We start from the raw sequence: 569,662 nt of genomic DNA, 5'->3' as shown, positions 1-569,662 counted from the left end.
TTAGATACTACATGTTTGAACAAAACTTGTAGAGCGTTCTTACATGCTTACAATTCAATGCATAAAACATCATAGCCAGAAATAATTGGGAGTTTTGCATGACAAAATCCAGGTGAGTAGCCTCCGGCCCGTGTAGCTTAATTCCTTAATATTAATTTTCCTGTAATAGAATTCCATAGAAAAATCATTACTGACATTGCCAATTGTATGATGTAGAAGATGGAATGAAACAATAAAGAAAAAAATTAGATGGACATAAATCTGAGGAAGCCATTTTCCAAAATGGCACCTGGCCATCCTCCTGCAAGACCCATCTCAGAAATCATGACATCTGCATTCACAAAATTTATGCCAAACTATAATTTTTTGGGTGTTTTCATAATAGATCATATGTAATCTAACATATAGAAGGCAATAAAGAACTAGAGATATGCGCCCTAAAATAAGTGTTGGGTCACCACAAATTATATAACCCACACCTCCTCTATGCGGTGACATTGAATCCTGTCTGACCATAAGAACACACTCCTCTAAAAACTCTGTCAACTTACCCAAGATGCAATAACAGGGACTCATCCAAGCACCTGAACTGCTCATCTTAGTATGTAAAGACAGTTCTATTTCAAACAACATTTCCAATGCTTAATATTTAAAATGTGAAGCAGTGGAGTCTTCCTGGCAGGCCTTCTCAGTACCACAGACACAGGGGCGGGTTGTGGTTACTTCATGAAAAAACACAAGCCTTTTTCTTTTTTCCAGGATTGACTTTTGGTGTTGAAAACAGATTCTTGGATTAATTTGGGTCTTGGCTCACATGAAACTGAGCAACATTTTCAAAGACAAACATGGTTTTAAAAATTATACTAATTGCAAGCATATTACTAATATTTCCTGCAGTAATTTGTTTATGTGGCACACTGTTAGCAACAGGTAGGGTTGGAAAAGTGTATTGCCCAATCTCCTCTCCCCAATAAGAGTTAACTTGAGTTCAAGGCTCATATGAAGTAGAACGTTCCTATCCTGCATCCTTAAGAGTGACACAGCAGAAAACTATAGCCAGCATGGATTTTTTTGCATTCCACAATGTTAAATTGAAAATACCTCCCATGCCATTCTGCTGCTTCCCATAAGCACATTTCAGAACAAAACCTAACAAAACTTACAGTCCTGAACTCAGAAACCCTTGCCTAACTACGCTCTAAGTTTTCATGGGGAAACACACAACAGTCAGACAGAATTGAGAGTTCGAAGTATAAAACAAAAGGGAAAAAAATCCAGACCCCGTTGGACTTTTTTCTGTCAGTGGTCTCATAATTTGTTGAAAGTAATTAAAAATAAGCCATGTTCACAGAGTACCTGTAATCCTATTACTGACTTTGCCCCATACTCTGACCTTCATCTTCTGAAGTTTAAAAGTTACGAAAATGCATGGCTGATTTATTAAGAAATTTAACATTGAAGTCTATTATAACATCGGGCATGCTCAGTAAGAACCAGTTGTCAGTGTTCTAAATGCCAAACTCACAGCTGTTTGGTTTGGCTAATCGGGGCCATACCCATGCCAGACATTTATTTCACTTTAGCCAGACATGACTTCCCCCAAAGAATCCTGGGAAGTGTAGTTTGTGAAGGAGGCTGAGAGTTGTTAGGAGACTCCTATTCCTCTGACAGAGCTCCAGTGGCCAGAGTGGTTTAGCAATTAGCCCCTATTCTGGGGATTGTAGCTCTGTGAGGGGAACAGGGCCTCTCCTAGCAACTCTCAGCACCCTTCACAAACTACACTTCCTAGGATTCTTTAGGGGAAGCCATGACTGTCTAAAGTGAAATAAAGGTCTGGTGTGAATGTGGCCAGGGACAGCTTTGGTTTAAATTTGGGAGGGAGACTACATGTGCCTGCTGTAGAATAAAAAGGTGGGGAAAACCCTGAAAAATGATACTGTCCACAATGTTTTTGTGCCCACCTGGCCCCCCCTCCCTGCCTCTCCTGCATATCAGTTTCACCTGTCCTATGCTAAGCATGATTGTATAGGAGTAAATCCCACTGAACTCCAAAAGCATGCAAATTATGAAATCTGCCCTCCCCTCCTCTTCCCTATCCCCTCCTTTTCCCCCCTTCCACTTCCTTCACCCTCCCCTTCCAAACCCCTCCCCCTCCTTCCCCTCCCTTCCTCCTTACCTCTCCTGTCCCCTTCCCCTCCTCCTCCATGGTCAGTTTTACCTATTCTAAGCATGATTGCATGGGAGTAATTCTCACTGAACTCAATAACCATGCAAATGATCAGATCTGCCTTTCCACTCCTCCTCCTTCCCCCTCTCTCCTTCCTCTCCCTCCTCCCTTCTTCCTCCCCTCCCCTTTTCCTTCCTCCTCCTCTGCCCACTCCAGCCCTCCCTGCCTGCTCCTCTTCCATGGTCAATTTTACCTATCCTAAGCATGGTTGCATGGGAGTAAATTCCACTGAACTCAATAAGCACGCAAATGATCAAACCTGCCCCCTCCCCCCTGCTCCCAACCCCCTCCTCCCCTCTGCCCTTGTTACCAAATTCTTCGAAGCTACACAGGAAGTGGATTGGACTGTGAAAGACCAACCCAAATGGTGTTTGCATTTTGACAAATTTGTAGGGCAGTCCAATATCTCAGAGAGGAGTTCAGGTCTCCTGCTCCCCTGGTGCATTCACTATAGCTGCCCAATTTCCCTGCTTTTTAAAGTTTGATAGAAATATCTGTTGGCTATAGGTACATTCTTAAACCGCAATGGTTTTTTGCCTGTTAGTGAATACATATCCAACTTCTGAAATCTCTGCTGCCAATGCTAAACATAATTAAACAGCACAGGTGTGAGGGCTGCAGTGTAGGAAAGCTCGGGGGGGGGGACAGAAAGAGAATTCAGAAGCCTAACCTTAAGGCTGCCATCCTAATCCCTTTTAGGATTTCATTAGGACTTACTTCTGAGTAAACATGGTTAAGAATTGTGATATAAGTCTCAGTGAACTCAGTATGAGTAACATTGGAGTAAATGTAGTTCAACTCACACTGCATGACGATCGGGCATCTAGTGAAAACCTGATCAGCATAGAATGTTTTACATTTCCTGTGTTCCCCGAAGAAGCACTAAATAAATTAGTTTTTGAGTTCATGGACAGATGGTTCTGTGTAGCATCTGAGAGTGTGAGCAATTAACCAGCAAGTCCATGGTTCAGATCTCTACTCAGATATTCGCTCAGATGCATTAGGCAAGCCATTATTTTTCACTGTCCTATCTGCAATATAGGTGTAATAGAACTTATCTACCTGGCAGGATGGCTGGAGGGTTACTGAGAGTATATGCAGATCTTTGAACACTCTAAGTGCTCTATGGATGCTCAGGCTTGAATTTATTGTAAACTTTAGTACATTCAGAGACACTTCACACTTAACATGTACAGGACTGGGCTCCAAGTATTATATTTATTGGGATCTTATATGCAGAGAGGGATAAAATAAATGAGCTGAGGATTGCGACAATACCTCACCAAAGACTCCTGAGTAAGCTTAGCAGGCATGGAATAAGAGGAAAGGTCCTCTTATGGATAACCAATTGGTTAAGTAGCAACAACTTGCCTTTTCTTTAAACTACCCCCCTCCCCCAATATTGCAACCATTCCTCATAGGGGAGTTGCTCCATCCCCTTGATAATTTTGGTTGCACTTTTCTGAATCTTTTTCAGCTCTTTAATATCCTTTTTGAGGTGAGGCGACCAGAACTGTAAACAGCATTCCAAATATGGCAGCACCATCGATTTATATAACAGTTCAGACCCCATGAGCATACATGTGAAATTAAGATTTTTTGTGCCAATATGTATACCTTTACACTTGTTTACACTGAATTGCACTAGAACTCGTGGACATCCAATGAAACTGAATGTTGGAAGATTCAGGCCAGACAAAAGAAAACACTTCTTCACATAGTGCATAGTTAAAATATGGAATTTGCTGCCACAAGAGGCAATGATAACCACCAACTTGGATGGATTTAAGAAGATTAGACAAATTCATGGAGGAAAAGGCTATCCATAGTTACTAGCCACAATGGCTATGCTCTGCCTCCATAGGCAGAATGTTTGCAAATACCAGTTGCTGGAATCCACAGGAGGGGAGAGTGCTCTTTGCACTCAGGTCCTTTTTGCGGGTTTCTCATGGGCAACTGGTTAGCCACTGAGAACAAGATGCTGGACTAGATGGGCCGTTGGCCTAATCCAGCAGGCTCCTCTTATGTTCTTATGAAGCACTCTGTGCACTGAAAGTGACTAGACGTGATCATTATTAATATTATAGAGCAGGGGTGGTGAACTAGCAGTCTGCAGGCCTGATTTGCCTCTCCATGTTTTCAAATGGCCCCCAAAGACCCTCAACACTTTCTTTTAACCAGTTCACAGTGCATGCTGCTTACCTCCACACCGCCTATTCCTTTTCTCCTCATCCCACACCTTGCTTCAAGGTGCTTCATGGGTCTTTCCTCACAGTTAGCCATTGCTTCCAAGGCCCTCAACAATGATTGCCAGTGCTTGGGTATCACTGAAAGCAAGGGAAGCTGGCTTTGTTGGGAGATGCTGCCTTGAGGCGCCCTGAAGTGGCAATTCCCAAAGGCTTCTCTCGCCTTTCCCATTATGAGAGGCTTAGTTCCAACTGAGTGTGTCTGCGTGCATGTGGGTGTATGTGTGTGTGGGGTGTGTGTGTGCTTGTCTGTATGTGCTCCTGTGTGTGTGTGTGTGTGTGTGTGAGTGAGAGAGAGAGAGAGAGAGAGGTATGTGCATGTATATTATGGCCTTCAGTTGTGGGACTGCCAAATGTTGAAATTTTTTGTTATGTGCCTTCAAGTCGACTACAACTTACGGCGACCCTATGAATCAGCCACCTCCAACAGCATCTGTTGTGAACCACCCTGTTCAGATCTTGTAAGTTCAGGTCTGTGGCTTTCTTGATGGAATCAAATGTTGAAATAGAAACCAAATATTGATACAAAGTCTGGAACTAATTTGGCTGGCTTTTTCACTTCAAAACGTTAGCTTCTCTTCAGCAGCTGCTGCCTATAGATATCTCCTCTCTTTGCCCAGTCTCTCTGTTTTCCTTCCCTATTTGGGCTCCTCCCTTTTAGCCTTCTTTTCTCCTCTTTCTGTTGGACCTCTACCAATCCTGCTCTCAAAGTTCCCCCTCCACTGCCACAGGCCTGTATTCTTCTAAGACCCTTGTCTCCTTTTCTGGGGTCCTGCTTCATTTACTTCTCTCTTCTCAACTTCCTTCTTTTTCCTCCCACCACTCTGTGGCATTACATCTAGTGCATTGGATCTTCAACTGGTGGGACTCAGGACCTCCTATAGGGTCATGATCTGATCTAAAAGGGGGGGTAGCAACAGCACCACTACCACCATACAAATATATGGTAAAAAATTAAGAAATGAGTCCCAAAATGCATGTTTGAGGTCCTAGGTCTGAAAAGGTTGAAGACTATTGCACTAGTGCAATATTTAGACACTCTTGTCATTGGAAAGATTGTAGTGTTTTCATACATTTAGGGAACTGGTGGCTAGGAGAAAAAGTGGGATACTTTTTTAAAAAAGGCAACACAGTAGAAGAGAGTTGTGAAGCAATGATTATTCTGTCAGGCATGGCTTTTGCACAAGTACGAAAGAGTGCTGAAAAATGTGTTGGAAAGCACAAGGCATACATACAGGGAAACTTCCAGTATGATGCAATAGTTTTTAAATGGTGTTCCTAATTTTCTTCAGAAGCTTCTTAGGGGACCCTTAATAAGATCATTGATGGGAAAATGGGGCTTAGGAGACAGAAATGAAGCAGGAGAAAGACTTACTGAATTATGTGAAGCCAATAACTTGTTTCTTGCAAACACATTTTTTGAGCAACCAAAAAGACGACTGTGCATGTGGACATCACCAGATGGTCAATATAGGAATTAAATTGATTATATAATTGGCAACAGAAGATGGAGAAGTTCCATACTTTCTGCAAAAACAAGAACAGGAGCAGACTGTGGTACAGATCATGAACTGGTCATATCGAACATCAGATTAAAGCTAAAGAACAGCAAAGCAAATTAGTCAATTCTACTGCCTGCCCCGGGCCCCTGTACCCACACGCACGCACACCCCACCTACTTCTCCTTGAAGGGCCCCTCCTTAGGGTGGGTGTTTAGCGCTCCCTTCCACGATCGGAGGGGGAGCTCCCGGGCACCCCCCTACTGCCGCGCAGGCCCGCAACCCCCCCACATGTTCCACCTACCTCTCCCTTGATGGAAATGTTAGATGTGCTGCGGGCGCAAGCCTGCCATCAACCAAAATGGTGCCCAAGGCTTCCCTAAGGGACTGATGTCTCCACCACCATCTTGGTTGATGGCATGCATGCGTGCTAAGCACGCACATCCCTGCCATCAACCAAGATGGCGGCAGGGGCATCAGCGCCTTAGGGAAACCTCGGCTGCCATCTTGGTTGATGGCAGGCTTGCACCCGCAGTGCAAACATTTATGTCAAGGGAGAGGTAGGTGGAGCATGCAGGGGGAGTCACGGGCCTGCGCAGCACTAGGGGGGTGCCTGGGAGCTCCCTCTCCGTGATCCGAGCCGTGGATCGCAGAAGGGAGTGCTATCCAGCCACCCTAAGGAGAGGCCCTTCAGGGGGCCCTTGGGACCTAGGGGCTCTCGGCCAGAGCCTGACCTGGCTCCCTCTGGTGCCGTCCCTGGCTAAGGCTACCACATGGATTATGTTCCTGAAGCAGTCCTGACTCCTCTCTAATTGCTAAAGTGGCTGTGCTGCATAACCTTTGTAACAACAAATGGAGTGGAAGCCTTACTAGTAGGGCTGGAAAGGTGGCAGTCCTAATACTTAGATTTCACATGTTTTTTTCTGCCACAATGTACATGGTAGGGACAATATTTTCCATAGCTATATTTTTGGATTAGGACTGGCTGCGGTGAAGAGAGCTGATTGGCCTGAGAATATTAAATTGACAGAAATGCCTCCACAAGTTGCTGTAAATTCAAGGAAGTATAAAATGTGTGTGGGACCAGAAAGAGTGTGTGGGTTTGAGATTCTGGGAGGGAATTTTTTTTAAATTGGGAGGTCTGTGTCCCAGTCCTAGTGGACCAGCCTCCACAGAACTGTTCCTGCTTGTTACTCACAAGCACTCTGTACCAGCAACTGGAGGGAAGAATGTGGGTGGACCAAGAGGTGACAGAGGCCAATCAAACAACTCCTTGCCAGATTGACTACAGTCCATTTTACTATTATATAGCAACTGAGCAGAAGGAAAAAATTAGTGGGGGGGGGGAGACAGAGAGAGAGAGAGAGAGAGTGCACAGTTGGAGTATGCATAAGCCGCAATATTGATTCAGCTGCATTAGTTATACAGAACTGTGCCTTTGCAGCTAGAAATGATAAGGATAGGATTCTTATGGGATTTAACTCAAACTTAATGTAGGAAAAACTACTAATGGGGGATGGACTGGAGCATATAAATATATTTACTATTTATTATTTATTTAATTAATTAATTTTATTTATTTACTTTATTTACTTATTTATTTACTTTATTTAATTTTATTTATTTACTAGGCCCCAGGATGTGTACATTATCAAACAGAGTCACAGGTAACATTCACACCATACATTTAAAAAACATTTATAACTGCCATGGCTTCTCCCAAAGAATCCTGGGAAGCATAGTTCACCCCTCACAGAACTACATTGCTGGACAATACAGATAGTGAATGTCCTGAACACAGGACTGCCATCATTGTGAGGGAGCTGAGTTGTTTTAATATTGACATAGCAGCACTCCAAGAAACCTGAAGAGCAGGAGAAGGACAACTGAAGGAAGAAAAGGAGGTTATACCTTCTTCTGGAAAGGACTGCCTGAACAAGAACGACGGATACTTGCCAAAAACCAGCAGGCAACTATTCTAAGTGCTTATGTACCAACATTAGATGCTGATGAAGACATCAAGGAAAATGTTTATAACCAGCTGGACACCATCTTATCAGAGTTACCTAAGGAGGATAAAATTATCCTTTTGGGTGATTTCAATGCAAGAGTTGGGCGTGATTTTGATTTATGGCCAGAAACCATTGGGAAAGAAGGAGTTGGCAATAGCAATCTGAATGGCATTCTACTTCTGACTAAATATACAGAGCATAATCTTGTTATCACAAACACACTCTTTTGTCAGAAAAATAAATTTAAAACATCATGGAAGCACCTTCGGTCAAAACACTGGCATCTCCTAGATTAAGTAATTGTCCGTGCCAGAGATCGTCGTGATGTACTCCTCACTAGGGCCATGATGAGTGCTCATGACTGCTGGACAGATCACCAATTAATTCAGTCCACTATGGCCATTAATATTGTTCCTCCAAGGAAGAAAACCAAGGCGTAAAATGAACATCCACGCCCTTCAAGATCCTATTAAGTGAGCCTGCTTTCAAACAACTCTCAAGAAACATCTACCTATGGAACTCCTTGAAAATGTCGAGGAACACTGGATTAAACTGAAGACATCCATTATTGCAGCTTGTGAACAAACTATTGGATACCAAACTAAGAAACATCAGGATTGGTTTGATGAGAATGATAGTGAGATTGAACATATCATCGACAAGAAAAGGAAAACCTTCCAGATATGACAGAAAGACATTAACTGTGCTGCTGAGAAAAAAATCTATGCCAGCGCAAAGGCTGAGGTCCAAAGAAGAACTAGAGAACTTAAGAACACCTGGTGGATAAAGAAAGCTCAAGAAATCCAGCACTTTGCAGATGCTCATGATGTATGGGGCTTTTTTAATGCCACAAAGGCCATCTATAGACCAACAAATTACGGTACAAATCCCTTATGTTCAATGGATAGCAAACTTCTTAAGGATAAAGAGTCTATTGCACTGTGCTGGAAAGAGATTACCATGACCTCCTTAATCGTAACTCTATCGTGGCTGATGAGGTCTTCTTGCGAATTCCACAACAACAAACTAGAGACAAGCTTGCAGTATCCCCTGATTTGGATGAAGTCAGTAAAGCCATCAATCAAATGAAGAACAACAAAGCTAGTGGACCTGATGGGATTCCTGCTGAAGTCTCTAAAGAAGGTGGGCCTGAACTTACACAACAACTTCATAAACTCATCGAAAAAATCTGGATGATGGAGGAGATCCCGGAAGACTTTAGGGACGCCATAATTATCACCCTTTTTAAGAAGGGTGATAGAACAGATTGCGGGAACTATTGGGGTATCTTTTTTCTTGCTACCGCAGGTAAAATCCTTGCAAGGATCCTTGCAAATTGCCTCCTGACAATCTCAGAGGATGTCCTTCCTGAATCTCAGAATGGTTTCTGCCCTTCCAGGGGGACAGTGGACATGATCTTCACTGCACGACAGCTTCAAGAAAAATGCCGGGAGCAGAATCGACCTTTATATATGGCGTTTATTGATCTGACTAAGGCCTTTGACACTGTGAATCAAACTGCTCTCTGGACCATCCTTCTGAAAACTGGATGCCCTGATAAATTTGTGAATATTTTGCGACTCCTTCATGACAACATGACAGCAACAATTTTGGATAACAATGGCTTTCAGAGCGATCTATTCAGAGTCGGATCAGGTGTAAAACAGGGATGTGTCATTGCTCCTACCTTATTTGCTATTTTCATTGCTATGATTCTACACCTTATTGAGGGGAAACTTCCTACTGGTGTGGAAATCATATATCGAACAGATGGAAAGCTTTTTAATCTCAGTAGGCTGAAAGCAAAAGTAAGGTAATGTCAACCTTGTCATGAACCTGTATATGTTCGAGTTATTAAAATCCATAAATGTAAAATCTTGGTTCAAGCAAAGAACTCTGGGAGTTTAACCGTTAAGAAAGACAGGCCTCTGACAGAATAACATATTAAGTTTCGGTTTCCAGCTGAGGACGGTTAAGAAGAAGCCTAAACAAGAAGCACCTGGCTATCTGGGCTGATTAGCAAGTGCCTGGCACTCAAGGCCATTCTTGGCCTGTGAAGTTTGAAACATCGTTTGGGAGGGGGGCCTGGAAGGGGCGAAAAAGTGAGAAACATCTAGAAAGGGGTTACATCAGAAATCTCCTGATTGGTTAATGAATCCTGGACCGTTGGGATTCTTTTCCTTAAGTATAGGGCTGGAGACCCATAGCCTTTGTTCCTTGCAGTTCCCTTGGGAAGGTTCTGAAAGTTCCTTCGGAGTGTTGCCTATGGGAGGTAACCTATGCAGGGTTCCATTTTTTTTGTGTTTGATGCCAATCTCTCTTAGGAGAGACGCCACTTCAACCATCTACCTCATGTGTAAGTATTAGGTTAGAAAGGTTGTTATTTTCCTGTTGTGTGTATGAACTCTCTTGTATGTACCTAAACCCGTTTGGGTGTATGGTCTTAAAGGATTACTTGCTGCTATATTCTGATGTGCACTTATATATTTTTAATAAAGCTACTTCTATTTAACCTGGTGTGTTCATTGAGAGAAAGGGTGGTTCTGAATTCAGCACCTTGACCATCTCAGTCACGTAACTACCGAAGAGGGAAAAAGAAGTTAAAAGCTTGATTCTACTTTGTGGGTTTTACCAGAGGTTTCCTGACAAGGAGTGTAAATTTGGCTCTTGTCTTTTTGGACCTTGGTTTACCTATTGTCTGGGCTCAGAGATCCCCTAGCTCTGAGTGGAACCAGTAAAAGGGGTGGTGGCAGCCTACCTTCTACCTTGCAGGGTTGGTGTTGGATTACACAGCCTTGGCAAGGGTGAATTGGTATTTTTTGGTTCCAGATCAATTGCCCTAAGGGTGGGGAATTGGGTCTGACGCATGGTCCTTGTGCCTTGACGGCTGGGATCCATGACAAACCTCTCTCGTAGAACTTCAATATGCCAATGATAATGTAGTCTCTGCGCATTCAGAGAAAGATCTTCAAACTATCCTAAATGTCTTCACAGAAGTATATGGAAAGCTTGGGCTCTCACTTGATATTAAAAAACCCAAAGTGCTTCATCAACAGGTGTGAACTAGTCCCTCTGTAGCACCATCAATCCAGCTTAATGGTGTGACATTGGAGAACGTTGATCACTTCCCCTATCTTGGCAGCCTTTTCTCTGTAAAAGCTGACATCGATGCTGAAATGCAACATCGTCTGAGCCCTGTGAGTGCCGCATTCTCCCGAATGAAGCGTAGAGTGTTCAAGGATCGGGATATTTGCAGGGAGACCAAAATGCTTATTTACAAAGCCACTGTACTACCGACCTTACTGTATGCCTATGAAACATGGACCATTTATAAATGCCACTCCCAACTTCTTGAAAGTTTCCACCAACGCTGCCTCCGGAAAATTCTGCAAATTACTTGGGAAGACAGATGGACTAATGTTAGCATTTTGGAAGAAGCAAAGACAACCAGTGTTGAAACAATGATCCTTCAACATCAACTTTGCTGGACCGGCCATGTTGTTTGAATGCCTAATCATGGTCTTCCAAAGCAGCTACCTTACTCCCAACTTAAGGATGGAAAAGGGAACATCGGTGGACAGCAAAAGAGGTTTAAAGATGTTCTTAAAGAGAATCTAAAAAAATGTAACATGAACATCAACAACTGGGAAGTCTTGGTCCATGAAAGTCCCAAATGGAGGTCAGCTATTATCAAAGGTACTGTGGACTTTGAAGAAGCACGAATACAGGGTGAACGGGACAAACGAGCTAAATGGAAGGCACTTCAAACAAATCCTCATCGCGACCATCTTCCATCTGGAAACCTATGTCCTCACTGTGGTAGGCTGTGTGGATCCAGAATTGGCTTCCACAATCACTTACGGACCCACTGTTAAAGACCTTATCTTGGAAGACAATCTTACTTGGCCACGAGTGATCATCAATGAATGAATGATGTGAAACACTTGAAGAACACTCAGAATGGGTCATCTCAATGACTGCGGTAGAAAAGAAAGCCACTGGTGCACTACACAAAAATGCATAAATCCTTGAAACCTGAACACAGCAATAATGCAAAACCTTTATTTATTTATTATTTGATTTATATCCCACCCTTCTTCCCAGCAGGAGTCCATGCTGAATGAAAACAGTCACACATTTGCAGCAGCAAGTCATTTAGGCTACAATCCAATACAGTACACACTTATCTGGGAGTAAGTCCCATTGAACCCAATGAAGCGTACTTCTCAGAAGACATGTATTGGATTGCAGCCTTAGTGTGCTTGCTGCCAGTCAGAATTCCAACAACTCGAACTGGATGCTAATAGCAACAAACTCATCACTATTCAGAAAAGGCTTGTAAAAAAAATGGGGGGGGGCATATGTGCATAGTAAATCTTCCCCAGAAATATGAAATCTTAAAGAGGCTGACAAATCTCAAAATAATTACTGATGATATTCAAGTACATGGAAGTTCCATAGAGCAACATGCCAGTAAGGCTCTAAAGCTTTTGTCGAGGTTCAAGGAAAACAGCCTTGAAGTGGAAACAGTGAGATAGTTTGGTCGCAGTGTAAGGGGAAACATTACAGCAGGCCCAGGTAAAGCAGAAGCAGTAAAACAATTAAAGGTGCCATTCCATTAAAGGAAGCTATTAAACTATCTGTTGGAATATGTGGTTCAACTCGAACTGGTGGGTTGGGACTGCATGGGGTTAAAAAGGGTAGATACAGAGGAGACCTCCTGATTGCTAGGCTACACCTATCCTTTGATCTCATGCTGACTCTCTTCATTCCTGTTAGACTGATGTTCTCAGGATGTTGACCACATCTTCCGGCTTCTTCTTCATTCTCTTGAGAGAGAAGACATCTTCTCTTTGTCTGTCTCTCTCCTCCCAGTATGAGGGCAAACACTAGGGTTAGTGTTTTCATCTCCAACTTAGCTAGTTAGCTAGATGTAGAACTCTTTCCTATCAAGTATGTACTTCCAGAATAAAGTAGTTATTTATTTTAAAAAGTCTCAGTCTGACTAATTCCAGGGAAGTTGTAACCTTTAGCAAAGATTCAAACACATAAAGCTCAAGTGCCTAATTTCACTACTCTGCAACACTGTCTAGGATTGGTGACCTACCTATTGAGACTAAAAAGAATAGTGGCAAACATCAGTGCATCTCTGTAAGACTTGGGGGTGGGGAGAAAACACAGAATGACATTGGGACAGAAACCTGGACAAGACCTGCCCACCGAAACAAAACTAAAATACTATGACAAAGAAGACCTTTGGGGGGAGGGGGAAATCTCTGGTCACTACTTTCCACACTTCAGAAGGAAGGGGAACCTGGAGAAAGGCTTTTGAGGATGCCCTCGGCGGGTTCATGTGAAAGATAGTGGTTCTTTAGGTATCTGGGTCCCAGGCCTATACAGAATTTAAGAGCAAGAAGCAGCATTTTGAATTCGCTCAGAAATGGACCAGCAGTTAGTGTCATGGTTTAAATGCTAGAGTCTCTTCACACACGCATCACACATGTATGATATATAATTTGAGGTGAAGGAAGGGCTATAAGGGAATTTCAAAGCCTGTGTTCAGGATTCCAGCTTAGTCCAGTGTCGTGAACGACGGGGATGGCTCCTCCTGACGAGGGTCCTGTCAACAAAGAAGGGCTGGGAGCAGTATGCAAATCCAGCAGTCCACTGTGCTCATGAAGGTTCAATACAGGCAACCTCACGATGCTGAAGTTGGTTCCTAGTTCCCAGTTCCTTATTTGCTTGAAAGTTCAAAACACTAAAAAAGAAAATTTGACAGCTACAGCAACTTCAAGCCAAAGTTAACATGTCTCTGAACCCCAAAATATATGTTAGGGTATCCTGTATGATATATCGCTGTGATCGGGGGACTCTCCCCATCAAGAATATCAACAAATTTATTCAATCAAAATCATCATGCTTCTGAAATGGTCATAAATGCATAATGATATCATAAAAATCATAAAAAATAAGTAATTGTGGATGCCCACCCCACAATCTGCTCTGGGTCAGGACAAATCATACACCCCAGGAAAGGGGAGGGTGTCCTCTATAACATGCCAGGGCATCCCACCTGGCCCAGAGCTTCTGCTGGACGCAGGGCACGGATAAGGGCATCTACACACAACCAAAATGGAAAATGGGTTTAATCCGTGCCCTGCGCCCAGCAGAAGCTCTGGGCCAGGCGGGATGCACTGGCATCTCATAGAGGACCCCCTCCCCTTTCCTGGGGTATATGATTAGTCCTGGCCCAAAGCAGATTTTAGGGTGGGTGCCCCAGTTACTTATTTTTTTCTGCCTCTTTTGTCCATTTTGGTTGTGGAGATGCCCTTATCCGTGCCCTGCGCCCAGCAGATGCCCTGGGCCAGGCTGCAAATAAGAAGTAGTCAGGCTGACAAAAGTCAACAAAAAGTATAAACCGCTGTCTTGCCTCCCCGATTCAGTGTGTGAAGATAGTCTCCTCACCCGGGCTGCGTACTGTAGTGTATATACACTCTCTGCAACTCAAAATATATCCTCTCTGCTTTGTCCCTACCTAACTAGATCCGGGCAGCGACAAATCATGATATTTTGCTCGTGTTTGGGACACTAACAAAAAACTGGAGGACATAGCTTAGAAGTGCTGCAAAGTTCCCACTCCTAGAAGGATGAGCGCTCGCGTCTACACCTTGCATCTCCCCCTTTTTTGTGAAAGCGCCCGGGCTAGCGGGTCGCCTTTCTTTCTTTCTTTCTTTCTCGCGTCCCGGCGGCAGCAGCAAAGAGGCGCAGGAGGAGGAGCCGAAAGACGACCCTGGCCAATCAGGACTTTGCTTGCCAGATTGACTGCCGCCAGGCTGGCAATTCCTCTTATCTAGCGGCGGAGGAGGAGAAGGCGGCAGGCTGGAGGGACCTTTTCCGTCTGTCTGGCGGGCGGGGCGTGCGCTGGCGGAGGGAGGGTTTGGGACGCCGCGGCGCGGGAGGCGTCTGCTCGGCTCTCTGTGCGCCTGTAAGGGGGCGCGAGAGGGGCTGAGGCGGCGGGACCCGGACGGGACAATGGCGGCGGAAGCGGCCTCTCCTCAGAGTCGGCGGTGGCGGGGACCGTGTGCTACTTTCGTCCGCTGGGAGACTTCGCCGACAACGGTGACAGCGGCGGTCGGTTTGCTCCTTTTTCTCCTTCCTGAGGCGACAACTGGTGAGTCGCGTTTTATGTTTTCTAACGGACCAGCCTGGGAGTAGCCGCGTCCGCCCTCTCAGTTCTTCCTCAGCAACATGGCGCTGCTTCTGAAACCGTCCAGGGGAGAAGGCGCTGGCGGTGAAGTCTCGGGGAGATCTGGAGAGGGGATTGCGAGCGCCGTCGTTGGGGAGCAACCGGAGCGGACTGCGGCTGCTTTGAGCAGCTAGCCGCGACTTATTTCGCCGCCCTGCATCGGACGGAAGCACCTCGGCAGCCCTGCCAGCTGCTTCTCCACAAAGGCGGCTGTGCTCACCGTTGCACAACCCTCGCCGCCAGGGACCTCCCCCAAAGGGGCTCCCTCGCTTCTCCCTCCCTCGGAATAAGGCTGCAGGAAGGAGTCTGCCGTGTGTCTAGCTCTTCCTCCATCTCGTGCATGTGTGGATTTAATGTGTATATATATATTTGTGTATGTAGTACAATATAGGACACACACTCCATAAGCTCTACAGAAGAGGTAGACTGTCTCCCTTTTCAATCCAGACAGCGTCCTTCTCTCTAAACTGGGAGAGCCAGGCGTTATCCTTCCGCCGTCTGCAGAATCTCCTTAGGAAAGCCCCCATATCTTCCCCCAGTTCCATAAGATGCTAGTCACTGGTTGGCGCAGATGTCTCTTATCTAAGAGGGCTTGAAGTGATCATGAGGATGAGTGGGAACTTTTGACTTTCTCCCCAAGGGAGGGTCAGCGGCATCTTGTTGTTCTTCAGCAGACCATGGTCGTTGTAATGGCTAGAGCTCTGATACCAACCTATCCTATGTTATCCTTGCAGTGCTTGATACCTAATTTTATCGCAGATGTAGTAGTTGACGCTTGGTAAACTTAGTGTTATTGGGATGATTCACAATCTTCTCTACGTTCTTTAAGTACTTACTGATGTTATAATCCAAATGGGGAATCCAGGATAATTCATACTGTGTGATAATAAGGTGTGGAAAACATGGCAACATAAAATTTGAAGTATTCATGCTGCTTATTAAGAAGGAAGTGCGCTTAGTTGGAAGAAGTTTAAGATTTGAAAGTTAAGTGAAATCAACATACATTCCAAGTAACTGGGACTGAGGCAAAAATGCCACAGTGCTGAAAATTGCATTTTATTTGTAAAAGAGAGCATCTTAATGGATAGCAAAAATCATTAAACTCAAAAGCAGTTGTACCTGTTGCTGTAATAGGGGGTGGGGAGGAGGGGGTTGTGTAAAAGTTGGATTTGCATGGTTTTTGCATGCAGCCCACAAAAATCTACAATAGAACTACAGTTTCCATCCTTGTTTATGGAATGCAGCAGATACATTGTGTTGTGCCACTGCTGTGTTACAAAAACATGAAGTTGAGGTGTGGATTCTCATAATTTTTACAGGCAGTACCTCAAAACTATTATGGTCGCAGTTGACCTGTATGCAAAGATAACTCTATACATATTGAAGATCCAGCACTTCAATGTATTATTATGGTGCAAAACCTAAATTTGGGGCATGATATTTATAGGTAGACCACAATTTTTAGATTGTAAGCCTGAGGCCAGGGACAGTTGATTATTTTTATTTGTAAGCTGTTCTGGAAGCATTTTTTCCACCAAAAAGCAACATAACATACTTTAAAAAATATAACAAATCTTATCACAGTTTGCATCCATCCGTTGAGATTTTACTGCAAGCTGCAATGATGCAAAATCATTTATCTCAAGCGTAGATCCTCATAACTTTTTCATGGACAGACACATCTCAAATTCACTGCTCATATTTGTGTAGTCAGGAAATGCAGTGTAAAAACCACAGATCCAACACTGCCATGAGAATTTTAACTGAAGGGTAGCATAGAAAAATGTATAAATAAATACATTTCAATGTATTGTGGCACTGGTGGTCCCAAAATCTAGATTTCAATTGAGGATGCTCATGGATTCTCATTTTTACTGGCAAATTCTCCAGTTCAATGTGAATTCTGCAGGTTCACATTTGTGCCCATTGATATTACTGTAAAAATGGTTCATCCAGTACCTTCTGGCATTACTGTAGTGCAAACAAATCTTGATCCATGGATGTTCATGAATCCTGAAGAATGTTAGGAAAAGACCACAAAAACCCACTAATCACAGTTCAAGTGCCCACAGACAAGACCAGTTGCTTGTGGCACAGCTGTGTTACCCTGGCCTGAGATATGGATTCTCTTGGGGGTTTTGCATGGAGACACTCCAAATCCATTGCCTAGAATGATACACCTCACATCCGTGCCCCTAGACTATTTCGTTAAAAAATCATGGATTTTGTATGATGTACAAACCTGGTACTGAGGCATGGATTTTGATGATTTATATCTGCAAATGCCCCAGATGTGCAGTTTAATTATTGTGTATATCTATAATGAGGGAGTAAATAAAAAATCCTGAATGTAATGTTTGTTTTAGTGCAGAACCCTGGACCTCTGTCTTGTACATGGAAACCTGAAAACTTGTCTAATCATAGTTCATGTTTACGTATACTCACTTAAAATAAAAACTGATTCAGCACTTTGTAGTTCTGCAAAACCTGATGTAAGAATTCTCATAGCTGCTACATGAAGAATACAAACTCATCATATTACATTATATATTCATAGATTCTTATTATTTTTAGCTGCATGAAAATAATGGATCCAACGTGTATTATGGTATTTCAATGACACAAGACTGTATTTCTGACGTAAATCCTCATGTATTCTTAGTGTAGTTCAGCACTTGAGCACAGGAATTGTATGCAAAAGATCACAGGTTCAATATCCATTTGGCCCACAAGGCCGTTGTGATCTAGCCATGCCCAACTGCCCTACACCTGATGTCATATGACCTCAGGTGTGCGGCATGTAAAGATGCGGCTGGGTCAAAGGGGGTTTGCAGGGACTTCTGATAAGCTGATCGTTGGCACCTACAAAGCTTTTCTGTTTAGGCAATCCTTTTCAGACATATAGATGTTGATCTGTTTTAATCTTTTTAGTTAGTAGCTGTTTTCATTGTTTTAAATATGTCTTTAATTACTTGTTTTTAACTTTTATTGATAATTTTAATGTTTTTTGTAAACCACATAAGAGTTCTTTACATTCAAGCGGTCCATAAATTTTGTTAAATAAATAAATGAAATAATCCATTCTTCATCCCACAAACTGTCATGGCTGCTTCTCATAAAAAAGACCCTATATGGTAATAGTTTAGCCATTCATAGCCTTATTCTCCATAAATTTGTTTAATCCATACTTCATCTCACCAACTGTCATGGCTGCTGGTCATTTTTAAAAATGGAAATATTTTAAAGATATCCTATAGTAAAAAAGATAGCATGCAATACACAGTACAACAAAGAGCTGCAAGACCTAGTTGTACAAATAAAACAGTGGTGTAAATGTACAATCAGGACTCTTAAAGTGTGCTCCTGATTGTTCCTTGGCAAGGGATGCTTGGTTGGAGTTTGCTTTGCAGTGTGGCTTAACTGAAGCCACACTACAAAGGAAAAATGGGTCACCTGATGTCATGGTGACATCATGTGATTGAAAGGTGGTCAGCCCTGCCCACTGATCAGAGTGGCCTGCATGTGTAAGTGTGTATGTGTGTGAGAGAGGGAACCCAGGATCTGGTTCACTGGCTGGAAAAGGTTCCCCATGTTGCAATGATTTATTTATTATTTATTTTTATTTATTTAATTAAGCTTATATACCGCCCAACTAGCAACAGCTCTCTGGGCGGCGAACATTAAAAATACAATAAAAATAACACAAAACTGTACACAAAACTGTGCAGTCTAAAATCAAAATATAATAATTTAGAATTAACAGGAATTAAAATGCCTCAGAGAAGAGAAAGGTTTTAACCTGGCGCCGAAAAGATGATAGTGTCGGCGCCAGGCGCACCTCCTCGGGAAGACCATTCCATAGTTCGGGGGCCACCACTGAGAAGGCCCTAGATCTTGTCACTACTCTCCAGGCTTCCCTATGAGTCGGAACCCGGAGGAGGGCCTTCGTAGTAGACCGTAGTGTACGGGCCGGTTCATATCGGGAGAGGCGTTCCAACAGATATCTTGGTCCCGCGCCGTATAAGGCTTTATAGGTAAGTACCAACACTTTGAATCTGGCCCGGAAGCATATTGGAAGCCAGTGCAAACGGGCTAGCACAGGTGTTATATGCTCAGACCGCTTAGTTCTTGTTAGCAGTCTGGCCGCCGCATTTTGCACTAGCTGTAGCTTCCGAATCGTCTTCAAAGGTAGCCCTACGTAAAGCGCATTGCAGTAGTCCAGACACAAGGTTACCATAGCATGTACCACTGATGAGAGGTCCTCCTTACTCAGATAGGGACGTAGCTGGGCTACCAACCGAAGTTGGTAGAACGCAGGTGAACACATCCCTAGGTGATGGAATTGTGCCTGCTGCCCTTAAACAAACAGCCTGACCACTTCTGAAGAAACTGGACTCTGGTTTACAATAATTACAATAATTACCACCTGGTTACAAATACCCCCTTTTTGGGGAAAGTGGTGGGAAAGTGGTGCTGGACCAGTTACAGGGGTTCCTGGAGGATATGGATGATCTGATTCCATTTCAGTCTTGAGTTCAGGTGCGGTTTTGGGACTGAATCAACATTGGTCTTCCTGATGGGAGAGTATCGAGAGTAGGACAGGGAATACAGCTCTGCTTCTTGATCCCTCAGTGGCTGATTGACCATGGTATCCTCTAAGGCTGATTCTATGGGATAGGTATTGGGGGCACTGTTTTACAGTGGTTCCGCTCCTACCTCAGGGCTGTGTTCAGTATTGTATTTTGGTCCTTACGTTATAGTGTGTTGTAGGGCAGAATCTTGTCCTCAGTGCTATGCAACATTTATGATTGGGAACCTGTGGCCCTCTACTCTAGTAGTCGTTGGACTCCAGCTCCTATCAGCCCCAGTCACCATGGCAAATGACCATGAAGGATGGGTGTGTTGATGTGAGATGAATCCAAAGCACTGCCCGACCATAGGAACCTAGCCTTATGGAAGCCTTGGATAATTTATCTTTAATCCTCAGCTTTAATCATGTTGGAGATGTACAGTTTTTTGAGTGCAGGAACAGTTTCTCGCAATATCTCACAAGCTGTGGATTTTGAACCCTGAAGATGAGTCTGAGAGTCAGATAACCCATGGTGAAGTCTAGCTTGTACATGGTCAACTCTAGATGTTTCCTCTCAGACGCTGCTCTGATTATCATTTTCCTGCTGCTGCAGTACTAGCATGATCTCCTCAGCCACTTGCTTGAAGATAGCTCTAGACATTTGAAAACTATCACAGAAATGAACACTGTCCCATTTATCGAAGCCCACCATGGATAACAGGGCTTCTGTGATCATGCAAGGCTCCATCTCCACATGGCCCAAGATAGTTCGCCATACGTCAGGTCATCCAAGGACTCTTGTACTGGATTAGGGATTACTTAATAACCCCCAGGATGTTGGACATTTAACCTGTTTTGCTAAATTCTCATTCCTACACATGGACTCCCTCATCCTTATTTTCACCTTCTCCCTATGGATCATCACTAACATCACTCTCTAACAAACTGTCACCCCCTTGAGCATTAGCCTACATGCTGAATGTGCATTGTTTCATGGTTTGCATCACACTCCATTCCAGGATCTTGAATAAAGTTGTGCTCAGGTCCTGCCTGTGGGCTTCCTATGGGCACCTGGTTGGCCACTTTGAGAACAAAATGCTGGACTAGTTGGGCTTTCAGCCTGATCCATCAGTGCTCTTCTCATGGTCTCATGTTTGCTAGCTGTCATTATGACATCCAGTGACTGACAAGTGGGTGGTCTTGCCTATCTATCCAGGTTGGCTCAGGGGGGTGGGGGAATTATGGATCTGTCTCACTGGTTGGATCCAGTTTCCCACCCTTGGTCTAGGAGAGTCTGTAGCTATACCTGGCTGAAGAGTTCTGAGATAGAGGAAGGAGGTCTCCTCATCTGGCCAGCTGCTCCCAATGCCTGGATGCCTCCTCATATGAGCACCCATTTGCTCCTAGCCTCTGTTAAGCCGTCCAAGGATGTATGGGACTAGAACTCTGAACCCATAGCACTGAAGGACCTTCTCCCTTCCTCAAAACGCAACATAAACTACATGCATACAACAGGTCACCATGGTTGGGCAAAGGAGTATGATTGGGACAACAGTAAGGAGGCATGCAGGGACAATATGAATTGTTTTGTAGTGCCTGAACAAAATTAGTTGCTTAAGTTGCATACAGCAATCAACAGTCTTCCAAATGCATCATGCTGGGAGTTTTTTGGGGGACGGGGAATAACGTTGATTGAGATGATTGCTAACATGGCTGGAGACAGTGGCTGGCCAGGTTGGGCACTTGCAGAGGGTCCAGGAGTTGCCCTGGGCCCAATCTTGCCTTGCTGTTGCTGCCGCTCACCAGGTGGCCATTCCCCATCAAGACTGGATGCGTTGGGAAGCAGGAAGGCACGCGTGCTGGTGCTTTGAAATGGGAGCGATGTGGCCCCCATGTGTAGTGGCTGTCTGGTTACACATACAATGCCCAATTGTCACTGCATGCCTTCTCATCCTGAAATATTCCTGACCACTGTGCATTGGAGCCAAAATACTCCCTGTCAAAAATTTTAGCACCACACACCTTCCTGCAGTACCCTTCTAACAATTTTTTGTACTGTGCGTGGAAGCTATATCACTTCCAAAAACAACACCAGCACTGCATGCCTTTCCACCCATGCCCTTCCAACAGTTCTTTTCTCCACTTGGAGCTGAATCGCTAGTGCCAGCACTACAACACCTTCCCGCTCTTATAGCAGTTCTGCGGCTTTGGGGGAAAAATCCCTGAACAGACAGCATATAGCCTGTGGTAAGAACTTCCAAGACTGCCTCCCTCCTTGCTGTGACACAACTTTTTTTTAAGGGGCTTTTGCTGCTGATTCTGCCTCTCTTTGTGAGATAATGATCCTCATATCCTGTCCTGCTTCCCTGTAGTTTCTTTACTACAGCCAGGACATTGTCCATCTCCCACTCTTGTAGGCACTTGCTTTCTTTTAACTTCCCCTCACAATCTTTGCTAGCATAGAAGGATGAAGGTTTGCCCACTTTGTTTAAAACAGGATCTCTTGGCTGTGTATTACCCACTGTGCTGCACAGTCCTGAGGAAACAAACAGCAGTGCTGCTAGATAGACTGTGAATCAATCATTCTTTTGTGATGCATGCAGAGCAGGCCAAATTATTATTTCCTTTTAAAAAACAACACTTTTTATGCTGCTGCATAATCTAGTTCTCTAGAAATACATGTGGAACGTGAGGGGGTGATGACAGTTGAAATGATGATAAAAGGGTATTTGTTTCTTGGCTGTCCTTGCCCACCTGCCAGCATTCTGAAGTTTAACTCTGCATCTGACTGAGGATTTGGCATGGGAAGAGGTGCAAAGAGAATAAATATTTATACATCTTGTAAGAGATAAGAGAGAAACCTTCTGGTCTAATGCTTGGTCTCTGTTCTGCCCATTTGTGTGAGTGAGATTGATGTACTTGATATGTGTTGCTTTTGTCAAATCTTTTTGCACTCAGGTCTGCAATGGGTGTCCTCCTGTCCCAGCCCCCACCCCACTCAAAAAGCTATACTAGAATTTCCATATGTCAATTTCAAAGTGTTTTTCCTATTCCTGAGTTTTAGTAGTATGCATAGGATTGCTGATTAAATTCTGCCTTCTGATGTGCAATGCTACACATATGTCTACTTAAAAGTAAACTGATGAGTTCAGGGTAAGTGTGCATAGGATTGCAAATTAAGTTTTACATTTGCTACTAAGTTACACTGTTGACCAAAAAAAAAAAAAAAAGAGAAGTAGTGAAATTCTAGAGTATGCCCAAGGCCCCCCCAGGAACCTGGAGCCGGCCCTGACTCCTCTTTAGATTTGATGGTAGTATTGTTGTTGTTGTGATTATTATTATGGTTCTTATTACCTGCCCTTTACCAGCAGGTCTCAGGGTACAGGTTATAACCATTTAAAATTCAGTATTAAAAATAGTTAAAACAAATTACAGTCACAGGAATATTCCTTAAAAAACTACAGGAGTTTTAGATTTGTGGTACTGTGAGAAGAGTCTATCTTTTTGCTAAAATTTAATTCTTACTTTAAATACTGCTTTATTTGTGAATTCTGCCCCCAGCTATTATTTTATTTTCCTCTTAAAACGGCTTTCACAATTATAATAAAAGTCACTTTGGCTAACTTTTGTTGTGCATCTTTGCATGGTTTGTTGCTGCTTTCTTGTTAATCTTTCCATAGATGTAAGCTGGACAGAGTGGCCCCTTTAAATCTCCCTTATCACACAGTGCACCTACAAAATGAAGCTGTCTGCCTCATGAGAAAAGGCTTGTTGTGGAGAAGAAGTGGTGTGGGGAACAGCACTTGTTGCCAGGCAGAGTTGGGGGATGCATCCTCTTTGGGAACAGTGCCTGTTGTCAAGCAGAGTTGGGAGATAGGTCCCTTTTGGCCAAAACGCCACCAAGAGCCAGTTAGCTTTGGGAACAGTTTCATTTTCCAGCTGCTCTTTATTTGTGGCGCATAAAGCATGGTTAAGGACAGGTGCCAGATCTGCACACAGTGCTAAGCCATGGTAAGCCAACAACAAACCTTGGCTTAAGAGTGTGGTTTGTTTGTGGTTAACAAACTGCTGCTGAGCAGGATTCAGATAATCAATTAAAACATGTTGTTGTTGTTGTTATGTGCCTCCAAGTTGACCAGGACTTATGGCGACCCTATGAATCAGTGACATCTGTCATGTACCACCTTGTTCAGATCTTGCAAGTTCAGGTCTGTGGCTTCCTTTATGGAATCAATCCATCTCTTGTTTGGCCTTCCTCTTTTTCTACTCCTTTCTGTTTTTCCCAGCATCATGGTCTTTTCTAATGAATCAGGTCTTCTCACTATGTGTCCAAAGTATGATAACTTCAGTTTCACCATTTTAGCTTCTAGTGATAGTTCTGGTTTCATTTGTTCTAACACCCAATTATTTATCTTTTTCGCAGTCCATGGTATCCGCAAAGCTCTCCTCCAACACCACATTTCAAAGGAGTTGATTTTTCTCTTATCCGCTTTTTTCACTGTCCAACTTTCACATCCATACATAGAGATCGTGAATACCATGGTCTGAATAATCCTGACTTTAGTGTTCAGTGATACATCTTTGCATTTGAGGACCTTTTCTAGTTCTCTCACAGCTGCCCTCCCCAGTCCTAGCCGCCTTCTGATTTCTTGACTATTGTCTCCCTTTTGGTTAATGACTGTGCCAAGGTATTGATAATCCTTGACAAGTTCAATGTCCTCATTGTCAACTGTAAAGTTACATAAATCTTCTGTTGTCATTCCTTTAGTCTTCTTGACGTTCAGCTGTAGTCCTGCTTTTGTGCTTTCCTCTTTAACTTTCATCAGCATTCATTTCAAATCATTACTGGTTTCTGCTAGTAGTATGGTATCGTCTGCATATCTTAAATTATTGATATTTCTCCCTCCAATTTTCACACCTCCTTCATCTTGGCTTAGCGTTATGAACTGGGCCAGAGAGGGGAGGTTGAGGTTTGTTTTGGCTCTCTGGTTGCACCCAGCAAGCCCAGAGCTTAAAACAAATTTATTTATTGTTTATTTTATTAATTAAATTTATATTCCTCCCGAAGGAGTCCAGTTTTATAAAAACTGCAGACTTATGCCCAGGGCTGCTTGTTTGCCATTGAAAGGGTCACTGGTAGGAAAAGAATCCAGCCTGAGGATGTGTGCCCTTGGAGTCCAGATCCCTCCCTCCCATAAGTCCTTTTGGTGTCTGAGCCCCTTTTTCTGCCAAAAATATATTTTCAAGAGGAGAGGCATATTTGCTTTCTGCTGCTGAAAGGATCTGTCTGTAGGGAACTGGCAGATGGGATGACTCAAAGCTGTCCTGCACTAGACCTCTCTCCATGTTGACTGAATAAAAAATTCTCCCATCAGCACCTTCATGTTACCCTCTGCTTCCCTAATAGCGTGAGGAAAATGTTCAAGCATAGGTAGGCAGCAAATCTAGGAGGCCTATCAAATCTTTGGCAACCTGCTATTCATTGTTGGTAGGCTGCAATTGATTTGATGTGTTGTGCAGATGAACTGTAATCTTTTCTCTAAACTATTCTCAGATAATTGGACCTTTCCTCATTTGCATTTTAGCTCCCTTTATCATCCTTGTGTCTCTGAATCTTTTCCACCCTCTCAACATCTTCTGCAAATGGTGGTGCTCAGAACTGATGTTGTCCAGAGGTAATCTTGCAAATGCTCATCAAAAGATACTGTCTATAACATGTCCAGGTTTTGAATATGATGCTGTGTAACATAATCTAAAATGACAGTGTCCTTTGGTGCCATAACATCTATCAACATCTATCCTGGAATACCAGCAAGATAGGAAAGGCTACTCACTGGTGGCCACAAAGACTGGGAAGGTTCACCGGAGAGACATGTTTCCTGGGATGGTGTTGACTCCGCTGCTGTTTCCCTTGTCTGCCACTGCTGGGCCGGCTTCCTCTCTCTGTTCCTTCTAGAGGGGCTTTTCTTGCTTTGTGTGTGTCTCTGCTGGTTTGGAGATGTGCATTTGCCTCCCATCTTTTCTCCTGGGCCATTTTTAGAAGGCCAAGAAGAGAGAGGAGTGAAGTTTTGCTTTGTGATTTGTTAATGTATTTTATTGGATGTTGTAACTGCTGTTTTTTGTAAATTGTATTGTTTTTATTGATGTACTTTTATATTTGTGTTAATTTTTTTTTGTAAGCCGCCTTGAGGGCCTTTTGGCCAAAAGGCGGGGTAGAAATTAAAAAAAAAAGAAAAAAAAGACCTCAGCTGTGTTTTCCTTATTAAAAACATATGGACTTATCTGGAGTAAGAAATGGATAGAGGCCAGTAGCAATAGTGATAATGAGAGTGTAATGGCATGTGAGAATGTAGGGACATTGACGTTGCTATATCCGCTATTTACTGAGCTTCTTAATGAGGCTACTAGATTCAAAGTTGCTTGACATTTCATGCCATAGTATACTGAAATACCTGATTGTTTTTTGTGTTATTAAAATGGGACTTTGGAAAAATTGCTGGACAGAGGGATTCATGGGATTGGTAGAAAGGAGAGCCAGGATTTGGAACAATGTATAATAATAGGAGCTAACCCATTAACATAGAATCATAGAATAGCAGAGTTGGAAGGGGCCTATAAGGCCATCAAGTCCAACTCCCTGCTTTAATGCAGGAATCCAAGTTAAACCATACCCAACAGGTGGCTGTCCAGCTAGCTCTTGAATGCCTCCAGTGCTGGTGAGCGCACCACCTCCCTAGGCAATTGGTTCCATTGTCATACTGCTCATAACAGTTAGGTAATATTTCCTGATGTTCACCTGAAATCTGGCTTCCTGTAACTTCAGCCCATAATTATGTGTCCTGCACTCTGGGATGATCGAGAAGAGATCCTGGCCCTCTTCTGTGTTACAGCCTTTCAAGCACTTGAAGAGTGCTATCATATGTCCTTTCAGTCTTCTCAAGGCTAAACATGCCCAGTTCTCTCAGTCTCTCCTCATAGGGCTTTGTTTCCAGTACCTGATCATCCTTGTTACCCTCCCCTGAACCTGTTCCAGCTTGTCTGCATCTTTTTTAAAGTGTAGTGTCCAGAACTGGACGTAGTACTCAAGATGAGGCTTAACCAGTGCCAAATAGAGGGGAACTAGTACTTCATGCGATTTGGAAACTGTACTTCTGTTAATGCAGCCTAAAATAGCATTTGCCTTTTTTGCAGCCACATTGACTGTTGGCTCATGTTCAGCTTGTGATCATCAACAATCTGAATAAACTTCTTGCATTTAGTATTGCTGAGTTGAGTATCCCTTATCTTATAACTATGCATTTGGTTTCACACATTTATTTATTTATTTATTATGTGATTTATATATTATTTGATTTATATTTATATATTATTTGATTTATAGCAGGAGCTCTGGGCGGCAAACAAAAGCACTAAAAACACTTTAAAACATCATAAAAATAGACTTTAAAATATGTTAAAACAAAACAGCTTTAAAAACCTTTTTTAAAAAAAGCTTTGAAGAGATCTTTAAAAAAAAGGTTTAAAAACATATTAAAAAGCAATTCAAACACAGAAGCAGACTGGGATAAAGTCTCAATTTAAAAGGCTTGTTGAATGAGGAAGGTCTTCAATAGGTGCCAAAAAGATAACAGAGATGGCGCCTGTCCATTTAAGGGTAGGGAGTTCTACAGGGTAGATGCCGGAACACTAAAGGTCCTCCCTCAGAGATGTGTGGAATCTGTAGGATTCCTGAAGACTTTGGGAGATTTCCCAATGTTCTGGCTGAGGCCCTGTTCTGTCTATGGCATAGCAAGATAAGATCACTCCTGTGGGAATAGAACAACATGCACATATTCGTATAATATGGCTGATAATTCTGGTTATGGCTAAAAGCACCTAAGATCACAAAAGTAACAAATGATGCCTAGCACATGTTTAAAAGAGAAGGTGTCTGAGTAAGATGTCTAAATAAACAGTTGATGGACACAGGATTCCAGCAGCAGATATGCTCAAATTGGGTTATTAAATGATGAATACAGATTTTTTTTATAAATATGCTTAATCAGGGTTTTTTTAACTAGAAGTCTAGGTTAAAGAAAGAAAAAGGAAGCAAAGGGTGGACATGTAGTGGTGTTGGAGTACAAGATTACATCCCTTCTTGGCCTTTTGGCTCAGAAAGCATTCTCTATTGTGATTGATCTGTTCTTGTTTGGAACAGCGTGGCAAGAAACTGGGTAAAAGGTTATCAGTGATGGGAAGGCAAAAATCGAGCATGCCAATCAGTGAAAGACTCCATTTTTAAAGTCAAAGGGGATAAAAGCTGTGGTCTGAATTGTGTGAGAATAAAAAATCAACTGTAAAGCAGGTTAGCCAGCTTGGTAGGGGTGGTGGTGGTGGAGGATAGGAGCAACCTGGTCCTGGTCCTTAATACATAAGTACCAATATTTTATGTATGTTATTTTGTGTTTATAGTGGTATCTTAATAAAACTGTTCCACCTTAATCTGTCTCTGTTTGGTTTAGTTGGTTGGAAGACTCCTATGGACTGCTGGAACAATTCTTCAAACAGGATGGCGGGATCCTTGTTAAAGGGTGCTAGAGCCACATTTTAAATAATTTCACACAAAAAAACCTACAGTCCTAAGCATCCTCTCCAGTCACATGGAATTCAAAGATATTGGTTTACTGAGGAGCTCTGGGTTATGAAGTAGGTAGGCAGGGAAATAGCCTGAGTGCAGGTGGTACAAGTCTTGTGACAAATACAATCAAACACAGGTGGGAACAAATAATTGTAGTTGCTGAGTGGTGGTGGTGAGGAGAATGCTAACTCCTCCACAGTAAATAACCTAACAGAGCTTTATAGAGCTGTGACCAGGCTGATTAAATCCAGTCAAGATTCATTAACATTCAGGTTTTTCAGTTGTAGTAAGTTTGTGAAGCACTTTGAGGATAAAAGCCCTCTTATCTGAACTTGAAGCAACAATCGTAGCCAGTCCAGTTGAGTATCTGGGATGCCATCTGATACTGTTTTATGGGATCAGTTTTTATTGCAGCATGAGGAGGTGGACAAGACACTTGCAAGGGTTAGGCCTGCCATTTTGTGTCTTGTTCATTATGGCTGTTAAGATCTAGCTGGGAGAGGTTGAAGGGCATGGTCAGTGCTGCATTGCAGAAGGAAGTGATGCCTACTGCTGCCCTGAAGGTGATGATGATGCAGCCCTTTCTGAAGAAGTCCTCCCTGGACCTGGAGGTATTGGACAACTACAACCCTGTTGCAAATAACTCCTTCTTGGGCAAGTGATTGAGAGAGTAGTGGTTGGTCAGCAGCAGGAATGTTTGAATGATTATCTAGACTTGTTTCAGTCTGGCTTCAGGCCTTGGTTTCTCTGATTGATTGACCTTTTTCAGATGAGAGATAGATTGCTACCATGCTGATTTACCTTGAGCTTTTTGCAGCTGTTGATACCATTGACCATAGTATTCTGCTGGAATTGCTTGCTAGATAAGCAGTTGGGGACACAGTGTCGTGGTTGTTCCGCTTCTTTCTCCAGGACCATTTCCAGAGAGAAGCACTGGTGGACTCATGCTCAGCCCTTAAGTGTGGTGCTGTGGGGTTCTGCAGGGTTCTATGTGTCCCCCATGTAATTCAATATCTATATGAAGTTGCTGGGAGGAGACATCCAGGGGTTTTGGATGCTGATGATACTCAGTTCTGTCTCTCCATTCTGTATGAATCTAGAGAGGCTATTCAAGTGCTGGACCAGTGTTTGGAGGTAGTATCTAGTTAGGTGAGAGCCAGTAAGCTGAAATTGAATCCTGATAAGTTGGAGGTGCTGTGGAGAGGCAGGATTTGCTTGTGGTCCTGTAGATGGGTACAGCCTCTTTGTCAGTTACATGAGCTAGGGTTTTGTCTGTGGCTGCACCCTGGTTATACAACTCCCCATAGAATTGTGTGTGTTCTCCATATTGGCAGTTTTGGACTGACAGGTATAAATATTTGTTCAAGCCTTCAGGGAAGGGAAAATAGGAACTGATGTTTTATTTTCTCTGTATGTTCCAGTGAAGTTTTTATGCTTTCCTAAGTTTTATATGTAAAACGTTTTATTCTGATGATATGTTGAATTGTGTACAGTATATGCTGCCCTGGGCTCCATTAGGAGGATGTGTAGGGTAAAAATATAACAAGCAAATAAATCTCATCCTTTGCAATAACAGATCACATAACAGAGATATAGACACAGGGACCAGCCCCTACCGCAGACTCGAATTCAACTCTGTCCCTGTGTCTGCTCTGGTACCACTATTACAGGGCCTAATCCTATTGTCTGCAACGTAAGGGGTTGATTCACCTGCTCATCTTCCAATATAATAGATGCCATTTTCTGCCAACAGAGTCCTTCTCTATTCTACATAGGACAAACAGGCTAGTCTCTACTTCAGGGATAGGTAATCTTTTTTGACTTGAAGGCTATATTGAGGTTTTCCACTCCTTCAAGGGTTGCATGTCTCCAGGGGAGGGTGGAGGTATAGAGAAGAGTCTGCACACATACACTCAACAGGGGGAGAGAGAAGAAGCCTGCATGTGTCTGCACTCACATACGTAACAGGCAGGGGAACAGACTTGGCAACATGTGCTCTCACGCACATACGCACTCATCACCATTCTTGGTCTTCAGGACAGTGCTGGTGTAGGAGGGTCCCACAATGTTATACTCTGTTAATACATGAACTTCTCTTTCCTCCTCCCCAAATTAAGGCAATTAAACTTAACAGATCAATTTATGCTCCATCAATATATCATTAATTCCCTCTTTCCTATGCATTGATTTCTATGAACATTGATTTCATTTCATTGTGCTCCATTATTCAGACCTCCCCAATTTCTTCTCCCCATTGATTTACTTCAGTTTCCTAAGTTAAATCAGCTTTCCCACAAAGTTAATTGCATTGCTTTCCATCTATACTCTGGCTTTTCTCTACATTGATTTCCTCTACATTTCAGTTTCTTAACTTTTAAAAAAAATGTTGCAGGCACTGTCTGGACTTATCATGCAAGCTCATATTTTTTCAACAGCTGAAGTGTTATAGCCAGGTACTCAATTCCACTACTGGGGGTGCTGGCAGAAGTTGCTGAAAGCCAGCAGGTGCGTGATAACAGAGGTCTGGAAGAAATAAACCGTGGTAGAAGCTGCTGTAAAAGCAAGCTGATTGGGAGAGGAATTGAGGACAAAAACAAACCAAAATGCCTGTAGTGCTTTCAGGCAACAAGAGCATTGTGGAAATTAAAAAACAAACAAAAGGTGGGTAGTGGAAAAATTCATTCCAGAAAGGTGCTTCTAACAAATGTTGGGGAGCAGCCCTACCCGGTCTACAAAAGACCTTCTGGGGCTGTGCAGCGGCCACAGGTAAGCCTGCTCTACACATAATAATGGTCAGAAGTGTGACAACAGAAATGGTAATATTCAAAAGTTAGTGGGGGACCATTTTGTCTTATTAGGATATTCTAAGTGACATTAGAGTGGTCAACCTGGAGCTAAGGTACTTCAAAGAGAGACTGCAGTGTGAAGCCATCAGTTAAAATACATCAACAGGTTTGATGCTATCACTTGTGAACTGAACCCACACTGTATGTGTTAATTGACTTACCAATGGCAGGAAATCTGTGTTATCAAAAACTGCTTTGTGAATTACCACTGATTATATAATTATCATTGGCTGTACTTTTCTGCATGTCATTTTCCCTCTGACCTCACTGTTTAAAATCTCTCCCCCTCGCCCCCCCACACTATGTGTGTAAGCACATTGAAAACAATACAGTGATTACTAGAAGCCAGCATGGATTTATCAATGCTGCCAGACTAATCTTGCCTCATTTTTTGATTGGGTAATCTCCGTTGTAGACTGTGGGTATGCTGTTGACATAATACAGGGGTGGCCAAACTTGCTTAACGTAAGAGCCACATACGATAAACTTCATATGTTTGAGAGCCGCAAGACATGAACAAATATTACACACACGTTTTTATTGTTACATGCACATTTTGTTACAAAAATTTTATACAAATATTAAGAAATATATGTACGTAATAATATTTATCCATGTATGTTGTTTTTAAACTGTTAATTTGTATTAGTTTCAATAATCACAAAATACACATGTCATATATATACCAAATGTTTTCAAAATCCTGAATGATTATTGTTTTAATTGAGCATATTTAATACGGTAATGAACTATGGAAACATCTAAGAAAAATATGCAAATAAAAGGGGTAAAAACAGATATTTTAATGATATTTATTGTCTTAGTAAATATCTGGTCAAAACATGGAGGAAAATATGTAAACCAATAAAATTAGCAGGGCTGTGGAGTCAGAGTCGTGGAGTCGGAGTTGGAGTTGGAAGCAATTTTGGGTGGAGTCGGAGTCGGTAGAAATGTTCCGACTCCGGTTTCAAAATAAATTTTGATTGACAAATTTTTTAAAATATAAATTCAAAATGTCAAAGAAGCTTCCCATGAAGTCAGCTGTAGTTGAGCATTTCACCATAACTCAAGATGGAAAACATTTTGTGTGTCAGTGTATGACGCAGGACCCAGATGAAGACAAACACTGTGATGCCAAGATCAGCGCATATTCAGGCAGTGATAAAAATGCTCCTATGAGAGCTTCCAATTTAAAAAGACATTTACAGCCCTTTCCAGGGCTGGGGAGCTGGAAGCAATTTTGGGTGGAATCGGAGTTGGAGTCAGACAGTAGAAAAATAGAGGAGTTGGAGTCGGTTTGGTGGACCGACTCCACAGCCCTGAAAATTAGAGATATTTTAATCAGATACCACCTTACAAAATAATAGTCTTATCATAATATTCTTATGACACAAACAGACATTGCTACAAGGATTTCTTTGCTGCCTCTATTGCATCCGCAGAGTGCTGTCCCAGGAAGCTATTCCAAGTGGTCCGAAGCCTGGTCGGTCCAGTTGCTCAGGGACCCTTGGAACATTCTAAGGCTTCCTGTGACAAATTGGCAAGGCACTTTGCTGATAAAATCGAACACCTGAAGAACTCGATTCCGTACGCTGTGGATGCAGTAGAAGATCCAGAGTTGACCAGCTGCAATCCGGTTCAATGGGATCGGTTCCGGCCTCTTCCTTCTGAGGATGTGGACAAGGTACTTTCAACGGTGAAGACTACCACCTGTCTGATTGATCCTTGCCCATCATGGTTCCTTATGAACTGCAAGGAGGAATTGGGCGAAGGGATCAGGGCGGTGGTAAATGCATCCTTGAAAGAGGGTGTAATGCCACCGGCCCTCAAGGAGGCAATTATAAAACCTATCTTAAAGAAGTCCTCCTTGGATCCCCAAGTCTTGAACAACTTTCACCCCATTTCAAATTTGCCATTTTTGGGCAAGATCATTGAGCGAGTGGTGGCTAGCCAGTTGTCAGCACACTTGGATGAAACGGATTATTTGGATCCATACCAATCGGGTTTCAGGACTGGACATGGTACTGAAACAGCCTTGGTCGCTCTGGTCGATGATATGAGGAGGGCATTAGACGGGAGAATTCACCTTTCTTGTCCTCCTGGATCTCTCAGCGGCTTTTGATACCGTCGACCACGGTATCTTGTTAGATCGTCTGGAGGGATTGGGAATAGGAGGCACTGTTTTACAGTGGTTCCGTTCCTTTCTCTCTGACAGGCATCAACAAGTAGCATTGGGGGATGAGGTTTCAGACCCTTGGCCCCTTACTTGTGGGGTGCCACAGGGTTCTATCCTCTCTCCCATGCTATTTAACATCTATATAAAACCGCTGGGAGCCGTCATCAGGAGTTATGGGCTGCGGTGTCACCAATATGCTGATGACACGCAGCTCTATCTCTCTTTTAAATCTTCACCGGAGTTGGCTGTGGAGACCTCGTCCAAGTGCCTGGAATCCATGAATGGATGGATGGGAAGAAACAGGCTGAAGCTTAATCCTGATAAAACTGAGGTGCTGCTTGTGGGTGACAGGGGAAGATTGGGTATTGTTGTCCTGAAGCTTAATGGGGTGAGACTACCCCTGAAGGATCAGGTCCACAGCCTTGGGGTTGTTCTTGATTCCAAGCTGTCCATGGAGGCTCAGATTTCGGCAGTGAGCCGGGCAGCTTGGTATCAACTACGCCTCATATGGAGACTGCAACCCTATCTCCCTATTCATCAGCTCCCACTGGTAGTACCTGGTCACCTCTTGATTAGACTACTGCAATGCGCTCTACGTGGGGCTACCCTTGAAAACGGTCCGGAAACTACAACTGGTGCAGAATGCGGCGGCTCGTTTACTTACAAACAGCCGTCGCCGTGATCACATCATGCCAGTGCTATTTCATCTACATTGGCTTCCAGTTGTTTTCCGGGCCCAATTCAAGGTGTTGGTCTTAACCTTTAAATCCCTATACGGTCTTGGCCCAGTTTACCTGAAGGAGCACCTCCAGCACCACCAATTAAGCCGCCCGACTAGATCAGCAACGCAGGGCCTTCTCTCAGTCCCACCAACAAAAACAGCTAGGTTGGTGGGGACTAGAGAGAGGGCTTTTTCAGTGGTGGCCCCCACTCTCTGGAACTCCCTCCCGTTCGATCTCCGCCATGCCCCTTCCCTAGATACATTTCGCCGAGCCTTAAAAACTTGGCTCTTTGGACAGGCCTTCGGGACCTCCGGGGTGTGCTAATTTTTTTATGAGTGTTAATTGTTTATTGATTGCCCTACATTGTCTTATACTGCCGCTATTTTAAAATGATCATTCTGACTGCATTGTATTTTATTTTGTATTGTATTGTATTTTATTGAATTTTAATGTGTGGCTAGAGTGGCTTCGGCCAGATAGGCGACACAAAAATTAAATTTTACTTACTTACTTACAATGATCAGGTTATTTACTGCTAGTAGAGGTCTTATGAGTCTCCATCTTGGCTGTGAGTCATTGAAAATCTGGCTGATACGTTGTCAAGGATGTACGAATTAGCGCCGTCAGGTGTTGATTGGTAAGGATAGCATGATGCTTCGACTTCACAAACTTCATTACAGAGTATTACAGCAGTATGTTGTGCTGAAAATAGAGATGAGTCGCACACTGGTTTTCTTCAGTTCAGGATATTTTATTTCTGGAACTTGCTTCCAGAACTCAATTGTAGACTGGTATTTATGGATCATCTTTAGACCCAGGTCCTCCTGTAATTCTATTAGTTCCATTTCAAAAGCAGATGATTCTGTAACCAGAGGTTCGAGAATTGGACAACCATCATTGATCACATCAACCATGAATGGATTTACAAGAAAGGTGAAGCAGGGCTTCAGCTTCTGCAAGTCCTCAAACCTGTCTAGGAAATGATCAAGCAGTCCTTGTAATTTATCTTTGTATTCTTCCAGTTTGTGGTCTTTTATTTCAATATCAGGGAATGTATTTACTCTCCTTTTGAGATTGGGAAAGTAACTGAAGTTTCTTGACAATATGTCTCTTTGAAAAACTCGTTATTTTATTCTGAAAGCTGAAAATTGTCTGAGTAAGATCAGAAATGATCTTATCCTTCCCCTGGAGTGCCAAGTTGAGAGTTTGTAGATGATTCATTATATCAGTAAGGAACATTAGATCTTGCATCCATTCATTTTCCAGTTGAGGATAGAATCTTTTCTTTTCTTCAAGAAAAGTAATAATAGGCTCCAACAGATCCACAAACCTACTCAAGACATTGCTGGTTGACAGCCACCTCACAATGCAGTGGAAAGAGACATCACTGGGTTTATCTTCAAGCTCCAGTTCTTCCATAAAATTTTTGAACTGTCGTGGGTCTTCCCATTTAAGCATATGAAATTGACAATTTCAAGAACAGATTTCATAACATCTTCATACTTGAAGTATCTGGCTGCCAGGTGTTCACGATGAATAATGCAATGAACAGGGAGAAACTCTGGAAAGCTGGGATCACGTTTCATAAGTGCAATGAATCCTGCATTTCCCTCACCATTGCAGGTGCTCCATCTGTTGCAACACTGACGAGTTTATCCAGTGGAATGTCAGCATTTGTTAAGGCTCTGTCAAGTGCATTTTTAAAGTCAACACCACGAGTTGTCTCTTTTAGTGCCACTAGGTCCAACATCTCTTCTTTCACAGTTACATGAGAGGAAACATAACAAACAAATACTGCCAGTTGTGGGTTGTCTTGTATGTCTGTAGATTCGTCAAGAGCAAAGCTGAACGCAAGGGAATTCTTTAAATCATTTTGCATTTTGCCTGCAACATCAGCACTGATCTGGGAGATACGCCTCTCTGTGGTGTGGCGTGAAGCTCGTGTTTGTGCTATGAGTCGCTGAAGTTTTGTGTTGTTTGGATCTAACACTGCAACAACTTCAGCTATATTCTTAACAAATTCCCCATCAGAATATGGGCGTTTAGCATGAGCAATATTCCATGATATAACAAAACTAGCTTCAGTCGTTGTATCGGCTTCCTTATTGAACGTTGTCAACAATGTCTGCTGGCTATTTAGTGATGATTTTAACACAGTTAACTTGTTTTTCCGTAATTCTGATTTAGGTGGATAATCAGACGAAAAGTTTTTGTGATTTGTTTCATAGTGGCGTTTCAAGTTACTGGCTTTGTAATGACTGAGTGACACATTGCAGATAAGACACAAAGGTTTACCTTCTTTAACGGTGAATGCAAAATCTTCCTCCCGCTCTGGGTTAAAATTTCTGTTTTCAACTTCATACTTTTGCTTCTTACAATTTGATGACGCCATCCTCTTTCACAAATTTTTCACAGACACTTCTAAAAAAATTATATGTCAAAGAGCCGCATGTGGCTCGCGAGCGCGGTGTGGCCACCCCTGACATAATATATCTCGACTTCAGCAAAGCTTTTGACAAGTGCCCCATGATATTCTGATTAGCAAGCTAGGTAAATGTGGACTGGATGGAACAACTGTCAGGTGGATCCACAGTTGGCTACAGGATCATACTCAAAAAGTGCTTATCAGTAGTTCCTTCTCAAACTGGGGAGAGGTAACGAGTGGGGTACTGCAGGGATTGGTCCTGTGCCCAGTGCTCTTCAACATTTTTATTAATAACCTGAATGAGAAGGTGCAGGTAATGCTTATCACATTTGCAGATGATACAAAATTGGAAAGAACAGCTAATACCTTGGAAGACAGAAACAACATTCAAAGTAATCTTGATAGGCTGGAGCATTGGGCTGCAAACAACAGAATGATATTTAACAGGCATAAGTACAAAATTCAAAACCTAGAAAGAAACCAAAATGCACAGTTATAAGATGGGGGATACTTGGTTCAGCAATGCGACATGTGAGAAGAATCTTGGAATTGTCGTTGATTGTAAGCTGAATATGAGCCAACAGTGGCTGCAAAAAAGGCAAATGCTATTTTAGGCTGCATTAACAGAAGTATAGTTTCCAAATTGCATGAAGTATTGGTTCTCCTCTATTCGGCAAAGTTTAGACCTCATCTTGAGTACTGTGTCCAGTTCTGGACACCACACTTTAAGAAGGATGCAGACAAACTGGAACAAATTCAGAGGAGGGCAACAAGGATGATCAGGACTAGAAACAAAGACCTACGAGGAGAGACTGAAAGAACTGGGCATTGAGAAGAGAAGACTGAGGGGAGATATGATAACACTTTTCAAGTACTTGAAAGGTTGTCACACTGAGGAAGGCCAGGATCTCTGTCCTAGAGTGCAGGACAGAGAATAATGGGCTCAAGCTGCAGGAAACCAGATTTCAACTGAACATTAGAAAAAACTTCTTAATTGTTAGAGTGGTACGACAGTGGAACCTTACCTAGGAATGTGGTGGGCTCTCCAACACTGGGGCATTCAAGAGTAGCTGGACAGCCACCTATCAGGTATGCTTTAATTTGGAATCCTGCATTGAGCAGGGTGTTGGACTTGATGGCCTTACAGGCCCCTTCCAGCTCTATGATTCTGTGACATACCTGCAACTCACATCACGCATCTGATAAAGTGTACTGCGGTCCATGAAGAATAATGCCATAATAAATTTGTTAGTCTTTAGAATGCCACAAGGCCTGTTATTCTTTTTAATGTGTGGTGTTAGTACCATCAAATGTTGGACATTTGGATTCAGAGCCTTACTTTAGGTGTGCCAGAGGCTTGGCATGTTCCTCGTGGAGTTTTGCAAAATACTTACTTTGAACAGCTGGCTGCCAGGCTGTATCACAAATTGTTTTTGAAATTCCCTCCAGTTCCAGAAATGATTTACAGTATGATATAAGGGGCTGCTGTTTTTGAAACTCAAGTCTAGGGTATGCAAAATTCATTTCACAGTTCTTTCGGTTCTTGCTAACTCATTTCATGTTAAGATTACAAAAAATCATTTGAAAGTATGCCTGGAATGCTGTTCTTTTTCAAAATGTTAGATGTCAACTGACCAACACTGGTAAAAGGAATTCATGTAGAAACATTTTGTTATATACACTAGTAATTACATCCCTGGATTTACTTGAAGACTGTTTGGCAGATATTCACTAGAAGTACATTATGAAATCTGTAGTGGTATAAACTAGCAACTAGGAGTGGAAGCATATTTTACAATTCCAACTGTGTTTAAAATAACTAATACTATTTTTTTTTACAGACCTACAGTGTTTTTGCCTTCTTTGTACAAAAGAGAACTTTACATGCACAACAGATGGGCTCTGCATTACTTACATAACACGGAATGGAGACAATATCATACGCAATAGTATGTGCATAGCAGAAGTTGATCTGATTCCCAGAGACAGACCATTTATTTGTGCCCCCTCAACAAGTGAAGGAGTTACTACTTTGCCTCATTGCTGCAATAAAGACTTCTGCAATAAAATAGATCTTCCGATTCCAACCCCAGGTAACCCCTATTTATACAGTTGATTATAAGAAAAGTTAAAATAATTTAGTGAAAGTCAAAGCAGATAGTGGTGCAACCTAAGCACCCAATGGCATATTTGCATGGAAATGTCTCTTGCTCCTGTATTGTTCTTTGGATGCACTGAATGCCTTTACTTAGCAACTGGGGAGGGGGTAATCTTATTCAAGTGCACAAACATATATGCAAGTACTGAATGTGTATGTTAGATTTTTATTTTTCTTTGTCTTCTAGGTCCTGTACCAGGAAAGCCGCCTTCTAATCTAGGACCAGTAGAATTGGCTGCTGTCATTGCTGGACCTGTTTGTTTTGTTTGCATTTCACTTATGTTGATTTTATACATCTGCCATAATCGTACTGTCATACACCACCGTGTTCCAAGTGAAGAAGATCCTTCTATGGATCGTCCCTTTATATCTGAGGGAACTACTTTAAAAGATTTAATTTATGACATGACTACTTCAGGCTCAGGTTCAGGTAATAGAGTCCCCTCCCCATATACTAGTAGTATATCACCATTTTTAAATAGGGGTATGGAAACATAGTAACTTGTTAAATGTTATGGGAATAATGATTCTGCGACTTCTTTTACTGTGGTTGTGATGTTTTAACTAGGCAAAAACCACGTCACACAAAGTGTAGATTGATAATCAAGTATGGATTTTTCCTTGTATGACTAGTTTGTCATATCACCAAGAAACTTGCAGTTTGTTCATGGTTGTCTCGATTTCATATGTAAAACTGTCTGATAGAAGAGAGAAATCCATATTTTGATTAAATTTCAAATAAAAGTAGATTGTCTGAAGTTCAGTTTCAGTGGTGTGCCAAAATCTAGTCCCCCAGTTCTATGCAAACCCTACCTAAAAAATACAGATCTTGAGATTAAGTAAAATGCTGTTGACATATATGAAGCTTATTATTTCTGATATCTACAATCTCGCCAAAATGCTTGAAATACACACTGAAAAAAAATCTGGCAGGATTCCTGCAAGCCTGTAAGTTTGGCCCTCCAGATGTTGCCAAACTACAACCCCCATCAGCCCTAGAAAACATGGCCAATGCCCAGGGATGATGGGAATTGTAGTTTCAGCAACATTGAGAGAGCCACAGGTTCCCCACACCTGCTGTAAGTGTTACCTGCCTGGCAAGACAGTAGCACATTGACTAATACTGTAAATACCAGCCTAGTTCAATAGACATGATACCAGCTTTCTAGGAACCCATAGAAAGATTTCTTGGTATAAATAGGGTATAGTTTCACTTATGGATCTGTAGACAAAGGTTATGGTTGCATTCACACATAATGCTAAACCATGCACTACAACAACAAGTTTCAGCAAGCCTTGGGCTCACATATTTCTCCCGTGTTCCTCCAGTGTGGCCACAAAGAGATCAAAATATTTCATTTTAAATTATTTTATTTATTTATTTATTAGATTTATATCCCACCCTTCCTCCCAGTAGAAGCCCAGGGCTGCAAATTAACTGCAGCTTATTATGCTGTCCAAACCATTAAGTGTGCTTAGCTATGGTTTGTTGAAACTAGGGCTGGTTAAAAACACTGTTTCAACAAAAAAAAGAGTCAGTAATTTGAGAAGAAATGTTCATTAGCTCAACGTTTATTTTGAAGATTAGTTTCCTAGCTGTTTCACCATGGTTTGCCCACAAATAAGGCGTGTGGGAGGTGGGGATGGTGAATAGTTTGGGAAAAGAACTTAAGAATAATGAGATGTAAGTGGTTGCCTAAGCACTAGCAAGCAAAACAACAGAAAGATCTCTCACAATCACAGAAATATGTCTGTCTGTGTTCTTACAGAAGCTTCCTGACACACATTGTAACCTGTACAATGTCTCCAAATTGCAGCCAGTTACCACTTAGCGTTTTTCTTCTGGAAACAAAAAAACACTGGGGCCAAAAATACTCTAGAAGCCCTGGGGGCAAATTTCTGCCATTTATTGTGTAATTTACACATAAGAAGAACTACAGGATTGTCCATTTAGGTCAGTGGTTCTCAAACTTTTTTGGTTCGCGACGCAATGTAAAACATATAAAAATTTTCTGGCGCACTTCGTGTACAAAATTAAAAATATATTAATATATTTTAAACTATGAATAAAAATAAATTATAGAAAACTATTACTTACCCTATACAAATGGGTTTCTTCTCATTTTTAAAATATACTTTCATAATATTTGAGGCACACCTAGCCACCTCTTAGGGCGCACCAGTGTGCCTGGGTGCACCGTTTGAGAATCACTGATCTAGGTCATTGTCACAAACTACACCTGTACAACGTCCCTAAATTTCAGCCAGTTACCACTTACCATTTTCTTCCTGGAACCACAAAAAACACTGGGGTCCAAAAATACACCAGTTTACTCAATATATATGGAGAAGAAGCCAATGTATACTGCTCAGAAAAATTCTACCCACTCTGAATAAGTGTTTTTGCTCTAGGTCAGCCTTTCCCAACCAGTGTGCCTCCAGATGTTGTTGGACCACAACTCCCATCGGCCTCAGCTAGCATTGCCAATGGTCAGGAAAGATGGGAATTGTGGTCCCAACAACATCTGGAGGCACACTGGTTGGGAAAGGCTGCTCTAGGTGCTTTGGTAGGGTCAAGCACACTTGTGGTGACCCAAAAAAGGAGGGATCTTTGGGCTGCATTGGCACTCTCCTAACAGTCATGATGTATAATACAAGTGCCTATGCATTTAGCCTCTTTTGTCTGGTCCTATGAGCACTAGAACGTGTTTTTTAGTTTTAAACTAAAGTTGGGGCTGCAGGCTAGCAAGACCTGGCCAACCATCCAAACCCAGACAAATTGTAGGTAATCTTAACTATGGTTTTTGAAAGAAGGCAACTTCAAACCTAATGAAGGTGGCTTGCTTCAAACAGGGCTGACCCAAAATGACGGGACAATTAATTACTGTTTCACCCATCTCAAAACATTCTGTCTGGATTCACCTTTTTTCTGAAGGGTGATGAAAATCATTTCATGAGACTATAGAAGCAGAACGCCAAAAATAAAAATAAATGGTTCTTGCAATGAAAATGCCATTGTCACTCACTTAGGATTGGGCTTGCTACATTGCCTGGTCACAACAATCTGCAATTAATCTAGAACAAGGATGGGGAGCCTGTAGGCCTCTAGATTTTGTTGGGCTAGAACTGCTTTCATTCCTGACCCTTGGCCACAATGGCTGGGGCTGAAGGGAGCTTGATCTAGTGGACCACATATTCCTCACCCCTAATTTAAGAGAAGCAAATGCTTCTGAACTTATTGCAGCCGTGTCAGAGGAAGTGTGTAGGACTCATGCCTTGTGGCCCATTTTTACATCCTAAACAATGGGTGGCTAACCTGTGACCCTCCATATGTTGCTGATCAACTGCTATCATTCTTAACCATTGGCCATGCTGCCTGAGGCTGATGGTGGTTGGAGTCAAACACCATCTGGAGGACCACAAGTTAGCCAGCTTTGTGGTTTAGTGTTATATCCATAGGAGGCCAAACCCTGCACAGACGTCAGTCTTAGATAATCTCTTTAGATGGCTGATGTTGTGGAGTAGCTATCCGCTCAGTAATATTCTGCCAAAAAGGGAAGTTATAGATGCTAGTCATTGGCTAGAAAAAGAGCACCAATATTTAATTGAACAGCAGCCAAGCAGGTGTACAGTTTCATGTCTTTCCCTTCCAAAGGATGTTTCAGCCACCAAAAAGGCAGTCTCCTCTCACTTTCCACAATCCATTACTATAAATAGAGAGTTCCTGTGTACTTTCTTACTTGGAAAAATCTGGAGGAGATTGTTACAAAGCAGATACAAGGATTTGTCTCAGCATTTCTGTCTTTCCCTTGCTTCTCAGTTTAAAGGAGTAAAAGGACCAGGAGGGAGAAAATATCACATCCAAGTGGTTCTTCTTACCACACACTCTGCCGCTTCTAAGCCCCACTGTTGCTACCATCTGTAGCCTAGATCCAAGACTGGGTCCTCAGCCCAGCATTTCTGAATGGGGAACTAAATTCTTAATAAATATTGTGCTGTTTACTAAAATACTATTTGGGAGCTGCCTGATAAATTTATGGAAGTATGGAATAACTTGAGCAATGGGTGGTTAGAATCAGTTCCCATCAACTACACCCTTGAATTGGTTAGTATACCAAAGGACAACATCTGGCTCCCCTTATCCAGTAACCGATTGAAACATCAGCACAACTCAACAGCAACATGGCATCTTTTGGAGGTCAAAGCTATAAAAAAGATCCATAGCCCAGAAAGTGATTGTGGGGGCATCTCTTGAGTTATTCACGGAATTGAGGAAAAGAATTGTCTCAAATTTCAAACATGATAGGGTTTTATCCAGTCAGATAGCTTTAAAATTAACTGGACTTGGTCATTGATTGTAAAACAAACTTTAATCTTGTAGGTTTGCCTTTACTTGTTCAAAGAACAATTGCAAGAACAATTGTACTTCAGGAAAGTATTGGAAAGGGTCGGTTTGGAGAAGTCTGGCGAGGAAAATGGAGAGGAGAAGAAGTTGCGGTGAAAATTTTCTCCTCAAGAGAAGAACGTTCATGGTTTCGTGAAGCGGAAATCTATCAAACTGTTATGTTACGCCATGAAAACATTCTTGGGTTTATAGCTGCAGACAATAAAGGTTAGGTAGTTTTTAAGAATTGCTTTGGTCCCCTTAATTGCTAAACATTGACACTGTTATCTGACTGAATCTTGTACATCAATAGTGAGAAATAAACATTGATGACATAGGGTTTACTTGAAAAATATTTTATTTTATAGAAAGCTGTAAAAGGTAAAAATCATGCTTTTTGATGAATTGGGGTAATTTTTTTGCAATGGCTTCACAGTAGTGTTTCTGTCCCATGTAATTGACCCATATTGACTTCTAATCTCTAAAAATGAGTAAATTGCTACCATTCTTCAATCTCCTGGAAAGATTCAGACACTTGCATTGAGAAATCATGCCTTGTGTCTTTTGAATGAAATGCTGCTCCTACAAATTATTTGTGTGATTGTAATTAATTGTAATGAATGCACATGAATTCAGTCACAGAGGCTCTGTTTGTAGGTCTGCCAGTAAGATAAGTTAGGCTGGCAGGCATGATGAGAAAGCCTTCTCCTTGGTGGCCCCATGTCTGTGGAACTTCCTCAAGGGATGTATGGCTGGCTCCTTCCCTGTTTCAAACAGGCTTTTAAAACCTTTTTATTCTCGTCTGCCTTTGGTTGAAAAGATAACTATTTAAATACCAAGCCGTTACTCTGTTTTAAACTACAAAATTGTTTTAATTTGTTTCATAGGATTGGTTTGAATCAATCTGTTCACTTGTTTTGTGTTATGTAATTTTTTTAGATGTTTGTTTAAAACAGTTATTGTGAACATTTAGGAAGACATTAGTCTGGAAAAGTAGCATAGAAATCTTTTAAATGAATGAAAAAGGAATATATGTGGATTTCAAATGTTCTGCTGATCCTGGAATTTTCTAACGCTTATTAATTATGCAGTTATTTGTCAGCAACTCTGTGCACATGGCCTGCTTAAATCATATTGAGTTTATTGGGATTTAAATCGCTGATGTATGCAGAATTACAGCTGTTAACATTTCTTCTTATTTAGCAACAATAGAAAGGCTTTTGATTGCCTTGAGAACTTACTGCAAAGAGACCATGGTTAAATGAATTGCTGAGCATACGTGAAAATAATTTTTGTGTTTTGTTTTGTTTGTCTTTGGAAAGTACTTCATATTACACTTTTTTTTTTCAGACAATGGTACATGGACACAGCTGTGGCTGGTGTCAGATTATCATGAGCATGGTTCTCTTTTTGATTATCTGAACAGGTATACTGTTACTGTGGAAGGAATGATAAAACTAGCTTTGTCTACTGCTAGTGGACTTGCGCATCTTCACATGGAGATTGTTGGCACTCAAGGTAACTTAGCACATTGTGTCTGTCATTATTCATCTGGGCTTAATAGGAAAAAACATTACACAATTATGACTGGGCTCTAAGGTTTTCATCATATTAAACTTATTCAAGCTCCCAGTAATGTACAATAGTCAAATCACCATCGTATATATATTTAGTTCTCATAAAATAAATTCTGAAGACAGTTTCGTTTCAAACAAAATGTGTTTTATATATTGCTATGTCTCTTCTACTCTTAATCCTATATAAAATATTTTTGTTTATTTCCTATTTGTTTTGTGTTTAGATTTTTAAATGCGTTTTGTAACTCATTTTTAATATACTTTGTTTTTTAACTAGCTATAGGAAGTAAGGCTATACCACATTCATGTGTTCTGTTGGTGATTCCCACAGTTCTATATGTAGTCTTTCCCCAAGCAGAGCAATTCGTTATTTAATAAATCACTCTCTATAACCATATATGTGTAAATATGAAAACGGAGGTGTGACTTAGCACATTAAAAAATGCATGCTGGTGTTCAATTAAAACTAGGATTGCCATTCAAGAGCAATGAGATAGTATGCAATACATACTACTTTTCCCAGTGCTGAATAGTCAGTTAATCTGCCGCAGCTAGAACCCTGCTTCCCCAAGCAGGAGAGAGACAAAGGTGGACTAAAGGAATGTTAAAGCAATAGGGCAGGAAACGCCAATACTGCACACTCCCTGTTTCTGAAAGCTCTGAAAACTAAAGATACGGTTTCAACATTTTATTGATGAAGTGTATTTCACTATGGGACTCTGTTCTTTTAGAAAAATCTGTATTTTAATTGAGTTTTTAGTGTTTTAATAGGTTTTTATTGTTACATTAAATTAAAATACATTATTTTGTGAGATGTTCAGAGAACTTACATTATGGGATGGTTATAATACTTCAGTTAAATAAATAAAAGGAGCTGCCTTTATACTGAGTTAGACCATGATGCCAGCTTGCTCAGTATTGTCTACGCCAGGGGTTGCCAAGTTTTTTGGGCCAGTGGGCACATTGGAATTTTGAGAAAGTGCTGTGGGTGACTGTCAAAGAATGACTGCCACGGGAGTGTCACATAACACAAAGTAGCTGCCACTTCCAAAAGAGCAGAAAAAGGCCACAAAATATTATAAGCATGTCCCCATCAGCCATCCCTTCATTAGGGTGGGGGGCGGGGAAAGGCAGCTATATCAACCACTGCCACACTCACTTACAGAGATACGTTTTGCACCTTGCCTCTGTTCAGAATAGATGGGAAGGTGGTTGTCCAGTGCTGGCATCCAGTGAAATATTGACATGTTTAAAGTGACATGTTCAATGTAGGAGAGGCTGAGGTAGTGCAAACAGGAACTGAGCAGGAAAGGCAAACCATTTCTGGTGCATTATGATCATTGAGGGGATATTTACTGAGAGCTTTCAAGTTCACCATAGGTGATACTGGTGGGCACATGGCTGCCATAGTGGCATCCCATGGTCCCCTGACTGCCATAGTGGCTTTCCAGGGTTTCAGCCTGGAGTCTATCATAGTCTGTCCTGGAAAAGTCAAGGACTGAACTTGAGACGTTTTGTATGCAGTACATGTACTTGACCACTGAGTTAGACCATAACTTGCTAGTAGCCAATTTATGATACTCAGATTGCACAAGTTTGAGGATGAGTAATGGTTATACTAATAGCAGTAGTAATACTCTTACAGCATTTTCCCTAAACTCTCAGAGCTTCACATTATGTCAGTAATTTTGTTCAAATTTGTCAAATAGTTCAGAAATGTACATCCACCCACCTTTCTTATTTTCCTCTACAAGATCTTAAAACTGTTCCAAGATTATAACATACTTTGGTATCATTTATGAACATTGTTTTATTTGATGTGAACAGTTTGCCAAAGATCAACTTTGAATTTGGATTTAATGTATAATGAAGACATTTCTAGTTAGATGCAATAGTTGATTGATGTTTTCCATGTGCTTTTTTCCCCATGCAGGAAAGCCAGCAATAGCTCACAGAGACTTGAAATCAAAAAATATATTAGTAAAGAAAAATGGAACATGTTGTATTGCAGACTTAGGCCTGGCAGTAAGACATGATTCAGCTACAGACACAATAGATATTGCACCAAACCACAGAGTGGGAACGAAAAGGTAAAATTCATACCCTTTTTTAAAAAAAATAGAATATATTAAAGAGGCTGATAAACATAGATCTAAACTTAAAGGCAAGAGAGCAGGACATCTCTAGGGTCTGTTGAGAGCAGGCATTCCAATAATGAAAGCCTGCACAGTGCAGTATCTGTTTTGTGTTGTGTTTGGATGTGATTGATTCAGATTCCCACTCATGTGAACCTCCATGGAAAATTGAGACTTTTCTCAACCCTGCCTTATTCCTTATATATCCAGTAGGTCACTGCAGTCTGCAGGAGAGCCTCACCTTCGAGTTCCAGGGATCTCAGGAGCCTGCTCCACAGTAGCTTAGAGTAGGGGTTTTAATGTGACTGGCCCTGTTCTGTGGAACACCATTTTTGTCGAGCTATGACAGGTGCCCACTGTCTGTACTGAGTTGTATAGGGCTTTAAAGATTAAAATTAGCACCTTGAATTGAACCCCAAAACTAATTGGATTACTAATTACCTTGTACTGACACTGTGGTCATTGCCCAAAGCAAAGCCAGAAGAAACTCACAGTCTCAGGACACTTGCAGAATTCTACTTGAACCAAACTTCTTGGTAACAACATGGGATCTCACATGATGGAATGCATGTCCATTTAAAAAAACTCTGCACGTAGGAAACTAGGTATTGCTAAGGGTTCTACCCTAGTTTTTCCCTTGACAAATTGGTTTTCTGTGTGTAGCAGCCATTCCGTCATTGAGACTCCACCTGCAGCCCGAAGTGGTAAAGTTCCAATATGTATTGCCCATCTTACCTGCTTTTTGTGTGAACCAGGCCTTTTTTTTGCTTGCAGTATTATAGGGTGCTCTAGTGGGGTCACAAAGATAATTAGACAAGAAATATACATCGGAGACTGAAGGCCGAACTACATGTTATGTGTAGTTCTGTGTTTCTTTTTTAGGGGTGTTTGACTTAATATTATAGATACACAAATGGCACCTGCAAAAACTAGTTACACTACATTCCCCATACTGTCCTTCATATTTTGGATGTTGTAACCCTTAGCTGGATCCCTGACAACTACCAAGCCATTTTAATCTCCCATTCTTGTTTGTGATGAGGCACTGGGAAGCTTTATCTTGTCTAAAGCATTAAATGCTCCTTTATGTCTCTACTCAGTAAAACTGTGAGGGAACTTTACATTTACAACTCCACTGTGGGCCTCCCCACCATCTTCCTGCCGCAGATACAGCGCTGCTGCACCTTCTCTCTTTCCCTCTCTGTATATATGTACATGACATATATGCAGCTTCCTCCTCTGCCTATGGTGGGGTGTTCAGAATGTCCTGCCGTCTTCCCTCTCTCTGCACACAACCAGCACAATGGCCTTTGAAATCCTGTCAGCTTCAGTTGAAGAAGAACAGTCTGCATGTGTTCTACTTGCATAAGCCCAGCTCATAGTTCAAGGAAACAGTCATGGAGCAGGACAAGGCATGTTCAGTCATATAACCCTTTAGTGACCGGTATGTGTCCTTTTGAAATGCAGAAACGTCGGTCTGTTTGAAGTGGAGAAGCTTCTTAGCCCTTGGGCTTAGTTGTTAGACTCTGTCTAACATGGTGCTTGATTGACTTGGTCCATGTATTTATTAGACTGCATATATTGTACAAGGCTTATGACAGCTATTTATGACACCTTTGTTAACTTTTTACTGGCTCACTCTTCAGTATTCCATATATCATTATTAGCGGTGGGTACGGATAAACATCTGATAGAACCACCACCACCACGCCTGCAAAATTCTTAGCAGCTGCCATGAGTGTTAGGAGAAAGTTTATATAAGATCTCTGGGAAGTGAGGTGTAGTAGTAGGAAGTGTGTTTTATAGTTGTCCTTTATTTTAAAATACATAAATTGTATTAATAGGTTTTTAAATGGAATAAAGTTGACTGGTTGTTTGCCTGCTTCCCTGCTGAAAATTGTCCTTCTACAGCTGCTCCATTTTCCTTTCCCAGGTGTCTTTCTCAGCAAGGGTAAAAGTAGCTCGGAAGGAGCAATTTTCAACAGTACTCTGTGCTATTTTCCCCTTCAAGCTGCAGCCTCAGTAGCTACATTGTCTGTTTTTTTATTAATTCCCTGAAAAACATTGCAGCACTACACATAATGTCTAGTGCTGTTCTGAAACAAGATTAAATATTCCCTTTCCCCCAGGTAGCATACCATCAGGTGGGTAGTAGCGCTGCCTAGTGTCCAAAGGCAGGAATGCAGGAGTCAAGACTTTGGCTACTCCCTTTGGCTTGGCCCCATTCCATTCCTGCCTTTGTCCTAGGTTCAATCTGTTAGCCGTAGCTCTATCTGCGAATTTGTTCCTTGTTCTTGTTAGTTATTTTCTTCAGTATTTGCCTTTTCTCTTGTGTTGTACTTTTTACATGTTAATTAAAAAGTTTTATATTTTTGCGGGTGGTTCTCCTTGAGTTGGGTTTCTGGTAGGGCTGGTGGGTCTTCCCATCCTGGCCTTTCCTTCCTGTTCCTCAGAGCTTGTTCCTGCAGCTCGCCCAGCCTTCCTCTCCAGAGCACGCAATCGCGGCTCTGAACCCCCCCCCCCCGATTTCTCGGAGCTTGCTCCTGCGGCTCCAACTATCGTTGGCCTGGTTCCTGTGGCTGTGGCCCCAGCTGTCTCTTCCCTTTTGCCTCCCTTTTGCGGTGGCGGCTCCAGCCTGCCTTGGAGGTCAAGGCTGCGGCTCCCGCCTTTCTATCTCCTGCCCACTGTACTTTCGTGGTGGTGGAACCTGCCCCTCAGGTTTTGCTGCTGCGGCCCCATCTCCTGTCTGCCGCCCCTCCTTCCCTCTCTTTCGCAGTGGTAGCAGCTGCATCTCCTGGGGCTCATGCCTGCGGCCCCATCTCCTGTCTGCCGCCCCTCCTGTCTGCGGCGGCTCTCTGATCTCTGGCCTCTTGCCTGCCCTGCTGCTTTAGAAGCTCGCAGCTACTGCCTCGTGCCATATTTTGCTGGAGCTATAGAGCTGCCATTTTGTGGTTCACACCAATTTTTGTCCTGGCCATTCTGTGTTGTTTTTCCCCACTCTCTTTCTCTGGTTGCCATCTTGGCTGTTGTTCTCCTGCCTTTTTTCTTCTCCTCAGTCGCCAGTGCCTCTCTGTCCCCGGCTATCTGTGTCTGGCCTCCTCTTGTTTACTCCCCTCCTTAGTCAGGGGACAAACCGAGGAATTAAAGGGACAAGCATGGAAATGGACACAACAGAGAAGAAGAGGAAGGAGCAATAAGGAAGGAAGAAGTAATAGGGAGCCATAATTTACAGTAATTAAACAAAATAAAATAAGGGAAGAATGAAAAAGGAAAAGGAAGCAGTTGGCTGTTTTGAGGTCATACCACTTCCCTGTACCGTGGGCATGTTCTACTGGCCTCCCTCAATCCACCACACCTCTCTACCTGTGCATGAAAGAATTGGCTGCTTTGAGGTCATACCACTTCCCTCTACCGTGGGCGTGTTCTACTGGCCTCCGTCAATCCACCGCACCCATCTACCTGTGCATGTGTTGATTGGTTTTCCACTGCACCCTGCAGTCTGTGCGTGAGTGATGTGATTGGTCTTCTTCTTTGGACTATTTATACCGTGCCTGATACCGCTCACCTCTTCCATGTGCATGCTTACCATGGCTGAGCTACCTTCCTCTGCACCTAGGGAATCAATTACAGACCGCAGCCACTCATCAGTGATGGGCAGCTGTTACTTCCTTCGCAGCCACCAACAACTCGGGCCATGCCTGAAGACAAGTCATCTAAGAACAGCAGGTTCTTTATTTCTAAGGGGCCTGATTCCCTTTCCCCCTAGGCCTGAACAGCAGCAGGCCGTTTCAAGGGGCAACAGTAGAATCATGTGGTGCCTCCTTAGGGGTCCTCAGCTCCACAGAATAACCTGATGGCTCTTCAGGGGACCTCAGTGTAGTGAGGGCATTTAACTGCCTCTTGAGCCTCAGTTCAAATGTCTAGTTCTCCCAAGGCCTGAACAACAGCAGGCCATGTATAGTCAACAGGAGTATAATGTGGAGGCAACAGCAGAATAACCTGATGGCTCTTCAGGGGACCTCAGTGTAGTGAGGGCATATGAACTGCCTCTTGAGCCTCAGCGCAAAGCTCTAGTTCTCCTGAGGCCTGAACAGCAGCAGGCCATTTACAGAGGCAGCAATAAAATGGCATGGTAACTCCTCTAGGGGGCTTTAGTGTAATAATGTACAGTAGGGCCCCACTCATATGGCGGGTTACATTCCAGGCCCCCGCTGAAAAGTGAAACCCGCCGGAAAGTGGGACAAAGTGCGCGATCAGCTGTAGCGCGGGGAGCTTCAGGGGCCAAGCGCTGTCAGCTGGAGCGTGGCGTCTGGAGCTCCCCGCACTACAGCTGATCGCCCTGCTGGCGCCTTATTAGCGGAACGCCAAAAAGCAGGGCACCAAAAAGTGGGGCTCTACTATATAGGGATTGCCTCATGAGCTTCAGCTCAAAGCTCTAGTCTGTTCCTCTAAACAGTTGCAGCCCTTCATAACTGTCTGTGTAAATTTCTGCAGCCCTTCATACCTTAGTGGTTCCTCTAAGGGACCTCACTGTGGTCAAGATATATGAATTGCTTCATGAGCTTCATTTCAAAGCTTCAGACTGTTCCTTTGCACAGGTGCAGCACTTCATAATTGTCTGTGTAAATTTTGGGATTTATCCAGTGACTTCCTTACAGAGGAAGATCTTACTGTCATCCTGGTGGGAAAACGTAAATAAGCAAGATACAGCTTTGTCAATTCCACAAGGTTTCTCCCCTATTTGTTCTGGAACATCAGTGCAAGCTCCAGTTTGATTCTCTGAACACTTGCAGTTCTTCATAACTGTCTGAATAAATATTTAGTTTTATCCAGGGACTTCCTTGGAAGTTCTAAGGGTCCACTGGTTACCCTGCTGAGTAAGTTTAACTTAGCAGGATATTATGAATTAAGCTGGTTGCCCGATTATGTCTTGTCCTACACCAGCAGGTTCCTGGACGACTTAAGACAGTTGAAAATTCCATTTAGCTTTTGGTTAAGCTTACTTTTAATAAATAATAAATTTTATTTTTCAGTCGCCTATCTGTCCGGGTTAGGGACACTCTAGGCGACGAACAACAGAAGTAAAAACAATACATATATCAACACAACCAAATTTAAGCTACAAGACCATCCTTCAGTTCATATAACATACAATTAATCTGTCCCAATCTTGTAGGCCTGCCTGAATAGCCAGGTCTTTAAGGCTCGGCGAAAGCTTGACAAGGAGGGAGCATGTCTAAGATCAAAAGGGAGGGAGTTCCAGAGGGTGGGGGCCACAACAGAAAATGCCCTCTCTCTGGTCCGCACCACCCTAGCTGTTCTCACCGGTGGGACCGAGAGAAGGTCTTGTGAGGCTGATCTCGTCAAGCGGCACAATCGGTGATTCTGGAGGCGTTCCTTCAGATATACTGGGCCGAAACCGTATAGGGTTTTATAGGTCAACACCAACATCTTGAATTGGGCCCGGTAGACAACTGGTAGCCAAACTGGTACTTTGCTGTTTCAAGTTGTGACAATAGACTCAAGGTTACTCTCCTTGGCATATATGTGCTGAGGTGCAGTTTGCCTGGACGGTGGTGGTTGTTCAGTCAACTCCTGACTTTCATCTGCAGGTCCCTGAGCGATTTACAACAGTTTAACATTCCGTATTAAATTTATCAAAACAATTTATTCTTTGGTAAGGCTTATTTCGCTGTTAAATTGGTGTAACCTGGCTCAAGGTTACACACATTGGCATATTTGTACAGATATTTGGCTTCCCTATTTGCAAATGAGCATTACAGTGGTTTTAAAAAGAAAATAAATAACTTAATTAATAAATATAATTTACTCTTTTTTTGTTTTGACAGGTCGTCCTCTGCACTGGTTATTGCATAGGTACTTAGAATATGGCCCTGGGGATTTTTTTTCCTGTGGCTGACCCTCAAGCAGCCCCATATGTCCACAGGAGGCTTGGAAGCAGGACATGAGTACAGCAGCATGCTTCTGTGGTTTTGGATGGCTAGGGTTTCGAAGCATTTTGTCCCCGTTTATGCAGTCAGAGCATGTTCATCATGTCTGGTGACCGCTGCTGGTCTTGCCTTCCATGTATTTGCCTTATCTTCTTGGACCCAGCCTGCATCTCTGCACTGTATCCGTAAGACAATAGTAAGGATACACAAGTTGTTGGCTATCTCTCTGTGTAATAACAGGGTAGCCTTAAGACAATGGTAGAGGTTATGAAGCAACTCCCTAGGCTTGTGGACTGGTGGATTCCATGGAGGTGCAATGTTCTTATTCTTCTGCCAGGAACTACAGGAATTCCAATTCGTTTGGAGGGCAATAGTCTCTGAGGTGTTTCTTTCATTTTGGAATTCATCAAGGAATTTGAATTTTACCAGATGACCATATGACATAGTGGTAGTCGGATAACTTGGCCAGTAGGCCATAGTTGCTGGAAACAATAAGTTGACGTTTCCTCCACCATGGCATCTCCAGTACATCTAGCCATGCTGTTTTCAAGGTCCTCTTTTGCATCCTAGTCAGGCTTGATTGACCATTCCAGGTGCAAACGAACCACTGGTCCTCTGGTCTGTCAATTCACTGGTGCTTCTGGGAACGTAATTTGTTTTTAGGGACATGATTGCCACCATCTTGGTGTGCGTGGTCCCATCTTAATATGCCTGACATGCCTCTGCAAGCCTACTTAGCGCAATTTGGTCGCACACGTATTTTCCAAGAAAGTTACGCTGCTCAGAGGAATCATTTCACTTGGCCTCAAGCTTGACATATAGCACAGGCATCGGTCTGATCTTACTTGGCTCATCCTCCTTGGGGACCACTCTGTTGATGAGTCAGCAAGAGGAGCTCCTCTAGTCCCCTGGGCCAGGTGTCCCTAAGAATTGGAAGTAGTCCAGGGTAGCAGGCAACAAGTGGGGACATGGGAGGGCAAACCCCTTTACGAGGTCTCCACCAGTTACTTGTAGACTTGGTCTTCCAACTGCAAATCTGTTCATCTTGATTCACAACATTCAGCTATCCCCGCTTTTTGACAGGTTGCCTGAAGGTGGAAGCAGATGCTGCTCTGCCCTTTACTCCTGACTTACTGGCCATGGTGTTCAGTTCTCCTGACTCTGCCCATCATGGATTCAGGGGGTTGCCAACAAGGCTAGGTCTTCTGTCCCGGGCAACCTTCCGGAGCCTGGTCTTTTCAGCAGTGGCAGTCAAGTCTTTGGGGGTTTCCCTCCAGGATCCAGATCTACCAGAGTTCATGGGTCATGCTTTCCAAGTGCTGTCCACAGGGGGTATGTCCTTCGTTGTTTGAATATGGGGCTGTAGCCTACACTCTGCATCAGGAGATTTCATCAATCTCTTACGTTTTGTCTCCAATACAACCTTCACTAAGAGGGCATCCTTTGGTCCCAATTAATTTCATTCCAATCTGGCTCATCCTGTGGAGAAGGCTGGACATTGGTTAGTTATTCAAGGGGTTCTTTAAGGTTATCTCATTCGTATCCGGGTCATTCGCTGGCCTGTCTCCATCCGTCTCTCTGGCAAAAGAGTTACTGGGGTCTTGTTACATCATGTTTCTTTCCAGCCAGTCTTGGCATGGATAACTGTACCTAAGCTGCCGTTTGCTCTGTTACACTTCCTCGTCTTCTGTCCTCATTCAAGCCAACTTCTTGAGAAAGCCTGGCATTCTCTGGATGTGCGTTGAGCCCTTAAGGTCTATCTAGCCAGGACTAGAGACATTTGTATGACAGAATCACTATTCGTATCCTTTCCTTCACGGACATTGGGACCATCACCCTGCTTCATGAGTTTCTTAAAGTTCCAGTGCTCCAAAATATCACAGCTTAGTCAATTAGGTCAACAGCCTCTATGGCTGCCTTTGCAACTGATGTTTCAGTTGCAGATATCTATAGGGCTGCGTCTTGGTCTACTCCAAGTTCTTTCATTACGGACTACAAAGTGAATCATTATGCGTCTGATTGCAACAGGTACCGTCTTCCTCTTAGGAGGGTATTGGATCTGGCAGCTGTGTCCATTGCCCATCATCTCTGCGTCTTCCACAAGGACTCTGTGATGTTGTGTCCAGATCCTGCCTTTCGACCTAAGGTTTCTTCCGTCTTTCACTGTAGTCAAGATATAGTCTGGCCTTCCTTGTGCCCTCAGCCGACTCATCCACATGAAAAGGCCTGGCACTCCCTGGACATCCTTCGCACCCTAAAGGTCTACCTGGCTAGGATCTGAGACGTTCATCTATCTGAGTCTCCCTTTGTCTCGTTTCATCCAAGGACCTTGGGGAAGAAGGTGACCAGCTCAACGCTCTCTCATTGGCTGCAGTCTTGCATTACTCTAGCCTATGAGTCTCCTCAGATACCAGTGTCTCCAATTGTCACAGGCCATTCTACAAGGTTGGTGGCCACTATGGCTGCTTTTGCAACTAACGCACCCATTGCACATATTTGTAAGGCGGCTGTGTGGTCCACACCAAATTCCTTACTAGACACTGTAAGGTAGATCGTTACACTTCAGCAGACACCTCATTTGGTTGGTGAGTTCTACAACAGGTACTATCTTCATCTTAGGCAGCCTGGGCCCATCCTACTGGGACTGCTTTGGTACATCCCACCTGATGGTATGCTACGTAGGGGAAACTGACCATTGGTCTCACCTGAAGGGTGGTTTCCCCAGGTATCATACCATCAGGGCCCTCCCTGGTGAGGGCGGCTGCCTAGCTAGTCAGCAAATAATTTTTTACTATTCTTTAATAACTCTTAAACGGATTTCAATCCACTAGAGTTTAGATTACATCACCTGTGTTACTGCATAAGTTACGTTACTGCTAAGGCTGTTCTTGATCTTACTGTTTATGCATATTTTCTGTGTGGAGTCGAGAGGTGCATTAGTATGTTTGCTGCTCCTTGCATTTTTCTCTGGCTGAGCATGTTCTGTCTGAAGAGAGATGTCTGGATCCGGTGTACATTTCCTCCGGAATAGAATGGGGTCAAGCCAGAGGGAGCAGCCGAAGTCTTGACTCCTGCATTCCTGCCTTTGGACACTAGGCTGCACTACTACCCACCTGATGGTATGATACCTGGGGAAACCACCCTTCAGGTGAGACCAATGGTCTATCCTCCATTTTTTTATTTATTAGAATTTATATCCTGCCCTTCACCATAACACATTCACAGCATATACATTAGATAAAAACAAAACTCAAATTTTAAAAGCTAATCTAATTTCTCCATCTTTTACAATCCTTGTAAATCAAGGCTGGTCTTTAAAAGTCTTGATGGAAGCGTTTTCATCTGATGCCAGAAACTAAGCACTGTCAGCACCAGGCTAACCTCTGGGCAAAGAGTGTTTCACAATTGGGGTGCTGTTCAACTGGACTTTATTAGGTGACAGTATAGCCAGAAAGCCCTGCCCTGTGGATCTCCAAGCTTGGGCAGGACAATACAAAAGAACGCGTTCTTCCAGGTAGCTGGTTCCCAGGCTAGTACAGGGTTTACATGCCAAAGCAAGCATCTGGAATTGGGCTTAGTAGCAAACTGGCTTGGAAACAGGCACTCCCACCCTTTCTACCAAAGGAGCCCAGGGTGGCACTTCAGCCTCCAGTGATAAGGTAGAATTGAGTATGCTTCAGAGTGTGCACTGGATTCTTCAGGAAGAGTGCAACTCCATCCAGGAAAGGCTGATCACCCAGTTTCCAGGCTTGGGAACCACAGCTACACAGTACACCCATCTTGACACCATTCAGCTCCAGTTTATTGGCTCCTGTCCAGTCCATTAACACCTCTAAGCACCTACACACACTCACCTAACTTGAGAGAGCCTAGTGTCACTTTGCCCCTAGTCCCCTGATGATTGTTCTCAGCAGCTTCATATAGATATTAAATAACATTGGGGACAACATGGAACCTTGTGGGACCCCACAGCATAACTACCACATGGCAAATCAGGTTTCTCAAAGCTACTCTCTTGAATCAGTCCTGTACGTAAGAGTGGAACCAATGTAACATTGTGCCTCCAACTCCAAACCCACAGAATTGTTCAGTAGGATACCATGGTAAATGGTATCAAAATCCACTGAGAGATCAGGGGGAATTAGCAGGGTCATACTACTCCTAATCTGCATGCAGATCCTGAAAAAGTGACATTCATGCATTTTTGTTACTTGTGGAAAGTTGTTTTTTTTAAAAAGTTACTTGACCAGAAAATCCATCTTCCCTCTGCAGGAAATAATATTGAGATGGTTTACAGTATTCTTTGTATTTCCAACATTAATTAATATTATATTAATGTGGCAGCACGATACCTGAACTTTTTGGAGTGATCATGCAGTTTTTCAGAAAAGCATGATGATACATGGTGATCACTTTCCTATATGAAGGCATGTCGTGTGTGTGCATGGCACCTGCCTGGGTAACTATGAAATGTATCTTGCCACGATTTGGGGGATCTCTCTGTAACAGACTCTCTGAAAGGTGCAACCAGAGAAAGAGTGGGATTGCATGTTGTTGTAGGGGCTGCTCTTGAAGGAAGAAAATGGAATGTCTTCTTTCATCAGACAGTGAAAGAAGACACCTGATTATCATGATCAAAGAAATTTGAGATTCCCATCCTGTGACTGGCATACCATAACAGCCTGGTCCACATAGAATGTTCTGCCAGAGCTTATTGATGCACTGTGAAGGATGGGGTGTGAGCCATGTAATATTCCAGAAGAAACTATGCATACTATTGAGAGGTTTGTCAAACTGCTCTCTGACTGAAAAAGCACCTGAACTGATATGGATACGGTCAGAAGGAAGCTGTTTGTAAAGCTTAACTCTGAAAAGAATTCTACCAACGTGAGCTGCTCTTGAGCAGCGTGGAAAGAGGGCTGTCTACCAGAGTGTTCATATCTGCAGTCAGATACTGTATCAAGGTCTGCCCTTTCTTCCCTAACAAGCTGGGCTAGTCTGATTGAAGATGGACTATATGAGCCTCTCTGGACAACACTTCCTGAAGTTTCCCAAGCTTGCTATAAGCTTGTGGCTGCACAAAAGGCTGTCAGAAGAGCTGTAAGGACAAAGGCCAACCTTTCATGCTCTGTGCTCTTGTGAGCGAACATGAAATAATCTTGATAAATAGGGATGTTTGTTAAATTAAAAACCGGCATAGAACATATATCCACATTGTTCAAAACTATCCTGTTGTTTTTAATTACTGTATGAATTGTGTTTTTAAATCTTGTGTCATATATAGGTCGCTAAGTATTGAACTGGCATATCACATGCCTCCATATGATATATGAAAACGATAACTAAGCATTAGCCCACATATAGTGTAAATTTAGCGCTTTTCTGAAAAATTGCATGGTCGTTGTATAGGAAGCCTCTCTGACAATCTGTTTTTTGGTCTTAGGGAATGCAGATATAAAGGAAAAGAAAAGAGCTCACTGTTCTCTACTATTGCTTTTAATATATCTTTTAATATCTTTAACCCTTTTTAAAAAAAATGTTTTTAAAGGTTTTTTTAATGTTTTGTTTTAATGTATTTTAAGGTCTTTTTATGATGTTTTAAAGTGTTTTTAGTGTTTCTGTTTGCTGCCCTGGGCTCCTGCTGGAAGGAAGGGCAGGGTATAAATAAAATAATAAATGAATGAATGAATGAATAAATAAGGTACAGAGCTGGCAGTCAATCTTTAAATGACTACACTTCTTCATGAGAGCCAGCAGGAGAATGGGTGACTGAAGGGAAACAATGTTTTTTTTATTAATCAAAATCTTCAAAACTATAGGTGGAACTCTAATGTTGAGCATGGGAGAAATAATGTCTAGGCCCCAGAGGTAGTAAATACAGATTAATTGATTGGCATTCTACTTCTTCCTTTCTCAAATTACCACACGGTGATAAGAAAAGTAGTAGGTTGTTTAAAAAGCTACTATTGTAGTTGCTCCTATTAGCTTTGGCTGGACTGGAGAGCTAGGTCAATAGTGTCTTCAGACTGTCGTTGTTGTGTAATGCTGAACTGTCCAAGTGGCTAAACTGTTTATGGTGCCTCAGTTAAAGAAAAATATCTATGTTTGGAGAACACTGCTTTGTACATAATATGTATTGGTTTTCATTTCAATAGGTACATGGCTCCTGAAGTACTTGATGATTCCATAAACATGAAACATTTTGAGTCTTTCAAAAGAGCAGATATTTATGCAATGGGATTAGTGTTCTGGGAAATAGCTCGCCGATGTTCAATTGGTGGTAGGTACAAATAGAAATGAAACAGAAATTGACCTAAGGTTCTTTCTTGACACAATTAAGTCACATCTTGGTTTACACATCTCAGGAATTCATGAAGATTACCAGTTACCCTATTATGACCTAGTCCCTTCTGATCCTTCCGTTGAAGAAATGAGGAAAGTTGTTTGTGAACAAAAGCTTCGACCCAATATTCCAAACAGATGGCAAAGCTGCGAGGTGAGGCTTTTTGAGATGTATCAAAAGTAGAATTTTTAAAAATCCATAAAACAGTCTAGTGTGAATTTAAGGTTTTTTTATTTTGAGTTAAGGCAATGAAAGATTTAAATTGAGAGGGTTTGTGAATTGAAGGGTATGCATTTGAGTCTGTGGGACATGGTTGATCACAGAAATATTAAACATTTTAAGAAGAATAACAAGTGATGTGTGATGAGATATTTTCTGCAGAAAATTTCCCACTGCAATATTTTTCTGTGGAAAACTTTCTATTTGTATACTGTAAATGCATTATTTTATAAAATTAATTGGTAATATAATTAATTAATTATAGTCCCAGACTATGGTCTGAAGGCATATGAGGCCAGCACCCTGCTGAAGCTAGGCAGGGTCAGGTCTGGTCAGTGCCTGGGTGGGAGACCACCTGGGAACCATACGTAAGCTGCCTTGGGTATCTATCATGAAAAGAAAGGTGGGGTATAAATGTAATAAATAAATAATTCCGGTAGAAACCAAAATGCATAGCTAAAATGAATACAATAGATGGATTGAAAATTATTAACTTTTCTTGTGACTATCCCTAGGGACTGCATATACTTATGCACACAGATCTTCAGGCATGCTAAATTAATCTATGGACACTGTCTTCATTCTTCCATAAAATCTAACTTATGTAAGAAAAATGTATGCTACTGAATTGTCACATTTTAAAATAACTACTAGTTTTCCAATGAAAATTAATTTCTAAGTAAAGCTTCAAGCTTGTTTGAAAATGCATTTCAACCTTACTATATACACTTTATTGAATCCTGCCCCCTCTCCAAAAACCCAGATATTCCAGTTCAACTTCTGGTCAATGAAAAAAATGTTTTGAGATATCAATAACACAGGTGAAATTAACATGGCATACTTTTTAGTTTTGTTTAGTAAAAACCCACATCACTGAGGCTGACTAATTCGTGATACAAAAAATGAGAACTTAGAGCATGAAAACTAAAGTTGTGAATTAATTTTTTTTCTTTACAGGCCTTACGAGTAATGGCCAAAATTATGCGGGAATGTTGGTATGCCAATGGTGCAGCAAGACTAACAGCTTTACGCATAAAGAAAACGTTGTCTCAGCTGAGTCAGCAAGAAGGCATAAAAATGTAATCTTGGAGGTGCTACTGAAGGAAACTTTTAAAGGACCATATCTGCACCTGATTTGTGCATTAAGAAGGCTAATTGTTCTACCTCACTGAGGGAACAGAAGGAAATTGCTGCCTTCTATACAAGATAGGAAGATCAGTTATTATCCCAGGATTTCTATAGATGCAGTAAAATGTTGTACAGCTCCTTACCTTACACTACGAACGCCTCTTTCCTGGGATACTAGTTTAGCTTCAGTAAAATGGAACTTGTTTTCTGAGGATTAATGCTGGTCCCTGCTTTGTTGAAAACATGAAGATGATGCTTAAGATAGTGGAGCTTGTGCACACTATTGCATTGAAGGATGTGTTGAAAGTTTTTAAAGCTATTTGCTTTGTTCATGATGGTACGCTGTATATTCTGAACCACTCTTAGCTTATTCTCATCAGACTGAGTAGTGTTTTGAACGCTAAGGCACTGCTATTGGACCTTTTTATCAGGATTTATAGACATTACCTCATTTAGTCTGGAGGAACATATACAACACATGCAGTTATATTTTGTATTATATTTCTGTTCCGTTGCTTCAGAACATTTCATGCCTTCAAAATAGATTGTACTGTACCAGGAAGTGCCACTTTTTAATTTTCTTAATGCAATTCAGTAGGGATATGCAAAGCCTTTGGTGCTTGTAGAATGGCAAATATGTCTTAGTTAAAGGGGGATTTTATAGTGTGTGGAATTCCTTTCTTTTTACCAAAACCTCTAAACTCTGAAGGCTGTAGGGATTTTAAGTATACAAATTAATTCCATACTGTTATCAGAGTTGTACATCACAATGAATTGTGGTGTCAAAAGTGACGCTTAATTGTTAATGACTCTTATAAAGAGTACTTCCAGATTCTTTTTAAATTTGACATGAGGACTAATCCAAAATAAATTTTAGAGCTCTAATGCTTTCTATGGGGGAAATTTTTATTTCTATACAGACCCTTATCTGTTCAAAGAACAGTGGTTTTTTTAAAGTATCAGCTGTTTGCCTGCTTCTCCAAGGATAATCCACATGCAAAAACAGTGCATGTGGCTAGCCTTATTGGATGCAGTCCAGATGTGCAAAGCAGTGTTCCTAGCGTCTGGAGCTCCTGTGTGGTGATTTTTCTGGATCAGGTCAGTGTGCACATTCTTAACACATGGTTGGCATTGTTGGCTCTTATAATACCATTTGTATAAGCTGGACTGAATCTAAGCCCCTCTCCCTTACCTCCAACATGTGGTGCCATTGGAATTGCCCATGCAGGACAACTCCCGGTTTTGTGGCAAGAGCCTCACACGCAGCAGTGTTTTACAGCTTATAGCTCTCCTTGAAGATCTCCTCTTCATTGAGACATCCATCTTTTACTAAGTCACAGTTGGAAAGAAATTTGTGTGCTATTTTTTTTGTTTTCTCTGCATTTCTGGCACCTACAGAGAAATAAAGTTTGCTAACTTCTGGGTTTAATTCCTATGAAACAGCAAAAAGCTCCAGTTAGAATATATTGTGTTGATATCTAGAACAATGAAAAATAGCACTTGCATTTTAAGATGTATTTTAGGTGTCATTTCTGCAAATCTGGCACACAAATTGGATTACTACTAATATATTTTCAAACCAGTTACATTTATGAAAAACAAAGAGAAACTATAGTCTTTTAAAAAACTTCTTTTGATTTGCATAAAAGTTAAAATAAGGCAGCAAGCAAAAAGTATTTGCTTTTGTGTTTATGCAACTCACATATGAATTAAAGGAAAAGACTTTGAAGATCTGCAATTTTTACAGGAATGTACAGTGAATTAATAGTGGTTACCAATTGTCTGTCATATTGATTATCCATAATTCCCTCAAGCCAAAATGATGTTTCTGTTTTAGTCTAGAGAGTTTTATAAGGTTAGTTTTTGAGCAGTTCTTCTTAAAATAGGCTTTGCAACAGGCAAATTGTATATGGTGCAAATTATACTTTGTTATTTGTGGCTTCGGCTGTGATGACAGAATTTCAGCCATGTTTTCCATTGATTTGTCAGTATCTTGTGAAAGAGTGCCTGTATATGTTACATAGAACTTTTTTAATCTGTTGCTTGTAAACTCATACACAGATTAGGGATGATCATATCCTCTGAGGCCTTTCTCAGATTAGTTCCAGATTTCTCCAATACCACCCCCAACAGAAAATCCTGGGAAATGTACAGTGCCAGTCTGAGTAGCTCAGATGGTTCAACTCTTTCCCCTGCCAGCTTTTCCCTATTCTTTGCCTTCAAGCATGGAGTGGGGATGGTGGGACTGAAAGCAGTATCCCTTGGTAATTAATGTCCTCAAGGTCTACAGGTTACCAGTTCTTAACAGCCACTACTCTGTCCTTTTGCATAGTAAAGTGCATCAGAGTGCCATCTGTTAAGAGATGTGCATACTATCGCCTTTTTCATTTACCATTTGAAAGTAAAAGTAAAATGGGTGGGAATGTCCTTTGTTGGCTGGGGAGAACAGGAGCGGGAGGGAAGTCAAGAGCTATTCCCCAGCTTGGAGATAGATCTGACCTGGAAAAGGGTTCAGAGGGGTTGGGGATGGGTGGGGGTGGAAGCAGGTCTTAGAAGCTTGCTTCTCTTTGGAGACTTTCTTGAGCACCCTAGAAATTTGTTTTCAGTCTAGACTCAGATTAATCTCCACACTGTCCCTAATACAGATCTTTGAACACCTAGGCAAGTATCCATATTTTTTAAACTGTACTAATGTTTTTCTCTTGAGAGTCCAGGGGGACCAAAATATTTTGGCACTAAACCATTACAGTAATTAACGCAAAACATTTCAAGGATATGCAGAAAAACCCTGGTATAATTCTGGTGAATTATGTTATTGGAAATCTTCACACAGTACACATTTACTTAATACAGATTTTTATAAAGACTTTAGTAGTATTACAGTTGCATTTCAGACCTTGGACATATTCCTTACAAGATACATAAAAGGAATGGTAGCAAGTTTTGTTACTCAAGACATCTCAAGAATGCTGAAACTTTAGGGACTCTTACTAATCCTTAAGAGTTGTTTTATTATATATTCTTGTAGGCTTTCCCACCTTAATGTAAGCCTAGAAATGCCTGTATATATAACATTGACATAGTTTTGCAGATTCAAATCTAGCAAGAAGCTTTTCTCACAAAATAACGGTTTGTCAGCTGAGTGCCACGGATCCACTTTTTAGTTTGCTCATTGTTCATTCTGTGCCATTACAATGGTCTTAATGGTATTTGAATTGTTTTAACATGTAACAAAAAAAACACCAGTCAGTTGCTTTAAACTTAAATTACCTCTTAAAAAGACCAAGGTACATTTACCTCATTGTGTATATAATATTTAATATTTTTTCATACCATTCTCAAGGTTGGTAATTTCATGTCTTTTTAAAATATGGGTATTATATGGTAAATCTTCAACTTTGCTGGTACATAACTGGCTCTGATCCAAAGTCCTATGTGTGCTCTCACTTGAAGATCCTGCTCAGGCGAGCTTTCATGTTGGCTTTAGAGGTGGGAGACTGCTTTGTGTTCTCTTGTAGACATACATACAGAGTGGCCCCTAATACACATTTGCTGTTTATGTGAGAGCTGTGTGTGGACACTGGAGTATCTGCATGTTTAAACAGGCCCTGTGTCAAGCTGAGTGCGTATTTTCTCTTGTCCAGATTGCATACTTTTCCCCCCTTTTGTATTGTTTGCCAACATATTTTCTGCTTTATCAATTTTGTATCAACTCTTCCAGAGCTATAGGGGTAAGGAGACATAATTTTTTACATTTTGGATTATACATTTTGAGCATCTGTAGAAATGTGTTACTTTCAAGCCTTACTGTTCATTGCTGCACATGTGCTTGATAATGTATGCGCAGTAGATTATACGACAGAGGATTGTAAATAGTATAAGAATGATGATTATTGTTAAGTGCTAACACTACAGTAATAAAAGCAATTACAGATTTTCTTTCTTTTTAGTAGATACATGCTTCTGCTTTCTTTTTGGTAAAATGAAGTTTAAATTATTGGTATTCTCGTCCAGAGTATGTATGGATTAGTTAAGATGATTTCTTTCCCCCCACCCACCTTTTAAAAAAGCATTCTGAACATGTGAGAATTAAAATTGCTTAGGCTCACACAGGGGCCCTTTCAACAGCAGAACCCAGCATACGGTATCACAAGCTGCTTTTGAAATTCCCCCTCAGTGGGCTGCTGTTTAAGGAGAAAAAGTCTATAATGTTCTCCCGTGCAATCAGAACAACCATTCTGTGGATTCTGGCCTTGCATCTGTTGACTCTTATAATAATGTGCTTTGATAAAAATGGGGTTGCTGGTTGGTAGTAGAATATACTGAACCAGAACATGTACCTGGTATTTTAAACATCTATATAAGCAGGAATATTTGGTGAAATATCCTAAACCTAAAAATAGATACCTTGCTAGGGCTGACACAGAATATAGATTTTGAAATAACTGCAGCACTTGAATGCCATTAAAATTTGAGTATGACAGCTTGGATACATTTTTATTATTCATACATTTGGGGAGTGGCTTTATAATTTTCATGTTAACCATTCCCTGCAACAATCCTGAGTTAAACTAAACTAAACTCCAAAGGGACCTGGATAGACTAGAAAATTGGGCTGAAATTAATAAAATGACATTCAATAAAGACAAATGCAAGATTCTGCACTTAGGCCACAAAAACAAAATGCACGGGTACAGGATGGGAAATACCCGGCTTAGCAGTAGTGCGTGTGAGAAAGACCTTGGAATTGTAGTGGATCGCAAGTTGAACGTGACCCAGCAGTGTGATACTGCGGCAAAAAAGGCAAACGCGGTTTTGCGCTGCATAAACAGAGCGATAGTTTCCAGGTCGAGGGAAGTAATAGTCCCACTATATTCTGCATTAGTCAGGCCTCATCTGGAATACTGCGTTCAGTTCTGGGTGCCTCATTTTAAGAAAGATATAGACAAGTTAGAGCGGGTTCAGAAGAGGGCGACGAGGATGATAGCCGGTATGGAGAACAAGTCTTATGAGGAAAGGTTGAAGGAACTTGGCATGTTCAGTCTGGTGAAGAGAAGGCTGAGGGGTGACATGATTGCACTCTTTAAGTACCTGAAGGGCTGTCACACAGAGGAGGGTACAGATTTGTTGTCTGCTGCCCCAGAGGGTAGGACTAGGTCTAATGGTTTTAAGTTGCAGGAGTGTAGATTCAGATTGGACATTAGAAGGAACTTCTTGACAGTAAGGGCAGTTCGGCAATGGAACCGACTGCCTAGGGAGGAGGTGGGATCCCCTTCGCTGGATGTCTTCAAGCAGAGGCTGGACAGCTATCTGCGGGAGATGCTCTAGCTGTGGATTTCCTGCTGTGAGCAGGGGGTTGGACTCGATGGCTTACAAGGCCCCTTCCAACTCTTTGATTCTAAACAGATAGTGATTTCCTCACAGCTACCAAGTGAGCATTATAGCTGACCAGAGATTCCAAGCTGGATTTGCTGTATCCTCTCATCTTCTGTACCATATTAGCACATATGTCTTGTGCATAGACTGGATGGTGGATTTTCAACCTTTGTAATAATCCAGATAGGTTAATGATGCATGTCTTTTTTCCTAGATAAGACTCTTCTCTATTTCTACATAGCTCTGATTATAGTTCCAATCTGCTTAGAAACAATTGTGACTACACAGCTTTAAGAAATGTAATGGGGAAGAGATTTTATGGCTTCATAAGGGACCTTATGAAAGGAATTTTAATATACTAGTATTAGCAAAGAGAACATAAGTCTCAAGCAAGATGCACAAGGGACATCAAGATATAAGCAAAGGGAAATATTGATATCTTTTACTTCTCCACGGATCATAGTCCATCAAGCGGATCTTGTGCACCACCAGGAGTCCACAGGCCGGAATTGCAGTTAATTTCTGGGTAAGGGAGTAGGTTGCCTCGGTCACATGACACCTGGGTTCATTTCCTGCCTTCTTGTGTAGGCGGTTACTTTTTCCTTAGCTCCAATAATCCTTTTGCCACTGTTTCTGGTTTTTCTGTATTTTCCTTTGCGTTATCTTGAATTTGATGAAACATTCCTGTTTCATTATGTTTTTCTCTACAGCTTCTCTGTTTTCTCCCCCCCCCAATCTTTACAGGTGTATGGGGGGGTTAGTTTTACCTCAGCCTTCATGGTCTTTTTGTTACCTGCTTGTGTTTTATTTTTTTTTAATCCTTTGTTGTTTTCTCACTACTGTGAACTTTATTCCTTCTTCCCACCTTCCCTGTCCCCCGCTTGGGTTTGGGGGGGCAGGAGTGGCTATTTAGGGCAGAATTAGAACCCGCTGCTTGGCGCTGTGCTTGGGTTTTTCCCCCCAGTTCATTTTCATCTCCTTTGCACCCCTTTGCAGTGTGTATGCATGAGCTGAGCAAAACAGCAGGCACCACCTCTTCAATGGTTATCCTCCTTCGCTGGATCTCCGAGCCAGTCTTCCATGGCACAGCACCTTTGTGACAGCAGCACTTGCCCCCAAGTGAGCTGACCTCAATGGAAGAGGCAGAAGGGAGGCCAGCCTCATAGAAGGTGCTTAGAAAGACCAAACAAACAGTGGTCCTCCCCTTAGCCGCAGAATGAGCCAAAAAGAAAACTGGTGCCATTTTGAACCCCAGTGCTGCTGTGGCAAAGAAGAAGGCAGTCTCCATTTTGACATCAGCTGCTTGGACCTTCCCTTGCTCTTCAAGTGCCAGCAGGCATGCCACTGAGCTTTTTTTCTGATGATGACCATGGTTTTATGCCTCTGTATCAAAAGGCACAATATATGGGGAAGCCTCAATCAGGTGCACAGAAAGTTTAGAACTGCTGTCTCCTGCCTTGAGCAGGCTGACAGTGGAGCTGTTGTGAGAATGTGAGGGCATACACAATAGCAAGTGTATGGGGCTGATTTCGGTACTTTCTCAGCTTGTTTACAGTTTACTGCAGTGGTTCCCAACCTTTAGGAGTACGGGACCCGCTTTATAAGCTCAAACATTTTTGTGACCCCCCCCCCACATTAATTGTAATTTTAGTCTCTGTTAATTGAAAAAATGGTGCATGGCAAAATCGTATCTTCAAATACGTTTTGCTTTAATATGTTTTTAATGGATTTTTTAAATATATGCTGAAGTCTGTTTTTATGATGTTTTAAAGTGTTTTTAGTGCTCTTAGGGTGGGCTATAAATCAAATAAATAAACAACTAAATAAATTAATTAAAAGCTCCCTGCAAATATCCAATCAAATTGGTATCCACCTCCCCCCACACACACAGCCTGAAGATGTACAGTCCTGTCTCCCAACACCAGTGGGTTACAGTGTTGGACTAAGAACCAGATTCAAATCTCCACCCAGCCGTGAAGCCCACTGGGTGACCTTGGACCAAATACAGTCTCTCAGCCTAACCTATCTCACAGGATCTGTGTAAGGATAAAATGGAAAGGGGGGGGAACCATGTGCACCACCTTGAACAACTTGGAGGAAAGGTGGGGTATAAATGCAATTATAATTAAATAAATAAATACATTCCAGCTGCAGTATGTGGACCTCAGCCAACCTGCTGAGATTATTATTATTACAGGCATACCCTGCTTAACGTCGCTTCATTAAACGTCGCCTCGCTATAACGTACATGCTCCATATGTCTGTATTTCTCCAGAAACACAGCTAGCAAACCACTTACAGGGTTAGGGTTAGGGAGAGGCGCGGCAGCGCAGCAGCAGAGGCTTTAGCATGTGGGGGTGGAAATAGACACGATTGCGCCACCGCAAATCAGCTGGGAGGCATGATCACGATCAGCTGGGAGGCGCGGCAGCGCAGCAGCAGAGGCTTTAGCATGTGGGGGTGGAAATAAATAGGATCGGGCCACCGCAAATCAGCTGGGAGGCATGATCATGATCAGCTGGGAGGCGCGGCAGCGCAGCAGCAGAGGCTTTAGCAGGGGGCTTTGAGGCTCCGCATGAAGGAGAGGGAAAAAAAGTTTTCAAAGGTAGTGCTTCACTTTAAGGACATTTTCGGTTTACGTACTCGATCTGGTCCCATTGAGTATGTTAATGCGAGGTATTCCTGTATTATTATTATTAAATAACAATAACAAACAATAACAACAACAACAACAATAATAATAGAAGCAGCAATGTGGTAGTGATGGGGATGCTAGAGTGTGAAGACAAGGGTGGATAGATTGAGTAGGGGGGTTAATGCTTTTAGGCCTTGGGATGATCATCAGAACTGATGACTTGGTTAGTGTGCACTTGGGGAATGAGAGTGGAGCAGCACTCACGCACAAACACACCTGCCCCTCCTCCAAGTATCTGCAGGTGTGCATGCATTTAGGCATGTGGGACTGGGGAAGCCCTCAACTACTGCAGCGTCTTAGAGAGATTGGGGGTGTGTGGAGTGTAGGTGGAAGAAAGGGGGGGACACTGGCATACACATTTAGCCTCAGAGATGAGGGGCGATCAAGTCCTGAGCTTCCTCACTGCTCCTTGGCTCCATTTGGGCTGAAGGCAAGATCTGGGCAGCCTCACAAATAAGAATTCACTAATAGGCAAAAAACCTTGCAGTTTAAGAACGTACCTATAGCCCACAGATATTTCTATCAAATCTAAAAAGCAGGGAAATTGGGCAGCTATAGTGAATGCACCAGGGAAGCAGGAGACTTGACCTCCTCTCTGAGATATTGGACTGCCCTACAAATTGGTCAAAATGCAAACACCATTTGGGTTGGTCTTTCACAGTCCAATCCACTTGCTGTGTAGCTTGGAAGAATTTGGTAACGTGCCTCTGAGCATATGGTGGGGGAGAGGGAGGGATGGCTGGAGTGGGCAGGGAAGGAGGAAGAAGGAAGAGGGGGAAGGAGGGGAAAGCCAGTTCTGATCATTTGCATGCTTATTGAGTTCAATGGGATTTACTCCTATGTAATCATGGTTAGGATGGGTAAAACTGACCACGGGGGAGGAGCAGAGGGAGGGGAGAGGAGAGCAAAGGGAGGGGAGGGGAGCAGAAGGAGGGGGCGGAGAAGGAAGGAATTGGAGGGGGAGGGGCAAAGGAAGGGGCAGGGGAGGGCAGGTTTCATCATTTGCATGCTTATTGAGTTCAATGGTACTTACTCTCGTGCAATCATGCTTCAGATAGATAAAACTGACCATGGGGAGGGGGAGAGGAGGGAAAAGGAGGGAATTGGAGGGGAAGGAAGGGGCAAGGGGAAGGAGACAGGAGGAGAAGGGAGGGTGGGTTTGATCAGTTGCATACTTTTTTAGTTAAATGGGCTCACTTTATTTAGTGTGGGTTCCTGGAGTAGGGCCTCCAAAGAGGATCTTAAAGTATGGAAACCTGTGTCAACCTGTGGCGGCGGCGGTGGCAGCAGTAACAGCAGCAGCCGGAGTAGCAGCTGCCCCACCTTGGCAGGCTCTTCTTGCTCCTCCACCAGTCGGGGGCTCCCGGGTCGGCAAGGAGCAGCGGCTGCACCAACTGGGAGGCCTGATGGAGGTGGCGGGAGCAGCAGCAGCCCCGGTTCAGCTGCAGCCAGTCTGGGAGGGAGCACTGGTGGCATGGGAGGGGGACTGGCGGAAGGCAGGAAGACGGAGACGGTGCTCAAGGGCTCTCTGAGCAAATACACCAACCTCATCCAAGGCTGGCAAAGCAGGTACTTCATACTGTGTGAGGAGGAAAATGTATGGTCTCTTGTCTCTAAGTTACAAAATGGAGGACGGCGTTTTGGGGAGTCACGAAGATCAGGTCTTGAAAGAGCTGAAGAGCCAATTTGTGTCCTTTCAAATTGAGATTGTCTTACCTCCGGAGCAGAGCATATCTAGTATGAAAAACCTGGCTGAATGCGGTTCTCTTATCGTGACACGTTTAAATGGTTTTTTTCTTTTATTTTAATTTAATAATGTTATTTGTTATTTAATTTTGAGAATTGCATTATTGTATTAATGTATTATGATGTGTTGTTATATTTGTGTTTTTGTAAGCCGCCTTGAGGGCCTTTTGGCCATAAGGCAGGGTATAAATTTAATGTGCAATCATGTTTGAAAATGGAGATGGACTGCCTTCAAGTCGATCCCGACTTATGGTGACCCTATGAATAGGGTTTTCTTTGGAGGTATTCACACGTTACTCTGTACCCAGGTAGAAGCCCCCTGTACCTGAGTACAGCTGCTCTTGAGAAAGAGTCTACACATGGTGATTTGAAAAATCACCACGTGTACTGGTACCCTGAAAAAAGATGCCATTTGTTCATGTGTTGATTCTTCCTGCATGCTGTCCACGTGCAGCTGATCATGAGCAATTAGTTTTTCTCCCTGGGACAGCCCGAGGCTTTGTTCTAGGAAAACCTATAACCATGAAAAACCATAACATCCACAGCGCAGAGCTTTCCAAATACCAGGAAAGGCTTTCCAGGGGACAGAGTATGTTAGTGGGAGCAGCAGGCTGGAAAGCCCAATTGATAAATAATTTTCCCCACATTTATACTTTGAGTGTAGTTTTGTATATTAAAACGCATGATGTCCTCAAGAAAGAATCGGGTGTACTATGTTGGAAGAACTGTTTCAGTTCATACTCTTTTAAGCAGCTTGTTTTTGTTGCAGCCCCCTCCTCAAAATATTTTCATATATAAATATTCAATATATTTAGATCTGCACTTTCACAGATTTATCTATGAGTAAGTCCTATTGATCTCTATAGAACTGTATAGACATGTATAGGATTGTTCCATGAAAGCCTACATCAAAAACCATACATACTCTAATAACAGGCAATGAAAAATGCAATATTTTAATAGCTATAATTATGATAGTTACAGGCTGGTATTTTCTTTTTAAAAGTTGGGGTTTTGATTTTAAAAACTTAAGAATCTGCAGGAAAAATGAAGAGTAAAACTACATTCCCATTTCTGCCAAAACTCTTTCTATTGAATGTACCTCTTGACGGGAAACGTTTCAGGAAGTATAACAGACCCAGCATGCCTTGCCTTGTTGCCAGTAAAAGGGAATTGCTTCAATGGCGCATTTAATAAATGTAATTGAAGCCATTTTCTTTCCCTGGCAGCAAATGTGTGTATAACGGAGACTGTACACTCGTTGAACATTACATGTGAATAACTCTATGAGTGTACAGCCCAGCTACTTGTGTACCTAGGTACATAGACTGTGCACTCGTTGAATGTTACATGTGAATAACTACGAGTGTACAGCCCAACTACTTGTGTAGCCAGGTACACGGACTCTACACTTGTTGACCAACGTGTGAACAGGGCCATAGTAAGCGGTATTCAGAGGTGGTTTTACCATTGCCTTCCTCTGAGGCTGTGAGGCAGTGACTGGCCCAAGGTCACCCAGTGAGCTTCATGTGGGGATTTGAACCCTGGTCTCCCAGGTCGTAGTCCAACACTGACCCGGGGGGGGGACAGGGAGGGGAGGAGGAGGGGAGATTGGATGGGTGGGCACTGGGCAGAGGGGAAGCCCCTTTCCTTTCCAAAAGGAAAACATTATGAACAATATCACTGCTTTTCAGGGTTTCCCCCACCTTTTTATTCTACAGTCGGTACATGTAGCCTCCCATCTGCATTTAAACCAAAGCTGTCTGTGGCCACATCCACACCAGGCCTTTATTTCACTTTGGACAGTCATGGCTTCTCTCAAAGAGTCCTGGGAAGTGTAGTTAGTGAAGAGTGATGAGAGTTGCTAGGAGACGCCCTGTTCCCCTCACAGACCTTCAATCAGAGCAGCTGACTGTTAAACCAGTCTGGCCACTGGAGCTCTGTCAGGGGACTAGGACTCTCCTCTCAGCACCCTTCACAAACTACACTTCCCAGGATTCTCTGAGGGAAGCCATGACTGTCTCAAGTGAAATCAAAGTCTGGTGTGGGTGTGGCCCCCTGATTAGCCAAGCCCAGCAGCCGGGAGTCTGGCTTTTAGAACTCTTGACAGTTGGTTCTTACTGAGCATGCCTGGGCTTATCATACGGTTCCAGCCAAAATTTCTTAAATTAATTAAAAATCATCTAGGCATTTTTTCAACTTTTAAACTGCAACAGATGAAGGTCAGAGTATGAGGCAAGGTCAGTAATAGGATTATAGATACTCTGTGAATATGGTTGATTTTTAATGAATTTCAACAGATTATGAGAACTCTGAGAGGAAAATGTCCAAAAGGGCTCTGGAGTTTTTTTCTCTCTTTTTAGACTTTGAACTCTTGATTCTCTCTGACTGTTTTGTGTATCGCCATGAAAATTTACAGAGTTGTTAAGCAAGCGTTTCTGAGTTCAGGACTGTAAGTTTTGTTAGTTTTTTTTTAAAAAAAATGAGCTTCTGGGAAGCATCAGAATGGCATGGGGGTATTTTCAATTTAACATTGTGGAATGTGAAAAATCCATGCTGGCTATAGTATACAGCCACTCTTGTGGCTGTAAAATAAGAAAAGCTACTTTATTTATAGAAATACATAGTAGATAGAAAGGCATACCTAGTTCTAACTAATTAGCTAAGTTGGAGGTGCAATACCCAGGCGTGGGAATTGCCTTCATGGCTAGGAGAGAGACAAAGGTGTCTCCTCTCTCCCGGACAGTTGGAGAAGAGAGGGCGGAAGGAGGAGGGGCAGGTAAGCTTCCCTAAAGACGTATCAGTCTAACAGCCGGAAGAAGGTCAGTCAGAGCATCACAGGTAAAGGTAATCAAGCCTATCCATCTGGAGGACCCTAATTCTATCTCCCTTCTGGAGCATAAACAACAGAAGAAAATAGGAGTTGCTCTTGCCCCACTTCCAACATTTTATAGGCAGATGCTGGCCCTCGGTGCACCTGAAAGATGTTGTGGTGCTTCAGCAAAAGACCTCCCCTCTTGCTTGGAGCAAGGGGGAGGTGTTGTCTACAGCAGACAGTATCCAGGGAATTAAAACTTAACCCCCCCCCAATTTCTTTACTGTTTGCAGCCCCTCTGGATTACTGCACGGCCCCCAGGTTGACTGGGTGTCCACTCTTTCCTATTAATAATCAGCTGCGGGAGTCAGCCTCTCAAAGGGCAAAAAGCTGTTACTCCAGGCTATTATAATGTGTTTCCATTATGTCCCATTCTGGGCAGCCTTTCAGTTCAGTATAGCGTTGGATCGTTGGAGTATAATGTGATTTGGAGCGATAGTTCTGGAAGTAGAAAGAAGCAAAAAATGGTCTCTAATAAACTGTTTTTGGGCAGAACAGTGGAGAGAATTAGGCTTTTTCCCGTCAGAATAGACAAGGGTATCGTCCTTTGAGCAGCGATATGGGATAGTGATTTCCCACCTTTTTTTTTACTGAAGGCACTAGAATGTTAGGTTCAATTGTTCTTAGAGATCTGACTTTCCTCCAAGGCCTAAACTGCCAGAAGGACGTGTCTGTGGGCAACAGCAGAAGAACCTGATGGCTCCTCTAGAGGGCCACAGTGAAATCAATGCATATGAATTTCCTCATGAACTTCATGAGGATGTAAAGGTTATTTCTAGGAGATGGCCCTGCGGTATTTTTATTCTGAAGTATTTCCAGCATTAGCAGCAGAAAGCCCCAGTTTGCTCTTTTGAACAGCTGCAGTCCTTAATGACTGAATGGGGAAATAATGAGATTTTCCTTATGGGTACTTGAATTTGAAGGGTTCCCTAGAGGATGGCCTTATAGTTACCCTGCTGGGTGAACATAAATAAATAAGAGAAAATAAATTAAGATGAATTTCTCTTTTTAAGTTTCATGAGGCTTCAGCCTTATCTATTTCAATGGCCCGATTGCTGTTCTTTTCACCAGAGTTTTAGCTTATTAGCTAAAGGAACTCCTGGAATGCGGTGGTTGTTCAGTTAATACCCACCCTTCACGAGCAGGTCCCTGGGCAGCTTATAACAGTTTTAAACAAATTAGCCTCTGGTAGGACTTACTTCTCTGTACAGTTTGTCTAATTTGGCTAAGATTTACACAGGTAGGTAGATACGTACTGAGAGTATATGATATGATATTCTCTGCCTGCAGATAGGCAGTTCAGTAGCAAAAGAAACATATGCTTTAAATGTAAGCTTATTTGATTTTATTCCTTCCTTTGACAGGTAGTCCTTCTGGATGGTTTTGAGGATGTGGTCAATAGAATTAAAAGACATGTAGATGCTTTTTTTCTATATTCCTTAATTAAGTGGAAAGAAGGCTTTCTTGCCTTCTGTTAATCCTTTCTGTTCATTTAAAACAGCAGTTTCAGTTCAGACTACCTGATGGACTATTGTCCAGGAGAAATTAATTTCAGGTAAGGACCAAAGGCTTCTTCCCACCCTCCCCCCACACACAGTGCTTAGTGCATATAGCAACCATTTATGTACTGTTTTTGTACCGTGCCTCTGTTTCCCCTAACTGCATCATGGATCCCTGATGCAATCTGAGTCAAACCAGCATATTAGGGTTGCCAGGTCCATGGCCTGAGAGTGATCCTGTATCTTTAGGAGAAGAGAAGGTCAGTCACATGCAGGTGTTCTTGCAACTCTGTAATGGGAAAAACCACAAGGTGGAATTCTCCCTCCCCCCTCCACAACCTTTAAAGATACAGAAGACCTCTTGGAGGCCGGGCCTGGCAACCAAGAGGTCTTCTGTAGTTGTGCAGGGGGAAGAGAGAATTCCACCTTGTGCCTCTCTCATTCATGTTCTCCCAAATGTTGTGTGAGCCCTGGTGCTGTCTTTCTGTTGGACCAGGTTGAGTACCTGGAAATAGAAAGAATCCTGTGTGAAAGGCAGGGGCGGGGATGAGACATGGGGTTGGGGAGAGACTTGGCAGCGATGGAAATACTGTCTCAGGTGGGGAAGTGCTTATGCACTTTACATGTGTTTGATCTTGTACTTTATTTCGGTACTGTATGCACTTGATAGATAATATTGCCCAACAGAGTTGATTGCACTTCTGTACTTTATATTAATGTCCATCAGCTGCCCTTTGCTTATTATTTATGAAGGGGTTGGTGGCTATTGTGAACTTTGGGCCCTTCCACAGTGTACCTAGGTGGTAATGAAACTCAGCTGTACGCCGTTTCATCTGAGCTGGGAGAGGCTATGCAGTGTTCTTGACCAGTGTCTGGATGCATTGGTAGCCTGGATAAAGGCCAGTTGTTGCTACTTATGCCAGGCCTTATGGGAGGCATTACGATAGTACTGTTCCGCTGATCAGTTTGCTGAATAAAGGATTTGTAGGTAACTGCCTGATAACATGTACGTTGTATTACTGAACACTAGAAAGAGCTCCACAACAATATAGATTTTTTCAAACTTAGGTTTGCAACTTCAGTTAGAGCATGCATGTCTGGTTCTGATATTTTAGCATTTTTTATGTTTCAGGGGAGGAGGGGGTTGATTGTTTTTTTCCATAAGAGTACATCTGGCTCCTTCTTTTTGGAGACTCTCTCTGTGTGTGTGTGTGTGTGCGCATGTGCGTGCGCATGTGCATGCTTAGTTACACAACTAACTATTATGTCTGGAAATATGGCTTTTATTATGGGTACAATTTTAGCTGGTGGCAGGACTGTTACTAGGCATGCCAGCAGCTACACAGCTGCATCTCTGTTCTTACATTTTATGCATCAGCAGGAGTTTAGGTTAGATTACCTACTGGGGTCCCTTTCAGCTCTATGATTTTGTAATCATCATCCCCTGCAGTTGCTATTTGGATTTTTTTAAAAAAATGAATGCATTGGAACATGTCTGCAATAACTTGTGCTTAACCCTGAGTTTCCTTGGCACTCCTGGTGAGGATTACGAGTGATCTTCCAGGTTAGAGGCTAACAGAGGATAGAACTGGCTGCCAGTAAGCTACCAGAACCATTTCAGGGTATTGCTATTAGAATATAATACTTGATGGAGCATCTCTGCTGTTACCGACTGACCCATGTGTTATGGTCATCATGATAAGTTCTGTCTGTGATGAGAGGCTGAGAGGACAGTGGTATGACAGCTGTGCTTGCCCACTGGTGGCCTTGCACCTTGAATTTCCTTCCAATTGATATTTAAATTAACCCCACTGCACAACTTTTAAAGAAACGGTTAAAGACACTTTCATTTATGTGGGCCTTTGGATCCTCAAATAGGATTTGTAGTGCGGTTGTACAGAGAGTTTTACTGTTAATTATAGCTTATTTTATTTGTTGGTTTAAAAAATGTTTTATTACGATAATGTTATTTTATCATTGTTGTGCTCCATTTTGGAGGAATGACGGGACATAAATCTAATGAAAGAAATACTCTGGAAAGTGTCAAGTTGCCTATAGAAGACCTTGCTCCATATCTGCTAATATCCCATACCTTTCCTTGCCCAGTAATGCCCTCCCCATTTCTCATTACTGCCATCAGAGGGTTTTGAGGAGATTGCCCTGTCTGGAGTGCTGTAGAGTTACAGACGCTTGCTTCCCATTGTGTGAGTGATGTTAAATTTCAAACAGCAAAATGTGGGATTGTGCATGCTCAGTTATGTGAAAAATAACCTGAGCCATGTAGTTGTTAACAGTCTCTGGACCCCCCCCCTTTTTTTTTCTGGGACAACCACCTTTGGGTATCTTCTGTGTTTGAGGAGTCTGGAACTGTGAGTACTGTCTTTAACTAGAATTGCATTAAGTTGTTTCTAGAAGAGGAAGTGGGGATAGCAGTTAAGCGTCCCCTCTCACAAAGTGGAGCCAAACCAGCCCCTTGGTTTACCAAGGAGCTGGTGGTGATGAAACAAATGAGACGGAGACTAGAGCGACGTTGGCGGAAGACTCGGAGCGAGTCTGACCGAACACGGGCTAGAGCCTCCTTGAAGGCCTACTCCGTGGCAGTGCAGGCAGCAAAGAAATCATTCTTTTCTGCCACCATTGCATCTGCAGGGAGCCGTCCACTGGAGCTGTTTTGAGTGGTCAGGGGTCTTTTACATTCTGGCCCCCGAGACAGTAATATAGATCACTCAACAGCCCGCTGTCAAGAGTTTGCACAGCACTTTGCAGATAAAGTCGCTCAGATTCGTTCCGACTTAGACGCTATAATTGATACAGTCTCAGGGGATGTAACTTTGGCTCCTGTCTGTCCAATAATGATGGATTCTTTTCAATTTGTACAGCCCGAGGATTTGGACAAGATCCTTGGAGAGGTGAGAGCCACCACATGTCTGCTAGATCCTTGCCCTTCCTGGCTTATAAAAAGTGCCAGAGAGGGACTGGCTGAGTGGGTGGGGGGAGTGGTTAATGCCTCCTTACACCAAAGCAGAGTTCCAGGTTGCCTAAAGGAGGCAGTTGTAAGGCCTTTGTTAAAAAAGCCCTCCCTGGACCCCTCCATAATGCGTAATTACCGGCCAGTGTCCAATATTCCATTTTTGGGTAAGGTAATAGAGCGTGTGGTGGCCTCCCAGCTCCAGGGATTCTTGGATGAACCAGATTATCTGGATCCATTTCAATCTGGTTTCAGGCCTGGTTATGGGACAGAGACGGCTTTGGTCGCCTTGGTGGACGACCTATGCAGAGAACTGGACAGGGGGAGTGTATCCCTGTTGGTTCTGCTGGACCTCTCAGCAGCTTTTGATACCATCGACCATGGTATTCTTCTGGGCCGCCTTGCTGGGATGGGACTTAGGGGCACTGTTTTGCAGTGGCTCCATTCCTTCCTGGAGGGACGAACCCAGAAAGTGGTGCTGGGGGATTCCTGTTCGACCCCTTGGCCATTGACCTGTGGGGTCCCTCAGGGCTCAGTTTTATCCCCTATGCTATTTAACATCTACATTAAACCGCTGGGAGAGGTTGTCCGGGGGTTTGGGGTTCGGTGCCATCAGTATGCTGATGACACCCAACTCTATGTCTCCTTTCCACCTAATTCCAAGGAAGCTGTCTCGGTTTTAAACCAGTGTCTGGCGTCAGTGGTGGACTGGATGAGGGTGAACAAATTGAAGCTTAATCCAGACAAGACAGAGGTGCCCCTGGTCAGTCGTAAGGCGAATCAGGGAATAGGGATACAGCCTGTGCTGGATGGGGTTACACTCCCCCTGAAGACACAGGTTCGCAGTTTGGCTGTGCTCCTGGACTCAGCGTTAAATTTGGAGTCCCAGGTTTCTGCAGTGGCCAGGAGTGTTTTTGCACAATTAAGATTAGTGCGCCAACTGCGCCCGTTCCTTGAGCTGTCTGATCTGGCCACAGTGACACATGCCTTAGTTACATGCCGTTTAGATTACTGTAACGCGCTCTACGTGGGGCTGCCTCTGAAGACTGTTCGGAAACTTCAGTTGGTACAACGTGCTGCAGCCAGAATGTTAACTGGGACTGGTTACAGGGACCATACTACCCCCCTGTTAAAAAAGCTCCACTGGTTGCCAGTCTGTTTCCGGACACAATTCAAAGTGCTGGTGATGACCTATAAAGCCCTATACGGCTTAGGTCCAGGCTATTTATCAGACCGTATCTCCCTGTATGAGCCTGCCCGGGCCCTGAGATCCTCAGGAGAGGCCCTTCGCTCAATACCCACATCTTCTCAAGTACGACTAGTGGGGACGCGTGAGAGGGCCTTCTCGGTGGCTGCTCCAGGCTTTGGAATTCCCTTCCTAGGGAGGTAAGAATGACCCCCTCTTTGCAGTCCTTCCGCCGACAAGCAAAGACCTTCCTATTTCAACAAGCCTTTGGAATTGAAGGCTAAGGATAGGGCGTGAAGGGTGCTGCATTGCTAATGTCTATTACATCATTTTTAAACTAGTTTGAACTTTTTTAGCTATATGTGTGTATGGTTTTAATATTGGAAATAGTTTAATCTTATTTTAATGTAGACTTTGTATGTTTTTAATTATATGTATTTTTTATCTGGAAGCCACCATGAGTTCCAGTTTTGGAAAAATGGCGGGGTATAAATAAAGATAATAATAATAATAATAATAGTAATACTGTTCTTGCAGAGGGGAGGGGTGATGTTTGTCCTTGTAGTGCTGCAGGTTTTGTTGGTCTTATCCCTTCACCCGTCATGCTTTCAGAGCAGCTACTGGTGCCTGTCGACTCAACTGATTGTTGAAAGGTAAAGGTGTCCCCGCACTTCTAGTGTGAGTCGTTTCCGACTCTTAGGATGACGTCTTGCGACGTTTATTCGGCAGACCGTATATATGGGGTGGGATTGCCAGTTCCTTCCCCGGCCTTTCTTTACCCCCCAGCATATGCCGGGTACTCATTTTACCGACCACGGATGGATGGAAGGCTGAGTAGACCTTGTGACGCCCTTCCCTGGCTCTCCCTGTCAGGTTCCTACCTGCTCGTGGTTACTGCCTGTCACTAGGCACCACCAGGGACTCCACCAGTCCGGACTGTCCTTTTTTATGGTTTCTCTCCCCGCTCTAGCATAGATCTCAACAGATCCCCCTGCTAGGCAGCACCACCAGCCACGTCCTATAACCAGTATTCCCAGAGACTCTGCCTGAGTCTCCCTCAATTAGGTTACCTCTGTGACTGCGTGCTTAAACTGTCCCAATCCCTTTGATTTACTCAGACTGCTTATAATTCTGGTTTGCTCTGAATACTTGTGGTGTTATATTCTTCCCTTCCCCGCTGCCACCATTTGTCACTCTTCAGCCTTGGTCATTACCTTACCCTCCCTTCTGGTCTGTGAAACCCCAGGCAAGGATCAGGCCTTTGGTAAACCAAATAAGTATTTTATTATATAACAGAGATAACAAGATTTCTTTAAAAGGCACATAAGCATATGGTTACATCTATTCCTGAGGTACTGGTCTTAGTATTAATCCGAACTCCACCCTCTCCTCACATCCACCAACTCTCCACACAATCTCCTCTCAAAACCCACCAAAACAACCCACTCAAGTCCACCAACATCCACCCAGATTTACCAGTCATTCTTCCTTTTATACTGTCAGCCATTTTAAACATTCAGCCAATCATCCAGCATTCTACTGCCCATTCACTCCCCCTTCCTCTTTCATTCTACTTACCATGTATCTCCTATACAAACAGCACTTACCCTATTTACACTAATACAGGAACATCACAGAACTCGACCCCTTTTACCGGAGATTCAACTTCCTCCTTCCGTTGGAATCGAACTCCAGCCGTGAGCAGAGCTTCGGCTGCATTACCGCTGCTTACCACTCTGCGCCACGGAGGATCTACTAGACACTAGACAAGGTATTTTTCCACCAAAAGCAGAAAATTTCATGAACACTTTTCCTCCCTGACACAGTGAAAATACACAATGCTAATAAATAACTAGCTAGTTAGTTAGATAACTAACAATATGCTGCTCTCTCATGACACTCAAAACCAGCTGCCAGAAGTGGTTGCTTCTAGGGTTACCAGGTGTCCAGTTTTCAGCCAGAGTTTCCAGTTTCTGGGGGTCCTCTCTGGGTCTCTGGGTAACCCACCTTAATCTCCAGACTCTCACCTTTAATTTTTTTAAAAAAATAAGTTTCTAGGTGGTCTGGTTCCCAAGATATGCACCAAAACGTCAGCCACCCACCGTGACTGTTAAATCTGTTTAATGGATCTGTTATAGCAGCCCCTAGCTCCACCAGAGCTTGGAAAAGTTACTTTTTTAAAGCTACAACTCCCATCAGCCCCAGCCAGCATGGCCATTGGATTGGGTGATGGGAGTTGTAGTTTTAAAAAAAACTTTTCCAAGCTCTGGCCCTAACCCCGCCCTTTCAGGATTGCAGCCAATAAGTGAAGCCAGGGTTGTGATTTGTTGATCCAGGCAGTGCCTAGACTTTATTGCAACATCAGGAAATGGTGGCTTTGAGATCTTCAGTTTGAGTAAGTAAGAATATGGCTTAAAGTTTTTTTCCCTTGTGTGCAAGAGTCAGACACTGGGCTGTTGGAGAGAGCAGTGCTTTGAAAACCTTGGCAATATGAAAGTATTTAATCCAATACTTGCTTTTCTGGGAGTAAAGCAATGCTAATCCCATGTAGCTGGAGTAAACCCCACTGAATTCATTAGGACTTACTTTTGAGTAGACATGGTTAGGATTGTGCTGTAAATTAATGGGACTTTTGAGTAAACATAGCAAAGAATTGTGTTTTTGTTGTAAATCTTTCTCTTCCCCTCCAATCCTATTTTTAAAGCAATTAGGCAGGGTTTAATTTTTTATTATGTAGAAAACTAATACTGATTTTTTAAAAAATGTTCTGCAATGACCAACTGGTTTGACAATAAAGTATTATATGGGGTGTATTTTTACATATGTGTGTGTGGGGGGGAGTCTTTCCAACAACCCCTGTGAGGTAGGGTTGGTGATTGGAAACCAAGGCAGCTCTTAATAAGAAATAAATCCCTATAAAAACCAATAACTATAAAACAAGTATAAACAGTTGCAAAACAGCTTAAAGTGGTTCTTTTCTTAATTTATATGCCAACCATTTCCCCGGTTTATTTGCAAATTCAAAAGTCCTTTGTTTAGCAAAATTTAATTTCCTTTCAATTTCTCTAACTCAGCATTGATACTTGATTCTGTAACATTTTAATTTGATTTACAATAAAAACTTTAGTTGGATTCTTTTTCAATTCTTCCTCTTTTTGTTTTATTTCTTCCAAGATTAATTGCATTTTCTGTTGTTTCTTTTTTTTAATTCAGAGTTACATTCAATAAAATATCCCCTCATGAATGCTTTACTTGTATCCCAGACAATATTTTCATCTGTTCCTTTATATAAATTATGTTCAAAAAACTCTTTTAATTTCTTCTTACATTCTTGTACTACTTTATCATTCTGTAATAAAGATTCATTTAGTCTCCATCTAAATCCAAGATTTTTCTTTTTGAAAGTTAATATCACAGGATTGTGGTCCGAAAAAGTTTTTGGTAATATGTCCATATTGGAGATGTCTTTCACTAAATTTTTAGACATCCAAATCATGTCAATCCTCGAGAATGTTTTATGTCTTTCTGAAAAATAAGTAAATTCCTTTGCATTGTCATTTATATATCTCCAGGCATCCACCAATTCTAAATTTTCCATCAATCCGAAGCAATCTTCGGTAATTTACCGTGTCTCTTTAATATTTTTCTCAGAAAGTCTGTCTATTTTTGGTGAGATTACCCCATTCCAATCACCCATGACACACCAACGATCATAAGAAAAATTTGACAATTTTTCTATAAGTCCTGTGTAAAACCTTGTTTTATCTTCATTGGGGGCATAAATACCCACTATCAAAATTTTTATACCCTGTAAAGTAATTTCAACCCCCACAAATCTACCACTATCATCCAATAATATCAATTTAGGAAACAATTGTGGGTTAATGTAAAGAACAACACCATTTTTTTTTTTTAGTCCAGCCGAAATAAATTCTTCACCCAAATTTTTACAAATCAAATATTTGGAATCTTTCTTCTTGATATGAGTTTCTTGTAAACAAATTATATCCAATTTTAATTTTTTCAAATAATGAAACACTTTCTTTCTCTTCTGCGACGTATTGGCTCCATTTATATTCCAAGTTAGATATTTGTAATCCATCTTTAAGCGTGTATTTTAAAATGTACCTGTTGCTCCCTTTAATCCATCATCTTTCTTTCCTTCCTCTGCATGTTCCTGTTGACTTTGTTTCCCCTGAATTGTATCCATATCTTTGATTTTGTCTTCTTCCGTCTTTCGAAGCTTTTCTCAAGAAATCCCTTGCTTTTTGAACTGTGTTCAGTCGATATTTCTGTTGTCTGAATATAAAGATCACTCCTTCTGGAACATCCCATCTAAATTGAATTTTGCATTGTTTAAGTTTTTCTGTAAAGAAAGCATATTCTTTTCTCTTACGTAAAAGTCTAATAGGAATTTCCTTCATCACAAGTATTTCCTTGCCATCAATTTTAAAGACATTGTTGAAGTGTTGTTGTAAGACCATATCTCTGGTCCTCTTTTTTACAAAATAAACAAGCACATCTCTTGGAATTTTTTTCATTGTTGCATATCTGGAATTAATTCTATAAACTTTATCTATTTCAAATTCCATCAGATCTTCATTCCAATCCAAAAATTTTACCAAGGCATTAACAATTTTATCTCTGATATCTTCACCTGTTTCCTCAGGGATTGCACGGAATCTCAAACAATGTTCTTTATCTCTAAGTTCCATCACAGCGATATAATCCAAATTTCTTTCCAATTCCACATTTAATATATCTGTTCTATTCTCCAAGGTTTGCACCTTTCCTTTAGTATTTTTTACATCCTCTGATACTTGACCAATTGTACCTTTAATCTCATCCACTTCTGTTTTGATATGGTCCTTTATATCTTTCAATTCCATTTTCATTTTGCCAAATTCATCTTTAATCTCTTGTCTATCCTGTTTCATCTCTTGTTTGAGATCATTAATCCCATCCATTATTTTCTGGAACATGTCTGGAGAGACAGCCCCTTCCTGTACATCAATTGAACCTCTTCGCTCCAGAGCCTTAGCTGCTTTCCTGGTTGTCATTCTTAAAAAAAGCTTTTTATTTTCTGATATTAACCACTGTTCCCAGACCTAGAGGCAGTCTATTTCTTTTTTTTCCCCAACAACAAAAGAGTTAATATTCCAGGCCTGTTAATATGATCTGGCCAGCACAGTTCTTATCTCCTGCACGTCCTGGAATGCAAAACAAATTTGGTTCACAGCACCAAACAATTAGTAACGTACACGAACAGCAGATTCGTCCAAAGAAAGTAATCCAAGAAGAAAAAAATAGTCCCAGATATATTTCAATCAAATAATCAAATCATCTCATCGGATAAGTTGCCTCTCATCCGTTTTAATCTTTATAATTCCAAATTCAGGCCAGCTTTTTGTCATAAAAGAATAAAATAAGTTGTTTAAATTTTCTTTCCTCCTTAATTTTGTATAAAAGAAAAAGTGTAACTCACCCAGGTATCTCAATTGCTGATTCATAAACAAATCCCTTTTGCTGTAGTAATTTAAGCCAAATGATAAGATTTAGACAGAAGGAGGCTTGCTCGTTATAGATCGTTTTAAAAAACGTCTCGCTTTTTTTCAGCACAGCTTGCTGGAAGTCCTGACTTCGTCTTCAGCTGCTAGGTAAACCTTCTTATCTCAGGGGATTCCTGATCAATTCCAGCCACCGACAGCTCAACGAAGTTTTGTGGATAATCTCTTCGGTTCACCCTTGCCTTGGCGAACATTTGGACCAGTCAAAGTTTCCTCTTATTTTAAAGATACAAGAAGGAGATGAGATATTGATAGACAATGTAAAAATCCAAAAGGTTTTTCATCAGTATTATTCAACTTTGTATAAGTGTCAGGAAATTCCCTCTGAAAAAATAGAAGAGTATATATCTAAACAGAATTTGCCTAAAATTACAGATTCTCAGAGACAAGCTATAAATGGTCCCATCACGTCAAGAGAGATATCTGAAGCTATAAGCAAAATTAAATTAGGAAAGGCGCCAGGACCGGATGGGTTATCAGCAGTGTACTACAAATGTTTGGAGGAGGAACTCTTGTTACCTTTACAGTATACAATGAATTCTATTTTGCAAGAGGGGAAGATTCCGGATAGTTGGAAAAATGCTAATATAACATTAATACCTAAAGAGGAGCAGGACCTAACCAAAACAAAAAATTATCGGCCGATATCTCTATTGAATAATGACTATAAAATTTTTACAATGATTTTGGCAGAAAGAATGAAAATAATATTGCAAGAATTTATTGAGGAAGATCAATCGGGGTTTTTACCTAAAAGACAACTATGTGATAATGTCAGGAATGTTTTGAATGTGTTGGAATATTTAGAACAATGAAATGATAAACAAGCAGCTTTGATCTTCTTAGATGCTGAGAAAGCATTTGATAATTTGAATTGGAAATTTATGTTTAAGGTTCTGGAGCAAATGGATTTTGGAGATAATTTTATAAAATGGATTAGATCGATTTATACATCTCAGAAGGCACAGATAATTGTCAATGGGGGCTTAACGGATTCATGTGAAATACAAAAGGGTACAAGACAGGGATGTCCATTATCTCCTCTTTTATTTATCTTGGTCTTAGAAGTGCTGCTTAGAGATATAAGGTAAGATAAAAGGATTTCGGGATTAAAGATAAAAAAAGAAGAATATAAACTGAGAGCATTTGCTGATGATTTGATGATTGTATTAGAAAACCCTTTGGAAGGAATTAATGTATTGATGGACAAATTAAAAGAATTCGGACCGTTAGCAGGATTTAAGATCAACAATCAAAAAACAAAGATGTTGGTGAAAAATTTATCTTTAAGGGAACAAAAAGAGTTAATGGACAAGACAGATTTTTCAATAGAGAAAAAGTTGAAATATTTAGGTATTATTATGACAAATAAAAATTCAAAGTTGTTTCATAATAATTATGAAAAATTATGGACAGAGATTAAGAAAGATCTGCTAACATGGGATAAACTACAGTTGTCATTAATGGGTAGAATATCTGTGATAAAAATGAATGTATTACCGAGAATGATGTTTTTGTTTCAAACAATACCTGTAATATCCTCTGATTTACCCTTTAAACAAGGCAAAAAGATATTTCTAAATTTGTATGGCAGGGAAAAAAACCAAGAGTTATATTTAAATTACTGCAAGACGCCAAAGAAAGAGGAGGACTGGGATTACCAAATCTGAGACTTTATTTTGCTGCCTGCTGTTTAGTCTGGATAAAGGAATGGATTTTATTGAGGAATAAAAGACTATTGGATTTGGAGGGCCATAACCTGAAGTGGGGATGGCATGGATATCTATGGTATGATAAAGTAAAAGTTAATGTAGACTTTAATAATCATTTTATAAGACGTCCTTTGTTGAAAATATGGAACAGATATAAACCAAGGTTTTATTCCAAAATACCATTATGTGTCTCAAGTCAAGAAGCGTTTTATAGAAGAGAAATGGCCGGAAAAGAGAAATGGTTAACTTATCAAGAACTATTAGAAAATGTGCATGGAGAATATATAATGAAAGAGAGAGAACAACTAATAAAGGAAGGATATAGTTCTCAATGGTTTGCCTATTTACAATTGTTAGAAAGATATAAAATGGATAAGAAAATGTATGGTTTTGAAATAAGTAAATCTGATTTTGAAATAGGTCTGTGTACAAATGATGAATGTATAATTGCAAAAATGTATAAACTTTTGTTAAAAATGGAAATGGAAGAAGAACAAGTAAAAGAGTGTATGGTAAAATGGGCAAAAAATTTTGGTTACAACATACAAATGGATCAATGGGAAAGTATGTGGAAAAAAAGGATTGAAATTTACATTATGCTATAATCTTAAAGAAAATTTCTATAAAATGATGTACCGTTGGTACATGACTCCAGAAAAGTTGTCAAAAATGTATAGTAATGTTCCTAATGTTTGTTGGAAATGTAAACAACAAGAAGGATCATTTTATCATAGGTGGTGGTTGTGTAAACAGGCAAAATCATTCTGGGCACAGATAGGTAGGATGATGCAAAAAATTTTAAAGATAAATATTCAGTCAAAGCCAGAATTTTTTTTATTGGGTTTTATGGATAAACAAACAGAAAAGAAATATGGAAGAATAATATTATATATGATCACGGCAGCAAGATTATTATATGCACAAAAATGGAAAATGGAATCAACACCAACAATGGAAGAATGGTTATTGAAGTTAATGGACTTAGTAGAGATGGATAAATTGACATGCTTAATTAGAGAAAAATCGACAGATATATTTCTTAAGGAATGGAAGCCTCTCTTAGACTTTTTGTTGAAAGATAATAATGAAATGATGATAATGGGATTTTACGATTAATTAAGATAGCCTATGGAGAAAAGTGATCTTGTATTTATTAATGGACAGGTTTGATATATATTATATACTTATAGCTGATCTGCGACAAATCGGAAGTCAAGAAGATTTTTTATTGTATTATGTTTTTGTTGTTTGACTTTGTTTTGTTTGTCTTCTGAAAATTTGAATAAAAATTATTTTAAAAAAAACCAGCTTAAAGTGGCATGATTCTGAATTTTGGGTTGGGTAAATGAAGTTTATTTATTTATTTTTATTTATTATTTGATTTATATCCCGCCCTTCCTCTCAGTAGGAGCCCAGGGCGGCAAACAAAAGCACTAAAAACACTTTAAAAATAATAAAAACAGACTTTAAAATATATTAAAACAAAACATCTTTAAAAGCATTTTTAAAAGCTTTAAAAACATTTTTAAAAAAGAAAGAAAGAAAGGGTTTAAAAACATATTAAAAAGCAATTCCAACCCAGACACAGACTGCGATAAGGTCTCAATTTAAAAGGCTTGTTGAAAGAACAAGTTCCTTATCACTTGAGGCTGCAGTTTTCCCTGGTTGAATAAGCCCCATTGAATACATTGGGACTTGCTTCTGAGTAAACAAACATAGGATTGCACTATAAACATCTTTACAGGTTGTGTAAATAATAAACATATTTGATAGTCATGCTTATATAAATATTTCTTCATACTGTGTCCCAATAAGTATCCGATTTCACACTATGGTTGTACAATACTTCCTCTACATTTTAAGTAGGCCTTTCTTCCTTGAGGTGGTCATGGTTGTCCATTGTTTTCATCCTGAGGGGCAGATAGGCTGAAAGATGGTGAGTAGCCCATGGTCACCCACTACACTTTATAGCGCATTTGCAGTTTGAAAAATTAATTAAAACAATTTACATGCAGGCAAAATTTATTAAGTGGATCCACACAATACATTTAAAGCACATCCAACTCGCATTTAAAGCTCATGACTTCCCCTAAAGAATCCTGTGAAGTGTCATTTCTCCCTCACAGTTACAGTTCTGATTCTGTGGTGGGATTCATGTTCTTCAAATGGGTGTTGAATGTGCTTTAAATGCATGGTGTGGATCTGCCCTAGTTATGATGTGCATTCAAGAGTGAATTGAAAAGAACAATTTTAAAAGATACTTTTTTAAACAGGGGAAGGGTTGTAGCTCATTAGTAGGGCATATGCTTTGCATGGAAAGGCCCAGAATTCAATTTCTGGAAAAGACTATTGCCTGGAATCCTGGAGAGCCAATGCTAGTCCATCTCATCAGTACTGAGCTGTGCGGTACCAAATGGCCTGAGTCAGTATAAGGCAGATTCCTCTGTTCCTAAAAGTGGGAAGAGACTCAAGGGCCACAGTGACTCCAAAATTTATGTATGTATTTTATTTACAACAGTTATGTACTGCTTTATTGTAAAAAGTCTCAAAGCGGTTTACAGAAAGAATTAAAACAATAAAATTCTTGGCAAAAACAGTTAAAGACGTATTTAAAAACATTCAAAATAATAAAACCAACAATGAGTTAAAAACAGATTTAAAAACACAATAGCTTCTACATGCCTGGATAGGCTTGCCTAAACAAAACTGATTTTAGCAGGTGCTGAAAAGAGGCGTCTACCTGATGTCATTAGGCAAGGAGTTCCAAAGCGTAGGTGCTGCCACTTTGTTGTTGTTATGTGCCTTCAAATCGATTTCAACTTATGGCGACCCTATGAATCAATGACCTCCAATAGCATCTGTCATGAACCACCCTGCTCAGATCTTGTAAGTTCACGTCTCTGGCTTCCTTTATGGAATCAATCCATCTGTTGTTTGGTCTTCCTCTTTTTCTACTCCCTTCTGTTTTTCTGTATTGTCTTTTATAGTGAATAACGTCTTCTCATTATGTGTCCAAAGTATATGTGTCCAAAGTCAGAGGAAGGCAATGGTAAACCACCTCTGAATACCTCTTACCACGAAAACCCTATGAACAGAGTATCCATAATGCTGCCACTTTACAGGACTGATTTCTTACAAGAGCAGAACAAGTACTATGTGGCACCCATAACATGGAAAGCACAGCTTGAACTTGGCCTGGTAGCAAATCAGCAACCAATGCAGATTTCAGAGCAGAGGTATTATGTGCTGATTGGATCTCACTCATCATGCCGCAGCATTCTGCATTAACTGAGTGGCTGCCAGGATGTTTATAGTTTGGGTTTTCAATTATGAATCCTGACTGGTTGTGGGATGCTAAGTTGTCTGCCTTACTCATAGGAATCTTGTTGTGGTTTGTATGGTATTGCATTTAGGAAAGCATCACTGTCTTTTGTTTTTCATTTTCTGTTTGCATTTGATTTACCTTTAACCTCACTCCCTTACATCCGTAGAAGCAATAGCAGTGGTTGCATGTGCTCAGCTCAACCCCCTAAAACCCATTGATGATGCACCTTGTTGGTTACATGGCCGTTTGTTTCTTCCCCAGTAGTGATAACAGAGAATTCACATATTTGAAAGTGTGGCTGCAGTTGTTGTTCCCAAGCTGCTGCCTGTGAAGGTAGACCAAACCATGTGTATTTTCTCTCTGTCGATTATTACTCACTGGAATTGGGTTGGCTGTCAAAGTGACTTTATAGCAGCTCACAGGGTAGACAGAAAGGGTAGAGAATCTACTTACTCTTACTCATCTCTCAGACCTCTTTCTGAAGTGAAGGGTCAAATCTGTAAAGTTTGGAACAGCCACATTAAAAGTTAAGGGCAGGGCATTCCAGGCAGCGGGTTGCCAACCCTGCTTGGATATGGATGTCTTTGCAGAGGATCCCTAGTCAAGCTTTACCAACAGCACAATTCAAAGTATATCTACTCAGAAGTAAGTCCTGTTGAGATCTATGGGGCTTAGTCCCTTAGTAAGTGTGTTTAGAATTGAAGCCTTCAGGGGCATCCATCTTTACTCCTGAATGCTCCCATCTAACATCTTCACAACACTAGGCTCCTTTCTTCCTACAACGGCCTTCTGGTGGCTGGCCTGGCCTGAAGGCACTTAAACGCTTCTTGCTGAAAACAAGTAGGCTAGATTAAATGTTCCTTACCCAGGCTCCATCTTTTAGCTAAGATTTCTAGCTTAATTTCCAATCAGATTTTTTTTTAATTGTATGCTCCAAGCAACTGTGATTGATGCTTAATGTATCATGCTTAATGACATCACTCGGGCCCACCCCTGTGACATCACTTGGGCTCGCCGCATGACATCACTTGTGCCTGCCTGATGACATCACTCATCCCCCCCAAAATCTCAGGTTTTGGGATGCTTCTGACCTGGCAACCCTAGTTGCTTCACTCAGCCTAATGGTAGTGTCAGCCCTTATAGTTCCCTGGTTGTGAAACAGAGGCATTGAATTGAATTGAATTGAAACTTTATTTTTACCCCGCCCTTTTTCCAAACTGGAACTCAGGGCGGCTTACAAATAGAACTACATGTAGTTAAAAACATAGAAAAACATACAATTAAAATACAATTAAACTATGCACAACCTTAAAACCATAAAAGGCACTGAAAAATCTAAAAACAATTTAAAATAATACAAATAATAATATAAAACAATAAAACAAGCCTTGTAAAGCCCACTCCTAAACACCTATCCCAAAAGCCTGTCGGAATAAAAAAGTCTTTACTTGCCGATGGAAGGATGGTAAGGAGGGGGCCATTCGTACCTCCCTAGGAAGAAAGTTCCAGAACCTAGGAGCAGCCACCGAGAAGGCCCTATCTCGCATCCCCACCAATCGCACTTGCGAGGTTGTTGGGACTGAGAGAAGGGTCTCTCCTGAAGATCTCAGGGTCCGGGCAGGCTCGTATAGGGAGATACGGTCTGACAAATAGCCTGGACCTGGGCCGTATAGGGCTTTAAAGATCAAAACCAGCACTTTGAATTGTGACCAGAAACAAAGTGGCAGCCAGTGGAGCTGTTGCAACAAGGGAGTTGTATAATCCCTGTAACCAGTTCCTGTTAATACTCTGGCTGCAGCTCTTTGTACCAGTTTAAGTTTCCGAACAGTCTTCAAAGGCAGCCCCACATACTACATACTTGTTTTTCTATGACTGAGACTCAAAGCACGCTCAAGTTAAACCTGTTTCTTAGGTTAGCTAGCTAAACACTCATGCTAGAGACAAGGTCAACTGCTGACTTGTACTTGGAAAGTGAGATTCTCAGACCACACTTATCTGAGAGAGTAAGCTCTGTTGAAATTAATGATATTTTTGAATAGACATAATGGTTGCCATGTGTTTTCCTGGCCCAATGTGACTTAGTTTAATAATAATTTTAAGACCTTTAGTATAAGTGAATACTTCATTTTATCACTGATATCTTATGTAACCAGATGTGAAAACCTGTCCTGACAAAAAGCTATATAGAAATGTGCATTAAGGCATTATTCTTAATTGGTCTGAAAGCTTTCTGCTGTTGTCAAGACAAAAACAGACTGCAGAGTGAGCTTGATGCTGTGCCCTCCCCCAGAAACATCTGTTTCTCCCTTTGAGTTGCATCAAGTGTGAGGAATGAGTTCCATACACTGTAACTCAGAAGCTCACATACCAGATTCTGAATTCCCCCCCCTTATATATTACTACCATTGTACACTTTTTGTTCTTCAAATGCATAATCTTGCATCCTCCATTTTTGTATTAACTGTAGGCATTTACCCATCCCCCTCTAGGATCACACCTTAATGTGAAGAGGGGGTTGAGAGTGTTGAAGAAGCTGAGAGCAATGCCGTCAGGAGTCTAGACCAAAAGGCTAGACTCCTAGCAGGGTCACCCATGGCAGAATGGTCAAAGCTGAAACACCAGACTAAGATGCATCCAAACTCAGAGGAAGGCAATGGTAAACCACCTCTGAATACCTCTTACCATGAAAACCCTATGAACAGAGTATCCAAAATGCAACATGAGATTGTGCTGGAAGATGAAACCCCCAGGTCAGAAGGCACTCACCGAGCTACAGGGGAAGAACAAAGGACAAGTACAAGTAGTGCTGTGACTAATGACAACAGCTGGGTCAAAGCAGAAAGGAAGCCCAGTGGCTGATGCGCACAGATGCAAAAGGAGAGTCTGGAGTTGTACAACACACACCATAGGAATATGGAATGTGAGCAGCATGAAGCAGGGAAAGTTAGAAATTGTCAAGCAAGAAATGGAACGCATCAACATTACAATACTTGGCATGAGTGAATTAAAATGGACTGAAATGGGACATTTTCAATCAGGCAACTATAAAATAATTTATGCAGGAAATCGGAAATTAAGAAGAAATGGGATTGCTTTAAAAGTGAGAAGTGACGTAGCAAAAACAAGAGCTATAATGCAAGGTCTGAGCGAGTTATATCAATGAGATTTAACGGGAAACCTATTAACATAACCATCATCCAAGTTTACGCTCCAACAGCAAACAGAAGAAGAGGAATTGGAGAGATTTTACGCAGAAATACAGGAAGAAATTGATCACACACCAAAACAAGATGTGCTGATAATCATGGGGGACTGGAATATAAAAGTAGGGAACAGAGAAGAACTAGAAATTGTGGGGAAATGTGGCTTAGCAGATAGAAAGGAAGCAGGAGAAAGACTCATTGAACTCTATGAAGCCACTAATTTATTTCTCGCAAACACATTTTTTGAGCAACGAAAAAGATGACTGTACATGTGGACATCACCAAATGGTCAATATAGGAATGAAATTGGTAGCAGAAGATGAAGTTCCATACTTTCTGCGAAAACAAGACCAGGAGCAGACTATGGTACAGATCATGAACCGGTCATATCAAAAATCAGAGTAAAGCTAAAGACTAGAGTAATGCCAAAATACAATTTAAATAACATAAGAACATCAGAAGAGCCTGCTGGATCAGGCCAGTGGCCCATCTAGTCCAGCATCCTGTTCTCACAGTGGCCAACCAGGTGCCTGGGGGAAGCCCGCTAGCAGGACACGAGTGCAAGAACACTCTCCCCTCCTGAGGCTTCCGGCAACTGGTTTTCAGAAGCATGCTGCCTCTGACTAGGGTGGCAGAGCACAGCCATCATGGCTAGTAGCCATTGATAGCCCTGTCCTCCATGAATTTGTCTAATCTTCTTTTAAAGCCGTCCAAGCTGGTGGCCATTACTGCATCTTGTGGGAGCAAATTCCATAGTTTAACTATGCGCTGAGTAAAGAAGTACTTCCTTTTGTCTGTCCTGACTCTTCCAACATTCAGCTTCTTTGAATGTCCACGAGTTCTAGTATTATGAGAGAGGGAGAAGAACTTTTCTCTATCCACTTTCTCAGTGCCATGCATAATTTTATACACTTCTATCATGTCTCCTCTGACCCGTCTTTTCTCTAAACTAAAAAGCCCCAAATGCTGCAACCTTTCCTCGTAAGGGAGTCGCTCCATCCCCTTAATCATTCTGGTTGCCCTCTTCTGAACCTTTTCCAACTCTATAATATCCTTTTTGAGATGAGGCGACCAGAACTGTACACAGTATTCCAAATGCGGCCGCACCATAGATTTATACAACGGCATTATGATGTCGGCTGTTTTATTTTCAATACCTTTCCTAATTATTGCTAGCATGGAATTTGCCTTTTTCACAGCTGCCGCACACTGGGTCGACATTTTCATCGTGCTGTCCACTACAACCCCGAGGTCTCTCTCCTGGTCGGTCACCACCAGTTCAGACCCCATGAGCGTATATGTGAAATTCAGATTTTTTGCTCCAATATGCATAACTTTACACTTGTTTATATTGAATTGCATTTGCCATTTTTCTGCCCATTCACTCAGTTTGGAGAGGTCTTTTTGGAGCTCTTCGCAATCCCTTTTTGTTTTAACAACCCTGAACAATTTAGTGTCGTCAGCAAACTTGGCCACTTCACTGCTCACTCCTAATTCTAGGTCATTAATGAACAAGTTGAAAAGTACAGGTCCCAATACCGATCCTTGAGGGACTCCACTTTCTACAGCCCTCCATTTGGAGAACTGTCCGTTGATTCCTACTCTCTGCTTTCTGCTTCTTAACCAATTCCTTATCCACAAGAGGACCTCTCCTCTTATTCCATGACTGCTAAGCTTCCTCAGAAGCCTTTGGTAAGGTACCTTGTCAAACGCTTTTTGAAAGTCTAAGTACACTATGTCCACTGGATCACCTTTATCTATATGCTTGTTGACACTCTCAAAGAATTCTAATAGGTTACTGAGACAGGACTTTCCCTTGCAGAAGCCATGCTGGCTCTGCTTCAGCAAGGCTTGTTCTTCTATGTGCTTAGTTAATCTAGCTTTAATAATACTTTCTACCAGTTTTCCAGGGACAGAAGTTAAGCTAACTGGCCTGTAATTTCCGGGATCCCCTCTGGATCCCTTTTTGAAGATTGGCGTTACATTTGCCACTTTCCAGTCCTCAGGCACGGAGGAGGACCCAAGGGACAAGTTACATATTTTAGTTAGCAGATCAGCAATTTCACCTTTGAGTTCTTTGAGAACTCTTGGGTGGATGCCATCCGGGCCCGGTGATTTGTCAGTTTTTATATTGTCCATTAAGCTTAGAACTTCCTCTCTCGTTACCACTATTTGTCTCAGTTCCTCAGAATCCCTTCCTGCAAATGTTAGTTCAGGTTCAGGGATCTGCCCTATATCTTCCACTGTGAAGACAGATGCAAAGAATTCATTTAGCTTCTCTGCAATCTCCTTATCGTTCTTTAGTACACCTTTGACTCCCTTATCATCCAAGGGTCCAATTGTCTCCCTAGATGGTCTCCTGCTTTGAATGTATTTATAGAATTTTTTGTTGTTGGTTTTTATGTTCTTAGCAATGTGCTCCTCAAATTCTTTTTTAGCATCCCTTATTGTCTTCTTGCATTTCTTTTGCCAGAGTTTGTATTCTTTTTTATTTTCTTCATTCGGACAAGACTTCCATTTTCTGAAGGAAGACTTTTTGCCTCTAAGAGCTTCCTTGACTTTGCTTGTTAACCATGCTGGCATCTTCTTGGCCCTGGCGGTACCTTTTCTGATCTGCGGTATGCACTCCAGTTGAGCTTCTAATATAGTGTTTTTAAACAACTTCCAAGCATTTTTGAGTGATGTGACCCTCTGGACTTTGTTTTTCAGCTTTCTTTTTACCAATCCCCTCATTTTTGTGAAGTTTCCTCTTTTGAAGTCAAATGTGACCGTGTTGGATTTTCTTGGCAATTGGCCAGTTACATGTATGTTTAATTTAATAGCACTGTGGTCACTGCTCCCAATCGGTTCAACAACACTTACATCTCGCACCAGGTCCCGGTCCCCACTGAGGATTAAGTCCAGGGTTGCCGTCCCTCTGGTCGGTTCCATGACCAACTGATCTAGGGAATAGTCATTTAGAATATCTAGAAACTTTGCTTCTTTCTCATGACTGGAACACATATGCAGCCAGTGTATGTCCGGGTAGTTGAAGTCACCCATTACTACCACCTTTCCTAGTTTGGATGCTTCCTCAATTTCATATCTCATCTCAAGGTCTCCCTGAGCATTTTGATCAGGGGGATGATAGATCGTTCCCAGTATTAAGTCCCTCCTGGGGCACGGTATCACCACATCCCAGAAGAATATAAAGATCAAATAAGGAACAGGTTGGAGGCTTTAAACTTAGATGACAGAGAACCAGAAAAACTATGCAATGAAGTCAGAGACATTATCAGGAAAGAATGCAAAAAGACAATGCCTCTAGTTCAAAAGAGAGAAATACCTCAATGGATGGCTGAAGAAACTCTTAAAATGGTTAAAGAGAGAAGGAAAGCGAAAGCAAAGGAGATAGAAACACGGTCAGAACCCTAAATTCAACAATACAGTGACTAGTATGTAGGGACAAAGAGAACTATTACAATAGTTATTGTACAGAAATAGGACAACAAAAAGGGTAGAACAAGAGCCCTGTTCCAAAAGATTAGAGAAATGAAAGGGACATTTAAACCCCGAGTAGGGATGTTGAATAATCAAGAGAAGAACACACTAACTGACCGAGATGAAATAAAAGGAAGATGGAAGCAATACACTGAAGAACTCTATAAAAGAGATGCAAGGATGACAGATTCATTCACAGAGGAACCATATGGTGAAGAACCAGAAATTTTAGAATGTGAGGTGAAAGCTGCTCTTAAAATACTTGGAAGAAACAAATCACCAGGAACAGATGGCATACCAATAGAGTTGCTACAAGCTACTGAGACTGAATCTATCCAAATTTTGACAAAAAAAATGTCAACAAATATGGAAAACTAAACAATGGCCCACAGATTGGAAGCATTCAATATAAATCACAATGCCAAAGAAAGGAAATCCCAGGGAATGCAGTAATTATCAGACTGTTGCCATAATATCCCATGCAAGTAAAGTAATGCTCAAGATTCTACAATGAAGGCTCTTAGCATATATGGGGCGAGAAATGCCAGACGTCCAAGTTGGATTTAGAAAGGGAAGAGGTACCAGAGATCATATCACAAACATATGTTGGGTAATGAAACAGACCAAGGAATTTCAGAAGAAAATCACCCTGTGCTTTATGGATTAAAGTAAAGCCTTTGGTTGTGTAGATCATGAAAAATGATGGAATGCTTTAAAAGAAATGGGGGTGCCACAGCATCTGATTGTCCTGATGCACAACCTATACTCTGGACAAGAGGCTACTGTAAGGACAGAATATGGAGAAACCGATTGGTTCCCCATTGGAAAGGGTGTGAGACAGGGGTGTATTTTATCACCCTATTTGTTTAATCTATATGCAGAACATATCATAAGGAAAGTGGGATTGGACCAAGATGAAGGAGGTGTGAAAACTGGAGGGAGAAATATCAATAATTTAAGAAATGGAGACGATACCATACTACTAGCAGAAACCAGTAATGATTTGAAATGAATGCTGATGAAAATTAAAGAGGAAAGCACAAAAGCAGGACTACAGCTGAATGTCAAGAAGACTAAAGTAATGACACCAGACGATTTATGTAACTTTAAAGTCAACAATGAGGACATTGAGCTTATCAAGGATTATCAATCCCTCGGCACAGTCATTAAGCGAAATGGAGACAATAGTCAAGAAATCAGAAGAATGCTAGGACTGGGGAGGGCAGCTGTGAGAGAACTAGAAAAGGTCCTCAAATGCAAAGATGTATCACTGAACACTACAGTCAGGATCATTCAGACCATGGTATTCCCTATCTCTATATATGGATGTTAAAGTTGGACAGTGAAAAAAGCGGGTAAGAGAAAAATCAACTCCTTTGAAATGTGGTGCTGGAGGAGAGCTTTGCGCATACCATGGACTGCAAAAAAGTCAAATAATTAAGTGTTAGAACAAATGAAACCAGAACTATCACTAGAAGCTAAAATTATGAAACTGAAGTTATCGTACTTTGGACACATAATGAGAAAAAATGATTCTCTAGAAAAGACAATAATGCTGGGAAAAACAGAATGGAGTAGAAAAAGAGGAAGGCCAAACAAGAGATGGATTGATTCCATAAAGGAAGCCACAGACCTGAACCTACAAGATCTGAACAGGGTGGTGGACGACGGATGGACGGCGGGCGGACAGAGGTAGTGGCAGTAGCAGGGAAAGGAGGCCGCTAGCCACTTAAGCCAGCGACCACCAGCAATAGCAAGGGCGTTGAGAGAGGTGGAGGAGGACGAGGCTGAGATGCCACCATGTGCAGCAACAGCTGCTGCCGTCATAAGCAAGAGAGGCACCTGCATGCAAACAACCGAGCCTTCAACCTGCTGTTCAATTACGCTAGCCCCCTGTCATCATGGGGGAGGAGCGGTACTACCCCCTCTCCTGTGCTGAATCTTTACTGATGATTAGCAGCGTGCTTGCCAGTATGCGTCGTGGCTCCAGCAGCAAAGATGTGTTTTGTTCCCATGCCAAACTGATCCATCCGTGAGCTGTTTCATCGCCTCTGCTGAGAGACTAGCAGCCCTTGCCAATAGCCACCATGATATCAAGCTACCTGCTTCCATTCCAGCTGGTCATGATAAGAACTGTAATTTAAGAACTGGTGCCTGAGTGTGCTTTTTTCCTTGTTCTTCCCTGTCCCTTTTCCCTCGTGTGTCGTGCATCTTACATTGTTAGCCTAAGAGCAGTTATTTAACTTTTGTAAATTGTATTTTGTAAATAGTATTGTTTTACTGATGTAATTTATATTGTATTTTTATATTTGTATTTTTTGTAAGCCTCCTTGAGGGCCTTTGGCCGAAAGGCGGGATATAAATTTTAAAAAAGATGCTATTGGAGGTCGCTGATTCATAGGGTTGCCATAAGTCGTGATCGACTTGAAGGCATATAACAACAACAATTTACCCCATAACCATCCCTTTCAACTTGGGTAAATTAAAGATATTCTGCATATTCAGCAGCAGGATACGGATGCTACTGGTATTTTGGGAGATATTTCTGAGGCGGGTGAGACCTGAGCTGGTCATTGAGTTGTGAGGGAAATATACTTTGCATATATTCAGAGGAACTTTTCTGTCTGTAAAGTTCCAGATAATTCTAATTAAGTACATTATTTGATAGCTATTATCCCTGAAGAAGGTGAGATGGAGGTGGCTATTAACTGGATACATGATGGTGTGTCCAAAAGCATGCATAGGTACAAAAAAATAAAACAGTGGTGTGTTGAAGTGATACACAGAGAATACACCAACCTACTCTAAAATGCACCTCTGCATTCTCCTCATTTGAAATTCACCATCTTAGCTTTTAATAGTACACCTAGAAAAAGGATTAAAGAGGCATTTTCACCCAGTTGTGCTGATAATATTAAGGGAGAGAAATTTTAGAAACGGAAATATGATATGAGTGGAGGGTTAAACACCCCGTGCACCAGCACCACTGCTCTGATCAAAATGGGAGCCTACACAGCGACTTTAAGAAAAGAAAACAAAAACCCTTCTGAGGTTTTGGTTTTAATTATTGTTATGTCCCTGTCCTGAAGTACTAGAATATACCTGAATACTAATTAAAACTTCTTGTTGCTCTGAGAAAATATATTTTTGTATCTAACTGTGTTTCCTTATGCCTACTCTGCATTAATCACCATTTTAGGCACTTATAAAACCTATGTAACTAGCATCTTTTACTGGTTCTGCCTTAAAAAAAGACTACTGCTTTGACAAGATGATTTGCCGCCCTGGTCTCCTGCTGGGAGGAAGGGCGGGATATATAATATATATATAGTCTCCAGCTTACAACCAACTACATGTGATCAATTGACATATATTAACTCAAACCTCTGGTGCATGTCCAATCCCTTATTCAAGCAATACAACAAGGTGAGACATGATAATTCTTACCTGATTTTAGTCAAATGCAGGTGGATGTTTATCACCTAATTCTATACTACAAATTCTAGTAGCTAATTCTGCATTCTATCAATTGTCAAGCTAGATAATCCACATAGTAACCCTAACTAGGAGGGCAGCGGACTCTTGAGTGATAACATTATGGTCAAGTAGACTGGATCTGTGATTAGGTCAGACCTCGCACCAGTGCATGGCATATTTGGGCAGTGCTGGGGACTCAGCGAAGTCTACCGTAACTTAGTGGGCCATAGCTCCTGCAGGCAGGGTTTGTGTATGACTGTCTATTGCAGTGTGCAATTTGGAAGCAATGCCTACTGGAGCAGTGGGATGGCACACCTGAATTTACCAGCTCCACCAATTTATCTATGCTAGTCCCATCCCTGGTGTGTATATTATTGGGTCAGGGCATTCTGGCCTGTTGCTTTGGTTAGCGCTATTGCCAGGCAGACCAGCACCTGCCTGTCTGTGGTGGCAGAGGCCCAGTAGAGACATGGCCACTGTGCCTGCCTGCATGGAGCTGCCACGTTAACCGTCTTAATTACGACGCCCCCCACTATAACGGGCCATTCGCAAGACCCAGCTGTATTGATAACTGGTTGATAATTCGTGATTTTGATTGTTTTTGCTAGCTTGGAAGATGGCATTCTAGACAATCAACTCAGGTGATGGTATTTCCGGATGGGTTCTGATTATGAAATGAAAAGTTAATAAAAGCATAGTATTGGAATGTTTTTAGTTCTAAAATATTGGTCTCAAGTGTCTCTAGCACATCCCGTCCCCGCCCCATTTTTATTTATAAAAGGGCCATTTTGCCTTTTACACCATACTGGTAAGAATGCGACATTACAGTAAGAGCAGACTGAAAACATTCTTTTGGCTCTTTCATTTCCTCAGGGTAGGTCTCACTCTGGATTGCAAAGCCTTGCATACATACGTCGATTTCAAATGAACACAATGGAACGTTATCGAGCCAATCCTCCATAAGGATTGGAATAGGTAGACGCAGCGGTCTCCTAACCTTATTGGAGGCAAGCAATATTGATATCGAAGCATGCAGTGGCAGAATTTATTTTTCATTGTGTACACCGATCTTGCTGTTGTCTCTAGTAAATAAGTTTTGTAACGTTTCACAAGCTCTCCAACTTTTTTGAAGCGCTGCATAATTTTTTGACCAGAAGCGCTTATTACGCTATGGAAACCAATGCCTCTCTCAAAGTCGTTTAATCTTTCTAAGAGCAAACCTGCTCTTCCTTCAGTTCCAGCCTAGGAATCCTCAGCTACCCCATTCTCGATGGGCGGGGGCCACGATTTCCTTTTAGGATTGAAGCGTAGCGGGAGAAGTCATTCATTGCGCGGACAGTAGATGAAGGGGGCCGATTACAGCGAAGAGTCCGGAAAGGCACGGGGTGGGGGGGGAGATGACGCCGCCTTGCCGCCGCCGGCCTCCCGTTCCTTTTTGGTCAGGGCTCTCGTGCCGCCCCTCCCCTGCCCGCCTCCCTCTATCTTCCCCACAGAGCCAGAGAAAAGGGCGGGGCCCCATTAGCCAAGGAAGAGGCGGCGGCGGAGGTTGCCGGAGACCGGGCTATGGCGACGCTAACTGTCCCTCTGCAGCAGGGGACTGGCGGGACCCTGTTGACCCTTGCAACGGTCCCCGCGCTTCTGCTGTTGCTGCCGGGCGTGGCGGGTGAGTACGGCCGGGCAGCGCCGGAGAAGCGCAGTTTAAGCGCAGGGGTGGGAGGGCCCTCTTTCGGAATCGGCTCGGTACCCCCTCCGAGGGGAGCCCTGATCAGGTCGAGTTTGACCCCTCAAGCGAGAGTAGCGCGCGTTCCCGCGGCGGGTGGCGAGCGCACTAAACAGAGAGCGAGAGAACGGGGATGGCTGATGATGGAGCTTTTTTTTTTAAAGCAGCTAATGATCTTAACACTGCATTATGGAGATAAACCACAAAGGAAGAGCAGGCGGATGTTCTCTGGTTTGTTTTTTAACCCGCATCAACGTGGGTTTAATGCGACCATTAAAACAGGGCAGAGTACAGCTGAGGTTCGAGTGTGAACAAAGTCTTTTTACGCCCTCATACTTTCCTTAATCCTACAGTTCTATGTACAGTTAGGGAACAAATCCTCATTGGAATGTCAGCAGGAGGGGAAGGAAGAGGGGAAAAAACGTCTCTTTCTCTTGCTGCTACTTTATATCCTTCTCCGCTCCCCATTTGAAGGTAAAGCGAAGTGAAGGGGAGGGTGGCCTGCGCGGGAGGGAAGCAGGAGCTAGTTCCCAGCCCGGATATTGATCTGGCCTGGAGAAAGGTTCGGAGAAGTTGGGGGTGGGAGCCTGTCTTGAAAGTTTGCTTCTCCTTGACGGCAATCCTTTGAGAACCCTGGAAATTGGTTTCCAACCTAGATTCGGATGAACCTTCAGAACATCCCTAATATAGAGCTTTAAACACTAGGCAAGTATTCACATTTTTAGTAGTTATAATGTTTTGCTCTTGAGAGGCCAGCGGGAACAAAATATTTTAGCACTCAAAACATTTCCAGGGGGAAATTCCCCCCCCAAAAACCCCTCACTCTCAGACTCCTTCCCAGCCCAAATCCAGCACTCAGTTGCATGCAGAAACTGCATGCTTCGTTAACCTACATGCAGCGAGGTATACATTGCACTATTTTAAAGCATCACGTGACAATTCCAAGTCATCCCTTGAACTGAGCAGTTTATCGCCTTGACTCTTCTTAGCTCTATAGTGTTAGTCTGCTTTATTTCTGTCACAGAGGGTTAGGAATGAAACAGGTTAAATTTGTGGCGCTATGTCTTAGCCAAGCCTTCCTCACATGGTTGCTGTGATGATAAAATGGGGAAGGGAGGGGGAATCATATAGCTGCTTTGAGCTCTTTGAGGAAATGTGGGATATACAGTAAGTGTAATAAATAAAATAAACGCCAGCATGTCAGAGAGAAGTGTATGCTTCTTCCTGATACACTATTTTTCTGACATGAAGTATTTTTAAGAAAAGAAAAGAACAAAAACTTCACTACTTCAAACTGACCCTCAGGATGGTAAAAACAGAGCTATTGTGGTTTTGAATACTGTGATCTTTGTGTGCTTCCCATCTGAAGTACTGGTGAAGGCCCTTGTAAGATCATTAAGTTCAGAGCCTAGAATTATGTAGCTGCACTTGTACTGGCAGATCCTGCAGCATTGTTAACTTACTCAGAATTTCCCAACCTCCAAACCTGTGTCTCAGGCAGCCATTTAACTTTCATTTGAGAAATAAAGAAAAAAGAAATGCTGATTTTGGCCTACTTTGGGGGATAGTTGTGCAGGGTAAGAGCTCTTTTGCTTCAAATTTACCTTGCAGCTTCGGCAAATCTGTGAACGTTGGTTCTGATCCAGAAAAAGCTTTATAGACTGTGAAAAGATGGGAAGCTAGGTTTGTACTTCTAAAATTGTGATTTTTATTCTACAAGAGTCCTTAGTAGCCTTTTGAGTGTGGCAATTCTTGGAATAACGTAAGTTCTGTAGTTTCTAATAGTTTGCACAATGTTTTGCTAGTCATGAGTAGTAGCAAAGAGCTTTGTAGGGCACTGATGCCTTGCCACAGACCATTTAAATTTAAAATTTTATTCAGTCATCATCCCTCTGGTTTATGAGAAGATGAGGACTCTACACAACAGCAAGTATATGGGGCCAATTTCAGTACTTTCTTAGCTTGTTTACAGTTTACTGGGTGTCCACTCTTTCCTGTTAATAATCAGCTGCGGGAGTCAGCCTCTCAAAGGGCAAAAAGCTGTTACTCCAGGCTATTATAATGTGTTTCCATTATGTCCCATTCTGGGCAGCCTTTCAGTTCAGTATAGCGTTGGATCGTTGGAGTATAATGTGATTTGGAGCGATAGTTCTGGAAGTAGAAAGAAGCAAAAAATGGTCTCTAATAAACTGTTTTTGGGCAGAACAGTGGAGAGAATTAGGCTTTTTCCCGTCAGAATAGACAAGGGTATCGTCCTTTGAGCAGCGATATGGGATAGTGATTTCCCACCTTTTTTTTTACTGAAGGCACTAGAATGTTAGGTTCAATTGTTCTTAGAGATCTGACTTTCCTCCAAGGCCTAAACTGCCAGAAGGACGTGTCTGTGGGCAACAGCAGAAGAACCTGATGGCTCCTCTAGAGGGCCACAGTGAAATCAATGCATATGAATTTCCTCATGAACTTCATGAGGATGTAAAGGTTATTTCTAGGAGATGGCCCTGCGGTATTTTTATTCTGAAGTATTTCCAGCATTAGCAGCAGAAAGCCCCAGTTTGCTCTTTTGAACAGCTGCAGTCCTTAATGACTGAATGGGGAAATAATGAGATTTTCCTTATGGGTACTTGAATTTGAAGGGTTCCCTAGAGGATGGCCTTATAGTTACCCTGCTGGGTGAACATAAATAAATAAGAGAAAATAAATTAAGATGAATTTCTCTTTTTAAGTTTCATGAGGCTTCAGCCTTATCTATTTCAATGGCCCGATTGCTGTTCTTTTCACCAGAGTTTTAGCTTATTAGCTAAAGGAACTCCTGGAATGCGGTGGTTGTTCAGTTAATACCCACCCTTCACGAGCAGGTCCCTGGGCAGCTTATAACAGTTTTAAACAAATTAGCCTCTGGTAGGACTTACTTCTCTGTACAGTTTGTCTAATTTGGCTAAGATTTACACAGGTAGGTAGATACGTACTGAGAGTATATGATATGATATTCTCTGCCTGCAGATAGGCAGTTCAGTAGCAAAAGAAACATATGCTTTAAATGTAAGCTTATTTGATTTTATTCCTTCCTTTGACAGGTAGTCCTTCTGGATGGTTTTGAGGATGTGGTCAATAGAATTAAAAGACATGTAGATGCTTTTTTTCTATATTCCTTAATTAAGTGGAAAGAAGGCTTTCTTGCCTTCTGTTAATCCTTTCTGTTCATTTAAAACAGCAGTTTCAGTTCAGACTACCTGATGGACTATTGTCCAGGAGAAATTAATTTCAGGTAAGGACCAAAGGCTTCTTCCCACCCTCCCCCCACACACAGTGCTTAGTGCATATAGCAACCATTTATGTACTGTTTTTGTACCGTGCCTCTGTTTCCCCTAACTGCATCATGGATCCCTGATGCAATCTGAGTCAAACCAGCATATTAGGGTTGCCAGGTCCATGGCCTGAGAGTGATCCTGTATCTTTAGGAGAAGAGAAGGTCAGTCACATGCAGGTGTTCTTGCAACTCTGTAATGGGAAAAACCACAAGGTGGAATTCTCCCTCCCCCCTCCACAACCTTTAAAGATACAGAAGACCTCTTGGAGGCCGGGCCTGGCAACCAAGAGGTCTTCTGTAGTTGTGCAGGGGGAAGAGAGAATTCCACCTTGTGCCTCTCTCATTCATGTTCTCCCAAATGTTGTGTGAGCCCTGGTGCTGTCTTTCTGTTGGACCAGGTTGAGTACCTGGAAATAGAAAGAATCCTGTGTGAAAGGCAGGGGCGGGGATGAGACATGGGGTTGGGGAGAGACTTGGCAGCGATGGAAATACTGTCTCAGGTGGGGAAGTGCTTATGCACTTTACATGTGTTTGATCTTGTACTTTATTTCGGTACTGTATGCACTTGATAGATAATATTGCCCAACAGAGTTGATTGCACTTCTGTACTTTATATTAATGTCCATCAGCTGCCCTTTGCTTATTATTTATGAAGGGGTTGGTGGCTATTGTGAACTTTGGGCCCTTCCACAGTGTACCTAGGTGGTAATGAAACTCAGCTGTACGCCGTTTCATCTGAGCTGGGAGAGGCTATGCAGTGTTCTTGACCAGTGTCTGGATGCATTGGTAGCCTGGATAAAGGCCAGTTGTTGCTACTTATGCCAGGCCTTATGGGAGGCATTACGATAGTACTGTTCCGCTGATCAGTTTGCTGAATAAAGGATTTGTAGGTAACTGCCTGATAACATGTACGTTGTATTACTGAACACTAGAAAGAGCTCCACAACAATATAGATTTTTTCAAACTTAGGTTTGCAACTTCAGTTAGAGCATGCATGTCTGGTTCTGATATTTTAGCATTTTTTATGTTTCAGGGGAGGAGGGGGTTGATTCTTTTTTTCCATAAGAGTACATCTGGCTCCTTCTTTTTGGAGACTCTCTCTGTGTGTGTGTGTGTGTGCGCATGTGCGTGCGCATGTGCATGCTTAGTTACACAACTAACTATTATGTCTGGAAATATGGCTTTTATTATGGGTACAATTTTAGCTGGTGGCAGGACTGTTACTAGGCATGCCAGCAGCTACACAGCTGCATCTCTGTTCTTACATTTTATGCATCAGCAGGAGTTTAGGTTAGATTACCTACTGGGGTCCCTTTCAGCTCTATGATTTTGTAATCATCATCCCCTGCAGTTGCTATTTGGATTTTTTTAAAAAAATGAATGCATTGGAACATGTCTGCAATAACTTGTGCTTAACCCTGAGTTTCCTTGGCACTCCTGGTGAGGATTACGAGTGATCTTCCAGGTTAGAGGCTAACAGAGGATAGAACTGGCTGCCAGTAAGCTACCAGAACCATTTCAGGGTATTGCTATTAGAATATAATACTTGATGGAGCATCTCTGCTGTTACCGACTGACCCATGTGTTATGGTCATCATGATAAGTTCTGTCTGTGATGAGAGGCTGAGAGGACAGTGGTATGACAGCTGTGCTTGCCCACTGGTGGCCTTGCACCTTGAATTTCCTTCCAATTGATATTTAAATTAACCCCACTGCACAACTTTTAAAGAAACGGTTAAAGACACTTTCATTTATGTGGGCCTTTGGATCCTCAAATAGGATTTGTAGTGCGGTTGTACAGAGAGTTTTACTGTTAATTATAGCTTATTTTATTTGTTGGTTTAAAAATGTTTTATTACGATAATGTTATTTTATCATTGTTGTGCTCCATTTTGGAGGAATGACGGGACATAAATCTAATGAAAGAAATACTCTGGAAAGTGTCAAGTTGCCTATAGAAGACCTTGCTCCATATCTGCTAATATCCCATACCTTTCCTTGCCCAGTAATGCCCTCCCCATTTCTCATTACTGCCATCAGAGGGTTTTGAGGAGATTGCCCTGTCTGGAGTGCTGTAGAGTTACAGACGCTTGCTTCCCATTGTGTGAGTGATGTTAAATTTCAAACAGCAAAATGTGGGATTGTGCGTGCTCAGTTATGCGAAAAATAACCTGAGCCATGTAGTTGTTAACAGTCTCTGGACCCCCCCCCTTTTTTTTCTGGGACAACCACCTTTGGGTATCTTCTGTGTTTGAGGAGTCTGGAACTGTGAGTACTGTCTTTAACTAGAATTGCATTAAGTTGTTTCTAGAAGAGGAAGTGGGGATAGCAGTTAAGCGTCCCCTCTCACAAAGTGGAGCCAAACCAGCCCCTTGGTTTACCAAGGAGCTGGTGGTGATGAAACAAATGAGACGGAGACTAGAGCGACGTTGGCGGAAGACTCGGAGCGAGTCTGACCGAACACAGGCTAGAGCCTCCTTGAAGGCCTACTCCGTGGCAGTGCGGGCAGCAAAGAAATGAGGGGAGAGAGACTCTGTTGCCATCAGGGGAGGCTGCTTCCACCTGCCTTGCCCCACCCTCCAGCCTTCAAAAGGGAGCTGCCTCAAGAGAAGGACTATGAGGGGAGAGAGACTCTGTTGCCATCAGGGGAGGCTGCTTCCACCTGCCTTGCCCCACCCTCCAGCCTTCAAAAGGGAGCTTCTTTAGGAGGACTTTCTGATCTTTGGGTTGGGCTGTGTGGGTTGGGGGATAGCTTCTACTTTGTTGTTTAGTTTTATTGCTTCTTTTTTGATGTTTATATACTTTTCTGTCTGATGTTTATATGCCTTTATTTTGGACGTCGCTCAGAGTGGCTGGGTTTCCAGCCAGATGAGCGACTAATAAATCGAATAAAAAAAAAATTCTTTTCTGCCACCATTGCATCTGCAGGGAGCCGTCCACTGGAGCTGTTTTGAGTGGTCAGGGGTCTTTTACATTCTGGCCCCCGAGACAGTAATATAGATCACTCAACAGCCCGCTGTCAAGAGTTTGCACAGCACTTTGCAGATAAAGTCGCTCAGATTCGTTCCAACTTAGACGCTATAATTGATACAGTCTCAGGGGATGTAACTTTGGCTCCTGTCTGTCCAATAATGATGGATTCTTTTCGATTTGTACAGCCCGAGGATTTGGACAAGATCCTTGGAGAGGTGAGAGCCACCACATGTCTGCTAGACCCTTGCCCTTCCTGGCTTATAAGAAGTGCCAGAGAGGGACTGGCTCAGTGGGTGGAGGGAGTGGTTAATGCCTCCTTACACCAAGGCAGAGTTCCAGGTTGCCTAAAGGAGGCAGTTGTAAGGCCTTTGTTAAAAAAGCCCCTGGACCCCTCCATAATGGGTAATTACCGGCCAGTGTCCAATATTCCATTTTTGGGTAAGGTAATAGAGCGTGTGGTGGCCTCCCAGCTCCAGGGATTCTTGGATGAACCAGATTATCTGGATCCATTTCAATCTGGTTTCAGGCCTGGTTATGGGACAGAGACGGCTTTGTTCGCCTTGGTGGACGACCTACGCAGAGAACTGGACAGGGGGAGTGTATCCCTGTTGGTTCTGCTGGACCTCTCAGCAGCTTTTGATACCATCGACCATGGTATTCTTCTGGGCCGCCTTGCTGGGATGGGACTTAGGGGCACTGTTTTGCAGTGGCTCCATTCCTTCCTGGAGGGACGAACCCAGAAAGTGGTGCTGGGGGATTCCTGTTCGATCCCTTGGCCATTGACCTGTGGGGTCCCTCAGGGCTCAGTTTTATCCCCTATGCTATTTAACATCTACATGAAACCGCTGGGAGAGGTTGTCCGGGGGTTTGGGGTTCGGTGCCATCAGTATGCTGATGACACCTGTCAGGGTGCAGGTTTGGGGTCCTGAGGATTCAGAAGAAGAGGAGGAAAGGGAGGGGGCCATTTCGCCAGAGTGGAGTGAAGGAGAAGAAGAGGAAATTCCAGAGATAGAGTTGCCTAGCAACGGAGACCTTGAAAGCTTCACAGTCTCAGAGCCTTCCCTTGAAGTTCTCACGCCTCCTCTTCTCCGAAGTTCAGAACAGGTGGGGGAAGAGGGAGGGCCTCCTAAGCAAGGGACAAGCAAAGAGAAACCGCAAGACAGTTTAAAACCTGACCCCCCTCTTTCCCCCATACCGGAGTCGGAGACTTCAGAAGGGGAGGGGCCCGTGCTTCCCCCGTCACCGCGTACTCAAAGACAGTTGAAAAGACAAGAAAGGAGGGGGGGAAGAAGGGTGGTGACTGAGGGCACGTTAAGGCGGAGTGAAAGACTTCGCGCCCGTTTGCCCCCTTCTTAAGAGACAGGTGGGATAGCAGTCCCTTGCTCTGTCAACTGTCTTTCTACGTCGCAGGATCTGTAACTCTGTGTTGCTTCATGAGAAGACGCAGTCTCTGTTTGGATATTACCTTAATAAAAACTGAATTGCTTTCAACCACCAGTCTGGTTCCTCAGTCCCATCCTGGGCCTGACAGCTTGACAGAGCCACCTAAATCACCCTCAACGCTCTCTTCACTTGACCGTGACAAGATGGAAAAGGGAGCAGCGGGGGGAACGAATCCCACTTCTGAGACAGAAGAAGTGAGACTTTTGAGGACTAATGTGGCTGATTTGCAGACGGATGTTCAAACCTTGCTGGCAGCAGTCAAGGCGCTGAAAATGGATAATCAGGCCTTGAAAGCCACGATCGATCGGATGCGGACAGCCCCTCCAGCCGCTGCGGTGAAGGTTCCCATTGGATTACCCCCAAAGTATGCGGGACAGAGCGATCAGTTGGCAACTTTCATGGCTCAATGTGAGTTGTACTTGGACGTCAGGAATGCAGAATTTCCTGGTGATGGGGCTAAAGTGGCCTTCGTGATCAGCCTCCTGGAAGGAAAAGCTGCAAAATGGGTGACTCCGTATCTGGTGAGAAAGGATCCTCCTAGGAAGATACAGAGGATTTATACAAGAAATGACCGAGATGTTTCAAGATCCGCAAAGAGCTGAAACGGTAGCGCGGCAGCTAGGCGCCCTGAAACAAGCAAAAGGGACTGTTTCCGAGTACACTAATGCTTTTAAAATTTTGTCCCAGGAAACTGGTTATAATGATGCAGCCTTGATGTTTATGTACCGGAGTGGACTAAATGCTGAGATCCTGGATGAGCTGGCCAGGACTACCCCCCCCCACTGACCTGTCAGGGCTAATTCGGCTATGCCTACAGATTGATCACCGGCTGGAAGGAAGGCGCCTGGAAAAGAAACAGGAGGTCCAGAGATATTCAGCCTTGGCATCTCGCAGCAAGGCCCTTTTCACTTCAGGAACCGCAGGTAATGCAACCGAGGGACAGGGAGGGGCTAGGCCAAGGCTGTCAGAAGAAGAAAAAGAGAGACGACGTCGAGAACGTTTATGTTTTTATTGTTCGAAACCGGGCCATGTGGCCAGGGATTGTGGACTGAAAGGGGGGAAAGCAGAGCCATCGGGAAACTAAAACACCCAGTCCACGTGCAGGCCGGTGGACTGGGGGCAGCGTTGTATAAAGGCCCTCCAATGATCCAACCTCCCTCCAAAGGAGTGCTGGTCCTACCTATTCGGATTACAACTTCCCAAGGAGTGGTGTTTAATTCTACTGCATTAATTGACAGTGGGGCCTCCACAAATTTTATTGATGCAAAGTTAGCCAAGCGTTATGGAATTTCTAGGTGGAAACTGGACGCTCCCCTATCTGTGGAGACCATCGATGGGAGACCCCTGAAGTCAGGAGGGGTGACACAAGCCACGGAGGAATTGAAACTTCAAATTCCTGGGCATGAAGAGTTCATTTCGCTGTATGTGTCAGATCTCTCAAACTTTGAGGTGATTCTGGGAATGCCCTGGCTAGCCAAGCACGAACCCAAAATAAGTTGGAAGGAGGCGGTGGTGTGGTTCACCTCTCAGTATTGTCAGGAGAACTGTCAACCAGAAGGAATCAAGAACACCTTAGCGGGGGCAGTGCAAGAGATCGAGCCAGTGATCCTTCCCTTGAAGTATGAGGGATTCAAAGATGTATTTGATGAAAAAGAGGCAGAGACTTTACCCCCCCACCGCCCTTACGACTGTGCGATTGATCTCGTGCCAGGAGCCAGCATTCCATCAGGAAGAATTTACTCTCTTACAGAGACTGAGAGAGAGGCCCTGAAGGAATTTCTGGAAAAAAACCTGAAGCGAGGATTCATACGTCCCTCACAGTCCCCCGCTGGAGCGCCCCTGTTGTTTGTGAAGAAGAAGGGGGGGGAGCTCAGGCCTTGTAACGACTATCGTGCATTGAATCAAATCACCATCCCTAACAGTTACCCACTGCCCCTGATTTCAGAGCTGCTAGACCGACTGCGCTCAGCAAAAATCTTCACGAAGCTGGATTTAAGAGGAGCGTACAATCTGATCAGGATGAAGGAGGGACATGAATGGAAAACAGGATTTTTGACTTCTTACGGACAGTTTGAATATTTGGTCATGCCGTTCGGGCTTTCGGGAAGTCCAGGAGTGTTTCAAAAGTTCATGAACAACGTGTTTAGAGACCTGTTGGACACGTATGTAATTTGTTACTTAGATGATATCCTGGTGTTCTCAAAGAATCAAGAAGACCATGATCAGCATGTGAAAACTGTGTTGAGGAGACTGAGAGAGAATCATCTGTATGCTAAGCTAGAGAAATGTGGATTTGACCTTAAGTCTTTGGACTTCCTTGGGTATCGAATCTCAGCAGGGGGAGTGGAGATGGATCCAGGGAAAGTGAGTTGTATATTGGACTGGGGTCAACCTGCCACCAAAAAGGATGTACAACTTTTTTAGGGTTTGCCAATTATTACAGAAAGGTCATCCCAGGGTTTTCCAAATTAACAGCTCCTCTGACTGACTGTTTAAGGGGAAAGAAGAAATTTCAATGGACAGAGAACGCTACAAACGCCTTTGAGGAGCTGAAAAGAAGATTCGTTACTGAGCCCATTCTGCGTTTTGCCGATCCAACCCGCCCCTTCGTCGTGGAAGCAGACGCTTCGGATTTTGCCATCGGGGGGGTCCTTCTGCAATTAGACCAAGAAGGAAAGGAGCTACACCCCTGCACGTACTTCTCTAGAAAGTTAAAGCCTGCAGAGAAGAACTACACAGTATGGGAGAAGGAGCTACTAGCCATCAAGGGTTCTTTTGAGAACTGGAGACAATATTTGGAGGGGGCCTCTCATCAGATTGAAGTGCGCTCCGATCACAAGAACCTGGAAAGCCTACAAACGGCCAGAAAGCTGAACCAGAGACAGATAAGATGGTCCCAGTTCTTTACTAGGTTCAACTTCAAGATTACTTATCATGCCCAAGCCAAAAACCAGAGAGCAGATGCCTTATCCAGACAGCCACAATTCAAAGGAAGCGAATCCGATGACCAGCCTTCATGGGAAGAAGAACTCAAAAGGGCACAACAGGAAGATGCAGGCATGCAACGGTATATTCAGGAGGCGGGACAAGATCAAGACCCAGAAGTAAGTTTCCACTGGCGAGATGGACTGTTATGGTTTAAAACAGCCAGGTATGTGCCAGAAGGGAATTTAAGACTCAATCCTACGTCAGTGCCATGACTCCATCACCGCGGGACACTTTGGTATTTACAAAACCATTCAGAACGTGGCCAAGGACTTTTGGTGGCCTAAAATGCGTCGGGATATTGAGGACTATGTAAAATCCTGTTCTGTCTGTGTGCGAGCGAAAACACAAACAGGAAAACCAGCAGGGCTGTTACAACCGCTACCTGTCCCAAACGAACCCTAGAAGGACCTTTCCGTGGATTTTATAACTGATCTACCAAAGTCACAAGGAATGACGGCCATCCTAGTAGTGGTAGATTTACTCACCAAAATGGCGCATTTTCTTCCTTGTTCAGGAGCCTTAGAGGCAAAAGAAACAGCCAAGTTATTCATCAAGGAAATCTACCGGTTGCATGGATTGCCAAACAGTGTAGTCTCGGATCGAGGAACTCAGTTCACAGCTAAATTTTGGAGAGCAATTTGGAAACAGTTGCAGACGGAGCTAAAACTCTCTTCAGCTCATCATCCCCAGACAGACGGTCAGACGGAACGCCTGAACGCTGTTTTGGAAAGGTATTTACGTTGTTATGTGTCCTACGAACAGACTGACTGGGTGTCATATTTGCATTTTGCAGAGTTTGCCTATAACAACTCCTTGCACTCCAGCACTAAGCAAACCCCGTTCTTCGCTAATTATGGATTTCATCCTAAAGCCTTCCCTAGCAGCTCAGAGGGAGTTGTTGTGCCTGCCGCAGGGGAATTTCTGCAGGAATTACAGGCTGTGCAACAGACGTCGAAACAGCAGCTAAACGAAGCCAAGACTGAGTACAAGTGAGTTGCTGATCTGCACAGTATACAGCCCTTCAACCAGGAGACCAGGTATGGCTGTCCACTCGTTTCCTTCAGATGCCAGGCAAATGTAGGAAATTACAAGACAAGAGGTTGGGGCCTTTTGAAATAGAGACTCAAATTAATCCCGTGGCGTTTCTACTGAAGTTACCAGACACGTTTAAAATACACCCTGTGTTTCATCGATCCTTGCTAACGAAAGCAGCCCCTCCCAGTGATTTACGGCCAGAGGAGCCTCATGGTAAATGAGCAGACTAAATTTGAAGTGGAAGAAATCCTGGACTCCAGAATAAGACATAACAAATTGCAGTATTTGAAGGGTTATGGGCCAGCAGATAGATCTTGGGAAGCTGAAACTGATGTGCATGCTCCAGATTTGGTAAAACTTTTTCATCAACGGTTTCCCCATCGCCCCAAGCCAGTCGGGGGGGGGAGCACAGCATGGGAGAGGGGATGATGTCAGGGTGCAGGTTTGGGGTCCTGAGGATTCAGAAGAAGAGGAGGAAAGGGAGGGGGCCATTTCGCTGGAGTGGAGTGAAGGAGAAGAAGAGGAAATTCCAGAGATAGAGTTGCCTAGCAACGGAGACCTTGAAAGCTTCACAGTCTCAGAGCCTTCCCTTGAAATTCTCACGCCTCCTCTTCTCCGAAGTTCAGAACAGGTGGGGGAAGAGGGAGGGCCTCCTAAGCAAGGGACAAGCAAAGAGAAACCGCAAGACAGTTTAAAACCTGACCCCCCTCTTTCCCCCATACCGGAGTCGGAGACTTCAGAAGGGGAGGGGCCCGTGCTTCCCCTGTCGCCGCGTACTTGAAGACAGTTGAAAAGACAAGAAAGGAGGGGGGAAGAAGGGTGGTGACTGAGGGCACGTTAAGGCGGAGTGAAAGACTTCGCGCCCGTTTGCCCCCTTCTTAAGAGACAGGCGGGATAGCAGTCCCTTGCTCTGTCAACTCTCTTTCTATGTCGCAGGATCTGTAACTCTGTGTTGCTTCATGAGAAGACACAGTCTCTGTTTGGATATTACCTTAATAAAAACTGAATTGCTTTCAACCACCAGTCTGGTTCCTCAGTCCCATCCTGGGCCTGACAACACCCAACTCTATGTCTCCTTTCCACCTAATTCCAAGGAAGCTGTCTCAGTTTTAAATCAGTGTCTGGCATCAGTGGTGGACTGGATGAGGGTGAACAAATTGAAGCTTAATCCAGACAAGACAGAGGTGCTCCTGGTCAGTCGTAAGGCAAATCAGGGAATAGGGATACAGCCTGTGCTGGATGGGGTTACACTCCCCCTGAAGACACAGGTTTGCAGTTTGGGTGTGCTCCTGGACTCAGCGTTAAATTTGGAGTCCCAGGTTTCTGCAGTGGCCAGGAGTGTTTTTGCACAATTAAGATTAGTGCGCCAACTGCGCCCGTTCCTTGAGCTGTCTGATCTGGCCACGGTGACACATGCCTTAGTTACATGCCGTTTAGATTACTGTAACGCGCTCTACGTGGGGCTGCCTCTGAAGACTGTTCGGAAACTTCAGTTGGTACAACGTGCTGCAGCCAGAATGTTAACTGGGGCTGGTTACAGGGACCATACTACCCCCCTGTTAAAAAAGCTCCACTGGTTGCCAGTCTGTTTCCGGACACAATTCAAAGTGCTGGTGATGACCTATAAAGCCCTATACGGCTTAGGTCCAGGCTATTTATCAGACCGTATCTCCCTGTATGAGCCTGCCCGGGCCCTGAGATCCTCAGGAGAGGCCCTTCTCTCAATACCCACATCTTCTCAAGTACGACTAGTGGGGACGCGTGAGAGGGCCTTCTCGGTGGCTGCTCCAGGCTTTGGAATTCCCTTCCTAGGGAGGTAAGAATGACCCCCTCTTCGCAGTCCTTCTGCCGACAAGCAAAGACCCTTCCTATTCCAACAAGCCTTTGGAATTGAAGGCTAAGGATAGGGCGTGAAGGGTGCTGCATTGCTAATGTCTATTATATCATTTTTAAACTAGTTTGAACTTTTTTAGCTATATGTGTGTATGGTTTTAATATTGGAAATAGTTTAATCTTATTTTAATGTAGACTTTGTATGTTTTTAATTATATGTATTTTTTATCTGGAAGCCACCATGAGTTCCAGTTTTGGAAAAATGGCGGGGTATAAATAAAGATAATAATAATAATAATAATAGTAATACTGTTCTTGCAGAGGGGAGGGGTGATGTTTGTCCTTGTAGTGCTGCAGGTTTTGTTGGTCTTATCCCTTCACCCGTCATGCTTTCAGAGCAGCTACTGGTGCCTGTCGACTCAACTGATTGTTGAAAGGTAAAGGTGTCCCCGCACTTCTAGTGTGAGTCGTTTCCGACTCTTAGGATGACGTCTTGCGACGTTTATTCGGCAGACCGTATATATGGGGTGGGATTGCCAGTTCCTTCCCCGGCCTTTCTTTACCCCCCAGCGTATGCCGGGTACTCATTTTACCGACCACGGATGGATGGAAGGCTGAGTGGACCTCGACCCCTTTTACCGGAGATTCAACTTCCTCCTTCAGTTGGAATCGAACTCCAGCCGTGAGCAGAGCTTCAGCTGCGTTACCGCTGCTTACCACTCTGCGCCACGGAGGATCTACTAGACACTAGACAAGTTATTTTGCCACCAAAAGCAGAAAATTTCATGAACACTTTTCCTCCCTGACACAGTGAAAATACACAATGCTAATAAATAACTAGCTAGCTAGTTAGATAACTAACAATATGCTGCTCTCTCATGACACTCAAAACCAGCTGCCAGAAGTGGTTGCTTCACTCAGCCTAATGGTAGTGTCAGCCCTTGTAGTCCCCTGGTTGTGAAACAGAGGCACTCTACTCATGCTTGTTTTTCTCCTTGGATGCTAGTCCATCAAGTGTCAATGGGCTCCACCTAGCATCCATAGGCAGGAAATACAGCAGAATTGCTGGGAGTTGGTCGCCTCACAAACGTGACCTGTCCTTTCCTGCCTCGTCAGCGTAGGCGGTTATATTTCTCTCTCTCTCTGACTCTTTGTTTTTAATCTTCTTTGTCCCATCTGTTTTGTTTTTTTCCATTACTCTGATTCCACTTCCTGGTGAGTTTATCGTTTTTGACTTGTTCTTCTGTAGTATAAGCCTTTTTTATCGTCCCACTCTGTTTCTGTCCTCTGCTCTCACGCTTACCCACCCAGGCCATTTGGAGTAGGAAAGGGGTGCCTTACCAACCGGGCCAAATCAGAGCTAACAGAACCATTCCATTTTTTGCTGGTCCTTTCACCCCCCACACCCCAGAAAGATGCGTGTGCATAAGGGAAGGTGATGGATGTTATTCACTTCTTGCCCAAGCAGACGCAGCTTGATTCCACCTCAGGCATTCCGTCCTTGTCCTGCCCGTTATGGACTCCGGCTTGCCGGCGTGTACTTCCCCCAGTGCCTCAGGACAAGGCTGTCTAACCGAGCCAGCGCCTCGTAAGGCACCTAAGAAAACCAAACATCGGGCACCAGGATCAAAGGCGAAGGGCTCAGTCAGCAGCACTGTAGCGCCAGCCCTGTCTGCTTCTGCCACCCCAGCAGTTTTCACGAAAAAGAAAACAGCTGCCATTTTAGAAACAGTGTCTTTAGCAAAAAAAAAAGGCTACTGTTGTGTGAGTTCCTCTCCCCTCAGGGGACTTAGAGAACGCAGTAGTGTCTTAAAATCTCAGATAACTCAGGGAACGCTACAAAGATCAGCTCCAAGCCAGGACAACAGAGATCTAAGGGCTCTACAGCCCTTCATAGAACTTCTGCTTCCCATGTTCATAGACATCACAACCCTTAAGGAGGCACACATGAGAATCACTTTCGGAGAATGAGCTGGCTACAGATGCAACCTTTATAACATCACCTTATTCCTCATCAGACAATGATATGGAGGAAATTGCAGATGTGGGAGGTTCCCAACCATGGCCCTCCCCATCTACTCATCCATCTCATCACTCAGGAATGGAGGCTGTTGTAGCATTCCAGCTCATGCCTGAGGCCCTTTCCCATACCAGGGAGGCCCTCATTGGAGTCCTGTCCACTGAGCTCCTGGCTCCCATTTCATCTCAGCCCACGGCCACCAGAGCTGCTCGCTCAGGGCAGGTCACAAATATGAGGGAACCCAGGGGTTCCAGGCAGCCACTGCCTAGTGAGTTTGTTGGACATTCTTCCAAGGAGGATGGCGCTTCTTGAGCCTTTCTCAGCCTCCAGGGGCTGCAGGGCTAATTGGTCATGCAGAGATTCCTTGGATCCATTTGTGGACCCAGAGTATGAAGATAAGGAGTGGGGATTAAGGAATGGAGGACGCTTGTTCTCCATCTGCTTCCAGTTCCCACAGGCTGTTTCAGTCTGATCTTTCTCAGTCAGCGGGGTCATGTAGCATACAGGAATGGGTTAACTCCTCCTGTACGCAGAGTCAAACTATAATAAAGTGTTAGATGGTGGCCAGCCAGAAGGGGAGGGAACCACCCTCTAACTGCCAGTCTTGACTCAGCCTCCAGCGAGTTAACAGAGTCAACTGTATGCTCCTGTACCTCGGTCAGGGGTTCTTTCTTCTTTGGATTTCTCTCTTCTATGTCTATCCCTGCCCATCAGTGTTTAGGTAGGCGACGGGGGAGGAGAAGAGCTTTTTTTTGTTCTTTTGATTGGTTTTTCGATCTGCCCTTAGTGGGGAGGTAGCTGGTAATCGTCCCAGGCCCCTCCCCCGCTGCACGAGGCTTGATTGCCCTCGGCCTCAGAGTGGGGAGGGAGGTAGCCGGGATTCCTCCCTGGCCCCTCCGTGGCTTCCCTGAGGTGGTGGAAGATGGAGCACCCGCCTTCCAAGGGATTTTGGTTTTTCATGCTGAAGAGCGGGAAGGGCCAGAGCGGCGGTTGGTTTCGGCAGGAGGTAGCCAGGAAGAGTCCCAGGCCCCTCCATGGCTTCCCAACAGTGGTGGGCGGCAGCAACTGTCACTCCACTTGTATTTTCCCCTCAGCGCAGAAGAGCATAGGGGGAGGGCAAAGACTTCTGTTTCAGCAGGAAGGAGGTAGCCGGGAAGCGTCCCAGGCCCCTCCAACATCGCATCAGCCCTTCTGTGGGACTAGAGGAGGGGTGGTAGCCAGCCAGATGCTTTCCAGCCCCCCCATACATTGCCTTGGAGTGGCAGCAATTGGAACCGTGGGCCAGCGCGCTGTGGGGGTAAGTTACCCCACATGCCTTGCACTGCTTGAGGAGCCAGGATCTGCCCTAGGCCTCTTGTGGTGGGGGTATTGGCTCCTTTCCATCCTGCCTGGCTCTCCTCAGCAGTAACCATAACTGAGCGGGAGGGGTTTTTTCTCGCCTTAGTGAGTCCTTCAGTGGTGGGAAAGCCTCTCGCGGTTTTGGCGGGAACAGTCAGCTTGTCGTAATAGACAGCATTCCCTATTGGTTGATTACAGCGGCTCGACGCCACCTGAGGGGTCTTCATGGGGGAGTCCAACATAGCCCCCCAAAAAGGTTCACAATGGCTGAGGCAGCAGAGCACCAATTCTCTATGGGGCATGATGTCATGTCTCTCAGTGGGGGGGAGCAGGGCCAAGAGCAGACTCCTCTCAGCACTTTGGCCTCAGTAGCAGGGGCCATGTTGTCCTCTCTTTCAGCAGGGAGGACCCTGGCTCAGCGTGTGTCTTCGCGGGGGGGGGGGAATCGCCACAAGAACACCAGGAGTCATCACCAGTCTGAGGAAGGGCCTCCTCCATGTTGGCGTGGATTAGTAAGGCTATGATGAGGGAAGCGGGGGCTTCAATGGCTAAGCGCCTAGCTCACCCTCACAGGAGGAAACGACCCCGACATGGCCGGGCACACTTTCCGTCCTCTTCCTCTAGCTCAGCCTCATGGTCCTTCTCTTCTTCTTCGGGCTCCAGTCCAGTTAAAGCAAAGGGCAGGACTAGACACAAAGGCCTCCACAGGGGACATGGCAAGGGGCGCTCTTCCAGGGCCAAGCGTTCCTACAGAGAAGAGGCCCTTAGTCCAGATTCCCTAGTGACTGCTGGGCGTTGTGATTCAGATTCGGAAGATTCAGAGAGGGAGGAGGGGAAATTGTTGGGGGACAATGCTCCTCTTCTCCCCTCGGCGCACAAGAGGCTTTATTCACCAGATACGTATTCAGTACTGGTTACCAAAGCTATGGCTTGCCTGCAGCTGGAGTTGCCCAAGGAGGTCCCTTCTCATGCAGAGGTTGGGGACAAGGGGCAGCAAGGCTCTTGAGATGTCTTCCTTAAATTGGGGGAGACGTTTACTAGCATTCCTTTCCCGAAGCTATTTAAAGACATAGTCGGGGAGGAATGGGAGCAGCTGGCCAAACCAAAAAAGGCCCACATATTGTCCAGGAAGCTGTATAGCTTCCCTTCACCGGTAATGGACAGCCTGAAAGTGCCGGCCATAGGCGAGCTGGTATTGGCTTTGGGTGCCAAGATAGCTATCCCTAAAGAAGGGGACACTTTGTCTGACCCTAGTGACAGGTGCAGCGTTGCAGCCCTTCGGCATGCGCTCGAGGCCCCGGCTCTATCCATGAGGGTGTCAGCAGTTTCTGGCCCAGGCAGCAGTAAATGGATCAGAGCACTGATGGAGGAAGTCCTATCAGACACCAGATATGTCCGGAAGGGACTTAATAAGTTAGCCAAGACAGCTGGATTCTTGGCCGATTCCTCCATGGATAGTTTGCAGTACTCGGTGCGGGCTCTAGGATATGCAGTGGTAGTGAGGCGAAACATTTGGCTTAAACAATGGGAGGTGGATCACCATTCCAAAGCCAGACTATCTGTTCTCCCTTATGTGGGAGGGCACCTCTTTGGCAAGTCCTTGGATCGCCACTTGGTGGATACCAAGGACAAGAAGAAGGCATTGCCCATGGCTAAGAAGAAGGACCAGGGCAGCAATTTCGTAGGAAATCCGGGCAGTCCTTTCATCCAAAAAGTTATACTTCTGCATATAGGAACAACAGACAGATTAGAGGTTCCTGGAGCTCTTCCTGGAACGCAGCTCGACAGCAGCACCGAACCTCTTCCACGGGAGGTAGATTCAATAGACAACATCAGTCCAAGCCGGCTCAACCATGATGCCGCGGAGTACCTGGTAGAGGGCAGGCTGCAGTTTTTTGCAGAGGCATGGGCAGCCTCCACAACCGACAAATGGGTATTGGACACAGTGATGAAGGGGTATTCCCTGGAATTTTCAACCGTTCCCACAGACAAGTGGAGATTGGCCCCCACAGTGCGCGACCCGGAAAAAAGGCAGAGAACCCTAGATGCCATTGCTCATCTAATAGATATAGGTGCCATAGAACAGGTGCCAACAACTCAGTGTGGGTCTTTTCTGTCTTCTTTACAGTGCCCAAATGCAATGGTGACCTTTGCATCATTTTGGACTTGAAGTTTCTGAATTGGTTCATCTGGCCCAGGAAATTCAAAATGGAGACACTCTGGTCGATTGCAGAGGCTATTCAGCCCAGAGGCTTCCTTGCTTCTATAGACATTATGGAGGTGTATCTGCATGTTCCGATTTTGCCCCAGCATCATTGGTATCTGCACTTTGCACACAGGGGGCAACAATACCAGTACAGAGCCCTGTTGTTCGGTCTCTCTTCCGCTCCCAGTTTTCACGAAACTCATGGCAGCGGTTGTGGGGCATTTGCGCATTCGGGGTACACATGTACCCCTACTTAGATGACATTCTTATCCGGGCCCCATCTCTTCAGGGAGCGAGACAATACATGGTGAGTACCATCTGCTGTCTAGAAGCCCATGGCTTCGTCGTCAACACATCCAAGAATCATTTGCTATTGATGCAGCGCCTTCAACATCGCGGGGTAGTGACAGACACGGAGCAGGCCAAGTTGTTCCTGTCGGAGGACAGGATATCCAAACTTCAGTGTTAACTACTTACCTGTCTCAGCAGTGATTGGGTCCACCTGAGCGACTTAGTCAAGCTCCAGGGCTCAATGATAGTGGCAATCAACTCAGTACCCTGGGCAAGATTTCATTCCAGGGCATTGCAGTGGCTTCTGCTGCCTTTTCAAGAAAAATTGCTTGTCGGTGGAGGGGCTCAGTTCTAGTCAACAGAGAGGTGAGGGACTCTCTGCTCTGGTGGTGCCATCTACCCAATATACAGAAGGGTCTGTCGCGCAGGCTTCCTTCAGCCACAATTGTTACCACGGATGAAAGCCTCACGGGATGGACGGCTATGTGCCTGAATCGGTTTGCACAGGAAACGTGGCAGGTGCAGGAAAGGATGCAGTCCATCAACTGGCTGGAGCTCTGGGCAGTCAGACTGGCTCTCCAGCATTTCCTACCTATCCTGGCACAAGCCCATGTGCTGATCCGGACTGACAACGTCTCCACAATGGCTCATTTGAACCATCGGGGGGAACGAGGTCGGGTTCTCTGCAGAAATAAAACCAGTCTCATCTTCAGGTGGGCGGAGCAGCATCTGGTATCCATTGTGGCAGTTTATTTGAAGGGAACCCTGAACACCTAGGCAGATTGTCTCAGGAGACAACAGGTACAGCAGGGCGAATGGGCTCTCAACAGCGAGGTCTTTAGTCAGCTGGTACAGACATGGGGGACCTCTTTGTGTCTGGGACGAATGCACAGGTTGACAGCTTCATGTTGTGGTACTGGGAGCCCAAGGCTCAGGAAGTGGATGCCCTTTCTGCGCCCTGGCCCCGGAGTCTCCTATATGCATTTCCCCCTCTGCCCCTCCTGACCAAGTTCATATGCAGGCTCAAGGCTCTTCATTCGCAGGCAGTGGTTATACCTCCCCACTGGCCCAGACATCCGTGGCTCTCCGATCTGGGGGACCTCAGCTCAGAACCGCTCTGGAGGCTCCCCCAAGGACAAGACCTTCTCTCCTAGGGATGCTTGCTCCACCCAGATCCAGACTGGCTCCAGCTTCACGCAGGGAGATTGAGCAGCAGTCATTGAAAGGAGAGGGTTTCTCAGATAGAGTCATAGGCACCATATTGGCCTTGTGCAGGTCCTCCACACAGAGGATTTATGAGACTACGTGGAGGGCTTTCAATCGGTGGCACAGGCGTAAGCACCTGATGCACAGTGGGTGTCACCTTAAGATTGTCCTTGAGTTCCTGCAGGATGGATTGGATTAGAGCTTAGCCCCTAACATGCTGAAGCGGCAGGCTGTGGCGTTGGGTAGTGTGCTTTCTCTGGTGGGAGGCTGCACTTTAGCATCCCACCCCAGGGTTAAATGGTTTCTGAGTGGGGTGTCCATCGTAACTTCACCCACTCTGCACAGATTTCCCTCCTGGGATCTCCCCTTGGTTCTCAGAGCCCTCTGCTCTTCGCCTATTGAACCAGCTTGAACATCGTCTATTACATTACTTACCCTTAAGACAGTGTTTTTGGTGGCGGTGACGTTAGCTGGGAGGGTAGGAGAGATCAGAGTGCTCTCAGCTCGAGAGGAGCTTTGCACGTTTAACCCCGATAAAGTGGTAGTCCGGCCAGAACTGGCTTTTCTGCCCAAGGTAAATTTGGTGTTCCACAGGGGGCAGGACATTTCCTTGCCCAACTTCTGTCCACACCCTATACATCCTAAGGAAAAGGAATGGCACAAGTTGGATGTCAGGCAGATACTCAAGATCTACCTAGGCAGGACTGAGTCTTTCCATAAGACAGAGTCCCTCTTTGTTTCCTTCAAGAAGGGGGCACATGGACGGAAGGTGTCACGCTCCACCATCAGCAGATTGGTCAGGGAGTGTGTTTCCATGGCATATCAGACTACTGACAGATCTCCGCCTAGTGACATTACTGCTGACTCAGTCAGAGGGGCAGCAGCCACAGCTGTGCTCCACAGGGAGGCACCACTGGAGGAGATCTGTAAGGCAGCTACATGATCACAGTCATCCACCTTCATTAGCCACTACAAGGTGGATAGGTTCGCCTCTGCCGATGCAGCCTTCGGCAGGAGGGTTCTTCAGAGAGTGGTGGCCTAGCCCTGCATCCCCCCCTAGGGATGTAGGGTTCACTGCTTTGGTACATCCCATTCCTGTATGCTGCACGACCCTGCTGACCGACAACGGAAAGTTGGACTTACCATGAAGCATCCTATTTTCTCAGTGGCCTTGGTCTGGTTGAATGAACTGTTAGATATGGCATTTCATGATCTCAACAGGGGCCCCAACAGACTCTGCAAGACTTTTCTAAAGCTTCACAGGGCTGCAGCCTTCGTGGTAGATGCCACTTTGTATGCAATTCAGTTCTTCTCAAGGGACATAGCAACTCAGATTGTAGCACGGCAAACTTTATGGCTGCGTCATTGGGACGCTGATTCAGGTTCACGGGTCAACTTGTCTACTGCCCTGTATGTAGGCCTGAAGCTTTTCAGAGAACAGGCCCTCCAAGAGGTCCTGGTTGACCCTAAGGAAAAGCGGAAGCTGTTTTTGGCCACCTTGTGCCGGGATGAGTGTAGACCTTTTCGTTGATATGCTCCCTACCAGTCACCCTTCCAGGCATTTCTGCCCTTTCAGTCTAATCGACTGTCAGGAAGAGGATGTTAGTAAAAGTCTGGCCAACACAACTGGTCCAGAAGCCGCTTTTCCAGAAAACCCAATCCACAGGCTGGAAACAGAATTACCCCAGCATCCTCAGGAACCAAGGGCAGCAGGTCTCAACATTCTTCCCGACAGTTCTGACGCAGAAGCCCTTCCGGTGGGAGCTCGGCTTCTTCGCTCTTTCCAAACTGGGACCATATTACCACAGATCGATAGGTGCTGCAGGCCATTCGGGAGGGCTACACAATAGAATTAGAAAGCATTCCTCCACATCATTTTCTGCCTTCTGCTGTCTCTAGCTGTCCCCAGAAACGACAGGCACTAACAGACGGCGTTCATCCCCTGCTCCAGATCCAAGCTATAGAGGAGGTGCCTGTCATAGAATGCTTCTCAGGAGTCTACTCTACTTTCTTCATCATGCTGAAATGTGACCAACCTGGAGGGCTCAGGATGGAGTCTCTTTCATCCATCAGGGAGGCTCTCCATCAAAATGATTATCTGGCATCGATAGATCTCCAGGAGGCCTATTTACATATTCCTATTCACCCCAACACAGAAGGTACCTCCGGTTCACCTACAGCACTACTAATATCGTGCAGTGCCCTTTGGCCTGTCATCCGCTCCCCGGGTCTTAGATAATGGTAGCCCTGGTTGCCTGTCTTTGCTGTCAGGGTATCCACCTTTATCCCTACCTCAATGACTTACTAATCCAGGTAGACACTTTCTCTCAAGGGGAACAGGGCGTTTGTCTGACTCTACAAGTTCTGACTGCCCACAGTTTTCTGATCACCTACACCAAGAGTCACCTGGTTCCCACACAATTCCTCCAACATTTGGGGGCGATTCTTGACTCCCAGGAAGCCATGGTTTTGCTTTCTCCAGAGAGAGTGGAGAATCTGCAAGGGGTTGTAAGGACACTAGTCAGCTTGACATCGGCAGATCTCATGCTCCTAGCCAGGGTTCTCGGCCTTTTTATATCCACATTCCAGATAGTTCTGTGGGCATGTCATCATTCCCGCCTGCTACAGTGGTTCCTGCTTCCATATCAGGACAACAACATGATCTGCAAACACAGTCGAGTACGTGTCCCCCGTCATCTCAGAAACCAAATCGTATAGTGGCTGACCTCGCCCAACCTTCACAAGGGCATCCCCTTCTGGGATCCGTCATGGGTGGTGATCACGACAAATGTCAGTCTTTCAGGATGGGGTGCACATTGTCGCTCCTTATTTGTCCAGGGACAGTGGTCATCAGAAGAGGTACAGCACAGCTTCAATTGGCTGGAACTCAGAGCGGCCAGGCTAGCCATCTAGCACTTCTTTCCAAGACTCCTTCTTCGCCACATTCTGCTTCGAACCAACAATGTCTGCACAAAAGCCCACATCAGCAAACAAGGGGGAATGCGATCACGCAGTCTCTACTGAGAGGCTGCCCAACTTTTTGCGTGGGCAGAACTTCACATGGACTTGGTGTATGCAGAGCATCTCAGCGGGGACATAAATGTCGCCACAGACTGACTGGGTTGCCAGCAGCTTCAAAAAGGGGAGTGGAGACTTCATCTGGAGGTGTTTGCTCAGCTACAGCGCAGATTTGGCAAAATGAGCCAGGCAGAGACAGTAGATGCACTTTCAGCCACCTGTCCCCTGGGACTACTATACGCCTTTCCTCCAACTCCTCTGATAGTCCGAACCCTAAACAGCTGAGGGAGGAAAGCCTGGAAAGAGTTCTGATAGCGCCCTACTGGCCATGCCGAGCATGGTTTTCGGAGCGACTCTGCCTTTCCATTGGCACCCCTTGGAAGCTTCAGCCTTACCCAGAGCTTCTAACACCAGGACTGATTCAATATCCGGATCCAGCTTGGCTGAAACGAACAGCTTGGTTATGGAGCGGCACTGTTTGGGAGAGCAGCCTTTTCACAGGATGTTATATCTACCACCTTAGCTTCACACTCCCCTTCTGCAAAACCAATTTACAGTTCCACTTGCTGAAGCTTTGTCGCCTGGAGTGGATGCAAAGACACCTGTCCAACTAGGGCTTTGATCTTTGAGATACTTAGTTTTCTGCAGAATGGCCTCAGCATGGGTCTCAAAGTCAACATCCTGAGACGTCAAGTGTCAGCCTTATCATCCATGCTGTCCCTTTGTCCTTCGGGAGTTATGGGGTCCCATCCACTAGTAAGGCATTTTCTCAGAGGAGCTATGGCCCTCCGCCTACCTACAGTCCCACAGATACCCTTCATGGAATCTTCAAACCTTCCTTTCTGCCCTTCAGAAGCCACCCTTTGAACCCCTTAGCACCATTCCTGTCCGTCTACTGTCATTTAAGGTGCTCTTTCTAGTGATTACTTCGACCAGACGCATCTCAGAACTCAATGCGTTATCTGTAGCCAAGCACCTCTGTATTTTTCACAAGGACTGTGTTGTGTTGAGAATGGACCCTTCATTTGTACCCAAGGTGAACTCCCTCTTCCACCGTCAACAAGAGCTTGCCCTGCCATCCTTTTATCCAAATCCAACTCAACCACAGGAGAAAGCCTGGCATTCTATGGATGTTAGGAGAGCGTTAAAGGTGTACCTCAATCGGACCAAAGATCTTAGACTCATTGTTTGTGTCTTTTCATCCTACCTGTTTTGGAAAAAGGGTATCTACTTCCACGTTGTTTTGGCTGCAAGCCTGTATCAAGTTAGCATAAGAGTGCCTGTTCCTAAGAACATAACGGCACATTCAATGCGCTCAGCCTCAACCTCAGCTGCATTTTCTGTTAATGTCCCACTATTAGAGATTTGCCGAGCGGCTGCTTGGTCCTATCCCAATACCTTTGCATCTCATTATAGATGGACACTCGTGCTTCAGACGAGGGTATTTTTGGCCGATGTGTTCTGCAACATGTTGATAAAATCTGAGCCACATTGCCCTCCCTATCCTGGGCGGGAACTACTTTGGTATATCCCACTTGATGGACTATCATCCAGGGAGAAGGGGACTTTGGTCCTTAACGGAAATAAATTTCTCCTGGATGATAGTCCATCAAGGCTCACCTCTATGGGGCTCTATGAATATTTACTGGGCTTGTTAAACTATGAGCACAGTTGCTTTGCCTTGGGTTTTTTTTTTTTGGTCTTTTAAAAAAGTCTTTCAACAATCCTTATTTGTGGCAATACATTTGGTCTGTTGCTGTTTCTGTTGCAATTTTTTCATTGATACAGTTTACTTGTTTGATTTATATGGCATTTTCTGTGTACTAATTCTTATGTTTTTAAGGGAGTAGGTCGTCAACTGTTGGAGCTTGCATGCAGCTAGACCCACGGTGTTCAACTCATCATGAAAGCACTGAGGAGGTCACATGTCTGAGGCGACCTACTCCCAGCAATTCTGCTGAATTTCCTGCCTATGGACGCTAGGTAGAGCCCATTACCCAGTTGATGGACTCTCATCCAGGAGAAATTTATTTCAGGTACGGACCAAAGTCCCCTTCTGTGACTGAGACATGGCATTTAAAGCAGGCTCAAGTGAAACTTGTTTCTTAGGTTAGCTAGCTAAACACTCGTGCTAGAGACAAGGTCAACTGCTGACTTGTACTTCGAAAGTGAGATTCTCAGACCACACTTATCTGAGAGAGTAAGCTCTGTTGAAATTAATGATATTTTTGAATAGACATAATGGTTGCCATGTGTTTTCCTGGCCCAATGTGACTTAGTTTAATAATAATTTTAAGACCTTTAGTATAAGTGAATACTTCATTTTATCACTGATATCTTATGTAACCAGATGTGAAAACCTGTCCTGACAAAAAGCTATATAGAAATGTGCATTAAGGTATTATTCTTAATTAGTCTGAAAGCTTTTTGCTGTTGTCAAGACAAAAACAGACTGCAGAGTGAGCTTGATGCTGTGCCCTCCCCCAGAAACATCTGTTTCTCCCTTTGAGTTGCATCAAGTGTGAGGAATGAGTTACATGTAACTCAGAAGCTCACATACCACATTCTCAAATTTTTATCCTTATTAATTACTGCCATTGTACACTTTTTGTTGTTCTTCAAATGCATAATCTTGCATGCTCCATTTTTTTTATTGAAAAATGGAAATGGACTGCCTTCAAGTTGATCCCGACTTATGGCGACCCTACGAATAGGGTTTTCATGGTCAGCGGTATTCAGAAGGTGCCTTCCTCTGAGGCTGAGAGGCAGTGACTGGCCCAAGGTCACTCACTGAGCTTCATGGCTGTGTGGGGATTTGAACCCTGGTCTCCCAGGTCATAATCCAACACCTTAACCACTACACCACACTGGCTCTCATTTTTGTATTAGCTGTAGGTATTTACCCCATAACCATCCCTTTCAACTTGGGTAAGTTAAAGATATTCTGCATATTCAGCAGCAGGATACGGATGCTACTGGTATTTGGGGAGATATTTCTGAGGCGGGTGAGACCTGAGCTGGTCATTGAGTTGTGAGGGAAATATACTTTGCATATATTCAGAGGAACTTTTCTGTCTGTAAAGTTCCAGATAATTCTAATTAAGTACATTATTTGATAGCTATTATCCCTGAAGAAGGTGAGATGGAGGTGGCTATTAACTGGATACATGATGGTGTGTCCAAAAGCATGCATAGGTACAAAAAAATAAAACAGTGGTGTGTTGAAGTGATACACAGAGAATACACCAACCTACTCTAAAATGCACCTCTGCATTCTCCTCATTTGAAATTCACCATCTTAGCTTTTAATAGTACACCTAGAAAAAGGATTAAAGAGGCATTTTCACCCAGTTGTGCTGATAATATTAAGGGAGAGAAATTTTAGAAACGGAAATATGATATGAGTGGAGGGTTAAACACCCCGTGCACCAGCACCACTGCTCTGATCAAAATGGGAGCCTACACAGCGACTTTAAGAAAAGAAAACAAAAACCCTTCTGAGGTTTTGGTTTTAATTATTGTTATGTCCCTGTCCTGAAGTACTAGAATATACCTGAATACTAATTAAAACTTCTTGTTGCTCTGAGAAAATATATTTTTGTATCTAACTGTGTTTCCTTATGCCTACTCTGCATTAATCACCATTTTAGGCACTTATAAAACCTATGTAACTAGCATCTTTTACTGGTTCTGCCTTAAAAAAAGACTACTGCTTTGACAAGATGATTTGCCGCCCTGGTCTCCTGCTGGGAGGAAGGGCGGGATATATAATATATATATAGTCTCCAGCTTACAACCAACTACATGTGATCAATTGACATATATTAACTCAAACCTCTGGTGCATGTCCAATCCCTTATTCAAGCAAGACAACAAGGTGAGACATGATAATTCTTACCTGATTTTAGTCAAATGCAGGTGGATGTTTATCACCTAATTCTATACTACAAATTCTAGTAGCTAATTCTGCATTCTATCAATTGTCAAGCTAGATAATCCACATAGTAACCCTGACTAGGAGGGCAGCGGACTCTTGAGTGATAACATTATGGTCAAGTAGACTGGATCTGTGATTAGGTCAGACCTCGCACCAGTGCATGGCATATTTGGGCAGTGCTGGGGACTCAGCGAAGTCTACCGTAACTTAGTGGGCCATAGCTCCTGCAGGCAGGGTTTGTGTATGACTGTCTATTGCAGTGTGCAATTTGGAAGCAATGCCTACTGGAGCAGTGGGATGGCACACCTGAATTTACCAGCTCCACCAATTTATCTATGCTAGTCCCATCCCTGGTGTGTATATTATTGGGTCAGGGCATTCTGGCCTGTTGCTTTGGTTAGCACTATTGCCAGGCAGACCAGCACCTGCCTGTCTGTGGTGGCAGAGGCCCAGTAGAGACATGGCCACTGTGCCTGCCTGCATGGAGCTGCCACGTTAACCGTCTTAATTACGACGCCCCCCACTATAACGGGCCATTCGCAAGACCCAGCTGTATTGATAAATGTGATAGCGGTGTACATGGGGAGGGTTTTAATGACAGTCAAAATGAAAGGTCATCAGTTGTGAGAATGTTTATTCTTGCCTTCCTGAGAAAATGGCAAGGGTCCAAATTATATAATTCATCCCCCTAAGCAGATGTGCACCATGGCACCAACTATTTGAATACCTTTGGGGAAAAAAATACAACGCTTGATCTACTCCCTAGTCTCGCCATGAATAATGTATATATGCAAGGAATCCATTTCTATCCAGATGGGTTGCTTACCAGCAGGACCAGATAAGAGTTTTCAAGGCTTGTCTTTGGAGCTTGTCAAACCTTATCGCCTTGCTGTTCCACTGCATGTTAGAGTCAAGTCTGTGTTCACGTTATGTAGCATTCAATGGAGACAAAAGGCTCAGAGCAAGTGGGGAGGAGGCAAAGGGAAATATGCCCCAGGGTGCGCCATGATGTATGCCAGGCCTGGCCCACTGACATGAACCAAGGTGGTGGTGCCATAGGTAGTCCTTACAGCTAGAGCAAGGCATGCTCTCAACCACCCAACGGGAAGTGATTGCCATTCAGTGGAAACCATGTCTCCCTCCCAGCACTGCCCTGGGAAGCTGCCCCGTGTGGCTCCTTTCCACCTCTGACACCAGGGTGGGAAAAAGAAGTGTGGGGAGGCGGCTGCTAAATGCATAGGCATGGGAGCAGTAGAAAAAGTGAAGAATACATTTCTTGAGAGAAAGCCCTGCTGAATGCAGGTACCTCTAAGTAAACTTTCATCAGTTGGACTGCCTGTAATAAAATAATTCTTCCTGAAGATTACATTTTCTATCTTCTTTTTGGGGCGATGTATTGCCACTATATGTAAATTTTAAATACAGTAGGGCTCCGCTTTTCGGTGGCCCACTTTTCAGCGTTCTGCTAACATGACGGCTTTCAATTAGAGTAATTAGAGTAAGGCCCCACTCATACGGTGCTTGTTCTGCTTTTACGGCATTTTTTGGGCATCGGGCACCATTTTATTGAAAGAGTTCCGCTTTTCGGCGAGTTTCACTTTTAGGCGGGGGTCTGGAACGTAACCTGCCTTATGAGTAGGGTCCTACTGTATAATAAGGAGGTGTGTATCTTTGCAAGAAAGGAAGATGGGGAGAATACCAAAACAAGTTGGTGCCACGCCCTGTGATCCCCTTGCTCTACTTGCCATTAACTGCCATGCCCACTATCCCATCATCCCCAGTTCTTGGAAACTGCCCCTGCATGGTTAACAGCGTAGACATTAATTGCAAAGTCTGAAGGGTTTGTGGGGAGTGATTATTTTTATGTTTGTCTTTTTGTCCCTTTATTTTGCCACCATAAACTGATTCATTTTAACTTTTTTATTGCATGGACTGTGGTGCTGTGGTGGAAAATGAGTTTAGAAACTTAAAAATAGTCAGTGAGATATACAGTTGAGTAAACATGCTTAGGAGCAACTTGTTACTTTTATTCTGATCAAGTAAATATACTAGATTTTGAGAAACGGTATAAAACTGAATATTCTTCAGAGAGCATATCAGATTTTTTTGAACCAAAAAGGAAACAAACGTTTTGGCTCTAAATTAATATTAGAGCAATTCCTTTATTTGGCCAACCAAAATTTCACAAAATGTACAAAATATACATTATATTTATATTTTGCCTGTTCATATTTTGTTGCCATTTTTAATGTGGCACTATCCCTTGTTTGTTGTAATGGAAAAGTCTCATGCCATTCTCATGATTAAAAAACAAACAAACAAACATGCAAACAATGTGGAGATCAGATATTTAGTAGTACTGTGTATACCTATTATCAAATCCTTTTTTGGTTTCTTTAAAAAACAAAACCAATTTCAATTCATCTTTATTACAGGGCCACAGGCCAACGCAAGATATACATTTAACAAAAAACCAAAATGTACTTTAAGAAATATAAAAATTGTTAAAATACAATAAATGCAGTTTATTAAAATGGAATTGAGATGTTCTTTGTGTGTCTGAATTCTAAAAGGCACTAATTATTGGCCTTGGCAAGTTAAAATACTGGTCGTTACATCCTTAACACCTATTTGGGTTTCGGGATCGAATCAAATTCTAAAAGATATCTGGCTCTTAGTTTCATGGCTGCGGACACAAATAGAGCTGCCTTATGTGTCACTTCAAAATTCTGATCGGACATTAACAATAATATTTTGTCAGTGGTCGAAGCCATTTTGGAGGGATCTACCCACTTGGAAATAAGATTCATTCTAAGGTTATGATAGATTGGGCAATCTAGTAGAATATGTGGGAGGTCCTCCACCTTTTGAGACCCGCAGATACAGTGTCTTTGTTCTTTAGGGACATTAGCAATTCTCCCTTCTCGTTCTGCGTTAGGCAAAGTGAAAAATCTAATTGAGGTAAATGCATGTCTAAAATTGCTCGGCGAGGCTATTGTAAGATATGGAGAGCAAATGTGATCAGGTTTAAATCTCCAATACCATGGGACAGATCTACAGTTAAGTAGGGATAATCAGTCTAAATATTCACAGTGATGGATAACTGCCTGTCGTAGATTCTTATCTGAACCAATGGTATTAAATTGGTGAATAGGTAAATGGTATCTATGCAATAGATTTTCAAGTCCCATGTTTTTTTAGAAGCAGGGTGGGTGCGGCATAGATATAACAATTCCTTATTTTGTAGATATGGTATGGATCTCATGAATCTCAGAAGAGTTAAATGAATGTGAGCAGTCAGCGGAGGGAGACCAGTTTCCGCTCGAAGCATTGCAGAAGGGGTTCCTGGGGGTAAGGTCAATAGACGCCTGAGAAAGTCTGTTTGAATTGTCTCTAAAGATGATATTGATTCCATGTTCCACCCCCATATCAGAGCTCCGTAAAGGACCTGAGGGATTACTTTGGCCTCAAAATTTTTTAAGGCAGAGGTGACCAAGTTACCCCCTGTTGAGCGGTAGAATTTTAAAATGGCTCCCGCTGTTTTTGCTGCTGATTGTTTAATAAATTGTAGTTGGGTCTTCCAAGAGAGGGTATCTGAAAAAATCACTCCCAGGTACTTAAATATCCGACACTGTTCTAATTGTTGATTGTACATTGCCCAACGGTGGCTCGCATGTCTTCTTCCAAATACTAGGACTTTTGTTTTTTTGTAGTTTATTTTCAGTCCCTCGGTTTCACAGAGATCATGAAGTCGTCTCATTAGCTTTTTCAGGCCTATTGGGACTAGAGAAAGGAGAACCATATCATCTGCATAGAACAGTGTTGATATCTTCCTATTTCCAATTGAGGGGGGAAAATATTGAGGGTCAGTTAGATCAGATATTATGTCGGTTAAAAATAGGTTAAATAATAGAGGTGCGAGGGGGCACCCCTGCTTTACAGCCCTGGCCACTAATATCGGACTTGTCATGGCTCCGTGATTATTCACTCTAACCTGGGCAGAAGTGTCTTTATACAGGGCCCTTATTAAGAATAATAGTCGATGGTCTATGTTCATATTATGTAATTTGGACCAAAGTTTACCTCTGTCCACTGAATCGAATGCTGCAGCCAAATCTACAAAAGCCGCGTATAGATTTTTTTTTTTAATAATTTTTATTCAAATTTTTCAAAAGACAAACAAAACAGAGTCAAACAACAAAAACATAACAATACAACAAAGGAAAAACAATAAAATAGTTGACTTCCGATTTGTCGCAGATCAGCTATAAGTATATAATATATATCAAACCTGTCCCTTAATATATACATACAGGATCACTTTTCTCCATAGGCTATCTTAGTTAATCATCAAATCCCAATATCATCATTTTATTTTGATCTTTCAACAAAAAGACTAAGAGAGGCTTCCATTCCTTAAGAAATGTGTCTGTTGATTTTTCTCTAAGTAAACATGTCAATTTATCCATCTCTACTAAGTCCATTAATTTCAATAGCCAGTCTTCCATTGTTGGTGTTGATTCCATTTCCCACTTTTGTGCATATAATAATCTTGCTGCCGTAATCATATATAATATTATTCTTCCATATTTCTTTTCTATTTGTTTATCCATAAAACCCAATAAAAAAATTCTTGTTTTGACTGAATATTTATCTTTAGAATTTTTTGCATCATCCTACCTATCTGTGCCCAAAATGATTTTGCCTTTTTACACAGCCACCACATATGATAAAATGATCCTTCTTGTTGTTTACATTTCCAACAAACATTAGAAACATTACTATACATTTTTGACAACTTTTCTGGAGTCATGTACCAACGATACATCATTTTATAGAAATTTTCTTTAAGATTATAGCATAATGTAAATCTCAAGCCTTTTTTCCACATATTTTCCCATTGATCCATTTGTATGTTATAACCAAAATTTTTTGCCCACTTTACCATACACTCTTTTACTTGTTCTTCTTCCATATCCATTTTCAGCAAGAGTTTATACATTTTCGCAATTGTATTTTCATCATTTGTACACAAACCTATTTCAAAATCAGATTTACTTATTTCAAACCCATACATTTTCTTGTCCATTTAATATCTTTCTAACAATTGTAAATAGGCAAACCAAACTATATCCTTCCTTTATCAGTTGTTCGCTCTTTCATTATATATTCTCCATGTACATTTTCTAATAGTTCTTGATAAGTTAACCATTTCTCTTTTCCAGCCATTTCTCTTCTGTAAAACGCTTCTTGACTTGAGACACATAATGGTATTTTCGAATAAAACCTTGGTTTATATCTATTCCATATTTTCAACAGAGGACGTCTTATAAAATGATTATTAAAGTCTACATTTACTTTTACTTTGTCATACCATAGATATCCATGCCATCCCCACTTCAGGTCATGGCCCTCCAAATCCAATAGTCTTTTATTCCTCAATAAAATCAATTCCTTTATCCAGACTAAACAACAGGCAGCAAAATAAAGTCTCAGATTTGGTAATCCCAGTCCTCCTCTTTCTTTGGCGTCTTGTAGTAATTTAAATTTAACTCTTGGTTTTTTTCCTTGCCATACAAATTTAGAAATATCTTTTTGCCATTGTTTAAAAGGTAAATCAGAGGATATTACAGGTATTGTTTGAAACAAAAACATCATTCTCGGTAATACATTCATTTTTATCACAGATGTTCTACCCATTAATGACAACTGTAGTTTATCCCATCTTAGCAGATCTTTCTTAATCTCTGTCCATAATTTTTCATAATTATTATGAAACAACTTTGAATTTTTATTTGTCATAATAATACCTAAATATTTCAACTTTTTCTCTATTGTAAAATCTGTCTTGTCCATTAACTCTTTCTGTTCCCTTAAAGTTAAATTTTTCACCAACATCTTTGTTTTTTGATTGTTGATCTTAAATCCTGCTAACGGTCCAAATTCTTTTAATTTGTCCATCAATACATAAATTCCTTCCAAAGGGTTTTCTAATACAATTATCAAATCATCAGCAAGTGCTCTCAGTTTATATTCTTCTTTTTTTATCTTTAATCCCGAAATCCTTTTATCTTGCCTTATATCTCTAAGCAGCACTTCTAAGACCAGAATAAATAGAAGAGGAGATAATGGACATCCCTGTCTTGTACCCTTTTGTATTTCACATGAATCCGTTAAATCTCCATTAACAATTATCTGAGCCTTCTGAGATGTGTAAATCGATCTAATCCATTTTATAAAATTGTCTCCAAAATCCATTTGCTCCAAAACCTGAAACATAAATTTCCAATTCAAATTATCAAATGCTTTCTCAGCATCTAAAAAAACCAAAGCTGCTTGTTTATCATTTCGTTGTTCTAAATATTCCAACACATTCAAGACATTCCTGACGTCACGTAATTGTCTTTTAGGTAAAAACCCCGATTGATCTTCCTGGATAAATTGTTGCAATATTATTTTCATTCTTTCTGCCAAAATCATTGTAAAAATTTTATAGTCATTATTCAATAGAGATATCGGCCGATAATTTTTTGTTTTAGTTAAATCTTGCTCCTCTTTAGGTATTAATGTTATGTTAGCATTTTTCCAACTATCCGGTATCTTCCCCTCTTGCAAAATAGAATTCATTGTATACTGTAAAGGTAGCAAGAGTTCTTCCTCTAAACATTTATAGTACACTGCAGATAACCCATCGGGTCCTGGCGCCTTTCCTGATTTAATTTTGTTTATAGCTTCAGATATCTCTCTTGACGTGATAGGGCCATTAATAGCTTGTCTCTGAAAGTCTGTAATTTTAGGCAAATTCTGTTTAGATATATACTCTTCTATTTTTTCAGATGGGATTTCCTGACACTTGTACAATGTTGAATAATATTGATGAAAAATCTTTTTGATTTTTACATTGTCTGTCAGCATCTCATCTCCTTCTTGTATCTTTAAAATAATATTTTTTTGACGTTCTTTTCTTAATTTATATGCTAACCATTTCCCCGGTTTATTTGCAAATTCAAAAGTCCTTTGTTTAGCAAAATTTAGTTTCCTTTCAATTTCTCTAACTGTCAGCATTGATACTTGATTCTGTAACATTTTAATTTGATTTACAATAGAAACTTTAGTTGGATTCTTTTTCAATTCTTCCTCTTTTTGTTTTATTTCTTCCAAAATTAATTGCATTTTCTGTTGTTTCTTTTTTTTTAATTCAGAGTTACATTTAATAAAATATCCCCTCATAAATGCCTTACTTGTATCCCAAACAATATTTTCATTCGTTCCTTTATGTAAATTATGTTCAAAAAACTCTTTTAATTTCTTCTTACATTCTTGTACTACTTTGTCATTCTGTAATAAAGATTCATTTAGTCTCCATCTAAATCCAATATTTTTTTTTTTTAAAGTTAATATCACAGGATTGTGGTCCGAAAAAGGTTTTGGTAATATATCCATTTTAAAAATTATCTTTCACTAGATTTTTAGACATCCAAATCATATCAATCCTCGAAAATGTTTTATGTCTTTCTGAAAAATAAGTAAATTCCTTTGCATTATCATTTATATATCTCCAGGTATCCACCAATTCTAAATTTTCCATCAATTCAAAGCAAATCTTCGGTAATTTACCCTGTGTCTCTTCAATATTTTTTTCAGAAAGTCTATCAATTTTTGGTGAGGTTACCCCATTCCAATCACCCATGACACACCAATGATCATATGAAAACTCTGACAATTTTCCCATAAGTCCTGTGTAAAACCTTGTTTTATCTTCATTGGGGGCATAAATACCCACTATCAAAATTTTTATGCCCTGTAAAGTAATTTCAACCCCCACAAATCTACCACTATCATCCAGTAATATCAATTTAGGAAGCAATTGTGGGTTAATGTAAAGAACAACTCCATTTTTTTTTTAAATCCAGCCGAAATAAATTCTTCACCCAAATTTTTACAAATCAAATATTTGGAATCTTTCTTCTTAATATGAGTTTCTTGTAAACAAATTATATCCAATTTTAATTTTTTCAAATAATGAAACACTTTCTCTTCTGCGCCGTGTTGGCTCCATTTATATTCCAAGTTAGATATTTGTAATCCATCTTTAAGCGTGTATTTTAAAATGTACCTGATGCTCCCTTTAATCCATCATCTTCCTTCCCCTCCTCTGCATGTTTCTGTTGACTTTGTTTCCCAGGAATTATATCCATATCTTTGAGTTTATCTTCTTCCATGTGTTTTGAAGCTTTTCTCAAGAAATCCCTTGCTTTTTGAACAGTATTCAATCGATATTTCTGTTGTCTGAATGTAAAAATCACTCCTTCTGGAACATCCCATCTAAATTGAATTTTGCATTGCTTAAGTTTTTCTGTAAAGAAAGCATATTCTTTTCTCTTACGTAAAAGTCTAATAGGAATTTCTTTCATCACCAGTATTTCCTTCCCATCAATTTTAAAGGTATTGTTGAAGTGGTGTTGTAATACCATATCTCTAGTCGTCTTTTTTATAAAGTGAACAAGCACGTCTCTTGGAATTTTTTTCATTGTTGCATATCTGGAATTAATTCTATAAACTTTATCTATTTCAAATTTCATCTGATCTTCATTCAAATCCAAAAATTTTACTAAGGCATTAACAATTTTATCTCTGATGTCTTCACCTGTTTCCTCAGGGATTGCACGGAATCTCAAACAATGTTCTTTATTTCTCATTTCAATCACAGCCATGTAGTCCAAATTTTTTTCTAATTCCAGATTTAATATATCTGTTCTATTCTCCAAGATTTGTACCTTTTCTTTAGTATTTTTTGCATCCTCCATTATTTGCCCAATTGTCCCTTTAATCTCATCCACTTGTATTTTAATTTGGTCTTTTATATCTTTCAATTCAGTTTTCATTTCCTGTTTTAGATCACTAATCCCTTCCATTATTTTTTGAAACATATCTGGGGGTATAGCCCCTTCCTGTGGATCAATTGAACCTCTTCGCTCCTGAGCCTTAGCTGCTTTTTTAGTTCTCATTCTCAAAAGAAGCCTTTAATTTCTGATATTAACCACTGTTCCAAAACCTAGAGGCAGTCTATTTCTTTTTTTTTTTCCTCCACCAACAAAAGAGTTAATATTCCAGGCCTGTTATTATAGTCCGGCCAGCACAGTTCTTATCTACGTCCAGGAATGCAAAACAATTCTGGTTCACAACACCAAGCAATTAGTAACATATACGAACAGCAGATTCGTCCAAAAAGAAATAATCCAAGGAGAAAAATAGTCCAAAATATATTTCCATCAAATAATAATTGCCTCTCATCCGTTTTTTAATCTTTATAACTCCAAATTCAGGCCAGCTTTTTGTCGTAAATATATATATATATATAAATTGTTTACATTTTCTTTCTTCCTTAATTATATTTAACAGAGAAAAATTATGACTCACCCAGATTTCTCAATTGCTGATTCGTAAACAAATCCCTTTTACTGTAGTAATTTAAGCCAAATGATAAGATTTAGACAGAAGGAGGCTCGCTGGTTAAGAACGTTTTTAAGAAGAAAAAAAAAGCCTCGCTTTTTTTTCCAGTACAGCTTGTTGGAAGTCCTGACCCCGTCTTCAGCCGATCGGTATGCCTTCTTATGTCAGGGAATTGCTGATCAATTCCAGCCGGTGACAGCTCAACGAAGTCCTGTGGAAAATCTGATCGGTTCACCTTTACCTTGGAGAACATTTAAGCCAGTCAAAGTTTCCTCTTGGCTGGCTTTTAAACTGAAAAAAGCTTCCTCTGAGGCAGAGATCTCTCAGAGACAACCACCAGCTGGGCACTCACTTCCGGGAAGTCCCGCGTATAGATGTTTTGTAGGGCCTGTTATGGCCTGGTTTGCTATGAAGTGGTTAGGCCATGATCAACCGGGGAGGACCCTTTCTTAAAGCCAATTTGTTCAGCTGGTATAATACTGTTTACATTTGCCCATTTTTCTAGTTTTGACAAGAGAAACTTACTATACAATTTTAACGCCACATTTAGTAAACTAATGGGGCGGTAATTAGATGAGTCAGAGGGGTCACTTTTTTTTATAAATTGGGACAATTATGCTTCGTCTCCATCCATCCGGTATTATGCCTAGTTCATTAATCTTCGAAAACAAACGTGCCAAAATTGGTGCCCACCAGTCAGGAAAAGTTTTGTATATTTCAGGAGGAAGATAGTCTTCCCCAGGTGATTTTCCATTTTTCAGTGAGTGTATTAGTAATCTGATTTCATCGGGGGATACCGGAGGCCACGGTGGGAGGTTTTTGATATCCAAAGTTATATGATCATGTTGGAAAGGTGATATGGAGAGGTAGAGACTGCTGAAATGGACATGCCAGGCTGAGGTTGAGATTTGTTGTTGGTTCTTATTTTTGGTTGAGCCCATTCCCAATTTAACCAAGTTCCAAAATAAACGCTCTTGTTTTGAAGATACCGCGTTTGCTAGCTTCTGCCATTGGGATATTGCAAAGCTCTGTTTCTTTTGTCTCAAGAGATGTCTATATGCCATCTTTGATGATTTGAAAGCTGAGGCTAAAGATTGGTCGCTTGGATGTTTATGTAGTAGTCGTAGTTGTGTTCTAAGCTTCTTTTTCGCGACTCTACATTCAGAGTCGAACCACGTAGAGGGGCGGAATGGCCTTTTGGAGTTCGACTTTTTTGGGTCATGGTGGGGCTAAGCATTGAGAGGATATTCTGGAAAGCTAATAATGGATCTAAGGTGCCTTCTAATATCCCTTGGCGAATTGTTTGGTATGGTTTTTTACCTAATTGGGTTGCTAAGTTATCTCTCAATCTTTCTGACCATTGGATTCTTTTCACAATTTTAGAATGATTCTGCATGGAAGGTAGGGTGGTAGAAGGTTTAGAACAGCTAATACTTAGTTGTAAGGGGAGATGGTTGCTTTCTGTTCTACATAGGACCTTAAAGTCAAGGATATCCGATAATAAAGATGGTGATACAATCATATAGTCTATTAAGCTTATTCCTGCATGGGAGTGATATGTAAAAGAACCATTGGTAAGAGTCTTTTTCAGAGCCATTTACTATTTCTAGAGAGTGAGATGAGACTAGTTTTAATAGAAAAGGGCCCTGATTATTAGTCTTCTTATCTTGAATGGTTCTATAACTATTATCATTTTGATATGGTGGCATCCAATTAGACGCACTGATATTATATAGCCAAGAATTCCCGATTCTGGCATTAAAATCGCCACATAATAAAAGATGGCCATTAGGGAATTGCTTTTCATAAAGGTTAAGTGACTCTTCTAACTTAATCCATACCTTTGTAGTGTCCAGAGTTGATACACCTGAAGGGGGAATGTACACATTAATACAGATCAAAGCTTCAGACTTGGATCTTCTAATCCGAAGGGCCAAGATTGATTGAGGTAAGGCTGATGGTAGATTGTCAACCGAAGGTGACCAAATAGTTGATATAAGGGTTATCAAACCCCCTTTTGGACGACCTTTCCCCAAAGATTTGAGTGCAGGACTTAAAAAGAGGTGGTAGTCAGGGAAATTAAAATTGTCAACAGAAGTGATCCATGTTTCCTGTAGGCAAATGATTTTATAATTGCTTAGGAATTCAATAAACTCAGTATCGCCTTTCTTATTAAGCCAGCCGTTGATGTTCCATGATATAATGAGGGGCTGTCATGCATCCGTAATTTTGTCCAGAGAAGCTGGAAAAGCTACTCAGCAATTCGCTGCCGGGAAAGATGGTTTTGGGCGAATGGAATTATTAGGCAGATCTACCAAATCGATGACCGTAGTGGATGGGTACTGCGTTCCATGTTGGATTTCGGTCTTTTCATACGCTGAGATGTATGTAGGAGACCCAATTGCATCCTCCTCCAAAAGCGCATTCTTTCCCAATTCCCCAGAGAATCGATTTTCGCGTGTCTTGCCAGTTCGTAGCAAGGAGACATTTCCAATTTATTCACTTCGCAGCTAGGAGAAGTGTCAACTTGGGCTAAATCGTCTCTTTCGTTTATACTCTTCTGGTGTTTCCAGAGGGGCTTTTCCTTATCTTCGGGTAATTGTGATCCCATGGAATCATATTTTATCAACAGGTGTATGGGATTTAATGTCCTGACTAATGGCTGTAACACTGAAACAGGATTTGTCAAGTCCATTTTATTAGTTTTTAATTTGTGATTCATTTTAACGGCAAGGTATGTTTTTAATCGATCTAATTTATTTAGTATCTCATATTGAGAGGTTTCTGTGAGGCAGTCAAATGTTTCTACTAGTGACTGTTCTTCAAAAGTAAAGGGGTTGTCTTTGTCCTGGTTTAACAAAGGATTGTGAGGGGAAGCCGAAGCAGGGTGGTCTGTTGCTAGAACTATAAGGGGTTCATACGGAAGTGATTTTTCGGTATAAGACCGCTGAGGAGGTTTGTAGTTGGTTGACTTTAATACTAACGGTTGAGGAGAAGCTTTATTTATAAAATATCTGCATATTGTGATGTGAAGACTGGCTAGAGCTGAGCCTGCTTCAAAAATTTTATGTGCTGCAGAAAGAGAGTTAAATCGAACTAAAGCTCTAGCCTTATGACCATTAAAATGTAAATATTGTACTTGTAAGATATCAGTTGGATAAATCTCAGTCTTTGATTTCAAGAGGTTATGAATTTGTTGTATGCGATCCCGTTGAGAAAGAAGACCCGGCGGCTTCGGAAAATTTTCAAAGACTAGTTGTAATGGATCCAAAGTTAATGTCCACTGTGCCTTATAAGAAGTTGATGGTAAAGAGTGTTTGGATAAAATGTCAGTCCAAGGATCTTGTGGTTGAGTGGAAAATTCTCGAACCCCACTTTGGAAAGTCGAGGAGATCTCAAAAAAGTCATTATGGGTAGAGTAGTCAGTGTCTAGATGTTTCGGCTCTTGCACAGATGGCGATTTAAATTCTGTAAGGTCATTGTCAGTTGAATACTGCTTCGCATCATTGTTCCGTGAAGGAAGGGCAATCTTACTTTCTAAGTTAGGTTGATTCTTTCTGGGTATAGCTTGGTCCAGAAGTTTGAATAGTTTATTAAAGTTCATTTTATTCCCTTTGTGATATTTACAGGTTTTGACATTCTTTGACTTTTTAAAATTGGTGTTAGTGTTGGTCTTCCTGGAACGTCTGGAGGATTTATTAATCTTTGATTCTATGTTTGCTGGTGCTATAGTCACTTGAGAAGGAGGCCGAGTAGAAGGGGATTTATGGATAGATGGTGCAAGCTGTCCTTTGTTGTTTTTGTTGTCTAAGATGTTTAAGATCAGTGCTATAAGGCAATTAGTCTCTGACATAATGTCTTTCATGGCATCTAGATCGAGGGCTAGCATGAGAAGCCAGCCTGTAATAGTGGGGTCAATTTCGTTTAGGGTTCGGCTTTGGGACATCGATTTGTTTAAATGGTTTTCTTTCCCATTGGTCAGTGATTTTTCTTTAGTTGTGTCTGGGCTAGGTTCTTTCCATGTGTCAGTAGGAACCTTTGGCAAATTGTAAGAATTGATGTCCTTAGGTATCGTGTCCAAGGTCTTTTGTTCGACTAAATTGAAAAAAAAAAAGGGGGGGGGGAAACCCAGAAAGAATTGTTCTGTGCATAAATGAATGCCACCTCTGAAGCCATAGATGCTAGGAATAAACAACAAGGGAAGGCATCACCTCCTTGTGCTTCTAGAAGCATTTGATTGATTGATTGATTGATTGATTGAATTTATATACCGCCCCATAGCAGAAGCTCTCTGGGCGGTTCACAACAATTAAAAACATTAACAACAAATATACAAATATAAAAACACATTTTTAAAAAAGCAATTTAAAAACACATGCTAAAATGCCTTGGAGAATAGAAAGTCTTGACCTGGCGCCGAAAGCATAACAGTGTTGGCGCCAGGCACACCTTGTCAACTAGATAATTCCATAATGATCTTAGCATTTGGCTGGCTGCTGATGGAAACGGATTGTTAGGCTAAATGCATTTTAGCCTGATCCAGATCATCGATGTTTATATTCTCTATTAGATTCTAAAAACTGAAAAACAATTTTGTACAACTGTTACTGAGGTAGAACTTCAACAAGCATATAGATAGGGGTGATCTAGTGGACACAGTGTACTTAGACTTTCAAAAAGCGTTTGACAAGGTACCCCACCAAAGACTTCTGAGGAAGGTTAGCAGTCATGGAATGAGAGGAGAGGTCCTCTTGTGGATAAGAAATTGGTTAAGAAGCAAAAAGCAGAGAGTAGGAATAAATGGACAGTTCTCCCAATGGAGGGCTGTAGAAAGTGGAGTCCACCAAGGATCGGTATTGGAACCTGTACTTTTCAACTTGTTCATTAATGACCTAGAATTAGGAGTGAGCAGTGAAGTGGCCAAGTTTGCTGACGATACTAAATTGTTCAGGGTTGTTAAAACAAAAAGGGATTGCGAAGAGCTCCAAAAAGACCTCTCCAAACTGAGTGAATGGGCGGAAAAATGGCAAATGCAATTCAATATAAACAAGTGTAAAATTATGCATATTGGAGCAAAAAATCTGAATTTCACATATACGCTCATGGGGTCTGAACTGGTGGTGACCGACCAGGAGAGAGACCTTGGGGTTGTAGTGGACAGCACAATGAAAACGTCGACCCAGTGTGCGGTGGCTGTGAAAAAGGCAAATTCCATGCTAGGGATAATTAGGAAAGGTATTGAAAATAAAACAGCCAATATCATAATGCTGTTGAATAAATCTATGGTGCGGCCGCATTTGGAATACTGTGTAGAGTTCTGGTTGCCTCATCTCAAAAAGGATATTATAGAGTTGGAAAAGGTTCAGAAGAGGGCAACCAGAATGATCAAGGGGATGGAGCGACTCCCTTATGAGGAAAGGTTGCAGCATTTGGGGCTTTTTAGTTTAGAGAAAAGGCGGGTCAGAGGAGACATGATAGAAGTGTATAAAATTATGCATGGCATTGAGAAAGTGGATAGAGAAAAGTTCTTCTCCCTCTCTCATAATACTAGAACTCGTGGACATTCAAAGAAGCTGAATGTTGGAAGATTCAGGACAGACAAAAGGAAGTACTTCTTTACTCAGCGCATAGTTAAACTATGGAATTTGCTCCCACAAGATGCAGTAATGGCCACCAGCTTGGACGGCTTTAAAAGAAGATTAGACAAATTCATGGAGGACAGGGCTATCAATGGCTACTAGCCATGATGGCTGTGCTGTGCCACCCTAGTCAGAGGCAGCATGCTTCTGAAAACCAGTTGCCGGAAGCCTCAGGAGGGGAGAGTGTTCTTGCACTCGGGTCCTGCTTGTGGGCTTCCCCCAGGCACCTGGTTGGCCACTGTGAGAACAGGATGCTGGACTAGATGGGCCACTGGCCTGATCCAGCAGGCTCTTCTTATGTTCTTAGAACTGATTATTTTTCAAAACATACTAAGCACATTGTAGCACAGAGCAGAGTGTGCTCAAACCCACTGAAATCAATACAGCAACAGTGCATGATCGAATAGAGGTTTCTAGGTCAGCATTTATTGTTTGTGTAGAAGGTTGCAAGTTCAAGTACCAGCTTCAGTAAACAATAAAATGTTATCAACTATGGTTGATAAAGGGATAAATTATGCATTCTCTATCCCATCAGTGGAGAGCCTCCAGCCTGTGAGTCTTCCCATTTGCCCATGAGGGCATTTCGTTCAAGCCATGCCTACATATTCTACAGGTAGTGCAGAAGAGTACAAAGCACTGGGATTTTCAGTCTTGCAGAACGCTGTACGCAGTGCTCTGCAAGACCCAATGATCAGCTGATTGTGGGCTGTGCCTCTGCCCACAGTTAGATTTCACACTGGGCAGGCAAAATATCATCTTCCTGGACCGGCTTTGTCGGATGGGTGTCAGGGGCACTGTTTGATGGTGGTTACAGTCCTACCTACTGGGCTGGTTCCAAAGAGTGGCATTGGGGAGTGCTGCTTGGCCCCATGGCATCTATGTTATGGGGTGCTGCAGGACACTATTATGTTATTTAACGTATCTATGCAGCCTTCCCCTTAAGAAGGGTAAATAGCTTGGCTGTAGTCCTGGATACATCTTTGTCATTAGATGTCCAAGTATCCTCAGTGCTTTTTAACAGCTTTGTTTGGTACACCAACTACAGCCCTATCTGGATTGGGATACCTTGGCCACTGTAGTCCATGCATTGGTAACATTGAGACTGGATTACTGTAGTGCACTCTGTGTGGATCTGGTCCAGAAGCTCCAGCTGGTTAGAATGCTGATGGGGGCAGATAGCCAACAGCATGTGACATGGCTGTTAAAACATGGCTGTCCCGGTTCAAGGTGTTTGTGTTGATATACAAAGTCCTGGACAACTTGGGTCCAGGATACCTTAAATGCAATCCAATCCAATCACGGAGATCTTCATGAGGAGTGCTGTTAGTTGTCCCCCATGGTTATAGAGGCCCAACTTGCCTGAACAGGAGCTGGGCGTTTAGTGTCCCCAGCCCCATGCTGTGGAACACTCTGCTGCCAGAGATTGGGAAGGCATCCTCGGTTTTGTCTTTCAGGTGTTTCTTGAAGACTTTTTTGTGTCGACAGGTCTTTGCAGCTGTTTGAAACATGTTTTTAAAAAAATATCCAGTCGTTTTAATGATTGCTCAAAATTTTTAAAAATGTTTTTGTGTTGCTGTACACCGCTGATGTTTTGAGAAAGGGCGGTATGTAAATCATTTTATAAATGAATAAACAAATATATAAGCCATGTGGGAGCAGTCATTAAGGAATTTGGAGTAAAGGATCACCAGTATGCTGATGATAGACAGCTCTTTTCCTCTGTAACATCTGAATTGGGAGGGACCATGCAGGCTCTGGCCAGTGTCTGGATGCAGTTGTAGCCATAAAGTGGCACAGCAGAGGCCCTGTGGGTGAGTGGTTCTTGTGTCCAGGAGGCAGGTCTGTTCTGGAAGGGATGACACTCCCTCTGAAGTAACAGATACGTAGTCTGGCGCCGCTCCTTGGTCCATCGTTGTCACTTGAGACATAAGTGGCCTTGGTGGCTAGGAGTGCCTTTTACCAGTTTGGGTTGGTAAGACAGCTACTGTTGTTCCTGGACTGATAGATAGGCCCCTGTGATCTTGGTATTGGTAACCTCAAGACTAGATTACTGCAATATGCTCATTGTGGGGCTTTCCTTGGGCTTCACTCAGGAGCAGCAGCTGGTTGTTGACTGGGGAACTCAGTCAGCAACACCATACAACACCTCTGCTGAAGGAACTGCATGGGCTGCAAGTGTGCTACCAGGTCTAGTTCAAGGTTTTGCTGTTAGCATTTAAAGCCCAAACAGCTTGGGACCAGGATATCTAAGGGACCGCCTCGTCCAATATACCTCTGCCTGGCAACTGTGCTCAGATTTGACACTGCCGAGAAAATAATAAGCCCCAGAGTTGTACATAGCCTGCACAAGAAACTGGGCTTTTAGTGTTGCAGCTCCAGCTCTCTGGAATCAATTATCAGCCAAAATCAGACAATCACTTAGTGGGATGATGTTTTGGGCCCCTACTGAAGACATTTCTGTTTAGAATGGCTTTCTCCGAGGTGTGATCCAGGCATTTATGGCATATTGGTTTTCTATCTGGTGAAATTATTTTTGGAATTTGTATGGATAGTCTTACTGTTTTTAGAGTTTGTTGAATGTATGTTATTATTTTTAGAGCTTGCATATGTTTGTCCTGTTTTTACATTTGATTGTTTTATCCTGTAAAGCTGATAAATACATGCTTAGTAATTTTATCTTTAACAATATTTTCCACCAGTTTTCCCAGAATAGATGTTAAGCTAGCTGGCCTGTAATTTATGTGTTCCCCTGGATCCCTTAAAAAGTGTGTCTGTTGTTTGTCACAGTCCTCAGGTACAGGAGGCCATGTACATGTTTGAGTGGCAATAAATAATTACACTTTATCAGACTACTTGGAGAGCACAGGTATTTTGCTGATGCTGACAAATTTATTTTTCATTATAGGGGCATCATGTTGTTATCTTGCAAAGGATAACTTAATGTGTCGTGATGTTTGTGAACAGGTATGTTGGTTCTGAACCCGCACCACGTTTGAAGTTTGACTGTGCATATCCATAGGGTCTGTTTCAGGGATGGGGAACCTCACACAATGCAGCCCTTCAGCCCTCTCTGTCTAGGCCTCAGGACTCTCCCCAAACCATACTACATCCACAGCTGCACCTTCCTGGAGTGCTTTTGCCTGACTGGAATGTGTCCTTGAACCCTGATAATGCCTTTTGCTTGCCTAGATAGATAGAGTAGGGTGTGTGTGTAGAAACTAGCCTGCTGTACAAAGATAACATTTACACTCATTGCTTGGCTCAGTTTTTCCTCTGGCCCTGCCCTCCCCTGGCATGTGGCCCCCAGAAGGTTCCCCATCCCTGGTCTACAGCCATGTGAGAAATATGTGTTAAAATTATGTATGTCACCTTTAACCTGACCTTTAAGCAGTTCCTCTAGTGTCATCAGAATGTGCTACCATAAATACATTTTGACTTGTAAGGCTGTGTTAGGTTTCTTAACCTTAACATGTACAGAGCCACAGAGCTCGGGGGGGACGGATGGGGGAAGAGGTGAAGGAGTGGAAGTTCTGCTGTGCAAGCAGATGGATTTAGTTTTTTTTTTTTTATAAAAGTATTTATATACCACCCTCTCACAAAACTTAAGAGTGGTGTATATAGCAGCATAAAAACATTTAAAACAGTACCAAAAAATAATTAAAATGGCTGGCTACAGTAGGCACGTTAGGTTCCAGACCCCTGCCAAAAAGCGGATCAGCTGTAGCGCGGGGGTCTGGAACCAAACCCGCTGATCGCACAGGAGGAGGAGGAGATCAGCTGTAGCGCCTTCCTCTCCTCCGGCACGATCAGCTGGAGTGCGGGAGTCTGATCACGCCAGAAGAAGAGATCAGCTGGAGCGCTCTACAGCTGATCTTTCCCTCCTCCAGCGAGATCAGCTGGAGCGTGGGGAGCTCCAGCCCCCCTTCCAGCTGATCGCCCCACTGGCGCCGTATTAGCGGAATGCCAAAAAGTGGGGCGCCGAGAAGTGGGGCCCTACTGCTACTCAAGAGACATTTTTAAATAGCTGCATAGGTCTGTCAGCACAAAAAGCCTTGAGATTCAAGAAGTATTCATTTATGTAAGTATTTATATAGGTAGATAGTGCCCTAAGAGTGCTTTTATATACAAACAGTAGTAAGACAGTAGAGTAGACAAACTTACATTAATTTAAAACTAATTTAAGTGTCATGCCTTTTCCAAAGAATCTTGGGAAATGTAGTTTGAAGATGGTGCTGAGAATTCTCTTGCCAGAGATCCTTAGCTCTTCCCCTCAGTTTACAGAGGTTTATTACAAAATATAAAGATTTAAGTGATTTAAGGAATAAAAAGAGGATTGTAGACAGTGCAGACATTAAATTTCCATGGCTCAGTGACCATTTCACATTTTTGAAACTGAGAGCAACTTTGAAAAAGATTATGCTGTTCAAAGTCAAAAGCATGGCTAGATGCACAGAAGACTTTGTGTACATGAAATGTAGCTATTTGGGTCTCAGTCATTGTGAACAATTTGTTATCATTCTGCTGCATGAGTTGGCACTATAGATTAAAACTGGAATTTCAAAATTTCTAATGATGATTACAAAAAAAACATATCTGAATCACCTGCTTAGCCTCATTTCTTCTCAAGGGTGAAAATAGTGCTCATCCCGGCAGTGAACTTAGGACTCCTTCAGGACTAGAGTTGTAATGAACACACACTTTACCATGCATTTTGTGGCATGATGTATGAAGTGTTTAATTTTCCTTTGTGCATGGTACAATTATAAGATAGGCTGTTATTACCAGGACCATAATATCCTTAAATCCCCTATTTCAGTCCTTCAAAAGTAGTAAAGATGCTCTGCAGGAGGCCAACATAAGAATTCCACTATTAGTCAAATACACAAGAAGCAGAACGTATGCCTCTGCACTACTCTTAGCCTTGGCTTGAAAAGTAGAGAATCTTAGAAGGTTGTAAAGTACATTTTTTTATTGAATCGCCTCTTGCAACATATATTCCTTCCCTCTCTGTCCCAGATGAGGTATTACATGGCTGGTCAAGTAGACATTACCCTATACCCACTCCTGAGGGGAATGCAGAGTTCACAGCTGGACTTAAAACTATTTTACCTTGGAGGAGAAATGAACTCTTAGCGAAGAAGCTGAGTCGAATTGTGTGTTAATCAGCAGCAGTAAAATTCTTCTTGGTCATCCATGCAGGCACACACATGGGTTCTACATCTGCACAGAGACTTGTTTAGGAAACTTATCAAGTTACATTTGAGTTTTGGTGTATCCATCCTCTATGTGCATGCATTCCCATTCTCCCTCTGGCTCAATTCTCTTTTGACAGCCATATCAGCTGTCTGGCTAGAGTGTTTTTTTCTGAGGTAAATTACCGTACAAATGACTTCTTTCATTTAATTTGGCTTTAATTCTCTCTTTTTCTCTCATGGATGACAAGAGATCTCCACGTGGGTACTATACCTCCCTCTACAGCTTGAAGACAGGAAATGTTTTTTGCTCCTCCCTTCCTGCTGAGGCTCAGTTTTCTTTCCCGTCTCAGCTCAGAGCACACCCTTTCTGGCTGTCTTCCTTTCTGGCCTAGCTTCTTTCCTCCCTTTTGCCTATATTCCAGGTTTTTTCAGCCTATCTTCCAGCTATCTATTTTTCTATTTGTTTTATATATATAAGAAGATCACCTGACATAACTTACAGAAATGACTCCACAACAATAATAGATCTCACTGCAGGCAAAATGTCACCTAATGAAATTAGGCTTCTATCCAAAGGCCTCAACTTCTGCCCAACACCTAGAGAGCACAATATAGCACAGATGAAATGTGACATCAAAGCAGTTGAAAGGAGATGCAGATTGGCTGAATTTTTTTATGATGACTCTAAGAACAACATAGACCTCTACAATAGAGATCCTCTGCTACAGTTTCTGCTACCTAAAACTTGGACACCGAACATTAACAGGAATCCAGTCCTAGAAACCTTTCTCTTATCAATAAACAGAGTCATTAACAATCACACACCAACTCCTACTCACGACAACCTTTCAAAAGAAGAAAGAATAGCCCTGAGGAACCTTCAGATGAGAAGGGATGTTGTCATCAAGCCTGTGGATAAGGGTGGTACTGTTGTGGTACTTAACACTACAGACTATATAGCAGAAGGTCAAAGACAACTAAAAAGGATGAAACAACATATAGATTTCTTGACAAAGACATCACTACAGATCTCAATACTCGTATCATTACATCTATACAAAACCTTACAAGTTGGAAACTTCTTAAAGAGGAAACTGCTGATCTCCTTGTTAATCCAAATCCCACCCCTGGAAGGTTTTACATGCTGCCTAAAATCCACAAAGCCAATAATCCTGGTTGCCCAATTGTCTCAGGTAACAACACAGCTACTGAAAGGATTTCTCTGTACATTGACTTAAATTTACAAAACATGGTGCAAAACCTCCCATCATATATCAAAGACACCAAGGACTTCTTGCTTAAAACTGAGTCTTTAAACAAGCAGTATCAATTCCACAACAATACTATACTAGCTACTTTAGATGTCACATCTCTTTACACCAATATACCACATAATGATGGGATTCAGGCTTTAAATGAGTTCCTTAACACCAGAGATATGAACAGTCCTCCAACAGAGGTTCTCACAACTTTAGCTACGCTAGTCCTGACTTGTAACAACTTTACATTCAATGGAGAACACTACCTGCAACTACAAGCAGAGCTTGGAAAAGTTACTTTTTTGAACTACAACTCCCATCAGCCCCAGCCAGCATGGCCACTGGATTGGGCTGATGGGAGTTGTAGTTCAAAAAAGTAACTTTTCCAAGCTCTGACTACAAGGCACAACTATGGGGACTCGCATGGCTCCATCATATGCGAATCTCTTCATGGGTAAACTGGAACAGGAGATCCTCAAAAAGGCCATCAACAAACCACTTATATGGTGGCGATACATTGATGACATCTTTATGGTCTGGACAAATGGTAAAGAGAGTTTGGAACAATTTAAAAATTACATCAACTCCATCCATCCATCTGTTAAGTTTACATTTAATAGTACAAATGATAATGCGCACATCCCTTTTCTGGATGTCCTTCTCACCATTGAAAACAACAAAATAGCCACTGATTTCTACAGCAAACCCACTGATGCCCACACCTATTTAAACTGAAAATCCTGCCATCCTAGGCATATAAAGAAGAACATTGTGCATAGCTTAGCTCTGAGAATCAAACTTATTTGCAACACTGAAGATAAATACCAGAGAAGGATCCGTGAACTTAAAGAACACCTTCTTCTAAGAGGATATTCTAAGAGCAACGGATTCCATTTGCAGTAGATTTCTATCCAGCATCTCCTATCACCGAGCAATCAGGGAGAGCTACCCATTGCTGGCAAACTCTGAACATCTTGCTAGAGCCATCAGCAGGCCTCCTGTTATAGCATTTTGCCAACCTCCTAATTTGCGCAGACTGTTGGTGAGAGCTGTGCTTAAGTCACCTATCACCAATCTAGGGTCTCATCCTTGTCACTCCAAACGCTGCATCACCTGTGTGTACCTCAGGGAGACAGCCACTTTTACAAGCACTAGGACAGGCAGGACATATTACATCAAACAGAACAACACCTGTAGGTCCTGCAATATAGTTTACATCATCAAGTACAAAAGACCAGGATGTCATATCCAATATGTAGGAAAGACCACAACTGGCCTACGCACGCGCTTCAGGAACCACAAGTCGGCAATTTTGACAAAAAAAGTGGAGCAACCAGTTGCAAAGCATTTTAACATCGAGGGTCACAGCCTGTTGGACTTTTCCATTACAGCGATAGAGATGCCAGCGGATCCAGCAGCATTGACTAAAAGGGAGAACTTTTGGATTTACTCTCTGGACACATTGGCACCACATGGCCTGAACCTGGAGGACAGTACCAGCACTACTTAGCTTCTGCAAATGAAGCATTCTGAGCATTCCATCCTCAAAGCTCTATAACGGCCACCTTGGTAGCAGCATTTGTATGTTAGCAGCTGATGAAGGTGGAAGCTGAAACGTTTTGTTAATACAATAAAAACCTCTGTTTGGTTAAACACAATTACGTTCATATATATTTTTAGGTGATTAACGGAATCCTTGTAGGGATCCAGAGCAAGCTTGAGTGAAGTTCTGTTTGTCGCTTTCAAAACTGTCTTTATATATATATATATATATATATATATATATATATATATATATATATATATATATATATATATATATATATTACCTTTAGTTCTCTGTCCTTCTTATTTCACTTTCATTTCTTCTGCCTTCCGCTCCCTGCAAGTATGGAAAAGATGGTATCTTACTCTTTGAAGAAGAAGAAATATTCAAAAAAGGCAGGGCAGTCCTCAGCCTCGGCTGCAGTCAGCTCCTACCCACCTCCGAATGGAGCAAGAACTCTCTAGTGCTCCCCGTCCCTAAGCCTTCAACTAGATGCATGCCTTTGCCCACCTCTTTTAAAAATATTATGAAGTTAGAATGGGACTTGTCTCTCCAATGCAGGAAAGGTACTAACTATGCCAATAAGTTTTATGTCCTAGATGCTGACGTTATGAACCTGCTTTGCATTCCAGCCATGGACAGGCCCATTTCCGCTCTACTCTCCCAAGCCCTCTTGCTGCGGGACGGAGATGCTCAGTTAAAGGACCCCATTGAGCGCAAATCTGACACAGCTCTGAAGCGCTCTCACGAAGCTAATGCGCTCTCAATAAGAGCCTCTACTTCGGCTTCTGTATTTGCCAGAGCAGCGCTGTTATGGACTGAAGACCTGCTTGACGATGTTAACAGAGACCCAGCTAGACTCAGAAATACTCTACTCAAGGTATCTAGATCCCTGGCATTCATAGCAGATGCCTCTATGGACTCTGCCCAATTTTCCTGCAGAGCAATGGCGGCAGCAGCTGTAGCTAGAAGTCATCTCTGGCTTAACCCCTGGGATGTGGATGCAGCTTCAAGTGCCAACCTAGCCTCTGTCCCCTTCTCAGGTACCAAGCTCTTCAGTGATGAGGCACTCCAGGAAGTCCTCGTAGAGACCAGAGATAAAAAGAAAGTGATGCCATCCCAAAAGTGAGAGGATAGGCGCACTTTTAAGCATCCTGCCTCTTCCTCTTACCCTTTCCAGACCTTTCGTGGCTCCAGGCTCACCACCAGGGCACGTGACTTCAGAAGCGGGCACTCCTACTGGACCAGGCAGAGATTTCCACCAAAGTCTCAGACCTCTTCTTCCAGGCCCTCCCCCAACCAAACTAGACAAGGACGTCAGAACCAACGACGCTTCTGACTCAATGCCGACACCACAAGTAGGAGGTCGCCTAACCCAGTTTGCTTCCCATTGGCAACGCATGACCCAGGACAAGTGGGTACTCACCATCGTCAAGGAGAGGTACTGGATAGAACTTACAGAGTACCCGCCCACCAGATTCCTTCCCTCTCCCTTAGCCACTTCCATCAAAGAACACCAAGCAATCTTAGGCGAGATTCATCACCTGTTGGATATCTCCGCCCTAGAAGAAGTACCATCAGGAGAGGTTTTCTCAGGTCTTTACTCCATCTTCTTCTTGGTCGGGAAAAAGGACGGATCCTGGCACGGGGTACTCGACCTCAAATTCTTAAATCAATTTGTGACCCAGAGAACCTTCAGGATGGAGACCCTTACGTCCATCCGAGAAGCTCTTCTTCCACGGGACTTTCTGGCTTCAATAGATTTAAAAGAGGTCTACCTGCACATCCCCATATTGCCATCTCACAGGCGATTACTCCGCTTCTATTACAACGGCCGCCACTTTCAATACAGGGCCCTTCCCTTTGGTCTGGCTTCAGCTCCACAACTATTCACCAAGGTCATGGTGACGTTAGTAGCAGGTCTTCGGATGCAAGGATTACACATATACCCATATTTAGACGACCTCCTCATCCTGTCCAATTCCTTCTATCAAGCCCAACAGGATGTCCACGTTTCACTAGACTTCTTGCAAGGTCATGGCTTTCTCATAAATTCCCCAAAGAGCCATCTATGCCCTTCTCAGCAGCTGTTCCACCTTGGGGCGACTATAGACACGGCTCAACAGCTCATTTCCCTGTCGCCACAGAGGGTCCAGAACATTGCCTCACTAGCAACTACTTTGTCCCAACTTTGATCCCCAGACGTGATGTCGCTTGCCAAACTACTGGGCATGATGGCATCAGCAATAGGGATCACTCCCTGGGTGCGCCTGCACTCCCACCCACTTCAAACCTTTTTACTTCAGTTCCAGTCAGACATTGCACTACACAACCATCATCATGTTCTCCTTCCATCTCTGGTCAAATGCTCCCTCACCTGGTGGTCGGAAATATGGAACCTATCGAAAGGAGTCCCACTATAGGATCCTCCCCAAACAGTCATCACCACCGACGCCGGCCTCCACAGTTGGGGAGCACACTGCCAGGGGCAATATGTTCAAGAACGCTGGTCGACAGCAGAGGCGACCAGAAACATCAACTGGTTAGAGTTAAGGGCAGCACACCTAGCTCTTCGGCACTTCGCGCCAATCCTCGCCTTTCCGGACGTCCTCATTCGCACCGACGTTGACTCGTGCTTACCTGATCAAACAAGGAGGTACCCGCTCAAGGACTCTGAACCTAGAGGCTACCTCAATGCTACTTTGGGCAGAAAGACACCTGTCCTCAATTTCAGCAGAGTACATCCAGGGTCGCCTGAACATAACGGAGGATTGGCTGAGCAGACAGCAGCTCTTCCCAGGCAAGTGGGCTCTGAATGTGGAAGTATTCCAGTCTCTCCAAGTGAAGTTCAGCAACTTCCAAGTAGACCTATTCGCTTAGGATGACAATCACCATACAAAGAGATTCTTCTCCCAATTCAGGGGTCGCGGAGCAGAAGGACAAGATGCTCTGGTAGTAAGTTGGCCAAAAGGCCTCCTCTACGCCTTCCCACCGACTCCCTTACTGTCCAGAGTACTGAAGAAAATCAGAACAGAAGCAGCTCACATGGTCCTCGTGGCCCCCTATTGGCCGAGACGTCCCTGGTTCTTGGACATAGTTCACCTGGCACAAGGCCCGCCGCTTCATCTACCGGCACGACATGACCTGCTCCATCAGGGTCCTCTCCTACACCCGGACCCACAATGGCTCAGACTAACCGCATGGAGATTGAGCGCAATAGGCTGTTAGCGTTAGGATTCTCCTCAGAAGCGGTGAATACCATCCTGTCAGCGAGACGCCCTTCCACCATTAAAAGCTATCAATCTACATGGAAAGCTTTCTCCTCCTGGTGCGCCACACAAACTATCTCTCCAGAGTCAGCAGCAGTCGCTCAAGTTCTGCAATTCTTACAAGACGGTCTGAAAAAGGGCATGCGGCCAAATACTTTAAAATGACAAACATCGGCTCTCTCATCCATCCTGCTACCTACCAGCAATACTCCTCTGGCTGCACATCCTCTTCTCAAAAAGTTCCTGCAAGGAGCTGTTGCCTTAAGTCCTCCAGTACTGCATAGATTTCCATCATGGAACCTGCATACCGCCCTCAGCGCTCTTCAGAAACCTCCCTTCAAGCTGCTTGCATCCGTTCCTCTCAGGGTCCTGTCCTTCAAATTGATATTCCTCGTAGGTATCACCTCAGCTCGCAGAGTATCTGAGCTGCAAGCCCTCTCATCTGTGTACATCTGTGTACATTCCATAAAGATAAAGTGGTGCTACGAACTAACCCAGCCTTTGTTCCCAAAGTGAACTCACTATTCCATCGGCAGCAAGAAATAATCCTACCTTCCTTTTGTCCTAATCCCTCTCATCCCCGAGGAAGAGCGTGGCACTCCTGAGACGTTAGACGTGCTCTGAAAGTCTACCTTTCTAGAACTGAGTCCTTTCGTACATGTGACTCCTTGCTTGTATCATTCCATTCGTCTACTTTAGGAAACAAGGTCTCACGAAATACCTTGGCTAGTTGGATTGAAGCGTGTATATCTCTAGCATACGAAGCTCTGTGCCAGCCTTCTCCATTGAACTTTATGGCTCATTCCACCAGATCAGCCGCTACTTTGGCGGCCTTCTCCACTAATGCCTCCATAGAAGAAATTTGTAGGGCAGCCACCTGGTCATCCCTGTCTACCTTTACTCGGCATTACAAATTTGATCTTTATGCATCAGCGGAGGCTTCATTTGGTCGCAGTGTTCTCCAACAGGTCCTGCCTCCACCTGACCCACCCTAGGTCGTAGCTTTAGTACGTCCCACGTGGAGACGTCTGTCATCCATGAGAGAAGGTACAGTTTGTACTTACTGTAAACGGTGTTTCTTCATGGATGACAAGAGGTCTCCACGGCCCTCCCTAACCTGGCTGGCTATATGGGACGATATTATGGGGTGCCACGACTACACACATTTCTGGGACTCTCCCAGACTAGTTAAGTGTTTCCATGTTCTTACACCTATTGTGTTTTTTCAATGTGTTATATATTCTATGATGAGCTGAGGCTGTTGGCAGAGCTTTACAAGAATGAAAACTGAGCCTCAGCAGGAAGGGAGGAGCAAAAACATTTCCTGTCTTCAAGCTGTAGGGGGAGCTATAGTACCCCCGTGGAGACCTCTTGTCATCCATGAAGAAACACCGTTTACAGTAGGTACAAATTGTACCTTCTCCTCTACAGTTATACCAGTCTTTCTCATTTACTGCCATGTATTTTAAAACTAATCTAGAATGAGAGTATCTATGTGACAGACATTTTTAAGAAGAAATGCTGTTGAGAAGTTTCTTTTTTTATCATTAATTTTTATTCAAAGTTTCAAAAAACAAAACAAAACAAAACAAAAAAACAATAACTAATACAATAAAATAAAATGTTGACTTCCGATTTGTCGCAGATCAGTTATAGGTCTATAATATATAACAAACCTGTCTCTTAATATATTACAAAATCACTTTTCTCCAGTAGTTATCTTAATTAATCATCAAATCTCATTAACATCACTTTATTCTTTCCGCAAAAAGTCAAATAGAGGTTTCCACTCCTTGAGAAATATATCCATCGATTTTTCTCCAAATAAACATGTCAATTAATCCATCTCATCAAGTCTGCTAGGTCCAGTAATTTCAATAGCCATTCTTCCATTATCAGTATTAATTCCATCTTCCATCTTCCATCCTTGCATCCATAATAATCTTGCTGTCATAGTCATAATCATATAATAAGAGTCTGATGGGAATTTCCTTCCTCACAAATATTTCCTTGCCATCAATTCTGAATGTGTTACTGAAATGTTGTTGTAAAGTCATATCTCTGTTCCTCTTTTTTACAAAATACACTAGCACATCTCTTGAGAGTTTTTCCATTGTCACGTATCTGTAATTAATTGTATAAATTTTCTCTATTTCAAGCTCCATCACATCATTCCAGTCCAGAAATTTTTTTGAAACATTGATAGCTTTATCTCTGATATCTTCATCAATTTCTTCAGGGACAATGCTGAATTCCAAACAGTAATCTTTATCTCTAAGGTCCATAAACTCCAAATCTTTTTCCAGTTCCACATTTGATATATCTGTTCCAATCTCCAGGACTTGCATCTTCCCTTTAATTTTTCTTTCTTCTTCTATTGCTTGTCTAGTTATATCTTTGATCTCATCAACCTCCTCTCTCATAAAATCCCCTATTTCTTTCAGCTCCTGCTTCATATTGCCAAATTCAATTTTCATCTCTTGTTTGCCGTGTCTCAGTTCTTGTTTCGTTATCTCAATCTCATCCATTATTTTCTGAAACATATTTACATCCAGGGTCTCAGCCACTTTCTTAATTGTCATTTTTAAAACCGAGAAGAAAAAAAACCCCTTCAATTTCCAATATAGCACTATTCCCAAGCAAAGAGCAATTTATTTCTTTTTCCAGCAACAAAAGAGTTAATATTCCAAACCTGATGACATCATAATGTAGACAGCACAAACTGCCTTATCTCTTATGTGTCCAAGAATGCAAAACAAATTTAGTTCACAGCATCCAAATAATTAGTGGCATAAAGAACAAGCAGATTCGTCAAAATGAAGTAGACCAGAAAAAATAGTCCCAGACATATAATACTCAAAAGTTCATATAAATCAAAATTTTTCTCCTCAGATTAGATATCTCTCATCCGTTTGTATCTTTATAATGCTCAATTCCAGGCCAGCTTTTTGCAATAAAAACAAAGATAAGCTATTTCGATTTCCTTCCGCCTTAATTCCGTGTATAAAAGAGAAAAGTTATAACTCACCCAGGGATTCTTTACTGCTGATTCTTTTAACAAATCTCTTTTACTGCAGCAATTTAAGCCAAATGATAAGGATAGATAGAAGAATGCTTGCCTGTTAAAATCTGTTTTTCTTTGAAGAAAAGAAAAACGTCTCGCTTAATCAGTTTGAGCTTGCTTGAAATTCCCTGGCTCCGTCCGACGTTGCTGGCTGGTCCTTTGTTCATAGGCGATCCTAATGAATTCAAGTCCCCCAACAAACACAACGAAGCTTGTGGATGATCTCTTCGTTTCTCCCTTGCCTGGGAGAAAGTTTTTACCAGTCAAAAAAAACCTTTTGACTGGTTTTAAAACTGAAAAAGCTTCCTCTGAGATGAGAGCTCGTCTCAGAGGCAGGCACAAGCGAAGCAATCCTTCCCGGAAGTCACTGTTGAGAAGTTTCAAACCACTTAATATGTTTAAAAAGCCTTTAGCTTGATGGGATTTCTGAGTAAGTATATTAAGTTTTTAGGGGGGAAATAATTAATTTTTTCTAATTATGCTCTATTTCTTTTTTAAATACTTTGACAGATTTTGACATCTAAGAGTGATTCTCATTTGAAACACCTGTTACAACGTGCACCTGAATATTGTCCAGAATCAATGGTTGGTATAATTGTGTCTGGTGAAACATAAGACTAAAGCAGGGTTGTGGAACCATTTTTAGCCTGAGGGCTGCATGTCCTCACAGGAAACCTTCTGTGGGCTACATTCTCAGCCCCCACCCAAAACGTTAAATTATCTCTCGCCTTTTCTTCCTTTCTCCCATCCCCCTTTTCCTTCCCTTTTCTCCTTCTCCTCCCGCCCCAGTTCTCTCCCCTTGTAGCGCTTTGGCATGTTGGATAGTGACCATGGTGTTCTCCAGGTATTTTGGACTACAGTTCCCATCAGTCCCAGCTAGCAAGACCAATGGTCTGGGATGGTGGGAGTTGTAGTACAAAAAAATCTAAAGAGCACCACGTTGGCTGCCCCTGCCATACATGAAATAGCTACATGTTGGAGATTACAGAAATTAGATATTTACCTAACAAAATGGCAAGCCTATACTGAATTCAATCCCTAGCCAAATATAAAGGTATTCGTGATACTCCTGTGAATTGAAAAAAGACTCCTTCTCACTCCCTTTCCCTTCTCTCTCTATTCTCATCTTATTCTAATTTACTATTTTGTTGTTATTGTTGCGTTTGTTGCATGGATTAAAAAGCATAATTACTGCATGGGGGGAGGGCTGCAGTGCATGTGGACAGTACACTCACTTTTTCCCTTTCCATCCTTGGCCATGACAGGCTTTTTAAAAGCCCCTATTAGTGGCATTGGAGGCTTTTAAAAAGTGTAATTGTTGTGCTGGGACAATTTGGGGTGTGTTCGAAGGGTTAGCTCTTTGTTCCCCAGAAGTAACCCTCCCAATTGTCCACGCACAGCAATTAGGCTTTTTAAAAGCCTCCATTGTCACACGTGGAGGCTTTTAAAATCCGTACTTGCTTTGGGGGGATTTTCAGGGGGATTGAAGCACTTGGGAAGGATTAACCATTCCTTCTCCTTCTGTGCTCCCCTCCCCAAAATGCCCCCCAGCGATTAAATGACCACGTTCAAAGTGGGGGGCAGCAGCTGGAACATGAAAATTTAAAAGTAAAATATGTGTTTATTTGTATTGCATCCTTTGTAATTATAAAATATTATGAGGTTTTATGTCATCCCAATATCCTATTGCTTGGATTTATATGCTAAATATGGAAGACTAACACGTGATTAAATGGGCCTACATGGTCTTTACGACTATGGTATTCCATTTTTAAAACCCATTATAGTTTACTCTACATTGATGATCATCAGGTGTATTATACAGCCACAAGAGTGGCTGTATACTATAGCGAGCGGGGATTTGTCACATTCCGCAATGTTAAATGGAAAATACCCTATGCCATTCTGATGCTTCCCATAAGCTCATTTCAAAAAAAACCCTAACAAAACTTACAGTCCTGAACTCAGAAACGCTTGCTTAACAACCCTGTCAATTTTCATGGCGATACACAAAACAGTCAGAGAGAATCGAGAGTTCAAAGTCTAAAAAGAGAGAGAAAAACCTCAGAGCCCTTTTAGACTTTTTTCTCTGTTCTCATAATCTGTTGAAATTCATTAAAAATCAGCCATGTTCACAGAGTATCTGTAATCCTAATACTGACGTTGCCTCATACTCTGACCTTCATCTGCTGCAGTTTAAAAGTTAATGCACCCAAAATAGAAATAGAACATAACCTCCAATTTGAAACACAAAAGGCTGTCTTCACCATTTATTTATTTATTTGTATTTAATTTAATTTCTATACCGCCCAAAGCCAAAAGGCTCTCTGGGCGGTGTACATAAGAGTAAAACAGCAACATAAAATACAAAAACATAGAAATAAATAGCAAACTCAACAGAACAAATAATTAAATAGCATTAAAATACAATAAAATACAATTAAAGTGTAGTTAAAACAAGCAACGACTCACATACATACACACACCAATCTCATTCACACCATACAGCATACATCCGGCGACAATATCCCACGCCGAAGACTCTCCTCGCGCAGTGCAGCGGCAACGATGAAATAAGCTGGGACCTGGTCCTGCAGGGCGTGGCAGCTGTTAATAGCAGCAGTCCAGCAGGAAGGGTGGTGGTGGTGGTGACCGCCAGGGGAGGCAGCACAGCAGCAGCAGACGACGAGGGGCTCTCCCTCCCTGGCAGCGCAATGTTCCTCTTCCTGCAGGCAGACCAATAAAAAGGCTTTGAAATTAATAAAATAAATTTGACACAGATTTCTGGGATGAATAATGAGGGAAATAAAATTTTCTGGTTTAGATTCTCTGTAGAAACATTAATAACACAGGAGAGAAGCAAAGTAAGAAGAACACCAACAAACATACAAAAATATAATTCTCTATCTTTGGAGATGGCAAGCGTTGCCACCACTCACCATATGCTCAGAGGCACATGTTACCAAATTCTTCCAAGCTACACAGGAAGTGGATTGGACTGTGAAAGACCAACCCAAATTGTGTTTGCATTTTGACCAATTTGTAGGGCAGTACGATATCTCAGAGAGGAGGCCAGGGCTCCTGCTCCCCTGGTGCATTCACTATAGCTGCCCAATTTCCCTGCTTTTTAAAGTTTGGTAGAAATATCTGTGGGCTATAGGTATGTTCTTAAACCGCAAGGTTTTTTGCCTATTAGTGAATACTTATAAGCATTTCCATGTAGTCCAGAACCCTGGAGCTGAGGGAGAATGCTGTTATATGCCAGGACCAGAATTTTGTTTTTATTGCTCTGGGTTCCCTCCCCTCCCAATCCCAGTTATCCAAATGCCCAGTTTGGCTGGCACCCTGAGCATGCCACTTTAGCTGCTTTAGTTTTGCCGTAAAGTACAAAGATTTGGCAAGTACGACAGAGAAAACAAACCTGGGTATACAACCAGCTATTTTTATTAACAGGAGTCAGGCAGAACAATCCAACTCATGGGAAGCCAGCGGAGGGGGGGCTGGCAGAGGAGGAGCCAGAGGGAAGGTCCGTGGCATTCATTTTGCATTCAGGAGCTGCCGGGTTGCCTGAACGCGGGCTCAGCCAGGAGCTGTGTGCCCCTAGGGACCAGAAAGTGAAAGCTGGCTCTCACAAATATCCCTACCGGGAAGTAAGCACTCGCCATAGACCTCCATTTTAATTATTTTCTTAGACCAACCTTTTTCCCAGTGTAACTTTGGCCTGGATTGGGACCCACAGGAGTGCTCTGAAAGGGAGTTGGATGTTTTATAAGTCTCCCCTGGCCCCTCCTCCAACATGCCGCACGGACACCTCTTTCTTGGGTCTTCCACCGGCTTCTGCTGGCACCCCTTCCACTGGGCTGGGTTTCCCTGGCGGACCCCCAGCTGAGCTAGCAGGGTCCCAGCTCCACCATGGCTGAGCTAGCAGGGTCCCAGCTCCACCATGGCTGAGCTTCTGCCTGGCTGAGCTGGGACACTGCTGGCTAAGCTGGGGGTCTGCCATGTCCAACTTCCTGCAGTCCAGTGTAAATATGAGTTGGATTGTGCTCTTACAGTATCACTATACCTCCAGTTGTTTAGCATGCTGACTTTCGTCTGGAAATCCTGGGCCCAAGATCTTAAAATTCCATGCCTCAATGGTGATGTGTTACACATATTAAACCAATATAATGTATGATCAGGAGCCCAAATAGGCTTAGTAACACAATATGAAGTTTGGTTCTGCTCTTCCTCATTTTGTACTTAGGATGGCTGAACCCCTCCTGTTTCTGTAGATTGAAGACAGAAACGATTTCTGCCATCACCCCTCCTGAACTGCTGCTGTTTCCTGTGGTGGTCCCACCGCCTCATTCAGGTGCTCAGCCACTTGCTGTGTGCCCTTTTGCAGGTACTGCCCAGGAAATGAGACACACAGTTTTAAATACAAGAGGTCAGTCAAAGGCCTGGTCCAAAGAACCAGTATCCAAAACTGGATACTCTAGATGAGGTCATCTGTTGCATTTAAAAGTGCTAATCAGCCACATATAAATATTTATTTTGATTTCATGCAGTTATTAAATGCCTGCCATCCCATATGGCCAACTTAGTAATTGTAAAATATAATTTTTTTTTTCAGGGAGAAGTTTGGGACTGTATAAATTCTTCTTTGCCAGGTAAGAGATAATACTACATTAGGCTACAATTCTATACACGTTTACCTGGGAATAAGTACCATTAAACTCATTGTGTGTGTGTAGGACTGCCTTCAAGACTTAGGGTCTTCATGGTAAGCGGTATTCAGAGGGGGTTGCCTTTACCATTGCCTTCCTCTGAGGCTGAGAGGCAGTGACTGGCCCAAGGTCACCCAGTGAGCTTCGTCGCTGTGTGGGGATTCAAACCCTGGTCTCCCAGGTCATAGTCCAACACCTTAACCACTATAGGACTTGCTTTTAAGTAGACTTGCATAGGATTGCATTGTTAATTGATTATAGTGTACTAAAAGGATGTGATCCTCGCCCCTTCCCCATTGGCAAGACATGCCTATGGGATCAGTGTAGGACTGAGGAAACATTAATCAGCTCAGAAGATCCTAAATTAGGCTGCAATCCATCACGTCTACTCAGAAGTAAGCTCCATTGGGTTCAGTGGGACTTACTTCCAGGTAAGTGTGTATTGGATTGCAGCCTTATTTAAATATACTTGTGTTTGTTTAGACCATAGGTCATAACAAAACTGTACAAGAATTACAGCTGCAGGGAATTGCTGCAGCACTAGGGGGACTGAAGAAGATTTGCCCTGGGAGTGAGTCTCTGAGTATCTGGGTGCTTGCTGCTTGCTCTTCTGGGTTGCTGTCTTTTGAGACAGCTGACGTCCCTGGTAAGTACTGCAAGGACTGGGACTCCCTGCCTGACCCTGGCTCCAGAGAGAGGTTACAGTTAATCTTGAAACTTCTTGCATCAGCTGCTGGCTGGGTCAGGAGGCATAAAAGCCCAGCTGCCCTTGGGGAGCCCCTTAGGGAGTCCTGAGGACGATGGTGCTACCCTCTTCTATTTCTCTTTTTTCCTAACCAATCTGGGGGAGATTGGTAGTGGGGAGGGTAGTGTAGTTTCTGCGCAGGGTGAGAGGCCTGTGCAGTGAACCGAATAATAGGAGAAAGTTGCCAGATACCTTCACAGTGAGAGTCTGTAACTGGCAGAAGGCTGGCCCTTCCTGGGTGTGAGACAAGGGAGGAGTAGATGTGCCCTGTGTGAAAAATATTGAGTGGGTCTGACTGTTCCCAATTCTTGGAAAGGCCTACTGGGATAATAGGCTCAGATAGGTTTTGTTGGTGGGCTCCTGCTGGGCCCATATCAGGTGCTTAGGAGGAGTCTTAGTAAGGAGAGATATGGGTGATGGCACCCTGCTTTCAGTGATCACGGGTAGAGGGAAGTATAGCCATGGGGGTGAATTACCATAGAAGACGAGGGCAGCGTTATCTGTGCCTTCTTTCTCCTTCCCACTCCTCTCATGGATGGGTTCCTCGTTGTGTATCTGCTGTGCTTACTGGCCTGAGTGTGTTGTTGTTTAACACCAGATCGGTACACAATAAGACCATACTCATCCATTATTTGATTGTGGATGAAGGTGCCGATTTGGTGTGTATTTCCGAGACCTGGGTGGGTGAGCTGGGAGGAGTTGATCTGACCCAGCTCTGCCCACCTGGATACTCTGTGCAACACCAGCACAGGCTGCAAGGGACGGTGGGAGGAGTTGCTGTGGTCTACAGAACTTCCATCTCTGTCACCAGGAAACCACTCTGTCTTGGAGCTGGCTGTGAGAGACTGCATCTGGTGTCAGGCCAAGGAGACACTAAACTAGGGTTGCTGCTGGTGTACCATCCACCCTGCTGCCCAGCAGCTTCTCTGACTGAGCTGATGGAAGCCATCTTGGCTGTGGTATTGGAGGAGCCCAGAACGATAGTCCTGGGTGATTTCAATGTCCATGCTGAGGTTGCCTCTAGAGTTCAGGACTTCATGGCCTCCATGACGACCATAGGGCTGTCTCAAGTTGTTACTGGCCCGACACATAGGTCAGGCCACACCTTCAACTTGTTTTTTGCTCCAGATGGAAGAAGGGATGGTCTGGAGATAGGGGGATGGATGTCACCCCATTGTCATGGTCAGACCACTTCCTGGTGAAGTTTAGACTTGTAGCTCCGATCCTTCCCTGCAGGGGTTGTGGACAGATTAAGATGGTCTGCCCCGGAGACTTACGGAATCCATAAGATTCCTGAATGCCCTGGGGGAGTTCCCAGTAGATAGTGCAGGTGACTTTGTTGAAGCCCTTGTCACGCTGTGCAACAGTGAGGCGCGTCAGGCTCTTGACACGGTCGCCCCCGAGCACCCTCTCTGGCATTGGGGAGCCCGATTTGCACCTTGGTACACCAGGGAGCTAAGGGCAATGAAACAGGCTGGAAGTGGCGAAAGACGTGCTGTGAGGCTGATTGGGCACGAGTAAAACATCATAACAATGCCTACTGTGTGGCGGTGAGGGTGGTGAAGAAGGCCCACTTCTCTGTCTCCATTGCATCCTCAATTAACCATCCAGTGGAGCTTTTCCATATTGTCAGGGATCTGTTGACATCAACTCCAGGGAATGGAGTGTTAGACCCCTTAGGCCCACTGTGAATTATTTGCAAGGCACTTTGAGGGTAAAGTTGCTTGCCTCTGTAGCAGTCTTGATGCCCCGTCCACACCTACTGTAGTCCCCAATGAGGTGTCCAGTGGAACGTCTGCTGCAACTTCTTGGGAACAGTTTCAGTTAATACGGCCTGATGACATAGACAAGGTGGTTGCAATGATGTGGCCAGCAACGTGTCCTCTCGACCCTTGCCCTTCTTGGCTTATTAAAACTTGCCGAAGGGGTTTGACCGAGTGGATCCAGGGTATGGTCAATGCATCATTGAGGGGGGAGGGAGTGGTTCCAGCCATCCTGAAACAGGCGGAGATCCGACCGCTCCTGAAAAAGCCCACCCTGGACCCATTGGTCTGTAACAATTACTGACAGGTTGCAAATACCCCCTTTTTAGGGAAGGTGATTGAGAGGGTTGTGGCGCACCAATTGCAAATACTCTTGGATGAAACAGATTATCTTGACCCGTTCCAGTTTGGGTTCAGGCCTGGTTATGGGACTGAATTAACCTTGGTTGCCGTGATGGACGACCTTTATCGGGAGAATGATGGGGAGTGCAACCCTGTTACTCTTACTTGATCTCTCAGCGGCTTTTGATACCATTGACCATGGTATCCTTCTGGGCCAACTTGATGAGATGGGTATCGGAGGCACTGAGGGCCAATCAACTGAGAATGAATCCTAGCAAGACAGAGGCGCTGTGGGTTGGTGGTTCCTGAGTTCAGATAATTGGTCAGTTTCCTGCTTTGGATGGGGTCTGAAAGAGCAGATCTGTAGTCTAGGGATGCTCCTATCTTTGTGGCTATGAGTGCCTTTTCTGGACCCTGATAGCCTAGCCACTATTATCCATGCACTGGTAACCATCAGGCTGGATTACTGTAATGCGCTCTATGTGAGGCTGCCCTTGAGGTTGGTCCAGAAGCTGCAGCTGGTGCAAAATGCGGCAGTGAGACTGCTTACTGGGGCAGAGTATCGCCAGCATGTCACCCCGCTGCTGAAAGAATTGCACTGGCTGACCATTTGCTACTGGGCCAAGTTCAAGGTTCTAGTTTTGGTGTACAAAGCCCTATACAGCTGGGGACCAGGATACCTGAAAGACCGTCTTAACCCTTATATGCCCAGTCAATCACTGCCCTCTGCAGGTGAGGGCCTCCTGCAGATAATGGGCCTTTAGTGTTGTGGCATGTACCCTGTGGAATTCCCTCCCTTTAAATATTAGACAGGCACCATCTCTGTTATCTTTTCGGCACCTATTGAAGACCTTCCTGTTTCAACAAGCCTTTTAAATTGAGACTTTATCCCAGTCTGCTTCTGTGTTGGAATTGCTCTTTAATATGTTTTAAAACCTTTTTTGAAAAAAAAAAGTTTTTTAACCTTTTTAAAAAGATGTCTTCAAAGCTTTAAAAAAATGTTTTAAAAGTTGTTTTGTTTTAATGTATTTTAAAGTCTGTTTTTATGATGTTTTAAAGTGTTTTTAGTGCTTTTGTTTGCTGTCCTGGGCTGCTGCTGGGAGGAAGGGTGGATATAAATCAAATAATAAATAAATACTTTAAAAAATTCATCTGCACAATCATACATCACTGAAATAATCTACCACATTCTGAGAAGTATTGGCATATATTCACTGTTGCAAAAAAAATGGAAGTATATACTTTTTCAATTATAGTACCTTGCAAAAGTAATCAGACCCTTGACCAATGCTCTCATGTTACTGAATTACAAATGGTACATTGTAATTCTGTTCTGTATGATATTTTCTTTTGAAACACTGAAACTCAAGATCAATTATTGTAAAGTGACATTGGTTTTATGTTGGGAAATGTTTGTAAGAAACATGAAAAACTGAAATATGTTGCATAAGTATTCAATCCCTGTGCTGCGGAAGCTCCCAGTTTACACAGATGAAAGAAATTGCCCTATTGAGGACACAGTTACCTTACCATTCGCCTCCACCTGTGAACCATTAAGGTTGCTGTCACATTGTCAGGATAAAACCCCCGCTGTTGAGGGATCATTGGTCAGGCTGTGGATCTGAAAGAAAATGAAGACCAAATAGTATTTTACAGAAGTGAGAGATAATGTAATATAAATGCATAGATTAGGAAAAGAGTACAAAATAATATCCAAGTGTTTGGATATCCCAATGAGCACAGTTGGATCAATATTGAGGAAGTGAAAGCTGAATCACACCACCCAGGCACTACCAAGCAAAGGCCGTCCCTCAAAACTCAGCACTTAAACAAGAAGGAGACTTGTGAGAGAAGCCACAGAGCGGCCAACAATCACTTTGAAGGAGTTACAGAGTTCAGTGGCTGGGAGTGAAGTAATGGTGCACCAGTCAACCATATCAAGAGCTCTGCATAACATTGGCCTGTGTGGGAGGGTGGCAAGAAAGAAGCTGTTACTCAAAAAGTACCACCTGAAAGCAAGTCTGGAGTTTGCCAGAAAGCATGAGAGTGCGTCAGCTGCGATGTGGGAACAGATTTTGTGGTCACATGAGACCAAGATAGAGCTTTTTGGGTAAAACTCAAAGCTCTATGTGTGGCTCAAACCTAACATTGCCCATGCCTCAAGACTCACCATCCCTACAGTGAAGTATGGTGGTGGCAGCATCATGCTGTGGGGATGCTTCTCATTAGCAGGGACTGGGCATCTTGTTAAAATCGAAGGAAGAATCGATGGAGCAAAATGCAGGGAAATATTACAAGAGAACCTTCTTCAATCCACTGAAAAACTGAAGCTTGGGAGGAAATTCACCTTTCAGTAGGACAATGATCCCAAGCACAAAGCCAGAACAACATTGGAGTGGCTCAAGAACAAAAAGGTGAACCTCCTACAGTGGCCCAGTCAAAGTCCTGATCTCAATCCCATTGAGAATCTGTGGTGCTCTTTGAAAAGTGCTCTCCAACCAACCTGAACGACCTGGAGTGAATTTACCAAGAAGAATGGGCCAGAATCCCTCAGACCCTGTGTGCAAAGCTGGTACTTACCTACCCCAAAAGGCTTAAAGCTGTTATTGCAGCGAAAGGTGGCTCTACCAAATATTAATGTGTGGGAGTTGAATGCCTATGCAAGCAACATGTTTCAGTTTTTTATGTTTCTTCTGAACATTTCCCAACACAAAAAACCAATGTCACCTTACAGTAATTGATTTTGAGTTTCAGTGTTTCAAAATAAAGTATCATACAGAACAAAATTACAAAGTACCATTTGTAATTCAGTAATAGGAGAGCATTGGTCAGGGGTCTGATTGCTTTTGGATACCTATGCCTTATAAATAAATAAGGCAGGTCAACACGTTGTGACATAAATCCTCATTTATGTTCTCCCCACAAATATAGAGCCTCTAGTTAATTGTGATATTTCTTAAGTGACTATACAAAACTGTAGAGGACATCTACTGAAACCTTAGAACATAGCCCTTCTACAGGAAATTTTTGTAAGAAATGTTAAATAACGTCCATAATCATACTTTACGAATGAGCTGCTTTAATCAGGACATTTTGTAACTAGCAAGCCTCTTCTGGGCTTCCTCTGAAAAATATTTGTGCTTTTCAAGTATACCTGTCAAACAATTGAAAAACCTCAATATGTTGTTATGAATGCTTAACGTGAAACATGTGAAGGCTTGTAGTTCTTATTTGGAATGGGAACAAAATTTCCTATTACAATAGTGCTCCACTTTATGTTGTCTGCTAGTATAGGATAAAGCCCTCCCACATACCTTTTTCCAGAGGAGGAGCATGGAAACACCTGTGGCTAATTGTCTTGTGCCCAGCCCACAGATCAACTAAGAAGGTTGCTGCAGTGCAGACCTTTTAGGGTCTCTGTGAGGGCATCACCCCCTTTAATTTTGTACTATTGGATGTATTATCTGGTAGGAGAAAACGAGTGTTGTTGTATTATTGGGTGGTAGTTGGAACTGTGCTTTTGCTGCCCAGAGTGAGAATCTCAGTTGTCATGTTTCAGTTTGTTTCAAAGTTGTCCAGTACCACTCAGTGTGAGAGACTGAAATGGTATAGAGTACAGCCTTACCTAGGTGAGAGAGGGAAGGAGGGATTTCATTGCTGTTTGTATAAACATTATTGTGCCCTAGATGGAAGTGGGCAAATGAGTTGTAAATGGTGCTTGATGCTGCTATGTATTTTTGTAGACCTAACATTTGCTCCTTAATTATTGGTTGGCTGGAGATTTGTTATCTGTATGTTTGGTGGGAATGAATCAGAGTGGGGCTTGCATGCGGAGGATGGCTACGGACATATTTGTGAGAGGTCACTGCATATATGTGGGGTGGGGATGGAGGGCAGCACTTATCTCAGTTTTAATTACTAACAATGCTGTTTTGTGGAGTTTGTTGTATTTTTGTATTTGATTTTTATCTGTAATGTTTATGTTAAGAGAATACTTTATTTTTCTGTTTTTTTATTGTGCTGCTTTGAATGTGCCTTTTACATTTGATTTTTATTTGTAATGTTTTCTTTTAATATTTTGTCATGTTTTGTTTGATGATTTAATGTTGGTTGTAAACCGCTTTGATATTTTTTCCCCTCAAAAATATAAAGTGGTGTAGACATGACAATAATAAATAAATACTGCACTGATACTGTAATTTTTTTTCCTTTAAAGGTGTTTTGAGGAAATCTGATGGCTGGGTTGGTTTAGGTTGCTGTGAATTAGCTATTGTTGTAGAATGTCGACAAGCATGTAAACAGGTAAGATTTCCTTTGTGATGTGGCATGAATAAAGTAAGATATTTGCCAGCCTAGAGAGCAGATACATACTTTTTGGTATAAGGGAAAGGGCCTTTTCAGTGGCTGCACCTAGAATGTGGAATATCTTTTGGCCCCCTTCTTGTTGTCTTCTGCTGTTTGCTGAAGATTTTCCTGAAGACTTTTCTGTTCCAGGAATCGTTTTGCAGATAATGTTTTCTGTGGTGAATGTTGGGCTTATTTACTGAGCTTATCTTAATTTTAAATCATTGTTTTCCCCAGGTAGCATGCAGTCACGTGGGTTATAGCGCCATCTAGCATCCAAAGGCAAGAATGCACAGGAGTCAAGACCTTAGTTCATTCTTGCCTTCGTCTGAGGCTGACCTGTTTATCCTTACTGTAGTGAGTTTTTCTCTCTGTGTTTAGGATTATATGTTTTTCTGGGAGTAGGTGATGTGAGGAGTGTGGGAGTGCTTTTTGGTGTGGGGCTGTTTTCTTTCCTTGGCTTTTAAATCCAAGCCCTAGTATAAATTCCAGCCCTCTTCGCCTTCCCTCCTCCCTCCCGGCCTTTGTGGGGCTCGCGGCTGCGGCTCTGCAGACCCACCCCCCCCCGCTAGCAGAGAGAGCCAGCTGCCCTTACCAGCAGAGAGCCAGCTGGCTTACCTCATGGGGTTTGAGGCTGTGGCCCTGAAAGACCTTTGTATCTCAGAGAGGTGGCGCTTGGCTGTTAGAGCGGCAGCACTTGCTAGTGCATTCTTCCTCCCCGCGCTCATGTTAATTAGGATAAGGCTGAGATGAGCCTTTTGGAGCTTGCAGCAGCGACTCTGGGCAGTTGGTGATTTCCCAGTCTTCTTCCATTGCCCACCATTTTGGCAGCTTCTTTCCTCCTTTAGCGGCTCTGGGCTATTGGTGCCTTCCCGCCCTTTTTCCATCGCCTATCATTTTGGCAGCTCCTTTCCTCCTTTAGCCAATTTGTTTCAAATTTTCCTGCTTTTTTTTATTAAAGGTTTTTTAGCCCTTCTTGGTTTTCTACTCACATCTGTTAGCTGAAGGGCATATATCTCTGAGGGGCATATATAGGTATACATATTCTATCAATTATATCATATTATATATATAAAAAATAGTTGTTATATGCCTTCAAGTCGAGACTTATGGCAACCCCATGAATCTATTGGATATATTCATAGGGTTTTCAGGGTAAGAGGTATTCAGAGGTGGTTTACCACCGCCTTCCTCTAAGCCTACGGCCCCTGGTATTCCCAGGTGCTCTCTCATCCACATACTAACCAGGCCTGACCCTGCTTAGCTTCCGAGATCGGGCGTGTTCAAGGTAGTATCATGTTCAGGGTATATATATAATAATTAAATAATAATAATTAATTCTAAAAGGAGGAAAGCATAATTACTAAGTGCTGTTGGGGCTGTTTTGCACCCCTAGACTGTGTGTGTGGGCTTGCACCCTAATTCACCCCACTTCTCTACAGGGGCCAAATGTGATCACTGCACCCCTCTACCATGTGCGTGTGTCTAAGTGCCAGTTCACCGTACCCCTCTACCATGTTTGTGTGTCTAAGTATCAATTTACCACACCCCTCTACCATGCGTGTGAGACTAAGTGTCTTTTCATCACACCCCTCTGCAGTTTATGGGTGTCTAAGCTTGAAAACACACCTCCCTACAGTGTGTGTGTTTATCAGTTCACCGCATCTCTCTACCATGTGCAGATGTCTAAGCATGAAATCACCGCACCCCCCTGCAGAGTGCATGTGTTTCAGAGTGAAATCACTGCAGTTTGATGCTGTTGCTATGTCACTACTTCAACAGGCACATCTAGTCACTACAGATACACAACTTGGCCCTCTGCCAACCACTCAAGTACCTTTGGCTGCAGTTGTCTGTGTCCGGTTATTTTTGTCTTTGACTGCATCTATTGTTTGCATTTAAAGCTCTAACCGCTCTTCTCTACTGTGTGTGGTTACACTTGCCTTTGGTGGCATTTCCGCTGACTGTGTGCAGTATTTTCGCCTTTGGCTGCATTTTAGTTGACTGTGTGTTGCATTTCAGCCTACTGTGCGTGGTTATTTTTGCCCTTGGTTGCATTTCTTGGCTGCATTCAGAGGTCAAACCACTTCCCTCTACCGTGTGTGGGTATTTTTGGTTTCGCTAATCCGTTGCACCCCTCTACCTGTGTGTGTGTTGATTAATCAGGAATCTATCCACGTAACGGCTGGTTTCGCTCCACTCTACTGTGTGCATGTAACCGTGGCTGAACCATCCTGGGCAGCTTTTATGGATATCACTATTGAGGCACAGCTCAGTGATACGCAGCAGTAGCAATTTCAGCAGTCATCAGTTCCATCGATCTCCTACTGGGAGGAATGTTGAATGGCAATTTGGGCTTCACCTTGGATGGGCAGTTCTCCCTAGGTGTGACACTTTGGTCATCTCAGGTCCTAAGGCAAGCAGGGCAGCCAAACGTGTGCCTTCCAAGTATCCCTCCTCAGAAATTGCACCAGAACAGCAATATTTCATGTCAGCCCTGCTTGTAGTTGAGAGAAATTGGCAGCTTTTTATCAGCCTCCACTGCGTTTTGGGAAAGGGCTGGTGTAGTCCTCTGCTGAGGAGTGTCTTGCTATTTTTATGGTACCTCTGTTCCCACTTGGTCCTAGTCTGTCTGAAAGGGCCTAGTCTTTCCACTCAGAACCTTTGGGCGGAGATATGGCATAGACCTTGGCTGAGCAGTATTTCCACCTTTTCTTTTCTATTGGAGTCACTACAACAGAGGCTCAATATTTCTAAGAGACCTGATTACCTCTCCTACTAGGCCTGAACAGCAGCAGGCTATTCCCAAGGGCAACAGTAGAACAACGGGGTGGCTCCTCTGCAGGGCTTCAAAGTCGCAAGGCTTGAACAGCAGGCCATTTCTAAAGGCACACTAGAAAAACCTGCTGGTTCCTCCAAGGGACCCCAGTGTAGTGAGGGCATATGAATTGCCTCATGAGCCTTAGCTCAAGGCCCCAGTTCTCCCAAGGTTTGAGTAGCAGCTGGGATGTTCAGAGACAACAGTAGAATAACCTGGTGGCTCTTCTTGGTGTAGCGAAATTATATGAATGGCCTCATGAGTCTCAGCTCAAAGCTCCAGTTTTCTCAAGGAGTGAACAGCAGCAGGCCATTTCCAAAGGCAACTCTTCTCCAAAGGCCTGATCTGCAGCTGGCACTTTCCAGAGGCGACTGTAAAATAACCCGGTGGCTCCTCTGTGGAGCCTCAGGGTAGTGAAGGTATATGAACTGCCTTATGAGCACTAACTCAAAGCTCCAATCTGTTCTGTGGTACAGTTACAGCCCTTCATAACTGTATGTGTAAACTTTTGCAGCCCTTCATAACCTGATGGCTCCCTTAGGGTGGCTCAGTGTAGAGAGGGTATACGAATTGCCTAATGAGCTTCAGCTCAGTGCTCTGGTCATTCCTCTGAACAGTTGCAACCCTTCACAAAGCTCTGCGTAAATTTTGGCTGCCTTTCATAACATCCAGTGACTGCCTTATTGAGGAGGATCTTATTTGTATATTTGTGTATTTGTTTTTAATGTTTTTAATTGTTGTAAACCACCCAGAGAGCTTCGGCTATGGGGCGGTATACAAAAGTAATATTAATAATAATAATAATAATAATAGTCATTGTGGTGGGAAAGTGTAAATAAGCAATATAAGTGAATTAAGCTGAATTCAGATCTGTCAGCTACGTGAGAGTTTCTGCCCTATTTAATTCTAGGGTGTCAATGCAAAGCTCCAGTTTGCTTCTCTGAACAGTTGCAGTTCTTCATAACTGTTGGAGTAAATATTTGGATTTATACAGGGACTTCCGTGGAAGCTCTGAGGGTCCAGTGGCTATCAGGGTAACCATGCACAGGACCCTGATCACAACAGATGCCAGCCTTCTGGATGGGGGCCCCCACTGCAACTCCCTCTTCATTCAAGGGACTTGTACACTGTCAGAGCAAACCTCAAGCATCAATCTATTGGCGCTTTGAGCGGTGCGACTAGCCCTCCTTCACTTTTATCAGAAGTTTCCGCTGACTGATGTTCTCGTCTGGACTGACACGCTGACACACGTCAGTGTGAAGGCACATTTGAACCATCAGGGGGGTACAAAATCAAAGGCCCTGCAAGCAGAATTGACTCTCATTTTCAAATGGGCTGAACATCATCTACACTCCCTGAAGGTGGTGCGCCTCCATGGCAAATTAAACATCATGGCAGACTGGCTCAGCAAGCAGCAGATCTGTCCTTGGGAATGGAAGCTGCATCTAGAAGTGTCCCATCAGCTGCATCTCAGATTTGGCCCTTTTACATTAGACCTCTTCGCCTCAACTCATAATGCATAGCTCCCATGGTTTTTCACAAGGTACCATCAGGCAGGAGCAGAGGCAGTCGACACCTCTCAACACCATGGCCAGGGGAACTCCTCTACACCTTTCCTCCAGTTCCTCTACTGGGACAGACCATCAAGAAACTGTCAGGAGCAGGCCCAGGTGATTCTGTTGGGACCCTTGTGGCCATGCAGACCATGGTCCTTGGAGCTACTAAACCTCCCAATTCAGGATCTGTGGCATCTTCCTCTGAGACCAGATCTGCTCTCCCAAGAGCCAGTCTTTCATCTGGATCCCAAGTGGTTGAGTCTGATGGCCTGGGTGCTGAGCGGCACCACTTGAGAAGTTCACAGCTTTCTAAGGATGCCATCACGACCATATTGGCATCCAGACAGCCCTCCATCATTCATATATACCAAGGCACATGGTCGGCCTTTGTCAAGTGGTGCTTCAAACGTCGGGTTTCTCCTTCTGGTTCTATGGTAGAACATCTACTAGACTTCCTCCATATGGGGCTTTTCATGGGATTGCAGCCTAATACCCTACATAGACAGGCCTCAGCCATCTCCTCCATCTTGTTGGCACGACCTGGCCAGGCTTCCCTCGGATCACATCCTCTGGTCAAGCATTTCCTCAAGGAGGCGACTCTTCTGTTACTAACGGTAACTCAAATTTTTCCATCCTGGAGTCTTCAGAAGGTCCTGCAGGCCTTGCAACATCCTACATTTGAGCCCCTTCAGTCTGTTCTACTGCATCTGCTTTCCTTCAAGGTGCTCTTCCTTGTGGCAATCACCTCTGCCTGCAGAGTTTCTGATCTGGGGACCTTGTCCACCTATGCATTTTTCACAAGGATTCCGTGGTGCTATGTACTGATACAGCTTTTTGCCAGAGCTTGGAAAAGTTACTTTTTTGAACTACAACTCCCATCAGCCCCAGCCAGTGCTATGCTGGCTGGGGCTGATGGGAGTTGTAGTTCAAAAAAGTAACTTTTCCAAGCTCTGCTTTTTGCCCTAATGTGTCTTCTGCCTTCCATTACAGCTAGGACATCATTCTACCCTCCTTCTGCCCTCATCCAAGCCATACTCTTGAGAAAGCCTGGCATTCTCTGGATGTTCATCGGGCCCTTCAAATCTACCTTGCCAGGACTAGGGACATTCAACTGATGGAATCTCTATTCATATCCTTTCACTCAATGACATTGGGCAGGAGAGTTACTAGTTCCATGCTGTCACATTGACTGTATGCATGTATCACCTGGCCTGTGAGTCCCTCAAAATTCCAGTGCCTCAAAACATTACAGCCCATTCAACTAGGTCAGCTGTCACTATGGCTGCCTTTGTGACCAATGTTCCTGTTGTAGATATTTGCAGGGCTGCTGGTTAGTCCACACCAAATTCCTTCAGTAGGCACTATAAGGTATATTGCTATGCTTCTGCAGATGCCACTTTCGGAAGGTGTGTATTGTCCTCCTCTTAGGCAGCCCTGGCTCACCCTACTGGGACTGCTTTGGTGTATCCTTCCTGATGTCATATTATCTGGGGAAAACGGTCTCACCTGAAAGGTGTTTTCCCCACTTATTATGCCATCAAGGCCCTCTGCTGCAGGGGTGGGGTGCCTATTCTGTCCAGAGGTTTGCGATCTGCATGTGTTATGCTTTCAAGTTGCATTGTTCTAAATTACTCTTCTGACTGTTGCTAAGGCTGCTTTATCATCCTGTTATTACGTTGGGAGTCAAGATGGGTTATAGTTGTGTTGGTGTTCCTTCTAACTAATGTTTCCTTTGAGTTGAGTATGGTTCCTGTTTGCAACTCATCTGTAATGGACTGGAATCAGACTGGACACTAGGTGGTGCTAATACCCTCCTGATGGCATAATACCTGGGAAAACCACCTTTCAGGTGAGACCAACAGTCTGTCTTGTTTTGGAACTAACTATATCTTACTTCAGCATGGGAGACTCTGGGGAATTTGTTCAAACTTCGTCATCCAGCAATGGGGCAGCAAAGAACAGCTGTCACCTCAGTTAGGTTCTATGGGTGATGAATTTTCCTCAGAAATCCTGTTCATTTTAATTTCAGGCAAATTGACATTAGGGAGGGGACAAGAGTCACAGAAAGGTGAATTAAAGAAGCAAAGAATGTGGCATAAGGTAGAAGAAAGTGAAAAGGAAAGTGAGAGGGAGACAGAAAGGAGGCAGTACCAGAAGGTGAAAGGAAGTAGAAGAAGGTGAGAAAAAGAAAGGATAGAAAAGTTAGAGTAGATAAAAAGAATGTGGAAGAAGTCATGAGCAGAGAAAAAGAGGCAACAGCAAAATAGCTGGTGATAAAGAATTGTGAAAGAAGGTGGGATGAGAGGAACTGACAGAAGAGAAAGCACTGAGAAAGTGTAAGGAGGTGGCAAAGAGAACAAAGACTGTACAGGTGGCAGAGGGCAAAAAGTGCAAGAAGGTAGAGAGAAAAAGGCATCAGCAGGTGACAGAGAAAGAAAGGAGGTGGTAATAGTTATAGGAAGCAAGGAAATGATAGAAACACTTTTTAAAAAGAAAATGCAGACATAATTGATTATGACTTCCTTCTTGCTCAGTATCAACCACAGACGTCACTGAAAAGACACCCTCCCAAAAAACCCCAAAGAGATGATACGCCTACTAAAAGGGTACAAAAGTTTGACCAATAATACATGAAATATTGGTTCACTTGTATTGACAAAATAGTACCCCAGTGCGTGATATGTGGTGAGTTGTTAGTATTTAAAAGTATGTCAAATGTGAAAGTGGGTTGGGAGTTAGAAGTGGGTCTCAAGTCTAGACTGGTTGAAGATCACTGAAATATAGCATCAGCTTCCACCACATATAGGCAACTTGGCTCAGAGTACATCAAGATGAGAGCAGAGGTGAAGGCAGCCTTCAGTTGGATAAACAAATTCTGTGTTGCTGAAGTTCATTGGAATTGGAGCAGCTTCTTCGGGAATGCGGCAAGGAGAAAAGTTGCAGAACAACCAGCATTAAAAGTTGGTGAATCCCAGAAACCCTCGGATTCTCTATACATAATGGGCAGAGACTTGTTGCCACTTTATGGGGAACCATCCCCTCTCTGGGTATCAGTCTGAAGACCAGTGAGAGCATTGATGAACTCCAACAATTCAAGCTCCTCTTGATTGAAGGCACGTTTCTCAATTTGGCATACAGCCACTCTGTTGGTAGCCATTCCAGGACTGACTGACTGAATGTGGTGGCCATGTTCCGCAAGAATCTCAAGAAAATTAGAATGTGATCTAGGTAAACCAACATAAACTGGTCAAAAATGTTCCTGAACACATCATTGATGAAATTACTGGAATGTGGCAAAAGAATTGCTTAAGGCTAAATGACACTATGGGTACTGAATGCCATCTTCCACTTCTCCCTTTCAGATTCACACTAGATTATAAGCCCCTCATAAGTCCACCTTTGCAAACCACCAGCTCTATTGTAGATATTCAGAGAATTGCAGGAAGATTGGCAAAGACTACTGGTTTTTTATGACTGTTTGATTAAGTGCCCAGTAATCAATGCAGAGGCTCAGACCTCAAGTCTTTCTGCAAGGAAAAAAGACTGAGGTCTGAAGAGGTAGATGATAGGCTGAACATTCATACTAAGTTGTCCTGAATGTAGTCCCATAAGATCTTGAGTTCTGTGGGAAAAAGGGAATAAATACATATGACAAGGATGTTAGCTGCAGGTGAAAATAAATGACGAAGTCGTACGGCCAGTGAGGGGGCATCTTAGTGTCTTTAGAAATGGATGTGAAGTCTTGTCACAATGGCTGGGAGATCCTGGATAGGTAGACAGATCAAGTGTCTTCCATATGGGTAACAGTTTCCTCAGTTTTAGTGACTGCTGCAGATACGAGTCTTGAATGAAGGCAGATCAGAAACAGTACACTGACTCTACAAAAGCATAGGGTCATGAGTGGTCAACCAGGTGATTCCTAGGCTAGTAGAGAAATGTGACCAAACCAGGTCAAAAACTTTCCATGATGTCCCTGAGGGGCAATTATCACCAAAGAAAAGGTTTCCTGGGCTACCAACCCTGAAGACAGGAGCACCATCAATGCCTTGACTGGGATAGGGGTTGCCTTGTCACAGATAGTGATTTCCAGTCCCACAGCAAAGTCCATAAAATTAGCCAAAGCTCCAGAATCAACCATGTTGAAAACCATTATCATAGTACGGTGAAGGACATGTAGTGGCAACAAGATGTGTGTGTGTGTGTGTGTGTGTGTTCCTAGCTGGACTTTCAACTGGGGCTGTAGATTTAGCAACATGATGCCACAGTAGAGGCAAAGTCCATGTGTCTGGCACCAACATTTTTCTCTCTGTGAGCTGGGCTTGGGCCTCCCCCCACCCCCAGCATAGGTTATACCACTTACCCCTGTATTGGTCTCTACAGGCTGAACAATGACAATTGAATTTCTACCTTGCAGTCAGTTAGATGGCTGTCAATCTGGACACAAAGTTCTATGCATTATATCTAAGGTCTTGGAGCCCTCACTCAATCCACCTTAATGGAGGCACTCAAATCTCAACAGAAATGAGAATGTTGTACTACCTCATTCCAGTTGGTGTCCATTACCAGACAACAGAATTGTGCAGCATACATACATGGAGTACCTCATTTGAGGGCCATCTCCCCTGTGTGATAGTTTGCAAGGCCATTTTCACTGTATGTGTCTGGTTAGAATCTCCACAAAAGTTAATCAGGGCTTTCACCAAGTTGTCAACATTTCCCAACAAAGCACCTTAAACAATAGGGAGGCCTCTCAAAGGCATCCTTGTAAATGGGCTCACTGCTCTTTCAAATAGAACTGGAGCTGTAGGATAGGATTGGAGACAGCTCAGATTGAGGGCACCCTGCATTTTATACAGTCTCCATCAAACCTCTCTGGGAGAGTTGCAGTGAGGTATGAAGGCGCTACTCCCTCTCCTTTTTTGCGACATCTGCTTAGTTCAGTTCAGTTGCTACATTCTAGTCACTGGAATAATCCCACCAACTCTCATTTATACCAGAGCTTGGAAAAATTACTTTTTTGAACTATAATAATAATAATAAAATTTTATTTGTGAGTAACCTGTCTGACCCAATTAACGGCCACTCTAGGCGACGTACATGTACATGATAAAATACAATAAAAACCAATGAAAACCACCAACAATAATTAATATACCAATATTAAAAGCAACCCACCCCAGAGATCCCATAGGCCTGCCTGAACAGCCAGGTCTTCAAGGCCCGGCGGAAACCTATCAGGGAAGGGGCATGGCGAAGGTCAAAAGGAAGGGAATTCCAGAGGGTGGGGGCCACAGTCGAAAATGCCCTCTCTCTGGTCCGCACCAGCCTCACTGTCCTAACTGGTGGGACCGAGAGAAGGTCTTGCGCGGCTGATCTCGTCAGGTGGCATAATTGGTGATGCTGGAGGCGCTCCTTCAGATAAACTGGGCCGAAACCATATAGGGCTTTGAAGGTCAATACCAACACCTTGAATTGGGCCCGGTAAACAACTGGTAGCCAGTGTAGATCTACTAACACCAGAGTGATATGATCACAGCAACGGCTGTTCTTAATCAAGCGTGCCGCCGCATTCTGTATCAGTTGTAATTTCCGGACCGTTTTCAAGGGTAACCCCACGTAGAGCGCATTACAGTAGTCTAAGCGAGAGGAGACCAGGGCATGTATCACCCATGGGAGGAGATGGGCAGGAGGTAGGGTTGCAGTCTCCTTATCAGATGTAATTGATACCAAGCTGCCCGGCTCACTGCCAAGATCTGTGCCTCAATGGACAGCTGGGAGTCAAGAATGACCCCGAGGCTGCGGACCTGGTCTTTTAGGGGCAATTTTACCCCATTGAACACCAGGTCTATGTCCCCCAGCCTGCCCCTGTCTCCCACGAGCAACACCTCGGTCTTGTTGGGATTTAGCTTCAGCCTATTCCTTCCCATCCATCCACTTACGGATTCCAGGCACTTGGAAATGGTGTCCACAGCCAACTCTGGTGAGGACTTAAACGAGAGATAGAGCTGAGTGTCATCCGCATATTGGTGACACCGCAGCCCCAATCTCCTGATGATGGCCCCCAGCGGCTTTACATAGATGTTGAATAGCATGGGGGAGAGGATAGAACCCTGTGGCACTCCACAGTTGAGAGGCCAAGGGTCTGAAACCTCATCCCCTAATGCCACCCGTTGGTGCCTGTCTGAGAGATAGGAACGGAACCACCGTAAAACAGTGCCCCCTATTCCTAATCCCTCCAGGCGATCTAAAAGGATACCGTGGTCAACGGTATCGAAAGCCGCTGAGAGATCCAGGAGGACGAGGAAGGTGGATTCTACCCTATCCAGCGCCCTCCTCATATCATCCACCAGGGCGACCAAGGCTGTTTCAGTTCCATGTCCAGTCCTGAAGCCCGATTGGAATGGATCTAGATAATCTGCTTCATCGAAGTGTGTTTGTAACTGTTTGGCCACCACTCGCTCAATCACCTTGCCCAGGAATGGTAAATTAGAGACTGGGCGGAAGTTATTCAACTCTTGGGGATCCAAGGAGGGCTTTTTCAAGATGGGCTTTATGACTGCCTCCTTGAAGGCCAATGGCATTGCACCCTCTTCCAAGGATGCATTTACTATTGCCTCGATCCCTCCGCTCAGTCTCCCTTTGCAGCTCATAATGAGCCACGAGGGGCAAGGATCCAACAAGCAGGTGGCTGGCTTCACAATAGAAAGCACCTTGTCCACTTCCTCAGAGGGAAGAGGCTGAAACCGATCCCAGCGTACCGGAATGCAACTGGCCGTCTCTGACTCACTTCCTGTATCCACGGCGCACGGAATCATGCTCTTCAGGCGCTCGATTTTATCAGCAAAGTTTTTAGCAAATATGTCACAGGAGGCTTTAGAATGCTCCATGGATTCCTGAACAACTGGACCGACCAGCTTTCGGACCACTTGGAACAACCTCCTGGGACAACACTCAGCAGACGCAATAGAGGCAGCAAAGAATTCCTTCTTTGTTGCCCTTGTTGCCACCTGGTAGGCAGCTATTGCTGCTCTAACCAGTGTCCGATCGTCTTCAGAGCGCGATTTCCGCCACCGGCGCTCTAGTCGTCTCACCTCCTGTCTCAGACCCCGGAGCCGTGTTGTATACCAGGGTGCTATCTGAGCTCTATTCAGGGGGAGAGGCCGTTTTGGAGCCACCCGGTCTACTGCCCTAGTGATCTCCTTATTCCACTCCATCACCAGGGTTTCGACCGGGCAGCCTTCCGCCGGCTCCAGATCTCCCAGCGCATTCAGGAATCCTTTAGGATCCATCAGGCGCCTGGGGCGGACCATCTGAATAGGTCCTTGTCCCCGGCGGAGGGTGTGTGGCATTGAGAGGTCCATATTCACCAGGTAGTGATCTGACCATGACACGGGGTTGGAAGAAACAGCCCCCATTTTCAGAGCACTTCCCTCCCCTCCCGAGACAAACACAAGGTCAAGAGCATAACCGGCTACATGGGTGGGCCCTATATTACTAAGATGCAGTTCCCAGGAAGTCATGGTTTCCATGAAATCCCGAGGGGCTCCAGTGAGGACTGTCTCGGCATGCACGTTGAAGTCCCCCAAAACCAACAGGTTGGGGGAGAGCATTCGTACATCCGAGATCACCTCGAGCACCTCGGTCAGGGAGTCTGCTGTGTTGCGGGGTGGGTGGTACACAATAGAATCCCTAGACTGCCCTGTGGGCCCAACCTCCAGTACATGCAGTCAACAAACTTGGTCTCATGGAGAGGGGGCCTGGCAAAGACCAAGGACCCTCGATAGATGACTGCCACTCCCCCTCCCCGCCTACCGACCCTCGGCTGCTGTGCTTATTGGAAACCGGCTGGACACATGGCCTCAAGCGTAGGAGCTGAGGCCTCATCCAGCCAGGTCTCCGTGATACACACCAGGTCTGTGTTCTCATCCAGGATCATATCATGGATGAGCGTTGTTTTCTGTACCACAGACCTGGCGTTACACAGCAGCAGTCGAAGGTCGGATGGAGTCCTGCGTCCCCCCGTTGTCTTCTGGTTATGGACAGGCCCGGAACAGGGGATAGGTATTATGCATCTATCCCTTGTTCCCCTAAATTGACGTGGCCTGCCAACTACAACTCCCATCAGCCCAATCCAGTGGCCATGCTGGCTGGGGCTGATGGGAATTGTAGTTCAAAAAAGTAACTTTTCCAAGCTCTGATTTATACCTTTCAAATCATGTTTATTTCCTCGTACTAGGAGTTTAAACTCATTTTATTTCCTGTATTCTGCACATTCATGTATAGATACCAGAAGCTTTGGATATTCTTCTCCATTGTCTTTCCTACAGTTTTAGTCTGAGGCTTCCTAGGCAACTCCTCAACTTGCCTGATTTCTCATTCAAGTCATTTTCTTTAGTGTGTACATTTGTACTTACCTTTCTCCTTATGCTGCGTTAGATGCAGCCCATCTTTGGCCAGCAGTTTTTCTTTGGTCATGTTTTTTCCTCTTGGGGCACATTTCACACCACACATTTATTCCACTATTATACCACTTTAAACAGTAATGGCTCTCTCCCCCAAATCCTGAAAGGGTTGTTTATGAAGGGTGCTGAGAGTATTCCTCCTCCTCTTCTCACAAAACCAAAATTGCTAGAGTGGTTTAGCAGCAAGCCCCTCTTCCCAGAGAACTCTGGGAATTGTAGCTATATGAGGGGAATAGGGGTCTCCTCACAACATTCTTAACAAACTACAATTTTGGGGTTCCTTTGGGGAAAGCCATGCCTGTTTAAAGTGGAATAATAGAAGAATAAATATGTGGTGTGTGTGGTGTCTTTATATATCCTACCTCTATACAATCCTGTGTGTATACCCCTCTTCCCTCCTCCCCCCGGGAAAACATTACAAAGCACTGTAGGGGTCCTTTGGCTCCTAGGAATAAATTTAACCCTAGAAGGTTAATAGTGATCGAAGCACTAAAGTGAACACTCTTATAGTGCAAACTTGCAACACTGATTTCTTATTTGTCATGTTCTTTTTTGGGGTGTATGTGTGAACGTTATTAGGCTATTGGGGTACATGGGACACTTTCCATTAGATACTCTGAGTATTTTTTTAATTTCTCTTTTGTTTTCTCTTCTCTTATAAGCCCAGTATTTCCCACAGGCATTTCTTCTGTTTTCTCCTTCAGGGTTTCCTGATAGCCCAATAAGGAATTCAAGTTTATATTATGGGGTCCAATGTACTCCAGTGGTTTATAGTAATAAAATATATGTGGTGTTATTTCTGACCCAGCTTTAATCAAATGATCTCAAGGCAGGTTACAATTCAGAGATACAACATAAACCATAACATCTCAAACATCAGGACTCCAATAATCACCAGTAACTTCAATACAAGCAGCTCAAATGTAACTGCAGCTAACCCCCGCCCCCTTGCTAGTATAAATAACTGGATCTTAACTTGGTCCCAGAATGAGACCAATGGGAGTGCCAACCAGGCCTCTGGGGGAAGGGCATTCCACAGTTGGAGTGCCTTGCATCACCACACAATATACAGTTTCCACAGGTGGGATGCAGAGGAAAGCCTTCCTCCTATCCAATCTTAATGCCTAGGCAGATGTATATAAGAAGAGGTGCTACCTCAGGTCTCAAGGTCCCAAGCCATTTAGGGCTTTAAACATCCTCACTGACACCTTGAATTGGACTGAAAACATATTCGTGCAGCTCCTTTAGGATCAGTGTTACATGATCCCTATACAATGTTTCCAGCAGCAAACTATCTGTTGTATTTCTCGCACACTGCAGTCTCCATGTAGTCTTCAAGGATGGCCCCACATAGAGTGCATTGCAGTAATCTAATCAGAAGGTTACTAGTGCATTGACCACTGTGGCCAGGAATGTTTGTAGATGGCAAGTCAACTGAAGTTGGCAAAACAAAACACACACCCCACACTGAATCATTGAGGCTACTTGACCCTCTAGTGACAAGGTTGAATCCAGGAGTACTCTCAGATGAGCAAAGCTGCTCCTTCACAGGGAGGGCCATCCTGTCTAGAACTGGTTGCTTATGTAAATCCTGGACCTGTGGGCATTCAACCTACAGAGCCTCTATCTTGCAAGGATTCTGCTTCAGCTTATTGGCCTGGATTACAAATTCTGGCAGCCCTGCAGCACTCGCATAACCTCACCTGACTCAGATGACAAGGAAAAATACTGCTGGAGGTCATCAGCATACTGATTTTATTATTTATTTGTTGCATTTATTAATGTTAAATTGGAGTCATTTTGATATCAATCATTATTTCCAGCTAACACTTTAGTGGTCCATTGAACCTCAGTAGCAGACTTACAATTTTTAAAGGTTTGCTTTTGATCATGTTCCAAAATTCAGAACATCCAAGTGATTCAAATCTGTTGGAATAGAAGAAATCAGATACATTGGTGTGACATTTCTAAATTATCAGAATATATATTTTTCATATATTTCCTTGTATTATTTTGTTCTTGAATAGTCTGAACAAAGTGTTGGTAATCAAATTAATGTCTTTCAGGCATCTTCAAAAAATGATATTTTGAAAATTTGCAGGAAAGAATATGAGGTAAGTACATTATCAATAGTGGATATTTCTCTCTGTGAACATGCTTAAACCTTCCTGATGTTGGTAAACGACAAAGCCTTATAACCCTTTCTGGCCCATAATCATTTCTAGAGGTAAAACAGGCGAAGTTAAACTCTCTCCTCCAGTGCAGTTGAGAAGTAGCACTGGCTCCTGTTAAACTGTAGTTTGCAAACTGAGATCTGGCAAAATGAACATGCACTCCCTCCTGCTCCTTCCTCCCCTCTCTGGAATTTCCCGTCCCATGTCAGTATCTATTATGTGGGGCTTTATTCTTCCATGGAAATTTTTCATACCATCATTGGTAACAATGAATGGATGCCAATTGCAAATACAATATTAGAGAAGTTTGGCAGCTTCAAAGCTTTTTGCTTCGTTTCCCAAATACAAATAAAAGAAACATGCTAAATTAGATCACTCTCTCAGCCATCAGAAAACGTTCAGATGTGATACAGATGATCCTGATTTGAAAAATTTTATGGAAAACCACACATCCACATTACATGTATATCCACAAACCATGGTTAATGCAAACAATGTTAACTTTGTAAACCAGGGATTGTCAATGTGATTTGGGTTTGCATTCCATGGTTAAAGGAGATTTGGTTTGTATTTGTGCACCCACACAGGGGAGAGGGCAGGAATTTATCTGGCAAGAGAAAGATATAACAAGAATCCTACTGGATCATAGCAAAGTTCTGCCTGATTGAGCACTCTTGTTTCTAACAGTGACTGGGGGAGAGGGACGAGGTATTCAGAAAGCTGGCTTCAAGTTTGCAAACTATGGTTTGCTGGCAGCTGTAGGCCCATGAGTCAGACTCTTAAGATGTGATTAGTTTAAATGTTATGCAGAAAACATGTTGGTGAACTTAATGATCCTGGCTATATGTGAATTCCTAAAAGTGCTGTTTTCTGTTTGAACATAAAGCTAACTTGGCTGGTTTAATTGTATTCTCTTGTGTGGAAATTCTTAGATCAGTAAAAGAAACTGTAATGAAGAATTCTTAAAAGTATTTTGGTAGCCTTCATTGAATAGAATATTTGTTTGAAATGAACAAGAATTTGTTTTGTACGAATGTGCAACTGAAAATGTTTTGATTGATCTTTTAATACAGTTATTTCCAAGTATTTCCAAGTTATTTATTTATTGAATTTATAGTTTGTTGTAATTTATATGATTGCATTCAATAATGTATAAAAAGCAATGGTATTTTCAGGAATCTTTCTCCAGTATACCTTTTCTTCAAAACAGAAATCTCTTAACATGCTGTTTTATCTTACCTCTTTCTGTCCGCAAGAACAACACTCGCTTTAGGACTTGTTTTTAGATTCACTTGGATCAGAATAGGCTATCAGTTTGACATTTAAAAAGAATGGAAAGACCCTGCCACTGAACATGGGTAACTCCACCATGAAGCCACAGTGTGTTGTGCCTGGGTTCAAGAAATTAAGGAGACCGAGTTCCTTCATGGATTAGACTACTTCATAAACAAAATTCACCAGATTGACTCTTCTTTTATGCTCCTATTCTTTAGATTGAGAAATAAATGCAGTGGCTTGCTCATTCTCCAGAAAGTAATTTAGATTAAATACTACTTAAACTTTGTTTCTTACTACAAATAGACATTAGAAAGCATTTTTCTTTCTAGCTGTTAAGATTTTCATAGTCTGAGTTCTCCTGAACTATAATCCCCTAAATCAAATAGCTTTATCTCTTCTGTATTATACTTCACTGCCCACATCTGTAATCTTTCCTCTGTTATGCTAGTGCGTTTCCTTCTCTTTTCTGGATTTCTGCATTGCTGTAGGAGGTTGACCAATATTTGTTGGAGAACGGAAAGGACAGGTAAGAGAGTTTTAAAAAATGGGAGTGAAATAGTAATCACTGACCATGCCAGAGTAGTTTCTCTTTGTAATTCTTTTCCCTTTTTTGTTGGCATTGTTTTGACATATTTCATTTGTGTAAATAAGTGGAAATCTTTCAAAAATGATTATGAGTGAGAGTAAAGCAAACTGTCTAGTGTTTTCCAAACTTTAAAAAAGAAATGTGTTCTCATACTTCCATATACCATTATATATGGGTGAATCATTCTTAGATACTTCGATAAGATTCCCTGATAAAAATCAGAGAACACTGAACACACATTTAGCATTGTATAGGGGGGTTTGATGATGAAGTGCTGACTCTCTCAGAATATATTTTCAATATCTCTCCAGGTTGTCAGTTGACAGGCAGCATGATAATAGAATTGGATCCAGACAGAACTCCACTCATGGGACACTTGGCTAGAGGAAGTGGGAAGAGATTTTCAGTTATTTTCCAATCCCCGTATCCTAAAAAAACTGCTCCATAGGGTTGGGGATCCTCTGTAAGATAGGGCTGAAAGGGGAATCAGTTAAAACCATTCCCCCTTTTCCATGAGCAGGAGCTTCCATTGGCTCTTGGCCCTGTCTGCAAATGGAATGAATGCTTCCATTTGTAGACAACAAGTCTGGATCTAATCCATTATATTTCAAAAGACCAGAATGAAATATATGATGTAGAGTAAGGTTACTAAAGTAGACCACAATATTTTCTTTATTAACAGAGGTGTTATTCTTCAGATGCTCATTAGAGACAATCCGTCTCTTAGAAATTGTTTTAGAAGAAATATTTCAGTTCTAGAAAATGTGTCAATAAAAATATATAACTGAACTCAGCTAGTAGTACTATCTTATACCTGGTAGTACTATTTTCTTAAACGTTTGTTACATCCTTCCACACGTACAGATTCAGACATGTAATTTCCATATCAGAAGTTAGCATGTTTGCTTGTGTAGTGCTGGTCTCCTGCCTATAGAAACTGGCAGTTATACTTCTGGTGATTTCCAATAGCAAGCTAAAACTTAACGTGCCATTGAGAGAAGACTTCTAATTTAGCAAGTTGCCTCCCCATCCTACAAGTATTCTTCCAAAGGCAGTCTTCATTCAAAGGCATTCTTATGCTGCAATCCTAACACTACTTACTTACCATCTACCTGTGTGAGTTTCTGCAAGACCTGCTCCCTGCATTTCTGGCTGATTTCCACCTGGCCTGGAAGGGTGGGGCCCTGTCTCTCTCCAGCTACAAAAGCAGCAACTGCTGAAGGGGCCAGAGACCATCTACCTGTGTGAGTTTCTGCAAGACCTGCTCCCTGCATTTCTGGCTGATTTCCACCTGGCCTGGAAGGGTGGGGCCCTGTCTCTCTCCAGCTACAAAAGCAGCAACTGCTGAAGGGGCCAGAGACCATCTACCTGTGTGAGTTTCTGCAAGACCTGCTCCCTGCATTTCTGGCTGATTTCCACCTGGCCTGGAAGGGTGGGGTCCTGTCTCTCTCCAGCTGCAAAAGCAGCAACTGCTGAAGGGGCCAGAGACCATCTACCTGTGTGAGTTTCTGCAAGACCTGCTCCCTGCATTTCTGGCTGATTTCCACCTGGCCTGGAAGGGCGGGGCCCTGTCTCTCTCCAGCTACAAAAGCAGCAACTGCTGAAGGGGCCAGAGACCATCTACCTGTGTGAGTTTCTGCAAGACCTGCTCCCTGCATTTCTGGCTGATTTCCACCTGGCCTGGAAGGGCGGGGCCCTGTCTCTCTCCAGCTACAAAAGCAGCAACTGCTGAAGGGGCCAGAGACCATCTACCTGTGTGAGTTTCTGCAAGACCTGCTCCCTGCATTTCTGGCTGATTTCCACCTGGCCTGGAAGGGCGGGGCCTTGTCTCTCTCCAGCTACAAAAGCAGCAACTGCTGAAGGGGCCAGAGACCATCTACCTGTGTGAGTTTCTGCAAGACCTGCTCCCTGCATTTCTGGCTGATTTCCACCTGGCCTGGAAGGGTGGGGCCCTGTCTCTCTCCAGCTACAAAAGCAGCAACTGCTGAAGGGGCCAGAGACCATCTACCTGTGTGAGTTTCTGTAAGACCTGCTCCCTGCATTTCTGGCTGATTTCCACCTGGCCTGGAAGGGTGGGGCCCTGTCTCTCTCCAGCTGCAAAAGCAGCAACTGCTGAAGGGGCCAGAGACCGTGTGTGTGTATGTGTGCGTATGTGTGCGTGAACCTGCTGCTCGGGATGTCTATAGACCACTGGGGTTAGTTGTTTTTTAGTTGTTTTGGGGGTCAAGATTTAATTTTGGAGATTTATTTTTGCTGTTATTTGGACTATAGCATATTTTTGTGAAACACTGTTGTGAAGTGTTGTTAAACTGATTGTTTAATTGTATATTGAGATGTTCTCATTAGTTTGTTGTTTATTATTATTGTTTGGCTACTTATATACTGTGTATATTTATATGTTAAAAATAAAAATGCTACGTATTTGCTGGGAAATTGAAGATTTTTATCTAGGCCTTTTTATAAAGTGTTTGGTTCTCTTATTGTGACACACTTAAATTTTTTTCTTTTCTTTTAATAATGTTATTTGTTATTTAATTTTGAGAATTGCATTATTGTATTTATGCTTTATGATGTGTTATATTCATGTTTTTGTAAGCCGCCTTGAGGGCCTTTTGGCCATAAGGCGGGATATAAATTTAATAAATAAATATAAATAAATAAGTAAGCCCCTTTAAATTAAATATAACTTACTTCTAAGTAGACCTGGTTAGGATTTCACTGGTAGTTGTTTTGCTGTTTTGTATACCAGACTTAGCTCTTACTGCAAAATTACACAATATGCACAATGATGCCATGTGTCAGGTGCTGCCCCTTTTCCTAGTAACTGGTTCTGTTTACTAAGAAATCCTGTATCCAAAATGTAGGCTTTGAGAGAAATAGCAAATCGGAACTCTTACAAACTGTGTCAAATTGTTGACCTGTGACTAGCTCTGGTGGAGAAACAGATCAGTGAGGACTAAACACTAGGTTGTATTCAACTAAGTCTTACTCAGAGTAGACCCATTGAAATTAATGAACATAGATTATTCATGTGTGTTAACTTCAATTGATCTACTCTGAGTAAGACCAACATTGAATACCATCCATTGTCTTGATAACGATAGAATCTTTGATAAGGGTGAGCTAGAGAGTTGTTACCATAGATACCTCTTTTGTGGAAGGGACAGAGGAAGGAAAATTCAAAAGAGAAAAACGAATGGTAAAAATGAATGGTATGTTGTGAATGTTAGCTTTGTTTCTTGTCATAAAGGTACACTTTTGTATAATTTTGTATCTGGCTATAAATCTTCTGCTGTATCTATACATATTTTCAAAATGACAGAAATAAATAAGACATGAGAAACCTTGATGGTTAAGTTAGAACTCCTGCAACAACCCAGGCAGGGAAACCCTGCAGGTGTACAACAGCTCGGTCATGCTAGACAAGAAATAACCACTTAGTAGCAGAATGGAAATTAACCATGTTCATGAGAAAACATTATCTTTCAAGAAATAACTTCACTAATGAGTGGAGATAAGGAAAAAAGGATTTGCAGAAACTATAATTTTATTTATTTGTTTAAAACATTTTAGACTGTCCTTCAAAAACAGAATTCAGGGCAATACACCCTAATACAAGGTACTACAACAATAATGTTAGTTTTATATATAAAAATAAAAAACAGATAAAAATACAAAGCAGATTGAGGGATTATACAAATTAAAATACCTGGGCAAATGAAAATGTTTCAACCCGGCACTGAAAAGATTGCAAAATAGGCACAGATATGCCTCATTAAGAGAGGGCATTAGAAAGCCAGGGCACTGCCACTGAGAAGGCTTTTTCTTCTATGATTACATAATGGACTTCCAGTAAGAAAGGCACTTGGAATGGGGCCTCAGTGGAACATCTTAAGATTTGGGCAGGCTGGAGTGGTATCTGGATCTCAAGCTTTTTAGGACTTCAAAGATAAATAGCAGCATCTTGGATTGGGCCCCCAAATGAATAGGCAACCAGTGCAGTTCTTTCAAAGATTGGAATAATGTGACTAAGGGCACAGTCCAACTTGTATTTGTGCTAGGCTGGGGGGAGTTGGATGTGGCCCCTTGTCCTGGCTGAAACAGACAGAAAGCCAGTGGAAGGCCTGAAAACTGGGCATTCCAGGGGCATGGTGGAAGAGGGGCCAAGAGGGGGACTTCCACGACATCCTGCTCACGTTTTGGGTGCTCCTGTGGAACCCAATCGAGGCAGAAGTTCTGCTGGCAAAAAGATCAATGTAGGAAAATAATTACAATAGTGCCCAATGGAGAGCGCTTACTCACTGGTAGGGGTATTAGTCATAGCCAGCGTTCGCTTTTCCATTCATGCACACAGCTCCCAACAGAGCCAACATTCAGCCGGCCTGGCGGTATCCAAACAGCATGTCGATGCTGCTGAGCTTTCAACCAGCTTCTCCTTCACTCCCCCCTCCCACCGGCTTCACATGACTTAGATTGCTCTGTGAAACTCTAGCAGTTAATATTCTGGAAGCTGAATTCTGCACCAGTTAAAGCTTCTGCATTATCTTTAAGGGCAGTGCTATGTACAATGCATTATAGTAATCCAGTTGCCTGCAACCTGGTACCCTCCATTTGCTTTGGGCTACAATTCCCATCTTCTCCAGTCAGCATGGCCAATGATCAGGGATGATGGGAGTCATAACCTGACAATATCTATAGGGTATCAGGTTGGAGAAAGCTGTAGTACTGTAAACTGATTGGGAGATTACCAAACATGGATCACCATGGCCAGACTATAGCCAGGAATAGCTGCAGTTGTGAACAAGGTGAAGTAATTAAAAGTTACTCCGTGTCACTGAGGTCACCTAAATTCCTAGTGACAGACCTGAATCCAGTAGCACACCCAAGCTGGGAAACTGGCTTGTGAACCTAGGAGTTGCTGTGAATCTCGGAACACTCCAAGCAGCACACCTAATCTTTCAAGGGAGTACAATCCTATCCAAAACAGGTTGAAACCCCTGCCCTGGACTCTCCCCCAATTCCTCTAGGATTCAGCTTCAGTTTAATGTCATCAACCAGCCCACTACCAAATTCAGACTGTGGCTTAGCACCTATATACACTTGGCTCACCTGATTCACATGCAAAAGTTAAATAGAGATATATTACTATTTTTATTTTATTTTATTTATTTATATCCTGCCCTTCCTCCCAGCAGGAGCCCAGTGCAGCAATACAATACAATGGTATACATGTATACTCAGAAGATTGCTCCATGATGAGCTTCCGCCGGGCCTTGATGATACTTATTCCACTTCTAATGAGTAGATAAGACATCATCTTCAAGGGACCTGAAATGTTTAGTGAGAATAATGAAGGTGGAAGCTGAACTGAATGATTATAGAACAGGCAGTGTGTTTGGAAGGTGCAAGGAGAAAATTTGAAGTAAAATTTAAAAGACTTAAGAATTTGAAGCCAATTCTTGAGCATTATAAAAGCAAAGGGATTCATGTGGAGAGTATTTTAGTTTGAGGTATTAATTGGTTTATGTATTATTATCATCATCATCATCATCATCTATTTCTCACTTACTACATAAAATGTCTCAAAGCAGCATAAAGTTATAAAAGCAGACAGAATATAAAATTTACAACAGAACATGATTTTAGAGAAGAGTTACTTAGAGAAATGTATTATAGATATAGGCAGATTCTTCGAACGTGTTACCAAATGTTTGGTGCAATTTTACAGGAAGGATGCAAAATATGCTACTAGTTTTGCATGCCAAGAGTTTATGCTCAGATGCCAGTTTGCAAATGCTGTGTGGCCAGTGATGTGGATTTTTAGAAGTAATTTGTGTTGGACAATTTTTTAGTTTGCATTAGAAAATTTTCTGAACCAAAGTTAAAAAAAGTCTAACAGATTACTTCCAAAAAATCCCTAGACTCTAATATGTTTATTTTACAAATTTATTTTCCTGCAGTGGTGGCTGGTGCCTGCTGAGATTGGTAGGGCAGAAGGCAGGGAGCCCAAGCAATAGGTGGAGCCTATTGATGACAGGCAGAGCCAACGAATCCAAGTTTGCCCCCATCTTCCTCCCTACTGCGTTCTATAATGGTAACACTAAGACTAAGGAGGAGGAAGTTGACAGACAGTGCCATCCCCTAGACTGCTTGTAAGTAAAAAGGGAAGCAGGAGGGATTGGCTGAGGCTAGATTGATGTTGGTGGGGCAGTGCCCTGTTTGCCCTAATAGGCTGGCCTCCACTGTTTTACTTGTATTTGTATTTAGTATTTGTCCGGAGTTGTACGACGCACACCATAGGAACATGAATGTGAGAAGCATGAAGCAGGGAAAGTTAGAAATTGTCAAGCAAGAAATGGAATGTATCAACATTACAATACTTGGCGTGAGTGAATTAAAATGGACTGCAGTGGGACATTTTCAATCAGGCAACTACAAAATATTTTATGCAGGAAATGAGAAATTATTATTATTATTTATTGCATTTATATACCTCCCCATAGCCGAAGCTCTCTGGGCGGTTTACAACAATTAAAAACATTTAAAATAAATATACAAATTTAAAAACACATTTTAAAAAGCAATTTAAAACACGTGCTAAAATGCCTGGGAGAAGTGGATAGTCTTGACCTGGCACCGAAAAGATAACAGTGTTGGCACCAGGCGCACCCTGTCAGGGAGATCATTCCATAATTTAGGGACCACCACTGAGAAGGCCCTCTCCCTTGTTGTTATCCTTGGAGTAGGCACCTGGAGGAGGACCTTTGATGTTGAGAGTAGTGTACAAGTGAGTTCGTGGCGGGAGAGGTGTTCCATCAGGTATTGTGGTCCCAAGCAGTGTAAGGCTTTATAGGTTAAAACCAGCACCTTGAATCGAGCTCGGAAACATACAGGTAGCCAATGCAAGCGGGCCACAATCTGTTTTATGTGTTCAAACTGTCTGATTCCTGTTACCAATGTGGCTGCTGCATTTTGCACAAGCTGCAGTTTCCAAACCATCTTCAAAGGCAGCCCCATGTAGAGTGCATTGCAGAAATCTAACTTGGAGGTTACCAGAGCATGGACAACTGAAGCCAGGTTATCCTTGTCCAGATAGGGGCATAGCTGGGCCACCAACCAAAGTTGGTAGAAGGCACTCCATGCCACCAAGGCTACCTGAGCCTCAAGTGACAGAGATGGTTCTAGGAGAACTCCCAAGCCACAAACCTACTCCTTCAAGGGGTGTTCAACCCCATCCAGGACATGTTGGACATCCACCATCCAGTCAGAAGAACCATCTACTAACAGCATCTCAGTCTTGTCTGGATTGAGCCTCAGTTTATTAGCCCTCATCCAGTCCATTGTTGCAGCTAGGCACCGGTTCAGCACATTGACAGCCTCACCTGAAGAAGATGAAAAAGAGAAATAGAGTTGCTTGTCATCAGCATACTGATGGCAATGCACTCAAACTCCAGATGACCACACCCAGTGGTTTCATGTAGATGTTGAACAGCATGGGGGACAAAACTGACCCCTGCGGATCCCCACACTAGAGAGTCCAGGGTGCTGAGCAATGTTCCCCAAGCACCACCTTCTGGAGATGACCCGTCAAGTAGGAGCGGAATCACTGCCATGCAGTCCCTCCCACTCCCAACTGAGCCAGTCTTCCCAGAAGGATACCATGGTTGATGGTATCAAAAGCCACTGAGAGATCAAGGAGAATCAACAGAGTTACACTCCCACTGTCTCTCTCCCGACAGAGGCCATCATACAGGGCCAAAACTAGGCCAGAAACCCAACTGAAATGGATCCAGATAATTGGTCTCATTCAAGGGTGTCTGGAGCTGGCCTGAAACCACTCCTTCAAGGACCTTACCTAGGAATGGAACATTTGCCACCGGCCTATATTTATTAAAAGTTTCTGGGTCCAGGGAGGTCTTTTCAGGAGTGGTCTCACTACTGCCTCTTTCAGGTGGCCAGGGACCACTCCCTTTCACAGAGAGGCATTAATCAGTTCCCTGGCCCAGTGGTTGTTCCATCCCTGCTAGCTTTTATTAGCCAGGAAAGGCAAGGATCTAGCACAGAAGTGGTTGCACGAACCTGTCCAAGCACCTTGTCAATGTCCTCAAGCTGTACCAACTGAAACTCATCCAAGAAATCGGGCCAAGGCTTTGCTCTGGATACCTCACTTGATTCACCTGCAATAACACTGGAGTCTAAGTCCTGGTGGATGCTAAAGATTTTATCCTGGAAGTGCCTAGCAAATGCATTACAGTGGGCCTCAAATGGTTCTACCAGGTCCTTGGGGCCAGCGTGTAATAGCCCCCCGTACAATTCTGAAGAACTCTGCTGGGTGGCAGATTGATGATTTAATAGTGGCAGCAAAATATTGTTTTTTTGCTGCTCTCACTGCCCCTAAATACAGCTTACCATAGGCATTTACCTGTGTGTAATTGCATCCACCAGAAGTTTGTCTCCATCTGCACTCAAGCCTTCTATATTGTTTCATGGCTCTCAGCTGTGGGGTATACCATGGAGCCATACGAGCTCTACACAGGAGAGGGTGCTCAGGAGCAATCATGTCAACTGCCTGGGTCATTTCTGTATTCCACAGTTCAACCAGGGTTTCAACAGGAGCGCCAGCCCTATCAGCCAGAAAACTCCCCAGAGCCCTTTGGAAACCATCCAGATCCATTAGTCTCTGGGGGTGGACCAACTTAATAGGTCCCCCACCCTTGCAGAGGGGAAAAGCCGCTGTAAGTCTAAACGTCAGCAACCAGAAGGACTGATGTAAGGCCCCCCACATTCAGATCACCATCTCCATGTCCAGTTGCAAGAACCAAGTCTAGAGTATACCCTGCTACATGTGTTGGGCTAATGGCATCTTGGGACAGTCCCATGGTTGTCATGGAGACCATGAAATCCCGAGTTGCCCTGGATAAATTATGCTGTGGAGAAAAGGGGGGAAACAGCAGAAGAAGCCAATGTGGCTTCACAAAAAGCTTAGAGATGACCTGAAAACAAAAAAGGGCACATACAGAAAGTGGAAAGAAGGCCAGGCCACAAAAGAAGAGTACAGGCAGGTATCACGGAATTGCAGGGATGGTGTCAGGAAGGCTAAAGCTGAGAATAAGCTGAGGTTAGCAAGGGATGCTAAAAGCAACAAAAAAGCTTTCTTCAGGTATGTCCATAGTAAAAGACAAAATAAAAGAAATAGTGGCACAGCCACTCAATAAGGATGGCAAAATGATAACAGATGACAAAGAAAAGGCAGAAGTGCTCAATTCCTACTTTGACTCAGTCTTCTCCCAAAAAAGGGTCTATGACCTTCCCGGGAAACATGAAGTAGAAGGGGCAGGACTGGAGCTTGACCTTGACAGACAAACGGTCAAGGAATACCTAATCACTTTGAATGAGTTCAAATCGGCAGGGCCCGATAAATTGCATCCTAGAGTATTGAAGGAACTGGCTGAAGAACTCTCAGAACCGCTGTCTATTATATTTGCAAAATCGTGGAGGACTGATGAAGTGCTGGATGACTGGAGGAGAGCTAATGTTGTCCCTATCTTCAAAAAGGGCAAAAAGGAGGAACTGGGGAACTACAGACCAGTCAGCCTAACATCAATCCCTGGAAAAACTCTGGAGCAGATTATAAAGCAGTCAATCTGTAAGCACCGTGAAAACAATGCAGTGATTACTAGGAGCCAACACGGATTTATGAAGAACAACTCCTGCCAAACTAATCTTATCTCATTTTTTGATTGGGTAACCTCCCTTGTAAACTGTGGGAATGATGTGGACATAATATATCTCAACTTCAGCAAAGCTTTTGACAAAGTGCCCCATGATATTCTGATTAGCAAGCTAGCTAAATGTGGGCTGGATGGAACAACTATCAGGTGGATCCACAGTTGGCTCCAGAATCGTACTCAAAGAGTGCTTATAAATGCTTCCTTCTCAGACTGGACGGAAGTAACGAGTGGGGTACCACAGGGCTCGGTCCTGGGCCCAGTGCTCTTTAACATTTTTATTAACGACTTGGATGAGGAGGTACAGAGCATGCTTATCAAATTTGCAGATGATACAAAATTGGGGGGCATAGCTAATACTGTGGAAGACAGAAACAAAATTCAAAGGGACCTTGGTAGGCTGGAGCAATGGGCTGAAAACAACAGAATGAAATTCAACAGGGATAAATGCAAAGTTCTACACTTAGAAAAAAGAAACCAAATGCACAGTTATAAGATGGGGGATACTTGGTTCAGCAGTACGACATGTGAGAAGGATCTTGGAATTGTCGTTGATCACAAGCTGAATATGAGCCAACAGTGTGATGTGGCTGCAAAAAAGGCAAGTGCTATATTAGGCTGCATTGAGATCCTAGAACTGGAGTAGGGGTGCACTGCATCAGAGCAGAAAATAAGAGGTAGCTTGCTCTGTGCCCTTTTCATAGGTGTTGCTGGGGGAAAGCCTGGGAGGAACAGGGTCTGTTACATTTTGATGTTTTGTAATCCTGCAGAAGCCATACAACTTGGTAACACTGCAAAACTGCTGGGCTGCCCGGGGTGGGGGAGGAATGGAGGCCATTTACCAGAATTCTTAGTATTTTGTTTAAAATTTTCATGAAAAGAGGAAATGGTATATTAGAATGTGAGATGACTGATGATGTAACTGTAATATAATGGAACCTTTCCATGACCATAATTAATGAAGTAAATATTTTACTTTTAGTTGTATATGAAACAGAATAGATGCTAATTCGTGGTTGAGGTTGGTTGTAAAATATAACTTTGAGAGACCAGAAGAGAGGGGCCTTCTTATTAGCTAGGCCTGTAGCCCAACTACAGTAGGGCCCCGCTTTTTGGTGTTCCGCTAATACAGCGTGAGCCCTGTCCTCTGTCCCTTCTCCAGGAGCGGCAACACGATCAGCTGTAGCGCACAATCACCTGTAGCGTGGGGAGCTTCAGGGACCAAGCACTGTCAGCTGGAGCACCCCACACTACAGCTGAACGATCAGCTGGAGCTCTGGGAGCTTCAGGGGCCAAGCGCTGTCAGCTGGAGCGTGGCCGCTGGAGCACCCTGCGCTACAGCTGATTGATCAGGTGTAGTGCGGGGAGCTTCAGGGGCCAAGTGCTATGAGCTGCAGCATGGCCGCTAGAGCGCCCTGTGCTACAACTGATCGATCAGCTGGAGCGCAGGGAGCTTCAGGGGCCAAGCGCTGTCAGCTGGAGCGCTGTGGCTGGAGCACCCCGCACTACAGCTGATCAATCAGCTGGAGCAGGGGGAGCTTCAGAGGCTTAGCACTGTCAGCTGGAGTGCAGCATGCTACAACTGATCGATCAGCTGGAGCGCCGGGAGCTTCAGGGGCCAAGCGCTGTCAGCTGGAGCGTGGCTGCTGGAGTGCCCCGCGCTGCAGCTGGAGTGCGGGGAGCTCCAGCCGTTGCACTCCAGCTGACAGCGTTTGGTCCCTGAAGTGCCCCGCACTACAGCTGATCACGCTGGCGCAGCAGCAGGCTTCGCTCACTTCCTTTCTGGATGGGCTATTTTCCACTTTTCAGCAATTTTCACTTTTTGGCAGAGGTCTGGAACCTAACCCACTGTATAAGTATTGTATACTGTATATGGGAGTCTACACCAAGTAGCCCCAGAGTTTGTTGTAATGAGAGAAGAAAGGCTTTATGGAACAATTCTGTGGCAGAGTGGGCAGCCTGTTCTTGTCGCAGAAAGCACTCCAGGCCCACTGGGGAAAGAGTTAAAGGAGTGAGTGAGTGCATGCCACGGAAGATTTCCAGGCAAGGTGTCACTGGGGAGTAATTTTCTGTGGCAGTTACCACAGGGAAAGCCATATGAATGGTGTGAGGCCAGGCCTTCGGGGAATAATCCTTTCCGAGTTAGTAGTGGAGAAGGTGAACAGTAGGCCATGTCAAGACCTTGCCAGTTCTCAGTGGGACTCCATTCCCAAGCCCAGGGCAATTGATCCCAGCCAGGCACAACCTATGCCTCCCTTACCAGGGCTGAGTAAACCAACAACAACCCTGCAAGGTAGGTATACTGCCACCACCCCTTAAACCTGGTCACCCACTCTGGGCCAAGGGAAAACTCAAAGTATCAGAAATAGTCCAAGGATTCCAGAAGACAAGAGCCAAAAATGCACTCCTTCTCTTGGAACCTTAAGGCAAAATACCCAAACATATTATAGTCTGTGGCTAATTGGCCAAGGGGCTGGATTTAGAGCCAATTTCCCCCTGAAACAAACACGTAGTGGTAAATAAGAGGTAGCTTTATTAAAATAAAATATAAGTGCAAAAATTTAGCAGCAAAATAATTCCTTAAACCAAACACCCCTGAGGACTATATAAAATACAGAAGGCAGAGAATTCAAATCGCAGATAAAAATAGCAAAGCTGTCTAGCCTAATCTATACTCACACAATATAGGTAAACCAGCAGAGTAACTTCATGGTTCCACATCTCCCCAGAGATGTATACCCTGATAGCAGATGGAACCCCCAACATCAGGTAACATTAGGGAACAAAGACCTAGAGTCTTGGTTCTATTTTTATGGGGAAAAGCCCAGCAACAACCAGGAATTAATTAGCCAATCGGGGGGGGGGGAGGGGGCTTTCTGCTGATGAAATCTTCTGGAGCTTTTGTACCTAACAGTTGTACTCTTTTCTAACCTGCCCAGGCCTGTGGCCTTGAAGTACCCGTCTCAAGCTGATAAGCAGGTGTTCTTGCTCACTGCCTAATTAACTGAGATCAGCTGTGAGAACTGACAGTCTCGTGGCCTCTCAGAGACCCTAATTCAGGCATGATGTTTTCTCCAAAATTCCTTGCCACAGAACCAGCCTTACAAACCAGACATACCTAACAGGCCAGAGTCAGCAGACCTGTGAGACTGAGCCCCAGGAAACAGAAAGAAGCTCTGCCAGAAGGGGTTTGGAATTTGAAAGAGATACTCAGGAGAAGCACAACCCGATCCCTATTCCCTTACCCCCATGCAAGAAAAATGAAGCACACCTGTCCTCCCAGGCTAATCCATGCCTGTAGTAATTCTCATATGTGCCCCCCAGCTTTGTACACACATGCATGGGTCCTTGTAGGGGGCAGCAGCAGGGCCTCCAACATCATACCTGCATCAGATCCCACATATCCTCTGGGCAGCCCTGTAAAGCTGAGTGCAGGTGTGTGTGTGCCAAAGAACCAGGACATTATTTATCCTAGGGCCGGCTCTGGGGAGGAAGAACAAACCAACTTGAACACTGGTTTTTAAAAGTGATAGCTCTAAGAACGCAGTTATATACTCTGTCTATGCAGATTCTGGCTGTCCAGGACAGCAATATCTCCCCAGAACTCCCCCCCCCAAATCAGGTGTGGGACCAGCACAGGTGACTTTTTAAAAAAGGAAAGAATAGGAACTCTTCATGCTTCTTAATTGTGCTGAACTTTCACTCTTTATACAATTTAATGTTTGAGTAGATACAGTATAATTACATTATATTGCTTATCAACAAATGATTTAGCAGATTTGCCATCAATTTTTACTAGCAGTTATTTGAAGGTGATACTTTTTGTTTTTGTTTTTAGAATGCACTTTTTAGTTGCATTAACAGAAATGAAAGTAAGTATGAATTGTTTTAAATATTATTTTTATCATTTCATTGCCTGTTTTTTGAGATGTATGTTCATATTTTTATAAGGAGATAGCATAACATATATTGCATTTCACAACTGCTTGAGTTGGTTGACGTTATGCCGAGAAGAAACGTAATGTGTTTTCTGTAAAAATCTTAGCATGGGACTTGGAACCTTTTGGTCAAATGCAAGTTTGCAACCAATTGTATTTATATTCTGTTATTTTAAGGAACAAATCAAGCCTAGTGCATAACATGCCAAGTCCTGAACAGAGTACCAAGATGAATTTGGTCCTTGAGTCAGAGTTTGAATTTGTTCAGCAGCAAACTAATGGACAGGCAGTGAAGCATAACCAGTGATAACCACAGATTAAAGATTGGACTGAAACATATCGATCAGTTTATTGATGTGCAAAGTTTAATGGTATTATAAAATGTAAAGAAAATAACGTAACTTATAGAGAATAAAATAAATTATATAACATGCAATTTATGAAAAGAAAAGAAAACTAGTTAGATACGATGAAATGTAAAGCAGCTTTAAGCAATGCAAAATAAATTGCCTATGAAATAATTAATTGCACGGTATAAACTAATTGCATGTACTAATGAATAGCACTGACAAAGCAGTCTATCAGAGTAATTGTTAACGTAGTCATCTTCCAACTTCCTCCAGCTTATCTAGTTGTAAAATGTGAGTTCTAATTTCCCTGGCATATTAGGTTATAATAAAATTCATAGTTACCAATCCAAGACAATAGATCAGGCCTTGTGGGCTTAGCAAAGCAAAGCATGCAAAGCAGAGCAGATAGCAGGCAGAAGGCAAGAAGAAAAACCACCACCACCCACACTAAAAGAAGTAACTAACTAAAACAACAATAATAATAATTTTAAGAGTTTGCAACAGATCTTTTATATCCATCAGGAACTGGACTAGGGAGATAGACTCCTTAGACCAAAACCAAATAAACCAAATGCACAGTTATAAGATGGGGGATACTTGGCTCAGCCATACGACATGAGAAGGATCTTAATTGTCGTTGATCACAAGCTGAATATGAGTCAACAGTGTGATGTGGCTGCAAAAAAGGCCAATGCTATATTAGGCTGCATTAACAGAAGTATAGTTTCCAAATCGTGTGGAAGTACTAGTTCCCCTCTATTCAGCACTGGTTAGGCCTCATCTTGAATACTGCATCCAGTTCTGGTCTCCGCACTTCAAGAAGGATGCAGACAAACTGGAACAGGTTCAGAGGAGGGCAACAAGGATGATCACGGGACAGGAAACCAAGCCCTATGAGGAGAGACTGAAAGAACTGGGCATGTTTAGCCTGGAGAAGAGAAGACTGAGGGGAAATACGATAGCACTGTTCAAGTACATGAAAGGTTGTCACACAGAGGAGAGCCCCCCACCTGTCAAATTTGGCCCATCCATCCCACTGACTAGATACTGTTCTCTATCTCTGCTATAGAATAAAAACATATTTCTGTGTTTCTCTCACCACTTATAATTATCTGTGATGCATTTTCCTGCTTATGTCTTCCTCCTCTAGTGGGATCAGTTTGTTGCAGTTATGCTGGTCATCACACAAACTGCCGGGAGTATTGCCAAGCAATCTTTCGAACAGATTCTTCTCCGGGCCCTTCCCAAATCAAAGCTGTTGAAAGTTACTGTGCCTCTGTAAGCCCACCATTAATTCATTGTGTGAATAACTACACACAGTCCTATCCAATGAGAAATTCAACAGATAGTAAGTATAAGGAAAGTGAGTTTGGCGGCAAAATTTCAACACCTTCGGTGGTATTCTACTAACGAATTCCGTCAGTGCAAAGGTTTCTGTTTATGCAGTGAGACTTCCCCCTCCTCTGCCCACGTGCATGCCCCACGCCCTCCCCAGATCTGCTCCAGAGGGTTGGGGGATTTAAGGGGCATGCAGGAGGAGGGGCAGAACACTTTGTTGTGCAAGCAGCAATCCTTGCATTGATTGTGTTATGTTGGACCCCACCCTTAATATGTAGAAATACACAAGGATGTATCTATAGTGTAAGCATTTTTTCCTGTTCATATATTGGATTGCGTATTTCTATAAATTTGCTTTCAAAATTTAAGGAATTGAATAACATTTCTCCTGTGGCAGCATTGGCAACCCGCAGAATCTCTCAAGCCATCATTTAATTGGGAGATAAAGTGCACTACTGTTCTTTAGAGAGCAATCTGTTTTCTGTAGGTAAAATCCTACTGTCTGTTCTGTAGAGATCATTTCTAAAGAGCAGCTTTACATCTTACATCTCCGGTCTAAGTGGTGAGCACCACAGATAAAGCTATCTCTATAAAAGTAAACGGCACCTCAGCACTTCTCTTGATTGTGTGTGTCTGTCTCCTTCTCCATGTAGTTGTGAGTGTATGAGTATATGGCTGCATGCATGTGTGAGTAAGAGAAAGGGAGAGTGCTACCTATCTACATGTCTATTGAGTGTGTTGTTTTGTGTGCGTGGTATCCGTATGTAAATTCAGTGTGCACACAAAAGCATGTATACATTGAACACACCCACCTCTGGCATGTTGCCCTTGATGGAGTGGCTGAAAGGGTTAGTTACGCTTGTCCCATGGGGAAGGGCTATTGCTCAGTGATAGAGCACATGCTTTACATACAAAAGATCCCAAGTGCAGTTCCTGATATATCCAGGTAGGACTGGGGAAGACCCATGCCTGAAACCACCAGGAGGTGCTGCACGGATGTAAACAGTGCTGAACTAGACCTGTGGTATGCTGTGTAAGACAACTTCATGGATTCCTTTCTTTTGTATTAATTGTATTGCATTTTATTAAGTTTTAATGTAATAATGTTTTGACATTGTTGCATAAACACAACAACGTAACAGGTAACAGTATTTCTTTCTACTTTGTTATTTAGGTTTATACTGCTGTGATAGAGCAGAAGATTATGCCTGCCAAACAGCTTGTAAAAGGATTCTGATGTCAATGAAAACAGAACTTGAAATTGTGGATGGACTTATTGAAAGCTGTAAAACAATGCCTCTGCCACAGGATCCTCTATGGCAATGCTTCCTTGAGAGCTCAAGAACTGTTCATCCTGGAGTCACTCTGCACCCTCCACCTTCAACAGGCGTGGATGGTGCTAAATTACACTGCTGTTCCAAAGCAAATACTTCCACATGTAGGTCAGTATATTTTGCTCTCTTTCCAGCTTCTACAGGCTCTTGCCAAGAAAAATCTTCTCTCTTGGGTGTCTGATGACTCTAAGTGGGATTCAACTCCTCTTATGACTCGGGAAGGCCAGAAACCCAGTGGCATCAAAGGAAGTTGTAGGTCCTCTCATCATGTTGAACCCTAAGTTAGTTTCTTGCCTTTTCTTAGAGTGAACCCACTTAATTACCTCTCTCCCAAGTTTCTCTGTCTCCGTTCTTAAGCCTTTATCGATCCTCATCATCCTGTGTCCTTTCTCATGCTTTGTTCTTTATTGTAGTCTCTCCCATTATTTTTCTATTGTTTCTTAAAAAATGAGTCTCTCCACCCCCCAGTCATTTTCTCACCCTTTTTCCCCCTATTTGGAACTTTCTTCTCTTCCCCTCCTATTAATTGCTGTGGCTCCAACATGAAAGTGAACAAGTTCACTGACCAATGCCTCTGTGTGGCACGTGGAGGTGTCCGGAGTTCTCAACAGTGCACAGCAGGACTTTTGTAGCTGCAGCTTTAGCCACTTTGCCGACTCTTGTCAAGGGAAGCCCAATCATCCACCAGGGAATGCTTGAAGTGCTTCAGGATGGGTAGCTGCAACCATGGACCAAGTCAACCTACCACTGTGCAGCCACCCTTATAGGATGTGGAAGACTGAAGGGCTTATGAGAAGACCTGCAACCTAAAGTCCCCTTATTCTGCCAGAGGCTACCAGAAGGTGCACAGCACTGTGATTGCTGCAACCAAGCAGCATGGAGAAGAGAACAAATTCTCGGAGGAGGAGGAGCGGCATGTGGAAATAGCTCTTTAGTATAAGGTACATTCTGTACCTGAACCTCTTCTCCAAAAATCTGATGCTGATTCCCCATTCCCAGTGTTTTTACTGCAAAGCGAATTTATCAAACAGATAAAGGAGGTCTGCTGGGAGATATTACAGCCAACACCTCAACATAAACATTCCATGCCTAGGTTTGTTTGACCCTGCTCCCTTTAGGCTTTCCCTCCAGGGAGGGAGTGCTTCATGGGGTGCAGCCCAGAGCCAAACATCCACTTAGTACCTAGCAACACTCCTCTGAGAAGGGATACAAGTCCCCAGATCCTCACGCTATGGCCAGGGTCTTTATATTTAATAGGGGAAAAAATCATTCAGTATCTTCAACTGGGGTCCTCTCATAAAGATCGCTATTCAGCCCCGAGGGGTCCACTTTCTCCCCATCCAGTTCCTGAGGAAAGTGAATAAAGTGAAGTAACTGAGATAGATGAGTCTGTTTAATGAAGTTGATTTTTTAAATTTTTTATTGTGTAAAGCTATGGCTGTTTTAGACTTTGCTCCGCTGGTACAGACAATTTGCAAAGGGGGCATGGTCTTCCAGAATCCAAGCCTTCTGCAAATGCTTGGTAAAATCAAACTGGGACGTCCCATTACAGAGCAAGAAAATCATAAATTATTCTAATACATTGTATATCCTACAGTAGCAGATCAACTTAAGCTATCAGCCATTACTTCTCTGGTTTCTCGATACCTCCTTTTTAAAGATGTGGAAGGATGCGGCACAACACTGCTCTAAGCTGGCACTCAAACACACCCATGAAGCATTTGCCTTGGCCATGAGAACGTCCTGCTTGGTATGTCTTTGTTAGGGCAACCTGCTCTGCGTTGATTATCTTCTCAACCATCTTGAACAGGGTGACCATCTGGTGAGGATGTGCAAGACTCTACATGAAATCTTCAGAATCACAGCATTCTTTGCAGATGCCACTGCAGATGCTACCCAGTTCGTAGCCAAGGCTATTGCAGTGGACGTTGTGGCCAGGAGTCTCTGGCTGAAGTGCTGGGGAGTTGATTCTGCATCTAGATTTAATCTTGCTTCTGTTCCTTTTTCTGATTCTAGGTATTCAGAGAAAATTTCTTGAAGGACATGTTGGTGAAACTACTGTAAAGCTGTATAATCTGCATCCAGATAGGAAGACTGGCACAAAACATGATGTATGTTCCCTCCATGCCAGTCCTTTTGGACCAACTGCTCCTCCTCACACGATAGAGATTTCAGGAGTAGCAGACCTTCAAGCAAGCCTCACTTTCCCATCAACTTGAGTTCTTCGGAAATGCTGGGGGGGGGGCAGGCAGCAGCAGTTTTGACACCATGCTCTCCTGAGTTGGTGGGAGAGGCTTGACAGTGTCTTTGTGGCCCAGGAGCACATGACATCAGACAGCTGAGCCCTGAACACAGTAAGCAATGGTTGCATTATAGAACATTACCCAATAAGTTTCTTCTGTCCCTGATCTCACACGCCAGAGAGAAACAGGTGTTTGTTCAGGCAACAATCTCTTCTAAATTGTTGCCATAGAATCGACCCTAGAAGGGAAGTTTTGCAGGGTTCACTAGCCTTTTTCGGTCACATTTTGATAAAGTCTCCTCTGTAGCATCTCCCAATCTCATACAACTTTCTGTCCCAAAGGACCCTCCAACACCTGAATGAAACTGAATGCCTCCTTCTACACAAGACAGGATCGCTTAAGGAGATAGTCACCACTTTTCTGGCCTCCAAAAGGCCATCAGTTCTCAGAATTCACCAATCTACCTCAGCCATCTTCCTTCACTGGTGCATACATACATTTTACAGTCTTGCCAAGGCAAGCATTAACCAACTTATATTTTTGCAAGCTGGTTTCCTCTTGGGGTTAAGACCCAACACACTTACAACAAAAGCAGTGGCATCTTATCAGTCCTCTCTAGACCCAATGGCAGGCCATTGGGGTACCATCATCTGCTTAAAAGGTTTCCTCAGTCATGCTGAAGGTTCCCTTTCTGAAGTCTATAAAGTGTTACAGGCCCTTCAGAGACTGCCATTTCAGCCGCTAAAATAAGTCTCCTTCAGGATCATATCTTTTTAAGCCCACTGAGTCTTGCAACTCAACACCTTGTCCATAGCAGATCACCTCTGCATCATCCACCAGCACAGAATTATTTTGAGTCCAGGTCATTCTTTTGAAGGTCAGTTGTGCTATTCACAGATAACAGGAGTTAATCCTCTCATCTTTCTGTCCCAAACCGTTAACTCAACTGGATGTTCCTGGTACTCTTTGGATAGCCATAAGGCCTCAAAATACAGATCAGCAGAACTCACACATTCAGACAAGTGCTCTCTTTGTCTCAGTTCACCTGAGTAAACAAAAATGTTTCTAATTCTACCCTTTGCAGGTGGATCAAGGCTTGTGGCATAGGAGGCACTGCATCTTCCTACTTTGGCCAGGCCACAGTCAATTCAACAGCTTTTCCTACAAATGTCCCCATAAATGAAATATGCTGGGTAGGCATGTGATCCACACCTAACACCTTTTTACTACACTACAAAATAGATCCACATGCTTCCTCAGAGGCAGCTTTTGGGAGGTGGGTACTGTAACGCATCATTTTTTTATAAATAAACATCCATCTCACATTCTCACAAGGTGTGGCATTTCTAGCTGCAATATATCCCACTTGGAGACATCCAACACTCAACAGAGGAGGTGACATCGGCCTGACCATGACAATTGTTTCTCCTTGGGTGTCCGGATGTCTCCAAGGTCACACTTTAGCAGTGACTACCGACCTCTTCTAGTTTTTCAGTGTACTGCATCTTCACATTGTCATCTCAGGCCTGACATTCAATTTGGCCAGTGCCTGCTTAAGATTGGCTGCATTTCTCCTTGACTGTTATATTTTCTCCATTTGGTTTCTTTTTCTCCTGTTCTGTTTCTGTGCATCTAAGTTCTTACCTAGCACACCTCAGAATGGAACTCAGACTCCAACAGGAAAAGAGGGCTTTCAGCTTAAGTTAGTGTTTCCTGCCTTCCTGAAAAAACACCCAGTAAGAAACAGCATTCATAATAAGACGGATCTGGTTCCCCTCCCCTGATCAATCTTGTAACAGGATTCATTTATATATAGCCTGGTATAACAAGAAAACAGTATGATTCTAAGTATACTTACTCAGATGTGAGGCCCTCTGTGTTCCCTGAAACTTAAACCGCATGTAAATGTGCATGAGATTGCAGGCAGCCTTTCTCCCATCACTATACCCCAAAACCAGTGGTTCCCAGTCTTTGTGAATATGTAACCCCCTTTATAACCTCAAATTTTTTTGCAACTCCCACATGTTAATTGTTGTAATTTTAGTCTCTGTTCATTGAAAAAATATATAATGAAGCATTAAATAATGTCACTTTTTATTCATCACAAAGAAATACAATGATAATATTTATTACCTGCCCTTCACCAGAAGGTTCCAGGGCAGGTTACAGCAATACAAACAAATTTGGAAGGAAATGGAAGGAAGGCGACAAAAGTAAACCACTAGAGTAATGAATAGAGCCTGGTTGATGCCAAGGTATTTGGACTCTGGCTTTAAGTGTTCCACATGTATGCAATGATGCCTCCTCTTCAGCACTTGGCTCAGGAAGCTCCATATGACAATAATAATAATATGTCTAACAAACAGAACGTCAACAGGTAAAGCTTTCCCCATAGTTATGTTTCCATTCTTGAAAAGGCTTAATTTAATTTCTGTTTAATTTCTGCCTGCCACACAGCTGTAAGAGCCCTGCTCTCCTCCAGGGCCAACTGCGTGCACATGCAGTGGAGGCTCGCAAGTTGGTGGTGCACAGAGCAGCCATTAATTATTTTTTTTAATTCATAAATAATTCTTCTCTTGGCTCTTTACGACCCTCCTGGGATGATTTTGCGACTCCGCCGCCCCCCTGGGGATCTTGACCCCCAGATTTGGAACCACTGCTCGAAACCCTTCACATTCTGGGCATGAACACCCTCCCTCACACATTGTGTGCTTCAAAGATTCCATACATTCCTTCATGTATTCTGTAACCTGCAGATGTTTTCCACAACATGGGAAAACCTTGTGAGCAATAAATCTTACGAGTTGTATCATAAGCATTCTTACCCAAATTTACAAAGATTTCATTTTCTTTTTTCCCCTCTTGCATGTTTTTTTCCTTAGAGATTTATGCACTAAACTTTATAGCAGCAGCTGGGGCAATACACAGAGCTGGCAAGAATTTGATCGCTTTTGTGAGTATAACCCAGTTGAAGTTTCCATGTTGACCTGTTTAGCAGATGTACGTGAACCTTGTCAGCTGGGCTGTAGAAATCTTACTTACTGCACTAATTTTAATAACAGGTAGGAAAGGTACATTGAGTATTTTCTACAGAATTTATTGTCTTTGATTGAAATGTATAATTAGGAGGAGCTAGTATAATTACTGGGGATTGTGGGATTTGAAAGATTTTTCTCTATTCATTTTGAGCAGGGGTGCTTTAAAGGGGATGCTGAAAGACTTTTTTGGGTGCTGGGAAGAAAGAGTTGGTTCCTCTTCTAGCCCTCTATGTGTCTTTACTGTGACAGAATTTGGGTAATGGTGATTTAGATTACAATTTAATTTTTCATTATATGTTTATTATTGCTGTCATTGTTATTATTATTACATTTATATCCCACTTTTCCTCCAAAGAGCTCAAGGTAGCATGCAAACATGGTTCTTTCTCCCCCTCTTGGTTTAATCCTCACAACAACCCTGTGAGGTAGATTAGGTTGAGAGATTGTGACTGCCCCAAACTGTTTTACATGTACTCATTACTAACCTGGGTTTTTTCTTCTCCTTTTGTTGAATAAAACACACTCATTTTAAAAGACAGCTTGAATTTCAGCATCACAGACTATCCACTCACATAACAGCCATGTTTCTGCCTTCTGCTTCCAGAGCTCCTTCTTGTAGTTTGCTGGTGAATTTAGAGATCAATCCCTGTATTATTTTTTATGTAGCCACATGAAGAAAAAACAAACCATCCTTCCCCAGGCATGTAAAAAAATGATTTCCAGCTGTAAATGTTTTGGCCAGAATCCAATGGGGAACTAAACACACTTAAGCCCACTGAAATCAGTTATCAGTCAGTAAGCCAGTTAGTGGGCTTATTGACAAGTCCTCAGGGTTTGCTGGGAGTGAGGTAGAATCATAGAATAGTAGAGTTGGAAGGTCCTTACAAGGCCATCTAGTCCAACCCTTTGCTCAATGCAGGAATCCAAATAAAGCATAGATAGTTACAAGAAGTCTCATTCCATACCCTTCAGCAGCTACAGAACCTCTCTCTACTCCGGTGACATTGAAGGAACTAGAGACAGGGCACACCAGGTGTGTGTGGGGGGTCCCTTTCTACCCCCATCACAGCATCAAGCATAGCAGCAGCCAGAGGCTACCCCTTCAGTGAGTGGCAAAGTACAACAGCAGAGGTGTTGTTGTCCTTGCCTTCATACTTGGAGTCAGATGTGGAAAAGACACTGCCCACTTTCTTTGTGTTGATGGGAGAAACTTGTGAGGGATAGAAAAAAAATTCTCATCTTTGTAATCTGTGGAGTTTTTAACACTTTATTTCTTCAGTTGAAGATTGTTTCCAGTTGATGACAGTTAGTGTAAAGCACTGAATGAATGGATAGACTGAAATAAAACATTTTTTTCTGAAAGGAGAAGGAGAAAAGAGGGGAAAATACTTTAAATGAACTGACTCTGGTGACTTTAAAAATTGCATAGACTGAATTCTCACAAGAATTGGATGAATGTCATAAATATCACATATTATAGGTTGTATCCAATGGTGGCTTTGCACTAGCAGAAGTGCCTTGGCAGGCACAAGGCGAGATACCTCTTTTTCACCTTCCAATTATAGCCCTCTATGCTGTGTCCAAAGGGTCCCCTAAGCCTCAGGAGAAGCTTTTGGTTGGCACAGGGGGCTGCACTGGGTAGGAGGGATTGGCAAAAATCAGGTGCCTGTCCTGTGGAATTGCTTCTGTTAGCGCAAAGCCAGCATTAGGGAACAACCCTGTATTGGGATAAAATACGCATGTTTCTTCTTCTTGATTTTACCTTGGGCTATCTTGTGCTGCAAACTGAGAAAAAAACTGGATGGATGGAACAGAATGATTACAGCTTTGCATGAACTTTGATATGAGATTGGAAGACTGTAACAACTGGCATATTATCATTGATTTAAATGATGAAATGAATTGGAACTGCTGAACAACTTGAAATTGAGAAAGAAACAAATGGTCTTATTTTGGAATTAATGGGCAACATCCATTGATGTCCAACTCCTTGCTCAATGGAATTTCTGGCTTCTCTTTTCCCTCCTGAAGCCCTCTGTGCACACCCAAAATTTGCTCTGGAGAATCCTCCAACCTTATAGAACAGTTTTGGGGATACATGAAGAAAAAGCTTGTTGTGTAAGCTGATGTTTGCTCACAGTACATTGGATCTCACCCAATCATTTTGTCTTGTCTTGAGAGCTACGCATACAGTAGAATAAATGGAACAAAATGACCACAGCTTTGTTTGAATTTTGATAAGAGACTGGAGGACAGTAGATACTGGGAAAATATATGTGATTAAAATGGAATGTACTGGGACCAGTGAAGATTGGGGAAAACACAAATTGTCTTATTTGGCGAGTAATGAACTGTAGGAATCAAATGGACTTTTTATGGAATTAATGAACTGATTGTTTTTATGCAACTTATCTGTAAATTATTATTTTAATTGTGATTAACTGTTTAAAAGAAATTGGTTAAGTGCACATTGACTTTTTATTGTTAACTTACGATGGAATCCTATGAATTCTATGGAATCCTACTGAGAAACAAGTGCATTTGATTTCATTGAGACTTACCCTTCCCAATTAAATGTGCATAGAACTGAGTCTTAAGGAATAAATGAAAGAATAAGCTGAATGACTATATTCCATTGTAAATTAATTATGTCATTTAATTATATTTTGGTATTTGTTGTTGTCAAGCACATGAATGAAAAACAGTCTAGTGTTTTAACCAGGAAAAAATAACTATTTACTGAATAAATAGGGTTCCTAGAAAATAGAGGATAGAGTATTTAAAAAATGATAGAGGAAAAACTGAATAAAAATGCAAGAATGAGGGAGGAGATAGGGAGAATTAAGACATGTTAAACTGGAACAGAAACTGAATAATATTATTGAGAAGGTTAAGATTTATGAAACCAAGATAGGAGAATATGTTAAGTGGTTGAATTCAACAATAAAAATAATTTTGAAATGCATTAAGGAAAGGAAATGCAGACTTACGTATTTGTGAGAAATGCATATAAAGCACAGGATCATTATTTAAAATGCCTGGGCAGTACCCAAAGTTAGTCATACTCAGAGAAGACCCATTGAAATAAATGGATTTAAGTCCATTGCTTTCAGTGGGTCTATTTGTGGTATAATTTAGTTGGATATCACCCTTTGTACAGAGGGATGTCCTTTATGCTACTCTGGTTAAACAATATGTTATTGTCCTACATACTAAATTCTTGGTAGCATGAGAGGAAATAGGAGATATTGAAGGGAGATATATAATGTTTTTTTTAAAAAAACAACACCCTAATATTACACATTTTATTCTAGCCCAAATAAATCTTTTTCAACAATAGATTTGGGATTTGGGGAGGTGTCTTGTGGTTTGGTTTCAAAAATGTCAGGAATTGAAATTCAACCAGTGACTGTCTCTGTTTATGCTTTACTATAATTCATATGGAATTTCTCTGAGAAGCTAAAAAAAATGATTTTGTTGCCTCCCTGCTTGTAGAAGCCAGTAGACAGGAATGTCCACTGTATCTAAGCTCCCTTCAGCAACATGGATTGGGAGTTAGGATTATCGTCTTAGTTTAATAATAAATATATAAACCAAATGGGTCCATACCTGATTGTAAGATGCATACAAATATTTTAAGACTGATAAACTATTTTTAAAATGATAAAATAAATTAAAAGATTGATAAAGTACATTGTAAAAAAAGCAAACCGAAAGGAGCTTTTCTGTTCCTCGAGAATGGAAAGGTGTTTGACCACACAGAGTAGTTAAATTTATGGAAAGGCTTAGAAGCTTAACTTAGGGAAATATTTTATTAGATGGGTGAAACTATAATGTATAAACCTCCAGTTATAAGGATAATAGCTAATTGTACAACTTCAAAACCTCTTCAGCTTAAAAGAGGCACCCAACCCAGCAAGTATGTCTTTTCTTTTCTCCACTTTTCCTTTAGCTATAGAACATTTAGCTTTATCAATTAGATCAAACTGACATGTCCTTGAGATTCAAATATGGAACCAAGAAAGGGAAATATGTATTTATAAAGATAAAGTAGCTGTTACCCAGATTTTGTCTAATTATGGCATGATTTCTGGCTACAAGATCAGTCATACTAAATCAGAGTGGTTTGGTATTAATTGAGAAATTAACAATAGCATTGAGAAAAATACACTATTGTTGATAAAAACAGACAATTAATTAAACTAACATTTACCTTAAAAATATGAATTAAATAGTTCAAGAAAATCATCAGACATTACTGTAAAAATGAAAGACTTGGATTCTTTTATTTCAGGTAAAATAGCTTTGATAAATATTTTTACTACCTAAAATATTATATATCTTTCAGAATATATCATTAAAGCATGATTTAATTATTTTGACAGAACTTTAAAATTCATCTTGTGATACTAGAAGTTACCTTATACTGAGTCAGACCATTGGTGCTTCTAGTTCAGTATTGTCCACACTGATTGGCAGTGCTCTCCGGGGTTTCAGACGGGACATTCCCAGCCCTACCTTGAAATTCTCTTATCACTGAGCTGTGGCCCTTCTCTATTGAAAGGTAACCTCCCAAGAGTTGCACGAAAAGTGTTATTAAGATCTAAATTACATCAGGGAGCTGTGTTACCAGATATTAATTGGTATTGAGGGTTTCCCAACCTTTTTTGGTCCTAGGAGCATGTCTGGAAATGTAAAACCTTCTCGGGCATCACAAAATTCCCATTTCACAGAAGAAAACCTGGTGATGCTTAGAACTTTCTCAAGCGTTCCACACACTTGCACACATCCCAAAACAAATAAGTCAAAGAACACACATACGCACCCAAAATATCAGGCAACCCCTCCAATTGGACAAAAAGCTAAATTGATTTTGAAATAAAAATTGGAAGGATGCTGTTGTGCCTACAGGCTCCACATAGGATATCCTAGGTTTATATTGTGATGCTTATAAATTAGTACTGATAGAGCATTGGTTGTTGTTAGATACTGTAAGTTCACAAGTTCAGAGCAAGATGAATTGAAAACTTCTTTAGTTCTTTGAATTTTTTTTTAATTTAAAGCAGATTCTATACTTGGAGAGAGAGTTGAAAGTATACCGGCTATATACTATAAAGGTTAAATTTAGCTCTGGATTGTCACTGTACACGTTAGTTTTCTGTAATCAGTTTACTTTGATCCATCTGCTTAGACATGTTTCTTTATGGTGCCCATTTGAGGTAGATCAGATTAAAAATCTATGGAGTAATAAAAATCTATATGAAGATTATTCATAACATTGAAGGACATAGAACTATTTATTTATGTATTTATTTATTGAAGTATTTATAGACTGCATTTTCATAGAAAGACAGCAAGGCAACATACAGCATACACTATTAATATAAGTATGTTTTTGCAATATCTTCAAGTAAGAGTTATTGCTAGTAAGCTTGTACAGTAATATGGACCTTTGACCTAAACAGATGCAGACAGTTTAGTGCAATCCAAATCCAAAATTCACTGGATGAGTGGGTTTGGATTTGGCAGGTCCTGGGCTTTCCCGACTGAGCCATAGAATCATAGAATAGTAGAGTTGGAAGGGGCCTATGAGGCCATCAAGCCCAACCCCCTGATCAATGCAGGAATCCAAATCAAAGCATTCCCGACAGATGGCTGTCCAGCTGTCTCTTAAATGTCTTCAGTGTCGGAGAGCCCACTACTTCTCTAGGTAATTGGTTCCATTGTCGTATGGTTCTAACAGTTAGGAAGTTTTTCCTTATGTCCAGTCGAAATCTGGCTTCCTGCAACTTGAGCCCATTATTCCGTGTCCTGCACTTGGATGATTGAGAAGAGATCCCGGCCCTCCTCTATGTGACAACCTTTCATGTACTTGAAGAGTGCTATCCTATCTTCCCTCAGTCTTCTCTTCTCCAGGCTAAACATGCCCACTTCTTTCCGTCTCTCCTCATAGGGTTTGGTTTCTAGTCCCCAAATCATCCTTGTTGCCCTGTACCTCCTCATCCAAGCCGTTAATAAAAATGTTAAAGAGCACTGGGCCCAGGACCGAGCCCTGTGGTACCCCACTCGTTACTTCCGTCCAGTTTGAGAAGGAAGCATTTATAAGCACTCTTTGAGTACGATTCTGGAGCCAACTGTGGATCCACCTGATAGTTGTTCCATCCAGCCCACATTTAGCTAGTTTGCTAATCAGAATATCATGGGGCACTTTGTCAAAAGCTTTGCTGAAGTTGAGATATATTATGTCCACATCATTCCCACAGTTTACAAGGGAGGTTACCCGATCAAAAAATGAGATAAGATTAGTTTGGCAGGAGTTGTTCTTCATAAATCCGTGTTGGCTCCTAGTAATCACTGCATTGTTTTCACGGTGCTTACAGATTGACTGCTTTATAATCTGCTCCAGAGTTTTTCCAGGGATTGATGTTAGGCTGACTGGTCTGTAATTTCCCAGTTCCTCCTTTTTGCCCTTTTTGAAGATAGGGACAACATTAGCTCTCCTCCAGTCATCTGGCACTTCACCAGTCCTCCATGATTTCGCAAAGATAATAGACAGCGGTTCTGAGAGTTCTTCAGCCAGTTCCTTCAATACTGTAGGATGCAGTTTATCGGGCCATGCCGATCTGAACTCATTCAAAGTGATTAGGTATTCCTTGACCATTTGTCTGTCAAGGTCAAGCTCCAGTCCTGCCCCTTCTACTTCATGTTTCCCGGGAAGGTCATAGACCCTTTTTTGGGAGAAGACTGAGTCAAAGTAGGAATTGAGCACTTCTGCCTTTTCTTTGTCATCTGTTATCATTTTGCCATCCTTATTGAGTGGCTGTGCCACTATTTCTTTTATTTTGTCTTTTACTGTGGACATACCTGAAGAAAGCTTTTTTGTTGCTTTTAGCATCCCTTGCTAACCTCAGCTCATTCTCAGCTTTAGCCTTCCTGACACCATCCCTGCAATTCCGTGATACCTGCCTGTACTCTTCTTTTGTGGCCTGGCCTTCTTTCCACTTTCTGTATGTGCCCTTTTTTGTTTTCAGGTCATCTCTAAGCTTTTTGTGAAGCCACATTGGCTTCTTCTGCTGTTTCCCCCCTTTTTTCCTTGTTGGAATTACTTGCCATTGCACTTTTAGAATTTCCTTTTTTAGAAACTCCCACCCATCTTGGACTCCTTTTCTCATTAGGGTGGCTTGCCATGGAACCATACTTACGATTGTTCTGAGTTTATTGAAATCAGCTTTCCTGAAGTCCAGGGTGCGCGTATGACTACTCTCAGCTGTTGCTTCTGTTAAAATCAAGAATTCAAGTATGGTGTGGTCACTTTCCCCCAGAGTTCCCATAACTGCCACTTCATCCACGAAATCTCTCTATGGTTAGAATCAAGTCCAGGAAAGCTGATCCTCTTGGTTGCTTCCTCCACTTTCTGTAGGAGAAAGTTATCTCCAACACAAGTCAGAAATTTCTTGGAGGGGCCATGTTTGGCAGAATTTGTCTCCCAACAGATATCGGGATAATTGAAATCCCCCATTACTACTACATCATGACTCCTTGAAACGTTGGCAGTTTGCTTTTCAAAAGTTACATTCTCGTCTTCTCCTTGATTGGGTGGTCGGTAGTAGACTCCAAGCACCACATTCCTTTTATTACTCGCCCCATTAATTTGAATCCAGATACTCTCGGTGGAGCTACCAAGCTCATCTTCCTGTATTTGTGTGCAGGGATATATATTTTTAACATATAGCGTGACTCCGCCTCCCTTTTTATTCCTTCTGTTCTTTTTGAACAAGTTATATCCTTCAATTGCTGTATTCTAGTCATGGGAGTCATCCCACCAAGTTTCAGTTATACCTATCAAATCGTAATTGCCCTCCTGTATTAAGAGTTCAAGTTCGTCTTGCTTGTTTCCCATGCTCTACGCATTAGTATACAGACATTGAAGACCATGTGATTTATGGCTTGGCTTCCTTACAACTTTTTTCTGAGGACTGTTACTGGGCCCTGTTAGAGCTGATCTCTCTGTTCCCATTACTGTGCACAAGTCTTCATCAGTCGTTACCACCAAGTTTACGTCTTCCTCCCCCTTAGGATTCAGCTTAAGCCCTCCTGATGAACTTCTTCATGCTGTGGCCAAACACATTCTTCCCAGTCCTTGTGAGATGCAACCCATCACTTGCCAGCAGTCCATCTTCCAGGAAGCATAGCCTGTGGTCCCAGAATCCAAATCTCTCATGTCGGCACCACCTTCATAGCCATTCATTCACACGGAGTATTTTCCTTCCCCCTTGTACTCCTCTTCTAAGTACTGGAAGGATGGATGAAAAATTATCTGGGCCCCAAAGTCCTTGAGTTTCCTTCCGAGCGCTTCATAGTCTGATGTGATTTCTTCATCACTCCATTTGGCAGTATCATTTGTTCCTACATGGATGAGGAAAAAGGGATACCTGTCGGTGGATAACTGTCAGTCAGCTTTATGAGTGATGGCAACCCTTCCGTCACATATCTAATCCGTCCTCCTGGTAGACAGCATACCTGGCGAGTCCACAGATCTTCTCGGCATACTTGGGTTTCGATCCCATGCAGTAGGGAGTCTCCCATTACCAGTACTCTTCTTGTTGTAGGGCGAGGTTTCATTGGCCCTGCTTGATTGAGCTTCACCCTCTTGCTCTTTGTCGCATGGGGTCTCCTGTAATTCTTCCACCACAGGCTGTTCTCCAGTCTCATCCTCGAGTGGTTGAAAGCGGTTCCATAGTTCCACTGGTGAAGGGTGTCTTCTAGCTATTCTGTTCCTGTCACACTTTCCCACGGAGTTTCCTCCACTTCGTTATTCCTCTCCAAAGCAGTCTCCTTCTGCTACCACATGCTGTTGCTCCTCCACCTCCACGTCTCTTTGCTGCTATTGTTCCAGCGTTCTGTCCAAGAACTCTTCATCTTCTTTTATAGTCCTCAGTGTGGCCACCCACCATTCCAGGCCTCTCACCTTTTCTTCCAACAGTGCCACAAGCTTGCACTTGTTGCACGTGTACGCCATGTTGTTTTCAGGCAAGAAAATAAACAACCACTGGAGCATCCTTCCCATTCATTCTCCCATCTACCTTTTGTTTCTTTCTACTTGTTTTGGAGTGGCCTGTGCTTTTTCCTGGCCTACTTCAGGGTAAACTTGAGAGTCCCACTGGTATGTGCTGCGCTGTACAAAGAGAATTAGTAATTTATTTATTTATTAGGGACCTCCCATGTCAAACTCCCCTGTCGAACTCCTTTGTCAAACTCCTGCTTACTCTCCCTGTTCACTCTGCTCTGTTAGGAGTCAGGAAGCAGAATGAGAGTCCCAGTACACACAGCTGCTGCTTGTTGCCCTCAGCAGTTCTCAGGTCACACCCTTAAGCCAATAGCTATCAGGCCACACCCTTTCCAATCAAGCTGCTATGGAGCCCTTCAGAGCACACGGCTTCAGAGCCCTCTTGGCCTTTTTCCTTTCCTCGCTACAGCTTCTTTGTCAAACTCCTGTTTGCTCTCCCTGTTAACTCACTCTGTTCGCTCACTCTCTGACAGCTGGCATGCTTTTATGTCCTCACCTGTAGACCAACTGAGACAGCTCCCTCTGCTCTACTCTGTTAGGAGTCAGGAAACAGCCACGGCCAGGCCAGGATAAGTTCCTCATCCCAGCTGAACTGGAGATACACCGGTGTTAAGTCCCTCACCTTGGTTCAGCTGGGGCTCAGCCGGTGAAATTTAAACCATTCCAGGAAAATGGTGGGTGCAGGATGTGGCAAGGAAAAACTTATACCACCTACTAAACCCTGTTCAGCTTGGTCATGTGACTTAGGGCCCAATCCTCAAACTTTGGGCTCACACTCATTTGCTGGCTCAGCTGGCAGTAGCCACTCCCAAAGGCTCCTGAATGGAATTTGGAATGGACTACCTTATGACTTCATATAGTTAGGATTGCTCTAAAAGACAATGTTGAGCAAGTGGTATCCAACAATTTAAATGTAACTTTTAATGTAAATTTGGAGTCTGATTTGATTAAAACAATTTCTAGAACAGACTGAACCTGGATGTATAACGAAGTAGCAAAAAAAGTATCTGCTGCTATAGGAAAACTTACATAAAATGCTATTTAGATGGTACCTCACTCCTGTCTATTACAGGAGGATAAGTGTTGGAGGTGTCAAGCCTGAGTGTAGATTTACAGCCCAATCCAAACCCAAGATCTGCCGGGATGAGAGAATTTGGATTTGGTGGATCTTGAGCTTTCCTGGCTTGGCCAGGACTATGCCAACACATGTCCTTCACCCTGGCTGAGCGAAAGGTACATTGGCATAAGTCCCTCATTCTGGCTCAGCCGTGGCTCAGTCAGCAGAAGCTAAGCAGGCATAACTTATACCAGTGGAAGTGCAAAAAAGCAGTGATGGTGGTGGTGGTGGTGGTGGTGGTACCGGGCAAGGAGAGGCTTACACCTGTTTCAAATCCTCTTCAGCTTGGTCATGTGACCTAGACCCCAATGCTCAAAACTCAGAATCATACTGATGTTATGCCTCAGCCGGCAGTAGCCCTTCCCACAGGCTCCTGAATCAAATTTAGAATAGGGGTGACTTGCATTTATGCTGGGCTGAGGGGAGTTGGATGCGGTGTATCTCCAGCTGAGCTGGCTGGGTCCCAGCTCTGCTGGGCTATGCTGGTGTAAGTCCCTCAGCCCAGTTCAGCCAAGACCAGTGCAAGTGGAGCCAGTGTAAGCCAGCATAAGGCCTGAAAAAGAGCATGGTGGGGGCATGTCGGGAGGGGATGAGATGAGGGGACTTAAGCCACATCCAACTTGTGTTTGGAGCACTCCTACAGGTCCTAATTCAGGCAGACTTATACAGGAAAAGGTTGGTCTAAAAATAATTGCAAAAGAAGTCAATGGAGAGGACTTACTCCCCAGTATTTGGGAGACCAGGCTTTTTCTTTCTGGTCCCTGTGCGCAGTTCCTGTCTGAGCTACCATTCAGCCAACCCAGAGGCTCCTGGATGGCAATTGGATGTGGTGGAACTTTACACCAGCTTCTCTTGCTCCAGCACAATTTACGCCGGCTTCCCCTGAGTTGGTTTGCTCTATTATACAGGTTTAAGCTACGCTGGCCTAAGTTACTTCAGCTTCCTATAGGTACGATCGCTCTGTTAATGTATACTTTCTGGCCTTCTTGGTAAAAGGTTTTGGAGTAATAAAAGTGATCACTGGATATGATCTTCCTTTAAATGTTAAAATACTGTTTTTTCCCAAGTAGCATGCCATCACGTGGCATCACGTGCCATCATCTCCTAGCGTCCGATGGCAAGAATGCAAAGGAGTCAAGATCTGGGCTGCTCCTTCCAGTCCCACTCCAGTTCATTATTGCCTTCATCCGAGGCTGTTCTCTTTATCCTTGTCTTCCTTTAGTGTAGTGAGTTTTGGTCTGCATGCTTAGGATTGTGGTACATGGTGTGGGGAGCTGTGTGAGAGTGTTCATTTTTGTTGGCTTTGTGGGGGTGATTTTTTCTTTCTTTTGGGCCCTGCTGAAGTTGTGGCAGTTTTCCAGGCTCAGCAGTGAACCCCCAGTCCTCTCCACTTCCTTCTTGGCTGCTGCCCACAGATCTCCCTGTTTGTCTTCCAGCCCTCTCCACCTCCTTTGCAGGTCTTGCAGCTGCAGCCCCGCAGATCTCTGTTTGCTTTCCAGTCCTCTCCACCTCCTTTGCATGTCTCGCGGCTGCAGCCCCACAGCCCCTCCTGGTTATTCCCAGACCTGCCTTGATTACCTTGTGGGGCTCACAGCTGCAGCCCCTAAGTCAGGCTTTCCCAACCAGTGTGCCTCCAGATGTTGTTGGACCACAACTCCCATCAGCCTCAGCTAGCATTGCCAATGGTCAGGAAGATGGGAGTTGTAGTCCAACAACATCTGGAGGCACACTGGTTGGGAAAGGCTGCCCTAAGGTCTCCTGGCCTGAACCCAGACCCAACTTTCTTCCTTGGAGGTTCACTGCTGTGGCCCTGGAGGTCCTTTGGCACTTCCCTCCCTGGCCGGAGCTCATGGCTGCAGCTCTGGCTGGCTGCTGGAGTAGCAGCACTTGCTAGTGCTTTCTTTTTACTGGAGCTCATGGCTGCAGCTCCAGCCAATTGCTGGGGGCAGTGGCACTTACTCGCGCCTCTTCCATTTTTTTTTTTTTTTGCAGAAGCCTTGTGGTTACATTTCTGGCTGGGGCTGAGCCTTTTCAGAGCTCGTGGCTGCGGCTCTGGGCTGTAGGGCCTTTCCCTCCCTTTTTTCTTGGCTGCCATTTTGCTGGTCCTTGTTCCCTTTCTTCCTGCCAGCCATTTTGTTTGCATTTTCCTGCCAATTTTGTTTCGTTGTAAGTTTTACTAGCTCCTTTCCCTTTCCCCTGCAACTCTGTTATCTTGTCCATCTCCTGCCCTCCCCCCACTTCAGACTGAAGGTAGGGAGGATATAAGAGAAGCGCAATAACTGTATTTGACCTGCAGTTTGGGCTGTCCCGCTCCCCTCTACCCTGTGTGTGTGCCTGGGTGCTTAAATCACTGCATGCCTCTACCATGTACGTGTCTCAGTGTTGGATTCATTACACCATTCTTCTAGTGTGTGTGTTGGACTTCAGGTACCGCACCCTTCTACTGTGCGCTTGTATACCATGGCAGGACCAGTGCCAATTGTGGATTCTCAATCAGCTCTCTGACATGGAGCAGCATTGTGTTTCCACCAAAACATCTCAATCCCACATGAGGTCCAAGGCACCAAAGCTGAAGGCCTCCAAGCACCGCTCCTCCAAGAACCATTCTAAGACTGTTACCAAAACCAAGCACTCCTCTACACAGCTGGCTGCCAGGTGGGCATAATATATATCTCTTCGAAGCTCGCTGAAAGCTTCCTCTAATATGGCCACTGTTGCTATGGAGGAGACTCATTCAGCAGCCTCTGCTACAGGTCAAGAGAGCCTGGCAGCCCTATTTCACTCTTCACCTGTATGGAGGACTTTGATGAGTTTCCAGTGCAGCCTTCCATTGCTCACCAGCCTCCTGCGCCTGCACTGCTGGTTCACCAGTTGCTGGCTTTTCCCTTCACTGCCAGTGAGTCCCCTGGTAATAATAATAATAATAAAACTTTATTTTTACCCCGCCCTTTTCCAATAGGACTCAGAGCGGCTTACAACTAAAAACAACATCATTAAAACATACAGAGTATATTATTAAAAAAGAATTAAACTATACGGGAAAATTAAAAACTATAAGATAAAAGTTAAAACAGCGAACAATTTAAAATAATAATCATATAATATGATCACCAAGCCTATAAGACATTAATCCTGGTCGTTCTCTGTCCCAAATGCCCGCTGAAATAAAACAGTCTTTACTTGTTGCCGAAAAGACGGCAAGGAGGGAGCTGATCGTACCTCACTCGGGAGGGAGTTCCACAACCTAGGGGCGACCACCGAAAAGGCCCTATCTCGTGTCCGCGTCAAATGTGCTTGCGAAGGTGTAGGGAACACAAGAAGGGCCTCACCTAAAGATCTCAAGTCCTGGGCAGGTTCATGTAGGGAGATACGATCTGTCAAATAGTCTGGACCTGAGCCGTATAGGGCTTTGTAGGTCAAAACCAGCACTTTGAATTGTGACCGGAAACAAATTGGCAGCCAGTGGAGTTGTTGTAACAGGGGAGTTGTATGGTCCCTGTAACCAGCCCCAGTTAGTACTCTGGCTGCAGCTCTTTGTACCAATTTAAGGTACTGCTGGGATGGGGCCCTCCTCAGCCCCTACTCACCATGTTGATGTTGCTATCCCATCTCTACCTCAACAGCTACATCTAGTGACTACAGAGCCCCAACTTTGGTCTCTGCCAATCACACAAGTACCCTTGCTAGGGTTGCAGTTGACTTCTGAATTTGTTTCTTAACTGAAAGATGCATTGCTGGGTTCCTTGTCGCAAGCTCAACTGCCAGTGCAGCCACAGAGCCAGTTCTTTCCAAATTCTGGAGTCTGGCCTTGTGCACAACTTCATGCTGAAACTGCTACCCCTCACTGCCATTCAGATGAAGGTCGAGCGATGTCTCTGAACCCCTTTGATGTCGCTAGAGGCAGAGCTATAGGCGATTTGGCAGACCCAGTGGATCCCTCCATTCCACTTGAAGCTGAAGGGGATGATTGGAGTGACGAATCAGAGATGGTGGAGGTTACCTCTCACCATCTCTTTGACTCAGCTGATTTTGTACTTTTTTGCAGGACGCTGGAAACCTTGGGCCTCCAGTCTGCTCTGTCTGAACCTACGCCTCCTCCAGTTAAGAGCACCAAGGTTCTGAGAACTCCAAAGTCTGTGGCACATTCTCTTCCTGTTCTGGACCCTCTCAATCAGTTGGTAAAGGGGGAATGGGCTCACCCTCTGCATGTCAGACAGGTTTCAGTCTTGGCTAATAAACACTATTCCTTGACTACAGAATTTGTGAATTGTCTGAAGATTCCCGCAGTGGACAAGCCAATTTTGGGTTTGGTTACCAAGTCTCTTCTCCCAAAAGAAGGGGCCTCCAATTTAAGGATCTGTCTTAACGGAGACTGGATTTTGCACTTCATAAGAACCATGATGCAATGGCATTTTCTATCTGTGCTTCTTGTGCAGCGTCTATGTTCACCAGACCTTCCATGATGTGGTTGGACAAGCTCCTGGATGACACCAGTCCTGATACTGCCACAAGTATCCACAAGTCAGCAGATTTTGTGGCTGATGCCACCCTGGATGCAATACTTTTGCGGCACGTGCTATGTTGGCAGGTGCGGTAGCATTGAGGACTCTCTAGCATTGGGATGCTGATACTATGGTCCAAGTCAACCTCTCTACAGCACCTTGCATGAGCACAATGCTGTTTGGAGAAGAGCCCTGGACTCCTGCTGGGAGGAAGGGCGGGATGTAAATCAAATAATAAATAAGAGGCTGTCAAATCTGTGTTGGTGGATCCTAAGGGTAAGTGGAAGCCGGTCTTACCCACTAATAAAAAAGAGGATCAGAGGCTGTTTAGAAGATTAGCCCCACACCGTTCCTTTGAGCCATTTTGAGGAATGTGACCTGGGGGGAGGGGCCATGATTTTCGATCCTCCAAAGACTCTTGGTCCAAGCAGTGCTTCCAGTGTAGTTCTAAAGCAGGCCCTCTTCCTCCTCTTCTGGAAAGGAAGTTCGGCAACAGAGGCGATACTAACGCCATTTCTGTTGGAGGCAGATTACTCGATTTCGCAGGAAATTGGCAACACATAACGATGGACTCTTGGGTAAGAGACTTCATATCTTATGGTTACGAAATAGAGTTTTGGATATTTCTACCAAACAGGTTTTTCTCCTACCCCCCAATCCACTCTCCAAGGAGACAGATGGTAAAGGAGGAAGCTGTATGGCATCTTCAGGACATAGTGGGTATAGAACCAGTGTTGCCAGCCGAATGCTATGTGGGGGTCTACTCCATTCTGTTTGCAGTCCCCAAGAGAGACCTAGCTGTCCTAGACCTCAAGTTTGTGAACAGGTTTGTGAGATATTGTCACTTCAAAATGGAGCCCCTAGCCTTAATCATAGAGGCCATACAGGAGGGAGACTTCCTGGCATCCATCGATCTGAAGGAGGTGTATCTCCATATTCCAATCTGGCTGGCCCACAGATGCTTCCTGAGGTTTGCATTCGGCCAACACCATTTCCTATACTGGGTCCTGCCATTCAGTCTCTCATTAGCTCCAATAATGTTCACAAAGATGATGGTCATCCTGGTTACCCACCTCTGCCTCCAGGATGTCCACATTTGTCTATATCTGGACGAGCTGTTGGTCTGGGCAGACTCCATGGATCAGTCTGTAATTCATGTTCATCGCACTGTCACAGCCCTGAGGGACCACAGGATTTTAGTCAACCTGGAAAAATGTCATCTATCTCCCACTCAATGTATTTGGTACCTGCGAGCTATTCTGGACACAGCTCAAGCCATGGTCTTCCTATTGCCAGAGCAGATCTCAGCGATCAAAGACATGGCATGGTTCCTGATGTAGTACTTGGCAACCAATGTCATGTTACTGGTGAAAGCCCTGGGCATGTTCATATCAACCATTCATATTGTCTCTTGGGTTCGACATCATACTTGTCCACTCCAATGGGCCTTACTGCAGTTTCAGTTGGATATTGCCAATTCCACGCACCTGGAGATTCGTCTTTCCCTCTCATTGCAGTCTTCCTTCCGGTAGTGGTCTTCAACTCGGAATATCCAGAGGGGGTCTCCATTCCAAGAGCCAGACTGAAATTACAACGGATGCCAGTTTGACTGGCTGGGGGTGGGGGTGCATTGCAACTCTCATTTCACACAAGGAACCTGGTCCATGTCAGAGAGAGGTCACAGCGTAAACTAACTGGAGTTAAGGGTGGTCCATCTGGCCCTTAGTCACCTCCAGCAGATGTTTCATCTGACCCATGTCCTGATCTGAACAGACAACACATGCGTGAAATCGCACTTGAACTGCCAAGGGGGCAGCAGGTCTCAGACCCTTCAGGTGGAGGCCACTCTTATATTAAATTGGGCCTAGAGACACCTGCTTTCCTTGATGGCAGAACACCTTAGCGGGGTTCTGAATGTCACTTCAGACTGGCTCATCAGGCATCAAGTGATTCCGGGGGAGCGGAAGCTGCATCCGGCAGTGTTACCCCTTCTCCAATGCCGCTTCGGCATTCTGACTGTGGATCTGTTTGCCTCGAGCCACAACATGCAGCTTCCCTGGTTATTCTTAAGGTACCTAGAGGCAAAGGCCAAGTCAGTAGATGCTTTCCTGACTCCTTGGCCAGATGGTCTCCTATACATGTTTCCCCCTGTTCCCCTGCAAGGCAGAACATTGAGGAAGCTTCGGCGTGAGTGGGCTCAGTTGGTTCTACTAGCCCTGTACTGACCACATTGCCCATGGTTCTCAGATGATCTTTCGCAGGCCCTTGGAGGCTGCCAATGAGGCCGGATCTTCTCTCACAGAGACTGATCTTGCGTCCGCGTCCAGACTGACTGAGTCTGATGGCTTGGTGTGTAAGCATACACAGCTGGTCCACGCTGGTCTATCACAGGAGGTTATTGATACCATTCTGGCCTCTAGATGGCCATCGACTAATCAAATTCACCAGAGTACATCGTCTGCATTTTGTAGCTGGTGTGCCTCCCGTGGTCTCCAACCCTCCAAAGCCACTGTCCAACAAGTCTTACAGTTCCTTCACAAAGGTTTGAAGATGGGACTGAAGCCCAACACCTTGCATTACCAAGCCTCTACTGTTTCTTCAATTTTATATGTTAATTAGTCGAACATCCCCATGGGCACTCATCCTCTGGTTAAACATTTTTTTAAGGGAGCTGCTTCGCTCTCCCTACCAATGTGTAATTGTTTTCCATTCTGGAGTTTACAGAAGGTGCTGCAAGCACTGCAGTGCCCCCCCCCATTTGAGCCCCTCAGATCTGTGCCCTTGCAAGTACTTTCCTTTTTTTAGTAGCTGTCACTTCGGCTAGACAGGTGTCAGAGTTGGGAGCACTGTCACCGGCCCGCCATCTCTGGGTATTTCATAAGGATTGAGTAGTTTTACATCCTGATCCATCCTTCCACCCCAAAGTAAGTTGTGTTTCACTGTAACCAGGACATTATACTTCTATCTTGTTGTCCTAATCCTGTTCATCTGCTTGAAAAAGCCTGGCATTCTCTAGATGTGGGCAGAGTCCTCAAGGTCTACCTTTGCCGTACTCAAGACATACAGCTAACTGAATCTTTGTTTGTATCCTTTCACCCAAGAACCCTGGGGGGGGGGAAGTGGCAAAATCCACCTTGTCTTATTGGTTGCACACTGGCAATGCCCTGGCCTACGAGTCTATCAAGCTTCCAGCCTCGCAATATCACATTCTACTAAGTCTGTGGCCACCATGGATGCATTCGCAACTGATGCACCTATTGCAGATATTTGCAGGGTGGCGGTATGGTCTACTACAGACTCATTCATCAGGCACTATAAGACAGACTACTATGCCTCTGCAGATGCTTCTTTTGGGAGGTGTGTTTTGCAACAGGTTGTTTCTCATGTATAGGCAGCAGGCAGCCCCTCCCTACTAGGGCTACTTTGGTACATCCCATGTGATGGCATGCTACCTGGGGAAAGTGGACAGTTGGTCTCATCTGAAAGGTGGTCTTCCTAGGTATCATCATGGCCCTCCCTGATGGAGGCTGCCTGGGTGTATTATTTTTTATCACTTTTTCATACACTTGTTTCATACACTTCAATTAGAGTAAGTTTATCACGTTTTAATAAGTCAAGACCTATGTGTATGTGCATGTGTTCTGGTTGTTGCTGCTCCTTTGTTTGTGCAGTTGCCTTTTTCCTTGCTGTACTGTCTGTTCCATTAGCAACTGCTGTCAAGATGTCTCACTTTGACCTCATCTCGAATGAACTGGAGTGGGATCGGAAGGAGCAGCCCAGGTCTTCTCCTTTGCATTCTTGCCTTCAGACGCTAGGAGGTGCTATAACCCACATGATGGCATGACAACTGGGAAAATCACCTTTCAGGTGAGACCAACGGTCTGTTCTTAGGTATGTAAAAGATTTGCAGAAGGATTTAGAAATGGTGAATTGGTCACTTACAGATGCAAGTCAAATAATAACAGCATTTTAGAAATCCTCCAGAAACTCCTTCTGTATCATTCTGGCATTAGTGAGTTTAAACAGTAGCATTTCTAACAAAACTTGAAGGAAGGATGTTCACTAGAAAAGTTTATTGAAAAGTGGAATTCATTTATAAATCACTGGAATAGGAAATATCAGGATAATAATCAACTGTGTATATTATTCTCATTGATATGTGTTCCAGCTGTATCATGTCGTTGTAAATTTCAATTGTTATAATACAATATGTTGATTTAAAAGTAAGATGATTTATATGTTAAGATGTATATAAATACTTGTATTTTCATTATTAACAATAATGAAATTCATGGGCTTCACATGCTCAATTGTGTATTGGATTGTGCTTAGCAGTTTTTATTATTGTATAATTATATATTGCATTTTTCCTTGAAGGCCAACTGAACTCTTCAGGAGCTGCAATGCCCAATCAGACCAAGGAGCCATGAATGATATGAAACTTTGGGAGAAAGGGAGTATTAAGATGCCATTTATAAATATTCCTGTTCTTGATATTAAAAAATGCCAGCCTGAAACGTGGAAGGCAATTGCTTGTTCACTGCAGATTAAACCATGTCACAGTAAATCTAGAGGAAGCATTATTTGCAAGTAAGTACTTTTTAATGGTCAACTTCAGTAGCTTTGTGTTTGCATGTAGAAAGGATACACTAACATGTTTTTAGATCTGGAAAATATTTTTTTAAAATGAAAGAAGCAAAGGGCACAGCTGGAAAATATAACAGTCCTTCCAATGTCGGAAAAGACTTGCAAACCTATTTTAATCTAGAACTGAGTTGAAACCAGTCAGGTTCAATTTAGACTTCACACCAAAGCTTAGTTAACATAACCAAGTTATGGAGTGATGCCTAAATTGACAAACAATGGCTTACCATCAATCAGCAGAGCAAAACTAGAAACCGTAGATTGAATTGTGCTGCTATGGTTTGTGCTGCTACTGTTTAACACGGTGCCTGAATTGAAAAACCATAGTTGAGCCATCACTCCTCCAGAGGCTGCTGGACCGTGGAGGTGGAAGTGAACTTATAAATGTGGGAAGATGAGTGTTGAGAGGATAGAAAATGAAAGCAGACGAGCAGATCTGTAAGTTCCAAGCATAGTTTGGTTTTTATGGTTACTGCAAATCATGGTTTGGCAAAATGCCTGAACTCAGTTTCAGAGGTTTGATTTTCAGATCGGGAGAACACAAATTTATTTTTCATGTTTTATGTCTCTTGAAAAATAATTTTGAGGGACCATGAATTTCAGAAGTAACCCCTAAAGGGAAAATATCTCAGTGAAGAAATCTCTTTACAATAAAAAACTTGGAAGTGCTTGTAACTCCTGCCCAGTGTGGAGAAGGTGAGATATGCTTGGTCCTGTGAGCACGATCCCACATCCAGGTGGTTTGATACAGTTTATTCGTTTTGTTCTCTGGCCAGTAACAGTGGTGGGAAGGGGTTGCAACATTCAGAAACTCTTACTAGGATATCCTTACTCAGAATATATGAAAAGCATCTCACCAAAAGCTCAGTATTAAAAACCAGCAAATGCTTTTTCAATTGTTGACAGATCATATTGATTGCTCAGTAAGCATACAGAATTCACATCTGATTTATCTGTTATAGTTACGATAGGTAATTAATACATAGCTAACAATCAGACAGGCTTTATTAAACACTGTAGGCCATCATCAAATATAAGAAATCTTTTCACTGTAATTTACATTGTTAGTAAGTCAAAACAATCATACGGTATAATATTTTAGATGCTGAGAAAGCTTGCGACCACTTGGAATGGGATTTCTTATGTCAAATCTTGAAAATTATTGGATCAGGTAATTTTTTTTATTTAGGTAGAGATAGATTGGAATGATTTGTGCCAGTTCTAATGCTTTTGTTTCTGTAAATGGGGTAAGCTCAGATCTATTCTATTTGAAAAGAGGAATTCAGCAGGGATGTTCCCTCTCCCCACTGCTGTTTGAGTCCCTAGCTGAAGCTATAAGCTCTAAATGAAACAATCAAATGGTTGTGATGGGGAAGAATGCAAGATTAACCTATATGCAATCAATGTTGTATTATTTGTAAAAGATCCTCAGCACTCACGCGGAAAGTTGTTAACCCTGATTAAAGAATTTAGTTAAGTCTCAGGCTATAAAAATAATTTCTCAAAAGCTGAATATATGGGTCTTAACCTGGATAAACCAACAAAAGAACAAACAACACAATATAAAATACCATGGAGAGATTCCCTAGTTAAATATATGCGAAAAAGGATAATGTAAAACCCTGAAAATGTAACAAAGTGTAACCATGCTAAATTATAGCATGAAGTAAAAAATTGCATAAGTTGATGGACACATAGAAACATTTCATGATTGGGGAAAACACCAGAAGTAAGTGTGATGGTTTTGCTAAAAAATATTATTTTTACTTTAAAAAATCCCATTATTGATTCTTCCACAATTAATTGATAAAATTATTGATAAACTTTGTCTTGGATGCAAAAAACCCAAGAGTAGCTGGAAAATCTTATCAAATGCAACTAAAAATGGAAGATTTGCATCTCCTGCATTTAAAAAAACAATACTATGAAGCCGCTATGTTGACAAATTTGAAAGTATGGTTCCAGATGGGCAGAGCAATCTCCCTGTATGTACAAACATGGCTCTTTTTGAGTACTGTCAGAATTTGAAATTTTAATGTTGAAGGATGAAAATATTCTATGGAATTATCATGGATATAGGTAAACTAGCAAACACTTATTTTTTATTTACTTATTTATTTATTTGTTATTTGATTTATATCCTGCCCTTCCTCCCAGCAGGAGGTTAATCTAAATAAGAAAGAGATTTCTGTATGGAATCATTAGATGTCTGGAAATGGCTGTGAAAAATTACTCCTCAACAAACTAGTGCTGCTACCCTTAAAGAAATGTTTTATAAATTTATTTTTCCATGGCATCTGACACTCTCAAGACTTAACATTTAACCTATGCTGAAGGCGCAAGGCAACAAATACCTGTTGTAAAATAAGAAACTAAGACTTCAACAGGTTATGTACTACCAGCATATCTATTAGTTATTCTGTATGGCTGTGTGAAATATCTAGTCTTATTGGATGATAGACAAATGGTTATGAACCTTCTGAATGTTACACACTAAACTATTTGTCATAACTGGAAGAAAATAAAGACCCTAGCACTAGAGGATTGGTATCTAAAGTATGTGATGTGTTACATGGTGAAATTAACTAACATGGTTAGAGTCAGGGAGGGAATACAAATTATCAGTCTTTTTATTGAAAAATAGAGTGTTTGTCTCATGTATTGGTGTAATAATTACAAGAAAATATAAATCCACATACGTTATTGGTGGTATTGTGAAAAGACAGTAGAATTTATCTGTATAGTTCACTCAGGTGTGTATAAGAAAGCATCTTATTCGTTATCTACATCTTATTATTTAATATATTTCTTATCTTTTTAATCTTTTTTAAAAACTATTACATCATATTGATATATTTATCTTAAAAATAAATAAATAAGCCAGCAAATGCCTGAGTAAATGATGAGTTTTTAAAAGGCACAAAAACAATACCAAAAAAGGTCCTTGTTTATTTATTATTTTATTTGATTGATTGATTGATTGATTTATATCCCGCCCTTCCTACCAGCCAGGAGCCCAGGGCGGCAAACAAAAGCGCTAAAAAAACTTTAAAACATCATAAAAACAGACCTTAAAATACATTAAACGTTAAAAACATTTTTTTAAAAAAGCTTTAAAAACATATTTAAAAAGGGGATTAAAAACATATTGTTTAAAAAAAGCCATATTACAAAGCAATTCCAACATAGGCGCAGACTGGGATAGGTCTCAACTTAAAAGGCTTGTTGAAAGAGGAAAGTCTTCAAAAGGCGCTGAAAACAGAGATGGCAATGTTGAACCTCAAATATATTATCTGAGCTTGCCAAGCCATTCAGTTTGGGAGTTTTTTGCAAACATATGAAATAAAGATGGCCAAATTAAAAATCACACTCTATTATAGATATGTAGTACTATTAAGGAATAATAATAGTGATATGATCAAGACCCATTTATAGGTGTGCATATGTTGTAATAAAAATTTGGCATTTTAATGCAAATATATTTTTTGTTGCAGTCATTGTGAATGTGTGTAATGTGTAAATGTTTATTTTTTCCTGAAGATCAGATTGTGTGGAAATTCTCAAGAAATGTGGAGATTTAAGCAAATTTCCTGAGGGACACATGGCTGAAAGCATTTGCGAACTTTTATCTCCAACAGACGACTTGCAGACTTGCATACCTTTAGATACATATCTTCGTAAGTACTGAAGAACAAGCCCTATGCATCAAGGCCAACGTTCACAAAAATGTCTGCAGAATTACTAAAAAGTAGGTATTTCTAGTGCTGATCCAAAAAAAGGGGGCGGTTATACAAACATTTTTACCTATACAGTAGGGCCCTGCTTTTCAGCAGCCCGCTTTTTGGCGTTCCGCTGATAGGGCAGTTTTAGTTAGAGTAAGGCCGCACTCATACAGTGCTTGATCCACTTTTACGGCATTTTTCGGGCTTCAGGCACCATTTTATTGACAGAGTTCCACTTTTCAGCGGGTATCGCTTTTCGGCAGGGGTCTGGAACGTAACCCGCCATATGAGTGGGCCCCTACTGTATATACTAAAATGGAAGCATTCTCAGCATTAACAGTCCAATAGCACTTACTTAAGAACATAACAGGAATCTGCTGATTCAGGCCAGTGGTTCGTCTAGTCCAGCAACCTGTTCACAAAGTGGCCAACCAGATGCCTGTGGGAAGGCCGCAAGTCGGACCTGAGTACAAGAGCACTGTCTCCGCCTGCTGTTTCCAGCAACTGGTATTCAGAAGAACATAAGAACATAAGAAGAGCCTGCTGGATCAGGCCAGTGGCCCATCTAGTCCAGCATCCTGTTCTCACAGTGGCCAACCAGGTGCCTGGGGGAAGCCTGCAAGCAGGACCCGAGTGCAAGAACACTCTCCCCTCCTGAGGCTTCCGGCAACTGGTTTTCAGAAGCATGCTGCCTCTGACTAGGGTGGCAGAGCACAGCCATCATGGCTAGTAGCCATTGATAGCCCTGTCCTCCATGAATTTGTCTAATCTTCTTTTAAAGCCATCCAAGCTGGTGGCCATTACTGCATCTTGTGGGAGCAAATTCCATAGTTTAACTATGCGCTGAGTAAAGAAGTACTTCCTTTTGTCTGTCCTGAATCTTCCAACATTCAGCTTCTTTGAATGTCCACGAGTTCTAGTATTATGAGAGAGGGAGAAGAACTTTTCTCTATCCACTTTCTCAATGCCATGCATAATTTTATACACTTCTATCATGTCTCCTCTGACCCGCCTTTTCTCTAAACTAAAAAGCCCCAAATGCTGCAACCTTTCCTTGTAAGGGAGTCGCTCCATCCCCTTGATCATTCTGGTTGCCCTCTTCTGAACCTTTTCCAACTCTAGAATATCCTTTTTGAGATGAGGCGACCAGAACTGTACACAGTATTCCAAATGCGGCCGCACCATAGATTTATACAACGGCATTATGATATCAGCTGTTTTATTTTCAGTACCTTTCCTAATTATTGCTAGCATGGAATTTGCCTTTTTCACAGCTGCCGCACACTGGGTCGACATTTTCATCGTGCTGTCCACTACAACCCCGAGGTCTCTCTCCTGGTCGGTCACCGCCAGTTCAGACCCCATGAGCGTATATGTGAAATTCAGATTTTTTGCTCCAATATGCATAATTTTACACTTGTTTATATTGAATTGCATTTGCCATTTTTCCGCCCATTCACTCAGTTTGGAGAGGTCTTTTTGGAGCTCTTCGCAATCCCTTTTTGTTTTAACAACCCTGAACAATTTAGTGTCGTCAGCAAACTTGGCCACTTCACTGCTCACTCCTAATTCTAGGTCATTAATGAACAAGTTGAAAAGTACAGGTCCCAATACCGATCCTTGAGGGACTCCACTTTCTACAGCCCTCCATTGGGAGAACTGTCCATTTATTCCTACTCTCTGCTTCTTAACCAATTCCTTATCCACAAGAGGACCTCTCCTCTTATTCCATGACTGCTAAGCTTCCTCAGAAGCCTTTGGTGAGGTACCTCCGACTGTGCAGGCAGAGCATAGCCATTGCAACTAGTAGCCATTGATAGCCTTATACTCCCAAGAATTTGCCTCATCATCTTTTAAAGCAATCCAAGATGGTGGCCATCACTGGCTCTTGCAGGAACAAATTCATTGTTTAACTATGCACTTTAACTTGCTTCCCCATCAGGCTTGTAGGGGAATCTTCCCAGCCATAGCTTGGGGTTCAGCAGAGCAATCTTCTCTGTCTCTTTCCATTTCCAAGGTTTCCCCAGACTCGCTAACACACACAAAAGCTTCCTAACTGGGGGAGGGTATCACTTTCCTCCAAGAGTTTCTATATCAACTGGTCTTCTCTGGACCTACATTCTTACATATGCAGATTGGTCCATACAGTGAACAACAGCCTGGCCAGCATAATTTACTTATGAATGGAACTGGTCTGACCAGTATAGCAGGTTTCTCTATTACAACTGCATCTTTTATAGGCACAGGATTATATATTGGGAGGGAACTCACAGATATCTTCCAGACCAACCCCACAATCCTATAACAATATGTTTCTTAACTTTTTGAATGGAAATGGTATACAGGACAAGTTCATGTGTAACAATAGCCCAGCTTCATAACCCATGGTTTAAAGTTGGCTTGGTTTGCCATTGACTCGAATTTATTTTTGTTCATATAGTAACAAGCCTGGAATCATTAAATGTGAAATTTAATCTTGGTATGGTTTATTTCTTCTGGCCACACAAGAAGAGGAAAGGCGAGTGCTCAAGTTTGAGGCTCTGCTCAGATTTGCAGAGGCTTATGCACACATAGTGCTTAGTCTCTATATACTTTATGCTTTTTTCAGGTCCAAGCACTTTAGGGAACATTGTGGAGGATGTCACACACCCCTGTAATCCAAATCCTTGTGCTGCCAATCAGTTGTGTGAAGTAAATAGAAAAGGGTGCCAGGCTGGGGAACCCTGCCTTCCGTATTTCTGCACACAGGGTAAGTAATATAACTGTTTGCAGTCCCGATTATATTTACAGATACGGATTTTTTTAACCACTATTGCCTGTATGTAGCATTCTTTGATCTTCGAAGAACAACTTCCAAATTTTCAGAGTTGATATTCAGGCCCTCCTTGTTTGGCTACCACCAAAGTAAGTGAGGCCTAAGAGAGAGTCTTTTTTCTTCTGTGGTGGCCAAACACCTCTGGCACTCCTCACCTGTTGGTATCCGGAAGTCTACCGCATTCCAGTCTTTTCTGTTTCAGGTAGATAGGCAATATTCAGGTGTGGGATCTTTTACTCTGTTTTTTTAAAATGTATGTTTTATAGAATTTGTTGTTTGGATTTTTTCATGGGAGTTTCAGAGAGGACTGTTTTATTTTGTTACAGTTAATATATTTTAATATTTGAGCTGTCTTGGAAGAATTTTATTTGGAAAGATGACATATAGATGTTGCCTTTTTTAAAAAACAACAACCTAAGAACTCCAGAGAAATCAACAAGGCTTTCCTCGAGTAAATGTATTTAAAATTGAGTTAGGCTCCAATCCTAATCTTATGAGCTATAAAGTAATTCCCACTGAATTCAGTGAGATTTATTGTCTGCATAAGTATGGCAGGCTTGAGGTGAGACATCTTTTATTTCTAATAAAAGTGCAGGACAGAAATTCTCAAAAGAATAAACAAACATTGATAGTTCTTGCTCAAACACACATTTCTACAAAAGAAAGGGATGCATCTTCAATTTTTTCTATACCTTCAAAATTAAAGTAGTATGCTAACCCCCCCCCTAATAATTTTGTGCATGTGTAGTTGTTATTGCTATGTATTAGCCTTTCAACATTTCTGAAACAAAATTGTCTTTCAGTTCAGTAACCCTTGCCTTCTTTACACAGGCTGCAAGTTGGGTGAAGCTTCTGATTTTATTGTCCGCCAAGGTACATTCATCCAGGTTCCATCCTCTGGAGGAGACGTTGGTTGCTATAAAATTTGCACATGTGGCCAAAGTGGACTGCTAGAAAATTGTATGGAACTGCATTGTGTTGACCTCCAAAAGTCATGTGTTGTTGGAGAGCAAATAAAAAGTAAGTACTGTTACAGGCTATTTATTTATTTAAATATTTGTATACCACTATTTTGTTAAAAACATCATAGCTGTTTATGTTAAAAACAACAACCATAGAATAAAAACATTAAAAATACACTAAAAACAAAGGTCAATTCAGAAATACAGCAGCATCTGAATGTTCCTAATGCAGGAATATATCTTATAACTATAATTAACTATAATTAAAAGGGTAAGCTGGTGGTATCTCACTGGAGCTTCACCATAATTGAGGTGAAGCCGATATTTTCAACCACTGTAGCTCCAGCAAGGTGAAAACAATGGCAGGCATACACAATTCTATCTTTATGGGAAAGCTTCAATTACAGCTAGCCCTTTGGATCCAATGAGACAGGTAATCCAATAAACTAGGGACTCTTAGACTGACCTGTTGAAAGTTATTTATAGCTAAAACACCTCAAAAGCATAACAGCTCATCCTGAGAATCATGAGAGTATCCAAAATGTTACAGGTAACCCAAAGGGGATATCTTGCCAACTCCACATAAACCAAAGCTGCATTTCCACATTTGACAGGAAGGAATCCCTTCACTCACAGGATATTGAAGACGGCGAGATAAAGCTGAATCCTACCATTTCCAATACATGTATCCAGAAGCAGCAATTAAGACCTTGACTTCGCTGTATAACATCCTTGTATCCTATGGACACTTTTAGGTCCAGACAGTCATATATTTAATACCAAAGTGCTCTTAAACCATATATTACTAATATCATATATTAACCCTATGTTACAGTAGCACATCAGAGATGTATCATGTTAACCTGCGTCTTTAAGTTAAACATGGTTAATACTTTAAAAAAAATAGTTTCACAGAAGCTGAAGTATACTTGGTCATAGATAGCTTGCCCTTATTCTATAATATTTGCATTCTGAAATTGCTACCTTCACATGTAGGAAAAATTAAATCAACTTAAATCAGTCCTTGCAAACTTGCTGCATAGACTTGCACTTTATGAATGATAAAAAGCAATGAACTTGGGCATCTGTTCAGTTGCATTCATATTACCAATGTATCACATCTTCAGATTTCTGAGCCCAGTAAATAGAAATTATATATATTTAAAACATTAATTTTTATTTACTTATTTAAGACATTTGAATTCTGTCTTTCATCAAAAGCTTCAGGGCTGATAGCAAGGTTTAAAATACAAAAATCAGAAAATAAAATCTCAATTATCAATCAGTCGAAATGTTATCAGAATAAATCCACTGTATTCCATAAATAATCCTGGGAATTGTAGTTGTTACTCCTCATAGAGCTACAGTTCCTAGCACCCTTAACAAACTACAGTTCCCAGGATTTGGGGGGAAATGTGCTTTAAATGCTACCTTCCAAGTGTGATCATACTGTTGCCAGTAGGTGGCGGTAATAGGGCCCGTCTTTTGCCTGGCAACTCCAGTAAACTTGAGAAGGAGAAAAAGCCTACCTTCCTGGCAATGTCTTTAGCACAAAATACGGATCTGCGGGTTTCAAGTCAAATTCTGATCGAAGCCCTTACACAGAAATAAGTTCTATTTGAAACATATGGGCCTTTTTTGTATGTACTATGGACTTTTTTAAGCTTCTTTTATATCAGCTTTTAAATGTAGTTTAGTATTTTATGTATGTTGATTGTTTTCATCTAAAGTAAAGAATGTAAAGAGATTAATGCTGCAATCCTGTATAACTTACTGGGAGTAAGTCCCACTGAACTTAATGGGGCTTACTTTTGAGTACTCATGCATAGGATTACACTGTAAATTGTCTAAAACAAGAATGTGCAAATAAATAGTATTAAGAGACAGCTGAATGATTATATCTAGGTCAGTTTCTTTTATGGAAGGTATGGGGGCTTGACAGAGTTAGTCATAACTACATAAATTACATAACTACATAAAACATTAATGTGTCTTGCTAGTCCAAATTTCATTGTAACGATGCATATGTCTGTTTATACATAGTTGCATTTTGAAATACAACAGGGGTATTAATGCATTTCTTTTATTTTAAGGCCATGGAACAACATTCAATATAGATTGCAATATCTGTTCTTGTTTTGCTGGGAATCTGATATGCTCCACTCGTCAGTGTCTAAATGAATACAGCTCAGATGATGAGCGGATTACAGGTAGCATTTTCAAGTAAAAATTTTTTTTTCCAAGTTAATCATTAATAGGAATGCTAAAAGAACTGCAATAGGTTTGTGTATGTGTTTTCTTCTCTGGCCATATTTTGACCAGATTATGTAGCAACATATTGAGGCTGCTGTTGCCCAATATTCAGAGTCCAACAGAAAATTGAAGGTCAAGTAAATCCCATAATTCTAAGGATAAATGAGTTAAGAATGTTAATATCCTACTATAACATATTTACAAGAAAAGAGCCATGCTCACAACAGAATTGTGTGATTAAATTCTTCGATTTCAGTTGGCTTAAGTGTGCTTCGTCTCTGCATTGGATCATGGGCATTCATGTCTGCTATAAGGCACTTTTGCTCTAGCTACTAGGAACATAGATCTCAGAATCCCAACCTCTTTGTGAATCTGCAAGTTTCTAACAAAGGTTTAACTTTTTCAGGTCTGCCATGTAACTGTAAGGATGAGTTTGTCCCAGTGTGTGGGCAGAATGGCCGTACCTATCCAAGTGTATGTATAGCACGTTGTGTTGAGCTTCAGGACAATCAGTTTGAATTTGGATCCTGCATAACCAAGGATCCTTGCAACCCAAATCCCTGCCTAAAAAATCAGAGGTAAATATTTAAGGAAATGTTCAGGACTCTAGGGTATTGTCTTGCTTACAAAAAGTAGGTTGTACAAAACCTAGTTCTGTTTTTTTACTATTAACAGACGAGGAATTACAGCCAGGCACCACATCATTTGGTTATATAACTCTTATTTCATGGCTCACTTTGAATTTTATTGAATGTTATTGAAATGTGGATTCTGAAAGCAAATTCACTGCACAGAGTTTTAAAACCAGGCTTTAACAGAAATGCGTTAGCTGGAAAAGAAATTTTTTCTGGAACATATGGCCAAGCATTATTTTTGCCCCCATATACAAGAAGACACATCTATAGGGTTAGATCTTGCCTCTAGAGAATGGCAGGGCCACTTCCTGTGATGTGGAACCTCTCTAATTTCCCAGTTGTTTTCCTGCCTTTGATAGAGAGGCAGTGTTTCAGGAACTCTGTGAAAATAAAATGCAAGAGTAAAGAAGACACTCTTCAGACAGCAAATTTTGGCAACTTGCTTTTATTCTCTTTGTACAAAGTTGATGGGGAAGGTCAGAGAAATGTTGTATTCACCAACTGAACTCTTCTCCTTTCCACTAGCTGAGGGTTTGTAAGTCATCTCACGTGCCAATTGGCTGCCGTGGCTGAGCCTGCAGGACCACCCATTTCAGCCTTCCAGAGGAACAAGCTGCTGCTGATCCTCTGCTCACATTGATGTTGTGCTGCAATCGTTATAAGCTTCTCAATCACTTCCCATGCCTGGTATTAAATGGAGAGATTGTTCACTTGACATTTGTGGAGTAGCTTAAAGACCCATTTGATTATAGGTTCTTGAAAGCCTAGTCTAAGGTCCCAATCCATTCCCATTCATTCAGCAGTACTACCAGACCATCACTTTTCCCTTGACAGGGGCAGCAGCTCTTCAAGATGCCGCTTTTCCTCCAGTTGTTCTTCCAGCCAGGGAAAGAGTTTGGGGAGCAAGTGTGACTGGAGAGTCAGTTCCCCACTTGATGTTCAGGAGCTGTAGAAGGATTACATTTTTCTACCACCACTAATGTGGCAATTTGAAGGCAAGGGTTGGGAACCTCAGCTCTGTAATAATAATAATAATAATAACAATAATAATAATAATAATAATTTAATTTATATGTCGCCTATCTGGCCGGTGGCCACTCTAGGCGACGTACATCTCAGTTACAATAAAATACATCATAATAATACAATACAAATGATAAAAGCTATAAAACAATGACAGTTCAGAGTAATAGGCAATTAGTCATAGAGGTTAACCCTCCCTGGAAGTCCCAAAGGCCTGTCTGAAAAGCCAGGTCTTCAAGGCCTGGCGGAATACATTCAGGGAAGGGGCATGCCGGAGATCCAGCGGGAGGGAGTTCCAGAGAGTGGGGGCCGCCACTGAGAATGCCCTCTCTCTAGTCCCCACCAACCTAGCTGTTTTAGTTGGCGGGACTGAGAGAAGGCCCTGTGTGGCTGATCTTGTCGGGCGGCATAATTGGTGGCGTTGGAGGCGCTCCATCAGATAAACTGGGCCGAGACCGTGTAGGGATTTAAAGGTTAGTACCAACACCTTGAACTGGGCCCGGAAAACAACTGGAAGCCAGTGCAGATCGAACAACACTGGAGTGATGTGCTCCCGGCAACGACAGTTTGTAAGTAGTCGAGCCACCGCATTTTGTATAAGTTGTAGTTTCCGGACCGTTTTCAAGGGTAGCCCCATGTAGAGCGCATTACAGTAATCCAAACGAGAGGTGACCAAATGGGAGCTGATGAACAGGAAGGTAGGGTTGCAGTCTACGTATGAGGTGTAATTGATACCAAGCTGCCCGGCTCACTGCCGAAATCTGAGCCTCCATGGACAGCTTGGAATCCAGAACAACCCCAAGGCTGCGGACCTGGTCCTTTAGGGGCAATCTCACCCCATCAAACATCAAGTCAATATCTCCCAACCTTCCCTTGTCCCCCACGAGTAGCACCTCGGTCTTATCGGGATTCAGCTTCAACCTGTTTCTTCCCATCCATCCACTCACGGATTCCAGGCACTTGGACATGGTCTCCACAGCCAACTGTGGTGAGGATTTAAACGAGAGATAGAGCTGAGTGTCATCCGCATATTGGTGACACTGCAGCCCAAATCTCCTAATGATTGTCCCCAGCGGCTTCATATAGATATTAAATAGCATGGGAGAGAGTATAGAGCCCTGTGGCACACCACAATTGAGAGGCCAAGGGTCTGAAACCTCTTCTCCCAATGCTACCTGTTGATGCCTATCGGAGAGAAAGGAGCGGAACCACTGCAGTACAGTGCCTCCTATTCCCAATCCCTCCAGGTGATGTAGAAGGATACTGTGGTCAACAGTATCAAAAGCCGCTGAGAGATCGAGGAGGACAAGAAAGGTGAATTCTCCCCTATCTAATGCCCTCCTCATGTCATCCACCAGAGTGACCAAGGCTGTAGGCCATATGCAGCCCCCCAGTTCTCTCTGTCTGGCTCTTGGAACTTCCTACCCTGCTCACTTTCTCTTCCTAAGTCATATCCCTCACTGGCCCAGTTTCACACCCTGGCTGAAATATATTTCTAAATTTATGAACCGCCTTTTACATGCGCATTAAGGCAATTTCCAATCGTAGTCCTACTCAGAGTAGATCCATTGAAAGTTAATGGATGTGCTTTAAGTAGGGCTTAATTGAATACAACCCATATAAAAAACCAGCTAAAACGTTTTAAAAACAGTACAAAACATAACTGAAGATAGGTTTAAAAATAATACAGAATTAAAATCTAAGGTAGAGACCTTTTCATCCCACTGGAAAAGATTGCTGAAACAAAAATGTCTTCAATTATTTCTGGAAACCACAAATATTGAGCACCTGCCGTATCTCAGTAAGAATGCTGTTCTGCTGTAAAAGCTGTTGTGTTTGCCTCTGGTAGACTCTATCTCAGCCCTTAGAACTTTGGTAAGGATTTTCTGAACCACTGGGTGAAATCAGAATGCATAGGTCCCTTTAGCTATTAGGTTTGGGAAGCAGGGAAGTCAAACAGTTCGCCAGAGAAGAACCTCTAGAAATTGGGATCACCTGCTAGATTTGGCAACAGCAGTACATAAGACCGTAAGAAGATCCTGCTGGATCAGGCCAATGGCCCATATAGTCCAGCATCCTGTTCTTACAGTGGCAGCTAGTTGCTCATGGGAAGCCCACAGGCAGGACCTGAGTGCAAAGAGCACTCTCACCTCAGGTGGTTTATAGCAATGGGTATTTGGAAGCATACTGCCTCCAACTATGTAGGCAGAGCATAGCCATTATGGCCAGTAGCCACTGATAGCCTTATTATCCTCCATGGATTTGTCTAATCCTCTTTTAAAGCCATCCAAGTTGGTGGCCATCATTGCCTCCTGTGGGAGTGCATTCCATAGTTTAACTATGCGCTGTGTGAAGATGTACTTTCTTTTTCTGTCCTGAATCTTCCAACATTCAGCTTAATTGGATGTCCCCATATTCTAGTGTTATGAGAGAGGGAGAAAACATTTCTCTATCTGCTTTCTCCATGCTATACATTAATTTCTACACCTCTTTCATGTCGCTTCTTACTCGCCTCTTCTCTAAACTAGAAAGCCCCAAATGCTGCAACCTTTTTTCCTAAGGGAGTCATTCCATCTTCTTGATCATCTTGGTTGCCCTTTTCTGAACCTTTTCCAACTCTATATTGTCCTTTTTGAGGTGAGCGAACAACTGTCCACAGTATTCCAAATGCACCCACACCATCGATTTATGTAACAGCATTATGAAATTGGCAGTTTTATTTTCAGTACCTTTCCTATTGATCCCTAGCATAGAATTTGCCTTTTTTTTTTACAGCTGCTACATGCTCAATATCTTAATTGGGCTATCCACTATGACCCCGAGGTCTTGTTCCTGGTCAGTCACTGCTAGTTCAGACCCCATGAGCATATATGTGAAATTAAGATTGTTTGCACCAATATGCATAACTGTACATATGTTTACATTTAATTGCATTTGCCACTTTACCACCCATTCATTCAGTTTGGAGAGGTCCTTTGGGGCTCTTTGTAATCCCTTTCTGTTTTAACACCCTGAACAATTTAATATCATCAGCAAACTTGGGCACTTCACTGCTCACCCCTCACTCTAGATCATTTATGAACAGGTTAAACACCACAGGTCCCAATACTGATCCTTGTGGGACTCCACTTTCTATAGCCCTCCATTGGGAAAACTGTCCATTTATTTCTACTCTCTGCTTTCTGTTTCCTAGCCAGCTCCTGATCCACAAGAAGACATCTCTTATTCCATGACTGCTAAGCTTACTCAGGAGTCTTTGGTGAGGTACTTTGTTGAAAGCTTTTTGAAAGTCCAAGTACACTATGTCCACTGGATCACCTCTATCTATATGCTTGTTGATGCTGTCAGAGAGGTCTAATACGTTACTGAGAGAGAACTTACTCTTGCAGAAGCCATGCTAGTTCTGCTTCAGCAAGGCTTGCTCTTCTATATGTTTGGTTATTCTATCTTTAATAATATTTTCTATCCGTTTTCCTGGGACAGACGTTAAGCCAAACAGCCTGTAATTTCCAGGATTCCCCCTGGATTTTGTTTAAAGATTGCTGTTACTTTGGCCACTTTCCATTTCTTGGGTATGGAGGTGGATCTTAGGGACAAATTACATATTTTTGTTAGAAGATCAGCAATCTCACATTTGAGTTCTTTGAGAACTCTCAGGTAGATGCCAGCCGGACCCAGCAATTTGTCAATTTTTATGTTGTCTCCTAAGCCTAGAACGTCTTCTCTTGTCACCACTATTTACCTCAGTTCCTCAGATTCCCTTCATGCAAAAGTTAGTTCAGGCACAGAATCTGCCCTATATCTTCCACTGTGAAGACAGACACAAATAATTCATTTAGCTTCTCTGCAGTCTGCTTAACCTGCTTTATCACACCTTTGACTCCCTTGTCATCTGAAGGTCCAACTGCCTCCCTAAATGGTCTCCTGCTTTTAATGTACAGGGCCTTGCAAAAGTAATCAGACCCCTGACCAATGCTCCTATATTACTGAATTACGAATGGTACATTGTAATTTCGTTCTGTATGATACTTTATTTTGAAACATTGAAACTCAGAATCAATTATTGTAAGGTGACATTGGTTTTATGTTGGGAAATGTTTGTAAGAAACATGAAAAACTGAAATATGTTGCATAAGTATTCAATCCCTGTGCTGCGGAAGCTCCCAGTTTACACAGATGAAAGAAATTGCCCTATTGAGGACACAGTTACCTTACCATTCGCCTCCACCTGTGAACCATTAAGGTTGCTGTCACATTGTCAGGATAAAACCCCCGCTGTTGAGGGATCATTGGTCAGGCTGTGGATCTGAAGGAAAATGAAGACCAAAGAGTATTTTACAGAAATGAGAGGTAATGTAATACAAATGCATAATTAGGAAAAGGGTACAAAATAATATCCAAGTGTTTAGATATCCCAGTGACCATAGTTGGATCAATAATCAAGAAGTGGAAGCTACATCACACCACCCAGCACTGCCAAGAAAAGACCGTCCCTCAAAACTCAGTGCTCGAACAAGGAGACTTGTGAGAGAAGCCACAGAGAGGCCAACCATCACTTTGAAGGAGCTACAGAGTTCAGTGGCTGGGAGTGGAGTAACGGTGCACCCGTCAACCATATCAAGAGCTCTGCATAACACTGGCCTGTATGGGAGGGTGGCAAGAAAGAAGCCGTTACTCAAAATGTACCATCTGAAAGCAAGTCTGGAATTTGCCAGAAAGCATGAGAGTGCCCCAGCTGTGATGTGGGAAAAGGTTTTGTGGTCAGATGAGACCAAGATAGAGCTTTTTGGGCAAAACTCAAAGCGCTATTTGTAGCGTAAACTGAACACTGCCCATGCCTCAAGACGCACCATCCCTACAGTGAAGTATGGTGGTGGCAGCAGCATGCTGTGGGGATGCTTCTCATTAGCAGGGACTGGACATCTTGAAATTGAAGGAAGAATGGATGGAGCAAAATGCAGGGAAATGCTGCAAGACAACCTGCTTCAGTCCACTAAAAAACTGAAGCTTGGGAGGAAATTCACTTTTCAGCAGGACAGTGATCCCAAGCACAAAGCCAAAGCAACATTGGAGTGTCTCAAGAAGGAAAAGGTGAATGTCCTTTGCCCAGTCAAAGTCCTAATCTCAATCCCATTGAGAATCTGTGGCACTCTTTGAAAATTGCGGTCCACAAACGACATCCAACCAACCTGAACGACCTGGAGTGAATCTGCCAAGAACAATGGGCCAAAATCCCTCCGATACTGTGTGCAAAGCTGGTACATACCTACCACAAAAGACTTAAAGCTGTTATTGTGGCTCTACCAGATATTAATGTGTGGGGGTTGAATACTTAACATGCTTCAGTTTTTTTATCTTTCTTACAAACATTTCCCAACATAAAACCAATGTCACCTTCCAATAATTGATTTTGAGTTTCAGTGTTTCAAAATAAAATATCATACAGAACATAATTACAATGTACCTTTTGTAATTCAGTAATATGAGAGCATTGGGGAGGGGTTGGATTACTTTTGCCAAGCACTGTATTTAAAGATTTTTTGTTGGTTTTCATGTTTTTAGCAATGTGCTCCTCAAATTCCTTTTTAGCATCCCTTATTGTCCTCTTGCATTTCTTTTGCCAGAGTTTGTGTTCCTTTTTCTCCTTATTCAGACAAAATTTCCATTTTTTGAAGGAAGCCTTCTTTTCTCTAATAACTTTTTTGACTATGCTTTTAACCATGCCGGTGTCCTCTTGGCCTTGGTGGTACCTTTCCTGACCTGCTGTATACATTCCAGTTGAGCTTCTAATGCTGTGTTTTTAAACAACTCCCAAGTATTTTGGAGTGATTTGACCTTCTGGACTTTCCTTTTTACCAATCCTCTCACTTTTGGGAAGTTTCCTCTTTAGAAGTTAAAAGTGACCATATTGGATTTTCTTGCCAGTTGGCAGTTTACGTGTATGTTTAATTTACTGCTCCCAGTCACTAGGTCCTGGACACCACTTAAGATTAAGTCCAGAGTCACCACCCCTCTGGTCGGTTCCATGACCAACTGCTCTAGGGCACAGTCATTTAGGGTATCTAGAAATTATACCTCTTTGCTGTGACTGGCATGGATATGTAGCCAGTCTGTTAGGATAATACTACAACATTTCCTAGTTTGGATGCATCCTTGATTTCATCTTTCATCTCAAGATCTTCCTCAGCATTTTGATCAGGAGGATGATAGAACATCCCCAGTAATAAATTACTCTTGGGGTGATACCACTCAGTATCACCACCCACCATGATTCTGTGAAGGAGTCTGCCTCTTTGGGGGTTTCTAGCTTGCTGGAGTCAATGCCCTCTTTCACATATAGAGCAACTCCACCTCCAGTATGTCCTTCTCTGTCCTTCTGATATAGCTTATATCCAGGGATAACTGTGTCCCATTGGTTTCCTCCATTCTGCCAAGTTGCTGTCCTCTAAGACCAAGCGCTCCAGTTCTCCCTTGGAGGCTTCTAGCAGTAGCATAGAGATACTTATATACAGTGTCTCTCTTTGGCACTTTTGGCTTGGACTGTGGGACTTTGGCCTCTCTGAATTGCTACCCCGTGCCTCTGCACTCACATTACCTAGTTCTAGGACTACATTTAATTTTTTATGTCTTTATCCCAAACCTGTTCCAAACCAGACCCTCTTCAGCTCCTGTTGGCTTTCCCCCCCTCAACCAGTTTAGAAGCTGTTCAGCCATCTTTTTGATTTTAAGTGCCAGTCATCTAGTTCCCTCCTAGTTCAAGTGGAGCCCGACCCTTTTGTACAGGCCCAGCATGTCCCAAAATGTTTAGCTTTGCTGTTTGCTGTTTATTATTATTACTGCTTAGGCCAATAACAATAACAAATAATATGAAAATATTATTATTTTATTCAGATGTGTACCAAAACTACAGGTCTGCTTAACCAGTTTTGAGACATTTGGATGTAATCAATATGAATGTGTGTCCAGACAATTCAGTTGTGGTGACCAGTTGCGAGATCCTGTTTGTGACACAGACAATATAGAATATAGCAATCTGTGTGCTCTGCACCAAAAGGGAAAGAGTATATCATACAAAGGTCCATGCCAGGTATGGAGTAATCTTTCAAATGACTTAATGTGGTTTGTATTGTTCGGCTGTTAAGGTTGACCCAGTCAAAATTGTTTTCTTCCTCTCTGGGGCATTTTTCCTTCAGGTGCTTGCATGTGTGGTGGGAGAATGTGAATGCTGTAGTGCAGCCTTTCCCAACCTTTGGGTCCCCAGATGTTGCTTGACTACACTTCCCATAATCCCTGACCTTTGGCCACCTAGTCTGGGGCTTATGGGAGTTGTAGTCCAGCAACGTACGGGGTGGGAAAGGCTGCCTAGTGTGTTTCATTCTGAAGGTACTTATTTGAACTCTGCCTGCTGAACTGATCCTGCTAGTCACCATGGATATCTTGTGAGGTTTTGGGGTGTCAAATGGGTTTGGAATGCCTCTCACTCCCCAAACTACACTTAATACTGACTTTTGTAGTAGTAGTATTAAAAGCTTTCTCTGGCAAGATTTTTCTCTTTGAATTTCTTACTGGATTTAAACCAAGCATGGCTTATAGAAATAGCAGGTATATACTTGTATGCTGGATCGTGTACCTGGTAAAGTGTGAAGGGAAAACCTTGTTTTTGACCATATGTGCATACTCTGGGAAGCTGCAGTTAGCCCAGTATGAATGACCCCTTGCTCAAGGGGAGGGTACCTCTCACATGTTATATATTGCAGATGTATGAAATGTACCCATTTATTTCATAACATATGAAGCAGACCTAATTATTTTCTAATCTATCCAATCTAAACATTTTCTTATAGTCCCCCCCCCCGGAACTTCTGACAAATTATATCTAAAAGCTAGGCACCATGGCGGTTTAGTTTGAAATATTAGAATAAACAAATACTGTAAAATATTCTCAGGCCAACTTCAGGAGCTAATGGCACATGCTCTCTTGGCCTGGACTTCCTTGCTTCTGCCTTCCCTCAAGGCACACAAGTCTTAACTAGTCCCAGGGAAGGTTTGGGACTGGAGCTGTGCCAACAATTTTCTCAGGCTGTTGATGATCTTTTCAGGAGCTGATGGTATGAGCTCCTTTGCTTAGACACACAAGAGCAGGAAACTTCAGTAGATATTCATTTGAAAATTCTGCTCTTTGTGCTTCCATCTCCTTCTTAATGTAGCACTAGTGACTAAAGAGGTCTTAAACGAAACCACCTAATATTTGTTAGTATCAGGATGGGTCAGTTGTTTAAATCCACCTCCACATGAAATGCTTCTGAGAAATGCAGAAGTGCATGTCAAAGACAAAACTAACCTTGAACCTTCTTCCTGACATGCTGGTTTTGTATATGTGGGGAGTATTTTATCTAGGGGAGCATTCAGTCATTTGATTCTCCACCTGCACTCAAATAGTAAAGCTGAGCATCAGATAGCCTCGGGCATCTTGTCTCCTTTCTCTCTGAGGCTTTTACAGTTACTACTGTTAACCAATATGTAGCCTTGACAAATGGCCAATTGGGCCTCCAGTCAAAAACAAAGATATATATTCCCTTTGCATGCTATGGGATACACCACATATATCTCCTAATTTTATGGTGTGCAAGAGCTTGTAAGAGTTCATACTAGTGAGGAGAAAGGTGGTTGAAAGTCTACATTTGAAAGCACTTTAGTATTTTAAGAAGATTCTTCAACTTTCTCCTTTGCTTCTGTCAGCATTTGAGACTTTCTAATCAGCAGTTTCCACCTTTGTTTTAAATTTGAAATACTGTGACCTGCTGGTATTCACAAAGCCTACATAAGGAGAGGTGGAAGTTTAAAACAATGATTCCACTGCTGAAGTCCATAGGTTCTCTTCTGAGTAGGCTTAGAGTAGCTTTATATGGCTGCTTTTTCCACCAAGTCAAGTCACTTCCTGGCGAGTGTTCACATGCTTCCCCCAGGATCAATCCTCTGGGGCCTTATAATCAGCAGAAGATCATTGGTGGTGCCACTGCTGGCAGGTGGGTCATGAATCTGGTTTCCTGGTCAATTTCCCCAGTTCCTGACTAGACTTGGGAGATAATTGTATTGTTTGCACCACAAGCTGCATTTAATTTGCAAGGCATTGTAAATCTGTACTTTTCAATTTTTAACTGCTTCACTTTTCAGTCATTTTGCAAATCAGTAGATTTGGTATGTGGCCATAATGGTGAAACCTACAGCAATGTATGTGCTGCCTATTCTGATCGTGTGGCTGTAGATTACCGTGGATCTTGTCAAGCTGTAGGTGTCCTTTCTGACAACAATTACCAAAGAGAATGTGCATCTGTCACATGTCCTCATCTTGCAGCAACTGGATACAAGCCAGTTATTCCTCCAGGTAAGAATACTGGTATTTATATTCTCAAAGATATTCATAGAAAAGTACTGAAGTGCACCCTATTAAAAAGAGCATAGTTTCAGATCTTGCATATTTCTATTAGAATTCCTGAGGGACAGTTTGGTGGCAACAACTCTTGGGTGCATCCATAATTATACATTTTCCGTTTCTGACTTGGGGAGACATGTGCATGTAGTGGCCTGCTTTCCAGTGCCTTTTCCTGTCTACTGTGCAAAAAACCCAAACAGACAAATCTGGGGATAATTCTCACAGTGCCTCCTACTGCTGTGTAAACTTTAGGCTCCAAGTACAGTTCAGAAAGGTGCTCTTCTTATGAACCAACACCATACAAATTTGTACTGTGTGAAACTGAAGTGCAGTCAAGCTTTGGCTTACTCTTGAGTTAAAAATTTTCAAACAGCAATAATTGTAGAATCCATATAGTGTTTATTTTCTTCATTATGCACTATATAATTAATTTATGGAATCAGCTGCCATAAGATGTGTTAATAGTTACTAGCCTAGATGGCTTTAAAAGGAAATTAGATAAATAAATGGACTATGAGAGCATTCCTGCTCAAATTCTTGTAAACAGAATTTATTCTGTTTTCTTCCCCCCCCCAGCCCTCCCATCAGTTGCCACCCTGTCCCTTCCCTGTGCAACTGAGAGTAGGACCCAGTGTACGACTCAATGGGAAATAGGAGAGGCCTCTCCTCCTTCAGCCAAGTAATACTGACAGCACTTTTGTAGTTCAACCCCAGTCTCTATCCCCAAAAGACTGTCAACATCACTTGCCTGAAGGAGGAGAGGCTTGCTGTCCCTCTCATCTTCAGAGCCCTATGATGTTCCCTTCCATATATTGGGGTCCTCTCCTTGGGAAGGGGATAGTAGGTGGCAGAGAGCTGGTCTTTTGAGCATTCCATTTGAATGCTTGAAAATAAATAAAATAAATAAATAAATTTTATTTCTGAGTCGCCTATCTAGCCGAGTTAACGGCCACTCTGAGGGGTTTTTTTTTGCATTTAAGAAGAATGTTTAAAGGGCCCTATTTGATTTTCAGATTGAGGTACCAGTTATTATTAGCCATGATGACTAAACAGAATTTCCATTTATGCAACTGTTAATTTGAGAGGGCTATTGCTTTCATGCCTTGTATCTGGTTAATCTCTATGTGAATAGATGGACCTTCATTATGCACTATATAAGGGTCCTTATGTTCCTCTACCATTTTTACATAACACAATGTTGTTGTTGTTGTTATGTGCCCCCAAGTCGATTCTGACTTATGGCGACCCTATGAATCAGCGACCTCCAATAGCATCTCTCATGAACCACCCTGTTCAGATCTTGTAAGTTCAGGTCTGTGGCTTCCTTTATGGAATCAATCCATCTCTTGTTTGGCCTTCCTCTTTTTCTACTCCCTTCTGTTTTTCTCAGCATTATTATCTTTTCTAATGACTAAGTATGATAACCTCAGTTTCATCATTTTAGCTTCTAGTGATAGTTCTGGTTTAATTTGTTCTAACACCCAGTTATTTGTCTTTTTCGCAGTCCATGGTATCCGCAAACCTCTCCTCCAACACCACATTTCAAATGAGTTGATTTTTCTCTTATCAGCTTTTTTCACTGTCCAACTTTCACATCCATACACAGAGATCGGAAATACCATGGTCTGAATGATCCTGACTTTAGTGTTCAGTGATACATCTTTGCATTTGAGGACCTTTTCTAGTTCTCTCATAGCTGTCCTCCCCAGTCCTAGCCACCTTCTGATTTCTTGACTATTGTCTCCATTTTGGTTAATGACTGTGCCAAGGTATTGATAATCCTTGACAAGTTCAATATCCTCATTGTCGACTTTAAAGTTACATAAATCTTCTGTTGTCATTTAGTCTTCTTGACGTTCAGCTGTAGTCCTGCTTTTGTGCTTTCCTCTTTAACTTCCATCAGCATTTGTTTCAAATCATTACTGGTTTCTGCTAGTAGTATGGTATCATCTCCATTTCTTAAATTATTGATATTTCTCCCTCCAATTTTCACACCTCCTTCATCTTGGTCCAATCCTGCTTTCCGTATGATATGTTCTGCATATAGATTAAACAAATAGGGTGATAAAATACACCCCTGTCTCACACCCTTTCCGATGGGGAACCAGTCGGTTTTTCCGTATTCTGTCCTTACAGTAGCCTCTTGTCCAGAGTATAGGTTGTGCATCAGGACAATCAGATGCTGTGGCACCCCCATTTCTTTTAAAGCATTCCATAGTTTTTCATGATCTACATAGTCAAAGGCTTTGCTGTAATGTATAAAGCACAGGGTGATTTTCTTCTGAAATTCCTTGGTCCGTTCCATTATCCAGCGTATGCTTGCAATATGATCTCTGGTACCTCTTCCCTTTCTAAATCCAGCTTGGACATCTGGCATTTCTCGCTCCATATATGGTAAGAGCCTTTGTTGTAGAATCTTGAGCATTACTTTACTTGCATGGGATATTAAGGCAATCGTTCGATAATGACTGCATTGACTGGGATCCCCTTTCTTTGGAATTGGGATGTATATGGAACACTTCCAGTTTGTGGGTGTTGTTTAGTTTTCCATATTTCTTGACAGATTTTTGTCAAAATTTGGACAGATTCAGTCTCAGGAGCTTGTAGCAACTCTGTTGGTATGCCATCTATTCCTGGTGATTTGTTTCTTCCAAATATTTTAAGAGCAGCTTTCACCTCGCATTCTAAAATTTCTGGTTGCAGGCGATGGGTGAAATAAAACACAGACAACAGCAGTTATGGGTTGAACAAAGGGCCACTTTATTAAACTATAACAAACCCATTAAAGTGGCCTGCAGAGGGGAAACCTAGGTGCGGGAACTAACTATAGGCAGGCAGCTTGCCCTACAGCTCTTGGGCAACCAGCCCCTGCTGGGGCAAAGGACAAGCCCCTTTTGCTTACCCCTTGCCTTGGCCACACCTTGTTGGTGAGTGGGGGGCCCTTCCCACGTCACCACCCCCCAGGGCCATACAACCCTGGGTGGATGAGGTACGTTGGCCCCAAAAGCAGCCCATATCCTGCCCTCAGGCTGTAAAACCCTGAGAGACAGGCCTCCGGAACCACCAATCACCTCCAGAGGTGCCTAAGTGGGCCCCCTAGCTGTCCTTGCCTACTTCCCTTGGCCTGAAAGGACAACTCCACCCGCATACCTCGTAGCACACTGACAGATGGGCTTTTATTTCTACCATCCATGGGAATTCCAGTGCGTAGTTCACAGGCATAGGTCACCTTCGCACAGTCCCTGTGGCCCTGAACTCCTGAGAATCCCTTTCTGTATTCTGATAGCTGGTTATCATGCCAAGGCAACATATAGGCTTATAGCCATCTCCGACTCCGTTCCCCAGTCTCGCCGCTCTCATCCCCCACTGCATCCTTCCACCTCCTCGTCGCGAGCCAGAGGAGGAAGGAGGGTGCAGCGTGGGCTTAAATAAGCCCCCTGACTCCGCCCCTCCACGCAGCTGATTATGGGCGATGAGCAACACTGCCCTTTCTACAGATAGCGCTGTGGCTTCACCCACTAGCTGCTACTACGCTCCACCCACCCAGGCTTCGTGCGGGTGAGCGGAGCCAGACTTCTTCATCATACGGTTCCTCCATGAATGAATCTATCATCCTGCCATCTCTTTTATAGAGTTCTTCAGTGTATTGCTTCCATCTTCCTTTTCTTCCATCTCAGTCAGTCAGTGTTTTCCCCTGTTGATTATTCAGCATCCCTACTCTTGGTTTAAATTTCCCTTTCTCTAATCTTTTGGAACAAGGCTCTTGTTCTACCCTTTTTGTTGTCATCTTCTATTTCTATACAGTAACTATTGTAATAGTTCTCTTTGTCCTTGCGTACTAGTTGCTGTATTGTTGCATTTAGGGTTCTGACTGTGTTTCTATCTCCTTTTACTTTTGCTTTCCTTCTCTCTTTAACCATTTTAAGAGTTTCTTCAGTCATCCATTGAGGTCTTTCTCTCCTTTTAACTAGAGGTATTGTCTTTTTGCATTCTTCCCTGATAACGTCTCTGACTTCATTCCATAGTTCTTCTGGTTCTCTGACAACTAAGTTTAAGGCCTCAAATCTGTTCCTTATTTGATCTTTATATTCTTCTGGGATGTTATTTAAATTGTATTTTGGCATTATGATTGGTTTGTTGGTCTTCTTTAGCTTTACTCTGATTTTCAGTACGACCAGTTTGTGATGTACCACAGTCTGCTCCTGGTCTTGTTTTCGCAGAAAGTATAGAACTTCTCCATCTTCTGCTACCAATTATATAATCAATTGGATTCCTATATTGACCATTTGGTGATGTCCATGTGTACAGTCGTTTCTTCGGTTGCTCAAAAAATGTGTTTGCAAGAAACAAATTATTGGCTTCACAGAATTCAATAAGTCTTTCTCCTGCTTCATTTCTGTCTCCTAGGCCCCATTTCCCTACAATTCCTCTCTGTTTCCTACTTTTGCATTCCAATCCCCCATGATTATCAGCACATCTTGTTTTGGTGTGTGATCAATTTCTTCCTATACATCTGTGTTAAATCTCTCCAATTCCTCTTCTTCTGCGTTTGCCGTTGGAGCATAGACTTGGATGATGGTTATGTTGATAGGTTTCCCATTAAATCTCATTGATATAACTCGTTCAGACCTTGCATTGTAGCTCCTAATTGCTCTTGCTACATCACTTCTCACTATTAAAGCAACCCCATTTCTTCTTAATTTCTCATTTCCTGCATAAAATATTTTGTAGTTGCCTGATTGAAAATGCCCCATTCCCATCCATTTTAATTCACTCATACCAAGTATTGTAATGTTGATGCGTTCCATTTCTTGCTTGACAATTTCTAACTTTCCCCGCTTCATGCTTCTCGAATTCCATGTTCCTATTGTGTGCGTCGTACAACTCCAGACTCTTCTTTCGCATCTGTGCACATCAGCCTCTGGGCTTCCTTTCGGCTTTGACCCAGCTGTGTCATTAGTCACAGCGCTACTCGTACTTGTCCTTTGTTCTTCCCCTGTAGCTCGGTGAGTGCCACCTGACCTGGGGGTCTCATCTTCCAGCACTGTCTCGTGTTGCATTTTAGATACTCCCTTCATAGGGTTTTCATGGTAAGAGGTATTTAGAGGTGGTTTACCATTGCCTTCCTCTGAGTTTGGATGCATCTTAGTCTGGTGTCTCAGCTTTGACCATTCCGCCATGGGTGCCCCTGCTAGGAGTCTAGCCTGTTGGTCTAGATTCCTGACGGCATTGCTCTCAGCTTCTTCAACACTCTCAAACCCCTTCACCACGTTAAGGTGTGCATCCTAGAGGAGGATTACCCCTGACTTAGTGGTTCACATAACACAATATGAACCACTAAATCAGGGGTAATCAACCTTTTTTGACTAGTGGGCACCTTTTTTATTTTGAGCAAGTGCTATGGGCACCAGTCACAAAATGGCTGCTGTGGAAGTGTGGCAGAACACAACATTAGAGAGGCATTCATTGCTGCTCCCCCCCCCCGGCAATCTCAGGCTTGCCATGGGAAGTCAGCTATGTCCTTTTCGTCTTGATTGTAGAGATCACACAATACTGATTTCTCTCCCGATATGAACCGGCCCGTACACTACGGTCTACTACGAAGGCCCTCCTCCGGGTTCCGACTCATAGGGAAGCCCGGAGAGTGGTGACAAGATCTAGGGCCTTCTCAGTGGTGGCCCCCGAACTATGGAATGGTCTCCCCGAGGAGGTGCACCTGGCGCCGACACTATCATCTTTTCGGCGCCAGGTTAAAACCTTTCTCTTCTCTGAGGCATTTTAATTCCTGTTCATTCTAAATTATTATATTTTGATTTTAGACTGCACAGTTTTGTGTACAGTTTTGTATTGTGATATACTGTATTGTGTTATTTTTATTGTATTTTTAATGTTCACCGCCCAGAGAGCTGTTGCTAGTCAGGCGGTATATAAGCTTAATAAAATAAAATAAATAAATTCACTCTGATCTGTTACTGTCTAATAACAACATGGAATATTCCCCAGTACCAGGAGAAATATACAAGGTAGCCATACCACACACACTCTTGTGCATACACCCAGAATCTCCTTGCATTTGTCACTCACTCCTATACACATAGGACATCTCTCCCTCTCTCTCTCTGCCTAAGTGCATCTCTTCCTGTTTCCCACAGACCACATATTCACCTTTCCCCCCCTTACACACCCCTACCTCTACCTCTCCCAAATAGGGATGGGCGAGAATTCTGCTGAATTTGGATTTAGCACCAGATGTTCAATGGTCCACATATTCTCTGTCTTTGCTGAGTGATCCTGTTTGCTCCAAACTTCAGCAGCTTTCCCTCGATACCAGATTTTTCTCCCTCAAATATATTGTGCTTTTATTGATTTTACTCACAGTACAGCAGTACAGGTTTTTCTCTCTCTCTGCCAACTACCTCCACTCGAACAATCCAAGTTCCAAGTGGAAAGAAGCAAGCCAAGTCTTGTCCACATTAAGGACTCAGGGCTTTCTGAGGAGGAGGGGCACTGAGAGCTGCTTTCCTCCTTTCCAAAAAGAAAACAGCCAATCTCTGGTTGCTAACATGGAAATAGACCAGCCTCAGTCAAAGCGGAGGAGGAGTTCCTCTATCAATATCTGTTTCAAATTATCATTATTTTGAAATATTTTGAAGGGGAAAAAATTGGACTGGTGAAAGCAGTGGATAGCAGACAATGAACAAACTGAATCAGTACTACTTGTGAGGCAACAGAATGCTTTTGAAAGAGCACTGGCCAATGAATTTCATTCCTACTGACAGATAACATATACATACATATTCTCTCATATACACATGCATCTCTCTGTCACACACACACACACATGGGTGTCCACAGGAATTTTTCCAGGGGTTGGGAAGGATTTTTCCAGGGGGTGGGTAAAGTAAAACACTGAAAGGATAGAGCAGGCTAACAAAAGAGAGGTGAGGGGAGAATTCCAAAAATTGTAGAAACTTATTTTAAAAAAAGAGAGAAAGCAAGCTGGGGGTTATAGTTCGTCTGGGGGGCTCCAAAGCAGCTGTTTGTGGGTACCAGGTTGGCAACTCTTGTACTAAGTCATAAATGCCTTTTACAAATATGGGTGCCTACTTGTTGTGCAGGAGCTTGCTGCTCTCTGTATGCTGGAATATTGAGGGTCTTGTATGATAAAGAAAAGCTGGATACCTTTGCCAGGGTAAGTAGTTCATGTTTTGTTATGAAAATATTAAAGCATTGTGGCTGCAGTCTAACACACACTTGCATATGAGAAGATATTTAGTGGAATTTATCATTGTTGTTACTTGCATTTCAGTCTCCTAGTGGTGAGACTTCAAGGGTTCCAGCACTTACCCAGGGTTTGGTTTCCTTGGAATACAGGTCACTGGAGACTGTGGTGTCTTTATGATATATGGTCTTTAATTACACATATATACAACCTGAGCATAAGATGTAAGGGCTTGCAGCATTAATGCTCCAGCAAAGTGAGGGAAAGACAAACCTACCCCTCCTTCTGGAAGCTCCATTAGTTAGTTGTCCTGTGGCAACATGGCTGTCTGTTTAGTCATGCAGATAGGATGCTCAACAGGCTTGGCCAGACTTAACAAAGAGACTAGTCTGACCACTTCAGTAGGTACCTTCTGCTACAGATTCCAGTCTTACAGAGACATAATCACAGGCTTGGAGGGGACCCAAATACATCATCCAAACCAACTGCACATGGCTGCAGTCCAATCCACACTTGCGTATGAGAAGGTTTTCAGTGAAATTTACGAGGGTAATAAAAATGGGGCAGGTATAAACCTTTGTCAGGTAGTAGCTATAACCTTACAGAATAAAATTAGGGAAGCTCTTGTATGTGCAAAGTACTGTGTGTATACAATCAGAGCCAATGGATTGCAGCCAGTATGTGCAACCAGTTGTATATAGATGGTCACCTACCAAGAGATTGCCTCTCATGGTGTGTATATAACTACTTGGTATGCTACGACATCTAACATTTGTGTAGTGGAAGGAGAACTTTTCCTATTGCCTGAATAACCAATTTTGTTTATATTTTATAAAGTATGGAGTTATCAGAAAGTTGTACTTTCCATTATAGAGGTGAAAAGTTAATATTGTTAGGAAATATGATACATTTTCCATCTGAAGAGAGATTTGTACTCACTTGACAGATCTCTCTTCAGATGGAAAATGCATCTCTCAATGTTAGTAACTTTTCATCTCTATAATAAACAGTGTTTTGTAAAATGTTATAAATGTTACAGAAATTTCAATCTTTTTGCAGATAACCAACAAAAGGCCAATCACTGTACTTGAAATACTTCAAAAAATCCGCCTCCATGTTTCTGTCCCACAGTGTGATGTGTTTGGGTACTTCAGCATAGAATCTGAAATTGTGATCCTTATCATACCTGTTGATCAAAATCCCAAGCCTCTTCAGGTATAGTTATTATGCAAGGGGGGGGTTGCATGTGCTTTTAATTATCTTACTAGGCATAAGTATCAGTGATGAAACACTGCAATTCAATATAGAATTAGGTTACATTCTTGAGTCTGCGAGCAGGCTCAATTGCTGACATTATATTGGGGAGGGTGAAAATAAATAAGTATAGTTAATATTGTTTGATACATTTTAAGAGATGCTGGTGGGTAAAAAGGAAATTTCTTATTATGAAGTCTTGTTTTATGTCAGATGCTGTGATACAACCACTGTGAATTATTATGTTCTAGTAGCCCAGGCAGGAAAACTCTATGGTTAATTTGTATACTCCTTCTTCCTTTCCTCTGTGCTTCCTCAGTTTCAGTTTCAGTTTCTGGCCAGCCTAAGCACATTTTGTTTTCCCCTCTTTGTCTATATTGAGCTAGTCTTTTTTCCCTCTAACTTTTCCCCTTATTTTTGCAGTTTAAAACCGTTTTTCTTCTCACCCCTCTCTCTCTCTCTCTCTCTCTCAAATGCTTCACTGCTTCTCCTCACCCTCACCAGAAGAAAAAAATCTAAAAAAGCCCACAAAAAAGAAAAGTAAGCAGGCAAAGAGCAAAACCAGTGAGCATTCATCTGAAAAATCAGACCAATCATCCCCAAATCCAGTGGACACTGCAACAGGTGGACACTACCATAGACAACCATTGGTTATACCTACTCTGTCTATACCAGATGAAACTCTGTCCATAATCCCTCATGAAAGTCTCCAAGAAGAATCTAACCCTACTATGGAACTTTAGAAGGAAGACGGGCAATGGAGTTCAATGTTGGAACAGGAGGAGACCCAGGAAGTCAAACTTTTGAAAGAACATCACCATTTCCCCTTGATTACTAAAGCTGTTTCAGCCTGAGGGTTAAGACCCTCTGAGCAAGCACCAGTGCAGCCTCCCCTGAAAGGAGCGGTAACTGAAATAACTCAAAAAAAATCCCTCTGCCCCAGTCATTCAAACACTGAATGGGAAGCATCCTTAACTAGTAAAAAGCCTAATGCCTGAGCAGCAACTCACCACAGACTTGAGCCTGCCTATGCATATTTAATCAAACTCCCATCTGTGGACTACCTGTGATTTCTCTGGCTAACTATAAGGGTATTGTTCTTGGCCTGCAGTTGCCATCCTTAAACAACCGTGAGAGAAAAACACAGAAATAACCCTTAAAAGGAACAATGAGTCTGCCATACAGTTGCATCACTCTCCATAGTAGCTAGCGTTACATGTATTTCTGAAGCCATTCAGGATCCAGACATAGATGCTGCCAAATTGTTTAAACCACTTTGCAAGTTGATGAGGGCCCAGGAAATTATTTCTGACTTCTCCCTGGATGCCTTAATATTTACTTCCCAGAAGTATGGCTTCCAGTGTGGTGGCCAGAAGGGCCTTATGGTTCACTTACTGGACTGTGGACAATGCATCATGCAGTAATCTCAGCACCCTTTAGAGGGACAAACCTCTTTGGAGAGAGAACCTTTGGAGAACCTTAACAAAATGGATTTAGGAACAAAAGACAAATACAATGCCATGCCATCAGTTCCCCCGAAAAGATGACAAACATACTAAAAACATCCTTATTGCTTTCACTCTCAAAGTTTCATTACAGAGACTTTCAGGGATAGACTAGATCCAGGTTCTCCAGGCTGGCATCCTTCAGTAACCCAAAAGTGAAGGGCAGCCGAGACAGACTGAGAAGTTATGATGCCTCAGAAATTAGGAGATAGGCTGCAGGACTTGGACCAGGTCTGATAGCACACAACCTCCTTTTCATCTGCAAGTGAGGCAGTGGATGTGCTGAATCAGTGCTTGGTTGCGATAATGGACTGGATGGAAGATTAATCCAGACAAGATTGGGATGATGTCGGTAGATGGTTCCTCTGACCAGCTGAGTCATGTGAGGCCTGCACTCGATGGGGTCACACTCCTTCTGAAGGACTGGGATAGTAGTTTAGGGGGTTCTCCTGGATCCACTGCTGTTGCTTGAGGCACAGGTGGTCTCGGTGTGCCGAGTGCCTTTCATCACCTTAGGCTGGTGGCCCAATTGCGACTATATCTGGAGAGGGATAATCTGGCTACAGTAATCTGTGTTCTGGTAACCTCAAAGTTGAATTATTGCAATGTGCTTTACATGGGGCTGCCTTTGAAATCGGTTCAGAAGCTTCAATTAATGCAGAATGCAACTACCTGATTGTTGACAGGTTCAAGGCAAAGAGATCATATAATGATGACTCTTTTACAACTACACTGGCTGCCTGTATGCTTTTGAGCTCAATTTAAAGTTCTATTTTTGTCCTATAAAGCTCTTTATGGCTCAACACCCCAATATTGTCTGGAACCCTTCTCCTGATGGGAACCTACCCGGACCTTAGATCTTTTGAAGACCTTCTTCTCTGACTCAGAGGGTGGAGACAAGGGAAAGGGCCTTTTCAGTTGTGGCTCCCCATCTGTGTCATGGTCTCCCGAATGAGATCCACATGGCACCTTCGTTGACATCTTTCAATGTCTAGTAAAGAACTTTTGTCCCAGACATTTATCAATTAACATCTTAAAATGACTTTAAAACATCCTAAACATCTCTGGATTGATGCAGGAGGTGAGCTAGTATTTTGTCTCCCTCCCTTTGATACCATACCAGTTGCTGCGGCTGGTGTTCCTCGTCGCGGCCGGTGCCTTCTCGTTGCCGCTGCGGTCGTGCTTCCATCTCGGCGTGGGCTGGCTCCTCCGGCGTTGCGGTTGCTGTGGCCCAGGGTTTTGCTGTGGCCTGCGGCTACCGCTGCGTTCTTTGTTGTGGCTCGCCGCCCCTCTGTCGCTTGCTGCTGTGGTTGGGACGCCGTCGCATGTGACTTGCATCATCTTATGTCGCCGCGGCCCCTGCTTGCTTGCTTATTGTTGGGGGTTGTACTGCCCCTGGGGCCTGTTGTTTTTTCTTTCGCCACGGCTGTACCCTGCCTGCTTGCTTGCCTGGACTTCCTGCTCGCGCGCTGTGGCTGCCGTTGCGGGTTGGCCGCTACTAGAACATCGGGGCGTTGCGCCCCTGTATTGCTATCATCGTGCCGCTTGCCTATTACCTGGCGCCATCGTTGCTGCTGTAGGCCGTCCTGGTCACGGGGTGCGCTGCTGGTGGGAAGCTGTTTACATCACCGTCGTGCTGTCGTCGTTGCCGTTACTTGCCACCCATGTCGGCTAGGACCTTGTCGCCGTGACCCGGACCAAGTATTCCACAGACCTGTTATTACAGCTTCAGTGCTTTTGCTTTGATCTATCATTGTGGCCGGATGCGACTACCATTCTGGCCGACTATCACAATCCGGTTCCTGTTTTAAATTGGTGTATGTATGGATGTATAGGTGTATGAATGTGTGAATGTGTATGAATGTGAATTGGATTGAATTGTATTGATTTAGTTAATTAATTTAATTTAATGTAATTTAATTCGTTTAATTAATTAATTAATTGGTTTAATTAATTTAATTTAAATTACTAAATACTGCTGCTATAGGTTACGGAGGCGGGTCTCCTGACTAATTTTATTAGGGTGGGTGGCCTGTTGATAAGCAGATAGGGATAGAGGCATGTGCAAGCCGGAGAGGGAGGTGGGGGGCCAAGTTATAGAAAGTTTGGGCGGCAGGCGCTGGAAGGGTGCTGCTAGCAGACCATGCCGGAATAGGGGAACACGGGACAGATGCATTATATCCATCCCATGTTCCGGGTCTGCTCAGAACCAGACGAAAACTGGGGGACGCAAGGTTCCTACCGACCTTCGACTGCTGTTATGTAATGCCAGGTCTGTGGCTCAGAAAACCTCGCTCATCCATGATATGATCTTGGATGGGCGCGCAGACCTGACATGTATTACGGAGACTTGCCTGGACGAAGCCTCTGCTCCAATTCTTGAGGCCATGTGTTCGCCAGGTTTCCGTTATGCACAGCAGCCGAGGGTGGGAAGGCGGGGAGGGGGTGTGGCAGTCATCTATCGAGAGTCCTTGGTTTTTGCCAGACCTCCTCTCCATAGGACTCAATTTGTTGATTGTATGTACTGGAGGTTGGGCCCGAAGGGCAGTTTAGGAATCTTGCTGGTGTACCGCCCACCCCGCTGCACGGCAGATTCCCTGGCCGAGGTGCTGGAGGTGGTCTCGGCTGTACGGGCATTGTCCCCAGAGCTGTTAGTGCTGGGTGACTTTAACGTGCATGCCGAGGCCGCTCTCATAGGAGCCCCTCGGGATTTCCTGGAAACCATGGCTTCCTGGGAACTGTACCTAAGTAATACTGGGCCCACCCATGTAGCCGGTCATGCTCTCGACCTTGTGTTTGTCCTGGAATAGGAGAGAAGTGTTCTGAAGCTGGGAGTGGTTTATTCCACCCCTGTGTCATGGTCAGATCACTCCCTGGTAAACATAGACTTCTCAATGCCGCACCCCCTCCGCAGGGGTGAAGGACCTATTAGAATGGTCCGCCCCAGGCGCCTGATGGATCCGGATGGATTCCTGACTGCGCTTGGGGAATTGGAACCTGCTGAAGGTCGCCCGGTCGAAACCCTGGTGAAGGAGTGGAACGTGGGGATCACCAGGGCATTAGACCGGGTGGCTCTGAAACGTCCTCTCCCCCTGAATAGAACTCAGCTAGCACCATGGTATACACCGCGGTTGCGTAGTCTGAGACAGGAGGTGAGACGACTAGAGCGCCGGTGGCGGAAATCCCGCTCCGAAGATGTCCGGACACAGGTTAGAGCAGCAGTAGCTGCCTACCAAGTGGCAATAAAGGTAGGAAAGAAGGCTTTCTTTGCTGCCTCTATTGCGTCCGCGGAGTGCTGTCCCAGGAGGCTGTTCCAGGTGGTCCGAAGCCTGGTCGGTCCAGTTGCTCAGGAACCCTTGGAACAGTCAAAGGCCTCCTGTGACTTATTAGCAAAACACTTCGCTGATAAAATCGAACACTTACGGAGCTCGATCCCGTGCGCCGTGGACACAGTGGATGAACCAGAGTTGGCCAGTTGCACGCCAGTAAATTGGGATCGGTTTCGGCTTCTCTCTTCTGAGGAAGCGGACAAGGTGCTTTCATCTGTGAAGCCAACCACTTGTCTTACTGATCCTTGCCCTTCGTGGCTCCTTGTGAGCTGCAGAAAGAAATTGGGCGAGGGGATCAAAGCGGTGGTAAACGCATCCTTGAAAGAGGGTGTGATGCCATCAGCCTTCAAGGAGGCAATTGTAAAGCCCATCTTAAAGAAGCCCTCCTTGGATCCCCAAGTGTTCAATAACTTCCGCCCAATTTCGAATCTACCATTTCTGGGCAAGGTCATTGAGCGAGTGGTGGCCAACCAGTTGTCAGCACACTTGGATGAAACGGATTATTTGGATCCATACCAATCGGGTTTCAGGACTGGTCACGGAACTGAAACAGCCTTGGTCGCTCTGGTAGATGATTTGAGGAGGGCATTAGATAGGGGAGAATCCACCTTTCTTGTCCTCCTCGATCTCTCAGCGGCTTTTGATACTGTCGACCACAGTATCCTTCTACTTCGCCTGGAGGGATTGGGAATTGGAGGCACTGTATTACAGTGGTTCCGTTCCTTTCTCTCCGACAGGTACCAACAGGCATTGGGGGAGGAGGTATCAGACCCTTGGCCTCTCAATTGTGGTGTGCCACAGGGCTCTATCCTCTCTCCCATGCTATTTAACATCTATATGAAGCCGCTGGGGGCAATCATCAGGAGATTTGGGCTGCAGTGTCATCAATATGCGGATGACACTCAGCTCTATCTCTCGTTTAAATCTTCACCAGAGTTGGCTGTGGAGACCTTGTCCAAGTGCCTGGAATCCGTGAGTGGATGGATGGGAAGGAACAAGCTGAAGTTGAACCCTGATAAGACCGAGGTACTACTTGTGGGGGACAAGAGAAGGTTGGGTGATATTGACCTGAAGTTCAATGGGGTGAGTCTACCCCTAAAGGACCAGGTCTGCAGCCTTGGGGTTGTGCTTGATTCCAGGCTGTCCATGGAGGCTCAGATTTCGGCAGTGAGCCGGGCAGCCTGGTACCAACTACACCTCATACGAAGGCTGCAACCCTACCTTCCTGTTCATCAGCTCCCACTAGTGGTACACGCCCTGGTCACCTCTCGTTTGGACTACTGTAATGCGCTCTACGTGGGGTTACCCTTGAAAACGGTCCGGAAATTACAACTTATACAAAATGCGGCAGCTCGACTACTTACGAATAGTCGCCGCCGAGATCACATCACACCAGTGTTGTTCGATCTACACTGGCTTCCAGTTGTTTTCCGAGCCCAATTCAAGGTGTTGGTATTGACCTTTAAATCCCTACACGGTTTCGGCCCAGCTTATCTCACGGAGCGCCTTCAACGCCACCAATTATGCCGCCCAACAAGATCGGCCACACAGGGCCTTCTCCCAATCCTGCCAACAAAAACAGCCAGATTGGCGGGTACAAGAGAGTGGGCATTCTCAGTGGCGGCCCCCACTCTTTGGAACTCCCTCCCACAAGATCTCCGGCACGCCTCTTCCCTAAATGTATTTCGGAAAGCCTTAAAGACCTGGCTCTTTCAACAGGCCTTCGGGGTATCCGGGGAGGGTTAATTTTTATAATTGTAATGCCTCCTGCCCAGTTTTAATATTGTTTTTGCAGATGTATTGTTTTTATATTGTATCGCTGTATTTTTCAATTGTATCTTAATGATTTTGTTCGTCGCCTAGAGTGGCCATCGGCCAGATAGGCGACAAAGAAATTAAATTTATTATTATTATTATTTGGTAGACTGAAATGATATCAAGCTTCATGTGGCTGTTATGAGAGTTGTTTCTTCTGCTTTTATGGTATATATTTGTTTTTAATATGTTTATTTATTATTTATTTTATTTATATCCCACCCTTCCTCCCAGTAAGAGCCCAGAGCAGCATGTGCTATAATATGCTGTCTCATATACACATGCATATCTCTCCCAATTGCATATCTTCCTCTCTCACACGCATGACTTATACCTTCGGGTAACAAGTGACTAATAAATAACAACAAGAAGTAGCCTCCTTAATGGTTCAGCATATAAGAGGAGTGGCAAATGTGACAGCAGATTTCCTGAGTCGCACCCAGATCCACCTCTGTGAGTAAAACAGCATTCTGGTAAAACAGTCCCACCCCAGCCACCCAGTCCTCAGTAAGTTTGCATCTCATCTCAAAAACAAGACCCTTCATTTTCTGTCCAGTTCCAGCACCTCAGAGTGGAGGGCACAAATGCTCTCAACAACTATCCCTACCCATTGCCCAGGTCCTTCAAATGTTCAGACTGGAACAGGCCTCCATCATTCTTGTGGTCCCTCCAGTGGTCCAGGAGATCCTAGTGCTCAGACATTCTCCAACTATCCATAGCTCCCCCCCCCAGCTCTAGAACTTCTCACACAAGGGCCCATCAGACACCTCAACTCAGTGTGGCTCAACTTAGCTGCCTGGAGGTTGAGCAGCAAAACCTCTCGAGCAAGCTACTCACCTTTAGTCATTGATACAAAGTTGGCATCCTAGAAGAAATCTACCATTAGGATCTAAGAGACCACCTGGAAGATGATCTCCCGATGGTGCAGATGTAAGCATATAGACAATCACTCCACAGGAGTGGCAGTACTTTTACAATTTCCACAAGATGGCCTAGACCGAGGACTAAAACTGAACACATTAAAACACCAAGTCTCCACCCTGTCCTTAATCCTATCTCAGATTGGGTAACTGCTTCTCAGTACCCATCCTCATATCAAATATTTCCTGAGAGGGTATGTCTAATTTTCCCCCAGGTAGCATGCCATCACGTGGTTTATAGCGCCATCTAGCGTCCGAAGGCAAGAATGTACTGAAGTCAAAACCTGTGGCGACCATGCCCCTCCCACTCCAGTTCATTCTTGCCTTTGTCTGAGGCTGTTCATATCTCCGTAGTGTAAGGCTTTAGTGTAGGAGTTAGTATTCAGTGTGTGTGTTTGTGTGAAGTGTGTGTGTGAGAGAGAGAGTGTGTCAGGACTGGGGATTTTGCTGGGCCCCAGTCTTTGCTGGGGTTTTCCTTTTTCTTTTTTCCAGCCTTTTGGCTTTCCCCTCCCTCCCTCTCTCTTAATAGTTTTTGTGGGGGGGGTTGCAGTGATTTTTCTTCCCCCCTTCCCTGGCCCTTCTTGACTTGGGGACAGCTTCGCAGCTGCAGGGGCACCACCACACCTCCTTCAGGTGGTTGGAGCATTGAGTCGAGGGTGCCTTGACTCGGCAGCTACCAACTTGCGGTCCGCTTCATGCGGCGCCACTCCAGCTCCCACCCCCTGTGCTCGGCTGCGGCTCCCTCTGCCCCCCTGGTTGCTGCCACGGCTTGCTACTGCAGCCGCTTGGAGCTCATGGTGCCAGCTTCCTGGGCCCGCTCCTTAGGCATGCCTAGAACGGTCCGCTTTATGCACCGCTGCCTCTGACCTTGCCATGAGGTGCTGAGATGCCTTGTACGATCGGCGGCTCCTTTTCCTTCGCTCCCGGCTGCAGTTTGTCGGGGAGGCTCGCTTTAGCAGTCTCTCCCAGATGGCTATCTTTTCTCTGGAGCTTGCGGTTGCGGCCCCTTTCCCTTCACCCCTGGTGGTTGTGTTGTGGGAGTGCTTGTCTTGGCTGCCCCCCCCCAGACGGCTTGCTTGCTCCTGGGCGGCCGTGAGCTAGGCGACCGCAATTTTGTTTTTTGAATTTTCCCGCTTTTTTTATCGCCCTCCATTTTGGTTTATCTCATTTTTCTGCTTTTTTTGGACTCTCCCCCCTTTTTTTTGCCTTCTCATGCTTCCTCATCTGTAGGAGTAGGTAGTTTAGCTTTCCTAAGTCTATTAGAATAATATTAATAATAACAATAATAATAATTAAAAATAAATAAATAATCAACACTAAAGGTGCACAGAGGCGACTGGAACTACAGTGCACAGGAACAGTACCGTACCCCCTCCCTCTGTGGGCGTGTACTGAGATTTATCTTTTTGTATAGTGCACAGGAGGAGTACCGCACCTCCCCCTCTGTGTGCGTGTATCTCAGCTCTTTCTTTGTCATATTGCATCACAACTACTGGACTTGGCGCTCCTCTAGCCCCAGGATGTTCACTGTTGCTCCTACCCACACCGCATTCCTCACCCTAGTGCTTGTGTTGGTGATAGTTACTGCACCTCTTGCCTTTGTGCATGTGTATAATGGCAGATCAGCGACCTGAGGCAGACCTAGCAACAGGGGCAAACCAGCGGTGCAAGCCTCCATCACGCCACAAAGCACAAGCACTCCAAGCTCCAAGGCTGTCGCTAAAACCAAACACCTCTCTACCCATAGTGCTGCCAAGTGAGCACGATACATGTCAGTCCCAGCTTCAGTGAAGCTTCAGCTTCAGATCCAGGAGGCATTGACAGCACTTTTTCACTCACCTACTGAGTGGGGACAAGTTCAAAGGGTTTCCTAGCCAACCAACTCTGGACTGTCCATCTCATTCGATGACAATGACATCTCACCAGTCTGATACACCTCTGACACCTCTTCTTCAACCAGTACAGCCACATCTACCTCAACAAGGGCAGACTCTGCCATCGGATCCTCAGGTGGCCATGCTTGATCCTTTTCTGGGGTTACAGCTGACTCCTGAATTTCTTTCCCAGTTGAAGGCTAATCCATTGGCTCAGCAAGGTGCACAGCGGCACTCCATCGCGCTGGGGCATCACGTCTGCAATGATGATTTTCCACCTCCTTCTCCAAACCCCTTTGATGTCGCCAGAGGCAGAATTGGAGGTGAGGCATCCAGATTGGAGGACCCTTTGCATTTTCTCCAGGCTGAAGACGATGAGTGGAGTGGGGACTCAGAACTGGAGGAGGACTCGTCCTATTGCCTTTTTGATTCAGCTAACTACCTCCCACTCTGCCATAGAGTTCTGGACACCCTGGGTCTCCAATCTTTGCCACCCCAATCTAATGCCCCCCGGGGGCAGGGTCCTCAAATCTCCCAGATTAGCGGATCACTTCCTTCCTGTGGCAGACCCCATTGACAAGTTGGCCAAGGAGGAATGGGCTCGGCCGCTGCGCCCACATCGCTTCTCAGCAATGCCCAAAAGATATTACGCTTTGGCTCCTGAGTTCATGAATCACCTGAATGTCCCAGGGGTAGATCATCCAATCTCTAACTTGGTGTCCAGTTCTCTCCTCCCGAAAGAAGGAGATTCCCAGGTTAAGGATCCATCAGAATAGCGGCTAGACTTCGCCCTGCGTAAGAACCACGAGGCTACCGCCTGCTCCATTTGGGCCTCTGCTGCAGCCTCCATTTTCTCAAGAGCCACTATGATATGGCTGGATGAGTTCTTGGACGATCCTACTCTGGATCCGGTCAAACTCAGAAGGGGCCTGGTCAAGTTACACAAAACAGCTGCATTTGTAGCTGATGCCACTTTGGATGCAACTCATCAAGGAGCACGGGCACTGGCTGCGGAAGTAGTGGCTTGGCAAACTCTCTGGCTCTGAGACTGCGATGCGGATACCACAGCCAGGGTCCGCTTGTCTACAGCCCCATACTCGGGGTTGTTGCTGTTTGGCAAAGAAGCCCTTAAAGCAGTCTTGGTAGATCGTAAAGACAGCTGAAAGCCTGCTTTGGCCATGGCCAAGAAGGATGACCACAGGCCGTTTAGGAGGTTTGCTCCTTACCACTCTTTCCAGCTCTTTTGAGGAGCGTGGCCTGAGGGGCGGGGCTGCGATTCTCAATTTACCAACTTCCACACCTCCAGGGGAACCTGGCACAAACAGCGATTCCAGGGCAAAGCTCAGTACCAGGGACGACAGGGTACTTTGTCTTCATCATATGGAAGGGGAGCACGTCAGCGTAGGCAATTCTGACGCCATCCCTATTGGAGGCAGGCTGCTCCAGTATGCAGGACTCTGGCTTGGTCTAACACAGGTCTCTTGGGTCAGAGATATCTTCTCTCACTGTTACAACATAGAGTTTTGGTTGATCCCTCCCGGACAGATTCCTTCCCTCTCCCGTTCCCAAAACTCAGGAATGGCAGAGGGTCATGCACGAAGCAATAGGACATCTGCTCAACATAGAGGCAATAGAACCAGTACTGGCAGCAGAGAGACCAGGGGGTGTTTACTCCATCCTGTTTGCGGTCCCCAGCCGAGATCTGTTGTGGAGGGTGGTATTAGACCTCAAGTTCGTCAACCGCTTTGTGAAGTATCAACGGTTCAAAATGGAGTCCCTCGCATCGATTATAGAAGTCCTGCAGCAGGGGGACTTTTTGGTCTCCATCGACCTAAAGGAGACATATCTCCACATCCCAATCTGCCCTACCCACAGACAGTTCGAGGTTCGCTTTTGGCCAGCATCATTTTCAATACCGGGCCATGCCGTCTGGACTTGTGTCAGTCCCAAAGATATTCACCAAAGTGATGGTCACCCTGGTGGCTCACCTCTGCCTCCAGGGGGTCCATATTTACCCCTGCTTGGATGGCCTACTGCTTCAGGCGGACTCCTGGGGCCGGGCCTGCAACCAGGTCACCGTACCCTCAAGGTTCTGAGGACCCGTGGTTGGCTTCTCAACATCGACAAGAGTCAACTAGAGCCAACTCAGCGACTACAGCATCTGGGAGCAATACTGAGCACAATGCAGGCCATGGTCTTCCTGTCACCAGAGCGCATTGCAACCATCAGAGATATGGCACTGCTTCTGTCGCATTGTTCGAAGGCAGATGTGATGTTTCTGGCAAAAGCTCTAGGGACATTCATGTCCACCATTCACATCATTCCGTGGACTAGGCATCATACTCGACCACTCCAATGGGCCTTATTACCCTTTCAGGCGGACATTGCCAACTCCAACCATTGCGAAATTCACCTGGATCCCTTGCTGTGGGCTTCCTTCCAATGGTGGGCAACAATTTGAAACCTCAACAGGGGAACTCCATTCTGAGAACCGGACAGAACTGTAATTACTATGGATGCCAGCCTAACTGGCTGGGGCCCCCACTGCAACTCCCACTTTGTCCAGGTGTGTGGTCCAGATCGGAGCAGCATCAGAGCATCAACTGGCTGGAACTACGAGCAGTCCATTTGGCTCTCTGACACTTTCAACCAATCTTCGAGTTGGAACATGTACTGATCCCGACTGACAACACCTGCGTAAAATCACATTTGAACAGGCAAGGGGGAACCAGGTCACAAATTCTCCAGGCGGAAGCAACCCGGATCTTCAACTGGGCTGAAAGTCATCTGATGTCGCTGAGGGCAGAACATCTCAGCGGGGTTCTGAATGTGATGGCTGACTGGCTCAGCAGACAGCTGGTGATTAGAGGAGAGTGGAAACTTCATCCAGCAGTGTTTGATCTTCTCCAGCGCCGGTTCGGCAACTTCTCAGTGGACCTCTTCGCTTTGAGTCACAATTGCCAGCTGCCCTGTTACTTCTCATTGTATCTGGAAACTACCACAGAGATGCACTGTTAACACCGTGGCCAGGCGGTCTTCTGTACGCCTTTCCTCCAATACCTCTACTGGTCAAAATTGTGATGTGAAAAGGCTCAACTGCTCCTGCTAGCTGCATACTGGCCTCGCCGACCATGGTTCTCGGACCTGCTCTCACTATCAGTAACAGATACTTGGAGGTTGCCAATCAGGCCAGATCTTCTTTCACAGAGACCGATCTGGCACCTGGATCCCAACTGGCTAAGTCTAAAGGCTTGACGTTTGAACGGAGGCAGTTGATTAGCACAGGTCTATCTCAGGGGGTTGTTGATACAGTTCTGGCATCTAGAAGGCCGTCAACGAATCGCATCTACCAGAGTACTTGGCTCGCCTTTTCCAAATGGTGTACGTTACAAGGTTGCCAACTTTCTCAAGCCACTGTACAAGTTTTGCAGTTCCTATATAGAGGCCTGAAAATGGGACTAAAAGCTTGCGTTGTCACACCTCCACTGTCTCGTCAATCCTGTCAGTCTCTTCTTCTGCCATTCCCATGGGTTCACACCCGCTCATCAGACAGTTTTTGAAGGGAGCTACCCTCTTTTCTCCGGCGGTGTGCCACCATTTCCCTTCCTGGAGTCTACCAAAGGTCCTGCAAGCCCTGCAGCATCCTCCCTTTGAACCTCTTGGTTTTGCCTTTGCGACTGTTATCCTTCAAGGTCCTGTTTCTGGTGGCGATCACCTTGGCGAGAAGAGTTTCAGAGCTGGGATCATTGTCATCGGCCCGCCATCTCTGCATCTTCCATAAGGACTCAGTGGTGTTGCGCCCAGATCCATCCTTTTGTCCCAAGGTCAGCTCAGCTTTCCACTGTAACCAGGACATTGTTTTTCCTTCCTTGTGTCCGAAGCCTGTCCATCCACTGGAGAAGGCCTGGCACTCGCTAGATGTCCGGAGGGCCCTCAAGTTCTACCTGTCTTGAACCCAAGATATAAGATTAATGGAGTCATTATTTGTATCCTTTCACCCAAGGACTCTGGGGGAAAAGGTCTCCAAATCCACTTTATCTCTTTGGTTGCGTGCCTGCATTGCACTGGCGTATGAGTCACTTAAGCTCCCAGTGCCTAGTAAGATAACTACACATTCTACCAGGTGAGCTGCCACTACGGCCGCTTTGGCAACCAACGCACCTCTTGCAGATATCGGCAGAACGGCTGTACGGTCTATTCCAGAGTCCTTTATCAAGCATTATAAGATAGACCGCTACTCCTCTGCCGATGCCTCTTTTGGGAGGCATGTTGTGCAACAGGTCTTATCTCATGAGTAAACAGTGGGTGGTCCATCTCTGTTGGGGCTGCTTCGGTACATCCCACGTGATGGCATGCTACCTGGGGAAAACGGACCATTGGTCTCACCTGAAGGGTGGTTTTCCCAGGTATTGTGCCATCACGGCCCTCCCAGTTGGAGGATACCTGGGTGTTGGTACCACCTTCTAAATGGGTACTGTTCAAAGTTGTATTGTTTTAGTTTATAGAATTAAGTCAGGACCTCTACATCTGTTAGGAATGAATGTGGTTTTGCCTTACTGGGCCAGTATTTGTATCTTCCTTGCTGGAAGGCCTGTTGGCCGTTGCATTTTCTCAGATATCTCACTTTGGACTAGTCATGAATTAACTGGAGTGGGAGAGGCACGGTTGCCACAAGTCTTGGCTTAAGTAGCTTTTGACAAAGTGACCCATGATATTCTGATTAGCAAGCTAGCTAAATGTGGGCTGGATGGAACAACTATTAGGTGGATACACAGTTGGCTCCAGAATCATACTCAAAGAGTGCTTATCAATGGTTCCTTCTCAAACTGGGTGGAAGTAACGAGTGGGGTACCACAGGGCTCGGTCCTGGGCCCAGTGCTCTTTAACATTTTTATTAATGATTTGGATAAGGAGGTACAAAGCATGCTTATCAAATTTGCAGATGATACAAAATTGGGGGGCATAGCTAATACCGTGGAAGACAGAAAGAAAATTCAAAGGGACCTTGATAGGCTGGAGCATTGGGCTGAAAACAACAGAATGAAATTCAATAGGGATAGATGCAAAGTTCTACACTTAGGAAAAAGAAACCAAATGCACAGTTATAAGATGGGGGATACTTGGCTCAGCAATACGACATGTGTGAAGGATCTTGGAATTGTCATTGATCACAAGCTGAATATGAGCCAACAGTGTGATGTGGCTGCAAAAAAGGCCAATGCTATATTAGGCTGCATTAACAGAAGTATAGTTTCCAAATCGTGTGAAGTACTAGTTCCCCTCTATTCAGCACTGGTTAGGCCTCATCTTGAATACTGCGTCCAGTTCTGGTCCCCGCACTTCAAGAAGGATGCAGACTAACTGAAACAGGTTCAGAGGAGGGCAACAAGGATGATCAGGGGACTGGAAATAAAGCCCTATGAGGAGAGACGGAAAGAACTGGGCATGTTTAGCCTGGAGAAGAGAAGACTGGGGGGAGATATGATAGCCCTCTTCAAGTACATGAAAGGTTGTCACATAGAGGAGGGCCGGGATCTCTTCTCGATCGTCCCAGAGTGCAGGACACGGAATAATGGGCTCAAGTTGCAGGAAGCCAGATTTCGACTGTACATCAGGAAAACTTCCTAACTCTTAGAGCCACACGACAATGGAGCCAATGACCTAGAGAGGTAGTGGGCTTTCCGATACTGGAGGCATTCAAGAGGCAGCTGGAGAGCCATCTGTTGGGAATGCTTTGATTTGGATTTCTGCATTGATCAGGGGGTTGGACTTGATGGCCTTGTAGGCCCCTTCCAACTCTATGATTCTATGATTCTAGTACATTCGGATGCTCGATGGTGTTGTAACCCATGTGATGTCATGATACTTGGGAAAACCACCCTTCAGGTGAGACCAATGGTCCGTTCTCCTCCAATAGCACATAGGTTCCTCACTTGGGCTGCATTTAGACATGGGTTTTTTTACATTAGTTTTACTGATTATAATAGTAGCTCTTCTGTCCTGGTTTCTAACATTCTTTTCACACTGCAGTTCCTGTTTTCTTATGGGCCTGTGGCTTTTTGACATGCTGCAATGTTGTACTAAATGAAATCCACACCAGTTGGCGTGGCATGACACAACAATGAATGTCATTGGACATTTATTTATTTATTTATTTATTCAGCTTATATCCCGCCCGACTAGCAAACAGCTCTCTGGGCGGCAAACATAGCAACATATACAATAATAAAATTACAAAGTCAGTATAACAAATATAAAAATACACCATCTAAAATAGAAATTACAGCATTTACATAAATAACAAATTAAAATGCCTCAGAGAAAGGTTTTAACCTGGCGCTGAAAGGATAATAGTGTCGGCGCCAGGCATACCTCCTCGGGGAGACTATTCCACAATTCGGGGGCCACCACTGAGAAGGCCCTAGATCTTGTTACTACCCTCCGGGCCTCCTTATGGGTCGGGACCCGGAGGAGGGCCTTCGTATTAGACCGTAGTGTACGAGCCGGTTCGTAACGGGAGAGGCATTCCTGCAGGTATTGTGGTCCCGCGCCGTATAAGGCTTTATAGGTTAAAACCAACACTTTGAATCTGGCCCGGTAGCATATTGGAAGCCAGTGCAAGCAAGCTAGAACAGGTGTTATATGCTCAGACCGCTTAGTTCTTGTTAGTGGTCTGGCCGCCGTATTTTGCACTAGCTGTAGCTTCCGAACTGTCTTCAAAGGTAGCCCTACGTAGAGCGCATTGCAGTAGTCCAAACATGAGGTTACCAGAGCATGAACCACTGATGTAAGGTCCTCCTTACTCAGATAGGGACGTAGCTGGGCTACCAACCGAAGTTGGTAGAACGCATTCCGTGCCATCGAGGCTACATGGGCCTCAAGTGACATGGAAGAGTCTAAAACGACTCCCAAACTACGAACCTGATCCTTTAGGGGGAGTGTAACCCCGTCCAGGATAGGGTATGAATCCACCATCTGACCAGAGAAACCATCCACCAGCAGCATCTCAGTCTTATCAGGATTGAGTTTCAGTTTGTTAGTTCTCATCCAGTCCATTGTCGTGTCCAGACAACAGTTCAGCACATTGACCGCCTCACCTGAAGAAGATGAAAAGGAGAAGTAGAGCTGCGTGTCATCAGCATACTGATGACAACGCACTCCAAAACTCCTGATGACCTCTCCCAACGGCTTCATGTAGATATTAAAAAGCATGGGAGACAAGACCGAACCCTGCGGGACCCCATATTGGAGAACCCACGGGGTCGAGCAATGTTCCCCAAGTATTATCTTCTGGAGACGACCCGCCAAGTAGGAGCGGAACCACTGCCAAGCAGTGCCTCCAACACCCAACTCCGCAAGACTCTCCAGAAGGATACCATGGTCAATGGTATCAAAAGCCGCTGAGAGATCAAGGAGAATCAACAGAGTTACACTCCCTCTGTCTCTCTCCCGACATAGGTCATCACACAGGGCGACCAAGGCCGTCTCAGTGCCGAAACCGGGTCTGAAACTGACTGAAATGGATCTAGATAATCAGTTTCATCCAATAGCGCCTGGAGCTGGTCAGCAACCACTCGTTCCAGGACTTTGCCCAAGAATGGAACATTTGCCACTGGTCTGTAGCTGCTGAAATCCTCCGGGTCCAAGGAAGGCTTTTTCAGAAGTGGTCTCACCGCCACTTTTTTCAGACAGCCAGGGACCACTCCCTCTCGTAAAGAGGCATTTATCACTTCCTTGGCCCAGCTGGCTGTTCCATCCTTGCTAGTTTTTATAAGCCAAGAGGGGCAAGGATCAAGTACTGAAGTGGTTGCACATACCTGTCCAAGCACCTTGTCCACGTCCTCGAACTGAACCGACTGAAACTCATCCAACAAAACATGACTAGACTGTGCTCCAGACACCTCATTAGGACTAACTGTCATAAAATGGGAATCTAGGTCCCGACGAATGCATAAGATCTTATGCTGGAAGTGCTCAGCAAACTCATTACAGCGGGCTACCGATGTATCTGCCATGTCCTGTGGGCCAGAATGGAGTAGCCCTCGGACAACTCTAAAAAGCTCCGCTGGGCGGGAGAGAGATGCCTTAATAGTGGCGGCAAAATGTTGTTTCTTCGCCGCCCTCACCGCTCCTACATACTGTTTGGTAGAAGCACAAACCAGCGCATAATTGCATTCGTCGGGAGTTCGTCTCCAACTCCGCTCAAGCCGTCTCCTATCTTGCTTCATCGCTCTTAGCTCCAAAGTATACCAAGGAGCTGTATGAGCTCTACAAAGGAGAGGGCGCGCAGGAGCGATCGTGTCCACTGCCCGGGTCATCTCTACATTCCACAGATTAGCCAGGGCTTCGACAGGAGCGCCAGTCCCATCAGCTGGAAAATCCCCCAGAGCCCTTTGAAAACCATCAGGATTCATTAGTCTCCGGGGGTGGACCATTTTAATAGGTCCCCCACCCTTGCAGAGGGGAAAGGCCACTGAAAGTCTAAACTTCAGCAAGCAGTGATCTGACCATGACATGTTGCTACTTCCCTACACTTTCCGCGTGTGCACTCCCCACTCCTGATTTCCCCATGAAAACAGCAGGAGAACAGAATAAACTGCTGCGTGAATGCAGGTTTGGAGCTTCAACCACATTCCCAGAGCTTTGATCCAGACACCCTTTGAGCCTGTATATCTCTTTTCTTCAAAGTTGCCTTTTTAGTAGCAGTCAATTATGACAGAAAAGTAGCTGAGCTACTTTTTTGGAGGAAGCGGCTTACTTGGACCCATTCCAATCAGGTTTTAGACCTGGACATGGGACTGAAACGGCCTTGGTCGCTTTGGTGGATGACCACCTGAAAGAGGATAGGCATAGGGGGCACTGTACTGCAGTGGTTCCATTCTTTCCTCTCTGGTAGGTACCAGAGAGTGGCATTGGAGGATGAGATGTCGGACCCTTGGCCCTCATGTGTGGGGTGCCACAGGGTTCTATTCTTGCCCCGATGCTGTTCAACATCTATCTAAAGCTGCTGGGGGCTATCATCAGAAGATTTGGGCTGCAGTATCACCAATATGCGGATGACACACAGCTCTATCTTTCATTTAAATCTTCACCGAGATTGGCTGTAGAAACCCTGTCCAATTGCCTGGAATCAATGAGTGACTGGATGGGAAGGAACAGGCTGAAGCTGAACCATGACAAAACCGAGGTACTGCTTGTGGGTGACAAAGGAAGGTTGGGGGATGTTGACCTGGTGCTCAATGGGGTACGATTGCCCCTGAAAGACCAGGTCCACAGCCTAGGGATCATTCTTGACTCCCAGCTGCCCATGGAGGCTCAGGTCTCAGCAGTGGGCCGGGTGGCGCAGTATCAACTCCATCTGCGCCCATACCTTCCCAACCATCTGCTCCCATCAGTAGTACATGCCCTTGTCTCACCTAGACTACTGTAATGCGCTCTACGTGGGGTTTCTCTTGAAAATGGTCCGGAAGCTGCAACTGGTACAGAATGCAGCGGCTCGTCTGATTAAAGGCAGCCGCCGGCGAGATCACATCACTCCAGTGCTGAAGGAGTTGCACTGGCTACCTGTTGTTTCCCGGGCCCAATTCAAGGTATTGGTTCTGACTTTTAAAACCCTACACGGTTTCGGCCCAGCTTACCTGAAGGAATGCCTCCAGCCCCATCAGGGATGCCACTCAACAAAATCAGCCTCAAAAGGCCTTCTCTCTATCCCACCAGTTAAAACAGCTAGACTGGTGAGGACCAGGGAGAGAGCATTTTCAATTGTGGCCCCCACCTTGTGGAATTCCCTCCCAAACGATCTTCACCATGCTCCCGCTATGATGAACTCCCGCCGGGCCTTGAAGACCTGGCTTTTCAGGCAGGCTTTTGGGGAGGGTTAAGTTTTTATTATTTTTGGTTGAGTTTTTATGGTTTTTATTGTATTTGTATGCTCTTCTGTATGTCGCTCAGAGTGACTGGACAACCAGCCAGATGGGCGACTAACAAATCTAATAAATAAATAAATGCACTGTCAGTCAGAGATGGCCTTTGTGTATTTCACAAGGACTGAGTGGTCCCTAGATTGGATCCCACAAGCATCCCAAAGTTTAGTTCACATTTTCATCGTGCACATGGGTTAATATTCTTTTTCTGCCCAGACCCGTCACACCCTTCAGAATGGGCCTGGCACTTAAAATTTATATTAGACCCAAAACATCCAGACCATCTTCTAGCCTATTTGTGTCCTTTGACCAAGCCTCCATGGCAAAGGAAGCCCAGCCCTCCATAATCTCAGAGTGGATCAGGGCATGCAAAACAGCAACTCCATGTGCCCAGACACATGTGCCCATCTCTCTACCTGAGCAGCCACCTCGGTCGCCCCTCTGCATTCACACACCATTACAAAATGTACTTCCATACTTGGGCAGAGGTGGCCTTCAGGAGGCATGTCCTCCAGTGAGTGGTATCTAGGCATACCCCACCCATTTGGACTTCAGGCTCTGTTCTATCCCATAGTGTCTGTATTATGGAGTCTGCCAGGGAAATGGAACATTGGCCACTTACTGTATTATTATTATTATTATTATTAATTAAATTTATATACCGCCTGACTAGCAATAGCTCTCTGGGCGGTGAACATAAAAATACAATAACATAGGAAATACAATAAATGACACAATATAATACAAAATAGTACAGTCTAAAATCAATACAATAACATTTTTAAAATTAAATCAATTTAAATTAAAATGCTTCAGAGAATAGGAAGGTTTTAACTTGGCGCCGAAAAGAAAGCAGAGTCGGCGCCAGGCGCACTTCCTCGGGGAGACTGTTCCATAGTTTGGGGGCTACCACTGAGAAGGCCCTAGATCTTGTCACCACCCTCCGGGCCTCCCTATGAGTTGGAACCCGGAGGAGGGCCTTCATAGTAGAACGTAGTGTACGGGCCGGTTCATATTGGAAGAGGCATTCCGCAAGGTATCGTGGTCCCGCACCGTATAAGGCTTTATAGGTTAATACCAACACTTTGAATCTGGCCCGGAAACATATTGGCAGCCAGTGCAAGCGGGCCAGAACAGGTGTTATATGCTCAGACCGCTTGGTCCTTGTTAGCAGTCTGGCTGCCACGTTTTGCACTAGCTGTAGCCTCCGAACTGTCTTCAGAGGTAGCCCTACGTAGAGCGCATTGCAGTAATCAAATGCAAGGTTACCAGAGCATGTACCACTGATGTAAGGTCCTCTTTACTCAAATAGGGACGTAGCTGGGCTACCAACCGAAGTTGGTAAAACGCATTCCCTGCCACCGAGGCTACTTGAGCCTCAAGTGACAGGGAAGAGTCTAAAAAGACTCCCAGACTACGAACCCGCTCCTTTAGGGGGAGTGTAACCCTGTCCAGGACAGGGTATATATCCACTATCCGATCAGAGAACCCGTCCACCAACAACATCTCAGTCTTGTCTGGATTGAGCTTCAGTTTGTTAACTCTCATCCAGTCCATTGTCGTGGCCAGGCAACGGTTCAGCACATCGACAGCCTCACCTGAGGAAGATGAGAAGGAGAAGTAGAGCTGCGTGTCATCAGCATACTGATGACAACGCACTCCAAAACTCCTGATGACCTCTCCCAACGGCTTCATGTAGATATTAAAAAGCAGGGGGGACAAAACTGACCCCTGCGGGACTCCATATTGGAGAACCCACGGGGTCGAGCAATGTTCCCTGAGCACTACCTTCTGGAGACGACCCGCCAAGTAGGAGCGGAACCACTGCCAAGCAGTACCTCCAACTCCCAACTCCGCAAGCCTCTCCAGAAGGATACCATGGTCGATGGTATCAAAAGCCGCTGAGAGATCAAGGAGAATCAACAGAGTTACACTCCCTCTGTCTCTCTCCCGACATAGGTCATCACCAAGGCCGTCTCGGTGCCAAAACCGGGCCTAAAACCCGATTGAAATGGATCTAGATAATCGGTTTCATCCAATAGCGCCTGGAGCTGGTCAGCAACCACTCGTTCCAAGACCTTGCCCAGGAATGGAACATTCGCCACTGGTCTGTAGCTGTTAAAATTGTCTGGGTCCAAGGAAGGCTTTTTCAGAAGTGGTTTCACCACTGCCTCTTTCAGACAGCCAGGGACCACTCCCTCTCGTAAGGAGGCATTTATCACTTCCTTGGCCCAGCTACCTGTTCCATCCCTGCTAGTTTTTATTAGCCAAGAGGGGCAAGGATCCAGTACCGAAGTGGTTGCACGTACCTGTCCAAGCACCTTGTCCACGTCCTTGAGCTGAACCAACTGGAACTCATCCAACAAAACATGACAAGACTGTGCTCCGGACACCTCACTAGGATCAACTGCTATAACTTGAGAGTCTAAGTCCCGGCGGATGCATGAGATCTTATTCTGGAAGTGATCAGCAAACTGATTGCAGCGGGCCTCCGATGATTCCACCGTGTCCGGAGGGTTTGAATGAAGAAGCCCCCGGACAACTCGAAAGAGCTCTGCTGGGCGGCAGAGAGATGATTTAATAGTGGCAGCAAAATGATGTTTTTAGCTGCCTTCACTGCTCCTACATACAGCTTAGTCGAAACACTAACCAGCGCATAATTGTATCCGTCGGGAGTTTGCCTCCATTTCCGCTCAAGCCGCCTCCTATCTTGCTTCATCGCTCTCAGCTCCGGAGTATACCATGGAGCTGTATGAGCTCTACACAGGAGAGGGCGTGCAGGAGCGATCGTGTTTACAGCCCGGGTCATCTCCGTATTCCACAGAGCGACCAGGGCTTCAACAGGAGCGCCAGTCCTATCAGCCGGAAAATCCCCCAGAGCCCTTTGAAAACCCTCAGGATCCATTAGTCTCCGGGGGCGGACCAATTTAATAGGTCCCCCACCCTTGCAGAGGGGAAAGGCCACTGAAAGTCTAAACTTCAGCAAGCAGTGATCTGACCATGACAAAGGGAGTGTTGTAAGACTCCCCACATCCAGATCACTATCCCCATGTTCAGTAGCAAAAACAAGGTCTAGAGTGTGCCCCGATACATGCGTTGGACCACTAACATATTGAGACAGCCCCATGGCTGTCATGGAAGCCATGAAGTCCTGAGCCACGCCAGACAAAGTAGTCTCGGCATGAATAGCCTGGGAGATTTCAACAATATCTCCGAGACCACTTCCACCAGCTCAGTTAGGGAAGCCATTGTAGAGGGGTCTTTCTGGCGATGAAGTGCTGCCACCTCACCCCACATACATGCTGCTTACCGTCACACTTACTAGGGGTTTCTCTTCTCATATGGCACATGTCCTGTCTTTCTTCCTTCTCTTTGGGGCTGTACCCCGCTTTTGGTGTGTATGGTAATTGCTCCACAGGTTCTAGGTGGTTTTCTAGGGCTTGGCCATGAATGGAAATTAAGGGAGAAGGAGTATGCAAATGAAGCATAGTTTTCCTGCCTGGGCTGCTAGAACATAACAATTCTCAATGATCTAGGATGTGTCAGAGGTGAAGAAACATATAGAGGAGTCACTAAGAAGGGAAAATAATTGTCAGTCAGGCTCTCAAGAAATTCAACAGAAGTCTTGCTTTCCTGCCACTGGACAAGGCTGATTTTGTAAGGGTGGGGAAGTCTATCCCACTGAAATTTATACAAGAATTTTGTTCCTGCCTCCCATTGAAAGAAGAGGCGCTCTCCAGAGCAGGGGTAGTTAATGTGATACCCTCCAAGGATTGCTGAACCCCAGCTCCCATCAGCCCCAGCCAGTATGGCCCCTGGTCAGGGACGATGGGAGTTGTAGTCCAGCAATATCTGGAGGGCACCATGTTGGCTACACCTGCTCCAGAGCATTTAAGGATGCCATTTGGAAATGGGGGGAGGGTGGGATAGGTAAAATAAAGCTGCTCTATATTTGCGTGGTAAAAAGGTATTTTGGAATCTCACTCTGACTTTTTCCTAGATTGAAGCCTGCAATAAAGAAGCAGAAAAGATAGAATCACTGATTAACTCGGACAGTCCTGCTCTAGCATCCCATGTGCCACTTTCAGCACTTATAGCAGCCCAGGTGGAAGTTTCAACCAAGATGTCATCTTCTTGTAGTCAGGTTATGCCATCACAGCAAATACTGTTCTGGAGCCTTGTGCTTACTTTCTCAGCCACAATATGTAATACATAGTGGCAATGAAAAGCATAATTGTTCAAGTGAGATCTTGTATTTGATTTGCGAAAGACATTCAGAACTTATAATGTATTAAATAATGTAACATATGTTTATACCTGAGAGCAAACTATATCACCAAAGTGATTACTCCACCCAATGCTAGCAACAGTGTACAATTTACTCTGGAGACTGGTCCATCCCCACCCCACTCCCAAAGTTGAAGGCAGTATATTAAAGCCATCGATATGCCTGTTGCACACTCATTTTTTTCCCATCTTCTGTCATCTTTGGTCAAACAGGTTGGGAGGTTTTTGGAACTGCTTCAGAAATTAGCAAAACTTGCTGACTGAACATGGTAGCAAGAGAAAAGAAATTAACATATAGACAATTATAGGACTAGTATACAACTTTTGACTCCCCAAAGGAAAAAGTGTCCTCTTTCTGGAGCCTTAAACTGCAGCCCAACATGAGTCAGTAGGATTTAAGCAGCTTTGCTGTGCATGGTTATTGGGAAATAGGTTACACTAAGGTCAGTGGTGCTTACAATTTAGTGCCCATCGGTTTTCCCCAGGTAGCATGTGTTGAAGGAAAAACTTTCCAGACCAAAGACTGTGCTCTAAAGGACAGAGGTTTATTGGTCAATAATACAGATATGCCAGTGGTGCCAGTGGGAGAGGAAGTTCTCTCGAACTTCACTCTGCCGATCAAATGAAATGCATAGCTTTTATAATAATTGATATGTCATACATACATTGCACCTTATGACCCCCTTGTGCCAATCCACACCCTGGTATCCTCCCCTAAGGGCAGGCTTTGGCCTACGCATCTTAAACTATTTTCATCTATACCAAGAAAAGAGGAAGGTCTTCTACGCCGTTCTGACCCATGTTTCGACATCTCATAAGATACAGGACAAGGCAAACAAAAACAGCTCAGGATAAACTTCAAACCTTGACTCAATATATAATTAACGTATATAGCTTCTCCTAAGAAAACATTCTTGTGTATCAGTTCCTCTTTTTACTACCGTGTTACCCTGCCAATGGACTCAGGAAACATGCTAACCACAAACCACAGCCTCTTCTCACAAACTGTTAGGAGAGTATCTAAATGCATATTCTTCCCCTTTTATAAGCAACACTTCAAACAATATATTTTAACAACCCCTGCAAACCATATAAACTCAAGAGATGACTTTTTTGAGAGTATAAAAATCAGAATTTCTTCCACACATGCCATCACGTGGGTAATAGCGCCATCTAGCGTCCAAAGGCAAGAATGTATTGAAGTCAAGACCTGGGACATCAAGCCCCTCCCACTCCTTCGTCTGAGGCTGTTATCTTCTAAACTAGTGTAGAGTAGTGTTTTTATTCTAAGTGTGTGTGAAAGTGTGTGTGTGAGACTTGTTGGGACTGGGGTTTTGAGTTTTTGTTTCCCCTCCCTTTTTTTACTCTGGGGGTGCTTGTTTTTGTCAATTGTTCCCCCCCCCATTTTTCCTCACTCTGTTCTCTCAGGGACAGAGGAGACTGCTACTGCCATCTCTGCTTTTGCAGCAGCGAGGCTGTCAATTGTTTTTCCCTATTTTTGCTCACTTTGTTCCCTTTGTTTTTCAGCAGTGGAGCTCCCCTTCTGTCCTGGGGCGAGTCAGATACTCGTGGCGGCAGTTTCAACCCCCCCAGCACTGTGGTTCACTACTGCGGCTGCTTGGAGCCTCCTGGCTCGGGAGTAGAGCTCGTGGAGGTGGCTCTCTCTCTGCAGCTTCCAGCCGCTTGGGGCTTGCAGGCTTGGCAGTAGAGCTCACGGAGGCGGCTCTGTTTTTGGAGGCAGCTCTCTCCGCAGCAGCTACTTTCTTCGCGGCTCGCTACTGTGGCCACTCAGAGCTTGCCGGCTCCGGAGTACAGCTCGCGGGTGCGGTTCTTTTTCTGCTTTTTTTTCCGCAGTGGCGGCCGTCAGGAGCTCGCCAGCTGCTGAGACAGAGCTTGCAGAGGTGGCTCTCTTAGGAGCTCGTGGCAGTGGCTCCCTTTCTTTTTGGCTGGGTAGTTGGAGGTTGCTGCTCCCCCTCCCAGGCAGTTTCCTTTTACCTGTGACAGCCCCAGTGCTCCTTGTGGGGCAGAGCACTGACTCTCTAGGCGGGCGCCATTTTCTTTTGGAATTTCCCACCTTTTTTCAGCGGCATTCTAGGCAGGCTCCATTTTGTTTATCTTTCTCCTGCCCTTTTTGTTGCGTAGAAAGTAACGGGAGGCACAGCATATTGAGAGGTTCTGCATATATAAGTGCACTTTTCTTGCTGTGTGTGTGTGCACTTGGGGTTATACCACTCCCCCCATCTGTGCCCCTCTCCACACCGCACCCCCCACCTTTGTGCGTGTGTTGGTGTCAGATACCACACCCCCACCTTTGTGCGTGTATATGATGGCAGATCAACAGCCAGAGGCAGCTCATGCAATGGGCAAAACAGCCGTGCAAGGCTCCATCACATCACAAGTCTACTAAACACAAGCAACCCAGACTCCACTCCAAGGCTGTCGCTAAAACCAAACACTTATCTAGCCACAGCGCTGCCAAGCGAGCACGATATGTGTCTGTCCCAGATTCAGAGGATGCTGGCCAACAGAGATTGACAGCCCTCTTTCATTTGCCAGCTGGGTCCTCTGAGGACGACTTTGGGGGGGGGGTTCCTAGCCAACCAATGTTGGATGGTTTGTCTCAACCCATGTCAATGACTAGAGCTCATACGTCTCACCAGTCTGATGAGACCCCTGCAATTCTGCCTCAACAAGGGCAACCACCTCTCCTCCGCCATGTGCAGCCAGTTCCCTCAGATCCTCAGATGGCCGCTGTTGCACCTCTACTGGGGTTGCAGTTGTCTCCGGAATTTCTTTCACAGTTGCAGGACATACTGGGCTTCTTCTCACAAGCATTGTCATGGTCACAGGCAAATCCATTGCTTCAGCAGAGTGCGCAGCGACAATCTGGCTCTATGGGTCATTGCAGCTACAATGATGTAGCTCCACCACTCTCACCAAACCCATTAGATGTTGCTAGAGGCAGGATTGGCAATTAGATTACCAGTTTGGAGGATCCTTCGTATTCTCTTCAAGCCGGGGGAGATGACTGGAGTGGTGATTCAGAACTGGAGGAGAATTTGTCCTATCGCCTTTTTGATTTGGCCGACTATCTTCCCCTTGCTCATAGAGTTCTGGACACCTTAGGCCTCCAACCTTTACAAACTGAATCTACCACTTCTCCTGTGAAGGGGGCCAAGGTTTTCAAATCTCCCAGATCGGCAGATCACTACCTTCCTGTGCCAGACCCCATCGACAAACTGGCCAAGGAAGCACGGGCTCACCCACTGCAAGCTCCAGAGTTCATGAATCACCTGAACGTCCCAGGGGTAGATGAGCCGATTTCTAGTTTGGTCTCGAGGTCCCTCCTGCCGAAAGAAGGGGACTCACAACTTAAGGATCCTTCTGAGTGACAGCTAGACTACGTTTTGTGTAAAAATCATGAGGCTACCGCCTTTGCTATTCGGGCCTCTGTTGCAGCTTCCATCTTTTCAAGAGCTTCTATGATGTGGCTGGACGTACTCTTAGATGACCCTAACCCCGATCCGGTCAGACTCAGAAAGGGCCTGGTGAAGTTACAGAAGGCTGCAGCGTTTGTGGCTGATGCCACCTTAGATGCAACTCAGCTGGGAGTACGGGCCCTAGCTGCACAGGTGGTGGCTCGGTGTACACTTTGGCTCAGACACTGGGATGCAGATTCTATGGCCAGGGTCAACTTGTTGAGGATCCCTTTCTCTGGGTTGTTACTTTTTGGAGAGGAAGCCCTCAAAGCGGTCTTGGTAGACCGCAAAGATAATCGAAAGCCAGTATTGGCCACATCCAAAAAGGGTGGTCGCAGGCTGTTCATTTGCTTCGCTCCATATTGCTTGTTTCAGCCCTTTCGAGGTGCACGGCCTGGGGGATGGGCCACGATTCTCGATCTACTGAGCTATCTCCCCTGCTCACAGAATGTTCCTATGCTTTGCCTTTGGCCCCCATCACTTTCAATACTGGGCAATGCCATTCGGACTCTTGTTGGCCCCGAGAGTACTCACCAAAGTGTCGCTGACCTTGGTGGCTTACCTCTGTCTCCAGGGTGTGCATATCTATCCCTATTTGGACAATTTGCTGATTCGTGCGGGATCCAGGGACCAGGCCCGCTATCACGTTTACCATACCCTCAAGGTTTTGCGCACCCATGGCTGGCTAGTCAACATCGACAAAAGTGAACTACAGCCAACTCAGTGACTGCAGCATCTGGGAGCGATATTAGACACCACACAGGCCATGGTCTTCCTGTCACCAGACCACATTGTAGCCATCAGAAATACGGCACTGCTCCTGTCACGTTGCTCGAGGGCGGATGTAATGCTTCTGTCAAAGGCTCTGGGGATGTTTGTTTCCACCATTCACATTGTACCATGGGCTCGGTATCATACTCAACCCCTCCAGTGGGCCTTATTGCCTTTCCAGCGGGACATTGCCATTTCCAACCACTATGTAATCCACCTGGATTACCCGCACTGTGTCTTTCCTTCCGATGGTGGGCGACGTCTCGAAACCTCAGCAAGGGAACTCTGTTCCGAAAACCAGGTACGACTGTAATAACTTCAGATGCCAGCCTGTGGGGCCCACTGCAATTTCCACTTTGTTCAGGGTGTCGGCTCGGAGGAGGGTCGGTGCATCAACTAGCTGGAACTGAGAGCTGTCTACCTGGCCCTTCGACATTTTCAGCCTGTATTCCTTTTGGACCATGTATTGATTTGGACAGACAACACCTGCGTGAAATCACACTTGAACAGGCAAGGGGGAACCAGGTCACATTCCCTCCAGATGGAAATGTCCCAACTCTTCAACTGGGCCGAAATGCATCTGAAGCCACTGAGGGCAGAACATCTCAGTGGAGTTTTGAATGTGACGGCCGACTGGCTCAGCAGACAACAGGTGATTCCGAGAGAATGGAAACTGCACCTGGTGGTGTTTGGCCTTCTCCAACATCGGTTCAGCATCCTCTTGGTGGATCTATTCACTTCCAGTCACAATTGCCAGCTGCCCCAGTACTTCTCAAGGTATCTGGAAACCACAGCGGAATCTGTTGATGCACTGTTGACACTGTGGCCGGACAGCCTGCTGTACGCCTTTTCCCCGATACCACTACTGGGCAGGATGCTGAGAAAGCTGCAATGCGAAAGGGCCAGACTGGTCCTCATAGCCCCGTACTGGCCTCGCCGGCTGTGGTTCTCGGACCTGCTCTCTCTGTCAGTAACAGATCCTTGGAGGCTGCCAGTCAGGCCAGATCTTTTGTCACAGGGTCCGATATGGCACCCGGACCCTGAATGGCTCAGTCTGACAGCTTGGCATTTGAACAAGAACAGTTGATTCATGCAGGACTCTCTCAGGAGGTTGTTGATACAATCCTGGCATCTAGAAGGCCATCTACGACTTGCATCTACCAGAGTACTTGGTTTACCTTTTCCAAATGGTGTGCGGCCCATGACGTCCAACCCTCTCAAGCTACTGTGCAACAGGTGTTGCAGTTTCTACATAGAGGTCTGAAGATGGGACTTAAAGCAAACACCTTGCGTTGCCATGCCTCCTCCATTTCCTCTATTCTCTCTGTTTCTTCTCCTGGCATTTCTATGGGCTCCCACCAGCTTATCAAATGCTTTTTGAAGTGAGCTGCTCTACTGTCGCCGGCAGTATGTCACAGTTTTCCTTCATGGAGTTTATCAAAGGTCCTGAAACCCTGCAGTGTCCTCCATTTGAGCCCCTTAGGTCAGTGCCATTATGATTGTTGTCCTTCAAGGTCCTGTTCCTGGTGGCAGTCACCTTGGCAAGAAGAGTTTCAGAGTTGGGTGCATTGTCTTCGGCCCACCATCTCTTTATCTTCCATAAGGACTCAGTGGTATTGCATCCAGACCCGTCCTTTCGCCCCAAAGTCAATTCAGCTTTTCACTGCAACCAGGACATTGTTCTCCCTTCGTACTGTCCAAACCCTGTCCATCCACTGGAGAAGGCCTGGCACTCGCTAGATGACCGGAGGACCCTCAAGACCTACCTGTCTCAAACCCAGGACATGAGATTAACGGATTCATTGTTTGTATCCTTTCACCCATGAATTCTGGGAAAAAAGGTTGCTAGCTCAACTTTTTCTTATTGGCTGCACACCTGCATTGCATTGGCCTATGAGTCGCTTAAGCTTCCAGTGCCTAGTAAGATAACGGTGCACTCGATTAGGTCAGCAGCCACTATGGCTCCTTTCTCAACCAACATACCTCTTGCAGATATTTGCAGAGCGGCTGTGTGGTCTTCTCCAGATTCTTTTATAAAACATTATTAGACCGTTACGCCTCTGCCGATGCCTCTTTTGGGAGGTGTGTTCTGCAACAGGTTCTTTCTGACAAGTAATCAGTGGGTGGTCCCTCCTTGTTGGGGGCTGCTACCTGATGGCATGCTACCTGGGGAAAACGGACCATTGGTCTCACCTGAAGGATGGTTCTCCCAGGTATCATGCCATCACGACCCTCCCTGTTGGAAGATGTCTGTGTATTTTGTACCACCTTTCAAATTATTACTGTTCAGAGTTGTGCTGTTTTTGCACTGTGTAGTACAGTCAAGACCTTTCTAGATCTGTTAAAAATGAATGTATTTCTGTGTTGTTATTTGGGACAGTGTCTCTATTTTCCTTGCTGGTAGGCCTGTTGGCCTTTTGTACTTTCTCAGATATCTCACTTTGGCCTCATTGCAAATGAACTGGAGTGGGAGGGGCTTGATGCCCCCGGTCTTGACTTCAATACATTCTTGCCTTTGGACGCTAGATGGCACTATTACCCATGTGATGGTATGATACTTGGGAAAACCACCCTTCAGGTGAGACCAATGGTCCGATTACAGTTTTGGTAGCTTTGCCTTATCCTTGCATACTTTAAAACAGGGATAGGGAGCCTGTGGCCCTCCAGATTTTGCTGACCTATAATTGCCAACCTCCTTGAGCCCTAAATAAGGGATGTTCTCTTTATAAGGAAGAATGGCCAGAACCAATTTAGAGGGCTGCAATACTAAATCAGTCTGGAAACTACTGCTTAATTGGTCCATCTGTTTTGGTTTCCCAGACTTGGAGTTCAGGTGGACAAGAGTTAACTTAACAAACAGGCAGATGCTCCAGCAAGTACAGGTGGCTTGCCCAGTACCTCACACTGAACAGAAAACACTGCTTTCATGGGGCTTCTGCTGACTAGCTGCTTTGATTTCTCACCCAGTGAATGAGGGGGAGGGGATAAGCAGGGAATCGATGAGGCGAGCCACTGTCCCCCAGTGTGCCAGCCAGGAAGGTCATCAGCTAAAGTCCCAATGCCTCTGCTATATGTAGCGTAGTACTGGCCGAATCTTAATTTTAAAAGGTTTTTTCCTGGTCAGGGCTCTGATGCCTGAGAGTTGAACAAGAGTCTCTCTCACTCCATAAGACAGGAAACAGAACTGGAGTTTGAGGGAGTAGCCCCAGTCTCCTCTTCAGCAAGTTGTCATGGAGATTGCCTCCAAGCCCCAGAGGCAGGAACTTCCCACAAAAGTTGGCCTCCTACACTCACCGGGCAGAGAGCAATACAAAGAGGCCATACGCAGCAAATAAAGCTACGTACCAAATAATTGTTGCACCAAGGTGGCCATTTTTATTTTCTAAAAGAGGAAAATGTGCAAGATTTTTTTCCAGAAACATAAAAATACTTTGTAATAATCTTGCACAATATTTGCCTATTATTTAGAGACAGAGAGGCTATCCAGGGCCAAATGCATATCCCAAACAAAATTTTTCTCCCCCCCACCCCAGTTATGATGGCAGCAAAAAGAGGGAAAGAAATTAAGTAGATATGGAGCTAGGGTGGGCAGAGGGGTTTAAACGTCCCCACCCAGCACCCTGATGGGGATGCACATCATCCGTCCCCAGTCATCAGATGAATCATTTGATGAGTGAGGAGGGGGTGATAACCTCTGCCTCTCAGCTGATGTACACAGAGCAGGTAACAAGGGAGGCTGTGAGTCTGTGTGTGTCCTGTGTGTGTATGTGTGCCTGCCTACATGTTTGAGAGAGTGGGGTGGCTACACCTGCCACTGGCATGCAGCCCCTGGAGGGTTGGCTAAAGGTGAATGTGGCCCTCAAGCCAAAAAAGATTAGTAACTCTGGACTTAGAGGTATATCATTCAGAATATTTGTAAACAAAAATTTCTAAACAGAACAAATTGCTGCTACTTAACTTACCAAAAAACGACTGAATAACTAAACTATTCCTGTAACTACATTCTATATTTAATTAGGAAGAATATAGCCATGAGCCTAACTCTGCAAAGAGTAGCAAAAGTTTTTGCAGTGTCCCTCCCCTGCCAGTTGGCAATCATGCTTTAAGCTATCATTTTATGTAAAAATGTATGTAATAAACAGTGATGCAAATGTTTACTCTGAAGAAAAGTTATGAAGAATTTCAATATGACATTCTAAATATTACAGTATTTGCATACTATCTAAATTTACAGTTCTGGTGTATCAATGTTTTATACAAAACGTATATTTTAATTCTTAGGATTCAATCTAGTGGGAAGGTCTCCTCTAGAAGCCTAATTAAAGTAAATCTGAGCTGTGTGAGAGCACAGTTGTGACCGTGCACAGTTCTCATTCACTTCAATGGGACATGCCTGCTGGTTTCTGCCCTATTCTTCTGGACCTGAACATTCTCTACTTGAAGTATTTTGTATCAGTATTATGATAGCCAGCTTTGGAAGTGTATACAGGTAGCATTGTTTTTGCCAAATTGTTGACCTTTAAAAGGAGTAACTGAAAATTAATTTCAACATTTCTGTGTTGTCATATGTTGTGGGAAGTGTTTTTGTTTTCTTATAAAAGAAAAAGTCCTGCAATGCAATATGAAAACTTCTATTTTAATAAAATAATTTTTATTTTCTCATGTGTCCTTTGAAAAATATGGCAACTTTATAAAATCTGATGTATAAAATGGCATACTTTAACATTAGGGTTTTCACTGGTATAAAGTAATAGTTCTTGGGTTTATCAATATCTACTCCTCTACTGCTGGAGCAAATCTAGAGGGGAAAAAGACTGTCATGTGTTCTGTATCAAAGCAACATCACCCCAATCCACTTTGTGAGATGGGCAAGTGAACAGAGTACTCAAGGAAAAATCCAGGGTGTGCACATGTGCCCTTAGACCTTTTGCAGTAAACTGCATTCCTGCTGCATTTTTTCTTTTTACTTTTTACCTGATTTATATGAAGGAAAATAAGAGAAAAACACTATCTTCAGAAACTGTTAAGTAAGGTAGGTGTGGGAATGGCAAGAGATGAGTCCTCTTCCAGAAGAATAGAACTACTACCTGAGCCTTGCTGCAGTAGAGGTGAATGTACAATCAAGGGAAACCAATAGTTGTACAAAGGGAAATTTCAACTGATGCAGTTTCTCAGGCTTACATGATGTTGCCCTTGTCCAAATTCAATTTTGTTTACACAATTATTAACAATGAAGAGCTCTGTCCTTCTCTGTACCGTCACACTGTCTAATATGCAGAATTCATATGGATATAGTTAAGAAAATGTTAGTGCATTATTCCATAGACAAAGGTGGTCCTGGAAGCAAAAGCTGAAAACCTCAGGCCATGCCGATCGATTCTCAATAGCTCCCACATTCTCTGAATGGACTTTAGTGTTTGTGCTACTCCTTTTATCACCCATGATATGCAGCATCTCAGCCCCGTACCAAACGCTGTTTGTAAAATTTGGGGCAGGGGGGAGGGCTCTCAGAAACAACCTCAGAGCATGAGGAGTTGCAGTAAGCAGTGGAAACTTGGAAAGTTTTCATGCATAAGCTCAAGTGCTTAGGTTGCATATGAAAAAGGTACTGTGGAATTCAGTAAGTTAGGAAGAAATTTAAGGTCATTTTTGAAATATATGAACGCTAGATTTGACAAAAGATTCAAAAACAACTTTCAGCAGCAGCTCCTGTTTTTCCTCCAAGACATTTAAGACTGGGTTCTGCTGTGCTTTTTGCCTTTCTTTTAGCAGGACAGAAGATCAAAAGCAGACCAGGTTTCAAGGCTGTATAGTGAGATAGGATGGCTCCATCGGTAGCAGAGGAATCCTATGGTCCCACTGTGCTAGTGGCTGCTGGTATAATTTGGTTTAGAGCAGCTATGCATTAGCAGCAGCAAAGTAGTGAGCAAAATTAAAACAACCTGTTCAAGCTTTGTGGCGCTTTAACGTTCTCTTAGACTTTTCAGTATTATGGTCTGTGCTCAAGTGACATTGCTCCAGATTAACATTTTTGAAAATTTTCTTCCTAACTTTACTTCTTACACAATACATGTCACATAGAATATACACAGATTACTATATCTTAAATTGTATACCACATATTTGCCATTTGGCTTGAGAAGACAATAGTTCTAAACTTAGCATCACTTTGGTCTAGATTCCACTTTGGCTATGTAGACGTTTTGTGTAAAGTAACCTTCCTCGACAATCTGATTTGTCCACAAAATTGGACAATTTGCCAGTTTGCAAACAAACGAGTGTACTTCAGTATACAACCCTCTCTAAGCAACGTCAACCTTCTGCTGAAGTATCCTCCAGAAAAAAAGTGTTGTTGGTGGGTCTAGGAGACATAGGCAAGCATGAACTCATTTTTCAGCTTTCCAGCAAGCATTCTTTAGGAGATAATTCATCCTTCATCTGACCCCTTATTACAGGTTTATGCAAAACTGTGAAGGTCACCCAGCAGCTAGGATAGTTTGTGTTTCATTATGTCAACTAATCTTTGCTGATTGGTTGGCAGGTCCTTTGGAATTAAATTAGTTTCATTGTCCAAAGAGGGTGATGTCTGGTCTTCAAAGCTAGTTTCTAATTCACTTGGTCCTGTTTGGTCAGGAGATAGACTTGTGCCAGCAGGTGTGGATGGTTCTGTCACTTCATCATTGCTTAATAATCCCATGGATTCTTCTAAGAATTCAACTTTGTTTCTTTGCATTTTGATGGGACTTAATTTACTTCTTTGCTCTTGTATTTCTGCATCACTTGCAATATTTGCAAATGTCTGCAGCCGCCTCTTAAGTTCAGATTCTGCTTCTCTGATGTATTGAGCTGCTATTGTTTTTTTGAAGCACTTAGTTATGATGCTGTGTGAGAGATGTGGAAAACAATTAGTCATAGCTAGTATTACAGATGAACAAACCTTCACATCCACTGCTAAGCAACTGGTTTGGGGCTAGGCCACACTGTAATAAAGGTGACATAAGTAGTTTGGGATCAGGCTGTATGGCAGGGATGGAGAACCTGTTGTCCTCCAAATGTTCCTGAACCACATCTCTGACCATGCTGGCTGGGGTGGATAACATCTGGAGGACCACAGATTCCCTATCTCTGCTGTAAAATAAGCTTACCCCACTGCATCAAAAGATCACAAAATTCTCAAATGCATTTTAATAATCATAAAGTGTTGATTTGTAGAAACAAATAAGTAGACACACCAACACTATAGAAGGTTAATGGCAACATCCAGATTCCATCTTTCCAGCATAGTCTTTTCATGAATGACTATGAATTCTGAATCGGCATGATAGTGATATAATACCCTGATGGGAGTGATGCCAGATACCAGAACATACCTCTGCACCAAGGAAAATAAAATACAGGGCAATTGTGATTTTTTGTCATTTATTTTTAGTACTCTAGTTTACAGATCCTTGGAGTAGTGATGCTAGATGCGGGTAGGTTGTCACCCTTTTTCTCATACCACATTCACTGTTCTGCTCACTTTTGCCTCTGGAATACCCAGAAGGGAATGTGGCCCTCAGATTGAAAGATGCAATTTGACTCAGCAAAACTGTGAACTTGCATTTACCGTGCATCACACTGACTTTCATTTATTTAGCGTATGTTATGTGGCTTGTACTATGAGTTTGGAAATCTCTGTAGAATGTAGATGGGATTTTAATGGAAAAGGAAAGCAGAAGAGCTAGTTCAGATCTTTTGTAAGAAATTCTAGGCAGAAAACTACCAGCTGCCTTCATACACATACACAACTTCAAGGATTACACTTGCTAAGGAAGCCATCTCTTCCTTAAATAACCAGCTGCTGAAATAAAGGCAGGTCAAGGGATTATATTTGATAAACAGATGTAACATGCTATAAAAGTTCAAGGTAAATGGGTAAGGTTCTTACGCCCAAATTGTCACAAGAACAAGGCTGGTTGCTGTGGAAGATATTAAAAAAACCATCCACATTGGTAGAATTCCTGAAAAAGATGATGAAGAAGAGAGAGCTATTTAGCATGCCTACTATATATATATATATATATATACACACACACACATATTGAGGAATCTTGAGGCTGAAACAAAAGGTGGCTTACCAGACCACATCTGCTAGTGGACCTCAAAATGATACTCTTCCTTTCAACCCTTATTTCAAGATGGCTGAAATCCTCAGATCACAAGGGGGTGAGTGTAACAGCACCCAGTGTCCTTTTTTCCTCATGCCTCAGGCTGTTCCTCTTCAGCTAGCAATGCAGCTCCCTGCAAGACTTCCAGGTTTACTGGACTAGAACAGCAAGTCACATGGTAACACCACAGTTTGTAGTACAGTTGTGAAAATAGACTGGAAAGAGTGTGTGGCAATTCCTGGTGAGGAGCTACAGCAACCTCCCCCAACCTGGTGCCCTCCAGGTGTTTGGGACTACAACTCCCAGTGGCCCCATAATCAGAGATGATAGGCACTGTAGTCCAAAACACCTAGAGGGCACCAGGTTGGAAAAGACTGAGCTAGAGGGAGAGTTGAGGAGGGGGTCCAGTTGTTCAGTACCATCTCCCTCTTCCTATGACTAGCAGGTGAAAAATTATGCAAATCTGCTTAGCAATAAATAACCATTTCTTCATTTACACTATAAAAGTGCTACAGAGTCAACAACTCCAAATGACTTACAAATGTAAAAAACAGGAAACAATCACACAATAAAACAATTGAACAAACCAAGTACAAGAACCTTCACCACATCAATCCTCCAAAGTTTTTAAGATTTGTTTTTCTACAGGAGTTTTCCAATGCTGTAAACTGCCCAGATAGCTTCTGTAAACCACCCAGAGAGTTTCCAGCTATGGGGTGATACAGTAGGGCCCAGCTTCTCGGTGCCCTGCTTTCGGCATTCCACTAATACGGCACCAGCGGGGCAATCAGCTGGAGGGGGGCTGGAACTCGCACGCTACAACTGATCTCTTCTGGTGCGATCAGACTCCCGCACTCGAGCTGATTGCACCGGAGTAGGGAAAGATCAGCTGTAGCGTGCTACAGCTGATCTCCGGAGTGATCAGCGGGTTAGGTTCTGGACCCCTGTGCTACAGCTGATCCGCTTTGCAGAGGTTTTCACTTTTCCGCAGAGGTCTGGAACCTAACCTGCCGTATGAGTGGGGCCTATATAAATGTAATAAATAAATAAATGCCTCCTAAAAACAAGAAGGCTTGGACATCTCTTTTGCCAGTTTTGAACATTTCCCAGAAACAGCCAGAAGCATAGTCACCAACTCCAACAAAAAAACCCTACTTTGTTGGTATCAATCACTTCTTTGCTTTTGAAAGATCCGTAGATGCATCCAGCAAAGAGCAACACAGCATTCTTCAAGGAAATAGGTCATTCCATAATGAGTATGAAGGCGCCAGAACAAAGTGCTGGTGTTGACCTCTAAAGCATTATGTGGCTCAGGACCCCTGTACAGCAAAGACTGCCTCTCCCCCTATGAACTGACCCAGACCCTGTGATAATCATCTGAGACCTTTCTTCGTGTGTCTCCTCTACTGGAGGTCTGCAGGATGGTAACACAAGAACAGGCCTTTTCAGTGGTGGCCACCTGCTTGTGGAATGCTTTCCCCAGGGAGGCACACCTGTGCCATCTTTATTTTTAGTTGCTAGGCAAAGACTTTCCTCTAAACCCATGTTTTTGATCTTTAACGGGATGGGTTTCAGGTATTTGTGACTGCTTTTAGTGGGGTAGGAACTGCAAGATTTATATGGACTTGTTTTTAGCTTTTAATGGTTGTGTTTGTTTTAACTGGTTTTAATGTAAGTCGTTTTGGGTCACTTTTGTGAGGAAAAGCAACTAACATATAAATAACAACTAGTCAGTGCACAACACTTTTCTGTAGCATTTCAACATGTATGATAAACTAGCAATCCAAGCAAAAAGAAGTGCAAAGATGAGGTCAGTGTATTTTAATATGAGATACAGAGAAAGACTTTCTGAAAACTGAAGCTGAACTAAGTATTTGGGCAAGAAACTCATCTCTCATTTCTGTAACAGTCAATAGGAAATGTGGGTTGCTTCACACACTGTTATGACAGCCAATGGGTCCCTTTTACAAAGTTTTCAGAACAAGATGGAAAATGGCATTCTTACCCTAGAAGAGGAGGATCGGCTTATCAGTCTCAATATTGTTGATGTCAGCAAGGACACTAAACTCTTTGAGCAACTCTGTGCAAAAGGGGAGACTTAGCTGACAGAATTAGGTGGCTGAGCCAATTCAGCAGTAGGGCAGACTACTCTGCACCTCCCACTCTTTGCCTTAACAAATACAAAGTGCCCAGGTAAACTAACTCAATAAGTTGGGGGGGAGGGGGGAACAGGTGGGAAGACAGTACAGGTGTGAGGGCTTTCCAGTGTATTGTCCAGAATGTCACATATAGAGCTATCTGTCTTCACGACAGAAATCTTCCGTGTGTGCTTAGTGAAATGGCTGCCTTGTTCTTATGAAAATTAGTCATTTGAGGTATGAATGACTGACCTGGGGAAGCTGAGAGAGGCAAAGAGGTTGGTGGATGGGGCCTTTGGGAACATGATAGCTGCATCCCACTCTCAGGATGACAGCTTTCCAGCTGCCAAGGAGAAGGAAGGTCTCAAGGAAGCAGGGTTTCACTCTGAGGAAGAGAGAAAAGAAGGGTCCCATTCCTTAGAGCATGAGCATTTATTCTCTAATGCCAAGGATTCCTGGCAGGGGGATCCCAGTACTGGGTAATTTGCGCACTTGGTACCTAGATATCTGGGTGTGTGATGAGCGTGCAGTCTGCATGGTGACTACTCTGCCTGGCATGAAGGTTACAGTTGTCACATGTCAGCTAGACAGACTGGTGCTGGAGCATTGGTGCATGTTGGTACCAATGACGTGGGGAAATGTAGTTGTGAGATCCTGGAAGATAAAATGTAGGCTGCTTGGTGGAAAGCCAAAAGTCAGAACCTTTAAAGTTGCTTTTTCTAAAATGCTACTGGTTCCACACACATGGTCAGCTAGACAGGCACAATTGTGTAGTCTCGATGTGTGGATGAGATGGTGGCTACAGGAAGGTGGTTGGATTTGGTAGGCACTGGGGAAAGTTTTAGGACAAGCCAGATCTGTAGAAAAGAGATGGGCCCCACTTGAACCAGCATGGAACCATACTGCTGGCACTTAAAATCATATTCAATCAACCAATTACAGGGGAAAATCTAACAGGAGCTGTGGTTTGGAAGAAATCATCCCCAAGAAGGAGGTAGTGGTGTTTCAAATGTGGGATGGGTAGAACTAGGCATTGAGAGTGCAGGAGCACATGATAACAATAACATAACAATTCAGAGGGACTAAAACACTGTTAAGGGTTAAAGACATATGCCAACAGCATTTGGAGAAAGACACCACATATAGGTGCTGATATGCTAGTGCTGGAAGTCTTTGAGGCACGATGGGTGAGATGGACACAGCCATCCTTCAAAATGTTCAATCCTTTGAATTTTGCAACATCTCTCTTCAGCCAATTTGTAGAAAAACACATATACTAGGGTAAAGTGTGCCTAAAAATTCATGCTAATGACAACACACAAACATGCATATTATAAGTCACCTAGAGACCACGTGGTGCTAGGTGACTAACAAATGAAAATAATAACAATAATTTGCAAAAACGTGCATATTAGGCAATTGCATGCATGTATATTAGGAGACATTCACACTAAAATGCTGATGAATTTTCATGAGGACTTCTTTTAACAATCATGAACTGATGTGGAGAACTGAAATGTGGAGAAGTGTACTCTGTGTGAGGCTTCCCTTGTGCTTGATCCGGAAACTGCAGGTAGTGCAGAATGCTGCGCCGTGGCTGCCGACAGAACTGAAACCCTCTCAGTGTATTACACCTTTGCTCAGAGATTTGCTGATTCGCTACCAGGCTAAGTTCAAGGTGTTACTATTAGTATATAAAACCCTTAACAGCTTGGGACCAGTTTACTTGTGGGATCACCTTGCCCCATAATATATGCCTACTTGACCACTTCAGTCTGCAGAACTGGCACTGTTACAGATGCCACATAATATTTGTCCTGCACTTGTAAGAAATTGGTCTTTTAGTGTAGAAGCACCTACACTTTGGAACTCCCTGCCTACTGACATCAGGCAGGCACCTTTGCTGTACTCTTTCTGGTGCCTGCTTAAAACAGTTTTTGTTCAGGCAAGCCTATCCAGACTTGCAGAAGTTAACATGTGATTTAACCTATTCTATATTTTAAAGTTTTTGAATGTTTTTAAATACCCGTTTCTAGTGTCTTTTATTGATAATTTTAATGTTTTTCTTTTTTGTAAACCACTTTAAGGTTTCACTACAATCAATCAATCAAACTTTTGTTAATTACATAAATAAATAAATAAAATTTAGGCCTGAAAAAATAAGAACAGATAGAAACAGAATCCTACTGATGAGGAACAAAACCTTGAGGTCATTGTGGGTAATTTGATGAAAATGTCAACAGCTGTGCAACAGCTGTGAAAATAGTGAATTCCATGCTAGGGATCATTAGGAAATGGATTGAAAATAAAACTGTTATACAAAGCTATGGGCTGGAAAAGGTTCAGACAAGGGCAACCAAAATGATCCCTATGGGGAAAGGTATAACTTTTAGAGCTTTTTAGATTTTAGAGGGGAAGTGAGTAAGGAGAGACATAATAGAAGTATACAAGATTATAAATGGTGTGAAGAAAGTAGATAGGGAGGAAAAAAATCTCCCTTTCTCATACCACTAGAACTTGTGAACATCCAATGAAGCTGAATGCTGGAAGATTCAGGACAGATAAAAGAACCTTCACACAGTGCATAGGTAAATGATGGAATTCCCTCCCATAAGAAGTAGTGATGGCCACCATTTTTTATGACTTTAAAAGACAATTAGACAAATTGATGGAGGAGAAGGTTATCAATGGCTACCAGGGATGGAGGAGAAATTCTGTTGTTCACCTTTGAAGCCAAATCTTTCAAATTTGCACTTTCCAAAATAATATGAGAACTGAAACATAGCCCTCCTTCAACATTTGCCCTTACCTGAATTTTGCAATGCAGTTCTCTAGTCAACCATTGTCTGCATGCATTAGGGACAGTGTGCATAAAAATGAATATATTAGTGAAAATAGCATACAAAATGCATTATTAGAAATTGCTTGCAAAATGTGTACATTAGTCAAAACTGCAAACCAAAATGTGTTTATTAGAAGAAATCCACAGTAAAATGTTGAAAAGTTTTCATGGGGATTTTTAATATCTATATCTAGATATCTATATCTAGATATCTAGATATAGATATATATTGCAAACTGCTGCAGAAATGTGGAAAACTGAATTTAAGATTGGAAAAATGAGAAAGAAAGAGAACTTCATTGGTAGATCCTCTCATCCCTAGTGGCTGTTGGCCCCACTGGCTGTGTCCTAGGAGGCTTTCTCGAGACATCTGCTTGGCCACTGCGAGAGTGGAATGCTAGACTAGATGGGCCTTTGGTCTGACCAGCAGGGCTTTTGTGCATCTATGTTAACTCTTTTAATATTGATGTTTGCTCAGATAGTACTGAGGGGGCACACAGCAGCAGCAACCAGGAGGAAGTGAAACAAGAATAGTTGCTAGCACCAGACCATCACACAAATGTGTGCCTCCTCACCACTCACTTGTTTTTGCTGTTGTCGGCGCTTCAATGTAAGCACTGCTGCTGTTGCCAAGAAACCTGCTGGGAGAGTTCTGAGGAGTATGAGGATGGAGGTGGGGGTACTTTAAAACCTTTTCCTCTGGCACTCTTTCTTCTCTGTTATTGTTGTTTTAAACCAAGGTCTAAGATTTAGCAATCAACATCTGTGATAAGTTAAATGAGTTTAAAATGTGAAACCACATGTGCCCAGAAGTATTCTATTGATATTTATCAAGGTGGGCAAACTGCCTCTTTATATTTTACTGTAAAATACCAGCAGTGGAGTGTAGCCTATAATCTTATGCACACTTTGGTCTGTTGAATGAAGTGGGACAAATGTGGAGTTCTGGGCTGTTGTACTTGGGAGACAATGGGCAGTGGTGGTAGCTAAGGGAGGCTTGAAGCATGCCCACTGAGGTAGGTAAAGTTTGCACCACTCATCCTCTGAGACCTTGCTTGCTATGTTTTGTTTATTCTACAGGTGCTTTCATCATGTCAAAATGTGCTTCCTCAAGTGGGGCTGCAAAAAGGAAATTAGTGATGAGATACTGGTATTGTTCTTACTCTAAACATCAAGAGACTTAATCCTCAGTGGGGACCGGGACCTGGTGCGAGATGTAAGTTTTGTTGAACCGATTGGGAGCAGTGACCACAGTGCTATTAAATTAAACATACATGTAACTGGCCAATTGCCAAGAAAATCCAACACGGTCACATTTGACTTCAAAAGAGGAAACTTCACAAAAATGAGGGGATTGGTAAAAAGAAAGCTGAAAAACAAAGTCCAGAGGGTCACATCACTCGAAAGTGCTTGGAAGTTGTTTAAAAACACTATATTAGAAGCTCAACTGGAGTGCATACCGCAGATCAGAAAAGGTACCGCCAGGGCCAAGAAGATGCCAGCATGGTTAACGAGCAAAGTCAAGGAAGCTCTTAGAGGCAAAAAGTCTTCCTTCAGAAAATGGAAGTCTTGTCCGAATGAAGAAAATAAAAAAGAACACAAACTCTGGCAAAAGAAATGCAAGAAGACAATAAGGGATGCTAAAAAAGAATTTGAGGAGCACATTGCTAAGAACATAAAAACCAACAACAAAAAATGCTATAAATACATTCAAAGCAGGAGACCATCTAGGGAGGCGATTGGACCCTTGGATGATAAGGGAGTCAAAGGTGTACTAAAGAACGATAAGGAGATTGCAGAGAAGCTAAATGAATTCTTTGCATCTGTCTTCACAGTGGAAGATATAGGGCAGATCCCTGAACCTGAACTAACATTTGCAGGAAGGGATTCTGAGGAACTGAGACAAATAGTGGTAACGAGAGAGGAAGTTCTAAGCTTAATGGACAATATAAAAACTGACAAATCACCGGGCCCAGATGGCATCCACCCGAGAGTTCTCAAAGAACTCAAAGGTGAAATTGCTGATCTCCAACTAAAATATGTAACTTGTCCCTCGGGTCCTCCTCCGTGCCTGAGGACTGGAAAGTGGCAAATGTAACACCAATCTTCAAAAAGGGATCCAGAGGGGATCCCGGAAATTACAGGCCAGTTAGCTTAACTTCTGTCCCTGGAAAACTGGTAGAAAGTATTATTAAAGCTAGATTAACTAAGCACATAGAAGAACAAGCCTTGCTGAAGCAGAGCCAGCATGGCTTCTGCAAGGGAAAGTCCTGTCTCAGTAACCTATTAGAATTCTTTGAGAGTGTCAACAAGCATATAGATAGAGGTGATCCAGTGGACATAGTGTACTTAGACTTTCAAAAAGCGTTTGACAAGGTACCTCACCAAAGGCTTCTGAGGAAGCTTAGCAGTCACGGAATAAGAGGAGAGGTCCTCTTGTGGATAAGGAATTGGTTAAGAAGCAGAAAGCAGAGAGTAGGAATAAATGGACAGTTCTCCCAATGGAGGGCTGTAGAAAGTGGAGTCCCTCAGGGATCGGTATTGGGACCTGTACTTTTCAACTTGTTCATTAATGACCTAGAATTAGGAGTGAGCAGTGAAGTGGCCAAGTTTGCTGACGACACTAAATTGTTCAGGGTTGTTAAAACAAAAAGGGATTGCGAAGAGCTCCAAAAAGACCTCTCCAAACTGAGTGAATGGGCGGAAAAATGGCAAATGCAATTCAATATAAACAAGTGTAAAATTATGCATATTGGAGCAAAAAATCTGAATTTCACATATACGCTCATGGGGTCTGAACTGGCAGTGACCGACCAGGAGAGAGACCTCGGGGTTGTAGTGGACAGCACGATGAAAATGTCGACCCAGTGTGCGGCAGCTGTGAAAAAGGCAAATTCCATGCTAGCAATAATTAGGAAAGGTATTGAAAATAAAACAGCCAATATCATAATGCCGTTGTATAAATCTATGGTGCGGCCGCATTTGGAATACTGTGTGCAGTTCTGGTTGCCTCATCTCAAAAAGGATATTATAGAGTTGGAAAAGGTTCAGAAGAGGGCAACCAGAATGATCAAGGGGATGGAGCGACTCCCTTACGAGGAAAGGTTGCAGCATTTGGGGCTTTTTAGTTTAAAGAAAAGGCGGGTCAGAGGAGACATGATAGAAGTGTATAAAATTATGCATGGCATTGAGAGGGTGGATAGAGAAAGGTTCTTCTCCCTCTCTCATAATACTAGAACTCGTGGACATTCAAAGAAGCTGAATGTTGGAAGATTCAGGACAGACAAAAGGAAGTACTTCTATACTCAGCGCATGGTTAAACTATGGAATTTGCTCCCACAAGATGCAGTAATGGCCACCAGCTTGGATGGCTTTAAAAGAAGATTAGACAAATTCATGGAGGACAGGGCTATCAATGGCTACTAGCCATGATGGCTGTGCTGTGCCACCCTAGTCAGAGGCAGCATGCTTCTGAAAACCAGTTGCCGGAAGCCTCAGGAGGGGAGAGTGTTCTTGCACTCGGGTCCTGCTTGCGGGCTTCCCCCAGGCACCTGGTTGGCCACTGTGAGAACAGGATGCTGGACTAGATGGGCCACTGGCCTGATCCAGCAGGCTCTTCTTATGTTCTTATGTTCTAAGAATGTAGTAGTGAAATGGTAGAGAGAGAAAATATTCATTGTGCACTTTACAATTGAAGAAATATACACAATGTTTAAGGAGAGGGGGGCATAAGACCATTACTTCCAAGGTCTAAAGTTACCTGGCTGCATCCCTGATGGCATTCAATATAACTGTAGCATCATATTATTTAAAACCATTGCCCGTTATGGACAAATACACATCTCTCACATAAAAGATAAATGTCTAACTGCATCATCACTGAATGAAATATGTTGGATCCTTTTTGCCGTGTTTGTGAAGGAAGAATCCACTCCATTCCATCCCACTCCTTATTTTTCGATCTCACTGCTGCCCCCCATCAGTCAGTCAATATTCCATGCCCATTGAGCATGCTCAGTCCTCACTGGGCTGCTCTTGAGAGCTCTCCCCCTTAGGGTTCCCCCCCTTCTTTTGGTACTTCTGCAAAACCTTAGGTTTTCCCCAAGCCTGCTAAACTTCCCTTGTGTGTGGATGGTGCCGTTTTGGCTACATGAGCAAAGGCACTTGGAAGAATAACTTCACTATTAACATATATGATATTCAGGAACAATATAGGGAATAACTGTATTTTAGGATTATGAGCTGCTTAAAATTTAAATTCACTAATAGGCAAAAAACCTTGCGGTTTAAGAATGTACCTATAGCCCACAGATATTTCTACCAAACTTTAAAAAGCAGGGAAATTGGGCAGCTATAGTGAATGCACCAGGGGAGCAGGAGACCTGACCTCCTCTCTGAGATATTGGACTGCCCTACAAAGTTGTCAAAATGCAAACACAATTTGGATTGGTCTTTCACAGTCCAATCCACTTGCTGTGTAGCTTGGAAGAATTTGGTAACATGTGCCTCTGAGCATATGGTGAGTGGTGGCAACACCTGCCATCTCCAAAGATGGAGAATTATATTTTTGTATGTTTGTTGGTGTTCTTACTTTGCTCCTTTCCTGTGTTACTAATGTTTCTACAGAGAATCTAAACTAGAACATTTTATTTCCCTCCTTATTCATCCTAGAAATCTGTGTCAAATTTATTTTATTAATTTCAAAGCCTTTTTATTGGTCAGTGTCATATGATGGTGAAGATAGCCTTTTTTGTTTCAAACTGGAGGTTATGGTCTATTTCTATTTTGGGTGCATTAACATTTGGACCTGAAACTGCAGTTTGATGTAAAATCAGACTGATTCCAATATGCTGCTACTTTAGCAATGGCTCTAGTTGTTGGAAAAAAGAGGATGCATGTTTTCAGCCTGCTATGTTTAAACCACTTTATTTAAGGCAAGGTGTTCACAATCAATTAAAAACATAGGGCACACCTAGAATTTTGCTAGAATATATTTCACCTCCCACTGTTTTATCTTGTGCAAATTGAGACACTTCTGAGGTCCACTGGAGATTATTTTGCAGACGTCAGAGCCATTATTCCACAATTACGTTTGGAGTTTTTTTAGTATAAATTTTGCAAAGTGTTGCTGTACTTCACATATTCATAGAAACAAAAGCAAAAGAAAATGATTTCCTATAGGAAACTTCATTAAAATTGCAAAGTAAATCAGACATATTTAAAGTGACCATCTCAACTATATCAACTGTCTTAATAATGTTACTTCCTCCCGGCTAAAACAAGATCAGCACAGGACATATCTTCTATTATTTGGGCTGATTACAGGTGTTGCCACCACTCACCATATGCTCAGAGGCACATGTTACCAAATTCTTCCAAGCTACACAGCAAGTGGATTGGACTGTGAAAGACCAACCCAAATTGTGTTTGCATTTTGACAACTTTGTAGGGCAGTCCAATATCTCAGAGAGGAGGTCAGGTCTCCTGCTCCCCTGGTGCATTCACTATAGCTGCCCAATTTCCCTGCTTTTTAAAGTTTGGTAGAAATATCTGTGGGCTATAGGTACATTCTTAAACCGCAAGGTTTTTTGCCTATTAGTGAATTTCCCTGCTTTTTAATCCAGGAGGTAACAAATGGGATCCTGTGCAAGTTTGCTGAGAATGGGTTGATCATTTGCATGCTTATTGAGTTAAGTGGGATTTACACACACACACCAGGCAATCATGCTTAGGATAGGTGAAACTGACCACAGGGGATGGGGAAGGGAGGAGAGGGAGGCGGGAGGGGTGGAAAGGCAGAGTGGAGGACTGGGAGGGGAGCAGGCAGGAGGGGGAGGGGAGAAGAAGGACAGATGTGGTAGTTTGCATGTTTATTGATTATTGAGTTCAGTGGGATTTACTCCCGTGCAATCATGCTTAGGATAGGTAAAACTGACGGGGGGAGGGACGGAGGGCTGGAGTGGGCAGGGAAGCGGAAGAAGGAAGAGGGGAGGAGAAAGGGAGAGGAAAGGGGAAGGAGGGAAAAGGAAGGTCTGATCATTTGTATGATTATTGAGTTGAATCGGATATACTCCTATGCAATCATGATTAGGATAGGTAAAACTGACCAGGCTGGGCCTGCCAACCAAGACGTCTTCTGTATCTTTCAAAGTTGGGCAGGGGGAAGGGACAATTCTACCTTGTGGTTTTTCCCATTACAATGTTGCAAGGACACCGGCACTTGGCTGACTTTCTCTTCTCCTAAAGATACAGGATCAGTCTCAGGTCCTGAACCTGGCAACCCTACCTCCCACCCAAATTTAAAACAAAGCTGTCCCTGGCCACATCCACACCAGGCCTCTATTACACTTTGGACAATCATTATTTATTTATCTATTTATTTAGTGTATTTATGTACCGCCCCATAGCCAAAGTTCTCTGGGCGGTTTACAATAACTAAAAACATTAAAAACAAATATACAAATTAAAAAACACATCTTTTAAAAACAATTTAAAACAATTTATCATGGCTTCTCTCAAAGCCATGGCTCAAAGCCAATCATGGCTTCTCTCAAAGAATCCTGGGAAGTGTAGTTAGTGAAGGGTGGTGAGAGTTGCTAGGAGATGCCCTGTTCCCCTCACAGGTCTTCAATTAGAGTGGCTGACTGTTAAACCATTCTCTCAGGGGAATAGGAGTCGCCGCTCAGCACCCTTCACAAACTACACTTCCCAGGATTCTTTGGGGGAAGCCATGACTGTCTCAAGTGAAATCAAGTCTGGTGTGGGTGTGGCTCTCTGATTAGCCAAGCCCAGCAGCTATGAGGCTTTTAGAACTCTGACAGTTGGTCCTTACTGAGCATGCTCCGCGCTATGATTAGGTCCCAGCCAAAATTTATTAAATTAATTAAAAATCAGCCAGGCATTTTTTAAACTTTTAAACTGCAGCAGATGAAGGTCAGAGTATGGGGCATGGTCAGTATTAGGATTACAGGTACTCTGTGAACATGGCTGATTTTTAATGAATTTCAACAGATTATGAGAACTCTCAGAGAAAAAAGTCCAAAAGGGCTCTGGGGTTTTTCTCTCTCTTTTTAGACTTTGAACTGTCTATTCTCTCTGACTGTTTTGTGTATCGCCATGAAAATTGACAGGGTTGTTAAGCAAGCGTTTCTGAGTTCAGGACTATAAGTTATGTAAGGTTTTGTTTTGAAATGAGCTTATGGGAAGCATCAGAATGGCATGGGGGGTATTTTCCATTTAACATTGCGGAATGTGAAAAATCCCCGCTGACTATAGTATACAGCCACTCTCGTGGCTGTATAATTTCTTGTTTTCTTATGTCAGCCTTATTTTAAAAAACTTATATACTGCTTTATATTAGAAGAAATTTCAAAGCATTGTACAAAATAGTAAAAATATACAATAAACCAATAACATAGAATTAAACAGAAAATCATAATACGGTATGTACTGAGGGACAGTATCCACTGTAGTGGGAATAATATCTATTTATTTATTAGATGTCTATCCCACCCTTCCTGCCAATAGGGAGGAATTTTATGTACCACCATTCCTTGCACAGAGAGGTGCACAACATGATAAAATGCAATAAAGCAATAATTATTAAAATTTATCACTTATAATAATAAATCTCTATATAAAACAATAACAGTACCACCAAAAACATCAGGACACACACTGTAAATCAAATAATAACACAATATTAGCAGTCTACATTGCGTACCAAAACTGCCACCCTGGGTTCCTTCTAGAAGAAAGAGTGGGATATAAATTTAATAATAAATAAAAAACTCTGTATGAACAGGCATTCTTTAGTTGTTTCCAAGAGCTTAGCAGTGTGGGTGTTAGCCGTGTTTCCCTAGCAGAGAATTCCACAGAAGAGGTGCTGCCATCAAGAAGGCCCTGTCTCTAGTCACCATGATCTAGGCCATGCCTAGCAGGGGGATCATGAGCGGGGCGTCCCCACAACTTCTTCGAGCACAGTTGGTCAGTACTGAGGAAAATGGCAAGCATTTGGGTCCTAAGGGGCTTTCATCTTTCTACACTAGTATCAGCACCTTGACTTGGGCCTGGGAGCTCCTTGGCAGCCAGTACAGTACCTTCAGAATCAGCGTTATGTGATCCCATTTCACTGTCTGCTCAACAGTGACACAGCTGTATCTGCACCAGATGCAGCTTCCAGACCATCTTTAAAGGAAGTCCCATGTAGAGTGCACTGCAGTAATCTAAACACAAGCTTATTGTTTTTCAACCTTGGGTTGGACTACAACTCCCATGATCCTTTAACCAGTGGCTAAAATGGCTAGGGATGATGGGAATTGTAGTCCAAGAACATCTGGGGACCCAAGGCTGAAGAACAGTGCATTAGAGAGTGGGTAACTGAAGCAAGGCTATCCCAATCAAGGGATGACTGTAGCTGGCAAACCAGGCAGAGCTGGGCATAGGCACTTGTCACCACTGAGACCACTGTGACAACTTTAAATCAAGCCGCCAAGCTACATGCCTGTTCCTTCAGGGGGAGTGCAACCCCCTTATAGGACACTGTTTCTCCCTAATTCCTGGACTTGTTTGTTTGTTTGTTTATTTATTTATTTATTTATTTATTTATTTATAAATAATGTGTTTTACATTGTTTTAAATTGTGTTTTAAATTGTTTTTAAAAGATGTGTTTTAAATTTGTATATTTGTCTTAATGTTTTTAGTTACTGTAAACCGCCCAGAGAGCTTTGGCTATGGGGCGGTATACAAGTACAATAAATAAATAAATAAACTTGATCATTAACACCCACAGCAGCATTTCCATCTCATCAGGATTCAGCTTCCCATGTATTGGCCCTCATCCAGCTCATAACAGTCATAGTCAATCAATCTATCTACAACATTTTTCACAACACACACACACCTCTATGCTTCTGGCAGTTCACATAAAAATCAAACAATCTAAATACAGTAGCGCAATAAAATATACATTAATAATTATTGTATCACTACAACATAACACTAACATTAACAGTTCATTTAACACACATAAAAATTTAAATGAGCATAAAACTCACAAATAGGTCAAGTACAATATCCAGTAGCTTCATTCAAAAGTAGACCCAAAGCTGATTACTGTACATAGTACCTAGGAACCACTTTCCCAATCTTTTATAGCTCAATCCAAAAGGCCAGAAAGGCCCCTCAGAGTTCTTCTGGAAGCAGCTCTGTTATGGAGGCAGGTGGACAAGGTAAGTGGAGACATCCATCCCCTGACAGAAGACAGAATCTCTGCCCTCTCCTCCACTGCCTCCAAGCATCAGTCCAGACTCTCCCAATTCAGATGGAAAGGAAAACTCAGTCCTGCGTGTCATCAGCTCCCAATGGTTTCATATAGAGGTTGAATAGTATGGGTCATAGAATCAAATCATACCGGACCCCACACCCAAAAGCCATGGAGGTGTGCAGGAATCACCCAATACCACTCTTTGGCAGCAACCCTACAGGGAGGAGCAGAGCCACTGCATCACCTTTTTATATTCCCAGGCATTTTAATGTGTACTATTAATATTTATTGATGTATTTTGCTGCTGTTTTGATTTTTGTTTATGTCTGTTTGGTTTGATTCCATTGTATTATTGTATTTATATATTTTCTGATTGTTTTATTGTTATGTACACCGCCCAGAGAGCCCTTGGGCTTAGGGCGGTATATAAATTAAATAAAATAAATAAATAAATAAATTGTACAACTAAGCCCTACTCAGAGTAGACCCATTAACTGAAGTTAGTCAAGTCTCTTAACTTTAATAGTTCTACTCTGAGTAGGACTAACACTGAATACCACCCATTGCCTTTAACCCTCAGCCCACCTAGTCGCCTAAGAAGGACACCATGCTTAATAATATCAAAAGCCACAGAGAGATCAAGGAGAATCAACAAGGATGTATTCCTCCTGTCACTCTCCCAATGGAAGTAATAACCAAGGCTAGTTCAGAGCTGTATTTAGGCCTGAAATCTGGCTGAAATGGGTCTAGATAATCTGCTTGCTCCAGCCTGTCTATAGTTGGCTGGCTGACATCCACTCTATTGCATCGCCCAAAAAAGAAGTATTAACAATTGGGTGATAGTTGCCTAATTCATCAGGCATCATTCCCTCCTGTAACAAGTCATTAACCACTACCTAGACCACCCAGTCGATCCCTCTCTGTTAGATCATATTAGCTATGATGGGCAAAGATCAAGACACATCTGACCAAATCTCTATAAGTGTCCTATACACTTCTGCAGGTCACAGTAAGTAAAACTGATCCCAGCAAGTCAGACGTTCCAATAGTTTCTGTGATGGCGTTCCAAATGTGTCTGTAGACTGCCATAACTGTAACGTCAGGTTTGGAGCTGCTAAAAGCGTTTTGGTCCTGAAAGTGGATCGCAAACTTATCACAATTGGTCCAATTGCTTCCAGTTGGTCAGTCAAGCCACCCATTGGATCAACCTTAAGTACCCAGCACTTCACAGAGGGCACAATGGTGGTAGGGAAGTATGCCTTCTTTACCATTGCCACTGTTGCACAGTAAGCATGACTATGCGCTCTAGCCTGTGTTCAGTCATATTCACCACAAGACTTCTGCCACTTCACTCTAGCTGTCTACTGGTCCACTTCATTGTTGAGAGCTTCTTGAGAAATGAAGGAGCTTTCTGAGCTCCCCATGGCCATAGAGCATGCCCAGGAGTGACCATTCCATGGTCAGACTAGGTCCCCAAGGTCCCCTGGAAAATATTGTAGAGCATTCAAGAATACTTCAGATTCCATAAGCCTTTGGTAGCAGGCCATTCTAATAGGTGTGCTGCAGCCAATGCAGATCTCATCAGGATATGATTCATCCACATATTTGAATGCAAAAATGGTCTATGAAAATCTATTTCATACTTGGAGAACAACTCAATTTTAACTTAGCAGAGTGTCCTGAACACAGTGAAAGTGGGAAATTAAAGTCAGCCAAAATCATCAAGTACCACACAACTGCCTTTTAAGTGTAGGTGTTATATTGTATTACAAACGGATTGAAGCAACAACTGCTTTTAGCCTCATGTGTGAAAACAACCCATCAGATGAGAAAAATTGAAAGAATATCCCTATAATATATGTGAAGATACAAACTACTTACTATGACAGTTTCTTTCTGTCTTTGCACCCTTTCCATCACTGCTCTGTGCTTTTGGACAATTTTCACATGCTGCTTGGCCATACTTTTCATTATAGGATCCAGCAGGACACAGAGTGCAGATGGTATCATATTTTGCACTGAATTTACCTGGTGGGCATGTTACTGTCCAAAAAAAGAAATGGGGGCAACACAAATACATGTAATACAGCTTCCATTCATTAAAGTTATGAACAATTATTATTATTATTATTAGCCTGCTTTTGACCTCTATTCATGGCAGACTAATGTCCATATCATAATAATTTCTAAAAAACATCCTTTGTATCTCCCCTTACATTGGGAGATTTGCAAGCTCATTAGGGAGCTTTAACCAGGCTTAACTGCCCACAGCGACAATTCCACAAAGACAGCGTAGACCAGTTCTACATACAGTACATAAAAAACAGTGCTTATTTGTAACAAGTCATAACTAACAACTAAATAAACTGCTTACAGTAGTTTCTCCTAAACTACACCCACCTACCCCACACTTGATGTCAGTTGTGGGACACACAGAGGCATGGCTGGATTGGCTGTGCAATTGAGTTCCCAACAGCTACTGGGAACTTGGTTGCACAGCCAATTCCTGCAGAAAGCAGGCTTGGAGTCACTGCCCAGTTGACAGGTGACAACTTACTTATTATTTATTTATTAAATTTATATCCCGCCCTTCCTCCCAGAAGCAGCCCAGGGCGGCAAACAAAAAACTCTAAAAACACTTTTAAAGAAGGTGAAGGTGTCCCCGCACTTGTAGTGCAAGTCATTTCCGACTCTTAGGGTGACATCTTGTGACGTTTACTAAGCAGACCATATATATGGGTTGGGATTGCCAGCTCCATCTCCAGCCTTTCTTTACCCCCCCAGCATATGCCGGGTACTCATTTTACCGACCACGGCTGGATGGAAGGCTGAGTGGACCTCGACCCCTTTTACCAGAGATTCGACTTCCTCCTTTCGTTGGAATCGAACTCCAGCCATGAGCAGAGCTTCGGCTGTGTTACCGCCGCTTACCACTCTGCGTCACTTTAAAACACCTTAAAAACAAACGACTTTAAAACATATTAAAACAAAACATCTTTAAAAAAAAACTTTAAAAACATCTTTAAAAGCCATTGCAGCACAGACACAGACTGGGATAAGGCCTCTACTTAAAAGTGTTGTTGAAAGAGGAAGGTCTTCAGTAGGCACTGAAAAGATAACAGAGATGGTGCCTGTCTAATATTTCAGGGGAGGGAATTCCAGAGCGTCGGAGCCACAACACTAAAGGTACGCTTCCCATGTTGTGGGGAATGGACCTCCTGATGAAATGGTATCTGCAGGAGGTCTTCACCTGCAGAGCGCAGTGATCGACTGAGTATATAAGGGGTAAGATGATCTTTCAGGTATCTTGGTCCCAAGCTGTATAGGACTTTGTACACCACAACTAGAACCTTGAACTTGGCCTGGTAGCTAATGGGTAGCCAGTGCAATTCTTTCGCTGTGTAACATGTTGGTAATTATAGTAATCCATTATAGTAATCCAGCCTGGAGGTTACCAGCACATGGACAACAGTGGTCAGGCTATCCCAGTCCAGAAACAGATGCAGCTGACTTGCCAGCTGAAACTGGTAAAGGTACTCCTAGCCACTGAGGTCACCTGAGCCTTTAGCAACAAAGATGGATCCAGACTTCAAGCCTGCTAATCAGCAGCACTTCAAAGAAAGAACTTTGATGTCCTGGCAATCACCACCTGACATCATTTTGATGTTAGGTGATTGACAGGTCGGAAGCCCCATGACAGAAGTAGAGGAGATAAGGATCTGGCTTGCTGGACAGATCAGGTTCCCCATCCCTAGTTTACAAGACTTTTATTATTTTAACAGAACAGAAATTATGGTTTCTTTGAAATGCTAAAGATTTCTCATAACTTAAACTACTACTGTCCCTTAAGAAGTTTGGAATGTTTTCTCTTGGTGAGTTCTTAACTAACTTTTCTACATTGCTTTCCTCAGTTCTAACTCCTCATCCAATAAAGTAGCTGTTCCCTAGAAATACTTCCACCATTTTATAATGAAAATTTTATAAGATGTTAATCTCAGGGTGTCACTATACATATGTATTTCTCTTAAAAGGGTTTATGATTTATTCATTTGAAAAATGTACACTGCTTACTACAGTCAGATTTCTGTGTGAATTCCTGCACCATTCCCACATTCCAGCATCAAAAATCAACTAAATGGTTGATCCCTCCTAAACCATCCCTCCTAAGTCCAAACTGTTTCATTGTTCTGTGCAACTGAAGCAGCTCTTCTCTCTGTTCGTTTTTGTTGCTTGCCAGTTCTGAAGAGTGGTCACTGCTGCTGTTCTGTGTCACTTCATCTCAAGATTGCTAACAGAGCACCCCTATTAGGGATGGATGGACTCATTCAAGCCCAGTCTGTCCTAATTCTCAAAGGGGACAGGACAAAGTCTGTCCTGTTTTTGGATCAATTTTTAATGGAAAATCTTTTAAAACCTACAGGGAGACACAGTTTTACAAAATCAAAACAAAAAAGGATGTAAACACTGGGAGCAGCTGCTTCAGGCTCCCGGCAGCTGGGTGCCCTATTTTCAAAAGTTTCAAAGTTGTTGTCATCATCATCATCAATATTATCATTTTTATTTGAGCAGAATTGAGGCAGTGCACAACCCTTGGACCACCTCATAAGTAATCCATCTGACTTTGAATTCTGAAATGTCATGATCCACCCAAATTGAACCAGGTGAGTCCTACTTGCTAGAACTGATGACCACTTCAACCACTTATTAAGATAACATCCACACTTAGCCTGGCTCTGTAGTCTCCACAGCAAGCCTCAGATTTATCTCCATGCACTGTCTAACTGCATTGTTCCAACCGTCACTCTCAGGCACACAGAGAATGTTGCTCAAGTGCTTCCAATATGCTGCCCTTTTAAGAACTTTAGAATGTTTCCTCTTAGACAGCTTTTAACTGACTTTTCCATCTTTTGTTCCCCAGTTCCAACTCAGCATCTGATGAAGTAAGCTGCCACCTACAAAATTGTATTTATTTATTTATTTATGAGATTTGTTAGATGCCCATCTGGCAGAGGTTAATCTGCCACTCTGGGCGACTTACAACCAAATACAAGTACATTCCATATGAACATAATCAGAATCCTAAAAAATAGAAATTAAAAATTAAAAGCTTAAACATTTAAACCCCCCAAGAAATACCATTTTATGTTTTAAAAAGCTTCTAAAAGTTCATTTCAAGTAATCAGACGCATTTCTTTTTTTTATTATGGAAAACTAATATGGCTTTCTCATATTATATATTAAGAGAAATGCTATTGTGAAAGGGGAAACTTGCCTAATAGTATTGATCCAAGCAATTTATGTAATCAGTCCAAGCAAAGGGATTTTGCCATACCAACAATTACATCAGAACATAAGAACAACCTTGCAGGATCCGACCAAAGGCCCATCTAATCCAGCATCCTGTTCTCATAGTTGCCAACCAGATGCCTCCGGGAAGTCTGCAAGCAGGACATGAATGCAAGAGCATTCTCCCCACCTGTGATTGCCAGCAACTGGTATTCAGAGGCATTCTGCCCCTGCCAGTGGATCTGGGGATGGTGGTGGGAACCTTCTGATAGCCATTATATCAGCATTTACCCTCTTAATTCAAGCCATTTTAAAAGCTAGGAATCTTTGTTCTTCCTTATTCTAGAGAGAGAAGAATTCTTGTATTAATGAATAATCTTCCAGTCTATAAGCTAAAATAATAATAATAATAATAATAATAATAAACAACTTGATTTCTTACCTGCCCTTCACCACAAGGTCACAAGGCAGATTATAACAATTTAAAAATCAATATTAAAAACAGTAAGCAAATTACAAACACAAGAATAGGGTGGGCCCTGAAAGCACATATCTCAGATGTTAAAGGACAGGGCAAAGAGGTGTGATTTCAGTGTACAACAGAAACTATACAATGAAGGTGCCAGATGTACTTCTTTGGAGAGGGAATTCCATAACCTAGGAGTAGCCACAGAGAAGGCCCTCTCCCAGGCCACCCCCAAGCTTCTTCGAGCCCTCTGCTAATCTTAACCTAGAGGATCTTGGTAATTCAATCCATCTAAGAGTTCTCAAAGAACTCAAATGTGAGATTGCTGATTTCCTAACAAAGATATGTAACTTGTCCCTCAGATCTGCCTCCATACCTGAGAACTGGAAGTGGCCAATGTACCACCAATTTTAAAAAGGGATTCAGGGGGGATCCCAAAAATTACAGGCCAGTTAGCTTGATGTCTGTTCCAAGAAAATTGATAGAAAGTGGTTAAAGATAAAATAACATTGATGGAGTAGAACCAGTGTGGCTTTTGCAAGAGTAAGTCCTGTCTCACTAATTTATTAGTTTTTCGAGAGTGTCAACAAGCATATAGATAGAGGTGATCCAGTTGACATAGTGTACTTGGACTTTCAAAAGCTTTTGATAAGATACCTCACTAAAGACTCCTGAGTAAGCTTAGCAGTCATGGAATAAGAGGAGATGTCTTCTTGTGGATCAGGAGCTGGCTTGGAAACAGAGAGTTGAAATAAATGGACAGTTCTCCCAATGGAAGGCTGTAGAAAGTGGAATACCCCAAGGATTGGTATTGGGACCTGTGCTTGTTCATAAATGATCTAGAGTTAGGGGTGTCATCTGCATACTGGTGACATTTCATTCCAAAACTCCTGACGACAGCTTCCAGTGGCTTCACATACATGTTAAATAGCATGGGAGGGCAAGATGGAAACCTGCAGGACACCACAGAAAAGCTCTCCTCCCACCATGACTACTTTCTGGAAACAGCACTGGAGGCAGTGAAGGCTGGTCCACTGGGTCTACTGGGGCACAGCCCTCCCAATGAGAATGTCAAGTAGTTTTGTAAAAATAAAACCAAAATCCTGAAAGCCACACACACTTTCTTCACACACATTTTGTACTTCTATTTGAATTCAGAGAAGGTCTGCAAACATTTCTATCAATCAACTGCTCTCTAGCCAATCAGCTCTGTGCACAATTCAGCCAAGCCTAATCCAAAATTACAGTTATGGCAAAGAGGTCCCTCTTTTTGGTCTGCCTGCTTATTAGGCCTCCTAGGAAGGCTCGTACCCCATCTGTTGTTATGAGGCCTGTCTAACACAGACACTATAGCAAACTAGGGAGGAATCTAGGGTAGCCTTAGCCTATATCAAAATCATACATAGGTTCTGAGCATGCTCAAGGCGGTGAGAGTTAGACATAGTCTTGTCTTTCTACAATCAATATGAGGCATTTTTTTTATTTGCATTTATTTTTGAGAATGGATAGAGAAACAATTTAGAGAAATGTCAGCCAGCCTCTATTTGTGTGTGTGCTTTGCTGCAACAGCTTGTTTTGCTTGCAGGACTGGGGTGGAAAGTGAGTGAGGGTTTTTTAAATTGGTATTTGTAAACGGAGAGAAAGTAACAGTGGATAGTGTGAGTCTCTTTATATACTAAAGGTTTTTTTTTTTTTGCTTCTTAAGCTGTTTGTATTTATTTTTTGTGAATGGGCTGGGGGATAATGTAGGAAGATTGGAAGAAATGGTAGATTGTGGTCTGTGTCTCTGCACTTGATAGACTGTTGGGAGAGGGGTAGCTGATGAAGGTGAGTTATTTTCCAATTTCCCTGCATGCTCACCCTACATGTGCTTGGCAGTTGTCCACCTCTTCTGCAAGTGTGTTTACTCCCAAAGGCTTTTGGAAAGTTGGGAGCAGGAGGTTGCAGGAATTCTCCACTCTCCTAACGTCCCACCCACCTTTGTATTCTCTAGCCCATGAGATTACTGTCAGAACACTGGTAAGACGAGGTGGATCATTGCTCCAATCTAGTTGTGCTCCCTTGCCAAAGTTGCAATCTGAACCCTATTTACATGGAGGTAAGCCCCACTGAATTCAATAGGACTTCGTTCTAAGTGGTTAGGGTTTCACTGTCAGGTGGTAACACTGAATTAAAGACTCTTCTGTAGCTTGTTTGCTCAGAAAAGCTTTTGGAAAGTTAGAAGGAGGTTGCAGTAAGTACATATTCTCAAGTCACACCAGGACTCCTCTTTTGCAACTTTCTTAGCTCACAGAGGCTTTTAAAAAGTTGGGAACGGGAGGATATTGTGGTTATAAATCTCTGCTTTCCTGTGTTCTGTCACCTTACTCTTCTGCAATTTTGTCCATAGAGGGTTTTTTGGGGGGGGGCTGCCTTCCTCCCCTGTGAGTCTGTTCGCCCAGGAGAGCTGTTGGAAAGTTGGGAGAAGGTGGTGAATCATTGTTCCAGTCCACTAACTTGACCAGCAAAAAACTGTGATGCTCTTTTCAGATCTCTGTATGCATCAATAAAGTTTGCAGTGCAGTGGATCTAGGGCATGGTCAATGCATCATTGCAGGAGGGAGTGTTCCAGCCACCCTGAAAGAGGTGGTGATTCGACTACTCCTGAAGAAGCCCACCCTGGACCCATTGGTTAATGACAACAAGTGCCTGGTCGCAAATACCCCCTTCTTAGGGAAGGTTATTGAGAGGGTTGTGGTGCAGCAATTGCAAGTACTCTTGGATGAAACAGACCAGTGGTGTGCTGGTAAATGTTTAACAACCGGCTCTCTGGAAACAAATGTATGCAATATATTTACGTACATAAGTTTATTATAAATTTTACTGATATAAAGGATGTATAGCACAAAATTAACAAATAATAATAAAATATACAATACTCTTTATTGTAAATTCCATATAGCCAATTGATCAAATAAGGAACAGGTTTGAGGCCTTAAACTTAGTTGACAGAGAACCAGAAGAACGACGGAGTGAAGTCAGAGACATGATCAGGGAAGAATGCAAAAAGACAATATCTCTAGTACAAAAGAGAGAAAGACCTCAATGGATGACTGAAGAAACTCTTAAAATGGTTAAAGAGAGAAGGAAAGCAAAAGCAAAAGGAGATAGAAACACGGTCAGAACCCTAAATGCAACAATACTGTGACTAGTACGTAGGGGCAAAGAGAACTATTACAATAGTTACTGTATAGAAATAGAAGAGGACAACAAAAAGGGTAGAACAAGAGCCCTAGTCCAAAAGATTAGAGAAATGAAAGGGAAATTTAAACCAAGAGTAGGGATGTTGAATAATCAACAGGGGAACACACTGACTGACTGAGATGAAATAAAAGGAAGATGGAAGCAATACACTGAGGAACTCTATAAAAGAGATGCAAGGATGACAGATTCATTCATGGAGGAATCGTATGATGAAGAACCAGAAATTTTAGAATGCGAGGTGAAAGCTGCTCTTAAAATACTTGGAAGAAACAAATCACCAGGAACAGATGGCATACCAATAGAGTTGCTACAAGCTCCTGAGACTGAATCTGTCCAAATTTTGACAAAAATCTGTCAACAAATATGGAAAACTAAACAATGGCCCACAGACTGGAAGTGTTCAATATACATGCCAATTCCAAAGAAAGGAGATCCCAGTCAATGCAGTAATTATCAAACTATTGCCTTAATATCCCATGCAAGTAAAGTAATGCTCAAGATTCTACAACAAAGGCTCTTACCATATATGGAGAGAGAAATGCCAGACGTCCAAGCTGGATTTAGAAAGGGAAGAGGCACCAGAGATCATATCGCAAACATAAGTTGGATAATGGAACGGACCAAGGAATTAAAGGAATGCTTTAAAAGAAATGGGGGTGCCACAGCATCTGATTGTCCTGATATGCAACCTATACTCTGCACAAGAGGCTACTGTAAGGACAGAATATGAAGAAACCGATTGGTTCCTCATCGGAAAGAGTGTGAGACAGGGGTGTATTTTATCACCCTATTTGTTTAATCTATATGCAGAACATATCATACGGAAAGCAGGATTGGACCAAGATGAAGGAGGTGTGAAAACTGGAGGGAGAAATAGCAATAATTTAAGATACGCAGACAATACCATACTACTAGCAGAAACCAGTAATGATTTGAAACGAATGCTGATGAAAGTTAAAGAGGAAAGCACAAAAGCAGGACTACAGCTGAACGTCAAAAAGACTAAAGTAATGACAACCGAAGTTTTATGTAACTTTACAGTTGACAATGAGAACATTGAACTTGTTAAGGATTATCAATACCTTGGCACGGTCATTAACCAAAATGGAGACAATAGTCAAGAAATCAGAAGAAGGCTAGGCCTGGGGAGGGCAGCTGTGAGAGAACTAGAAAAGGTTCTCAAATGCAAAGATGTATCACTGAACACTAAAGTCAGGATCATTCAGACCATGGTATTGCCAATCTCTATGTATGGATGTGAAAGTTGGACAGTGAAAAAAAATGGATAAGGGAAAAATCAACTCCTTTGAAATGTGGTGTTGGAGGAGAGCTTTGCGGATACCATGGACTGTGAAAAAGAGAAATAATTGGGTGTTAGAACAAATTAAACCAGAACTATCACTAGAAGCTAAAATGATGAAACTGAGGTTATCATACTTTGGACATATAATGCGAAGACGTGATTCACTAGAGAAGACAATAATGCTGGGGAAAACAGAAGGGAGTAGAAAAAGAGGAAGGCCAAACAAGAGATGGATTGATTCCATAAAGGCAGCCGCAGACCTGAACTTGCAAGATCTGAGCAGGGTGGTTCATGACAGATGCTCTTGGAGGTCCCTGATTCATAGGGTCGCCATAAGTCATAGTCGACTTGGAGACACAACAACAACAAAGGGGTGGGGTGGAGAGGGGCACTTTGTCAATCCAGGAGGCTGCAACAGAGACCATACGGACAAAAATATCCTTTCATAACCCACCAAAATTGCAGCTTTACTGAAGTCCAGCTGGGATTAGAATGTCATTCCAGTTAATCCGAGGGCGTTTTAAAATACCCTGAATGTCACCACCCCTCACTCTTCTTTCTGTCTCTCCCTTTCCTGCCTTGGCAACAGTTGTCTTCTCAAAGCTATTCTGGTAACACTTTACTTCTGTGGCTCTTTACATTTTCTTTGGGTGGAACATTATTTCCCCCCTCCCTCCACACCGTAACTGCAGATACACTTTACATTTTTATGCATGTCAAATTTATATTATATTTTTATGGATGTCAACGTTTCATTCAACCCCCCCAAATATTTTGTGGTCCAATTCCTTATGCTGGGGTGTGTGTGTGCGTTCTAGTCAGGCCTTACCCACCTACTCTCTCGCTCTCTCAACCCCCCCCCATCTTGCATGTTTAGTGCCATCTATTCAAATTAATTCTACTAATGGAGTTGCTGGTCATGTGCTGTGGATTTCAATTAAAAGGGGTGTGTAATACTTTATAAAGCAACCTGAAGTTCTGCGGGGGGGGGGAAGTGACTACCTTCTGTGGGGGAAAATTGGGGAGGAGGGAAGAGGTCAAAATGTGTTGTTGTTTTAAGTGCAGCAAAAGGCGGGAAAGAGACCTATTGCCTTTAAAAAAATTATAATGCAAAAGTATGCAAGCAGCTTTAGGAAAGATTTTCAATGCTTAGGTACCCTAAAAACGTCAGCAATGGGAAATGAAGGATTAGAGAGAGGAGAGGAAAAGAGCTACAGACATTCTCATATTCCTAAGGACACTGAGAAGTCTTTTTAAATAGACAAGATTTAATGCATGCGCCAGAGCAAGATCTTTAAGAATGCCTTTTTTCAGAACTCAACAGTTCTGCTCTGCAACACACACACACACACAATTGTAGTTCCAACAGGCCCCATATTTGGGGTAGGATTAGCTCTCTTACCTGGCTGCAGTCCTGCACACATTTACCTGGGAGTAAGTCCCATCAAACTCAATGGGGCTTACTTCTGAGTAGACGTGCACTGAGATGCACTGTCAGTTGTACGTTAAAGAAAGCAAGTAAACTTGGAAATCCATGACACTTCCTTCCTAACCCTAGGCACTCTACCCACTAGTCATTTCTCCCGGGTTTAAAGAAAGCGGGCCCTGGTGAAAGGCGCCCCCACTGCCCTTCAATGATCTTGAGGTGATGTGGGGCAGATCTGTTACCCTCCACCGGTCAGATTTTGCCCAGGGAGGGGAGAAAAAGGAGGTGCCCCCCCAGGAAATTGCCTAAGCCCCCCCTCGCAGGTGGGCCCTGGGTGGGAGGAGTTGAATGGAAGCCCCACCCAGACTACCGCAGCTGAGCAATGGGGAATGGCGCACTCCAGAGCCCCCCTTTGGCAAAAGGCGTTCCTCACCCCCAGGGGTGGTGGCGGCTTCTGCGAGGGGGCTGGCAGGGCCACTCCCTCCATTCCTGCAACCGAGGCTGCCTGTGAGGGGGGCCGGGTGAGGAGGTGGTGCTTGGGCAAAGCTCTTGCCTACACCTCCCTGCCACCGCTGCTGCCTCCCGCTGCAAACCAAAACGGGGAAAACGCCTGAGGAAGAGAGACTGCGAGCCTGTTTAACAACCTGCTCGCAAAATCCCTGAAAATTTAACTATCGGTTCTTGTGAGCCGGTACGAGCCGGCTCCAGCACACCACTGGTTATACCTATCAAGTTGTATTTACCCTCCTGTATTAAGTGTTGTACTGCTAATCTCCAGAGGAAATTTAGATGTAAATTGAGGAAGCTTAGGAATGGTATGTGCATGGCGTCTGTCCCATAATTCATGTCTCATACCCCTGAGTTAATGGGGTGCTGATTGCTTCTGCACACTGTTACTGCTTAGCATTAGAATCTGAAGAGCTTAAAGCACAGACTTTCTGACATTATTTGGGAAGTTTTTCACTCTCCCTGTGTTCAAACACAGAGCTTGAGAAAAGTTGTTCAAGTAACCAAAACAATCCAGCTTGTCCCACACTCCTGCTCTGCCAGGTGGACTTGTTTATGGCTTTCTCTAGCTGGAGAGGGACAGTGAACTTAATTGGTTTACGAATGTTCTCACTCTGCTTATGTAAACAAGCCTCTTGATAGTCAAAACAGGCAATTATGCCTATGAAGGGGAAGTTGGGAGTGCAGCTACATTCCCAGGCCAAGGTGTCATGAATACAGGGTCAGGAGAGATCAATAAAAATCACCTGAAGGGGAACCCAGCAACCTGGATGATGGGAAGATAATAAGAACATAAGAAGAGCCTGCTGAATCAGGCCAGTGGCCTATCTAGTCCAGCATCCTGTTCTCACAGTGGCCAACCAGGTGCCTGGGGGAAGCCCGCAAGCAGGACCTGAGTGAAAGGCTTCCGGCAACTGGTTTTCAGAAACATACTGCCTCTGACTAGGGTGGCAGAGCACAGCCATCATGATCAATAGGTCAGCCTTTCCCAACTAGTGGGCCACCAGATGTTGTTGGTCCACAATTCTCATCTTTCCTGACCATTGGCAATGCTGGCTGAGGCTGATGGGAGTCGTGGTCCAGCAACACCTGGTGGCCCACTAGTTGGGAAAGGCTGTAATAGGTATAAGGTGCTCCCTCCCAGAGGGTCTTTTGGGTATAAATAGAGAACCCCTAGATCAGGGAGATTAAGCCTCAAAATGACATCCAATTAAGCCTCACGGGGACTGAAGAAGCCTCAAGGGAACATGAAATCAAGCCTCAAAATGACAACCAATTAAGCCTCCAGGGATCCTGAAAGCCCCCATCAGCCTCAACACCAGCATGAAGAGAAACTAGCTTGAGTAAAGGAGATGTAACCCCTCCCAGACAAGAGATCCTTGCTGCAGCTGCTTGCAAACGATGTAAACAGCTTGCTCTAATAAACCATTTAATTTCTTCACCACCAGAAGTGTTCATTGCTCTATTGAAATTTTGAACTAATTTGTCTTGTGCTTAGCCAGGGCTAGGCATTTGGCAATACAAGTGTTCAGCTTCATCCTGTCTGTTTCCCAAACTCTGGGCATTAGTATACAGACATCAAAGACCATGTGATTTATGGTCTGGCTTCCTTCCTACATTTTTATGAAGACTATGATTGGGCCCCATTAAAGCTGTTCTCTCCGTTCCTTTAGGTGTACATAAGCCTTTGTCAATCATTACCTCCAAGTTTACATCTCCCTCCCCCTTAGGATTCATTTTAAAGCCCTCATGATGAAGTTCTCCATGCTGTGGCCAAACACATTCTTCCCAATCCTTGTGAGGTGCAACCCATCACTTGCCAGCAGTCCATCTTCCAGGAAGTGTAGCCCATAGTCCTAGAATCCAAATCTCTCACATTGGCACTACCTTTGTAGCCCGTCATTAACCTGGAATATTTTTCTTTCTCTTTCTACTCTTCTTCTAAGTACTGGAAGGATAGATGAGAAAACCACATAGGCCCCAAGTCCTTGAGTTTCCTTCCTAGAGCTTCAAAGTCTGACGTGATTTCATCGTAGCTCTGCTTGGCAACATCATTTGTTCCCACATGGATGAGAAGAAAGCACTGTGTCAGAGGGTTTATGAGTGGTGACAACCCTTCAGTCATATCTCCAATCCATCCTCCAGGGAGACAGCATACCTGGCAGGTCCATGGGTCTTCTCAGCATACTTCTCAGCATACACACAGTAGAGAGTCTCCCACTATTAGTACTCTTCGTTTTGTTGTGGGGTGTGGTTTCATTTCCTCTGCTTGACTGAGCGTCAGCTTCTTGCTCACTATCACACAGGGTCCCCTGTAATTCTTCCCCTGCAGACTGTCCTCCAGTCGCATCCTCAAGTGCCTTAAAGCAGTTCCATAGTTCCACTGGTGCAGGGTGTCTTCTAGGTCTTCTGCTCCTAACTGTCACCCTTTCCCACGGAGTTTCCTCCACTGCCTTGTCCCTCTCCTCAACACTCTCCTCTTCTGCTTCAACATGCTGTTGTTCTTCCATCTCCTGTACTTCTCTTTGCTGTTGTTGTTGCAGTGTTCCGTCTAAGAAGTGTTTGTCTTTTCTTATGCTCTTGAGTGTGGCCACTTGCTGCTCCAGGCCTCTCACTTTTTCTTCCAACAGTGCCACCAACTTGCACATGTTGCACGTGTTGCATGTGTATGCCATGACGTTCTCAGGCAAGCGAACAAACATTGCACACACCTTGCAGGTCACCACCATTGGAGTATCCTTTCCATCCATAGTCTCTATTACTTTTTGTCCCCCCCCCTTGTTTGGAATGGCCTGTGCTTTGTCCTGTCCTCCTTGAAGGTTAACAGGAGAGTCCTACTGGTATGTGGTGTGTGCTACAATATATTTTTTTTGTCAGGGACCTCCCATGCCAAACTCCACTGCCAAACTCCTGTTAGGTGTCACTGTTCACTCACTCTCTAAGAGCCAAGTATCCTTCCAGTCAAGCTGCTATTAAGCGCTTCAGCCTTTCTGCCTACCCAGCTAAGCACACGGACAGAATGACTCAGAACACAAACCCTCCTGGGGTTAGTCCAGGTTACCCATCTCTTTGTCTTTGCCTCTTCCTCCCTACACCTCCAATGCCAAACTCCTGTTAGCTCTCCCAGCTCGCTTGCTCTGTTCGCTGGCTCATCGTATATTTCTGAACCAACGGAGACAGCTTCTTCTGCTCTGCTCTGCTCTGCTCTGCTCAGTTAGGATTCATTGAACAGAATTCCGCCCATCTCTGTTTTCTGAACATGGGGTCACATGATGCCAGCAACCTCTGCCCCCATTTACTCCAAAACCTCAGAAGCTCCAGTGTGCTTTACCTTGAAGTCACCTTCACACAGACTTCAAAACCAATTGGCTATAAACTGCATTTCCACTCCAGGTGTGTCCAATGAAAATGCTTTGTTTGCTGTAGGCTCAGGCAGACACAGTGATTGGCCCAACACTTTGCTGTGGGCAGTCTTAATCAGCAGTGGGGAATGGAGATGGGTCCAGTTGTGGGCAGAATTGTTTCAAAATGCAGCCAGATAAAATGGTCTGGCTGCTTTTGAAGCAACTAGTGTGTCTGCAGCCTAGGTCAGGGGTTCAGTGGCGATGTCTTCTGTGGGCTCCACCAGGTAATGTTCCAGGCTATGGTCTGAAGGCAGGTCAGGTCTGGTCAGTGCCTGGATGGGAGACCGCCTGGGAACCATATGTAAGCTGCCTTAAGTTTCATGAAAAGAAAGGTGGGGTATAAATGTAATTAATTAATAAATAAATATATATATATATAAAGTGCCACTGCCATTGCAGTGTTACCTTGGTGGAGGGGTTGTGTCTCCAAACTCTACCATTGTCTCCAAAGCCTCAGCCCAGATGCCCAGCCCCCCCATACTGCTGCTGGGAGTGCTGCTTCTGAGAATTCTGTGGCCCCTCTCCCTCCCCCTTCATCAGCCCCTGCCTCTTGGCCTATCCTCCCCTCCACCAGAAGGTCCTGCCATTTCTTCCTAGTGTTCTCCCTGCAAACCCTGTCCTTCACCCACAGATCGCACATGGGAGCCAATATGCACACACTGTACTGGCATAATGGCTCCATCCACACTATTCAGCCATCCCTTGGCCTACTAGTCATTTTCCACACTTCTGACCGAAGTGCCTGCTTGTCTTGGGATCCTTGACCGTCTCCTAAAATGCCTGACCATGGGGATCACTTGACTGAGCAGGGCAGTGCTGGTATAATCCCTATGGATTATTGGTTTGGCCCAGTGGATGGGGAACCTGAAGGAAGGGGCTATATTTCTGAGTTATAGTTCAGAAAGAGAGAGAGAGAGAGAGAGAGAGAGAGAGAGAGAGATGGAGAGGAAAGGAGCTGTTAATGCCATGGAGTAAGAATTAGGTCTTTATCACCCTGAATTAGGTAATGGGATTTTAATTTATGTGTGTATGAGAGAATGGAAAAGTAAATTCCTTTTAGTCGCTTTATGTATTTGTATCTATCTTGAATTTTATTTAGGGCTTTAAGGTTTTTGTTTGTGGGAACCCCTGATCTACCTATCTTGGACGTTTCTGCAAGCAACTCATGTACTGGTGCCTTGATGGATGCATGGAACTTTGGGAATTACTATGACCTGAAGATACATTATATTCTGTTGGGATATGTTGCATTGTTCTTGCTATGTTTGCTACCTGACTTAAATTTTCATATTTTTACAAAAAAAATTGCAACTAGGTAAGTGAGCAACTGAGAAGCAAAGAGGAAGGAATTCATCTCCAGATTGAATTACAATCTGAGCTGTAAAAGATCTATCAACAGAGGGAGGTGAGAAATAACCTGATTTGTAAAGCAAATCATTACAAAGTTGTAAACCAAAGTTGTTTACAACAATTACAAAGTTGTAAACCAAGTTTGTAAACCAAATCATTACAAAATTTACATATTTACCGGACTTATATGAAGCAGACATGAATAGAAAAGCTATGTATGAAGCAGACGTGATTACAAAATTCTGTGAGACATGGCAGATCAGTGGTGCAAATTTAACACTATGCTACACATTCAGCAGCAGCAAGTGACTGGTTCAGCAATGATAAGAACTTAGAATTGATACAATATACAGTAGAGCCCTGCTTTTCGGTGGCCCGCTATTCAGAGTTCTGCTTTTCGGCGGGTTTCGCTTTTAGGCAGGGGTCTAGAATATAACCTGCCTTATGAGTGGGGCCCTACTGTAATGTTAAACTTCCTTGAATAATTTGTAATGGTATCATAAACTGGATTATACTGTTAAAAAAATAGACAACCTTCTTACAGCTGGTAAAGACAAACATGGAAGATTCATAAACAAATTAAGTCCAAATATCTCACAATTAGCCTCATTGAAATATTGTTAAACTGGTGTTATTAGGAGGTAACATATTAAGATATTTAACATATCAAGACATAGTTACATAACGTCTGATATGTAGCCTCCTTTTTCAGTATTTGCAGATGCAGCATTTTATAAATACTTTAAATCATGGTTTGGGGGGTATTAGGGAGAGATGTACCCTTGAGATTAATTTGTACACATTTGAAAGAAAAAATGTATACAAAATTATCTCTATGGTCTTTTATCAAATGTGAGGGCTTGTGAACACTTGATGCTCAAGGGTTATACAGTAGGGCCCCACTCATACAGTGGATTAGGTTCCAGACCCCCGCTGAAAAGTGAAAATCGCCACAAAGTGGATCATGGTGGTCCCACAGAGGGTTTTGTTTTAAGGGGGCTGGAGCCAGGCTGTTGGAAGCAGTGATGAGGGCGATCTGGGGCATGCCAACCGTGGCCTCCCTGCTCTTCTTCGGGCCGTGCAGGGACTGCATTATCGTGGGGGAGGCTGTTGGGCTCCTCCTCCTTCCTCACCTCCTGGGGCTTCCCCAAGATGCCTGCCACCGCTGCGCACAGTTTGGTGGGCAGGTTGTGGGGCAGCCGGGCAGCCTCATTCGTCTCCAGCTCCATGAAGGGGCATCTCGGTCCTGGCCAGCGCGCCGCAGCTGCTCTGCAGGGGCCACTGGAGGCCAAGGGTTCGGGTGCCTCCTCGCACCACCTCGCCTCTCTAGCCCGGCCCACTTCGCCCTCGCTGTGGGCCGGAGAGAGGGAGGGAGGGAGGCTGGCGCTGGGAGTCTCCATCTGGCTGCTTCTTTCTCCTCCTCCTCCTCCGGCCGGCTTGAGGTGTTCTGGTCCAGGGCAAAGGCAGAAAGCACTACCACAGCTGGCACCAAGAAGTTTCCCCGCCTCCCACTCCAGGCAGGGCACTCTTGCTCCCTGCTGGGCCACCGCCGTATTAGCGGGATGCCAAAAAGCAGGATGCCGAAAGCTGGGCCTTACTGTATTGCCAATTCTATGGCAGTAATTTCCCAGCAACAAGCGAGCCTAGAGCAAAACTACTTTGGTTTCTGCAGCCCTGAAGGTGGGCAGAACTATTGCTGTGGCTTTTATGATTAGGAACAGCCATTTCCAGCTTCTTTTGTTTGATAACTCCCTCCATCTGAACTTAGGTTTGGAAAGGAAACTAAGTGTGAAGAGTTGGAACAATGTTTAATCTATTCCAAGACAATGTTCCAGTTTGTACAGGTTCTTATGCCAGATATTTTAATACCAGACAAGGCCCCGATGACTCCACTCTAGCTAAATCAAGATACTTATGAGAAAATGACCTGATTGGTATGGCAATCTCCTTATATAAGACACTCAGAGGATTCCACAATTGATTTTGCTGGTACATGTTTGGCCCTTTTAGCTAACCACCATAATAAAATGATTTTGAATGGAAGTATACCAGATGTTCACTTTTAACTCTGTTTAATGATGTAGCCAGCCTTTCCCAACCTATGGGTGCCCGGATGTTGTTGGACTACAACTCCCATCATCCCTGGCCAGCATGGCCAGTGATCAGGAATGATGGGAATTGTAGTCAACAACATCTGGGGACCCAAAGGTTGGGAAAGGCTGCATAGACTATATTTTGGTCTCACTGACAGAGTGGTCTTGTTCACCCATTGTGGTTTAGAAATGCTAAAACATGATTTAGTGTAAAGTTCACAAGCTCTAGAGAGCCCGAGTAAATCTCAGGCTGGCAGTCTTCATTCTCTTCCTCAACGTCAGTCTCTGAAGCTGAGGTTGTCGAAATTAATGACAGGTAATGTAAATTATGAGCCCCAGTTTACATGCAAGCAAAAGCTTATGAAGTCTCCCTCCTAGCCCCGGAAGAGGGAAGGAGGAGCCCACGAGACTGTGACTTGCTGCAGCTCATGGTTTAGCACAGTGGTCCCCAACCTTTTTGGACCAGAGGGGACATTTCAAATTTAAAAAGAGTGCTGGGAACGCCAATCACAAAATGGCTGCCATGGGGACATGGCATAACAAAAAATAGAGAGGAGTCGTGGTGAAGCTTTTCCCAAAATTGTATTCCCATACTACCAAAGGCATGACCTATTGAATTTCTGCCTGCCATACAGCTGTTAAAGGCACAAGAGCCCTGCTTTTCCCCAATGCCAAGCCTAAATCAAAGCCCAGGCTGCCATCCTGTACCCGCTTACCTGGAAGTAAGCCACATTCAACACAATCTGAGTAGACATGCATTGCACCGTACTGTAAGTTAACTATTCAGTAAATTCTTAATAAATCTCTAGTCTTTAGCTCTTGAAAGCAGAAAACATGCCTAAGCTTCTTTGCAAAGTTTCACGTTTGCCTTTTGTGAGGAGGAGGATTTTTTATATTCACCAACACTTATTGTGTAGTATTATTTGCAGGAAAAAAATTCTAGGCACTTCCTGATCTCAAGTGAACCCAGCACAGGAAAGATGCATCCTAGTTGCTAGGGAAAAAAGAAGGGCAAAGCTCCGAAGATTCCAAGGACTAGGAAAATAGACAGAAGCAGGAAAAATGCACCAAAGGGTGGGGAAAACAGAATCCCTTTTGAACTCTAGGGATTCCCATTGCCTGGTGTCCAAACAACTCAATCACAGCTCTGACCTCACTCAGTAGCTAATAACACTGACAGGCAGGAGCAGCCAGGCTGGCTCATTTCACAGAAATCGCTTAGAAGGGCATGTGCACATTTTGCTCCATAACTTTCTTCCTAGGAGGGTTAGAGACTTACTTAAAGAAAAGAAAAGAAAAGAAAGCTTACATTCTGGACTACCTGCTGGGGACGCCACTAAGGGCCTTCATGAGGACCATGGGCACCAGGTTGGTGACCCCTGGTTTACTGTGACATCCAAACTGGGCCAATGTCTTATAAAACCAGGCTCCACTGTTAGAGGTGTGAGAGTTTTTATTCCGATCTGGTAGCAATGGTCATAATAATAACAACAGTAACAATAATAATAATGAATAAACCAACTTACTCAAACTATTACTGGTTTTGAGTTGCCATTTAACCCATTAACTACTTCTTTATGACTGAAAGGGAAAAGTCACAATATGAAACTTTGAATTTATTATAAATCTTTTGTACGGAGCTAGAATTAATTTTGCAACGTATTAGATTAGACTATATTCCTCAGAGAAAGACATTTTGAATGGATCTGCTCAACAGTTGAAAGGACCAGACTGACACTAGTTAGATCATACATTTGTGGAGCACCTGCATTATTACCAAGACTGGAATGCAAAATGGAACAATAATGTTCAGTCTTATATTCTTTTCTCCTTGTCACAAGAATGTGTTGTTTTTGGCATGGTGATCTTTGTCTCTTCTGTACCCTGAGAAATTTGTTTTCAATTAAAAAGTTTAAAAGAAAAATATAAGTGAAAGTAAAAACAGCAACAAGCTACATTTCATGAAAAGTAGTTATTTTCTAATGCACAGACTTTGGAAACTCACCACAACATCCCGGACACATTGTATTACTGTTTACGGCATTTATATTCTTCCCAAATCCTGGCTTGCAGTGGTCTACTTTAACGCCAGCCAGAGTGCCAGGAACGTAACTTGAATGATCACTGTGAGAGGAGTCAGTGTCTTGGTCTTCAAAGAAATGCTTCATCTTGGCATATGCCTAGAAGGGTAACAGTCAGCCAACAGAAGCCCATTAGCATGGACCAAACTGTGAATTAGCTGGAATGGTGGTTTATGGATACAATACCATGCAAGGTCTTTCCTTATGCAAATGTTATGCCTAGTAGCATCATCACAATGATGGAAACACAATTTGATCCATATTTGTACATGAGGCAAGACATGAATAGAGGTTTGATAGCAGCACAAAGATACTTATCTACAAGCCTAATTAGGTTGGAAGCAGCATGCTAGATTGTTGCATATTGCTTTTGGCTTGGATGGCATCACTCCTTCAAGCAAGTTCTCCCCAAAACTATGTGTGAGATCTTTGCATCACTTCTAACCTACCTAACACAAATCCTTTGCCCCACTAGCTAACATCCTACACACGTTTCAAAACTGACTCAAAGTGGTCCACAGACACCTTTTAATCTCTTGTAGTACATAAATATTGGCGAAACAAATTCATACTGTAAATTGGTAATGATTTTGCATACTTATAAGGGTTTCCCCCCCCAAACTTTAAGTCATACAGTATGTAGTTCTGCAAAATACTGTGGTCATTATTAGTAGGGCTGTGCACAGGACTCAGCCAAGGCCCAAGCCAAACTGGTCTTGTTTGGAGGGATTTGGGCCTCAGCTGAGTTGGGGTGAGACAGCTGTGGATTGCTGTGGGTTGGATTGGATGGCACAGAGCAATCCGGGGCCGGTGGGGATGGGGCATGAGGCAGGAATGAGAGGTAGGTATCATGTGGAAAAACCTGCAAAAAGGCTGACACCTACCTACTGCATTTTGCAAAGCAGCATTGCACAGGATCACTGCCTCCACTTAATAGTGAGTGAGTGGAGACAGCAATCCTGTGGGGTGAGGATGATGTTTTACAAGTGGCTGTCCTACAAGAAAGCTGCTTGTGAAGCAACACCCTGCCGAACTGACCCCTGCTCTGTTGGGTTGGGAGACGCAATGTCTCCTTACCCTGTCCCCTGTCCTGTCTGTATGTTTAATTACAGGATTTCCCCCCCTAATTAAACAGCCCTGCTGCCAAACTTACTCGGGATTGGTTCAGAGGTCACCTAGGGTAGGTTGCCTGATCCCACTCCCAGACTGGAGCCACAGGGCAGATTGGTGTGTGTGTGTGTGTGTGTGTGTGTGTGTTACACTGAACCCTTAAATATAATTTTACGTCACCTGTTTGATGTTGCTGGTGGAATTTCCACATTGAGAACTTCTACAGAGATCTTCCATGGTTAGCACTAAAGGAAATACTACAAATTAAGAAAAAATGAGCAGAGATTTTTATATTTTAATCACACAAGGTTGGTCTTGATAGAATCCCCATGTTATAAAATCCATGCCTTACAATATGGTGACTTTACAACATGTAAGAATCAGCTTGCAATGCAAGGTTTTGTAGGGTAGCAAAATTCTTGCATGCTGTAATTTAAAAACTTTCACTGAACTTTAAGTGTATGTATGAATAGATATATTTAATCACCAACTATTCACCTGCCTTTTATTTAGATCCCTGGTCAGAAACCATTTTTAGCAGGGGGCCATATTATCTGTCTGTCTGTCTGTCATTTGATTTATATCCCACCCTTTCTCCCAGCAGGAGCCCAGGGCAGCAAACAGAAGTACTAAAAACAGTTTAAAACATCATAAAAACAGACCTTTAAATACATTAAAACAAAACAACATTAAAAACATTTCTAAAAGGGTTTAAAACATTATTAAAAAAACATATTAACAATTCTAACACAGACGCAGACTGGGATAGGTCTCAACTTAAAAGGCTTGTTGAAAGAGAAAAGACTTCAAAAGGCGCCAAAATGATAGCAGAGATGGCACCTGCCTAATATTCAAGGGTATGGAATTCCACAGGGTAGGTGCTGCCACGCTAAAGGCCCATTTCCTATGTTGTGCGGAACAGATCTCCTGATAAGAAGGTATCTGCAGGAGGCCCTCACCTGCAGAGCGCAGTGATCGACTGCTTTCATCTAGAAGATAGGTAAAGATGTACTCCTTCTACCAGTCCTCTGGAGGAGATGAATATGGAATAGCTGAGCAAGATGGCGACTGAAACGGATGCTCGACTTGGAGCTCCGCATTTAGATTCTTAATTTATCACCTAATCTACCACCTACCGTCTCCTTGGACTGCTGTTGCCGGTGCCGTCTCTGTCGTTGTCGTTTATGAGTGTGGACGCATGTGATCCGTCATTGTTGCTTCGTTCTGGTCGGGTGCGGGAGTCGTGCTCCATCTCCGGCCTCTGGCGCCGCGGCCTTGAGTTGTTTTTGGACCTGGCGTTGCCTTCCGGGTCGGCTCCATCTCTGCGACCTCTGGCCGTTGTGGTGCTCTGGCCGGAGTTGTCCCTGGGTTGTCCCTGGGCTGTCGTCGTTGCCGCTGCGGCTGCTGCGGGTCCGGGTGTCGCTTTGTTGCTTGTTCTGCGACCCGGGCTGCCGCTGTTGTTATGGCTGCCGCGGGTTCCGGCACCACCCCGCTGTTGCTGCTGTTGCGGCCCTGCGACCCGGGCCGCCGTCATCACTGCTGTGGGCCCGGGCGCCGCCCTGTCGCCACTGCTGCTGCGGTCCTGCAACCTGGGCCGTCGTCATCATCGTTGCGGCTGCTGAGGGTCCGGGCGCCGCGCCTGCCGTCGCTGCTGTTGCGGCCCTGCGCTCCGGGTTGCCGTCGTCATTGTTGCGGCTGCCGCGGGCTCGGGCGCCGCCCTGCCGCCGCCGATGCTGTGGTCTTGTGCCCGAGCCATCGTCGTCGTCGTTGCAGCTGCCACGGGCCCGGGTGCCGCTCTACCATTGCTTCATCTCGACGGCCTCGAATTGCTCTAGGGATCATTGCCACCGCCATTGACTGCTGTCACTGCTGCCCGGACTTTGTGGCTTTCGTGGTCGTTGCCACCGCTGCTGTTTGCTTAGCTGAGGGGTGCTGCCATTCTATTGCTTTTGGGCCCCTGCCGCTACGGCTACCGCTACTGCTGTCTGCCAACTGTTGAGGCGCCGCTGTTGCTGCTATTGTCCGGATGTATGAGTGGTCTGTATGAGTGAGGGTGTGATTGTGTACAGACTGTGAGTTTTGTTACTTATTTTATTTTTATTTTTATTATGTGCCTGGGCGGGAGGATAGTGCATCGGGAGGGAGGACCAGAGGGGGCCCCTATTAGTGTAGTGACGGGTAATGGGAGGTATGGCGTTGTGAGGAGGACATGCCGGTTGAGGGGAACTCGACCCAGACAATTGGTGGCTGTGCCGTGTTCCGGTCCTCCCCACATCCACAGGATTGCTGGTAGTTCTATCAGCCAACTCTCGGATCTCCAGTTGCTGCTTCTTAATGCCAGATCGGTAAACAATAAAACCTCTCTCATCCATGATTTAATTGTGGATGAGGCGGCCGATCTGGCGTTTATTACCGAGACCTGGGTGAGCGATCTGGGAGGCATTAATCTCTCCCAGCTGTGCCCACCTGGGTACTCGGTTCAGCATCTGGGTAGATCCGAGGGTCGGGGAGGGGGAATCGCTGTGGTCTACAGAAGTTCCATCCCTCTTGTTAGGCACCCTATCCAGGTGGCTAATGGTCTGGAGTGTCTTCACATTGCGTTGGGTCAGCGAGACAGACTGGGAATACTGTTGGTGTACCGTCCACCCTGCTGCCCAACAGCTTCCCTAACTGAGCTGACAGAGGTGGTCGCAGATTTATTGTTGCAATCCCCCAAACTTTTGGTATTGGGGGATCTCAACATTCATGCCGAGACCGCTTTGTCTGGGGCGGCTCAGGACTTCATGACCTCCATGACAGCCATGGGGCTGTCTCAATTTGTTACTGGCCCTACGCATATCTCGGGGCACACTCTAGACTTGATTTTTGCCACTGGATTAGGGGATGGTGATCTGGGAGTGAGGGATTTTACATCTATTCCTTTGTCATGGACAGATCACCGCCTATTGAGGTTTAGACTCACAATGTTTTCTCCCCTCTGCAAGGGTGGAGGACCAATTAAGATGGTCCGTCCCCAGAGACTAATGAATCCTGAGGGTTTTCAGAAGGCTCTAGGGAGTTTTCCGGCTGATAAAACTGACGCTTCTGTTGAAACCCTGGTCACTCTGTGGAATACGGAAATGACCCGGGCAGCTGACGCGATTGCCCCGGTGCGCCCTCTCCTTTGCAGAGCTCAATTGGCTCCTTGGTTTACCCTGGAGCTAAGATTGATGAAGCAAGAAAGGAGACGGCTTGAGTGCAAATGGAGACGAACTCCCGCCGGCTGTAACCATGCACTTGTGAAGATCTCTACCAAGCTCTATGTGAAGGCGGTGAGGGCAGCAAAGAAGCAGTACTTTGCTGCCTTCATTCAGTCATCCTCTAACCGCCCAGCGGAACTTTATAAAGTTGTTCGGGGACTTTTACACTCTGGTCCTCAGAACGCAATAATACCATCAACAGCCCGCTGTAATGAGTTTGCGAGACACTTCCAAAATAAGATCACGAACATCCGCCGGGACCTTGACTCCAACATTGTAGCAGTTGAACCTAATGAGGTGTCCGGAGCACAGTCCTATCCTGTTTTATTGGATGAATTTCAGTTGGTACAGCTCGAGGATGTGGACAAGGTGCTTGGACAGGTGTGGGCGACCAGTTCTGCTCTGGATCCTTGCCCCTCGTGGCTAATAAAAGCTAGCAGGAATGGAACAGCCGGCTGGGCCAAGGAGGTGATTAATGCCTCTTTACGAGAGGGAGTGGTACCACTCTGCCTGAAACAGGCGGTGGTGAAACCGCTCCTAAAAAAACCCTCCTTGGACCCTGACAACCTTGACAACTATAGACCAGTAGCAAATGTTCCATTCCTGGGCAAGGTCCTAGAGCGTGTGGTCGCTCGCCAGCTCCAGGCTCTCTTGGATGAAACTGATTATCTGGATCCATTTCAATCGGGCTTTCGGCCGGGGTTTGGTACAGAAACAGCCTTGGTCGCCCTGTATGATGACCTCTGTCGGGAGAAAGACAGAGGGAGTGTAACTCTGTTGGTTCTCCTTGATCTCTCAGCGGTTCTTGATACCATCGACCATGGTATCCTTCTGGGGCAACTTGCGGACTTAGGAGTTGGAGGCACTGCTTGGCAGTGGCTGTGCTCCTACCTTGAGAATCGTCTCCAGAAGGTGGTGCTTGGGGAGCATCACTCGAGTCCCTGGGTACTCCAATATGGGGTCCCGCAGGGTTCAGTTCTGTCCCCCATGCTCTTTAATATCTATATGAAGCCGTTGGGTGAGGTCATTAGGAGATTTGGAGTGTGTTTCCAGCAATATGCTGATGATACGCAGCTCTACTTCTCCTTTTCATCTTCTTCAGGTGAGGCTGTCAATGTACTAAACCGCTGCCTGGCCGCGATAATGGACTGGATGAGAGCTAATAAACTGAGACTCAATCCCGACAAGACTGAGATGCTGTTGGTGGGGGGGCTCTCTGCCCAGATGGTTGATGTCCGACCCACCCTAGATGGGGTTACACTCCCCCTAAAGGAGCAGGTCCGTAGTTTGGGGGTCTTATTAGATCCGCTCCTGTCACTGGAGGCCCAGGTAGCCTCGGTGGCATGGAATGCGTTCTACCAGCTTCGGCTGGTAGCCCAACTACGACCCTACCTGGACAGGGAGAACCTCGCCACAGTTATCCATGCTCTGGTAACCTCTAGATTGGACTACTGTAATGCACTCTACGTAGGGTTACCTTTGAAGACGGTTCGGAAACTTCAGCTGGTGCAGAATGCTGCGGCCAGAGTTCTTACTTGGACTAAAAAATCTGACCATATAACACCTGTCCTGGCCCAGCTGCACTGGCTACCAATATGTTTCCGGGCCAGATTCAAAGTGTTGGTTCTTACCTATAAAGCCCTTAACGACATCGGACCGCAATACCTGGTGGAATGCCTCTCCCGCTATGTACCTACCCGTTCGCTACGATCGACGTCGAAGGCCCTTCTCCAGGTCCCAACTCATAGGGAGGCCCGGAGAGCAATAACTAGATCTAGGGCCTTCTCAGTGGTGGCCCCCGAATTATGGAACGCCCTCCCTGATGTGATACGCCTGGCGCCTTCTTTGTTATCTTTTCGGCGCCAGGTAAAGACCTACCTCTTTGCCCAGGCATTTTAATTTTAATTTTAATTTTAAATCTCATTGTAATTGTAATTTTAGTTTAATCTTTGTTTCAATCTTGCTTTTAAAATGTTTTTATAGTTGTATTGTACCCACACTCCTGTATTTTGATGTGGTTTTATCCTGTTGTACACTGCCCTGAGAGCTTGTCGCTAAAGGGCGGTCTAAAAGTACAATAAATAAATAAATAAATAAATAAATATATAAAGGGTAAGACAGTCTTTCATGTATCCTGGTCCCGAGCTGTATAGGGCTTTGTACACCAAAACTAGAACCTTGAACTTGGCTGGGTAGCAAATGGGCAGCCAGTGCAATTATTTCAGCTGCAGGTGACAGGTTGGCAATACCCTGTCCCAGTGAGCAGTCTCACTGCTGCATTTTGCACCAGCTGCAGCTTCCGGATCAACCTCAAGGGCAGCCTCACATAGAGCGCATTACAGTAATCCAGCCTGGAGGTTACCAGCGCATGGACAACAGTGGTCAGGCTATCCCGGTCCAGAAACAGCCAAAGCTGGTAAAAGGCACTCCTAGCCACGGAGGTCACCTGGTCCTCTAGTGACAAAGATGGATCCAGGAGCACCCCAGACTATGGACCTGCTCTTTCAGAGGGAGTAGAACCCCATCCAAAGCAGGTAACTGACCAATTATACGAGCTCGGGAACCACCAACCCACAGTGCCTCCGTCTTGGTAGGATTCAGACTCAGTTTTTTGGCCCTCATGCAGCCCACCACCGAGTCCAGGCAGCTGTCCAGGGCTTGCATGGCCTCTCTCGATTCAGATGTTATGGAGAAATAGAGCTGGGTATCATCAGCATACTGCTGACACCTGACCCCAAAGTTCCTGATGACTGCTCCCAAGGGCATCATATAGATGTTAAGCAGCACGGGGGACAAGATGGTACCCTGCGGCACCCCACAGCACAACTGCCAGGGGGCTGAATGACAGTCACCCAATGCTATTCTCTGAGAGCGACCTTGGAGATAGGATCGAAACCACTGTAAAACAGTTCCTCCAATACCCATCTCACCAAGTCGGCCCAGATGGATACCATGGTTAATGGTATCAAAAGCTGCTGAGAGATCAAGTAAGAATAACAGGGTCGCAGTTCTGCTGTCCTTGTCCCAATAAAGGTCATCCATCAGGGCAACCAAGGCCGATTCAGTCCCATAACCAGACTGGGATGGGTCAACATAATGTGTTTCATCCAAGAGTACTTGCAGTTGCTGCGCCACAACCCTCTCAACCACCTTCCCTAAAAAGGGGGGTAGGCTTTTTCAGGAGTGGTCAGATCACCGTCTCTCTCAAGGTGGCTGGAACCACTCCCTCCCACACCCTGGATCCACTCGGTCAGACCCCCTTGGCAAGCTTTAATAAACCAAAAAGGGCAAGGGTCGAGAGGACACGTTGCTGGCCGCATCATCTCAAGGACCTTGTCCACATCATCAGGCCACATCAACTGAAACCGTTCCCAAGAAGTTGCTGCAGTCGTTGCACTGGGCACCTCATTGGGGACTATGGTAGATGTGGATGGGGCATCAAGACTGCTACGGAGGTGAGCAACTTTACTCTCAAAGTGCCTTGCAAACAATTCACAGTAGGCTCCGAAAAGGTCTAAAACTCCATTTCCTGGAGTTGATGTCAACAGACCCCCCAGAGCTTGGAAAAGTTACTTTTTTGAACTACAACTCCCATCAGCCCCAGCCAGCGCCATGCTGGCTGGGGCTGATGGGAGTTGTAGTTCAAAAAAGTAACTTTTCCAAGCTCTGCCCCTGACAATATGAAAAAGCTCCACTGGGCGGCTACTTCAGGATGCGATGGAGGCAGAGAAGTGGGCCTTCTTCGCCACCCTCACTGCCACACAGTAGGCACGGTTATGATGTTTTACTCATGCCCGATCAGCCTCACAGCACGTCTTTTGCCACTTGTGCTCTAGCCGTCGTCCAGCCTGTTTCAAAGGCTGGAGGGCCAGAAGTTTTGGCTCCATCCACTGACTCTCTCCTACATGGGTTGGGGCACAAGGAAATGGCAGTTTAACCCTTTCTTCCCCCTCTGAATAGCAAGAATGGCTCTTTCAATGATCTCTCCTTAGGCACTCCTCTGCTACTCACTTTCTCTTAGTGTGCCTTGGCTAAAGCACAAGGCTGAGCAGCATAAGAGAAGACTGTTCCCCATGGCACCCTATTGTGATCTTGCAATAGCAGCACATCTCAGGTATAAACCACAAAGACCTGAGCATGCTCCACTAAAGCCTGTGGGATTCCTACGATATAGTTACATAGCTCAAATTAGCTAAGCACAAGGCTGAGACAGGCGAGTGGTGGTGGTGGATCAATGTTAGACAAACATATGGCAACCATTTTTTAAAATGGTGACTTCATAGTCAGTATAAAAAATAAATAAATCACTCATTTTACTTTTTGTCTTTCCACGTGTTCTATGCTATGCTGATTTAGAGCCGTTTCTGATATGATTACACTTTATATGATTTTTGCTGCATATTATTGTTTTAAGTGACATAGCTACCAAGAAGTTTCATTGTACTCAGATCTTCTAGTCTTTTATTCAAAAATTTATAACCCATCCAATACCACTTGGTCTCAGGACAGGGTACATAATTAATTTTAAACAACAATGCATTATGTAACCCACCTAAAACAATAAGCAGATTACAGTATTAGGTAACAACAGCACACAAATGCCTGAATGAAGAACAGTCTTAACCTGCTGCCAAAATGAATTCAGAATTAGTGGCAAACAGGCTCCAGAAGCTAGAGTGTTCCATAGCTAGAGTGCCACCACAGAGAAGGTAATCTCCTACATCTCCACATAAGATACAGCTCTTAAAGGTGGGACATGAAGGGAGTCTCCCTGGAAAATCGTAATGCTCAAGTAGGACAGTTTAAGAGAGGAGAGAGAGGTGTTCCTCCATATACTCAAGCCTCAAGTCATTCAGGCATTTTATTTGTTTGTTTTTCTCTTTGTCATGTCTGCAATATTTTCTCATGTACAAGATTAAAAATAAAATAACACAGAAACAGTGAGACTTCACCTTACCTACAAACTGAAAGGTAAGTTTATGTGTTATCTTTTCCAGTGTGTCTGTAGAAGCATGGCACTGTGTACTCCACTGCTTGATCTCACACCCCAGGTTGTAGACTAAGCTCTCCAATTTTTCTAAAATATGCTTTTCAAATGCAGCAACTGCATTGCTTTCACAGGTTCGAATTGTGAATTCAGATGACAGATGTATACTCTTCCCTGGCATATGGTACACTAATTAAAGGAAAATATTATCTCTTAACATTGTATATGAATTACCTAAAGCTTATTCCTGTTAAGCAAATTGTATTATTAATTAATTAATTTTTACATACTCATAGTCTGCCGTTCTTAGGGCACATTACAAAATATCACAATTAAAACAGGTACAATTCACATTAAAATCATAAATTAAAACCAGAAACTTACCCAAGTTAACAAAACAACAGCACAGAATGGCAATGTATAGTAATGAAGGAGAGAAGATGAAGACCTGAATCACTGGAAAGCATACAATGATAGTGCAAGACATATCTCAGAGGGGAAGTCATTCCAGAATGTGTATACGTTGTCCATATCTAGCTTATTGACAATTTGGTGAAGACCCTGCTTGAAATATTTATTTTCCAGTTTATTCTGGGGAAATTAAAGTCCCTTATTAAACCCTGCCTACGGATGTATTTTTCTACAATGACATGAAAAAGAACCCTATGACCTACCCCCATCAAAATTCCATCTTGGAGGGCTATATTATTATTATTGTTGTTGTTGTTATACCACGTTTTCCACAAATACACATGTGCTCAAAGCAGTTTACACAAATAGTCCAAATGCAATAGCACAACACATAATAAAAAGTATAATCACTACAGTAGGGCCCTGCTTATATGGCGGGTTCCGTTCCGGACCCCCGCTGTAAAGCAGAAAACGCCGTAAAGCGGAACTCCATTGACTTTAAAGGGCTGCGTCCCGTGAAAATGACGAGAAAACAGTGCAAAACGTTGCAAAAGAGAAAAAAAAGCTTTTAAATTAAAAACAAAAGCCGCCACATCAGCGGAACACCTTAAAGCGGAACGACGTAAAGCGGGGCCCTACTGTACATTAAGAAAAAAATATATACATCAAAGCATAAATGAGCATAAAGTTCAACAAGAAAGCCAAAGCAAAAATATTTAAAAACTAGCCCCCAAGCTGATACAAAAATCTCTTCCATCCCCCGAACCCCCATGGCTCCACCCAAAGGGCCAGAAAGTCTCCTGAAAGAAGCTGCCTTTGAAGGCTCCCAGGGCTGGAGGGTGGGGCAAGGCAGGTGGAAATAGCCAAGTGTCTCTCCCCTCATATATGGAACCCACAATGAATAACAGATCCTTTCTACAACCTTTTCCTAATACTATATTTGCCTATATGAGCTCTGTTTCATTGATTAACTCAATTCTTGATTGGAGCACTTGTGGAAATAAAAAGCAAGTCATCTTCTGCCAACAGATCTGACATGCATCTGACAAAGTGTCCTCTAGCCTTTAAAACTTCCCCCATCATGGAGGCATGGAAGAAAACAAAAAACACTTAGATTTATGAAACTCCCAAGTCTGCTTAACATACAGTCTCTAGGCTTTGCACATACTGAGAATGCACCATGCTTCTTTGGAGTGCTTAGGCTTGGGACAAAAGAAGCTAACTACTTGGCTTTTATGAAAAAAGGTGCTGATGTTAGAAACATCCCTCAATATGGCTGTAAGTGAAGGCTCAAAATTCTGCACATAATTCTGACAACAACAAAAAGCCACACAACCAGAGCTCTGTGAAAGCCTTGTTGCTTCAAAGACATTGAAACCTTGTATAGAAAGGGATCAAGCAAGATGTCATTTGCATAGCCCTGTCTCTAAAGCAAGTGGGAGGAGTAACCTACTCCTAGATAACAGGGGAGAAGAACACAGCTATCCTGCTCAAATTCTTCCTTTACCAATAATTCCATTTAATTCTAGATTATATTTACCTATCAATATAGGTATTGAAGCCATGGTTATTATTCCACCAGGCTTCTGTTATCCCTATAATACTAAGGATAGAGATCCCATCATGCACCAATAATTCTAGTTCTTCCTAAGTTTATTAGACAAACTTTAATTTGCTGAGATACAACAGCAACATAAAATACATTTATAAAAAGTAGAAGATATTAACTAAATGTGAAAGCTGTTATGCTTTTCTGAATTATTAAGAACATAAGAACATAAGAAGAGCCTGCTGGATCAGGCCAGTGGCCCATCTAGTCCAGCATCCTGTTCTCACAGTGGCCAACCAGGTGCCTGGGGGAAGCCCGCAAGCAGGACCCGAGTGCAAGAACACTCTCCCCTCCTGAGGCTTCCGGCAACTGGTTTTCAGAGCATGCTGCCTCTGACTAGGGTGGCAGAGCACAGCCATCACGGCTAGTAGCCATTGATAGCCCTGTCCTCCATGAATTTGTCTAATCTTCTTTTAAAGCCATCCAAGCTGGTGGCCATTACTGCATCTTGTGGGAGCAAATTCCATAGTTTAACTATGCGCTGAGTAAAGAAGTACTTCCTTTTGTCTGTCCTGAATCTTCCAACATTCAGCTTCTTTGAATGTCCACGAGTTCTAGTATTATGAGAGAGGGAGAAGAACTTTTCTCTATCCACTTTCTCAATGCCACACATAATTTTATACACTTCTATCATGTCTCCTCTGACCCGCCTTTTCTCTAAACTAAAAAGCCCCAAATGCTGCAACCTTTCCTCGTAAGGGAGTCGCTCCATCCCCTTGATCATTCTGGTTGCCCTCTTCTGAACCTTTTCCAACTCTATAATATCCTTTTTGAGATGAGGCGACCAGAACTGTACGCAGTATTCCAAATGCAGCTGCACCATAGATTTATACAACGGCATTATGATATCGGCTGTTTTATTTTCAATACCTTTCCTAATTATTGCTAGCATGGAATTTGCCTTTTTCACAGCCACCACACACTGGGTCGACATTTTCATCGTGCTGTCCACTACAACTCCAAGGTCTCTCTCCTGGTCGGTCACTGCCAGTTCAGACCCCATGAGCGTATATGTGAAATTCAGATGTTTTGCTCCAATATGCATAACTTTACACTTGTTTATATTGAATTGCATTTGCCATTTTTCCGCCCATTCACTCAGTTTGGAGAGGTCTTTTTGGAGCTCTTCGCAATCCCTTTTTGTTTTAACAACCCTGAACAATTTAGTATCATCAGCAAACTTGGCCACTTCACTGCTCACTCCTAATTCTAGGTCATTTTTCTCCCTCCTCTCATAGCTTTAATTGAGACTTTCTGTTCTCTTAGGAAAACGGCATCTCACTATAAGGTTTTCCCAACCGTATCCAGTACCCTAAATCAGAAGCAGAGTCTGAAGGGACTTCAAAAGTCACCTAGTCCATCTAGCTCAGGCCAACGACCACTGCTGAGAGCATCCCTGACAGGTGGCCATCCAGCCACAGCATGCAAACGTCTAATGGAGGAGACTCCATCACCTTCCAACACAGTCTGTTCCATCATTGAAGAGTTTGACTCATCAGGAAGGTCTTCCTAATGCTTAGACAAAATCCCCTTTCTTATCATTTGTACCCACTAGTTCACTATTTGCACCCACTAGTTCAGTCCCCCTATAGAACAAGAGAAAACAGATTTGCTCAATCATCTTTTTGACAGCTCTTCAAGTATTTGAAGGTAGCTATTACATTGCTTCTTAATCATGTCTTCTCTGGGCTAAAGATTTACTCATCTCCTTTAACCTTTCCACATAGGACTTGGTCTCTAGGTCCTTCACTATCTTTCCTGCCCTCCTCTGGATACACTTCAGCTTGTTGATATCCTTCTTACATTGCAATGCCCAGAACTAGGCATTGTACTTCAGGTGAGCCCTGACCAAAGCAGAATAAAGTGCCACACTTACTTCTCACAATCTGGACACTATACTTCTGTATACACTATGCAACCTAGAACTGCATTAGTGTTTTAAATGCCACATCACACTGTGCTGTTGACTCATGTTTAGTTTGTGATCTACTAAAAAATCTAGAACCTTTTCATATGTACCAATGTCAAGCCATCCTAATATTTGTGTATCTAGGGAGAAGAGTAGGCAGGAAGTGAAGATCACTAGGGATGAAACAATCCAGGTGAAATCCCAGACAAGCTTACAAAAAGTGAACTTTGAGGTTCCTAGGTAGAAAACTATTATAGGTTCTGTTACCTAGATGAATAAGTTCACCTAGAAGAACTGGGTAGAAAAATTGAGAGTACAGAGGGACCCTAAGCTTCTGGACACCAACTGGATATAATTTTCCCGCCATGGATGACGAGTGCTAAGGAATGTGGTGTGCCCAGAGAGTTCTGTGTGCATATTTCTAGTGGAGGATACTGGACTTTATGATATAATAATGGATGCTAATGTATGTACTAGTGATGGTGATGCTTTTAGGCATGTAGCCTCCTTCTTCAGGGCTCTAGATGACCAAATGAGGAAGTGTCTAGGGTGTCTTAACTAAATTAGAGGTTAGGCAGTAGATAAGACATTTGAATGTTCCAAAGTTCCCATGCTGATGTTCAGACCTGGTGGGAATACTTGACCAACTTAAAATGAGGTCAGCAAATACCCAGTATAGCTTTTTTCCCCTATGTTATTTAACACTGTGTATCTAACATTCTGCTTTGCACACTTTTCCAGGCAGCATGGATATTTCTGGAGTTGAGAGGCTAGAACAATATTTAGAATGACAGAAAGACTGAGCTCCTTAGTAACATCTGTTCTACTATGCTAGTAATTCTATCAAAAAAGGAGATAAGGTGAGTCTGGCATGAGTAAGGCTGCAATCCAATACATACTTACCTCGGAGTAAGTCCAACTGAACCCAATGAAGCTTACTTCTGAGTAGACATGTATTGGATTGCAGCCTTATTCTTGAGAAACCCATGCTGGCTCTATAATCACCTCATTCTTTTCTCAATGTTCACAGACTGACTGTTTAATGATCTTTCTAAGCCCTTTGCAGGTTGACATCAACATCAAACTACCAGTCAGTAGTTGCCTGGATTTTCTTTTCTTTATTTTTTGAATGTACTCAACTCTTTAGCAAAAAAAAAGTGGGGGCTTTCAGAGCAACTTACAAATATCAATAATATGAAGATGGGGGATAACATTTGCCCACCTCCAGTGTCCCAGAACGTCAGCCATTCTGAAAGAGTTCTGAAAAATTAAAGATGGAGGCTCTGAGATGCAGTTCATCTGCTCCTCAAGAAGCTGTACACTGTTTTCCAAGTAGGCATAGCAGTGCAAATGTACTCATTTGCCGTTGTTTTTTGTATGTGGTTTTGGATCATCATTCCAGTCTAAATAGAAGACATTATTCCCTCACAGAGTAGGACAATACTTTCCCACCAGGTGGCACTCCAGCATAATTTTAGTTACCATATTCACTTCTCCCCCCCCCCGCCCCAGTACTTGAATTTCATGCATTGTTATACTGAGATCACTTCCAGAAGACCTATTCATTGAGCATCTACTCTGATTTGTTTACAGAAAGTTTGTGGGGATTTATTGACCTATCATTTTTATTTATTGGTGCAACAGTTATATGACACTGCAAGAAGCCATATATTCCAAATTCTTGTCAATTTCCTTATTGCAAAAACTCAGATTTCTGTGGAGAAATCAACTGTAATTGTGCAGCCTAAATTTGCTGGTATATTCTTGAATTCACACAACAGGGACAGTCTGGAAGCACTCTGAGTATAACATTTAAATGGAAACTTCCAGAGCAGGAAATTATCAATAGCAACTGGAATTCCATTTAGTATTGTATGCTGGTACTGTATATAATTTCTCTTAAAGTATCTGGATTTGGCTATTGTTAAAGGAAAAGTAAGGAGACAGAGGAACCATTAATTAGTAAAGCTGTTTCTGGTGTTCTAGAGCAAGACTGAGTTCAATTAATGCAATTGGTTTGAATTAGTTGAGGCATGCCTAAATCTTCACAGGGTTAGGCTGCAACTAAGAAGTCCTATTGAACTTGTGATTGGGCTATAACACCACAATCCCATATAGTATGTTCAATGGGGCTTAAAGAGCAATCCAAGTCATGGGAAGCTGGCGGAACAGATGCCAGCGGAGGAGGACCTGGCGGGAAGGACCATGGCATCTAATTGCCATTCAGAAGCCTCCAGGCTGGCTGAACACGGGCTCAGCCAGGAGCTGTGCACAGGACTGGAACATAAAAGCCAGCTCTCACAAATACCAAGGAGTGAACATACTCCATACTCCTATTGTAATTTATTTCTTAGATCAACCTTTTTCTCGGCATAACTTAGGCAAAGACATCTTAAATGGCTGTGCCTTAGAAGGTTGGTTATGAAACCAACCAGAGGGGTGGCAACCCTGGACTTAATCTTAAGTGGTCCTAGGGTTGCCAGGTTCATGGCCTGAGACTGATCCTGTATCTTTAGGAGAAGAGAAAGTCAGCCAAGTGCAGGTGTTCTTGCAACTCTGTAATGGGAAAAACCACAAGGTGGAATTCTCCCTTCCCTCTGCACAACTTTTAAAGATACAGAAGACCTCTTGGAGGCTGGGCCTGGCAACCTGGCAGAAGTTATTTTTGAATGGCACTGAGGGTGGAGCGCGGGGATCTGATTGTCCCCGAGGAGAAGATCAGCTGTAGAGCTCTACAGCTGATCTTCCCCTCCCCTGGCGCGATCGGGTGGAGCGCGGGAGTCTGATCGTGCCGGAAGAGGAGAAGATCAGCTGGAGAGCGGGGAGCTCAACAACCAGCTCGCAAAATTCCTGAAAATTTAACAATTGGCTCTCATGAGCCAGTACAAGCCGGCTCCAGCACACCATTGAATTCATCCATCTCATACCCTGTCCAATGGGGAACCAATCAGTTTCTCCATATTCTGTCCTTACAGTAGCCTCTTGTCCAGAGTATAGGGTGCACATCAGGACAATCAGATGCTGTGGCACCTCCATTTCTTTTAAAGCATTCCGTAGTTTTTCATGATCTACACAATCAAAGGCTTTGCTGTAATCTATAAAGCACAGAGTGATTTCCTTCTGAAATTCCTTGGTCTGTTCTATTATCCAACGTATGTTTGTGATATGATCTCTGGTACCTCTTCCCTTTTAAATCCAGCTTGAACATCTGGCATTTCTCACTCGATATATGGTAAGAGCCTTTGTCATATGATCTTGAGCATTACTTGACTTGCATGGGATATTAAGGCAATAGTTCGATAATTACTGCATTCCTTGGGATCTCCTTTCTTTGGAATTGGGATATATATTGAATGCTTCCAGTCTGTGGACCGTTGTTTAGTTTTCCATATTTTTTGACAATTTTCTGTCAAAATTTGGACAGCTTCCGTCTCAGTAGCTTGTAGCAACTCTATTGGTATGCCATCTGTTCCTGATGATTTGTTTCTTCCAAGTATTTTAAGAGCAGCTTTTACCTCACATTCTAAAATTTCTGGTTCTTCATCATACGGTTCCTCCGTGAATGAATCTGTCATCCTGGCATCTTTTATAGAGTTCTTCAGTGTATTGCTTCTATCTTCCTTTTATTTCATCTCAGTCAGTCAGTGTGTTCCCCTGTTGATTATTCAACATCCCTACTCTTGGTTTAAATTTCCCTTTCATTTCTCTAATCTTTTGGAATAGGGCTCTACCCTTTTTGTTGTCCTCTTCTATTTCTATACAATAACCATTGTAATAGTTCTCTTTGTCCTTACATACTAGTCTCCGTATTGTTGCATTTAGGGTTCTAACCATGTTTCTATCTCCTTTTGCTTTTGCTGTCCTTCTGTCTTTAAACATTGTAAGAGTTTCTTCAGTCATCCATTGAACTAGAGGTATTGTCATTTTGCATTCTTCCCTGATCATGTCTCTGACTTCACTCTATAGTTCTTCTGGTTCTCTGTCAACTAAGTTTAAAGCCTCAAATCTGTTCCTTATTTGATCTTTATATTCTTCTGGGATGTTATTTAAATTGTATACTTCCCTCTATTAAGACTATTAGTGATCTTCATGAGTGAGTACCAATCCTTAATTTAGTCTAAAAACACACATGCACAGGCACACATATCATACAAGAGGCATCAACAGGTCAGCATAACCCCAATGTACGCAAAAGTACAAAAGAAAATCTAAGAAAAATAAAATCCCAAACAGCTTCTGTGTTAAGTTCTGCATGCTAACTGTTGAGAAAAACTAGAGAGCAGGGAAGTTCCAGGTTTCAAGTTCTGGTTTGTAAAGGAAAACTGTGGCCTAACAAATCTTGGAAATATTATATTATGGAGAGAGGGGGGGAAGGAAAGAAAGAAAGAAAGAAAGAAAGAAAGAAAGAAAGAAGGAAAGAAAGAAAGAAGGAAAGAAGGAAAGAAGGAAAGAAGGAAAGAAGGAAAGAAGGAAAGAAGGAAAGAAGGAAAGAAGGAAAGAAGGAAAGAAAGAAAGAAAGAAAGAGTGTGTGGGTACAATGCTTGTTCTCAGTTTATTAGATCGAAATCATTACATCTGAATGGGGTAGGGCCATTGTACATAGGAACATAAGAAAAACCTGTTAGACCAGGCCAGTGGCCCATCTAGTCCAACATCCTAAGTAAGTAAGTAAAATTTATTAACGATCCATTGATCCATACACCATATCATACATTAACCATAATAATTTACAATTTCAGGAATATTTGTTTAAAAAGAGTTCACTCCAATATTAAAAAGCTATTGTAAGCTCTGAACAAATGTACTTCTTATTGAAATTGCTGCTACCGCAAATTTTGCTACTTCAAAGGTAATTTCTTTCTTATAGTCTGATAATAAAAAGTTTATTTGTAAGTGTTCTGAGTTTGATTTTCGATAATCTAAAAGGGGTACTATTAAAAGCGATCGCAGATGTTCATATATGGGGCAATGAAGCAGGACATGGATATTCGATTCGACTTCCCCTTTTCCACAGGGGCATAGGCGTTCTTCATATGGGATCTTATTATAACGTCCCTCTAATACCCTTGATGGGAGAACATTCATTCTTAGCCAGGTAAATGCTTTTCTATATTTTGGTATATTTAAGTTGTTTAAATAGGGCATGGGGATAGGAAACTTTGCATTGTGTCTATATTTCCTTGATTGTTCTAAATGAATTTGATAATCGATATCTCTTATACGCTGTTTGATATTTATCTTAGCGGTCTCACTTCCCATCTGTATTATAGTCTGCTTTGAAAAGCCAAGATATTGGAGTTTGTTAAGGATAGTAGAGTTCCAAATATATTTAAAATTGTCTATTAATATATGAGGAGCTAGTCCATGAGGTTCTAGGGTTAGTTTTATCCAATAATTGATCTTCAAGGACCAGATTAGTGATTCTATGGACTGTACCCCCGTTTCTAATCTTATTACACTGTTCGGGACACATGGGGGTATTGCCAGAATAGATCGTATGAAAGAAGTCTGAACAACTTCTAGCTCTGGGAATTTATCTCTTGTTGTCGCTTGCATGCCATAAATAAGCTGAGGGATTATCTTAGCTTGAAATACTTTAATGGCAGGGATAATCGGTTGTCCTCCGTTAGTGTAATAGAACTTTGACAATGCTTTAGATGTCTTCTTTGCATTTATTATAACTGATTTTATGTGATAGCTGTGACTACCTGATGATTGGAAAGTGAATCCCAGATATTTAAATGAAGTCACTTGATCAATTAATCTTCCATTTAGTATCCATTGATATTTTGTTCTTTTTTTGCTGAACAGCATTACCTTAGTTTTTTGATAGTTTATGTCTGTCTGGCAATACTGGGCTATTCCTCTTAATAATCTCTTTAGGCCTATTGGAGTCTTTGATAGTAAGGTCAGATCATCAGCATATAAAAGGGCATTTCTTGGGGCATTAGCTAGCATTGGGGAATGAATAGCATAAGTGTCTAATTTTTTTATTACATCGTTAATATACAAGTTAAAGAGAAGGGGTGATAGAATACATCCTTGTCTTACGCCTTTTGACGTTACGATCGAATTAGTTAAATGGCCCTGCATGTTGCATCTAACTTTCAGCTTAGTATTTTTATATAATCCTTGCATCAACGTTAGTAAACGTCTATCCACTCCTAAATGGTATAATTTCGCCCATAATCTTGATCTTGGTATCAAATCAAATGCTGCTTTCAGATCGATGTATGCCACACAAAAAAATCCCCCTTTTCTATGCGCGTATTTATCAATGATATGCTGCAGCACTAATATATGATCCATTACTGATCTTTTTGGTCTGAAACCTGCTTGTTCTTGGATCAATATATCTGTTTGTTCTGCCCAAGTGATCAATTTGTTAAATAGGTGGGCAGCATATAGCTTACTAATAACATTTAAAAGGCTAATTGGTCGGTAATTTTCTGGGTCTGTCGGCGAACCTTTCTTAAAGATGGGCACTACTGTCGCCATTCCCCAATCGTCTGGTACTATCATTGTTGAATCAATATATGAAAATAATGATGCTAATACAGGGGCCCACCATTCAGCATTATTTTTATATACTTCAGAGGGAACATTGTCTGGGCCAGGCGCTTTATTAAGTTTTAAATTCTTAATCAATTCAAGTATTTCCTCCTGGGATACTGGCATCCATTTTGGAAGTTCATTCAGTATCGTATATTCATATATCCCCTCTTCCTCTGGGCTATGGTATAATTTTGTAAAGTGCTTCTCCCAGACTTTTGATGGAATATTACAATTAAAGTGGGAGTGTGATTTCGGCCAATAAGATGTAATCAATTTCCAAAAAATATTTGAATTTTTTAATTTAGCGGCATTTTGTAAACAAATCCATCTTTCAGACCTTTCTGTTTGTTTTTTCTGCTTAATTAGTTGTTTATATTTTCTCTTAACTATTGCGTATCTTTGCAAATCTTCAGAACGGCCTGACAAGGTATATGCTTTGTAAATTGCTCGAAGTTGTTTTTTAAATTGGACACAATCTTTATCAAACCAAAATTTCGCTCAGTTAGATTTACAATTTGAATTGTTTCCAGAGTGTTTAGTCAAATTCATCGTTAACATCGTCATTATTTTATTGAGTTGATTCAAAGGGTCCAATGTCTCTGAACTAGTTATTAAATCTTGTCTAATCTTTAATATCTCCTCTGAATTAAGTATTTTAGTAATCTGGTCTGCAATTCTAGGAATCCATCTCACTCTGTTCGAATATATTTCAATATTTTCATCTGGGAAAGAGCTTTTAATTAAATGGATAGAATTCTGTCTGGAATTTACTTCTAGAACAACTGGGAAGTGATCACTTTCTAAACGTCTGACAACCATAAATTTTAATACAGAACCAAATAGTTCACAAGAAATAAAACTTAAATCTATGAGTGACGTTCCCATATATGAAACATAGGTAAATTCTCCCTCAGTATCGCCGGGAGATCGACCATTCAACAGAATCAGATTTAACTTATTTGTTAGTTTCATTAAAAGTAGACCCGCATAATTTATTCCAATGTCTTTTGAGGTTCTCGTTGGGATATTCAATATTTCGTCAGGAATTAAATGTTGTTGAAGATATTTGGAATATAATGCAGCATCGGAAGATCCTAGCCTTGCATTAAAATCTCCCATTAATAAAATCGGGAGAGTTGGGTAATGTTCTGTCAACTCTACAAGATATTTTTCTAATGAATTGAAATGGTTGACAATAATCTCCTTAGAGCGGCCAGGAGGCAGACAAACATTAATCAAGATTATTGAAAAATTAGAAAATTCCATTATTAAAGCAACTGCCAAACCTTTAAGGAATTTTAATTGTTTTACTTTAACTGCTAACGATGTTGAAATTAATATAGCTATGCCTCCTTTGGATCGTCCTCCCATAGAACTAGGAGTAGCTTGAAGATCGAATGAAGTATATCCAGCTAGATATAATTTTTCTTTTAACCAAGTTTCCTGCAATAAAATTATATCATGGGATAGCAAAAACTGTTTTAAATCTTCATTGTTCACCTTGTTTTGCCATCCAGCAATATTCCATGATATAATTTTAAGATTATCCAAAGGGTTACGCTTCCTCTGTCATGGGGATAAACACTGGGCCTCACTATTCTTTTCATTTTGGCCCCCTTCATATGCATTATTTATAGATAATGTTCCAAAAGGATTCGTCGTTAACTGTGCAAGTGGTTTTAATACAGGGTTGTTAACTGGAGAGTCAACAGAAATACTCTGGTTTGGCACTGCTATTATTGGATTTTCACCTCGAATATTAGTTGATGTTACTACCTTCTCTCCTTCAACAGAAATTAATAACATTTTCAATCTATTAACAATGCTTAGTCGTTCCGATGCACTTTGTCTATTACATAAATTTATAAGCATCCGTTCCTCTGGTAAAATTGGTGAAATTATAGAGTTATCTATTGTTGCAGTCTTTTCAGAAATTTCTTGCAGACCATTTATAGTCTTTTCCGAGGGATCATTTCGCTTTGTTACTGTAGGAGCCATTAACTCATTCATGTTAATCGATGGTCTATCCATTTGTTTAGTAATTTGGGGGATATAGAGATTCATCGGAGGAGCAGTATTTTCGAATAGTCTTGATACTTGGATATTTTGATAGTTGAAAATTGATCTTTTATTATATATCAGCATCACATCATCGTGATCTTTAAAAGTTACTATTGCTCTTGCCTTTTTATAGTTGAAATATAAATATTGGATTGATACTATTTGATCTATGTTTATTAAACCCGGTTCACTAGCATCTATTATGTTCCAACAGTGGCGTCTCCGTTGATAGGTGGACAACATACCTCTCGGTTTCGGATAGTTTATGAACACCAATTTATAGTCATTTAATATTAGTTTCCATCTATAATCTGCTAGGTTTGAATTTTCATCTTGTAAAACATCAGGATCAGGGTGGGCCTCCTCTTCTGTGAACCCCGGTACTCTCGTCAGATTGCTCCAATCGTCATCCACTCCGCCAGCTACACCATCCTCATTTGGAAGAGGAGAAGTAGCGCTCAATGTAGGTAGAATTTGTTCTTTGCTAATTTTATTTTTACTTTTTCTGTGTTTCCTTTTCCTTTTCTTCTTCTTTTTAATCTGTTGTTGTTGTGGGGTGTCTAGGAGAGCAAATAATCTCTTAAAATTTAATGAAGAATAGTAAATATCTTTGGAGGCCCTGGTATTTCTATTTCTTTTTTTATTCCTTAGCTTTCGAGTCCTCTTTTTATTAACTTTTCCCGTTAAGGATGGGTCTGTCAATATTGTTTGGGTAGCTTCTGTTTTGCTATTAAATTTCTTTTCCGTTTCAGTTATGGTATTCATTGACTTTGTTATAACTTCTGTTAGTAAATTTAGTAGAGGGACAGATTCCTCTACATATTTAGAAATTTGTGCTAGAGAGGCTGTAACAGCCGATGCCCATGTCCCTTCCATTATCTGTCTGTCCTGAGTGGATGGTAGCTCCGTGGTTTTCATTTCGATCAATGGTGGAGTTAGTATACTCTTCGTGTTCTACTGTGCAATCATATGTTCCATAATTTCCTGCTCTATGATAGTTGAGGTAGTTGGTGTCGAGTTTCTGCTGTACTCAGGTCCTTGAATTATATTCCAGGATTGTTGAGTCATGTCCTTTAAAGGGGTTATATCTTTTTCAAGTGATGATTCCAATGATGGCATAGAGCTACATGTACTAATGTTCTGATTCGGATCCAAAATTACATTCGACTCTCGGTCGGAATCATCTTCTGGGCAAAATAGGAAGTTTTTAAATTCGCCCTCCTTTAGGAGCTCAAAAGCTATACTATCTCTCGGTATAATATCACCTCTTGTTAAAGATGGGAGTGCTCTCTCCAATGTTCCGTTCTCCTTTAAATCGCTACCAATTAATTCGTTCATAGACAGGTGAGTTGTTTTATCATAATCTGCTTGTTTGTAGAATTGCGTTATTTTCTGTTGTTTTTCCTTTTTAGAATGTTTTGTCTTTCTCGATAAGTCTATAATTGTTGGCGGAGTAATACCTTGATCTTTGTAAGATTGCCTTGTTAATACCATTTTGTTTTAATTAGGTATGACGTTTTATTTTAAATCTCAGAGTCTTCGCTCTTTCTTTCACTATTAACGATCTCAACGTTCGCGGTAAATAGCAAATATATCAGAAGTTGGAAAGCTTTGAATTGTGTATCTAGCAGTCCTCATTTGATAAAACTAAAAGGAGTCTCTATATATTACAACCAGCTTTTAATTGCTTCCGTCTGTTTCCAGTGCCTCATAAGTCAAAGTTTAAAACTAGCATGAAAGCTAAAGCTTAGAGGGAGTTTAGAGTGATAAAGTCTGAAAGCTGTAAATCTTCGAAGGTAAGTATATAAATATAATTATGGAGCTTCGTTATTGTGCGTCTCATCTCGTGGCCATCTTGCTTTTATGTGTGGGTACAATGCTTGTTCTCAGTTTATTAGATCGAAACATCTGAATGGGGTAGGGCCATTGTACATAGGAACATAAGAAAAACCTGTTAGACCAGGCCAGTGGCCCATCTAGTCCAACATCCTGTTCACACAACAGGTTGGTAGATTGGCTGTAAAATGGAGAATTCAAGTATTTCGTGATTATTTCTCAAGTTGGTTGTGCTAGGTGGCACTTAATAAAACTGGTAAAAGGAAAATCCTGTTTGAAATGAGTATAGCCTGATTCATTTTTTGTGTGGTTTTCAAGTTAAGATTATTTATGATTTTAGATTTTGGTATTTAACACACAGGAATAAAGCTAACTACATTCAACTCAGGCTTACAGTAACAAAGTGTCAAAATGTTTGCAAAATAGTTGGCACTGCAATGGGTTTTCTTCTTACAAAAATAACAACTAAGGTGATGCAGTATTGTATTCCAGTTTTTGCAATCATATAAAACTTGGAGGCCTCATGCTTCTGAGCTGGGCAGCAAAAGCAGGCAGCAGATGTTTGTGCATACTTGGAAAGCTCCCTATTTATACAGAAAAATATTAGCTGGAAGATTAAAAGAAAAAAGAGGAAAAAAGGCTGGAGGAGCCATGGAATGAAGACAGCTGAGCCTCAGCTGAAAGAGAAAAAACAGCAAGGATGAAATTGACCTGATGAATTCCTTAACAATTTTTCGCACACTTGAGGGAGTGGGGATGCCAGGGGATCTGCACCATGAAGCATGCATCACCCAAGCTGTAATTCCCCAAACCACCAATCCAGAATACTATAAGCTTTCAAGGGTTCTGGGAGATGAATTTACAATAACTGGAAAACTGATTCCTTTGATCTTAATCATCCTTCCAAGGTCTTTTTCAGCTGTGAAGGAGACAGAGGCCACAAGATTTTATAGTATCCTGGAAGAAAGGATGAAATTAGGACTAGACATATAATTGGATTTCCAACTGCAAACTCTCCCATACACTGCAGATAGGGAAAAATAAAAATAGCCCATTCTCTCACCCAGTACTGATGGGTAGATGAACAGCTTCCTGCTCACCTAGCCCAAAACTCAGCAAAGAGTCAGTCTCACACTATGGATTTTCCAATAATTGATCCTACCCTGACCATTTCTTGTCAGCCACTTATAAATTATTTTTTGAGATGTAACAGATGTCATTACTTAAGTACACTGTATGATCTATTACTACCTTTCATAACATGACAATTATTCCAGACAAATAATTTTGTACTACTGAAATGCCTTATTTGATTACTTTATTATGCTTTTCATGTACATCACTGAATATTTTACAAATTCATGTCAAACAATGAAATTAAAATTAAAATTAAAATTTAAATAACTAAAACCTTACTTACCATAGACCATAAAATGGATTTCTGTAGCCCGTTGTTCAGTTTTATATATATATTTCACTTTGCAAGTGTAACCTCCAGAGTCACTGCCTTTAATATTATAAATCTCCAAGTTACCATCATCAGTTAAAACAAATCTTTGTGATTCTACAGATAAAAACATATAACAAAAAATATTGTGCCATTAAATAGTAAAAAAGTAACTAGCCATAAAGTTAACCATAGAGTCATGGGGCTTTATGGTCATGAAGGTCTGTAGTGGTATAGGGAAATTCTCCAGAGCCAAGCACTCCCAGCCTGTATTTTCAAATAGTAGAAATATACAGCCTTTGATAAAGCACACAATAGCGGGTTGAGCAAAGAAAAAGAGAATCAAAAAGGTATGTAAGGGACAAAAATATAGAGACAATTTATTCCTATAATCCTTCTGTACCACTAATGCCAGGATAATTCCAGTATAATGTAATTGCAATCAAAATGCACTACTAGCAGCAAGTGGTAAGCAAATAAATAAATAAATAAAATGATACCAGGTGAAACAATACAGTTTAGCAAAACTGACAGAACCAAAAATAAGCAATTAGTAATAATTCAGTAATATAAACTGAGCATTAGTCACATGGGAATAAATTCGTGGGGCATATTTTCCTGACAACATTCATATGTTGGAGACTTCTAAATGTTTTGATCTTTCCCAGTGTATTAATATTATCCTCACTATATTTCTCAGCACACAGAAAAGTAACTGATTTATAACTCAATCCTATGCATACATACTTTAAAAGGTTATATTATGTTCACTGGGGCTGACTGCCAAGTACATTTGTATAGGGATGTGCTACAAAGCTTCCATTGCACATTTGACTACATAACACTGTTCTCTCCATACCTGCCTGTCCAGGTCTTATTACTCTGGTCAGTCTTAATCGGAAATAGAAGTATTATTGATCCAATTACTAATCAGCTATTAGTTGGGATGGGAAAGAAATTTGATTCGGTTCACATTTAAAGCCAAATCTATCAAATTTGAACTTTCTGAAACAATATGAGAATCAAAATATAGACATCCTTTGAAATTCATGCTTATCTGAATTGTGCAATGCAGTTCTCCAACCAACTAATATTTTTAAATGTATAAGAAAAAATGTGCAAGAAAATGAATATAATAGTAAAAATAACATGCAAAATGCATTATATTATAAGAACTTCCTTGCAAAAATGTGTTTATTAGGAGAAATGTACACTAAAATGCTGAAGAATTTTCATGAGGATTTTTTAAACTCCTGAAGAAATGTGGAGAACTGAATTTAAGACTGGAAAACTGAAATACTGAGAGAACCTAAACTGACAGATCCTTCCATCTGAAGCTATTAGTAAAACCTCAGTTCCATGAGCTACTGTATCAACATAGCAGTAGACTGTGCACAAGCAGCGGCGGCTGTTCCCCACTGGCCTGTGGTGATGGGGTAGAGGGCAGGGCAGTGAATTGTAGGTGAAACCAAAGGTTACACTAGGTGGAGCCATGAGCATCAGCAGCAGGGGCATAAGGGGTCAGTTGCTCCCCCTTGGATGAGCCATAATTCCCAGATTTCCACCTTTCATTTTTTTAAAGTGTAATATCTTAAATCTTTTGCTTCAAAAAACTCCACTTTTGGGGATGGAAAGATGAAGAGTTCTTAGACAGAACGCTGGAACAACAGCAGCAAAGAGAAGTGGAGGAGGAGGAGCAACAGCATGTGGTAGCAGAAGAGGAGACTGCTTTGGAGAGGAACAACAAAGTGGAGGAAACTCCGTGGGAAATGGTAACAGGAACAGAAGAGTTAGAAGACACCCTTCACCAGTGGAGCTATGGAACCGCTTTCAACCACTCGAGGATGAGGACAGCCTGTGGTGGAAGAATTACAGGAGACCCCGTGCGACAAAGAGCAAGAGGCTGAAGCACAATCAAGCAGGAGCAATGAAACCTCACCCCACAACAAGAAGAGTGCTAGTAGTGGAAGACTCCCTACTGTGTGGGATCGAAACCCAAGTATGCAGAGAAAATCCGTGGACTCGGCAGGTATGCAGTTTACCAGGAGGAAGGATTAGTGATGCGACAGAAGGGTTGCAATCACTCATCAAGCCCACCAACAGGTATCCCTTTCTCTTCATCCATGTGGGAACAAATGATACTGCCAAATGGAATTATGAAAAAATCACATAAGACTTTGAAGCTCTAGGAAAGAAACTCAAGGACTTTGGGGCCCAGATAGTTTTTTCATCCATCCTTCCAGTACTTAGAAGAGGAGTAGAAAGGGAAAGAAAAATACTCCATGTGAATGAATGGCTATGAAGATGGTGACGACATGAGAGATTTGGATTCTGGGACCACGGACTATGCTTCCTGGAAGATGGACTGCTGGCAAGTGATGGGTTGTATCTCACAAGGACTGGGAAGCATGTGTTTGGCCACAGCATGAAGAAGTTCATCAGGACGGCTTAAGCTGAATCCTAAGGGGGAGGGAGACGTAAACTTGGTGGTAACGACTGATGAAGGCTTGTGCACAGTAACGGGAACAGAGAGATCAGCTCTAATAGGGCCCAGGAACAGTCTTCAGAAAAATGTAGTACGGAAGCCAAGCCATAAATCACATCGTCTTCGATGTCTGTATGTGCATGGGAAACAAGCAGGACGAACTTGAACTCTTAATACAGGAGGGTAATTACAACTTGATAAATACAGGCATACCCCGCTTAACGTCGCTTCACTAAACGTTGCCTCGCTATAATGTACATGCTCCATATGTCTGTATTTCTCCAGAAACACAGCTAGCAAACCACTTACAGGGTTAGGGTTAGGGAGAGGCGCGGCAGCGCAGCAGCAGAGGCTTTAGCATGTGGGGGTGGAAATAAATACGATCGGGCCACCACAAATCAGCTGGGAGGCATGATCACGATCAGCTGGGAGGCGCGGCAGCGCAGCAGCAGAGACTTTAGCACGTGGGGGTGGAAATAGACACGATTGCGCCACCGCAAATCAGCTGGGAGGCGCAATTGCGATCAGCTGGGAGGCGCGGCAGCGCAGCAGCAGAGGCTTTAGCATGGGGCTTTGACGCTCCGCGTGAAGGAGAGGGAAAAAAAGGTTTCAAAGGTAGTGCTTCACATTAAGGACATTTTCGGTTTACGTACTCGCTCTGGTCTCATTGAGTACGTTAATGCGAGGTATTGCTGTATAACTGAAACTTGGTGGGATGACTCCTACGACTGGAATACAGCAATTGAAGGATATAACTTGTTCAAAAAGAACAGAAGGAATAAAATGGGAGGTGGAATCATGCTATATGTTAAATATATATATCCCTGCACAGAAATACAGGAGGATGAGCTCCACTGAGAGTATCTGGATTAAAATTAATGGGGCAAATAATAAAAGGAATGTGGTGCTTAGAGTCTACTACCGACCACCTAATCAAGGAGAAGACAAGAATATAACTTTTGAAAAGCAAATTGCCCATGTTGGGAGACAAATTCTGCCAAACACGGCCCCTCCAAGAAATTTCTGACTTTTGTTGAAGATAACTTTCTCCTACAGAAAGTGGAGGAAGCAACCAGAGGATCAGCTATCCTGGGCTTGATTCTAACCAATAGAGATGGTTTGGTGGATGAAGTGGCAGTTACGGGAACTCTGGGGGAAAGTGACCACACCATACTTGAATTCTTGATTTTAACAGAAGCAAAAGCTGAGAGTAGCCATACACGCACCCTGGACTTCAGGAAAGCTGATTTTAATAAACTCAGAACAATTGTAAGTACTGCTCCATGGCAAGCCACCCTAGTGAGAAAAGGAGTCCAACGTGGGTAGGAGTTTCTAAAAAAGGAAATTCTAAAAGCGCAATGGCAAGCAATTCCAACAAGGAAAAAAGGGGGGAAACAGCAGAAGAAGCCAATGTGGCTTCACAAAAAGCTTAGTGATGACCTGAAAACAAAAAAGGACACATACAGGACGTGGAAAGAAGGCCAGGCCACAAAGGAAGAGTACAGGCAGGTATCACAGAATTGCAGGAATGGTGTCAGGAAGGCTAAAGCTGAGAATGAGCTGAGGTTAGCGAGAGATGCTGAAAGCAACAAAAAAAGCTTTCTTCAGGTACATCCATAGTAAAAGACAGAGAAAAGAAACGGTGGCACAGCAACTCAATGAGGATGGCAAAATGATAACAGATGACAAAGAAAAGGCAGAAGTGCTTAATTCCTAACTTTGGCTCAGTCTTCTCCCAAAAAAGGGTCTATGACCCTCCCGGGAAACATGAAGTAGAAGGGGCAGGATTAGAGCTTGAGATTGATAGACAAACGGTCAAGGAATACCTAATCACTTTGAACGAGTTCAGATCGGCATAGCCCGATAAACTGCATCCTACAGTATTGAAGGAACTGGCTGAAGAACTCTCAGAATCGCTGTCTATTATCTTTGCGAAATCATGGAGGACTGGTGAAGTGCCAGATGACTGGAGGAGAGCTAATGTTGTCCCTATCTTCAAAAAGGGCAAAAAGGAGGAACTGGGAAATTACAGACCAGTCAGCCTAACAACAATCCCTGGAAAAACTCTGGAGCAGATTATAAAGCAGCCAATCTGTAACTACCTTGAAAACAATGCACTGATTACTAGAAGCCAACATGGATTTGTGAACAAGAAATCCTGCCAAACTAATCTTATCTCAGGTAACCTCCCTTGTAGACTGTGGGAATGCTGTGGACATAATATATCTAGACTTCAGAAAAGCTTTTGACAAAGTGCCCCATGATATTCTGATTAGCAAATTAGCTAAATGTGAGCTGGATGGAACAACTATCAGGTGGATCCACAACTGGCTCCAGAATCGTACTCAAAGAGTGCTTATCAATGGTTCCTTCTCAAACTGGGTGGAAGTAACGAGTGGGGTACCACAGGGCTCGGTCCTGGGCCCAGTGCTCTTTAACATTTTTATTAATGACTTGGATGAGGAGGTACAAAGCATGCTTATCAAATTTGCAGATGATACAAAATTGGGGGGCATAGCTAATACCGTGGAAGACAGAAACAAAATTCAAAGGGACGCTGATAGGCTGCAGCATTGGGCTGAAAACAACAGAATGAAATTCAACAGGGATGAATGCAAAGTTCTACACTTTGGAAAAAGAAACCAAATGCACAGTTATAAGATGGGAGATAGTTGGCTCAGCAATACGACATGCGAGAAGGATCTTGGAATTGTCATTAATCACAAGCTGAGTATGAGCCAACAGTGTGATGTGGCTGCAAAAAAGGCAAATGCTATATTAGGCTGTATTAACAGAAGTATAGTTTCCAAAGCGCATGAAGTATTAGTTCCCCTCTATTCAGCACTGGTTAGGCCTCATGTTGAATACTGAGTCCCGTTCTGGTCTCCGCACTTCAAGAACAGGTTCAGAGGAGGGCAACAAGGTGCTCTTTTGTAAGCTGCCTTGAGTGCCTTTTGGCCAGAAGGCGGGGTAGAAATATTAAAATCAAATCAAATAAAAATCAAACAAGGATGATCAGGGGACTGGAAACAAAGCCCTATGAGGAGAGACTGAAAGAACTGGGCATGTTTAGCCTGGAGAAGAGAAGACTGATGGGAGATATGATAGCCCTCTTCAAGTATATGAAAGGTTGTCACACAGAGGAGGGCTGGGATCTCTTCTCAATCGTCCCAGAGTGCAGGACACGGAATAATGGGCTCAAGTTGCAGGAAGCCAGATTTCAACTGGACATCAGGAAAAACTTCCTAACTGTTAGAGCCATACGACAATGGAACCAATTACCTAGAGAGGTAGTGGGCTCTCCGACACTGGAGGCATTCAAGAGGCAGCTGGACAGCCATGTGTCGGGAATGCTTTGATTTGGATTCCTGCATTGAGCAGAGGGTTGGACTTGATGGCCCTATAGGCCCCTTCCAACTCTACTATTCTATGATTCTAATCCCCACATGTGAATGGAAAACAATGGATTTGAAGCTACCATTGTGCATGAAGTGTGGACAAATTTACTATAATGGTAAAAGCAGTGTATTTGCTATTAAGAAATGTTCCCATGTGGTTAAGCCCTCTGGGGGTGGTTGTCTGCAAGGTGCTTTCCTGCTTTTGAGCCCAGGGGGCAAACCTGTGAGATTCAGGTTTGCAGCAGGCTTTCCTGCAGGAAAGTGCCTTGCAATCCACCACCTCCAGGATTGCTCTCTGGGTTCAACAGCCAATGAGCCGAGGGAGCAAAGCGAATCTGATTGATGCAGGTTTGGAAGATATTTTCCTGAAGGAAAGCACCTTGAAAACCAGCCCCCAGTGTGATCCTGTGGGGAGGCAGCAGCAGTGCCCCACCTCTGGACAGCCCCGGGTCACTCTGGGGCATCCAATCTGACCAGTAGACATCTTTGGCTATCAGAACCCTATTTGACAGAGTCCTAAAAAAGTCCAAATGGGCCCAATTTGGCTTAGGCCTTGGACCTCATCTGAATCTGGTGCATGGCCCCACTGATAACTCCAGTGCAGTCTGATTAACTTGACGTTTGTTGGGGGCGGTTAGGGAAATGCAATGGAAAGGGGACTGTGTAGTTGATTGTAGCATCACTGCAATTTATTAAAGCTGAAGGAGGTGAAGAAAACCAGGGAAAGAAGTGAGGGTTTCAGCACTGAGAAGAAAGTCGGCTATGTACACATTACTGGCTCAAAACATAGCTAGGTCATTCTTTTTCTTAATATGGATCAAAGCAGGGTTGTAGGAAATACACCGAAAGACGAAACGCCATAAAGCGGGGCCTGCCTGTATTTATTTTGCCCCCCCCAATCCCTATGGACACTCACGGGTGGAGTTAACAATAGGCACAGCCAAGCCCCTCCTCCCCTTTTTTTCTCTTGGTCCTGCTCCTGTATCTTTAACAGCAGCCTGACATACAGAAATTAAACAGTGAAGCTATTCATGGCATGGCTGTACCAATGGTGGGGAAAAAAAATTCAGCCCGAGTATCTGCATGTGCACTTACAAGTTTAAGTCCTATTGCAGTCAAGGGGTTTTACTTCTTAGAGCACAGGATTGCAGCATTCATTTTTTAATATCAGGTTGTTACTAAACTCACAGCAGGAGAGCCAGATTTTTTTTAAAAAAGTTGACAATCCTGTTGCCGCTATGTAATCTATAAAGATGTCTCAGGTCATACATTTTGCAGGGTCAACTACAGTTACCATCTTTTATCTTCCAAGGTCTTGTTGCCTCCAAGGACCACCACATATGAAATACTTGGGGGTGGGTGAATGGTTCCTCCCCCCTTCCCAATTTGTTATTGCTATAAGATACAAGTACAATAATAGTCTAAGCATGTAGATAAAAAGAATACTCAAATATAACTTCCATTCCATAAGATATTTTAAAAAAGGCATGGTAAAAGAAAATTAGGGGCATGAGTAAAGCAGATTAAATTATTCTATAAATTACTAAATTGTTTGCTGTAGTATACACAGGTGAATACTTTCCTGAGTCTCATTACACCTATTTTGTTTTGATAAATAAGTTATTTGTTTATCTGCTGTTACTATTACAATGTTGGTCAACTTTACCATGTGGGGCAGTCCCATGTTTTTATTATCTACTCACCCATTTTGGGAATAAAGGATTTCTTCCAGTTAGAACAGATGGTTAAACATGCAGCTGTTAACAAGTGTATTTACTAGCTCTGTGTCCATTGATAAAACTACAACTTTAATGAATGCAAAGAACATTATGAGATATTTTTATGTCGGTTCCTAGTCCCAAGTACAAGATACATGCCTATAGCATCCATTCAGAAGTAACTGATACTGTAATGTGGTTATTTTACTCTTGAGTACTGAGTTCATAATTATCTCCTATGCCCCTGAGATATTGTCCCTAAAGAAGCTCCTTGGAACTGCCAATGGTTCTATTTCATTCCCTGCCTGTAAAGTTGTGGAAGAATTTGGGGATCTCTGCAGATAATTCCATAGCAATGCTTCTTTTTACAAGGCTTTGCTGGGCTGAGCAGTGTACAGGATCCAGCATGAACTCAACTCGCTACCAAAAGACAACTGGAAAATAGTATAGGTAGATGCACTCAAGTTATTAATCTGAGGGGCACCTGGCCAACTAGATTCTCTGGCTTGGGTTCCTCAAGAGTACCTATCATTGCTCTAAATGTTTAGGGCAGTGTTTCTTAAACTGTGGGCCAGGACCCACCAGTGAGCCTTGGACCACTTCAAGTGAGCCTCCATGCCTCAATCTGCCCAATGCCTCCTTTCTTGCCTCCCCAATCCATGCCATAGAGTTTTGGTTGGACCAATGCCAGTGAGAAAAAATATTAGTATTAATAATAAAAAAACAAACTGAGAATAGAACGGAAAGAGTTAAGATAGCTGTAGCAGCTGGTGGGGCAGAGCAGCATTGTTTACTTCCGTTTCCAGTGTGGAATTCGCTGCCAGTAACAGAGAGGGGCAAAGCAGCGGGGACGGTGGCATGGGGCAGGCACAGTGGCCGAGCCAATCCAATACTCTCAATGCTGTGCCCGCATCGTGCTGACCTTCCCACCACCTTGCCCCTCCCCCTCTCCGTAACCAGTAGTGACCTCCACTCTGAGGAGCAAGGTCAGAAACACCAGCCCACCAGCTGCTACTGTAAGAGAGAAAAACTGTTATAGGATTAAAAATGAATGTAAAAGGACCAGAGAGGAGGAATGAAACTGGCAGTTTGGGGCAGGGAATAAAATAGATCAGGAACTGGCTAGGAAACAGAAAGCAGAGAGCTATACAAATTCGAGTCCTCCAAGGATTCGTACTAGGACCTGTGCTTTTTAACTTGTTCATGATTGATCTAGAGTTAGGGGTGAGCAGTGAGGTGGCCAAGTTTGCTGACGATACTAAATTGCTCAGGGTTAATTAAAACAAAAAGGGATTGCAAAGACCTCCAAAACGGTCTCTTCAAACTTAGTAAACAGGCAGTAAAATGGCAAATGCAATTGATTGTAAACAAGTATAAAGTGATGCATATTGGAACCTCATAATTTCACAAATAAGCTCATAGGGTCTGAACTGGCGGTGACTGACCATGAAGGAAACCTTGGGGTCATAGTGGATAGCTCGATGAAGATGTCAACCCAGTGTGCAGCAACTGTGAAAAAGGCAAATTCCATGCTAGGGATCATTAGGAAAGGAATTGAAAATAAAACTGCTAATATCGTAATGCTGTTGTACAAATCTATGGAGCAGCTGCATTTGGAATACTGTGTACAGTTCTGGTCACCTCACCTCAAAAAGTTATTGCAGAGTTAGAAAAGGTTCAGAAACATACAACCAGAATGATCAACAGAATGGAGCAATTCCCCTATGAGGAAAGGTTGCAGCACTTGGGGCTTTTTATTTTAGAGAAAAGGCAAGTAAGAAGTGATATGACAGAGGTGTATAAAATATGCATGGGCTGGAAAAAGTGGATAGGGAAAGGTTTTTCTCCCTCTCTCATAACACTAGAATTCAGGGACATCCAATAAAGGTGAATGTTGGAAGATTCAGGACAGAGAAAAGAAAGTACTTCACACAGTGTGTAGTTAAAGAAAGGAATTTGCTTCCACAAGAGGCAGTGATGGCCACCAACGTGGATGGCTTTAAAAGAGGATCAGGCAAATCCATGGAAGTTAAGGCTATCAGTGACTACTAGCCCTGATGGCTCTGCTCTGCCTCCATGGTCGGAGGCAGCATGCTTCTGAATGCCAGTTGCTGGCATCCCAGGAGGGGACCGTGCTCTTGTGCTTGGGTCCTGCTTAAGGGCTTCCTATGGGCTTCTGGTTGGCCACTGAGAGAACAGGATGCTGGACTAGAAAGGCCACTGGCGTGATCCAGCAGGCTCTTCTTATGTTCTTATGTTCTTATGTACAAGCTGAGTGTGAAAGTAGAAGGGGAGAGTAAATGTCTGTAGTTAGCTTGAGAAAAGTTGAGCTATGGAACTCTTTGCCACATGGAAAATAATTGTGGTAAATAATTTGGCAATTTCCAAAGATAGATTACATATCAATAGGAAGCTACGTCAGTAACTGCCAGCTGGCTATGCCAAACTCTGTCTCCGTCTACCACCATTTTGTGACGGGCTCTGCCCCTGTACTACCATTTTTCAACTGGTGGCCTCAGTAATTTTCAACAGTCTCACTTCAAGTGAGCCCTGCGGTCAAGTGAGTTTAAGAACCCCTGGTGTGGGGCCAAAGGACCTTCTCAACTTCTCTGCATTTCACCAGCTTCCATTGCTTTCATGGTTCATATTATAATTATAATATATTAATATGTTCTTCATACTATTATTATTATATTAATAGTAAAACAGAAATGGGGGAGGAAGAAATTCCATGTTTCCTATTGGGGCAAAATCCTAATTTGTGGATGTTCAAATCAATTCTTTATTGTTAAGGTCAATGACCAGCATAAAATAGTGACATAAAACTCTCAAAAGAGAAGGTTATACAGAAGAATAAAATGCAATAGAATGGGGTAAAATGAGGTAGGATAAAATTGTTAAAACATAGTATTATAAAATTCCAAGAGAACAAAAACCCAAGATGGTTAAGGTCAGTTCCTGGTGAGTTTTGCTTGCTGCAGCACAAAATTTGTGGATGTTAAAACAACAGATGGCAGATCTTTTTTAAAATTTTAAGCAACAATCATATGCAAAATTTCATAAATGCAAGTCCTATTAAAATCAACCAACACTGCAGGATAGCACTGTACATTTATTTGTGCCTAACTATGTGGGGAAGGGGAGGATAAAAAACAGTCTGAAAGAAGGAAGAGGGGTAAAAGCTGAGACCTGTGGTACGGAGAAGCTGCAAAGGTTTTCACTTCCCTCTCTTCATGCATTCTCTTTTTAGCAAGCACTATCATGTAGCCCTAAAGTTGAGATCCCAAAGTGGTATTGGCACACTCAAATTGCACACTAAGAAATGTATTATTACAGAGGCTAACAAATATACTATGCAAACACTACACTTCCTCAGAAAGCATTTCCCCAGCCACCACAACCTGGACATGTGCATCTCACTGCAAAAAGGTGCAAGGACCATATTCCGAACCTTCCTGGGACAGGTGGGTCCAAGACGCCATCAACTGGGAATGCAAGGGACCAGGACCAAAGAACCCCATGGAAAGCAGGATTGGACCAAGATGAAGGTGTGAAAATTGGAGTGAGAAATATCAATAATTTAAGTTATGCAGATGATACCATACTACGAGCAGAAGCTGCTCTTAAACTACTTGGAAGAAACACATCACCAGGAACAGATGGCATACCAGTTGATACAAGCTACTGAGACTGAACCTGTCCAAATTTTGACAAACATTTGTAAAAAAATATGGAAAACTAAACAATGGCCCACAGACTGGACGTGTTCAATATACATCCCAATTCCAAAGAAAAGGGATCGCAGGGAATGCAGTAATTATCGAACTATTACCTTAATATCCCGTGCAAGTCAAGTAATGTTCAAGAATCTATAACAAAGGCTCCTACCATATATGGAGCAAGAAATGCCAGACATCCAAGCTGGATTTAGAAAAGGAAGAGGTACCAGAGATCATATCGCAAACATACTTTGGATAATGGAACAGACCAAGGAATTTCAGAAGAAAATCACCCTGTGCTTTATAGACTACAGCAAAGCCTTTGACTGTGTAGATCATGAAAAACTATGGAATGCTTTAAAAGAAATGGGGGTGCCACAGCATCTGATTGTCCTGATGCGCAACCTATACTCTGGACAAGAGGCTACTGTAAGGACAGAATATGAAGAAACCAATTGGTTCCCCATCGGAAAGGGTGTGAAGCAGGGGTGTATTTTATTACCCTATTTGTTTAATCTATATGCAGAACATATCATAAGGAAAGTGGGATTGGACCAAGATAAAGGAGGCGTGAAAATTGGAGGGAGAAATATCAATAATTTAAGATATGCAGACGATACCATACTACTAGCAGAAACCAGTAATGATTTGAAACGAATGCTGATGAAAGTTAAAGAGGAAAGCACGAAAGCAGGACTACAGCTGAATGTCAAGTAGTCTAAAGTAATGACAACAGAAGATTTATGTAACTTTAAAGTCGACAATGAGGATATTGAACTTGACAAGGATTATGAATACCTTGACACAGTTATTAACCAAAATGGAGACAATAGTCAAGAAATCAGAAGAAGGCTAGGACTGAGGAGGGCAGCTATGACAGAACTAGAAAAGTTCCTCAAGTGCAAAGATGTATCACTGAACACTAAAGTCAGGATCATTCAGACCATGGTATTTCCGAACTCTATGTATGGATGTGAAAGTTGGACAGAGAAAAAAGCGGATAAGAGAAAAATCAACTCACTTGAAATGGAGGAGAGGTTTGAGTATACCATGGACCACGAAAAAGACAAATAATTGGGTGCTAAAACAAATTAAAGCAGAATTATCACTAGAAGCTAAAATGATGAAACTGAGGTTATCATATTTTGGACACCTAATGAGAAGACATGATTCATTAGAAAAGACCATGATGCTGGGAAAAACAGAAGGGGGTAGAAAAAGAGGAAGGCCAAACAAGAGATGGGTTGACTCCATCAAGGAAGCCACAGACCTGAACTTACAAGATCTGAACAGGGTGGTTCATGGCAGATGCTCTTGGAGGTCCCTGATTCATAGGGTCACCATAAGTCATAATCAACTTGAAGGCACATAGCAGACACACACAGAAGTTTAGAGAAGACACATATCAGAGTTCAATATATTAAAAAAGTGCAGTACAATACTTTTCACCGCCCAGAGAGCTATTGCTAGTCGGGCGGTATATAAATTTAATAAATAAATAAATAAATAAATAAACATGTTTACTCAGAAATAAGTCTTGGTGTAATAGGGCTTATTCTACAATAATTGTGCTAAGGAAGGCAGTCTTAATTTACTTATAATTGATAGAATAGTTACCTTTATTTATTCGTCCTAGAGGACCTGTCCATTGGTATTTTGGATCAATTATTCTCTGCATTAATAGCCTCTCAGTCAAACAATTTAGAATTAAATTGTTTGAATAAATAAGAATGTATACTGGAACTGAAATAGAAAAAATAATATAATGAAATATAGTAATACATAGAACATAACAACAACAACTGTATACCACAAATTCTTGCTCCCTGTACCAAGCCCAGTGAAATGCAATTAAATTACAGATATCAATTCTTGGTGAATTATATCCAGTTGGCCTAATCCAATGAAAGGGCTTGCCTAAGAGGTCAATGGGAATACAGTCATTTATTTAAATACTGAAGGATTGGTGAATTAACAAATTATAGGTTACATGCAAATGTATGTGACAGCAGCTCACTTTAGAAGGAGCAACTGTGAATGGAGAAGAAGAGGAAGGGACACAACACTTGCCCTGTTTGCCATTTCACCGCTGTAGATAATCCCCAGCAACTTTTTTGCCCATGAATTTTCAAGCCTGTGTCTGAAACCCAGTTGGGGAAAATATGCTGGGACAGGGGGGCTGCTGGCAGGCTGGTCCACTAGCGAGCTCTGGAGCTCATACCCACCTCGCCTCTTTTTTTGCTATCTTTAGAGATATTCTTTGGAAATTTTTATTCTGGAACCTAACAGCATCAACAACACCTATTTTTTGAAGGCTATGGAACCATTTTATCAGCAAGAAAACAGACTCTTTATCAGCCGGTGAGTCACAACTCCGCTTCGCATTACTAACTCAAGGAATATAATTTACCATAACAAAATCTAAGGATTCCTAAGATAAAACTACTTAGCCTTGGAGTCGACAATTTATAATTATACCTCCGTTCATCTTAGAGTTTAAAAGGCAAACCTTATAGTTTTTAAAATGGTTCAAACAAGGAAAAGATGTTATGAACATGACCATAAATCAGACCAGGTTTTGGAAGAATCTGGGAATGGGGATCAACAGCTTAAAATTACAAACTTCTTTTTACCAACCAAAGCGGATAAGACAAAGAGAAATGCGTCACGATCTATTGAGAAAACCCCTTCCCAAATCGAAACAGAACAATTCTGTACCTGCTTGAGTGAGGAATTCCAGGCAAGGGATGACCCAGAAATTATACAAAGCCTGGAGTATGGAACATCCACAGATCCCCTTTTTGGGCAGACGCATACACCTAGTCTGATCAACTCTCTGCCGCAGGTACCTGAAAGCAAGGAGACGCCATCTTCCTCTCTGTACAAGGACACTGACTTACATTCCCCCTTAGACATTCTGTCTACTGTGCATGGTACAGACATCGACAGCCAGACTCCCGTTTTTACTCAATCACAGCCTTCTTCTGCCTGCTCTACAGAAGTTACTGAAACCACGGAACTGGCACAAATTGGCCAAAAACTACTTCTAACTGGCCAAAAATGTCTGCAGTTACAATTAGCCATTGTGGCAAAAGAGACTGAAAACATCAAAGCTTTTTTGGAAGAAACAAACAACCTTCTAAAATCATTTATGGAAGAACTATCCAAACTATATTTGAGCCTAAACTACACTCTTCCCCCCCACAAAACAACAACAACACTGAAGTGTGCAAACATAAAGAAACCTCGTATTGCACCTAAGGAGAAAAAATCCAAAAACATAAAAAATTACAAACCGCCAAGGAGTAAGAAGATGAACTTTCAGAAACTTTTTAAAGTACTTAAAGCTCAACAGCAAACAGCTTCGCAAACAAAGAATTTATCTGCTTCATCTACAGCGAGAACACCCCCTAGATCTTATTGCAAAGCCTTACCAGAAAGCAAAAAAAGTCCAAATCTCCCAGAGCTACTTACTCACCCCAACCCGAGGTCCTATAGCGGAATATGCTCTACCAATAACAAGATTTCACGACGAGATAATACAAATGGGAATTGGCTTCTCAAATATAATTCAAACAAACTTGCACTGCTGAATCTTCCTCTTCTTAACATCAAAGAAAAAGTAAACATCAGGAAGCAAAGAGTGTGTTACGCCCTCCAGTCGTTAGGTGTAATGGATTTACGGCCTGACGATATCTCGTATGTGGAATTCCTTTACAACCCCTCAACAAAAACGTCTGCTTTACTTACCTTTAAATCGGCTGAGACAACAGCACGGATAATTGCAAATAAATCCCTTCTCAGCTACCATGGAATATCCGTTCAGAGACATTTCACAAACCTGGCCAGTCCAATTTCCTTGTTCACAAAGAGAACTCCAACAACAAACCTTATCTCTTCACATGAGAGGAGGAAGTTTTCCTCGAACAGCAGCAAAAATATATCAAACTCTGGAAACTTGGATCCATTCCTGGAACAGCTTCCTCTTAAAAGCACATTAAACATGAACTGCTCTTCTCTATCATTAGGACCAACTATGCTGGAAAAGAATTTATCCCCTTTGACTCCCCCAGCACAAGAAACATTAAACCTTGAAACACTTAACTCCATAAACTCTGATCTTATTATTTTGGATGAAGTAAGCTCCTCCCCACCACCAGCTCCCATTTTCGTTCCGTTACAGTCACCTCCTTCTCTGGTAAACAGTAAGGAAAATCACGATCTTGCATTTGACTTTGCTTGTGAGGGAGAGGAGGAACTATTAAATAGTTTCCATACATTCACTGAGAATGAACAAAGTGAGGTCATAAACAAAATGCAGAATCTGTTAAACAATCTAAGGGCAAAAAGGACATGCTCCAGATACTTGGAGGACTATGAACTGAACTCACCATCCAGCATTCAAGTTTCTCCTCTGAAAGTTCCCTTAAAGGTACTGCCACATTGTTACTCAAATGTTTGTAGACCTAGCACAATATGTGATGTGATAGTACATGAGGTTCCTGAACTGACTTGACAACCCTTATTAAATTCTAAAAACCCGATTCTATCCTGTGAATCTCCTGAAAAAATGGTAAACCCTCATTTCAGGACACCACAGCACTCACTATGCAAATCTTATACAGCAAAGGAAATTTCTCATCCTACGAATCCAATTATTAATGCATGCCAGGTTTCTGTTCTCTCACCTAATTTTACATTCCACCTTCTCTCCTGGAACATTGCAGGGTGGAATGCCAAGCAAAAAATTCCTGGCTTTATTACTTTTCTGAACAAATTTGACTTAATTTTCTTACAGGAGACGTGGTGTACCCTTAAATTAATAGTGGATGGTTTCTCTTGTTCATGTTTACCAGCGACCTATTCCCAACCCAGTTCCAAAGGCAGACCCAAAGGAGGCCTAGCCATACTCATCTCTACTTCTGTAACAGCTCGCTCTATAAGTTTAACCCCTTGTAAAAACATTGCACAGGCTGTTTTATTATCTTTTAGCACATTTTCTCTTCTGTTAGTAAATGTTTATATTCCCCCTCATGCCTCTCGGGCACAAATTGACTGTGACTGGGACGTTCTTACCAATTATCTAACATCACTCGAGGCTAAATTCCCCAAAGCGCCTCTCATTGTTATGGGTGATTTCAACGCCAGGTCTGGCCCCCACAATGATGCGCTATTTGCTTCAAACCTCTGGGGGGGCGAGGACACCGCCCCATACCTCCCAGGCTATGCTAGGACTTCCAAGGACCCCAAGATAAATTATGGTGGAATATGTTTATACCGATTCCTTGCTAGACACAGCCTAATAATGTTGAACGGTCATAAGCAGATAGATTCATGTGCGGAATTTACCTACATCTCTGGCCTCAGGTGCAGTGTCATCGATTACGCCTTGATCTCGCATTCCCTGTTCAGGTTTATTTTGGACTTTTCTGTCGGCTCCAGACAGGATAGTGATCACCTTCCCCTTACCTTTTCCTTTTATCTACCTGAACGCGGTCACTTGCTCCTTACCCATAAACCAATGGCAAATCTAATCCACCCTACCCATAAAAGGACATTTTGGACTCCCACAGTAGCCTCTAATGTGGCCTTATTTCTCACTTCCCCCTCTGCCCTGTCCTTACAGAGGGAGATCATGCATGCTTCTGATTCATATTTAGCGTCAATAGCGTATAACTCCTTAATTACCAAACTTAAAGCCTCTATTATCCCACCATCTTCTTCCTTCAGGGCTCCTCCTACCACTGGTTTTCCCAGATGGTTTGATAAGGACTGTCTTGATGCTAAGAAACAGCTGAGACGGCTATACCTTCAATATCGACACCAAAATTTAACCACCCTCCCCCCTGAGTATTTTATTATCAAAAAATACTACAAGCATATGATAGTCATCAAAAAAAGGCAGGTGATGCACGAAGATTGGGAAGCCTTAATTCAAGCCTCGAGATCAAATAATTCGAAGTGTTTTTGGGAGCTGATTTCTGGTTCTATGAGCCCACTAAATCCGGCCCCTTGCCACATTTCCCCATACCTCTGGGAGAAATATTTTTCTGCAAACAACGAGACTGTAAATGCTGTTTCCTTTATTGATAATTTAACAAATCTTCCCACTTGGCCACCTGTAACCCAAAAAGAAATTATTGATTTGATTGCTAGCTTGAAATCCGGCAAAGCTCCTGGACCTGATAACATACTTTCTGAAATGTTGAAGGCGCACCAAGCTTGGTGGGCCCCTCTTCTAGCAAATTTCTTTACTCTGATCAATAACTCCGGATGCTTCCCTGAGTCTTGGCTTGAATCCATAGTTATCCCTATATTTAAAAAAGGGAACAAAGAGGACCCAGCAAATTACCGCCCAATTAGCCTCCTTTCCATTATTGGCAAACTATATGCCTGCTACTTAAAAGAGAGACTCTCATCTTGGTTGGAGGAGGATAATATCCTTGGGAGGGAGCAGGCAGCTTTCCGGAAAGGTAGGTCTGGGATAGAACACTGTGTGATTTTAAATCACTTAGCTGAAAAATACAAGAACCGCTGGGGTAACGGCCTGTTTGTTGCCTTTGTCGACTTGAAATCGGCTTTTGATTCCATCCCTAGGGAGATACTATGGGCGAAACTCGCAAAATCTACGATCGACAAGAGACTCCTCTTCTTAATTAGCCGTCTGCACCACCACACATCCTTTCGTGTTAGATGTAGTCGTGAAGGTCATCTCACAAACCCCATTACTACAACAAAAGGAGTTAGACAAGGCTGCATACTAGCCCCACTTTTATTTAATTTTTTCATGAATGATCTGTCCCTCTATTGTCAATCCCCGGACTTCTACCCCCCTAAGTTAGCAAACCTGCATTGTCCCTTGTTATTGTATGCAGATGACGCTGTTCTCCTTTCTGTTTCTAAAGTAGGACTCAAACGCCTAACTAAAGCTTTTATGAGTTTCTGTCATGATAACAAACTATCTATAAACTTTTCCAAAACTAAGATCTTAGCTTTTGCCAAGCACTCTCCTGCTCACGCATGGACAATTAATACCCATAAAATAGAACAGGTTTCTCATTTCAAATACCTTGGTATACTTTTTCATTCCTCTCTGTCCTGGAATCCCCATATCCGAGGGGCTATTTCTACTGCTCGCAACTCAGCCAGTGGTATTCGAAGGTTCTTCTTCACTAAAGGAGGACAATACATTCCGGCAGCCCTAAAGGTTTTTAGATCCAAAACTATTTCTCAACTTCTCTACGGGGTACCTTTATGGATTGGCGCCTTCAACTCTTCTGCGGAGGCAGTTCTCTCCTTGTTTCTCAGACAAATTTTTGGCGTTCCCAGGTGCGTTCCTGCGGCGGTCCTTAGGCTAGAATCTGGCCTAGTCTCACTTGAGTCTCAAGCGTGGTTGGCCGCCCTAAATTTCTGGTTTAAAATGTCTTATGAAAAATCTACTGGCTATCTCCCTTTACTCTGGGAAGACTCTTTTACCTCGAAATGGGCCCGTACGTTTACAAATTACCTTGCAAGTATTGGCCTCTCAATTGAACATCTGATGTCCCTCGCTCCAGAGACAGTTAAACATTCTATCCGGACTCGTATCAACGATATGGACTTCCAACGCTCCATAACTGCAGCCACCTCGACCTGCTCTCCTATTCACTTTGGTCTGAGCTTTGTGCCTATGCTCAGTGCCCCTTATCTGGAAACTCTTACGATCCCCAAATATCGTCTAGCCTTTACAAAGGCTAGATTTAACTGTCTTATCTCTGCCTTACTTGAAGGGAGATTTAAACGTATCCCGTATGCAAACCGATTATGCCTTTGTGGTGTCAGCGCCATAGAAACTCTCTCTCATGTCATCTTTGAGTGCACCCTATATGACGATATTCGCTCCAAATTCATAACCCCCATCATAAATAAATACGCCTACAAACCGCTTAACTGTTTACTTTTACATCTTTTGTCAGCAGCTAATAAGGATACTATCCTGTCAGTTGCTAAATTTATTTTTGCGGCTCAATCAATTCGGAAGGCATCTATCCTTTCAGAAGCTTCCGCCACCCAACTGTAACTGTTTTCCTTGTTGTTTTATTGTTTTACTGTTTTAACATGACTGCAACTTTGTAACCTTTTATTATAAACGTATGTAGTTTTATTTATAAATGTCTTTTGGTCTATGACCGTATCAATAAAGATTGATTGATTGATTGCTGGGACAGGGAGAGATGTGGAACAGGAAACAGCGGTTAGGGAAAGAGTTGTCTCCCTCCTCATCTGCAATCTCAATCACCCCCTCTTGAATCAGTTCCTTAGTTTTAAAAGGTCTGCTTTTATGTAGTTTTTACATGTTAATAGACTTTTTCCTGAGCTTCTCAAATCTTAGCCCTTGAGTCTGTTTGCAAGAGGCTTGCAAAATAATTGTTAAAAAAACTACAATCATTTGATGTGTCAATGACTGGGGCTGCAGTTTAAAAATCAATAAGTAAAAGTCTTGCTTAGCATGTATGCAACAGAGCTCTCCAGATCAGGTCCAATGATACTTAAGGCTCCTTCAGACAACCTGTTCATTCAGCATTCATCCTGATGTGCTAACACAAAGCTGTGGTGGTTAGACTATGTCCAGTGTTTATCATTTGTTCTGATTTGTTTAAAGGGCAGTTATGACAATGAGCATTTGCCCTATATTCATCCTGATTAGCTTGGGGGGTGTTTTTACAAATTTTCCTGTTAATCATTTCTTCGTTCTGTACTTTCCAATGCATCTCCCCATCACTTTGCAAACTGCAAGTCTGTTGCTTTTTTAAAGTGGAATTGTGATGCAAGGGTGACAGAGAGCTTTAATTGTGTAAATTTGAAGTTCAAATACAGTATGTGCTTGAATCCCACCTGCAAAACACTGACAGTCTAGAGACACTCTAAGGCTGTAATCCTATGCAGAAAATAGGTGCAGCTAAGCCCATTAAATTCAGTTATCTTAGACTTGCTTACTTCTGCTTATTATCAGGACACAGATTATTTATTTATTTAAAATATTTGTAGACTGCTTAATATCCAACAATATTGAAGCGGTGTATAAGAGAATAAAAGACATATGATGCCAACAACCAAAATAAAAACAGCATAAAATGCAGTTAACAGTAACACTGTAAAATGAATTACCAATAGAACACTGGGGTGTAAAGAAAAGTTCCTAACTTGAGGATTTGTAAACAGTGATCCTTACTATTGCAGCTCTAGAATTGGAAGCAATTATTTATTTATCTATAGTTACATCCCCATTGATATCTTCTGAAACAGTGACTGGCTCAAGGGCACGCAATGAGACTCATGGCTGAGTGGGGATTTGAGTCTTGGTATGTGGTGTAGTGGTTAAGGTGTTGGACTACGACCTGGGTGACCAGGGTTCGAATCCCCACATAGCCATGAAGCTGACAGGGTGACCTTGGGCCAGTCACTGCCTCTCAGCCTCATGAAAACCCTATTCATAGGGTCGCCATAAGTCGGAATTGACTTGAAGGCAGGACATTCACATTTATCCCAAGTCCTAGTCCAACACTCTAACCACTACACCCAACCCCCACAAAGAACAACAGTGCAGCAGAGATAAAGTCCTTCAACTACAGTCTGAATCAACAGCTTTAAGAAGCACTTTAAATTACCAGTTCTTTCTTCTGTTCCAACTATTTGATTAAAGGTTTGTTGACCTTCTGGGATAGATGTAATGTTATCATACTGAGTTTCTGAATCTGGTGAAAGGTCTCTGGTTTTTCTCTTCAGGTGTATTGTCCTTTTTCTTAACTGGCATATTTTATTCAAAAAACATGGATTTCCAGCTATAGCAACACAGAAAAAATAATTAGTTTGAAAAGAAAAAAAATTCAAAACAAAATCCGAGAAACTATTTAACAATGTCTATTAAAATAATTAATTATTTGTATCTGTTTTCTTTTATGCTTGTCCTGCTACATGGAGTTTTGCAAGTGTGTAATTTGCTATAAGTACTTATTTTTTTTCATGGGCCAGCACAGGTGTTAACATCATTGTCAATTTCATTAAGGCTGTAGAATCACTTTTGCTCCACACACGAACACTGCCTTATTTTAAGTTTAGAGTCTGGGGCCCCTTTCTGGGGGTACCAGTGATGGCCTTCATAGGCGCGATGGCACCTCTAAGTACTGCATTGGCAACCCCCAATTTATGAGATATGTAAACTGCTTTTCAACAATAATTCTCAAAACAGTGTACAAGAATAAAGCATACAGATTAAAGCAACTAAAACATTAACATAAAACAACACAGCAAAGAAAAGCATCTCCCAAATGCCCAACAAACAGAATTGTCTTAGCCTGTCTGTGTATGAAAGAACAGGAAGAGGTAAAACAACCTCCTGAAGAAGTGAATGTTACAATTCTGGGTCAATTACAAAAAAGTCTGTTATGTGCAGAAGCCAGCCTAGCATCCAGGAAAAATTGGGATGTGCAAAAAGTCCCTATTTTGATCTCAAATTTCATGGGGTTCATAATGGGGCAAAACACCCCTTGAGTTACCCAGGATCTAAGTCATCTACATCAACACCAGCTGCTTGAACATACTGATAACAAAATAAGTTATTCTAAAATTGGTAGAGCTCTCAGATAAGAAGAGATTTTACTAAGATCTGCTTTTTCTTACTTGGTAGAGAAACTGCACCTGCCAAAATACCATCTTATAGACAACTATTAAAGTTAGAGGAGCTCTGGTCCCCTCACTTATTTTTCCCAGTAGGACTGCCACCTGTCTGGGGCTCTGTAGCCTTTCACTGCTGCTTGTGACAAGCAACAGCTAATAGATGCTATTTTTCTTCCCCATCTTGCCTATCCTCATCTACCCAAAGAAAGAGGCTTTACCTTCTAAACGTCTGCCTCTTAGGCAGCTGTGGGAAACCACAGGAACTTCTGCATTGATTCTTTTCTTTTTTAAAAAAAGTGGCACAAATATACCCATTAAAATTCTGGCAATGGCAGTAGGCAGTTAGGCAGTTTTTCATTTCCAAACTGCTGTTTCAAGCATTTTGCCTCTATTCCCACACCACTCCAACCAGGACCATTTTGCAGAAGCAGCTACAAAAAGGTTTTGTGGGATAAACTCTGGCTTTTCTACCCCCCTCACAGTTTATGCCCCTCTCAGGATGGTAACAGTGAAGCACTTGGCCCATAAGACAAGAACATGATGAATTGGAGGAGCTTGACTGAGGAGAAAAGCATAGGAGCCCCCCCCTTTCCGTGACAAAAAGTTTCAAGCCTTTCTCCTGCCTTCTCTGACTTACGGGCAGCCCCTGAGAAGAGGAGGAGGAGGAATAACAATGAGAACAGGGAAGTGAGCTTCAGCAGGCAGAGCGGATGCTGCAGAGGGGCTGTTACTGCTGCCATGGCCTTCGTGCCCCTCCCTTCCACAGATTTGGCATGCGCGCGCACACACACAAAGCAAGCAGGTCAGGCAAGGTGAAGGAAGTAAGGAAAACCATGGAATGAGAGCCCCAGTTCTGAGAGGGATTCAGACATGTAATATATTTACAATGACTCATGACACATGAGCTTAACATTCTATGTAGGACAGAATGGCAGTTGGGAAAAGGCAGTTGAACACCTGGGATAGCCTGGGTTTAAGGGGAATAGGTATGGTCTTCCTTCTTACCTACCGAATTGCATTACAATCAGGTATTGAATATGATAACTGAACAAAGCCTCCAGGGTCACACACAAAGGACAGAGCACAGTGGAAAGGCTGTTGTCATGTCTACTGGTGGTGGGTGAGCCCATGGGTCAAATTTGGCCTATAAGGGGTAGGGGAGATAGGGATCTGGCCCACTGGCTATCTCAAGTTCCCCAGCCTTGCTCTACTGCATCTCTTTTTCCCAAGCCATGCCTATCTACCTCACACCTGACATACATGCATTGGAAGGCTTGTATTTGGTGCCCTTTAAATTTCACACCCAAAGCAAGCCTTGCTGGGATCAGCTACACTCTGAGCAGGAGTTCCAATCAGGAATGCCAGAGTGTAGCTGATCCCTTTCAAAAACAGGGCTTGAAGACAGCATCAGTCAGCTGACTTCAAGCACTACTTGGGCTGACGAGGAAAAATTGGTTTGCAGCGTAGTTTGAGGTCAAGCTACACTGCAAAGGAAAAATGGTTCACCTAACATCATGGTGACACCAGATGATGAACAAGTGGGCAATCCCACCCACCTGTCAAAGTGACCCACTAAGGGTGGGGATGGACTCAGGATTCAGCCCTCTAGACTGAAAACATTCCCCACCCCAGCTCTAGAGTCATCTATAGGTCACTGCTGGAAAGAAATTGCTAGCTCAGAAAATGGCTTGTCCAATGTTCATAAAAAGAGCTGGTTGGCCACTGTGGGAAACAGAATGCTGGATGGTAGGTCTTCATCCAGCAGGGCTCTTAATATTTTTACAGGACTTATGCTAAGACGGGAAGAGGAAATTTTCTTTGAGGAAAATTTTCAGTAAATAGTGAAACTCAGACAACAGTGCAAGTGGCTGCAAAAAAGGCCAATGCTATATTAGGCTGCATTAACAGAAGTATAGTTTCCAAATCGCGTGAAGTATTAGTTCCCCTCTATTCAGCTCTGGTTAGGCCTCATCTTGACTACTGCGTCCAGTTCTGGTCTCTGCACTTCAAAAAGGATGCAGACAAACTGGAACAGGTTCAGAGGAGGGCAACAAGGATGATCAGGGGACTGGAAACCAAGCCCTATGAGGAGAGACTGAAAGAACTGGGTGTGTTTAGCCTGGAGAAGAGAAGACTGAGGGGCGATATGATAGCCCTCTTCAAGTACATGAAAGGTTGTCACGTAGAGGAGGGCCGGGATCTCTTCTCGATTGTCCCAGAGTGCAGGACACGGAATAATGGGCTCAAGTTGCAGGAAGCCAGATTTCAACTGGACATCAGGAAAAACTTCCTAACTGTTAGAGCCATATGACAATGGAACCAATTACCTAGAGAGGTGGTGGGCTCTCCGACACTGGAGGCATTCAAGAGGCAGCTGGACAGCCATCTGCTGGGAATGCTTTGATTTGGATTCCTGCATTGAGCAGGGGGTTGGACTTATTTATTTTTTTATTTATTAAATTTATATACCGCCCGACTAGCAATAGCTCTCTGGGCGGTGAACATAAAATAGCATAAAAATACAATGAATAACAAAATAATACTAAAATACAATCATCAATCCAATACAATAAACATTTTAAAAAGTAAATCAGTGTAACTTAAAATGCTTCAGAGAATAGGAAGGTTTTGACCTGGCGCCGGAAGGAGAGCACTTGTAGCAGGAGGACTTGATGGCCTTATAGGCCCCTTCCAACTCTACCATTCTATGGTTCTATGATAGCTTTGCAGATTGATACAGGAACAGATTGCTGTATATCTGGGGGAAGTATGGGGTGGCAGTTTGAATTTAGGCACCTATGCAGAGCTTGGAAAAGTTACTTTTTTGAACTACAACTCCCATCAGCCCCAGCCAGCATGGCCACTGGATTGGGCTGATGGGGGTTGTAGTTCAAAAAAGTAACTTTTCCAAGCTCTGCACCTATGGCCATCCCATTGCTGATGGTGATAACCACCCCCTCAGCCTCTACCTGTCTCGTAGAACCCGTAATCAGATCCTGGATGGCTACTTTGTAGATGTCTTTACTTTGCTTAGTCTGGAACTCAAAGATGGCCAGTGCAAGATCAAAGCAAGGTCAGGTAGCAGGAGTGGGAGGAGGCAGCACATGGACAGGACAACTGGCTTCATGGCTATATAGTAGTTATGGTTGTGATGCAATCAGCATACCCCAAAATAGGGTGGCACTTTTCCAACCATATGGGGATGCTTCTTTGGTTACAGGAGCTGGCTAGCGATAAAGCTACCATCGCTTATGATGAGATTGTTCACCACAACATTTCAAGAACTGTAGAATGTGAAGGGATCTCATTGATGACAAACTGTGGCTAGAATTGGTTGCTCCAAGCATGTCTGACAAAGGGGAGGGTGCCAGGATGGCAAACGCCTCTCACCGCAACCCACTTAAGAAGGTCTGTCAATTAGGACAAGTGCAACTGGTCCAGATGTAAATAAGGCCAGGGCCATGATTGTGACATTACTCTGGTCCACATCAGCTCAGGGCTCCTTTCATAACTATAGGCACCCCCTTCCTCCCAACACCAAGAATGTCACCCCTTCCACCCCTCCTCCTCTCAAAAATAACACATTGAAGTTAGGCATCAGACTCCTAACATTTGCCCATACAACTATGTGCCCAGGGGCTCTTCCTCCCTTCTTGGACTACCCCCTTTTCCAGAATTGCTTAACAGTCAAGCCCTCTTCCCAGAGAACTCTGGGAATTACAGCTCTGTGAGAGGAACAGGGGTCTCCTAGCAACTCTCAGCACCCTTAACAAACTATAATTCTCATTATTCTTGTGGCGAAGCCATGACTGTTTAAAGCAGTATGTCACTGTTTTAAATATATAGTGCAGATCGGCACCAGGACATATGCTAGTGGCTACATGACTAACAGTGGCTCCAGCATCTTGTTCTCACAGTGGTCAACCAGATGCCTAATGGAAGCCTGCAAGCAGGAACCGAGTACAATAGCACTCTTCCCACTTGTGATTCCCAGCAACTGGAATTTAGAGACATACTACCTCTGACAGTAAAGTGAGAGCATAACCATCATGGCTAGTAGCCACTGATACCCTTATCTCCCATTAATGTGTCTAATTCTCTCTTGAGAGTTCAGAAGCAGAGGTGGCTACCATCCACATGCTGCAGCCATCAGTCCAACTGCAAGTAAACACGGCCAGGCCTGGGTCAGCCTTGGTTTTCATTGGCCACGTAATATGTGTGCTCTGTTCTCCCACTGCTGACTTGCAGAGGTGTAGAGAGCTGAGGAAAGCAGAACAGAGTGCACACTTACCTTTGGATATAAAGCTTGCTTCACCACAGCAAATGTCAGAGCAGGGCACAGCTTACAGGGACCTCAAACTCAAACTGATTGGAAGGAAAAACAAAGGAAGGGACAACCTTACTTGCCTGATAACAAGAACGAAGCTCAATCTGTGCTAAAGATAAGGAGATGGCAGGGGGATATAGCCCACAGGGAGAGAAAGTGAACCTCTTGCGTTTTGATTAGGACCCTGTGATGAACAGAGCTCCAGAATTCCTCTTTGGGAATGAGGGACTCACTAAAACTCCCAGTTGATACCAGAGGGTTTGGGGGCTCTGAAGGTACTCTGAGCTTAATAACTCAGTACCAACAGAAAGCAGGAGAATTCTCACATCACTTTTAAAGCCATCCAAGTTGGTAACCATCACCATATCTTGTAGGAGCAAATTCCATGGTTTAATTATGACCTTTGTGAAGAAGAACTTTCTTTTGTTTGCCCAGAATCCTCCAACATTCAGCTTCATTGGATGTCCCTGGGTGCTAGTATTATGAGGGACAAAAACTTCTCCCTGTCCACTTTATCAACACCATGCATACTCTTATACACTTCTATCATGCCTCCCTTTACTTGCCCCAAAAGATGTAACCTTTCCTGATAAGGGAGCTGCTCCAACCCCATGAACATTCTGATTGCCCATTTCTGAACCTTTTCATAGAATCATAGAATGGTAGAGTTGGAAGGGACCTACAAGGCCATCAAGTCCAACCCCCTCAATGCAGGAATCGAAATCAAAGCATTTCCGACAAATGGCTGTCCAGCTGCCTCTTGAATGCCTCCAGTGTCGGAGAGCCCACTACCTCTCTAGGTAATTGGTCCCATTGTCATATGGCTCTAACAGTTAGGAAGTTTTTCCTGATGTCCAGCTGAAATCTGGCTTCCTGCAACTTGAGCCCATTATTCCGTGTCCTGCACTCTGGGACGATCAAGAAGAGATCCCGACTCTCCTCTATGTGACAACCTTTCTTACTTGAAGAGGGCTATCATATCTCCCCTCAGTCTTCTCTTCTCCAGGCTAAACATGCCCAGTTCTTTCCGTCTCTCCTCATAGGGCTTTGGTTCCAGTCCCCTGATCATCTTTGTTGCCCTCCTCTGAACCCGTTCCAGTTTGTCTGCATCCTTCTTGAAGTGCGAAGACCAGAGCTGGATGCAGTATTCAAGATGAGGCCTAACCAGAGCTGAATAGAGGGGAACTAGTACTTTACACGATTTGGAAACTATACTTCTGTTAATGCAGCCTAATATAGCATTGGCCTTTTTTGCAGCCACATCACACTGTTGGCTCATATTCAGCTTGTGATCAACGACAATTCCAAGATCCTTCTCACATGTCGTACTGCTGAACCAAGTATCCCCCATCTTATAACTGTGCATTTGGTTTCTTTTTCCTAAGTGTAGAACTTTGCATTTATCCCTGTTGAATTTCATTCTGTTGTTTTCAGCCCAATGCTCCAGCCTATCAAAATTCTCTTTGAATTTTGTTTCTGTCTTCCATGGTATTAGCTATGCCCCCCAATTTTGTATCATCTGCAAATTTGATAAGCATGCTCTGTACCTCCTCATCCAAGTCGTTAATAAAAATGTTAAAGAGCACTGGGCCCAGGACCAAGCCCTGTGGTATCCCACTTATTACTTCCGCCCAGTTTGAGAAGGAACCATTGATAAGCACTCTTTGAGTACGATTCTGGAGACAACTGTGGATCCATCTAATAGTTGTTCCATCCAGCCCACATTTATCCAGCTTGCACATCAGAATATCATGGGGCACTTTGTCAAAAGCTTTTCTGAAGTCTAGATATATTATGTCCACAGCATTCCCACAGTCTACAAGGGAGGTTACCTGATCAAAAAATGAGATGAGATTAGTTTGGCAGGATTTGTTCTTCATAAATCCATGTTGGCTCCTAGTAATCACTGCATTGCTTTCAAGGTGCTTTCCAGCAATACAATAACCTTTTTGAGCTGAAGCAATGAAAACTGTACCCAGTATCCCAAGTGTAGTCTCACCATAGATTTGTATAATGGTAATATAATATTGGCAATTTTATTTTCAATCCTTTTCCTAATGATTCCTAGCATGGTGTGAAGAAAATGGTCTTTGTTTAGAATGTTTGTATGGATTCTTTCATATGGACTGTTGTGTATATCTTGTCTGTTGCATATCTTTCTTGCCTGTTTGTTTAGAGAATAAAAGATTAACTTGCTATATCTGACCTGACTTGGTTGCTCAAATAAGAAGGCAGTAGTGTATGAGACAGAATGTCTCTGATCTAAGGGGCACTATGACTTCCTGTAGCCTGCTGGGTGGAACTGGTGATTGCCAGGGGGCTGGTAGCCAAAGCTTATATGAGCAGGGGGCCAGCCTTGCAGTGGAAGTTCACAGTGGAACTCAAGAGATATCAAAAGGTTTTTGTATGCCTGGCAGAAAGAGGTGGCAAAAATCATCTTATTGTGTTTGTACAGAGGTCGACAAAGGACAGTAAGATTTGTCACCCTAGGGTATGTAATTGAGGGGGAAAGGATTACGTTTAACCTTATGTTTGTTAGTTCTTTTGTTCCATTGGGGAATTTGTTGATGTTCTGTAACTTTGCATATAATCTTTTCCTCAAAATTCCATATTTTCCTGTTTTACTCAATTTTTGATCTTGTTTTATAAACGTGGTCTCTTCTTATTTTAACATCCCCATGTCTAGAAGCCATAAAATTGTGCTAGACCCAAGGAAGGTTATTTAGGCTGACTGATGAAGGACAGCCTACAGTCAAGCCCCCCCCAAATCTGGTGGCACCAAGCTCTTAAGTGGGGAAGAGGTGGGCAACTAGAGGAATACACTCTGTTGTGGTTGGATCTCCTTTCACCAGGCAGCACAGAACCCAGGGTAATTGGGAGGTGGCCATCACTCATGGCATTAACCTTTTTCACAGCTGCCACCCACTGAGTCAACATCTTCACTGAAATATCTACTGCAACCCCAAGGTCTTGTTCCTGGCCATCCAATTCAAACCCTATGAGCGTATATGTGACATTAAGATTATTTGACCCAATGTTCATCGCTTTATACTTGCTTACATTGAATTGCATTTGCCATTTTACCGCCCATTCACCCAGTTTGGAGAAATCCTTTTGGAGCTCTTTGTAATCCCTTTTTCTTTTAACCACCTTAAACAATTTGGTATCATCAGCAAACTTGGCTATCTCACTGCTTGTCCCTAATTCTAGATCATTTATGAACCATTTAAAAAGCACAGGTCCTGATACCAATCCTTGCAGGACTACACTTCCTATACACCTCCATTGGGAGAACTGTCCATTTATCCCCACTCTCTGCTTTCTGTTACTCAACCAGTTCCCGATCCACAAGAGGACCTCTCCTCTTATTCCATGACTGCTAAGCTTACTCAGAAGTCTCTGGTAAGGTACCTTTTAGAAAGCTTTTTGGAAGCTTAAATACACAACGTAAATTGGATTTTAAAATAAAATAAATAACCACACCTACTACTGACAGAAGCCTGTCACCTCTTTTGTGGCAAACAGGTACTGTAAACCAAGCTAGAATAGAAAAGAGAATAGCAACATCCTAATAAAGACTACTGGACTACTTACTTAGAAGCATAAAATTGCTTTTTTAGTGATTTGGTAGCTACTAATGGTATAGCACAGTGGGGAGGAAAGCCTGGCTGGGAGTCCAGGGTCTGTGAGTTCAAATCCCTGCTCTTGTCTCCTGGGTGTCAAGGGCCAGCTAAAGATCACCCCCACTGTGAGTGGCTCAGGGGTTACGTGCCCTGCCACCTGTGCAGCCGTGGGCAAGCTGCATAGTCCCAATGAGTCCAGTTGCCTCCCAGCTGGCAGTTGCGGACAAGGACGGGGCTGGCTTGTGCAGCTGTGGCAAGCTGAGCAGGCCCTAGCCAGGGGGGAGGACTAGCCTCAGAGGAAGGCAATTGTAAACCCCCTCTGAATACCGCTTACCATGAACACCCTATTAATAGGGTCACCATAAGTCGGGATCGTCCATTTCCGTATTTTTCAATCATATCCGCTCTCGATGGAAACAGAATGCAAAAAGGATTGCTTCCAAAATTTGCACCATTATTAAAAGAAGGCAATCTAGAAAAAATATTTTCAACAGAATTATCAGAAGAAACTGGTACATCTTTTCCCAAACAATTGTATGCATTAGAGATAGAAACTGAAATAGGAATTGAAAAATTGCCGTAAGCTGTTACAGAGTTTAACATTTTTGCTTTGTTTAGAAAGAGGACAAATTCCTGGCACAAGAGTGTTTATGAACCATGACAATATCTAAAAATAGAAAACCAAAGAAATTTTATCAGTGAAACAGCTTCCCCAAAACTAGTAAAACAAAGAAAATTTGATTCTGCTATAAAATGTATAAAATACTTAAAATTGTGTTAAAAGGAGAATCTAAGACAGTAAAAAAGCAAACAATTCTTGAAACAGTTCATAAGCACTCCTCCTAGCACCTCTTTGCAAAAGCCCAGCTTTCATAGCCCCTCAGAGGAGGAATAGACCAGGGTTCCCAAACTTTGGACAGCAGGCTTCACTCATGTGGTCCTTGGCATGTCTGTGGATTTGTGGTTGAAGGTGGGGGAAGGGCCAAAGTTTAGAGGGAGAGCATCTGCCTTGCCCACAGAAGGCCCCAAGCTCAGTTCCCAGCATCTCCGGGCAAGGCTGGGAGAGGCTCCTGCCTGAAACCCTGCAGAGCTGCTGCCAGCCACTGCAGGCAATACTGAGCTAGATGGACCAATGGTCTGACTCAGGATAAGGCGCCTTCCTGCGTTTCTATGACAAGAGGTAGCACATCCATCACATTAAATATTTATAGAGATTTTAAATGTATTTTATGGCTTTTTATTTCTTTTATTGTATTTTACTGTGATAAAATTGTGATTCAATAAAATACAGTACATAAGAAATACAAGCAATACAAATCATACAGCATGTAGCACAGGAGCACATTACAGTTACTACAACAGGAAGAAAAACGTGGTCTGTCGATACCCACAGCAACTTTCAAGTGGCCCATGCGGGAGAAAGATTAGGAACTGCTAGTACAGACAAGACAGACACTAAAGGTGAGAGGCTTCTTTTCTCAATTCAAGGGAAAAGACAGCGTCCAACAATGAGCCCAGAATCAACTATTAGTGCTCGGTTTAAAAGTCTTACCCATGCTAGAGACTGACAAATGAAATACTAAACTGTCTGACAAAGTGTAAAACAAACATTCACAAGAACATTCCAAAAACATTTCCACTGTAAGAGGTAGTGCTTCCAAAAGCCAGTCTCACATCATCTGACCCATATTGTTATATTGTCCTCTCTAGTACACATGTTTAGCACAGATTAATACATTATGTATTAATGACTGAATCCGGCAAGATCTTCTCCCCTCTGGGCCTGAGTAAGTACCCTTACTGTGTTAAGTACCCTTCTTACGTGGCACCTGGCAGTAATAATTACATCAGTGTGATATCATTTGAATTAGACCTCAAATCTACAGTACTTCTTACAGCCCAAATATATTTTGGTACCTGAGGAAGAAAATCCAAATGGCCTCCCACTGTAATGGTGGTAACAAGCTAACAAATTAAATAATTCATAGAATCACAGAATAGCAAAGTTGGAAGGGGCCTATAAGGCCATGAAGTCCAACCCTTACTCTCATATTCTGAACCCAATACCCACTCATGCATTACTGGTTCCACTTTACAAAGGCTCTTTTGCTAGTGGAACCCAATACAAGTAAGGGTGTGGAGTGGTCCACTGGGAATTTCTCCTGTGCTAGATAGAACTGACGGAGAATTGCTCTAGGTAATGCTTTGCAGATTCATAGAATTACAAAGTTGAATGAGAGGCCTTAAAGTCCAACCCAGGTCAATACAGAATCTGCAATTCAGTATGCAACTATACTATCTCTGAGAGATGGCCTCTGCTTAAATACCTCCAGTGAAGGTACCTCTGTCTCTTGAATACCTCTTACCATTAGCAGGTTTCTCCTAATAGCTAAATCTGTTTCCCTGCAATTTCCACCCACTGGTTCCAGTCATACCATCTGAAGCAAAAGAGATTAGGGGGACTTCCAGATGGGGGCTTAATATTGCCAATGGGTTCTTGAGACATTTTGAATGGGTCACTGACATTATTTTTAACTTAGATTTTCCCGGAACTGGTGGATTAACATGGATTGGCATGTTGATGTCAATGGCATTGTGTGTCTGCTGCAAAAACCTTGCATGCTTAACCTTGCATGCTTGAGGGGTACTGATGCGACAGTGAATACCCATCTAGAACCAGCTCAAGGCTGCTGCATCTTCTGCATTACTACCCTTCAGATATTTTAAGACTGCTATCACGCCTTTCCTTAATATTCTCCAGGTTGTACATACTCAGGTTCTTTCAGTGGTTTCCAGGCCACTCCCCGTCTTGGTTTTCCTCTTATGGACATACTCTAGTTGCATCAGAACTTGTGTCGGAAACAAAAAACAAGGGGCTGACATGGGTATGCCAGCGTCCACCAAGAATGAATGCTGGTTACTGCAGAATCCTTTCTTTGCTTCATTTAAACATTTTATAGCCAGGGGGTTTCTGGATGAGCAAGTACATGGTTAAAGATGCTCATTTTATTATTTTTACTTTTTAAATGTGTCCTTTTCTAAAACACAATGGTGCTTATTCCTAATTAAATGTGTTTAGCATCAGGGCAGTAGTTTTATTTAAAATCAGTTTTATTCCCATAGTCATGATGGTGCTATGATTTAAGTGAACTTAAAATGCAAAACTGCATATGCTCTGTATCTTTTTTAAATCCAGATTGTCACACTGTCTTTTGTTTACTTTTGTTCTCATGTATCAGGAATGTAGAAACAGTCATCAAACATCGAATACTGGTGGGGAAAAGATAAATGGAGAGCTTCTCAAGACTGTCTAAAGGGCCCCCCCATAAAACCATTACGTCCCGGGTCTAAAATTATAGAGCTGCACCGCTGCTTGTGCATCTTGCTGAAATTTGCAACAGCTGGTTTTTTTTAAAAAAAGTATCTAGCATGTTACAATTTCCCCCCCAAATCTAGCGCACACACATTCTCTATTGCTTAACTAAATTGGTATGTGAAACCATATAGTGTTGTCTTGCGTTGCTGAGTATTCTGGAAGATAAATAATCCCTAAACACAAAGAAGCATCTACTGTAGTTAAGAAAGGGGGGGGGAATAGCTTTATTCCTTATAAGGCATCACCAGGCAACTTGAGCACTGTGAATGGGCGATTGCTCTTATATTGTTCACAGTCCGTTGCTTCTCGCACGCAGCAGCGGGTGCAGAGTACTACCAGGAAATTGCAAATCGCTAGTAGGAAAACAAAACCAGCATTTAGAGAAGCAGATTCTTCAGCGAACGATTAAGAGTGTGACTATGGGGAAGTCAGGTTGGTGAAAAATTTATATGAAGCTTGTAGTTTTCATTTCTACAAACCATTTGGTGGTAAAACCTTACCCCCTGCTTTGATGTGTATACATCTTAATGGTTATTAGCTTACCGTTATCCAGTAGCTTGGATTTTCTTTGTGAAGCAAAAACTCATTGCTCATTGTTGTTATGTTTTAGATCGACGTTATTTGAACTTCAGCGTAGGATATACGCTGATCTGCAGGCACTTGCAACAATAATAATCGTGAGAGTCAGTTGGCTTTAAAATAGGTCTTTGTGTTACCATGAATTTAAACACTTGTTTCCTAGGAGGGTGTGATTATCGGTATGCAGGAAGTACTAAGCAGTGAGTAGCACAAGATTATTTGGCAAGAATTCAAATCACTTCCACAGTATGTTGGATCTAAGTATCCACAGCTGTACAGGCTAACGTGACAGGGAATAAGCTTTCCTTTTTCTGGTATATTGGTTGTATAATTGGGTTTGGCATTCAGCAAACTGGATCCCTTTTTCACATATGGAACTGCTACACTCAAATTTCCACAATAAATAAGGCTCTAGAATTAGATTACACTTCTAGAAGCTGCTCTGACTGAAACAAGGAACATTGTTTTCTGGAGCAATATATTCAGGATCAGAATCAAGGATGTCTCGCCATCCTACTTAAGGTGGTAGGAGGAGATTCTGACTCAAGTCCCATTTGGTTGCCATTTTTTTACTTATGGCAAGGCTTCTATAACTTTAAAGCTGTACAATAAGCAAGAATGTAACTGTAACAACTGCTGCTTTTCTTCAGCCTCACAGATCCAGGGATGGGAAAAGCTGTGCCTTTTACATTTCTACTAATCATGCAGCTTTTAAGGGCATAATCCTGCAACAGTTATTTCTAGCAATCCTAAAGTGCCATGAACAAATAACATCAATCCAGTTGAACACTACCACTTGGTCATGGAAACACTCTTAAGAAGAATTAGGCTATTTTGTTATGATCATGTGACAGGAGGCATCTATAGTGATAATGTAGCAATCTTGGAGCTCTGTATTGGTGGAAAATCAAGAGATAGATCTATTTTAAATCAGAGGGATACCTGTGGCCCTCCAAATGTTGGGCTCCCCCTTCCATCACCCCCAGCCAGCATGTGAGTTATAGCTAAAGGGCATCAAGAGGCCACAGCTCCCCATCCCTGTTTTAAATAAATAGCTACACATAGTCTTCTGGGCTAAAATTCCTAATAAAGAGGTGGTGAGGGGTGATATCTGTCTACTTGTATTTTAAACGCTGTTTTTATGATGTTTAAAGTATTTTTGGTGCTTTTGTTTGCCACCCTGGGCTCCTGCTGGGAGGAAGGGTGGGCTGTAAATCAAATAATAAATACATAAATAAATAAAATAATACATTTCACCAAGACCCATTGTTCCTCTGAGTCCTGACAAGATCTGTCCCCCACTCACCCAATTGCTGTGATGGGTCTGTTTTAATTTTCTAGTGGTTTTCATTGTTATGTTGATTTAGAAGAGGTTTAACAAAACTGACAAGCCACTTTTATTATTTATTATTTATTTATTATTCAATTTATATACCGCCCTTAGCGAAATAGCTCTCAGGGCGGTGAACAAACAAAATAAAATACAATATATCATAATAAAAATACAAAAACATATACAAACAACGAAAAGCACAGCAAAAACAAAATAAATACTACAAAAATTAAAATACAGATTAAAAGATTAAAAAAGTTAAGAAGATTAAAATGCCTGGGAGCATAAAAAGGTCTTTACCTGGCGCCGAAAAGATAGAAGTGTAGGCGCCAGGCGTACCTCTTCGGGGAGGCTGTTCCACAACTCAGGGGCCACCACAGAAAAGGCCCTAGATCTAGTAACCACCCTCCGGGCTTCCCGATGGGTTGGTACCCGGAGGAGGGCCTTAGATTCTGAACGAAGTGAATGGGTAGGTTCATAGCGAGAGAGGCGTTCCACAAGGTATTGAGGTAAGGCTTTATAGGTCAAAACCAGCACCTTGAATCTCGCCCGGAAGCAAATAGGAAGCGAGAGTCCTTTTGAGAGTCCTTTGGATCATTAATTTAACTATTAAATACTTAAAATGAGCAAACATGAAAGTAGTGCTCACTTGGAAAACCCCCAGAAAGCCTGCCTGAAAGGTGATGGGAGGGGCAAAACTGCCAGCTAATTCAGCATATACACTGTGCATGGGCTGCGGCCTGTGCTGAGAGGGAGGAAAGGGAGACAAACCAGCTTGATCAGCTCCTCTGTCTTTGGTCCTTCCCTCTGACCAAGCAAATATGTTTATTCCAGGGCTGCCTTCTTCAGTCTTTGTTGTTGGACTACGACTCCCATCATCCCCAGCCAGCTTAGGCAATGGGGATGGACAATGGGAGCTATCATCCAGCAACATCTGAGGGCCCAAGGCTGAAGAATATTGCTTTCTCTGGAACTTACTGGACAATGTGATAAGGCAGTTAGGCATGGGGTGAATAACAAGGCTTCAAACAAAGTTAGAGCAAAACCAATTTAGCTTTTACTAAAGGTTGTTGTAAGGCACAATTTAACTGGGTTTTGTGAAGGTATTTTTGCAGGAAATTTTTATTTTTATTTTTTTATTTATTATTTGATTTATATCCTGCCCTTCCTCCCAGCAGGAGCCCAGGGTGGCAAACAAAAGCACTAAAAACACTTTAAAACATCATAAAAACAGACTTTAAAATACATTAAAACATCTTTAAAAACATTTTTAAAAGCTTTCAAGACATCTTTTTTAAAAAAGGTTAAAAACATTGTTTTTTAAAAAGTTTAAAAAACATTAAAAAGCAATTCCAACAGACACAGACTGTGCGTCTTTTTAAATCATTTTAATTAGTTCATTTTAAATCATTTTAAAATGATTTGAACAATTAAATATAAGAGCAAATGAAAATAACATAGAAAAATGCATCTATCCACACTTAATTTAAATGTCTTCCCTACTCAAGCAAATACTTGACTATAAAGGAGGTTCCCATATTCTTAATTTAGTTTCTGGAGTTTGGGTCCCTTGCAAGCCTCTCAGTTCTGGCTTATTTCCCCAACAGTACTCTTAATACTAACTATTTGCCAGCTTTACTTATATACATTGTTTCCCTTCTCCCTCCCAGTCCTCTTGGCCAGTGAAAAGGTCAGTAGACTAGAGTTCCATTTAAGTGTATATTTCCCATAATGTCTTAGGTTTCTTTCCCTGCCCCTTACGTTTCTAGATTTCTTTTTCCTGGGGTGAATTTTTAAACATGTGGCTAACCAGCGTGCCCCTGAAGGCCACATATTGCCGTTCAGGGGCTGCATGCCAGTGGGCGTGTCTAGTGGTAGTTATGGGCAGTGCTGGTGGTGGGCAGAGGCAATAAAAAACACCCATTCAACACACTGACAAATTCAGGCTGCATTCGTATCACTGTGTGTGTGGGTATGTGTGTTGAAGCTTCTACTCCCCAGTGATTCCAATGTTCAGAAGATCATTGTCCCTCCACTACTATTAGCAGCACAGGGCAGTGATTTGGGGTGCATCAGGACCACTGATGAGTAGAAGCTTTAACCTCTCCCCGTCTAGTCATTGCAGCCTGATGGCTGAGCAGGAGAGGAAACAGGATGGGGCTCCTTGAGGCATGGCAGGTCACACAGGCTCTGGATTATCCACATGTTTTTAAACTTCCTGTGTCCATTTGAACTTCCTGGTTGGAAGAGCCTCTAAAACAGAAAGTTACCATTTTACAACCCAAACGCAAACCCCCAAATTGCTGAAATACGTTCATTCTTTCATGGGTGTATATGTGTGACAATTGCCATGTGAAGATGGGGGGAAACATAGTTTGTAGTAGGGATGAGTGAGAATTCCAATTCAGTTCACATTTCAAGCTGAATCTATCAAATTTGTACTTTCCAAATAAGAGAACCAAATCACAGCCACCCTTCAAAATTTCCACTTAATCAAATTTTGTGATGTCATTCATCAACCAAATGTTTACAAAAATGTGTATATTAGGGGAGTGTGTGCATTAAAATGAATATATGAGTGACAATAGCATGCAAGAATTTATTATATGATGAGAAATGGCTTGCAAAAATGTGTATAAGTCAAAACTATAGACAAAAATTTGTTTATTAGGAGAAATTCACACTAAAATGCTGGAGAGTTTTCATGAGGATTTTTTTAAAATTAAATTGCAAACTGCTGCAGAAACCTGGAGAACTGAATTGAAGGCTAGAAAAATGAGCAACTGAGAGAACCAAAATTGACAGATCTTTCCATCTCTAGTTTGTACTGACAAAGAAAAATCATGCTATTGTAAACCTCTATAGTTTACTGTTATAGGGAGCAGAAGAAACTCTTCCATCTTTTATCTGACATGTGAAAAGAAATGTTATGGCTGAAGATGGGGAAATGTCTTGCTGGTAATTTTATTTCAGAGATTGGGAAAGACAGAAGCAGTAATACAGATTTGTTTCTTACACTTTTATCCCACCCTTGAAAGACCTGAGGATAGTGTACGTGTCACTGCACCTCTCTCCCCACTCTATCCTCACAACACTCCTGTGAGGTAATTCAGGCTGAAAGATAGTGACAGGCCCAAGGCTACCTACCCAGTGAACTTCATGGCTGAGCAGCATTTCTTTATTTATAATATTTATAATATTTCTTAAACAGCCAGTGTGGTGTAGTGGTTAAAGTGTTGGACTACGACCTGGGAGACCAGGGTTCAAATCCCCACACAGCCATGAAGCTCACTGGGTGACCTTGGGCCAGTCACTGCCTCTCAGCCTCAGAGGAAGGCAATGGTAAAACCACCTCTGAATACCGCTTACTATGGCCCTGTTCACACGTTGGTCAACAAGTGTAGAGTCCGTGTACCTGGCTACACAAGTAGTTGGGCTGTACACTCGTAGTTATTCACATGTAACATTCAACGAGTGCACAGTCTATGTACACAAGTAGCTGGGCTGTACACTCATACAGTTATTCACATGTAATGTTCAACGAGTGTACAGTCTCCGTTATACACACATTTGCTGCCAGGGAAAGAAAATGGCTTCAATGACATTTATTAAATGCGCCATTGAAGCAATTCCCTTTTACTGGCAACAAGGCAAGGCATGCTGGGTCTGTTATACTTCCTGAAACTGTTTCCCGTCAAGAGGTACATTCAATAGAAAGAGTTTTGGCAGAAATGGAGAGGGCATTTTAATGTATTAGAGCAGCCCTAAATTTGAAGTGGTTTTTTAATAGTAGTAATAAAGACACAGAGAGGCAGTGTGGCCTAGTGGTTAAGGTGCTGGACTAGGACCTGGGAGACCAGGGTTGGAATCCCCACACAGCCATGAAGCTCCCTGGGTGACCTTGGGCCAGTCACTGCCTCTCAGCCTCAGAGAGAGGCAATAGTAAACCCCCTCTGAATACTGCTTACCATGAACACCCTATTCGTAGGGTCACCCATAATTCCGGATCGCCTTGAAGGCAGAACATTTACATTTTTTAAACAACCTTCACTGAGAGTATTCCAAGGCAGTTTACAAAGTTGCTATTAAAACTATTGTTGCACACACTATTTTATTTGAATCTGGCTGCCCGTTATCTTAAAAGCGATACCTTATCCACCGTACAACACTGCTTAACTCCAAGGCAGGGAGCTTCCTTCTATCTGGAGCCACTGATCCAGAGAGAAAAATCAATTCGGGGGGGGGGGGCACACCCAAGTAAACTGCATCTTAATTTAGGTTTTTTTTAAAAAGAAATAATAAAATGTTCAACTCATTCCCTTTTTTGTGTGATATCAGAGACTGCTTTTCTGCACCAACCCTTGCTATATCTGCAGGCACTGAGCATCAAAGCCTCTGCTGCAGTGACTCTGATAGTCTTCAATGTGCCACATGACGCTTGGTGTGGGAGAGAGGCCCTGTTAAGTGAGGTGCCTTATGAAAATGCTAGGGAAGAAAATAGCTACTGAATGTGTTTCAATACAGTTGGAAGCACAGTAAATTTCCTTTGGGATATCACATATGTGTATCATGTAAATGCAATATGACGTTCTCTTAGATTCCATTTTGAGAATTTGAAATCTGGCTTTCCCCCACCCTCCCTGCCCAGTGAGGCAGCAGCAGCAGCCCCATGGAGCCTTTTCCTGCCCAGCTCTGGCCTACAGGATTCTGGTGTATTGGCGTTGCTCTAGTTGACCCCCTCCCAACAAGCGAAGTGGGTCCATGGGGACCTTCCAGTGCTCCCCACCTGACTAGCTGGCCTACTTGCATCTTCCGTCAGTCCCACTACCCACCCAGGTGAGGCAGTGGCTCCATACTGGCCTGTTTGGTTATTTCCCCTCTGCTCCAACCCATCTACCTCACTGCCCCTTCTCCCAGGGCCTCCACCAAGGCCTTACAATAAAGCAGTTGCAGCTTTGTCTTCCGCCAACCTAAAAAATAAGATTTTTTTCAGTATATTTCAAAATTGCCCTCCATCATAAATAACTTCAAGGCGGTTTATACATACTACTAAAACAATAAAACACACATAAAAAACAGTATAACAAATTAAGACCAGTACTTACATCCATACCAAGCCTACAGCAGAAAGCAGCTCCCCTTTTCAAATATGCAACACTGATTACCTGGCCGCACGTGCCTTTGAAGACATATAACTGTTGAGATATGCCCAAAGCATTATTTGGAAGCACAGCCCCAAAGGTTTTTCTAATAAATAAAATATCATTTCATGGAAATAGCCTTGCTGGATGTGACTTGTTTTGCACATGTTAATCCCCCTGCCCCGGTATCAAACCATAAGATTGCAAACCAAGCACCTTTTTCATATCACTGCATATGCCTTGAAGGAACAGAATGCTTTTACCACCCTTTCAGAGACCTCAAACAAAACAAAGCAGATTAACTGTCAACTCCAGAATCATTATTTATTTTTATTTATTTAAAGTATTTATAACCCGCTCTATTTCCGAAAACTCAGAGCGGCGAACAAAGAACAATCATATACAAAGGTTAAAATGAGCAATAAAAAACAATATTAAAATAAACATAATCATAGCGGGACCTGTCAAGAATTAAAAGACATCCTGAACATCATTTAAGTTAAATGCTTGACGAAATAGGAACGTCTTGACCTGGCGACGGAATACAACAAGAGAAGGAAATAGCCGCACTTCTAACGGTAAAGAGTTCCACAGCCTGGGGGCAATAACAGAAAAGGCCCTAGATTTAGTTCCCATCAGATGAGCTTGGGAAGTTGGGGGGGATCTTAAGAGGAGGATCAACAGAGGACCTCAAGTGTCGGGAGGGTTCATAAAAGGACATACGACCAGACAAATAGAGAGGGCCCAAGCCGTGTAAGGCTTTAAAGGTTAAGACCAGCACTTTGAATTGGGCTCGGAAGCAGATCGGCAGCCAGTGTAGTTGTTGTAGAAGAGGAGTTGTATGGGCTCGTAGGCCAGCTCCTGTTAACATTCTGGCTGCCGCTCTCTGAACCAATTTAAGCTTCCGAGCTGTTTTCAAAGGCAGCCCCACGTAGAGCGCATTGCAGTAGTCTAACCGGGATGTAACTAAGGCATGTGTTACCTTTGTCAAGTCGGATGTCTCCAGAAACGGGCGCAGTTGGTGGACCTCCAGGTTCAAGGCCGAATCCAGAAGCACCCCCAAACTGCGAACCTGAGTCTTCAGGGGGAGTGCAACCCCATCCAACATTGGTAAATTCCCTATGTCCGGATCAGTCCTGCGACTAACGAGGAGCACTTCTGTTTTGTCTGGATTTAATTTCAGCTTATTCACCTTCATCCAGCCCATCACTGCAGTCAGGCATTGGTTTAGGGGCTGGACGGCTTCCCTAGCATCCGGAGGGAAGGAAAAGTAAAGCTGGGTATCATCAGCATATTGATGGTAACGAATTCCAAACCTCCGGATGACCTCGCCCAGCGGCTTCATATAGATATTAAATAACATCGGGGACAACACCGAACCCTGAGGGACCCCACATGTTAGGGGCCAGGGGTCCAAGCAGAAATCACCGAGTGCAACCATCTGAGTCCTACCCTCCAGGAAGGAGCAGAGCCACTGCAAAACAGTACCTTGCAATCCCATCCCAGAGAGACGGTCCCTGAGATCATAACCCTAAACCATAACCCTAAATCAACAAATTGAAAAAAGCAAAGAGGCACTATTTCTTAGTTACCAAGTGCTATAATAGTCAGATGGAATGGAAAAGATTTCCGGGAGATCCACATGAGGGGATTCCAGGCAGGGGCAGGAGAGCCTTGCAGAACTTAACTGCCATCAGTCATTCTGTCAGGCTACAGGAAAGGGAGAGAGATGGAACTCACAGCCTCCTCATCTGCTCTGCTGAAACATCAGCAACTTTTGGCTCCTTGAAATCTTTCCATTCCAGTTGGTTATCGCAAGAACTCTATAACTAAGAAATAGTGCCTCTTTGCTTTTTTCTTCTTCCCTCCCAAACCCCTTTCCTTTTGTGTTGTGTCTTTTAGATTGTAAGTCTGAGAGCAGGAACTGTCTTATCACTGACATGTGTAAGCTTCTCTGGGAACCTTTTTTTGCTGAAGAGCAGGATAATAATAAAAACAGATGAAAATAAAAGTTCGTGGTGCTTATTAAATGGCGAACCTTTGTTTCATCCCTGGTCAATATCCTGAAGCAAATAGTATTAAAAAACTTGTACAGTACATACCTACTTAGAAATAAGGACCCCTGAGTTGAAGTGGACTTGCTAACCTGGGAGCATGTAGAATTCTGGACTAAGGCTTGTACCCACTTACCTGGGAATAAACTCCATTGAGCAAAATGAAACTTACTTCTGAATAGACATACGCAGGACTGCAGTAATTGTTACGTTTAGTAGTGTTAGTATTGGAGTCAGAAATTAAAATGCCCACTAAAAGTATGAAGACTGACAAAAAAGAAAGCACCAAACTGCATAGACAGAGTAATATAAAAAGACATTATGAAAGATACTGCAGCCTTTGCAAGGGAGCTGCTTGTTATTTTACTAGACTAACAGCACATTCCTACACAGAAGTAAGGCCTGTAGTGTTCAGTGGGGTTTACTCTCAGGAAAGGATTGCAACCTTAGACTTCTTACAATATATACAATTGTCTTAATTATTATTTAGCCTGTGAGGGTTCAGATATGTGTTATATGCAAAAGTATCTAACAAAATCCAGCCATCTGTTTAATTCCTATAGAACAGGATGAGAAACCTATGGCCCTCCAGATATTGCTGGTCTCCAACTCCCATCAACTCCAACTCCCTTACCATTGGCTATGCTGGCTTGGGTTGATGGAGTTTGAGTCTAGCAATATCTGGAAGACCCATTTGATTCTCCACTCCTACTATAAAAGCAACTTTGAAAGAGGGGATTTGGAATGATTTGTATAATTAGAAAATAATATGCAAATTAGGCCACCCAGGTTTGAGGGACTAGAATATGGCATCTTTAAGTATGTGTGCATTAAATTCTCATAACAATGTATCTTACATACAATACATAACAAAAACATATATCCGTGCCCTGAAACAACTCCCCCAAAGAATTCTGGGGACTGTGGTTTTCCCCCCCACAGAACCACAACCTCCCAGCTCCCTTAGCAAACCACAGTACCCATGATTCTTTGGGGGAAGTTATGTGCTTTAAATGTGCTTGTTTCAAACAGTGGTTTGAAATCAGGCTAGTGCTGATGATTAGTGTAGATACATAATCCTGTCCTGCAGTTAAAGTAAACCATGAGATGAAGGGGGGAATCAAATAGTGGGGAAAGAATGCATGACCCTGCAGCATGCTTCCAATCTTCTAATCTTGTTTAGGAAAATATTAAGCTTGCTTGGAACCTTTGTGATGAAAATAAGTTCATTTATAGTCTGGTGCCAGTGACTGAAACAACAGTTAGCTTCAAGTTAGCTTCTGTCCAGTTACCTTCAAGGAAAATATTAACTGGCATAGCCTAGCATTTTCTAGGAATGGGATCCGTTGGCTGATGCCGCTTTAAAAGCATTCCATCAATCTAACAGGCTGGCATCGATCTGAGTTCATTCTGTGTCTGCTAGTTGCTGCTTTTGCCGATCGTTCTTGTTTTTTTGCTTAGAAAAAATATATATTAATACCGATTTTTAAAGAAGGAAATATAAATAAATTATTCTTACAATCGATGTTTTAGAGGTGGACTTTTTCTAAGGTCCGTTTTCAAAAATGGCCATGGAAATTCGCTACATTAAAATCCAGTCCCCAGTGATTGAGAAAAAGTGAATTAATGAAAGATTTGGTACCAAATCCAAATTGCATTGAATTCTAGTACATCCCTAGCATTTTCCCCTCTCTGCCTTCCAAGATCCTCACCTCTATGACTTCTGAAGTTCTTCTCTATGTACTATGAAACCTTTAAAAAAATTGTTTGCTCAATAGACATATAAACAAGAGGCTTTTATAGACCTTAGTCATGAAAGTTTCAAAGACTGAGTGGGGGAAAAGCAAGATAATGACTCATTTCAGATTGCATAACAGATTTATGTATACATGAGTCAAGAGTTAACAGCAAGGAAAGCTGTGCTATTTACCAAACGTTGTGAATCCTCCTCTTTTCTAGTATCTAGTGAATGGTATATAAACTGATAGATAAAAATGCAGCTGTGCCAGGAAATGAGATAAGAGACACAGAAGCTAATGAACTAGAGCCCCATTGATCAGCAGTGGTGACAGTACAGGAGTGACTATAACAAAACTATGGGTGAGCAAAACACTGCCAAGGGAGAGGGGTAGCTTTAACTCTACCCCTCCCTTAAGACTCACTTTTTCAGGTGAGTAGAGAGGCCTTCCTGATTCACCCTCTCTTGTGGCTTCACAGCTCCAGGTGGGGGTTACTGGTTGGTCTCAGAGGTGCTCCTTATCCTGCCACCAAGTCCCATAGCCCCGAAGAAAGATGGATTCCATTAGCTCTGGAAAGTTCTCCCTTTGAATGCAAAATTTGTGGACGGTGAATGACCAAACCCAGACCACCAGTCATCATGATACAGATGTCCCCACTTACTTTTGGTCAGCCCTGTTAAGACACCGAGGGTCCCCATCACCCACCCACCCCCAACCTGTCTTTGAAGGATATCAGATCAACAAATAATGGTGCCCAGCCAAAATTGCTGTATAATTTCAAAATCCATGCAAGGTTGCAAAATAAGGGCTTTGTCTTTAAGTAAATTCAGATTGTTGCCACCTATTACTAGAATGTGGGGAGGATGCTGCACCTACCCAGAATGAAACAGTGTGGGCAACAAATGCTTCCACAACATACCCCTTATGTCCAACCGGTGGACAGAATCATACTGTGCAAGCCCCAATGGGGTTCCATGACTTGATCTTGACACCTTGTGGCTAGCATAGAACACTATGCTGTGGCCGCAAATTAACCACCTCAGGTGTTCCTGCACCCTCCAGCTGCCTGTGAAAAATTGTATCAAACAACCGTAAATATCAAAAGAATGAACAGGTTCACTAGTGGGGAAATGTAAGAATGGAAGGAACTGGACTTCACCACCCCAAAGATGGAATCCTAGGGGAGTTGAGTCCAACATAAGCAGCAGCAGAGATGGCTCCTTTTCTAAAATAATCTATACCAAACAATGAAGGCTCAGCCCCCACGGCACTCAGTGCTCTTCTAGCCACTCGTCACCTCTTAAGGCGCCTTGGTGACAAAAATCCTCCCCATCTTGGCCCAAAAAATGCCTGCAGTGCCTGCATGTGGCAGGTCTCCTCTACAGCAGACAAAGCAAGAACTATCAGAAATCTCTTCCCTTTTTGTTAAATTTTAGATCAGCACAGCCAAGTATGCACACAATCATCTGCCAATCTAACAGTGCTAAAATCTAGAGTCCTACATGACACATTCCTTGTGGATGCCATTAGCTTTTCAATCCCAGCAGCTGATAAGAGACAATAGGTTATGTTGGCTACTCCTGGGCCCAACTCCAAGCATTCTGTCTATCCTAAAACCACCAGTACTATTGAAGACCCCACCAAACCTTGGTCAAAAGTCTCAAACCCACCTAGTATTAACCTTATTAACAAACCTCTGTGCCTAAGCAATATGCAGTACTCCAGGAGGTGATACACTGGAATTGGTCATACCGCCTGATTCAAAATTTCTTGGCAACACCGTTATCAAGTGCTGGAACATGGCAGGCCAAACGTGTAGACAGCATCCCACAAATACCCTAACCAATCATATGACCCTGGGGATTTTAGATGACAAGGAGTTAATAACTCTACCTGTGGCTTGGTTATCACACCAAAAGTGCACCACAGAGTTGGTAAAAAGACTTGCCCATAATCAGACATCCCCAACAATGGGAAAAAATAACAAGGTCAAATCCCTAGTTATACTTGCCCAATGCCACTCCTAGGCCACATAGCACAAACACCATCTATTCCAGAAGACGATTCCAAAGCCCATAAGATCCTGCAGCATTGGAATGCACCTAGATCTCAGCCTCAAGCATCAGACATTATCAGCAAAAGGAAACCCTATTGTACTGGTCCAGGAAAGTAGACCACACCTGGAGGTTATGTCTCATTTCCATGGTAACCCTAATTCTATGGTAGGGCTGTTTCTAACCCTAAATTACATCACACAATCAATGATGAAAGGCTCTACCCAGGTTAATTACTCAAATGTCCAATGCAGACCTAGAATCTCTTAAGTGTTAACTGACAGGCATCAAGTTCCTGGTACAAATTGCCTAGAGTCAAAGCCCCAGCAAAGCAATCAGAGTTGAATCCTCTGTCCTGTAGCTGTACAAGAAGTGCTGACAACTGGGTGGGCAATCAGGTGATCACTACCAGTATGCTCACCCAAAATAGGCAGGACCAGGGTCGTAAATTGAAGCTATAATTCAGGCTCCTTTTGATCCTATGTGGAATTACTAACGGCTGCCCTCATGCAGTAGGCTGTGTCATAATAACCCAGCCATGCAGGGTCCATATACGGTATATGCCCTATTAAGATATTTAACCAGTACTGCACCCTTTTATATCAACGCCACTCAAGTATAGGTAAGGAAATTAGCAAGCCATTTTGCCCAAGTACATTCCACTTTCTTTTTATTGATATTTTTGTGATCCTTATCCTCCCCTTGGTTTTCCCCCCTGCTGTTCTGGTTCATGAAACAGCAAGGGAAAAACATGAATATTCTTGCCTTTCCAATTTTTTTCCTTAGTTGGGGCAGAAGATGACAATCTCACAGAGTAGAAGTCTCTCCAAAGGGCATAGCCTCTTTACTAACTAACATAAAGATCCTTAACCACAGCTTTTGATTCATTAGTCTTGAGAACTGGGAGAAACTTGAGGGGCAACAGGCTGGGAATCCTCTGTCTCCTTAGGGGGAACAGGCTGTTCCTCGGGTACTCTCCAAGCCTGTGCACACAGTACATCATGTTGTACCAGTGACTGAACCTTTTCCATTCATGGGTTGAATGCATCCCATCCAGGCTAACCCCATATTTACATGGGAGTGCCAATTACTTTATTACTAGAGGTTAGAATCTGTGACTGATTTCATCAGAGCATTCTGGGCTTCCAGCATGGTATCAGGGACTGGTGCTGCAGGAGCTAATGAAGGAATGGTAGGCAAAGCCAGAGCTGGTATCTGATGAACCCCTTTACTGGAAGATGCTTCCAACGCAACAAGCCAAACTGAAATAGCAAGGCTTCCCTTTCTCAGTGCCTACTTCTTACCCCATGCCCTTACCAACCACAGCCTTACATTTCCCTTTCTTTATAGGCAACTGTAGGGCCATACATTTTTCTAATTCATGAAAGCAAGCCAGAACTATTGTGATATCTGACCCCTTGTTGTCAAAGATTAAGACATTGTTAGTTAGGCAGGAGGGCGCTTGGCAGGAGGCCTAGCAGCCGTGCCTTTACTCTTCTTACCCCCAATACCCTTGTTCATACCCATGGCCAAAAATAAAACAGTAGCCAAATCTCAAAATACCACAGTATGCCCCACAGTACTCAGGATAAGGTTGTAGTACCCAGAAATGGCAGATCCCACCTCAATATGAGCAGGTGGAGCAGCCTCCAAACTCTCCAAGATCTGGGTGGTTTGCAAATCCATTGCCAGAGTCCTAACAGTCATTAATCAATATGAGCAGGACTCAAGAAAGGAAGAGTAGGAAGAAATGCCTCTGTGCATCTAATGGCATCAAGCCAAACCGCAGCTGGAATTCACCCTATGCAAACACCCCCAAACCATGAGAGGGCGATGGTGGGATCCCAGTAGTAGCACTCAGCTTAAAACAAGGCTGAACACAACCTAAGGCAGGGATACCACAACAAATGCCACCACAAGATGAATAAATGGGTGCCAATAGGCCGAATGCCACCTAGGCAAAGCTGTACATGGCCTCAACTATCAACAACAAGGCTCCAAACAGGGCTGGAAAAAATGACCTCCAAACAGGAGCCCAAGCAGTGAAAACCCCCCAAAGGCTAAACACAGCAGACCAAATGCTGCATTGAAGCCAGGCCAAACATGGACTTGCGTTAGGTACCAGGGTTGATACACTTTGAATACTGAAAACAGAAGAGGATGGTGGACGAGTGGAATGAGTTTAAATAGCCCCACATCTACCCCTTGCTGAAGTCGGCTGTGTGACGCTACACTCTCTGAAGGCTCCTCCTCCCATCTGTGGAGAGCTGTAAAAGCTGCCCACCATCCTAGCCACTTCAGGCAGGATGGCAGCGGCAATGTCAATGGAGAGAACCACATATATCATTATCGTTTTGACTGCTTCCACAGTATTTAAAAATATACAGCATGCTTGTATCAGAAATTAGGGTTAAAGATACTTGAAGACCCCGAATCATAGCAGGTAAACTTCTCCTAGGGTGGAGATAAGTGATAGGGGAAACTGTGCCTGCTAAAAAGCACAAGAGCTATGCTAGTCAAAAAAAAGGCAGGGTTCTTTGCAGAATTAATTGGGGTAAATAATAATTAATACATATCTTGTATTTATATAACATTGTAAAGTGATCAAACGGCTTCATAAACATTAAGGGAATACTTGGGGGCTGTAATTGTTTGAAAGTTATTCAGGAGTAGGTTATCTCCATGTAAATGTATGTTAGGACCAAATCCTTAGGCATTTTGTCTATAGTGAGACATCATGCATTAGTTATATCAGACAATATAACTCAGTATCATTTAAACTTTTTCCTATAAAGTTTGTTTCTTAAAGCAACTTTCACTTCCATTTCCAAATTTGTTGGAAAGTCCAGCTGTTCCCTTCTTTTCCTTGGGCCCCAAGAAATCCATCATGCTGAGACAACCAAATTGACAAAGCACTCTCTGTGCCTGGATGCCTTTCAGGCTCCAGGGGACAGAAATAGGAAGTGAGTAAGCCATTTATTGTTCCTGTTCCCCAGCACTAAGACGATTTGAATCATAAGAAATAGCATTCCTTGACTTGATGATTTAGATTTTATTTAAATAGTTGTTACCATATGTTAGGAGGCTCTATATCTTTGCGTAGGAGGGATGGAATGATCAATGCTGATCTGCATAATTTTATAGCTCTGTAAATTTAGAATTTTATGTTCTGGTATATTTCTGTTTAGTTAATAAAATGACAGACAGCGAAATCCTATGTCAGTAATGCACTAACCACTTTTGTCTCTCAGTACTACATTCTCTGTAACAATCCCTCTGTACTTGTCTCCACTGCAGAGACAAAAGTGATTGGTGCATTATTGACATAGGATTTTGCTGCAAGGCAATTCTGCACTCAGAATTAAGCCTCATTTAGTTCCTTGAAACTTACTCCTTGGAATGCATGCTTCAGAATGCAATCACCTAAGGTCTCCTCGTCTGACATGGTTTAAAGTGGTTCCCCCTTCTCATGGATACTGGCATTATTGAAGCTATTAACTCATTTGCTCTTTAGAATCATAACAATCCCACTATTGGCTTGCTCATTTAATTTTTAAAAAACTTTTATTAGTACACTTGCACTTTAGCACAAAACTGGAGAATTAAAAAAAAAGAAAGACAATAGTTGCTATGGAAACAACTGGGGGAAGGGACCATGCTGCAGGACATGCAGTAGCAATGAAGCTGGGAAAAGTAGGACCAGACAGGCAGGATGTCGCCAACTACCTTACTGATCGCTCCTCTTGCCCAGTGCAGCAACAGTGCTTTGCAAGTACACACTAGTCAGGCTGGTAATGCAATTGCATGTAAAGTAGGAAAAATCGCCACAAATTATCTTGAAAAAGATGAACGGGTGAAATGGAACACAGTGGAATGCAAAAGTATGACAAAGATATCACTTGGATTCTTCACAACAACTGTGTAAATGAGTGATGTACATTCCAGAGAAAGTTAGTGTGTGCAGGCAGACATAGGCCAGGTTCACATGGGAGCTAAACTCCATATTGAATATGAAGCTTTTCCCTTCATGATAGAGTTCCACGTGTCATCCCTACCTTCCAATTTGCTGTTTTGCATTCACACACGTTCGCGTTTATTAGTATCGCTGTTTACTTGTGGCCCCGCCCCCAAGTTTACATGTTAACTCCCTCCAGAACATCCCCATGGCTAATCTAGAAGGGGAGGGGTTTTCTGTCAATTTCACACTAAGCCTGGAGACTGGGCCAAATTACTTTTTTTCTGTTGTCAGTTTCATTTCCTCTAGACAAGGCCCTTTTTTGTGAAGAAGGAATGAAATGTTTATAGTGCACAGTGTGTATATTTCTCTGTGTCTGCGTGCACACAGCCTCTTTGTGAACGAGACCTTAGTTGCAACAGGGCTTTTGCAGGAGCTTTCCTCAGGCTGCGTCCCAGCCAGAAAGTGTTAGATGGGGGGGCCAAGTTGACCCTGCTCTCCTTCGCCTCCAGAATTTGGTTGGTTAACCAGGGCCACCCTGGCGCATCCCATGGCAAGTCCTGCTCTCTGGGCTGCATCTCTTCCCTACTCGGTTGCGGGCAGCTTTCACGCTGGCTGTGGTGAAGGCAGCCTTCACTGGCCTGCAAGACTGCTCCCCGCCCACCGCTGCCGCCTCAAAGGGGAGGGGAGGAGAGGAGGGGGCTGCTTGCTCGCCCGCCTGTGCCCCGACCACTGACCCTAAATACCCACCTGGTCTCTTTCTCACAAACTGGTGTAGAGCGAAGCGGCTCCTCCTCCCCCCGGAAGAGAGAGGTGCAGGGGAGAGTGGCAGCACAGCACCCCTTCTCTTCCTTTGCTGCCCCTCACTGCCCCCACCCAGCTTGTAAAGTAACATAGTGAGTAAATCGAGCACATACCTGGTTTAAAGGACCAAGGGAGGGAACTTGCTGGGGGGGGGATGTGGGGGAAAGGAAGGCTAGAGCATAGGAGATACAAGGGCCAAGCTGGGGCTCCTCCTCTACTAGCGCCGCCACCGCCACCCTCCCAGGGCCACTGAGGAGCATGATGAGGATGGCAGCATACATCTAAGCATAACATACAGAAATATACATCGAGAGAAGTAAAAATAGCAAGTAAACAGCGCATCGCTGGTTTAAAGGACTGACGGAGGGAGCTTGTTTGGGGGGGAAGTGGGGGAAGGAAGGCTAGAGCGACCGGAAGCTTGTTCGTCAGGGGCAGGAAACAAAATGATGTCCATAGACAGTTAGAGGGTGGAGAAAGGGAGGTTCTAAAATGGCAAACAACCCATGCAGCCAAAAACAGCAGAGAAAGTGACCACACAGCAGGTGGGCACCGAAGCGGGTGTGGATTTTCAAACTAATTTTGGATTTTTATCACATTGATTTAATTCGGATTTAAAGGCAATAGCAGCTGAATGCACTCCAATGTCATGCAAACGGTCCAGATTAAAAGGATCTGCAACAAGCACCAGATCCACATTAACCCTCCATGTGATTGAGCCCTATGGGTTAATGTACAATTCCAGACTTCCCTGCTTCTTAGAGATCAGATGAAGGTCTGATACAGTAGCTCTTCCAAGTAGTTTTGTATGAAAGAAAGAAAAGAAAGAGACCTGCACGGTAGTAGGGAGGGCTGGAAGCAATGTGCTTTATTCCACACAGAAGGTTCTGTGTAAAGTAAAAAGGCAGTTTTTCCACAGACCCTCATTCCAGCACAGAGGTGGAGGGGGGGAATTATGCCTTTTGCTCTGAAATACCAGGCAAGAGGGCTTTATCTCTGATCTGAAGACTGTGGCAGTTACTGCTGATACTGGAGTTAAAAGATCCTTGGCTGCTCTTTAGAGTAGATATTGTGTCATGCCTAGCTCTGGAGTCCTCAGAGGAAGAACCTGATGCCCCACAGATTGAAGACCAAGGGGACCAGGCAGAGACTCCTGACTCTTGAAAAGACCTCTGCTCTCAAATCTCACAATAACGCTGGCTCTGCATATTGTTGCTCTTCGCCCTGGACATAAGAATATAACAAAAGCCTGCTGGATCAAGCCAATGCCCCATTTAGCCCAGCATCCTGTTCTCACAAGGGCCATCCACATGCCCATGAGAAGCCCACAAACATGACCTGAGTGCAAAAGCGCTCTCCCCTCTTGCAGTTTCCAGCAACTAATTTTCAGAAGCATATTGCCTCCACCCATGGGATCAAACCATAGCCATCATGGTAGCAGCCACTGATAGCCTTATTATCCTCCACGAATTTGTCTCATCCTCTTTTAAAGCCATCCAAGTTGGTGGACATCACTGCCTCCTATAGGAATGAATTCCATAGTTTAACTACGCGCTGTGTGAAGATGTACTTCCTTTTGTCTGTCCTGAATCTTCCAACAATTAGCTTTATTGGATGTCCATGAATTTTCGTGTTATGAGAGAGGAAGAAAAACTTTTCTCTATTCACTTTCTCCGTGCCATGCATAATTTTACACACTTGTATCATTGCACCTCTTACTTGCCTTTTCTCTAAAATAAAAAGCCCCAAATGCTGCAACCTTTCCTCATAGGAGAGTGATATTTTGGTTGCCCTTTTCTGCATCTTTTTCAGCTCTACAATATCCTTTTTAAGGTGAGGTGACCAGAACTGTACAGTATTCCAAACGCAGCTGCACCATAATTTTCTATAACAGCATTACGATATTGGCAGTTTTATTTTCAATGCCTTTCCAAATGATCCCTAGCATGGAGTTTGCCTTTTTTGCAGCTGCTGCACGCTGGGACAACTGGGAACATTTGGCATCCACATTCTCAAGGGCTGGGGGTTTCAGGTTCCACCTCTTCCTCTGACAGCACTGAGGGTCTTACCTCCCTCAAGAGGATCCTCAATGCTTTGTTTAGGTTATGGTCTAGGAGGCCAAATATATGTGGCGTCCCCTTTGAGCCTTTCAGTTGCTGGAAACACAGGCCTCTGATTCTTTGAACCCTAACCTAATCTCCCCACCTTGCTGTGCTGTATGTTTCCAGATTCTAACTGGTATTGACCTTGAATTGTTGCCCAACCTTCCCTCTGGATTAGATTTTGGGCCTGGACTGATTCCCTCTGTTCAGCTTTAGGTTGCTTTGGACACTGCTGCACTATCATCGCAGCTCTCATTCATGAGTATTTTGAGTAGGAGGCTTATACCTTCCTACACTGGGACCCTATGCAGAGGGCACCCACTGGAGCATGATACTTCGGCTGCTGGAACCATCACAGCCAACTTCTGAGTAAAAAGATGTGGACAAGCAGGGCAATGCAAAATGAAACGGAAGTAGCTGGGGGGACAGGGAGATTGAATGAATAACTAAGTTGGGATCATGAAAATTACACCATGACTGTTTGGCAGTTGGGGAATCCCAGGAACACTGTGGAAGATAAAAATATGGGAGAGGAGGGATTCCCCTTTTTTTAAAGCCAGAGTGCTGCCAAATTTGAGTAATGTGGAAAATCTCAACGTAAAAATATATTTTAGATGCATAGCAGTACATAACAATGACAGAGAGAAACTATAGCACATGTGCTGTGGTTTAAGAAGGGATAATATCTAATCCATCACATGCAGCCCCTGAATAGATTCAGAATAAGAAGTAACAAATGTAAGCCCTGGCCTTCTGCTCAGTGCAGAAGGGGCAGGGGATATATATGGAGGGAGCAACGGCTGAAACCATGGGATTTACAGCAGCCCAGTTGTGGAAACTAAGTATCTATTTCACATGTGCTAAATTCCTTCATATAAAACAGTCCTGTGGCCATAGTTTTGTGGAGAAAGTCAACTTGAGTTGATGGAAACATGTAGTTTCCTGGTGGCTTATACATGAATATATGCATTAAAAAATGAGGTAAGAAACTCTACTTCCTCCATGTAGCAGTTGAAGCAGCGACAGGACCTCTGTGTGTGTGTGTGTGGGGGGGGAATGTTAACCCTTAGAAGCAGGCTAGTGATGCTGATACTTGCTGGCTAGCTGAAAGGTAAAAAGGGATGGAGAAAAGACCAGTTATTATTTAAAACACCTGTCCACCCAGGTCATAGTAACCTTCCTTGCCTAGCTGAGAAACAGCTGCAGTGAAGACAATGAGGAAGCTCTGGGCAGTTGTGACCCATACCATTTTATAGCTCCATTGAACTATAAAACATCCACCGCACAGGGTATGGTGGGCTGACCCTAGAAGGGGTTGCTTATTGTGGATTATCATGAGGGCAAGAATGCTGCTTCTCTTGTTGGCCTTTTGTTTTTAAAGCTAGGCTGTGATGTAACAATGTGGAATTGTATAGGATATGTATTATCTACTAGTGGGGGCAAGTAGCAGAGTGAGAATGGAAGTTGTTTCATGCTCCATGTGAGAGTCTGCTGTCATGGATTTTGCCCCCCTGGGTGAAAGCCAGGAGTAGTTGTTGTATGCCAGGTTAGAGGATTTCACCCCATCTTCCAGGTTCTAGTTATCACAGGCTTGATTGATTTTTTTTTGTCTTTTGCTGTAAAGTTAATTAGTGTTCTTGACATACACAGTATGGCTGACTTCATTTTGTGATTTTGCTGTTTTATATTGTTTTGATTTATTTATTTTATTTATTGTTCCTCTAGTCTATATTTCTTTTGAACCAGGGGAAGTTGTTTTTATTTGTTAATTCTTAGTTATTGTGAGTTGCTCTGAACTCTGAATGGCATAAGACATTAAATCTAAAGATGAGCATGATAAAAATGAAATGAGAATCTTAAGAGTTCTCACTGTATATTGCTAATTTTAGATAAGAAAAAAATTAATTGATTTAGATTAACAATAAGTCAAATTAGCCATGCTAATATTTTTGTATTAATGGTTGAGATGAGCCAAGGAGATTATTGTTATGATACAGAAACTCTGATAACAGATTAAACATTTTTTAATACTGCAAATATATTTTGGGTCTTTTCTATTCTCTTTTCAGTCTCTCTGTACAATGCCATATGTCAAAATGCATCATCTCTCTTCAGTGCTCATGCAACTAAGTGATCCTAGGTGCAGGTGTTCTAGGAGGAGCCCTCTGATTGGTTGATAAAAGTAATTTTCTTGCTTTTTTTCTAAAGACTTTGAAACCTAGGACAAGAGTAGGATTTTGGCCCTGCTTTGTGCCTGCAGCAGAGATTGGCCATGTTTCAGAATTTCTAATGTCTTATACTGTTTTAGCTTCCAAACAGTTTGCAGAAGAGGTCTTAAAAGCCCACAATGACTACAGGAAGAAGCATGGTGTTCCCTCGCTAAAACTCTGCAAAAAGTTAAACAGAGAAGCACAGCAGTGAGTACAACTACTTCTTTACTTGTTAATTTGCTGGTATTATAACACTATGGGTACAGCTGGTATAGCACAGTGGAGAGGAGAGCCTGGCTGGGAGTCCAGAGTCTGTGAGTTCAAATCCCCGCTTGTGTCTCCTGGGTGTAAAGGGCCAGCTAAAGATCACCCCCACATAGGGTTGCCAGGGTCAGGGCCTGAGACTGATCCTGTATCTTTGGGAGAAGAGAAAGTCAGCCAAGTGCAGGTGTTCTTGCAATACTGTAATGGGAAAAACCACAAGGTGGAATTCTCCCTTCCCCCTGCACAACTTTTAAAGATACAGAAGACCTCTTGGAGGCCGGGCCTGGCAATCTTGTGGTGTTCCCCATTAGTGTTGCAAGAACACCTGCACTTGGCTGACTTTCTCTTCTCCCAAAGATACAGGATCAGACTCGGGCCCTGAGCCTGGCAACCCTACACCCACAGTGAGTGGCTCAGGGGTTACGTGCAGCCATGGGCAAGCTGCATAGTTCCAAGGAGCCCAGTTGCCCCCCAGCTGGCAGTTGTGCACAAGGAAGGGGCTGGCTTGTGCAGCTGTGGCAAGCTGAGCAGGCCCTAGCCAGCTGGGGAGGACTAGCCTTAGAGGGAGGCAATGGTAAACTGAATACTGCTTACTATGAAAACCCTACTCATAGGGTAGCCATAAGTTGAAATTGACTTGAAGGCATAACACTATGGAGCCTCTGTCTATTTGATATTTTAATCCTTGTGGATTTATTTCTTCAACAACAAATGACATTTTTCTTAAGGTAACGCTTCAGTGCCAGGATCTCCATGACAAGGGTTAATTGCCTTCTACAGTGGTGCTATCTTTTGGAAGACCAATGGTGGCACACAGCAATCTCTCTGGTAATTCCTATTAGCATTGATTAAAAGGAAGTAGAAAATCACTTTTAGGATGACATAAATAGTCGACACTTTCTTAGATTAGAATATCACAGCTAAAATCCATGAGCAGCAGAATCACATGGTGCAAAATCTTCTTGAACTACTTCATACTGTAGGTAGGACTCATATGACTGAATGCTTCCTTGTACAAAAAGAGCATAAAAATACACATGAGACCCTCTAGCATGCCTGAGAGAAGGGGTCTTGCCTAGCGTTCTCCCTCACATGCTAATTTTCTGGATGTATTAAAGTTGTGTCATCTTTCAAACAATTTGATGTTCATCCAGTCCCTGAAAACTAAACTGTTGGTATCATCTTCATATTGAGGAAAATATATGAACTGGCTGGTTTTGGCATAGGTGGTGGTAATCACAGAAGGGTATGTAGCACACCTTGGGTTGTGCTCTGAATTTGGCCTTGTTTAAGTTTGTTTAGGGGGTTTCTTTAACCATAGGAAATTAAAACTATGCCAGACTATGGTTGGTCAAGGGAACTATGTGTTTATATTATGAAAGGAGAGTGTTAAGGGAGCTCTTAAACCTCACTATAGGAGTTGACTATGTTTGCTTTCCTTGTTGCAGAGAAAAGCACCTAACTAATTAACTAACTAATAATGCTACTGTGGAGAGCATTAGCAATCTTTTGAGGAGTTTAGAAAGGGTGTATTGTAGCTTTATCCCTCTTATGTTTCTCACCTTGAGTGGTTTTCATTGGAAAGGCTATTCAAAAGTTTAATGAATTAATCAAAGTTAATAGAAGATAATGGAGTATACCACTGTTGATGAAACTTAACCTTTAAGGCATGATAGCACCATAAGAAAAACTGGGGAATGTTCAAGGAACCTGTCCCTTCGCAGCTGACTTATGTCATATGAAATAATGGTGGGATGATGGCATTGTTTTAGGTGGCTGTAACGGAAGGGGAGGTAATGAACCTTTTTACTCCTTTCCTTCCACAACTACCTCTTAAGGTAGGCAGTTGTGTTCAAAGCTATATAGGCTACCACCACATCCCCTTTTAGCGTCACTCTAGGCCACATGGGAGTGCTTTCCGGGGTCTAAGACAAATTCATGCAGGAGAAGCCAAGATAGCATCTAGATCACTTATCCCTCACCTGGGATCAACGTGGCTTGCTTTTCTCTGACCAATCCCACTCAGTTTACAAAGGGTAAAGAGACCCTCCAACCTACATGTCTCTCTCCAGAGACCAGGGTCTGTCAAGTCCCACTTAATCACATGTGTAGCATGAACTGAGTGGCCAGATGTATGTGTTAAAGTTCCCTGACAGTTTGGCACAGATGCACCCCTAGCCTCAATAGCCAAAATTTATAAGATATATGAAAAATAAAATAGAAAGGAAGAGGACAAAGGAAAGAAGCAGAGCGTTGCTTTGAGAAAATTATAAAATAACCTTTTAGTTTAAGCCTATCTATTCTTGTTACTTGCAAATAGCTTCTGGTCTCCTCATGTGTAAATTGGGATGGGATCCACTTGATGATGCCGGCTTGGATGGCATTCCACTGAACTAACTGGTGGTTAAGGTTCGTTTTTATTGTTTTGCAGTTATCCTTTGCTTTTACTGATTCTTTCTCCCGAAAATAACATTGTTATCATTTCTAACACTGTTTTCCTTTCAGAAAGGAAAGTGGATTTCTCTGCTCTGTGCCCACCTAATTAATCCACCCTTTGCCTTCTTTCTCCTCCTACTTCTGAACTATTTTGGATCTCTCTCACCTCCCCCAGCCATGGGAGAAAGCCAGAGATTGCCTGGTCAGTTTCATGTTAGCACAGCAACATAGCACATGGAATAAAATAATATTATATTCAATGCGACTGTAGCCCTATAATATGGAAGATACAGAAAGGACGTTGCTCAAGTCTTCGCTCCATTGCTGGAAGATGAGACAAAGGAGGAACAGGTGCTTGTCAACCCCTCCACTCCGTTTCCAAGGCCAAAGAAAGGGAAATCTAGGAGAACTAAGAGGAGAAAGTAGGACCAAGGCTCTATTTTAAGACTTCCACCATGGTGGGAGTAGATCCGGGGCACTACACTGCTCTGATACTGAACTTTGTGCCCTTCCCATTAATTCTTTTCTCTGTTTACATAAATTGTATGTACATAGTCTTCATTTACAACAGCCTTTGTCAACCTGGTGCCTTCCAGATGTTTTGGACTACAACTCCCATCAGTCATGCTGGCTGGGGCAGATGGGAGTTATAGTCCAAAACATCTGGAGGGCACCAGATTGGCAGTGGCTGATCTGTAATCCGTCCACTTCTGCCAAAGTATTTTGCTTTGAGGTGATCCATTTACTGTTATGTAATTAACTTTTTTAAAACAAATTTCAGGTATTCAGAAGCACTTGCAAGCACAAGAATCCTCAAACACAGTCCTGAATCTAGTAGTGGAAAATGTGGGGAAAATCTAGCATGGGCTTCTTATGATCAGTCAGGTAAGAGAAGCATATAGGACATACGTATAACTCTGCAGTGTTCAAACATTTTTCTTGCAAAATTATGAGGATTACAATGTCCGACTTGATTCAATGGGACTTCTTTCTAAGTGTGCATAGGATTAGCGAAGCAATGTTTTAAGGTTGCCGTTATTAATCTTCAGTTGTTAAGAACTGGTTGTATGTATTTATTCATTTCAAATGAAGGATGTGATATCCCAGAGCCTCCTTTAGTACTCTTGCTCAAGGCTCACTGAATTGAGGTAGTAGCATCATAGAGAGCTGATATGGCATTGTGTGGTGTGGTAGATAAAGGGCACAAACCTAGAACAGGAAGATATCCAGGTTCAAATCCTCACTCAGTCCTGAAATTTGGTAGATGAATGTGGGTAAGTCACTAGAGAGCTATATTCAAAATTTTTATGGTGTAAGGGTTAAGCAGGGTGTAACTTAATGGAAAGCAGACAAAACCTAATATATAGCCCAACACATTGTTATTTAATTGCATTAGATATTAATAAATTTATGTTATAAAATTTAAAATAAATGTGTCGAGTGCTTGTCGGTTATCTCAGTGATTTTACACCCACTGACCAACATGTTAACAACAGGGTGGTTTACTACCAAGGGATGAATTAAGAAGAATGATGCCTGCATGTTTCCCCTTACATTTTACATTTCTAATGAAACCTAGACAGCTGGTATAGCACAGTGGAGAGCCTAGCTAGGGGTCCAGAGTCTGTGAGTTCAAATCCCCGCTCGTGTCTTCTAGGTGTCAAGGGCCAGCTAAAGATCAGCCCCACAGTGAGTGGCTCAGTGGTTACGTGCCCTGCCACCTGTGCAGCCGTGGGCAAACTGCATAGTCCCAAGGAGCCCAGTTGCCCCCCAGCTGGCAGTTGCGGACAAGGACGGGGCTGGCTTGTGCAGCTGTGGCAAGCTGAGCAGGCCCTAGCCAGCTGGGGAGCACTAGCCTCAGAGGAAGGCAATTGTAAACCCCCTCTGAATACCGCTTACATTAACACCCTATTTATAGAGTCGCCATAAGTTGGGATCGACTTGAAGGCAGTCCATTTCCATTTTCAATGAAACCTAAAACTTCAGGGAAGGGTCCTAGAATAATTCTGAGGCAACAAGGTTCCCTTTGTGGCTAGAATGTTGAGTCATTATGGGGGAAAACTTTAAAAGGTCTTGTAAAATGAGCAGATTGCAAATGGGATTACCAAAATGGGGCAAATTATTTTAATACAATTTTGCAGAATCGTAGCATAAAAATTAAATTGCTACCATTCAATCATGGACACACTAAAGGAATAGTATACCAATAGCAGAATGATTCCTGCTTAGTTAAAACAATTCCCTCAACCTCTTCTTCCACCCTAAAACCCTAATTTATTCTCTGCTGGAAAATTTTAAACTCAGTATGTTTTCTACTATGATTTGTGAGCTGCCCAGAGAACAATGTTGTTGGGCAGCTATATATTTATGAATAATGAATGAATAGATTTATTTATTGTTTTAGCCAATGGCCGTAACAATGTAAGTATCAATACAAAACATCTGGTAAAATACACATATGAAACATATGTGGGACATTAGGAATCTATCCCATGATGCATAGATAAAACCCTGAGTTTTCAAGAACTAATTAAAATAATTATAGAAATGTTGGAATTTATTTTGTTTTTTCATATATTTAGATTAAAATGTGCTCAGGTGAATCTCCCTTTGTTAGTAGAACTCGTGTGTTTTAGGAAGGCCATTCTTATCTTCGCTGCCGCTAATGCAAACAGGGCTACCCTGTAGGTGACGAGTTTATCTTTGTCTGCCAGTAGCCATCTTACCTTAAGTTCATCTGACTGGCCTTCTAATAACGACTGGAAGGGAGAGATGAACGTCAGCCTTGGTGAGTCGTATAGAGCGCAGTGTAATATATAGTGCTCCATGTCTTTTATTTGTCCTGACCCACATATGCACCGTCAATCTTCTAGTGGTTTTTTTGAATATCTGCCAACCAGATATTCAGTGGGCATCAGTTGGAATCTGAGTCGGGTATTTATGTATTTATTTGTAAGTATTTATACACTGCTTAATATTTTTTAAATCTCTAAGCAGTAATATATAAACAGTATAAATTATAGAAATAATAAATATACAGCAAATGTTTTGTTGGACATTATCATAGAAATAACATGATGATGAGAACAAGGAAAGTGATGTAACGTTTCCACAATCAGTTTGAGGAACTGTGTTTCCTTGTCTGATTACATTCAGTAGTTTTGTTTAAAGTTTTGTTTGTTTTATTGCAGTATAAAGTATCCAATATTAGAAGGGGTGTGAAGGCTTCCCACATTATTTGCACTTTTCCCCATAGCCTGGACCTTCTGCCTTTCACGCAGCCTCCCCCAGTAGACACTGGATCATATTCTTTCTCTTTGCAGGTGGTCTAGCAGGTTCCTGCTTCCCAGAGTCCTTGAGGCCAAGCCTATGAATAGCTCTGCACATGTGGCTGCCGATATAGTTTTGGCCCTTTGTTTAGACAATTTTTCTGCCCTTGCAAATTGGTGACATTTTTCCATGGTTAGACCTACCTCTCTCAGCAGTGTCCCCCTGAAGGCGAAGTTCTATATGTCACACACAATTCTGTCCCTGATTAGGGAGTCTTTTATGGCTCCAAAGTTACACGTGGAAGTCACGAGTTTTCAGTGTTGTGAAATAAGCATCTATTCCTTCCCCTTTCTGTTGTTTTAAAGTAAAAACCAATCTCTTTATATGGTCTCACTTGCTCTGGGTTCACAGAATGCATCAGACACTTCTATTAACTGTTTTAGAGTTCCAGGTTTCCCTGAAATCAGTGTTGCACTTAATTCACAGCCCTTCCACCCACCACACTAGACAGTAAAATATATTTATCTTTTTCTCCTCTTTATCAGCCATGATGACTGAATTCTTGTTTCCACTGCTTCCAGGCTCCTTGTGTTAAAATCCAGTTGGCCTGGAGCTTTATGGACTTCCATGCTTCTCACAATCTGCTTTAATCGCTGCTGGGGCCTGGATCGGTCTCTCTTCCTCACAAAAAAGTCTACTGCCGCAATGCTTTGTGCAACACTGTTTGTGTAATGAAAGAGTAACTCCCAACTTAATATGAACAGTGTCCTGTACTAAGATTGTTTCTTTACAGAGCAGTTACAGGGCCTGTTGTTCTGTACCTACCTCTATCCATCTCCCACTGACTCGACTTCATTTCCTGCTCCTCCTTCAAACTCCTTCCCCCTGTTATTGCTGGTTTTACTTCTGAGTTGTATATGTATTATAATAATTCGATCGTGTGGAAGGGTAAATTAGTTTCTTTCTGGTTTGCCCATAAAGCTGTTCCAGTTCCACATTGACCTGTATGTTTTTAAAAAAGAAAATAAATAAAAAGAAACTTATAATAGCTAAGAAGTATCTGATTAGTTTCAATTTTGTATATAGTTTTGCAGCAGTTCGTGGCTAAATTAAGTTTATTCCTTCTAATCCAGCCTCTGTGGATCATTTATAAACTTGCAAATACTACGTGGTGTCAGAAGATAAACTGAAAACAAAGCAGTGAATAATGGACAAACTGAAGCCTCCAGGGAATTTGGAAGGAAATGTCGCAGAGAACTGGAAAAGAAGGGAGCAAGGTTTTGAATTATCTTGTATTGCAAGTAGACCAGATAAGAATGAAGAGAGATTCCAGTCAGCATTGTTTCTGCATTTGGCAGGTGAAGAAGCAAGAGAAGTGTTTAATACTTTCCAGTTTGATGATGATGATGATGATGAAGATGAGTACAAAATTCAGGTTTTGTATTGTGTACCCAGAAGAAATGTTACTTATAAAAGGCACAAATTCTTCGGTAGAATACATAGTGAAGGGGGGAGGGTAGACCAATATGTGATTAATTTAAAGCACTCAGAGCTGTGAATTTGGGAAGCTGTATAAATATTTTAATAAAGATCACATAGTATGTGGCATTCAGACAGACTGAAAGCCAAATTATCTGATTAACCCTTGAACGTGCAGTGAATATATGCAGGGCAGCAGAAGTGGCTGCAAAATAGCTGAAAAACTTTGGGCCAGCAGAAAAGCAAATGGATGCCTTAAAGGACAAAAGTGTCTGAAAAGCTAAAAGTTAATCAGCCCAGAGAAAAGGAAGTGCCTCAGAGGTATGTAGACAAAGTAGAGGCCTGCTACAAGTGTGGCATCAGTCATGAAATAAATTTCAGCATATAGGAAATAGTGCAGAAGAAACTTGATCATTTTCCTAAAATGTGTAAACCTAGAGACAAAAATTTTCAATGCAAAGACATTTTCAGTAGAGGAAACAGCTAAAAATGATCATGATTTTGAATTCTACAGCTCTGGAAGCTGAATGGTTTGTGAATCTTCTCAAATGGTCACAATTATGTGTCTTCTAAAACTAACACAGAGGCACATGCAATGCAATGTCTTTAAAACCATAAAGCCTTGCAAGCTGAACCGCTTCAACATTCAAATGCCAGATTAATAAATCTAATTTGGGGGAAAACTGCAAGTGTCTGGTAAATGTAACCTGGACTTAATAGACCTTAGCTGGAATTTCAAGTAGTAGACTGTACTGGGTCTATGGGCCGTGACTAATTTAAACTTGGTGCAAGAGTTAATTAAAAGATCCCAGAAGATTAATGAGATGTTACAACATATTACAAAGATGCGTTTAAGGCCTGGGTTGTTTACCCAAGAAACACTCCATCAAAATCAATCCACATACACCACTTGTAATTCATGTACTTTAAAAGATTCCATCCTGTGGCACTAAGGGATCAAGTTCAAAAGGAACTTTTTTGTATGGAACAATTGGAAGTTATAGCTAAGGTAGAACCTACAGCGTGGGTTAATTCAACTGCGGTTGTAGATGAGCCTGGCTGAGAAAAAAAAGGGGAATATGTTTAGATCCCAGAAATAAGATCAGAGCAATTTTAAGAGAACATTTTCAAATGCCTACTAGAATGCCAAATAGAAGAAATTACCAGCAAGTTAGCAGTAGTTGATTCTGGCAGATTCAGCTGGATGACAAAAGTTCGATGCTATCTGCATTTAATACACCTTTCAGCAGCTACTGGTTTACAAGGTTACCATTTAATATCTCTTCAGCTCCAGAGGTCTGGTCCAACACACATTTGAGGGTATTGATGGGTTCACATGCTACATAGATGATAAGACCAAGCAGGAGCACAATGAGAGACTGAAGTGAGTTCTATACAGATGCCAAGAGAGAAACCTTAAATTGAACAAAGGGAAATGCACATTTGCCATGATTGGAATAACTGATCTCAGAGGACTATGGATGTGCTAGAATTCTGTCCAATTCAGAGTTGGTACTGAATTTTTCATTAATTTGCTTATTCTTTATAATTGCTGATTGGATTTTTATGTAGTGATTTTCTGTGGGTATTTTCAAAAACAGTTTTTTTTAAAAAAAGCTCCATTTCTAAAGTATCAAAATTAAAAATGATAATCTTATCAGTATTTTCTTTAAAAATATCAATATTTCCTTTAAAAATATCAATATTTTTGTGAGGGAAAAGAAAACATGGATTGGTAAAAACAGTGGCTAATGGACAAAGAACAAACTCAAATTGAACTCCGCCTTTTAGGTCAACAGAATGCTTTCGAAGCAGCATTGGCCATCAGATCCCATCCCTATCTAACCAAAGAAGGACTAAAACCAGATTAATCTAAAATAAAGCTGTAATGTTCAATGAAGAAAGCTGATCTCCAAAGATTTCTAGGAAAGGTCTAGCAAGGTTTATCTTGTTTACTGTTTTGACTAATATACATATTTTGCAAGCAATTTCTCCTAACATAATGCATTTGTGCAAATTGTTTTTACAAATATATTCATTTTTATGAACATTTTCCTCGTAACATGCAGTTTTGTAAACATAGCTTGGGGAACTGCATTGCGAAATTCAGATGAGCATTTATTTTGAAGGATGGCCGTGTTTTGGTTAGCGTATTTTGGAAAGTGTGGCTTCATATGTGGACTGAATTGAATTCCTCCCCCATCTCCACATGTAACACATGTCAAACCTACAGAAATAAAAACCAAAAAGAACTTATATTACATCATGAAAATCTGAAAAGACCTTGGCAGAAACTGGGAACGGACTGACTTGAATTTCAAAGGAAAGACTATCTACTTTTGGCTAATTATTATTCAAAACATGGGGAAATATGTTTGCCTGAGGACATTACAAGTAAATCTATATTCACAAGGCATGGTATACATGAAGAGGTTGTTGGTTATGCCTTCTGTTTGCTCTAGAGACTTCAAAGTGTTTGCTAAAGAGTAGGACTTTGTTCACAAAACATGCAGTCCCTTATTTCCTCGCACAGATGGAATGGCAGAAAGAGCTGTTCAAACAGTAAAGATTCTGAAGAAAGCTAGTCTGGATAACACAAATCTGTATCTTGGTCGATTGGATTATAGAACTGTACCTACAGGAAAGATAGCATCACCTGCACAACTTTTAATGGAGAGGTATTTGAGAACCATGCTGCCTGTCTCAGTACCATTGTTACAACCTCAGCAGGAACCAGGTGACATATAGGCAGACCTGAAGAGAAGGAAAAACCCCCCGAGATATTACTGTGACAAAAGTGAAAAGCCTTTACCTCCTTTGCAGGTGGTTGGCTTAGTTAACATTCATCCAAATGGAATGTGGAAAGCTTCAAGAGTGACTGGCAGTACCACATTTTAAGGACGTATCTCCAGGCCTGTAAAGAACCTTGTTTTCTTAACAATGTTAATATTTTGTTATTTAAATTTCTGTGCACTGTATTTTTTTTCTGATGTGTATTTTGTGTTTGTGTTTAGTTTTTTTCTTTTGTGAGCCACCTTGGGGGCCTTTTGGCCAAAAGGCGGTGTAGAAATAGAAGAAATAAATAAACAAATATGACCCCAAGTTCATATCTGGTTCAGACTGGTGATACGCCTGTCTGCAGGAGGAACAGAAGGCATCTACAAAGTACTCCTAGTTGTCAGCTGATGATGAGACAACCTAGACTGTAGATGGATTTCCATCAGACATAGACCAATCACAGCCTTAAGACAACAGAAGCAAAAGTTGTACCACAAAGTAGCCAGTCATTTTAGTGATTGCTTTTAAAGGTTTCTTATGTTGCTGTTCCCTGCCCTGATCTTGTGTAAGAAGGCAGTATATAAATAATTTTAGAAATAAAATAAATTGAGAGGGAGGATCTTTGACTCTGAGGTACCTGTGCCTACATCAAGAGGCAGGGCGATCACTAAACCAATTAGATATAGAGTATTTTAAAAAGTGGGGGTGGAGATAGGAATTAAAGTGATGTAGAAATGATTGTATGGCAGAAATAAGTTCTGGGCGAGACCAGCAAGGAAAGATAGCTAAGGAGCATCTGATTACTTTCTGTTTTGTATAGTTTTGCAGCAGCACACTGCTAAGTAAAACTTCTTCCTTATAATCCAGTCTCTGTGGATCATTTATAAACTTGCCAATATCACAGACTGCATAAAAATTCACTTTTAAATATACATTTCTATATTTATCTCAAAATATACATTCTATATATTTTGATAATTTTAAGAAAAGAACTGCATCAGAATACTTGGGAAATGCAAAAGTCAGTGGATAGCTAAGTTCCTATTTGTATATTGGTCTGGAAGGCACACACTGGGTCAATTCAAAGACTGGATTTGTCGAGTATTCCTATTCCTTCTCTCTGTCTCACTCTCTGTTGCCAGGAAGAGAGTTTCTTCTGGAGATTTGCCTTGTCAGAGTTTGACTGGCTGTGTTGCTCTGTCTGTTCTGTATGATTCTGTGTTATTGGATAGGAGTCATATAGCCTCACTGATCCTTTCCGGAAATGGTTTCTCAGTAATAGCTATTGCTGTTTTCTGCCTCCAGAGTGTTCCGCTTCCAAAATGTCCATTTTTTAAAAAAAGTTTGTTTGTGCATACCTCTTCCTTCACAAGAAGTGCAGTCCTACATTTGTAGTGAATGAAATATAAACAATCCATAAGAATTAATGTGGTAACAGCAATGTTGCAACTCTAAAAGCTATTAAATTAGACCCTTTAAATCTGACTCTCAGATTTAAAGCTACAATGAACTGTTTTACTTTCTTGAATATACAGCATTTCGGGTTCAAACAAATAGCCTGATCTCTGTACTCCATGCATTGGTAACTTTGAGGCTGGATTACTGCCATGTGCTCTATGTGGGGCTGCCCTTAGCCCTGGTTTGGAAGGTCCAGCTGGTGCAAAATGCAGTGGCCAGATTGCTGATGGGAGTATATGGCCAACAACATGTGACACTACTTTTAAAACATCTGCACTGGCTGCCCATCTGTTACCAAGCCAGGTTCAAGGTCCTTGTATTAATTTACAAAGCCCTAAACAACTTAGGTCCAGGGTATCTTAGGGACTGCCTGAACCCTTATATCCCAGCTCAATTACTGAGCTCTTCTGCAGGAGCGGTTTTGGTTGTCCCCTGAATTGGTGAAGCTCATTTGAAATTGAGCCTTCAATGTCATCAGCCCAGTTCTCTGGAATGCTCTGCCAACAGAGATTCAGCAGGCGCCTTCTGTTTTGACTTTTAAGTGCCTACTGAAACCTTTCTGTTATGCCAGGCTTATGCAGACAATTAAGAACATGCTTTTTTCGCAACAATTTTTAATACAGTAGGGCCCCGCTAATACGGCGGGTTAGGGACCAGGCCCCTGCTGTAAAGTGGAAATCGCCATAAAGCAGGGCCCCATAGACTATAATGGGCTGCGTCGTGTGAAAATGATGTCAAAATGGCACGCAATGGAAACCCCGCGCCGTATTAGCAGAACAAGCGCTGTAAGAGCGGGGCCTTTCTCTAATTGAAAACCGCCACATGAACGAAGCGCCATAAAGCGGAACACCGTAAAGCGGGGCCCTACTGTACTATGGTTCTTGTTTTAAACATCTTGTAAACCGCTTTGATTTTTTCTACAAAATAGCAGTATACAAATATAAATATAAATAAACAAAGGTGATACAAATGCATATATAAGAATATGTTTCTCTGTCTTCTATGGTACTGTGATGTCAAGAAAGGGGCTTGGGAGATGGCTAGACAGTAAGATGTTGATGGGTAGGCTGAACTGCAGAGGGTGAATGACAGAAATATCAGGTGGAACCTGATCAGTGTATATAATTCTGTGGTCAAAAATGTGCTCTTTCTTTAACAATATTTTAAAATGAGCTTATTATTGCTGTTGGTTAGAAAGGGGTGTGTGAACCACTCACTTCTAAAACATTTTAGGTTTTTACTAACTTGATTACAGTTGGTTAGAAATGATTTTGAGAACCCACTGCTGACTTGTCTTGCATGAAAAGAATAATGTGATAGTATTTTAACAGAGTTCATTCCATCAATTGTAATTCAACAACATCTTTTCATTTATCTTGCAGGGCGTGAAGTAGCCGACAGATGGTATAGTGAAATAAAAAATTACAACTTTCAGAGCCCAGGGTTTTCCTCTGGGACAGGTGAGTATGGGCTTGGCATTACTTATTTACAGATGGCATAAAGCAAACTTCTGGTTGCCTACAATATTTCAGAAATTAAGCTTTTTCATAAACATTTCATCTTCGTTGAGTAGAGAAGAAAGTATGCTATTCAAACTTCAGTAGGAAACAGGTGGAGGATAACCAATTTGACTCGCAGAACTGAGGAAGCTAAGACTTAGTAACATTTAAATCTTCCTCTTTCTCCTGTGCATGTAAAAGATGATGTCAGGTTGAAGGCAAAAGAGCACTGTTGAAATTTTTGCAGGCCCTTCCTGGTCTGGTTCTATTCTTGTTTCAGTTCCTCTGTTGCCTTCACCAAGCTTGGTTGGGCCTTCTCTGCTCCTTGGTTTCAGGCCTGTATTCTTTGTTCTGTTACTCTGTGTTTCTATATTACTGTTTTTCCTTGTTGACTTGTGTTTTTCTCCAAGTCCCCCCCCCAGTTAAAAAGGGAGCTTTTGTTTTTGTTTCCTCACCAGCAGCCATGCACCCTCCTAGCATCCCCCCGCCAGCCTCACAGCCTACTTCCACTCCTTCAGAGTGGGAACAGCAGTGGCAGCCACCTTCTCCTTCTGGTGGCTTCCCTGAGACTGGTGCCGCCACCTGGACCACATCGCAGCCTTGCAGGCCTCCCGACTACAACCGGCCTCTTCCCACGGGTCCACAGGAGAAACGTGTGACGGACAGTCTCCACTCTTAGAATCTTCCTCCCTGCCACTGAACTAGTGAGGAGGTGGGCAGGTGGCAAGTGGGGAAGTGGTGTTGGACCTCCCCTGACAGGCCTCAACTTAAGCAGGGCAGTGGCACCTTTTTGCCCAACATAAGGTTTTTCCACATACACCCCAAGTCTCCTAAGAACTGCCTCTGAGGCCTTTTGTCCCCATAAGCACTGCTGCGTGTTGCACCCATGGGGGAAGCAATCTGCAAATCAGATAACCCCTCTAAGAGGAAGAAACTGCTCCCCCCCAGCCAGCATCCGATTCAGCGTTGGAACCTCTATTCCTCCAGGGACCAGTTCCTTCATATCCTCTGGTGGCCCAGTCAGGGGTAGCAATGGCCTGCCCCTCTACCGGCAGGCACGAGGTGGCTGAGGCACAGGTTATGGTGGACAGGGTGGCTCGGGAAGGCAGGGCACCTGTTTCCAGCAAGACCACTGGACCCTGATAAGCAGTCAGGATCAACAGGCAAGGCCTCGCACGCTGCTACCTGCAGATCCCAAAGAGACCAAGAACCCCAATCTGATTAAGAAAGCAATCTTCCTCATCCGTCCTTGGGTTCCATTTTTTTACCAGCTCCTCTCCTGAACCCTTTGCAGGCTTTTTGGAGGAACCAGTACTTCTTCAACAGGCCCAAGAGGTCTGTGTGTGGGGGTACAGGCTGAAAATTTCTGGTGCTCAAACTCAGCCCATTCAATTATGCCTTTCAGCTCAATCGATTCAGCAGTTAAAGGAACAACTCAAGGACTCTTCTAATGGACTTGGCCAGAGACCTGTCTGCATCATCAGCCCATTCACGGCCCCTATCATAGGAAGCCGCAGCTCCTTTGCCCGCTCAGGCACCTCCTAGAAGACTGGAAATGCAGGATCCCTCTGTGGACCACACAGCTAACAATGTGCATCCACCACAGAACACAGCATCTCTGGATCCTCATGCCACTGCCCAGGGCAGGCACCTTCACCCTCCAGATGATGCTCCTCTAGACCCGGACACAGACTTAATGATCCTGGACAAAGAGGAATGGAGTAGGGATTCTGAATCTGAAGAGATTGCAACCACTAGGATTTTCAAGGAGCCGCACTTCCTCCCCCCTTCTGTGTAAGGCAATGGAAGCCCTGATGCTAACCTCTGCCGAGGGTCTGCCTGCCCCTTCTACTCCTAGGGTTTCAGCGGTGTGTCCTGACCCGAAACCCAAGTCTAGAGTCCTGAAGCTCCCTTTCCTACTTCCCAAAGTACTCAAGTCAGAGTTCGACATTCCATTACAATGCAAGAAGTCATTCTCGATTGCCAACAAATATTATACTCTGGAGCAACACATCATGGACCAACTGAAGGTCCCGCTGATAGATGCTCCCATTGTGAATTTACAGAATCCATCTTTGAACCCAAAGGACTCGGATGCTCATCTGAAAGATGCCACGGAGTGTAAAATGGATCAGGGTCTTCGAAGGATACATGCGGCTAGTTCAATCCGAGCAGCAGCAGCCTCCTTGGTATTTGCTCGAGCTTCCCTTCTGTGGTTGGAGGATCTGCTCGATGGACTGCAGCAGGACGTGGCCCCAGTACGCAAGTCCATACTCAAAGTCTCTTGGGCAGTAACTTTCATGGCAGATGCGTCTATGGATGCTATGCAGTTTGCAGCAAAATCCCTGGTGGCAGGCGTATTCACTAGAAGGACCCTATGGCTTCGACACTTGGAGGCAGACCCCATGACCTGCTCCAATCTCGCCTCCGAACCTTATGTGGGAGGCAAGCTATTCGGAGATGATGCCCTAGCAAATGTTTTGGAATCTAAGGAGAAGAGAAAATCAATGCCATCCTCCAGGAAAAGAAATGATAGGAAGTACTTTCGGTCTTCTTTCCACCCTTACTTGTCATCTCAGTCCTTTCGTGGTTCCAGGACATCCGGATGAGCGAAGGATGCCTGCTCCAGCCACCCATTCTGGAACAGACAGCACAATCAACCTAGGGCACAAAATTTCCCCAATCGCTCGGGCTTTGGTTCCCAGTTGCGGGGCAATAAGCATCAGTTTTGATGCCAACATTCTGCCAGTGGTGGGTTGTCTCCAATGCTTTGCTCACCGGTGGAAGGACACATCAGACCAATGGATATGACACACCCTCCGGTACGGCCTAAGGTTGGAGCTCACCTCCACCCCTCCGGCACAATTTATTCCATCCCCTCTGTCAGCTTCCCCAAACAAGAATGGGAAAGGCTCCTGCAGGAAATTTCCCATCGTGATACAGATTGTGGCTATAGAACCTGTCCTGCCAGGGGAGAGATTTTTGGGAAACTACTCTTTGTTCTTCACCATTGCAAAAAAAGATGGATCATTCAGGGTGGTACTGAATCTAAAGAACCTCAATGGATTCATAAAGTACCACAGGTTTTGCATGGACACCTTACTCTCAATCAAAGCAGCCCTGAGAAAGAGGGACTTTCTCTCCTTGATTGATCTGAAGGAAGCGTATCTCCACGTTCCTATATTTCCTCCCAATAGGCACTACCTCAGGTTTGTGGTGGGTCAAGACCATTTTCAATACAGGGCTATGCCGTTTGGCCTGTCGTCTGCCCCCAGGGTATTCATGAAAATCATGGTTGCCCTGGTGGCACACCTAAGGGCACCAGGGGTTCATCTCTTTCCCTATCTGGATGACTTCCTGATTCGATCCCCATCATTACACAAGGCCTGGGAAGACCTCCACGTCACCTTGGCGTGCCTGAAGGACCACAGCTTCCTAGTCAATGAACCCAAGAGTCAGCTCACAGCATAATTCATCTGGGAGCCACTATAGACTTGCGGAAGGGCACCTTAAGGTTATCCCAAGAAAGAATAAACAAGATACGAGTGATGGTGTCAAAAGTTCTGTCATCCAACTCAGCAGATCTGATGCAATCGGCTGCTCTCCTGGGGCTGATGGTGTCTACATTCCAAACTACGCGTTGGGCATGTCATCACTCTCAGGCACTTCAATGAGCCCTTCTGCCATTCCAAAGCAACATAGCTTCAAGGCACCACTGCAGAGTGGCACTGTCACCACAGGTATGTCGATCGCTACTTTGGTGGGTTCACGAACCCAAACTGTTGAGAGGAGTACTGTTTCAGGATCCTCCTTGAACCCTGATCATGTCGGACGCTGTCAGGCCCAGGATGTGACTCAGGAACCAGACCAACGGCTGTAGTTAATTCGTGTTTTATTAGGGTAATGTCCAAACAAAGACTGCGTTTTCTCATGAAGCAATACAGGGATACAGGTCCTGCGGCATTGGGAGAAAGTTGACAGAGCAAGGGACTTCTTCCCGCCTGTTCTTTAAGAAGGGGCCAAACGGGCGCGCAATCTTTCGCTCCTCCTTAACTGCCCCTCAGGTACTGCCCGCCTTCCCCCCCTTCTCCTGTCTTTTCAGCTGTCTGCGTGTGCGCGGTGAGGGGGGAAGCATCACCCCCTCCTCTTCTGAAGTTTCCGATTCCAGGATGGGGGATAGGGGAGGGGCTGATGGTAAACTGCCTCCCCGCTTTTCGGCTGTGAGCAGCCCTCCCTCTTTCCCCTCTTGCTCTGAGCCTGAAAGAGGGGGAGGCGTGAGAATGTCCAGGGAGGGCTCAGGCTCCCCGTTGCTAAGCGACCTTATCACTGGCAGTTCCTCTGTTTCGTCTTCGCTCCAAAGGGGGGAAGTTCCTCCCCCTTCCCTCTGCCATCCATCCGAATACTCTTCTCCCAACTCTCCGGGATCCAGCTCCCCGGGATTGGGACCCCAGCTCTGCCTTCCGACAGACGCCAGCCTATCAGGTGGGGCTATCTACGAGGGTCAGATGATACAGGGCACATGGTCTCTACAGGAATCCACTCTGCCAATCAATCTCCTCGAACTTCGAGCAGTCAGTCTGGCCGTCAGACACTTCGCAGAGTTCAGACAATTGGGGGCGGTGCTGATAAGGACAGCGTGTTGGCCAAATCTTACTTGAACTGTCAAGGGGGCACACATTCCTGCCACCTCCAGGAGGAGCCTCTCTCCTCTTTCAGTGGGTGGAAAACAGTGTGGATTTGATATCAGCAGAGTACATCAAGGGAAAGGACAACGACCAAGCAGACTGGCTCAGTCGAAATAAATTGGATCACTGAGAATGGATGCTTCACCCGGACTCCTTTCAACAGATAGTGACACGATTCGGCAGGGTTTGAGTGGACCTGTTTGCCACCAGCTGCAACAGACAGGTGAGGAGGTTCTTCTCCAGGTAGATGATGGCAGGAGCGGAGGGAATAGATGCCTTGGCATCCCCCTGGCCTTCAGGCAGACTGTATTTCTTTTCTCCACTCCCAATTATTCCCAAGGTAATACACAAGATCTGAACCAAAAACACATCAGTCCTCCTAGTAGCTCCCTGGTGGCCAAGACGTTCGTGGTTTCTGGATCTCCTCGATGTATGGAATTTGAGCAGAAGCGCCTCTTGATGAAAGGCATCCCTCCCCAAGCACTAGAAACCATTATGGCCTCTAGACATCCCTCCACAGTCAGAATATACGAGGGCACATGGAAGACCTTCTCATACTGGTCACAGAAGAAAGGAATTCTTCCACGGAAAGCGGGAATCATCGAGCTACTCTTTTTCCTGCAAGATGGCTTATCTGTGGGCCTCAGACCAAACACCCTGAGGCTCCAGGCTTTGGCATTATCATCCATACTCTCCAGGTCCCCGGACAATCCACTCAGCTCTCATCCTTTTATCAAGTGTTTCCTTAGGGGGGCAACCTTATCAGCGCCACCTACAGTCTACTGCTACCCTACATGGAACCTGCACAAAGTGTTAACAGCCCTTCAAAAACCTCCATTTGAGCTTTTAAGTCGAATTCCTTTGTCTGCTGTCCTTTAAGGTGTTGTTTCTTGTGGGCATCACTTCGGCCCGTAGGGTGTCTGATGAATGCCCTGTCTGTGCATAAACGTTTGTGTGTGTTCCATAAGGATAGAGTAGTCCTCTGCACAGTCCCTTCCTTTTTTCCCAAGGTCCTGTCCACCTTCCACTGCCAACAGGAACTGGTACTGCCATCCTTCTGTCCAAATCTGGTTCATCCCACAGAGAAGGCATGGCACTCACTTGATGTGAGGAGAGCCCTTAAAGTATATATTTCTAAGACTAGGTCATTTAGGAAAACAGATAATTTGTTTGTGTCTTTTCACCCAGCGTCTGTGGGGAACAAGGTTTCCACTTCCACATTAGCTAGATGGATCAAAGCATGCATCTCCTTGGCATATGCCTTTTAAGATTGGCCCAGCCAGCCAGCATAGTGGCTAACTCCACAAGAGCAGCCGCCACATCAGCAGCAATTTCACGCAATGCTCTTCTAACAGAGATCTGTAGGGCAGCTACGTGGGCCACTCCTAATACGTTCGTTAAACATTACAAGATAGATGCATATGCATCAGCTGAGGCACCTTTTTGGAGGAGAGTGCTACAGCACATCCTTTCAGACCACTAGAGTTTTGCAGCCCAGCGTTATTGCCACCCTACATGGGTCAGCTTTGGTATGTCCCACCTGATATCTTTTACATGCACAGGAGAAGAGACATTTGGTCTTACTGTGAAATCGGTCTTCTCTGTGCATGTCAAAAGAAGATATCAGGGCCACTCCCTAGGAAGGCTGGGCTGACGTGGCAAGCACAAATAGGCCTTTAGCAGAGAGTGTATGAGTATTGTCATCTACTTCTGTTAGTGTGTTCTTCCTATTCTTTTCCTTGTTTATTGGCTTGTCATGGAGAAACTGAAATTAGACCAGGACCGGACCAGGAAGGGTCTGCAAAAAATTCAGCAGTGCTCTTTTGCCTACAAGCTACCCACCTGATATCATCTTTTGACATGCACAGAGAAGACCGATTTCACGGTAAGACCAAACGTCTCTTCTAACACCATAATTTAAAAAGACATTGATTCTAAAAACTCATTCATAGTATATTTTTTTAGTAAATGGTGGAGATACTACTTAGAGACTTTGCTTTAGAAGTTTTGCTAATTGCATTGAATTAACTTGTGTGCTGGCTTGCCCTTCTTTCGAGTTTTATTTTGAGAAATTACAGGTGCTATTTTGGTTGATATGAGCACAGAGTTCTCAGCAGTTTTTAAATTTAATTTGTACCAAGCATATTTGAAAATCACAAGGTAAAGAAACTAAAAATGCCATGCTTTTTTTTTTTAACCCCGAAGAGAGGGCCTTTGGGTTTGTTTTCATACTAATCCATCACAATTTGATAACTGAATTTAATGTAGCATGAAAACCAGTTTGGCTCGGTGAACAGGATCTGAGAGACAAAGATTTATTCATTTCTGCCATGGATTCAGTGACTTACTGAAGGTCATACACTATCTTCCAGGCGCAGTTCTCTAGCTATAATATTTGAATAATAGTGACTTGGGATTGGTTAAACTTTCATGTTCAACATTTTAGGTCAGTTCGCATAATCAGCTGTGAGACATCAGATGTTGAGTAATCAAGTGACATACGCCATGCATGTTCCAAAGCAGCCCTTATTGCCCGTGATGATTTTGAGGGGCACTTCTACAGCTTTAATTAAAGTACTATAAGTCAGCCTTTCCCAACGTTTAGGTCCTCGGAGCTGCTGGATTACAGTCCCCATCATTCCTGACCATTGGCTTTGCTGGCTGAGGCTGATGGGAGTTGTAGTCCAACAGCATCTAGGGACCCAAAGGTTGGGAAAGGCTGAATAAGTCATAAATAGCATCACCTTGGGTTTGTTTGCACATAGAGTAACTCCAGTGTTGAAATGAATAAGAACTCCTTTGCAGCTGGGTCCCTGCCCCCTATGCAGTACATAAGGCAAATGCAAATGATATACAAAGAAATGTTAGGAGGGGACTTGAATGGAGTCATTTCAGCTCAGATATATAGATCACAAAGTAGTAACTCAACTGTATACCTCCTTAAAGTGTTCATGTCGTTTCAAACTGTCCAAAAATCGAAACATACCGGACCTCTATAATAAGAGAAATAAAAAACTTAACGGTTAAATTACCTATTGACCTATTGGTTATTTTCTTGGGTTATGTGAAAGGCACAATACTATCAGATGACAGAGAAGTGGTATCACTTTTATAACGGACAGCACGATGGACTAAAAGGAAAAAATAATATTAATGAATGGCTTTTAAGGATACAGAATAGGGAGATAAGAAGGCTTTGATTTCCATTCCAACCCATGTTTGTTGCTGTATTTCATTCATTTCAGTGCAAAAGAAACAGTGCCAATGGGGGAGGGGGGAATTGTATTTACATATCATTTGCAGATTGAAAACAATGACGATGAAAAGTGATTGTATTAGCTGGGTTGATTTCCATTCCAGACATGGGTGAACATTGGCAATTTCTGCTTCTATTTCTGTTGGAATTCTCCAACATCCCTGTTATGGGACATGATTTATATGGCTAAGCTCATAAACATAATTAGAGTCAGAGAGGGGAGACTGAAACAATCAATTGATAGAGAAACTGAGTCTATTTATACATTGCTGAATTAATAAAGTTCAAGATTCAGTTGAATGAATGAATATTATGTTTATAAACCATTCTTCAGCTTACAGTCACAGGTTGGGGTGCAAAGATAAAACCACTCCAAACTTAATAAAACTATTGAAAATTAAAGGTACAATATCATACAACAATAGTACAATGGGGGAAATGTATCAGATTGATCACAACCATCCTACTCTCTCCAAAAGCTTGGCACAAAATTTGCATCTTTACCTGTCATCTAAATGAATGGAGTGAAGTGGCAAGATGTACCTCAGCGGGAATTCTGAGCCACTTCTCCAGGTCCCTGTTGAGTCTCAGTCCCTTCTGGGTGTACTTTAATATGGGACCTTTTATATTTGTACCGACTTTCTTTTGCATATTTATTTAGTTACCCAAGGCCTGCAGCCTAACTGGACTGGGCCTCTCTGTCAACATTCTGGCCACCTGCCCTGGGTCTCTTGCCATCCTGCTTGTGGACCTAAATCCCCTTCCTTTAGTACACCTTACAAAAGGATATGGGCCAGCACAGGTGGAGCACTTATGCCTAGAGAGACAGGGGTTCCTGGCACAAAAATTCCTTAGTGCCAACAGTGCCAGGCACGGTTGAACACGTGTAAGTATAAAAGTACTTTTTCTGAAGGGTGCCTTTCTTTTTATGTTCAAATATGTGAAATGTTTCCTCATTCTAGACATTTGGCTAACCAGATGTCCAATAGAAGAGTGCAAGCAGGACCTGAATGCAAGAGCGCTCTCTCCTCCTGCAACTGGTATACAGAAGCAGACTGCCTCTGATATAGAGGCAGAGCATAGTCATTGGGGCTAGTAGCCATTGAATCCTCCATGAATTTGTCTAATCCTCTGTTAAAGCCATCCAAGCTGGTGGCCACCACTGACTCTTGTGGGAGCAAATTCCATAGTCTAAGTATGCACTGCATGAAGAAGCATTTCCTCTTATCTGTCCTGAATCTTCCAACATTCAGCTTCATTGGATGTTCATGAGTCCTAGCGTTATGAGGAAGAAAAGATTTTCTTCCTATCTATTCTCCATGCCATGCATAATTTTACACACTTCTATCATGTCACCTCTTACTCGCTTTTTCTCTAAACTAAAAAGCCCCAAATGCTGCACCTTTTCCTCATAGGAGAGTTGCTCCATCCTCTTGATCATTTTGGTTGCCCCTTTCTGAAACCTTTTTAGCTCTACAAGATCCTTTTTGTGGTGAGGTGACCAGAACTGTACACAGTATTCCAAATGTGGCCACACCATAGATTTGTATAAAGGCATTATGAAATTGGGAATTTTATTTTCAGTTCCTCTCCTAATGATCCCTAGCATGGAAGTTGCCTTTTTCACAGCTGCTGCACACTGGGTTGACATCTTATCGAGCCATCCACTGTGACCCCAAGGTCTCCTTCCTTGTCAGTCATTGCCAGTTCAGACCACATGAGCCTATATGTGAAATTAACATATTTTGCTCCAATACACATTACATTTGTTTACATTGAATTGCATTTACCATTTTACTGCCCATTCACTCAGTTGGGAGAGGTCCTTTTGGAGCTCTTTACAATCCCTTTTTGTTTTAAAAATCCTTGGGGGACTCCACTTTCTATATCCCTCCATTGGGAGAACTGTCCGTTTATTCCTACTCTCTGCTTTCTGCTTCTTAACCAATTCCTTATCCACAAGAGGACCTCTCCTCTTATTCCATGACTGCTAAGCTTCCTCAGAAGTCTTTGGTGAGGTACCTTGTCAAACGCTTTTTGAGAGACCAAGTACACTATGTCCACTGGATCACCTCAGTCTATATGCTTGTTGATGCTCTCAAAGAACTCTAATAGGTTAATGAGACAGGACTTACCCTTGCGGAAGCCATACTGATTCTACTCCAGCAAGGCTCGCTCTTCTATATCCCTGGTTATTTTTGACAATACTTTCTACAAGTTTTTCCAGGACAGACATTAGGCTAACCAGCCTGTAATTTCTGGGATCCCATTTGTCAGTTTTTAATTTTGTCTATTAAGCCTAGAACTTCATCTCTTGTCACCATTATTTGCCTCAATTCCTCAGGCTCCCTCCCTGCAAAAATTAGTTCAGACACGGGGACCAGCCCTATATCCTTCACTGTGAAGCAAATGCACATAATTCATTTAGTGTCTCTGCAATCTCCTTATCCTGCTTTAGCACATCTTTGACTCCCTTGTCATCCAAGGGTCCAACCGTCTCCTGCTTTGAATGTATTTAAAGATTTTGTTGTTGGTGGTGGTTTTTAGCAATGTATTCCTCAAATTCTATTTTCTTCCATTTCTTTTGCCAGAGTTTGTGTTCCTTTTTATTCTCGTTTGGACAACATTTCCATTTTTTGAAGGAAGCCTTCTTGCATCTAATAACATCTTTGACTCTGTTTGTTAACCATGTCAGCATCCTCTTGGCCTTGGTGGTATCTAGTTGAGCTTCTAATATTTGTTTTTACAACTCCCAAGCATTTTGGAGTTATTTGAACCTCTTGACTTTGCCATTCAACTTTCTTTTTACAATTCCCTTCATTTTGGGGAAGTTTCCTCTTTTGAAGTTGAATGTGACAGTATTGGATTTTCTTAGCAATTGGTCCTTTAATGTTTAATTTAATAGCACTATGGTCACTGTTCCCAATTGATTTAACAACACTCAAATCTTGCAGCAGTTCCTGGGTGCCACTTAATTTTAAGTCCAGGGTCGCCGTCTGGTTGGGTCCATGACCAACTGTTCTAGGACACAGTCATTTAGGATATCTAGAAATTTTACCTCTTCATCATGACTGGAACACATATGTAGCCAGTCTATGTCAAGGTAGTTGAAGTTTCCCATTACTTCATCATTTTCTATCTTGGATGCTTCCTCAATTTCATTTTTCTTCTCAAGATCTCCCTCAGCAACTCAGTTAGGGGGACAACAGAATGTCCCCAGTACTAAATTACTTTTGGGGCCTAGTATCGCTACCCACAAGGATTCTGTTGAGTCTGCCCCCTTTTGTGTTTCCAGCTTGCTGAATTTAATGCCCTCTTTCATGTATAGTTTATATCCAGGGAAAACTGTGTCCCACTGTTTTTCTCCATTCCACCAGGTTTCAGTTATGTCCAATATATCAATGCTGTCCTCCAAGACCAAGCACTCAGGTTCTCCCATCTTGGCATGGAGGCTTCTAGCATTAGCATACAAACATATATATACCATGTCTTTCTTTGCGTGTCTTCGGCACTTCTGGTTTGGCCTGTGGTACTTGGGTGTCTCTGAATTGCTCTCCTGTGCCCCTGCACTCACTCTGCCTAGTTCTAGGCCTATCCCATTTAAAGTTTTGTAATTTGTTTTGTCTTTATCCCAGGGGGAGATTTGTTTTGAACTGGACCCTTCTTGGTTCTTGTCGGCTTTTCTCCTTCAATCAGTTTTAAAGCTGCTCTGCCACTTTTCTGATCTTAAGCACTAACAGTCTGGTTCTATCCCGGTTCAAGTGCAGCCTGTCCCTTTTACACAGGCCTGGCTTGTCCCAAAATGTTCCCTAAATGCCTAGCAAATCTAAACCTCTTCTCCCCACGCCATTATCTCATTCACACATTGAGACTACAAAACTGCACCTGCCTAGCTGGTCATGTGTGTGGAACCAGAAGTATTTCAAAGGAAGCTACCTTGAGGTCCTGGCTTTCAGTAAACTGCCTAGCAACCTTAATTTTCTTTCCAGGACCTCACAACAGCATTTCTTCATGTCTTTGGTGCCAGTGAGAACCACAACTAGTGACTCTTGTTCAGCACTATCTAGACAACAGGCAACATTCACAACTTTTGCACCAGGCAAGCAAATCACGCTGCCGTCTGCATGTCCATCATACACCCCACTATCTATGTCCTAATGATCGAATCACCACTACTATGATCCCTCCATCCTCTGGAGAAGTATTTCCACCACAAGAGGACATCTGCTCATTCCCCAAGGAATGGGTCCCTTCTAAGGGATCACCTTCCTTTTCCTCACATATATGCTTTCCTTCCCCAAGGCTCTCACTGTCCATGGCAGCAGGGAAGCTATTGTCCTAGGAGTGGGACATAGCTATAATGTCCCTGAAGGCCTCATCCAGAAACCTCTCTGTCTCTCCTTCTCCACATCAGCCACCTTGTCTCAAGGAAACAAACTTTTTCCAAGGGAGCGAGGGTCACATTGCGGCTCACTCTTCCCAATATAAAAAACTAAAACAATAAAAAGTAAAACATAATATGTAAGTTTATAATATATAATTGTATAAGCTCCTAATTCAGCTCCAATGTTATAAGTTCTTTCAGGACTTGCCTCCTAGCACACAGTCACCTTACAGTGCCCTTATTAGTCTGAGCTGTTCTAAATAAATAAATAAATGGGTGTTGCATACCCTCTTCTTGCTCTGCTGCTTAACTCACCTTGATGCTTTGTCAGATTAGCCTGAGACGCTTCTTCAGCTGGGGGCTCCCTCTGGCTCATGAAGCAGGCTCCTTCGCTAGGCTGTCCTGTGACATGAATTTTTGGGGGGCCAGCAATGGATGTTGTGGTATCATCTTATTAAATACAGAGATTTCTCATTGGTGAGACAGTGCATGCTCATGCCATTTATTTCTGAAGCTCATAATTCCTAATCATGACTGTATATTTTCCTTCTCGGTAAGCCAATTGGCAAAAGCCTTGTGTTTACATTTTTTTTAAAGCCAACCCACCAGAAGATTTAAAGACCTAATTTAAATTCCCTCCTCTCTTCTACAAGTTCATTGTATGGTACTGGGTATAATACTCTGGTACATTTTCAATCAAAGGTGTGGCAGAAACAAAGCAATAGTCCAGTAACACTTTAAAGGCTAGCAAATGTATTATTACATAATTTCACGGATTACCAAGAATGAGGCATCTGACAAAATGGACTGTTAACCTCAAAAAGTTTATGCCATAATAAGCAAAACAACAAAAATAACAGTATGGCCTACTTTACAAAGTTGTGAGGATTAAAAAGACCATAAAACATTTTGGCATATTTAAGATGCAATTACAAAAAGAGTAGGATAGCTCAAAGGAGAGCTCAGTGTGCACAGCTTCTACGTAGTATGGGAACATGGATTGCATCTTGCCCAGTCAAGCCTGTCCTAGCAGACAGTGACATGTTGGATTTGCCAAGGATCTACATGTAAATTCCAAGATTTGTAGGCCTCAATATCCTGGTTGTGTTCCAAATTCTTTTTTTATTTTTAGGGGTTCCCTGCCCCCCATTTCCAAACTGGCCAGACACCCACTCCTCCCCTAATTCAAAATTGGAGACAGACAGACAGGCTGGAGATAGACTTTTTATTGTTATCTGTGACGCCCTTCCCTGGCTCTCCCTGTCAGGTTCCTACCTACTTGTGGCTACTACCTTTCACTAGGCACCACCAGGGACTCCACCAGTCTGGACTGTCCTTTTTTTATGGTTTCTCTCTCTGCTCTAGCACAGATCTCACTAGATCCCCCTGCTAGGCAGCACCAGCATTCACGTCCTATAACCAATGTTCCCAGAGACTTTGTCTGAGCCTCTCTCTGTCTGGTTACTTTTGTGACTCCATGCTTATGCTGTTCCCAACCCCCTTGTATCAATGTAGATAACCCACATAACTCGGGGTTGCTGTGGATACTTGTAATGTTATTATTCTCCTCTTCACCGCTGCCACCATTTGTTACTGTTGCCCTTCAGCCTTGGTAATTACCTTACCCTCCCTTCTGGTCTGTGAAACCCCAGCCAAGGATCAGGCCTTCGGTAAACCAAAATAGTATTTATTAAATAACAGAAATAACAAGACTACTTTTCTAATGGTACTTAAGCATATGGTTTCATCTATTCCTGTGATACTTGACTTATCATTAACTAGAACTCCCACTCCCTCTTTCTCCACACTCTCCTGACATCCACCAACTCACACCCACCTCCAAACTCCACCAAAACAACCCACTCACGTCCACCAAACACCTCTCAAACAACCCACTAACGTCCACCCAGATTCAACTGTCATCCTTCCATTTATACTCTCAGCCATCCAAACACTCAGCCAATCATCCAGCATTCTACTGCTCATTTACTCCCCCCTCCTCTTTCATTCCACTTACCATGTATCTTGTATACAAACAGCACTTACCATATTTACATTAATACAGGAACATCACATTATCATTTATCAGAATTGAGTTTATATCCATTCTACCTGTCCTCTAAGCTAGAGGTGGCATTCATGGCTCTCCCTTTCGCCTTGTTATCCTAACAATACCCCTGGGAGGTAGGTGACCTGAGACAGTGACTGGTCCAAGGTCAGACAGTGAACTTCACGGCTGAGTGATGGCTTTAACCCTGAACTCCCAGGTCCTAATCTACGTAATATCCCTCCACCTTATTCCACATTCTGGAAAGAAGACATAGAAGTAAGGAGGAGGGGATAATCTTTTTCCATAGAGCTGGAAATTTGAGGGGGGGGTTGTTAGCAGTCCTGTGTGGCACCTTTTAAGACTAACCTATTCAGCTGCAATCCTGTACATACTTATGAGCGATCAATCCCCAGGGAATTAAGTGGGGGTTGCTTTTGAATACTCCCGGTAGAAATTCTAACAGCAATTAAGGTACACCACTTAGTTAAGTATTTATACAACTACAATATTTAAGTGGCCACAGTTGTGTTGCAAAGGAGGAAGATGACGATGACGATGATTTATAAATTTATATCCCGCCCTTCTTCCCAGTAGGAGCCCAGGACAGCAAACAAAAACACTATAAAACTTAATAAAAACATACACTAAAATATATTAAAACATCTTTAAAAACATCTTTTTTTAAAAAAAAGGCTGGTTGAAAGAGGAAGGTCTTCAATAGGCGCCGAGAAGACAACAGAGATGGTACCTGTTTAATATTTAAGGGGAGGGAATTCCAAAGGGTTGATGCCACAACACTAAAGGTCCATTTCCCATGTTGTGTGGAATGGACCTCCTGATAAGATGGTATCTGCAAGAGGCCCTAACCTGCAGAGCACAGTGATCAACTGGATATATTAGGGGCAAGGTGATCTTTCAGGTCCCCTGGTCCCCAGCTGTATAGTGCTTTGTACACCAAACCATAACCTTGAACTTAGCCTGGTAGCTAAAACGAGTGCAATTCTTTCAGCAGTAGGGTGACATGTTGGTGATACCCTGCCCCAGGGACAGTCGCGTTACTGCATTTTGCACCAGCTGTAGCTTCCAGACCAATCTCAAGGGCAGACCCACACAGAGTGCATTACAGTAATCCAACCTGGAGGTTACCAGTGCATGGACAACAGCGGTCAGGCTATCCTGGTCCAGAAAAGGTCACAGCAATCTTACCAGCTGAAACTGGTAAAAGGCAGTCCTAGCTACTGAAGTTACCTGTGCCTCTACTGACAAAGATGGATTCAGGAGTACCCCCAGACTATGAACCTGCACTTTCAGAAGGACTCCAACCCCATCCAAAGCAGGCAACTGACCAGTTATCCAAACTCGGGAACCACCAACCCACAGTGTGTCCAACTTGCTAGGATCCAGTCTCAGTTTATTGGCCCTCATGCAGCCCACAACAGAGTCCAGGCAGTGGTCCAGGGCTTGCACGGCCTCTTCCAATTCAGATGTTACAGAGTAATAGAGCTGGGTGTCATCAGCTACCACCCTGCCCCAAATCCCCTGATGACTGCTCCCAAGGCCTTCGTATAGATGTTAAACAGCATGGGGGACAAGATGGTACCCTGTGGCATCCCACAGCATAACTGCCAGGGCCCCGAAATACATTCACCCAATGCTATTCTCTGAAAATGACCCTGGAGGTAGGATTGGAACCACTGTGAAACTGTTGCTGATACCCATCTCACCAAGTTGGTTCATAAGGATATCATGGTCAATTGTCTCAAAAGCTGCCAAGAGATCAAGTAAGAATAACAGGGTTGCGCTCCCCCTGTCCTCCCAATGAAGGTCATCCATCAGGGTGATCAAGGCCAGTTCAGTCCCATAACCAGGCCTGAACCCAGACTGGGATGGGTCAAGATAATCTGTTTCATTCAAGATTACTTGCAATTGCTACACCACAGCCCTCTCAATCACCTTCCCTAAAAAGGGGGTATTTGCAACTGAGCAGTATTTGTCACAAACCAGTTGTCAAGGATGGGCTTTTTCAGGAACAGTCAGATCACCACCTCTTTCAGGTCAGCAGGAACCACTCCTTTCCACAACAACGCATTGACCACACCCTGGATCCATTTGGTCATACCCCCTTGGCAAGCTTTAATAAGCTAAGAACAGAGCTTGGAAAAGTTACTTTTTCGAACTACAACTCCCATCAGCCCAATCCAGTGGCCATGCTGGCTGGGGCTGATGGGAGTTGTAGTTTAAAAAAGTAACTTTTCCAAGCTCTGGCTAAGAAGGGCAAGGGTCGAGAGGGCATGTTGTTGGCCGCATTGTAGCAACCACCTTGTGCACATTATCAGGCTGCATCAACTGAAACCGATCCCAAGAAGTTGCAGCAGATGTTGCACTGGACACCTCACTGGGAACTACACTTGATGTGGATGGGGCATCAAGATTGCTACAGTGGCAAGCAACTTTACCCTCAAAGTGCCTTGCAAACAATTCACAGTGGGTCTCCGAATGGTCTAAAACTCCATTTCCTGGAGTTTATGTCAACAGACCTCTAACAATACAGAAAAGCTCCACCGGACAGCTACTTGAGGATGTGATGGTGGCAGAGAAGTGAGGCTTCTTTGCTGCCCTCACCACCATACAGTAGGCACAGTTATGATGTTTTACTCATGCCCGATCAGCCTCACAGCACGTCTTTTACCACTTGTGCTCTAGCCATCATCCATAGGGAGAAAATCAGAAAAGGTGGAGGCTACACAACTTTTATCCTAGCAGAGAAGCAAGTGTGACAGTGGGGTCCCCTTATGAACCACTTCTCATTTTAGCTAGGTGCTAAGTATTTGTACAATTGCAGTGCTTAAGTGTCCACATAATCTTTGCAAGGGAGAAGGATGAGGATGGGGACGTATGGGGGGAAAAACAACTGGCCACACCCCTGTGACCTCATTGGCCAAACCCCAGTGACTCCCTAGCAGCCCTGTCAGGTCCATTGCTACCTGCCATTCCAAGGTGCTGAGTATAAGGCCAATACTAGTCTTACCGCATGAGCCTAGATGTGGCCACACTGTCTACCCCAACATGTGTGCAGGATAAGCATACTCACCATGGGAATTCTCAACCCCAGAAAGAACTCCCACTGGGACAGGGTTAATGGTAGCATCCAGGCATAGGCATTCCTGGAGTAGCCTTGTCAGAGGAAACTTCTAAAGCTACCAAGAGATCTAAAACAGCATGCAAAGATGTAGGCTGATCCTGATCCTTAGCTGTCTTCCCCTTATTCAACAATGGTTTCTTTTTAGAGTACTTCAATTTTCTAAAGACTCAGAAGATGGCAAAGGAGGGGGTGTGGGTCATCACTTGGGGTGGACTGTTGGGGTCTTGCCATTCCCTTTGGGTCCCCTTTACCTTTTTTGGGTGGCCCCCTATAGCTTTTCTCTCCCCAGTTAACACAATAAAGGACAGGAAGGGGTGGAGCAAACATAAGAAAGCCCAATAAAATTACAAGCACTAAGAGAATATTCCTTTAAAATGAATCCTCTTAAACTACCACCAGCCAACTGTGTGAGAGAGAAAAGGATGAAGTTGCTGGATCCAAAACCACCCCAGTTGGCAAATGCACCAACAGCTCTAAATGCCAACTAGGCCACAGAAAACCAGTGTAGCCCAATAGAGAGAGAGTGACTATGGGGGTGAGAGAAGGAATACTGTCATCCCAAGCAAAATTGCAGGTCTCAAGAACTTCTATGGGCCGAAGCTTCCTGGGCTAAACATAGCATTTTTAAGCCATCAATAGATTATGGGCCCAGAAGAAGTAGCACCACTATTCAGGCCGCGCACTGCCAAACATCTGGCTCTGAGAGAGGCATAAATGATCAGTGTGAATGCAGAGTGGGTGAGTCATGGTTCCTGTTTCATGTTAATATCCAAGGTGTTAACATCCAAAGTGGATACATAAACATTGCCCCCCTTCCCAAGATGTGTGTCCCCATTTTTGTATGAATGCCCGTAACAATGTCTGAAGCTGTTGTCAGCCTTTCCAAAGGTAGTTACCATAAAAAAGGGAAATAAAGTATAGTCTGCTCACATCCATTCCAAGGTCTCCTGCACATTGGGTAAAATGTTATCTCACCATCTGCTAAATATGCTGTAGGTTCTATTTTCATAGAAGGCATTTCGCCTCTGTTGTAAGCAGTCTTTTATATTGCATTGGTAGGCTCACAACTTTGGGCCAATTCACATGTGCATGTTCATCACTGTTGCATCAAATAGTGAACTTGTATGTGTGAATGAGCCACCGTAAAAAGAACACAAGGAGAAAGGAGAATGAGGTTGATAGAAACTTAGAGAAGTAAGGGAGAGAAGGGATGCTGGGTCCTGCCCAAAGGACCTCTTAACAGAAGACCTACTGTGTTTTTAAGCTATGCCCAGTGTTCCAAGTCCTCCTGTTCCTCCTCTGTGGCTTCTCAGGCCTGAACGACAAGAGAAACATGAGTCAGCCCACGGACACAAAGATCTGCCTGACCCCACAAGGTGCTGTCCCAAGGAATGGTGGCACCCAGCCTCTTCCCAGATCTTCAGCAAAAAACAAACAAAAATACCTCTGAGCCTGCCCAGGAGCCAAAGCAGTATTATACTTGCCTGTTGCTGTAACTTGGAAGCAAATCCAGAGTATGTTGCCAACTTACCTGGTTTTGACTCCTATTTGAGTTCTGTGATGGAAAGTAGGGGTTGAGATGTCCATTGCTAGGGAACCCAATGACATGGGCTCACAGAAGAGGATGCTTCAGCTACAAAAGACAACCTTATAGTTACACTCTTCTGGATTTTCCACAATTTATTTTCTCACTATCAAATCCTCATTTGTCATATGCAAACTCAAAAAAATTAGGTTGAGGCATGTGTTATGCAAGAAGAGTTCTCTCTGTTGCTTAATCTAAAAGTTGCATCCTGGTACTGCGTGATAAAATTAATTCAGGATTATGGATGCTGCATATCTGACATGAGAACACTTCCAAAAAGGAAAGCATTTATGCCATTAAGATTCCAGCCAAGTCCCTCCACATTCCTGAGGCATTGCATACGATCCAATATACTATATTAGCAGTATGTGAGTTGTTAATGTTTCCCATTGTTTGTTCCATTGTACTATACATAAAAGGGCATTTTTTTTCTCAAATTCCCTTCTAACTTTCATTTCTGATCCAAGTTTTAGAAAAAAAAGTGTGCAAGTGAAAAAGCTTGAGTTATTGAAAAAGTCTATTTTGCATTTGCTGTGGAAAGATCAAGTTTACATAGGAACATTCTAGCACACACTATCCTAATTTAATCATCTTTGTTTTGTTATACGAGCCTGCCCGCGCCCTGAGATCTTCAGGAGAGGCCCTTCTCTCAGTCCCAACACCCTCGCAAGTGCGATTGGTGGGGACGCGAGATAGGGCCTTCTTGGTGGCTGCTCCTAGGTTCTGGAACTCCCTTCCTAGGGAGGCACAAATGGCCCCCTCCTTGCCGTCCTTCCGTCGGCAAGTAAAGACTTTTTTATTCCGACAGGCTTTTGGGATAGAAGGTGTTTAGGATTGGGCTTTACAAGGCTTGTTTTATTGTTTTATATTATTATCTGTATTATCTTAAATTGTTTTTAGATTTTTAAGTGTCTTTTATGGTTTTAAGGTTGTGCATAGTTTAATTGTATTTTAATTGTTTTTAACTACATGTAGTTTTATTTGTAAGCCGCCCTGAGTTCCAGTTTGGAAAAAGGGCGGGGTAAAAATAAAGATTCAATTCAATTCAATTCAATTGTTATATGATTGTTATGTTTTGATTTCAGGCATTTCTGGCCTGTTTATACGTATTGTTATGGGATGGGGGTTGGTTTGAATGATGTATTTGATCCCCTCCAAACCTGTGCTTTTATATCTGCAAGATGAGAGGCTGTAGAAGAAGGAACTGCTGAAGTGGTCAAACCAGTCTCTTTATTAAGTTAATGGCCTTAGCCAAGCCTGTTAAGCATTCTTTTTAACCATGAAGCTCACTGGGTGACCTTGGGCCTCTCAGCCTCATGAAAACCCTATTCATAGGGTCGCCATAAGTCGGAATCGACTTGAAGGCAGTACACACACACTCACAAAGAGGTGGTCAAGTGCAGATGTGTTGCCACAGGAACGACTAGTAATGCCTCCAGAAGGAGCAGATAGGCCTCCCCATCCCACCCTGCTTTCACCTGGTTGGATGCCACATCATCCTAAGGGTAGGAGAAAAATAGGCCAGGGGTAGTCTGGGTTAGTCTCAGCTGGAACTGGTAGCTAGGAAAACTCAGAGGCTCGATTTGCTCTTTGTGCAAGCTATGACTTTGGGGAGTCCCCTCAAAACCTCATGGGGGAGCAAGATCTGTTGGAGTGTTAATGCTGTGAGCCCTTTCATCTTGTGCTCAACTTGTATGTATGCGTATATAAAACCATATATCACAAAACCACCACTATCTCCAGTGACCTTCATTCCAAGGAAACTGAAACTGAGGTATGTGCTGGCACCCCTGAAGTCCCTCACCACCGCTCAGAGACTGGGGTGCGTGTAACAGTATATTTGCTTGTGTTATGCCCAATTGTCAAACAGGTAAGCTAACTAAGTAGAACGTTCCTTAAAACTTTTACATTTATCCATAAAAATCATTGTTCTTTTAAAAAGTTATAAGCAATAAATTTATTAAACACAGTGGTAATGTCCTGGAGTTACCATAGTTGAATTTCTTGTAGCAATTCATCTGAAACTATCTATTTGATATCTCTTCATTCTTGCTCAAAGCTAATATATTCTATATGGATATTTTCTTCCAGGACACTTTACAGCAATGGTTTGGAAGAACACCAAAAAGATGGGAGTTGGAAAGGCAGCAGCCAGTGATGGCTCCACATTTGTTGTGGCCAGATACGAACCTGCTGGCAATATAGTAAACCCTGGTCACTATGAACAAAATGTTCTTCCACCAAAGAAATAATCCTGTCAGGGGACAGGACCGTTTAAGCAGCTAATGGAAGGCAAAAAGTTATATTGGACAGAACTGTTTTAAACCTTCCTACAAAAACAGCAACTTCAATCATGAGATAGCTACCAAAATGAACTTTTCTATGGGACCAGTGCTGAAGGATGAAGGAACTGCAACACCCCCAAACTACAGAATATGCAAAAATTAGGAATTTATATAATCCTTTATAAAACTTTATATTTGTGTAAGGTTCCTTTTTAAAACTACATTTGTATGGTTTAATTAAAATTCAGTTGCGATAGCTTTAAGGTTTTTTTAATGAGTTCATATTTTCCAACATTTTAAATTAAAAAGTAAACTGGCTTGGCTATGAAAATGTATAGTTACTTATAAATCCCATTCATCTCCACAGGGCTCATTCTTTTGCAGCACTTTTACATATTTTTGTGCCTTTTGTATGGATGGATCAGGGTTCTCTCTACAGTTTTGTTGCACCCTGAAAATAATATTTAGATTCTTTGGCAAATTGCATGTATTGAAATCATAGTGATCTTGTATATTATGATAGCATTTGGGAACACAGCAGATGAAAACTGCACTCCACAATATACTTTATAATGAACAAAGTATGCTGTTGGCATGAAAGGTTTTCCAGTGAGTTGAAATATTCCTAGGAAGAGTAGCTACTGTTTGTACAGGAATACCCCGATTTACATACCTTTGTTTAATGGACCCTTGTGATAACGGACATGCTCCATACGCCACCATACCCCTCTTAATGTATGCGCGCTTTGCAATTACGGACACTTAATGGCATGACGACGCTGCCATCTAGTGGCTTCACTTTAAGTACATTTTCACTTAACACACGTGTATGTTAATGCGGGGTATTCCTGTATGTAGGTCCAAGGGCCTGTTCATACGGCGACTTACTGCGAGATTGGTGCTACTTGCATCCCCGTTTAATTCGAATGGTTCACATGATGTTGCAGGCAAAGAGAAGCTAGGATGCAGTTTTTCCCTTTAAATTCACATTAAACCAATCTGGGAATAATGCGAAAAGTGAGGCAAACACCGTCTCCACTTCACAGGGTTACTCAATGAAGGTGGTTTACTTTAACATTTTTTACTGGGCAGGTGAATCCTTGCTTTCAGATACTCCCCTTTCTCTGCCCACTAAACTCTCCATGAATTCCATTTTCTTTCTGGTGGCTTAATCAGCCACTTCCGCCTCCCTCTCTGTCCTCCTACATCGGAGTTTGCTATAGCCTCCCATCCCTCCCCCCCACTCTAATCAGTTTCATGTCGATTGCACGGGAGAGGCATGCAACTGACAAGAAGAAACAATGAAACTGACAAAACCATCTCTCCCCCCTCAATCAGTATACTGTCAATTGCACCCGAAGCTGTCCGGCTTCAGCAAGGAAAGGTGTGCAATTGACAAGAAAGAATGAAACTGCCAAAAAAACCTTCCCCTTCTCCATTAGCAATAGCAATACACCGGAGGGAGTAAACATGTAAATTTGGGGGTGGGGGCATGAAACAGTGACACCAATCCTTCCCAGAGGAACGCCGACTAGTGTGAACAGAAAACAGCAGATTTGAAGGTAGGAAGTGTGAACCTTGTAAATCTATCATGATGGCAAAAGCTGTGTCTCTAATACATCTTTCAGCTCCTGGGTGAATAGGGCCAAAGTCATATGAAGCCGATGGGGAGTGGAGAGGGGAGAGGAGCCGGTGGGAAGCTCTGCAGCATCCACTCGCTGTTCTGGAGCTGCTGGGCCAGCTGAGCATTGGCTTGGTCGGGAGCCACAGGTAGGGGCCGAGAGGTAAAAACTGGCTCCTGTGAATATCCCTACTGGGGAGTAAGCGCTCCCCACTGACTGGCATTGAAATCATTTTACTCCACCTGTTGAAATCAATAGTGATGTAAATCCTACAGGTCAAGAGAGAGAAATATAGCCAGTACTCTTCCAATAATTTAATGGCATAGAGTCAGCAGTAACACATGGAGGGGGAGCAGAATGGCAGTGGCACTGAGATGGCAATGTGGGGGTGGAAGGCAGCAGCACCTGCATGTGTGTGCCCACCTCCTGCAGGATGTTGGTGCCACCAGCCCTGAACTTGCAGGCACCTTGCCCCATCCCCATTCAGTGAGTGGCAATGGTGCCATCACCAGGAGAGCACTGCTGTTGCAGAGTTTTGCTAGAACCCCTAGAGCCATCAACTACAGTCTAGTATGAAAGAACATGATATCTCTGAGAAGCTGCTGAGCACAGGGTTATCAGAACTGAGATGAGCTCACAGTCTTTCCACACATAGATCTATTCCTACTTTCCACAAGTATTCTTAATTTCAGTTGTCAAATTTCCAAATGAGTGTGTGCCCTTTTGTTGCTGTTGTTAAAGCTCTTACCAATTGACTACAAATCTCCCCAGGATCTACCAATAGTTTACACCCTACCTTCTGGCCACCCCTGCACTAAATAATTTGTACGGACACAGGCCTACCTTACAGGGTTGTTGTAGCATGGTTCAAAGGAGTGTTTGCAAGAATGAAACTACAATGGCAGAAATAAGACTCTTCAAAACATTGCCAAAGAAGGCATTCTCAAAAAAGCAATGTCACTTTTCTACTGTGTACCCAGAAACTGAGAAGAAAGCAATTGTTCATTTGCTTATCTCTGTGTAGCTCTCCCTTTCTGCCTCAAGTGTCATGCATCAAAATTAGACACACCTGATGGTCAAACACATGGCAATGGCTGCTGTGATGTTCCTATATTAATGTATATATGGTAAGTGTTGTTGTTTAGAAGATACATGGTAAGTGGAGTGAAAGAGGAGGGGGAGTGAATGGGCAGTAGAATGCTAGATGATTGGCTGAGTGTTTAAAATGGCTGAACGTATAAAAGGAAGAGGGAGAGTGGAATCGGGGGAGAAGAGAAAGAGTGGGTTGTTTGGTGGGTTTGAGAGAGTGGTTTACCAGGAGAGAGTGGAGAAGGAGGGGGGTGGAGTTCGGATTAGTATTGAGTAAAACCATATGCTTATGTGCCTTAAGAAGAAATCTTGTTAATCTTGTTAGCTTTGTTATCTTTAATAAATACTTAATTTGGTTTACCAAAGGCCTGATCCTTGGCTGGGGTTTCACAGACCAGAAGGGAGGGTAAGGTAATGACCAAGGCTGAAGGGGAACTGTAACAAATGGTGGCAGCGGTGAAGAGAATAACAATACCAGTATTCAGAGTCTCTGGGAATACTAGTATTAGGACGTGACTGGTGGTTGCCTAGCAGGGGGATCTGTTGAGATCTGTGCAAGAGCGGGGAGAGAAACAATAAAAAAGGACAGTCCGGACTGGTGGAGTCCCTGGTGGTGCCTAGTGACAGGCAGTAGCCACGCGCAGGTAGGAACCTGACAGGGAGAGCCAGGGAAGGGCGTCACAGGTGGTGTCAGTAGCGGTGGGATATGAACAACAGAGAATCCAGATATGAACAAAGGAGACTACGTCACAGGTGTTGGCTGTAGCAGTGGTACGAATACTAGAGAATCCTTAACAGTGGTGTGGCAGACAGAAATAACAAAACAAGATTACTTGTGAGAGTGACTGGCAAAGAGTGTGTGGCAAAGAGTGAGTGAACTCAAACACCATGGCTGAATACATAAAAATGAAAAGAGAGGAGCTGGTGGAGAAGTGCATAACATTCCATTTACCTCACGAGGGTAAAGGGGTAGATGAATTGAGGGTAGCACTTATAGGATTTGCAACTACCCAGCAAAAACAACCTGTCAGGGAAGAGACCCCAGAAGGATATTTAAGCAATCCCGCTTATATAGAGTATTTGAGAGAGAAGTTGAGGATGGAAACTGAGAGAATGAGGATGGAAGCTGATGGGAAAGACAAGCAGAGGGAGTTGGAAGCTGAGAGATTGAGGATGGAAGGTACAGAGAAGGAAAAACAGAGGGAGTTGGAAATTGAGAGAATGAGATTGGGGTTTGAGGAGAGGGAGAAGCAACAAGCATTGGATGCTGAATTACAAGTAGAAAAGTTAAAATTTGATAGAGAGAAATTTCACTCTGAGGAGACAAGGAAAGACAGAGATGGAGCAAAAATAAAAATTACTCCAAAGGACTTTGCTGTCTATGAGCCTGGTCAAGATCCTCAAATTTACCTCAGCACCTTTGAAAAAGCAGCTCAGTTGTGGGGGCTACCTGAAGATAAATACATGCAGTATTTATCAAACCTGATTAAAGGGGAATTGGCTGAGGTATACCAATATTTCCCCTCAGACAGGCCCGTCACCTATGCTGAATTCAAAGAAGCGGTGTTTAAAAGATTCAGACTGGGGCCTGATTATTTTAGAAAGCTTTTCAGAAACTGCCAGATACAGACAGGGAGGTCTTTCGTGGAGCTGGGGGCAAAACTGATGGACATATTTGGGAAATGGCTGACAAGTGTAAAAGCTCAGTCTGTGGAGGAGGTGAAAAACCTCATGATATTGGATCAATTATACCATCAGTTAACACCAGAAATAAGGCTCCTGGTCAAAGACCGTTCCCCTACATCGGTGCAGGAGGCCGCAGAGATGGCGGATCACTTCGCCTCCAACAGAACTGGCTGGGTGGGGAAAACATCAAGAGATTTTAAACCCAGACCATATAACGCTGGCAGAAGGGATGTGGTACCACAGTGAGTGAGTCCTCCAGTAAAATCTGAAGGGCACAGGACACCCCAGAGTGGATCTGTGTCCCCTAAGGGTGAGGAGAAATTATGCTACAAATGTGGTAGACCGGGGCACCTACGTTTTCAATGTGAGGTTGCCAACCCCATTAGTAATCCTGCTCAGACAAGGGCAGTGAAAACAGAGCCCAAGGCTTTAGAAACAGCAAAAAAGGTTCAGCTCTGCCAGATAAACTGGACAGAAGTAACAGACCTTGATTCAAGTCTGAGAGAGGAAGTGAGTGTACAAGGGGCAAATTATTGGGCATTGCTTGATACTGGTGCCGCTCAGACATTACTGAGGCCAGATTTAATAAAATCTGAGGTAATATTACCTCAGGAAACTGTGACTATCCAAGGAGTGAGGGGTCAACCAGAAAGTTTGCCTGGGGCCCTGGTGGAAATGACTTGGAGAGGCCGAGAGGGCTGATATAAAGTAGGCATTAATGCCCAGCAACAAGAACCAGTAATACTGGGAAGGGATGTAATGGGCGCCCAAGGAAAGATCTATGTAGTGACCAGACAGCAAATTGGCAGAGAGAAAGAAGCCATATTAAGGGGGGCTGAAACAAACATGGTGGAATCTGTTAACCAGCCTCAGGTCACCATAGCAACCCCTAGCAGGCCTGCTGAAGGAGACAAACTGTATCAAGTGGTCTCTGATAAGAAAGAAGCAGATCAATTCAGGGAAGAGCTGCATAAAGATATAAGTTTGAAGCAGATAAAGGAACAAGCTCTGACCCAACAGATTCCTTTCACTGACAAACTGAGGAATCAAGTTGTGTGTGAGAATGGGATTTTATATAGACTGTGGATGCCCGCTGAGAGAAAGGATGAATGTGAACCAGTGAAGCAATTGATAGTACCTAGCAAATACAGAACCAGATTGCTAGAGGTAGCCCACGATGTCCCATGTGCAGGACATCTGGGAATAAAAAAGACCAAGAGGAGATTGGCTGCACACTATTATTGGCCAAAGATCTCCAAAGATGTAAAACAACATTGTCTATCTTGTGGAATATGCCAAAAGGTGGGAAAAAGTGGAGTAAAGACTAAGGCGCCCTTAAAGCCCCTTCCTATAATTGGACAACCCTTTTATAGAGTGGGAATAGATTTGGTGGGCCCTTTTTCCAAACCCACAAGGCATGGCAAGAAATATCTAGTGGTGGTGGTGGATTTTGCCACCAGGTACCCAGACACAGAAGCATTAAGATCCGTAGAAGCCCCTGTAGTGGCAGAGGCTTTGTTAAAAATCTTTATGAGGCTGGGTTTCCCTCATGAAGTGCTGACAGATCAAGGCAGTGTATTCATGGGAGACGTGATGCAATGTATGTGGAAATGTTCTGGTCTAAAACATCTAAAGACCACTACTTACCATCCCGCCACTAATGGGCTAACTGAGAGATTCAATGGAGTTTTGAAGGGCATGATAAGAAGCTATGTTCAAGATCACCCACAAGACTGGGATGAACGGTTGGGATGCTTCTTATTTGCATACAGAGAAGTCCCTCAGGAGTCAACAGGCTTCTCACCCTTTGAACTCATGTTCACTAGAAAAGTGAGGGGACCTTTGGAACTATTAAAAAATTCATGGGAAGGAACCCTGGGAGAGTACAAAACATCTGTAGTAGATTTTGTATTGGAATTCTGCAATAAATTAACATCAATGATGGAGGTGGTGGAAAAGAATTTGAGTCAAGCACAGGAGAAGCAACGTTACTGGTATGACAGAACAGCCAGGGAACGTGTGTATGATGTGGGAGATATGGTTATGGTGTTCATACCCAAGAAACATGACAAATTACAGGCTAACTGGGAAGGACCATATACCATCAGAGAAAGGCTTGACACAGTGACGTATGTAATCACCACAGACCAATTAAACAAAAGCAAAGTGGTTCATGTAAATATGTTAAAGCCTTACCATACCAGGGATGCACAGGTGTTGCAAGTTACCTTATTCCCTGAGGGAAGTGGGCCTGAACTTCCAGATTTGGTACAGGAAAGCAAAGACAAAGGAGGGGTAGATCAAGTGGAATGGTCAGAGGAGGTGAAGGAGGAAGTAAAAGAGGAGATTCTGAGAGTTTTGAAAACCTATAGGAATCTCTTTAGCAACAAACCTGGCCGAACCAGTATAGTTATACATTCCATTGATACTGGAGATCATGCCCCAATCAGATCTGTTCCGTACCGTGTGAATGGGAAAGTTTTGAATGAGATCAAAAAGGAGGTGGAAGAGATGCTGGAATTAGGAGTGATCAGGGAATCCATCAGTCCCTGGGCCTCAAGTATTGTCCTGGTTCCGAAAAAAGATGGAACGACAAGGTTTTGCATTGATTATCGGCTAATCAATAAAATTACTGTCCCAGATGCATATCCTATGCCTAGGGTAGACGCAATGTTAGAGTTATTGGGGGCTGCAACCATTATCTCTACACTAGATCTCTGTAAAGGATTTTGGCAAATGGAACTAGACGAGCAATCCAGAGCCAAAACTGCCTTCAGTACACCAGATGGGTTATATGAGTTTGTGACCTTACCCATGGGACTAAGGAACTCACCAAGTTCATTTCAGAGGCTAATCAATACTGTGTTGCGAGGCATGTCAGATTTTGCAGTGGCCTATATCGATGACGTGGCCATTTTTAGCAAGTCGGTGCCTGAGCATGTCCAACACCTGACAACAGTATTGGAGGCCTTAAGAAAAGCAGGCCTCACAATAAAAGCTAAGAAATGCCAGTTTGGACTACAGGAAGTAATCTATTTAGGACATAAGGTGGGGAGTGGGAAAATCACCCCCTTATGGAGCAAGGTGGAGGCAATACAAGCGTGGCCGATCCCCTTAACCAAAAAACAAGTAAGGGCATTTCTGGGTGTGGCTGGATTTTATAGGAAGTTTGTGAGAAATTTGGGGGAAATAGCAACCCCCTTGCATGAATTGACCAAGAAGAAGTGTTCTGAGCGTGTGGTATGGACAGATGAATGTCAGAAGGCTTTTGATCTACCGAAGCAAGCCTTGTGCCAAGGACCCATATTAATAGCACCAGACTATGAGAAACCATTCATCGTGGCTACAGATGCGTCGGACCTGGCACTGGGAGTCGTCTTGCTACAGGAGAGAGAAGGCACCAGACATCCAGTGGCGTACCTGAGTCGCAAGCTGATGCCGAGGGAGAAAAACTATTCGTCGGTCCAGAAGGAGTGCCTAGCGGTTGTGTGGGGACTGAACAAGTTGCGCCCATACGTGTGGGGACGAAGATTCACAGTGACTACGGATCATCAGGCCTTGTTATGGTTGCAGACTATGAAAAACCATAACACTATGCTGCAGAGGTGGTCCTGGGCCCTACAGGACTATCAAGTGGACTTCCAGTTTATAAAAGGCAAGGACAATGTACTGGCCGATGGACTTTCCAGGCAAGTGGCTGGGACTGCAGTGACGTGACCAGATGGAGGAACAAAGAAAGACATTTTCCCCATAGAGACTTTTATTTGTTAACGCGACGTATAAATCCTGGAACAGGAATAATACTCTGCCGTTGTTTTAAGGGGGGGAAATGTGATGTTCCTATATTAATGTATATATGGTAAGTGTTGTTGTTTTAGAAGATACATGGTAAGTGGAGTGAAAGAGGAGGGGGAGTGAATGGGCAGTAGAATGCTAGATGATTGGCTGAGTGTTTAAAATGGCTGAACGTATAAAAGGAAGAGGGAGAGTGGAATCAGGGGGGAGAAGAGAAAGAGTGGGTTGTTTGGTGGGTTTGAGAGAGTTGTTTACCAGGAGAGAGTGGAGAAGGAGGGGGGTGGAGTTCGGATTAGTATTGAGTAAAACCATATGCTTATGTGCCTTAAGAAGAAATCTTGTTAATCTTGTTAGCTTTGTTATCTTTAATAAATACTTAATTTGGTTTACCAAAGGCCTGATCCTTGGCTGGGGTTTCACAGCCCAGAAGGGAGGGTAAGGTAATGACCAAGGCTGAAGGGGAACTGTAACAAATGGTGGCAGCGGTGAAGAGAATAACAATACCAGTATTCAGAGTCTCTGGGAATACTAGTATTGGGACGTTACTGGTGGTTGCCTAGCAGGGGGATCTGTTGAGATCTGTGCAAGAGCGGGGAGAGAAACAATAAAAAAGGACAGTCCGGACTGGTGGAGTCCCTGGTGGTGCCTAGTGACAGGCAGTAGCCACGCGCAGGTAGGAACCTGACAGGGAGAGCCAGGGAAGGGCGTCACAGGTGCCTCCATTAGAAACTGCTACTAGAAGCAGCTGCATCACATGGCTTTATGGTAACAGAAACCTGTCTTTGTAGGGTTGTAATAATCTAGATCAGAATGGTTAGACTTCAGGTTTGGGTTTTTTTTAAAAAATATCATTATTACTACAAAAACCCAAGATCCACCAACCAGAGCAAGCCACAAAATATGGGAATGAAATGGACTGCCTTCAAGTCGACTCCGACTTATGGCGCCCCTATGAATAGGATTTTCATGGTAAGCAGTATTCGAGGGGGTTTACCATTGCCTCCCTCTAAGGCTGAGAGGCAGTGACTGGCCCAAGGTTACCCAGTGAACTTTGTCGCTGTGTGGGGATTCGAACCCTGGTCTCCCAGGTCATAGTTCAACACTAACCACTGTGCCACGTATACAGAATTAAATAATTCATAACCCAGGGATTTGTTTTTGAGTTCCAGAATTGAATGAGCTCACAGTATTGTCACAGAAAAATTCACTCCTGATTTACCAACCCCCGGCGTTCTTCTTTTCACCAGTATAAGGGTGTGTGTGTGTCATTTTCTTGTTTTCAGTGTAAAACAGGGGTCTGAAATCCTCACTGATCTTCTGCAAGTCGCCCTGAGATATGGCAATACATTTCAATCTACTTTCTGCCCACCCTGCATTTAAAGTGCTATCCAAAAGCTAAACATTATGATATAGATCATTAAAAGATCATACTAATGATCACTTTTTGATTACTGAGCTGCAAACATTTCCACTGAAAACCCCTAAAAACCACAGCCCAGAGCTTTCCTGTTTCTCATATACAAGGAAAGGTTTTCCAGGGGACAGATGTTACAGTAGGAGCAACAGGCTGGAAAGCCCAAATAATAAACAATCTTCCCCACATTTATATTTTGAGTGAAGGTCTGTGTATTAAAACACTTTATATCCTCAAGAAAGAATCAGGTGTACCATGTTGGAAGAATCGTTTCAGTTCATATTCTTTGAAGCAGCTCGTTTTTGTTACAGCCCCCTCCTCAAAATATTTTCATATATGAACATTCAGTATATTTAGGACTGCACTTACACAGATTTATCTATGAGTAAATCCCATTGAACTTTATAGGACTTGCATCTCAGCAGACATGTACAGGATTGTTCCATGAATGCCTGCATCAAATGAAACCATACATGCTTTAAGAATAACAAGCAATGAAAAATGCAATCTTTTAATAGCTATAATTATGATAGTTACAGAAGTTAGTATTTTCTTTTTAAAACTTGGTGTTTTAAAAACTTAAGAATCTGCAGGAAAAATGAAAAGAGTAAAACTACATTCCAGTTTCTGCCAAAACTCTTTCTATTGAATGCACCCCTTGACAGGAAACAGTTTCAGGAAGTATAACAAACCCAGCATGCCTTGCCTTGTTGCCAGTAAAAGGGAATTGCTTAAATGATGTCATTGAAGCCATTTTCTTTTCCTGGCAGCAAATGTATACAGTAGGGCCCCGCTTCTCAGCGCCCCACTTCTCGGCGTTCTGTTAATACGGCACCAGCGGGGTGATCAGCTGGAGGGGGGCTGGAGCTGATCTTCTCTTCTGGCACGATCAGACTCCCCCGCTTGAGCTGATTGCACTGGAGGAGGGGAAGATCAGCTGTAGTGTGCTACAGCTGATCTTGTCCTCGGGGGTGGTCAGACTCACACACTCCAGCTGATCGCACAGGAGGAGGGGAAAATCTGATCTTCTCCGGTGCGATCAGCGGGTTAGGTCCAGACCCCCGTGCTACAGCTGATCCGCTTTCCAGCGGTGTTCACTTTCCGGCGGGGGTCTGGAACCTAACCTGCTGTATGAGTGGGGCCCTACTGTATATAATAGAGAGTGTACACTCAAATGTTACATATGAATAACTGTACGAGTTAGGGTTGCCAGGTCAGAAGCATCCCAAAACTTGAGATTTCAGGGGCGGGCCCTAGTGATGTCAGGGGCTAGGCCAGAGTGATGTCAAAGGGGCGGGCCCTAGTAAAGTCATGGGACAGGCCCAGATCTACACCATTCATTTAAAGCACATTCAACACCCATCTGAAGCACATGAATCCCACCACAGAATCATGGGGACCGTAGTTTGTTAAGGGTGGTGGGAACTATAACTGTGAGGGGGAAATTACACTTCCCACAATTCTTTAGGGGAAGTCATGTGCTTTAAATGCGAGTTGGGTGTGCTTTAAATGTATTGTGTGGATCTACTTAATAAATTTTGCCTGCATGTAAATTGTTTTAATTAATTTTTCAGAATGGAAATGAGCTATAAAGTGTATTGGGCGACCATGGGCTATTCACAATTTCTCAGCCTATCTACCCCTCAGGATGATAACAATAGATAACCATGACCACCCCAAGGAAGAAGGGCACACTGAAAACACTTACGTGCCCAGCTTGCAACTCAACTTTCTTTTGGGGCATAGCGCTAGATTCAGTTGTGCATGCTTTTCAGCGCCATGGTGAATGTAAATGCATTATGTAGAAACTACCCATTAAGATCCAACAAACTTGTGTGGATGAGGGGAGCACCATAGATACACATGTGTAATAAAATACATGTAACTTTGGAAAGCGTTCCATATACATCCCAATTCCAAAGAAAGGAGATCCCAGAGAATGCAGTAATTATTGAACTATTGCCCTAATATCCCATGCAAGTAAAGTAGTGCTCAAGATTCTACAACAAAGGCTCTTACCATATATGGAGCGAGAAATGCCAGACATCCAAGCAGGAGTTAGAAAGGGAAGAGGCACCAGAGATCATATCGCAAACATATGTTGGATAATGGAATGGACCAAAGAATTTCAGAAGAAAATCACCCTGTGCTTTATAGACTACAGCAAAGCCTTTGACTGTGTAGATCATGAAAAACTATGGAATGCTTTAAAAGAAATGGGGGTGCCACAGCATCTGATTGTCCTGATGCACAGCCTATACTCTGGACAGGAGGCTACTGTAAGGACAAGAATATGGAGAAACTGATTGGTTCCCCATCGGAAAGGGTGTGAGACGGGTGTATTTTATCACCCTACTTGTTTAATTTATATGCAGAACATATCATATGGAAAGCAGGATTGGACCAAGATGAAGGAGGTGTGAAAATTGGAGGGAGAAATATCAATAATTTAAGATATGCAGACGACACCATACTCTTAGCAGAAACCAGGAATGATTTGAAACGAATGCTGATGAAAGTTAAAGAGGAAAGCACAAAAGCAGGACTACAGCTGAACATCAAGAAGACTAAAGTAATGACAACAGAAGATCCATGCAATTTTACACAGTTGAGAATGAGGACATTAAACTTGTCAAGGATTATCAATACCTTGGCACAGTCATTAACCAAAATGGAGACAAGAAACCAGAAGAAGGCTAGGCCTGGGGAGGGCAGCTGTGAGAGAAGTAGAAAATGTCCTCAAATGTAAAGATGTATCACTGAACACTAAAGTCAGGATCATTCAGACCATGGTATTTCCGATCTCTATGTATGGATGTTGAAGTTGGACAGTGAAAAAAGCAGATAAGAGAAAAATCAACTCCTTTGAAATATGGTGTTGGAGAAGAGCTTTGCAGATACCATGGATTGCGAAAAAGACAAATAATTGGGTGTTAGAACAAATTAAACCAGATCTATCACTAGAAGCTAAAATGATGAAACTGAGGTTATTATACTTTGGACACATAATGAGAAGACATGATTCATTAGAAAAGATAATAATGCTGGGAAAAACAGAAGGGAGTAGAAAAAGAGGAAGGTCAGACAAGAGATAGATTGATTCCATAAAGGAAGCCACAGACCTGAACTTACAAGATATGAACAGGGCGGTTCATGACAGATGCTCTTGGAGTTCACTGATTCATAGGGTCGCCATAAGTTGTAGTCGACTTGGAGGCACATAACACCAACAACTTTGGAAAACCATGTTAATGTGCCATGAGACATGTGGACACATGTATCTTCCTTAAATCTCCCATTGCTTCTCTCTCTCTCTCTCTCTCTCTCTCTCTCTCTCTCTCTCTCTCTCTCTCACACACACACACACACACACACACACACACACATTCCCCTTAGTTTTCATATTTTCATATTCTCTTGCCTGGGTAATGTGAATCACATACCTCTAAGGAACCTTTTGTATCAGGGTTGCTGTTTTCATTCAGTACAGATTGATTCAAGCAAATGGCGTTTTAAGCATACCAATTCTAGTTGCTAAAGCTATTTTATTATCCTCCAGTAGATGGCAGTGTTGCTCTTCAGCCTGAGTTGGGACCTCAATATTGGAGGATGAATCCTAAACAGATTTATACATGGATTTTGACGTTTCCGATCTGCCTCTCGCATTGAATGTGCCTTTTGTTTTTGTTTTTGTTTTTAAAGCCCAATTAGTTTTACACAAAATCATATGCAAAATTATATGATGGCTACCAGCACCATGTTGCCTGAGGTGATTTTACAAGGGACTCAGGAAGATTAGGAGGGGGCCACCACAGATTGTATCCTGCTTAGGAGATAGGGGTGGGGGAGAAATTTGATTCAGTTTCAGTTTGAAGCTGAATCTATCAAATTTGCACTTTCCAAAACAATATGAGAACTGAAGCACAGTTATCCCTCTAAATTCACACTTAATCTGAATTTGTGATGCAGTTCTCCAAACAGTGTTCACAAAAATACATATATTAAGGGAAGGTGTGCATAAAAATAAATATATTAGCGGAAAACTTTAGAATGCATTAGGAGAAATTGCTTGACAAAATGTGTACATTGGTTAAAAAGCATACAAAGTATGTTCATTAGGAGAAATTCGCACTAAAATGCTGGAGAATTTTCATACAGATTTTAAAAAACCTCAAATTGCTGCAGAAATGTGGAGAAGTGAATTTAAGATAGGAAAAATTAGAATCTGGGAGAACTGAATTTGACAGATCCATCCCTACTAGGGGGTCATGGTTATGTGAAAAAAGTGAAAAATATTTTTTTTCTGGGTGTTATGAACTCCTGCATAAAGTGGGACATTAACAAAAGCTTTGAAATATATTATCTTTTTGTTATAAAACCACTACACCTTCTTGTCTTAATGTATCTGAACCACTAAAATTGCTTCCCTTCAAATGTGATGTTTTCAGACAGTTACAGTGTGTCATTCCTGTGTGGGACACTTAGATAATTGCCTTACTTGTTGCTGAAATGATTATGTGCATCTTCCACCTCCACAATTTTCGATTCAATAAACAGTAAACAAATATATTGGGGTTTTTTAAAATGCTTGGGGTCATGATAAATGCTCAGGAGAGAAAGGCATCAGCAGCACCTTCCAAGAGCAAGATTTGAAGCCATGTCTTCTGGTCTTTGATTAAGATTCTTGAGCATTAGCCTACCCCATTATGCCATACGTTGGCTCCCTTCCTTTCACTCTCCCACCCCATCACTCTCACAGATTTTATATGTTAAGCTTTTTAATCACAATGTATTTAATTTCAATACTGTAGCTGCCCGTGCATATTTGATGTGCTTGGTGTTTTCCCTGCAACAGTTCCTAGGGGAACCTATAGTCCATGGTGGGTGACAATATAATTGGGTAAAAGGTAGGGGAACTGTGCAGTTACAGAGGATATTATGGACCAATTGCCACTGTTGTTGCAATTATTATTCTTTAAATAACTTTGCTGTGTTGTTAAGTTGTTGATGAATGAGGATACTGGAAAGTTCTGCTCTTTAGGTCTGTAGTGCCCTATGAAGCTCTTAACTGAATTCTCAGCATCTTCACCAACTCACCATTCCTTGGGGTGGAGCTTGTGGGGGAGATGCCTTTTAAACTGGCACAACACCTATATGCAGTTGTAGTACATATATCACTGACTAGCTTGTGTTGGTAGAAGTGGAACTGCAGAGGTAGCCATATTAGCAGGATAATGAACCTAATTGTTCACACACAAAATGGTTATGATGAATAGCATTAGAAATCTTTATATTGTATTTTATATTTGTGTTTTTTGTAAGCCGCCTTGAGGGCCTTTGGCCAAAAGGCGGGGTATAAATAAACTAATAATAATAATAATAAAAAAATCTTGCTAACAATTTCTCCTTCACCCCTTCCAATGGCCCAAGTCTTAAAACCGTTAATAATCTTTTCCAACAGCTCTAGTGATTTTTCAGCTGTCCACTGAGGCCATTAATCAACATATAACCAAGGCTGTTGGTGAAACATTTACAAGCAATTTACCTACAGTTAGAAAAACCTTCCGAATCCAATCATTCTAATCTGCTCACCAAATTAGTTAAAATAGGTAAAACAACAAAAACAAAAGATTTTAAATCCCTGATTGGCTTAGCTTAATAACCTGTATGGGGAACCCCAAACGAATCTTATTAGGCCAAAGGTGTTACCATATCTCAAGAGCAGGGCAAATAACATGAACAATGATCCATTTGATTTTTGAATCAAATGCAAACATTTCCTTTCTCCCAAAAAACTTTTTTCTGATTAAGTGGTTTTGCAGCAAGGTTAGAAAAGATGTCCGTAGCTGTCCTTGACTCTCTTTCCAGGTCTTTGTTGTCTTTTATTCCTCAAAAGTCTGTATGTTGACAGTACACTCTTTCTTTGAGTCAAGACCCAGCATGGTCCAGGACTTGAGCTCCTAACCTCTACTGGAACGCAAAGGACCCTGAGACTGGTGGAGACTCTCATCTTGGAACCATCTCAGAAAATGGCCACTGAGTAACATTCTCTGGTTGAGTCCCCAACAAATGAAGAGGAAGAGGAATCCTCAGGGCTCTTTCCATTCCCTGTTCCCCATAATGTTCCCCTGGCTATCTGATACTGGCGATTCCACCCCAGACACTCCCTCAGTCATGTCATCCCACCTTGACTGCCACACCAGTCACAGAGGAAGCAGCAAGAGACTTACCAATGTTGCCAAAGTGCTTCCCCTGTTAACTGAGCATGGACCTTCTCTGGGGAAGAAGGGTGAAGAACTCATAACTCCCTGCAGCAGTATACCAGCCCTCCATTTTTTACCAGTGCTGGGCCAGGCTCTGGCCCAGAGTTTCCTCCCTAGCCTTACCCTTGTTGCCCATTGCCTTCTGTTAAAGAACCTTGCCTGCCTGATGGCTGGTGACTGATCCCAGAACTCTCCATTGCCAGAACACTAGGTATTTTAAGTTTCCAGCACTGAGTGCAGGTCCTATTCTGATCTGTGATTGGTATAAATTTCTTATTGGCACTTGCTAGTGCTTTTCTACTAAATAATTTCCCTGTTTCTCAATCTGCCCTATATGGTAGCCAGGCAGTGAAATGTTTGAAAGCTGTAAGCAGAAGCAGAGCAATGCACTCGGGAGTTGTGTACAAACTGCAATGAGTGCAGATTACTCATTAGCAAAAGTGCATTGCTGTGATTAGTATGGTTTGCACAGCAATGCACAAGGCAAACCGTGTGTGAACAAGTCCCTAAGGCACAAGCCAATCTGACAGCAGTAAAAGTACCCCTAAAAAAACCCCCTACCATAGGACTATTAAAAGCATATGCATTCCATTGAATTCAATAGAATTTACTTCTAAGAAGACATAGTTAGGCTTGCACTGTGTTTTTACTGAAGTTTTCAACAGTTTGTTTTAATGCAGACAATTCCAAATCTATGAAACATAGGGTTAGGGTTAGTGCAATAGCTAACTCTGGGCTTGTCCATATTTGAATATTATTTAGCTGTTAATTTTCCCCATTCAAATTAGACTGGAGTAGTCCACACCCATATTTCACGTATTCTGAATTTGTGTCGGAGGAACAACTTCATTCTTTCCCATTCATAACACCCTTTTGTGTCTGTCCCTGCCTTCTAATATGTTGATTCTATTATGCCAATTAAGTACTGACAGGACATGCCCACACCTTGGTATTTTTTTTTTTAAACCCTGCCTAAGACGTATGCAAAAGCACACAGACAATTGTAAATTTGCTTGTGCAGTTTTCTGGTTTGGGGCAAATCGGTACAAATCTGAGAGATCAAAAGAAAAAAAAACTTTCTTTCAGGAGCATGCTGGGAATAGTTATAAGCATTGTTGGAAAGAAATGAAAGCATGGAGGAAGCAGTGGGTGTGGAAATGGGAGCAGCAGAAAGTGACAATTGATCTGCCCACCCGAAAACACAAAAACAAATTGCATCCCTGAGCGGGCAGTTTGTAGCCTGTTTCTCCACAATTTATTGGATTATCCCTGTATTTGGTAAACCCGAATTTACAGGGGGAAAGCATTGGGACTGGTGTTGTTTGAGGGTAACATCATGTGGATTATGCAAGTTAAATGAGACTGCCGCTAGCTGCAAACACACAGTAAACTCTGGTGCATACAATCCCTGTGTAAGCAGTTGAAATCTTCATGGCTTTATACATGCTAAAATGTAACACTAAGGCAATACTTTATTGAGACTGGGGACCAACTGCAAGGCAACAAAGAAGTGAGAAACCTTTCATCAAAACTTGTGATTAGGCTGGATGTTTCACAAAAAGGCAACGAGTTTGAGATACAAAAGCATATTTGGGGGGCAGATGAAAAACCCAAGTGCAGACCGTAATAGTGTTATAACAAGACTGGGGAGGTGTCAGTGCAAACATAATTAGATTAGGAAGGAACATAAAAGTGCCTTATACTGAGTCAGAGGTTTGCTGCATCTAGCTCAATATTGTTGGCATTTATTGTATTTATTATTTATTTATTATTTGATTTATATCTTGCCCTTCCTCTCAGCAGGAGCAGAGGGCAACATTGACTAGCAGCTCTCCAGAGTTTCCGACAGAGGTCTTTTCCAGCCTTACCTGAAGATGTGGGGGATTGAACATGGGACCTTCTGCATGCAAAGCATGGGCTTTGTTTGATGTCACAGGTTACCACAGCTCAGATCCTTTTGCTCTCTGCCCCAGATCAGTGCTAGAGAAAAATCTGAATAACTGCTGGTGTTTACATTTTCAAAAAAAGGGGTAGCCATTGTCACTTCCAGATGATTTGTTTATTGAGCATGCATCCTGGCTTGTTTGCATAATGGTTCCAGGGAGGTTAGATGATATCGGCATTCAGCATTCATTCTGATTTGTTTGTGGAAAGGTTAAACAACATTGCATCAAGCAAATGTTATCCCACATTTTCTAGTGCATTTTCCCATCCCTTTCCTTACTGGAAAAAGTCCAGTTTTTTTTTGTGGGGAGAGTGTGCTGCACAAGAACTCCAAATCAACTTTAATTATGCAACCAGAATACCACCCCAAAACAGTGACAGTCTGGAAGTGCCCCATCTGTTCCTGTAACTTTTATTGTAATCTGAGATCTTTTGGCATCAGACATGACCATCATCTAACCTAATATGATTTGCTTCCACATAAGTAATTTAGTCTGGAATTGCCACCCTTCATTCACTCACTTCTGGTGGAGAATCCAGACAATATAATTATCTTCTAGCTTTTCAGACCTCAGAACAAGTAGCTGGCAAAATAGTTTTATAGTTGGGCCAGTAAAATACTGACTATGCAGAGAACTGGAAAGATATATGCAAAGGAGAAATATTTATGATTGTGGGAATGATAAACATATATTTGATAGAAATGATGATTAATCTTTATTTGATTCAATCATTGCCAGAGCTGCTTGTCGCATGTTTCCATTTTCTTGCATATGAAATGCTATCACTTAAGCGGTAAAAACAAATGTCAAACTCTCACTTACATCTAAGCATTGTTTCAAAAAAGGGGCTGCATATTTCCAGCAGAAGAGCCAAACAACAAATGATAATTTGAAAATCTATTGGAGATTTGTCCCACTTAGATTGGCTGCATTTCATTTATTAGTTGCCTAACCCTACATAAAGCCAAGCTTTCCCTCAGTCCTTATGTGGCAGGTATGTATACAAATGGCAGGTACTGATGAAATGTTTACAGAAAAGATTGGCTTGTCAATGAGGCAGAGGATGGATATCGATCCCTTCTCCTGTGTTTGTCAGCTTGTAACCCGTTTAAGAAATGGCCCACAGCAATGAAATCCAATCAAATCTCCTCTGTAACTCTCCCCCTTTCCTGGAACACTGGCAGAGGTTTCAATCACAATAAAAGAAAATTAACCACTTATCATATAAATGAGGAGAAGGTAATTAATGGGTTACAAATTTCAACTGGAGAGGGTTCATAGTAAGGAGGAAGATTAAAACAGAGAGCTGTTGTTTTCCATTTGGACCTTATTCAGTGGTTTTTCCACACAGTGTACTTTCTGTAAGAGAAAGCATATTACATGGTCACCACTTCCTCAAGTATGGGAAGTTTCTACTGCCACAAGCTATGTAGTTATTTTCTTGGTGATGAGAGATAGTTGGAGAACTGTGGAGGTTTTTGTAATGTCTTTTTATTTACAAATTTACACCTTGAGTGTGTGGAAGTAAGCAAGCAGGTAGGCAGAGCTAATCTTTAAAGCAGCATAATTTTTCTTCACAGCCAACGACATGCCTTTGGAGTCTCTCCTAAAGCTGTTTTGGGCCACCCAGCTGCATAAACACAGACATCGATCTCATTTCAAATGATCGTTTCCCTTCAGCCCCCACCTAAGCAGGTGGGATGCATCTAGTGTCTAGTAGCCACCATCAAAATCTATTCATGAAACCTTTATTTTTAGCCTAAAGATGTTTACCTCTTCACTAGCTGACATAACGCAACAGCATTTCTCATATGATACATTGAGCTCCTAAGAGCTATTACCAGCGTATTCTACTGTAGATGTTGCCAAATCATTGCTAATAACGCCGTGAAAGGAAGCATTTGAGAGCTTGTTTGCCAAGGTTCTGTAATAATTATTTGTGTGCTTCCAGATAGAGGGCTGCTGCCCCTGGGAATAATGTGGCAATTGGCTAGTGCTATATAACCACTAGCTATCTCTAGCAAAAAATCCACCCTCCCCTTATAGAAATGGAAAGATCTAGCCATGCTGTTTAAGGGAAAGCCTAAAATAGTGATGTCCTACCCAAAAATTGCCATGCACTTGTGTTCAAGCACTGGGTTAGAGAAGCACACTGTCTCCACAAAGCTCATTTAAAGCACATAGCTTCTTCAAAGATTCCTGGGAACTGTAGCTTCCTAACAGAGCTACAATTCCCAGCACCCTTAACAAATTCCAGAATGGTGTGTATGCAGCCTTAGAGAAATTCACTAAGGCAGAAAACCTTGCAGTTTAGGAATGTACCTATAGCCCACAGATATTTCTATCAAACTTTAAAAAGCAGGGAAATTGGGCAGCTATAGTGAATGCACCAGGGGAGCAGGAGACCTGAACTCCTCTCTGAGATATTGGACTGCCCTACAAAGTTGTCAAAACGCAAACACAATTTGGGTTGGTCTTTCACAGTCCAATCCACTTGCTGTGTAGCTTGGAAGAATTTGGTAACATGTGCCTCTGAGCATATGGTGAGTGGTGGCAACACCTGCCATCTCCAAAGATGGAGAATTACATTTTTGTATGTTTGTTGGTGTCTTTCTTGCTTTCCTTTGGTTACTATTGTTTCTACAGAGAATCTAATCTAGAAAAATTTATTTCTTTCATTATTCATCCTAGAAATCTGTGTCAAATTTATTTTTATTAATTTCAAAGCCTTTTTATTGGTCGGGGTCATATGATGGTGAAGACAGCCTTTCGTGTTTCATATTGGAGGTTATGTTCTCTTTCTATTTTGGGTGCGTTTACAGTTGAATCTGAAACTGCAATTTGATGTAAAATCAGACTGATTACAATATGTTGCTACTTCAGCAAGGACTCTAGCTGTTGGAAAGAAGAGGATGCATGTTTTCAGCCTGCTATGTTTAAACCACTTCATTTAAGGCAAGGTGGGCATGGGTCAATTAAAAACACAGAGCACTTCTAGAATTTTGCTAGAATATATTTCACCTCCCACTGTTTTATCTTGTGCAAATTGAGACACTGCTGATGTCCACTGGAGACTATTCTGCAGAATAGTCAGTGCCTTTCTTCCACAGTTATTTTTGGAGATTTTTACAGTAAATTTTGCAAAGTGTTGCTGTACTTCACATATTCACAGAAATAGAAGCAAAAGAAAATGATCTCCTATAGGAAACTTCATTAAAATTGCAAAGGAAGTCAGACATATAGGTCTGATCATTTGCTTGCTTATTGATATCAATGGGATTTACTCCTATGTAATCATGGTTAGGATACGTAAAACTGACCATGGGGGAAGAGCAGGGGAAGGGGAGAGGAGAGGGAAGGAGAAAAGAAGTGGAGAGGGGAGCGGAACGAGGGGGAAGGAGAGGGAGGGGATTGGAGGGGAGGGGCAAAAGAGGGGCAGGGGAGGGCAGGTTTGATCATTTGCATGCTTATTGAGTCCAGTGGTATTTACTCCCATGCAATCATGCTTAAGATAGGCAAAACTGACCAGGGGGAGGGAAGGGGCAAGAGGCAGGGGATGGGAGGGAGGAGAAGGGAGGGTGGGTTTGATCATTTGTATATTTTTTGAGTTCAGTGGGATTTATTTCTATGCAATCATGTTTGAAAATGGAAATGGACTGCCTTCAAGTCGATCCCGACTTATGGCAAGCCTATGAATAGGGTTTTCATGGCAAACAGTATTCAGAAGTGGTTTTACCACTGCCTTCCTCTGAGGCTATTTCTATTGAATGTACCTCTTGACGGGAAACGTTTCAGGAAGTATAACAGACCCAGCATGCCTTGCCTTGTTGCCAGTAAAAGGGAATTGCTTCAATGGCGCATTTAATAAATGTCATTGAAGCCATTTTCTTTCCCTGGCAGCAAATGTGTGTATAACGGAGACTGTACACTCGTTGAACATTACATGTGAACAACTGTATGAGTGTACAGCCCAGCTACTTGTGTAGCCAGGTACACGGACTCTACACTTGTTGACCAACGTGTGAACAGGGCTATAGTAAGCGGTATTCAGAGGTGGTTTTACCATTGCCTTCCTCTGAGGCTGTGAGGCAGTGACTGGCCCAAGGTCACCCAGTGAGCTTCATGTGGGGATTTGAACCCTGGTCTCCCAGGTCCTAGTCCAACACTGACCCGGGGGGGGACAGGGAGGGGAGGAGGAGGAGAGATTGGATGGGTGGGCACTGGGCAGAGGGGAAGCCCCTTTCCTTTCCAAAAGGAAAACATTGTGAACAGAATCACTGCTTTTCAGGGTTTCCCCCACCTTTTTATTCTACAGCAGGCACATGTAGCCTCCCACCCCAATTTAAATCAAAGCTGGTCACAACCACACCAGGCCTTTATCTCACTTGGGAGAGTCATGGCTTCTCCCAAAGAGTCCTGGGAAGTGTCGTTAGTTAATGGTGCTGAGAGTTGCTAGGAGACGCCCTGTTCCTCTCACAGACCTTCAGTCAAAGCAGCTGACTGTTAAACCACTCTGGCCACTGGAGCTCTGTCAGGGGACTAGGACTCTCCTCTCAGCACCCTTCACAAACTACACTTCCCAGGATTCTCTGAGGGAAGCCATGACTGTCTCACATGAAATCAAAGTCTGGTGTGGGTGTGGCCCCCTGATTAGCCAAGCCCAGCAGCCGGGAGTCTGGCTTTTAGAACACTGACAGTTGGTTCTTACTGAGCATGCCTGACATCATTCAGTTCAATGCAAAATTTATTAAAAATTAAAAATCAGCCAGGCATTTTTTTACGTTTTAAACTGCAGAAGATGAAGGTCAGAGTATGGGGCAAGGTCAGTAACAGGATTATAGGTCCTCTGTGACCATGGCTGATTTTTAATTAGTTTCAACATATGAGAACTGTAAGAGAAAAAAGTCCAAAAGGGGTCTGTTTTTTCTTCTTCTCTCTCTCTAGACTTTGAACTCTTGATTCTTTCTGAGTTTTGTTTATCACCATGAAAATTGAGAGGGTTGTTAAGTGAGCATTTCTGAGTTTAGGACTATAAGTTTTGTAAGGTTTTGTTTTGAAATGAGCTTATGGGAAGCATCAGAATGTCATGGCGGCAGGGCTGGTTCTAAAGGGCAGTCAGGTGGGGCACTGGCCTGAGGGCTCCTGGAGCTACAGGGGCCCCTGAGGGGCCCCTCTGCTCTCCTTCCACTATCTGCAGCAACAGCCGCGGATCGCAGGGCAGGTGCTTCCATCTGCCCTCCATTCCCTTGCCCCACCTGCCTGTCTCCTGCCTTTTAGCATTGCCCTTAATGAAGATGGCAGCAGAGATTTCCCTACAGTGCTGAAGCCCCTGCTGTCATCTTGGTTGATGGCACAGATGCACGCACGTAGCACACATGTGTGCCATCAACCAAGATGGCAGCGGAGGCTTCATTCCCTTAGGGAAATGTGCCCGCCATCTTTGTTAATGGCAATGCTAAAAGACAGGAGACAGGTAGGTGGGGCGAGGGAAATGGTGGGCAGGCAGAAGCTCTTGCCCTGCGATCCGCAGCTGTTGCCGCGGATAGCACAAGGCGAGCAGAGGGGCCTCTGTAGCTCAAGGGGAAATGGAGACAGGTAGGGGGCGTGGGGGAAGGGGAGTGGAGACAGGTAGGTGGGGGGCATGGGGGCGCGCACACACACACATGTGCACACGCCGGGGCTGGCCCTGATGGGGGGTATTTTCAATTTAACATTGTGGAATGTGAAAAATCCATGCTGGCTATAGTATACAGGCACTCTTGTGGCTGTATAATACAATTAAGACAGGACAATGAATCACATGTGAATCACATATGGTAAAGGGGGTTTGGCAGACACAGGAGACTTTAACATCAGTTATTTCTGTAGCAAACATTCCCCTGTCACTTGCTTATCTGTGTGGGGTGCTCTGCTCTGGCACACTCAGCTGCTGGAGTGGAATTTGGTGTTTGTGTCTGGAGTCCCAAGGTAAGGGTTTCTATGCAGAGAAGTGCACTCAAGTTCCTAGAAGAGTTCTGGAACAGGCTGTTTGTACAAAATGATTCCTTTGTGTGCAAAGTGCCTCTTTCCCCTGTCACCTGAGTTTCCCATTGTGGATTCTGTGCATGATATGATGCCAGACACAAGCATAGCCCCACCCGCGTTATGGTCTCTCTATGTAGAGTTACTCCATATAGTTTGTCACAGGGACATGGGCAGTGTTAAAGCAGCTATTTTTAATTTCCCCCTCCCATTAAAGTCAATGGGAGGGAAATTGCTTGTCCCAAATCTATCACTAGTGTAATATTCCGCTATAAACAAAGCAGAGCTTGGAAAAGTTACTTTTTTGAACTACAACTTCCATCAGCCCAATCCAGTGGCCATGCTGGCTGGGGCTGATGGGAGTTGTAGTTCAAACAAGTAACTTTTCCAAGCTCTGAAACAAAGATGTACCCATGTAGGATACAGTGCAACTGTGTTCCGCCTCTATGGCCTGTGACTCTGTCCTTTTTTAGCCATTCTGCCAGTGTTTCTGGAACCATGACACCAGTGCAGTGTTCCATGGGTGTCTCTGGGGTCCCACAGCACAGTAAGGTTTTTGCCAAATCCTGACGCCCCTTCAAACAGCACAATTTGAGTAAAAGATTGCTCAGTTAATCTCCCTGTACAAGAAATATTTCTAACACAATATGTAACCATTCTAGTTTCATGGGCTACTTCTAAAAGCATGGTCCATCCAATTTAATTTATTCCTTTTCTTTTATCAGCAGGAAGAAATTAGCCTTTTTGTGTGTGTTTGTCATCTTCTTTGTATATTTTTACACTACTAAAACATCTTATTTGCAATAACAAAAAGACCAAAAGGAGGATGTTAAAAAACACCACTAATTTTCTGCATTTCCAGCAAAATAAGCCATCACTGTTAAACTGTATAATTGACACCATTGCTTAGGGAACAAACCTATGAATCTTATTAAAGACAAATTCATTACTTTAAATCCACCCTTAGGATGCAGAGCTCATCAAAGGAACCTCAGGAGGCTACAGCTTAGAGAATGAGATGATTTGAGGCTACAAATCTACAGATTTGCTGTAATTAACCTGAACTAATTATTGTCAGGCATTGGGTCAGACATCATGGAGAAAGGTCTTCCAGGCTAGTTTTTAGGTCTCTTCAGTTTTCATTAAGTACACTTTTCAACAAAGAAAGGCAGCACAACAGACCTACAACTCTATTGTTAAAGTTAAATCACACCAGGGCAAAGTGGGCTAAAACGACAGATTTTCATCTAACTTCAGGCATGCCTTCCTGAATGGTTTCTTCATGGGCCAGATTAGGCCTTTCTAATTAGGCCTTTCTGTCAGGGTGGGGGAAAGAGGAGATTCTTGGGGGCAAACTGCCCCCTAAATGTTTGGCTGGCGTCATAAGGTGTTGGGAGCCTGGTTTCTTCAGGACTGGGCATGGTACAGAAACAGCCTTGGTCGCTCTGGTAGATGATATGAGGAGGGCACTAGACAGGGGAGAATCCACCTTTCTTGTCCTCCTGGATCTCTCAGCGGCTTTTGATACCGTCGACCATGGTATCCTGTTAGATCGCCTGGAGGGATTAGGAATAGGAGGCACTGTTTTACAGTGGTTCCGTTCCTTTCTCTCTGACAGGCATCAACAGGTAGCATTGGGAGATGAGGTTTCAGACCCTTGGCCCCTCACTTGTGGAGTACCACAGGGTTCTATCCTCTCTCCCATGCTATTTAACATCTGTGTAAAACCGCTGGGAGCTATCATCAGGGGTTTTGGGCTGCGATGTCACCAATATGCTGATGACACGCAGCTCTATCTCTCCTTTAAATCTTCTCCGGAGTTGGCTGTAGAGACCTTGTCCAAGTGCCTGGAATCCGTGAGTGGGTGGATGGGAAGAAACAGGCTGAAGCTCAATCCTGATAAGACCGAGGTGCTACTTGTGGGTGACAGGTGAAGGTTGGGTGTTGCTGACCTGAATCTTAATGGGGTAAAATTGCCCCTGAAGGATCAGGTCCGCAGCCTCGGGGTTGTTCTTGATTCCAAGCTGTCCATGGAGGCTCAGATTTCGGCAGTGAGCCGGGCAGCTTGGTATCAACTACACCTCATACGGAGGTTGAAACCCTACCTTCCTATTCATCAGCTCCCACTGGTGGTACATGCCATGGTTACCTCTCGTTTAGACTACTGCAATGTGCTCTACGTGGGGTTACCATTGAAAACGGTCCGGAAACTACAACTGGTGCAGAATGCGGCGGCACGCCTGCTTACAAACAGCTGCCGCCGTGATCACATCACGCCGGTGTTATTTCATCTACATTGGCTTCCAGTTGTTTTCCGGGCCCAATTCAAGGTGTTGGTCTTAACCTTTAAATCCCTATACGGTCTCGGCCCAGTTTACCTGAGGAAGCACCTCCAGTACCACCAACTAAGCCGCCCGACCAGATCAGCCACACAGGGCCTTCTCTCCGTCCCACCAACGAAAACAGCTAGGTTGGTGGGGACTAGAGAGAGGACATTCTCAGTGGCGGCCCCCACTCTCTGGAACTCCCTCCCGTTCGATCTTCGCCATGCCCCTTCCCTAGATACATTTCGCCGAGCCTTAAAAACATGGCTCTTTGGACAGGCCTTTGGGGTCCCTGGGGTGGACTAATTTCTTTATATTGTTTTAAAATTGTCTATTGATGGCCCTGTACTGCCGCTTTTTAAAATGGTTATTGTTGACTGCGCTGTATTTTATTATGTATTGTATTATTACGTATTGTTGAATTTAATGTTGTACGTCGCCTAGAGTGGTTTCGGCCAGATAGGCGACTCAAAAATTAAATTTATTATTATTATTATTATTATGGGCCAAACTGAGCCTTTTTATTGGTGGGGGGAGGGGAAATTCTTGGTGGCAAAGTGCCCCCCCATGTTTGAGTGGCATTGTGTGTGTGTGTGTGTGTGTGTGTGTGTGTGTGTGTAGAATCTTTTTTTTTCCCCATGGACAGGACCTGAAGTTGATCTTTTTATTGTCAGGGTGGGAAGGAGAGGTGATTCTTGGAGGCAAACCACCCCAAGAATGGACTGGACTTTTTTATTTATTTAAATTATCTGAAATTTTGATATATGTTTATGCAAGATAATTAATCCGCAGAGGGATAACAGCAAGAACTTCTTATAATTATTTTAATAAAAACAAAAAGCTTAGGAGAATTTTGAAGAAGACCAATGTTTATTTTCTTTCTGAACCAGAACTATGTCTTTCATGACGGGGGCTGGGGAAAAAGAAAGACGAGAGCAATCGATATCCTGGCATTGGTAATCCATTTAGCAGCACATGTGTGAGATTGTTGCACACTTCCAGCCCCAATTTCACTTTGAGCGGAGAGGTGGAATCTGTATAAATGTGATTGATCAAAAGGAGAAGGAATTTTGAGTTAAGCAAATCCCTGCTTTTATAAAAACCAAAAGGCTTAAATATACTTTATGTGAATGTCTGAGTCCCCACATCAGAGGAATACTGGAGGAACTTGCGGAATGTCCTGCTACAGTATTCAGAATTAATTATATTGTGTTTAAGACCCCTTTTTCTAACATTTTGGCTTCTTGCATTCTCCCCACCTGCCTTATCTTTTTTTCTGAGTTATAAGAACTTACAGTTTATACAGGATTGCCTTTATTTTTTAAAGAAAGAAACTCTGGAGATATTTAGGCAATAACTATTATCCATAATATTTCTGTGACAGCAGCCGGAATCCCTTCTGAACCAAAGCAAGATGTTTTACAGTTTAGTTAGGGGCTATAATGCAAAACTGGAATGCTTAAGTGTCCAGAGTAGGCTTGCAAGGGAGGAGGATGGGGAGAAAACGGAAACTTGGCTACTTCCCCACGACCTCGTTGGCCACACTCCCATAAGCAGCCCTAACAGGTCTAGTGGGCACCAGCTGCCACTGTTTTAATCTCGCCACATTTTAATCATTTTGACACCAAACAATCATTTAACAAGAGAAAAACATGTAGGAGAATCATAGAATCATAGAATTATAGAGTTGGAAGGGGCCTTGTAGGCCATCGAGTCCAACCCCCTGCTCACAGCAGGAAATCCACAGCTAGAGCATCTCCCGCAGATAGCTGTCCAGCCTCTGCTTGAAGACATCCAGCGAAGGGGATCCCACCACCTCCCTAGGCAGTCGGTTCCATTGCCGAATTGCCCTTACTGTCAAGAAGTTCCTTCTAATGTCCAATCTGAATCTATGCTCCTGCAACTTAAAACCATTAGACCTAGTCCTACCCTCTGGGGCAGCAGACAACAAATCTGTACCCTCCTCTATGTGACAGCCCTTCAGGTACTTAAAGAGTGCAATCATGTCACCCCTCAGCCTTCTCTTCACCAGACTGAACATGCCAAGTTCCTTCAACCTTTCCTCATAAGACTTGTTCTCCATACCGGCTATCATCCTCGTCGCCCTCTTCTGAACCCGCTCCAACTTGTCTATATCTTTCTTAAAATGAGGCACCCAGAACTGAACGCAGTATTCCAGATGAGGCCTGACTAATGCAGAATATAGTGGGACTATTACTTCCCTCGACCTGGAAACTATAGCTCTGTTTATGCATCCCAAAACCGCGTTTGCCTTTTTTGCCGCAGCATCACACTGCTGGGTCATGTTCAACTTGCGATCCACTACAATTCCAAGGTCCTTCTCACACGCACTACTGCTAAGCCGGGTATTTCCCATCCTGTACCCGTGCATTTTGTTTTTGTGGCCTAAATGCAGAATCTTGCATTTGTCTTTATTGAATGTCATTTTATTAATTTCAGCCCAATTTTCTAGTCTATCCAGGTCCCTTTGGATTTTATTCCTGTCTTCCATTGTGTTAGCTATCCCTCCCAGTTTCGTATCATCCGCAAACTTCATAAGGCTTCCCTCCACCCCATCGTCTAAGTCACTGATAAAAATGTTGAAGAGTATCGGCCCCAGGACAGAACCCAGTGGCACTCCACTCGAGACCTCCTTCCAGTCCGAAGCAGAGCCACCGACGACCACTCTTTGAGTATGGTTTTCCAACCAGTTGTGAATCCACCTGACAGTATTTCCATGTAGTCCGCATTTGACCAGTTTGCTAATCAAAAGGTCGTGGGGGACTTTGTCAAACGCCTTGCTGAAATCTAGATAGATGACATCTACAGCATTTTCACCATCTACTAAGCTAGTGACCCGATCAAAAAAAGAGATGAGATTAGTTTGACAGGATTTTTTCTTGACAAACCCATGCTGGCTCCTTCTAATCACAGCATTGTCATCTAGATAGTTGCCAATGGACACTTTTATTATCCGTTCTAATATCTTTCCCAGTATTGAAGTCAGACTGACCGGCCTGTAATTCCCCAGATCTTCTTTTTTACCCTTTTTTAAAGAGCTGGACGACATTTGCCCGTCTCCAATCCTCCGGCACCTCTCCTGTTCTCCATGATTTCTCAAAGATGATGGCAAGAGGTTCCGAGAGTACATCAGCAAGTTCCTTCAATACTCTGGGATGCAGTTCATCAGGCCCTGAAGATTTGAACTCATTTAGGTTAACTAGGTATTTCCTGACTATCTCCTTATCAATCTTGAACTGCAGTCCCGACCCCTTACTGAGATTGCTACCGATGCAAGGTTGCAGACTGTTCCCTTTTTGGGAGAAAACGGAGGCAAAATAGGTGCTGAGCAGTTCTGCTTTTTCCTCGTTATCTGTCAACATTTTGCCATCCTCATTGAGCAGCAGTCCCACCATTTCCTTGGTCTTTCTCTTGCTTCGAACATATCTGAAAAACCCCTTTTTGTTGTTCCTCGCTTCCCTCGCCAGCCTCAGCTCATTCTGGGTTTTAGCTTTCCTTACGCTATTCCTGCAAGCCCGAGCCGCTCGTTGGTACTCTTCCTTGGTGATGCATCCTTCCTTCCATTCTTTATACATGCTCTTTTTTACTTTTACCTCCTCTACCAGTCTTCCGTGTAGCCACATTGGTTTTTTCCGATGTCTTCCATTTTTCTTCCTCTTTGGAATTGTTTGCGATTGCGCTTTTTGTAATACGTTCTTCATGAACTCCCACGCTTCTTGGGCTCCTTTTTTCTTTAGTCTATCTAGCCACGGGATCGTACCCATCATTTCCCTGAGCTTGCTAAAATCGGCTTTCCTGAAATCCAAGTTCCATGTTTTACTATATTCTCTTTGGGTTTCCCCAGAATCCTGAATTCCAGCATTACTAACTATCACTAACTATCCATGCAGACTTAAAGATTACAAAACATGACACAATGTAGCTGAGAATTGAACATTTATGAAAATATTCACAACCAATTTATTCACAATATTTTCCCCAAATATACATTTATTTATTTTAAAGAGCACAGTACTTGCTGTTAGGAATAAATTTGACCACATCAACATGAACTTCGGTCCACTACATGAGATTTTATTCTGTTCATATACACTATGCCATGAACTCATATGGAATTGGTTCCAGCACCTGTGGCTCTTTGCCATTGTTTGTCACAAAGTGGGCTTCTCTTGGAGGAGCAGGCTGGTTTTCATTCAAACCAAGTGCCCTTTTCCTTTGCTTTCTTTCGTTTACTTTAACACGCTGCAAGAAGCTTTCTCTGCTCTTAGAGTGCTTGATATGCTCAATTCGCACATTAATTCTCTTGGCAAGAATCTTGCCCTTAACTCTCTTGTTCACAATAATGCCCACAGCATGCTGAGTAATGTTATATACTCTTGCTGTCTTGCCATGGTAACATTTGTGGGGCATGCCTTTCTGAACTGTGCCCATGCCCTTAATGTCAACAACATTACCCTTCTTATAGATGTGCATGCAGGTGGCAAGAGGGACAACATCATGTTTGCAAAAGGGCCTTGAGAACATGTAATGTGCCCCCCTCCTCTTCCCCTTTGTGTTGGTCATCTTGACTGATTACTATAAAAAATAGTGGTGCAAACAGAACTGGCCAAAATTATGATAGGCAAGTAGGAAATCAGATAATCGCTTTGCAGTAAGGATGAGGTGATCTGTCAATTTTGATTCTGTCAGTTTCCCATTTTCCAATCTTAAATTCAGTTTTCCACATTTCTGCAGCAATTTGCAATTTTTATTTTTTAAAAAATCCTCATGAAAATTCTGCAGCATTTTAGTGTGACTTTCTCCTAATAAACACATTTTTGAAGGGAGTTTTGACTAATCACTTTTTTTTGCAAGTCATTTATCATATAATGCACTTTTGCATGTTACACTCATTTTAATGCACACTTTCTCAAAAATTTGAATAAGTGTGAATTTCAAAGGATGGCTGTGTTTCAGTTCTCATTCTGTTTCTGAAAGTGCAAATATGATAAATCCAGCTTGAAATACAAACTGAATCTAAATTCTCACCCATCCCGACTTTACAGTGCGGTGAAAGAGTGGGTGGTGAGGCTGCAGGTGGCCAGAGGCAGAGGAGGTGACTAGATACAAAAGGGGTGCACAGGCTATGAAACTGACTAGGAGGTCGTGCAAAGGCAACAACTGGAAGAAACATAAGAAGGAAGCAGGCAAAGACATAGCCTAGAAGCACAACTGGGCAGCCTGGTGGCTCCTCTCACTAACCTGTAGCCCAGAATGAGAGTGTCAAATGTGTGCATGTGTGTGTTTGCTGGAGTTCCGTATTTGTTGATTATATCACTACTCAGGGCCAAACTGAGAATGATGATTACAATTTCCCACTGGTGGCTGTGGTTTTTTGTTTTGTCTGCTAACTAGTAGCCCCAGAGGGCTGCTCTGAGAGAGAGTGTTTAATCCTTTCTTCTCATCCCTTTACCCTAAATCATCCTCTTGAAGCAGTTATTCGTTTTGCTAGCGAAAAGAAAAGGACAGGCTTGAAGCAACAGAGCTCCTAGTGAGATGGAGATAAGACAAGGCTTTCTGTGGCTGCAATACTAAGGAGTAAATCATTAAAAACAGTAGGACTTATGCAACAAGTTGTACATCTTTTTCCCTCTAAAATTAGAGGAACTATACTACCTTCATGTCACCTCTCTAATTAAATGGTATGCCCACATTTTCAACAGCTTATGGGGCATTTTAAAAAGTTTTTTAAAAATTCTTATACTTAAAGCTTATGTATAAATTGTGGGGAGAACATCTTATTTTATATTGCACTATCACTAGTTTTACAAAAAGAGGCTATTTTGATTTTTTGTTGAATACTTCCTGCCACAAGATAGGCAAGTGCATTTAAATAAATGCACCTGAAAATAGATGAATATTGATACTAATTGTGGAAGAGATTAAGCATACAGAAAAGCTTTGAGACATCTGGTAAAATGATATCCTCATGATAAGATTTAAACTGGAACAGTCTTCGCTGAAATAGGGATGAAATTATCTGATGCAAAATATGCCTATATTTTTGGTTGATGTTGTCTTTCATGCCCATAGAATACATTAGGCTTTATTATGCATTTCCTTCTTGGGTAGAATATAAATCACATATATTTTCTGTGCTTGCCAAATGAAATAGTCCCTCAGGACACAAAAATGTTTAAAACCTGCCTTGTATCAAAAGTTGCTAACAATTAAAATTAGAGACGTGTTTATGGACAACCATAAATCGCAAGACTAGACTAAAATAGCCATGTGTAAAAGTCTCTGTAGGATAAAAATTCTAGCAGTGAAATATAGGAAAACAAAACATTATATAGGGCTTTGAGAACATTTTTTTGTGATGCATGTTTTAGCTTTTTCCCCATAGACATAATATTTTCTATGTAGATGTTTGTGGTATTCAGACAGAATTCTTCATTAAGTCAATAAATAAATAAATAACAAAAATAGCTTGAAATAAGTTTGAAAATGGAAATGGACTGCCTTCAAGTCGATCCCGACTTATGGTGACCCTATGAATAGGGTTTTCATGGTAAGCGGTATTCAGAGATGGTTACCTTCCTCTGAGGCTGAGAGGCAGTGACTGGCCCAAGGTCACCCAGTCAGCTTCATGGCTGTGTGGGGATTCGAACCCTGGTCTCCCATGTTGTAGTCCAACACCTTAACCACTATACCACACTGGCTCTCATGAAATAAGTTTAGCATTTATCATATATTGAAAGAACTTCATTAACTAGCATGAAATGATTATGTGATTTAGTGCACAGATATTTTCAAAATTATCTTCATCCAAATATTTTCCTACATTTTGGATTACCAAATTACCTGCTTCTGTTTCTGAAGTAAACCAATGGTTCTGAAATTCTCTATCATTCAACGTTTTTATTTCTGAATTTTGTGCGAAGCAGTCTTCATTCACAGTTTGCTTTATGACACTATCATAGGTACAATCAGATCAAAACTGCTTTTGGGGTGGGCAGTGTTTTATCAATGCAAAAGATCATCCTAAGCTTCTGAGGAACTGTAATATTGCAAGTATTCCTAATTTTATTTTTTTAAATGTTTTTTGGCTTATTTACATGCACTACTTGATCTGAACCCCTGAATAATTAGAATGAGGTTCTGGTGAGAATACCTTAATTCCTACAGTGGGCATACGCTCCTTTAGTATTTTGCATTGTCTGGTCAATTTTCTAATCCCTAAAGGTTGCATCCCATCCTAGCAAGGCTAGCACCAGACAGCGGCCAGGCTGGGTCCTGGCCAAGGGCCCCTGCAGCTCAGAGGGGCACCTAAAGGGCCCCTCCTTATGGTGGGAGTGTGGCACTCGTGTTCCGTGATCCACTGCAGTGTTGGGTCCTGCAACCCAACCCTGCCGTGGATCGTGGAGAGAGAGCTCCCACCACCCCCAATAAAGACACTGTGGGCTTCAATAAGCCTGCATGCATGGTCCACCTATCTCTCCCATCAGTGTGAATGCCGTGCAAGCTGTGCATGCATGTCTGCCACTACCTAAGATGGTGGCAGGGGCTTCACATGACACAAGTGTTAGGTGGGACACGCGGCCAGGCTCATTAGCCCCTTACCACCTGTATGGGGGGGTTGGTCTATGGCACTATGGGCCTGGGACAGGCTGGTGCCCAAGACTCTGCATGCTAGTCCTAGTTCTTCTAAGTAGGAGTGGCATTGGATACAACCCTAAGTGTGTGGAATCTAGCGGATGGGGAACCTTTTTCAGACTGAGGACCAGATTCCCTCACGGGGCAACGTGCCCGTAGTGGATGGAGCCAGAAGCAAAAGTAGGTGGAGCAATAGATGTGACTCTTACCTTTGTACAATAGGCTATATTCCAGCCCCAGAAAAGTCAGCCTAATGCTTAAAGACTGAGAATAGTGGTGCCAGGTGCATGTCTCTGGTTAGAGCAGTGGGAGACCACCCCTAGAGCAGTGCCTCCACTGAACATGCCTGTTCTTGTGTGGTCACACTCACATGGCGCACGAAGAAGGGCCTTTGATGAAGACTGCACATTCCAGCCAGGCAAAGGCATTTGAAGAGAGTGTAGAACAGGGCCAGTGAAGAGTGTGACCTCAGGAGGGGGCATGGCTGGAAATCCTTAGGGTCGGATGCAGAGGCTTGGAAGGTCACATTCAGTCCCCAGGCCTGAGGTTTCCCAGCACAACATTAATCTTCTACTTTGGGGGGGGGGTTCTTATGTTGTGATTTTGCTGTCTTATACTATTTGGTTGCTGAATGATTTGTGGCATTGTATGGCACCTACTGTACATTTTGTTTCAATATGCTGTTCAGTTTTGGAGGCCTTTTAGTTGAAAAGTAGTATGTAAATACATTGTAATGATAGCAATAACAGTAATAACAACAGTATGTATATCAGTTTAGTTCTCTAGGGTGAGAATACTTAACTGGACTAAAGGAACTGAAACCTGTGACATTCTGTGCTTGCTCCAAATCCAGGATGAATTTTAGAAATTTAACGTCTCCACTTCAGGAAGAATGGAACACAGGACAGAGCGAATCCACAGAAGAAGAAAGAGAAATCTGCTCAACCCTCTAAGCCAAAGTTTTGCTAAGTATTTTGCTTTCATTATAGCATTAGATCTCACTGGGCACCCGATTCCAAACTTTAACATTTCACATATGAGAAAGCGCTATGTGTTTTTGTAACACCTGCATTTTCATAAGGAAGCACACTATCTAAGCATGCCCCCAATTGTGCGTTGCTTAAGATGGTTCTCCATCTAATGTATGTTGCAACAGACTGCCCTATCCTGGTTTCTAAAGCCGCAGGTGTTAATAAACTGACCACACCACTTTCCTAAGAATATTTAATAGAATGTTCTTATTATAGTGGAGTCGCATCGTACATGGGGGTTATGTAAGGCGAAAATCGTGTATAGTCAAAACTGCCCACGTACAGAGGTATTACTAATGTGCCGTTATTCTCTGATGAAAATCCATGCTGCCTACACTGCTCTCAGCGGACTAGGCTGAGCTGGCCGAAAGATGCAAGAGTAAATTCCGGGTTCATGCAAGGAACCTCTGTTCCTGTTCTGTCTTAGAGCCAATGAGAATCTAATATCTTTTGAGCTTTGGTTCCATGGCACTAACAGACTTCTTTCTCCAATCAGCCAAGAAGGATTTATGGGTGCAGGAGGCACGGATTTTCATCAGAAAGAATGGCCCCTTACTCAATAATACCATTTTTGCTGAGCTCATAAAGTTGAATTCGCGGAAGTTAAATGGGCGTATGATGCGACTCCACTGTGTAGAGCATAGAAACACACTCAGCAGCGTCTACAATCTGAATAGGCAATTATGGGCAGGGGTGAGTGTGATGTTCCTATATTAATGTATATATGGTAAGTGTTGGTTGTTTAGAAGATACATGGTAAGTGGAGTGAAAGAGGAGGGGGAGTGAATGGGCAGTAGAATGCTAGATGATTGGCTGAGTGTTTAAAATGGCTGAACGTATAAAAGGAAGAGGGAGAGTGGAATCTGGGAGGTGGTGGTGGTGGATGAGGTGAACTGAGTGGGTTGCTTGGTGGGGTTGAGAGAGTTGTTTGCCAGGAGAGAGTGGAGAAGGAGGGGGGTGGAGTTCGGATTAGTATTGAGTAAAACCATATGCTTATGTGCCTTAAGAAGAAATCCTGTTAATCTTGTTAGCTTTGTTATCTGTAATAAATACTTAATTTGGTTTACCAAAGGCCTGATCCTTGGCTGGGGTTTCACAGACCAGAAGGGAGGGTAAGGTAATGACCAAGGCTGAAGGGAAACTGTAACAAATGGTGGCAGCGGTGAAGAGAATAACAATACCAGTATTCAGAGTCTCTGGGAATACTAGTATTGGGACGTTACTGGTGGTTGCCTAGCAGGGGGATCTGTTGAGATCTGTGCTAGAGCGGATAGGTAAACCATAAGAGAGTGCGGTCCGGACTGGTGGAGTCCCTGGTGGTGCCTAGTGACAGGCAGTAGCCACGCGCAGGTAGGAAGCTGACAGGGAGAGCCAGGGAAGGGCGTCACAGTGAGATGGAAGCAGTGCCTAATCCATTTCAATCGGGCTTCAGGCCTGGACATGGGACTGAAACAGCCCTGGTCGCCTTGGTAGATGATATGAGGAGGGCTTGGGATAGGGGCGAATGCACCTTCCTTGTCCTCCTTGATCTCTCAGCGGCTTTCGATACCGTTGACCACAGTATCCTCTTGGACCGCCTGGAGAGGTTAGGTATGGGGGGCACTGTATTGCAGTGGTTCCATTCCTTCCTCTCTGGTAGGTACCAAAGAATGGCATTGGAGGATGAGGTCTCGGATCCTTGGCCTCTCACTTGTGGGGTGCCACAGGGTTCCATCCTCTCCCCGATGCTGTTCAAGATCTATATAAAGCCGCTGGGGGCAATCATCAGGAGATTTGGGCTGCAATGTCATCAGTATGCGGATGACACGCAGCTCTATCTCTCATTTAAATCTTCACCGAGGTTGGCTGTAGAAACCCTGTCCAAGTGCCTGGAGTTGGTGTGTGGCTGGATGGGAAGGAATAAACTGAAGCTGAACCCTGACAAAACCGAGGTACTGTTTGTGGGAGACAAGGGAAGGCTGGGGGATGTGGACCTGGTGCTCAATGGGGTACGATTGCCCCTGAAAGACCAGGTCCGCAGCCTGGGGGTCATTCTTGACTCCCAGCTGACCATGGAAGCTCAAGTCTCGGCTGTGAGCTGGGCAGCGCTGTATCAACTCCATCTGATACGGAGGCTGTGCCCCTACCTTCCCAACCATCTGCTCCCACCGGTAGTACATGCCCTGGTCACCTCTCGCCTAGACTACTGTAATGCGCTGTACGTGGGGTTACCCTTGAAAACGGTCCGGAAGCTGCAACTGGTACAGAATGCGGTGGCTCGTCTGATTAAAGGCAGCCGCCGGCAAGATCACATCACTCCAGTGCTGAAGGAGTTGCATTGGCTACCGGTTGTTTACCGGGCCCAATTCAAGGTGTTGGTCTTAACCTTTAAAACCCTATACGGTTGTGGCCCAGCTTATCTGAAGGAGCGCCTCCAGCATCGTCAGGGATGCCGCTCAACAAGATCAGCCTCAGAAGACCTTCTCTCGATCCCACCGGTTAAAACAGCTAGACTGGTGAGGACTAGAGAGACGGCTTTTTCAATAGTGGCCCCCACCCTGTGGAACTCTCTCCCAAATGATCTCCACCATGCCCCTTCTATGATAAGCTTCCGCCGGGCCTTGAAGACCTGGCTCTTCAGGCAGGCTTTTGGGGTGGGTTAGGTTTTTATTGTTATGGTTTTAAATGTTAACATTTTAATGTATTGTTTTTATCTTGTACGTCGCCCAGAGTGGCTGGACATCCAGCCAGATGGGCGACTAATAAATTTAATAAATAAGTAATAATAAAAATAATAATAGTCTGTGTCCATGTCTGTATATTTACATGCATATGCCCAAGAGGAAAGATACATCTGCCTCTCTTCAGCTATTTAATTTCTAAATACTCAGGCACATGGGGTGAAACATCAGCAACTGCAGCACATGTGTGTGTAAATTAGCATTTAAAAAGGTATCCCCAATATCCAGGGTCACCAACCTTTATGGACCAGAGGGTACATTTCAAATTTTGAGTGTGTATTGGAGCGCCAGTCACAAAATGGCTGCCATGGGGAGTGTGGCATAACACACAATTAGAGAGTCATCATGGTGAAGGTTTTCCCATAATTGCACTTCCATATTAGAAAAGACTGCACATTCCAGTCTGTCGAACTTCTGCCCTTCATACACCTGTCAAATGGACAAAAACCCTGTTTTTCCCCAATGCTAATCCTAAACCAAAGCCTAGGCTGACATCCTATACCCACTTGCCTGAAAGTAAGCACCAATAAACACAAAGAGGTGTGTATGCCATTGAACTGTAAGTTTATACAGTTAATTCTTCTTGGGTTCTTGGTCTTAGCTCCTTCACAGCAAAGGACATGCCTAAGTTCCTCTACAAAGTTTTCACATTTGCCTTTTTGGGGGGAGGGGGATTCTTTAACATTCACCCACATTTAAGTTGCAAAAGTATTTGTAGAAAATAACTTCTAGCACTACCTGATCTCAGAAGAACCCAGCACAGGAAAGATGCAACCTGGTTGCTTGGGAAAAAGGAAGGGGAAACTATGGAGAATCCAAGGAATAGAAAAAAAGTCAGAAGTAGGAAAAGTTCACTAACCGGAAGGGCAAAACAGCAGCAGTTGCTATTGCTGGATGTCCAAACAACTTACTTATCAATCTCAGCTCTGACGTTACTCATTGGATAATAACAGTGACAGGTAGGAGCAACCAGACTGGCTTATTTCACATAAATCACTTAAAATGCACATTTTGCTCCATAATCTTCTTTCTAGGAGAGCTAAAGACTTACTTTTTCTTTCAAATGAAAGCTCAGATTCTGGGCTGAAGGCACCACTGAAGGCCTTTGTGGGTGCCATGGTGCTCGTAGGCAATGGGTTAGTGACGTTTGCCTAACATCTTCCCAAAAAGGAAAATAGGGTCAGTGATTTAACATGAACTGGCTGCTATCTGAAAACAGGAATGGTCTGTGTAAATGGGGACACCTAGAGTTTATAACTTGTATTTTAAGATAAGGAAGTTCACGGAATGAGGGTTCCCCTCTCCCTGCATCCACTCGTATCCCCTGATATGCCTCTGTAGAGGGTCAGAGGGCTGCTGAAGAATGTGAGATGTAGCACCAGAGGCTGCTGCTGGGAGAAGAAACTTTCCTTCTGTTAACTTCCTTAACTTATCTTAGGATTCAAGCCGCCATCATTCCCACTCCACAGCTGCAGTAACTCTTGCTACTGCTGTCATAGAACTTGCTTCTAGCACAGCACGCAACTCATGTGCAAAGTGAAAGTGCCACTTCAGGGAGGTGGTGACGAAGAAAATTTAGTAACTGGAGGTAAAATTTGACTAAGTACCAGATCTCTCAAGGTCAAATTTCAGACAAATTGTGTAGTTTAAAAACAATTGTGCTATTTTTTAAATTGCTGACAATGGGTATTATGTCATACTCCAAGTAAACCCACTAAAATCAATAGACTTGAGTTGTTTAACTGCATTGAATTTAGTGGATCTGTTATGTGAGTATGACTTAGCTGGATACAACTAATAACTATAACATATGACAATCACACTTTCTTTAAGGGAAAGTATTTGTGCATTTGTCATGTATACTTAGTACAGGGGTGGGCAGAAGATAGATGGGAATCTGCTGGTTGATCTCTGGATGACTTGTAGCGGATCTGTGATCTGCAAGGTGTTCAGATTCCTAGTTACTTAGCAATAGCAATAATAATAAAAACTTTTCCCACCTAAATTAAGCTGCTGAAAATTAAGATAGCAAACCAGGAGGGATTTGTAATTTTTCAAAGGACTGTGAACTTAGTTCATTTCTGGTACTGAAAATGAACTCCTAGGCTCAGAATATGCTCAGAAGCACCCTGTTGTTTAATTCTAACAAAGGCTGCAATCCAATACATACTTACCTGGGAGTAAGTCCCATTGAACCCAATGGAACTGAGTATACATATTTTGGATTGCAACCTAAATGTCTTTTGCACCTTTCTCTGGTTGGTAGATTTTGGATTTCTAGTAAAAAACACAGTATATCTGAGAAGCCTGAAGTCTGCCTACACCTAACTTAGTACATCTTATGTAAATTGAAAAGTTGCAGGCAGATATTGTTTTCTGTTTTATTCATGTAGTATTTAGTAGATTTTAGGCATTATAAATGAATAAATAGTCCATTTATGTACAGCAAGTTCAATTTTAACAGCTTTTAAATGGGGTAATAAGGCTGGAGGGACCGGGAAAAAATCTAGACTATGACTTATGCACTGGAGAGTAGAATGTGTAATCTTTCTCTCTTTTGTATTTGTATCTCCATGCATCTCTTATGTGAAACTCTTTAATCAATTTAAAGACGTTTTTGTGTAAATCTGGCTAATATATTCCTTACTGAACTATTCACTTGTAAATATGTTGCCCTAATGAAATTCCCAGCTAGTTTTATATCTCCAGTAGAAAACCAAAACATATGCTCTGGTAAGGTTTTATAGAATTTGCCTTGAGAATGATGAGGTCCATAAGTACACACAAGAGTAATCTCATTTTACTGAACATGTACCTGCCCTCTTTGATTTTTATAACCCCTTGGGGATGGGGGATAAATTTGATTCAGTTCATATTTAAAGCTGAATCTATCAAATTTGCACTTTCTGAAACAATAGGAGAACTGAAACATCCTTTGAAATTCACACTTATCCTAATTTTGCAATTGAGTTCTCCAACCAATGTTTCCAAAAATGTATATATTAGGGCAAAATGTGCATAAAAATGAATATATTAGTGAAAATAACATACAAAAATGCATTGTATTAAGAAAAAATGTTTGCAAAACTGTACATTAGTCAAAACTAATTCAGTGGAATTCAGTGGGGCTCACTTCTGAGTAATTGATAGTTATTGTGGTATGAACCCACACTAGACATTTTGACAGCCAGGTAAGTGGTAAATATTAATACAAAACTGCAGTGCTTTTTTTGTAAATGAGGTTCCGGAACTCGTATCTTGATAAATTATAAGTTGCCTCTCCCATCCCTCCCCTCTTCTTGTGCCCCCTCCTTGGTGGCAGCTGATAGTCATTGGACTTGGTGGGGCTGCTAGGAAGTCATAGAGGTGTAGGCAATGAGATCAGACAGGCATAGACAGTTGTCCTAGTTTTCTTTCCATGCAAAGATACCATGGAGCACTGCAGTTGGACAAATACTGAGTGCCTAAGTAAACTGAAAAGTGTCTTATTAACTGAAACGCTGTCTGCTGAAATGGGCTCCTGCTGGGAGGAAGTCCGGGGTATAAAGGAAATAATAAATAAATAAATACATAAATGTGTTTAGAAGGGTTCCCTGTTGTCTCAGCTGCTTCTCTGCTGGAAGAAAAGGTGGGTGCCCCCACTCTCATCTAGTTCTCTCCCAATCTTCTTCCTTTGCAAAGAAACAGTAGACACATAAACACTGCAGTTTGTATTAATATTTACCACTTACCTGGCTGTCAAAATGTCTAGTGTGGGTTCATACCACAATAACTATCAATTACTCAGAAGTGAGCCCCACTGAATTCCATGGAGAATGCTCCCTGATAAGTGTGTACAGGATTGCAGCCTGAATTGGGTAGTCTTAAAGGTGTTATACAGTACTGTTCCCCTCGCTGGATCATCACCTTGTAGTGGTGAGTGGGCTTGCATATTCCAATGAACCCTGTGAGTGATGCCTTTGGGAGTCATGTACTCCCAGCAGGGTTGCCCATGGCGGTAAGGTCAAGGGAGAGGAACCAGACATATCACAAATATAACACATAAAACAAATCCACGCACAGGCGTCTTCCATAACAAAAGTCCCATGGCGATTGATGAATGGCGACGGGGGCAGGACTGTGAAATCCAGAAGCCCCTAGTCATGGTCTGGTACATCGGCGGTGGATACAGATTCAGATGGATCCATTGTTAAAGACTATATTTTGGAAGTCAATCTTACTCGGTCACAAGTGATCGCCAAGAAGAATACAGTACTGTTAACAAGAGACCGCATAATTATGAGATGTATGGGGGGGGGAATTATTCCCCGCCCCAAGCTTATTCACTTCTAAAACTCCCTCTCCCCCCCCCCCGAATGTAGAATAAGGTCGAGGGATATGAAGTGGCCGAGGACCTGAGAGACAAGGGCTAAAATCACCACTTGGTCATGAAGTTCACTTGGAGGAAAGGTGGAGTGGATATAAACTCAATCATGACAAATAAAAAATGATAAGAATAAAACGTCTATCTCCAGCCTGCCCGCCCCTGATTTTGAACTGGAGAAAGTGTTTGTGTGTGGCCAAGTTTAGAATAATAAAATAACCACCATAAACATGTAAAAAAAGAATCTGGCTGGAACACAACCAAGATATTAAGGCCTCCAAATAGTGGCCTTTACATGTAGGTGCTTGTGATGTTCCTATATATTAGTGTATATATGGTAAGTGCTGGTTGTTTAGAGTATACATGGTAAGTAGTGAAAGAGGAGGGGGAGTGAATGGGCAATAGAATGCTTGATGATTGGCTGAATGTTTAAAATGGCTGACAGTATAAATGAAAGGATGACAGGTAAATCTGGGTGAATGTGAGGTGGTAAATTGTGGAATCTGGGGGGGAGAAGAGAAAGAGTGGATTGCTTGGTGGGGTTTGAGAGAGTTGTTTGCCAGGAGAGAGTGAAGAAGGAGGGAGGTGGAGTTCGGATTAGTATTGAGTAAAACCATATGCTTATGTGCCTTAGGAAGAAATCTTGTTAATCTTGTTAGCTTTGTTATCTGTAATAAATACTTAATTTGGTTTACCAAAGGCCTGATCCTTGGCTGGGGTTTCACAGACCAGAAGGGAGGGTAAGGTAATGACCAAGGCTGAAGGGGAACTGTAACAAATGGTGGCAGCGGTGAAGAGAATAACAATACCAGTATTCAGAGTCTCTGGGAATACTAGTATTGGGACGTTACTGGTGGTTGCCTAGCAGGGGGATCTGTTGAGATCTGTGCTAGAGCGGATAGGGAAACCATAAGAGAGTGCGGTCCGGACTGGTGGAGTCCCTGGTGGTGCCTAGTGACAGGCAGTAGCCACGCGCAGGTAGGAACCTGACAGGGAGAGCCAGGGAAGGACGCATCACATGTGGTGGCAGTAGCGGTGGGATACGAACAACAGAGAATCCAGATACGAATACTAGAGAATCCAGAACAGTGGTGTGGCAAACAGAAATAACAAAACAAGATTTCTTGTGAGAGTGACTGGCAAAGAGTGTGTGGCAAAGAGTGAGTGAACTCAAACACCATGGCTGAATACATAAAAATGAAAAGAGAGGAGCTGGTGGAGAAGTGCATAACATTCCATTTACCTCACGAGGGTAAAGGGGTAGATGAATTGAGGGTAGCACTTATAGGATTTGCTACTGCCCAGCAAAAACAACCTGTCAGGGAAGAGACCCCAGAAGGATATTTAAGCAATCCCGCTTATATAGAGTACTTGAGAGAGAAGTTAAGATGGGAGGCTGAGGAAAAAGACAAGCAGAGGGAGTTGGAAGCTGAGAAATTGAAGATGGAAGCTGAGAGATTGAGGATGGAAGGTGCAGAGAAGGAAAAACAGAGGGAGTTGGAAATTGAGAGAATGAGATTGGGGTTTGAGGAGAGGGAGAAGCAATGAGCATTGGATGCTGAATTACAAGTAGAAAAGTTAAAATTTGATAGAGAGAAATTTCACTCTGAGGAGACAAGGAAAGACAGAGATGGAGCAAAAATAAAAATTACTCCAAAGGACTTTGCTGTCTATGAGCCTGGTCAAGATCCTCAAATTTACCTCAGCACCTTTGAAAAAGCAGCTCAGTTGTGGGGGCTACCTGAAGATAAATACATGCAGTATTTATCAAACCTGATTAAAGGGGAATTGGCTGAGGTATACCAATATTTCCCCTCACACAGGCCCGTCACCTATGCTGAATTCAAAGAAGCAGTGTTTAAAAGATTCAGACTGGGGCCTGATTATTTTAGAAAGCTTTTCAGAAACTGCCAGATACAGACAGGGAGGTCTTTTGTGGAACTGGGAGCAAAGTTGATGGATATATTTGGAAAGTGGATGAGTAGTGCCAAAGCTCAGTCAGCGGAAGAGGTGAAAAGCCTCATGATACTGGATCAATTATACCATCAGTTACCACCAGAAATAAGGCTCCTGGTCAAAGACCGTTCCCCTACATCTGTGCAGGAGGCTGCAGAGATGGCGGATCACTTCGCCTCTAATAGAACTGGCTGGGTGGGGAAAACATCAAGAGAGTTTAAACCCAGACCATATAGTGCTGGCAGAAGGGATGTGGTTCCACAGCGAGTGAGTCCTCCAGTAAAATCTGAAGGGCACAGGACACCCCAGAGTGGATCTGTGTACCCTAAAAGTGAGGAGAAATTATGCTACAAATGTGGTAGACCGGGGCACCTACGTTTTCAATGTGAGGTTGCCAACCCCATTAGTAATCCTGCTCAGACAAGGGCAGTGAAAACAGAGCCCAAGGCTTTAGAAGCAGCGAAAAAGGTTCAGTTTTGCCAGATAAACTGGACAGAAGTAACAGACCTGGATTCAAGTCTGAGAGAGGAAGTGAGTGTACAAGGGGCAACTTATTGGGCATTGCTTGACACTGGTGCCGCTCAGACGTTACTGAGGCCAGATTTAATAAAATCTGAAGAAATATTACCTCAGGAAACAGTGACTATCCAAGGAGTGAGGGGTCAACCAGAGAGTTTGCCTGTGGCCCTAGTGAAAATGGAATGGAGAGGCCGAAAGGGCCAATATAAAGTTGGTATTAATGCCCAGCAACAAGAACCAGTAATACTGGGAAGAGATGTTATGGGGGCACAGGGGAAAATATATGTAGTGACCAGACAGCAAATTGGCAGAGAAAAAGAAGCCATATTAAGGGGGGCTGAAGCAAACAGGGTGGAATCTGTTAACCAGCCTCAGGTCACCATAGCAACCACTAGCAGGCCTGCTGAAGAAGACAAACTGTATCCAGTGGTCTCTGGGGAAGAAGCAGAGCAATTCAGGGAAGAGCTGCATAAAGATATCAGTTTGAAGCAGGTAAAGGAACAAGCCCTGACCCAGCAGATTCCTTTCGCTGACAAGCTGAGGAGTCAAGTTGTGTGTGAGAATGGGATTTTATGTGGACTGTGGATGCCTGCTGAGAGAGGGGGTGAATGTGAACCAGTGAAATAAATGATGGAAGTGGTGAAAGAGAATTTGAGTCAAGCTCAGCAGAAGCAAAGTTACTGGTATGACAGAACAGCCAGAGAACGTGTGTATAATGTGGGAGATATGGTTATGGCATTCATACCCAGGAAACATGACAAATTACAGGCTAACTGGGAAGGACCATATACCATCAGAGAAAGGCTTGACACAGTGACATGTGTAATCACCACAGACCAATTAAACAAAAGCAAAGTGGTTCATGTAAATATGTTGAAGCCTTACCATACCAGGGATGCACAGGTGTTGCAAGTTACCTTATTCCCTGAGGGAAGTGGGCCTGAACTTCCAGATTTGGTACAGGAAAGCAAAGACAAAGGAGGGGTAGATCAAGTGAAATGGTCAGAGGAGGTGAAGAAGGAAGTAAAAGAAGAGATTCTGAGAGTTTTGAAAACCTATAGGAATCTCTTTAGCAACAAACCTGGCCGAACCAGTATAGTTATACATTCCATTGATACTGGAGATCATGCCCCAATCAGATCTGTTCCGTACCGTGTGAATGGGAAAGTTTTGAATGAGATCAAAAAGGAGGTGGAAGAGATGCTGGAATTAGGAGTGATCAGGGAATCCATCAGTCCCTGGGCCTCAAGTATTGTCCTGGTTCCGAAAAAAGATGGAACGACAAGGTTTTGCATTGATTATCGGCTAATCAATAAAATTACTGTCCCAGATGCATATCCTATGCCTAGGGTAGACGCAATGTTAGAGTTATTGGGGGCTGCAACCATTATCTCTACACTAGATCTCTGTAAAGGATTTTGGCAAATGGAACTAGACGAGCAATCCAGAGCCAAAACTGCCTTCAGTACACCAGATGGGTTATATGAGTTTGTGACCTTACCCATGGGACTAAGGAACTCACCAAGTTCATTTCAGAGGCTAATCAATACTGTGTTGCGAGGCATGTCAGATTTTGCAGTGGCCTATATCGATGACGTGGCCATTTTTAGCAAGTCGGTGCCTGAGCATGTCCAACACCTGACAACAGTATTGGAGGCCTTAAGAAAAGCAGGCCTCACAATAAAAGCTAAGAAATGCCAGTTTGGACTAAAGGAAGTTATCTATTTAGGACATAAGGTGGGGAGTGGGAAAATCACCCCCTTATGGAGCAAGGTGGAGGCAATACAAGCGTGGCCGATCCCCTTAACCAAAAAACAAGTAAGGGCATTTCTGGGTGTGGCTGGATTTTATAGGAAGTTTGTGAGAAATTTTGGGGAAATAGCAACCCCCTTGCATGAATTAACAAAGAAGAAGTGTTCTGAGCGTGTGGTATGGACGGATGAATGTCAGAAGGCTTTTGATCTACTGAAGCAAGCCTTGTGCCAAGGATCCATATTAATAGCACCAGACTATGAGAAACCATTCATCGTGGCTACAGATGCGTCGGACCTCGCGCTGGGAGTCATCTTGCTGCAGGAGAGAGAAGGCACCAGACATCCAGTGGCGTACCTGAGTCGCAAGCTGACGCTGAGGGAGAAAAACTATTCGTCGGTCCAGAAGGAGTGCCTAGCGGTCGTGTGGGGACTGAACAAGTTGTGCCCATACGTGTGGGGACGAAGATTCACAGTGACTACGGATCATCGGGCCTTGTTATGGTTGCAGACTATGAAAAACCATAACACTATGCTGCAGAGGTGGTCCTGGGCCCTACAGGACTATCAAGTGGACTTCCAGTTCATCAAAGGCAAGGACAATGTACTGGCCGATGGACTTTCCAGGCAAGTGGCTGGGACTGCAGTGATGTGACCAGACAGAGGAACAAAGAAAGACATTTTCCCCATAGAGACTTTTATTTGTTAACGCGACGTATAAATCCTGGAACAGGAATAATACTCTGCTGTTGTTTAAGGGGGGGGAAATGTGATGTTCCTATATATTAGTGTATATATGGTAAGTGCTGGTTGTTTAGAGTATACATGGTAAGTAGTGAAAGAGGCGGGGGAGTGAATGGGCAATAGAATGCTTGATGATTGGCTGAATGTTTAAAATGGCTGACAGTATAAATGAAAGGATGACAGGTAAATCTGGGTGAATGTGAGGTGGTGAATTGTGGAATCTGGGGGGAGAAGAGAAAGAGTGGATTGCTTGGTGCGGTTTGAGAGAGTTGTTTGCCAGGAGAGAGTGGAGAAGGAGGGAGGTGGAGTTCGGATTAGTATTGAGTAAAACCATATGCTTATGTGCCTTAAGAAGAAATCTTGTTAATCTTGTTAGCTTTGTTATCTGTAATAAATACTTAATTTGGTTTACCAAAGGCCTGATCCTTGACTGGGGTTTCACAGACCAGAAGGGAGGGTAAGGTAATGACCAAGGCTGAAGGGAAACTGTAACAAATGGTGGCAGCGGTGAAGAGAATAACAATACCAGTATTCAGAGTCTCTGGGAATACTAGTATTGGGACGTTACTGGTGGTTGCCTAGCAGGGGGATCTGTTGAGATCTGTGCTAGAGCGGATAGGTAAACCATAAGAGAGTGCGGTCCGGACTGGTGGAGTCCCTGGTGGTGCCTAGAGACAGGCAGTAACCACGAGCAGGTAGGAACCTGACAGGGAGAGCCAGGGAAGGACGCATCACAGTGCTCAGCAAATCCAATGTGTGGCTGTCTGCTAGGAAGGACTGCCTTGGTGGGGTGTGCAAGCAGGATCCAATCCATGCTCCTGTACTACAAACAGGCTCTGCATACTACATTTTGAAACAGCATTTTAAAGTTGCCAGAGTGTTTTAATGCAGTTTCTGGCTTTATAAAAATCCTGTAAAGAACATCATAGTGCAATTTTAACAAACTATGATAATGATACAGCCTCCGTTATCATTCTGGGAAATACACGAAAGTTCATATAATAATACATTTACTAGCCTTTAAAGTGCTACTGAACTATTGTTTTGTTTCTGCAATAATCAATCAATCAATTTATTGTCAGACCATAGGTCATCACAACATCACAGTAACACAACATCACAACATGATATAAAGAACAGTATAAAACAAGCTTATAACTAAAAGAATTACATCTATAAAACCATACAGAACATGTTTAATTTTCCTTAGCTTCCAGATCAACCAAATATTTTGCTCTCAACCTATGAGCTGCCACAGCAAAAAGGGCTACCCGATAGGAAACCCAGTAGTTAGTATCGGCTAAGAGCAAGTAAACAATCTGTTCGACGCTGAGGGATTCTCTTTGATTAATTAAAATGTTTAGGAACTTAGCTCTTGGGTGGTCATAAAGGGGGCACTCTAAAAGATAGTGAGGAAGGTCTTCCAATTTTCCCGATTGGCATATGCATTTCCGCTGGTCCATAGGAATCTGAAGATAACGGCCAGCTAATAAAGCAGTTGGCATTGTTGGAAATCTTAAGGCTGTAAAGGCAAATCGTAGATGGGGTGGTAAAGGGATTGACAGGTAATTCGCTCTTATATGATCTACTTTATACAGCCTAAACCAAGTAGAAAACTTAGAATTAGTAATTGTCAATCTATCCATCCACTCACAGTAATCTTTTATCTGGGCTTGGGTTTTTACTTTGCTCAGTAGTAAGGGCGAATGTAAAGGTATGTGATAATGTAAGTGGATAGCCTGTAGTTTTGAATTCCATTTACAATGCATGCTGACCAAATTACAACAAGCCTTCGCCAAGACCTTTGAGAAGGAATTTATTGAAAGAAACCAAAACGTTAGCAATGATTGATGGATCCGGGCGCTGAGTGGGAGGAGCCCCGCTTTTGCTCTTAGAAAAGCAGCCGGAGTGGAAGGAGGGAGATTCAAAACCATTCTAATAAATTTATTTTGTATACATTCCAAGGAAGGAAAGGAAGGTATTGACCAACCCCATATAGCTGCTCCATAAGTAATCTGGGGAAGGACTTTATTCTGAAAAACTTTCAAAGTGGGGGCCACTAAGTGACCACCCGCAGTCCTATAAAAACGGAGGATGTGACCAACTGATCTTGCGGCTTTGAGTTTTATGGCAGCAATGTGCTGATTCCATGACAAGGTATCTTGAAAAAGAATACCTAAATATTTAAAGACACGACATTGGTCTATGGGTTGATTCCCTAGATACCATTTATGTTTAGAGTATTTTTTTCCAAAGACCATAATTTTAGTTTTCTGGTGGTTTACCTGAAGGGATTCTTTTTTGCAGTATTCATCTAGACTTGCCAGTAACCTCCTTAAGCCAATTGGGGTCAAAGAAAGCAGAGTCATGTCATCTGCGTAGAGTAAGATGGATAGTTTCCTAGGTCCTATTGATGGAGGGAAAAATTTTGGACCCACCAGTTCGGTAACTATATCATTTATGTAAAGATTGAACAAGGCGGGGGCTAAAAGACAGCCTTGCTTTACCCCTTTATTAGCCAATATAGGCTCAGTTAGATTGTTACCCACCCTAATTCTCAAACTATTATTAGAATATAGCTCTCTAATCAGATATAGGAGACGTTTGTCGATATTTGTGCCAGCCAATTTGGCCCACAAACGATCTCTATCAATAGAGTCGAAAGCAGCCGCCAAGTCAACAAAGGCGGCATAGAGGTGTTTAGTGGGCCCCTTGATGGACTGTTGAGCCAGGAAGAAAAGGGTAGCACAGTGGTCAATGGTGGATTGGGCTTTTCGGAAGCCCGCCTGTTCAGGATGGATAACCATATTGGCAGTTTCCCATTCTTCCAGCTTAAGCAAGAGAAATCTACTGTACAGTTTAGCTCCTACATCTAGGAGACGAATAGGGCGATAGTTATTAGGATCTTGCTTCTCGCCTTTTTTATAGATAGGGATGACAATACTCTGTTTCCAACCCTCCAGCATGTTGCCCGTTGCATTGATATAAGTAAATAAATTTGCCAAAAGCAGAGCGCACCAGTCTGAGAAATAAGCCATGGCTAGTTGGCTACCCCTTTGTTCGAAAATGAACCAGAGTAATATATACCCACTACCATGCAATGAGCCTGTGGCACAGAGAACGGATTTTAAATTAGGCTTCCAGATCTTCTGGAACGTTGGCTTAAAAAAAAAAGGCAATGCATTTGCCAGTTGGCTGACTGAGAAGGAAAATGTGCAGGTAGAATTAGGAATTATCAGCCTCAGAAATAAAAGGGAAGAGGATGTAAAAAGTACACCTGCCTCAACAATGAGGAATCTCTACTTACATTTAATAAAATGATTCCATAACATCCACATTGTTCTTTTGCCTGGAGATGGATAGTTTTGGATTGAAATTGACTGAGCAGTGAACATAAGAACATAAGAGCCTGTTAGATCAGGCCAATGGTCAATCTACTCTGGCTCACAACCTGAACTCCACAGATTGGTAAGAAAGGTGAGAACGGGGCCAGAAAGCCACACACACAAAAAATTCAACCACCTGTACTATAACTTAAGAGAAAGGCATCACGAGCCAAGAGACAGAAATCAGGTAGCCTAATATTTGCTGCTTGTTGCTCCTCATGTTATGAATGACTCAGGGTTTTTTAAAAGCAGATTTTCCAACTGCACAAATTTCCTAGGGGACATCCCACGTTGTATAAAAAAAACAAACACAAAGCCAAACGAACACACCGCATGCTTTGCTCCTTGCTTACACCCTGTATCAGTAGCAGTTTCTTCATAGAAGTCCGTAGTTCTTATCTCCAATACAGCATTGGTTCATTTCTGAATCTGCCTTAGTTTACTAACTAACAAAACAATCAAGTGGCTCTTGCACCAATGTAGAGCCCAACAGTGACACTTAAAACCAGTGCAAGGACCACTAGAACAAGCTGAAAGTTATCTATCTATTCCTGCTGCCTCATCAAACTTGTGCTCAACACAGTGGTGTTCTTCTGTTTTCACCAAGATTGCCTGATAAGCACAGCTCAGCTCACAGTTCTGGGTGATTTACCTTAATCTCTGGACTCAGCTTTCATTTTATTCAAAAATTAATTTTCTAGATGGTCTGGTTCAAGAGATATATACCAAAACGTCAGCCACTCCCCCTGCAACTTCTGTAAAATGAGTTTGTAGCTGTATTCTCTAACCCTGCCATTTGAGGTTTGTAGCCAATAAGTGAAGTCAGGGTTGTGATTGACAAGGAAGTACCTAGATGCCATTGTCAGAAAAGTGGTTTTTTTCCCTTCCTGCTTATCTGAAAGTCTCATAAATTGAGTAGCTTTCAGTCTTTTTCTCTCTTGTGTGCGGGAGCCAACAAGTTTAAATTTTCCTGGGCTGTTGAAGTATGAAACTTTAATCCTATACTTGCTTTTCTGGGAGTAAAACTGCAATGCTAATCCCACATACCTGGAGTACCAATATCTTCATCCGCACAAGTACAACTAGTGAGGATACGAGATAGGGCCTTCACGGTGGCTGCCCCTAGGCTTTGGAATTCCCTCCCTAAGGAGATAAGAATGGCCTCTTCCCTGCAGTCCTTTCGTCGACAGGTAAAAACTTTCTTATTTCAGCAAGCCTTTGATTCCGAAGGCGGCTAAGGATAGGCCCAAAAGGAGGTTATATTGTTCTTGCTTGTCTATTTTTTAATTATTCTGATTTTATGTGTATAGTTTTTAATTATCAGAAACAGTTTAATGCTATTTTAAATTAGAGTTCATTTTTTAATTGTATCTGTCTATATTTACTTATTTATGTATTATATGCTTTTAACTTTGGTAGGTTTTAATTGTATCTGTTTTTTATCTGGAAGACGCCGTGAGTTCCAATTTGGAAAAATGGCGGGGTATAAATAAAGTTAATAATAATAATAATAATAATAATAATAATAATAAACCCTAATGGTTTCAATAGGACTTACTTTTGAGTAGCCATGATTAAGATTGTGCTGTAAATTGATGGGCGTTTTGAGTGAACATAGCAAAGAATTGTGTTTGTGTTGTAAATCTTTCCCCTGTCAATCCTATTTTCAAAGGAATTAGGCAGGGTTTACTTAGGTATCACTGCTTTTATTTTGTAGGAAACTAATACTGATTTTATTTAAAAAATGTTCTGCAATGACCAACTGGTTTTGACAATAAACTATTATATGGGGTGTATGTATTTTTACATCTCCAGTGTGTGTGTGTGTGTGTGTGTGTGTGTGTATTGAGTCTTTCCAACAGCCTTGTGAGGTAGGACTGCTGACTGGAAACCAAGACAGCTCACAATAAGATATAAAGCCATTTAAATTCCAATAACCATAAAAACAACTATAAACAGTTGCAAAACAGCTTAAAGAGGCATGATTCTGAATTTTGGGTTGGGTGAGTGGCGTTCCTTATCACTTGAGGTTGCAGTCCTGTGCACATTTCCCTGTTTGAGTAAGCCCCATTAAATACATTGGGACTGGCTGCTAAGTATACATGCATAGGATTGCACTATAAATATCTTCATAGGTTGTGTAAATAATAAATATCTTTGACAGTCATGCTTTATCAATATTTCTTCACACTATGTCCCAATAAGTATTTGATTTCATACTATGTACATTATTTCCTGTACATTTTAAGTGTGCCCTTTGGATATGGATATCTTTGCAGAGGATCCCGAGTCAAGATTTACCAACATCACAATCCAAACCATATCTATTGAGAAGTCAGTCCTATTGAGTTCTATGGGTCTCTCAGTAAGTGTTTTTAGAATTGCTGCCTTTGGGGACATCCATCTTTACTTCTGAGTGTTCTTCCTACAATGGCCTTCTGGTGACTGGCCTGGCCTGAGGGCACTTAAACCCTTTTTGCCAGAAGCAAGTTTTGGTTAAATTAAATGTTCCCTACTTTTGGCTTTCTGTCTTAATTTCCAATCAGATAAATGTTTTTGTTTGAATTGTATGCTCCAAACAACTGTGGTTGATGCTTAATGTAGCATGCTTAATGACATCACTCATGCCCACCATTGTGACATCAGTTGGACCCACCCCTGTGAGATCACTTGGACTCGCCACTGTGACATCACTCAGGCCCGCCCCATGACATCACTCAAGCCCACCTGTTAAATTTCAGGGTTTGGAATGCTTCTGACCTGGCATCCCAAGTACAGAATGAGATATAGATCTTGGATTGTGCTTGTTCTAGCCAGCAAGAAGCTCCAAAAACTCTCCAGCAAGTAGTTACAGTTCTTCTCTGCCCTTGAAGATCTTCCTTCTCAGCCCTTCAGCAAAACTCAGTCCTGATTCTGCTAAGTTCTTACAGTGATGATTCACTGTTAGTTCTCTCCATTTAGAAAAATATCACAGGACAGTTCCCAACTCTTTCTTCTGGGCTTTGGAGGTTTCTCATCCTTCCTTCCCAAACCCCTCTCTCATTTTATAGCAGCTGCTGTAGCAGTACAAGCTCAGAGTGACTCCCAGACTGATCGATTAGGCCAACAGACAGAACTAGGTAGGCCGGGATAGCATGAAAGGCCTCCAGACAAATTGAACAACAGTAAGATATACGTCTGTGCCCTGAACCTTTTCCAATATACTAACATTTTAATACATCTACCAGTGTGGTGTAGTGGTTAAGGTGCTGGACTGTGACCTGGGAGACCAGGGTTCAAATCCCCACACAGCGACGAAGCTCACTGGGTGACCTTGGGCCAGTCACTGCCTCTCAGCCTCAGAGGAAGGCAATGGTAAACCACCTCTGAATACAACTTACCATGAAAAGCCTATTCATAGGGTCGCCATATTCACCATACTCATATCATAATGATATTATGCAGTCTAGCTGCTAATATGGTGGTCCATATCTTCATGTCTTTATATAGGACAGGCAGGACATATTACATCAAACAGAACATCACCTGCAGGTCCTGCAATATAACTTATGTCATCGAATGCAATCCAATACATGGGAAAAACCACAACTGACCTACGCACATGCTTCAGAAACCACAAATTGGCAATCTTAACAAAAAAAGTGGAGCAACCAGTTGCAAAATATTTCAACATTGAGGGTCACAGCCTGTTGGACTTTTCTATAACACCGATAGAGATGTCAGCAGATCCAGCAGCATTGACTAAAAGGGAGAACTTTTGGATATACTCTCTGGACACATTGGCACTACATGGCTTGAACCTGGAAGACAGTACCACCACTACAGTAGGGCCCCACTCATACAGCAGGTTAGGTTCCAGACCCCTGCCCAAAAGCAAAAGCCACTGAAAAGCAGATCAGCTGTAGCACGGGGGTCGAACCTAACCCACTGATCACGCCAGAAGAAGAGATCAGCTGTAGCGCTCTACAGCTGATCTTCCTCTCCTCTGGCGAGATCAGCTGGAGAGTGGGGAGCTCCAGCCCCCCTCCAGCTGATTGCCCTGCTGGCGCCATATTAGTGGAACGCCAAAAAGCAGGGAGCCAAGAAGCGGGGCCCTACTGTACTTAGCTTCTGCAAATGAAGTCCGTCTGAGCATTCCATCCTCAAAGCTCTATAACTGCCACCTTGGTAACAGCATTTGTATGTTGGCAGCTGATGAAGGCGGAAGCCGAAACATTTTGTTAATACAATAAAAACCTCGTTTTGTTAATCACAATTATGTTTATATATTAGACAGTTTTGAAAGCAACAAACAGAACTTCACTCAAGCTTGCTCTGGATCCCTGTAAGGATTCCGTTAATCACCTAAAAATATATATGAACGTAATTGTGTTTAACCAAACAGAGGTTTTTATTGTATTAACAAAACGTTTCTGTCCAGAGAAAACCTCCTCCATCATACTGAGGTGTCAAAGAGCAGAGAGCAACAGATTCCATTTGTGGTAGATTTCCATCCAGCATCTCCTAACTATCACCGAGCAATCAGGGAGAGCTACCCATTGCTGGCAAACTCTGAACATCTTGCTAGAGCCATCAACAGGCCTCCTGTTATAGCATTTTGCCAGCCTCGTAATTTGCACAGACTGTTGGTGAGAGCTGTGCTTAAGCCACCTATCACCAATCTAGGGTCTCATCCTTGTCACTCCAAATGCTGCATCACCTGTGTGTACCTTATTCTTCCTGAAGAGATACGCCTGGCGCCAACATTATTATCTTTTCGGCGTCAGATAAAAACCTTCCTCCCAGGCATTTTCAGCATTTTAGTAGTATTTAATATGCATTTTAGTGTGTAATTATGTTTTAATTCTTGATATTTTAACTTATTTTTAAATTGCTTAATATGAGGTTTTAATTGTATGTCAGATGTTTTTTTACCTGTTGTAAACCGCCCAGAGAGCTTCGGCTATGGGGCGGTATATAAATTGAATTAATAAATAATAATAATATAAATATAAATAAATAAATACATTTGCCTAAAAACATAAGAAGAGCCTGCTGGATCAGGCCAGTGGCCCATCTAGTCCATCATCCTGTTCTCACAGTGGCCAACCAGGTGCCTGGGGGAAGCCCGCAAGCAGGACCCGAGTGCAAGAACACTCTCCCCTCCTGAGGCTTCCGGCAACTGGTTTTCAGAAGCATGCTGCCTCTGACTAGGGTGGCAGAGCACAGCCATCATGGCTAGTAGCCATTGATAGCCCTGTCCTCCATGAATTTGTCTAATCTTCTTTTAAAGCCATCCAAGCTGGTGGCCATTACTGCATCTTGTGGGAGCAAATTCCATAGTTTATGTGCTGAGTAAAGAAGTACTTCCTTTTGTCTGTCCTGAATCTTCCAACATTCAGCTTCTTTGAATGTCCCCGAGTTCTTGTATTATGAGAGAGGGAGAAGAACTTTTCTCTATCCACTTTCTCAATGCCATGCATAAAATAAGTACTAATTCTCATTATCTTTCTCAGTGTAGTAGCAACGAAGTTTTAGTGGTGTGACTTCCTTCTACTTTGTGATTTTCTCCCACCAAACATGGAGCTGAGTCTTTTGACACTTAGTTGAAATCAGTTTTGAGCGAGCAACTAAGAGCATAAGCAGGAAATTCTCAGTCCAAATCTCCTCTTGCCCATGAACTTGCTAGGTGGGTTGAGACAAACCTCATCTACCTCAATCCTCCCTTCCTCTGAAATATGAGGGCAATATTTCTGGTTAATGAGTTCCTATTGATGGTGTTTGTCTCAGAGTTGTACTGTAACAATGCTAAGCTTCTGACTCTTAATATATTTCCCAAGGGGTTGAAACACCTGCATGAGTGTATCTATTATCATCTTTTAGTTTTTCTAGGAGTTCTGATTGATGTACCATTCAAGTAAATTGTAACCCCTTAATGAAACTTGGCAGCTGATCACAAATATTAATCTTTTTATGTCCTGCTTTTGATAGTTAACATTTAAAAAAATTCTAATAACACTTCAGCTGAAGGCACTTTTTAATAAACACTTTCCTCCATAATGCTCTGCTTAAAAAGAGATTATTCAAGCAGCTTTTAAACAATTAGTCCTTTGAAAAATTTAATTGGAGAAGATAAACCTGTAGAGAATCTAATGGAGGCACAGCTCTTCCACACTCCAGATTATCTATCTGTCACCCAGTGACCCATCTCCTTCACACTACGTTTTAATTTTTGTACCAATTATACTGTATATGGATAATTCCTATTAGCATATTTATGGTCATTGCTTCATATTTATTGTCTGCACAACTCATTAATCTTCATCTAGTGTGTGGGGCTGACAGCTCAATCTATTTTGTAATCTTTGGGCGGCAGCCATATCCAAAAAGGGCTTTGTTTCCCTGTAAATAAACTGTGTTGGGACCTGAGGACAATGGTGTATCATATAGTGATTGACACAAGCCAGGGCTGCTAATCAAAAGTAGATTTTATTACCAGATGAGTCAAGTGCATTATGGGGCCATTGTTCTAGCACTGTCAGGGCAAGAGCGGATGTGGTCAGTCACCTTCTCAAGATGGGTTGATTGTTCTCCAAGATTACATAGTCCCCTTATTATCCAGCCCAGACAACAAGGCAACTCCCCCCCACCCACATCAGACACCTTTTGCAAAAACTGCCAGTGCATTAGGTTGATTTGAATTGCTAATATGTAATCTGTCTAGCACAGATGTGCAATGAATATTGGGATGTTTTGCATGTCAGTTGAGGAGGCTGAATGATGAGGTGATGATTATTCAATGATGGCTACTGGACATTCGCCAGAGATTGAGTTCTAGCACTTTCCACTGACACTAATCAGATCATCTTCCAAAGCCTCGTTTCTTTTGTCAATTCAGTGACAATTTATGTAAGAATTTAATACAGCCCTCTCCTTCTCTTCTAGTTAACACAATTGGCAAAAATTTTGCATTTTGAAAAATAACCTCCACCTCAAATAGGATAAATCTATACACATGGGCATGTTGGCTACTCTTTATTCATTTTCTGAGGCTTTTAAAACTTCAATTTGCACTGCAAAAGTCTATTTAACACACACACATACACACACGGATGGTTATCAAAGCATTCTATGAATGCAAGTCTAAAAGACAAATAATAACAGCTGCTATTGTGACAGGAAATGATAGTAAACAGAGCAGGGACTAAAAAAAATCACTGTAGTGCCTTCTGTTATAGCTGCACACCAACTGTACACTGTATATTGTTTTTAGAGCAGTCACCTGATTAAAAACATTTAATTGATCAATTATTGTCTTTTAACTGATTAAGTAATACGTGTAATTGAAATGAATGTATATGTTACCTAAATTCCCAATGTTTTTGAGATACGGAAATAAAAGATAAATTATAATTTAATAAACAAGATTTACCACTCATTATTAGAAAGGCTGTCTTTATTTCATAACTAATACCTCAGAACCAAATAACCTTCAAAAATAAACAAGTGTGTCTTGAAAACTTGCAACCTTCACCAATTCAAAATTGTCTTATTAAAACAAAACCCAACCAATTAAGAAACGAGTGCTTTTATTTATGAATCCGCTGCTTAAAACTTGTAACCCTGCAAATTATTCAAACAGGATATTTCAGATTCAGATGGGGAAGTATTCATGTTATAACTAGTGGGACTACAACAAAATGTTGCAGTGTGGAGTGCTCCCTGTTCAGGATTCTTGCCACTCTATTCACCCCACCCCACATTTTTCCATCCTCTTCAGTGAGTACTCATGGGGCTGTTATGGCGTTTTGTCCAAAATATTGTTTTGTACTTCTGCATAGCTACATAAGCAGCTTTCACATGAACGTCACAAATAGAGATAATTATTGCATCTAAGGAACATTGGATGACTTCAAATTGGATCAACTGCAAGGAAGAGCAAATGAAATGATCACAGGAATAGAGAATGTTTTATGTAACCAAATTAAAACAATTTGCAGAACAATGTTATGCATGTGTATTTACAAGAAACTCTCAGGTAAGCATGCATACGCTTGCAGCCTTAGAGTGCTTTCTTGAAAGGGACAGGAAGAACTGAAAGGATACAATTGTATTTTACAAATATATGTGGGAGAGGATTATTTAAGGACTGTGGTATCAATCAGACATAGGTCTTGTTGCACTTATATACACTGAAATGAGTCACCTTAAGCACACTAGAGATATGAAGTGGGCCAGTTGATTACAGTATTTAATCTGTGCTACCTCCTATATGCTCAGCCATACAGGATTTGCAAATAAACTCAAATATTACAAAACACCATAGGCCATCAGTGGCCTCCTTCCAAAGGGAACCGAACTCAGGTAGGTGGTACACCCCTGGAAATTCTCATTGGTCTATTTTTCTACCATTGTACATTGGAATGAAGAATTCTCAGTGGTTTTTACATTTCTCAGGGCTATTTATAATAAACCCTCTGAAACCTTCAGGAAAAAGCTCATTTTCACCTATTGGTATTTTCCCTTCTTTCTCTGGGCAGCAGTTTTCAAATTTCCTACCCTGAAATTTGTTAAGGGATTCCTGTGCATTGCAGAAGATTTGGGGGTACAGTCAACATGGGCAATCTGTAAGGTCTAGCACATATCCAATACTTTTGTGATGATGCATATTCCAGTGGAAGATCTGTAATGGCAGAAAAGCTACATCTGTCATTGAGAAACCTCATGTGATCTTCTAGGAAGCGTTATATTTTCTAGGAACACAATGAAAGCCCTTGATTTGGGATATCTGGAATTGCTATGATTGTGGAGGTAAAAGGATTTGGGATAATTTGCACACACAGTCTTGTTTTTGAGGAGACACAATAGAGAAAGCACTGCTTCATAATTAAGCTCTGATTAGCATAGGGGCCACAAAATGAATTTCCACCTGTATCAGATTGTCTTTTGTTTTCCATATACAATGGGACTTGGCTCACTTATCTGAAACTCTTGGAGCCACCTCAGTAATCATGTCATGGACTCCTATTGATTCTTCCATTCAACATCACTGAGGTCCAGCAACAGTCTTTATCATATTACTTTCAAGACTAGCCTCAAGTTGTGATAAACAACAACACAGATAAACTTGACACTTTAATAATCAATATTCAATTATTTTGCAGCAAATAGTACAAGACAAAGTATCAAAAGCATGAGACAAGTTCAATATTAAAGCATTCTATCATATGCCAGAGACACTCTTAAAGGGAAAAAGAAATTAAAGACAGAAAGTCAGAGGATTCACATATAAATGTTTGGTACATTAACAATATTTTAGTTGATTGGCATAATGTAAAACCAAACATTACAAGGCAATGCCACATAACGGAGCTTTGTTTTGTTGTGCTAAGCTATGAACGTATTGATACAGCTTTTCAGTGAATGCTTTGGATGAAAACTTTTCTAGAACTCTAGTTCTCCCAGCAGCTCCCATTGTCTTTTTTAAAGCTGGGTCTTTCACAAATTTCTCCATGGCTTCTGAAAACGTGGCTGGAAGAGGATCACACAAGAAACCTGTCTCATTGTTTACAACTGATTCCAAAGGTCCCCCTGAATTTACTGCAATGACTGGACATCTCATGTACATAGCCTCTAAAGGAACGATGCCAAAGTGTTCGTTACTTGGTGTATACAGCACACACATGCAGTTACTCAGAAGAGCTATCTTCTGTGCATCAGAGAAAGATCTCAGGAATGTGATCTGGTCATCAATAGCAAGCTTGGTAGCAACAGCTTTCAGTTCTCCATAATGTTCCACATTTTCTTGAACTGCTTCATCGTAACCACCAGCCAAAACCAAATGAACTTCCTTCCACTCCCAAGCGTCAAGTTTACCACGAAGATCATGTAAAGCTTTCAAAGCCAATATTAGATTTTTCTTCCTTTCATACCTATTGATGGAAAGAAACAAGAATCTCTTCCTGTTGGGAACTATGTTAGCTACATCTTCAGGAATAACGGTATCAAACATACTGACATTCAACGAAGGGTACAGGACATCTGGATTTATATGAGATAAGGATTTGAAGGTTTCTTTGAAAATGTTTGCTGTGAAACAACTGTTGACAAGAATACAGTCAGCCATGCCAGTAGTATACTCTTCCAACCAGTCCAGTGGAGCTCTGTAGATACGTTTAATAAACGATTCTCTCTCAGTTAAAAGCTGATCAGGGAAGTGACAGTAAAATAAAATCTTTTTATGGGTGCGGGCTAGACGGAGAACTGGAATGCATGCGGACACCTGGGGAAAAAAACATGAACCTATGAAAAGAAAGCTGCTATATAGAATAGCAGTGCCTATAATTTAATGCCTGCCCAATTGTTACATTTAGCTACACTTTACTTGAACTATCCAAATGAATGCTCTCTTGGCCAGATCTACACTGGCTACTTAATTGAGAATTTCTATCTTTTGTTCATTAGTTTTTATGGAGAGGTCATATGATGTTACCAACCCATGGCATAATGAGAGTTCATCCAGTATTTCTTTTAATTTTTTTCTCAGATGACAGAAAAATGTAACTTTGCTATAACTCGCTGCTGCAGCTGAAGGAAGACAGAGCTGGATGCAAGTGGCCTGCCACCCTGGCTCAGTGTGTGTGCAACATTTTAGGTGCTTTCATTCCGCTGTCTTGGAAAGGAATGGATGGGCTGCTAGTGACTGGGGACCCTTGGGGAAATTCAGGGTATAACTTCTGTCTTGGGTGGTAGAAAGCAAGAAGCTCCTTCACCCTAGAGCTTGACAGCTGTCTGCATTGTAGCACTCACAGCTAGAGTATCTCCATGCCATGGAAAGAGCTCTACCTATATGCGCATGAGCGCACACACCCTGCCTAACAGGGGAAGAAGCAGATTTCTCCCCTTCATTTTATTTGCTGCAATACTGCAGGTTTAATTTTTTTAAAGCCAAAGAACCCAGCACACTTTCCAGGGAGAAGATCCCGTTACACTGAATGGTATTTACTCCCAAGAAAACATTCCTGGTAATTTTGCCATGGAGACGGTCACCATGGAATGTTAAAACATGATATAGGTTAAATATGGTGTGAAACCACAATTACAACTGGGCTTTCAACAGATTGCTGAAGCATTACTATTTCACAACAATATGTAGCCCTGGATGCATCAGGAACAGAATGCTGAAAAGCTGTTATTCTCATCATTCCTACTGCTCTACTAGCAGTGAATTGAAAGAAATACAATAGTATTTATTGTGGGGCCATAACAATGTCCAGTCATTAAAACACTGTCAATTCCAAAGCTCAGAGAACCAGGTTACATTTAGGTTGACTTAACTGTTAATGGGTGAAATCCCGACAGTGATTCTGAGCTGGACCAATTTGTATGGATTACATAAAACATGTCTGGGTTGAACTGAAAACTCCTCTACAATATATGTCCATAAACAAACACTTATTCTGTGTTTACCTGTTAGCTGCAGTTTCACCAGATTTGTTTACTTTTGTTTAGCTCTGCCCCAAGCAACAAGTCCAAGTAAATGAGCGTAAACTAAATTTTTTCATTCTGCTAATAACAGCAGTCTTGGACACCCAGAAATTAAGCAAGCAACATTCTTCATCATCACTTTTGCCTAGTTCTCAATGAAGTAGCAAAGCTGTGCCTTTAAATGCAACCAGGCACAAAGCCATGTTACAAGTTAATCCCTGGAAACAGTCATAGCTCTCATTGGTGGTACATCTATGATTGAGCTATACCACTTTAGTCTGCAGACAAGGACTCACGAGAAGGAATACTCTTAAAACTTTTAAAAAGAAAACATTCCTTGAACATACAGCAGTCCAAAATGAGGCAGCCGAAAGAGATTTACCATCTCAGTGAGAACTAGGCCAAAGTGATAAAAGCGGCATACATACCATACATTTAAAGTATATCAACAGCATGTTTTTCCCCACCAACAATCCTGGGAAGTGTAGATTGTCAAGGATGTTGGGAACCACAGCTCTGAGGGTAAACTGCACGGATTCGGGGGGTGTGTGTGTGTGCTTGAAATTTGATGCGCACATAGTCTGTAACACTTAGCCTACTTACTTGGTGCTTTTTAAAAAAGTGCAGCAAAAACTCAACAGGATGTACATAACACCCGCAAGCTATCGAGGTATTGTTCCTAACGTTATCTTCTCATGGCCTAGCAGTAGCGGCACCAGAAAAAAGTCCTAAAGTTCTAGACCAGCCTTCTTCAAAGCATCTGGTGTACTCCAGATGCTTTGGACTACAATTCCCACAGTGCAAACCACATGGAAGGAAAGCCAGACCACACCTGGTCACAAATAAAGACGTCGAACTCCTCCCCGCTGAGCAGCAGCAGGTACAGCGCCAGCCACAACATGCGTAGGGTAGCGCAGAGCGCGTGGCCTTTTCCCAGGATGCTCCGCGGCAGCCAGGTGCCCGCCGTCCGCACATCCAGCTGCCGCGTCTCCGAGAAGCAGCGTGTGGGGTCGTAGCGTGGCGTCCAAATCTGCACACGACATCCCCGCGTGCGGAGTGCTAGAGCCGCGTCTACTACAAGGCGCTCTGCACCACCGATGCCGAGATCTGGGTGCAGAAAGAAAACGGACGGACCCCTTCGCTGCTCGCTCTCAGCAAGTTTAGCACCGGCAGCCGTCATGCTGCTGATTACACTAAACTTCCGCACCACGTGGCACTGCTTTACTACGCATGCCCGTATCACTCAAACTGCCACATCAGCCGTAGCTAGTTTCTTCTGTTAGAGTGGTTAACGTACTGCCTGTTCCCTGCCACGTTTCCACAATACGGTCAACAGCGATTAGATTAGGAGACGAGAATCCGAGTTATCAGTTCTGCTTAAGCGAAAAGGTGGTGTCCGTTCAGTTAGTTTCTTTGTCTGTGAAACGAAGGAATTTGAGTCAGGCACTGAGATAGGCAGCCGTAGCGGGGGTCCTTACTCTGGTCGAAAGGAACGAGGCCCTCTCTTTACCTGGTGAGAAGGCGGCGGCGAGCATCCTTGTGGGCTGTGGCCGTTTGGTGTCTCGAGCGCGAGAGACGGACTGATAACGTTTGCCATGGTGAGAGAGTGGTTGGTAAGGTTGTGGCTGGTAAGGTTGTGGCCTGTTCTAAGAGAGGAGGGATGGCTAATTTTCCGCTTATTTTCTTCCGCTTTTTACTTTTCAGCCAGGCCCGAATCCCAGCGGTACTAGTGTGGGCGCCTCCAGCCGCTCCCCCAGCAAAGCGGTTGCCCCGCGAGCCGCAGGGTCTACCGTACGGCAGAGGTAGGATGGAGACCGCATCTCGACAACTGAAGGAAAGGTCGCCGTAGTAGTGCTGTTACGGGCGTTACGTAACAAAAGGCTGCAATCCAGTACACACGTACCTGGGAGCAAGCCTATTTCTGAGTAGACATGTATTGGATTGTAGCCAAAGTAATTTTTTCATCCACCTACAATTTGTGTCTTACCCTAAAACCTGGTTAGGTGCCATTCTGATGCATCTTTGCAGGAAACAGTAAATGCTTGAATATTTACTACATTTAATATTTACTTGAATATTATGTGAAAATGTATATCTTGTGTATTACTTGGCTTGAATGTAATACTAAACATAAAACATTTAAAGCATTTATACTTTTCAGCCTATATGTTTCAAGTTTCTAACACCGAAAAATAAATTTAAACTGCACAATATGGACAAAACAGTCATTAACTAAACCCATAATTCAGCAGCTCATCAAATGAAAGGCAATAAGCATGTGTAAATAGAGTAGCTGTACTACATTTCTAAGAAGCAACCAAGGAGTTGAAACTTTTCATCCTAGGTGGGAACATCATTTTGCATTTGGGGCTCCCACTATCATTGAACTCTCACCTACACCCCCTCCCCTATTTGTGGGATTAACATAGAGCAGAGTCTTAGAAACAGTGCCAGTTTCTATAAAGCTTATAAAATTTTATATGCCATTTTAAACAGGTGTAGCATCCAAAAGGATGATTGTAGAAATTGAACAAACGTTAATTTATTGTCTTTAACTACTGTTAAAAATGTTTATTAAAAAACTAAAATTTGACAGTCGCACAGAAGCATTTTGTAGAGAAAGCATTGCATATTTGGTTATTGTTGGTTTTCTCCTGTAGGAAGAATGCTAGCTGTGGAACTAGGAGCGCAGGTCGTACAACTTCTGCAGGCACTGGAGGGATGTGGAGATTCTATACAGAGGATTCTCCTGGCCTCAAAGTGTAAGTTAAAAAAATTAACATGTAGTAGTAGATCTATTTATTAGGAACACATTCTTGTTTTCTCAAGAACTGCAGCTTCTTTTAAAGCAATCAGATGCACAACAACCATTCTGTCTAGCTAAGTGGATGAAGAACAATTTTTTATAGTCAGTCAAGTGTAAGTATTTTTTTTTAAAGTTTATCAAATTCTCATTTAGTGTGTGTATGTATTTGTGTATGTGTCTTAATTTACATTAGTCAAATATACTTAGCAAACCTGAATAGATATGATATGGGGTAACACTGTAAAGCTTCTATGGTTCCTGACAGCTATAGCAGAAATAGTTACTCACTTGAGGTTCAAGCATTCTCTTCCATTTTTGATTATGCAATTGCTGCTTGGCATGGGAACAGTTAAGAAGTACAAGGATTTGTTTCTTCTTTCAGTCACTTGAGTCACTTGTGTTAATGTGAATCTTTCAATCAATAAAAGTTTTTAAATCTTTGATTAAAATTCCCTTTGATAAGTTTTTAATTGGATTGGGCATGGCAATCTCACACTGTCTTTAAATATTGTCTGTGGTCTGCTAATGGTATTAAAATGCACAGAAACAGCATCTGCGTTTTCCTTGATACTTCCTCCTCTAGGACCTAAGTCAGGTAAGGCCAAAATATTGCAGATTCCAGCTGCGTATTTCACTTGGCAACTGCATGAATATGGAAATCTGCAAATCACTTTTGAGGAACGCACCTGTTTGTACTAAGATGGGTCCTGGATCTGAAAAGATCGGATTCAGTTAGTCTTGCAGTGCCTTGAGATTATGGAAGGAACACTATTGCTAAGCAGTGGCAAAAGAATTGGGAAGGGGAATGTTTCTGACAGAGAAATGAAGAACTGTTGCTACACATTGCCCCCCTTATCAAGGTCACTATGTTCAAATTGGTACTGCCATGCATTGTACATACATCTCAACAGCTGAAGTTTAAACTGAATAATGACTTGCAGAATGCAGAAGAATATCGGTATCAGATACTGAATACAGTGAGGAAGATAAGTTTATAACTTAACCACAGAATAGACGTATTTAGCGTGTTGAAGTTCTTATAAATCTATTGTATCCAAATTAAGTTCTATTTGCAATAAACCGGTTGAAATTTAACAGACCCAAGTTAGTCATGTCTGTTAACTCAGAGTAACTTCTCTACTCTGAGAATTAACACTGGATGCAGTCTTCAGCTGTAAACCCATGTTATGTAGTTTATATGAAACGACTAAAAAAGGGATAGAAGGTAGTTTGGCACGTACAATTAGTATTTTTTGCATTTGCTCAGCGTGAGTTGAGATTGCATACCACTCTGTCTGGTTCTGTTAGGGGTTGTACAGACTGGGTATAAGAATGCTGCTGTTTAGTTATGTGGGAACAAGTTGTAATTATTTACCTATGTTTTGAAATACAAATTTAAAAGGATCTTGGTTAATGGGGTGATAATGGGGTGAGAGAACCTGCCTTAGGCTGCAGTGCTATATTCACTTAAATAAGAGTAAGCCCTGTCAAACTCAATGGATTTACTTCTGAGTAGACATCTTTAGATTGCACAGTAAGACTCCGAGGATCTGATTCCAATCAAAGTAGACTATAATGGGTTAGAGGTACAACAGCATAACTCAATGTAATGCATCTTCATATGTTCATTACATTTCAATGTAGTACACATACAAAAAAATAAATCTCTTGGTCTTCTTCCAAAATGAAAGCCAAACTTGAAAGGTGTTTGGAAGAAAATGGCATTGGATTGTCAAAGGCTACGCAGTTACAAATTCCACATACTGTATATTCCGGCGTATAAGACGACTGGGCGTATAAGACGACCCTCAACTTTTCCAGTTAAAATATAGAGTTTGGGATATACTCACCGTATAAGACTACCCCTGCTTATGACATGCAGGTACTTAGCAGGAAAACTGTCACTTATAAACTTATAAATATTAATATTTGGATTGTCCAGTTGTTTTGTTTTTGTGCCTAGGAATTACCACCAAAAACTGGGGAAAGATGTGAGAAATCTTTTTTTTAAAAGCAACATTAAATGCCTAGACTCTAGTTTCCAACACTATGGAGTATTTATTGATTGATTAAGAGAATTTATATCCTGCCCTTTTGCTGTTAAAAACAGAGCTCAGCACAGCTTACAAATATAGTAAAAACAATAAAAATACACAATCAGAGAAAAACAAGCCAAAATGTTAGGAAAAGGAGTCTTTCACACCACATGCTCAGTTCTAAATACTGTTGCAGCAAGTTTTACAAGTTCCTCCAGTATTCCACTTTGCAGGCACTCAGACATTCAAAGTACTGTATGTTTCTTAGGTTTTATAAAAGCAGAGCTTTGCTTAACTCAAAATTTCTTCTCCCTTTGATAACCACATCTACACAGGTTCCACCTCCATACTCAAAATGAAACTGAGCCTGGAAGTGTACAACAACCCCACACATACCTTGCTAATTCGATTATCAATGCCAGGATGTCTGTCTTATCGACTACTCTCCTGCTCCCCCCCCCCCACACACACCGGGCATCATGAAAGACCCAGTCCTGGGCTCAGAAAGAAAATAAATATCTGGTTCTCTTCAAAGTATTGATAAGCCTCTTGTTTTAATTGAAATAATAATTATAAATTCTTGTTCTTATCACTAATGGGAGTTAATTATCTTGCATATGCTGCTGTTGCTTCTATGGCTGTAACGGAGTGAGGTTAAAGATAAGTGAAATGCAAATAGGAAAAAAAATACAGAAGGCAGTAACACTTTCCTAAATGTAATACCATACCAACCACAACAAGATTCCTATAAGGCAAAAAACTAAGCATCTCACAACCAGTCAGGATTCCTAACCAAAACCCAAAAATATGATAAATGAAGAAATATTTATATAAGCATAACTATCAAATATATTTATTATTTACACAAACTGTAAAGATATTTATAGTGCAATCCTAAATTTATTTATTCAGAAGCAAGTCCCAGCGTATTTAATGGGGCTTACTCAAACAGGGACAGAAATGCAACCTCAAGTGATAAGCAACTTCATTCACACAACCCAAAATTCCAAATCATGCCACTTTACACTGTTTTGCAACTGTTTATACTTGTTTTTATGGTTATTGGATTTTAAATGGCTTTATTTCTTGTTGTGAGCTGCCTTGGTTTCCAACCCTACCTCACAGGGGTGTTGGAAAGACTCCATACACACACGCACACACTGCAGATGTATAAATACATACAGCCCATATAATAGTTTATTGTCAAACCAATTGGTCATTGCAGAAAAATCAGTATTAGTTTTTTAAAAATCAGTATTAGTTTCCTACAGAATAAAAACTGCAATACTTAAGTAAGCCCTGCCTACTTGCTTTAAAATAGGACTGGGGGGGGGGCAGAAAGAGAACACAAACACAATTCTTTTTTACATTCACTCCAAAGTCCCATTGATTTTCAGCACATTCATAATCATGTCTACTCAAAAGTAATTCCTACTGAATTCAATAGGATTTACTCTGGACATATGGGATTAGCACTGTTTTTACCCCCAAAAGCAACTATTGGGAAGGTTTTCAAAACACTGCCCAGGATCTGACTCCTACACACAACAGGGGGAAAAACTGAAATGTATATACCTACCCAATTTATGAGATTTTCAGATAAACAGGAGGGGAAACCACCATTTTCTGGCCGCGCAATGAGGTTTTGCAGACACTGCCACCAAACAAACACTTCACTGATTGGCTGAAATCCTGAACGGGCGGGGTTAAAGCTACGAAGTGCTATACAGTAGTTTAAAAAAAGATTTAACCGGGGGGGTGCCTGACGTTTTTATATATATCTCGAGAACTGCACCACCTAGAAACTTAATTTTTTTTTTAAATGAAAGCTGAGAATCCGGGCTACCTAAGGGGCTAGCCGGGCGCCGGGTGGCATGCTTAGAATCTGGGTAAAACCCGGCTATCCGGGCAATATGGCAACCCTAATAAGACGACACCCGGTGTATAAGACGACCCCCGACTTTGGAGAAGATTTTCCAGGGTTAAAAAGTCGTCTTATACGCCGGAATATACGGTAGTTCGAATAGTTGAAGTCTTGAGCTATATTTAATACTGTTGATTTAAAATCTAAAAATGTTTCTCCTATTAAAGTTGAATTGCAACAATGATTCTTTATTAATATAATAAAAGTGCTTATTTGGTGGCAAGTAATAGATTGATAATATGACTGCTTGGCCAGCTCAGACTACAGTTGCTACAGTGCACCAGACAACAGGCTGATTCAGGCCTAACACCCCAAAATCATAGTTAAGCATTGCAAGAAGGAAGCCAAGATTTCCCTTTGCCCCTGCTTATATGCTCTAATTCCTCCAAAACAGCCACAGAGAGGAGTTTGGAAGCTTTTGCTTCTATCGTATTTCTTATTAACTGGGACATGTTTTGTTGGCTGAACTTATAAGCATTTCAACTAACTCTATACCTATGTTCAACTTTAAGGGTGCAATCCTATACAGGCTTATTTGGGAGTAAGTCCAACTGAACTCAGTGAGGCTTGCTTCTCAGCAGACATGTGTAGGAGTGCACTGTTAGAGAGGTAGATACCAGTGTTGTTAGGTTTCCAAACATTGTAACTTTAGGATGAGACAATGAATTAAAGGCAAATCCCTGTAATTCAGTTATGCTCGTATCTAACTCATGTTTATAATTGGCTTGGGTTCAAGTAAAATAAATAATTGCCCTGAATATTTAACTGGCCGGCTACATTCCAAGAGATAAACCTAACTGAAATGCTTGCTGCTCAAAGGTACAAGACATTCATTACAGTTTGAGAAGTTAAAAGACTGCTCTTGGGTACAATATTTAACAGCTTCCTTTCTTGCTAAAAATAATTATGCATTTTACTTGTATTAATTTGCTCTATTAATGGGTGTAAATCAGGTTTAAACACATATTATGACCACTCTTAATTAATGGCATTATTTCAAGATTCCCAAGCCTCTATTATTGATGCAAGGAGAAAACTAGCAGTATTTTAAAAAAATTCCAAACAATATTTGCTTAATCTAGCTTTGCACCTAATTTCATAGCCAAATGAAGTCTTACCATATGACTCAAAACTTCCTCCTCCATCTTAGTCGGAATATCGGTAGCAACTTAGCAATTAAAGAGAGTTTGTATTCATTGTTATTACTACAATTTAGCAAAAGCTGCTTTATTCAGCAACTGCCAGGCATATGTGGCATGTCTACGTTCCTACTTCCATAATATTGCCCTGCATATTATATGTAAAACCATCAGCTTCCATGAATTAATATTTCTTAGCTACTGTTCTGTCTGACTTCCCTTTATTGTGAGTCAAGGACCAACAGGAATAGGGGGGTTAACTACAATCCTTTAATCACCAGTTAAGTTCCCCATCCCTGAATAAATCCACCATCCCATAGACCTGGCAGCTAAATTTACTTTACTTTTAAAGGGTCTGAAACATTAATCTGTTGTATGAAATCATACATGATTTTTCTGCTGAAACTATGTCAAAATACCCTGTGGCGAAAAGCCAATTGGCATTTTTATATGCTAAAGAATGGATTTTATGCTTGAATTGTAATAAGGATAATTCCCAGATCAAAAAAGCAATAAAATATAATTAAAATCATACAGTATCTAGCACAGTGATTACAATTGCTGTAACAAGCAAAACCCCCCCCACTAAATGGCACATCAAGATCCTCAGCAATTTTCAAGTGGTCTGTGGGGAAAATGTGTGGGAGTCATGGCTTTATTTCACCATTTAACCATTATCTCCTTCCTCATCTATTTTTTTTTTAGCCATACATGTTGTTCTTTCCATCAGAGACTTCTTTCCCATTCTTATTTTTATTCTGCAAGAGTTTGAATAATGCTTAACTTTAAAGTTCATTTTACATTTTTAATTTACATTAAAGTTCATTTTGACTGTGTTCAAACATCATGCTAGGAGCTATACCATGCTTTTTAGCATGGTGTGCATGAACAGGAATGAGATATCCTTAGGCTTGCTGCCTCTCACTTCTCCTCCCACACTGCCAGAGGAGGACTTAAATAGCTTTTAATTTCACTTTCCCCTGAATCTCTGCTTGTCCTGTCATTTGGATGAGGGATCGCTGGGAGAAAGGGGGGAATATAAATTTAATGTAACAACCAAACTGTTTCTGAGGCTGTCTTAAAAACATAAGAACTGTGCTGCATCAGGCCAAAGACCCGATCAGTGGCTCACCAGACACCAATGTAAAGCTCACAAGCAGAACCTGAGCACTACAGCAACCTTCCCATTGTGATTCAGTGGCATGTTGTCTCTCACAGTGGGGGTAGAACACAGCCATAGTAGCTAGGAGCCTTTAATAGCCTTATCCTCCATGAATATGTCTAATTCTCTTTTAAAGACATTCAACATGGTGGCCACCATATCTCATGGGAGCAAATTCCATAATTAACTATGCACTGGGTGGAGAAGTGCTTTCTGTTGTCTCCTGAATCTTCCAGGGTTAATTTGATTTAAATCGCTTCTCTGAAGGAATCTTAATGATGTAAATCACAGTTTAAATCACTAATGAGGAAGATTCTATTTAATCATCATTTTTAGTAGAAGTACATTATTGTTTAATATAACCTTAATAGATATTAAGAGATGTAGTTTTCATTAGAATGTAGGTACACACTAAGCAATTCTGAATTGTTTTCAGATTAATTTTCATCAAAAAATGGGATAATTTGGTCATTTTAGTGCTAAAGTAGAATGAACTTGTGAAGTTATTCAGGAGATGAACCAGCTCCAACTGTCCCATTAATCATGATATTTTTATCATGATGTGCCAGAATCACAACCACCAAACAGGCTTTTGAATTGTACTGTTTGTTCTTCTGGTTAGTTTTCTTCTTCAATAAACAACAACATTAACAAAACATACACATAGATTTTTGAATGATTAACTATTTCTGTTTTCAGATAAATGTAAATTTCTTTAAAAAATAAAATTTAGACAATTTCAACCAAGTCAACATGAGAAACTTAAAATATTGGGTGGTACGGTTAACTCAGTCTTCTTCACCTTTGTCTTGCTTATTCATTTTCTGGAAAAGAAATACAAACTTATCTGCTTTTTTAGTTCCCAACTTAATTCTCAGTGTAGAATGAATGAGTCCAAAGGAAGAAGAAATTCTTTCTACACCTGCAGAAGAGGCTACTGCTGTTAAGAACTGGATTACCACTTCAGTGGTTGTCTCCTTGTTCAGATCTATTTCATCTCCCCAAATTCTCTATTCATTCTTCTCTCTTTGCACTGAGAGAGAGGCAAGGCTTTGAGAAACAGGGAGCGTGTACTTCATGTATACCACCTGTAGAATAGGACTGATTCAGGTTATCTCCCATCTCCATAAAGTGCTGTTAACATATTCATAGAATATAATTAAAAGTTGTATAATTAGTATTCATGATGATGTCTTTGACCTAGGCTCTTTTTTAACTAAGTGTTTTAGGAACATTCTGACATGCATTTAAATTTTAAAAATCTGATTTAAAATTTTAAAAATCCATTTTTTATTTTTATCAGCCCTTGAATCTTCTAGCATTGTGAAAGGGAGAATGTCTCCCTATCCACCTTACTCACACCATGCATTATGTTATATAATTCTATCATGTCCTTCCCTTACCTTTTTTTCTAAACTAATGTCCCAAATGTTGTAACCTTCTCTCGTAGGGAAATTGCTCCAATCCCTTGATTATTTTGGTTGCCCTTTTCCAGGTCTACAGAATCCTTTCCGAGGTGAGGGGTCCAGAACTGTCCACAGTATTCCAAGTGCAGCTCCCTAAACTAAGCACTTTATTAACAACCACAACCCTAGTCCACATGACACAAGTGGAGTTTTAAGGAAACAAAACGATGCCAACATCCTCCTGGTTGTGTGGGAGGAGGAGAGGGGACAAGTGAGTCCAAGAGTGTTGCTCTTTGCACATGCATGTTAAGCTAAACTGTGCTTAGCATGAGAGAGAAACGCAGCCAGGAGCACGTCCTTCTTTTCTTTATCTACTGAGATTTCTTTCCCATGCTGTACCACAAAAATCCCAGGACAAATTACAACAATAAAATGTGATTGTGAAACAAAACAATGACAACTATAAAACAAGTATAAAAACAATTAATAACCGTCCCGTATATAAAAACTATACAAACATTTAAAAACACTTCCATGTATAAAAACAGTCTCCTGACCTCAGTGGCTGTCCTCCCTTTGTTCTCCTGCCCTTTTCTTTTTTAACCTACTGGTCATCTTGGATCAGATAGGATCTTCAAATCCTATTTTTCTGCATAAGGTTTATTTAGATTTTCTTTCACCAAGTTGGGCTTCTACTGGGTGGAACTTGCAACCAGCAGCCAAACAAAGGTGATACCAACCCTGCAGTCTTTCTGATACGGGGACTCCATTTAATTATATTTATTATTTGATTTATATCCCGCCCTTCTTCCCAGCAGGACCCCAGTTAGTCATGTGTTGATAGATCTATCCTACATGACTTAGCCTCATCTTTTCTTGAAGTAATTTAAGCACAGTCACTATTACCATTTTGTGATAACTGAACTCCAAAAGTGAATCATGCATTATGGTTTTTAAAATAATGTTTGCTTGTTTAAAACTGTTTTTGTTAGCTTTCTTTCTGTCTATTGGCTAGAAAGAGAGAATAAAAGTTCCTTGTTTATTATGTGATTACATAGTATTAACCAAAAGCTGAACTTTTGCAGATAACAAATACATTTCTTCTTATTTTCAGCGGTCCTGTTCCCGTTCTCGTTATGAGTCTTCTCTTTATTGCATCTGTATTCATGTTGCACATCTGGGGCAAATATACTCGGTCATAGAGCTCACTATATCCCATCTGCCAACTTGAAAACTACATTTTGGACCAAACATATGGTAGCATTCAAATTTTACTTGAGGAGAAGTAAAATTTGGGCTGTTCTTCTAGATGGAATTATTGAAGATTCTTTCCTTAATTGGTTCTGCTGTTGAATGGACTCTTAAACTTTCTGTTAAGTAGGGTTTTTGATTCCTTTCTTTCAATGTTCATTGTTGTTTCATCTGTATGCTTCAAACTGCAACTTATTTCATTAAAATTTGTCTATATAAATTGGTTTTTTGTTTTGTTTTTGTCCTCTGTAAATGTCATGTTTGGTGACAATGTAAAAAACAATGCCAGAGATGATGTGGGTTTTTTAAAAAAAGTTTCACATACTATAACATATACATTTGAATGAAGAAATAAAATATCTGGGTTAGGAGAAACTGCAGTAATGTTGATATACAACTGGTTGAAAACGAGCATTATTCATCATTATTTTGCCAGAATTCAATGCTAGTTTAGTACTATTCAGCATCTTAATTTCCTAGATGAAAGAACAGACGGACATCTTGAGTATGAAATTCATTTCAATGACCCAGTTCTTTTCTTTCTTGTATTGATAAACTTGCTGTGGCTAAATGCTAAAACAGGTGATTACTACTCAGACCTAAATTTCAAGTAGTAGACAAGTGTAGTCATCACATATAAAATAATACAACATAGTTCAACACTCGCTATTTATTATTATCTATTGAGGGGGAGGTCCTATGCATTATTATTGTTTATATAGCGCCATCAACGCACATGGCATTATATGGAAAAAATAAATGGATAAAAACACGTCCCTATCAGAAAGGCGTACAGTCTAACATGTGCATGCCCTTATAGTGTTCCCACACAATTTAACACATTGCTTGAGTGTTGGTGTTCTTCATCTGTGCAGCACCTGGTTCCGTTCAGAACTTAGCTCCAAGTGATAATACCTATCTGCAAGCTTTGTTTGGCTCTATTGTATAGTTGTTGTTTCTTTAGAAAAGAGCACAACTGTTTGGATTGTTGGGGGCAAGTTCCTGCATTTGCAGTGAGAACAGTGTGAGGCACATTATGGCCTGGTTGATGCTGTGCTATAAACCTCAATATATCTACTTTGCCTACTCGCATCATCAATCTGCAGATACACTTTGGTAATCTAGGGAGGACTTCTGACGAGGCAAGTGATGGTTAGGTAGAAGGCCCAAATGGTTCCTGTTCTTAGGAATGCTTCCCATTTTTATTTGCCCATTTTTTTGGTCATGTTTTAAGCTACTTAATTTTTTAAACTCCTGTAGATTTTTATGCTGCTGTGCCTTTTACTGATTTGGTGTTTTTAAATCTTAAATTGTTTTATTGGAACTATGTAAGTTGTCCTGGGTCAAATCACTCCAAAATTCTTGGGAGTTCTTTAAAAACACAATGCTAGAAGTTCAACTGTATGCTGCAGGTCAGGATAGATACCACCATGGCCAAGAGGATGTTGGCATGGTCAACAGGCAGAGTCAAAGATGCTAGTAGAGGCAAGAAGGCTTCCTTCAAAAAATGGAACTCTTGTCCAAATGAGGAGAAAAAAGGAACACAAACTGGTAAAAGAAATGCAGCAGGACAACAAGGGATTCTAAAAAGGAATTTGAGGAGCACATTGCTAAAAACATAAAAACCAACAATAATTTTTTAAAAATACCTTCAGAGCAGGAGACAGTCTAGGATAAGGAGACTGCAGAGAAGCTAAATGAATTCTTTGCATCTGTCTTCACATTGGTGGATATGGGGCAGATCGTGTGCCTGAACTTTGCAGGAAGGGAATCAGGAACTGAGACAAATAGTGGTGATGTGAGATGAAGTTTTAGGCTTAATAGACAAAATAAAAACACAAATTGCTTGGTCCACATGGCATCCATCCCAGAGTTCTCAAAGAATTGAAATGTGGGATTGCTGATCTAACAAAAATATGTAACATCCCTCAGATCTGCCTTGATACCCGAGGACTGGAAGTAGCCAATGTAACACCAATCTTTAAAAAGGGATCCAGGGGAGATCCTGGAAATTACAGGCCGGCTAGCCTAACATCTGTCCCAGGAAAACTGGTAGAAAGTATTGTGAAAGGTAAAATAACTAAGCATATAGAAGAGTGAGCCTTGATGGAGTAGAATCAGGCTGACTTTTGCAAGGGCAAGTCCTGTTCCACTAACCTATCAAGCATATAGAGAAGATCCAGTGAGCATAATGTACTTGGACTTTGAAAAGCTTTTGACAAGGTACCTCACCAAAGACTCGTGAAGAAGCCTAGCAGTCATGGAATAAGGGGAGAGGTCTTCTTGTGGATCAGGAACTGGCTAGGAACAGAAAGCAGAGTATAGGAATAAATGGACAGTTCTCCCAATGGAGGGATGTAGAAAGCAGACTCCGCCAAGGATTAGTATTGAGATCTGTGCTTTTTAACTTGTTCATAAATGAACTACAGTTTAGGGGTGAAAAATGTGCACAAGGTTGCTGATGATACTAAATTGTTCTTGGTCAGTGGGGTCATGGAGCATACAGGAATGGGTTAACTCTTCCTGTAGGCAGAGTCAAACTGATACAAAGTGTTAGACAGTGGCCAGCCGGAAGGGGAGGGAACCACCCTCTAACTGCCGGACTTGACTCTGCCTCCAGCGAGTTAACAGAGTCTACTGTATGCTCTCATATCTCTTTGGGGTATGGGGGTGGAAAAGTATTTTTTAGGTTTTAATTCTCAGCGTTTGGCTTCTGTCTGACCCCGCCCGTCAGTGATTAGTTCATTTTTTTTTAATAATTTTTATTCAAATTTTTCAAAAGACAAACAAAACAGTCAAACAACAAAAACATAACAATACATAAAAAAAAATAGTTGACTTCCGATTTGTCGCAGATCAGCTATAAGTATATAATATATATCAAACCTGTCCCTTAATATATACATACAGGATCACTTTTCTCCATAGGCTATCTTAATTAATCGTCAAATCCCAATATCATCATTTTATTTTGATCTTTCAACAAAAAGTCTAAGAGAGGCTTCCATTCCTTGAGAAATGTGTCTGTTGATTTTTCTCTAAGTAAGCATGTCAATTTATCCATCTCTACTAAGTCCATTAATTTCAATAGCCATTCTTCCGTTGTTGGTGTTGATTCCATTTTCCACTTTTGTGCATATAATAATCTTGCTGCCGTAATCATATATAATATTATTCTTCCATATTTCTTTTCTATTTGTTTATCCATAAAATCCAATAAAAAAAATTCTGGTTTTGACAGAATATTTATCTTTAGAATTTTTTGCATCATCCTACCTATCTGTGCCCAAAATGATTTTGCCTTTTTACACAACCACCACATATGATAAAATGATCCTTCTTGTTTACATTTCCAACAAACATTAGAAACATTACTATACATTTTTGACAAATTTTCTGGAGTCATGTACCAACGATATATCATTTTATAGAAATTTTCTTTAAGATTATAGCATAATGTAAATCTCAAGCCTTTTTTCCACATATTTTCCCATTGATCCATTTGTATATTATAACCAAATTTTTTTGCCCACTTTACCATACACTCTTTTACTTGTTCTTCTTCCATATCCATTTTCAGCAAGAGTTTATACACTTTCGCAATTATATTTTCATCATTTGTACACAAACCTATTTCAAAATCAGATTTACTTATTTCAAACCCATACATTTTCTTATCCATTTTATATCTTTCTAACAGTTGTAAATAGGCAAACCATTGAGAACTATATCCTTCTTTTATCAGTTCTCTCTCTTTCCTTATATATTCTCCATGTACATTTTCTAATAGTTCTTGATAAGTTAACCATTTCTCTTTTCCAGCCATTTCTCTTCTGTAAAACGCTTCTTGACTTGAGACACATAATGGTATTTTCAAATAGAACCTTGGTTTATATCTATTCCATATTTTCAACAGAGGACGTCTTATAAAATGATTATTAAAGTCTACATTTACTTTTACTTTGTCATACCATAGATATCCATGCCATCCCCACTTCAGGTCATGGCCCTCCAAATCCAATAGTCTTTTATTCCTCAATAAAATCAATTCCTTTATCCAGACTAAACAACAGGCAGCAAAATAAAGTCTCAGATTTGGTAATCCCAATCCTCCTCTTTCTTTGGCGTCTTGTAGTAATTTAAATTTAAATTTAACTCTTGGTTTTTTTCCTTGCCATACAAATTTAGAGATCTTTTTGCCATTGTTTAAAAGGTAAGTCAGAGGATATTACAGGTATTGTTTGAAACAAAAACATCATTCTCGGTAATACATTCATTTTTATCACAGATATTCTACCCATTAATGACAGTTGTAGTTTATCCCATCTTAGATCTTTCTTAATCTCTGTCCATAATTTTTCATAATTATTATGAAATAACTTTGAATTTTTATTTGTCATAATAATACCTAAATATTTCAACTTTTTCTCTATTGTAAAATCTGTCTTGTCCATTAACTCTTTCAGTTCAATTAAAGATAAATTTTTCACCAACATCTTTGTTTTTTGATTGTTGATCTTAAATCCTGCTAACGGTCCAAATTCTTTTAATTTGTCCATCAGTGCATTAATTCCTTCCAAAGGGTTTTCTAATACAATTATCATTGCTCTCAGTTTATATTCTTCTTTTTTTATCTTTAATCCCGAAATCCTTTTATCTTGCCTTATATCTCTAAGCAACACTTCTAAGACCAGAATAAATAGAAGAGGAGATAATGGACATCCCTGTCTTGTACCCTTTTGTATTTCACATGAATCCGTTAAATCTCCATTAACAATTATCTGAGCCTTCTGAGATGTATAAATCGATCTAATCCATTTTATAAAATTGTCTCCAAAATCCATTTGCTCCAAAACCTGAAACATAAATTTCCAATTCAAATTATCAAATGCTTTCTCAGCATCTAAAAAAATCAAAGCTGCTTGTTTATCATTTCGTTGTTCTAAATATTCCAACACATTCAAAACAGTCCTGACGTTGTCACGTAATTGTCTTTTAGGTAAAAACCCCGATTGATCTTCCTGGATAAATTGTTGCAATATTATTTTCATTCTTTCTGCCAAAATCATTGTAAAAATTTTATAGTCATTATTCAATAGAGATATCGGCCGATAATTTTTTGTTTTAGTTAAATCTTGCTCCTCTTTAGGTATTAATGTTATATTAGCATTTTTCCAACTATCCGGTATCTTCCCCTCTTGCAAAATAGAATTCATTGTATACTGTAAAGGTAACAAGAGTTCTTCCTCCAAGCATTTATAGTAGACTGCTGATAACCCATCCGGTCCTGGCGCCTTTCCTGATTTAATTTTGCTTATAGCTTCAGATATCTCTCTTGACGTGATAGGACCATTAATAGCTTGTCTCTGAAAATCTGTAATTTTAGGTAAATTCTGTTTAGATATATACTCTTCTATTTTTTCAGATGGGATTTCCTGACACTTGTACAATGTTGAATAATATTGATGAAAAACCTTTTTGATTTTACATTATCTGTCAGCATCTCATCTCCTTCTTGTATCTTTAAAATAAGATTTTTTTGATGTTCTTTTCTTAATTTATATGCTAACCATTTCCCCGGTTTATTTGCAAATTCAAAAGTCCTTTGTTTAGTAAAATTTAATTTGCTTTCAATTTCTCTAACTGTCAGCATTGATACTTGATTCTGTAACATTTTAATTTGATTTACAATAGAAACTTTAGTTGGATTCTTTTTCAATTCTTCCTCTTTTTGTTTTATTTCTTCCAAAATTAATTGCATTTTCTGTTTCTTTTTTTTTAATTCAGAGTTACATTTAATAAAATATCCCCTCATAAATGCCTTACTTGCATCCCAGACAATATTTTCATTTGTTCCTTTATGTAAATTATGTTCAAAAACTCTTTTAATTTCTTCTTACATTCTTGTACTACTTTAATAATAATAATAATAATATTTTATTTATTGGTCGCCTATCTGTCCAGGTTAGTGGACACTCTAGGCGACTTACAATAACAAAAAGCTATACATAATATACATATACAAAAACAAACCACAGTCCTAAACAATTTAAAACCAATTTCCAATTAAAACATCATAAAATTAATCCTCCTTATTCCCACAAAAAAAAAAAAAACAGCACACAACAAACTAACAAAAAACAAACAAACACCCAGGCCACCCCAGCCAGCCGGCTGATGTATCCCTCCCAAGAGGGACAGGTGGTAGCAATCAGTCCCAGCTGGCTGGGTACCTGGGGTCTGGTCCTGCAGGATGCAGGTCTGCCAGGCAGAAGTCCCACAGGGAAGGGTGGTGGAGGTGGTGATCCCACAGCAGCAGCAGCAGACTCTCCTTCCCTGGGCGGCGATGTTCTCTTCCTGCAGGCCCTGGGTCTCCCAGGCCACCCCAGCCAGCCGGCTTATGTATTCCTCCAAAGAGGGACAGGTGATAGCAATCAGTCCCAGCTGGCTGGGTACCTGGGGCCTGGTCCTGCAGGATGCAGGTCTGCCAGGCAGAAGTCCCACAGGGAAGGGTGGTGGAGGTGGTGATCCCACAGCAGCAGCAGCAGACTCTCCTTCCCTGGGCGGCAATGTTCTCTTCCTGCAGGCCCTGGGTCTCCCAGGCCACCCCAGCCAGCCGGCTTATGTATCCCTCCAAAGAGGGACAGGTGGTAGCAATCAGTCCCAGCTGGCTGGGTACCTGGGGTCTGGTCCTGCAGGATGCAGGTCTGCCAGGCAGAAGTCCCACAGGGAAGGGTGGTGGAGGTGGTGATCCCACAGCAGCAGCAGCAGACTCTCCTTCCCTGGGCGGTGATGTTCTCTTCCTGCAGGCCTGGGTCTTTATCATTCTGTAATAAGGATTCATTTAGTCTCCATCTAAATCCAAGATTTTTTTTAAAAAAAGTTAATATCACAGGATTGTGGTCCGAAAAAGTTTTTGGTAATATATCCATTTTAAAAATGTCTTTCACTAGATTTTTAGACATCCAAATCATATCAATCCTCGAGAATGTTTTATGTCTTTCTGAGAAATAAGTAAATTCCTTTGCATTATCATTTATATATCTCCAGGTATCCATCAATTCTAAATTTTCCATCAATTCAAAGCAAATCTTCGGTAGTTTACCCTGTGTCTCTTTAATATTTTTTTCAGAAAGTCTATCAATTTTTGGTGAGATTACCCCATTCCAATCACCCATGACACACCAATGATCATATGAAAACTCTGACAATTTTTCCGTAAGTCCTGTGTAAAACCTTGTTTTATCTTCATTGGGGGCATAAATACCCACTATCAAAATTTTTATGCCCTGTAAAGTAATTTCAGCCCCCACAAATCTACCACTATCATCCAGTAATATCAATTTAGGAAGCAATTGTGGGTTAATGTAGAGAACAACACCATTTTTTTTTTAATCCAGCCAAAATAAATTCTTCACCCAAATTTTTACAAATCAAATATTTGGAATCTTTCTTCTTAATATGAGTTTCTTGTAAACAAATTATATCCAATTTTAATTTTTTCAAATAATGAAACACTTTCTCTTCTGCGCCGTGTTGGCTCCATTTATATTCCAAGTTAGATATTTGTAATCCATCTTTAAGCGTGTATTTTAAAATGTATCTGATGCTCCCTTTAATCCATCATCTTCCTTTCCCTCCTCTGCATGTTCCTGTTGACTTTGTTTCCCAGGAATTATATCCATATCTTTGAGTTTATCTTCTTCCATGTGTTTTGAAGCTTTTCTCAAGAAATCCCTTGCTTTTTGAACAGTATTCAATCGATATTTCTGTTGTCTGAATGTAAAAATAACTCCTTCTGGAACATCCCATCTAAATTGAATTTTGCATTGCTTAAGTTTTTCTGTAAAGAAAGCATATTCTTTTCTCTTACGTAAAAGTCTAATAGGAATTTCCTTCATCACCAGTATTTCCTTGCCATCAATTTTAAAGGTATTGTTAAAGTGGTGTTGTAATACCATATCTCTGGTCCTCTTTTTTATAAAGTGAACAAGCACATCTCTTGGAATTTTTTTCATTGTTGCATATCTGGAATTAATTCTATAAACTTTATCTATTTCAAATTCCATCCGATCTTCATTCCAATCCAAAAATTTTACTAAGGCATTAACAATTTTATCTCTGATATCTTCACCTGTTTCCTCAGGGATTGCACGGAATCTCAAACAATGTTCTTTATTTCTCAATTCCATCACAGCCATGTAGTCCAAATTTTTTTCTAATTCCAGATTTAATATATCTGTTCTATTCTCCAAGATTTGTACCTTTTCTTTAGTATTTTTTACATCTATTATTTGCCCAATTGTCCCTTTAATCTCATCCACTTGTATTTTAATATGGTCTTTTATATCTTTCAATTCCATTTTCATTTCTTGTTTTAAATCACTAATCCCTTCCATTATTTTTTGAAACATATCTGGGGATACAACCCCTTCCTGTGGATCAATTGAACCTCTTCGCTCCTGAGCCTTAGCTGCTTTTCTGGTTGTCATTCTCAAAAAAAGCCTTTAATTTCTGATATTAACCACTGTTCCAAAACCTAGAGGCAGTCTATTTCTTTTTTTTTTCCTCCCCCAACAAAAGAGTTAATATTCCAGGCCTGTTATTATAGTCCAGCCAGCACAGTTCTTACCTACGTCCAGGAATGGAAAACTGGTTCACAACACCAAGCAATTAGTAACATACACGAACAGCAGATTCGTCCAAAAAGAAGTAATCCAAAGAAAAAAAAATAGTCCCAAATATATTTCCATCAAATAATCAAGTTGCCTCTCATCCGTTTTAATCTTTATAATTCTAAATTCAGGCCAGCTTTTTGTCGTAAAAAAATATATAAGTTGTTTACATTTTCTTTCTTCCCTAATTTTATTTAAAAGAGAAAGAGTATGACTCAGCCAGGTTTCTCAATTGCTGATTCGTAAACAAATCCCTTTTACTGTAGTAATTTAAGCCAAATGATAAGATTTAGACAGAAGAAGGCTCGCTGGTTATAGAACGTTTTTAAGAAGAAAAAAAAAGTCTTGCTTTTTTTCAGTACAGCTTGTTGGAAGTCCTGACTTCATCTTCAGCCGATCGGTATGCCTTCTTATCTCAGGGAATTCCTGATCAATTCCAGCCGCCGACAGCTCAACAAAGTCTTGTGGATAATCTGTTCGGTTCACCTTTGCCTTGGAGAACATTTAAGCCAGTCAAAGTTACCTCTTGACTGGTTTTTAAACTGAAAAAAGCTTCCTCTGAGACAGAGATCTCTCAGAGACGGCCACCAGCTGAGCACTCACTTCCGTCAGTGATTAGTTCAGACGGAGGGGGAGGAGAAGAAATTTACCTTTCAGGGGAGATAGCCGGGAGTCCTCCCAGGCCTCCCCTGTCGCATGAATTTCACTTTTTCGCTGCTTTAACAGAAGGTAGCCGTAGACGCTATGGCTGAACGTATAAAAGGAAGAGGGAGAGTGGAATCTGGGAGGTGGTGGTGGTGGATGAGGTGAACTGAGTGGGTTGCTTGGTGGGGTTTAGAGAGTTGTTTGCCAGGAGAGAGTGGAGAAGGAGGGGGGTGGAGTTCGGATTAGTATTGAGTAAAACCATATGCTTATGTGCCTTAAGAAGAAATCTTGTTAATCTTGTTAGCTTTGTTATCTTTAATAAATACTTAATTTGGTTTACCAAAGGCCTCATCCTTGGCTGGGGTTTCACAGACCAGAAGGGAGGGTAAGGTAATGACCAAGGCTGAAGGGGAACTGTAACAAATGATGGCAGCGGTGAAGAGAATAACAATACCAGTATTCAGAGTCTCTGGGAATACTAGTATTGGGACGTTACTGGTGGTTGCTTAGGAGGGGGATCTGTTGAGATCTGTGCTAGAGCGGATAGGGAAACCATAAGAGAGAGCGGTCCGGACTGGTGGAGTCCCTGGTGGTGCCTAGTGACAGGCAGTAGCCACGCGCAGGTAGGAACCTGACAGGGAGAGCCAGGGAAGGACGCCTCACATGTGGTGGCAGTAGCGGTGGGATACGAACAACAGAGAATCCAGATACGAATACTAGAGAATCCAGAACAGTGGTGTGGCAAACAGAAATAACAAAACAAGATTTCTTGTGAGAGTGACTGGCAAAGAGTGTGTGGCAAAGAGTGAGTGAACTCAAACACCATGGCTGAATACATAAAAATGAAAAGAGAGGAGCTGGTGGAGAAGTGCATAACATTCCATTTACCTCACGAGGGTAAAGGGGTAGATGAATTGAGGGTAGCACTTATAGGATTTGCAACTGCCCAGCAAAAACAACCTGTCAGGGAAGAGACCCCAGAAGGATATTTAAGCAATCCCGCTTATATAGAGTACTTGAGAGAGAAGTTAAGATGGGAGGCTGAGGAAAAAGACAAGCAGAGGGAGTTGGAAGCTGAGAGATTGAGGATGGAAGCTGAGAGATTGAGGATGGAAGGTGCAGAGAAGGAAAAACAGAGGGAGTTGGAAATTGAGAGAATGAGATTGGGGTTTGAGGAGAGGGAGAAGCAACGAGCATTGGATGCTGAATTACAAGTAGAAAAGTTAAAATTTGATAGAGAGAAATTTCACTCTGAGGAGAAAGGAAAGACAGAGATGGAGCAAAAATAAAAATTACTCCAAAGGACTTTGCTGTCTATGAGCCTGGTCAAGATCCTCAAATTTACCTCAGCACCTTTGAAAAAGCAGCTCAGTTGTGGGGGCTACCTGAAGATAAATACATGCAGTATTTATCAAACCTGATTAAAGGGGAATTGGCTGAGGTATACCAATATTTCCCCTCAGACAGGCCCGTCACCTATGCTGAATTCAAAGAAGCGGTGTTTAAAAGATTCAGACTGGGGCCTGATTATTTTAGAAAGCTTTTCAGAAACTGCCAGATACAGACAGGGAGGTCTTTTGTGGAACTGGGAGCAAAGTTGATGGATATATTTGGAAAGTGGATGAGTAGTGCCAAAGCTCAGTCAGTGGAAGAGGTGAAAAGCCTCATGTTACTGGATCAATTATACCATCAGTTACCACCAGAAATAAGGCTCCTGGTCAAAGACCGTTCCCCTACATCTGTGCAGGAGGCCGCAGAGATGGCGGATCACTTCGCCTCCAATAGAACTGGCTGGGTGGGGAAAACATCAAGAGAGTTTAAACCCAGACCATATAGTGCTGGCAGAAGGGATGTGGTACCACAGCGAGTGAGTCCTCCATTAAAATCTGAATGGTACAGGACACCCCAGAGTGGATCTGTGTACCCTAAAAGTGAGGAGAAATTATGCTACAAATGTGGTAGACCGGGGCACCTACGTTTTCAATGTGAGGTTGCCAACCCCATTAGTAATCCTGCTCAGACAAGGGCAGTGAAAACAGAGCCCAAGGCTTTAGAAGCAGCGAAAAAGGTTCAGTTTTGCCAGATAAACTGGACAGAAGTAACAGACCTTGATTCAAGTCTGAGAGAGGAAGTGAGTGTACAAGGGGCAACTTATTGGGCATTGCTTGACACTGGTGCCGCTCAGACGTTACTGAGGCCAGATTTAATAAAATCTGAAGAAATATTACCTCAGGAAACAGTGACTATCCAAGGAGTGAGGGGTCAACCAGAGAGTTTGCCTGTGGCCCTAGTGAAAATGGAATGGAGAGGCCGAAAGGGCCAATATAAAGTTGGTATTAATGCCCAGCAACAAGAACCAGTAATACTGGGAAGAGATGTTATGGGGGCACAGGGGAAAATATATGTAGTGACCAGACAGCAAACTGGCAGAGAAAAAGAAGCCATATTAAGGGGGGCTGAAACAAACAGGGTGGAATCTGTTAACCAGCCTCAGGTCACCATAGCAACCACTAGCAGGCCTGCTGAAGAAGACAAACTGTATCCAGTGGTCTCTGGGGAAGAAGCAGATCAATTCAGGGAAGAGCTGCATAAAGATATAAGTCTGAAGCAGATAAAGGAACAAGCGCTGACCCAACAGATTCCTTTCACTGACAAACTGAGGAATCAAGTTGTGTGTGAGAATGGGATTTTATATAGACTGTGGATGCCTGCTGAGAGAAAGGATGAATGTGAACCAGTGAAGCAATTGATAGTACCTAGCAAATACAGAACCAGATTGCTAGAGGTAGCCCACGATGTCCCATGTGCAGGACATCTGGGAATAAAAAAGACCAAGAGGAGATTGGCTGCACATTATTATTGGCCAAATATCTCCAAGGATGTAAAACATCATTGTCTATCTTGTGGAATATGCCAAAAGGTGGGAAAGAGTGGAGTAAAGACCAAGGCACCCTTAAAGCCCCTTCCTATAATTGGACAACCCTTTTATAGAGTGGGAATAGATTTGGTGGGCCCTTTTTCCAAACCCACAAGGCATGGCAAGAAATATCTAGTGGTGGTGGTGGATTTTGCCACCAGGTACCCAGACGCAGAAGCACTGAGATCTGTAGAAGCCCCTGTAGTGGCAGAGGCTTTATTAAAAATCTTTATGAGGCTGGGTTTCCCTCATGAAGTGCTGACAGATCAAGTCAGTGTATTCATGGGAGAAGTGATGCAATGTATGTGGAAATGTTGTGGTCTAAAACATCTAAAGACCACTACTTACCATCCCGCCACTAATGGGCTAACTGAGAGATTCAATGGAGTTTTGAAGGGCATGATAAGAAGCTATGTTCAAGATCACCCACAAGACTGGGATGAACGGTTGGGATGCTTCTTATTTGCATACAGAGAAGTCCCTCAGGAGTCAACAGGCTTCTCACCCTTTGAACTCATGTTCACTAGAAAAGTGAGGGGACCTTTGGAACTGCTAAAAAAATCATGGGAAGGAACTCTGGGAGAGTACAAAACTTCTGTAGTAGATTTTGTATTGGAATTCCGCAATAAATTAACATCAATGATGGAAGTAGTGAAAGAGAATTTGAGTCATGCACAGGAGAAGCAAAGTTACTGGTATGACAGAACAGCCAGAGAATGTGTGTATGATGTGGGAGATATGGTTATGGCGTTCATACCCAGGAAACATGACAAATTACAGGCTAACTGGGAAGGACCATATACCATCAGAGAAAGGCTTGACACAGTGACATATGTAATCACCACAGACCAATTAAACAAAAGCAAAGTGCTTCATGTAAATATGTTAAAGCCTTACCATACCAGGGATGCAAAGGTGTTGCAAGTTACCTTATTCCCTGAGGGAAGTGGGCCTGAACTTCCAGATTTGGTACAGGAAAGCAAAGACAAAGGAGGGGTAGATCAAGTGGAATGGTCAGAGGAGGTGAAGGAGGAAGTAAAAGAGGTGATTCTGAGAGTTTTGAAAACCTATAGGAATCTCTTTAGCAACAAACCTGGCCGAACCAGTATAGTTATACATTCCATTGATACTGGAGATCATGCCCCAATCAGATCTGTTCCGTACCGTGTGAATTGGAAAGTTTTGAATGAGATCAAAAAGGAGGTGGAAGAGATGCTGGAATTAGGAGTGATCAGGGAATCCATCAGTCCCTGGGCCTCAAGTATTGTCCTGGTTCCAAAAAAAGATGGAACGACCAGGTTTTGCATTGATTATCGGCTAATCAATAAAATTACTGTCCCAGATGCATATCCTATGCCTAGGGTAGACGCAATGTTAGAGTTATTGGGGGCTGCAACCATTATCTCTACACTAGATCTCTGTAAAGGATTTTGGCAAATGGAACTAGACGAGCAATCCAGAGCCAAAACTGCCTTCAGTACACCAGATGGGTTATATGAGTTTGTGACCTTACCCATGGGACTAAGGAACTCACCAAGTTCATTTCAGAGGCTAATCAATACTGTGTTGCGAGGCATGTCAGATTTTGCAGTGGCCTATATCGATGACGTGGCCATTTTTAGCAAGTCGGTGCCTGAGCATGTCCAACACCTGACAACAGTATTGGAGGCCTTAAGAAAAGCAGGCCTCACAATAAAAGCTAAGAAATGCCAGTTTGGACTAAAGGAAGTAATCTATTTAGGACATAAGGTGGGGAGTGGGAAAATCACCCCCTTATGGAGCAAGGTGGAGGCAATACAAGCGTGGCCGATCCCCTTAACCAAAAAACAAGTAAGGGCATTTCTGGGTGTGGCTGGATTTTATAGGAAGTTTGTGAGAAATTTTGGGGAAATAGCAACCCCCTTGCATGAATTAACAAAGAAGAAGTGTTCTGAGCGTGTGGTATGGACGGATGAATGTCAGAAGGCTTTTGATCTACTGAAGCAAGCCTTGTGCCAAGGACCCATATTAATAGCACCAGACTATGAGAAACCATTCATCGTGGCTACAGATGCGTCGGACCTCGCGCTGGGAGTCATCTTGCTGCAGGAGAGAGAAGGCACCAGACATCCAGTGGCGTACCTGAGTCGCAAGCTGACGCCGAGGGAGAAAAACTATTCGTCGGTCCAGAAGGAGTGCCTAGCGGTCGTGTGGGGACTGAACAAGTTGCGCCCATACGTGTGGGGACGAAGATTCACAGTGACTACGGATCATCGGGCCTTGTTATGGTTGCAGACTATGAAAAACCATAACACTATGCTGCAGAGGTGGTCCTGGGCCCTACAGGACTATCAAGTGGACTTCCAGTTCATCAAAGGCAAGGACAATGTACTGGCCGATGGACTTTCCAGGCAAGTGGCTGGGATTGCAGTGATGTGACCAGACAGAGGAACAAAGAAAGACATTTTCCCCATAGAGACTTTTATTTGTTAACGCGACGTATAAATCCTGGAACAGGAATAATACTCTGCAGTTGTTTAAGGGGGGGGAATGTGATGTTCCTATATATTAGTGTATATATGGTAAGTGCTGGTTGTTTAGAGTATACATGGTAAGTAGTGAAAGAGGAGGGGGAGTGAATGGGCAATAGAATGCTTGATGATTGGCTGAATGTTTAAAATGGCTGACAGTATAAATGAAAGGATGACAGGTAAATCTGGGTGAATGTGAGGTGGTAAATTGTGGAATCTGGGGGGGAGAAGAGAAAGAGTGGATTGCTTGGTGGGGTTTAGAGAGTTGTTTACCAGGAGGGAGGTGGAGTTCGGATTAGTATTGAGTAAAACCATATGCTTATGTGCCTTAAGAAGAAATCTTGTTAATCTTGTTAATCTTGTTAGCTTTGTTATCTTTAATAAATACTTAATTTGGTTTACCAAAGGCCTGATCCTTGGCTGGGGTTTCACAGACCAGAAGGGAGGGTAAGGTAATGACCAAGGCTGAAGGGGAACTGTAACAAATGGTGGCAGCGGTGAAGAGAATAACAATACCAGTATTCAGAGTCTCTGGGAATACTAGTATTGGGACGTTACTGGTGGTTGCTTAGCAGGGGGATCTGTTGAGATCTGTGCTAGAGCGGATAGGGAAACCATAAGAGAGAGCGGTCCGGACTGGTGGAGTCCCTGGTGGTGCCTAGTGACAGGCAGTAGCCACACGCAGGTAGGAACCTGACAGGGAGAGCCAGGGAAGGACGCATCACAGGCAGCATTACACATGTAGCTGCAAAACACAGGACGGAAAGATAGGTGGAGCAAGGGAATGGGCGGACGGTGCGAACCACAGCAGTGTGTGCCGGGGCCCAGGGCAGGCTGGAGCCCAAGGGCCCTGGCATGCCTGGAGCTGGCCCTGCTCAGCATAGTACCCTCCTCAGCTCCCCTTGGTGTCCCCCTCAGCTTAACACAACAGGTGACCGCCCAGCTAGCCCACCCCTAAGGCCAGTCTTTTGTGTGAAGTATACAAAATTGATTGTGGTTTCTTAATGTTTTGTCTTGGCAGTAGCTTGGTGATCAGTCCAGTTGGTTGGAAGACAGCTGGGGAGACAGGACTTGTCACAATTCCCAACATGTTAATTGTCATACTTTCCAGTTACTTTAACAAAAATATGCAAATTTGGAGTAGCCCACCAGTTAATAATAAACTTCCCCAATACCCATTAGTGTTCTATACCAAATTTTGTTCCTCTGATCTTGGAAGCATAAATTATTTCAACTGAAAAAAGTGATGTCCTCACAGTTGGTTTGTTGGAAAAAATACTAATAATCCAACATCTCACATTATTATTATTATTATTATTATTATTATTATTATTATTATTGGTCCCAGGGTGGGTCACCAGTTTTAAAATACATAATTAAAATAGTTAAAAGCAACCTATATAACATCACAGAAAATAGGGTGGGTCCTAAAAAATATACATCTCAAGTGTCGAAGACCAGGGTAAAGAGGTGTGTTTTCAGCATTCACCAAAAGTTGTACAATGAAGTTGCCAGATGTACCTTGGTGGGGAGGGAGTTCCATAGCTTAGGGGCTGCCACAGAGAAGGCCCTCTCCCAGGCCACCACCACCCAAACTTCTGAGGGTGGTAGAACTAGCAAAAGGACCTCCTGTGTTGATCTCAACACCCAAGAGGATCTGTAGGGAAGGAGATGGTCTTTCAGATATAGGGCTTTAAACATTAAAGTTAGCACCTTGAACTTGGCCCGGAAACAAACTGGCAACCAATGCAGCTGTTTTAAAACAGAGGTTATGTGAGTTCTAAAGGAAACTCGAGTCAGTATATATGGCTACTGCATTTTGGACCAGCTGACGTTTTTGAGTCATCTTCAAGGGCAGCCCCACATAGAGCACATTGCAATAATCCAGTCTGGAAGTTACCAGACCATGGAGTATTGTGTGTCTTCTCTGTCCAAAAGGGCCCAAAGCTGGCAAACCAGCCAGAGCTGGAAAAAGGCACTCCTAGCCACTGAGGCCACCTGAACCTCCAGTGATAGTGTTGGATCAAGGAATTCCCTGAGACTGCGAACCTGTTCCTTCAAAGAAAGAACAACCTCATCCAGAAGAGGCCATCTTCCCATCTCCTAGACATGAGAACTGTGGACACATAACACCTCTGTCTTTTCAGGATTCAGCCTCAATTTATTGGCCAATATCCAGTCCATCACTGCCTCCAAGTACTGGTCAACACCTCAACTGCCTCTCCTGATTCAGATGGAATAGAGAGGTGGAGCTGAGTGTCATCTGCATATTGATGGCATCTCACCCCAAATCTCCTGATGACAGCTCCCGGTGGCTTCATATAGATGCTAAATAGCATAAGAGACAACATGGAATCCTGTGGAAGACTACAGGATAATTCCCATTGTGCTGAACAGTAGCCTCCCATAACTACTTTTTGGACATGGCTCTGGAGGTATGAGTGAAACCACTGAAGCACAGTACCCCAACCTCCTTGAGACGTTCCAGAAGGATATGGTGGTCAATAGTATCAAAAGCTGTTGAGAGATCAAGGAGATTGAGCAGGGTCGCATTCTCCCTATCTCTGTCCCAACAAATGTGATCAACCAGGGTGACCAAGGCAGTTTCAGTGCCATGGCGAGGCCTAAAGCCAAATTGGAATGAATCCAAGTAATCCATGTTCCACAGGGAATTTCCTGGGTTTAAAACAAAACAAAAAAACAACAACCTGAGAGTCTGAGTTGAGAGGCTGTTTTTTCAGCCATGGGAAGAATGATACAGAGAAAGATGAAGGTATTATAGGCTGCCTTTTATTTTTCTTGGTTTTGGCCCTTTCGAGCTCTCCAAGGTTAAATAAAAAGTATAAAAGTTGGGAGACAAGAGTTATATATTGAAAAAACAACAGCTAGAGTGCAAACTGTCTAGTTGCTGTAAGAGTTCTTTTGCTTTTCACTTCCTCCCCTATCTGAGAGTAATCTCCTTCCTCTCTGCTAGAGAACAGCTGGTTTGGAAGTCTGCCAAGAGTTTGGGTACTTCCCTTCTCCCTTCTGTAAACAAAAGGTATCTTTGGAAACAAGCCTGTTAAATCATTGGGGAGAGACAAACTGCAACATTGTCAACTTTCCAAGGAGTCACAAGTCCTGTCATACTTCTAACAAGTTACAGGATGCAAAGCAGTTAGCCCTCCAAGGAGGCACAAAAGAGTAAAGTGAAAGCCCTCATCCAATAAAAAAGGCCTATAAATAGCCCTCAAATCCAATGCTCAAGCCAGTCCTTTAAGACTGCACCGAAGAGGCCAGTCCTAGTGATTGTGCCAAAGACGCTGCCTGACACTGACCAGTGGCTGCTTAGAAACCAAGCAAATTCCTCCATTTTATAGATCCCCACACAAGGATGAGAGCATTCCTTTTCCTGAAGCAAAAAGTATGTATTGTATTGTATTAGGCTGGTATTATGAGAGTACAGTTTATTCAATCAAGAAATGTCTAAGGTTGTTAGTACAAATAAGAAGTGTATAAGGCTGTTATTAATAAATGCTTACATGTATAAGACATTGTGCCTTGAAGCCATTCACTGATATAATGCACTGTTATGTCATTTGCCAGCCACACTAAGGCACTGTGTAACTGCCTCACAATTATCAGCACTAACTAATGAATAGTTATAAACTAGTTAAAGCCAGCTGTGTGCCTATCTAACCCATGTAATGTAAGTTAGAGGCAGCTATATGCTTGTTAAAACAGTATGTTCTGGCTATGGCCAGCAATACAGATCTGTTTAACTGTTAAACTACTGGGTAAGGCCAGATTCTTTCTATAATTATATATGCACAATTTCTGCAATGGCTGAGGCCAGCTACTAGTATTTCTAATTTGAACCAGACCTTAGTATAGAAATAAATATATTCTGATTTTTCTGCTGTGGAATCCTATTATTATATTTCCTGATACATCCTCAGTCCCAAGGGGAACTTGGGAAAGATTTCTTTTCTAGGTTTACCTAGCCAGTTGTCTGCTGTCGATAACAGGTCTAACTTAGGTGAGGACAAAGTAGACATAAGCCTAGGAAGAACATGTAGAACCCTGTGTAGCCACAAGACAAAGGTCCGGGCAGTAACAGAGGCATTGGTTTGTGTATAATTATGGGATGAACTTATTTATATTTATTTATTTATAATATTTATAAATCACCAACTCATAAAAGTATCATGGTGGTGTAAATAAAATTAAAACATCATAAAATTATAAAAGAACAAATGATCAACACTGAATTAAATCCATGCCCCTGTCCACGAAATTCCTGACTTTTGTTGCTGATAACTTTCTCCTATAGAAAGAGGAGGAAGGAACTAGATGATCACCTATCCTTGACTTGATTCTAACCAACAGATATGACTTTGTGTATGAAATGGCAGTTATGGGTACACCAGGGGAAAGTGACAATGTTACGCTTGAGTTCTTGATTTTAAAGGAAGCAAAAGCTGAGAGTAGCCATATGTGTACCCTGGACTTCAGAAAAGCTGATAATAAGCTCAAAACAATTATAAGTAAGGTTCCATGGCAAGCAATCCTAATGAGAAACGAAGTCCAAGATTGGTGGGAGTTTCTAAAAAAGGAAATTCTAAAGGCACAATTGCACACAATTCCAACAAGAAAAAAAGGTGGAAGACAACAGAAGAAGCCAATGTGGCTTCACAAAAAGCTTAGAGATGTCCTGAAAACAAAAAAGGACACATACAGGAAGTAGAAGGAAGGCCAGGCCACAAAGGAAGAGTACAGGCAGGTATCACGGAATTGCACGGATGGCATCAGGAAGGCTAAAGCTGAGAATGAATTTAGTGAGGGATGCTAAAAGCAAAAAAAAAAAAAGGTTTCTTCAGAAATATGCATGGTAAAAGACAGAGAAAAGAAATGGTGGTACAGCTACTCAATGAGGATGGCAAAATGATAACAGGTGACAAAGGAAAGGCAGAAGTGCTCAAATCCTACTTTGGCTCAGTGTTCGCCCAAAAGAGGGTCTATGACCCTCCTGGCAAACGTGAAGTATAAGTTGAAGGGGCAGGATTACAGTTTGAGATTGATAGACAATGGTCAAGGAATACCTAATCACTTTGAACGAGTTCAAATCTGCAGGGCCCGATGAACTGCATCCTAGAGTATTGAAGTAACTGGCTGAAGAACTCTCGGATCCATTGTCTATTATCTTTGTGAAATCATAAGGGATGGGTGAAGTGGCAAGATAACTGGAGGAGGGCTAATGTTGCCCCTGTCTTCAAAATGGGCAAAAAGGAGGAACCTGGGAACTGCAGACCAGTCAGCCTGATATCAATCCCTGGGGAAATTCTGGAGCACATTATAAAGCGGTCAGTCTGTAAGCACCTTGACAACAATGCACTGATTACTAGAAGCCAACATGGATTTGTCAAGAACAAATCCTAATCTTATCTCATTTTTTGATCGGGTAGCCTCCCTGGTAGACTGTGGGAATGCTGTGGACATAATATATCTCAAATTCAGCAAAGCTTTTGACAAAGTGTCCCATGATATTCTGATTAGCAAGCTAGCTAAATGTGGGCTGGATGGAACATCAGGTTGGCTACAGAATTGTACTCAAAGAGTGCTTATCAATGGTTCCTTCTCAAAGTGGGGGAGGTAACAAGTGAGGTACTGATGCGCTTAGTCCTGGGCCTACTGCTCTTCAACATTTTGTTAATGACTTGGATGAGGAGGTGCAGGGAATGCTTATCAGATTTGCAGATTATACAAAATTGGGATAGATAGCTAATACTCTGGGGGACAGAAACAAAATTCAAAGAGATCTTGATAGGCTGGACATTGGGCTGAAAACAACAAAATGAAATTTTTGATATGATGAGTGCAAAGTTCTACACCTAGGAAACAAACCCCAAAGGCACAGTTATAAAATGGGAGATACTTGGCTCAGCAGTACTACATGTGAGAAGGGTCTTAGAATTGTTGTTGATTACAAGCTGAATATTAACCAACAGTTTTGTGGCTGCAAAAAATGCACTTTTTTTAGGTTGAATTGACAGAAGCATAGTTTCTATATCGCATGAAGTACTAGTTCCCCTCTATTCAGCACTGGTTAGGCCTCATTTTGAGTACTGTACCAGTTATGGACACCACACTAAAAAGAATGCAGACAAACTGGAAGCGGTTCAGAGGAGAGCAACAAGGTTGATCAGGGGACTGGAAACAAAGCCCCATGAGGAGAAACTAAAAGAACTGGGTATGTTTAGCCTTGAGAAGAGAAGACTGAGGGGAGATATGATAGCACTCTTCAAGTACATGAAAGGTTGTCATACAGAGGAGAGCCGGGATCTCTTCTCAATCATCCCAGAGTGCCGGATGTGGAATAATGGGCTCAAGTTGTTCATGCTCTGGTAACTTCTAGACTGGACTACTGCAATGCGCTCTACGTTGGGCTGCCCTTGAAGACTGTTTGGAAACTACAACTAGTCCAGAATGCAGCGGCCAGATTGCTGACGCAGACCAGAAGGTCCGCTCATATAACACCTGTTCTGGCCCGTCTGCACTGGCTTCCTGTTTGTTTCCGGGCTAGATTCAAAGTGCTGGTTTTGACCTATAAAGCCCTACACGGCATGGGACCGCAATACCTGGTGGACCGCCTCTCCCAATATGAACCTACCCGGACACTGCGCTCAACATCTAAGGCCCTCCTCCGAGTGCCATCCCATCGAGAAGCTCGGAGGGTGGTGACTAGAACCAGGGCCTTTTCTGTGGTGGCCCCCGAACTGTGGAACAGCCTCCCCGATGAGGTGCGCCTGGCGCCGACGCTACTATCTTTTCGGCGCCAGGTGAAAACCTTTTTATACTCCCAGGCATTTTAAAGTGTGTTTTAATAGCATTTTCATCATTATTTGTATTTTGGATGTTGTTTGGTTCTTTTATTGTTTGTTTGTTTTGTTTTCTTGATTTATTGTATTTATTGTATTTATACATTGCTTGTTTTTTTATCTTTTGGTACACCGCCCAGAGAGCCTTCGGGCTTAGGGCGGTATATAAATTAAATTAAATAAATAAATAAAATAAATAAAGTTGCAGGAAGCCAGATTTCAACTGAACATCAGGAAAAACTTCCTAACTGTTAGAGCAGTATGACAATGGAACGAATTACGCATTCAAGAGGCAGCTAGACAGCCACCTGTTGGGTATGGTTTAAGTTGGATTCCTGAATTGAGCAGAGGGTTGGACTCGATGGCCTTATAGGCCCCTTCCAACTCTACTATTCTATGATTCTACAAAATTAATTGTCCAAAAACACTTGGTGAAATGGAGAAACAGAAACATTATCAGCGGGAAATGAAATATCATAGTTGCAGAGGCCTGTCTAATTTCAGTAGGAATACAATTGGGAGTGCTGATAATGCAGGGTTCCCAGTCGTGGGGAACTTGCAAGGATGTTCAGCCAAATGAACTTATAGGGCTTCTTGAGATTTCCATGATAAATATGCAAAGGTCAGGAGTGGAAGGAATGGCATGCACAGGGATGTTGGGAGCATTCCTCTATACCAGAGTGGGAACCTCATGCCTGGCTGCTAGAAGTAGGAAAGAAATCAATAATTTCATCATGTTATTTATTTTATCTAGTAGAACGCAATATAGTGCACACACTCCAGATGAATGTTGTAGCTGCACAACCCTTAAAAAGAACCTGGAAGCAGAGTTACAAAATTAGTTAGAGCTTCGATAGGGTGGAGCTGATGGGTGCTTTAGTGAAATGGAATATGAAACAGAGGACAATAATCTTCTCAAATTTCCCGATTTCTTCATTGACGGTAATGCAAGCCAAATTAATGTTACATCAGATTGACTTCTTGGTCTGACTGGTTAAGAGTCACTCCACCCCCACAGCGCTCAGTAATTTTCAATGGATTCTCAAACTTTTGTATGCTATACATTTGACCTGCCCTAAAATATAAAGGGGGAAATGCAAATTTGCTTAATTTGTCAAACATAGAGATAAATAAATAAAATAAATACACAGGTTGTAGAAATGAGCTGTTCTTGTCACATATTTGGGATTCTTTGGTCTAAGAACAAATACTTTCATCTCTTTCAAATTTCCCTTAAACCCCTTCCCTACTAGCCCTTTCCTTTCAAAGGAGGGACACCTCCCTTCCGTCCCCCTCCACTTCTCTGGGGTGGTATGTTTACCCTGTCAGTTTATTACATGTATTAACGGTGATGGCAAGGGTCTCTAATGTACTAAACCACTGCCTGGCCACGATAATGGACTGGATGAGAGCTAATAAACTGAGACTCAATCCTGACAAGACTGAGATGCTGTTGGTGGGGGGGCTCTCTGCCCAGATGATTGATGTCCGACCTGCCCTAGATGGGGTTACACTCCCCCTAAAGGAGCAGGTCCGTAGTTTGGGGGTCTTATTAGATCCGCTCCTGTCACTGGAGGCTCAAGTAGCCTTGGTGGCACGGAATGCATTCTACCAGCTTCGGCTGGTAGCCCAACTACGACCCTATCTGGATAGGGAGAACCTTGCCACAGTTATCCATGCTCTGGTAACCTCTAGATTGGACTACTGTAATGCACTCTACGTAGGGTTACCTCTGAAGACGGTTCGGAAACTTCAGCTGGTGCAGAATGCTGCGGCCAGAGTTCTTACTGGGACAAAAAAAATTGATCATATAACACCTGCCCTGGCCCAGCTGCACTGGCTACCAATATGTTTCCGGGCCAGATTCAAAGTGTTGGTTCTTACCTATAAAGCCCTTAACGGCATCGGACCGCAATACCTGGCGGAACGCCTCTCCCGCTATGTACCTACCCGGTCGCTGCGGTCGACGTCGAAGGCCCTTCTCCGTGTCCCAACGCATAGGGAGGCACGGAGAACGATAACTAGAGCTAGGGCCTTCTCAGTGGTGGCCCCCGAACTATGGAACGCCCTCCCTGATGAGATACGCCTGGCGCCTTCTTTGCTATCTTTTCGGCGCCAGGTAAAGACCTACCTCTTCGCCCAGGCATTTTAAAAATTTAAAAATTTGAATTTAAAATTGAAAATTTTTAATTATGTTTTATTGTGTTTTTGTATTTTAACCTGTTTTATCATGCTGTACACCGCCCTGGGAGCTTATTGCTATAGGGCGGTCTAAAAATGTAATAAAATAAATAAATAAATAAATAAATAATGCTGTGGCAAATAATAGGGAAAGGGGGCAATCCTGTCATGTGCCCTGTTATAAAATTAATGAATCAGAGAGGTTCCTCTTCACCAGTGTTCTAGTTAAGGTAGTTTTATAAATACTTTTAATTCATCTCAGAAATTGATCCCTGATTCCAAAGGTTTGTAATGATTTCCATAAATAAAGCCATTCTAGCCTATTGAATGCCTTTTTGGCATTGAGGATGGCTCTCTGGTGATTAGAATGCTTCAGGTTGTCTATGATATTTATCATTTGGCATTCAAACACATTTTATGACTGGGTGTAAAACCTGGCTGGTTCTCATTGATAAAGATATATAATTTAGTAAATATAGCAGACCAGAATTTAAAATATTGATTCAATAAAGCAGCCAGTCTATATGAATTTGGGGATGATGGATCTTTTCCTGATTTAGCAATTAGTATAGTTTGGGCTTCTCCCCAGGAATCTGTGTGTGTTCATAAGATTTGGTACATTCAGTAACATAGCCATCTATTTGCCACTTCTGTTTATCTCAATGTATTGAAAAAATTAAAAGAGATCTTGTGCATATGTTTGTGTGTATGGATGGATAGACAGATAGATATAGAGTTAGATTTTGGTTTTGTACATGAGCTTTTGTGTGTAACATCAATCTTAACATATACAGGAATGGACAGAAGCAAAGTGGTGTCAGTTATAGCCAGATAGCCAGAGAGTGGACATTTCATTTTCATTTAAAGAGATATCCACAATATGTGGTATTAAGCAGAGTATGAAAAAAATGGAGGATGACTACAAACTGTGTATCTCAGTAATGTGCATAGTATCTATAGTTGCTTTTCAAAGCCAGATTGACACAATTGAATTTAATTATTAGTTCCTGTTCTGCCATGACATGTTCCATTTATCCTCCTGAATTGATTTACTTTAGAACAAGAGTTCTGTCAGAGAAGCTAGAGTTCAGCAAGGACTGTTTACATTGTTAATTTTTACAATTGATTACATTTGTAGTACAGTCGTAAGCCTACTCTAAAGTAAATCCCATTCAGTTCAATGGGACTTACTCCCAGGTAAGAAGGATTAGGATTCCAGCCCCTTAGAAGAAACTGTGGGGGGGGCAAGAGAAAGGGAGGGGAAGAGTTTGCCTATGAGTCTACTCACAGTTGCCAGGCCCAGCCTCCAACAGGTATCCATGGATAGGTATCCAAGAACACCTGCACTTGGCTGACTTTCTCTTCTAAAGATACAGGATCAGTCTCAGGCCCTGAACCTGGCAACCCTAGTAATAGTTATCCCTCGTGTTTTAACAACATAATCTCAAGCAGGTTTACTCAAAAGTAACTTTCACTGTTCAGTGGAGCTTACTCTCAAGTCCCCTTGCTGGATCGTCACCTTGCAGTGGTGAGTGGGCTTGCGTGTTCCAATGAACCCTGTGAGCAATGCCATTGGGAGTCATGTACTCCCAACAGGGTCACCCATGGCAGTAAGGTCAAGGGAGAGGAACCAGACAAAGAACAACCCAAGAAAGTCCTCAATGGCAGAACAGGCGGAGGATAACAATGTGTATGTTACAATGGCTGTGAAGGCGGATGAAGGCTGCAGCAGATAAAAGACTTCCAATCGTCGTTGTATCAATGCCATTGGATCAAAGCCTTTTTCTGTCAAGATTGTGTGTGGATCGTCGTGCACCGATCTCCCCACATAAAACAAATTCACGCACAGGCTTCTTCCAAACCCTGGAAGGCAATCTTACTTGGCTATGAGTGATCGCCAATGAATGACTCTCAAGTAAATGTGCATAGAATTATAGCCTTAATTTTATTTAATGCCTTATTTTCTTTACATCTCAACTTTCCTGCAAAGAGCTCAGTGTGGCATATATAGTCCTGCACCTTCCGAATATATCCTCAGAATAGCCCTATGAGGTAGTTTAGGCTGAGAAGGTGACTAGCCCAAATGTCACCCAGTGAGTTTCATGGCTGAATGAGGATTTGAAGCCAGGTCTCCCAGGCCCTAGCCCAGTACTCTTATCACCACACCACACTGGCTTTTGCAGAAACCTATACACTACAGTACCTCTATAAATTACAATATAAATTACCCTCTATACTTTTCTTCCTTGATCTTTTAAGACCTATTGAAATCAATGGTAATGTAAATTCTGTAGTGTGCTTTATATTTCCTCCTAAACGTCAAGAGAGAGAAATATAGCCAGGACTCTTCCAATAATTTTTTTTTTTACAATAATTTTTATTCAAATATTCATAAAACATACAAAACAAAATCATAAAACATTCAAAGACAAAAAACAAAACAAAACAAAAATGATTAAACAAAAAAATAAAATGTTGACTTCCCATTTGTCACAGATCAAATCAGCTATAGGTCTACAATATATAACAATCCTGTCTCTTAAATTATATTATAAAATCACTTTCCTCCAGTAGTTATCTTAATTAATCATCAAATCTCATAAACATTACTTTATTCTTTCCACAAAAAGTCAAAGAAAGGTTTCAATTCTTTAAGAAATATATCTATCAATTTTTCTCCAAATAAACATGTCGATTAATCCATCTCGTTAATAATAATAATAATCTTATTGTCATAACCATAGCCCAAATAAACATATCGATTAATCCATCTCATCAAAATCTGTTAGGTCCAATAATTTCAATAGCCATTATTCCATTATCCCTATTAATTCCATCTTCCATCTTCAATAGTCCTGTTAAGTCCAGTAATTTCAGTGTCCAATCTTCCATTATCAGTATTCCATAATAATCTTGCTGTCATAGCCATAGTCATATAATAAGAGTCTGATGGGAATTTCCTCTATCCCAAATATTTTCTTGCCATCAATTCTGAATAAGTTGCTGAAATATTGTTGTAAAGTCATATCTCTGTTCTTCTTTTTTACAAAATGCACTGGCTCATCTCTTGAGAGTTTTTCCATTGTCACATGGCTGCAGTTAATTCCATAGATTTTCTCTATATCAAGCTCCATCACGTCATTCCAGTCCAGAAGATTATCCAAGCCATTGATAACTTTATCTCTAATATCTTCATTAATTTCTTCAGAGATAACGTTAAATTCCAAACAGTAGATTTTATTTCTAATATCCATAAACTCCAGATCTTTTTCCAATTCCACATTTGTTCCAATCTCCAGGGCTTGTATCTTCCCTTTATTTTTTCTTTTCTCATCTCTGATCTCATTCTCCTCTCTCACAGGATCCCCTATTTCTTTAAGCTCCTGCGTAATTTTGCTCAGTTCAATTTTCAGCTCCTTACTGCCCTGTCGCAGGGTTTGTTTCGTTATCTCAATCTCATCCATTATTTTCTGAAACATAATTACTTCCAGATTCTCAGCCACTTTCTTGATTGCCATTTTTAAAACCACGAAAACAAAACAAAACAAAAATAAAGAAGAACCACTTCTTATTTCAGCAACAATTGGGTTAATATTCCAGGCTTGATGACATCACAGTATAAACAGAGCAGCCTGCCTTATCTCTCTATGTTCAAGAATACAAAACAAATTTAGTTCCCAGCATCAAAACAGTTAGTGGCGTCGTGAAGAAGCAGATTCGTCAAAATAAAATAGACCAAAAAGAGAATAGTCCCAGACAATATAATGTTCCTCGGAATAGAAATCCCTCTTCTGTTTATATCTTTAGAATGCACTTCCAGGACAGCTTTTTGCAATAGAAACAGAGATAAGCTGTTAATTTCGTGAATAACAGAGAAGAGTTATAGCTCATCCAGAAGCTCTTTAAAGCTGATTAATTTGACAAATCTCTTTTTGCTGCAACAATTTAAACCAAGTAAAAAAAATAATAGAAAGAAGGGTGCTTGCCTGTTAGTCTGTTTTCTCTTTGAAGAAAAGATAAACGTATCGCATTAAACAGATAGAGCTTGTTCGGAAGTCTGTCCGGCATTGCTGGCTGGACCTTTTCTCATAAATTAATGAAATCCAGTCCTCCCAACAAAAACAGGCTTTTGAGGTTGATCTCTACGTTTCTCCCTGCCCGGGAGAAATTTCATCAGTCAAAATAAAAAATGTTCTGACTGATTTATATCTGAATAAGCTTCTTTTGAGGCGGGAGCCCGTCTCAAAAGCAGGCACAAGCGAAGTCACCCTTCCCGGAAGTCAGGACTCTTCCAATAATTTGATGGCATTTGACAGATCGTATCTCCCTACATGAACCTGTCCGGGATTTGAGATCTTCAGGTGAGGCCCTTCTTGTGTTCCCCACACCTTCGCAAGCACATATGACGCAGACATGAGATAGGGCCTTTTCGGTGGCTGCCCCTAGGCTGTGGAACTCCCTTCCAAGTGAGGTACGATCAGCTCCCTCCTTGCCGTCTTTCCGGCGACAAGTAAAGACTGTTTTATTTCAACGGGCATTTGGGATAGAGAACGACCAGGATTAAGTGTCATAGGTTTGGTGACTACATTATATGATTTTATTATTTTAAATTGTCCGCTGTTTTTAACCTATTTTTTATGGTTTTAATTTTTCTCATAGTTTAATTCTTTTTTAATAGTATATTTTGTATGTTTTAATTGGTGTTGTTTTTACTTGTAAGCTGCTCTGAGTCCTATTGGAAAAAGGGCGGGGTAGAAATAAAGTTTATTATTATTATTATTATTATTATTATTATTATTATTATTATTATTATTATTATAGGTGATACATGGGGGAGGGAGCAGAATGGCAATGGCACTGAGATGGCAAGGTTGGGGATACTTTGGTGGAATGCAGCACAAGCCTGCAGGTGTGTGCCCACCTGCTGCAGGATGTTGGTGCCACCAGCCCTGAACTTGCAGGCACCTTGCCCCATCCCCATTCAGTGAGTGGCAATGCTGGCATTACTGAGAATGCACTGCTGTTGCAGAATCTGGAACCTACCCTAGAACCTCAAGAGCACAACTACAGCCAGGTGCAAAAGACATACATCTAGTATGAAAGAACATGGTGTCTCTGAGAAGTTGCTGAGCACAGGGTTATCAGTACTGAGACAAGCTCACAGTCTTTCCACACATAGATCTATTCCTACTTTCTACAAGTATTCTTAATTTCAGTTGTCAAATTTCCAAATGAGTGTGTGCTTTTGTTGCTATTGTTAAACTGGAAGCCAGAAGCACTTGCGAATTGACTACAAATCTCCCCAGGGATCTACCAACAGATTACAGTCCTTGTAGGGTTGTAATAAAATCCTCCATGGCGCAGAGTGGTAAGCAGCGGTAATGCAGCCGAAGCTCTGCTCATGGCCGGAGTTCGATTCCAACGGAAGGAGGAAGTCGAATCTCTGGTAAAAGGGGTCAAGGTCCACTCAGCCTTCCATCCATCCATGGTCGGTAAAATGAGTACCCGGCATATGCTGGGGGGTAAAGAAAGGCCGGGGAAGGAACTGGCAATCCCACCCCATATATACGGTCTGCCTAGTAAACGTCGCAAGACGTCACCCTAAGAGTCGGAAACGACTCGCACTACAAGTGTGGGGACACCTTTACCTTTTAGGGTTGTAATACTCTAGATCAGGATGGTTAGACTTCAGGATTTTGGTATTTTTTAAAATCATCATTATTATTACAAAAACCCAAGATCCACCAACCAGAGCAAGCCACAAAATATATACATTTAGAGTTAAATAATTCTTAGCCCAGGGATTCCTTCTGAGTTCCAGAATTGAACTGAGCTCACAGTATTTCCACACAAAAAGCCACTCCTGATTACCTCCCCTTCCTTTCAGCAGTATAATTGTGGGGTGGTCATTTTCTTGTTTTCATTGTGAAACAGAAGTCTGAAATCCTCACTGATCTTCTGCAAGTCATCCTGACATATACCAATACATTTTGATCTACTTTCTGCCCACCCTGCATTTAAAGTGCTATCCAAAAGCTAAACATTATGACATAGAACATATAAAGAGATACTGATGATCTCTGGTTTTTATACTGAGCTACAAACATTTCCACTGAAAAACCATAAAAACCATAGCCTAGAACTTTGTTTCCCAAATACGAGGAAAGGCTTTCGAGGGGACAGAGTAATGTTACGGTGGGAGTAGCAGGCTGGGAAGCTCAACTGATAATTTTCCCCATTTATATTTTGAGTGTAGTTTTGTGCATTAAAACTGCTTTGAGATCTTTTAGATAGTAAGCAGTCTATAAATTGAAATAATAAATAAATAAATAAAATGCATGTTATCCTCAAGAATAGGCGCCTACTGGGAGGAAGGGTGCAATATAAATCTAATAAACAAATTAAGAAATAAGAGATAATCAGGTGTACCATGCTGGAAGAATCATTTTAGTTCATACTCTTTTAAGCAGCTTGTTTTTGTTGCAGCCCCTCCTCCTCAAAATATTTTCATATATGAATATTCAATATATTTAGGTCTGTACTTACACAGATTTATCTATGAGTAAATCCTATTGATCTCTATAGGACTTATATCTCAGTAGACATATATAGGATTGTTCCATGAAAGCATGCATCCAAAACCATACATATTTTAAGAATAACAGGCAATGAAAAATACAGTATTTTAATAGCTATAATTATTATAGTTACAGAAGTTGGTATTTTCTTTTTAAAAGTTGGTGTTTTGATTTTAAAAATGTAAGAATCTGCTGGAAAAATTAAAAGAGTAAAACTACATTCCTGTTCCTGCCAAAACTCTTTCTTTTGAATGTACACCTTGACAGGAAACAGTGTCAGGAAGTATAACAGACTCAGCATCCCTTGCCTTGTTGCCAGTAAAAGGGAATTGCTTCAATGGCGCTTTAACAGCTTGTTCCTTTAAGTAAGTTCCAATTATTTTGCTCGAATACAAAGACTTTATAAGAGCAATTCTATAGGCTTTAGTTTATTATGGTCTTAACGAGGAAGGCTTATAAGACCTTGGGTATTATTCCCTGTGAGGTGCTTGTGTCACCTACCAAAAATGTAAAAAAATCAAAGCAAAAACAGCCAAAAATAACCCAATTTTATGTCACAAAAGAGAAAGAAAAGCATGGGGTCGAATTAAACTCTAATCTGGTACCTGGCTTAAATATAAATGACTGGACCATAAGTAAATGTTGTGTGTGGCTACCCAAAGACGCTGAGATGTCAGCATTAAACTTGGCACAGGAACTATTAACAGCTGACATTCCAAATAATTCCCCTCTGATGGATGTGATGTCACAGAGAGTAAACTCATTGAAGGAGAATTCATATGGCTCTATGCCTCCGTTAGAATCCTCTCACAATGATGATTCAGTCGAGCTGCCAAACTTAAACGAACTACAGGAGGAGTTTCAGGACGAAGTCTCGACTGAAGTTAATTTCCTTGAGAGGTTGTCGTTCAATCTTAACTCACTCAGGGATAGCTGTCAACAGGAAAGCACTTCAGGTTCTACCCTTCTCTCTTTCATGCCCAAGGCGAACAAATTAGGTACCTCATTGACTCCTCCTCAGAAAGCAACATGGAATTCGGCGGTAACGCAATCTCTATCACAGATTTCTAGTTTTGTAGCTGAATCCATTTCGCTTCTTACCATATTGATTGACTGCATAATGAAAATGGATTCCCAGAATGAAAAGGCTCAAGAAAAAGCTCACAAAGCTGTAAAAGTTTCTCAAGCATCTCAAACAACCCCTACGGTCTGTAGGCTGAGTGCCAGAAGGGAGCTAAAGGAAAGACAACATACTGCACTGCATAGCAAGAAATCATATAATATAAAAAATCATAGACTTAAACATAAGTCCCATATGAACTTTGGAAAACTTTTTAGACTAATTGACTCACCGTGTCAGTCGGCCAAAAAAAAAGAAGCGACGTAAACAAAAGAGAAATCATAAGAAAACCATAGCTCAGGAGGATTTAAACCAACTAACTCCGGAAAACAAGCTTCCAACTCCCAAAGAAACCTCGCAACTAGCAGATTTAATAGTGGACAATGAAAATCAAATCTCCGCTCATTCCTCTTCAGTTAACTCACCTAAAATATCTGAATGTTTGGAAGTCTCTACGCATGCAAAGAATCCACCATATCAAATAATGAACTTAGTGTTAAATAAATACAAATTGGTCTTCACAAATTATCCAAAACCCAAAGGAGTATCAAGCCAGCACGAACGGAGACTCCACTTCAGGAATCTTGTTGATGGAATAGTTCCGAGGTTGTTCCATTTTAGTGAAGTTATCTCTATTGATTACTTATTCTATAATTACGTAAACGCAAGAGCTATAATTACGTTTCAAGATACCATCATTCCAAATTCTCTTTACGAGGAAAGAATAAGATTTCTCAACCATGGAATAGGGATTACAAGATTCTTTGAAAACCAAGCCCCCCGTACAATCTGTTGTCAGCGGTATTTTCCTACCCCAGCTGTTATATTTACCCAAAGAGGCATAACGAAATCGAGCATAGTCCAACTGACGATTTGCTATCTGTGGTCCCTGTAGACTTCGGGGCAAAAATTGATCGCCATCATCGAGAATTAACTGATGTAAATTTGGAACCTAAAAATCAACTCATAAAGTATTCCGATTTTTCTCCAGAACAGTTGCTTCTTCTTGACTTATATAGTGATCTGGATCCAAAAGCTCAAGAAGAGATTCTTAACAGACTCAATCACTTAATCTCGACACTGGAAGAAAAAAATCTTACTGCCAAGCAATATCCCCGACCAAACGCCCCAATCGATCTGAATTCCCAAAAGCGTGGTGAGTCCTCTGAGCAAATTGGACTTATTTTGTCCGACTAGGACCTAAGGGCTTCGTTCTCTCTGAACCTATTGTCTCATTCCTTGTTAAAAGACTCCTGTCAGTTTACGAATAATTAAAATATTGTCAACAATCTACCATCTCGATGGGAATTGCCGTTAAAGTCTGCCCAAACCCCGGAGACAACTTTGAAATCCAATAGATCTATGTTGCCGGTCAACTGACTGCCAAGTAAGCCCTTTAAAGACAAATTAAAGTTAGTCTCCTGGAACATTGCAGGCTGGTGCAGTAAGGCAAACGACGTATATATTAATGATTTTTTGCATAAGCATGATCTTATATTACTCCAAGAAACTTGGTGTGTGGAAGAAGTTAACTTAGATGGTTATACAGCATATCATAAGACAGCTACTAGGAGTCACAGCAGTGGCCGCCCAAAAGGTGGGCTCAGTATATATATTGCAACTTCACTGGTAACTAGTTTTATAAAGCTATTCTTTTAAAATTGCCAAATTACTCTATATTACTGATAAATGTATATTTCCCCCCTTGTCATAAAAAAAGCATAGTTAGAAAGCAAATTGGACTATTGGAAGCCCAACTAACAAATTTGATAACAACTTATCCGGAAATGTTAGTGATATTAACAGGTGATTTTAATGCCAGGATGGGTCAATCGGATCCTGCCTTTTATGCCAAATATCATCAATTGCCACCAATTGATCCAAATAGCCAAAATATACCCCCACGACAATCAAAGGATAAACGAACTAATTATGCGGGTTTTTGTCTAATGAACATGTCAACTAAATTAAATCTAGTCTTATTAAATGGCCGCACTAGAGGGGATTTAGAAGGGGAACTTACTTATTTTTCGACCAGAGGTTCTTTGATGATTGATTTAATCTTTGTATCAGAGGAATTATTCCAATCGGTCGAAAACTGTATAACTATGAATCGCCCGGAAAGTGACCACTCTCCTGTATCACTGGAAATTACTTGCAAAGACGAACATATCCATTTAGAACAACGTACGTTTGCGGATGTTAATGTTGATATTCGTCCGGCTAAGATCAGATGGGTGCCTAAACTAGAAAAAGATATAACAGATAGTTTAAGTACCCCCGAATTACAGTCCATCAAAGACCAACTCCTATCTCCCACCCTTTTGAAAGATCCCTTTTATGAGTTCCGGAATTTGATGGTTGCTTTACAAACTATCATTCTACAAAACCAAAGAGACCAACAGAAGGTTGTATATCATAAATCTAAACCTTGGTTTGACAAGGAATGTGGCGATACACGTAAAGAATTAATAGACATATATCATAGTTATAAGTCAAGTAGATCTTCATACCATCTGCAAAAGTATTGTGACGCTAAGAAAAAATATAAAAGATTAATTAGGATGAAAAAAGGGCTAGAAACTATAGAAGTCTGGCAAAGGCTAACAAATGCGGCCAATATGAAAAATTCAAGAGTTTTTTGGCGTTTAATCTTCCATCACTGGCCAAAGTCAAATGTATCAGCTAATTGCTTGATACCTCCATCTGTTTGGGAGGACTATTTTGCAAGAATATACCATTCCAATTATGACAAGGTAATTGAGATTCATTCTCTGTCATCCGAGGTTCCATCTTGGCCCCCTGTTACACTTGATGAAATCTTAGAACTTATTAGACGATTAAAACCTAATAAAGCACCAGGCCCTGACAACATTCCATCTGAGGTCTTTAAAATGAATGCTAATTGGTGGGCGCCCATCTTGGCGGTATTTTTCACCAATATTGATTCTTCTTTGAGGATCCCTTCTGATTGGGGTGCGGCCCTTATTATCCCAATCTATAAGAAAGGTCCACACTCCAATCCGGCAAATTATAGACCAATAAGCTTACTCAACATCATTAGCATATTAAACGCTGCTCATCTTCACTCAAAGTTGAGCATGTGGCTGGATCAAAATGATATTTTGGTCCCGGAGCAGGCAGGTTTTCGTCCAAGACGTTCAATTATTGACCATGCTTTGATTTTGCAGCATTTAGTTTCTAAATATGCAGGCTTCAAAGGAGGGGCTTTATATACAGCATTTATAGACTTAAAAATGGCCTTCGATTCGGTTGACAGAGACAGACTATGGTCCAGACTAACTGACTTAGGAATAGATAAGCGTCTACTTATACTGTTACAAGGACTTCATACAAATACCACCCTACAAGTAAGATGTAACTCTAAGGGTTATTTGACGAATCCCATTCCAACGTTTAGAGGGGTTAAGCAGGGTTGCATTTTGGCACCCCTGCTGTTTAACATTTATATAAATGATGTAGTGTCAAATTTGGCTTCTATCTCTTCACATTCGCCGATACTAGCTGGCAGTCCGCGGAATGTTCTTCTGTATGCTGATGATATGGTATTACTATCTAGGACCCCAATAGGCCTAAAACGTTTATTGTCTAAACTAGCCTCCTACTGTTCATCTGAATTACTGACAATAAACCATCAAAAAACAAAAGTAATGGTCTTCACAAAAAAACCCCCCAACCATCGCTGATATATAGACGGCCAAGAAATTTACCAGGTTAAATCCTTTAAATACCTTGGAATAATCTTCCAAGCTACAGGGAGTCATCAACTGCATACTAATCAGGCGGTGCTCAATGCTAAAAAAACATCAAAAGCCCTCTCAACCTTTTTTTACTCTAAAGGAGGCCAAGCCATCCTACCTGCCATAAAAAATTTTAACGCCAAAATTATCCACCAGTTGACATTTGGGTCTCAAGTGTGCTGTAACGATAATTTAAACGAACTAGAAACAGTGCAAAATAGTTTTCTAAGGTCTATTATGGCTGTTCCCTTTTGTGTCCCTAATTATGTATTGAGATTAGAGGTGGGTGCCCAAACCATTGAATCTTGAATATGGCTGAACAAGATTACCACTTGGTTAAAACTTATTCTTGAACTGAGTGGACTAACTCCCCTTATTCTGAGGGACAATCATAATCCCAAATGGTCTAAAGTGATCCAAGATAAAGTATTAAAGATTGGCTTTTCTATACAAGCTATCCTTGCCATGGGCTTTGATACCACACAGATGAATATTAGTCAGAGGATAAAAGACATTGATGTCCAACACCAACAAATGCTCATAAAAAAACAAAGATGCAATTTAAGCTTTTTGAGGCCAATGCCCTATTTATCCGATTTAACCTTTCCCAAACATCGCAAGGCCTTCACATGGATGAGATTAAACGTTCTTCCCTCAGCGCTTCTAGTTGGTAGATTCAACAAGATTCCGTATCAGGAGAGATTGTGCCCGTGTGGGTCGGGAGAGATTGAGACCAATGCGCATGTCCTATTCCGCTGTCCATTCTATTGTGCCCAGAGACTCCATTTAATCTCTCCCCTTTTAGAACCCTTTGAATTTAAACCTGAATCTTTTTGGCTGGACTATCTGCTCGGCGGTCACTCGCCTGAGATATCTTTAACAGTTGCCAAGTATAGCTTAGCGGTACTAAACCATAGGAAAGTAATCCTAAATAACCCGGTTTAATTTTATTCCGATTTTAATTTTAGTCTCAAGTTTTAAGTTATGCAGTTTTAATTAAACATATTTATCATTATTAAATGATTTTATGGTTTAAACCCTTAAGGTTCTGTACAGGAGCTAATCCTTATACTTATTTGTCCTGTTTTGTCAAAAATCAAATTCGATCTAACTCCTATTGCAAATGAATTTTAAATCGCATTTGTTTCAATGAAATTGTAGCGGTTTAATAATAAGATTTTGTGTTGTTTGTTTGTATTTTTGCTACTTGGTCTAATGACTGTAATAAAGAATTCGTTCGTTCGTTCAATGGCACATTTAATAAGTGTCCCTGAAGCCATTTTCTTTTCCTGGCAGCAAATGTGTATATAACGGAGACTGTGCACTCATTGAAAATCTTACATGTGAATACACAGACTACATTTGTTGAATGTAACATGTGAACTCATCATGTCTACTCAGAAACCAGCTCCATTCAGCACAATGGGTTCACTCCCAAATCCCAAGTAAGTGGGTATTGGATTAGAATCTGAATAATTGACATTTGATATGATACCTGCCAAAATCAATAGAAGTAACAAGACCCAAACACTTTTAGTTTAAAATATTGATGTAATTTTGTATAGTCAAAATTCACATTTGGAATTTCATGTTCAAAATCCGAATGGTAGATAAGATTTTTGTTTTGTTTGGTGAATATTCGTAAATATTTGTTCAGCTTTAAATGAGAAGACTCTGCCGACTGCTTAATGTGAGCCTGGGCCTAATTTCCATTTCACATATTAATTTCAGATACTAATTGCCAATAATCCTGCATTTGTTGGGATTCTTCTATTTTCTCTCTCTTTGTGTCTGCGCCTTGGTTGGACCTGAGAATATCCCTGAGCATGCAAAGATTTCTCATGCCCACTGAGCCATCAGATATTCACCAAATTTCTAGAGTAGGGGGGTGGGGCATGAGAGATCAGGGCTGGGGCTTGCAGGCGTGCTTGAGTAATTCCTTCCTATTATCTCTCCCTTTCCAAATCAAACAGTGAGTGTGCCACACTGCAGAGAGTGACTTTCAGGTCCAACTTCAGACAATTCTGTGATTCAGATGAAATGGCAGCTCTTCACCAGCTTGCTACCTCTTTGAGGACCTATAGCTTTCTTTTTGACTGCTAAGACTGCATGGTTTATATGCTAGCATGCCCAAGCAAAGGTGTTATTTTTTTTGTCCAAGCACAGAGCCAGGAATAAAACATTATTCTTGATTCCTTTGAGGGATTCTCCCTCCCCCTAAAAATCCCCAAACCTTAAAACTATTTTTGTAAAAATTTAAATAAGTCAGCAAGTTAAATATTTGAATTACAGCAACAAAGGTTATCCAGTGCAACATACCCACATGATCCCTCATCTGGGTTGCCCCTTGTCTTGTGTATGCTTAAATAAAAGAGTTCCAGTGTTAACTTTAGATTCATTGCCCTCTGCAGTCTCCACGTACAGTGTCTTCAGCAGTGGTGGCTTTTTGTGGGGAGGCAACCTGGATAACTGCCCAGGGCCCCACACTTTACCCCCCAAAATCTTGTGCAATATCCTGTCCATCTCCCTTATAGTCAATCTGCCATGTCTTTGACTCAGCAACACTGCAGGCAAGCAAGTCCCTCCCTACAACAGCACAGGTAAAGGGCCTTTTCCCCTTATACCAGGCCCGTCCACATCAGTAATACACTAGTTCCTTGAAGCTATTCTTATGCTTTTCTCTGCACTTGCCCAATTGCCCAGTTCACTCAGGACATCAGGAGGGAGCAGCAGTGATTTTGTTTTAGTAAGAGGGGAAAGGAGCAGAGATGCACAATTTTACAGACACTGTTTCACAATGAAATTTCAGCAGAGTGGAGAAAACATTGTCGTTCAGCCTATTCCACCGGCTCTGACTAGAAACTGAAGGAGAAGTGGGAGATGGCATTGGAAGGTATCTCAGTTGTTGAACAGAATATCTGCTTAAGGCAGGGAAGAGGCTGGAGGCGCCTTAAGAATACCTCAAGTACTCATACACAATCCTATACACAAGTATGGGTTCATATCTGATATTCAATCTTTGACTAAAATGGGATGTGATGACCTTGAAAAGGCTGTAAAGATGTATCTTTGCATTTGACGGAGACATTGATTCAACAGTTGCTGATTGAGATCAAGAATTTTTTTCAAAGTTATAAATCAACCTCAAGAAAAATTCACTAACAGGCAAAAAACATTGTGGTTTAAAAATGTACCTATAGCCAACAAACCTTAAAAAGCAGGGAAATTGGGCAGCTATAGCGAATGCACCAGGGGAGCAGGAGCCCTGAATTCCTCTCTGAGATATTGGACTGCCCTACAAATTGGTCAAAATGCAAACACCATTTGGGTTGGTCTTTCACAGTCCAATCCACTTCCTGTGTAGCTTGGAAGAATTTGATAACATGTGCCTCTGAGTGGTGGCAACCCCTGCAGTCAGCCTAAATAACAGAAACAAGACATGTGCTATGCTGATCTTGTTTTAGCAGGGAGGAAGTAACAATATTCATGGAAGATGAGACATACTCAATAAACGTATATCATTCTTCATGAAACTTGTTGGCTGTAATTTCTTTCCACTGTGCTTTAACTTCTTAAGTAAGTTTTTCCATTACGGCAGTTGCCAAACGTCCTAATGCCAAAACCCTAGTTGGTTAAGGTGAGTGGTTTTCCAGTGTTTTCCCAGGACTAACCTGGCAGCAGCAACGAATATAACAATGAAATCCTTAAACACCAAAGATCGTGAATTGTAATCAAAGATAATTAATAAAGCCAGTTGTGGATCTGGGTGTATCCTTTGTTGTTGCCAATTTCAAGAAAGATGGTAGAACAATATTGAAATGTTTCTTTACAAGACCACCACACATGGGCAGTTTACTCTCTTCCTGGGAAAGGTGATTGAGGGAACTGTGGTGGAACAGCTGCAGACATCCCTGGATAAGACTGATTATCTGAATCCATTCCAGACTGATTTTAGGCCTGGGTTTGAGACCGAAATCAGCCTTGGTCATCCTAATGGATGATCTTTATAGAGAGAAAGACAGGGAGAGTGCAACCCTGCTCTTCCTGCTTGATCTCTCAGTGGCTTTCAGTACCATTGACCATAGTGTACTTCTAGGCGGGTTCTTCAGGATTCGCATTGGTAGCACTGTGCTGTGGTGGCTCTGTTCATAACTGTAGGGTCATGTCCAGAGAACAGTATTGGGAGAATGTTCCTTGGCCCCCTGATTTTTACACCATGAAGTGCCACAGCGTACTATTTTGTTCCCACTACTATTCAACATCTACATGAAGCCATTGGGAGCGGTCATCAGGAGCTTTGGAGCAAGGTACCATCAATACACTGATGACACCCAGCTCTATTTCTCCATTAGATCTGAATCAGGAGAGTCTGTGCAAGCCCTGGACATAGTGGTGGACTGGATGAGAGTCAATAAACTGAGCTTAAATCTTGGAAAGACAGAGGTCTTGTGGGTGGGTGGTTCCTCTGTCTGGAAGATAGGTCAATTGCCTGCCCAGGATGGGGTTGCACTCCCTCTGAAGGAGCAGGTATGTAGTTTGGGATACTCCTTGAGCCATCTCTGTCACTAGAGGCTCAAGTGAGCTCTGTGGCCAGGAGTATTGTCTGCCAGCTTCAAACGTTCCTGTACCGTGATAGCCTGACCACAGTGGTCCATGCATTGGTAACCTCGAGACTCGATTACTGTAATGCACTTTATGTGGCGCTGCCCTTCTATCAGGTCTGGAAGCTGCAACTAGTGCAGAATGCAGCAGCCAGACTGCTTACAGGAGCAGATTACTGGCAACATTACCCCACTGCTGAAAGAGCTGCACTGGTTGCCAATTTGCTACCAGACCAGGTTCAACGTGCTTGTGTTAATTCACAAAGCCCTAAACAACTTGGTACCTTAAGGGCTGCCTAACTCCCTATCTTCCATCTCAATCACTGTAATCAGTTGATGGGGCACTTTTGCTGGTTCCCCAGGCCCCGGAGGTTCAGTTGGCTTTCACCAGGAACTGAGCCTTTAGTGTGGCAGGACTGCCTGTGGAACTCCCTACCAACAGAGATTCAGAAGGAACCATTCTTCCTTTCTGTCAGGCATCAATCAATGCAGTATTTATTGATGTTTTTGTTGTTTTTAATGATGTTTTTATTGGTTTTTAAATTTTATTTTGTCTTTGTATGTTGTAAGCCACCTTGATGTAATGTTATGAAAAGTGTGGCTTATAAATACTTTAATAAATAAGTGCCATGTTGATCACTGTAATTTTCTCTGGTGTAAACCATTAATTTTATTGAAGCAATAACAGCAGTAACTCCCACAAGGGCTGGGTTCTTAGTTAAATAATCGAAGCCTTCTGGGATTAAAAGTCAAAATAGGGTAGAATAAAGCTTCCTCACTTGTCATTCTCAAAGATTCATCTTCTCAGTAATTAAACAGTCGCCGCTGGTCTAAGTAAATGCACCCCCCCCAATATAAAGTCAAGAGGATGTCTAAGATATTAAGATTGAGTCGGCTCCCTTTCCGCTCCTTCCTGTAAGTAATGGAGCCACAAGTCGTGTCCTTAATAAAATGCTTCTCTGTTCCCAGCTTCTTTGGGAGTATAATAGAAACAAAAATGAGAGGCTCAAGGTCATAGTCAGCGAGCAGAGAGATAAAATGCTCAAATATGAGACATCCAGAAGCTCCTACTAATACTCTGAAAACACGCTAAAACAAACTAAAAGATAAATAAAGAGAAGATTCCTAATTAAAATAAATAAAAATAATTAAAATAAATGATAAAACAGAGACAAGCTGCAGCTCTCAAACAAACACAGCTACTTGCTGCACTATCTTGCCTCCTTCCAAAACCTTCCATAGTGATCATTAATTGTGTCTGTATCCTAGAAAATACATATTTTTGTTTTGTATCAGGATGGTTGTAAAGAGATTATGTGCATGATTTGTGATTGTACTGTAGACTGAACTAAGTAACTGTTTTGTGGTGGGACACTTTGCAGAACAGAAAGTGCAAGTGCCATTAAGAAGTGGGATAACTTCATGTTTCTCTTGAAGCATGCCAAATTTAGGACAACAAAAATAAAATATTTATATGGACTGAAAGTAAAAAGACAAGAGAACAAAGCTCCTTAACGTCTAACACAAAAATGATAAATCTAAAACTGGTTTTTGAGGCTTGCTGCATTCATGAAGGTCAGTGTGAGGAATGAATATAGAACCATGTCCAAAGACTGAGGGCTAACTACATATTACATGTGAATTACATGCTAGGAAAATTCTGATGGCCCATTTCTTTGCTGAAAAGCAACACTGAGAGTGGATTATTTTGAATTGAAAAGTGGAGGTGAGGATGTTTAATCTTCTATCCCTCATTTTTTCCATTTCTCTCAGTGATCAAGATGAAACATAGGGAGTCAAGCTATCCCTACCCTGGGATTCCAGATGCATGCTTACCAGGACTGTCATCTGGAGATTTGGAGCAAGCTGTCGTCAGTGTATATTGAAGTGAAGTGGGCTGCCTTCAAGTCGATCCTGACTTATGGCGACCCTCTGAATAGGGATTTCATGGTAAGTGGTATTCAGAGGGGGTTTCCCATTGCCTCCCTCTGAGGCTAGTCCTCCCCAGCTGGCTAGGGCCTCTCAGCTTGCCACAGCTGCACAAGCCAGCCCCGTCCTTGTCTGCAACTGCCAGCTGGGGGCAAGTGGGCTCCTTGGGACTATGCAGCTTGCCCATGGCTGCACAGGTGTCAGGGCACGTAACCCCTGAGCCACTCACGATGGGGGTGATCTTTAGCTGGCCCTTGACACCCTGGAGACACGAGTGGGGATTTGAACTCACAGACTCTGGACTCCCAGCCAGGCTCTCCTCCCCACTGTGCTATACCAGCTGTATATTAGTGTATATTAGTATATATTAAAACTATTGATACGAGTCAGAAGGTAAAGACAAGTTAATCTCCAAAAAGTTCAAACTATAAGTAAAATCAGCAGTTTAAAATATACATTACAAATGCATGTTAACTTTACATGTCTGGTTAGACTTCCCTAAACATTTTTTTTAAGCAGGCACCAAAAATAGTACAGAGAAGGTACCTGCCTCATGTCAATGGCGTGGGAGCTCTAGAGTGTAGGTGCTGCCACACGGAAAGCCTGATCGCTTTTAAGTGCTGAATGGACATTATGTGGCACTTGTGATGACATGCAGCTCTGTCTCTCCTTTCATCTGAATCAGGAGAGGCTGTGATGGTGTTGGGCCTGAGTCTGGAGGCAGCGATTGGCTGGATAGAGATCAAATCCTAATAAGATGGAGATGTTGTGGGTGGGCGGTCTCTATGTCCGAGAATTAGGTGGACTACCTGTTCTGCGAGGGGTTGCACTGTCATTGAAGGAAAAGGTTAATAGTCAGGGAGCGCTCCTGGATTCTAACTTGTCACTGGAATCTCAAGTGGCTTCTGAGGCTAGGAGTGCTTATACCCAACTTAGGCTGGTTGGCCAGCTACATCCATTCCTGGACTAGGATAGCTTGACCTCAGTTCTCCATGCTCTGGTGACCTCCTGCCTTGACCATTGTAATGTAATGTTAGTGCTAGCCCAGAAAGACTTGGGACCCAAGCACCTTAAAAAGCACCTTCCCCAATAACAACCCTCTTGGGCCCTGCTACCCAGTTAGCATTGACCTGTGACAGGGCATTCTCTGTGGCAGTTCCCTGTTTGTGGAGTACCCTCCCTGCTGAGATGTGTCTGTCTCTCTCATTATTAACTTTAAGGAGGAATTTAAAAACATTCCTGTTCACTCTGGCATTTGAAGGCTGAAAGATACTGTTCCTGGCAAGCTTGACATTATCAGCTGTGAGAGTATATGTCTGTTTACAGGTTTTTAGATGTCTCAAGGTTTTTGAATGTTCTTAATTGTTTTTAAATGTTTTAAATATGCTTTTATCATGTTTTAATTGTATTGTTTTATCACTTTATATTGCTTCCCTGGGCTTCTCGGGGGGGGAAGGGTGTGATGTAAATTTTAATAATAATATACATGCAAACATGCATCTGGAGGGAAAAACAACTAGTGAGGCAGTTAAAGCAGCAAGTGGAGAAGAAACACCTCTCTCCCTGCTATTTCTCCATGCAAATTAATCCTTCCCAGTGCTTCCTTTTAGCAAGGAAGGGGATTATCAAGGATTTTTTACATGTGATTGCAGGTAGTATGATGCTTGGCCTTAATTCCACACAGATCTCATCATGGTATTATTGATGCCATTGATGCTTGAAAGGAAAACTTGAAGGTATAAATCCAGCCTGATTTGATGAAGAGGATTTCTAAAATATTGGCTTGCAACTGGTAGGTCAAGAACTGTAATTAGATCATGATGTGACCAAAAAGGCAGAGATGATTGGAGAGAAAACCAGGGGGAGAGCAGAGGACAGGTTTAGATGTGATCAATATTATTTTACCTTTACTAAGATTAAATGTTTGTCACCTTTGCAGGTTTGACTTGAAGGTGTTACTGGGTCAGGAATGGTAGATGATCTAAATGATTCTACACATCAATGTCAATGATGGAAATGAATGCCGGTTTTATATTAAAGGCTACTTTGGAAGCATTTCATAAGCAGAAGCCCTTATAGCTGATTTGCATGCTTTAGTAACATACATAATTAAGAAGTATAGCAATTAGCATGATGGGACGTCTGACAAGCCCCTCTCACCAGCTGAGACTTCTAGCTGGCTAAGATAGCCAAGAACCCCAGATTTTGCCAATTGAAGTTTTCTTCAAAGCCTTTAAAATTAATCTGTTTTACAATAGAAAACATTTTCTTCATGTTTGGCTGCTAGTTTCAAAGCATTTAAGCCACTTCCCATTTTAAACACTTTCTTGTGATGAAAGTTGGTTCCCAAAACCCCAGTAGAAGGGGATTCTTGCAATGGGTCATATTAACAAGCTGTAACTAGTTTCTTCTTTCCCATGTTTTATATTACTGAGATATTTTAATGCACAAAGGAAATGGCACATTAACCAGTCCCAAACAGATAACTGATATCAATGAGATTGAGTCCTGCTTCTCAGGTCACCTTCTGAAGGCATAAATGAGCTCTTGAAAATCATGAGCTCACATTGTGCACATATAGAGTGTATATATGTATATAGAGTGTGTATCGAGTGTATAAATGACTATATACATATTCTCTAAATTCCTTCTAACCTTTATTGTATGTACATAGTTTCAGATGCAGGTATCATAGAATAGTAGAGTTGGAAGGGGCCTATAAGATCAAGTAAACTGGGACAATTGGAATTTATGGGAAAGTGCTATATAAACACTAACCATTCTGATTAAAATTACCATTGGCAATCTATTGATGATGCTCCTTGGGCTGTTGAGGAGTGGTAGGCACAGACATTTCTGTCATTTAATGACTTTAAATTCGCACTAGATGGGCAGTTAATGTGCATTAAAAAACCCACTAAAGAATGTGAGAAATCCAAGCACACAACCCCCATCATCCTTCCTAACCACCAGTATCAAAAGGAGGCTGTGACTTGTGATATGGAAAAATCAGACTGGTATATGTGTCATGCCCTTGTACCTATGAATTTTCTTGACAGCATTATATATCTCCATTCAGTCAATTTCCACTAGAAGTTCCACTTCGTTTTGTCTTGGCTTCTGCAAACTGGCAGTTGTAACTTCATTTGAAGTGTTTACCACAGAAGCCACAGGTATCAGCCACAAAGGGGAATGGAAACTCTTTTTAAAGATCAGCTTGTCATATGTTCAGAGAACTATCTACTCCAGCAACACTTTGGAGGAGGAGCGCTGCTTGGTGTAAGAACAACTGTGTGGCAGGTGCATGCTGCATCCCTCATCCACGCCGTTGAATAAATGACATAGCAGTGGTTTGGATAGGTGAAATCCAGCCACAACTTTATCGATAACAGCAAACAAGTGGGGTTGCCATGGCAGTAGGATGAAGAACTAGATTTCCTCAGCCCCAGGCTGAGGGAACATTTCCTACCTGGCAAACAGCTTGGGGGGAAGCACCCATGGAAGTCACCCAGCATTTAGATGACAGGCATGTCGCAAGTCAGCACACCTGGTCTCCTGCTGGACAACTAATGGGAGAGGGTGTGTGCTGTATGAAACGTGGCCCCACCTGAGCTAGGGGCATTGCTCATACGGTCCCCCACAACTCTTTACTGGGGTCCCCCTTTATATTTGATCCTGCCCAATGCCATTTCCACTAAAAGTTGTGACAGAATGGTACTGACCGGGGAGCCAAATTTGATGAGAGGAAAAATTCCTATCTGGCCCTGTTAACCAGTGTCCCAGAAAGCTCAGTGAAGTGCTAACACCTTGGGAGGGTGAGCAGGAAAGCCAGCTCCAAGAGTAAAGAGGCTGGCCCCATGTGTGACAAGGCCTTAAATAGGCTTGCTTGCCCTGCCCCTTTTCTCGCCTCTTGCGAAGTCACCTGAGATTTCAGGCAGCCTTGTGAGGGTCAACATGGGTAGGAGAGAACACCCCCATCGCCCATCACCAGAGGTGATATACGCCATCCCACAAATGGTGCTCCACACTAGCTTACACCCTGACTGCATCAGCATAACAAGAATGATTTTTCAGAAAGTGTTTCCTTTACGACAGACTATAGTGGAGAAATTGTAGTGTGATATATTTCACTGGAGATTCCATATATACTACCATGTATAATAAATGCTGGTTCTCAGGCTATTGTGGTTTTGGTGCATTGCCATCATAGGGGAAAATACTTTAAAAAGAAAATCTTATAATTGGCCTAAGCATGAATGATAGGGTTGTTTGTTAAGCCAGATATTTTTGTATACTTCCTTCTGTGAGGCGTCCTTCCCTGGCTCTCCCTGTCAGGTTCCTACCTGCTCGTGGCTACTGCCTGTCTCTAGGCACCACCAGGGACTCCACCAGTCCGGACCGCTCTCTCTTATGATTTCTCTCCCCGCTCTAGCACTGATCTCAACAGATCCCCCTGCTAGGCAACCACCAGTAACGTCCCAATACTAGTATTCCCAGAGACTCTGAATACTGGTATTGTTATTCTCTTCACCGCTGCCACCATTTGTTACAGTTCCCCTTCAGCCTTGGTCATTACCTTACCCTCCCTTCTGGTCTGTGAAACCCCAGCCAAGGATCAGGCCTTTGGTAAACCAAATTAAGTATTTATTACAGATAACAAAGCTAACAAGATTAACAAGATTTCTTCTTAAGGCACATAAGCATATGGTTTTACTCAATACTAATCCGAACTCCACCCCCCTCCTGGTAAACAACTCTCTAAACCCCACCAAGCAACCCACTCTTTCTTTTCTCCCCCCAGATTCCACTCTCACTCTTCCTTTTATACATTCAGCCATTTTAAACACTCAGCCAATCATCTCGCATTCTACTGCCCGTTCACTCCCCCTCTTTCACTCCACTTACCATGTATCTTCTAAAACAACAACACTTACCATATATACATTAATATAGGAACATCACACCTTCAATATCACAAAAAGGCACTGATGTTTTGATTGTATGTAAATGATTGGAAGCCAATGGATTAATCTGTTGAAAAGCAGGTGAAAATCAACTAAACATTATTTAATTACTCAAAGCCCTAAAATATAGTAATATTATGTGTAAGCAGTCTGAAACATTTTGGGATCGACATATTTTCATAATCAATGGGAAATATGGCATAGTTTTAATGGAATACCGTAATGAGACCGTATTGGTGGCCTTAGTGGATGATCTTCGGAGGGAATTGGACAGGGGGAGAATGTCTCTGTTAGTCCTTCTTGATCTTTCCGCAGCGTTTGACACAATTGACCATGATATTCTCTTGGGACGCCTCTCTGAGATGGGCTTACGAGGTGCTGTTTTTCAGTGGCTCGCCTCTTTCTTGGAGGGCAGATCACAGAGAGTACTGTTTGGGGACTTTAGCTCCAACCCCTGGCCATTGTCATGCGGAGTACCACAAGGCTCGGTGCTTTCACCGATGCTGTTTAATATTTACATGAAGCCGCTGGGTGGGATTATCCGGAGTTTTGGAATTCGATTTCACCAATATGCTGATGACACCCAGCTTTACTTTTCCTTCCCTCCGGATATGAGAGATGCCATTCTCCCTTTAAATAAATGTCTAACAGCAGTTAAGATCTGGATGACGCAGAACAAACTGAAACTGAACCCAGATAAAACAGAGGTACTGGTGATTGGGGACCGAACCAAATTGGAAATAGGGAATGTACCGTTATTAGATGGAACTTTACTCCCTTTAAAGACCCAGGTCCGTAGTCTGGGTGTTCTCCTGGATTCGGCTTTGACTTTGGAGGCCCATGTCTTAGCAACGTCCAGAAGCGCCTTGGCCCGTCTAAAACTTGTCCGCCAATTGCGCCCTTTTCTGGAGCTTTCTGACCTAACCACGGTTACCCATACCTTGGTTATGTCTAAGCTGGACTATTGTAATTTGCTTTACACAGGACTTCCTTTCAAAACACTCCGTCAATTAAAATTAGTCCAAAGAGCAGCCGCCAGGATGCTAACAGGAGCGGGTTGGCGAGTCCACACCACTCCACTTCTAAAACAGCTACACTGGCTCCCAATCCCTCATCGAGTCCAGTTTAAGATTTTGATGTTAACGTTTAGAGCGTTATCTGGTTCAGGCCCTATCTATCTATCTAATTGTATTTCGTTTTATGAGCCTACTCGTCCTCTAAGATCTTCATTAGACCCCGGCCTTAATATTCCTCCTTTCTCACAAATTCATCAGATTGGCATTAGGAACAAATCTTTTTCAGTGGTAGCTCCAACCCTTTGGAATTCTCTTCCGCAGGAAATTCGTTTTCCCCTTCTTTGACTAGTTTTCGCCGCCAAGTTAAGACCTTTTTATTTCGGTTAGCGTTTAATTTATAATGTGAGAGATAATTGATTTTATATACTGTATATTGTATAAGGTGCTTATATCATGTTATTGTTTTTGCCGCTTAGAATTCTTTAGAACTGAAGCGGGATATAAACTTCTTAAATAAATAAATAATACCATTTGTGGCATTTAAGCTAAGGAGGCATGTATGATGCATTATTAATAGACAACTTCTCTTTTAATACAGTTCATATCTTACATGATATATCTATACCCTATAATGTGTTTGGCTATATGAACTCTCAATGCTTTCCCACTTGACAGGCTGTGCTGCAAAACGGCAACCAAGGAGATTCAAAACAAAATTGGAAGCAAATCCATCCTCATATCTTGGAGCAGCTTAAAACTGCAAGTGTTAAGCCAAAATATGTGGATCCAAGATGCACTCCAGTTTAAATGCTTTGTCAATTACAGATGAAATCTGTATTTATTTCTCTTTCATGCACATACCTTCCAGTATCTTTATTAAGTAGGTGCCCTCCAAATTCAGCTGAAGACTATAGCATCTGGTATTTGATGTTATCTACAGATGGAGCACCAGTGTCATGTGCATAGTACAGCTGTCCATCTCTGGCACTCAGGTGATGAATTATTAGTTAACTTAGCTGCAAGCCAAATTTTTTGGTACTGCAGGTGGACCCTATATGAATAAATGGGAATATATACCACAGTTATGCATGCAGCCCCGTGTAGTTATTGCAATCGTTCTGATCATGGGTTTATATAAATGAAACCGCATCTTAATCTTCAAGGAGCTTATTGTTGGAGGAGTCTATACTGGAGTGCTGAGCTTTGATGTGAGAGACTTGCCAGGTCTCAATCCAATGGTTAAGCCCACTGATTTCAGATCTGTGATTCAAAACTCACCTCAGTCTTCAGTTCACTTTTTCAGCTCAATTTTTCAGCCTCAGCCCTCAATCTGCAGGGTTGTTGTAAGGATTGTATATATATGCAAATTGAACATACCAAAGTACCACAGAACAGCCAACTATTATTAATGATGCTAATTTTGTCCCAATTTATTTTGAGAGAAGTTAAAAGTGGCTACTTTATGATACCATTTCAAAATTTTCACCCCCCACCTGACCTCTTTTATCAGAAAGTGTTTGCATATGATTGCAGAGGACCAGCATACTGGGAGTAAGAAGCTCCTGAGAAATGCACAAAGATTTGTACCTGGACAGTGAGATGGGAAATGAACTGAGAGGAAGTCCTGGCCTGGCCGCATACTGAGTTTTTCCTCTCCTTTCCCAGTCCCTGTACACTACAACATACTTTTGCATTCCAGATCCACAACACTCTGCTACCTACATATAAATCATTACATTCCCAGGACAGATTTCAGTTGACACTACCCGAAAGGGAAGAAGAAATGAGGAAGGCCTTTATGTTAGCCCACCTGGGACCAACTGCTGCTTAAAGTCTGCCTTCCCAGAATAGACTCCATTCATGAACATTCCACCTTGTAGTTGTCATTGGGCATCTCTGTACACTAGCCTTTCTCAACCTGCTGGCCTTTGGATGTTGTGGGCTGCAGCTAGCCAGAATAGCCCATAGTCAGGGATGATTATAGTCCAAAATTTATAGAGGGCACCAATTTGGGGAAGGCTGCTCTACACTATAACCATATTATACCATTTTAACGGTGTCAGATTGTAGCTTGGTGCTAGCAATTCTTGATTACACAACCCTAACAACACTTACAGTTCCCAGAGAAGAGAGTATGGCTGTTAAACCAGTTTAGGAGTCTAACTCAGAGATGGGAAAACTGTGCCCTCCAGATGTTGCTGGACTACAACTCCCATCATCCCATGCTGGCTGTGGCTGATGAGAGCTGGAATCCAGTGACCCCTGTAGGGCAATGGGTTCCCCACTCTTGTTCTAATTAGATGGGATGGTGGCAGACTCATGTTTCAGAAGCTGGGTTGCTGCTGAATAGATACAAAGCAGGGTTGAGGGCAGGTGCGTAGGGAGAGCTGAGCCCTTCTACTTTTGTCCCACCCCCAGTTGCTTCTTACCCAGTGGAGTTCTGAGATTGGAAGTGAATCCTGCCAGGAGAACAGCAGTTGGGCAGAGGCAGTTGGAAGAGGAATAGTGCAGATGTAGAATGAGCTCAGCACTCATTTCCTGCTTCTCACTTCTGTGGTTTAAATTGCCTCCTGCTTTATACATTTTCAGCATGACCTGCATTCTATCCCACAATTATGCCACCATCACATGTAGTTAGTTAAACCTTACGTTTGTGGTGTAGACATGCCTCCTGTTATGTGTGTTATGTTTATTGACTATAAGCTTTTCTAGCACATGCCTTATTTATTTATGTATTTATTTATTTATACCCCGCCCTCCCTTCCAGCAGGAGCCCAGGGCTGTTATCTATTGCACAGCATTTAGTTGAATCTGAAGTGCTTAATAAATTAATTACAATCGTAGATGCAGACCACTGTTGTTAAATGACTCCCTTTGCTTGACTTTGTCTTCCATCATTCTGGAGGAATCCCTGACAAACACATGTGCGCACACATGCCCCTTTTTAAGGTGTTCATTGGCTTTGGGAGACTTTAGAAGAGGCCCCTTTATTAATAAGCACTTTGATGTGATCACTATGAGCCAGCACACGTACATTGTTTATCACTTGTTGACCATAGCATCAAGTGATGACTTGCAAGTATGAATGAGCCTTCACAGATTAATAACACAAATAGAACTTTTGTATCACCCAATGCCAACTCAAAAACAATACTTTCAACATAGGCAGTCCACACAAATTTGGATGAAAATTAGTAAATGCAACAATAATCAGGTGATACATGTGCATTTGTGAACTAACCCTGTGTTTTGAGAATAGCAGCTGTTGTTAAAACTGCTTAATACCCTTTCTTCTAAAACAAATGGCTTTCAAGTGGGAATGTTCAAGATATCTATCCAGATAACTTAAAACTGTAAACCAGAACATCACAGCAAATATTTTCCATATCTTTTCCAAAGCAAAAGGCTTCTAGAATCCTTTCACTTTTCACCCAGGGAAGAAGAGTTGTGAAAAAAGCTCTCTTAATTTTGTCCCAATTTTGCATACATTTAGAAGTGTACAATGTACAAAACTAAACAAGAAATTCATCAGGTATAGAACAAGTAATGAGGGTTTGGGATCTCATTGATATGTTTTAGCCTTTATCTGGAGGGATCATTATAGAGTCCACTAAAGTGGTAGCAATGGTTTTTAAGTAACAGGAAAAGCCAAGAAATTTCAAGTGTGAGAAGCAAATGAGATTGTTGGTCTTATTTTTAAGGGCAGTACATTCAATTTCTCTTGACCTTTTTGTTAAACAAGTTAAATAGTTTGCTGTTCCTTTCTTCTGGGCACCAATTAATTATTGTGTTAATTTTCAATTGGAGCAAGCAAGTGACAGTGTACTTTATTAAGCTTTGTAGGTTAAAGGTGCACTGTGCAGCAATCACAAGATTTGGCTTGTATCTGTAGCATTTGGAAGCAGCCCAATCTGCTTCTGATCTGCTGTGTGTCACTCTGATTCAATTTGTTATTGAGGTTCAAAACAGATTTGTTAAATCTGAAGTTCTGTTTCAATGAGGAATCTAAAAATGGCTATAATTTTATTTTTATTTTCACGTAAATGAATGGATGAAATTTGCAGGCAAGGAACCACTCCAGAGTTGGCTGCCAAATTTCAGGCAGATTCATCCGGTGTGTGTGTGTGTGTGCATGGAACCTTTAGCTTTTTAAAAAAAAAAAGAAGTTTGTAACTTTTAAATTTTTTGCCAGAATTTGATGGACCCTGCCAAATTTCCTAACAGTGAATGCAATGATTCTGCATTT

The 569,662-nt window shown here is 42.6% G+C and overlaps 8 protein-coding genes and 2 long non-coding RNA genes across 15 annotated transcripts; 5 read left to right on the top strand and 5 right to left on the bottom strand.

The window, feature by feature from the left end:
• The first annotated feature begins 14,830 nt into the window (after positions 1-14,830).
• Positions 14,831-64,435, top strand: TGFBR1 (transforming growth factor beta receptor 1). Its single transcript, XM_061588281.1, has 9 exons — positions 14,831-15,155; positions 38,428-38,679; positions 38,932-39,174; positions 43,126-43,356; positions 44,479-44,646; positions 46,639-46,795; positions 58,947-59,071; positions 59,157-59,287; positions 60,311-64,435. Exons 1-9 carry the CDS (start codon positions 15,017-15,019, stop codon positions 60,434-60,436), a joined length of 1,572 nt encoding a protein of 523 aa, XP_061444265.1. The 5' UTR covers positions 14,831-15,016; the 3' UTR covers positions 60,437-64,435.
• Positions 64,436-79,344: 14,909 nt separating this feature from the next.
• Positions 79,345-85,678, top strand: LOC133366266 (uncharacterized). The gene is made up of 3 exons (XR_009758373.1): positions 79,345-79,479; positions 80,453-80,597; positions 84,443-85,678. It is a non-coding gene; the product is annotated as an uncharacterized LOC133366266 (long non-coding RNA).
• A 15,293-nt stretch (positions 85,679-100,971) lies between these two features.
• RECK (reversion inducing cysteine rich protein with kazal motifs) lies at positions 100,972-290,289 on the top strand. Of its 3 annotated transcripts, none has more exons than XM_061590670.1 (21): positions 100,972-101,253; positions 146,904-146,962; positions 158,842-158,916; positions 162,947-162,983; positions 170,107-170,192; positions 185,137-185,184; positions 200,675-200,708; positions 202,275-202,472; positions 203,637-203,904; positions 208,922-209,101; positions 228,141-228,353; positions 231,948-232,084; positions 234,738-234,878; positions 235,776-235,964; positions 238,000-238,116; positions 238,566-238,737; positions 246,709-246,904; positions 248,992-249,202; positions 256,369-256,442; positions 257,532-257,687; positions 281,093-290,289. In XM_061590670.1, exons 1-21 carry the CDS (start codon positions 101,154-101,156, stop codon positions 281,306-281,308), a joined length of 2,907 nt encoding a protein of 968 aa, XP_061446654.1. In that variant the 5' UTR covers positions 100,972-101,153; the 3' UTR covers positions 281,309-290,289. The 3 variants fall into 3 exon arrangements, with proteins under 3 accessions (XP_061446654.1, XP_061446655.1, XP_061446656.1); XM_061590671.1 differs by lacking the exon at positions 100,972-101,253 and adding an exon at positions 101,712-101,784; XM_061590672.1 differs by lacking the exons at positions 100,972-101,253; positions 146,904-146,962; positions 158,842-158,916; ... (1 more) ...; positions 170,107-170,192; positions 185,137-185,184 and adding an exon at positions 200,203-200,271.
• Positions 288,160-381,267, bottom strand: LOC133368054 (zona pellucida-binding protein 2-like). The gene is made up of 11 exons (XM_061592137.1): positions 381,180-381,267; positions 380,613-380,663; positions 375,313-375,486; positions 367,283-367,408; positions 354,319-354,462; positions 338,488-338,706; positions 330,472-330,548; positions 329,106-329,280; positions 309,904-310,065; positions 293,557-293,629; positions 288,160-292,510 (listed from the first exon to the last, which is right to left on the bottom strand). Exons 1-11 carry the CDS (start codon positions 381,265-381,267, stop codon positions 292,117-292,119), a joined length of 1,683 nt encoding a protein of 560 aa, XP_061448121.1. The 3' UTR covers positions 288,160-292,116.
• A 1,135-nt stretch (positions 381,268-382,402) lies between these two features.
• On the bottom strand, positions 382,403-388,418 carry LOC133367036 (uncharacterized). Its single transcript, XR_009758505.1, has 3 exons — positions 388,191-388,418; positions 384,606-384,743; positions 382,403-382,480 (listed from the first exon to the last, which is right to left on the bottom strand). It is a non-coding gene; the product is annotated as an uncharacterized LOC133367036 (long non-coding RNA).
• GLIPR2 (GLI pathogenesis related 2) lies at positions 387,908-444,447 on the top strand. Of its 4 annotated transcripts, none has more exons than XR_009758504.1 (5): positions 387,908-388,079; positions 409,714-409,822; positions 413,097-413,200; positions 415,033-415,103; positions 416,719-416,939. XR_009758504.1 is itself a non-coding variant. In XM_061590673.1 (5 exons), exons 1-5 carry the CDS (start codon positions 388,067-388,069, stop codon positions 444,151-444,153), a joined length of 465 nt encoding a protein of 154 aa, XP_061446657.1. In that variant the 5' UTR covers positions 387,917-388,066; the 3' UTR covers positions 444,154-444,447. The 4 variants fall into 4 exon arrangements, 1 of the variants encoding a protein (XP_061446657.1); XR_009758503.1 differs by lacking the exon at positions 416,719-416,939 and adding an exon at positions 415,639-416,573; XR_009758502.1 differs by lacking the exon at positions 416,719-416,939 and adding an exon at positions 416,167-416,555.
• A 29,985-nt stretch (positions 444,448-474,432) lies between these two features.
• Positions 474,433-474,945, bottom strand: LOC133366380 (large ribosomal subunit protein eL21-like). The gene has a single exon (XM_061589414.1). The coding sequence runs from the start codon at positions 474,928-474,930 to the stop codon at positions 474,460-474,462; it is 471 nt and encodes a 156-aa protein (XP_061445398.1). The 5' UTR covers positions 474,931-474,945; the 3' UTR covers positions 474,433-474,459.
• A 28,628-nt stretch (positions 474,946-503,573) lies between these two features.
• On the bottom strand, positions 503,574-507,608 carry ALG2 (ALG2 alpha-1,3/1,6-mannosyltransferase). The gene is made up of 2 exons (XM_061589514.1): positions 506,771-507,608; positions 503,574-504,733 (listed from the first exon to the last, which is right to left on the bottom strand). Exons 1-2 carry the CDS (start codon positions 507,116-507,118, stop codon positions 503,798-503,800), a joined length of 1,284 nt encoding a protein of 427 aa, XP_061445498.1. The 5' UTR covers positions 507,119-507,608; the 3' UTR covers positions 503,574-503,797.
• Positions 507,119-517,882, top strand: SEC61B (SEC61 translocon subunit beta). Its single transcript, XM_061589515.1, has 4 exons — positions 507,119-507,536; positions 507,643-507,740; positions 508,599-508,700; positions 517,526-517,882. The coding sequence occupies exons 1-4, from the start codon at positions 507,534-507,536 to the stop codon at positions 517,611-517,613; spliced, it is 291 nt and encodes a 96-aa protein (XP_061445499.1). The 5' UTR covers positions 507,119-507,533; the 3' UTR covers positions 517,614-517,882.
• Positions 517,883-544,128: 26,246 nt separating this feature from the next.
• LOC133366647 (uncharacterized) lies at positions 544,129-551,226 on the bottom strand. The gene is made up of 2 exons (XM_061589973.1): positions 551,169-551,226; positions 544,129-545,272 (listed from the first exon to the last, which is right to left on the bottom strand). The coding sequence occupies exon 2, from the start codon at positions 544,963-544,965 to the stop codon at positions 544,342-544,344; it is 624 nt and encodes a 207-aa protein (XP_061445957.1). The 5' UTR covers positions 544,966-545,272; positions 551,169-551,226; the 3' UTR covers positions 544,129-544,341.
• Between the last annotated feature and the right edge of the window lie 18,436 nt (positions 551,227-569,662).

Source organism: Rhineura floridana, chromosome 11 (assembly GCF_030035675.1).
Source record: "Rhineura floridana isolate rRhiFlo1 chromosome 11, rRhiFlo1.hap2, whole genome shotgun sequence".
In the NCBI taxonomy this organism is placed as follows: domain Eukaryota; kingdom Metazoa; phylum Chordata; class Lepidosauria; order Squamata; family Rhineuridae; genus Rhineura; species Rhineura floridana.
Note: the sequence above shows the minus strand (reverse complement) of the source record. Positions and strands in the feature narration are given on the sequence as shown.

Bases quoted from the DNA above. Each gene is read 5' to 3' on its own strand.
- TGFBR1 (XM_061588281.1), top strand. From the start codon at position 15,017: ATGGCGGCGGAAGCGGCCTCTCCTCAGAGTCGGCGGTGGCGGGGACCG. The intron at 46,796-58,946 runs GTAAAATTCATA...TCATTTCAATAG, and splicing joins CACAGAGTGGGAACGAAAAG to GTACATGGCTCCTGAAGTAC. The intron at 59,288-60,310 runs GTGAGGCTTTTT...TTTTCTTTACAG, and splicing joins ACAGATGGCAAAGCTGCGAG to GCCTTACGAGTAATGGCCAA.
- RECK (XM_061590670.1), top strand. From the start codon at position 101,154: ATGGCGACGCTAACTGTCCCTCTGCAGCAGGGGACTGGCGGGACCCTG. The intron at 101,254-146,903 runs GTGAGTACGGCC...TTTTCATTATAG, and splicing joins GTTGCTGCCGGGCGTGGCGG to GGGCATCATGTTGTTATCTT. The intron at 234,879-235,775 runs GTAAGTAATATA...TTCTTTACACAG, and splicing joins TCCGTATTTCTGCACACAGG to GCTGCAAGTTGGGTGAAGCT.
- LOC133368054 (XM_061592137.1), bottom strand. From the start codon at position 381,267: ATGTTCATGGGGTTGGAGCAGCTCCCTTATCAGGAAAGGTTACATCTT. The intron at 330,549-338,487 runs GTAAGGTGAAGT...CTTAATTTGTAG, and splicing joins ACTTACCTTTCAGTTTGTAG to TATTTCCTTTAGTGCTAACC. The intron at 292,511-293,556 runs GTAAGAACCTTA...TCTCTCACACAG, and splicing joins GTTCTTGTGACAATTTGGGC to CATCATAACTAAGTGCTTCA.
- GLIPR2 (XM_061590673.1), top strand. The intron at 409,823-413,096 runs GTGAGTACAACT...AACAAATTTCAG, and splicing joins TTAAACAGAGAAGCACAGCA to GTATTCAGAAGCACTTGCAA. The intron at 413,201-422,682 runs GTAAGAGAAGCA...TTTATCTTGCAG, and splicing joins GGCTTCTTATGATCAGTCAG to GGCGTGAAGTAGCCGACAGA.
- LOC133366380 (XM_061589414.1), bottom strand. From the start codon at position 474,930: ATGACCAACACAAAGGGGAAGAGGAGGGGGGCACATTACATGTTCTCA.
- ALG2 (XM_061589514.1), bottom strand. From the start codon at position 507,118: ATGACGGCTGCCGGTGCTAAACTTGCTGAGAGCGAGCAGCGAAGGGGT. The intron at 504,734-506,770 runs GTGTGGTCTGGC...TTTTTTCCCCAG, and splicing joins ACGTCTTTATTTGTGACCAG to GTGTCCGCATGCATTCCAGT.
- SEC61B (XM_061589515.1), top strand. The intron at 507,741-508,598 runs GTAGGATGGAGA...TTTCTCCTGTAG, and splicing joins GGGTCTACCGTACGGCAGAG to GAAGAATGCTAGCTGTGGAA. The intron at 508,701-517,525 runs GTAAGTTAAAAA...TCTTATTTTCAG, and splicing joins GATTCTCCTGGCCTCAAAGT to CGGTCCTGTTCCCGTTCTCG.
- LOC133366647 (XM_061589973.1), bottom strand. From the start codon at position 544,965: ATGGCAATCAAGAAAGTGGCTGAGAATCTGGAAGTAATTATGTTTCAG.